The following is a 460,366-nucleotide window of genomic DNA, read 5'->3' as shown; positions in this document are numbered from 1 at the left end:
ATTGAGCACCCTTCCCCGGTTAGAGGTGGAGAGTGTCAGTGACATTTGCCTTCTCCCTAGCATTTTATGGTTTTTCATTTATAACTTAAATATTTCTGAGCGGGTGCCGAGCTTGATTCTCCATGAAACTTACAGTCCAGATAAGGGGCTAGACATAAGTAAATAATCAGACAGATTGCTTGATGACAGTTAGGTGTTACCTAGGGCTGTGTTCTGACTTGTTTACTCCTAGTAAGAGCCCTGCATTGCCGGGATAGGGCATGGGATGCATGATTTGGAGGGAGAAGGAATAACCCACAGAGGAGCACAGCCTATGCACACAGTAGGCATCTCGGAAGTGCCAAATGCATGATAGAGGCTACAAAGCAGGCAAGGCTGAGGACCAAGCCAATGTCTCCAACAAGCTTTGCTGAAATCAGCAGGTCATGTGTCCTCCCCTCCCCTGCAGCATGCCCACCACATCCTGACACACTTCCATCCAACTAACTCATCTCCAGATGCAGATCCAGATGTGTGAGATGGTGTTGGCTGGGACCTTTAGCAGGTTCCAGTCAAGGATAATTCAAGAGCCACAGTCCAAAATTGCAGGAGTCGCATCTGCTCAGCACCTGGTGCATAGGAGGCACTCTGTGGTTCTGTTGGGATTATTGAATGAATACATGAATTTTGCATAGTCATCCAGGCAGGAGCTTAGCTTCTGCGAAGATTTCAGTCATGATTGTACTCATCTGATCAGTGGAGATCGCCATTCTGGTCTATTGTAATGGAAGTGGATTTATAACTTAAATTGGTGTGTTGGCCACCAGCAGTGTGTAGACTCTGGGAGAGAGAGTGTGCAGTGAGGGTGCAGGCAGGGGTGCAGAACAGCCATGAGAACATATCCCCAAGGTTTGGGAGGCAAACCTCTGGAAGGACTAAGCTCTCTTGGGCAGGTCCTGGTGGCCCCTGTGCTGGGAGGGACCGACTCCCTCAGAGATCCAGCAGGGGTGGCTACACATGTTGCTTAAAACTATAGCTGGTTTGTAATTTTGGCCTCAGACAGTAATTACAGTTGCCGGGGCTCCTTGGAGAGATAATTACAGGGAGGATTCAGCATATTCATTTTATCTACACACTTAACCATCAATTAAATCATTACTGTCTGATCCTATTCCAGAGTCTAGAAATGTTCTGTGAATGTATAATTTTGGAGGCACTGGCGTTGTTTTCAGATGGTTTTAAGTGAGAAATTGCCCAATTTCCAGAGCGAAGGCCCACGTGCATGCTTCCCGGTGAAGGCAGAGCCAGGGATATCCTGTGGAGGCTGCCTCCCGGGAGGCCCGAGTCACAGGAGGGGCCAGGCCGAAGGGATTGGCAGGCAGTGCAGCTTTGCCTTTGCTCTCCCACACAGTTCATGATTTTCCAGAGCTGATTGTTCCTGGGACCTAGAGGTCAGCGGCTGGGAACAGGAGGGAGGGCAGCTTAATTTGCCAAGAGGCTTTTAGGAGGGTCCTCCCCTGCCAGGATTTTGCCGAGCCCCTGGGCCACCTTCCACTAACTCATAGCCAAAGAGGTGGTCCTTTCACTGTGGTATTTAAAAGCACAGGCTCTGGAGTCAGACCACAGGGCTCACATTTGGCTTTCCCACTTCTGAGCTGTGTGTGCTTGAGCCAGTGTCTGAACCTTTCTCAGCCTCAGATCGTTCTCCTTTGTAATGGCACAATGCAGACCCTACCCAACAGAGCTGTGGTGAGACCTCAATGGGAAAATAATGCAGTATGCTTAGCACAGTGTGAGCACTTAATGGCTACTAGGTAAATCTTAATAATTAATGTTATTTAACACTAGAGGCCTGGTGCACAAATTCATGCACAGGTGGGGTCCCTCTGCCTGGCCAGCGATTGGGGCCGATCAGGGCCTGTCTCGCCCAGTCCTGATTGGGGCTGATCCGGCTGGCCGGCCGGGGGTAGGGACTGCGGGAGGTTGGCTGGCTACAGGAGGTTGACTGTGGAAGCGTACTGACCACCAGGGGGCAACTCCTGCATTGAGCGTCACCCCATGGTGGTCAGTGCACATCATAGCAGCTGGTCATAATGATTGCTTAGGCTTTTATATATATAGTTTGTTTTCCTACACATACATAACTATGGTACTGTTTAATTTATAAATTAGGCACTGTAAGGGATGAGTTGTAATAACTGGTAATAAGATAGATTAAGTATAACAAGGTACTGTAATAAAAAGTTATGTGAATGTGGTGGTCTCTCACTCAAAATATCTTGCTTACTGTACTCACCTTTTCACTTAGAGGAAGCACTTTAGGGCTTCCCATTGGCATGCCCAAATTGCCAGCATCACTACTCTTGCACTTTGTGACTAATAGTAAGTAATATGGGGGTGGTCATTTGAACACAAGCACTACATACCAGACAGTCAATCTGACAACCAAATTGGCTACTAAGAGACTAAGAGTGGGGATTGTCTATAGCGTGGATTCAAAGGGATGATTCACATCCTGGGCTGGACAGAAGGGGACAGTGTGAGACTTCGTCAAGCTACTCAGAATAGTGTGCAATTTAAAACTTGGGAGTTATTTGTTTCTGAAATTTTCCATTTAATATTTTGGACTCCAGTTGACTGCAGGTAACTGAAACCTCAGAAAGCAACACTGTGGATAAAGGTGGGGACTGCTGTACTTGTTTCAGATTCAACCCAAGTGTAGCCTCCTGTCTGTGTATACAGCTTGTGGAGCTCCCATAATGCTGCTTTGTTGTCCGGGTTTGCTTCCCTGAACAGACTATAAGATCCCTGAGAACAGGATTGTATCTCCTTTGTCTCTGATTCCCTGGACCCTTGTGTGGGCCCAGCAAAGAGTAGGTGCTCAGTATTGGCTGAATGAGAAATAGACGGAGGGAAGAAGAGGAGGATCTGGCATCCCAGGTGCTCGGCTTGAGGTACGTTCGCCCCTTTCCTGACTCATGGAGTTGGGGTCCTTCACCAACAAGCACTACATGATTTCAGCAGGTTTTCATGTTCAAACTTCTACGTGCTGAAAAGCTGACTGTAAAAGCCCTTGCTGACAGCATCCATGCTTTGCCTGACAGCACAGGGGCTCTCCCTGGCTGGGGGGACTTGTAGGAAAAGTCTGTATGGTCCACAAGGAGAGAAGTGCAGCCGGTCTTCAGGGTCCCAAAGACTTCGGGGTATTTCACATTTTGAGGTGATTTGGTGACTTTTTGTGAAACTGAGACTGTGAGAGATGGAGAGGAAGCAGGGAGCCAGGACAGAGGACGGAGGAGGCTGTGGCCTCCACAAATGCTTCAGAGCCACCACTTTTGTCTCAGGTCTATTCTGGAAACAGCCTTTTGCAGTGTGAGGGTTCTGCTCTCACCTGTGGGGACCTGGTACACGATTTTCAGGAAGCATCATTGCCATTGATGTTCCCTGTGAGGTGAGCAGAGGACTCATTGGGTCTTAGCTTCTGCACTCAGAGCTCCAGTCCATGCCCTGCTCACCACAGGGAGCACGCTCACCGCCTGCGCCAAAGAGGAATGCGTCCCATGCGTGCACTTGTGCTGGCTTCAACAAGCTGGCGGCGCTTCATTATTGCAATTTCATGCTGTGATTCTTCTACTTCATTCTGTGCTGAAAGTGGCAACTGTCCCCACTGTGTCTCCAGCATTGCGTGGCGCATGGTTTTGGTTTCCAGACCCACTGACTTCATTTGATAAAGTGGCAGAAATCTCATACAGGTGTGGCTTGGTTAAGCATTGTCCCGAGCACCGAAAGGTTGCCTGTTCAAATGCCGGTCAGGGCACCTACCTGGGTTGTAGGTTCCATCCTTGGCCGGGACATATACAGAAGGCAACCAATCAATGTTTCTTTCTCACATCTATGTTTCTTCCTCTTCTTCTTCCTCTTCCTCTTCCTCTTCCTCTTCTTCTTCTTCTTTTTCTTCTTCTCCTTTTCTCTCTCTCTCTCTTGCCTCTCCCAACTTCCTCTCTTTAAGCATGTCCTCAGGTGAGGAATTTTTTTTAAAAGTGGCAAACATCTACGTGCTATGTGCACAAAGAATTCTCTCAAAGTAACTCCCTTCTATAGGCCCCTCCAATAATTCTGCTGGGTACACTGAGTTAGAGGCCCATGTGTCCAGCTTCCACAGAGGCCCGAATCTGCCTCCTCACCCCCCTGTCACGGCAATCACCAGGATGCCTGGCATGGTTTCATGGTGGGATGGGTTGGCACCACGTGAGCCACTGCCCTGGCCTGGTCATTGGTGTGGGGCAATGGCACGGCTTGGTGTGGAAGGGAAAACCGGGAACAGCAGGGCCTTCATCTTCGGAGGTGAAGGGGTGGCCAGGGATGTTGCTGGTGGCTGCAGGGAAGAGGGGTGTAGGGGTGACGGCGGTTTTATAAGAAGGTGGAGAGACAAAAGCATTAAGGAGCAAAAGAGACAGCGCACCACCCCACCCGAGATACATGGGATGCGAGGGATTCACAGCCTTCTCGAGAGAGGTCACAGAGAGAGGTGTGCCTTCGAGGGAGAACCAGGCTTCACTCAAGGCCAGGATGTGGAAAGAAGGTTTTACGAGAGTCAGGACATAGAAGATGGTAGGTGGAGAGCCCCATAGGTGGTTGGAGACAGTTCACACAGCGGGTTTTTTCAGGGAAGGGGAAGTACAGGCCGGGATGTGGGTGACAACGATGGAGGACAGGTGACTGGACAGTGGGACAGAAGGCAGGTTCAGTCTCAAGGGGCAAAGTTGGCCTTACCTGGAGGAAGTACTGTAGCTGCGTTGTCCTGGGGGCGAGAAGATAAAGCCTCTGCCACCTTCAGACCAATGGCTCTCCCAGGGTTGTTTGAAAGGGGGCTGAGCTGTCTCTCTCACCCATGTATCTGTTCATTCATCATTACCCAGTGCTCATAAGCCTTGGGTCTACTGTGCCCCTGGCCTTTCCCCTACCTTAAACCTCCACCCATCTGCCTGACCACCACCTCCCCTCCTGCTGCCCTGGGTCCTGCCTTCGCCCAATGCCGCTTGTTGTCCTCCTGACAAGCAGGCTTACCTTCCCTACACATGACACCTCACAGTAATAATGTCACATCAGCTTTCCTACATCAGACACCTGCTTGATCCAAGGCACTATACTAAGCACTGGATGTACATCATCTAATTTCACCCTCAACCTGTGAGGCAAACAGTAGTATCTCCCCAGATGAGAAAAGCTGAGGCTTTACTGACTTAGCTACCATCATGAGGCAAATAAGTGGGAGAGCTAACATATTGATGTAGATTGTCTCTTGTCTCCACTGTTCTATGTCCCCTCCACAGTCTTCATGGGTCTTTCATGCTAGTGACTTTGGACTTTGCCCTGTGGCGTGCTCGGATCAATAGAATATGAGAGGGGTGACAGTTCCAAGTGATGGCTTTAAAAGCACCGCGTATTTCTACTCACCCCCTTGAGCTTTTGACATCTGTCATGGGAACTACCTACATCCTAAAATGAGCAGTCACAGAAGCTCACCTCTAGCCAGATCCAGTGGAGCCCAGCAGAGCTGCTGCCAACCCACAAACCCATGAATAGGAAATACGAGGTTATCGTTGTAAATGACCAAGATCAGTGGGGAATGTGTCATTATAACAAAAGCTTACTAATATAGAGTGAAACTAAGATCTTTCTGATTCCATACAGTGCTTTTATTTTATTTATTGTTTAATGTTTTTACTGTTTTTTTTTAGAGAAAGGTGCAGGGAGAGGGACAGAGAGAAAGAAACGTCTATCGGCTGCCTCCTGCTCACCCCCTGTTGGGGGTCAGGCCCACAACCCAGACATGTGCCCTGCCTGGGAATCAACTGGAGACCTCTTGGTACATAGGTCGATGCTCAGTCAACTGGGCCACACCAGCTTGGCCCTACAGTGCTTTTAAAAGCAGCGTTTTTCTATCTCGGTGCTTCTCAGGCATGGACATCAGGGCTTCCTGGCCTGGATCCAAATGTGGACCCCTGTTCAGCCCCTTAGGCTCTCTTCCTTCATCACCTCATCATCGAATTGAAGTTGCAGCCTCTACCTGTTCCATTTGTACTCTTCCTCTTTCCTCCCCTTTCCTCTTCCTAGGAGGAAACCTGCACCTGCCTACACCCCTCGGCAAGTCTCTCAAACCCGCTTCCCTGCTAGCCAGACAGCGTGGAAGAAAACGCAGCTGGACCAGCCTCGCACGGCCAGTTTCTCACTGGCCACACAGCTGGTTCTGAATGATGCTTTCCTTCTGGGTTGCTGGTATTCAGCTCAATTAAGAATGTAAACCTGAAACAAGGCCTAAGAGTTTTCTGGAAAGCTGTTTCGTTTTCATCCTGCTGGCATCGATGCCTGGTCCCTTATGATCTCACATTCCCAAGTGGTGTGTCATGTAAGCTTTTGGCTAATGTACTTTCAGTTGTTTTGCCTTTGCTGCTGCTTCCCCCACCTAATCATCTGCTTCAATATAACCGTAATTTTCAAACTCAGTAGGATGTGCAGTGAACAATAGGCAGTAAAGTTGATTAACTGAAAAAGCCCTTTAAAAAAAATCCTTCAAGCTAATGGAATACATTTTTTTGTTTTGCTTTGTTTTGGCAGTCATGTTATGTTCTGTGGACTTTTTCCACAATTCTGTTTTTAAATGTTGTATTGCCCAGCTGGTGTGGTTCAGTGGTTGAGCATCGACCCATGAACCAAGAGGTCACTGGCTCGGTTCCCTGTCAAGGCACATGCCTGGGTTGCAGGCTCGATCCCCAGTGGGGGGTGTGCAGGAGGCAGCCAATTGATGATTCCCTCTCCTCGATGTTTCTATCTCTGTCCCTCTCTCTTCCTTTCTCTCTAAAAAATTAATTATAAAACAATTTAAATGTTGTAATCTGATAAGACTATACTTTGTAACTACAAAGATTTGATTCCTTCAAATTAGAACATGATTTTCCCTAGTTATCTTTTTACTAATTGATTTTAGAAAGGAAGGGGGAGAGAGAGAGAAACATTGATTGGTTGTTCCACTTATTGATGCATTAATTGGTTGATTCTTATATGTGTCCTGATTGGCAATCAAACCCCCAACCTTGGCATATCGATACGACGCTCTAACCAACTGAGCTACCTAGCCAGGACTTTCCCTGCTTATCTTAATGAAAAATTTTGAAATGAAAACTTATTATTTCATTTATGCAGCAGGTACCTGAGAAGGAGGTAGCCCAGGGTCTGTCCTCTCTCCCTCAGGGGGTCTGTGGGCATAACTTCAGCAGCTCCTTAGTCATTCCCGTCTCATCCTAAGCCATTCTCCTGGGAAGGAGAACCAGATTTTACCAGTTCTCCCCCTTCAAAAGCTTCCACTGGCTGGCCATACCTATTAATATTTCCCAAATTAATTATTCTATGTTGTGCCTTTTCTCCTAATGCTCTCTCAGCCTAGAATACCTTTCCTCTACATTCTCACCATGTGAATCCTATGTAACCCTCAGGATTCAATTTAAGTGCCACCTCTTCTGTGAAATCTCCAGTGACTATACCCCACTTAACTCAAAGTGTTCCCATGATACTTTATGATGTACATTGACCACGTTCTGCCTCTAGTTGTGGCTTTATAGTTTCATTCACTTATCTTCTCTCTTGACTATGAACCCCTTCAGGTCTGAGATTGTGTTTGCTCCCCAGGGTAAAAAATAGGGTCTTTCATGTTCACTGTGTTGATGTTTCTAGCTGATTTGGGCTCATTGCTGACTTTTGCTACAGATGGTGATTGAGCCTCACTCTGTGGTTTGTAGAGAGGTTTTCAGTCTATGATGTCCGTTCACATTCACCAGGCAGGAGGGGACTGGTCAGTGTGAGGGCGCCCGAGAGAGGATTAACACAGAGGCAGTCTATACCCGGCTCCTCACAGAGGGTGGAAGCTCCCAGAGGGGAGACACAGGTGCCCACACGTGCAGCTGGCTGGGTGTGCCTCCCTCCAGTGTCTCCCTCATGTCAGGCAAATGAGAACTAGAAGTCATTGGGGTCTTTTTATCCAGAAAATGTCCATTATTCATAAGTGGTAATGGTGATATCTTGAAGTCAGGGTCACAGGTGAACAAATCTAGCATCCAGTTTATTGTGCACTAACATATAGGGTCCGCTGGTGGTTGGGAGGCAGGCATATGTCTTCATTTACGATGTCTTCAGCATTTATGTTTATAGCTCTTGGTTATTTTTCAGAGCCCCCTTTCCAGGAAATACTGAATTTAAGCACTCAGGTCCTGTTTTGTGCCCAGCCAAATAGAGCTCTCAGAATCCAAAGCCAGTTAGCTCCTCCCCCCTTCACTGACAAACTTACCCAGGGCCAGGGTGGGAGGCCTAGTGGGGCAGTAGAGGTGCCTCAGTGGCTCCCACATGGTCACTCGGCTCTGCTCTCCTGCTTGCCTGTCTGTTCACCAGTCCAAGGTCCAAGTCCTGAAACACTATCTGATCGTGCCCTCCCCTGCTTAAAACTCCTCAGTAGCTGTCCTTTGTTCAGAACAAGGTCAGGCTTCCTCACTTGGCCTTCAGGGTGCCCTGTGACCCACCTCCATCTCCTCCTTGCACTTCATGCCCAGTTGCTGGTGGTCCACACCGTGCTTCCTACTCACCCCCATGCCCTTGTGTCTGCTTTCACTTCTTGTGCTGCCTCCCTTCCCTCTTTGCTTGGCTAGGTCCCACTTATCTTTTAAGCATCTGGACCCATTTTCCCCTTCTACAGGAAGCATTCTGAAGATCCTCCTACTCTCTTCCCCTAGTACCCTGTGCCCACCCCTAATATAACATCTGGTGCCACTTGACATCGTCTGGGTGCGTGTCACCCACAGCACGTCCAGCGGCTTTGTGAGGTTGTTATTCACCATTGTATAACCAGGGCCTGGCAACATGCCTGGCTCAAAGTCAGCCCTGAGTATATTCTTGTAGGATAGAATTCCAATTTATTCTATCTTACAGCTTGGGAAATGCTTGCTGATGTGTTAGATGGACTCTGCATCTCCTATTTTCAAATCTTCAGGCGTGGTGTTTCTGTTAATGTATAAAAGTAGCCCCATGCTAGCTCCGAAAGCCAAAGCAACTTCATTTTTTCGTGAGGATTAAATGAGCCCTACCTTCCTTCCAGCCCCCAGTTCTCCAAGTGCAAGGTGACACCCGTGAGGGTTGAGACAATGCAATTAAGTTCCCAGCCATTGTCTCAGGTGAGATTTGTAGCAACACAAAAGCCCAGGCAGTTTACATAAAGGTCTCTGCAGAGAAACATCTCAGTTTAAAAGCAGGTTGGGAGATCCATGACCATTTCCTCCAGAACACTCAGAATTTCATCATGTGTGGAGTCACCATATTGGCCGCTTATCTCAGCAGTCTTTCAAGATGCCTCTTTGCATTTACATGGTGCTCAATAAATGCTTGTGGAATGAATTACTGAATAGATATAGTGAATGTAAACTTAAAGTAACAAACTCCAAATATCCTCTATTTCACTTTGTCAGGTAGAGTAAGTTTTTCCTTGCAGTAACTCTAACATGCCCCTTCATCTGAAAACCTATGTCTGTACTCTGCTCACCTTTGAAATGGCATCCCCCTTAGAGCCCTTGCTTCTGGCTTGTTTCCGATGAACCCCTCTCAGGAACAGTCTACATGTCACACGTGCCACCATTCACCACCTGTACGCTCAAGGTTGACTTGACAATGGATCCTGATACACTTGCCTGCAAAGACGGGACTGTTCAGTTCAGTTTCTGAACTGGGAATCCTTTTTAGAAAGGCATCTCCATGGAGTTGGTATTGAATGGCAGTAATTTGCCATGCCGGGCATAGTACTTGAAGAGCATGCATTTGGGTCCATAAACGAGTGATGGCAGATTCTGGCTCTGCCATTTACTGCCTTTGTTATTTTGTCTTTCTCAGACCCAGTTAGCTCTGTAAACATGCAATGGTAATATCTATCACAGAGGGCCAAGGCTGACTGAGGTAAGACATGCCGAGTTCTTATGGTAGAGTAGGGTGCTTTAGTGCTCATTGAATAGTAGTTATTACCCAAATGGCCCCTTTCATTTTCCATGCTATTGCCCCAGTCTCCTGCCTGGAAATATAGTTATAGCCATACTGATTTATTTCTTTATTTCTTTAACAGACTAATTCTTTTTTTAAAAGAATATATTTTTATTGATTTCAGAGAGGAAGGGAGAAGGAGAGAAAGATAGAAACATCAATGATGAGAGAAACATTGATCCTGCATGCTCCCGACTGGAGATCAAGCCCTCAACTGGGGCATGTGCCCTGACCAGGAATAGAGCCTCAACCTCCTGGTTCATAGGTCAACGCTCAACCACTCAGCCACACTGACCAGACAGCATACTGATTCTTTGAGGGGTGAAGGGGAGTGAACAATAAAGAATGTCCTCTTTAGAGAAAGGGAGAAGGGAAGAATCAGATTCTAAGTGGGTGTGGCATGATGTTCCATCATCTACGTGCAAAGCTGTGGTACATAATAAATAGGCAACATAATCCTGGATTTTTATGCTTTTTTAAATAAAATTTTAAAATTCAAGTTTAACCATATTAAGTGCATATAAGATTGAATAATGTAATGAGTCACTTCAATTTTTGACAAGCGTCTTCATTCTCCCTTAGATACTTCCTGTAATCAAAACCCATTTTCAAATTCACAAGAAGATATTATCTAATGATCCACTCAGTCTTTTCATGTTCTTAATTTGAGGTCAGTTTCAGTGGCCTGTCTCACATCAGCTGTCATTTTTGTGATTGAAATGTCACTTCACATTACAGTTTTCACCGGGACAGTTCTCATCTTTGGTTTCAATTCAATTTAATTCAAATCAGATTCATATGTCTCAGAGCAATTGAATTCGCTTAAAATCCCCTCTGTTCAGAAAAGATTATAACCACTACTCCTGCTGATGCCACTAAACTCCCTGATACCCTCTAAACCCCAGGTGCTGCCTGGGAGGCCTGATAACAAGGTTGCTGCTGCTTCTGCCCACTGAAATGGGCCTGGTGCCAGCCCTGGACCAGCAAGGCCAGCCTTAGGGCCACCGGGGCTTGAACACCATTGTTATCTACAGTCTTGATGCCATGGTCACCACCACCCCATCCCCCCACCAAGTTCCTACTGGGTCAGATTGGTTGGTTGGTTGAGTTTTTCCAGTCTTCTTCCCACAAGACAAACCAAAGGGTTTGAGCCATAGCACAGTTCACCCATGCCATGCTCGAAATCGCCCTTCTCCTGGAACAACTGAACTGCTTTCCTCACACTGACTTGTATCCCTGACTTTCCCCAGGAGAGCATCATTTTCAAGAAGCTTCTCTTACAAGACCTCTGGTGGAGATGAGCCCTGCGTCCCACTAGACCAGGGGTGGGCAAACTTTTTGACTCGAGGGCCACAATGGGTTCTTAAACTGGACCGGAGGGCCGGAACAAAAGCATGGATGGAGTGTTTGTGTGAACTAATATAAATTCAAAGTAAACATCATTACATAAAAGGGTACGGTCTTTTTTTTCAATAGTTTTATTCATTTCAAACGGGCCGGATCCGGCCCGCGGGCTGTAGTTTGCCCACGGCTGCACTAGACACACTGAAACTCCTTTATCCCATCATCGTGTGGCTGGCGGGCCAAAAACATTCTGGGGACTTAGTGGCACTGCCAAGAGGAGGAAAACATAGGGTACTAGGACCAGGCATTATCAGGGCCCAGAAAACTTACTCAGCTGGAGAAGGGGAGACCGTAGTCTACTCCACAGTATTCCCAGGGGCTGAGCTTGACTCCAGCTAATTGTGCACGAGGAAACTCCCTAACTGAGTGAAGGCCAGCTATGGAGGCCAGATTGGAGCTTTCCTGTGGTTTGGCCATCGGCAGCATGGCCTCTGCTAGTGGTATTACTGAGCCTGGGAACTGGTAAAAGACTGGCTGAGGTCGTAGCCCAGCCATCTAAGCGGGCTTCAGATTAGGCCAGAAAAAATCAGAAAAGGGAGTGGTCTCTGTGGCGTGGGCATTTCGGGAGAGCTCTACCCAGACAGTCTGAAGGGACTGCTCAAATGGAGGTGAAATAAGGTCAGATCAGGGAAGCCTGGGGTTGTACATAGAACTGAGGGGCAAATGAGACACACACGCAGGTCACTAGCCAGGGGGATCCAGAGGAATGGAATAAGAAGGTAGGAACTTGCCGAAACCGGTTTGGCTCAGTGGATAGAGCATCGACCTGCGGACTGAAAGGTCCCAGGTTCGATTCCGGTCAAGGGCATGTACCTGGGTTGCGGGCACATCTCCAGTAGGAGATGTGCAGGAGGCGGCTGATTGATGTTTCTCTCTCATCGATGTTTCTAACTCTATCTCTCTCCCTTCCTCTCTGTAAAAAAATCAATAAAAATAAATAAATAAATAAATAAATAAATAAATAAATAAATAAAAAAGAAGGTAGGAACCGTAAGTGAGGTATGGCACCTGCTGCATTCTACTAATTGGACTGGAGTTTCTTACAATTACCTCATCTGCCTAGAAAAACCAAGGCAGAAGCTTCAATGGGTAGACTGAACTTAACAGAATGAGTTTCGGGGTCATGTAATTGTTAGAGCTTAGACTTTGAAGTTAGGCATCTTGGGTTCACATCTCAGCTCTGACACTTAGTAACAGTGTGGCTTTGGGCAAATTGATCTTTTGGTGCCTCTGCATCCTCCAGTAAAGAACCTCGTAGGGTTCTCTTAAGGATTTGAACAGTTCTTATCCTTGTGCCTGGCACACAACAGGTACTACAACGCTGGAAGAATGTGGCACATGGCCTCGTTGTCTAATAGCAGGACAACTAATTCCAGACCGAATTCATTGGTGGGGCGGAGCCTGTCCAAAGATTGCCTTCCCTCATACGGAAGGCCGCAGGCTGCTCACTGGACCTGCAGCTGGGGCCTCACAGCTGAGAGAAGGGGCTCTGGGAAGCGGGGCCTGCTGTGGGTGGTGGATGGGGAAGTAGAGCCATTCGGAGGGAACTCCTGAGCATCAGCTAGCCTGGGAGCATTGTATCTGAATCACAATAGAAGGCAAATATCCACTCACATTTCCCTCCTGGACTCAGAAAGGAGCATAGCCTTCCCCAGGGGGATGGGTGCTCCCACACCCAGACAACGCGCTTCAAAGCCCCGGGTCGCAGTCCGACATGCTTTTCCCTCGCCAGTGTACGCTCTCTGGCTTGTGTTTGTCTCTGCTAGCCACGCGTGTGAACACCCGGGCTTTGGAATTCGGTTCATATATCCTGGTTGGAGAATGTCTGGGCTCTCCCATCGTGTCTGTGCATCGTTTTTGTCATCGCCATGTCCCTGGCAGTGACTCCCGTTTTCTTTCTCTCTGTGACTCACCTTGAATTCCCTCCATCTGCACTGGGAAATGGCCTGAGTTGATAAGTTAAGTTGAAGGCTGTGCTGACGGGGAAACAAAAGATCTTGCTGCTCTAAGTCTGGGCTCCACTGAAAGCCTGCCCTTCACGGACTGGAAACAAGGAAGGGATGTTGCACCATTCCCCAGCTCACTTCCCACGACTCCGCCCCTCACTCCACCTCCTTCTGACAATACATCCAGTGTGCCACGTGCCCTTTCCTGCTTGGTGCCTGTGCCCAGCTCTCTCCTCTCCTGATGGAGCCCTCCCTTTCAGCCTAAATGCTCCAGCTCAAGACGTATCCTTCTTCTTGTTTGTCCCTTTGCTCTGGTTCTTTAGATTCCACGTGTAAATGAAACCATATGGCATTTGTCTTTTTGTCTGACTTATTTCACTGAGCAAAATAACCTGCAGGTCTATCCATGGTGTCGCAAACGGCAAGCTTTTATTCATTTTTATTGCTGAGTAATATTTCATTGTATATATGTACCACACCTGCTTTATCCATCCATATATTAATGGACACCTACATTGCTTCTATATGTTGGTTATTGGAAATAAGTCCTCAATAAATATAGGGGTGCGTATATCTTTTTTAATTCGTGTTTTTATTTTGTTCGGATAAATACCCAGAAGTGGAATTGCTGGGTCCTATGGTAGTTCTATTTTTAATTTTTTGAGGAAACTCCATACTGATTTCTGTAGTGGCTGCACCAATCTGCAGCCCTACCAACAGTGCCCAAGGGTTGCCTGTCCACTTCCTTGCCAACACGTGTTATTTATTGACTTTTTGCTAATAGCTATTCTGACTTTTGTGAGGTGGTAGCTCATTGTGGTTTCAACTTGCTTTCTTTGCAGACCCATAGAAACAGATCAAACTTATGGCTGCCAAAGGGGAGGGGGTGGTGCATGGGTGGGAAGGTGAAGGGGAATATAGTCAATAATATTGTGATAAATTTTCATGGTGACAAACGATTACTAGACTTAGTGTGGTGGTCACAGTGTAAGGTATATAAAAGTCTAATCACTTTATTGTACACCTGGAACTAATGTAATATTTATACCAACTATACTTAAAGATTTTTTAAAAATTTAAAGACTTATCTTTCAGCATCCTCTCTGCAGCCTCCTCAACCCCCTGGAAGCTCTTCCCTCCCTCCTACTTGCTCTGATGCATTTTAATGTGTACCTCTGTTATTCAGCTTCCCATGTTGTAATTTCTCCCTTTGTGAGCCCCCTGGATAGCAAGGTGTGTGTCTTACCCATGGGACTGCATCCCCTGCATCCAGCACAATGCCTGGCACTTGTTTGCTACACGTTAAAAATATATGGGTGAAAACCAAAGCATTCTTTTTGTTTCTTCTTCCTGCAGAAACGATGACTGTGGGTAAGAGAACTGCTTTGCCACGGACACAGTAGGACAACCATCTCACAAAGATCTTAAGTAACATTCCCTATCCAACAACGCCCGGACGACTCCAGTGACCAAATGCTCAGCTGTAACCACAGTGATAACTGGCCTTCTTTCCAGACTGGGTTTGGTGAACATGAATGGTCCAGTTGTCTTCAGATGGTCTAAGGTGGTGTGCTGTCGGGGCAGCACGTCTCTCACAGTCAAGAACCAGGATTGGACCACGGAGGAAACCAGCTGATACAGTGAGAGGACTGAGAGGACCCTGAGTACCAGGACTCTCAGTGATGGCACAGCATCTGCCCTGGCAACGTCATACTGACATGATGCTATTTGTTTGAATGCCCTGGAAGGACAGAATACTTTAAAATATATCCAGGTGCTAACTAGGCAGCAGGTTTAATTCATCTTTGAGCTAATAGCTGTCTCCAGAAAATATTTTACCCAACAAGTGTTCCAGCTTTGCCAGGAATAGCTCCAGGAATGGAGTAGGATAAGCACGCTGTTCCCCTGGAGAAGATCTAGTGCAAGGAGGGCTAGCTCACAGCAAACCCACTGCCCTCTCCCATACACATGGCAGCGAGTACCAGTTGATCGTGACCCTCTCGTCTGCTAAACCCAGGTTCTGAGGAGTCAGAATCCACAGCACTGTCTTCTGGGGAGCCAACAGCCACTTCTTTCCAACCAGTGTTGGCATTAGAATGAAAGTTATCATCCCTGTTAGCGAGGCATCCATCTCAGTGGTGTAAGCATTCCAGAGTACCCTTTCCCAGACTCATTTGCCCACGGAGGGAACAGCCTCAGAAATAGAGGTGCCGTTGTGAGAGCTGAGTTCATGGAGAGAGAGTACAGCATTCCCATGAGTGGAGGCACAACTTTTGGGCCTTCTTGGCCTGCATGCCTTCTGGGGTAATTCCACATGCAGCAGCCCAGAGGGTAGCCTTGGGTAGCTACAGACAGGTTTCCTTTCCACTTCCAGACACATAAATCACTCATAGCACTTGGGGAATGGAAATACCCACAAGAGTGAAGGTCAAGGGCTCTCCCCAGTATCTCATTCATTACTCAGCTTCCTTTGTGACCATATCAGCCAACTCACTGCCAACTGTGTTCCTCATCCTCATTGCTTCTGCTGTCATATAAATGAAGCCAAAGGCCTCAGCATACCCCGGGCGGAGAAGTCCTCTCTCTCCCATGATGGGTGCAAGGTACCGCACCCACACATTTTCACCACTTCTGCAAGATAACATTTCCCTTTTCATGCGATCCCTTTGCAGCAGAATCCAGAGTTAGATTATAGTTTACCTTCCTGGGAAGCTCATTATCTTCATTTGAATTATCATTTCAGGAGGACTAACTGGGTGGAAACAGGATCATTGTGTGTCTTCAGAAAGTTTTGTGTTGCCACAGCTGCCTGGTCTAGGAAATACCCTGATGTCAGATCTAAAAGGATGGAGGCCTTTGGTTGTATGCGGCACTATTGCTGTGCCCCAGCTTCACGTGCTCCCCAGCCTGCCTGATTCGTTTCCATCTCATTGGCTTTCATCCTCCAGGATGGAAGGGGGACCCAAGTTTCTGCCTATGTCTGACGACATGAGAAGAATGCTACTTTCTTTGCCCAACTCGTTCTGCCTAGTTCTCCCTATTCAGACATCCTTCACCATTTCAGTGTTAGGAGCAAAGCATGAAACACTCGTACCAGCAGAAATATGATCACCAGAGTCAGGCAGATAAGCCCAGAAGAATGGTCCCAGATAAACCGGACTGTCCCGAATAAGTATCAGACAGCCCTCCCAATAAATTTTGATAGGTCCTTGGCACTGGGAGCCTGGGCAGGAGATCCTGGGGCAGCTGTGTCTGTTATTCCCCCATCAAGATCTTCCTGCCCAAAGAGCTAGTGGCCCTGGGGTACTAATGAGTATGCTCCTGGTTTGTTGGTATGAAACAGAAGGTGGTTTTAAAGAGGCCAGAAGGCAAAGAGGCCTGCCCACATGGCAGGCAGGTGGCTTTGTGTCTGGAAAGCTTTGCCTAGCCAGTCCAGCTGTGGCCAGAGGCCCATTATACATTTGAACTCCCTCAGCCAATCTGCAACTCTACTTTTGTTCTCTTGCATTCTGTTTGGTTTCCCTTTAGTTTCCGAGTAAATGTTCCTTTTGAAAAATTCCAACCTTGTCTCCTTGAACTTGGGGGGAAGGGTATTGTCCAACATGCAATACTTAACATGCAGGAGGGTGGAGTGAGGGGTGAGGAGTAAGGGGCAGAGGAGGGGGTGGGGAGTAATATCCGTGGACACTTAAATAGAGCAGAAGCTAAAGAAAGGCAGCTCGTTACGGTGGTTATAGATCTTGCGATGCCACAAGAAACCCTGGCGGAAAACCACGATTATTGTCATTCTACTGACTGCTCACATGCTCGGGTTGGATGCTTTCTCCCCCTCGTCTCTGCGCCAAAGTAAAGGTTCAAACAAGACATTCCCACCCTTGGAAACGCAGAGATGAAAATGCTACGTATACTAAGTTAGAGGTGGTCTGTTCCTTTTCTGAAGACTTCAGAAAGAATTATTGCAGCTAATTAAGAGAGAAGGGTTTTATCAAGTCTAGATTGGATGAACATAATTCTGCCAGCTGTCCCCTCACATAAGGTCTCCACACACGAGTGTTGCCACGGTGCTTTCTCCAGTTGCCCCTCCCCCCTCGCAGCAGCCCCTGTGATATGGAATAGTCTGGGGCCCGTCCACTGACCTTCCCCCTCACCTGGTCTCTATCTAACTCTGCCAGCTTGCTAGAACTTTCAAAACAAAGGTATAGAAAGTGATTTAATAAACGGAGAAAAGGACATAAAACATGGTTGTGCATATGGCCAAAAATGATGCCCGCGTCTTGTATGTGGATCCTGGGAATTCGCAGGATTAGCTGCCCATAGCCCCCCATTTCACTGATGGCCACTGGGGGATATTGGCAATGTCCAGCCTGGAATTGCCACCCACACTCAAGCCAGAGAGGGTGGCCTCGCCTGTTGCTTTACTGTCCCGTCCTAGACCCTGCTAAGAGAATGTCTCTCACACACCGCATTCCTGAGCTGGTTGCTGACACTGAGCATAGCCAGAGCTATGAGTGGCCAGTGAGGTTTCTCTGAAACTGAGGTTTTATCACGGATGGGGCCTTCTGACTCCTGCCCCTCCAGTCTTCTCTCCAGACCAGAGAGAGGAGATACCCCTCAACATCCTTTAACAACCACCCGTGGTTGCTTGCTTCCCCAGCCACGGAGCCAGTGATGCCGCAGAGGCGCTGTTCGGGATTTTATCTTCAAAGCCAGAGATCAGTCGCAGGCCGTGCTCAGAGAATTATGGTGGGTCTCTGAGATGCCCTTTCTGGAAAAGAGGCCAAGATGAATGGGGCCCTTTGTTCCAGCACATGCTATTCCACCTTAATCTGACTGCATCTGAAATAGGCTTACCTTCGAGGAAGAGATGAAATAGAGCTAAGAGCTAAGAGAAAGAAAATGACCAGAGGGAGAAGTTGCCCCACCAACCGAGGAAATATCCAGGGAAGACCTGTAGAACTTCAAGGAAAGCAGGGCAAGAGGGTTGGCTGGTATTCCAGGAGCTGTAGAAGGCGAGGCCTGGTCCTCACCTCTAAGCCCAGATGTAAGAACAGAAGCCCTGAGTAGCGCTGTGCACCTGCCTCTAGTATCGAAGATGTCAGGTATCAAGCACCCTTTGCTCAGTCTCCTAAGAAATCCGATTCAGGCTCTCCAAGGGCCATGGCAGAACCCCCTCCTCCCTTCTTCCACTCGGAAGGCTTACTTGTCACTTGCTGCCTAGGCTCCCTGGGCATGTGGGCTGCAAAATTAAACCAGCGGCATAATCACCCCTATCCGCACACTCCCTGCTGTCTTTTCACCGTGTCCAGGAGCTCTGGGCCTGGAAAGGACCAATAACCAAGATGGCCCCCAAGCCTCAGAGAGTTAAGCCTTAATGGCATCAGGCTCCCCCAGTTCACCCACAGGCCAGCTGAGGATTCACATGCATCTTTGCCTGGCTGGCAAGAGAAGAACAGGCCGAAGGGACCTGGGCCACAGAGGCTGTTCCCTGAAGTCATTGCACTGCCTCCCACACTCCACCGTAGGTGAGATTTCTCCGCGAAGGCTAGAGGAGCATTGCCTGACAGTACAGTTATCAATGTAAAAGTTATAATAATAAACAACACTATGTTCTATGGCTTACAATGTATGGTATCATTTTTGTCTATTTTCTTTATTTTTTGAAAATTCAATTTGCGGTTCCAAAGAGTAAAAAGTTAGTTTTTTAAAAAAGTTAATATCTTCTTGGCTCCATACTAAATTCATTATAGTTATTATTCCGATATTATTCTTTACATTAAAGCTATTCCAAGCCAATGCTTGACTAGTAATATTCATGGCTTTTCCTATCAAGTGAACATTACCCCCAAGATACTGATTTTTTCACAATTTAGACAAAATTCGTTTTTGCATGGTGACAGTATCCAGATTTGAATTAATCAAAGAAAGATAATTTCTCTAATTCACCACACTCAGAGCTTTCAGATAATAAAATAATGTCTTCAAGTATCTGAAGATACTTGTATTCAGGGCTTCAGAGTTGAGCTTGTGGACTATATCAACTGGTAAATAAACTTTCCAGAAACAAGTTTACCCTCATCTACAAAAAGTAATGACTTTTAAAAAATAATATTTTGTCCTCAAGAGATTTTGGAACTAACAACATTTTAAGTCTAAAATAAAATTTTCAAAAGTGCACAAGCAAGTGCAAGCCCGATAAGAACCTGATGGAAAAACATTGCCATAAACTTCATGTTTCATAAAGCAGCCACAGTGCACCACCCCGCCTGCGTGTCCACAGATCAGATTGGAACTCTACCAACGATTCACTTCCCGGCTGGACCTACCAAGTCTCATGGACTTTCTTAGATGAGCAACAAATCTGCACTTTGTCCCAACATTATGGTCAGTATTTTTAAATTGTGTTTTCTGGATGGAAAGAGTGAATACATAAAGGCTTTATTGAAAATAAGACCCAGCCCTGGAGAGAAACAGGGTATCTGAGCGACCATATAAAATGGAAGAAGAGCAGCTCTATGCTGTGTTCCAAATTAGAACACCTGGGTGGAAAGTACTTCAACCGAAGTAAATATGTGTCTAAGCTATATATTGGTTTTCCTTTGTTCTCTCTGCAAAGTTAAGTGTCACACTGTCTTGAACAGCACTGATAGGGTTGGAAAGAGTTGTGTGAGTTTGAGTAAAATTAACAAGAAGGCATTCAAACTTTGCCTCCCAGTGTTTTCCATACTTGAGATCCACAGGAAGCTGCCTGCCTGACCTGCCCCAGTGGATGGGCCCTGACCAGGGCTGTTAACACCTGCTGGCCCTGCCACAGGCCTGAGGGTGCTCAGCTCCTGCTGCAGCAGCTTCCAGAAACCCTCCGGGCGTGCATCCAGGTCAAGACAATGCCATTTTGGCAGCAATTGTCACTTGGTTCTTTCCTTCCCCACCCCCACCCCAAAAAAATATCTAAGCAAAGAAGAATGAGTCTATGTCACCAAAAGAATAAGAGCAAGTACAACCTCTGCCTATGAATACAAGGGAGGAGGAAAATTGTCACCTAGAGCCAACCCAAACGTAGTATTCTTCATTGTTTCCTACCTTTTAAAGCTTACTGATCTTGAAATTTTAGGGGACATAAAGGTGGGAATTTCAAAAAATGTAAACAATGGACTCAGAAAATTCAAGGGTTATGTCTATGACTAAAGAAACCAGAAAAGTTTAGTGAAGTATTCAAATGCTTGTTATATCTGGTAAACCAAATATTGACGTTTAACTGAATGGCTCCCTTATGTCAATTTTGACAGCCCATGAAAAAATAAAAAACAGTTGTTGTGGTGCCTCCTTAAACGACTGGTCCTGAGCAGGAAGCCTCAGTGGGACCCACAACCCCCTGGGGGTCCTTTCGGGCTTGGAGGAGAAGAGCAGACACAGGAAACCCCAGCGCCATCCACACGGCTTCTGATCTTCCTTGGGGAGGCCAGGTCCTGGTGGAGGAAGGTGTTTATATGATTGAAGGGCGAACTCATGACCTTTGACTCCAGGGGCCAAGGTAAAATCACTAGCTTGGGAAAGGCAGATTTCAGGCTTGAAGCTGTAATTATCCAAGGTTAAGGACTGGGAAGGAAGATTAAACTTTTGCCCACCACTTGAAACTATTTTAGTGCACTATCTCACTGCTTAGGGCTCTCATCGTAAAACGTTTGCCTTATTCTGGTAGATGGAAGCAGTGGGAGAGACCAGCTGGCCCGAGAAGATGCAGGAGGAACTCAAACCATTTCGCTGCAAGCAGAGTGTGGTGGGAAACAGCCGGCCCGTGGTGGGCTGAGGATCTGCTCTGCCACCGACCAGCCCTGTGACCTTCAGGCCTTATCTTCCTACTATTCTCCCGGCCCTTAGGGATCCCTGCCCAGGCCCTTGTCAGTCCCTGGCGCAACCAGATCACAAACATACCTTAGGGACAACAGCAGTTCTGTACTTGGCTTCCACCCTTCTGGGCTTAAAGGGACTCTGGCAATCGCCATAGGGCTCAACACACAAACCAAGTGTGGAACAGGCTGCCCCTGCCTGAACCTCCTCCCTTGCCCAGCCTCTCAGTGATCTTCACCTAATGTTGCTTGGTATTCCCGGTCACTGTGCACATGCACACACACACGTACATGCAATCACTGTGCAGGGGCAGCTCGGACGAAGCCAGAGGCCGGTGCAGGGCTTCATGTCCCTTCCTTTCGAGGCAAAGGACAATGATTGAGGAGAGCAAGGCCTCATGCTGAGCTGGGAGACTTGACCTTGTGCATCTCTTTGCAGCAAGGAGCTCTAAGGGTCTTAGGGAAATTGCTGCATGGGAATGCCAGGCATAGGGCAAGACTTCCTGAGCATACCTGCCCACCTGGCTAAGGAGCCTACTTCTCTCGGACGCTTCTTTCTGTCTCCTTAGATACCTATGACCCTCAGTCATGGCAGCTCTCACCTCTCATTTTATGGAAGATTCTACATGACGCTCACCTCTATTACCTGGTCTGCAGCCAGGAAAGGTGTCACTAGCTGTGTCCTCACCACTCTAGGGCCATGATCTGTGGGTTCAGGAAAGGATCGTGTCAGATCAGGTAAAAGGTTTGTCAGGATTGCTGTTTCTGATGAAAAGTTGCCGTTCATATATCGCATTTGCAATGGGCTTGTTAGCCTGAGAAACACTGAGCAAAGACCCAGAAACAGTATAACCGGTGGAGAGAGCCATGGACTGGGGCTGGCCCAGAGCTCTGCTCCTGCCTGTGCCGCTGAGACCACCCGTGGCTCCTGCTGCTTCTCACGTGAGGAGGATGGTCCTAGTGTGTTCTGTGCTCATCCACCTCTGGTGTCTGTGTGTCTCTGAGTCTAAGGAACTGCCATGCCTATAGGGGGGAAGCCATGTGGCTGGGGTGGGCCTGTGTAGTCCTGGGCTCCTGTTGCTGAGAACCCAGTGCAGACTCTGGAGGAGAGTTTTTTTATTTCCATTCAAATCTCAAAAGGAAACAGACTATGACCGGACCATGACCGCAGGCATAGGCAGGTAACACCTGAAAAGTCTCTGCCCTCTAGTGGCTAAAGACTCAAACAAATATTTTGCACAAAATTGACAATATTTGGGCTGGAACACTGAACTGCGATCACCCAAGCAGGTACTCTCTGGGGAGAGGGGTTAGCCCTTCAGCTTTAAGTCCTGGGGTCTGTTCCCAGTGGACTAAATGGTCGTAGGTCCCCAGAGGCCTAACTGACTTGGGAATCGGTGCAGCAGAGACCAAGGGTGGTCCTGTGCTGGGGAAGCCACAGAGCCTGTGTAAGACCAGGCTTCCCATGGGCCAGTGTGGTTCAGTGGTTGAGCGTCGACCTATGAACCAGGGGGTCATGGTTCAATTCCCAGTCAGGGCAGATGCCTGGGTTGCTGGCTCGATCCCCAGTGTGGGGTGTGCAGGAGGCAGCTGATCAATGATTCTCTCATCATTGATGTTTCTATCTCCCTCTTTATCTCCAAAATCAATAAAAAAAATTTTTTTAGAAGACCCAGCTTCCAACTTACCCTGACCAGCCCTGACCCTGGGGCCTCCTTGGGAAGGAGCTCTATGCAGGTGAGTATGGCAGTATGACATCATTTCCTGGCCAGCAGGTGTTCTCTAGCTGCAGCCACACCTTTCCCACCCCCAGAAGTCACAGGTCACATCCAGTCCCCATCGGTGCCTCTCGTCACATCTGCCTCCTCCATTCTGGAGCCGTCCCCAGCTGAGTTCATGGCAGCGAGACTTCAGAAGGTCCTGGCAGAGACATGGCTCCCAGGTGCTGCAGGAACAGAGACTCCAAATAGGCCACCTGAGCTCAGCCAGCCCACCTGGCAAGTGACAAGTGCCCCTTAGGACCAGACACACAGCCTCCAGAGACAATCATCTCATAGGAAACTATCCAGGTGGGTTTCAAATGTCAAACCAGAATGATCACAATGAGGTTTGGGGAGCTCTGGGGAACTGGTGTACATGGTTTTTATTTCAAAGAGCAGAGGGAGGCTGTGACCGTTCTACCACGTGAATGCTGGGCAGGCAGCTGTCCATGCTGGGGCCTGCAAAGAGACAGGGCCAGGCTCCTGGCTTCAGGCAAGAACAATGCCACTCGAGAGGATTCTGCCTTATTCATGACTATACACCCTCCCAGCCCTTGGCAATGACTGCCTGATGCACGGGTGCCAAGGCAGTGTCCCCTGGCCTTAATTGGGGACATATGTGAGGGGCCCTCCTGGTTCCAGAGCTCCTGTGAGATTGGTTGAGACCCATGTTGCAACTGCATTGCAGCTTCTTTCTATGCCCATTCATGCTTCACTCACTCCCAACAGGTATTGTTCCAGAGAAAACCACACCCTCAGATGTCAAGTTGGTCTCAGTCTGATTCCAGGGAACCTGACCTACAATACCCTTCCCGCCCCATCACCCAGTCACTGAAAGTTCACAGGGAACTTTGATCAGTCCCTCATGTCCACTAAGCTCTCTCTGATTCATGTGTCTTTGTACCTGCTATTGCTTCTGCCTGGAGCCTTCCCCTTCTCTCCTCCCTGCTGTCCACTTTGTAGGCCTAACTCCTATTCATCCTTCAGGTCTCAGCTTAGATGTCACCTCCTTTGGAAAATCTTCCCTGATTCACTGAGCTCAGAGGCTCCACCCCCACGCTGTCACTGCATTCAGTGCTGGCTCTGTCACTGCATAATTGACTTAAGCATCCCCGTGATTGCCTCCCCTTCTGGACTATATCCTCTGCGAGGGCAAGGAATGTGTCTATCCTGTCCATAATTGCGTGCTAGTGCATGGTGCAAGACTTGGAGCACATAGGTACGCCCAAATAGTTGTTAAATGAATTAAAAGTGGGGCATAAAGAAGCCATAAGTAAGGAAGCGGCAGCAGGTAAAAGGGTAAGAGAGAAGAGAGAATATTTTGATATATATGTAGGTGCTAAAATTAATAAGTTTTCATGACTGATTAAACATAACGCCCAGCCAGACTGGTTCAGTGGTTGAATGTCAACCTATGCAACAGGAGGTTCGATTCCCCCAGCTTCTCTACCCACAGCACCAATGTCCAGATGAGCCCATGTCCAGATCTCCAAGATTCAGACTCCAACGTGTTATGAAAACAGATGAAAGAAGGGGTTATTCTGCTGGGGATGGAGGTGAGGAAGTGGTAGAAAGACACGAAGAATGAATAACAATTCATTGGTTCCAAAAGAGAGGAACATTCTAGGCTGAGGGACCCACATAGGCAAAGACACCATGATGTCATATGTCCTAGGGAAGTTTGGGGATGATTAGATGAGGCTGTTCTGGAGGTGAAAGATGGGAGATCGTAAGAGCTGAAGCAAGAGGGGTTGGCTGAGATTATTGTCAAGGGCTTTCCTTTTGGCATAAACTCAGCCAGTGCTTTATCTAGAAACATAAACCGGGAATTAGAAGCTGCTCCCATCACTCAGGCAGGAAAAAATGTAATTACTTGTAAAAGGTTGGAGCATTGGAGGATGACGTTAAGGCAAAGAGCTATTAGGATGGGGGTAGGGGCCAGAGTGGTGAATGAAAGATAAAGAGAAAAGCTGAGAAGAAAGAGAAGGGAAGAGAAGACAAAAAGATGAGACATCTTGTTCAGATCTGAGTGATGAATTCTAGAATCCCAGATGGGATTCTGTGAGCAGGGCTCTGCCTCCTCAAGAAGACAGTCTCTTCACACTTTCCAGAGTCGGTCAGCACCGCTCAGTAACACGGAGGATCCTGGGGGCACAGGAGGCTCTGGAAATCAGGGCCTCAGTTCCTATGGAGGCATAGCAGGAAACGACCGCCAGTGGCGAAGGTGGCAAAGAACCCCAAGAGCACCTGGGAAGCTGGACGAGATCAGCCTTGGTGGGCTGGTTGGCTGGGTGTCAATTTGTCCAGTTCTGATTGGTCATTTAGGGAAAACAGTCAATCAGGACTGGGCTTACAGATCAAGACCTAGTGACCTAGATCCAGCCACATGGAGGACATAGTGGTGGCTGCCAAGATTCCTTTCCTCTCTCAAGACACTGCGGCAGGAGAGCAGAAGGATCGGGCCCTGGCAGGGGAGAAAAGGGAGACACTATACTTGATCACTGTCCTCACGACAGAGCTATAGCAGTGGTCAAGGCCAGAGGTCAAAGGTAAGGAAGGCAAAAGAACCAAGTGAGTAATCTTATCCCAGCCGCAGACTGCGCCAGCCATCTTTTCCTGTCCATTGGTAAGGCTTGCTCTGAATGAAGATGGTCAGAGTTGGCTACTGTCTGTCAGTCAATGCTGTGACTACCTCCAAGGTGAGATTATGTTTCCTTTATGAAACCTCTGGTCACGAGATCACGAGGGTTTCCACTCTGGGTCTGCCCCATGGCTCACCACTCCTAAGGCTCAGGGGAGCCAGCTGTGGGGCTTTGCCACCTCTGGGATCCAGAAGAGTGAAACCCTCCAAGACCATGTGGGTGCAGTTGGAGCAGAGACTAAGCTTGTCCCTATGAGGCTGGCGACTGAGGAGAGGTCAGTGTGAGGCCTGAGTCACTGGCAGGCAGAGGGAGAAACTGCCGGCCTGGACTCTGAGGCCAAGCTCTTTGGAGCGCATCCCGTCCACGACGGGGCAACAGCAGCCCCAAGCCTCCCCCCACGTTCTCACCAACTCTCCGGTAATTCTTTAGACTCATTAATACCGAATGTATATGTCATTGTAAAAGCAATGTAAGCATGCTATAGAAAACCAACAACGAGTTTATCCACAATGCTGCCCCCCAACGTTAATTGTGATGCAATTGTTGATTTCCCCCACTCGACTTTACCCACCTTAGTTCACAGTCCCAACGTTAGGACGCGAGGCGCTCCTGGAAGAAAATCAACCAGAGCTCCTTTAGCGGAAGACTTGATTCCAAAATGCCTGGCATGAGACGTTTTCTAAAGAGCCTTCTCGCTTGGGCAAGGAGGCTGAATTGAGCAGTATTTTTAATAAAGATTTACGAGGAAGGACCAGCTGGAGTTCAGCTAGTTTGGAAAATAGTTCAAAGATGGTTCTCATAAATAGGAGGAATTCGTTCTGAGGATGAGGAGTCATTGTTTGCGATTTTGCCAAGGGCGTGGGGAGGCACAGTTAGAGGCTAAGGTCACCTGGAAGAGAGGTAGAAAGGAACATCTAAGGGGGGCAGGGACAGGCAAGGGCCACACTGGGAATTCCCTGTCTGTTAGTGTCTCTTGGGAACTCAGGTCTTCTGACTCCTGGCCGGGGTTCCTTCCACATCCCAGAGATGCCCCAACCTTCCCTATGTTGGTAGGTGATTGAGAAAGAACGATGGGTATCTTGGACCCATCCATGGAAGGAGAGGCTGAGGTAAGTAAAGGCCTACAACAAAGGCAAAAACTAGAAGATTTTGTCCTAAGGATGTGATTTATCTTCAACAGCACTGGAGCCTGTAGGAATTGAGTTCTTCGTATTGCTGGCCTGCAGCTACAGGTGAAGGGACTTCTGCCACTAGGAACTCAGAAAAATCAAGGGCTTCCTTGTAGGAGTTCCATTTCCTGATGATTTAGCCTCAGGAGCATCACTAATTGTTGTTGTGCATTTTAATAAAACTCTTCTGCTCTCAATCCTTAGATTTTTTAGCTATCAGCCTGGGTGGCTAGGCCTGCAGCCCATTATATCTCTCTCCAAGGGGCAATCAGCCCTGTGTATATCCGAGCTTTTCTTCCCCTTGCTGTGCCTTTAAGAGCTACAGGAATGCAAAGAGAGTCTGGAGGAGGGGTGGGGTCTCCCAACAGGACTTCTGGGAAAAGGATCCTGGGAATTTTTGCCAGAAACAAAGCTGAGATTGCAGCTCTGAGAAGTTGGGAGTGGTGTGTGTTAGGTCAGGGCTGTGATTGGACTGCAGAGTCCACTGGGGGGAGGAAAGCAAAAGTAAAAGAGTTGGGGAGAGGGGAGAAGCCCTTCCTGCATCCACCCCAATGCACGTTCACCCAGGCCCAGAAGCAGGGTGCCGCACTCGCCTGGGGAGGGTCCATGTGTGTGTCAGGGTGATGCCAACAGTTGCTGGACCCAGGAAGCTCTCTTCCTCAAGTCAGCCCGCTAGGCCTCCAGGGACCCGCTTGCCAACAGCTGGATTTGATCACCAGCTTGCAAAGTGAGGTCATGCATCTGGTGGAATAACAGGCAAACTTTGCTTTCCGGCTGTTTTTAGAGGATTTTCACAGCAGCGGCTGGAAACCAGGAGACCACCACCTGGACCCTTGAGTCTTCTTCGAGGGGCCCAGCATAGAAGATTCCACCCCTGGGTGTTTTGCAGGACGATGCTGGCCCTTCAGCGAGCTTCTGCTCTCCTGGTTCTGTTCCTCTCCGCCTTTGTGCCCCCGCCACAGTGTGCTCAGGACCCGGGCATGGTGCACTACATCTACCAGCGCTTTCAAGTCTTGGAGGTAGGTGGCATCGGTGCACCTGATACAGGAACATGCTTCTCTTACCCATGCTTCCCTGTCTACTTGGATGCATTGCTATGGTTACACTTGAAATTTTTTATGATCTAGTGGTTTAGAGCACCAGAGTCCAGACTGTGCACCTCCTAGACCTTGATCAGGGCTTCCCTCTGCAGTTTTTCTCATCTGTAAAATGGGGATGTTCATAGAATTTACCTCCTAAAGCTATTCTGAAGATTTAATATTACTCCATAGTTAGAATAGTGCCTGGCATACTGGTAAATGTCCAAAACTGTTATTATGTGATGGTTCAACTTCTAAAATCTGAAAATTAAAATTTAGGGTCACTTTTTCTTCATTTTCACTATAGCAGGATGAGAGCTAATTTTAGCTTTGCTTTTTGTCTTCTTAGGATAAACCGTTAGGTCACTGTAAAAAGTCATGATATTGTTGTGCCAAGAAGCCGACCTAGCTTCTTTTGCCAAACTGAACTTGGATTTAGAAGTGAGCAGATTTCAGCGATGCTAAACGGAGAAAGAGCCTGGGCCTCTTCTCCATACACTGCAGCTACCATTTCATTGAACTTTGCAAAATGCAACATTTTTGTAGCATGAACAGGCTCCCCGGGGCAAATGTGACCTTCTGCCCTACTTGGCCTTTGACACAACCCTGGTGTTGACATTGACTATCTCATGCTTAATCATCTTGCTTTTGTACAAGCTAAATTTTGATAAATTATCTTCTTTCAAAGACATTCTTGTCTCCAATATTTATTTTCAATATTTTCCAGAAAAGTCTTAAAAGTCCAAATTGTTTGGTCATCTATTTACAGTCAGGGCAAAATCATTCCTCAGAGCAGGCCCAATGTTGTCTGGCCAATGGACTGAGGCTGGAGGCGGTAGATGAGATGTTCCCAGGCCTGTGGCCTCTTGCTGCTTCTTCACTCGCTCCCTCCTCAGACCCCTCCTCCCCAGCCCCACCTCCTTAAAAGTGCCGGAGTTATACTCAACCATGACGTTTAGCACCAACTTGCCCACATTGAAAAATATATAGGACTAAATGCATGGGAAAACTTAAAAATTGATACATTGAAGTATCCATAGCACTTTAAAGTAAGAAATTAAGGGTGATTTTTATTTTCCCCCTTTTTAATTATTTGTATTTTTTAAATCTTTTCAATGAATGATAGCTATTTATATTACTTGGGTAACTTCAATAACTAGCAGTAATTTGGGAATTTATTTTCTGACTAAAGCAAAGACTGCAAATATGTGCCCAAGCAACGAAGGCATACATTCAAGACTTCCGCGAGTTCTCAAAAAACATATCTGTGATGCTGGGGCAGTGCCACACCTACACAAGCGAGTACAAGAGCGCAGTGAACAACCTGGCACTGAGGGTGGAGCGCGCCCAGCGGGAGATTGACTACCTAGAGTACCTTCGGGAAGCAGACATGTGCGTGGAATCAGAGGACAAGACGCTGGCAGAAAAGCTACTCCAAGAAGCCGAAGAAGAGAAGAAGATCCAGGCTCTGCTGAATGCAAGTAAGAGAGCTGGGTCTTGTATATCATGCTGGGGACTGTCACTCAGAGACACAGACAGTGCAGGGGTGCTGGCCTAGTATGACAGTAATAGCTGGATGTGCCCTCTTATGTGCCCATGTGGAGGCAACCTTAGCAGGGAACTGGTGTCCAGAGGAGAATCCATTCTTAGAAAGCAGCTTTTCATTTCACATGGCATTCCTAAGGGCTCATAGAAGGTCAAGGCTACAGTGTCAGAGGTCAGCCAGGAAGAGCATCTCCTGATAGACCTTGGTTTGGTGGAGACGTGTGGTTGCAGATCTTTCCAGGAGAGTGACAGGTTGGTGGATTCTCCTAGGACCCTGTGAGCCGGGAGAGGCTGCAAATGTGCCAGGCAACGCTCAGGGTCAGGGTCTGCAGTGAATTATTATTGTGCACACTGTCCCAATGGTGGGATCTCGGGGGTTAGTATCCTATCTTGTGACCCATCAGAATCACTTCCAAGCCATTAAGAATAATGTTTAGGAGCTCAAATTAAAACAAGTAGCAAGCAGCAAAAACATAAATGAGAAGGAAAATGTCCTATGCGTGAGTCCATTTTGTGAAAATAATGACGAGACAATTCCCTCCCCTTCCCCCCATCCAAGCCTGTATTCTGAGATGGTTTATTGCAAATGGGAAAACTTTATTTATAGGCTAATTATGTGTGCTCCATATGTGAGACACTCCATTAGGGAAATAAGACATAGCTGAATGCCATCATGGTGCCATCATCCCTTCTCAATGTAACCCTCATAAGAACTGCATGGTTCTTCCCAAATGAGATGACACTTGAGATGAGTTTTGAACAAAGAAATTAGAGAAGTATGTGCAGAGGGGACAGCATGTCAAAGATATGAGGGTGTGTATACTTGGGCATGCAGATCTGCAGATATGGCTGAGTGGACCTGTATGGGGCAAGTGAGTGTAGGGAAGCAGGACTGAAGAGTTCAGCAGGATCCAGGTAATGAAAGACCTTGCATGCTAATGGGTTTGCACTTGACTTGAGAAACGATAGAGAACCACTGAGCAGTTTTAAGCAGGGGCATGACATGAAGGAAGAGGACAGGACTAGAGAGCAAAGACCAGCCAAGGGAATACTGCAGTAATTTGGGCAACAGTGATGCTGCCTACATTGTGTCATTGAGATGGAGAACAGATGGATTTGAGAGCCACTGAGACTTGGAATCCACATGGCTTGGTGACTGATAATTAAGAGTGAAAAGCGAGTGAGAAGGATGCATTCAAGATGCTTCCCAGGGATTTGGCTTAGGTCATTGGGTGGTTAATCAGAAATATGTTGGGATAGGAAACCCAAGAGGATTTTTGGAGCTCTTATTACTCTACTTTTTTTTTTTTTTAAGCACTTAATACTTTGAAGTCTTCTAGCTCATTTATTTGGTCACTGCTTGGATCTCAAATGTCAGCTCTATAGGAGCCTAAATCCTGCATTTCATATTCAATGCTGTGTGTGTCCCAGTGCCTAATATAGTGTTTATGTTCAACAAATCTTTGTCAGTGAATAACTGAGAAAATGAATGAATGTAGAAGGATTGTCGGCACAGAGAGAGGGGCTATACGGGTTTGAAAGAACAGGGAACATCTTATCTCTGAGTCAGAAGACAGAGAGGAGAGTGCCTTATCTATTATAGGAAGCAGTGGATCAAGTTGGTCAAGTGAGTAATCCTTTTTGGCCCTGACATGGTATTGAGATGAGCCATCCTCTGAAAAGGAACAACTGGGGATCAGCAGGGGGTGAGGGGAGGGGTGAAGGTAAGGATGAGCTCGCAGGGGATGGGACAGAAGCTGCCCCAAAAAACCAGTGTGTAAGATTGGGGGCTAATGTGGTCTGAGCTAGAATGTCCCTGAACTTTTGTGCCAGGGGTCAGGCAGGACCCCAAGCCTAAACAGTTAGTGAACAGTTAGTGGATCCCTGAGCTGCTCCTTGTCCTTGAATACCCTGAGCCCCTCAGGATTTGAAGTGCCCCTTTCCACTCCAACTTAAGCTCAGCATAGTCTGGTCTTCCTACTTATTTAACTCTCATCCTCTGCCTCATCCCTCGCGCACTGAAGGCCTGAAAATTTCCCTCCCCATGGTGAGTTCCCTGTCAGCGTTCTGGAGATTGCTCCTTCCATGCCTGGGGCCTCTGGGGCCCTCATTTGGTGATTTGGTTTATGTTAACAACCACTTTTGCCCCAACTCTTGGATGGGCCCTGTGCTACATACACAGTAGGGACAGAGGAGTGAGTAGGACGTGCTACATCCTGCACTGGCCCTTTTTACTGCTTCTTTCCCTCTGGTCTCGCTCCTACAGGCTATCTGCTATCATGCAGGCTTCCCACAACACCAAATGAATCACATTACTCCTCTGGGTGGTTTTGTTTTGTTTTGTTTTGTTTTTTTGTCATTCACCATCAGTTATGAGCAACAACAAAAAATCCATTCTAATCTCTTAGCCTTTTGTATAGAGAAGGCCCCTCACAAAGTGGCACAAATTCATCTCCAGCTTCTTAGGTTTCTGTGACTTACCCAATGCAGTTGCAATTAAAAATACAAATATTGTTTTCTCTACCCACCCTTTATGATTCAAAAAGCTGTGGATTCTGTGGGAAGACTTCTGGGGGTGAGGGAGGTTGGGAGGGGGGCTCCAGCAGTTTGGCCTGTAGCACCTCATTCAGTCCTCCAAGGGAGCACTCACATTTTTAACTATGTGTGTGTGTGTGTGTGTGTGTGTGTGTGTGTGTGTGTGTGTAACTGACTCCTAAACCAGATCACGAGATCAGGAGCTATTACATCTTTTTTTCTGTATTCCCAGAGTCTGGATCAGGGCATCCCATGAAGGAAGCTGTAAAAATTGTCTATAGAAGAGACACTAAGAGCAGGAGGCCCTGAGAGCTTAGGATGGGGGTTTGTTTCATATGTGTGCATGCGCGCGTGCGCGTGTGTGTTTTACAGAAAATCTAAAGGGAGAGGATAATATGACTTCCTTGGGAAAATTCAACCTTGTGTCTCAAGAGATTTCCAGAAAATTCTAACATTAGTCTAAGTGGTGCTTATTTCAGGAACTATTTCTTGGGTAACTATGAAGGACCAGGTTCTGGGGATAATTAATATGATGGAGTTGCTCTGTAATTAAACCATTCCCTAGAGAGCTATTCCCAAGTCTTCAAGCTTTATTTTGAGAAGATCCCCAAAGATGTTCCCATGAGAGCCACAGTCCCAGGGATGTTTGGGGGCAAGTATATTTTTAGAATATTAACTCTAACAAACATAAACACTCGCTTTCTCCTCAACCCCTCTCTCTCTTCTTCCTTCTCTTCCAGTGATAGAGGGAGAGCAGGTACACACACACACTTTAGAATGCAGTGAGTGAAAGATACTGGAATACAATCTAACTTATATTTTAAAATCTTTCCAAGTCTTTGATTCTTTAGCTTTTATTAGTATAAAGAAATTTTGCATTGCACTTGACAATTTATGGCAAAACACCATTGCCTCAGATACCCAGATGGAGAACTTACCCAACAGAACTCTTCGGCCAATCCCACACACTTGCATTCTTGTGTGGATAAGAGTATTAACCTCTTTTTAACTTGTAAATCACTTATAAAGAAATTCTCAAGGCAGTCAAAACGAGCTATTGTGAGAGATTTTATTTCCTGTTTCAGTCCAGCTCCTTTTATTACAAGGATGCGCACAGGTTACCTCAAGTAACCCTCTTCCTGCTAAATTAAATAACTCATGTCTTTTGTTAGATCATGTTTGAAAGAAGAAAGTCTGTTGCTGCAAATTTAAATGCCTGTGGGATCCATTCAGGTAGTGTAAATGTGTGAGCCTCATACTCAAAGCCATTAAAAACAAAATAAAATAAAAAACAAGACAAGTAAGCAAACAAAAACCCTCTGGAAGCCAACTAAAACATACCTGTGAGCCAAGCTGCAGGGTCTGTTAGTTTGTGGTAAGTGCAGCCGAACATTAAGAGATGTGTAACTCTAATTTAAAGCAGATATATTTCCATGAAGGAGGAGAGTGAGGGTATACACACAAGTGTGAGCCCAGGAGAGTGCTTGAGTGCACACACGTGTGCACACATACGTGCACACACACTCTTACACACACAGGTTCTTCACCCAGAAGTTGCTGCATGCATGGGGCCAGCAACGCTAGGGGGGTAATGTGCGCAGCTCATCCTGTGCTGCCTCCTCGAGCAGTGGTCGGCAAACTCATTAGTCAACAGGACAACAACTGAAATTTCTTTCGAGAGCCAAATTTTTTGAACTTATATAGGTAGGTACATTGTTATTAACTTAATTAGGGTACTCCTAAGGCTTAGGAAGAGCCACACTCAAGGGGCCAAAGAGCCGCATGTGGCTCAAGAGCCGCAGTTTGCCGACCACTGTCCTAGAGAATTCAGGGTCACTGTGCTGGGTCCAGAAAGGCCCCTGTGCACAGCACGTCTCTTGTCCATCCATCCGGAAGGCCTGTGGTCTAGGAGGATACCTCCAGTCCCATCACTACGGATACTAACAGAAGGTCCCAAAGTTGTTTCAGCTGCTGCCTTTGGGCTCTAGGTGGAGTGAACATCCATTTATTCTATTTGGCTCACTCATTTATTCATTCATTCAACAAATGTCTAACTGAATTCCAGATTAATGCTGACATTGTGCCAGGCATTAGAGATGGGACACTGACTGGTATAGCATCTTGTCCTGAAAAAGCTTATAGCCACGTGGGGAAGCACGTAAGCAAAGAGGATAACAGCCAGAATGAGACTGTCCGGTGGAGGTGTCACAGGAGCAGAAGGGGCCGGCACTAAGCAGTTAAGCAAGGTCAGGGCTGCCTTGGAGATGGGGGAGACGGGAATCTAGAAAGTAACCCTCAAGCTGAGTTTTAATAATGAAAAGAACGGATCAAATGGAGAATAAAGGGCACTTTGAGCGAATGGAACAGTGTGTGGAGGCACAACGGCCTGGTCGGGCTTAGCGTTCAGTAGATCTCAGGTGAGGGGGGAGTCTTGGAGAGGAGATTAAAGAACCAGACGAGAGCTAAGCTCCTTTGTGCTAAGCCAGGTCACACTTTCACGCTGTGGGAAATGACAGTCATGTGAACAAGAGTAGGTAGTATTTATTGAGTGCCTGTTATGTAGCAGGTCATCTTTAAGCATTTTATATATTGGATCATATCACCTAATTCTCACAACAACCCTATGAGATAGGGTTACAATCATCCCCTACTTATGGGTGAGGAAATCAAAGCACTGAGACGATAAGCAACTCTCCAAGGACTCAGCTAATTGGCGCCAGAACTGGGATTCAAACGAAGGCAGGCTGGCTCCCACCCTACACCTCTCCCACTGTGTGAGCTATGCTGCTGGACAGTGGTAAGCATGGGAGTGTCCGGGCTCAGACGGAGGTTTTAGGAAGGTCATGCTGGTCACAGTGTACAGAAGGGACTGCAGTAGGGGAGGCTGAGTGGGCATAGGTGGGTGAGACTGGAGGCAGGGAGGTCATCTCCAGGCCTGTCACACAGGCACTCAAAGTGGGAGCCCTCTGTTCTGAGACTAGATGCCTGTGCCCGCAAGGCTCCGCTGCTTCTGATCTTATTGTGGGACACACGTGAAGACCATGTCAATTCTCTTGGTTGCTATTTGATGGTGATTCCTACCATGAACAGTTGGGTTTAAATCCTTTTAAATTTTGGCCGCGAAGGGTCAATTTTCTTCCCCCACCTTCTAGATTTTTAATTCCTGACTTTTCTTCACTTACTCTTAAACTACAAAACTCCTCCGCTTCCCTCTGGTTCCCTCAGTTCACAGAAGAGCTGCACACACACTTTCCTGTGCTAGCAATCTCAGGGCATCTCTTGGGCCCCCATCTGACCGGCACCACAACCCGTAGATTCTTCCTTCTGAGTATCTCTCAAATGTATTCTTTCCATCTGCACCACTCTGATCATCCCTGGTCTTGATTATAAGAGCCTCCTAACTGATCTTCAGGCTGCCACTCGCTTGCGGTACCAGGGCTTTCTTGTATACTGCTGTCATCAGGGTCATCTTGCTAGAGTTACTTTATCATTGCTGTATCAACGTTGATGGCAACCACAGCCTACAGGCTAAAGCAAACCCCATAAAATAGCATAAAGAAAGCCCTTACAACCTGACCCTAATCTAGCTTTCTTTAAATAATTTATTGTGTTATTCTCTATGAAAGTAATACCTGCTGAGTAAATAAAAGCTATGAATAATGTATGTACTATAGTTATTGGATTTACTTTTATTATGAAAGTAGATAACAAGTCAACAGTTGACCACAGCAACTTGGAACATTTCTCAGCTTTGTCCTGTGCCACTACTGCCTATCTCCATTCACCCGATGCTCTATGTTGTGTCTGATCTGCTATTCTGAAAACAAAAATATACTTCATGCATCCCTGCATTATTCATGCTATGTTTCTCAAGTCTGCCACAGTGCCTGGAACAGAGTAGAAATCAATATTTTCTGACCTTGAGAAGTAGTTTATTAGACAAAGTTTGCATTAAGCACTTTTTATCTGTTATCTTGTCCATGACAGCTCTGCTAGGTGGACACCGTGATGACTTATTTTCAGATGAAGGAGCTGTGGCTCAGGGTGTTTCCCGCAGCCTGACTTCCTCCCACATTCCTGCTACATCCAGAGGACGCATCACCCCGAGACACACGGGATTCATCTCAGCCTTCATCTCTGCTCCCCACCCCCTCACCTCTGCCCCGTGTCAGTGATCTGTTGCTACAATAATCCACATAACAAACCACTCTGAAAGTGAGCAGTTGAAACAACAATCACTGGTTATTTCTCAGGAGTCTACAGGAGAGCTGGGCAGTTGTGTTGGGCTGGGCCAGCCTTGGCCCCTCTTGTCTGGGTTCCCTAGTGGCACATTGCCCGGGGATGGCTGGCAATGGCTTCAGCTGGGAAGACTTGGATCTCCTCCATGTGACCTCTGATCTTTCAGAAGGTGAACCTGGTGGAAGCAGAGGTCTGAGAGAGAGGGCACAAGCACACCAAGATCTGGTCACTTTTACCGAATTCTTTTGGCCAAAGCAAGTTCCAAGTCTGGCTCCAAAGCCCACCCTAACAAGGCATTTGGTCTTGACCCCCTGGAGACAGGCAGTATTCAGGATCAGTTTTTAAGTTTGCAATTTTCTATATGAGAACAGTGAATCGGGCATTAGTGTGCTTGATAGTTTTGAGATGAGATAGTAGAGCCATTGAGAAGAGCGCTGCAAAGTTCAAGTTCAGGATAACAGGCCCTAGAATTTGAGAAAGGAGGACAAGAACAAAATGAAATGAGTTTATCTCACGGGGAAAATCCATGGCGAAATGTCAAAATGACTTTGTTTCTAACTACACAAATGGGAGAATGGCAGTACCACACCTAGAAATGGAAAAGAACGTTTCTATTCTTTTTAGTTTGGTAAGAATATTACAGGGGGGAAAACACTACACCCCAAATACCCCCCAAACAAACAAAAGCCAGCTCTGTTTTTCAATGAAAAATAAATAAAAGCAGGAAGTTCATAATTACAACCTTGGAATGCTTAAGTGTTGCAACAGTCCGATAATGGATACAGAGTAGTAGAGCGGTTTGATCAGAAATTCCCGGAGGACGGCCCACTTTGGGCATTCCTTTCCCATCAGTGTTGACCAGCCTGGATCCTCTAGGACAGCATTCTCAAACTTTAGTCTCAGGAACCCTTTACACTTTTAAAAATTATTTGGGACCCCAATGAGTTATGTAAGTTACATCTATTGATATTTACCTTATTCAGATTTAAAATATAGAAATTGTAGTGTGTGCTAGTTGGTGTTCTAGGATAAGACAAATAGCAGTGAATATACAGATTTGACAAAGCCTGCCCTCCTAAGGTTTACATTCAATTGAGAGGAGTCAAACAGTGAATATGTTAAAAGATAAATATAACATGTCCGATAGAAAATAATAAATACTATGGAGGAAAACCGAATAAGATATGGAGAGCTGGCCGCCTCCGGCAGGAGCACCTGAAGGAGGCTGGCTGTGTGGGACTCCAGCTGTGGGACCTCATGGTGCAAGCAGACTGGACACACACAGCTTCAGCTCCCGTGCACCCCCATGAAGCAACCAGCCACAGATCAAGTCTGTTTTCTGTCTCACAATCTATTGCTAATCACCAAAAAAGGAAAACTGTCAGGGCTCCGTACTGGGTGCCATGGAATACTTTGAATTTAGTGCTGGGAACCTAGAACAACCTGTGACATGGATTTAGCAGAGTTCTGTCTAACTCACCAAAATCAACATCTAGAGCATTTATTGTGTTCCAGGCCCTGTTTAAGCCCTGGAGTCACAGCCCTGCAAAGCCACCTCTGAGGGTTCACTGGGTACCATTTCATAGAAGCCTCCCTGCCTTCCTGCCGTCCATCCGCGCAGGCACTCAGACACTGAAATAGCGCCTGCTCATGTCCACACGTACCTCTTGCTATTCAAATCAATTTGATGTTTAAGTTGGCATAGCATGAGTTGGGATAGCAGGTTTGGACACTGACTAACACTGCATTATATGAATTGAACTGATTCCTGAGTTTGGACAGTAAGTAGAAGGTTCAATAGGAGGTAAATAGGTACTGTGTCCCAGGCACTGTGGATAAAGAGACAAATAAGACACGGTTTCTGTTTGAAGTGATGGCAAGGAAACAGTGAATAAGCGATCCCAGTTCAGCACGAGAAGTGCCCTAAGAGAGAGATGCACAGAATGCTTCACATGCAGGAGGAGCAGCCATCCCCCGACCCCCCACCCCCCTCCACTGCTCTGCGGGACTCAGAGATTTTGTTTTGAAAGACAAGCAGATGTATCCCGAGTTAGTGAAGGTGAGCTAAGGGGAAGTATGGGCAATGCCTGAAACTTCTGAGAGGCCATGGCATGGTTGGTGACTGTAACCAGTCTAGTGTGGCGGGAGAGTGACAAAAGAGGAAATCAGAGGAAGGACCTTGAGTGCCACGCTAGATATCTGAAACTCATTCCATGCGTGAACAGAATGACATGACCCTAATTTCTAGAAAATTAAGTTCACGTTGACAATGTTATTGTAATAGCTTGAAGGGATGTAATTGACTACTCATCTGAGAGCTGTCATCTTTGTCATCCTGGTGCCTAACATCATACCTGTCACTTGATAGGTATTTGTAACTGTTTATTAACATGAATACAATTCAGGTGGTTGAAAAAGTCAAGTTCATAACAGAATTTTAAGAGGCAGTCAAAACATTCATGGTTTTCTGGGAATTCTCTTCTCTTTAATGAATTTGACATTCTTCTTCCCAAGCAAACCTGCCCTCTCTTTTCTGTCACTATCTCATGTGTCTGGTCATCCCATTCTTGAATCTGGTTTGTTACCCAGCTTCCTGTAATTGATTACTAAGACCTGACCTCTCTTTTTTTAAAAAATATATTTTATTGATTTTTTACAGAGTGGAAGGGAGAGGGATAGAGAGTTAGAAACATCGATGAGAGAGAAACATCGATCAGCTGCCTCCTGCACACTCCCTACTGGGGATGTGCCCACAACCAAGGTACATGCCCTTGACCGGAATCGAACCTGGGACCCTTGAGTCCGCAGGCTGAAGCTCTATCCACTGAGCCAAACCAGTTAGGGCCTGACCTCTCTTTTTGTTCCTTGAATCCCTACTGGATTATACTTACAGACACTCTACTTGTCTCTCTGTGGCCCCTCTCCCACTCTGCACCCCCCCAGTTCATTCTCTACCAACATCCAGACTGATGTTCTAAAACATAGTCCTACTGAGTCCTTCCTACAGAAGGATAAGTCTCACCGGGTTGGAGAGTGTGGTTATTAAATAAGGAGGAAAGTATTTTTTTAAATTCAAATAAGTGATTTTTGTGTACGAATTCACTGTGCTGCGGCCTTGGGCCAAATTCTGTCCTAATTGCTTGTCTGCAATTCTGCCTGAGGGGAAAGCACAGGCTTCCGTTCTTTGGTTTGCAGGTGGAACCTTGAATGCCACTGTCTCTGTTAAGTAATTTGCATCTTTCTTTGAGATTATTTGTAAGAGTTTATTTGAGCCAATAATTTGCATCTTGGATGGCCTCAAAGGTTTTACATTTATTTCCTATCCTTCCTTTCCTCCTGCTAATTATCTCTTCTCAAGAGAAGCACAGCAGGGAGTCTCAACTTACCCTTATACTCAAGCACTGGAAGTCTATCCTCCCCAAATTCCAAAAAAGGAATGTATAAAAATTATAAAATATATGCCCTTAAAAACTATCCAGCCTAAACCCCTTGTTTTATGGTGGAGGAAGCTAAGCTAAGGCCAGATTGACAAAGGGACTTTTAGAGAGACACAGCAAGAACCAGAGATGGAATTCAGACCCCTCAGGGCTCCGACTCTCCGTCCCAGGTTCCATCGACCAGGGAGGGATAGGAGAAGCAGAAGGGAGCACATGGGGGAAATTCTGTTCCTTTTCCCCCAGAACTGTTTCCTGATATAGACCATCTATCAACACCTCTTCGTTTTGCTGTTTCTCCAAGGACTCTGCATTAGAATGGAGGGATAGAAGGAGAAAGAATTTTTGTGTGTTAGTTTCTACTGTAATTTACTTTATTTTTTTTAATTTTTCAATTACAGCTGGCATTCAATATTATATTAGTTTCAGGTGTACAGCATAGTGGTTAGACATTTATATACCTTACAAAGTGATCCCCCCCCATGAGTCTAGTACCCACCTGACATTATATACAGCTGTTATATTATTGGCTATATTCCCTGTGCTATACTTTACATTCCCATGACTATTTTGTAACTGCCAACGTGTACTTCTCCAGTTTAAATGAACATTTTCTTAGGGGTGACATATTGAACGTGCCTTGCTCTTAGACATAATCCCTCCCAGCTAGGCTGCAAGCCTGCTGGCTTCCCTCCTAGAAGGTTGGGCAGGTGGGAGGCTTCCTTGTTAAGGCATATATCGTATCACCCTGTGGTTAGGTCCCAAGGAGTTCATTGCCCTCACCCATGCCTGTGTAGGCACACCCAGACTCACCCACTCTTTACCTCTTTTCACCACACCCATACACACTCCTCCAACATGTCCCTGGGACTAGCTAGAGGTGTCCTGGCTGGCCCTGCCTCCAGGCTCAGACTGAGCTCCAAGGACACAGCTCTGTGACCTATCCAAGTAACTTATCCAAGCCTTTACTTTTTTTTCACTTGGGAAGTGGAGATTAAAATATATACCATGTAGGCTTATTCTAAGAATTAGATAAATTAATCTAAATACCTATCACAGTACCAAGCAGATTATAACTTCTCAAGCCTTTGTGCTTGTTTTTTTGATAGCGATGGGGAACTGTTTCTAAGATTCTCTAATATCCCTTCTCCTCACCATTAAAGGTATCTGTGATCACTACAGTGGTTCTCAACCTTCCTAATGCCGCAACCCTTTAATACAGTTCTTCATGTTGTGGTGACCCCCAATTTCATTGTTACAATTTGAACATAGTTAAAGCATAGTGATTAATCACAAAACAATATGTAATTATATATGTGTTTTCCAATGGTCTTAGGCGGCCCCTGTGAAAGAGTCGTTCAACCCCCAAAGGGGTCGCGACCCACAGGTTGAGAACCTATGACTTAGAAGCTTAAACTTGCATGCATTCACCCTCTGTGATCACCAGAGAATATGGGAGGAGCAGAGCATTTACACGAGACAGCTTGAGCTTGTGAAACTGAAAAAAGGTATCCTGGGCCCTAGCAGAGACGGGCCTTGGTAAACAGGGAAGCCCACTGCTCCTTCCATGCCGCCGCCCAAGGCTCACTGTGGCCGGGGATCCTCTGTTAGCTCCTCCTGCAGTGCATAGGTTCCCAGCTGGCCCAGGCTCCTCTGCCTTCCCCCGGGGTTGACTTTCTATAATGCAGGTCAATCAGAACAAAGGTGACCCAGAGGCCACAGGGAAGCAATCCCTCAGGCTGGCAAAGCATAGCATCAGGGCACAGGGTGGCAGCTGATGGCTGAGAGACTTCTACATCTCATCCCAACGTCTGGCTCTGGCCACGCTGGGGGACAGGCAAGTGCTGTGAGCTTCTGGGAACAGACAGTGACAACATGACCACTGAAAGGACCGACCTTCTTGGGACTCAGCTTCTCCCACCCAAGGTTGGTCCTTACCCCACTCCTGCCATGTGTTCCCTTGACGAGAACCTTGTGTCCGATTTTTAAATGAAGTAACGGATTTGAAAGTATCTTACAAGCTTTAAAGTACTTTACAGATAGTATTTACTTAGGACTGTGATCACAACTCCGGATATGCAGCACTATTTAGGCCCTAGAACAGCCGTGGGCAAATTGAAATGAATAAAACTATTGAAAAAAAAGACCGTACCCTTTTATGTAATGATGTTTACTTTGAATTTATATTAGTTCACACAAACACTCCGTCCATGCTTTTGTTCCGGCCCTCCGGTCCAGTTTGAGAACCCATTGTGGCCCTCGAGTCAAAAAGTTTGCCCACCCTGCCCTAGAAAGACATCTACTTGAATGAAGCTGTTTTCCTCATTAATTCAATAGGTGGTTATTGAACCCGCTGAGCACCGAGTTGGGCGGTAGGGTCCAGTAGTAAACATGAAGACGAAGGCCCTGCCGTTGTGGAGCTTACAGTGTGGTGGGGAGAAGGCCAGTAAGCTAATAAGTAAAACAGGTAACATAATTACAGAATGTGAGAAGTGATCTCAAGGAAATAGGAAAAGATGCTATGGGCTATAGGACATCATTTTAAATTTAGGTGCAGTAGTCTCAAGATGATTCTTAAAGAGATGATATTGCAACTGTGATTTGAAAGATGAGTAGGAGCAGACTGTGGAAAGATCAAGAAAATGATCACCCCAGGCAGAAGGAATTGCAAGTGCAAAAGCCCTGAGGCAGAAACAAACTTGACTTGCTCCCAGAATAGCAGGAAAGCCAAGGTAGTCACAAGGCAGTGAGCAAGGGAGTGGAGGGGAGAGGATCAAGTCCCAGAAATAGGCAGCAGCCAAATCATGTAGGTCCTTTAGGACAGGGTAGGGCAGTGATGGCGAACCTTTTGAGCTCGGCGTGTCAGCATTTTGAAAAACCCTAACTTAACTCTGGTACTGTGTCACATATAGAAATTTTTTGATATTTGCAACCATAGTAAAACAAAGACATATATTTTTGATATTTATTTTATATATTTAAATGCCATTTAACAAAGAAAAATCAACCAAAAAAATGAATTCGCGTGTCACCTCTGACATGCATGTCATAGGTTTGCCATCACTGGGGTAGGGGATTAGGATTTTATTCCAAGAGTGATAGTAGAAAGGATTTAGCAGGTTAGTCACATAATTTACTCTTACTGATTTGTGGAGAAGATACTTTATATCAGCAAGAGTAAAAAAGGGAGAGAAATTAGAGACTATTGTTATGGTCTAGGCAAGAGGAGAAGATTCAAGGAGTACAAAGGAAGAGGTGGTAGGAAGAGAGGGAGAGACATGCATTTAAACACTTTAATTTAAGTATAATGTCATAAAAGTAAGTTTTACTATCATAACTTGCTGGTGTGGGAGAAATGGAGGGAAAAGAATCAGGCAGGACTTCCAGAAAATAAATTTGTTGGATGGTTCTTACCAGAAATGGGAAGAGTGGGATTAAAGAGAGTTTGGGGGATAAAAGCAGGAGTTCTGCTTTAGACGGGTTAAGTTAGAAGATATCTAAGCAGGAACATTGAGTAGGCAATTGGATAAATTAGTTTGGAATTAAGTAGGTATGTCAAGATAAGACATTATTTTAGATATAAATTTGGAATTCATCATTTAGAATTCATATGGGATTCAGAGCCATGTGGTAGAATTAGGTGACTTGGAAAGTGATTGTAGAGAAAAGAAGTATGAGGACAGAGCACTGAAAGGTAGATGATGAGAAGGAACCAGCAATGGATGCCAAGAAAGAAAGCCAGAAAGATGGGAGGGGTGCTCCAAAAAAAAAGAGAAGAAAAAGTTTCAAGGGGTTGAGTAGGTTGAAGATTGAGAATGGACCCTTCATATTTATAAATATGAAGCTTGTCAGAGACCTTGACAAGAACTGATTTAGTGGAGGGGCAGGGGAATTTAGACCAGTGGAGAACTGGAGCTGATTAGAGTAGCTTCGAGGGTATTTGGAGGTGAGGGAAGTCCTCTTTTAAGGGGTTTTATTGTAAAGTGAAACAGAGAAATGGAGCCACACTAGAAAGTTCTATTTACTTTGGGGAATAATCCAATAGGAAGGGAGAGACTATTGAGGCAGGAGAGGAGAGATAATTTCATGTGCTATATCCTTGAGTAGTGAGAGGGGATTAGATCCACTGAAAAAGCAGAGCAGGAGAGAAGGCAGAGGGTATGGGTTTAGGTACAATTGGTAGATTTGGTGGCTAGAAAACTCATTCATTCATTCATTCATTCATTCATTCATTCATTCATTCAGCAAATACTGGCCTGTGTGCTAGTTGCTATCCTAGGGGAAAGACATGCAGCAGTGAGTGAAACAGATAAGACAGAGTTCATGCCCTCATGGAGTTTACATTCTATTGAAGGAAGTCAAGCACTATATGTTAACAGATGAGTTTACGATAGGTCAGATAGAAAATAGGAAGCACTTCAGAGGAAAATGAATGAGAGAAAAGGGTTATAGAGAGCTGGAGAAGAGGTTGCCATTTTTTATCAGGTTGTCAGGAAAGGCTTTAATGATCAGGGAACATTTGAGAACAGACCTAAAGGAAGTGAGGGAGGAAGCCATGGGGAAATCTTGGGGAAGATAGTTGGGTTGCAAGCAAAAGAAACAAAGAGTGTCCAATTTCTGGGGCAGGATAATGCTTGGCATAATTTGAGGAACAGCAAGGAGACCAGTGAAGCTGAACAAAATGAGCAAGGTAGGAAAGGTGTAGGAGACAAGGCCAGAGAGGCAGTAGGGGGAGCTCACATATGCTCTGGAAGGCAAAGACTCGAGTTTTACTCTCACTGAGATGGAAAGTCACTCCTGAGTTTTGAGCAGACATGTGACATGATCTGACTTACATTTTAAAATGACCCCTTTGGCCCTAGCTGGTTTGGCTCCGTGGATAGATCGTCAGCCTGCAGACTGAAGGGTCCCAGGTTCGATTCCAGTCAAGGGCATGTACCTTGGTTGTGGGCACATCCCCAGTGGGAGTGTGCAGGAGGCAGCTCATCGATGTTTCTCTCCCATCGATGTTTCTAACTATCTGTCCCTCTCCCTTCCTCTCTGTAAAAAATCAATAAAATATATTTTAAAAAATAAAAATAAAATGACCCCTTTGGCTGGGAATGGACTATGGGAGTCAAGGACAGAGGTATGGTCACCAAGTAGGAGACTGTCACAGTAATCCAGGGAGGAGATGTAGTTCTCAGGTGGCTCCTATTTTCTCAGTGAAATAAGAGGCAAGATCTTCATAGGAGAGTGAGGAGGGCATGATGGAGGCTTGAGGAAAGAGAAGGTATGATAATGGTGGGTGACGAATTGATTAAGGATCTACAGTAGAATTCCTACCCAAACATCTGGAGTAACAAGCAGTTTGATAAAAAAAAAAATAAATAAAATAAAATAAATGCTTACTTACCTCAGAACCTGTGGGACTTCTCTGACTGTGCACCTTTCTTTCTTGTGTCCAGTTTCTCTCCCATCACCCTATTTCTTGTCCTCTAACTCTAGATGACCTCCAGTTGACCACAGAACCCAAACATTTATTAAGCAGAAAGTGACAACCCACTGGCACATCAGCTTCTTGTACCAAAGTCTTTGGAAGGATTTAAGGAGGCCCTCAGAGTGCCCAGTTCTCCTCGAGAGACTGTTATACACATGTGTATCATTTCACCACCTCACCCTCCAGTCAGTGAGGGAGGACCATAGAGTTCCATGCTTTTATTAAGACCATCCTCTCCTACCCATGATACAGATCTCATCAGTATTTGAGGGAGAACCACAGAGTTTTTCATATTTTCTGCCACCATAATACCACTCACCTCACAATAGACTGACTAACAGAGCAGGCCCAACAAGTCCTCAATTAGAACTGATAATCCCTGAAATGACCAGTAGAACTAATATCATCTTGATCCAAAATTCTAAGACTCTAAATGTGCTATTTCTGAAAAATAGCATATTAAATGGCAAGATGGAAATGGATTACACCAGTTCAGTCCATTTCCCACTGGACAGATCGTAGGTGACTGGCTGCAGCCTAACTTCAAAGGAGGCTGTGAATGTGTAACTAGGGATGAGGAAAATGAAATGGCATTTGATGAACACAGACATTGTCTTTGCCATAAGCAGTCAGAGGTAAAAACAAGTAGGCACACAGAGACAGTGGTGACACAGAGATCAAGGAAAGAGAAATCTTCAAGAAGGAGGAATTGATCAATGATGTCATGCTACAGAAAGGCCAAGGAAGATATGGACATAAAAGGTCTGATTTTTTCCTGGTAACATTATGAAGAGTAGTTTCTGTGAAGTTATAATGATGTGAAAGAATGGGAGATGAGGAAGTAGACTATTCTGTAGGAGAATCTAATGAAGTAACTAGAAAAGGGTGTCTACTGAGAGAGATTTTTTTTTTAATGCAGGCAAGATGTTTACAAGCTAAAGAACTCATAGTGAAGGAGAAAGTCAAGATAACAGAAAGGTGATAACTCATCAAGGAGGTCTAGAAGAAGCCAGGAATGGATGAGGCCAGAGCACAGTGAATGTGTTAGTCTTGGACAGGAGGAATGGCATGGCCTCTTCTAAAATGTGTGGGAGGGTAACAAGGGCAGGAACAACTGAAGAAAAAGTTTGTAAGTGAGGGAAAGGAAGTGAAGGGAGTTCATGTCTAATGGTGTTCATTTTTCAAATGGTTGATCTGTTGTTCTGAAGGGAATGGTGGGATAATTGTGGAGGGTGTATAATAGCTGCTATATGTGGAAGATGTGAGGCTAACCATGAAAAGCAGTATTGTATTTAGGGCTCAGCTGAGGTTGGGGATCCCTACTGTGTAGCGGCACCAGGATGCACCATTGTGAGATTTTCTCCACCAGTGCACTCTCCAGGGCAGAGACAGGTGTTTGAACGGATTTTTGTAGAGTGGAATATTGTGAAGTAACGAGAGATTGATGGGTGAAGGTGCTGGTCAGAGAGCTATTACAGTGATCTAGGATGGACAGGAAAGGAAGTGAGGCCAAGAAAAGGCTGATGGCCTGGGAGAAAGCAGAGGTGGAGGGACTGGACAGCATGAGGAAATGGAAGAACGAAGGGGGTCAGAGCAAAGGAGTGGGGAAATGAAGAATAAGATGTTGGTGGTGGTAAAGGTAGGATATTAGAGATTTAGATTTATGGTAGGGAAGAGTTTTAAAAGGAGAGGGGATCCAGAGTATGGCCATGGGAGGGCGTTGCTAAAGTGACTTGAAAGTAAGGTGCTGTGGAGTGGAAGAGGTTGCAGAGCTCAGGCTCTTGATGCATTTGGGATAGCATCCTGAACAATAGTCAGTTACTTAGACTAGGAGTTGGCAGTATGAGCTACAAAGGAAGGGTTGGGTTTGTTGTTGTTGTTGTTTGCACAAAAGTGGAATTATAATAGTCTGAAGTGGCAATGAGGAGCTAGAAAAATGTAAACCCCTCTTTTCATTTTATTTTCCTCCACCTAGTTTATATCCTTATCATCCTGTTTGAATTATAGAAATATTCTAATTGGTTTCCCTGATTCTAGCCTCTTTCCCAAGTATCTATTATACACATGACTGCCAGCTAATTAATCTTGTTGAACAGCTTCATCATTGCTCACCTTGCTCAAAATCCACAGTAGCTCCCTATCTGCCTGTAGAATAAACTCCATCTTCCTTAGCCCCACCCTCAAGGATCCAAGCATAAATCTGGTTTCAATCTACTACTTTGTTTTATGCATCTACTTTGAGGCATAAATTTGATGCCTCAAATTGCTTTAAATTTGATACTATGTTGTTAACACTAATCTTGGAGGATTTTCCCAAATAACGGTTTTGTTAACTGTCAGGAATGTTCTTCCCACCTATCTTAGGATGTCATTCTTCAAGGGCCAATTCAAATGCAGATTAGCCTCCACCTCCTCAAATGACATCTCTATTCCCTGTTCTTCTTTTGTAAAAAAAATTCACATTAAGCTTTATATCCTAGTTAGTCAAATATGTATTAAGCAAGAACTACTCCTGATTTATCATTGCATCTCAGCCCATGGCACCCCCAGCTCATAACACCCAGGTCAGTATCTTGCCTTTGTAGGTGTCCAATGTCTGCTGACTGAATGCATGCATGAGTTCATGAATAAATAAATGATTGGGTGAATAGAGCTCTTATGATGTTCTAGTAGTTTAGGGCCAGAGTCCTTCACTAGATGATGATCTAGTGTTGATTTTATGTGTGTGTGTTGGGGCAAAAGTAGGTTTACAGTTGTTTGTATGGAAAATAATACAATAGTTAATAAATAATAATACAAGAAAAAATAGGAAACCTATACATATGTGTGTGTGTGTATATATATATATATATATATATATATATATATATATAGAGAGAGAGAGAGAGAGAGAGAGAGAGAGAGAGAGATTATACAGTAGAAAAGAGATCTATTGCTTCAAAAATACTGTGGAACAAACCAAAACCAAAACTGAATAACTTAAAACAACAATCACTTGTTCTCATGGTCTGTGATTGAATTAGGGTTTGTTGATCTAGGCTGGGTTGAACTGGGGTGATTTGGTTCTACTCCAAGTGTCTCTTTTCTTAGCTAAGGCATGTTTTGTTTTGTTTTGTTTTCATGGCAATGTCAGAATTAGACTTCTTTACCCTTAATATTTAGCACTATTCTGGGAGTATTATATGCTAAGAACACAGCAGATACCCAATAAAACCTTGGCAAATGGAATTGAATTGGGCAGCTTCACACCTAGGTCATTCTCCCTGTCTCAACCCCCAAGTGCTCTAGAGAGTGAACAGGGCTTTTGACAGCCAATGGCTGTTTGTATCCTGACTTGAATGAAATGCTGACTCTTCTAACTGGACAGCAACTCCCTTAGCAGAGGCCCATTTACTCATTTAATTATTTGATTCATTGAATCATACCATAAATTGTCATTGATCTATGTGATAATTTCATTCTAGACAATGAAGGGGGGAAAAGCCATCTTTGAGAAAAGCAGATATTTCATGTTTATAAAGTAACCTTCCCTTTTTCTCCTGTTTGGCCAGGCTGTGACAACATGCTGATGGGCATAAAGTCTCTGAAAATAGTGAAGAAGACTCTGAACACAGATGGCTCTTGGATGAAAGATGCTGCCAGCAACTCTCCAAAGGTTTATTTCTTAATCGGATCCAGAAATAACACCATTCGGGAATTTGCAAACATGCAGGCACTCCTGGAAGATAGCACCAAGCCAGGCCCCCGGAAGCTGGTCTTACCACATTCCTGGCAGGGAACAGGCCAAGTGGTCTACAAAGGTTTCCTATTTTTTCATAACCAAGGGACTCCCAATGAGATAGTCAAATACAATCTGCAGAAGAGGACCGTGGAGGATCGGATGCTGCTCCCAGGAGGGGCAGGCCGAGCCCTGGTCTACCAGCACTCCCCTTCAACTTACATTGACCTGGCCGTGGATGAGCACGGGCTCTGGGCCATCCACGCAGGGCCAGGCCTCCATGGCCATTTGGTTCTCACAAAAATTGAGCCTGGCACGCTCGGAGTGGAACACTCATGGGACACTCCATGCAGCAGCCAGGATGCTGAAGCTGGGTTCCTCTTGTGCGGGGTCCTCTATGTGGTCTATCGTTCTGGTGGCCACGGCCCGCATCGCATCACTTGTGTCTATGACCCACGGGGCACTATCAGTGAGGAGGATCTGCCCAACTTGTTCTTTCCCAGGCGGCCGAGAAGTCATTCCATGATCCATTACAACGCCAGAGATAAGCAGCTCTATGCCTGGAATGATGGAAGCCAGATCATTTACAAACTCCAGACAAAGAGAAAGCAGCCTGTGAAGTAACGCATTACAGCCAGAGGGAGAGCGCCCTGGCCTTGGAAACTGCTCTCCAGGACACCGAGGCCACAGCCCCTCTGCAATACTGTCCCCCTCCAATCACACACAGTGAGAGGGTCTAGAAGTCGGAATGCATGTGCCTCCTCCCAGATGTTGCTGCCTTAGAGATCTTCCAAGAGCTTAAAGGAGAGTCTGGCATTCAGAAATTTTCAACAACTTGCATTACCCGTCCAAACGTCTTGCGATCAAGGCCCTCCACATTCTGATCCAGTTTACTTCCACCCTTTTCTTTTGCTAGCATTGACTCTAACTCTACCCGCCCCATCCCTCCAAGCAGTCAGACATGCAGGCCATCCTCTGATACTGCTGGCTTTTCTCTCCTCTGGCCTTTGCCCAGATGCTTTCCTCTTTCACAAATGCCTTTTGATATTCTTCGATATTTACTGCCTAACTAAAGTACGCTTTTTTTTATTGATGTTTAATCTGGATTTCCCCTAGCTCCGCCTCTTTACCAAGCTAGGCAGATATAATAATAAGGTAAACACATTAGCATTTGAATACCACCTTCCAGGTGCAAAGTGTTTGCACCTTTGTTACACATTTAATTCTTATCATGGGGTTGTATGCAGAACAAATTTTTAAAGTTGCCATTTTAGAGATGAGAAGAGCTTAGGTGAGCCATTTAAAATAACATAGTTACAAAATGAAAGGCAGAGCAATAAAATACTGCAAGTCCCATAGTTTTGTCATTGCCCAAGGAAGCACCAAATACAGTGTGTCTCCAAAAAATGTATGCACCCTTTAACAGCCGGCAGCTCAATTTTGAAAATGAAATGTATTTTAATAAACACTGCTTTTATAATTATTCAAAGTGTGTGTATACATTTTTGGGGGGACACTCGATATGTATGTTTGTCCACCCAATCATTTCATACCAAAAATAATGGTCTTCCCTTTAACCACTTTTCATGTTCACACAAGACCTTCCTATAGGCCTTTCAGAAGCTACTTCCTCCCGAAAACCAGTCTGCGGATGAGGACCCGACCTCTAGCCTCATCTGGTCTTTATTCCCCAGCATCTCTCTTCTTGCTTGAAATACAATAAAGCTGACACTAAGCAAACACACTTCATCAGGTTAATTTGCCTACATGCCCTCAAGCAAAGCAGTTTCAGGCCTGGGTTTACAGTGAACAAGCCTCAATACACTGAGGCCCTTGGTAAATATTCTGGAATCTGGATGGAAGCCAAATAGCCTGCAAGTGACTCCCTGCCACAGCAGGCGTGCCATGTGGCACAGGGGACAGAGGGCAGCTGTGCCTGGCCAGAGGGGCTTCTTCAAAATCTTTCCCACGCCTTAGTCCAATTCAGCCAGGTTCGGGTCACAAGTGCAGGCTCTGGTGCCAGTCCGTGTCATGTGCGGAGGACCCTGTGTTCCCAGGTTGGTCACATGAGAGGGTTTGCTTTGTATACTTGCAGCTGTTTTCCAGACTCTGCCAAGCTCAGGCGGGGCCATACGCAGTGAAGAGAGGTTTTCTTCTCTGTAGCATTTGAGTGGATCCTTGGCAGAATGGGATTACTCACCCCATGGATACATTGCAATTACCCACCATTCTAATAGAGTGATACAGAAAGCTCAAATCCATCGTGGAATGAGGCAGGTATGCATGAACATGATGATATTACCCGGCCCATGGGTTTGGGGACATTCCCTACCCTATGGGTAAAAGAAGATTACCCATTTCACAGGGAGAAGGGATGTGAGCTGTCTCTCAGAGGAGGGGAGAGCAGAGTTATTAGCGAGTGGAGCTACGTGCAAGTCCTGGGCACATGGTTCCTTTGGAAGCACAGAGGGGAGGGTGACTTTCATTTGCGACCTGCTTTGTTTTTTTGAATTGATAGTTTTGCAGGGTGCACTTTTGACTAACAACCCACATGGCGCCTGAAATTCCTGCAGCTAGAATCACTCTTTTAAGTCAAGGCATTTTCCCCAGGAAGCCCCTAGTAATGTGCCACTTTTGTACACTTTGGGCTTCTTCCAGGTCAATCGCCTTTTAGCTCTGGGGTTTTTGTTGGATTTTAGTCCAGATTAAAGTCCCTATGACCTATACTAATGGTTCTTAAACTTTACTGCATGCAAGCACTTGAGGAGCTTTTAAAAATCCTAATGCCAGGCCAAACCCCCAACCCATCAAATCGGCACTTCTGGAGGTGGGACTCAGATACATTTTTGAGTCCCCTCCTCCAAAGTGGTTCCACAGTGCAAATGAGCTTGAGAGCCAGGAACTGACACCATTCTTTAAAGTGATTTTTTTAAAGCAATGGCATAGTTCTAAGAACAGACTAGCATCTTCTGGGGGCTGGGGGTTGGGGGCTGGGCAGTGGGCCCCTGGGGCAAGGACATGTGGGACTTGGGAACACCCATGAACTCTGAACTGCGGCAGCCTCCTCCACAGAAGCCTGCCTGCTGCTATTTTAAGGAAGTGAAAGAGAACTGGAGGGTGTCCTGTTGTAACACAACTCTTGTGGGCCCCAGCCTTCCTCTGCTGGCTTTGCCCTTAGTCTGCTTCTGGCCGGGTTCCTGCAGTGGCCGGAGTCTCATATTTGCCAGGCTGGCTTAAGTCCTATTCATATATGCATCTTCTGGGCACACTGGTAATTTCAGACCACCGGGGTAATGTGAAAAAAGATGTGTCTGTGGCATTTGTCAACACTCCAGCCTGCAGAAACGTAGAGAAGAAAAAAAACAACTGAGGCCAGGGCTGTGGTGACTCCTGCCAGAGCTGGGGACTATGCCAGAGTCCCTGGTGCCGCTGCCATCTGAGGCCCACACAGGGATTTTAATCAGCTGAACCGAGCAACTAATGCTTGGAGGCCTAGGCAGGGCAACAACCTACCAGTACAACCAAAGGGGATTCGGGCCATGCACTAGGCAGTGATGGCGAACCTATAACACACGTGTCAGAGGTGACACGCGAACTCATTTTTTTGGTTGATTTTTCTTTGTTAAATGGCATTTAAATATATAAAATAAATATCAAAAATATAAGTCTTTGTTTTACTATGGTTGCAAATATCAAAAAATTCTATATGTGACATGGCACCAGAGTTAAGTTAGGGTTTTTCAAAATGCTGACACGCTGAGCTCAAAAGGTTCGCCATCACTGCACTAGGGGAAGGCTTTGGACGGGTCTTCAGGGCCCGGTCCTGCCCAGATTCTAGAATCCGTTCCTGTGGTCAGACCGTCAACGCTTTTCTTGGGCCTGTGGACCCCAGCCTTGGTGCTGGGCACCCCAGCTGCTTCTTGTCCTCAGCTGTTCACAAGGCAGGGCACCAGTGCCTCTAGATGGCGCTGACCACTAGAAGGACCTCCACCCCAAGTCCAGGGGCTCAAGTGCATGGGGACCCTCGGGTGCCTCAGGGTCTTCCATAGTGAGGTGCGGGCTGGGGTTGGACGGGGGAGACAGGGAATGAGAGGTTTCCCTCTGGCCAACCTCAGTTGGGACAGACTCGCACCGGCCCGGGGGGTCCGGCCATCCAAAGGGTAGTAGCGCTGTGTGTGCCTCTAATCGGTTTTTCTATGTCTTCTTTCCCGGCAATTCGCGGCACGAATTCCCTCTCTGCTTCCCCGTTTTCCTCTCTTTCCGCCGGGGGATGGTGCTGAAGGGCCGGAGAAGCCCAGGACTGAGAGCCAGGAACCGTCCGGCGGCCTCCCGGGGCGGGAAGGGTGCGGGGATGGGAAGGTGACAGGGCGGGGCGGGGCCCGCGAGGGGCGTGGCCTTCGGGGGAGGCGGGGCTTGGGAACCAGGAGCGCGGCCGGGGGCGGGGCCGGGGCTGGGAGGACCTGGGCTGGGGCAGGTTCGAAGGGGCGGGGTGACCAGGCCGGTCCCTAGGGAACCCGAACCTGGAGGAAGGTCCTTCGGTTCGCAGCGGTGCGGGAGAGGGCGGGGGAGTGGCCGGAGGGCGGTCCCCGGGGAAGAAAGGCGGGGGAAGCGGGCGCCTCGGGATGAGCCTCCGTGGCTCCCCGCCCCCGTCACGTGGGCTCCAGACCCGGCCGCTGCCGGCCAGTCCGCTGGTGGGTCGGTCAGTTGGTCGGTGGGTCAGTGACCTGCAGCTCGGCTCTCAGCTCTCATGTTCGGAGGTGGGAAGGACACGGGAGCGGCCCGCACACCTGAGCCGCCCGGAGAGGAGTCCCGCACCCAGGTCAGTGGGCTCTCTCCACGCCCCCAGGCCCGCTGCAGACCCCGCAGGGGCATTGCCTGGGACCCTGGGTCCCCAGATCCTAGAACCACCCACGAGTGGAGGCCAGGGGCAGGATGGCGTCAGAGCGTGTCCCCAGCGCGAGGACGGGGACCCTCTTCCCCCTCTCTGGCCGGAAGGCTGGGAGGACGGTAGAACTCCTGTGGATTTGCTCCGAACCTGCACCCTGCTCTGCCCGGGACTAGGGACAGTCTGCGCCCCTGCAGGTGCTAGGATGTCCCTGGAGGTGCGCTGGGTGGTCGCCCCTTCAGGGCTGTGTGGTACGTCAGCTCTGCTCGGTCCGCTGGAGCAGCAGCGTAACCTAGAGAGCCCAAGGGGGTCGGGAAGTTTACGGTCTGTTTGCCCAAGTAAATCTGTGTGTGACAGAGCGTGGGTCCGGATGCTAAGCCTTGGCCGAGACCAGCTCTATACTGTAATTGCAAGAATGCAACAGGCTTTTGAACCGCTCGAGCCACTGCCTCCCACTAGACAGCAGGAAGGGGGTGGTCCTACTTGAAAGTGGGCTCCTCCACCCCCTCCTGACATCCCCACTCCAGACCCCAATTTTCCCTCAGATAAAAATGAAGTTATATAGCTAAGGCCGGAACTTTTCAAAGTTTGGGTGGGATCGAAACAGGCATTCTGGTCGTTTTTTAATTATTAAAAAAAAATAAATGCAGAGTATTATATTTTTACATTTACAGCAGCTGGGTATTTGGTATTGATCCGTCTCCCTTTCCAGTTTGGGTCTACTTCTGTCTTTCTCTTCATCTCTCTCCTTCCTCTCCCAGTTCCTGAATTGATTATAATACAAACCTGAAGTGTTTCCAAATGTTATTGCGTTTTGTGAAGTAAAATGCCCAACGACAGAAAGGTAATTGGCTGTAAAAATAATGAATTCATCTTGAGCATGTTCAGTCTTTGGTTATTATTTGTATATGGAAAACACATAATGTTGTTTGAGTTAGAGATTATGTTTCTCTTTGGGGCTTAAGAGAGGCAGTCCATTTGTATTCTGCTTAAATTCATCTTTAAATGACTTTGAAGTGGGTGATAATTTAACACATTATTATTATTTCTTTGAGATTTGAGGATGTGCCAGTTGCTAGCTTATTGCTACTGGGGAGACAACCAGTACCATGGTTACTGCTTTACTGGGGTCGCTGTAGCAAGTGTGCTAACCTCCCAGATTACTTACCCAGTGAGTGAGGTATGAGCAAAGAGTGGTGGGAATTCCTATCTTTCATCTGAGCAGGGAAAATCTGGGATAATGTCAAGAAAGGGGTGTCATGTAATAGACCTCGAAGAATGTTTCCTGAGTTTCTCCAGGCAGAGGTGGGCAGTGTGTGACCTGGGCTGTGGGAGCTGTGTAGCAGGCAAGCACCAGCTAGCCCTGAGAAGTGGCAAGTTGTCCAGCTGGGCCCCTATGGGGTGGTAGGCAGTAAAGTTGACAAGGATGAAAAACATGGTCCCAGCAGGTGGTGAGGTCTGGACTTTGTCTGAAAGCATGGAAGCCAATAATGGGCCTGAAGCAGGGGAAGGATGGTTGTTTCTGTGAGCTTACAGTCAGGGACCTTTGCCCTAGACCCTCCCAGCTTCCCAAACCCTAATCTGATGTGGAGAAAACCCAGTAAATGTTGGTATTGAGGGATGAGTGGCCAGGCCACACTTGAGAGCAGTGCTCTTCAACTGGAACAAGCTTAAGAATCGCCTGGGGATCTTGTTCAAATGCCGATTCTGATCTCTAGGTCAAGGGTGTGACCTGACATTCCGCATTTCTAACCTGTCCCTAGGTTGTGAGAGCCCTTCACTATCTATAACCAGGCTTTAGAACTGTAGTTTGCAAGCCTGGCTATGCCTCAGAATCGCCTGGGGGAGCTTTTAAACTCTTCCTATTAAGTATATTTGGGATACTTTTAACCAAGTTTCCCCAGGTGATGCTGATTTCCCCAGGTGAAGGCTGGGTGGGACTGGCTGTGGTGGACTCTTGGCGATGCTGTGGGAAGCAGTGACCGGGGGGCAAAGACACGGGGGGGGGGGGCGGGGAGGCCCCAGATAGGACCCTAGAAAGTCAATTAGGATAGAAGTGATGTGAGATAGTGGGGCACTGAGGCAGGAGGGACTCTAGAGAGAGAATCTGTAAGACAGGCGACTAGGGAGTAAGCCCTGTCAGTCTCTTGAACTGACTGCACAGGCCAAGGGAGGAGGGAAGAGCGATTCTGAAAGAATTCAGCTTTGGCCAGACCCGTGTAGCTCATTGAGTGTTGACCTATGAACAAGGAGGTCACAGTTAGATTTCTGGTCAGGGCACATGCCCAGGGGTGGGCTTGGTCCCCTGTGGGGGGTGTGCAGAAGGCAGCTAATCAATGATTCTCTTTCATCATTGATGCTTCTATCTCTCCCTTTCCCTTCCTCTCTGAAATCAATAAAAAAAAATATCTTTTTTTATAAAAGAGAGAGAATCCAGCTTTGGAGGAGGGATGGCATGCACTTAGGACTATAACAGCTGGGGTAAGATTTGAAGTTATTTTTTACCGGGCCATCAGAAAACTGTTTTCCTGAAATACAAATCTGCTCATGACACTTCTCTGCTTAAAATCCTCTGGTGGAGTCCCTATTGCAAAATATGAGAAGGAAGGGCTAATGTGAACACACTAGGAGGCATTTAAGCATTTATTAAGCTCCCAGTCGGGGCACCCCCATTCAAGAGGTGACACTCAGGGAAAAAATAAAGTGACACTGTCACCACTCGGTGTGTGCACAACCAGGCTGAAACATTTGGCAGCTTTGTGTTTTCCTGAGTCACTATTTTTTCCTGCTTCCTCCTTCTTCAGAACAGTTCCACTTTGTGTTTCCTGGCATCATTCTTGGGCTTCAATACTTGATGGTACCCTGAAAGCCAGGTCTGGTTCGACCTTGTGGATCTTCAGGAGATCCATTCTTGTCTCTCAGGCACCAGGTAAATAATCTTCTGAGAGGTGCTGTCCAAGAGCATCTGTTTAGCTTTAGACCCAGGTGGCCCCAAGAGTTCCAGGGGGCTGCTAACGCTCAGCTTTGTCTTTAGGAAATGTGTGATACCTGTTTCGTGCTTCTAGGTAATTCTTACTTTGGTGCTCCTTGGTAATTCTTACTTTCATTTCCTCTCTCTGTCGCATACACTGTTCTGCACACTGATAACTGAGCATTCATTGTGCACGATGCTTTGAATCGCCATGTTTCCTGTTGTATGGTAATCTTGGCCTCTGTAACACACCTGTAGAAAGAAAGTCTAGACACAGATGGAATAAGATTGCCTCTTTGAAAGGAGAAAGTATAACATCTTTGTATGGCATTCAGGGCTCTGCAAAGGCTGATGATAATTTAGCTCCCCAGCTGCATCTCCACGGTCCCCCATCTATCCTTTGTGCCTCTCTGCCTTTGCAAATATTACTTCCTCTTCCTGGAAGGCCCTTTGGTCTCTGCTCTGCCAGATGAACTAACTCTTATTAATCCTTCATATTAATGTAGATCAAACTCCTGAAACACCTCTCCTTCCCCCACCCCCACATCATGTTTACTCTGCTCTCTAGTACTGCATATGTATAGCATCAAATACAGATCTCTGTTGCAGTACTTAGGCACCTCATTTGCATATCTCTAGCCACACACCCTGCAAACTCAGAGCTGCTCTAGGGCTGCATCAGCCCTGCTGTGCAGCCTACACATGGCAGATGTTCAGGAAGAGTTGGTGACAGAAGGGAGCCTTGAGCTAGCTGGTTTTGCAATGCTTGCCTCAGTAAAGGGTTAAGGGCAGGTTATTTTGTGTAGGAGATGAGGGAGGGAATAAGACCAGAACATGAAAGACTGGGACAAGCCCAATGAGGAGTGGCCCACATGGCTGGAGTCACAGGGTGAGGTGGAGAGGGGACATCAGGAGAGGTGGGGCCACAGCCTGAGGCTGTGGATAGATCATAGAAGGCCTTGAAAGTTGAAGCAAAAGAATTTAAATTTTATCCCAATGAATTTTATCCATTTGAATAAGGAAAAGGCATGTGAAAGCTGTGCTTTGAGAAGGATTCAGGGTGGGGAAGGGCAGATTGGAGGGAGAGGGGAACTTCTTCTGAGAATGCACCTTTGGACTAACCCGCTGAAGTAGATTAAGACCTAAATCAAGGGAACAGCAGTAGAGATGGAGAAGAGGAAACAGAAGTGGGTGAGCTTGCCAAGAAATCCTGCAGGATTTGGTGACTGATTGGATTTGAGGGAGGGAGAAAAGAGTCAAATTGGACACTGACATTTTGTGCTAGTTTGCTGGGAAAAGAAGGAGGCAATTGTTAGCAGCATGAGAGCTTGGAGGGACATAGAAGAGGAAAGGCAAATGAGAGTGGCTGTGTCTCTGGAATCAGGAGGGAGCCATGGGTAGTTTCTTGCATTGCCCCTTATATTTTTACTCTGGAGAATGGTGAAGCCCAGAAGAAGGCTCGGCTGCTGGTGACAGAACCCGGGCCTCCTGGTCCTCTGGCCTTGGGCTCTTGCCTTTGGAGCACAGTGGGTTTGGCCAGAGAGAAGTTGCCAGAAGGTCCAGATGGAGATCCCATTAAGCAATGAAAAACGGGAAAGGCCAAGTTTGGGTGAATTTGGCCTTCAGGACAGCTAAGGCTGGAGTCTTATAGGCCAAGGACTCGGAGGGGAAGTGTCTGCTGGCAGCCAGTGCCAGGGTGGGTGTGAAGGCTCATGAGTCCTCCTTTCTGTCCTGTGGCCTGGCTGTACGTGGCCTGATGGAAGTGGGGAGAGCTTTTATGGTATCAGCACTCATACTTGTTAGTGCTCAGTGTGGAAGCATGTGTACTAAATCGTTTTTCTGGGACTGCACCCACCAACCTGTTAACGTAAAAAAAACCATTGAAACCTGTAAAGAATTTTTGTGAGTTTATTTGAGCCAAACTGTCGACATATGCCAGGAAGCAGAACCTCAACGAATTGAGATAATGCTCCAGAGAATGGTGGGGTTACATTTGTATTTATACATTGCAATCAAAGGAGGGACATAGGTGAGTTACATGAAATTCAATTAACATGATAGTGAAAGAATTTGTAGTATCTGTCCTCGCCCAGCACATTTGGTTGTGCCCCAGGGGCTCCAGAAAAAGGGAAGTTACAAGTTACCCAGACATTTCAAGGGTATGTTATCATAGATGCAAAAAGACACATAGGCTCAGTTAAGGTAAAGGTTGACCTTGTCAGTGAAGATATCGGCTTAGGACATGACTACCCACTATCACCTGTTTGTAGTTAAATATTTAATTTTCAGACCATCTTTTGTGGTTACTTTAGGTCTCTGAGTTTGCAAGACTGCCACGCAGGCCTCCCCTGAGCTTGTCAGGTTAGCATGTGGCTCCTTTCGTCTACAAATCTATCACTTCTATGGAAAAATGTATTCCAAGATCCAAACACCTTTTTTTTTTCTAGATAAACTTTAGGGACACATCCAGTCAGTCATGAGAAGTTGCCTGTGTAGTGTTGGAGTGGGGTCCATGGCAGCGGGGAGCCTATCTGGGGAAAGGCAACCAGCCCTGAGGACCTCCTCTACGCAGGGGCCTGGTGTAGGGCCAGGATCAGGGATCCAGATGACTGGTGGAGGGCCAAGGCTGTCAGATGAGGAGAGGACCTTATCTAGAATCTGTCCTGCTGCCCAGAGACTCAGTGGCCTGAGGCTGGATTTCCTCCCCCCTTCCCCTCCCTTCCACACCTCTCTGCCCAGCATCCTAGGATAAAGCTCTGCCTTTGCCAGGGCACGGTGTTCACCTCGGTTTGATAAGGCAGAGGTGGATTAATGCATTTAGATGAAAACATTTAGATTGTTGCCGGACATGTGGTGATTGCCAAATAAAAACAAAGACACGATAAATGCTGGGATTTGACTTTGAGCAAAAACTTGTTCTCTTTTCAACTATGTAACTAGGTCTGGCAAGTTTCTGCTTCATCTTGTTTTTCTTTTTTCTTTCTTTCTTGTTTTTTTTTGTTGTTGTTTTGTTTTGTTTTTTTTTTACTAAGACCAGAATGTATCTCACGAGCCTGCTCACCCATACTAAAGTATCAGGGATAGCCATAGAGTACAGACTTGAGATCTGGGTTGCCCATGGCTCAGGAAGGACTTATGCAGAGGAGAGTGGATGGAGGGGCTACTAACAAGTCTCCAGGAAGACTTCGTTAACCCAGGTGAAGCTACGGGGAATTGACCGGATCCTGGCCTCCCCCTTGGCCTCCAGCTGCTTCGATGATCCCAGGTGGCTCTGATTTGGGTACACAGGCACACCTGGTTTTATTGAGCTTTGCTTTGTTGTGCTTCACAGATGTTGCATTTTTGAAGGCAGACCCTTTGCCACCAAAAAAGTTATGACTAGCTTTAGTGCTATACTCCATTGTGATGGCTTGGAACCAAACCCACCTGTGTCTGTTTCCTGCTTGAGGACAGGCATAGGGAAGGAGGAGCTCCAAATCTCAGGTGGCTGTGCCTGCTTAGAGAGTGCCAGTGCCTGCTGGCCGCCGGGAGTGTGTTTAGTAGCGTAGTCAGAACTCCTGCTCTGACTCCTGAGTAAAGGCATGAATCTATAGTGACTTGTGAGCACAGATGGAATGTGCCAGTCAGATGTAGCTGGGCCTCTCAGCTGGGCAGGCACTACTGTGGCCTGGGGAGCCACTCCTGTGACTGTTCTGGGGTGTTCCAAGAGGTCTTAGCAGAATCCTCCTACCTGCTTCTGGCAGATAGGTCCAGGGAGCCCTGCCAGAAGGAGTCTTGGTTTGACAACCTGTGTGTGTGTGTGTGTGTGTGTGTGTGTGTGTGTGTGATGTAGGAGCCAAGTGGTGTGTTGTAGGGATTAAGCCGCAGCTCATTCTAGGAAGACTGCAAAGGGGTTACCTTTATTCCCTGCATGCATATGTGGCAACGCCTTTCTCTTCAGGGGCAAATTTCCTTTCCCCAACACAAGACCCCTTTCCCCTGAATCAGAGAGGTTTTCGCAGGAATAGCTGGCTCCAGCTGGACTGCTCCATGGAGACAACAGAGGTGCAGACAGGCCCCTCGGAAAGCTGCCTCCGGAGGGAAGGGTGGGGTGGGGCTTGGGCTTTGGTGGACTTTACAAAGGGTTTGCCTCATGAGATAGTAGTGTGATTCCCATTGTATGGAAGGGAAACAGGTGTCAGGGAAGTAAAGCCATTTTTTTAAGGTCCCAGTATGTTAGACTTAATTTATTGTCCAATCAGGGACGCTTTTGAGAGTGAAAGGAGGTGGACATATACTGAATTGGATGGGATCCTGGAATGACAGGAGTGTCCCAGGCACACTGGAACGTGTGGTATCAAACTCCACATTCAGTGAGGAACCAGGACAGGTAGGGGAGGTCGGACTGGTGAGAATGGATGGCAGTAGGGGGAGGGGTGAAGTTAGAACTTGAATGCGGGTGGGTAAGGCAGATTCTTCTAATTTAACAGTTTGCTAAAGCCAAGGAATAGTTTTTGGCTCTGACACCTGACCTTGGGTAGATGTCATGAAAAAGTTTTATTACCTAAGTTCTTCCTGCGATCAGCCAAGACATCTGGTTCTGTGATGCGAGGCTGCTCACCCGATAACAACAACCGCCACCCTGCATGTCCATCTAGGTTTTCTCTGGGCCGGCTCATTGGAACTCACAATGCCTCAGCTGGGATTACTGTCCTGCTCTGGAGAGAAGGAATCTGCCTCCTCCTGTCCCCCCACGCCCCCACTTCCAGCGTGGCAGGCAGCAGCTTTTCTCCACCATGAGGACTTGGCCTTCCTAGTCTCTGAGAACCATGATAGCTCTAGACCAGGGGTGGGAACCTTTTTTCTTTATTTCTTTTTTAAAATATATATTTATTGATTTCAGAGAGGAAGGGAGAGGGAGAGAGACAGAAACATCAATGATGAGAGAGAACCATTGATCAGCTGCCTCCTACACGTCCCTCACTGGGGATCAAGCCCACAGCCCGGGCATGTGCCCTTGACTGGAATTGAACTCAGGACCCTTCAGTCCACAGGCTAACGTTCTATCCACTGAGCCAAACCAGCTAGGGCGGGAACCTTTTTTCTGCCAAGGGCTACTTGGATATTTATAACATCATTCACTTAATATAATTCACTTAATATAAATTTATGCTGCTATGAAAAAGTTCCTAGATTTATTGAATTTCCAGTCCCGCCTGTGGTTGCCTTGTGAGGGCCAGACCAAATGATTTCGAGGGCCTTAGATGACCCATGGGCCTGACATTCCTACCGCTGCTCTAGAGCATGGACTTCGAATCAGAGAGGCCTCCATTTAAATCCCAACTTTACACATACTTGCTGTTGCTACTTTGAGCACGTGTCTACCTCTCTGAGCTTTAAGTTCCTCATCTGTCCAATGGGAACAGGCCTATTTTATTTTGTTTTGGTAACAATTAAATGAGATAATGCACAGAAAACGTTGGCTACAGTGCTTGGCATGTCTTAAATAGTCAATAAGTGGTATTATTATCATTATCATGCTATTCTCAGGAAGCCTGGGAAAAATGCTTTGTCAAGAGGAATGATTTATATCATCCAGACCTAAGCTTATAACTGAGGTTTCGGGGGGAGTAGCATTCTCTGGGCCCCCAGGTGTGACTCAAAGGATAGCCATGGTGGACATGAGCAGGAAATCCAGGAGGCAATAGTGCACGGCAGGGTGGGGAACAGCTTGGTTTCACATGGCCGGTCACCAAAGTTCAGCACAAGGGCAGCAAACAGAGTTCAGAGCCCGTGCCAGCTCGATGAGATGTGGCAGGGGTAAGTGCAAAGTCCTGCCTTTAGGCTCCAGAATCAATTGGTGTGAGTATCCTACCTGACCATGTGGAAAAGCCTATGTAAACTGGCTCAGCCTGGCTGCGTTACTGGAAGTCCTAGGTTTATACCTTGCTAGGGTCTCATCCCTTTCCCTGCACTGGCCAAGACTGGCCACACCTGGAGGTAGTACCCTGGACAGCACACTTTGGGAGCAGGTAGGGGAGGGACCTTAAATGCTGGAGTCCCTGCCCTGTAAGCTTGGGAAGGACCTGGGGACAGACAGGAAGACACCAGGCTGTGACTGTGATTTCATTCAGGTGCGTCAGGGAACTACCATGTTCTGTGTTGCTCAGAGGGCAGAGTTGAAGGTCCGTGGTGGTGATGGTCAAGGGTATAAAAGAGGAAGTAGGTTTGAGATGATGTAAGAAATTCCGAATAACTCAAGCTTATCCCTAGGGCCAGGCAGCTGTCGTAAGCAGTATTGACTAGAGGGAAATTTGTGAAATGCCAGGGGAGGCAGAGCTTGCTGAAAGGTTAAAGTGCTGCAGGATTTGGGTGAGGGGGAGGGGGGGAGGTTGTAATTGATGGCTTCTGAGCAGAGATGACTTGCAGCAACTGTAGGGCGGAATGAGGGTGGGAGGCAGGGGAAAGGAAGCCATAAAGCTGTGCAGAAGCTGCTCTGTCTTGAGTCACAGGCTTAGTCCCCACTTGGGAGCAGGGGTTGGGAGAGAGGAAAGGCTCTTTGTGGGCTGAAACAGGCTGTGATCCAAACAAGTGATTGTATGCATGTCTTCTCTGCTGATACCCACCTTCATCCAACCACCTGACTGGGGCATGAAGGTTCTTACAGACTCCCCCACCTTGAAGATTTTGAGAGCACCGCATCCTGGTACCCAGAGAACCAGGGCCATGTGGTCTGGGCCACTGGGCTCACAGCATCCAAGACACTGGGAATTCTGACTGTCTGCAGCCCGGGCCACAGAGCAAGCTTCCCACACCAAGAGGAGGTGGGAAGGGCTGTGGGCAGCAGGGCCTTATTCACATGGGCTGAGGTTTTGGGTGGGGTGCATGGATGGAGGATGCAGAGTGCTGTGGTTAAGCAACGTGGATGTCTGAGGGGCAGGCTATCCTGGCCTGGGTGGCAGGGAAGGGAGCCAGGGAAGGCAGTGGGAAGGGAGGCAATGGAAGCCCCAAGGTCAGAATAGGCCCACTGCATCTAGGGAAATGCTCACCCTTTTAGGAGCAGAGGTACTCTAAAGTCAATAGATTTGTGACCTTGTTTATTATTTCAGTCACCGAATGATTTTTGATCATCTCTGTGCTGAATACTGTGATGGTGGGAACATGAGAGGCATGAAACATGTCCCCTGCCTGGATGAAATTTAAGGACTGTACCCCTTACTCAAAACAGGCAGTGATAACTGTAGAGAAAACACAGCAAATACTGGGGCATCAGGTGGCTTTTGATATGTATCTTGAAGGAAAGGCAGGACCAGAAACATCCCATTCTATGGGGGTGAAGGGCATTTCTAGCAGAGGGAGCAGCGATGCCCAGGGAACGGCGTGGGGGTGGTAAATGATGGGGCATGTGTGGAAAACAGCCAGTGGTTTGGTTGGCTGGAACTGAGGAGTAAGTGAGGTCACATAGGGAGCCAGGGATTGAAGTGTTCATCTATTAAGTGCTCCCCATGCATCAAGCACTGAGCACAGAGCCTCTTAGGGCTTTAACTGAGGAGGAAACTGACTCTGGATAAGTGACTTTCCCATGGTTTCTTATTTGGTGATAATTTTGCACAGTCTACCCGGTCCCTAACCCTCATTCTTTCCACCCTATGTAGCCACATGCTGGGAGTCCAGATTATTTAGTTTTAAGTTTGCTGTGAGGATCAGCTCTTCATGTGGAGAAAGGAAGATGGTTGGTGTGCATGTGTCAGACAACATTAATCTTGGAGAAGCATTTGGTGGGCATGGCCAGACTGTTATAATGCACACCCAGCCCCAATAAATATATATGTATACACACATATGTGTGCTTAGAGCGTAAATCTTGAATTTAGTAGGAAGTTGCATTGTTGTTCATGGCATCATGGAAACTGTTACTCTCTGAGCACTGTAGGCAATTGCTGATTTCCTGGCAGAATTCCTCTATTTTCTTTCCCATTCAAGAAAGTATATTAGAATGGGGAAAGATAATAGGGAGTTCTTCTCTAATTTATACAAAAAGATTCTTGGCTTTAGCTACTTCATCATTAGTAACAAGTTACAACCCACTTCACCTGTTGGGGACCCCAGGGTGTCAGCCATGGAGGGATGGTAAGCAAGATGGTACCGTGGAGTGGGTGGGAAGGGTGAGGTGAGGGATGGGAGTCAGAGTAACCTGGGCAGTGACCCAGGCAGGGCTGTGGGGGTGGAGAGGAGCGGTCGGCAGAGTTCCCCAAGAGTTTGCCAATGCAATGGGAGCCTGCCAATGCAGGGATGTGGAGTGGGTGATGAGATACCTGTGTGAAAGGAAAGTATTGTTTTTACAGGGACATGTTTAGGCTCTGAGCAAGTGGGTACTGGTGGTGGCCGCCTGCTGAAGTTGGGGTTCTTTCTGATCCTGTGCCCTTAGAGAGCCAGCCCATTCTTATTGTTGAACAGGTCTGCCCAGGGCCCCATCCTCTGTCCAACCCTCCTGGAGCTCAACCCAGACCCAGCCCTTGCTTCTGTCCTCAGGGTGGCCCTGGGTGCTCCAGGCTTCCTCCTGGGAAAGTTTCCCTCAGCCCAGAGAGCAAGCCTAAGACCATCCTGGGAAGCTGGGGGGAGGGGCTCCCTAGTTAGTATTTGGGCTGCAGTGACTCAGGGGACTTCAGGTGGGACAAAGCTCTACCTCCATGTCCTGCCTACTAATCATGAGCACTTTGGAAACTCAAGAGCTACTTCAGGGTCACAAATCCAGCCCTCAAATGTCGTGATTAAGTATAATTGAAAGAGAATTTTAAATGAACCTAGTGCCAGTTGAATGACGAATGGTGTTCATGGGAAAGACCCTGCCGGAGACGCATCTCACGGCATCTCGGTTACACACCGAGTGTGGAAACCTTCCCTCAGTAACTCCGGGTGTTCTGTATGTGCGATGCCCACTAGGAGCAATTGGGCTTCTCTGAGTCACAAGTACAATAAGGCTGTCAGGCTGTCGTCTCTCCAGGCCACCTCTGAGTTCAGTAGGCCGCCTGAGGCCAGACTCCTCCTGCTCCAGGCTGCAGCCTTTCACACATGTCAGGATCTGGCCTGCCTCTCCCCAGCCCCTAGAGCCCAGCCTCAGCTCCATCCTTCACCTTTGGAGTCTCTCCTGTCATCTCCCCAGCTATGATTTCTCTGCCAGGGGCCTGTGCTCGGACGGGCCTTGATCATCATGAACTCTGCTCACTGTCCCTAAGCTGGGTGCCTGGGGAGACTGGTAGGGTGACTGAGGAGCAGGCTGTAAGAGCCTGGTGCCCAACCTTCCTGGCAGACACTAGAGAGAGATGGTGTCTCACTCTGCTAGAGAGAGATAGGAAACTCAGAGCTTGTGCACAGTGGTTGTCCCCCCAGATCTACCTAATTGGGAAGCCAGCTGCAAGGGATTTGGCAACTTCTCAAAATCATATATTTTCCCCGGATCTCAACATTTAGGCCCTGATAAGGGGTCTTGGTCTTGGCTAAATCCACCTTCTGGAATAGTGCAGTTAGGGCCCTATCCTCCGAGAGAGAAGGGGCCCATGTTGCTTATTTACTGGCCAGGCCCTGAGTGAGTCCTTGACTGTCATCTCTCTCCTAACCTTCTGACCAGCCCTGTGTGGGGCAGGTGCTCTTATCTCCATTACATAGTAACCTGAGAGGTTAATATGTATTATCCAAGGTCAAACACTAACCCAGCTCCAAGTAGTAGAGCCAGGATTTAGACCCAAGTCGGTCTGACTCCAAAGCTTGGACTCTTTCCACTGCATCCTGCTCCTCTCCTGCAGGGGATTGAATGAGAAAGGAGTCACAGAAGGCTTGGGGTGGACTGGGCTGGGTGTGGGGACTCTGGTATCAGTACTGCCTTCCCCTCCTATGGCTCTTTTGAATCACACAGATGTCTCCACCTTTCACTTGGAGTGTGAGGAACTATGGGAGTTCTCCTATGGGAAAATAATGGCCCAGGTTTATGGACAAAAAGAGGTGAGAAAAGGGAGAGAGGCCCCCAGGAGATTCGGCAGAGGTTTTCATCCTCTGGGGTCAGGCTGACAGACTTCCAGGAGCAAGAGCTCTGGGCCCCTCAGGGAGGGGAGACCTGGAGCAGTGTAATCACCCAGCCAGCCTCTCTTTGATCTGCAGGAGTTTGTGTACAAATGGGGGATTCCTGGGTCACTTTTCCTGGGAAAGTCCCTCAACCTCACTCTGGCCTAAGTGCTCTTAGGGGAGGGAAGTGATCCCAGGTGGCAAGTGTCTTATGACTGGTGAGCTGAGGGTAGGGGCCCAGCCCTGCCCGCCCCTCCCTCCCCCAGCATACACTGGAGTTGCTGACTTGGCTTGAAGAGAAGAGGGCTGGGCCCAGGGCTCTTGGCTCCTTGAATGCAGTTTGACAGCTGGTCGTGTCGAGGGGCCCTGGGGTCTCGCCCTTGCAGCTGCCAAGTCTGGCCTTGCTAAGTGATCTTGCTTCCCAGGTACAACTGTCTCAGAGCTGACTTACAAAGAAAATAAAGGACTCTCAGGTAGTGGCCTTACCGGGGTGTTAGGGTTTGAAGATGTGAAGCAAGGTCTCCCTAAGCTAAGAGGAAGGGGCACCCGTGGGTGAGAACAGAGGCCATGGCTCTGGGGAGGACTGTACCTTCTTCCGATGGTCTCGCCGAGTGTTCAAGATCACGGGGCATGTGTTAGCTTGCTGGGAATGCCGTAACCAAGTACCGCAGACTGGGTGGATTAAAGAACAGAAATTTATCTTCTCACAAGTCTGAAGGCTAGAAATCCAAGATCAAGGTGTTGGCAGGTTTGGTTCTTTTCTGAGGCCCTTCTCCTTGGCTTCTCGATAGCCATCTACTCCTTGTGCCTTCCCAAAGTCTTCCCTCTGTACCCATCTGTGTCCTTATGAGGACAGCAGTCATATTGGATTAGGGCCCACCCTAATGACCTCATTTTCACTTAATTACCCCTTTAAAAATCTTATTTCTAAACTAGAGGCCCAGTGCACAAATTCATGCACAGGTGGGGTCCAGCTGGCCCGGCCCCAATCGGGGTGGATCTAGGTGGGAGGAAGAGACGGCAGGAGGTTGGCTGGCAGGTCATCTGGGGGAAGAGGCCACAGGTGATTGGCTGGTGGGGGGGGGGGGATGACTGGGGGCGTGGCCAGCCGTGGGGAGGGGCTGTGGGCAGTGGGCCAGCCTGCTCCACCCCTAAATGGGGTGGGGATCCAATTGGGGGTCAGCAGCCATGGGAGGGGTCGTGGGAGGTTGACCAGCCAGCCCCACCCCAGATTGGTTTGGGGGGGGGGGTGATTGGGGGTGGAGCTGGCTGGGAGGAGGGGCTGCAGGCCGATCAGGTTAGTGGGGGCTGATTGGGAGTGGGGCCAGCCATGGGGAGGGGCTGTGGGCAGTGGGCCGGCTGGCTCCATCCCCAAATGGGGTGGGGAGGGCCGATCGGGGGCAGGGCCGGCTGGGGGGAGGGGCCGCGGGAGGTTGGTCGAACAGCCCCACCCCCAGATCAGGCTGGTTCACTGACCACAGTGGGCGTCATAGCGGCCAGTCGTTCTGGTCATTACAGGCTTTTTATATATATAGACACGGTCATATTCTGAGGTACTGGGGGTTAGGACTTCAACATATGACTTTGGGGAAGGGGGACATAATTTAGCCCATAACAGGATATTTCCAAAACCCTCATTGGGCAAGGCTCAGTGTCATGGTGAGGGATGGAGAGGCACTCACTGCTGGTCCTGCCAAGGGAGGACGGGGCCCCAGCCCTGCCAGTGGAGGAGGCTTGACTGGCCTTGTCCAAAGGCTCAGCCCAGGGAAGTCCAGGCAGAGCTGGTCCCCTGTAGCCTGGGCTGTCAGCAGTGGGTTCTGTGTGGTGTCTTCATCTGGTTCCCATGTGCTCCTCAACCCTCCAGTGGAGACAGAGGTGCTAATACCCTGCTAACAACATCCAGCCCAGGCCCACAGAGGAAGCCCCCTTCTCTAACCGAGGCAGGAGCCAGGCTGCTGTTGCCAGTGCACACAGCCTGCCTGTCTTTAAGGAAATTCTTTGGTCTCCTACTGGTTTAAACTTTTTTTTTAAATATATTTTATTGATTTTTTACAGAGAGGAGTGGAGAGGAATAGACAGTTAGAAACATTGATGAGAGAGAAACATCAATCAGCTGCCTCCTACACTCGCCCCACTGGGGATGTTCCCACAACCAGGGTACATGCCCTTGACCGGAATCGAACCTGGGACCCTTCAGTCCGCAGGCCGACGCTCTATCCACTGAGCCAAACCGGTTAGGGCTAAATATTTTTTTTTAATTCAAAAGAAAAAACTATTTCATTGATTCAAAATTAAAATGTTTAGCAAATGTTGAAATGAATATTCAAAATACAGACTAAATTTTGATGAATTCAGTTAGCATTTGCCTAGAGCCGTGGTTGGCAAACTGCGGCTCGCGAGCCACATGCGGCTCTTTGGCCCCTTGAGTGTGGCTCTTCCTAAGCCTTAGGAATACCCTAATTAAGTTAATAACAATGTACCTACCTATATAGTTTAAGTTTAAAAAATTTGGCTCTCAAAAGAAATTTCAATCGTCGTACTGTTGATATTTGGCTCTGTTGACTAATGAGTTTGCCGACCACTGGCCTAGAGCCTGCTAAGTTGCGGAGCCTGTGCTCCTCCCCAGGTAGCTTGGGAGGCTTGTAGGAGGTAGCTAGCTGCAGGCTAAGGTTATGCAGGAGGCACCTGAACACTCTAGACCAGCGGTTGCCTACCTTTAAGACCTCATGGACCACCAGTGGTCTGCGAACCACCGATTGGCAACCGCTGCTCTAGATGATAGAGAAGATTTTCCAATTCAGATCTCTTTTTTTTCTTGTCACTTAGCATTCTAAAATAATAGGAGGAGGAGAAATGCCTGGTTTTATCATCTGTCAGGGGCAGTTACATCCTCTTCTGTTGGTCCTTTGGGAGCATAATTGCATTCATCTATTATGTGTCTTGCTCATGCCAGGCCCAAGCACAGCCAAGTTCTTCATATGGTAGAGCTGCCTCCACTCCGAGTATCAGGCTGGAGAGAGTGAGACTGGAGAGGCTGCTATGGACAACTCCCTACCCTGATTTCAGGAAGCTGACCTCCCCCACCCCCTCCCTTCTCCCTTTTCTCACCACTCAGAGACACACACCTTGAACATTTTGTGCCAGCCAACATTTACCAAGCGTGCACCTGTGTCAGGTTCGCTGCAGGGCTCTGAGGATAGAAGGGTGACTAGCACATACTCCTTGCTCTCAAGCTTCTTAATTTAGGAGGGGAGACAGATAGATCGAGGAATCGTATAAACAGCATGTAAGTGAGATGATAAAGGTGGGTGCCAGGTATGGCAGGAACAGAGTGGAGGCATTCAGCACTCAAGCACTGGGGGTAGTGGTGTCAGGAAAGGTTTCCTGGGGTTGGCGCATGTGTTAGAAAGCCTTAGAATGGGTAGAACTTGATAGTATAAATGGATAAAAGCATCCTAAACAAAGGAAATAGAGAAAACGGGAAAATCTTTCTGGATTTAGGGATGAGGCAGCGGCCCATCGTGACTGGACCTGAGAGCGAGGCGAGATGTGCGCTGGGAGTGTGGGCCTGTTGGAGAAGTTTGGTGGCCAAGCTCCAGAAGACAGCTTTGTTCCTAAAATGGTGGGAGCCATGGGAGGTTTGGGGGCAGAGTAATGATGTCACGAGCTTTACGGAACTTATCCTGTCTGCACTGGGAAAGAGGTGGTCGAGGAAGAGTCAGCTAGAAGTAAGAAGCCAAGAGGAGGCAGCTTTGGCGGTCCAGGTGAGAGGCGGTGGGGCTGAAGGATGGGAGATGAGAGTTTGGTTAGATATTAGGACCTTCAGGGAGTCGGAATGGCACTGTAGGAAGATCACCACATGAGTCATCAGGAATTTAGGTTCAAATCTCAGTTCTGCTGGTCCCTAGCAAGGGAAGGTGGGGTCCTGTGACTCCCTCTGGAAAATCCAGGCTCCCTAAGTGGTATGTGTGAATGTTTAATCTTTTACTGAAAAAAAAAATCAAGCCTATACAAAAGTAGAAGGAAGGTATAGCGAATCTCCTTACCCATTACCCAGCTCTAATGGACTCCTGGCTGGTTATATTTTTTAGGTGGTGGTTTTGACCTGAAACTTCTTGGAAGTAGTTGGGTTGAGGCTATATTTGAAGCATTTCTTTGAATTTGTCTATCTTCAGGTTGAGGAAGTGAAATGACTCGATGTCCATTTGTTCCTCCCTGGAGGTAAATCTGTGTGTGTGTGTGTGTGTGAGAGAGAGAGAGAGAGAGAGAGAGAGAGAGAGAGAGAGAGAGAGAGAGAGAGAAAGAGAGAGAGAGAGAGGAGGATGGTGGGAGCTTTCTTTGAAGGGTGTGTTCTTTCTTTGAAGGGGTTGTGAGACACACTGCGGCAGGCTCCTGTCAGGGGGTAGGTTCTCTCTGCCGTGGGGCCTGCAGGTGTGGACAGCAGAGAATAAGAGGTAAAGACTGCTTGGGGCGGTTTGCAGGATCAGAGACTCCTCCTTATCTGTTCATTGACATGTACTTGTGGCCTGAGAGCCTGATTCATGCTGACCAAACCGACAAGGCTAATCTATAAACCAGGCACCAGTGGACTAATTCACTTTGGCAGGCGTTGTCCAGTGGCCACAACACAAACGCCTGCCCTCCCAGCCCTCCTTCCTGGCATTACCCTACCTGGGAAAGTGAATTACAGGGTCATGTGCAGGTTGCTGGGGAGCCGGGCTCCCAGACAGAGGCGCCGCATGGCTGGGTAGGGCTGTCACTCAGGATGCTGTGGGGGCCTCCTTGCTAGTGATCAGGAATTGACTCCCAGAGATTCCTTCTTGGTCACCAATGTGTCAAATAGAGCAACAGTGACCAGTTTTTCTCCTCCTCCTCCTCCTCCTCCTCCTCCTCCTCCTCCTCCTCCTCCTTCTTCTTCTTTGTTTATCCTCATCCGAGGATATTTTTCTGTTGATCTTTTTAGAGAGAGTGGGAGAGGGGAAGACAGAGAGAAACATCCATGTGAGAGAACCACATCAATTGGTTGCCTCCTGCACACGCCCTGACTAGGATCTGGGCTGGAGCCTGCAACCAAGGCACGTGCCATTGACCGGAATTGAACTCTGGACCCTTTGGTCTGCAGGCCGATGCTCTATCCATTGAGCAAAACTGGCTAGGGCAACCACTTCTTCTTTTACTGATAGTGACACAGATTTGGTGGGGGATGTGGTAATTATTTATACCCCTTCAATGCCCTCTGAGTTTGGCACCAATTAAAAAATAAGACGGGGGGAATGATGGGGGGAGAAGAAGACATATGTAATATCTTAATAAAAAAAGTAAAATGAAAAAAAAAAAAAAAAGACTGGGAGTCAGAGACCAAAATATCTGTTCTAGGGCTATAAAGGTGTTCGAGAACATGGCCAGTAGGGTTCCCAATGCATCTCTTCGCTGAGTTAGCATACCCATCTCTATCCGGGACCTGGGTGAATGCAGGCCTCCTCCTGGCAAGGCAGCTCCGGAGAAAGAGAGAGAAGGATGGCTGGGCTGCACATGCTCAGTTCCTTCTCTCATGCCCACCAATCAGATACTTAGCTGCCCCTAGGTGAGGAGGCCCTGGACAGAGAGGATGTCAGTGTCCTCCCATTGGGTATCCCCAGGGCACCGCGAAACAAATGAAATGGAGGTGTGAGCATGGGTCGTGGGTCTAAGCAGTTCTGTCGGACAGGTAGGGTGGGGATGCCGTCATAGAGGAAGGAGAATCATCTGGACCTTGAAAAAATTAGTTCTGATGGATGGAGACCAGAGAAGAGACCTTTAGCTTGAGGAGGCAGCATGAAGAAAGCACAGCAAAATGAGAAGGCACTCCTGTGGTTGGCTTAGCAGAAACTCAGAAGAACATGGTTGGAGGTAGCCAGGCTTGGTGAGAAAGTGCTGTGTAGTGATTAAGAACATGACCTTAGAGCCAGATCGTCTGGATTCAAATCCCATCTCTACTTCTTCCCGGATGTGTGATTTGACTAAGTTACTTAATATCTCCAAGCTTCAGTTTCCTTGTCTGTAAAATTTGTCTGTAAAATATCAGTTAAGAATATTGGCCTGTGAGATACATATAAACACGTGACTCGGTGCAGGGAGAGTGCTGAATAAACGACAGCCGTTGTTATTACCACCGTGAGTCCAGGACAGTTTGGGGACAGCCCATTTAGCTAAGAGATGCCTTGAATGCCACGTCATGAGCCGGGACTGCAGTGGGAGGGTCCAGGTGTTGCTCAGGTGAGAGGAGGCCTCAATGCCTAGGCTCTGAATACTTGAACTCAGGCTGGGCAGCTGGAGTGGAGAGAGTGAGATGGAGAAGAGCGTCCTTGCAGGAGCCGTTCACAGGGACTTGTCAGCTGTCGGAAGGTGAGGGAGGGGTCACAGGGGATGCAGGGCAGAGTTCAAGGCCATAGGAGCTACCAAGCCAGGGCAGGACCATGCTGAGAGTTTCTGAGAATGCTGCATCTCGGGGGCTGCTAGGAAGTAGTCAGTGAGCTGATGAGTATTTGGATATTTTGGTCTAGAGCTCACCAAAGCAGTGTAGTTTTATGAATCGTGAACATGGAGATGAAATATGGATGGTCCAGGGTGAGACTATAGAAGGAAAGAAAAAGAGACCTAGCACAGAATCTGCCCTGGAACGGGGAGTGGAAGCTGGGGAGGAACCCAGAGAGCACCTTGTCCCAAATGCCAAGGAAAGAGAGTGTCTCGGGGTTTCCCACTAGTGAGGTGCCACGGAGAGCAACTGCAGCCGGCACTGGCCACCGGCTGCTCTCACTGCTTCACTTGCATTAACTCCTTTGACCTTCACCACCACCTCTGGGTGGGTACTTTGATTCTGCTCATCTTATAGGTGAGGCAGCTGAGGCACAGAGAGTAAGAGTCTTGCCCCAGGACACATTGTGAGTGATGTCAGAAACGTCTCACCCAGGCAGCCTGCCTCCAGCTTTAAGCCCCCCCTAGACTGCCTCTCAAGGAATAAGAACTGAAATAGCTCAGTAGACGAGAGAGCAGCGGCAGCGTGCGTGGGTGGAAATATCACACAAGGTGTCAGAGAAGGGAGCTGAAACATGAAATGATAGCCGGGGATGTAGGGCCGAAGGAAGGGTTTTAGGATAGCTGAGACTTTAATATTTGTGGGTTGAGAGGAAAGAGCAGGAAAGGGGGAGATGCATACTCAGCTTAGAGAGGGAACAATTAAGAGGTCGGGCCTCTGCGATGAGAGATTAGGGGATCAGAGAGCGGAGAGGAAATTTGGGGTGAAGAGAAAGGGAATTATAGGATTCCATTCCTTGCCAAAGAAAGATACGTGGTAGTTTGCTGTCGAGGAGGAGTCTGATAAGAAGGAAACAGGAGATTAAAGGTCTGGGTGCACAGTGTCTGATGGAGCTGTGTGCATTGTTAAGCATCTTGGAGCAAAAGGAAGAAGACACCCGAGCCGGCCTGCCAGGCAGGGGGAGAGTCAGGGCAAGTTGTGGCCAGAGAGGCAGAGGGAGCAGGGGAGCAGGTGCAGTGAGAGCTGGGAAGTGGATGGAGAGAGGCAGGCAGAGTTTCAGGGGATGATCCTGCATGCTGACAGCAGCCTGCTGATGTGCACAGAGCTGATGGGGCCGAAGGAGAGAAGCCTCATCCTCGCTATCCAGAATGAGGGGGTGGTGAAAGAGAAGTGGGAGGGTGCCTCAGGGTTCCTGAGGTAGGCAGGTGGAGGCGACAGGCTGCCATTAGCCTGTTACACTCAGAGAAGGGGAGTTCTGAGAGCCCTGCGAGCTCCTCTGACAAGGACCCTTCCCTCAGGTCCTTGCATCCTTCTATGTTATTTTATTATATGTTACTAGAGACCTGGTGCACAAAAATTTGTGCACTCGGGGAGGGGAGGGGGCGTCCCTCAGCCTGGCCTGTGCCCTCTCGCAGTCTGGGACCCCTCGGGAGATAACGACCTGCTGGCTTAGGCCTGCTCCCAGGTGGCAGAGGGCAGGCCCAATCCCTAGGTGCAGCCCCTGGTCGGGCTCAGAGCAGGGCTGATTGGGGAGTTGGGGCGCTGCCCCCTGTCATGCACAGAGCAGGGCGGATTGGGAGGTTGCGATGCCAACCTCAGTCACACTCAGGGTAGGGCCGATTGGGGGGTTGGGGCACCGCCCCCTGTCACACTCAAGGCAGGGTCGATGGGGAGGTTGCGGCACCACCCCTAGTCATGCTCAGGGCAGGGCCAATCAGGGGGTTGGGGCGCTGCCCCCTGTCACGCTGATCCCGGTGCCGGGAGGCCTTGCGGCTCCACTGATCCCAGTGCTGGGAGGCATATTACCCTTTTACTATATAGGATAGAGGCCTGGTGCATGGGTGGGGGCCAGCTGGTTTGCCCTGAAGGGTGTCCTGGATCAGAGTGGGGGTCCCCACTGGGGTGCCTGGCCAGTCTGGGTGAGGGGCTGAGGGCTGTTTTCAGGCTGGTGGGTGACTGAAGCTCCCAACCGCTCCTTTTTTTTCTTTTTTTTTTTTATTCTGGGCCAGATTTAGCTCTGAGGCTTGGCTCCAGCTCTTAGGCCTCCGCTGCTGAAAGCAGTATCTGGTTTGTTTGGGCTCTATAATCGAAACACTGTTTCCAACTCCAGCTCTGAGATCCCGGCTGGCTGAAAGCAGGTTTCCGGTGTTTTGTTTAGCTTCTATATTTGTAACAATGTTTCAAACTGCAAGCTCAGAGGCCGGCAGCAGCAGGCGGGGAACGTGGAGTCCTCCGTCACTGAAGCAAGCAAGCCTCATGTTCGCTTCAAGCTGCCTGGCTGCCGGCCGCCATCTTGGCTGGCAGTTAATTTGCATATCGCCCTGATTAGCCAATGGGAAGGGTAGCGGACGTATGGCTAATTACCATGTTTCTCTTTTATTAGATAGGATTGATTTCAGAGAGGAAGGAAGAAGGAGAGAGAGAGATAGAAACGTCAATGATGAAAGAGAATCATTGATTGGCTGCCTCCTGCATACGCCCCCCCCCCCCCCGCCCCGGGGATCGAGCCTGGAACCCCAGCATGTGCCCTGACTTGGAGTTGAACTATGATCCTGGTTCATAGGTTGATGCTCATCCACTGAGCCATGCCAGCTGGGCTCCTTTTTCGTTATTGCTGGAGAAGAAGGGCCTCTTCCAGATAGCTACTTTCAGTGGTTCCCTATTGCCCAATGGATAAAGGTCAAGTTCTAGCGGTGAAATGAGGTGAGGGACCCTTCACAAGCTGGTCCCAGCCTCATTTGGTGCCATTCTTTCCCAGTTCTCTGACCACACAGAGCTATACAGTATGTTCATTCCCTCCCAGCTCCTCCTGCAATGCATTTCTGCCTGCTGTCGAGCTGGAGAAGTCTCTCTCGCTATGTGAAGCCTTCTAGGTTGCCCACATTGCACTGTTGTTCCTTCCTCCTGCTGCCCTGCCCTGAGCATTCCCTCTCCCAGGCATACAGCCATGTATGTGTCCTTCTCCCTCAGGATCCCAGGACCTCTATGGTGCCTGTCACTCACACTCTTCCCCTAGAATATTCATTATCTTGAATGAGAGGATAATGAGGTGAGCCGTATTATCCATGAAATGATTGGCAAATGGTCAATTTTTGAAACTCAGCTTGTCGTTGAAATGAACTTTATGTGATGTTTTACATGTTACTTGCTCAATGAGCTAGTGACAATGTAGAAATATTAGCAGCTAAGTGCCATCTGAACTTAATTTTAGAGATGATGGGAATTTCAGGGAAATGATGTTTTTCTTCTCACAAAGGGATACCATGGCTGCTTTAGAATTAGATCATTAATTAATTTATGAATTTCTGAAGTCTAAATTGGAAAAAGGCAAAGTTTGTTGGTTTTGGCTCATGGATCCCAGATAGATGTCCAATTCTACATGCAACCTTCATGTTCTACTTGACATCGATGAGAGATGAAAGATTTTTGGCCCTTGGTGGATAAATAACTTAGTCTTAACATTCTTTTTTTATTCCCTCATAGCATCTACTAGCAAAGGTTTTACTGATAATAGGGGGCAAATAGTATTTATTAAATGGCCAAACATCTAACAACAATAATAGATTGATTCTTATGGATCATGCATTTTTATGACAATTCTTTTCTGTTCCATGCATCTCATTTCCAGTGAAATACTATCTTGTAAAAGAGTCGAAGGGGGTTGGCAGTGGGCAGGGTCCCCTTGAAGATAAGCTACATGGACACTGTCTGGCTTCCCTCTCACACTTTCCAGAGGCCACAGATTCCTTCCTCTTAGCCTCATCTCCCATCCCTATCCGTGCTGGAGCACCTGCATCTGTTGTCTTTTGAGATCTGCCCAAACCATTCCTCCACAGGCTTGAGTTAAGGCGCATGAGATTGTCATGGCCTCTTTACGACATTAATCCCCTGAGTTAGGGAAAAGGACCAGCTTGGGGCAGCATGTCAAGTGCAGAACTGGAAGGTGAGCATAGTCAGAGGAAGGTGAGGCAGGTGTTTGAAAGTGCTAAGCAAGGACACCGCGGGAAACTCCACATCAGCTCCACAGTGTTCCGCTAGCCCAGGTCAGAAGGGCTGGGTGGGTGTGAGCCATGGCACCCATTTCCTGGCCAGGGCCCACGCTCCTCCTGTGGGCCGGGCTCGGGGTATCCCTGCTCATGGCTTTGGGTGGTGTGTCTCTTAAGAAGCTTGTCATTTCAAGTAGGAGGCAGGATGCTGCTCGTGCTCCTGAGTGCGGGGGACACTGAGCTGGGAGGAAGCCTGGCCTCCTGGGCCCTGGAGGTGAGGTGTCGGTGCCCGATGCTGCTGTTCCTTGCATTCTTGAGCAGGGGCGGGGTGGGGGTTCAGCTGTGCGACTGAGTCTCCTGCTATTATTACATGTTGATGGAAGAGCTGTCTGGGATCTGTTTAAAGGGCTGTGGTTTGGTGAGAAGGGCCTGAACTTTTTGGGTAAGTGCTTAAGTGGAAGCATCTGGGTATGGATGTGCCAAAGGAGGCTGGTGTTGGAGCAGTGACATGTCACAGGAGCTGGGCTGGGCTGGGCTCTGAATGGAAGGGCCAGAAGCAGCCAGTGGGTTCGGGAGAGCTGGGCTCCAGCACAGATGTTCTTAGGGATCTTTGGACCTCGCCCAGCAGGGAGTGGCTGGGAATGCCCAGTGCATACAGCGCACTAATCTGGCACAACGGGAAAAAGATGCTAAGCAAGAAATATCGCATCTGTCCCCCGCCGCCACCCGGCACTGCCAGCCTGCTCCTAGGCTGAGGTCCTTTCATCAATTCAGAAAGATCTTGGGCCCCACTGGTCTGGTCTCAGCTTAACTGGCTGGCAGCTCAGAACAGCCTGGTCTGGGGTGCTTAGGTGGGAATGAGGGCCTGGCGTGTGAAAATAATTTCCGAAGATGAAAGCTTTAAACAAATGTCTGTTATTAGGAGTCACTGATGCCATGGTTAGATGGGGACGAGCTAAGCATGCTTGTTCACCTTCAGCAACATTCTTCTCTTCTCCTGTGTAGCTTTTCTTAGGCTCCCTAAGCGTCTATTCACTGACAAAAGACATCGACTCCACCTGTTCTCTTTGTTAGGCTCAGATAGTCACTGGAGGCATCCACAACTCTTTTTTTTGGGGGGGGGGGGGGTTGTGTGTGTGTGTTTTTTTTTGTTAACCCTCACCTGAGGATATTTTTCCATTGATTTTTAGAGAGAGTGGAAGGGTGGGGGACAGATGCGATATTTCTTGCCCTTCCATCGTTGTGAGAGAGACACATTGATTGTTTGCCTTCACACACATGGTGAGCTTGCAACTGAGGTGAGGTACGTGCCCTTGACCGGAATTGAACCAGGGACCCTTAGTCCCCAGGCCAACACTTCACTGAGCCAAACCAACTGGGGCCACCCAGCAGTTCTGATAGCAGCTTTCTCAGCATCCTGGTCCCTTGGCCCTGCTCCAACTCCCCTCTGCCCTGCCTGATGTCTCTGTGTCTGGTTCCTCTCTCCTGATGGAAAGTTAGTACCTGTGGCTTGTCCTTTGGTCCTGATCCGGAGTGGGTGTCTCTGTGTCCTGCTCTGAGGCCAGGTGTGCTGTCAAGCCTGTGAAGACAAAGACCTCAGGACTGGACAGGACTTCAGTCAGGCCTCCAAGCTCCAGGCCTGTGATCCGGGCAGAGGTGGCCTGCCACCCCTGGGAGCCACTAGCTCTTTCCCTCTCCCCCCTCCCCCTTGGAATGGGAATGTCTATCCTCTATTACCTGTCCTGTTGTATTTTGGAAGCAGATAACTTATTTCACAGATCTACAGGTAGAGAGGAATTTTGGCCCTGGTCAGTCTCCACTGCCTCCCTCAGGCAGATAAGGGTCCCAACAGATGGTCTTCCCCAGTGGATGGTCTTCTCCAACAGATTTTCTTCCCCAACAGATGGAATCTGACCACCTGCTCTGTGCCAGGTCTCAGCTGAGCTCTGGGCTCAGAAACATGGCCCTGCCCACTAGAAGCTTACCATTCAGACAAAGGAGTTGCACACAGAAGTGGCCCTTGTTCTGGTGCATTCCAGATGTTGAGGGAAGCCTGTGGTGAGGTGGAGAGGAGGACTGAATCAGGAGCCATCAGTTCTGTGTGTAGAACGGAGAAGATCTCTGGAGTCATGATGCTGGAATTGGGCCTTGGAAGAGGAGTGGGAATAGAGCAGCTGGATTGGGGGTCTTGGGGTAAAACATGGCATAGTGAGGAAGCCTCAGTATGAAAGCAGGCAGGGTGCGGATAGCTTGGCTGTTGTAATGGTTGGTGCTCAAGGTGGGGGCCAGATAGGACTGAGAGGATTATCACTGCTGTGGTTGCACACGCCCTCCCAGTTATGTGAAAAGGACTTCTGCATGCATCATCTCACTGAATTCCCGCAATCCCACAATGTGTACATTTTCACCCACATTTTATAATCAGGGAACATGAAGCCCAGTGACATGGAGGAACTTGTCCAAGGACGAAGCCCCTGATGGGGAGAATGTGGGTCCAAATGCAAGCCTGACTACAGAGCGCAGGGTGTTGACTATCTTTTGGGTCCTTAACTTCCTCTCGGGTCACAGGAAGCTGGGGAAGAGCTGCGCAAGCGCTGGGGTGCCTTGACGGGATTTGTGAAATAGACCCATCCTCCTGGCAGCAATGTGGAAGATGAGGTGTGTGGGGGTGAGGCTGCAGGAGGAAAACCGGTCTGGAAGCCTTGCAGTCACTCTGATGGGAAATGATGTGGCCTGAAGCTGGGCAGGTGAAGATGAGGGGACAGTTCTGAGAAGGGGTGAGGAAGAGACTTTACCAGACATGGTGACCAACTGGGTGTGGGTGACAGAAGGGAAGGCCAGGGATGACTCCCAGGTTTCTGGCTTGGTGACTGTGGTGGCATCACTGAGGTGGGATGGGCAGCACCATCTGCTGAGGACGACCATCTGTTGGGGCCCACGGAGTGTGAGAACATGGGGAAGGATGTGGGGCCACCTCCCTCCTCCCAGCCTTCATTGTCTTCCAGGCCTCCTCAGCTGCCCACTGATAAGGAATAGTTTCTTCAGGGCTTACAGAATGGGGGATGCCCCCAGGGGCCTGAATGCATGCAAGGCTTGCAGAGGATAAGGCTGTGCACAGCTGCTTTCATCCCTGGGCATGAAGCAGGAAAGCAGGTGCCTCAGTGAACTAACCATTAGAATCTGCCCGGGGAAGGTAAGGCATTTGGAAGGACAGGGCAGAGGTTCATGAAGGGGTATGATGGAAGTTAAAGATGCAGCCAAGGAGTTTGTGGCCATATGGTAAAAGGCATGCATTCTACCCGGATACTTTCTAAGCAGAAGAGTGAGTGGTTGGGAGCTGTGTCTGCATTCGATCAGCCATTCTTCTGATCATTTAGGTCGATTTTAGAATCACCTGAGGAGCTAGGTCAGCATACGAAGGTCAGGCCCTCTGCTACTTAAATGAGTCTGGTCTCTGTGCTTGTGATTCTGATATAAACACCGAAGTCTGAGGACTACTGAGCTAGGGGAATCTTTACCTCAGGTGAATGGAGAGGCTGCTTGGAGGCTAGGATGAGGTCATGCAGGCACAGGTGAGGCTGTGGGCGCAGATGAGATGAGATCACCAGCAGCAGGAGTTTGGAGAGAGGATGAGCTCTAGTCTGACTCAGCAGCAGTTGGCTCCCCTGATTGCATCCTCCACCCTGAACCCTCCTTTGGGCTTCTAGGGCACCACTTTCTCAGTTCTGGCTGATGCTCTCAGTCCCTGTATTGGTCCTTCTCCTCTTCCTCTTCCTTCATCTTTTTTGTGTCTACACTACTTGTTACTTCGTGCAGTTTTACATACCATCTTTATGCAGATGACTCCCAAATAGTTATCGGCAGCCCAAACCTCTCTCTGAACATCAGACTTGGGTTTTTAAATGCCTTCTCAGCATGTCTTCCTAGGTGTCCTTAGATATCTTAAACATTTTCAAACCCAATTTCCTGATTCATTATCCCCCTTCCCCCCCCCCCCCCCCCTCACACACACACACATTGTGGCTCCTGAAGTCCTCCCTACTCTCCCAGAGGCTCAGGGTGAAAACCTTGTCTTATCGTCCTGTTTGACTCCTCCCTCTCATGCCCATGTCCAATCTATCAGTAGGCTTTGTCCTCAACATTTGTCAAGGATTAGAATATTTATCACCTCATTCTTTCCTGGTTTCCCTGTGCTCTCTGCTGCAGCACCCCAACCCCTGCCCTCAGGCCATGTTTCTTTTATTTTCATTTACTTAACATTTTTTATTGTGTAAAATTGATGTACAATATTATATATATTCCAGGTGTACAACATTATAATTCAATATTTGTATACAGTACATGGTGATCACCACCGTAGGTCTAGTTACCATCCATCACTTGCAGTTGATCCCCTTCACCCATTCTACCCTCCCCTAACCCCCTTCCACTCTGGCAACCACCAATCTGTTCTCTGTATCTATGAGTTTGTTTTGTTTGTTTATTTTTTTTTAGATTCCACATATGAAATAACCTGGTATTATTTGTCTTTCTCTGTCTGACTTATTTCACTTAGAATAACACCCTTACGGCCCATCCATGTTGTTGCAAATGGTAAGATTTCCTTTTTTATGGAAATCTTTACCAATTCTTCCAGTGATGGAACACTTAGATTGTTCCCATGCAAAGTGTCCCTTTTAGAAGGTAAGCTAGGTCCTCCTGTGCTCAAAACCCTCCCCTGGGTTCCTGTCTGAGAGGCAAAGTGGAAGAACAGGAAGAGCGTGTGCATCCTCAGGCAAGTTACTAATCTGTTTGCTCATCTGGAAAAGGGGCAGAATGATTCCTAACTGGTGAGTGGGGATTAAGTGACATAATGTCGGTTAAACTCGAAGCAAGTAACTAGCAGACACCTGCCCAGGAGGAGAAAGGGGCACACTTTAAGTCTCCGCTCTGTGCAAGGCACATCACACACATCGTTTAAAATCTTTTTTTATTGTTTTTTATTTTTATCAATATTATATATCTACACAATTTAGAAAGTCAAATAATTATAAATGACATGTTAGCACAGCTATCTCCCCTCCCACCCCCCCTCCATTGCTCTTCCTCAGATGTAGCCACTTAAAATTCTTTTTTTAAAATCCATATCACTAAAAAATACTTGTTCTGCTACTTTATTATTTTTTCAGTTGTCCTTATCTGGTGACTTCTGAGTTTCCACTCTAGATGTGAGGAGTTAGCTCTTTTCCCAATCATACCCTCATTCCTCACGCGCTCTTTTCACCCCCATCCTGCTAATGTGTTCCAGTGAGAGCAGTATGTGGTGTTTCATGGTAAGGACTACAATTACTTTTGCTTTTGTTTCCATGAAGTTCTTTTGTCATTTGCTTGGTTTTCTATTTTTTTAAAACATTTTTTTAAAAATTAATCTCAGAGAAGAAGGGAGAGAGAGAGGTAATGAGAATCATTGATTGATTGCCTTCTGCACACCCCCTACTGGGGATCAAACCTGCTACCTGATATGTGCTCTGACTAGGAATAGAACTGTGACCTCCTGGTTCATGGGTTGACACTCAACCACTGAGCCACACAGGCTGGCATGGTTTTCTATTTTCTTATCATTGAATTAAACAAATTCTTCACCAATGATATAAGTGTTTAAAGCTATCCAGATGCATTAGGTGTTCTGTTAATTTCATTTTACTGAGGAAATCTCTCCCAGAGCTTTTGGTAGCACCCCAATCTGGACCACTTACCTCTTCACACTTGCTGCAGAGCTGTTGCCTGATCCCCCTGTCTCCTACATATTCACTATGTCCTTGTGGGATTATGTCTTTCAGAATAAATTTCGCTACTATTGTTTTAGTGCAGCCGTGGGCAAACTACGGCCCGCGGGCCGGATCCGGCCTGTTTGAAATGAATAAAACTAAAAGGAAAAAAGACTGTACCCTTTTATGTAATGATGTTTACTTTGAATTTATATTAGTTCACACAAACACTCCATCCATGCTTTTGTTCCGGCCCTCCGGTCCAGTTTAAGAACCCATTGTGGCCCTCGAGTCAAAAAGTTTGCCCACCCCTGTTTTAGTGGGTAGCTAACTTAGATGTTTGGCGTCAATCTGCTGTATTTACTTGAGGTCTGTCTTGTTTACTCTTGGTTATAACAATGAGATTGGCTTATATTGATTTTATAGATGAGACCATTGAGGCTCAGAGAGGTTAAACAACTTGTCTGAGGACCTACAGCCATTAGCAGCAGAGGCCAGGCTTCAACTCAAGACTGTCTGGCTATAAAGTTGTTACTGGTTGACAAGGGGTGTGATTGAGAATTTACGCACTGCCATCAACTTGCTAGTGTATCTTCCTCCATCCTCTGCTTCTTCTTCTTCCTTTTTAAAATGCTGTTAATGGCCAAAACCGGTTTGGCTCGGTGGATAGAGCGTCGGCCTGCGGACTGAAAGGTCCCGGGTTCGATTCCGGTCAAGGGCATGTGCCTGGGTTGCAGGCACATCCCCAGTAGGGGGTGTGCAGGAGGCAGCTGATTGATGTTTCTCTCTCATCGATGTTTCTAACTCTCTATCTCTCCCTTCCTCTCTGTAAAAAATCAATAAAATATATTTTTAAAAAATGCCATAACCGGTTTGGCTTAGTGGATAGAGCGTCGGCCTGAGGACTGAAGGGTCCCAGGTTCGATTCCGGTCAAGGGCATGTACCTTGGTTGTGGGCACATCCCCAGTAGGGGGTGTGCAGGAGGCAGCTGATCGATGTTTCTCTCTCATTGATGCTTCTGACAATCTGTCCCTCTCCCTTCCTCTCTGTAAGAAATCAGTAAAATAAAATAATAATAATAAATAAAAGATTTCTTTAAAAAAAGAATGCTGTTAATGGTTCTTGCTCTACTATCCCCAAGAGATAGGCTTTCTGTATCATTTAAGAGGCTGTCTCCCAAGTGTAAGGATCTAGCAAGAGGTATTTCTTATTTCTTAAAATGACCATTTAAGAGCAGCTGTGATTTATTGGTGACCTGCAAATTCTAAGGAAGACTTTGGTTTGTTGTGATATGGTGACACTTGGCCACCTGTTGGCCACTCAGGGAGGGGAGAGGCATGAGATGTTTGGTGGTGGTGGGTTCTTGGCTGGGAGTTCCTTCCCCAGGCCTTGCCTTCTACTTGGGGAGTTGGGCCCCCATCTGGATGCAGCTACTGGGGAGTCAGGATCCAGCCCAGGCACAGGAGACCCTGGAGGAGCAGGGGCAACGGGGACTCTAGATCTGTTCCTGCTTCCTTCCTCCATCCAGGATGGTGTGAGCCTGCCTCAAACACCTGCAACCCCAACCCCTTTCACTGAGAGAAAAGTAGTTCATAAAATGAAGTGGAAGCTTGCAATTCAGTATGGGTGGGATATGTTCAGGTTTGCTTGCATGGGACTTATCTTAATGACTTCTGCCTACTTCTGGTTCTCCTAGGCCAGCCGTGGGCAAGCTACGGCCCGCGGGCCGCATCCGGCCCGTTTGAAATGAATAAAACTATAAAAAAAAAAGACCGTACCCTTTTATGTAATGATGTTTACTTTGTTCACACAAACACTCCATCCATGCTTTTGTTCCGGCCCTCCGGTCCAGTTTAAGAAACCCATTGTGGCCCTCGAGTCAAAAAGTTTGCCCACCCCTGGCCTAGGCTGAACGCGAAAGTGGTTCGTACAGTGTCTAAATCACTGCGTGCCTCAGCGCGCACCAGATGATGGGCAATGAATTGTGGCTCTCTCTCTAAATTTCAGAACACACACATCCTGCACCTGAATCAGCTCTCAGGGGCCACTCCGCCTTTGTGAGGTGCAGTTCAGTGGCCTTGGCATCTGCCCCCAGACACTGTCGTTCTAAAACATGGTTGCCCCCTCCTGGTTGGCTGGTCTTAAAGCTGTTTGCTCCCTGGCTGGTAGCCAAGAGGAAGGAGGGTCCTGTATTAGGGGACCCCCAGCTTCAGACACTGCATAGGAAGATGACAGCATGGAGAGAGGCCTGTGGGTGAAGGGAAGGAATGATGAATGGGCTGCACCTTTTCTTAGACAGCATTTCTCTTGGTATCAGAGGCCTGTCTGCTCATCAAGGTCCAATGCAGGGCTTGGTTAATCGCCCAGGTGTCAGAGAGAAGGAAAACGCTTTCAGCCAATATGACAACCATCACTGTATGAGTATTTGAGAGCAGTGTCCTCCTCTGCCTGCTCCTCTCCTTCCTGGGCTGGTGGGGCGCCTTGCTTTGGAGTCCCCCAGGCAGTGCCCACCCCTCTGTCTTTTACTCCATGTCAGCCCCTGGGCGGCTGCCCTAGCTCCCCTCCCACCGGCAGAAAACATGACTGCAGTTCCGCTGGCCACCACCTGCCTTGGGGTTGCCCTGATCCCTCTGTAACTTCGGAGTGTGCTCTTTCCCAGCCCCTTCGGGTTATTGCTCCTCAGTTGCGCTCTCCGGCCCCTTCGCTGCGCTCCTCTCCAGGAGGCCCTCTGGCATGGAGCTTCCTGCACGCAGGCCCCAGGTCCTTGGGGAACCCGGGCTCCCAGCAGAGGTGATGTGTCTCTGAGGGGATGAACAGACACAGCAGACACCAGATGCACTGGGTGCTGCCAGATGACACGTTTGCCTCTGAGACCCCATGTTCTGGAGGGCAGGGATTGTCCTACTGCGTGTTACTGATGGGAGCTCAAACCTGGCAGTGGTGAGGGATGAAAATGGCTATGGTTGCCAGATAAGAATGGTTCATGGCCTCGTGGCTTCCCTGTTCCAATAAGAGTGCCCATGTTCATAGATGGGGGCTGGAGGCGTCACTCCCATTGCATGGTTTTCCCGTCAGGGTCTCTTCTGTACCCCACTGGCACCCCATAGCCACCCTGTGACAGAGGCTGGGAGGGCCCGGTCTTGCCCAGCTGTCTCTCCCTGCCTCACACTGAGCTCGTTGGCTGCCCTCAACCGGTTCCCACTCCCGAGTGCTCCCAATCTGCCAGTCCTGGGCTCCCGGATTGTAAATATGATACACCCTTGACTCATGTTTCGCTTCATGCCAGCTCCCACGGGTCCACCCAGCTTGCTGTTTGCCAGGTGCAAAGTCATCCCTGGGCAGAGGCCCTAGGGTCTTTTTTGTTTATTTATTTTCTGTTTCCAAGGGTCATTTTTTATGGCCCTTTTGTTGCTGGGGGCTATAGCCTGGGCCCTCTGGGCTTGGTGGCTTCCAACTGCTCCCTAACTCACTCTGGTAATGAGGCCTCATGTGGGGCCAGTCTACTGAATGATGAGACCTTTCTTTCTGAAATCTCTGTCGGATTTATATCTGAGGTCACTTGATTTGTTGCTCACTGGTATCCAGGCCCTTGAAGTAGTGAGTGTGATTGCCAAGCTCCTCTCGTTAATTGCCCTTGTCAGGCTATGGGAATCCGTGGAAGGTTTGACTCATCTTAAGCAACTGGATGCGCCTGTATAATCTTGTCAATCATTTTGACGTTTGCCAACTACATCCTGCCTTTACATGCTCCTCTACCTTTTGCTTACCACATCCCCGCCTGGAACCGCATTCTTCCCCTTATCTTCTGAGAAAGCTCCTACTCCCTTCAAGACCCGGGGAAACTGCATACCTGCCTCTTCCAGCGTGCCTCCCCCGGTGTCATAATTATCTGTTCATAGTTTCGTCTTCTGCTCTAGATCATGTGGCCCCTCGGGACAAAGACTAGGCCTGATTTATTAGTGTCCTTTAGTGCCTCTCACTGTGGGTTCAGGGCAGGCTGGCTGCATGGATCCACCCATTTATTCACAAGTATTTACTCATGAACGTCCTTGTATCAGGCACTCTCCGGGCACTGGACACATAGGGGTGAGCAAGGCAGAGAAGGTCCCCCTGCCTCCATGGAGCAGGTTAGCAAGGCCAGTGAGCAAGGAAACAAATGTATGGACGAGATGCTTTGTAACTGCTGTGCTTTCAAGGAGCTGCTTTAGATGGAGGTGCGCAAGGAAGACCTCTCAAGGGACTTTGTAGCTGAGACCTGAAGGATGAGAATAAATCAGCCGTTCAGATTGCTGAGCGCAGGCAGGTGTAAACTTGGACAGGAGACTGAAGCGTGAGGAGCAATCCGGCCACGCCCCTTTGGTAGATCACAGGACAGAATTTGGATTTTTCCCTGGGAGCAGTGGGAAGTCCTCCAAGGGAAGGGTTTAAAACTTTTACTATCCCAGGTGGCTGAACAGGTGTGAATGTGCCGAATATTGCCTGCTTCTGTTGTGTCCCTTTCCCTGCTGCCGCTTATTTCATCCCCATCCAAGCTTGCTTCCATTCAGGCCCCCGAGATTTGCACACTGTATTTGCTCTGCAGCCATCTGGGCTGCTGTACTTACTGTGGACCAGCCCTGCTCCCTGTAGCTTTGGCTGCCGCCTGTCCGGGCGCTGAGGCGCCAGTGAGGTTCTGACATTTTCATTCTCCTGAGCCGGGTGCCTCCAGGACTGCAGGGCTCAGGGCCTGTCTCTGAGCCTTCCTGGCTCTGCACCTGACCCACTGCCTCGCCCTCCACACACGTGGTTGCTTATCTTCCTTTGCCATGCCTTCCTCCTCCAAAGGAACCGACTCTTAGGTTATCTGGCTTCTCCCTCCTTGAGTTTACTTTAAAGTCTCTCATCCCCAGAGTAATGCAGTACAAATACATCCTCAGGTTATCTCCTCATTAAAAAAAAAACAAAAAACAAATCTCATATATATGGAGCCCTTACTATGGGCAAGGGATTGTACTAAGCGTTTTCTATGAAATATTAATTCCTCACTTAATTGTGACATCAACCCTATGAGTCAGGTGCTGTTGTTATCCTTATTTTACAGATAAGGATATTAGGGCTCAGAGGTAACACAGTAAATGACAGAGCTGGGTTCCAAGTCTGGCTATTTCACTGCTAATGACTGGTATAGCCCAGTCTGGTTCTTTGTGGTTCTAACATTCTTATCCACACCATCTCCAAAGGCACTTTTCTGTGTCTGCTCACTGCCCTCTCTTTACTCCAAAGGCCCGATGTCACTCACAGCAGAGACCCCCCCGCCCCCCACCCGCCCTCCCGGACCTTCTGTTTCCTGACCTGTACCATCCTTGGGTATGGGAGCTGTGTCTCTGTTCTCCACAGCACTTGTGCCCATTGGGCACACACATAGGATTTGCTGAATGAGCAAATAAACAACAACTCCTACCTAAGTCTCTTCTTAGAATAGCAATGCTGCCAGTCAAGGAGTGGGGGATGTGTGAACTAATATAAATTCAAAGTAAACATCATTACATAAAAGGGTACGGTCTTTTTTTTTTTTTTAGTTTTATTCATTTCAAACGGGCCGGATCCGGCCCGCGGGCCGTAGTTTGCCCACGGCTGGGCTAGACAGTGTATCCTTGGAGGAGTTCTCCAGCCCTGAGAAGATGGGATTCTGTACCTTTTTTTTTTTTTAATTGAGTTGAGAGAAACTCAAATTGTTGTTCCAAGTATTTATGCATTTATTGATTGATTCTTGTATGTGCCCTAACCTGGGATTGGGATGATGCTTTAACCAACTGAGCACCTGGCCAGGGCCTGGATTCTGCCCCTGAAATGGTGCCGGGTAGCGTAGAGCTAAAAGTGTAGGAGACATGCTCCTGGTTCCTGGGACAGTACTCTCCCTGTGATGGTGTGCCCACAGCCTTCCTAGGTGCGGACATGGGGCCAATCGAAAAGTGAAAGTGGCAGTTGAGGCCTCCCAGTCTGGATCACACCTGCCCAAGGGAAGTGTTGCAGGTGTGGGACAAATGCAGCTACAAGACAGCTAAATGCCTGCTGTGACCCACTGCTGCAGGGCTCATCCTGACAGAGTCCTCGCTCTCTGGGGAGCCTTCCCCAGTGAGGCAGGAGCTCTTGGAGCCTGGGACTGTACTGATGGTGAGCAGCGGCCATCACTGCCTCCTGCTACAGGTGACTCCTAGTAGCTTTTCATTGCAGAAGCAAATGAGATCATGTGGTAAGGATTCATGGAAAAAGAGCGCTTATACCAGCAGGGAGAGACCATAGAGGTGGCAGAACCCACAGGCCAACTACCAGGATGCTCATGAGAGCGCACTGTACTAGTACGATGAGGGAGTAAAGGGCTTTGGATCTTGTATGCATATTGTAGACTCTCTGTAATTTTTCCTTTGTTCTGTATTTGAATTTTCAGTAGGAGGAGGAGGAGGAGGCTGAGCAGGGAGAAGGAGTCATGGCTTCTGAGGCCAGCCACGCGCTGGCAGCTGCCCTGGAGCAGATGGACGGGATCATTGCAGGTACGGCAAGTACGGTGGGAAGGCTGATGACTGGCGGCTCATGCCCCACACCTGAGAAACCATTTTCTCTCATTTTACTTTCTGGGTTTTTTTTCTTTTTTTTTTTTTTATTAAATCTTTATTGTTCAGATTATTACATTTGTTCCTCTTTTTTCCCCCATAACTCCCCTCCTTCCAGTTCCCACCCCACGTCCGCCCTCACTCCCCACCCACTGTCCTCATCCATAAGTGCACGATTTTTGTCCAGTCTTTTCTCGCATCTCCCACACCCCTTCCCCCCCCCCCAAAAGAATAGTCAGTCCATTCCCTTTCTATGTCCCTGATTCTATTATAATCAACAGTTCATTCTGTTCATCAGATTATTTATTCACTTGATTCTTAGATTCACTTGTCAATAGATGCATATTTGTTGTTCATAATTTGTATCTTTACCTTTTTCTTCTTCTTCCTCTTCTTAAAGGATACCTTTCAGCATTTCATATAATACTGGTTTGGTGGTGATGAACTCCTTTAGCTTTTCCTTATCTGTGAAGCTCTTTGTCTGACCTTCAATTCTGAATGATAGCTTTGCTGGATAAAGTAATCTTGGTTGTAGGTTCTTGGCATTCATCACTTTGAATATTTCTTGCCATTCCCTTCTGGCCTGCAAAGTTTCTGTTGAGAAACCAGCTGACAGTCGTATGGGTACTCCCTTGTAGGTAACTGAGTTTCTTTCTCTTGCTGCTTTTAAGATTCTCTCTTTGTCTTTTGCTCTTGGCATTTTAATTATGATGTGTCTTGGTGTGGTCCTCTTTGGATTCCTTTTGTTTGGGGTTCTCTGTGCTTCCTGGACTTGTAGGTCTATTTCTTTCACCAGGTAGGGGAAATTTTCTGTCATTATTTCTTCAAATAGGTTTTCAATATCTTGGTCTCTCTCATCTTCTGGAACCCCTATAATTCTGATGTTGGTACGCTTGAAGCTGTCCCAGAGGCTCCTTACACTATCTTCATATTTTCGGATTCTTTTTTCATTTTGCTTTTCCGGTTGGGTGTTTTTTGCTTCTTCGCATTTCAAATCTTTGCCTTGATTCTTGCGCTCCTCTGGTCTGCTGTTGGGAGTCTGTATAGTATTCTTTATTTCAGTCAGTGTATGCTTAATTTCTAGTTGGTTCTTTATCATAACATCGAGGGTCTCATTAGATTTCTTGTAGATCTCATTAAGTTTATCGGCGGCTTCTAGACAGTTCTTGAGAGACCTTAAAAGTGTGGTTCTGAACTCTATATCTTCCATTGACAATTTTGTCCTGTTTCTTTTTCTCCGCATTTTTTTTATGCTTTCTTGGTGCACCCCCTAGTGGTCTTTGTGCGCAGTCTTGTTGTAGTTAAGCCTTGATTGTTGTAGTTAATACTGGGGGGATTTGGCCTCCAGGCCAACTGGCTGTGAGAGTCAGCTGTGTCTGCAGTGGGAAAACTTCTGTCCTCTGGGGAGGTGCTAATCTAGCCTTTGCCTGAGGCTATCCGGCAAATGGCTCTGTGCAGGGCTTGGGCAGGGCGGGTCGCACAGGATCAAACAGGGCGGGCCAGAGCGAGCAGTTATGGCTGCTCTCAGTCCCGTCCCCAGAGGCTCTGCCTCTCAGAGTCCCAGCAACCGCTGCAAACCTCAGAGAGAAAGCTGCCCTCGCATTCCGACTGATGCCAGACAGTCCCGCTTCTCCCGTTTGAGTCTGGGTCCCTAGAGACTCACCTGGAACTGGAGCTCAGGGCCTGAGCCTCCCTCCTGATTGAAAACGACAACCGCGCCCTCAGCCACCAGCCCGCTCTGCGCGCACCTCCGCACCTTTGTATTTTCCACACTGCGCCTCCTCTGAGTCTCAGTATGCTGTTCTCTTTCCTTCTAGTTGAAGAATTTCCCCTCAGCCAGCTTTCCTGTGGTTCTGGGTGATGTCCGTTCCGTCTTTTAGTTGTATTTTTGAAGTGGTTGTGCGAGGCAGCATTCTCCGGTGTTTACCTATGCCGCCATCTTGGTTCTCTCATTTTACTTTCTTTTCGGTGCAGAGAGAAGTCCCTGGTTGGATTTTTTTAAATTTAATTTAAATTTTTTTTATTATGCATGCCATCTCTTTTTGAAGAGTACAGACTTCTAGAACTCTGATATTTGGTGTGTGAGTTAGGTCTCTGTTGAGACAGGGCGGATGTAACGTATGTTAGCGTGCATATAACTGCCACAGTTTGGATCCTGGCTGCGAGGCAGCTTGGGTGCAGTGAGATTGATTTTATTGTAAATCCTTCAGGGCACCTCCCATGGCTTCTCACAGCCGAGCTGAAACTCGGAGTCTAGCCGACTTTGCCACTTAACGCAGGCATTGCTCACCTCCCAGCCGGCCTCCAGTGTGTTTGGGAGTCAGGAGGCGGCTTCGTACTGTTTCACCTCATCCCCCAGAGAATGTTCTTTTGCTGTATTGTTTTTTTATCCATTGCAACTCTAGGAAAGATGTAGCAAAACTGGTTTTGAAAAGGCTGCCAGTGGGCTGTTCGGACGATTAACTCCTTGATTGTGGCAACCCAGCCCATGTTGGTTGGAACAAACGTGTTGAAAACCTTTCCCAGCGGGCCCAGGTCTCCTCTCTGTCCTTACCTGATGCAGGTCAGGGGCCTTGTCTGCTGACTGGGTGCTGCTCTGGGGCTTTGCTCCTGGTGTGAGCTATGGCTGGAGGAGGAAGGTTTGGGCTTGGTGTGGCTGGAGCCCAGCACGTGCACAGGTACCTGAACTGTCCCCTCTCAGGTGTGTGCTTTTCCTGCCATGCTGCAGAGACACATCTGACTTACTGAGGGTTCTAGGTGTTTGCCTGTGGGAATGAGGGCTGTCTGTGTGTTGAAGCTTCTTCCTGTTATTGGTGGCACTGTAACATGTTCTAGCTGTTACCTGTCCGGCACTTAACTTCTCAGGGAGCGCAGGGGCCCTTGAGTGTGACAATGTCCCACTTTCCGGAGGCTCCGCAGATTGGGAAGTCCTGTTCTAGATTAGGGCCCCCGAAACCCTACTGAGAGGAAACAGTCAAGGGTGTGGATTTCCTAACAAACTTTTCAGAGTCTCATCTGGAAGCTCCCAGGGGCTCATGTGCTTTGAGCTCAGAGCCTCAGGGTCAGACCCTCAGATGGGCTCAGGCTGTATGTAGGCACTGCTGAGCCCTCAGCCCAGGACCAGGGAGGAGACCCTGGCAGAGCACAGAGCCTTGGATGGCTATGAGGGATGAATGAGCCACCTCCTGAACAAGCAGCCTGTGTGGGTCAGGCCCTGCCTCCTAACTGCTCCGCACAGGCATTCCTAGAATGACAAAGCCTCGGCACAGTCCCTCTGTCTCAGGGGATTCTGTGGCTGGATCCTCAGGGCCTCATCTTGGTCCAGGATCTGCAGGTGAGGGTCTGGGATGGGTGTGGAAGGAGTGACCTGGATGTGGCTTGTGTGGAACCTGGAGACCCCTCCTTGTGCTCCCCCACATCACTCTCTGTCCTCATGTCCTGTTGCTATTTCTTTATAGCACGTATCACCCCCTGACCTTTGACATTCGTTTTTGTCTCTTTGTGTGTCATGTGCCTCCTGCACTGGAATGTAAGTTCTATGAGGACCGAGGCTGTGCTGCCATCTCTGGTGCCTCAATTGGTCTGCAGCACATAAACATTTCTTTCATACACTTGTGTTACATGTATGTGTTACTTATTTCTGAGACCAGGCTCTCCTTTTCATTGGCTAGAAGGCAGTTAGTGGTTTCTGCACGTATCCTCTCTCTGGCTGCACCCTGAACTTCATTCTTTTTTTCCCCCTGATCGTACCTTCTGGGCTGATTCTTTTGGAATAACAAATCACTAATTTTTTTGAAGACTCAGTGGTTGGCACGTCCTGTGAACCATCTCTTGAGTAGTAATTGGCTCACGCAGGGTTTGATAAGCACTATTTGACACATAATTCAACACGGAGGTTATTAGTGAGTGTCTGGAGGGCATATGTTCTATGCTGTTTGTGATCAAAAGAATGATAATTATTGAATGCCTTTGTGCTGGACACTTTGCCTCAAGATTGTTAGATCATCCTCATTTTCAAGATGGTTGGGCTGAACTGGACCACAGAGCTTGGGAATTTTATGGTTGCGGATGTAGACTATGGAGCTGGATTGGCAAGGTTAGCATCCCAGCTCAGCCACTTACTCTGGCTGTGGGAATCTTTGGGCAAATTGCTTAATTTCTCTGAGACTCTGTTTCCTAATAGATAAAAGTGGTAATGATAATACCTAGCTCATTATTGGGATGATTAAATTAATGCAAATACGGCATTTGGTAAGTGCTCAATTAGCGTGTTACTGCTTATTTTGTGGATGTTAGTATTGACATTACTGTTTTTACCACCCAAAGTCATAGTGCTAGTAAATTGCAGAACTAAGGTTTGAGTCCAGGCCTATCTGAGTCTCTTCTGGGCTCCTTTTATTCCTAGGTTAGTTCTATGATGGTGTATAGTAGGACCCCGGGGGTTCTGGAGGCCTGTCTATAGGAGAAGAGAGTTCATTGGGAGCAAGGTCCACTTCTGTTTTGCTGCCGGTCCCTTAGCTAGAGAGTGACTTTGCTCTCATCTCTCTTACACATGAGACTTTAAAGTACGGGTCCCTTTGCTTATAGAGTGGCACAGTTACAAGACAGTTTCATTCATAATCATAACTCTACATAAGGAATTTCCCTTTATAAATTACTCTATAGCCTGATAGGTGACTGTTCACTTCCCACATCATGACACCACAGATCCCGCAGATATGACATCTTCGTGTGAACCTTTAAACCAGTGGTTCTCAACCTTGGCTGCACATTAGAATCACCTGGGAATTTTTTTAAAATCCTGATTTCTGGGCCTCATCCTCCAGAAATTCTGTTTCTTTGTTACTAATGTTGTGGCCCAACCCCATAACAAAGAAACAGAATTTCCAGAGGATGAGGCCAGAAATCAGGATTTTTAAAAAGATTCCCAGGTGATTCTAATGTGCAGCCAAAGTTGAGAACCACTGCTTTAAACCTTCCTTTCTTATTTCAATTCTCTTATTAATTGCAGTCAGATGATATCAAGTAGTGCCTACACTACCAAAACACCATTGCTTTTGCCTGTTAAAGTACTTAAGTGAGTACCCAAGGGCTGTATTCTCTCACTTTATGAAAACACAGTCACCACTTATTTCAATGGAGGAAAATGTTATGGACTTCCCAAATAGCACACCCCAAATAGCAACCATTTCTGCACAAACAGCATGGATTCCTCCTAAAACAGACATAATGCCTTCAATAATGATCATTCATAATCATAACTCTACATAAGGGATTTCCCTTTATAAATTACTCTATAGCCTGATAGGTGACTGTTCACTTCCCAAACCTCTTTCCAAAAAGAGTAGCATTTAGGATATGTTTATGTGATTAAGCATTTACTACAAATGAAAGTGTTCTGCTCCTCCAATCAGTGAAGACGATGCAGGAGATCATCGCTCCCATGAACACGGCCAGGAATATTCTGAGGACGTCCTGATGCTCACATCCAAGTACCCCCATCCTGAGCCATCATGTGGCAACCCTCATCTCGAGGCACTCGGGGGGCTCTGGGGCTGTATGAAAATGAAATGCCGTGTAAGCATAAATAGGACCATTAAATGAAACTTTCTGTACAGTCGAATGGTTAAAGCCTAAATCAGTATATCCTAGGTGTGACTACTTGATTGGAACCCTGGAATTTTTGCCAGAAAACTGGGGAAAGGTGACTGTGAAAGACTCCAGGGCCTCTGTAAAAATGATGTGTTTCTAGTACAAAAGACTATTGTTGTAGCTTCAAGTACCTGTTAACTTTCGATCTGATCTTGCTCCAATGGGTCCCTTTGATGCACCTGCAAATAATACTATAATTGAATTACAGTGTTGACAATTAAAATTGAACTCTGCATGGCTTAATTACATCCCTCTGGATGGCCCAGAGCAACTGCCCCGTATGCTAATGTTGCATAGGGCTTAGTTTGTGGCTTACGGGTTCAGTGGCTGCTCCGTGAGGCCACTTCTGTAATAGGGACCAGAGAACCCTGCGGCGAGGACACAGAGGGCCACTTATTCCCCTCACTGACTGTGGCAAGAGGTTATTCATGCGATTATTTGCAAGCTGTACCCATGAACGAGGAATAGTTAAAAGGAGCCTGTTTTATGACCGTAATAAAAGAGCTTGCTCTGTCTGGGCCTTTCTGCCAGTTCTGGTTAGTATCGGGGTTGGGTTTTTGTTTGTCGGGATTTTTTTTTTTTAAGATTTAAAGATTGAGGGTAGAAAAAGTTCTGATCAAGACAGATTATTTACCTTGGCCCATAATGATTTTACTGTGATGTTGAAGGTCACACGACAAGTCCATGCTCAGCACAGGTACTTGGTCTTGTCTACGCCCTCTCAGAAGTAGGTCGGCGCACAGCAGTCATCAGTAACGGAGTCACCTGATTCCCGTTCAGGGTTCAGGTGGAGCGTGTTCTGCTGTGACTTTGAACTGAAGAGAGTCAGCGTGGAAGTTTGGGTTATCTAGCGGGCTCAGATGTCAGAGACTCCGCTTGGTGTGAGAGGTGGCGATGACCCACAGTGGCAAGCACTGTTCAGCACCATCATTCTCTTTTTTTCTCATTGACTTACTGAGGGTATTGCCCTTTTGAGTCCTGGCATTATACAGACGTCCCCCAATCCAGTCTCTTCCTTTGCTCAAGCCCTAAGCTGTCTCCTGTCCCCCTCACCCCCTCAAGTGGCCCATGGAAGCCCAGGTATTAGGACATCAGGGAATTGGCGGTGGCCTACAGGGAGAACACTGCTCACATGCTCTTACCCTGAGGTTCTGAGCTTTGATGGTTTGGTTGCTTTAAAAAGTGTGTGTGTCTTTGGAGGGTGTTCTCTGTACAACTCGTCTGCCACTGCCTGCCCTGTTGCTGCTATAATGCTGTCACCTTCCTTGGCTATGGTCTCCTTCCTCCATCTTTAAGTCCTCACCTTTCATTTCTGACTCAATGTTCTGCCTCCATGTTCTGATTTAAGAGCTCATGTGACTAATAATCCAGGATAATCTCCCAATCTCATGACTCTTAATCACATCTGTAAAACCCCTTTTGGCATGTTAGGTAATACATTTATAGGCTCTAGGAATTAGGTTATGGACATCTTTGGGGGGGGGGTCATTATTCTGGCTAGCACAATGATCAATAAACAACATCTATTTATTCCCCTCCTTAGTTTTAAACCAATTAAGGAATAGACAAAGAGAAAGGGAGACCAAAATATCAGCTTTATCATTAGTTTTATTTATTAGGAAGGTTAGCTTGACCTAAAGCCACCATTAGGACTTCAAATACCTCCCATCCTACCCGCACAAACACCCCCCCCCCCCAAATTGAACTTAATTCCAGACTCCAGACTTCCACCTTGCTGAGGCAGAACTAGCCTCAGGAAGCCTCCCTGAGGAGAATGCTCGCACCCAGGGTCAGGTGGCTTCGAAGAGAATTCCTTCTTTCAGCTCTCTCATCAGAGGAGCCATTCCTCCTTTGAGGAAAATTGAGTGAGGGGACGCAGGGGAGGCGCCACAAACGTGGCCTTAGTGGAAACCACCCTCCCTTCCCAGGGACATGTGGAAAGAGTAATAGGTCCCCCTCACAGCAGTTCCTCATCGCTGTCTGTGGTCAGTTTTGAAAAGCTGCTTTCTTTTCTTTTTTTTTTTTTTTTTCATTTTAATACTGAATTTTATTTTTTTTTATTTTTTTTTTTTTTCAAAAATTTTTCTTTTTTTTTTTTTAAATTTATTGCTTAAAGTATTACAAAGGGTATTACATATGTGTCCATTTTATCCCCCCGCCCTAGACAGTCCCCTAGCCTCCCCTATCCCCCAATGTCTTATGTCCACTGGTTATGCTTATATGCATGCATACAAGTCCTTTAGTTGATCTCTTACCCCCCCCTACCTCCTGCCCCCCAACCCTCCCCGGCCTTCCCGCTGCAGTTTGACAATCTGTTTGAGGCAGCTCTGCCTCTGAACATCACGTGCCATCTCTAGTTGTTTGCACATAATTCGCTATCCGTCCTTTGTCGTTTAGCTATATCACTCCTTTATTTTTTATTTTCTTTTTGGGTTTGCTGGATCTGTCATTTCCCAAGGGGGATGGTCACAGTGTGTTATCCTTTTTACCTGCTTTTTGGGTTTTGAAATGCGTGTTTAGGGTCTGTTTACCCCAGGTCATCATGGGAAGGTCTGTGATTTCCCTTTGCGGTGCTGAGGACCGCTCAGGTGCCCAGCCCCAGGGCACCGTTCACATGCCGATCCACAAGCTGCACCGGCAGGTGCTCCTGAGGGTGTGAGCTGGGAGCATTCCCTCCTTTTCTGTCCTGAACAAGACAGTTAGAATTATTCACTTCCTGAAGGCTTGATAGAACTCACTTGTAAAAGCATGTGGCCTGATATTTCCTCTGTGGGAAAATTTTTAAATTATGGCTCTAGCCCTAGCATGTTTGGCTTTGGATAGAGCATCGGCCTGCGGACTGGATAGAGCATCAGCCCACAGACTGAAGGGTCCCAGGTTAGATTCCGGTCAAGGGCCTGTACCTCGGTTGTGGGCTCAATCCTCAGCCCTGGTCAGGGTTTCTGAGGTAACCAATCTGTGTGTCTCTCTATCTCTCCCCTTCCCTTCCACTCTCTCTAAAAATCAATGGAAAAAATATCCTCAGGTGAGAATTAACCAAAAAATAAATTTAAAAAAATTATGGTTCCATTTTTATAGGACTATTTAGATGATTTTTAAATTTATTTTTATCATTTTATTCAGTGATTGTGTGTGTGTGTGTGTGCGCGTGCGTGTAGCTGTTTTTAACAGTTTAATCAATATACCTGCTCCATTGTGTGGAATAATTAGCTCTATCTTTTGAACACTTTATAGTTCAATCATTCAGTGTCATAATTAAAGAACTGGATTTCTTTTATTCCATTATTCACATTTTTGAGTTTAAATGAGTGAGTTCAATGCACTTATAATTATTATAATTACTGGTATACAGGTATGTGTGTGTTTACTTTTGTTTTCTGTTGTCCAAGACCACAGAGTGATCGAAAGTTAATGAAAGTCTCAGTCTTCCCAACTACTTTTGGCCTGACTCATCCTACATTTATAAAGGTGTGTGTGTGTGTGTGTGTGTGTGTGTGTGTACTGGAGTGTGTCCAAGACAGAGAGGGGTTACTCAGTAATTGTATGCAGATTGGGGGTCTTGCTCTGCTTCTGTCTGTTTTCTGGCCTGAACTTAGGTTGGGGCCTCCTCATCATCTCTAAGTTGGATCTGTAGGAGCCAGAGAACGCTGAGTGCACACGCGCGTGTGTGGGGCAGACAGTTCCCTAGCTCCCCAGAGCCACGGACTTGTTTGTGGGTTTTGACCCATGGTTCTCTCCATCCTGCACTTTCAGAAAGCAAAGCGGTAATCAAATGGTAATTGTTTCCTTCTGTGTGGATTTCTCATTCCAGAGGCTGCCTTGGTAAGTAGGAAGCTGGCTCTTAGAAGAGTAAAGGGCCCTGGAATTAGACGTCAGGCCTGCAGTATAGCAGTGGATGTGGTGGCCCTACAGCCCACATTTTCCATCCGGGGCCTGATTTCAAATAAGTTATCCTGTTGGCCTTGTAATCAGTCCAGATGCCCTAGAAACTCCACCATCTAAACCAGTGGTTCTCAACCTTGGCTGCACATTAGAATCACCTGGGAATCTTTTTAAAATCCTGACTTCTGAGCCTCATCCTCTGGAAATTCTGTTTCTTTGTTATGGGGTGGGGCCACAACATTAGTAACAAAGAAACAGAATTTCCGGAGGTTGAGGCCCAGAAATCAGGATTTTGAAAAGATTCCCAGGTGATTCTAATGTGCAGCCAAGGATGAGAACCACTGACTAAACCCTATTTCCTAAAGTGTTTCTTAAAGCAGCACAGAAATCCTTTAGTAGACTGTGTCGCTCCAGGTTTGGTTTGAAAAATACACCAATGTATTTAAGCAAAAAAGACTTAAAAAAAAAAAGTTAAATGATGGGGTTTAGAAAGGCAAAAACAGTCCTATTCAGGACACATCGAATTAGAAAGAGCTGAGTCAATAGCCCAGATCTCTAAGGAAGTCTAAGCACGCGTCCCCTTAGCTATTCATCCAAGCACATGTGCAGACATGTAGTCCGATTCCCCTTCCACATCCACTGGGCAGGAGCACTGTGCTAGGAACTCAGTCAAATTGACAGGGACTCTGCCCTCAGAGACTTCAGGACCACGAGGAGGAGATGAGATGTGGATACACAGAATAAAGTAATACAGGTTAAAAGTGCAAGGGCGCCAGCAGATAGAGAGTTTTTCCAATTGGGGACATCCAGGAAGAAGCTCAATTCACTAATCCCTCACCAGCCCCAATGTGGCGTTCCTCCCGCTGCATCTGTTGATGACAGCAGGTCACCGGCCAGTCAGGCACCACCCTGGGATAAGGGACCAGAATGCACATGCCATGGTAGGAGGAACTCTTGGTGGTCATATGTGCAGACTACCACGTTAATTTAAAGAAAAACAAGAGTATTAACCTGAAAGTTGACGAATGGCATCTCATCGTTTTGGCAAGCATGTTTTGGGTCAGTGGTGAGGGCTGGCTGTGTGTTCACATTGACTAATGGTGTGAGAGGCCATACGTTAGCCCCCAGGGGCACAGCCATAGCCTCTGACAGGCCTCTTCCTGTCACGCCCAGCCCAGCCCAGCCCAGGGTTGAGGATGGGTTCTGCTGAGTTTACTTTTGAGTGACTCTGCTGAGGCAGAAGTGGTCTTCTGGGCTCTTTTCTGCCCTTCCCCCTCTCCTTTCACTCCCTTCCCTCTTTACAAGTTCCCTGCCCAAGGCATCCACCCTTCTTACTGTTATGCCCAGATTTCAAGATCCCCCAAGACAGACCACCAGGGAGCCAAGTCCGATGCAAAAGCATAGAGTCATTTATTCAAGCCCGGGCTTGGTCCCCCTCCGCCTCCATGACTGGATGCGAGAAAGAGCCCCAAGTCCCAAGAGAACAAAGAATTTATAGGGCTTGGGGAGAGGGGTGGAGGCACTTGGTCGATTCCGGTTGGTTGAGTGAGGGCCGGGGGGGGGGGGGGGGGGGGGGGGCTAGTTTCCCTTGCTTTCCCATTGGCTGAGATAAGGGCAGGCTGAGTAACTGATCCATTCTGTGGCTTTCCGGGCAGGAGGAGTTAGGGACACAGCTATCAGTTCCGTTCTGTTCTTTTACTGTCAGTTCCGTTCTGTCCCTTCACTTACCAGGGTTCCCGCCTCTCTTGTTTTAGGCACGAAAACGGGTGCAGATACTGGTGACGGTACCTGTGAGCCTGGACTGGCCTCCCCGGCCTCCTACTTGAGCCCCTTGCCAGTGCTCCATCTCGTGGAGGACCTGAGGCTGGCCCTGCAGACGCTGGAGCGTCCTCAGGAGAGAGCAGCGCTCCTGAGCCAGATCCCGGGCCCCACAGCCGCCTACATAAAGGAGTGGTTCGAGGAGAGCTTGGTGAGTAGGCCCAGAGCCTGTTTGGGGAACCACTGGGGAACATCATCACAGAGTCCAAGCAATGCCACCACCGCCTGGGGATGTTACTTCATCTGTCCACCTTCCAGTCTTTCCTTGCTTCCAATCCAGCTTCAGTCAACCCCCACAGGGTGGTCCTGCCCAGGAGAAGGGCAGAACCTAGCCAAATGACTAAAGCACCACAGTCAGCCTGCCCGTGCACTCCCGCTCCTCACCTGAGAAAGGGAATCTAGGCCAGAAAACAACAAACATGGAAGCTTCCTCCCCAGGATTACATGGACCACTTACTGAATAGGGGGTCTATTCCCAGCTGGATCCCCCACTCCTTGTTCCTTACAAAAGACTAGAATCTTGTCACCTCATTCATTCCTTTACTGCTGCCCCTACTCCTCAGACCTTCTTACCCTAGAAATGCTTCTTGTCCCTGGAGTAAATGCAGGCTTCCTTACTCTCCTCCTCCTGCTCTTTCTGGATCAAGCTCGCACACCTGCTAGTCTCCAAGGGCAGCAGATGAGTAACCGAAGCTGATGAGTATGTGGCTTTGGTTACTTGTCTACCTCCCTGTGGAGACCAGTTGGTCAGCATTAAGACACTAGTTACATCTGGAAATGGGTCAGGTGAGGAGTGAGCCCACTGAGGGATTGACCTGGAATGCAGTTATTCCAGGGCTGGAGGGAGGAACCTGGGGAGCTGAGGCAGCACGTGATTACCTAAGCTGAATTGGAGGATGAAAGCCAGGATGCAGTCTTCTTCTAAAGCTATAGTTCTGCAAACTTGAATCAAAATTGGAAAGTATGCATAGAGTGAGGAAGGCAGGAACGGGAACACTGAATTAAGAGGGGGACTTGATGTTGGAAATCACAGACCCAGGAAGTTGAGACGCCCTGGTCTAGAGGCCATACCATTTGTTACAGGTTACATCCCAGGTGTCCTAGCCTGCTTTCTGTTCAAGAGGCCTCTGTCAGTAGTCTCATCCCCATGCCTTCCTCAGAACACTGAACAATATATGTGTTATTCAGTATTTTCAGTATATAGGCTGTCTGCCTGGTATTCTGAATATATCTGTGCCAGTGTGGTGGGGAGAACGATGACCTCCCAAAGATGTCTAGATACTAATTGCCAGAGCCTGTGAATATGGGATATTACATGGCAAAGCAGAAGGTAGCAGGTGTAATTGAGGTTGCTAGTCAGCTGAGTTTTAAATAGGGCAGGTAGCCTGGATTATCCAAGTGGGCCCAACATAAACACCGGAGTCATAAGTGGAAGGAGGATGCAGAGTCAGTGTCAGGGTGATGTGATTCGAGGACTCAACACATCATCTGTTGGTTTTAATGATGGAAAGGGGGCCTGGAGCCAAGGAATGTAGGCAGCTGCTAGGAGCTGGGAAAGTGGACTCTCCCCTAAAGGCTCCGGAGGGAACACTGCCCTACCAACACCTTGATTTTTTAGGCCAGTGAGACCCATTTCAGACTTCTGGCTCCCAGAACTGTAAGATAATACATGTGTGTTGCTATAAGCCATGTGGTTTGTGGTAATTTATTACTACAGCAATAGGAAACTAATACAGACAGACACTGCTTGGAGAGGACAGTGGAGAAGGTTGCTGGTTGGGTTTCACGTGGGCCTGTTATAGGTTAGGTTTGAAAACCTGCTCCTCAGGAGCGGCAACAAAGTTTCAATTATAGAAGGTAAATAAATCCCAGAATAAACAAAAAAGAAAAACAGGAGAAGCTGGGAGCTTCCATTGCTGGCTTGGCCAGCCTGAAAACAGCCTTCAGCCCCTCACCCAGACTGGCCAGGCACCCCAGTGGGGACCCCCACACTGAATGGGGTGTGACAAGCTGCAAACAGCCATCAGCCCCTCACCCAGGCTGGCCAGGCACCCAAGCAGGACCCCCACCCCGATCCGGGGCACCCTTCAGGGCAAACCAGCCGGCCCCCACCCATGCACCAGGCCTCTATCCTATATAGTAAAAGGGTAATATGCAAACTGACCCTAACAGCAGAAAGACTGGGAATGACTGGTCACTATGACAAACACTGACCACCAGGGGGCAGACGCTCAATGCAGGAGCTGCCCTCTGGTGGTCAGGGTGCTCTCACATGGGAGGAGCTCTGCTCAGCCACAAGCCAGGCTGATGGCTGCTAGTACAGCGGTGGTGGTGGGAGCCTTTCCCGCCTCCTCAGCAGCGCTAAGGATGTCTGACTGCAGCTTAGGTCTGCTCCCAGCTGGCAAGTGGACATCCCCCGAGGGCTGCCGGGCTGCCAGAGGGATGTCTGATTGCCAGCTTAGGCCCAATCCCCCCGAGGAGCAGGCCTAAGCCAGCAGGTGGTCATCCCCCAAGGGGTCCCAGACTGGGAGAGTGCACAGGCTCGGCTGAGGGACCCCCCCCACCCCCGAGTGCACAAATTTTTGTGCACTGAGCCTCTAGTCTTTAATAAGTATGTCCCATGCAGCTTGCTAAATCTGGCCGCTCTAATCCAAAGGTATTAATATCTTTGACACATTTTTCCAAACCACTTTTTAGAAAGATTGTGCTCATTTATATTTTCATTAGTGGGGCTTTTGTGCATCCTGATCAATAATAATACCTAAAATTAAAAAAACACACACACAACTTTACTAATTTCATAGGGAACATGCTTTCCTTTTATCATTGTTGCATTGCTTTGTTTAGTAGGAAAGTTAAGCATTTTTTTTCATTAGTTTAGTATTTGTTGTTCTGAATGGTTTCCCAAACTGTTGATCTTACCCCATCTGAAAAAAGTTTCATTCTCCATATATTCATATTCACCTAAGCAGTAATATCCTTATGTATGTAAATTATAAAACAGTTCCCAAAGTAGAAATTTTTAAAGGACAGGCTAAAAAAAAAGTCCCAATATTTTCTTTGGACACACCCTAGAGATCACTTTGAGTCCCTGAGTGTGTGTGCCCTACCCTGGTCTTCTCATAGTCTATGCTTTTTTTTTTTTCTATTAGAATTTTGGTGCTTTTCTTAAGTATTTAAGTGACCTCTGTGATTGGCCCTTTGCTTTATTTGCAGCATTTCTTTTCCTAATGTTGCTTTTAAACGCCCTTTATGGGGCTTTTTGAGACATGGAATTTAAAAGGATTGTCATAGTAAACTCTATCCGTCTTTCCTGTTTGGGTTTTCTGGTTTCCTTTTTATCTTTAGAAAGGCCTTTCCCACACTCGGGTCAAGTAATACCTTTATCTTCCTCCAGTAGGTTTATGGTTTGATGATTAGCTTACGGTTCTCACTCTAATTCATCTGCAGTGCTTTTTAGTGTGTCGTGTGACATATGGATCTAACGTTTGTAATTTACCCAAAAAGCTTAAAAAAATCTTTTTTTTTAATTCAAAGGCAGTTGATAGAGTTATTGGTTTTTGCAGGCTTCATTGCAAAAACAGCTTGTGTTCAGATTTGTAGATCTCTTTTGGGGTTATTTACAATGGTTGGGGAAATGCCTTCCCTTTGGGGCGATTTTCCTAAAAATTGTTGCATTCATAAATCTTTTAGAGTAATTATGGCCATCAACAACCTATGAATAGTATACTTTTCAGGGGTCAAAAGTTCATATAAACATTCCATAACACCAGGCTGGATGTTAATGTTTTGATTTTGCACAGAGACAGCCTGTCTGTATTTTAGGTCTTGCAGACCTAGAGTCCTTTTACAATCCGGGTGCGCTCACATTCCATAGTGGTCTTATCTGTATGGAAATAACATCTAAATCCATGAATCACTGGTACTTTTTTCTTTTTTTCTTTTTGATAGTATTACAGATCCACTGGAACTTTTTATTTTTTAAAATATATTTTGTTAATTTTTGCAGAGAGGAAGGAAGAGGGATAGAGAGTTAGAAACATCAATGAGAGAGACACATCGATCAGCTGCCCCCCGCACACCCCCAACTGGGGATGTGCCCACAACCAAGGTATCAAACCTGGGACCTTTCAGTCCGCAGGCTGACGCTCTATCCACTGAGCCAAACTGGCTATGGCCACTGGAACTTTTTAGATTGGCACTTTTAGTTAGAAGCCCTTGCTACTCAGGTGTGGTCTGTGGACCAGAAGCTTTGGCAGCCCCTGGTAGCTTGTAAGAAATTTAAAAGTGCAGAATATGGACCCCCTACCCTAGACCCACTGAACCATCGCCAGGTGATTCTTACGGACATTAAAGTTTGAGAAGCACTGCCTCAAACCAGAGACTCACTTGAATCATTTAAAAAATAAATCGCATGTGGCTTAGAACTGGAATTGGAACTAGTAAGGCAGCCTGAGGGATCAGGCAGGCAGCCTTGTCCCTTTTCATCAATGATATCTGTGCACCCCTTGAATGTTTGCAATATTCTCGTTAGACAGCCTCAGTGACTGCTTTGTGCTACATTGGCCTGGCATGGTCCCGCTCTGCCTCGTGACATCTCTGTCATTGGATTCTTTCTCCAATAGAGTGCCATAGACAATAAGGAGGTTGACATGTCACTAATATGTCCAGAGGATGGGAGCAGGGTGGTCCCAGGGTTAAATCAGTGGCTCTGTAATGACCTCAAAGGCTCTGGCCGCTCCCATCTTTCTGCCTCACGGTCTTCAGGGTGTTGGTTTCCCTCAGATGTGTCCCCTGGCAGTTGCTGGATGGCTACTGCAGCACCAGGCAACACAGCCTCACACAGACACAGCCATGTTCAGAGGTAGGACATGTCTTTTTTAATTTTTCTCTAATTAGGCAGGGAAGTCCTCTGAAACCCTCCCGCAGACTTCTCTGTGGTCCCAGTGGTCAGCATTTTTCACATGTGCATACCCTAGCTGCAAGGAAAGCTGGGAAACAGTATTGGTACTTTTATCCACCAGAGTGGGGTTGGCCTCTGTCAGGAAGGAACCAGGATGAAGTGGGGGAAATGAATGGCCCTTAGGAAGACAGCGCAGAGCAACTGCCGCACGTCCTTAAGGTTTGACTTTATTCTTGTTGACTGACAAGTTCTTTTTATGTTTTTTCCCCGTGAGTGTGTGTGAACTCAAATTCCTGAAGGAGAGAATCAGATTGGCTTAGCTCATAATTTTTGAGCTAAGTCCCCCAGGCCTACAAAGAAATGTTAACTGCATAAAAACAACAACATACAAACAAAAACTGAAATTAAAGGCTTTTTGGATTAACTCCCCTTGGGTCAGGTTTCCACCCAAGAGCCAATCAGCTGTGGCCAGAGGAGAAAGATGAAATGGTAGGAAATGTGGTTTCCTCTTGTTGCTATTCATCAGGGATCGTGGATCCTCAGGCACAGGTGTTGGCATATGTCGTACCCAAGGAAAACGGGGCTGCTGAAGAGGCAGTGGTTGGTGGTTAGAGTGAAATAAACAGCAGACAGACTAGTCCTGGACCACCATCTGTATGGGGGCGGGGGGGCCTCTTCTACTGCGTGTAGGGTTGGCAGGGCTGGACACAGAGTGGCTGGCAGTTGCAAGTACTCCCTGGGGAGCTAATTTTAAGAAGGTCGGACTCATCCTAAAGACCAAGGGGAGCAGACCTGCCCAGGATTCAGTGTTCCTGGGCTCTGAGTGAGTTTCCAGACTTTGGGGCCTGAAACAGGGCCCTCCCTTCCTCGGCAGCCAATAGGAGGAGGAAAGGCTGGCTTCTGGCCTGGAAGGTACGTGACGGGCTCTCTGAGCTGGGAACGTCCTCTGGGGCTTCCGTGAGGAAAGCAGCACAGGGCCCGGATTCCCTTGTTCTAGGAGCAGTATCTCTTTCTGAATTCTGGGTCTGTCCGGGAGAGCTGGGAGAGCACCAGGAAGCTCCGTGTTAGGCTGTAGTGTAGGGAGTCCCTGCAGCCCGAGAGAGCTGGGCCTGGCCTGCAGAGACGCAGAGGAGGCCGCCCTGTGCTGTGGTGCGGCACCACAGTGGCCCTCGGGGTCATAGAGGGGCGCAGAGGAGGAGGCTGAGGCCCAGGCCGGAAAGCTGAGGCTTCTCTGCTGTGATGGGAACAGAGCTGAGTTCCAGAAAGGGGCAGCCTCCTTCCCCGCCCTGCAGCCACCTCCTCGGCCTGCGGTGAGGTGTGCGAGGATGCCCGAGGGGGAATATGGCCATTTCTGGTCAGGAGCCTCTGAGCCCCACCAGGCGGTCCTGAAGTTGAGAAAGGAGAGCGGTGCTTGTCAGAGACGCTGACATGTGCCATAGGCAAGAAGGGGCCGGTTCTGCTATGACCACCCCCAGGAATCTGGCTGTACCTTGACTCTGGAAGGAGTGTCACTGTTCTTCCACATCTGCTTGGCATGGCTGGGGGGAGGCTGGGTAGGTGGATCCAGGGCCAGCATGGGTGGTAGAGCTCACACAGGGGCTACAGTCAGGCAGCTTCCAGTGGGCCCTGCAGGGCTGGGGACACCTCTCTGGTGAGGGGGTGGTGGACCCAGCCTGTGCACAGTGGTAACTAGTGATATAGGTCCTGGGAGATGCCCAAGAGATTCCAGAGCCAGTAAAGTTTCCAGATGGAGCCACTCTGGGTGCTTCTCCAACAGCTGGAACATACACTTCCCATCTCCCGCAGGCACCAGTCTATCATGCTGTCTAATGGCATTGGATGTGGGTCTGGGGGTCCTCGGTGAAGACCCGCGGCTTCAGGTGCCAGAGATGAAGCGTCGGGAAAGGCAGGCAAACGCAGCAGCAGCAGGAGCAAGGGCAAATCAGGGCAGAGCCCAGGCTCCAAGGGGAGGGAGAAAGGTTGGCAGAGAACCTCCAGAGGGACTGTACTCTGTCCCCCACCCCGACCTCTGTGAGGTACATGGAGCAGGTGTGGCCCCAGAGGGAACCCAGCCTTTCCCCTGCGAGGTTGCAGGTGTCCTGGTCACTGTGCTTGGGCAGGTGGAAGCAAACTGAACCAGGTGAGGAAAGCGTTAAAAGGCCAGTATTCTGCCACTTTGCTTATGTGGCTTTGGGCCAGCCTCCTTGTCCCTCCTGTGGGACTCAGTTTCCTCGGTAGTAAGGACAGCTGGTTTGGCAATCTGTCTGCAGGAACGGAACGGGCCAAGCATCCAGCCCTGCAGTGTGTTGAGGGGCTCTATTGAGCGGCTTCCCGTAGGCACCAGCTTTGCCTTCCTGCATTTAGACCTTCGGTTTCCTGGGTGAAAACAGGTTAGGGAGCTGCGCAGTGTCAGGGCTCAGCGGAGCCGGCATCTCAGGAAGAGTGGAAAGGATGTCCCGAGTGGGCAGCCTCTGCTGGGCCTGGCCGGTCCGGGGAAGTGAGGCCCCATCTAGGATGTGTGCTCACCTCTGACATCCTACTGGCCGGTTCAGGTACCTTCAGTTACCTTCATAACTAATCTTCCGAAAAACAAAGAAGACCTAGGCCCAGTAGGACCCATGGCCCCCGCCCTCATCAGCTCCACCACCTTGTCACAGATGGCGGCTTCTGCAGCTCCCAGCTCCGCACACAAAGCCCAGGCGGTCCTGCCAGATTCATCTCGCAACCTTTCCTTCTGGCCAAAGGAGCAAATCTGTTTACCATACTGAAAAGCCAGAGAGAGTTGCAAAACAGGTGGGAAGGAAAGGCTGTTGTTTTAATCATGAGCTGTGAGCTTGGGTTTCTCATTTGTCTCTATATCTCCTTCTCCACCCAGGGCCCGGGACAAAAGATGGGCCAGGATATATGCATATTGAACATTTTTATTTTGCAAATTTAGTCAAAAGTTTCATAGGAGACCCTTTTTATCTTAAAAGAGAGAAGGGGAAATTTGGTGCTTATTTTTCAAGAATAAAAAAAAAGCAGAGCCTACGGTGAGCCCATTTCCAGTCTGTGTTTCTTGCCCTCCACCTATGACAGGTGTGGACTTGAGTGAGAGCTCAGAAAGTCTAAGTGTCAGCTCTTTCTTTCCTCAGTGCTTGGCTCCCAAGGAATGGGAGCTCTGGGTGGGGCTGGTATGCCTGTGGGTGCGGTTCTTCGTGCCTGTGCAGTACTGGAAGAAGCCACTAGGTGGAAGTCAGGGACAAATTCTGGAAAGCGTAAATCCCAAGGAAGGGGTATGGATGGACTTGGTGCAAGAAAAACACCTTTTTTTTTTTTTTTTTTTCCGATTGGAAAGATGGCACCTCATTCCTGAAGCTGGTGGACACTGCACCTGGGTCAGCTGGCAAAGGTAGTTCTTTCCCATTTTCCTTGGACAAAGGACAGGCCTCGGAGGCCCCCGCTGTTTGTGGTTGGGGAGAGGACACAGGAGAGCAGAGGGCTGAGGGCTGGTCCTGGGAGCTTAGACCTGACCTTCCATTGTCAAGGGCAACAAGGCCTGTTCACACCCCTTAATTTCAGTGCCTCTTGCTGGGGCACTGTTAGGCTGGCTCTCTCCTTTCAGAAGGCACTTCCTGACCCCACAGCTGCCAGACCTTGCCCTGGAGCAGCCTCTAATATTGGGGGGGATTTTGAATACACTTTTCCTGGCACAGCACCCCAGGTGGGGGGCCTTTGGCCACTGCTAATTTAGCAGTTTTATTTTTCATGAACTTTGGCTCCCCCCTCCCCCCTCCCCACCCTTCCCCCCTCACCCCCTTCTCCCGCAAAGTAATTTCTACCCTACTAAATTCTAGAGATCTGGCTCCTTTCAGGCCTGACTCGAGGAGACTATTTCAGCCCCTAAGAACCAATGTTTATAAATGACCAAGAATGTGCAAACACTGGTGAAAGAGCAAATAAATCCTTCCCCATGCGATTTCCTGCTTCAGACCCCAGGGACCTGGTGCGGGATGTTGCCAGGTTAGCATAACTTGAGGTCTGAGCATGTAGACACTCAGCCCCGCAAGAAGAAGGCCAGCCAGAGTCACACACCTCAGGGTCTTCTGCCCTCTCAGGCACCGCTGGCAGGCAGGCAGGCAGGCGGGCTCCGGGGAATTCCTGCTTCCAGGCAAACTCCTCGGTACCCTGTGATTCCAGGAACTTTGAAAGGTTTTCCTACTCAGCTAAGATCCTGAGACCAGCGGTGTGAGCAGCACTTGAGAGCTTGTTAGTGATGCACGGTCTCAACCTACTGGGTTAGAATCTGAAACTCTTACAAGAACTTCCCCCAGCCCAGGCGGTTCATGGCAGGCGGGAAGCACTGTCCTGGCCCAGGGGTCTGCAGTCTATGGCCTGCCTTGGGCCCGCTGCCTCGTCCTTACACCCCATGAGCTAAGAATGATTTTTACATGTTTGGGTGATTGAGAGAAATCCCAAGAAGAATATACTGTGATGTAAAAATGATATAAAATTCCATTTTCTGGGCCATGAATAAAATGTTACTGGGACACAGCCACGCTCATTGGCTTACTGCGTGTTGTCTGTGGCTGCTTTTGCACTGCAATTGGCAGTTGAGTGTGACAGAGACCATACGGCCCACAAAGTCCAACACTTTTGCCATCTGGCTCTTTACAGGGAAACTGTGCCGACCCTTGTCCTGACCCACGTGCTGTGCACTCTGGGGACCTTGGGCTGCAGCGGCCAGGATGCTATTTTACGAGCAGGGCTTGACTGTCAGCCCAAAGGAGCAGGGTCCTGAGCTCGTCCCTGTCAACCTCCTCTTCTCCCCTCTGTGTTTCGGCACGGCCGGCTCACTGCGCAGCACGCCTGCTGAGAGGCTTACCTGCGTCCTGGCCCCTGTCACCAGGGCCCGGAGGACAAGGCTCAGGGCTGAGCTGGAGCTCAGGATTCAGGTGCTAGGTCGGCAGAATGGCCGGTGACCCACAACACCCCTTTCAGTCCACGCTCTGCCTGATTAGATGCTGCTGGCTCCTGGCAGCCGGCAGGAGGAGCAAAACCTCACAAACCCCACCCCCACTCATTCCCACACATACCTGGGATTCCAGCCAGGTAGGTGGCTGTCCTGGGGTGCCCTCTAGGCCCTGAGGTGAGGAGGAGGGGAAGCTCCATGAGTGGTACCCAGGCTCCTGCCGGTTTTCGTCAGCTGGCGCCTCTTGTTTCAGGCAATAGTGAGTGGAGTCCGTGCCAGTGAGTGAATTGCTTTGGGGAAGGACCTGAGGGCTGTCAAGCTCACTGCAATGACCCCTATTTGTGTGCCTGTGTGGTTCCCAGAATTTCTCTCTTAGCAGATGGGTCCAGGGACTGAGACTCGACCTCGAAGAGGCAGCGCAATGGAAGCAGAAACCCCACCCCTCCTTCATAGGGACAGCCTAACCCTTTCTGAGTAACCACATCGGCCAAGTAAAGCCCAGGCTTCCAATCTTTTGGGAGTCATGGATCATTTTCTGATGAAAACTTTATTTTCAGAGACATAATGATTTATATATACAAACACTAGTAGCCTCTCTGATCCCCAAAGCCCCTCTATGAACCGCTGTGAGGTGCCTAGGGGGGGCGGGGGGAGGTGGCCTTCTGAGTGAGGTGGGGAGACCAGGGCTTGACTCCTTGGCACAATGATGGGGTCTCATCTGGGCCAGCTGCCACCTGGGGGATAGTGTGTGCAAAGGAGCCTGCTGCTCCTGCATCCACCACATCCCAGCCGCCAGCCACACACACACATGCCCTGCGCCTAGCTCTTTTGGAATGTTATTTTGTGGATTTTTGAGTTGAATTACAAAGAAATAAAATGTACTTTGGTGTTTTTTAAAAATAGGGAGCTGAGGTAAGAATTTCTCCTTGAGGATACCAAAAAAATACATCAGGAATTTAGCTGCAACTTGTCTGGATCCCTCCCTCTGCCCCACCCTCCCACCGCTCCTTTCCCAGTCTCCTCCCCACAGCCAGTTCATCACACAGGAGTTGAGCTAATAGATGAAACTGGCCGTGTCCTTTCCTCTTTGAGTCGAGCATCTTTAGTCTGGAACAGCAGACCTTGAGACTTGTTTCCTCCAAGTAGAACTTTAGTCTTTTCTTACCTGTCTTACCATTTGAGCCTTATTCTTTCATTCAAAAAAAAACAAAAACACCATGTTCGTTCTTATCATGTAACAAGAATTGTGCTAGGCATGGAAGTCAGAGCAGCGAATCAGGGCTCAGACACATGTCCTCAGTCCGGTAAAGAGGGCAGATATATAAACTGTCAGCTGTGGGGCAGGTGGGAGTTGTTGCCACGATCACCTCTTTCCTCCGTCCCCTCTTTCCTCCTCTCATACCAAAACCTATGAGGAACACCAAGCCTCCCTCCAAGGGGCCAGGGCCTGGGACTGTGCCCCGCCGCGCTGTCTCGCCCCCAAATCAACTCCTAGACCTCTTCCTCCCCGGAGCCCCAGAAACACCTGTACCACATACCATGTGTCATTCCTTATTTTCCCAGGCAGGAAGTCAGTTTCATTTGCCTTGGATGCTGGGCAAATGTGTGAGGTCTTCATTTGACTTTCTTAGGCTTTTAGACAGAAAAGAAGTTAAGAAGGCCTGCCTAACACGGCCGGTGTGGCTCAGCAGTGGAGCATCAACCTATGAACCAGGAGGCCTCGGTATCCATTCCTGGTCTGGGCACGAGCCAGGTTGCGGACTTGATCCCCAGAGTGGAGCATACAGGAGGCCACCAATCAGTGATTCTCTCTCATCATTGATGTTTCTCTCTCTCTCTCTCCCTCTCCCTTCCTCTCTGAAATAAAAAATATATATATATTTTAAAAAGAAGGATTTCCTATCCCTGCAGCCTTAGAGATGGTCTTCATTAACACATCCTATCACAGTTTTGGGCAGAGAACCTCGCCTGGGTGGGGCGCGGGCTGAGCTCTGGAACTGGGCCAGAGGTGAGAAGGGAGGAGAGCCAGTGCATGGGCAGCAGAGCCTGCTTTTCCTTTCTGGCCTCGGCTCAGGGTGTGTCTGCAGGAATGTACTCCTCCCTTCATGCCAGCTGCCGGCCAGAGCTCCCCTGCCTCCCTGTGATCTGTGGGCTGAGCTAGCCTCAGGGATCAGGCTGCAGGATACATTTCTGCTTCATCCCCAGGCCCTGCTTTCGGGCCCTGGTGAATGTTGATGCTGCTCTGAGGGGCACCTCGACACCCAGAAAAGCCTTCTCCTCAGGCTGGGAGTCCTGGTGACTCGCAGGGCGCCAGAGGCCCCTGCAGTCACAAGATGCCCGTCTGCAAGTCATTTGCACAGCAGAGCTCAGAGCCCTTTCATGTAACCGCAGTTCCCGCTGCCCCCACATCAAAGATCGCTTTCATAACCAGTCATAGGCAGAGGTTGCATGTCAAGGGCTGGGCAGGGAGGAAAGCTGTTGGAGGGGAGCTCTCCAAGGAGACCAGTGTGCGGTGGGGGCAGCGTCTGGGGAGTGTGGAGAGGCCCCTGGAAAGCCAGCATGTGACCTGCCAATAGGAAAACAGACGAAGCTCCCTGTCTGCCAGGGCGGCTGGCCTTCCTTCCCAGGCTCCTACCCAGAGCTCTCCTCTCCTCTCCTGGACTCACATGCCTGGGCCCTACCCTTCCTCCCACCCTGGCCTGTGAGGAGGCAAGTCACTGGCACCGACCAGTGAGGCAGGCCTGGGACTTGACAGAAGCTCTACCACCCTCCCCCCCCCCCTCAACCCCACCCCAACCTGGTTCAAAACTTGACCCCAGGGAGCCCAGCGGTGGCTGGCAGCAGCCGGGAGCCCAACTCCCCCAAGTGGCAGAGGGCTCTGAGGTTATAGCAGCTGGTCTCCAGGGGCCAGTGTCACCAGCGCCAACGACAGCAGACACCCAGCAGGGCCGGGAACCCAGACGGGAGCTGGTTCCGAATCTGCTCTTTTTTGGAAACGATAGGCTTTCCTCGGGGCACAGCCAGGACAAGGGGCAGGCGTGGGCTTCGGGGTGGGGGTCAGCTGTGTGTGGGAACCAGCAGCTCCTCCAAGCGCAGCGCTTATTTATAGTCTTCTCCTGGGCCCCAAATAAACCCAGAGCAGCTGGGAGCCTGTGGGTAAATGCAGAGAGCGGCCGAGACAGGAAATCAGGGTCTCTCCATAATGAGTTCCAGCCACTGCAGAGAGGGGAAGCCAGACGAGGAATTTTCTTCAGGACTGTTTCCCTCTGGCAGGCTCTGGTATTATCACCAAAAGAATGTTTCCCTGTGTGTGTGTGTGTGTGTGTGTGTGTGTGTGTGTGTGTAACTCCTGTACGGTCTGTCTCTCCCCCTACCTTTGTGTTAGGTTTGAGCGCTCCGCGGGCTCTGCATCTCAGCGCTGGTGCCCGCGTGCGTCTGTGGGGGCGGCGGGGGAGGATCTGGAGCAGCCCGGCCTGGGCTGAGCCCTTGTGTATCTGAAACTGTTTAGGCAAAGGCTGGCGGACGCAGGCCAGGGATGTGGGGAAACTTGAACACAGCTTGACGTTCCCGAGGGGGAGGGGCAGAGACAAGAAGGAGGAGAAAACTTGGTCTCTGGCCAGAAAAAGGGTTTTTCAACCAAGGAGTCCAACTGCTGACATGGGTGCCCAGCATGGATGGGGACATTGATGTGTACAAGCACTTTGCGTGGCTGAAGAGGGTAAGTGAATGGCTGCTTTGTGTGGGTCTCCGTGGAGATGAGTGAGGGGAGAGACCCTATGGGGGCGGGGGGTGGGGGGGGGAGTTGTGTGTTGAGGGGGAAGGGATGTATCCTGCAAAGCTCTGTGTGGCCAAGTTCTTCATGAGAATCTAATTATAGACACCAGGGAGAAGCAGCCAGCTGTCTGTTTCTCCTGACATTCTGGTGAATGTGCCTCTGTCCCAAAGGCCAGAATGGAGTGAGGAAAGTTAGCTGCTTGAACCTTGGCACTCACACAGGGTTGGAAGCTCCAAACACCGTGCCCAGATGAGGTGTCCACCGCTTTTGCTTTTTGGTTTGAAGGCACCGACTGGAGGCTGCTGCCTTAGAATGCACTGAATTGGGAGGTTGTTAAGCTTCCTCTCAGCCCCGATGTTATCCAGCGTGGAGAGGAGTGAGCTGTCAGTGGAAAGCGGCGGTGTTTCCGGAGGCAGGCTCTCTGGGGAGTCCTCTGCTGAATGCTCTGGAGCCCCAGGGTTGGGCTGCCCGTTGTTCTTGCCCTTTGTTGAGGGGATGAGCGCGAGTGAGCAGTGCCAGCGAGGAATGAAAGAACACTGGGTGCTGGAGAGCACCTGTACTCCCAGAACTCAGGCTCTTCCCTCGTTTGTGACCCCTTATAACTGGCTGAGAGGGTATCCGTGTATTTTCACGCTGAGGCGGAATGTTTTGCAGAGGCAGGAAGGGCAGAAGCAGCTGACAGATAAGAGATCTGATCTTATAACTGGGGAGGAGCCGGAGGGACGGGAAGTAACCAGCTCAGAAGGCCCCGACCCAAATGCCCAAACGCTGTGCCTGCTGGCTTTTGCGTGCCCCCTCCGCATCGCTCACTTCGCAAATATTTGAGGTTCGGGTACTGGGAGTCCAGGGGTGAGCAAAGTAGAACCAGTGTCTGCCCTGGGGGATCTTCCTCTAGTGCAGGAGAGGGAGGGTAAGCAGTCCCCGTCAACAGACCCCAATTGCTAATTGATCAGTGTGGTGGGGAGGAGCAGGAGGCCCAGGAGGGCTACTGGAGATGGAACAGGAGCCTTCAGGGAGTCCTCTTTAAGGAAGTAACACTCACTGAAACCTGAGAGAGAAGTAGGAGTGCGTCAGGTGAAAAACAGGACGAAGAACATTCCATGCAAAGGGCATAGCATGTGCAAATGTCAGAAGGCAAGAGAGAGTCAGGCGGGTTTCTTGTGTGCAAGAAAGCCAGTGTGGCTGAGCTCGGTGACCATGGGGAGAGGCCGGCAGATACCAGATCACACAGGACAGCGCAGGCCGCCGTGAGGGCTGTGGCCGGGCGGTTTGTGTAAAGGGACTTGTCGCAGAGATGTGACATGGGATACACTGGGGGATCCAGTTTGTATTTTAAGAAAATGACTCTAGCTGTGATGTGGTGTATGGTAAGCAGTGTTGCGAAAAGGGAGGCAGCTGAATGAAATTAGAGAGCCCATGGGCTTGCCGTTATCAACCAGCACAAACCCCTCATTTAACCAAGCCCAAGAGAGGCCGGACCTCATGGCTAGGAGTGTTACAGCTATTAGTGGTGGTGCAGCCTGATCTTGAACCCTGTTCGTTGCCTCCCCGTCCGGTTCTCCTTCCTCATCCCTTCTGCCAAATATTTAGAAAATTATTGGTTTAGAACCCAGCAGAAATCCTGTTGTGCTCAGTCCCTGCTCAGCTTTGCGACAGGGGCGTTGCAGGCACCAGAAAGCGTGCTGAAGAGACGTTCTGGCAAAGGTTTGCGTCCATCGTCTTAAGCAGGGGTCCTCAAACTATGGCCCACGGGCCACATGCAAATACAAATATTGTATTTGTTCCCGTTTTGTTTTTTTACTTCAAAATAAGATATGTGCAGTGTGCATAGGAATTTGTTCATAGTTTGTTTTTTTTAAACTATAGTCCGGCCCTCCAACGGTCTGAGGGACAGTGAACTGGCCCCCTGTTTAAAAAGTTTGAGGACCCCTGGTCTTAAGCATTTAAAAAGCCTCATTTGGGAGATCCTGGGTGGGGGTGGGGAATAGGTAGATAAGAAGTTCATTTCCTATCACGTAGCCTTTATTTTCCTAAGCCCAAAATGAGGCTTTTTAACCAGGAGGTCTTCCAGCTATCATGGGCCTGGGATGGTTGGCGCCCTGTCCCACCCCCTGGGCAGATGTGACGCTGCACCTTGAGGAGACGGTCTGTCTGTGGAGAGACTGATTCTGGATGGGTGTCCCCTAAGAATGCCCTTGCTGTGCTGAGACCAGGCTGTGAGCTCTGCCTCCGTGTGTTGGACATATCTAATAGGCAGTATCATCAGAGTCTCTTCTGTTTTCTCCACCTTAGAACCTACTGCCAAGATTCTCCTTTTTAAAATCCCCCTTTTCTTCCTGGGGCCCAAGCACTTGCCCTCAGTCCGGAAGCCAGAGCCCAGGCTCTTCTGCTGGCCTGGCCTTTGAGACCTTTTACAGCCCAGCCTTCACTTACCTTTTTAGTTTCATCGTTTTGCATCCACTCTGGTGGGCTCCCAAGTATCCTCCCTCCCTTTTCCAGCTTGTCCCCAATGCCCTCCTTCTCTTCATCCAACTCCCTCAAGACCCTCCCTTTCCCTCAGCCCCTTGCTGGCCTCATCCCCGTAGTGGATGCCTCCACGAGGTGGGTCTCCAGTCCTTCCTGCCTGCCCAGCTCACCCACCCCTCCTCAGGCCAAGGTGGCTTGGAGAGCAGGTTTCTCTTAGCCCAGAGTTTTGAAGGTGGAAACACTGGCTCTTTCATTTTCCCATGCTGAGGGGGTGGCTCTAGAAGAAGAGGTGCCTGGATGAGGTGTGACCTGGTGAGCAGTCTAGCAGCCCTTGCCCTTTGACCAGACCAGGAGGGCAGTGCCTGGGAGCAAGACAGAGTCTTTGAATGTTGGGGCAATGAGGGTGATGCCTGTGGTCAGGGAGGCACAGAGCCTAGAGGGAAGGTATTTGCTCAGGAAAGAAACATTGTTCAGTGGCCTTGGAGTGGGGGGTGGATACTGTGCACCATTAGAGTAAAGAATATGCAATTTTGCCGTAGCTGGTTTGGCTCAGTGGATAGAGTATTGGCCTGTGGACTGAATGGTCCCAGGTCTGATTCTGGTCAAGGGCACATACCTCGGTTGCAGATTCAATCCCAGCTCTGGTTGGGGTGTGTGTGGGAGGCAACCAATCGATGTGTCTTTCTCACAGCAATGTGTCTCTCTCTATGTTTCTCCCCCTCCCTTCCATGCTCTGTAAAAATCAAAGTAAAAATATCCTTGGGTGAGGATTAACAAATTAACAAAATATATGCAGTTTTAAGAAAGGCCTGGATGGAATTTTGATTTTGCCACACTCGTCAGGGATATCATCTTAGGTAGTTGGGATTTCTCCATCTATAGCATAAGGAAGATAAGTGCCTGCCACATACAGGTTTTTTGAGGCTCAAGTAAGATACTGTATGTAAAATGTTTAGCATAGTGCGATGAATATAGGAAACATGCAATGAAAGTTAACTGCTGCTGCCCGTTACCAGGCGGGGGGAATTGAAAGAGGAACCGATGGGACCAGTTTGGTTCTCTCCTAGCCGTGCAGCTTAGGCCATTCATTTCTTCAGTTCTCAGCCCCTTCTCACATTCCAGGTAAAGGTCTCAGACCAAAGCATGCTGAGAACCTACACAAGGCAGCTGCGACCTGGCCCTCTGAGTAGCCACAGGGCTGTTGGCTCTGGCCAGCTGGGCTCTGGCTGCTGAGTGGAAGCTGACCAGAGCTGGTCCTCCAGCTCCTTCCCCAACAGACAGCCCAGGGCAATGTAATCTCCTGCCACAAGTATAGGGAGGGTCCTCTGCCCCTCAGCTGTTCCATTCCTGACTGACTCACCAGCAGCTCGCACCTGCCCTGCTTTAAGACGAGTGGCTCCAACCTCCATAGTCGTGAAAGAGCCTCTAAAAGCAGCTCCAAGCAGGGCTCATTTTTCCAGGGATAGAAGGTCCAGGCAGTCCAAGAGGCACTGGACAGTTTACTTCTAATGCCTCAGGAGAGCTAAAACAGTCACAGCACAACCTCCACCACAACCCCAGCCCCTGATGCTGCCCCTTTGTCTCCAGACGTGTTGTTAATAATAGTGAGTCAGTGTGTCTATGGAGTTGGTGAGATGAGGAAAGAGCCTCCTGTTGTTTCTCTCCACCTGGCTTTACGACCATCCCTTCCTCAGATAACCAGCTCACTTACAGATGACACTTCTCCTACAGCCTAGGGCATCCACCCATGATCAAGAGCCTTTAGCAAGAACTAAGCTTATCCAAGGCTATGACTTGGAAAAAGATTTTGATAAATAAGTGCATTACTCTCACTCCAGATCCCCGCCCAGGATGACCAGTTAGGAGCCTCCATGTGCATCACACCAACTCCTTGGTTGGAGAGCTTATAGACAGACTGTCCTCAAGGTATCCTTTATTTTCAGTGTTAGTTCTGGAAACCCGAATGTGTTAGTTCTGGAAACCTGAATGTGTTAGTTGTAGCTTCATGGATAGCCTATCAGTATTGGGAAGAGCCTAAAGATGCCGTTCTCCCATTCTCCTGGGAAAGTTACTTTGTGGTTTTTAAGTCTTGATCGTTCAAATGGCAATTCCACTTAAAGCCTCTCCTGTCCTTGGAAGGTGTAATTGACTCATCCCTCCCTCTGCCACTGCTGCTGGCTTAGGTACATCTCTAGGGCAGTTCTTGCCACATCGCCCCGAAAGACTACAGAGCTTTTTGATGGCAGGGATGAAAGCATTTGTTTATTACTGAGTGTGGTGCCTTGTAGGTGTTCAGGAATATTGGAGCCACTCAATAAATAAATGAATAAAACACGATTATGTGAACATTGGTCTAACCAAGCTATTTAATTTGCTTTATGAACTGTGCTTTGCTTTTCCATGAATGTGAGTAGGTAGATAGGAGACTCGGTTAATTCCTATTTTCTTTTCATTACCCGGAAAACAGAGATTTAGAAAGTTTAGAAACTTGATCCAACTAAAAAGAAGTAAGAAATGGTGGACCTTGAAAATGACTTGAGGTTGTCTCACTGCGCAGAATATAGTCAAACACTGCTGCAGTTTAAATATCTTACCCTTTGTTCTCCCTGCGTGATCTACAAAAATAATCTGCTTTGTGTTGATATTTACTGCTGTGTTGCTGACAATTACCTGAGAGAGAAGTTGGGGTGCTTCACTGGGCTGGAAAAAGTTTAGCTAAATCAGAAAGCAGGTCTAATTAAGCAAGTTTATTCTATATCTTTCCAAGGCTAAGTTGACTCACACATGCACAATGCATGTAAGACTCTTGCTGGCGCCAATCACACGTGTGTTTCTATCTGTCATTGTCGATCGTGAATTTGGTTGACTCTTCTGTTATAGAGAAAAGGTAAATAGTGATATTGAAATATTTCTTCAAATTAATTTCCTTTCAATGTGCACGAATCCATGCACCAGGCCACTAGTTTATATATAATTGAAACCAAGAGGCAAAGGGCATAAGAAGGTCAAGGTCAGAATAAGATGTCTCTTGTTGGACTCCTGGTGGCTAAAGATCTGATTGCACGTCATTCACACTATATTTGGAAGAAACTTTTAAGACTGTGTCAAAGATAGTACATTGGCTTGATTATTCTTCACCTAGAAAAAATGGAACTGGTCTGGGAACCGTTGGTTTTGTAACAACTGCTAGATAGCTCTTAAGTCCTTTACCAGAGTGTCCAGGGGGAGGTTTTCCTATTTACAGGCACCTGTCTACACTCATAGTGCCTGGTTCCCTTGGTGATGGGTAACCTGAGCCATTTAATGGGAAGTGACTGTAGCTGCAATGACCCACTTATTCTCATTCTTTATTTTTTTTTTTTGGTTCCCTTATTTTTAAGGTGTACATTTTTCAAGTTCCCAAATGTGAATAGTGCCTTGGACATGTCCCCTGTGCCCAGCAATCGTGGCTTACTTGAAATTGGTTTTCTGAATTTGATTAGATCCCTTTGAACAGACAGCCTGAAATGCTGCATATTTTTGTTGTTGTTTCCTCATTCAGCTAAAAACACATGCCTTCTATATATTTAGTGACTAAAGAAGGGAAAACCATCCCTAGACTTATCCAGGGCCAAGGCTTACCCAGTGTGTTGTGTCCAAAATCTCAGCGTATTTTCGGGCAGGGAGGCATCATGTAATTTAAAATGATCTGACTGGTTGGGACAGCATACATAGTGAGGCCAGGATCCTGAGGGAACTGGAATCTATAGCTTATTAGAAGCACTAAGGGAAGTGAGTCTTCACCTGGTAAAGACCGTAGGCTTTGATATCAGAAAAAAGGAGAGCAGGTGTATTTTTGAGGATCCCATGGCTGAAGCGCTGAGAAGCAGCAGTGGCTCTGAATGACGACACAGATGTTGAGAGCTGCCACACTGGGGAGCTGACTGCTTTGGATATCCCCCGCACTGCACCTTACATACCAGATGACACCCTCATGTGAACCCTTGTCTGCCCCACTTGACCGCTCTTGAGCCAGCTCTTTGCCCAGGGTCAGTGAAGTACAGTGCTGGTAGCACGTCTCCGATCTCCGGGACCTGTCCGTCAAGGAATGCTGCAGCATTGCCCTCGCCCAGCATCCCTGAGAGCAAGAGCGTACAGAGCATTCATGCAGGGCGTGCTCTCCTGGCAGAGGCCAGCCAGGCTGTGACGGAGTCCTGCTGCTGGGGATCGGATGGCCCCCAGCCATGGCATCAGGCACACATCCCACCCAGAACTCTGCAGAGACCTGACATGGCTCTCCCTTGGCCAAGCTGCCGTGGAGGAGCCAGGTCAGGAGCGAGCAAGTGTCGTGGAATCTGACCATCCATGCGGGCCCAAGGGCGATGCCTCGGAGGAGGCTGCCCTGAGCAATTTGGCTGGAAAGCATGTTTAACCTAAATTTGACCTGACTTCTGGATTGTAACAAATAGTAATTCCAGTTTTACGATGGTTCCTTACTAGCTATTGGTAGTCTCACTGTGCTCATTCTAAACATGCATGTAGCACACAGCACACAGTACTTAGAGTATGTCGTAAAATTCTTGTAAAGAGGGGAAAATGTGGCCATTGTAGGTATGACTCAAAGCACAGGCATCTGGTCAGGGACAGTGGACACGCCCTCAGTCCTCAGCTGCTTGCGCCACAGGCTCAGTTCCAGTGCTCTCAGCCAGCGGTGGTGCTGCGCTGTCACTCAGGCCGCCTTTTGCCTTCTCCAGCCCGAAAGCATTTTGGTTGTTGTCCCCTTGGGTTGTTTGTGCAGACTTTTACAGATACGTCCTAGGCATCCTGATCAGAAACGTTGCCTTGTTTTGTCCTCTTGCACAAAAAGAGCTAATTAAAACTGTCAGCACAAGGGATGAACTGTTTCTAACTCTACTTTGGTCTTTTTGGCTCAAACAAAGGCAATTTAATGATTTCCGTATTTCCACAATCATTCCGAAACTGTTTATGTTACACAGAGGAAATATTAGGGCATCCTGCTGTAAAGAGCGCGCTGCACTTTCATTCCCACGAGTTTTTGTGTGTAATGATCTAACGGAACCTCTATGTCGCTCTGTGAGGTATAATGTTCTCTATTTGAAGGATGGGGCATCTGAGATGAGGTGACCTTCCTGAGGTTACACATGGTTAGAGCCATTTCTTGCTGCCCTTGTTCTGCAGAGAAGGCTTAACCCCCGACTTCTCCAGTTCCCCCAACCCCCAGTTGATGCCGAGGGGCCTGTTGCATCTCGTATCATTCCCTGTCTTTACTTTGTCATTTCCGTGTCTTGTTCTACGTGGGAAATAAGAATGGAGGCCAACAGGTGGTGGTTAGGAAGCCATCCATTCCACACACAAAGGAGACTGGGTGCCTTTTTTATCCCAGTACATCCCACACAGACACACCCTGTGCCACAAAGTAGATCCCCTTTGGCCCTTGATGATAATCCTGGTTTTTAACTACCGTTGGCTCAATGCCATCTTCAAAATTGCCAGTTCAAGCAAATTAGGCAACAGTGGGCAGAATTCCTTTGTAATTTATGTCCCAATAGTAGGAATCCTTTCTTGTATGTCTGTTGCCAAAGGAGTACATTTCAGTCAGTTGATCAGCCTCCCTTTGAGATCAATGCATTAGTCTGGACTTTTGGTTGCAAGTAACAGAAACTCTGCTTGGACCAGTACAGGCCAAGAAGGGACTAACAGGAAGGGTAGGGCCATATCGCTGCCTTTAGACAGTGTGAACCAGGGATGAGAATGCCACCGTCCTCTATCTTTTCTTGACTTTCATTTGTTTCTGTGCATGATGGCTTCATAGCTGACTCCTGCAAACCAGCTGCCTCCACATGGAGGGGACATGGTTACTGATAACCTCAGAACCTTCTGGCACCGCTCACTACCGCTTTCTGTTCCCATGTTTAAAAATTCAGAGGGAAGATTCCAACCAGCCAAGCTTGGATCAGGTGGCTGGGAGGTGAGGATTGTCTCTAAAGAGATGACAGCCCTCAATTCTGTCAGGTGGTCACAGTCTAGGTAATGATCCCAGCCTATTCTGGACAGATAGGCTTCACTAAAGAAGTGTTCAGAAGAATTCTGTGTGCATTGGTCTTCTCCATCCCTCTTCTTTAGCACAGGTGACATTGACTAGTCTGAGCTTCTCTGCAACTAATGATAAGGTTTCTTTTGGGAGGCCTTAGACATCTTCTAATAACATCATCTCTAATTAAAATGCAGTGTTTCTCAAGATATGGAAACATACTTTATTTCTTGAGTCTGCTAGCATCCAGCTCTCAGTACAGGAGGAACTTTCTAAGAATAAACTCCTTTTACACTTACCCATGGGAGAGGTGGGGGCAGGACTCAGTTGAGATTAGGCTAGTGACCTTATATAGTCCGAATTGCCCTTTATGCAGAGACTCTGCCCATGCTGGAACCTTATTGGTCAGTCTACTCTCCATCCTCTCATTGCTCTCCAGTCACTGAGGCTGATTAGCTATCATCATCAACTCCCTGACCCCCAACCAAAGAACACCCTGTGCAGCTGCTACAGCAACCTGAAGCCTCTCCCTCCACTTAGACATGGCTTAAAAAATAGCTCCACCTGTCTTGGCCGGTATTGCTTAGTGATTGGAGCAGCAACCCAAGCAGCAAAGAGTCACAGGTTCGATTCCCAGTCAAGGGCACATACCTGGGTTTTGGGTCCAAACCCCAACCCCAGTCTAGGCGCATGTGGGAAGCAACCAATCAATGTGTCTCTCCCTCTCTCTCCCCCACTTCCTACCTCCCTTTCACAGTTTCTGAAAATCAGTAGGAAAAATATCTTCCAGTGAGGATTTAAAAAATATATAGATTCCCCACCTTACTCTGTGGACTGCTGAAGCTGTGCATTAGGCCTGCCCAGCCTTAGCAGTGATAGCATTTTGGTTCTTCTAGAAATAGACCCATAATCTGTAAGCCTTGAGGCACTGTGTTGTCTCTGTTCCTGAGGAGTCTCAGCAACATCACTTGTAAGGCCTGGGGAAGACTTTGATCTGATAACTCTTGGCTATGTTTTACATTTGCCCTCAACAGATCTGGGTTTTAGAGGCTGAATTCCTTGCATTCAAGATTTTTTCCAGCTTTGCCCTGGCTGATGTAGCTTAGTTGATTGTCTGTTGCATCCACCAAAAAGTCACCAGTTTGATTCCCAGTCAGAGCACATACCCTGGTTGTGGGCTTGGTCCCCAGTGGGGAATGTGCAGGAGGCAGCCAATCGATGTTTCTCTCTCCCTCTCTACCTCCCTTCCTCTCTCTCTAAAATCAATAAAGTATATTAAAAAAAAAAAGATTTTTCCCAGCCTCTTGAGAACAAAGCTTTGATAGAGGCAAATGTATTTTAGCTTCAGTAATGTTGACTAAAGTTTCTGAGGTATTGACAATCTACATGTAAAGAGAACTCCCCGTCCTGATTCAGTTCTGTGATACAAGAGAGGAAGCATGTTGCACTGTGGCATTTCTTCAGCCGAAATGCAAAAGGACATGGAAATGTGTCTCTCAATCTCTTTACAGATCTCCTAGTCCCTCACAATATCCATATGTAATTGGATTATATAATCAGAAGCTCTGACCGTGGGAAGTTTTGATGAGAAGATTCATTTTCCCTCTGTCATATTTGTAGAAATAACCATCAAAACAGAAGAGAAAATTTGATCGAATAGATGAGTAACACAGTTTAGTACATTAGCTGTCCAATGGACAGGTCTAGCCTAGGGGCTACCATCATTGGTTGAATGAAAATGACCTTTTTATTATTTATATTCATCAATGGAATGAGCATTGAACAGGGAAGAAATTCTCCTTTAGATACACTTGCCATCTCAGAGTGGGAAAGAATGGAAATTTAGCATGTAGCTTCCTTCCGAATTCAATTTGACTTTCTCTCATCTGTGGATAGCTGCCTTGCTCCTCTTAACCTGACTTCATACATGGAGCTGGGCAACCACTCTATCACTGACTTACCCAACAGAGAATATGGACAAGACTTTTCAGAGACTCCCAAACCTAGAATCACTCAGGGACCCAGATGTATGGTCTCAGTATTGATCCAAGAATTCTACTACTGCAGTTCCACTGGTAGAATTAAGAAATCATATATACCCTCTGACAAAGCAAGTTCTTCTTAAAGTAGGGCAAAACAGAGCTGTGTTCCAACCATGTCTTTTGAAACACATTTCTGAATCATTGGAATGGCATTTACATTACCATGTGGCCCTTTATGCCTTGATAACATATCTGTTTTGCAATCCAAAAATGACAACAGGAAATGATTGAACTTGTTGCCCAATTACTGGAACAAAGATCTGTACATTTATGTACCTCAACTCAAATCCTCACTTTGACTGATGGCTGGTAGCATTCAACAAGATGATTCTGAAACAATCTTCTTGGCACTGTTCTCAGATGCTTTCCAGGTTTTTCTTCAAGTGGAGGTGGCATTTTATTCTGGTCTGTGCTCTGCTGTTGATGGCAGTTTTGTTGAGATGTCAGTCTCATCTAGATTGTGAAGACATGGCTCTTTTTTCACCAAAAGCCTCTTCTATCTGGAACATTATCTCTGGTTCACTGGTGTTTAATACCTTTCAAAAGCTTGCTAGGGAACAGCAGTGACTTGGATAGACTGTATGAGAGGAAGATGCTAGAACAGTGATTTGGGGTGAGGGAGGGACCTTTCTGCCATGAGCATCACTGTGATCTGGGCCAATGTGGCTGGCTGAGAGGGGATGTGCCTTGTTCATACACTTGTGCCTCAGTTGCTTTACCTGTAAAATGGGAATAAAAACAATACCCATCTCATGGGGTTGTGGGAAGAAGTAAATGAGTTCATGTATGTCAGGTGCTCTCAACAGTGCCTGGCACATGTGAACAGTACCTACATGCTTGCTATGTGTTTATAGCACTGTGCTTGGACCACATTGTATCGGTCTCCATAGACTTGCTTTGGCCTTTGGCCCATATTAACCCCTAACCTATTTAGAGGACATCACAGGAAAGTGTGAGTTCTGGGTTTGGTTTACTGTGAAGATATTATCATGGATGTTGTTTTTCCCATTTCATAATCTCTGTGAAAATAAGAGGTGTTCCTCCCTTCCTCAGGAATAGTTGTGCTTCTCCCAGGCAGTTACTTTGACTTGACTGTACTGCTCTGTGCCTCTTTTTATTCATCACGCTTCCCTTTTTCCATTGACTGCTAGGGCGGATTTGGATTTTTTGTGTCTACTTCTAGTCTAGCATGTGCTATAGATTCTATGGCATGCATGTTGTATATTAACTGAATCTACTATTGAAATCATCTTTCTTACTCTTCCATTTTTTTCCACCTCGTAAAAATAGCTGCCTCTGGGTGAGTGTATGGGTTGACCTTTTGTTGTGATGAAGAACCTGCTGCACCCCTTTGGACTGAGGCATGGTTGGCGCCCTGACTTGCTGGAGTCTTGCAGGAATTTTCCCTTTGGTCTTCTCTCCTTCACCTCCTGCTGGAGAAGTGGCAGCTGTCCATGCTGGGTGGCCTCGTGCACATGCCGACTTTGGCACTGGGTTGGACATGCAGAGCTTCACGTGGGTGCTGGGGTCCTTTTCTATTCTCCCCACCCCCTGAACATCACCATCATGTCAGTTCTCTGACAGAGGAGCCTTTGACCTGCTGTTGAGAATTATTTTTCTCTCTCTTCTTGTAAGACTCTGAGAAAATGTAGGCTATAATTATATCCTTAAATACTAGTCAGAGAGCTTGACCATGTGAGGACTGGAATATGAATTAATGTAACAACAATAAACTGCCACCAACACAAAGGAGCCCTTTGTGATTATGAAGGCCCTTTGTCTATGGTGTGAAAGAGCTTCCACAACAATGAACAAGATGCAGACTGCAGAGAGGCTGGTGCAAAAGGCAGTGGTGTGGCAGTGCCCTTGGGTCCTGTCTAGCTTGAGCCTGGCACGGCCACCCTGGGAACTGGCCCCTGGGCTTGCCCTCCCACTCCCTCTTCCAGTCTGCCAGTGCTGCTCTCCCAGTGCGACTCCTGCTTCAATGCAGAATGCTTGGTCCCTGTTTCTGTCCTAGGGCCCAGCCTGGCTCTGCCACCTGCCCTCACCCACACCTCCCATCCCAGCCCACTGGAGAAGGGGTGGGGCAAGGGAAGGCAGGAGGTGCCCTTTCTTAATGGAGGGGGGTTGGAAAGCTCTTTCTGAAGGTTGGAATGTGGGGAAATGGGCTTCGGAGAAGGGAACCAGCTCCAGTCCCCTGTGCCTGGGCTCCTCACTGACTCTCTTTTGCACAATCATGACCTTCCTTTGGGGCACAGGTAACGTGTCTCATGACCATTGGAGCTTCCATTCCTCTGAAGCAGCCCAGATTATGATTGTCACTTCCCCATTGAGCAATAACATCTACTTTTTCAGACTGTCAGGCCCCTGGATGGCCGCTGGTGGGCCTCTGGTTTCGGCCTTTCATTCAGCACAGAGGAAAGGGAGTGTTTGGTGGCATTGGGCCAGGTCTGTTCCATTAGCAGCTCCCTCACTCCTCCCCGCCACACCCAGGTCAGACACACCCTGAACGTCACTCCAGCTCCATCTCCAGCTCAGGGCATTTTATGAGATACTGCCTCTCCTCTGCCATTTCTAATCTTCTCCCTTTCCTCTGTGTTTCATGGTTTCTGGCTACTTTCCATTTACTGTGTTTTCTCTGCTTACTCCTCTGAGAGCCCTCGGGGTTATTTAGGTTCTCCTCAAGATGTTTCATCGTAGCTTGCTTCACTCAGCTCTAGCTTTGTAGAAACACAGTGTGGCCTGGTCGGTGTGGCTCAGTGGTTGAGTGTTGACCAAGGAACCAAGAGGTTGTTGGTTTGATTCCTGGTCAGGGCACATGCCTGCGTTGTGGCTCAATCCCCAGTATGGGGTGTGCAGGAGGCAGCCGATCTATGATGTTTCTCTCTCATCGATGTTTCTATCTCTCTATCCCAGTGATGGCGAACCTATGACACGCGTGTCAGAAGTGACACGCAAACTCATTTTTTTGGTTGATTTTTCTTTGTTAAATGGCATTTAAATATATAAAATAAATATCAAAAATATAAATCTTTCTTTTACTATGGTTGCAAATATCAAAAAATTTCTATATGTGACACAGCACCAGAGTTAAGTTGGGGTTTTCAAAATGCTGACACGCCGAGCTCAAAAGGTTCGTCATCACTGCTCTATCCCTTTCCCTCCCTCTGTTTCTAAAAATCAATAAAAACATAGGTTAAAAAACACACACACAGTGTTCCAGCCTGACTGCCAGAGTGCTAATCAAGGAGTGGGATTGGCCATCTCTAGAACAGATGTGTGAGTAGGTGAAGGGCCTTGCAGTTGGCATCTCCTGTCTTCCATGCTGGGGGGTGTGCCTTGGCTCTGGAGAACCTGGCATGAGAGTTAAGAGATACCAAGATCTCTGCAGGAGTTGTTCCCACATAGTTCCTTTGTGAATAATATCAGCTTCCTGGGCTCCTCACAGAGTAGAACCACATTGCTGTTGGTGCCTCTGGCAGGCTATGCCTCCAGCTAGACCAGACCCAACTCATCCAATCAAGTCGGGCACCACTGGGTCTGGAGCTCCATGAGGCCTTCCCGGCCAAGGGTGAGGTCATCTGAGGGGGTGGTTTTGCCAACTTTCAAAACATACCTATCACCAGCATCTGGTCAGGTTCTCTTTGTCGTAGTTTGGGAATCCTGTGGTTTCCTGTTCAGGTGGGTGGTTTTGCACATATAATCAGTGCAACTGTCCACACAAATTGCATACTTCATTTGGAAGTTGGTAAGATGTTTTTCTAATCTTTTAAGTACATCCTTTTTCTTTCTCCCCTTCTCTCTAGTCCCAGGTAAATCACCACGGTGTTGCTAGTAATGAAACATACCAGGAACGCTTGGCACGTCTAGAAGGAGACAAGGAGTCCCTCATATTACAGGTGGGTCCTTTTTGGTGGGAATTGCATATCCTATTACCTCCAACTCTGCAGCTGCCCTAGAGGGAGAGAAGCACAGGGATTCTTCCTGTTGGGTTTATTTTGCTCCCAAAGTGTATGCTTTTAGAAAGACTTTTCCTGAAACACAGCAGCAAGTAACTGGGGGCACAATTTCACTCTGGATTGGCTTTGGGAGACTGTGAATGTATTCATTTATTCATCATGAACTACCAAGCACCCACCTCGATACGCTGGAAGCTCTGTGGCCAGGTTGGTTAATTGGGCCTTATCTTCTAGGAGCCCAGAAGTCTCGCAAGGATGATAAGCTGTATCCTCATGTCACTAATGAAACAGCCATGACTGATCCGGGCCTAAGGGTGCATGTTAATGGGATCAGGCCCAAATAATCTGGAGGTGGATCTAGACTTGAACTTTGAGGCCAAATCCCCTAGATGGTAACATGGGGGTAATAAGCCTTTGATGACTCTCTTGCTTCAAAGAGAGGAACTCCAAAACTCTTCCTGGAGAAAGATAGTCAAAGGAACACTTTCAGTTTTGAAAGCATGCATTCCTTGGTAGGACACAAAGGTGAGCATTCTTCTGGGAGGCCTATTGCTGTGGCGGGGGCTCTCCACTATGCTAGCTCTCAGCTGCATGGATCAAGCATCAAGGTCTGGTATGCATTGATCGTTTGGAGAATAATAGGATTAAATATCCCAATCTTCGTTTTTTAAAAAGCTCAAAGGGTGCTGGACAAGACCGGTAGTGGAATGGATGAGGGGGCTGGTAGGGTTCTGAGCCCTCCCTTTGGCTCCCCCAACTGTGGGCTGAAGCCTAGAGCCCTGGAGTTAGCACTAGAATTAAGAGGCTGCAGTATGTTTGTTTGTTAATCTTATTTTACCTTATTTCTTTTATGCATTTCACTTCATTTTATGAATGTGAGAATAATACGTGACTACTTTAGAAACTTTGGAATAGCAAAAAGAGTTTAACGTTTTGGCCTTTTATCCCAGCCTTTTTTATCCTGTCCTACCCCTATGTTAAATAATTAAGCTCAAACCAATTATACAGTTACACTGGTTTTTTCCCCTTCACTTCATTGATTTGGTTCATTAAAGAATATTTGAGTGCTTACAGCTTGGCAGACACTGGTTGCAGGTGCTGGGGAAGCAGCAGCGAAGGAAACAGACTAAGTCAGGCCCTGTGCTCAAGCTTCCATTCATGTGTGTGTGCCTGTGTGTGTGTAGACAGTAAACCAATACACAAAATGCTTCAGGTGGTGATAAATACTATGGAGGGAAATAGAGCAGGATAAGGACTGTGTTGTCAGGGAAGATCTCCCTTGACAGGAGGACACCTGACTGGAGTTAGGGGAGAGCCACTTGGGTGCCTGGAGAAAAGCACATTCCAGGCCAAGGAAGTGGCGGATCCAGCACAGGCCCTGGGGTAGAGGTGTGCTCAGTGTGTGGGACTGAACAGGAAGGAGCCATGTGACTTGAATTGGTGACCTGCAGGGAGGCCTGTTGGGAACCGCCTTCAGAAAGGTACAGAGGCCAGATTAGATAGCCCATTAGAGCACAGACATTTTGAGGAATGCGTAATTTGAAGTGCCATCCCAATGAGATGATTAAGGAAAGAATGTCCAGTGTAAAATATTGTAGCAAAACTATGAAATTGCAAACTTTTGAACCAGAAACCTTCATGGCTGACATAACACATTCCTAGTTAGAAGATTACATTTTAATAAAAGTCCTCTGTGATCATCTCTTTGATGTGCATGTTGTTGGAAGTTGTTTAAAAAAAAACAAAAAAAACTTCCAAATTCTTGAATAATCTTTATTTAAGTAATTGTAACACAATTGGAAACCTGCTTATTAGAAAAGTCAGAAGTGGATTCCAGCAATTTCTGTTCTGCCTGGAGCTTGTGGACAGACTTTCAGAGTTGCTCTCCCATCATCACCGCTGCCTAGTGGCCCCATGGAGTCCATTAGACAAACCCCAGCATAGGAAGGCCTCTTGCTTAGACTGAATTCTTTGAAGCCCTTGGTCCATGTTTTCCTGGGTTTACTTGTAGAAGAACAAGGGGAATCACACAGAATCAAATACTTTATTTCCAGGATTAGTTCAAAACAAATAAAACCAAAATCGTTTCTCTCTTCATTAGAGTATACGTTCTGAAGGCAAGGCTTTTCTTTTCTTTTTTTACCTTTATCTCTCTCCCAGTGTCTGAAATCATGCCTAGCATGTAGTAGGGGCTCAAAAATATATATATTTTTTTATTACATAAAGGTTACATTCTAAGGTCTTTATATTTCTTGTCCTAATTTTCTACACCTCTCCATTCATAATTCTGAGTAGGTATCGAGGTTCCTCAGGACCCTGCAGCCCTGTGTGTCTTGAGTCAGACATGCAGCTGAGCTGTGAGCTGCGGAATGCTACAGACCACATGTCATTCCTTAGGGTACCACCAGCACATGGCCCCAAGGCCCAGGTCGTGGCGCAGACTATAGTTGTTAATCCTCATAGTAAGATTAACCGGAACACATCCTTCCCAAACAGAAACTCTGGGAGTCAGGCCCAAAGACCACCTCCTGGAATCCTACCCTTTTGAAAGGAAAGGTAGTAGTTGAAAAGGCCAGACTGCCGATGCTGTTGGGCAGTAAAGATTCAAAAACAAAAAAACCCACAAAGGTTTATGTTTAAAATGAGCCTGGTTAACAGAAGGTGCCCGTTTTTGGATTATAATTGAAATGTGAGCACACCATGCCTCAATATGTTTCAATAATTCATTAATCACTCTGGACCATCAAAATGGAAAGCTTAAAGCAGCCGTATTTAGATTCCTTCCTCTGTAAGAGCAGCTTTCTCATTCATGAAGTTTAAACACTCCTAAGTGAATTCACATGAACTCTTTCTTGCTCCAGCTGTTATTCCTTTACAGGCTGAGAAGCCGTTTAGGATGATCTATATGTAAACAGCAATGACTCAGCCATTACTGAAGAACCAAATGGGTCTAACGGGTCTCCATTTACCAGACATTGATTGCTCTATTTTGGGGAGATCACCCATTCGATTTCTTCACCTTCCTGGTCTGAGGCACCTGCTAATTAAGAAAAAGAAATGGATCCTGAGGCAGTTTGCTAAAAAGCAGGCTATAAAAATCCTTTCCGTATACACTGAGTGGCCAGATTATTATGGCCACCCCATCCGTACAATGAAGTGAATTAGTTATGCAAATAATAATAATAAAACCTTGAAAGTATTTGCTTAGGAAGTTTTCAATATTCAGTATTTTTGGGAGTGTCAATGAAGTACTGATGGGGTGGTCATAATAATCTGGCCGGTCATAATAATCTGCTCACTCAGTGTATATTTAGGGTATTAATTTATATAATTTATTAAAATTGTATTTTTCTAATTAATTCCAGTAAATATTTTCAGTGTTTTCCAGAAAGATGCCCCGTTTCCCTGCCACTGTATGTGCAGTGTGGCTTGTGTATATGTATGACTTCAGAGTCGTGTTTTGGCCTGTGAGGCACAAAAACCTTTCTGGAGCCAAGTTTTGTCAGTGCTAATACATGCCCTTTGCGTCCCACATTCCTTAATTGCTTCAGAACACTCCCCTGATAGGCGAGCAGCCCTCACACCCTATGAGAGAGGTGAGGTCATTGGTTAGTCTCCACACAGCTTGGACTGCTCTTCCACGTGAGGTGGCAGGAACCCAGGCAAGCCAGCCTGCTGTGCCTTGAGGTCGGGCTGCCAGAGGGATCTCTGGAAGAGGAATAAGAGCCAGAGTTTAGCCCAGAGGCAGCTCTCGTGACCGTGACCGCTGGGCGTTTTTCTCTTGAGCCTGTCAAGAGCAGGAAACGCGACCAAGGCTATTGAGACGGCTGAGACTCCCTGGCCAGGTAAGAAAACAACGGGAGTTTCCTTCGTCCAGAACTCTTCCCTGACCTGCCACCCATCAGGCAGAAAAGCCAGTCTTCCTGTGTAAGGATCAGTGGCTTCAGGGCTCACCTCCCCCCGTGGGGAGCCATTCCTGCCCCTCCCTCCACCACCATTGCTTTATTTCCCCCACCAGGTGAGTGTCCTCACAGACCAAGTGGAAGCCCAAGGAGAGAAGATTCGGGACCTGGAGGTGTGTCTGGAAGGACACCAGGTGAAACTCAATGCTGCTGAAGAGATGCTTCAACAGGTAAGGGCGACGGGGCTGAGGCCCTGGGGTTCTACGGGCCCTCAGTGTTTAAGCCCCTTTCTGTGCAGGGTTAAGGCTCCCGCTTTCCCATCCTTCCTGGAGGTGGGATCGGCTGCTCAGTGTGTGGTGTTGATTCAGCAGGTGAAACCAGCCGGAACATTGAGCATTGCAGAGCAGGAGGGAGGTGGGGAGGGCGAGGGAGGGGCGGGGCGGGGCTGGCCAGCCATGAATAACTTGTCGGGCTGGTTAGACAGATTCCCAGGCAGCACTTTCTCCAGGTCTGGTTCAGGGAAGGAGCTCTCTGTTGGCAAAGTCACCCTCATACTATCACGTGAACCCCAGCCTGACTGCAGGGGGCATGTGGGGCTTTAGAAAGCCAATTGGTTAGCTTAATTTGTGCCCGTTTCCCACTCATTCTTCCCCTTCGCACTCTTGTGTAGTCTTCTTTGATGAAATGTATTACATAAATAATATTTTAATGTAATTTAATACACACCAAAATGAAAAATAAAATTAGCTGCTCTCCTCCCAGTCAAATAAATCTCTGAAATGTCTTCTCCTTATTTTCTTTTGGTCCTTCTTGTTACGTGTACCTATAATTTGCAAAGCTCTATTCAGCACCATACAGTGTTGTCCTCAGATTTTGTATGCTTCACATCATAGTTTTTCCCCCCATTTTTAAATTTTTCTGTGGAGTTGTCTTTACTGTCATTTATACATATTTTTAAAGTGAAAGTATCATAATTAATTGACTTTTCTGCTCTTGAACAGTTTTAACCTGTTGTAAATAATGAGCTACGATTTTTAGGAAGAACATTGAATTTTTATCAAAAGTCTTTTTAGAATCTATTGAGGGGCTATTTAGAAATTTTACTTTATGAAATGTAATAAATATAACTACTTAATAGGTTTCCTTACCTTACATCCTTCTTGCAATTTCAGTGACATTGAGCACTAAACCATGACTAAAGTTTATGGGCACATGCTTTGCAGCTCCTGGTATTGTGCTGGCACATAAAGGGTGCTCAGGTGCTTGCTAACTAAAGAAGGAAAGTCAGTTCCTTCTTATGAGGGGGTTTGATTAGATGACCGCTGGCAATCTTTCCCCCAGAGCTCTAATGTTTTTTTTATCAGCATAAAATTAAAATTGTTCCGAGGCTTTGACTCTGACCTTTGTTCTCAGGACAAACCTCTCGGCTCCCAGGTGTCTCCTGGCATTGAGTGTGTTTTGAAACGTTTTTTAAAAAGTCAAATGGCTTTATAAAAAAATGAGTTCCAGCAGCTCACAGGCTGTTACTAATTTGTTATTTTTTCATTGCTGATGAATAAGTTACCACATTCTTGGATCCATTTGATTTTCTGTTTCAATTGTGTGCCGTTTCTCTTGCTCATCCTACTCCCGGAAAATCTGAGGAGCAACAGAAGTTGAGTCTTCTTATTTTTTCTATTTATTTTTAAAAGTTTTGACTTTTTCCTTTAAAAACCCAGGAAAGCCTGGTTGGTGTGGTTCAGTGGTTGAGCGTTGACCTATAAACCAGGAGGTCATGGTTCAATTCCCAGACGTAGCATATGCCCGGGTTGCAGGCTCAGCCCCCAGTGTGGGGCGTGCAGGAAGCAGCTGATCAATGAGTCTCTCTCCTCATATCTCTCTAACCCTCTCCCTTCCTCTCTGAAATCAGTAAAAATATATTTTAAAAAATAAAAATAAAAACCCAGAAAAGGAAATAGACTGATAGAAAAATCTCAAATGGCAGAAAAGCATTTTCACAGAGTACGTAGAACAACCCACTAGATTGTATTTTCAAGGCTGCACAAGGTGTGGTTGGGTGTGGGGCTGAGGCAGGAAGACTATGGAATATTATTTAAAAAACAACAACAAACAAACAAACAAAAAAGACAGTTAAAAAAAAAAAGAACAGAAAAAAGAAAATTTGGAGGTGGAAGGGAACCTGTCATAAAATTGTCGGGAGGTGGGTGTTTCAGGAAGGCAGGGCCTGGCAGGTAACCAGGCATTGGAGGTCATAGCTGCAGTGTGAGGCCCCTGCGTTCTCTGCAGCTGCCCCAGCTGCTCTTCCAGGACTGCCCTGCATCCCTCTCCGTGGCAGTGCTTCTGCTTCCTACTCTGAGGCTCCATCCAAGCAGTCAGGCTGGTTCCCAGCACCACCCCCAGGGAGTCTGTCTTGTCCGTCTATAGACTGGGTTTTAGACTTTTGAAAAAGTCCTAAGCTCCGTCCCCTGTATGTCCAGTGTATTCTGAATCTTTCCTGTGTGCTGTGGGTTTGGTGACAGGCATGTGCTTTGCATGTACCAATGAGGTGGACGCTTCGGCTTGGTACCTTTTGGAGGATAGTTCTTATTAGCCACCTCTAGGATTTAAAGATCTTCCTGAATGTAGCCGTAACTTCCCCTCATAGCTTTCATTGCATTCTTTCAGTCTTTCAGGAGTAAAATGAAAGGAGTGTGGAATACTCCTTCCATGGCAAATTTTGGGCTCGTGTCATAGGACACATGTGCACCTCAGCTCTCACTCCTGTGTTTGGGGGACATGGCGGTGCCTGAGCTTGAGATCTTTGAGTTCCCAGCTCCAAATCCCAAACTGAGTGTTCATGCTTTCCCGAAATCTGCTGGGTGCTGGCTGAAAAGACACTTCGTTCTTGCAGCACGGGGCTGATGCGATGCCATTGGTAGCTTGGAGTACACACATGTGTCGTCTGAGCTGGGGGCAGGAGAGACTTGCCTCATTTACTGTGTTATCCTGGGCTGCAGGGCGCTTGGCTTCTGGTGATAGGAGCAAGAATGACTCATGGCCCTGAGGCAGAGAACGGAGGCAAACAATTGCCCATTTCTTCCAGTACTCAGAAACCATCCCTGCCCTGAGCCAGCCTGGCCTCCTGCTCCAAGGCCTGCAGGGTTCTGAACAGTTTCTTTCCTGGTCATAGTCTGGGGCCTTCTGTCTGCCGTTGACGCTGCTCCCCTGGGGCATGCTGTTCCGGCACATTGAGTGTGTCCTGCTAAAGGAGGCAGCTGCTACTCAGCTCTAGCTGACTGGCCATGTGGGCCCAGTGTTGCTAGATAGTCCCATTTCTCACAAGCAGCTGGACATCCAGATTTCAAGGTAAGTTTCTGTTTTAAAAATGACTAACTTAAATGGAAAAAAAAAAATACTGTTTGAACCACATGATACATGTGGCTAAGCCTGGCCCACAGACCTCTAATCTGCAACCTCCGCTCTAGACTTTGTCCTCTCCACTGGCTGGAATAGCACTCGGGGGACTCAAGGAAACCCAAACCCAACCAGCATAGGCCAGGCCCTGTGCTTACAGGGGCTCCAGATCCCCACTGAGCTCTCTCTCCCCACAGCTGTTCTCCTGACCAACAACAGCCTCCCTCCTGGAGCCCAAGGGGAAGGAAGGAAGAGTGTTCCCCACTCAACTCATGAGCCGTGCCCCCCTCAGCCTGGCCTGGCCCAGTCCCTGCTAAGCACTGATCTCTCCATTCCCATCTGTTTTATTTTCTGCATTAATCCATCCAGTCTCCAGAAATCAGCAAGAGAGAACATGAAGACCTTGGGGTTAGATGGGCAAACCGGGACCAAACCGAATCAGCATAGGGGCCGGTCCACATGGGCAACACATAGATTATGGACACAAGTTAAAGCTAATTAGTACTTGTCTGCAACCCGATGCAGGCTGGGAACGAGGCAGCTGCAGCATCTCTTGGCACTGACTAGGAAGCACCTACTCAGATATAGTCTCAGACTCACTTGAGCATATCTGGATTTTCTGGGGAACCTTCCCCGTTAGGAGGAGACATTTCCCAGGAAATGTACTACTGGGTCTTCAAGGGGCCACAGCCTGGATCAGTTTTCACAGGTCTGGGATGGTCTAGGTACAGAACTCACGGGGCTGACCCTTGCCCTCTGTTCCTTGAATAGGTCAAAGCATTGTCCAGCTGCACCTCTGAGTGCTGCACACGGGGCTATGCCAACCCAGGGCCCAAAATAGCACCCTGGGAACATAGGTGTGGGCCAGTGCCCCCCTCCTTGTGACCAGCTTCACTGGCAACAAAATCTCTGTGTCACAGGGAGCATTCCCCATGGTCTGTTGATGTAGTTGAGGTCCCTGGCGGCTTTCTCTGAAGCAGCCTCCGTGGTTCCCTCGAGTCCAGAAGGTTCCTGCACAGCAAGCTCCTCTGCCTCCCCCAAGGACCTCTCTCCAGAGGGGATGATCTCAGGAAGGAAGCTGATGCTCTTCACTGGGTAAGAGGTATTGACAAGCCGGCAGCCAAATGCAGCACTTTGCAGAGACTGGCCATCTATGATGTCATCGATGTCCAGAGCAGAAACAATATTCAGTGACAAAAAGAAGAGAGAGTAGGGAAGCCAGTGGAGAAGCAGAAAGGATGCAAACCTCCTTGTGAGGACATAGTCCAGCTTTGGGGAAACCTTGAAGGCCACCAGGCTTGGTCTCAGTCCTCCTGCCTGACCTAGAGCCCCAGGCACTAGGCAGCCTGATTGTTTTGGCTGCCTTTTAGGAGAGGTACAGAGAGTGACAGATTTGGGGGGCTGGGAGTCAGTGAGCATGAGTTTCTGTAGGTTCACCACTTGTTGTTAACCTGGAAAAGCCAATGAACCTGTGTTCTTATTTACAGAGAATGGGGTGACAATATGGACTCGGCGTTGCCCGCCTCTTACAGCCATAGTGCGGTTACTCCAGTTTTGTTAAAACTGAGCACAATGGTCTGTGCGTCCAGACACTGAGCAGGGGACACGGGGCCTGAGACACAGGCCCGGCTCCTGCCCTTGAGGCGACGGAGGGAGCAGTGTGCCCAGACCTGTGAGCCCAGCAAAGTCTCCACAGGTCCTGCTGGCCGATTTCCCAAAAGCACTTTTAAGCGGGTATTTCTGTCTCAAAAAGAACATTAAACAGAGCCATGGACATGGTCCTGGGCGGCACAGGTCTGTCTGGGGAGGCGAGACCCTGGAGTCATGAGTGAAGGAGACAGGGTTTTGACAGTTATTCCCGAAAATCCCCCAGGAGATCATGAGGCAGAAGTAACTGTGTTCCTCTAGGTTTTCATTTGCCGTTGGCTCTCCAGACCACAGTGTGAAGTAGGTGCTTTGCCCCTTGTGACAGATCGGGGAGCGCAGGCTGTGAGAGAGGATTTCACCGGCGGGGACAGCTCAGGATCCAACCCGGGTCAACGACAAGCACCTCTCTGCACAGTGCCGATCATGCACGCGGCTCCCGGCAGGGCCTGGGCCTCTTATTCCAAAGGGCAAAGGACACATTTTCCCTTTCATGTCTTTCCACGCCGTCCGGGCCTTCCGGTTTCGGATTGCCCGTCTGGCCCCGTCCGCCGTCGCTGGTCAGTAACTCCCGGGTCGTGTTCCACACTTAAAGGTGGAGGTAATTGTTTCAAGATGTAGCCCTTGAAGGAGAGAACCAGTTGAAAGGCAAATTCTTTTTATCAGCTCTAGTCAGAAACAGCTTTTGGAAACAGGAAGTGACGATTTGCTCTGAGATGTCAGGTTTTTTTTCATCTCCAAGAAAGGAGATGGATTTGACGTTCTGGAAGAAATTACTGGTAGGGGTGAAATGAGAAGGGGAGGGGAGTGATCATTTTGCTCACTGGTTTTTCTTAAAGTTTCATTACCCAGTTTTATGGTCCTTCAAAGTAAGAAAAACTAAACACCCGCCTCCCAACCCCTTTTCTTGCTCATTGACACAGGTTGAAACAATTGGGAGAGCAGAAGCCAGGGCTGCATATGAAGCCTGCCCCCTAGTCTCCAGCCTTCCCTCCCCTCCCCTCTCCTCCCCTCCCTTCCCCTCCTCTCCCCTCCCTACACATTACTGTGGCTGCATGACCCCAAGATATTCCTGCAGGGCCTTGCCCTGCAGGTCTGAGCAAAGGCCATGCCTTGGTTCTCCAGACAAGCAGGCTGGATCCAGAGATAGATAATCCCAGTCTTGGGCTTGAGAGCTAAGGCACCCAAGACTTTTTCTTAAGGGGGAGATAATAAAAGAAACCATCAAAGGAGACGGAGAAGAAAAAAGAAAGGTCAGAAAACCCGAAAGGAAGGAAGTGGAAAGGAGTAGCTTGCACTGATGCGTGGAGGAAGGGAGAGTCGGTGGGGAGCTGAGATGTGTAAGTTACATCTGAAAGTTTGGACAACTGTCCCCAGAAGCAGAACTGTTTCTGTGTCCTACCTGGTGGAGGCAGGAGCAGCTGGCAGGCATGCAGGCATCCTATTGAGAAGTGACAGGCAGGTGAGGAAGAAGAGGCAGCAGGGCAGATTTCTTTCTAGAGCTTGGGGAGGGAGGAGACAGACAGAGACCGCATTCACACATGCACCACACAGAGCAGGCACTGGCCTGGTGCGTGCTCACAGGAGTCGGTGGTGGTTGCTCGAGGGGAAGGCCAGGTCAGGAGGGAAGGTTCTTTCAAATGTCAGAAACCTGATCATGTTTCTAGCCTGAGAAATAGAGGCTGATGGTGAGGGAGAGATTAAATGCCTGTCAGAGTGGATGATTAATGGTCCTACCCTAGAGTAGCTCGGACTTGCTGGGAACTTCCTGGAAGGCAGCACAGAGGTGAAGGACCATGTGAGCGGGCGTCATTCCGAGTTACCAGCTGGAGGGAGGAACAGGACCAGAACTCAGAGAACAAAGGCAAATGCCACTGGTTGGCCAGGGACAGAATCTGAAGTCTCATCGAGCTGCGTGAGGATGGCGTGAAGGGTGTGGAGACTGCGAAGTGGTCAGCAACAGGAAGGTGGGTCCGATGGGGCAGTTCAGGAGCCAACTCTGCAATCACTGTGTTTTTTAACATGCGCTTTTTATGTGCAACCTGGAAACTTCCTGGGCCAGGGGACAGTTCCTAAAGGTGGAAGAGCCTGGCTGGGGAGTTGGCCCTGAGCAGTTCTCTCAGACTGACCTTGGTAAGGAGGTATGGGCTGGCTTTCTCTAAGACCTGGATGTAAGATGTATGAATGAGAGACAATTCTGGGAAACTTCAAAATAGAAAAGATGTAAGTTCAATGAGTGATCAGATAATTAAAAAAAGATATTTCCGGTAACTATGAGGAGAGGTTATTTGAGGAGAGGAGGGGGACAGGGTGGGGTTTAGGGACTGAGGAGAATGGAAAAGATTTGGAATGTTCTCTGAAAGGAACCAGCCAGAGATGAATAGAAGTTTTGCCAGGCAGTATTGGAAGATCAGCTGTAATTAAATAGCAGCAGCTGTAATTAACTAGCATAAATTGTATGGAAACCAATTGGCATCATTAAATGCCTTTTACCAGCGATCCTCAGGCCATGGGGAGTGGAAACATGGACAGAGGGCTTAGCACAGGCTGGGCTCTGGTAATGCAAATGCCCCTCAGGTCGAGGGGCTTCAGGGATGAGCTAGATGAGGGGTGTTCTGCTGCTGATATTATACAATTGCAATGATTAACCTCAAAGGTGTAGAGAGGATATGAAGACAAATGTTGCCTAAAGGAAGTTGGTAATCTAGGAAAATAGAGGGTTATTAAGTAACTAGCAGCCACCAAGGAAGAAATTAAGATTACTGGAGTAAATGGGAGAGTTGAAAGGTTAGAGGATTGTGGCCAGAATTATTTCTGAGTTGAAGATTTTAGAAGCAGAGCGAACACATTCTGGACAAAGATGAGGTCCAGGCTGTGGCCATACTGCTGAGAAACTGAAGCAAAGTGGAAGCAAAGCCTGTTGGTGCTGAAGCCAAGAAATGTTGAGCCAGAGTGGGTACTGAAAGGAAGACAAACAAGGATGTTGAAGCTCCTGAGGAGATGGAATGTGCCCAGAGTAGTAGAGAAACTGTTGATCAAAAGACAGTGTGACCGGGTGACTAGATTGGGTTCGAGGTACTTGGGGAGAATGTGATATTACTAAATGTGCTGCCTTAGAAGAGAAGGGCAGACCTAGACTATCAATAGGGACAAACAGTGGTCTGGAAGTAGTCTCAAACTTCCAGGGAGAAAGGGGTTCTGTACCTTGGGCTGTTGGAGCGGAATGGTCTTCACCTGACAGACTAGGGAGGATGTGTCATATGGGATGAAAGTCAGGATCACCTCATAAAGGAGCAGTTAAGACTGTAGGGTGATTAAATCCTATTAAGACACATATGACAGAGGTTACAGTACATACTAGTGGCTGAAGGCCATGTGTGGCCTGGAGATGGAGAAGTGGAGCTGGACAGGGGTAAGCCTGTTGAAGGCTGATTTTGAGTTCAGAGCAAGGGATAGTATGTATGTATGTGTGTATGTATGTTTGTACTTATTTAAAATGTTTTTATTGATTTCAGAGAGTAAGGGAGAGGGAGAGAGAAAGATAAAAACATCAGTGATGAGAGAGAATCATTGATTGACTGCCTCCTGCATGCCCCACACTGGGTTTCGAGTCTGCAACCCAGGCATGTACCCTGACCAGGAATCCAACCACGACCTCCTCATTCATGAGTTGATGCTCAACCATTTAGCAACACTGGCCAGGCGGGACAGTATTTATTAATGACAAAGATGATGGGTGATGATAATGAAAGGTAGAGGTCACGCTAACAGACATAAGCTGGGAGAAAGTAAATGAAAGTTTTGTTATTAATAGAACATATGAAATTAAGCAGCCCCAGGTTTCTAATGAAAACTTTTGTGTGTCCAACTCGAATGTCCACTTGGAATGTTAGCATGACCAATTGGGAGAACTGGCATAACCAATTGGAATGCTATTGGAACTTTAGTGAGACCAATTAGAATACTATCCTCATCAGCTGGAACACTGGTGTGACCAATTACAGTCTGGCAGTAAACTAGCTAGAGGGATTTTGACAATGATGGAAATAGATTGGAATCTTAGCTTTCAAGAGAGATACATTCTGGGGTGTGTTTTTTTAATCCCACCAAGGCAGTAGTTTGAATGCTGGTTAGTAGACAAACTGTATAAATGTCATCTTAGGATATTCAAGCACTCAGCAGGTTGTTTTTAACTCTCATATCCTAGGGCCTTGGTATCTGGTAGATATTTAAAAATGTATTTGTTGAATAAATGATTAAAGTCTAATGGAAGAATATTTTCTGCTCTCAGCACTCCAAAGCAACACTATTATCATCTCATGGAGCTTGATTTGTAGAATTTCTCCTTCTAACCTTGGCATTGGTGTCTGGGAAGCTCATTTACACATTCTACTCCATTGCTAGCTGTGTATAGAACTTTAACATATGACTCTAATACTAACGATAACTCTGGCTTCAATTTCTTTTCCTACCTTCTTTAGTTTTTACGATTTATTTTATTTTATTTTAATATATTTTATTGATTCTTTACAGAGAGGAAGGGAGAGAGATAGAGAGCTAGAAATATCCATGAGAGAGAAACATCGATCAGCTGCCTCCTGCACATCTCCCACTGGGGATGTGCCCACAACCCAGGTACATGCCCTTGACCGGAATCGAACCCGGGACCTTTCAGTCCGCAGGCCGACACTCTATCCACTGAGCCAAACCGGTTTAGGCTACGATTTATTTTTTAACTTGAATTATCTATTTGTGCAAACTGCCTGGAATAATTTTTTGAATAAGCAGGTTGGTGGAAGAATAGAGAGCTAAACCTAGAATTATGAGGTGCTGGAGGCAGAGAGAATTATGAGGAGCTGGAAGAAGAGAGGGGGGTGGGGACGAAGGAGAAGGAGGTTGGGGGGAGTGGGAGGTGTGGGGGAGGATTACATCGAAGTTACTTGACCCAGAAAATGCCATCATCTTCACCCAGAGAAGAACTCTTTAGGGCCTTAACACCAGGCGCTAGTGAGTAGTACGTACTCAACAACATCTTGTCATTTTGAGTGGCTTTTCCTGGGCTCAGTAAATATTTGATGGTTGCCTTTTTTTTCAGCATGTATTTTTTATTTCCCCCCAAATTTTTGAACTTCTTCCTCTGTTTGGGAAACAATGTGGTACATTAGACAGAAATCAACTTGGAGTCAGCAGACCTTGGTTTGAAAATTAACTCTGCTGTTGATTGGCATGTGTCCTTGGCCAAGAAGATAGGTCAATCTCTGGACCCATTTCCTCCATCTGTAAACTTGGGATAATAATATTTACTGCCAAATCCCAGGGAGGGTTTATGGAGAGGATGAATGTAAACTGCCCAAAAGTGTTTGGCACAGAGGAGACACTCAGTGAATCCAGGCCCCAGGCCCACCCCCCAGTTACATTGGACACACTTATCAGGCTGTCCCCTTATGACCAAGTGGCCGGTCATTCTGGCAGGGCTGTGCTGTTGCCTCGGCTCGGGGCTGGCTTCTAGTCTGGCTGACCCAGGAAGAGCCGCCTTCTTGGCCCAGTGCTCAGTGAGCTTATTTTGCTGATTTGACTTCTAAATACTCACCCCCTCAGATTAGCAGACAGACAGTTTGTAGCCTGGCTTTCTGCAGTCCTGAGGGCCTTTTAGCCTAGGGAATCATGTATTCAAGTTCAAATTTGTCCTCTGTGGTTTGCTTTACGATCCAAGGACAGTTCAGAATATGTGAAATCACAGCTGTTGGGTCGAAATGGTGTTGGGATCACCATTCTCTTCCTAGGGTTGGGCTGTGCAAAGTGTTACAGAATGCTCAGACCATGGCGGGTAGTGTGTCTTTACCGTCTGCTCATTTCGCCTGCTGCTCTCCTACTTGCCATAGTATGTTCTCCTTCTAGGACCTGTGTATTGAATGTCTGCCATATGCTTGGATTTTGGGCCACATAGAACACTGTTTTTTTTCCAATAGAGAAAAATGCCCCTGGACTTTGGGGGAATGCTCCTGTTTTTTGAGGTTCTTCATAATTCCTAGTTATGCTGAGCAGGTGTTTTGCCCATGACCTTTGTTTTTTGCCTTATTTATGCTTTTAGGTGTATGTACTAATGTCAAGTTGTCTACTACTGTTCTACTGATGGCAGAACTCCCCTGCGGAGTCCTTACAATGAGGAAAGAAGTCTTCTTACTTACGTCCCATGGTGGCAAATTGTAATTTTGGTGCAGCCCAGGAAAGTTCCTCTCACATAATCAGATTCTAATCAAATCATCCAGTAAATGCTCATTGAACATCTCCTTTATGCACTAGCTCCTTCTAGGGCAGTGGTTCTCAACCTTGGCTGCACATTAGAATCACCTGGGAATCTTTTTAAAATCCTGGTTTCTGGGCCTCATCCTCTGGAAATTCTGTTTCTTTGCTATGGGGTGGGGCCACAACATTAGTAACAAAGAAACAGAATTCCTGGAGGATGAGGCCCAGCAATCAGGATTTTAAAAAGATTCCCAGGTGATTCTAATGTGCAGCCAAGGTTGAGAACCACTGTTCTAGGGTCTTTGCTGTGAGGTCTTACAATGAGATGTGTTGATGTGTTAAAGACTGTGCTGAAGAGTGATTGAGCTCAGGGGGTTTCAGGGATATTTTAGTTTTGAAAAAAAAATATTGCCATAAGCGTGTTTTTTGTTTGTTTTAGTGGAAAAGGGCCTGCTGCTTTGCCTTAAAGTAGAGATGAGAAATTTAGTACTTTAAGAGTGTGCATTCATTTTTTTTTCTACTTGGAAGTAATGAATAATGTTTTCTATGGGCAATTTTTTTTTTAAGTAGCTCACATGTCTGTCATAGCAGAGTGGGTAGTGGCAGGGACTGTGCCATCCCCAAATGACTGGTCATCATCTCAGCCCGTCCCTACTAGGCTGTGGCTTATAGGCAGCGGTCTCGGCCCTGTGTTGTCCAGCACACAAGTGAGAGATTGCCTTCCTTATGTGTTTATGGAGTGGAGTTGTCCTTGTTGCCGTGGAGGATTTTGAGATCTGTCTTTTCTTGTAGGAGCTGCTAAGTCGCACATCTCTTGAGACTCAGAAGCTCGATCTGATGACTGAAGTGTCTGACCTGAAACTCAAGCTGGTTGGCATGGAGAAGGAGCAGAGAGAGCAAGAGGAGAAACAGAGAAAAGCAGAGGTGAGTGTAACACACCCAATTCCGTACTGTCCTAAGCTCAGAGCAGGGGAAGCTGTCCCCATGTGGACTCAGACCATCTCATCATTCCCGAGCCTGGCAGCGCTGGGAGCCAGAAACATCTATGCACTAGAGACACAATGATCTATCTGTTAATACCAAGTTATCAGGTTTTGCTGTGGCTGCACATTTCAGCAATACCCAAACCACCCAGTTTTGGCTCTAAGGCTTTGTCCTCCCTCCGGCTGCTGACAAGGATGGAAAAGGAGGCAGTAGTTGGGGGAGGATCAGGCAAGATGAGGGACACAGGATGTCTTCAGTGAACGCTAGGGTAATGGTATGTGGCTGGGATGGAGTCAGCTGCCTCACAGGCCACAGTCACTATATCCATGGAGTCTGATGTCACTTCACTAACCCAGGTGGCACCCTTAGATTATGTGCTTCTTTCCTCCTGCTGGGGCCTATGGGTGGGCCCCTGCACAGGCCTCTCTTAGAGAATGTTTTCCTGTTTTTTTTGTTTTGTTTTGTTTTGTTTTGTTTTTCCAGGCTCCATATGCCATTGGTAGAACATGCTAGACTCCTTATTTGGATAAACATTTAGAGAATCTTAGAGTTGGAGCTACTTTATTTGAGAGAGACAGCCTGTTTTAACCCTAGATAACCATCTCCTGTGTGCCTCTACCTACAAGTCCCTGTGTTCTCCCCTGGCAGCGTGAGATGTGAAAGGGAGATAGGCTCTAGTTTAGAAACACCTCGGCTCCATTACTGGCCTAAGTGCTCAATAGCCTTAGGAACATCAACAAGTTAGCTACTTAATCTCTCTGAACTTCGGCTTCTTTCTCTATAAAATAGATAACTGTGTGAAGTCCACATAAAATCACAAAAGTTGAGTCCCTATTCTAGTATCTGCCATTTTGTAGGTAGTTGGTTTATTTTCATCCCCTCCATGGAGGCAACTCCAAAATCCAAAGATGGCAACGTTATTGTGCACTGACACCTGTCGCATTTCTGTGTTTACTGGGTGAACGCGGGTAACTGAGACACGTCTGACATGTGGGGCATATTCCTTGCATTGCTTTTGAGAACATGCTCATTAGTAAGACATATAGTTGCCAAAAGAAGGTCTCTCCCTTAAGCTGAGGACATTATCTCCTAGTGATCAAGAGTGCAGGCTCCTGAATCACATCTCCTGGCTGTAATCCAAGCTTAGCCACTCGGTAGCTTTGTGATCTTAGGCAAGTAATTTGACCACCCAAGCCTCTAAAAGGAGATTGTAATACATACTTCCTACTTCCTGGGCTGTTCTGAGTAAGAAGTGAGATAATATATGTAGAGTCCTTAGCATAGTGCTGTACACATAGTAACAGCCAGATTTTTTTTTTAATCTTTATTGTTGAAAGTATTACAGATGTCCCCTTTGTTTGTTTGTTTTCTTCCCATTGAACCAGCACTGTAAGAAATGCTAACCAGTCAGGTTTTATCCATCATTTACTGATCGTGTTGTTAAGCATGCTAGAAATGGAAATGTAGACTTACATACATTATTATATATGACAAAAGTCACACAGACTGAAAGTTCATCTGTGTAAAGTGTTAGTTGAATAGACTCTGCTTCTTAAATATTCACAGAAAAACAATTAAATTTTCTCCGGGTTCAGAGTTAATTTTACCAATGTTCCAAGATGTGTGGTTACATGTGAACATACATTAGAGCTCTGGGGGAAGAATTCAATAGATTCTGTGAGAAGGCTCCAGGTGGCAGAGACTCAACTTGAAACCACATACATTTTATTTTTTTAAGGCAGAAGGGTTATTAAGTCACAAAACTTGAAGAGTCCAGGGTTTAAAAAGCCAACAGCACCAGATCCGGGTGACCTCGCAAGGTCACCAGAACCCAGCCTTTGTGTATCACTTGGTTCTGTTTTAGCCTTATTCTCAGAAAGGCTGTCCCCATGTGGTGGCAGAGATGGCCATCCACAACTCGATCCTAGGAGCCTGCCAGACAGAGATTCTCTTTCTCCAAGCTTCCAGCAGAAGCCCCAGGATTGTGCCTTATTAGGTCAATTTGGGTCACATGCCTGGTCCTGAACCAGCCACTGCAGGGAGCATGCAGCCACATACGGGTGTGTGCACACCTGAGCACAAAGAGTTAGTACCAAGCCGGGCAGCTCAGCTCCCTCCTAGGGAGACCGGAAGGAAGGAGAACTCACACTTCTGGGCCAAGTACAGCTAACGCAGCCCTTTTACGATTTGCTTTCTTTCTTTCTTTTTGGAAGGATTGTTTTTCAATCTGAGTTTTTGGTTTTTGTTTTCCATTCGGCTCTTCATTTCTGAAGCAACATAGACCCCGAGCTGAGCTGCTGGCCGCAGTCCTATCAGATAGCAGCCCTTCCCAGTCGCGAGTGCAAACACTGGCTTTCCACCTGGAGGAATGTTCAGGCTGTTCAAACCTGTGCTGATCAGTGGACAGCCCCATGACCCGAAGCACGTTTTTTTTATTCTTGTGATTCAACATCACCTTTGCTGCTATGCCCAGGACCTCCACAGTCTGTAACTGCCAGAGACTTACCCAGGGCAGGAGAGCTGCACTGCTGTCTTGGGCACGGGGCTGTTTATTTTGAACGAGGCATCTAGCTAGCTAAGGTTACCAGAGGTTGTAGTTTCATGAGTAAACGGAATGCTGCTTTTCATTCGGCACACTGCTGTTTTTTCCAGTGTTTAGCCTAAGGCCTGATTGTTTGTGGTTTGGAAAAGGCAGGATTTTTTTTTTTTTTTGAGGTAGCCAGATTGTAATAAACTCCCTCCATGTAGCTCAGGCTTTATCCTCAAATTCCATTTTATGTTTCCACGAAAAAAGAAAAAAAAAAAAGGTGGGGTGTTATTAACAAGAAAATTGCAGACTGTTCTTTCTGTCTGTTCTGATCTCACTCTGAGCCAGTATCCTGCTGCCTGTAGTTGTGGAAGCGATTCCGGATGGTGGTCTGAGGACTGTGAGAGGCAGGTTTCTGGTCAAATGGAGAGAGTCCTGATGTGCAGCCTTGCTCAGGAGTGAGTCAGTGGCCTAACTGAGATAGGGGCGATTCCTCGCTTTCCTGTATTTACTTACTTTTTTCTTACCAGCCTTTCCCTGATGGTTCTGGGTCATTTCAGGGAATCTAAGTTTGGACCAGTTGGATTTACTCCTGAAAGGCGGGCTGCAGGAAGGGTGACTGACATGGAAACTACATATCAGAATTAAGAGGATGGAACGTGAAAGGAAGAGATTGGGAGGCAAAGGAAGCCCTGGTGGTTCACCAGGTCAGAGCCACGCCCTGCAGGGGGATCTTCCTTGAGAAGGAGGCTAGCTTCCCTGAGCATGGGGTGCGGGCACCCCTGCCGCTGGGATCCAAAGGGCTTTGCGAGGAATACCAGGGCAGCCTGTATAGAGGGAGCAGGGACCCAGCCAGCCCTGCTGGGGTGTGAAGTCAGCCCAGTTGATCAGGGATGTGCACAAGCATGAGGAGAACCAGAAAGAATGTTAGGATTTCCTGGCAGAAGGTGGGATGTCTTACAGCAAGCATGTCCAACTCAAAGGCTAACACAGGCCAAATAAACGAGGCATGCGGCCTGCAGGCCGCAAGTTTGACATACTTGTTTTACAGCCCAGTTGGTGGGATCATGCCCTCTCTCTCCCTATGGTTAGGCCCCTGGAAGGGAGGGATTCTGTTTTCTGAAATGAACAACTAGAATAATGGACTTGGAGTATACAGTAAGGGATGGGAAAATAGTGTTCTCTCAAAGAGCTAGCCTGGTGAGGGGAGTTTTATTCTTGTTTTTATCCTATTTTGTTTTATTTACTTATTTTCATTAACATAGAAAATATTCTCCAATAATTTAAAATGCAAAAGTTCAAAAAGGTGTATATAGCAAAAAGTCTCCTTCCATCTGCTCCCCAGTCAGCCGGGAGGAACCAATGCTATCCGTTTGTTTTTTAACCTTCCAGAGTTATTTTATGCATGGACAAGCACATTTATTTGGAGAGCTGTCTGCATGTATCTATAAATAAATACACACATATACATTTTTCCTTCATTAAAAAACTTCCTCATTTATATTTATGTCTGCATATTATTCTACTATCTGCTTATGCCCTAACTTATTTAAATTTTTTTTAAAATTGATTTTAGAGAGAGAAGAAGGGAATGAGAGAGAGAGAGAGAAATGCCTCCTGTACACACCCTGACCAGGGTAAACCCACAACCTGGGCATGTGTCCTCACCAGGAATCGAACCGGCCACCCCTTGGTGCACGGGACCCTGATGCTCAATCAACTGAGGCACACTGGCCAGGAACCTAATTTATTCACCCAGTTCTCTTTTGATGGACATTTAAGTTGTTGCTAAGTATTCTTTATTATAAAAATGCTCATACATGTATGAAGATATAGAAGTGGAACTGGGTCCAAGGGTCCATGCACTTGAAATTTTGACAGATATTTCCAAATCGCCCCATAGACCATAGTGTGATATTTTTACCCGTGATGTAGAAGAGTGCCCAGAAAGTAGTAAACTGAGCATGAAGGGAAAGGGAGAAAAAGTCAAGTTGTGAACAAGTTTAACAGGAAAGATGGTGTGGGAGAGACTCTGATTATGGGAGGTGCCCAGTAGTTTCACATACAAATGAACCATAAAAAAGAACTTTGATGGTTGGCAAAGCAGGAGTAAATGAGCAGAGATTACAACGCAAAACAGCAATTAGAACCTCATAAATGTCACCTGCACATCATGATGTGGGACCTAAGAATGGAAGAAACAGACCTGCTAAGAGAGGTGATGGGCTGGCCCCGTAGACAGGAATTGTAAAAGTACGTTTTATCCAAGTGCCAAGCCTGAGGGTAGACATGCTGGAAAACAGCGCCGCATGGATGGGGAGAATTAAAGGAGAGGGTCCCAGCAGTGCTGGGGCATCCCTCCTGGTTACCCCGAGCAGAGACGGGAGTGCACTCCTGGTACAGACCCCAGACTACTCAGGCAGACGAGGGGCAGTGGAAGGGAGCTCCTAACAATCTCCTCCAGCTGAACACCTAGGTATTTGACTTGGTTCTTGGTCTCTTCTCCCCTTTTCTATAGCTTCCACCTGGAGGGCAGAGAGAGCAGCTGGGAAAACTGCCACTCCCTTGTTGAGGGAAAAGGAGAAACTAGTTTATGAGGAAAAGTGATGGGTGCCAGGAGAGGGTGGTCATTGTCATTTGAGAGTTCATGACGGTGAGGGAGAGAAAGCTGTGCCTAGACAGACATGCACGTTGCAAACCACGACTCTTAAAGTTCCGAGGCGAAACAGGAGATGACTCAAGAACACTGAACTACTTTAAAATAATAAAGTTCTCATTGCACAGTCTCACAAATAACGCCAATAAAAAGAAAGGGCTTAGAGGTACCTTGAGAGAAACTCATTTTCAAAGGGGCTTATACAAAAGATAGAAGGACAAATAAAAATGCACCTGCATGAACAGCACCAGGAAGGGTGAGCCCCAAACAAAAGGACAACAGAAAGACTATTTGTTAAAAGTCATGTTCTCAATAAGGTCAAAGAAAGAATGAGTTTGATTCCAAGAATGAGCTGATAGGTGCCAAGAACTTGGGGCAGCATTCCCAAACTTCTTGCTATAAGCAAACTTTAAGGAATCAAGTGATTTGTTTAAAAACTAAAATCAAACCATCACCTCCTCCTCCTTCTAAATGATAAAGAAAGTCAGATGGCTTTTATAAAATTTAGTCTATTGAGTTTGGGGTCAACCCTATGATGGCTTGTGAGAGGTTGGAAGACAAAGTAGGGATCCATGTCCATTAAGAGTGAGTTAGGTCTCACTTCTTGGCTTGGCTGAGAATGCATCTAGTAGTGGTAGATCCTGTAAATCCTCACTTCAGCAAGGTATTGCAAAAACATTGCTTGGAACAGTCTTGTGGATAAGAGAGGAATGTAGGATGAGTGTAAAAATAGGTATATTAGTACCCAAATGAGCCTACGTGTATATATACAAGGTAGGGCAAAAGTAGGTTTACAGTTGTTCATATGGAAAATAATACAATAATAAATAATAATATAAGAATAAACTGCGTTTTGTGTACTCACAACTGTAAAACTATTTTTGCCCCACCCTGCGTACTACCTAAAGACTCTTGGAAGATTTTTCTGTAGAAGGTAACAGTAATCTACCCTTAGCCCTTCTGCCTGTTGAGTATTTTCAGTCCATGTTTTGGATGCTGATGTAGAAGGTCTTGAAGTTGTGATGACAGGAAGCCAAGAAAATCTAAATGGATCAGTTGACACAGGAATTCAAAACTGCTTGATTTTTGTGATTCCTTAAAATTCAATTCTAGCAGTTTGGGGACTGCTGTTTAAGTCCTTTGCACCTATCAGAGGCGTCAGCGGAATCAAGCCCATTCTTTCCTTGACCTTATTGAGAACATGATTTCTAACCAAAAGTCTTTCTGTTGTCCTCAGCATTGCCCTTCAGTCTGTTCATGCAGGTGCACTTCTGTTTGTCCTTCTATCTTTTGTACAAGCCCCTTTGAAAATGAGTTTCTCTAAAGGTACCTCTATGGTACCTGGAGCGATAGATATGTTGGCAGAAAAAGAGGTAGAAGAACCTACATATTGCAGAACCACTGAAGGCGAGGCATGACACACATCAGGAGGGGGCTAAGCAGTTTGCGGGCAGATGACACGCCTGTGGATTTGACCAGGAGGCAGGCACTGCAGAAGAACCGGGCACCTGGGACGGTGGAGACAGGGAATGAGGGATGAAAATCAGGGACAGCAGTGTCCTCATTTGAGAGGTTTATCGATGAAGGAAACAAAAGAAGGGAGAAGGCAGTGAAGTTCTTGAAACAGGTAAGAGAGAAAAGCAGGCCTAAGGACTAGAAGAGTCTAGTAGTGAAGGGTGCCCAGTAAGGTACATATGCCAGGGCATGCGTAGTTGCTGGGCTTTTGTTATTAGCAATCAATGTCACATGGGCCTTAACTGTGCCCCAGACCCTGTGCCTCAGATATTGACATGCAAGGATGGCCCCCAGTTTGGCACAAGGAGCTGCTCGGTGTTTGTTCAAACTGCAAGGCAGACCCAGGGATGGGAGAGGCCTCCGGGAAAATGCCATGTCTCCTGGTTCCTGTGAAGAGAGCGGGTGGTCACAGACAGTGCCCACTGGGTGCCACCTGCTGCTCACCTCTCTGCCATTCCTTCCTTCTGTGCGGCTCCCTCCAGGAGTTCGGTGTTTGGGTGCTGACTGACTCTGAGTGCTTTTCTCCTTTCTCTTCCTTCCCACAGTCGGTTCTGAATGTGATCAGTGAGCTGCAGGAGCAGATGTGTAGGCTGCAGCTGGACATCCACAGGCAGATTCAAGAGCGCCTCTTGCTCAGTAGGGACCACCCTGAGGAGGTGGCGGCCAGCGATGGTGTGGCCGGGCCCCAGGCCTGCAGCCAGGACTGTGCCCGTTGGGAGGGGTCACCTGTAGGAACCACACTTAAGTATATCAGAGCATGCGTGTGTGGGTGTGTGGGGTGTTTCACTGGCGGAGGGGCGGGGGGTTTTCCTAACTGGAACAGAGTGCAGTGGCTTAACAGGGATCTGTTGTTACCTCTGGGCAGAGTCGGGGACTCACACACTCCCTCAGGATGGGAGCTGAGCTCTGTGACCCTCCCCGAGCAGGGTCTGAGCAGGTGAGGTAAACCCTTGCATGTGGCAACACTCACCTCCTGCAGAGCTCAGAATGAGTCCTGGGGTGTTCGTGCAAAATGAAACCTCACGATTGCCAGTCCCAGGAACAATTCAGACATTGATTCCTGCTCCGGGAAGTGCAATAAATGACATTTCATCTCCCATGATTTTTTTTAAAGAAAAGCATTATGAAAGAATTCTTTCAAGTTTATTTTTAAAGAGGTTTATCCACAGTGAGGAAATAGAACACAAGTTTCTATTTGCTGTGATAATTAAGTCATCCTCTGACTTTCCAGAAAAAGTTCCCTTTTTAGAGGGATTTCATGACCTCTGGGCCCTGTGGGGTGTATCTGACTGGGATTCTGAACGTGGCCCCTCATGCTGATGTGACGGGGCTGAGGCCTGGTGCTGGCAGCTGTGCGAGATGAGCCTGCACCCCCAAGGCCCACTGACTTGGAAGCCCAGGGGAAAGTCAAGTCACAGTAGCCTGAGCCATGCAGAAGGCCTGCCTCAGCTCTGTAGGAAGTTCCCGTGGTCCATACTCAGCCATGGAGTATGTTGAAAATCTCTACCCAGACTCAGGCATCAGGGGAGGCGTGCAGTGGGGAAGATTTCCTCCTACATTAAAGGGTTCAAGGGAAAATGAGAGTCAAGATGTAAGTGTAAGTGTGGATTTGGATGGAGAAGCCCTGAGAGGATGCTGGGGCATGCCCCATGTTGAGGGAAGACTTCTGAAGGAAGTTAAAATTTGCTTCAGTGTTTATAGCTGATGATAGACAACTGATAGCTTAGAAGGAGGAGAATGTGCTAAAGAGGTTACCAGAGCCAGGAGATCACCATGCTCTGTGTTCCCATAGTGGCAGCCGCTCAGGCAGTAACCTGCACACTTCAGGTTCTGCAGGCCTGGTGCCCCCTTAGGCAGGGCTGGAAATGTTCTCAGAAAATGATCCTGTATCAGCTGCAGGTCACAACAGGCCTAGAAATCTATTGCTGCAGGTCATGGATGCAATAACCTCAGCATGGAAGATTTTCTTTTTAAAGGGCATCAATAAATGCTCACTTCAGCTATAAAAAATTTTTAATAAATTACCCTACAAAACTCAATGTCACTTTCTGCTGGATTGTCTCCGAATGCAAAGAGCTCCAGGTCAGTTAGACCATGACTTGAATTTTGTATCTTCATTCATTAAGAAATAATGCATACCTACTATGTGCCAGAGCAGGGGTCCTCAAACTACGGCCCATGGGCCACATGCAAATACAAATATTGTATTTGTTCCTGTTTTGTTTTTTTACTTCAAAATAAGATATGTGCAGTGTGCATAGGAATTTGTTCATAGTTTTTTTTTTAAACTATAGTCCAGCCCTCCAACGGTCTGAGGGACAGTGAACTGGCCCCCTATTTAAAAAGTTTGAGGACCCCTGTGCCAGAGATTAGCAAAACATCTCTGTGCAGTGGGGAAGATTTGTAGGAGTTCATTGTAGGAGAACTAGCCATTGGCATTCACACTGGTAAATGTTTAATTGCAAATGATGAGGGTGATAGGCAGGATGCCACAAGAGTATAGCAGGGAGACCTGGTGAAGGGCAGAGGTTGGGATGGCTTTGCTCAGGGAGGCCAGAAGGATGGGCAGGAATGAACCTGGCCAACAGTTCCAGGCAGAGGGAAGACCATGTGTGAAGCCCCAAGGCAGAAGGAGGAACGAAAACGTTTTCAGTGTGGCTGGAGCGTAACCAGGGCACAGGGTAACATGAGAGGCAGGCAGCATGCTGGCTCGGGCCAGGCTGTGTGGGTCATGGGTTAAAGTTGATGAACTTTGAGGAGCAGGTTGTGCCAGGATCAGATTTGTGTCTAAATGGTATTGTGCCCCTGGATGCTAGCGGGTAACAGTTTGTTAGAGGAGTTTGCATGTCAGAAAGTCTGCGAAAGGGGTCCCTTTTATGCTCATTTTTCTGATAGGAACCAGTCAGCAGGGCCAACTGTCCCTTAAAGCAGTGGTTGCCAACCGGTGGTCTGTGGACCACTGGTAGTCCGTGAGGTCTGAAAGGTTGCCGACCGCTGCCTTAAAGGAACCTGGATTTGGGATAAAGTTGCTTAGTGGTGTCGTCTTTGCTGAAGGGATGGTTTAGAGAGCAGGGGCCCTGGAGTCAGAAGATGTGGGCATGGATTGCAGCTCCACCATGAGCAAGTTGTTTAAATATCACTTCCCCAGCCCAGCAACCTTCAGTGGCTCCCTACTGTCCAAGCAGTGGCATCAGAACTCCTGAGAGTCTCATCCAAAAGCTTTCCCAGCCTCCTCTCCCATCCTTTCCCCGATGCCTTCTCCCTCCCTCCTTTCTTTAAACCAACCCCCTCCTGTGAACTGGAACAGGAAGACTGGCCTCTGCATTAGGCACTTAGCGTTTGATTCCTCAGGGTTTGATGTCTGTCCTGCTGGCTGTCCCTTCCTCTGTGCAGCCTCTCAGGATCACTGACCCCTCCTCTGGGTTCCTCAAACTTCACTCTGCACTAAAAGATGCTCCCAATTAGCCTGCTCCCTGCTTCTTTGTCTGTGAGAAGCTTCCTCATTTCCGTACCTCTGTTCCTCTTGCTCCCAAGCCCCACCTGCCCTGCCTCCCGAACACGTGCTTGATGCAGGCACATCCCGCATAAGACGTGGGTGTCAGAGGGGGGCAGGCAGAACAGGTTCTAAAAATAAACAGAGAGTTTTCTCTTTCTTATGTCAAGAACTCCCTCGCCTTGTTTTTAAAGGGCCATACAGCTGTTCCTGAAACAGCGCACGTTGAAGGATTTGAGCCTCAGTGTGGAGCATGATGTGGTTGCCCTTTCCAGACATCCTCTGTGCACGAGCTTAACTGGGTTGTAAATCAGGGAACAGCATCCTGCTAGGTAACCATCAGACCTTTGTCTTTCTCCCTCATCTCCCTAGGAGTTACTGCAAGAGCTCAGGCGCCTCAAAATCAAGGTGGAAGAGTTGGAAAATGAACGGAATCAGTATGAGTGGAAGCTGAAGGCCACTAAGGTAAAAGGCGGTTCTGATGCTTAGGGGAGGCACTGAGCCCGGTGGGGGGACTTCTGTGTTCAAACTCTGGGTTTACAGGACCCCATGCTCGAAAAATGCAAACTAACCCTACTGTGTGCACATGTAGCAGTGGCCAGATTGTGCAGCAGACAGGTTGGATCCAAGAGGGCCTTGTTATGGGGGAAATCCCGTGAGATTATGAGCTGCTGAAGCAACTGAGTCTCCTTCCTCTTGCTGTGTCTGGTAGCACCATCAGCTGACATTGGGCCAAGCGAGGGCTAATGAGTGAGTGAATGAATGGTGAGTCTTAAGGCAAATGAACACCAATCTTATGTTGGCTGCATCATTTTAAGTTTTGCCAGTCCCTCTAATAATCAGTTTTTTTAAAACAGCATGCTTTATTTTCAGCAATAAATGTATTTCTTTAAAAAATGATGTATACTTTGAATATTTATTTATTATTATTATTATTATTTTAGAATATGTTTTTATTGATTTCAGAGAGGAAGGGAGAGGGAGATAAAAACATCAACAATGAGAGAGAATCATTAATCGGCTGCCTCCTGCACGCCCTCTACTGCGGTTCGAGCCCGCAACCTGGGCATGTGCCGTGACTGGGAATCGAGCTATGACCTCCTGGTTCATAGGTAGACACTCAACTACTGAGCCACACCGGCCAGGCTTGAGTATTTTTAAAAAACCAAATCAGGTTTCTATTGAACTGGGGAGCTTGCTATTTAGAGGACACCAAGGATAAGTTCTTTTGTGAAATAACTTTTTTCTCTCCCTCCTCATTTCTTCCTTCATTTTCTCAAATAATTGAAATGCAGAGATTAAAATGAGTGGGTTGGAGTCAACCTACACATTTGTGGGGGTAGGGGTAGGCAGCTGAGCATTGTATTTAAAGATGTCGAATTCATTGTCACTTAAACATTAAGAAATTGCACACTGAAATAGTTAGGCTGCCCTGGGGAAGGGCTGGGGGGTGGCGTGTGGGGAAGGAAGCTCTCACAACCCTGGAACAGCTTTCCTGCTTGAAGAAAGCTGGGCAGGGCTGCCTCTAAGTGAGGAGCACACCTGCCATTTCCCTACGGTCTCTGTAGCGCCACCTACAGGTGTGGGTGCATGATCCCTGCAGGCATTTTCATTTTTACTACTTACTTGCATTTTCTTAAAGTCTAGTTTGTTCTTTGTTTTATCTTTTCCTGTAAGTTAACTTTTATGATTATTAAAAACAATAACATTCATTACAGAGAATTTTTAAACCAAAAAAAATAATAATAAAGGAATACGAAAATCACTCCTATGCCACCCAGCAGTTACCACTCTTAATATTTCCTCCAGGCGTTTCTCTGATTGGGTGTCTCTCTCTTGCTCTCTCAATTTCTGGTGTTGATCACTTATATACAATTTTATATCATGCTATTAAAAGAAAACTCTGGACACAATGCTATGTCGGTAGTCTATATAATATTCTATGGTCTGAGTATAGTATGAATGTAAAATAATCTGCTTAACCCTTTTACAGATGAGAACACTCAGGCATGGAGTGGGTAATTAACTTTGCCCAGTTCTCACAGTCAGTCAGTACCACCCCTAGGCAATCCAGACCCACTCAGCTACTGCTCTGTTTTTGTCTCATCGAACCCTTGTGCGCACCACGCTTCGCACTCACTGGCGGCAGGAGCCCTGTTTTCTCAAGTAGCTCAGAATCTTCCATCACAGTGCTCCCCCACGAGCCCTGTCCTGGTGAAACCTTTGAGGTCGTACATGCCACCTTCTCTTATGAATCCAAACAGCTCTTTGCTTGTTACATTTTCCAAGCCCTTTGCCTTGGCATGTAGACTTCACGATACCAAGAGTTATCTAATAACTACCAGGTGTGGAGCCCCTCCTACGTGCCAGAATGTACCAAGCCCCTTTTCTCATTGGATCCATGAAATAGCCTGGTGAGGCCCATTGATTTGTTACCCTCATTTTACTGGTAAGGAACCTGAGGCTCAGGGTGCCAAGGTGAGGTTTGGATCTGGATCTGTGTCATTTCAAAACTCATGCTCCCTTTCCTATACCATCCTGATTCTTTGCAGTAAAAGCCTTCACTGGTTTTAAAAGTTCTTTTGTTTTCTGTGTAAAGCTTTGGTCCCAAAAGGTGATTTATCTTCTAGTTCAGCTGAGTGGGATATGTTCGGGGTTTAATGAGGCCCCGCACTTGCTGGGATCAGTGCCTACGTCTGCCTGATTGGGTGGCTGAGGCAGTAGCATACTTGGTCCTCCTGGTCAAGTAGAGGCCCTGGGATATTGTTGACTCCCCAACTGTAGGAACAGGTACCACTCAAAGGATATCAGAGCACTTGCCATTTCTGGCCTCTTGTGTGGAAATTGGCACATGGGAGTTTGGGACCAGCCACTTTGTTTGTGGGGATTTAAGCAGATGACCTCACCCAGAGGCAGGCCTCCGATAGAAGAGACTTCATCGTGGCCTGGTTTGCCTCAGCAGGTCCACACCACCGATGTCTGCTGTGGGGCCCACAGACAAGCATCAGGCATCCAGATTCCTAGCAGGGACCAGCTCTCACCCTGTCTGCAAAGAAAGGGAGAAGTGGGCGTGGAGAGGTACAAGAGAGGCTTAGAGAATATTTTCCAAGAATAGTCTGACTCTTGTAGAAATGAGAGGCATTTGGATTGAGAATCTCAAGGGTAAGCTTTTCAGAAGCTGCTGTCACCATCCATCGTAAGCCCTTGAGCACCAAGGCCCTGAGTGAGCTATGGAAAGCAGCTGCCTGGCTGCGAGTCTCAGCAGGCAGTGTGGCACAGGGAGCTCAGCTCTCGGGCCTCTGGGTGAAAACCAGAGCACAGGATGGTGCTCCATAAAACCCTGCAGTAAATGAACCCCATCCCGTGCCACCTGGTTTCCTTATATGGTCACCTCTGTGCCACGGGAGGCGGTAGGGAAGGTTTATTCTGAAACCCTCGAGGTGGTCTCAGGGAGCCCTAGCCGTCTAAGAGGGGCTCTCATTTGTCCTGTTATCTTAGAAGCAGACCAGCTGTGGTGCATGGGGCCCTGGCTTTGGAGCAGGAGGGGATTACATCCCTGGCCTGGTCACTAACTGGCTCTGTGACTTGACCATTGGATCCTGCATGACTCCCAGTGTCTCTCCAGTGACATGCAGGGACATTGCTTCCTCCCATTGTTTCCCGTGGAGCTAAGGAAGGTTTGATGCAAGAAAGTGGCTAGCACAGGGGTCCACTCTGCATGTCCTGTGTCCTGAAGGGGTCCACTCCGAAGTCCTGTGTGGCTGAGGAGCCCCGGCAGGAGCCATGCTCACTTGGCCACTTGGAGTTGTTCAGAGATTAGTGTGGGCCTCTGTGAGAACAGACAGCACATTCCATAACCTTGAGGAATGAAGGCAGGGTGTGACTGGACTCCCACATGGGGAGGGGTGCAGCCAGAGTAGAAATCTTTGCTGTGTGGTTCGTTGCCTGGCTCAGGGGTCAGTTTGCAACCCCTTAGTTAATCTGCTCAAAGAACTAGCTAGTTATTCATAAGGAAGGAATAGGATGAGAGCAGCAACACTAGCATTTATTGAGCACCTACTATCTACTAGGCATGAGGCTAAATTGTTCTTAACCATTATCTTATTTAATCCTCTTTATAGCCTCAAGAGGTAAATGCCATTTCCCTCATTTTATAGATGAGCTAAGACTCAGAAAGGTTAACTTACTTGCCCAAGGTCACCCAATAGGAAGTGAGAGAATGTAAGTTTGTTTGACTCCAATGCCAATGTGTCTCTTGGGGTGGGACCTACACAATTATGATCTTCTAACGAGGATGGGAAAGCCTGGACCCAACCACACTACTGTTAGGTGTGAAGTGCAACATGCTATATGTAGTAGAGACATGGGAACCGCCCAGTGCAGCTGCCCATGTGTGTACATATATGAATGTGCTTAGCATACCTGAATTCTTGTACGTATGTATGTGTGGATGATCGTGCACAGGTGCCTGGAGGTTGGGCAGTCAGTGGCTGTGCACAAAGGGTGGCAGAGTGTTTGAGAAAGGCAACTCTTGGCTCACTCTTTGTCTATCAGTAGTGATTTGATTTCCACTGTATTTCCTAGATGGGGCAAAAAAAAAAAATGAAAATGCGTGCACTTATAACAGTGGTGTACCTACATACAGTTACCTACATGAGTATCTTGTGAGAAGGAAGACCACATCCAGAAAGAGAATATCCATTTCTGGACCAAGGGCAGCCCTCCCATTGCACACAGTCTCCGCTCAGTGGTGTTTGGACCACAGAGGGCAGGGGAGGGAAAGAGCCTGGTCAGGTAGGAGGATGCTGGAGAAGAGTAGGTGGACAGCCAGAGACAATCAGGGCCAAAATGACCAGAAAGAATGCGTTTATTGGTCAGAGCTCCACCTTGTGGAAAGGGCTGTGAGCACCTCTAATTGCTCATCTCTACTCCTAATTACCTAACCTGTCCTGGGAGCCATTGGCTCTGGACTCTGACTTGAGGCACTTCTTTACGGTTTGGTAGTCCCTCTGAACAGGGAGGGGTCCTCTGTTCTCTTCCAGGCCGAGGTGGCCCAGCTGCAGGAGCAGGTGGCCCTGAAAGATGCAGAAATTGAGCGTCTACACAGCCAGCTCTCCCGGACTGCAGCTCTCCACAGTGATCATGCAGAGAAAGGTAACTGGTTGACTGTGATAGCGCAGTTGCCCTTCGGTCCTGTGCCCCTGGGCATGTATGTCTATGGATGAGTATGTAAATGCCTGTGTGAGTAGGTGTGCTCATGTGCATGTATGTATACAAACATATCCAACTGAAGGGATGCATGTGTGTGTCTGCATGACTGGGCCTCTAAACCCAGTTCTATCATGGAATCATTGCCACGAACCCCTCCCCTGCCCAGAAGACGGCTCCGAAGGCTTTCCTCACATGCGTTCTGACCATTAAAGCTCTGTGTGGCCACCTCTGGAGCTTTAGAGATTCACTTGATTGAAAAGACTTGTTTTTGTGTCATCACCAAAGGGAAGGCTTTAGCAGTTCATTCAGTCATTTAATGGATTCCTGTGGTATTCGTTGAAGGCCCCGAATTTACAGAAACAAATTAGTTATTGCCCATCCTTTAGATCTCAACTTAAATGTGACCTCTCAGAAAGATCTTTCCTGCCCTGGCCAGTTTTGCTCAGTGGTTATAGTGTCGTCCCATGGACCAAAGGGTCACAGGTTCAATTCCCAGTCAAGGGCATGGTCGTAAGTTTCAGGTTCCCCAGCCCTGGTGGACGTGCATGCAGGAGGCAACCAATTGATGTGTCTCTCTCACATTGATGTTTCTCTCCTTCCTCCCTTCCAGCCTCTCTAGAAAGCAATAGAAACCTTTCCTGGCCACTCTACCTCATAGAGATGCCCCCAATCCTACTTTTCTCTAAGTCAGTGTTCTCCCCCCCCCCCCATAGCATTTATTATAACTTGTCAACGTTGTATTTTGGGGGTTCTCTTTGTATAACCTGTTGTCCTCTCTCTGGGGCAGAGACTGTGTCTAAGTTTTCTTTAAGACATTTCCACATACCAATGGTAGGCTCCTAAGTAATATTTATTGCATAAATGAAAGGATGGTGAATGGTCCCTGAGGAGTTCAAGTCTTGGTGGTAAATCCTCTTAACACATACTTAGTATTTATGGATATTTTGCCTTGTATACAAAATGCTTGACATCTTCCAACTTTTTCTCTTAGCTCAGGTCGCAGAGTAATGCTGGGGGAGATCATGTAGCAGGGTAGATTGATCCTATTACCTAGTCTCATCTCAGTCTCAGCACTGCTTAGCTCAGATCGCTGCTGGGGTGGTGAAGCCACGTGGCCATGAAACAGTAGCTTAGGCTAGAGAAAATTAGCCACCAATATGCTAATCCCTTCCTCAGCTTTTCTTTTCCCAAACCATTAAGTGTATGTGTCACCCACCATCAAGCCTAATGTAGAGACTGGATCTGCCTAAGATAACCTAGATTATCTGTGATGTTAAACCAGGACAGAAAGCTCCCTGGTCCATGACTTCTAGACCAGGCAGCCTTTCCCCAAAGCCCCATGTTACTCCACAGTCCATGCCTTCCAAGCCCTGCCCCATTCTATCATCAGTTGCCTCCTGGAGTTGGTCCTTCGGTCACTTGCTCCCCAAAGCATCAAGGTTTGCCAGTCTTCATGTGGAACTCACTGCTCTCTCCACATGCCAGGCTGCAGAGCTGATCTTCAGCTGCCAAGAGCCTAAGATAATGGGCAAGCACTCTATACTTTGCTCTGAAAATGGATCCCTACAGCTATTTATACAAAGTCCATAAATCTGTTCTTCCTGTTCTTGTTGGATGTAGCAAGCATCCTGAAAGCAAATGGGGTGCCTGTACTGTGGTTCCCTGGTCTCCTGTACTTTTCTTATATAGACATCCCTATTCTCTTTGCAGTACCCTATATCAGGTGTATCCTTGTTTGGAAAAATCTAACTATGTGCCAATTCCTAGCCCTCCAAATATTTGGCAGAACCACCTCTAACTCCTTCAGGCATTGGCATTTGACCTGGCTCTCCAGACTAGCCTGGGAAGAAGTCAAGAGAGTCCCTGTTGGTTCCGAAGTAAGAGAAGGCCATGAATTATCCACCACAGACTGAAATAGATCCCTCGGCCCATAGGGAAGTTCTATAGATGTATGATGAAATAGGATTGTCTTACTTAACAGTAGAGTTCGTTTTAATATATGCAAAGATGTGTCTAAACATGTTCGTCAATTCTGACTATACCATTTTATAAACTAAGTCAAGTAATCAACTCTTTTACATAGTCTTTCTTTTCCAGTCTCCATTCAACTATAGACATTTCCCCCCTGCCCCTTATTTTAAATTCTCTGCTACAATCCGTGGGACTGTCTGATTTTCTTTAAAACTAGCTGCAGTCCAGGCACATGCCTCATAAAAGATAAATGTCTATATTCTTGTGAGATGTTGGTTGTGAAAGATTTTTCTCTGTGTCATCTTTGAGTAAATGGCATTTTGTTCCCCCCCACAAATGTCTATAAAGAGAAGACAAAATGATAGGTTCATTCATTTATTAGTCTGACAAATACTTAATGAGACTGAAGTGTATGCCAGACACCATTATGGGCTCTTTAAAAACTAAAGAAGCCCATGCGCAGTTTATTCACATGGAAACTCCTCAAGTTTTCACTTGAGAAGCATCTTAGCATGTGGAGATAGCTGCCTGCATTTACAGAAATAATTCTTTCCACATCTAAATTCTTCTTTTAGACCAAGAAATTCAACGTCTGAAAATTGGGATGGAAACTTTGCTTATTGCCAATGAAGATAAGGTAAGATGGTCATTGGGCAACCATCTTTTCCCTCCTGACATCCCTGGCTCTATTGATCTCTGCTGGTCTCTGATATTTTGGGCATGGCCATACCCATCAGGTCATTGACTCAGCGATGTGTTGGGAGAATGGCTGTGCTTCTCAGACACTAGACCTCAGCCACCTGTTTTTGGCTTTGATGTATGGGAACTTTGCCTAAATGGACTCTCCCAAAGGCAGATTAAAGCCAAGCCTATTCATGCTGGTGTGGAGAAAAAATACCTCTGTGGTTACTGCCAATGTCGTAGCTGCTGCTTAGACTCCTAGCTAAACTCCAGATCAATCCACCCACCTCCCACATTCATGATCCAGCGACTGACCCAACACGGAGACACTAGGCAGCATGCAGTGCTGTTTGTCCTGCTGTCTTATATTCTTCACGTGCAATTCCCGCATAATCATAAATTAAACACCTCTGTAACCTGGCACAAACATCAGCTTGGAGGATCACACCCCTGTATTTTACAGATGAGGAAACAGACTCACAGTACTTTAGTTTTGCCCAAGGTCAGGTAACAGTAGGTGGCAGGGCTAGAGTTTATACCCAAGTTCATCTTAACTGCAGAACCTGCGTGGCCTCCCAAGTCCCTAGGCCTTTGCTGAAAGAAACAATCCCCTGGGGATGTCCTCTGTTGTGTAAGGAACCTCAGACTCCTAAGGAACAGGCAAGGACATTGGGATAAATAGACAGTTTTATTGTAGTCGTGTGTGTGTGTTGGGGCGGGGGGGGGGGGGGGGGGAGGAAAGGCGGGGGATATCTCCAGTGAACAACACTTGGGCCAGGAGGCAGATTTGAATGGTTACCTTAGGAGAGCGGGGGGACAGAGAACTTCCTGCTTCTGGAACTGTTTCAGCCCCTCAAAGTCTGTGTCAAGAAGGGTCTGTCTTATGGTTGGAGATTGGACTCAGCCTTCAGGGAGAGGCATGAGTGGCTGCAGCCTTCTGGGAGGCAGACCACAGAGAACCTGGCTCTGGGGAGGGGCCTGGACACTGTGTTGAATGCTTCTCAGGTTCCCCATGGCACCTCCTCTCAGTGGGCGCAGCACATAGCCTGGGCCCGGAAAGGAGCTCCCGAGGTGCCAGTGCTGGCGCTTACATGCTTACATGTCTGCCCTCGCACTGCTGCAGGACCGCCGGATTGAGGAGCTCGCGGGGCTGTTAAACCAGTACCGAAGGGTGAAGGAGATCGTGCTGGCAGCGCAAGGTAAGAGCCCCATTTTCTCCCAGAGGTATTCCAGCTGTGGGGTTACATCCAGGGGCAGTCCCGCCAGAAGATTCTTCATCTTCATTTGGGGACGACCCTCCGCTGGAGAATGGAACCGGTTAGACTGTCCTAAATTGCAGGAAATGGGCAGCTGTGAAGATTTCCAGAAATTTTGTCAAATGGCACTCAGTTCAGAACTCTCAGGGATTGTCCAGATCACCAAGAAAATGCAGCCTTCAAATTGAGCCCCTGAGAATCCCACCCTGGGAGGATCTCCTGCATCTCCCCAGGCTTCCCCTGGGAGAGTCAATGAGGGGAGGGCAACCTGGATCAGAAATCATCTCATTGGGGATGAGAGCTTGTCCACCTCCCGGAGAATGTGAAACTCTCTCAGAGGACGCCCAGGGCTTGGTTCCCACAGGAAGTCACAGGGCAGAGAGAGCTGTTTGCATTTCATATTTGCTGCCCAGACTTAATGCAACGTGCAGGCAGCATTCGTGTTCTTATGGGCACAGTGGGGCATGTGCCAGGCTGTCCTCTTTGCTCACACCATTGACCTGGGCTCCCATCACAGATCCCAAGGAAGCAGCTGTTTCATAGGAGAGGGCTGCTTGGAGGATATTCAGGAATCTCTGATTCCGGCTGAGCTGCTGCTTCATCTTAGGAACAAACTGGGTTGTGGCTGACTGGTTACCACCTTGCCCACCCCCCTCACCCCATTCCCACATATATGTCACTGCTGTTTACGTTTTCTGTAATCCTTGGAGACCTTGGGTCAAGTCACTCTCAGAATCTGATTGCCTGGGCCAAGGAGTGAGAAGGTTGGAGAGGGATACTGCGAAGTGACTTCTCTCTGTTCCACACAGGAGCTTTGACCTTGAGATGACCCTCTTGGCAGCCCATGCTCAGATGCCCCAAAGAATCTTCCAAATCATGCTCTTAATGCTCCTCTGTATATTTCTTAGTCTTTCTTGGTGAAGGAAAAAAGTGTTAGGATTGTGTGGTGCAGTTATAATTTCTGTACAAAAGACACTATGTGATCATCTTTTTTGCATTGATCTCCCAGGGCCTTCAGAAAGAAATCTCTCAATCAATGAAGAAGAGCTGGAGGGAAGTTTCAGAAAGTGGAGCACTGCAAATAAAGGCCCCGAAGAGGTGCTGTTTCCATCTGGAATGTGGCGTTTCAGCAGTTCCCAAGGGCTTACCCTGAGCACAGGGGGGATCTAGGCAGGCACCTGTCAGGTGTAAATCTTGACAGGTGAAAATTGAAATCAGTGGAGCCCCAGAGGCCTTGGGGAGAACCCCGTGGGCAGCCAGGGGCCCAGGCACAGGCCTGTGTTTGCTTGGGAGGCACAGCACAGTGGATACTGGACATTCAAGGGTAGGAATTTTTTTTAAATTCAGTTCCTCGTCTTTTTGTATTTCCTTTCTGGAGTGTAAGCATAGTCCAAAAATGTTGTTGCTTTTACTTACCCATCTGTTTCTCCAGAGTCTGCAACAATGCCTGCAACAATGCAACCCAGTAGAATTCAACAAGTATTTGTTGAATAAATGAACATGTCTTGCTCATTTAGAGGAGCAGCTGCCAGTTTTGAAGTCCTACATCCCTACTTCACAGACGTCCCCTGGGGACCCAAAAACCAGCATAGAGATGTTCTTTCTCCTCTTTTCCTTGTTTAAAATCTGCCCCTATTATGTGAATCTCTGTAGACTTAGGATCAACACAAATAAGCACACAGGTAGAGAAAGGGCTTCAACCTAGGATCTTAAAAAGTTCAAGAATCTCCAGAACAGCCACACTGAAGAGGACCTTAGTGGTCCAGCTCAATGCTTTTAATGCAGGAAAGTGTAAAGCGTCACCCAGTGACCCAGTTACCTAGTCAAAGCAAGCGTGCCGGACTGCTGGCGGTAAGACAACAGCAGCAACGGATACGTGCTCAGTACCTCTGAGTGTCACTGTGATGAGCACTGTGTGTGGCTCGCCTCATCTACTCCACAGCAAGGAGATGGCAGAACCTTGACTTAAAGCCCGGTTTATCTGACCAAAAAGGCCAGGCTTTACCAACGGTACTGTAATATCAGGCCCTTCCTGTAGTAGACCAAAAAGACACTGAGCTCTAGAGAAAGGAGGTGGTCTTTGCAGTCAGTCTGTCCTTATACACCATTAGCTCATGTCCATGCCACCTGTGACGCTCTTTCCTCTCTTGGTGAGCTCACACTCAGTTCTTAAGATTCAGCTCAAGTTGTCTTCCTCCAAAGCCTTCCTAACCTTCCCACCGGTGAGAGGGAGCCCCTCCCTCTCCTCTAACCCCATGTTATGTTGTAGGAATTGGTGCCACAAGGACATGTTGCATTGATCTGTCATCCTAAATAACTTGTCTGCCACCCTGATGTGAGGAGTGCTGGCCTTATGACGAGCACAGGGCCTGGCAGGTAGTAGATGTTGCTCATGCTTGTTGAGTGACTCTATCACTAGCAGAGTTGCTCATTGCAAGCAACAGAAATCTACTCTGGCTAACCTTGGCCTAAAAGGAATGTTCTTGAAAGGGCTCATTGAATAAAAGGAAAAGCTGAAGGACCAAGCTCTGAAAGGGCAGGAGCAGCCAGAGCCTTTGGGATTCAAGTCTCGGGCCTCTCTTGTCGGGGCTCTGCTCCCAGGATGTGAACTTTGGCCCAGGAAGGAGAGGCAGGTTGGCCTGGGTTGTTTCTTACACCCACCTCCTTGGTATCTTGAAAGAGCAAAGCACCAGAATTGACGGAGCCACCATGGTTGTACCGAGGGAAAGAACTATAACTCCCCAAGAGAAATCATCAAAGAAGGGGAAAGGGTGGTTTCCAAATAGCAGCTGTCCTCTATGATGACTCATCTCTTTCTGGTGCAGATGCCTCCAAGATGTAGCTCTCCTGTGGTGGGGCCACCTCCACTTCCACAGAAATCACTGGAAACCAGGTAGGAGGCTCAAGCTGTGACCTCAGGCCCCACTTGGGGCTCCTAACATGGCGGGGACTGGCCATGCATTGTGGGCATGACCACCATGTCCTGGGAACACCTGCCCTTCCACCATCATGACAGCAATCCAGGCCCTCGCAGTGGCCGTAACGGGACCAACACCAGGGAGAATAGCAAGCCATGCCTATCAGCCCTTGCCACAGAGGGGCTTCCCTTCCCCCAGGCTGAGGGTCTGGGTCACTGTCAATGAGAAAAGACCTGGCCAGGGGTTAGATCCTCAGAGGAGAGGTGGCTGCACCTCATCTGGGCCCTCCAGTGGCTCATCAGAGCAGAGAACATTTCATGATGTGCGCCTGTCATTTTTGTCAGGCCCCCTGGAATGTCTTTCCCACTCTCAAGGGGACTCTAACCCTATGACAAGCCATGCTCTCTAGGGAAGGCCATTTCTCCTGCAGGGAAGCTTGTCCAATTGCTTTGGCAAAGCGTTACATAGCAATGCACTTATAATCGGCTGGCCTGTGGGTCAGTCGGCTGTCATCTGTCTGGTTCCCTCTAAAATGAACCTATTTCTAGTTCTCTATGTCAGCTCTTTAGAACACGTTTCCAAGTAATGGAGATACAGAGCTTCACTGCCAAGAGCAGGCTGTCTGTCAGCCAAGGTGTCTGGAGACAATGGCCACAAGCATGATAGAAGCTTCCCCAGATGGGCACTGAGTCTCCAGAGCTTGTACTCTCAGAAACCCACTTTCCATTCCCCCTGAGTCTCTTAGCCCCAGAACAAACAGTGGTGTCAAAGAGGGTAACCAGCCAGTCCTTAGTTTAGTAGAATAAGAAATTTGGTTTATGAGTTCACTCGGGAGAAAGTAACTCACACTGACCAGACTCACAAGAGACTAATGTACAAGAGATGCTGACTTCTTCATATGAACTGAGAAATACTACTGCCAGGGAGAGACTTGTCACAAGGTAACCCTTGTGACCACAGTGGTGTTGCTTCTCTCTCCAATTGGTGCCCTTCTCTGTAAAGTAGCCCCTGTAAAAGCAAATTATTCTGAGCAGACTGGAAAACTCTAGCAGGTCATGCTTTGGAAGTGGGGATGGCTGATTTGCTTATCTCTACTCTAAAGTAATTCTTCCCCCCGGGTTACTCTTAGGCTCAGACAGGGCAGTATTGGCACCTTCCCTCTCTTTGAGTCTGTTGACTTTGGTCTTTTATGACCACAAAACAGCTCACAATGAAACAACAGAATGGAATGTTTTTGAGGAATGCCAAGGACTTTTGATTTGGATTTAAGCAATGCTTTCAGGCCTTCACCAACACATTGTCCCACCAGACTATCCCTGAGATGGGCCAGTCTCATCTTAAGTGCAATCATTATGATGAGAGGGTGGCTTTTTCCTGACCTTGACCCTAAGCCCAAGACAGACTACTGGTTAAACATTTGGAATGTTCTCTGCATGAATGATACTATGTACCTCCTTCTCCAGCAACTCTTTCTTACCTGTTTTTCCAGGGCTCAGAAAAAACTCTCCTGTAGTCTAGAAGACTTGAGAAGTGAACCTGTGGATAAGGTCAGCCCATCAGACTCTCCATAAGACTCCTGAGCTACTTCTCTGTGCCCAGCACAGTGCTGGGACACAGGCGAGGTCCCGGTCCCCGCCTTGTAGGGCCTTTTATAAAGTTAATGGGGTGGCAGGAATTATGGGAATATCTTGAGAAAACCAGTCAGGTGTGGTCCAAGGCATCCTAGCGGCCAGGTAAGCCAGGAAATGCTGCCTGGAGTTGATGAGAAAAGTTTACCAAGTGGACAGAGGCAGGTTTTGGGAAATGGGGCGTATATCAAACCCCAGAAGACCTTGAATTACTGGCCCGGTATCCTCAAGGCACCCTGTGTATTGCAGATTCTAAATGAAGTGATCTGGATAAAGGAGACACTCCCAGGAGTGAGCTACAGGATCATTTAGAAGATTGTAGAGAAAGCGTTTGTAAGAGTCTGGGAAGATGAGAAGGGCTCTGTGGCCCTTTATGAGGGTAGCCCTTGACCATGTGGGTAAACCCTGAACTGGAGGAGAGTGTCACAGTGAGGACATTGGAGACCAGGGGGTCCCGCCCTGATAGAGCATCTTCCCTGAGCCCCACCGCCCAGGATCCTGTGGTCTCCTGAAGTGCACCAGCCTCCCTGGTGATGCCGTGGAAAACCATAGAGGGTAAAGGTGGCAGGAGGCACAGGCCCTCAGTAGCTTTGCTCCCATGATCCTCTGCCTCTTGCTTCTCCGGGTCAGATGCTGGCAGCTGCCCAGGACATCTGTCTATGTGGTTGGTCAGTGATTCCTGTTTCCTGCCATGGAGGATGGTTACCTGGCATAACAATAGGGAGGGAGGGGATGAGCCTTGCAGATTCAAGCCAGTCCTGAGTTATTTGTGACTAACACAGCTCTCTTTTTCTCCACGTAATTGAAATCCTCCTTGTCATTCCATAGTGTGTCAACGGGAACAAACTATCCCTGGTGGGAGAACCCAAGGTACGTTAAATGCATGTCCCTCTCACCTGAATGTGGCTGTATTGCTTGCTAGAGTGTTTTCATTTAGCAAGTTACAGCTTTTGTAACCTTAAAATGTGTCAACTCTAAAGGGTGAGAGGATGAGAGAAAAGACATTTCCCATTTTCTTTGTACTTGCACCCCGCTGTCTTGTGTGCTTTCACCTCCATTATCTGTGGGGTAGGGTTTCCTATATCTTCTCCATTTTATAGGCTCAGAGAAATTCACCTTCAGCCAGGCAGCGGAGATGCGATTACTGGAAAGGGGATATGGTCTCAGCACACAACTAGAGGAGGGTGACAGCTTTCACTCTTTCTGTGCTGATATGCCATGGTTAAACACCCAGGCGTCCGTTCAGCCACAGCGGCCTCTAACGTTGGTGACTGAGCGCTCATTACACTGTAAGACGCACTGTGTTCTTTTCTAGCTCTGTCTCTGACATACATCTGCTGGGCTTCCCTAGAATGCCATCGCTGATCCCGGCTCCCCCTCTGGAGCCCTGCTCCTGACAGCTCTAGAATATAAGCCCCTCGGGCCCGCTCTGAGCTAAACATCCTCTTCTCATGTGCACAGAGCACAAACCTTTGGCATCCCTGTTCAGTCTCCTGGGATCAGCACCGTTTCCTCAGTGTCTCCTCCAGCTGTGCTCTGGACCACACTTGAGCGTGACATTCCTCGTGGGGTCTGTCCTGTGCCCTCCCATCCAGTCCCTGGTAGTACTGCTGTCACTCCAGGCCCTGGCACACGACCTTTTCAGTGCCTCTGTTTACGGGCTCTGAGGCGGGAACTGTTATTCTCTATTTAGAAATGATCAAAGGTTCTGAGAGGCTAAGAGAAAGGGCTCTGCCTAGGTTGGTCTGACTCAACGCCCAGGCTCCTCCCATTCAATGTGCTGCCTCTGTGCTGGGCAGTCAGTTACATGCTGCTCCCTGGCTGGGAGTTCATTCCCCCATAACCAGGCTTACTCTTCTTGGAGACCAGGGAAGCCACCTGATTCAAGCATTTCTGTTCCCCCTGCATCCCATCCTGACCTTGCACAACCTTCACTCACAGTGAGTCCTTCCTTCACAGCTTTTCTTCTTGGCTAAACAGAGCTAAGGGCCCTTTCTATCGCCTTCAGCTCTTTCTCACTCATCTGGGCCACCTTGGAAGCCCATTCCTTGGGTTAGATCCATGCGCTCTTCATATCTCAGCTCCTCAGCAAGCTCCCAGAGCAGCCCACGTCAATGGCCTCGGTTGCCTCTGCCCTTCTTAGGAGGGCGTGAGTGTTGACGCAACCAGAAGTCTGTTTTGAGCACTCCCCGCCCCCCCCCCCCCACTCCCATTTTTCCTGTATATTATGGAACTTGGAGTCAGGCGCTTCAGTTTTCTAAATTGGTTGAATTCTGCCTTTCCCACAGTCAGAAAAAAATACAGACTTCCAGGGTACAGTCCCAGGGGGGCTGATTCATGGGACCAGGTTGCAACGTGGGGATTTATATGTTTTTTACACGTGCCCCAGGTGATGGGGAGGCAGCCAGTCCCATTGCTTGTCTGACTCGTCCGTTTTGAAATCGATTTTGTCTTTCATGTTACATTTCTTCTGAGTCTAAGTGATTCACAGTTGACTCCCTTGGTAATGTTGCTTCAACTTTTCTTTTTCTTTTATTCTCACTCAAATGCATTGCACTATGTTTCCCTCATGTTTATGAATTTAGTGGCCATTATATCTTTCTTGACCAAATAAGTCCAATTTTTCTTTCCCTCCTAATCAGCTGTTTCTTTGGGGCACTTCCTATGGCCAGGCCCATTGCACGGGGGCTACACCTCATGCAGACCATGATCCCGAGTTCCTAGGGGACTCTGTGTTGGCATGTAGCCCTCTTGCTCATTTTCTGTGGTCATCTCCCCTGAGTGCCGTGTACCTTCTCTCTTTGCCTTAATCTGGTATTTTCAAAATTAATATTTTCATAATATAGAATTATTAACATATATAGGTGTAATATATTATCATACTAGGTGTAATATATATTAGTTATTATATAATAAAGCAACAGCTTTTAATATAATTCTGATTTATTTATTCAAAGGGCTCAAAGGGTAATTTATAACTGTTGATTCATTGAGCCTCTGAGCACTACACCAAGTGGAAAGGCCTCCTTTGCATCTCTCCTCCGCTTCCTGCTTAGTCAGTTGCAGTCAGCCCTGCATTTGGGCATTCCTCCAGCCTGTCCCACTGTGTGGCCTCGGAACTCTGGTCCCCTCTCCCGGCCTGCACTGACTGACCTCTGAGGGGTCTCTGAGTCAGCTGGAGTGAAGTTGACTCCTGGAGAATAGGGTGTTGTCCCTGCAGCCCCGGGGTTTCCTAGTGGGGTCTGAGTCTGAGACTAACGGCTAATTCAACATCTCTCTCCTTCCAATAGGACAGCACTTTCCTGGCGGAGCACAAATACCCCACGTTACCTGGGAAGCTTCCAGGAGCCATGCCCAATGGAGACGCTACCAAATCTACTCCCACCACCCCCAAGCTTGACCCCACAGGCAACAGCCTGCGCAGGCTGAGTGAGTGTCCAGGCTTCGGCACCTCCAGTCGGTGCACGAGATCCTGTGCCATCACGGCAGCCCGCAGCTGGAGAATGAGGCGGGTGGGCAAATGGGACGAGTCAGACCACTTCCAGAGACTCTGGCTCCCTGTCTGGGCACAACGTTTCCTTCAGTAAACATCTTAGAGCCCAGAAAACCAGGGTGTGCACCCACCCTTTTTTTCCAGCTGTAATTACTCCAGCCCTATCTCTCCCATTCCTCCTCTCTTGAACCTCTCCCTGCCCTTCCCATCATTCCTCCTCTCCCTCCTTCTGAGACTCCCCACTCCACCCTTCCTGTCCCTGCTCTGCCTCCTCTGTCCCCCTGACCTCCCCTTTCCTGTCTCTCCTTCCTCTCTGCAGCCTCTCTATTTCCAGTAGGATGGTATTATGGGCTCTCCCGAGGGAGAGCTTTTCCTTAGAGAAATGGAATCAGAGGCCAGTGGGCAAGGATGCCAGTGCGCAGATAGCCGTTGGATGCTTAGGACCCGAAACCGTGGAGGTCTCTGCTGCTTTTCATGCAGAAGAGGCCATCTTTCCCCCACAGCATCGCATATCCATGGGGCCCGGGAGGGAATATTCAGGTCCTGGCAGAGCTCTCCTACCCCTGACTCCTCATCCCTGGCTATTCCCTGTGCCAGCCCTTGTACTGGCATCTGTCCTTGGCCAGTTTTGCCTCTAGCTGCAGGAGCTCCAGATAAGCCCTTGAGTGAGTATGTCCTGGTGACGCTCAGACTTGGACTTGCGGTGGCTTTGGACATTCTAGTCTGACGGAGTCCTGGCACCTGCACAAGCTTTGTGGGGCCCGGTGTATTCAGCCCTGCCACTCTTCCTCCCTCTCCCTACCTGTGGATACCTCACCTGCCAGGAAGTGGCTCCAGGGGTGTCCAGTCCCCTCACCTGAAGCCTCCTCTCACAGCACTGTCCCTGTGTGCCGAGCTTAGTCACCATTCCTCCCCTTCCTTCCTCGTTGGGATTATTTTTCTTCCTGTTTGAGTTTTTCTCTCTTGCTCGATGACTTTTATTTCTTTGCTTCCCTATAACTCTGGTGGGCTGGACTTGGGCCTCTGTTGCTTCCTCATGTGGCTTCTCTGCTTCTTGGTTGGCTGGAGATCGTGGCCGGAGTGTCAGTGCCCCCGTATTAGGTACTGTACCCTTCCAGGTGAGGTGGAGCGTGACATGCCCTGCTTCCCTACCCTAACCGTCCCTCTGAGCATGCAGCCAGGTACCCCTCCTGCCTGCATTCCCCAATCTCCCTTGGGAAAAAGAAAGCACCCTCCTTGTTGGAGTTACCTGCAAGTATTTGGGTTTTGTTGGAGTTACCTACAAGTATTTGGACCCCAAACCCTTAGAATTTGAAGGCATTAGCTCATCCAGATTTGAATCCTAAACCTAAGTCGTTCGAGAGAAACCTGGAGTGTGCTCGAGCCTCCTACTGAGGTCTTGGTGTAAAGCTCTGCCCTGAAGGCAGAGCTGGGCAGACTCTTCCCAATGCCCACGGCCCACGGGAGGATATCCAGGCCTGGGGGAGAAGTTTCTGAAGGTCATGGCCCTTCCTCTCATTCACACATCATCACATTCTTTCAATCTCAGGAGACACAGAAAGCGGTTGGGATGATACTGTTATGGCCAATGACTTCTCATCCACGTCATCTGGTACTGAGTCGGGTCCCCAGTCTCCCCTGACACCAGATGGTAAACGGAGTCCCAAAGGCATCAAGAAATTCTGGGGAAAGTAAGTTGGTGGTGATTGTAATTATATTGCTTGGGATTAATATTCTTCTTGACTGGGCAAAGAGCCTACGTAAACCTCTGTGTAATTAAATATTAGGAAAGCAGTGAAAATAGAGTGCTCCAAGAATTTGAGTGACTTCTTTTAGGGCCCAGAGAAAGAACTGTGAAAGACATCCATTAAATATAGCCAGTTACCTTACATGCCATTCATTCCAGGCGCCCACCCATTCCACACACCCTGAGCACATTCTCTGCAGCTCAGCCACATGTGCTTTGGGAGAGACACATGAGACCACTTGCTTCCTTTTTAGAGGTCAGTCTGTGTCTTAAGACATCTTTGAAGATAGGAAGCTGACTACTTGCTGGCCCAACTGACCCAGTCTGTGAAATGAGGCAGAAACCAGCACCAACCTCCACTTTTACTCCCAAAGGGAGGGGCCCAAATCCCAGAGGCAGGGTTAGAATTGAGGCTTGGGTCTGGCCAAGGAGCTATCACAGGCCATGATCCTTGGCCTCTGGGGAGGCACCGGGAAGCAGTGCCATTGAGTCCTGGGTCTGGCTTGTGTGGGCCGGCATAGGAGCGGGTGCACCAACGCCACGCTTCCAGGCTGTCCCTGACAGTCTCCATGGATGCTCTCCACACAGAATCCGAAGAACTCAGTCAGGAAATTTCAACACCGATGTACCGGGGATGGCGGAGTTTCGGCGAGGTGGGCTCCGGGCGACTGCAGGGCCAAGGCTCTCTAGGACAAGAGACCCCAAGGGTCAGAAAAGGTAAGGCTCCCTCTAGTCCATCTACAAAGAACTGTGTGAAATCCTGGCCAGGGTGGAGCGGGGCCGGGGCCGGACGTCCCAGGGAATCCAGGGGTGGAAGGCAGAGCTTCCCAGCCTTTCCCCGATGGACGCGAGTGGACCTCACTCATGCTCATAGGCACATGGAGGAAGAAGCAAGAGTGTTTTTTGTTTGGTGTAGTGTTTTTATTGTGTGTGTTTTTGTTTTTGTTTTTGTTTTTGTCATTCTGGCCCTCAACCAGGCATTAAAAAAAAAAATGTTTTTTTAACCAGCATGTTAGGGGTACTTTCTTGGAAGGAATCTTTTGAAATATCTAGCCTTCTATATATTCCATAAATCACCATTTATTTTTAAAAATGAATATAAAGTTGCTTTGTCAATTTCTTTCCTCTCACCTCCTCCCAAAGAAGACTCTATGGAGATTTTAAGTGTGCCATTAATATTCACACTTTACATGAAAAATTGATGTCGCTAAGAATTGACGGCTTTGTAATACCCAGGCATCCTGTCTAGAAACACGATCTGGCTCTTCATTTATTCATGTCTTTTTATGCTGCTCAGTTGGATGTTACAATTACCCCCTCCCCCCGTCCCCGCAGGCGGTGACTCAGGACCCACACATTCTTTGAAAAGGCAGCTCCTAGACATTTTATCATTTTGGTTGCTATGAGTGGGATTTTTAAATTATTTTAACAAAACATGTTAGTGTCTGTACACTGATGGTATATAGAAAATTGTGGATTGATGCATGTCACAAATATTACATGTGTGTGTATTTTATAACTAGCCACCTTACTGATTCTCTAAGGTTTTCAAGGTGGACAGTCTTCTGAAAGGAGTGGCTTTCTTTTATTTTTACCTTTCTAATGGCTATACTTCTTATCTGTATCTCATCTCTTCCTATACTGCCTACAGGTCTCAGTTATTAGTGCTGATATTAGCACTGATAAAAAGTATTACTTTTTAAAAATATATGTATATATATTTTTATTGATTTCAGAGATGAAGGGAGAAAGAGAGAGAGAGAGAGAGAGAGAGAGAGAGAGAGAGAGAGGGGAACATCAATGATGAGAGAGAATCAGTTATTGGCTGCCTCCTGTACATCCCACACTGGGGATCGAGCCTGCAACTCTGGAGTTGAACTGTGACCTCCTGGTTCATAGGTCAACACTCAGCCACTAAACCAAGCTGGCTGGCTTGCTTTTTATTGGCTTCCATGTGAATGCCCCTAGTATTTCATTAGGTATTAGTTGTTGTTGATTGGAGTGTTTTTGTTTGTTTGTTTTTTAATGTTAGAGAACTGACCCTTTTTCTAGTTTTCTGAGTGTTTTCCTAAAAGTGGTGTTGAACCCTGTGGAAAACCTGCTTCAGTGTGGCTCTTCATCCTAATGGGGCAGGACTCTGGGCTCGAGGCACATGTGCACATGTGCCTGAACCATGGCACACATAAACACGCCTCACAAGGATCGTGTAACAGCCCCATGCTCTCAGCAGCTATAGACTTTAATTCATACCAGCTGCCACCGGAAACTAGAGACCATCTCAGATGAGTGTGTGGAGTTTTTTTCAACTAGATCCCATGGTGGGGAGTGTTTGTTAAAACATAGTCCCCCTCTTTGTGAGGCTCAGTTACATACAGATGGAGCCTCAGGCCCCCCCGCTCACAGGCAATGCTTTCTTCCTGCTCCCCAGTGACCCCAATGCCCCCTTCGCCCAGTGGCCTACGGAGCGCGTGTGCTTGTGGCTGGAGGACTTCGGCCTGGCTCAGTACGTGATCTTTGCCAGACAGTGGGTGACTTCTGGCCACACTTTACTGACCGCTACCCCTCAGGACATGGAAAAGGTAAGAGCTGAGCCTCTGGGCAAGGAGATTCCCATCTTTCCCCAAACCGGTGCATGGGAGGTGAGGTTCCCTAATCGTCCTGCACCCCCACTCTTCCACTCCCCACTCCACACACATCAGAGTGGACAGAGCAGGCCCAGACTCTCTCTGTTGCTGCAAATGGATCCCTTGTCGCTGTGCAGGATTCTGCTGCCACCCAGGTGGAATATCTCCACCCAGACACAGCGTCCTCTGAAGGTTTAGCTGCCCGCTGAAAATTCACATCTGTCTTCATCTTTCAATTTCAGGAGCTAGGAATTAAGCACCCTCTTCACAGGAAGAAGCTGGTTTTAGCAGTAAAAGCCATCAACACCAAGCAGGAGGAGAAGTCTGCACTCCTAGACCACATCTGGGTGACACGTAAGGACAGGTTTATGTGCATTATGTTTTTGGCAGCTCCTCTGGGAAGACGGTTTCCCTAGGAATGTGTGCCTCAAAGATGGCTGTCTTTTTTAGGAAGGCAGATGGATTACTAAACCTTATGGGGAGTCCAGCCAGAACTCCAAAACGAGCATCTGCTGCCCCCTCTCCTGTGGCACCCACATTCTCCCATCCTCTCGAATTCTACCTCATCTGTTTCCTCCTGTGTCTGCAGGTTGGCTTGATGATATTGGCTTACCCCAGTACAAAGACCAGTTTCATGAATCCAGAGTTGATGGACGCATGCTGCAGTACCTGACTGTGGTGAGGGTTTTCCCTTTCAATATTTCACTCGTCCCTGTGAGCTCTCAGCTCAGGTGTCTCTGGGGTGGCTATTTTAAACTTGATTCCATCACCTCCCTCACATCCTTAAGGTCTGAAAATCATGTTGTTTGTCACATAAGAGGTGCCAAGTCACCAAGTCCAAACCATTGTGCCAAGAAAAGCTGTTGGTGTATCCATATGCACCTGCCAAGATGTGGTTGGCTTGTCTGTGTCTGGTCTGAGAAGGAACCTCGGGGGTCTTTTGTCACTTTGGAAACTCTGGTTCACCAACCAAAACTTTCCTCTTCCAGAATGATCTACTCTTCTTAAAAGTCACCAGCCAACTACATCATCTCAGCATCAAATGTGCCATTCACGTGCTGCACGTCAACAAGTTCAACCCCCACTGCCTGCACCGGCGGCCGGCTGATGAGGTGAGGGCGGGACGGTACCTGTCTGGGTAGCTCAGAGCCAGGACAGCTGTAAGATTGGGTATAAGAAAGCAAGAGTAACATCATCATGAACTGGCTGGGGGTTCTTTCCTTTGCTAGTGCTCTGTGGTGCCCCAGATACTCCATGGTCCATGCTTCGTGCCCCACAGGAGCCACCAGACCGTCAAGTTCCCACCTTCCCTTGGGGAGACACACGCTGTGGGCCAGAGGGCGGGAGCGGCGAGTCTTTCACAGCCCTCATAATAATGAAAGGCGATAAGGAAATGTGAAAGGAGAGAGAGGGACGAGGCAAAACAGAAAGATGGGTGTCAAAGGAGGCAGAGGAGAGGAGACGAGGAGCCCGTAGGAACCAGACATTTTGGACTAGATCCCCCTATTAGTAGATATGAAATTATCTGACCTCCAGTCCCAAGTGCACCGGGGATCCATAAGCAGGTTTTTTCTAGAGAAGAAATTGTGTAGTTAAACACAGCAACCCAAATTCTGGAGAAGTCCCTGATAATGTTCCATGAACCTCAGAGTTCCTGGTGGGCCCTGAAGCTAACGGGGTGTGACTACACCCCGTCCTCCATGTTAAGCTCTAAGATTAACTCAGCTTCCTGAGGGACTAACGACGCCTACCCCTACCCTCCAGGGAGGACGCTAGAGACAAGACACCTAGGCACAAGTATCTTTATGTGTGCTCTCCTAAAACATTTGGCCACACCAGGGAGATGTTTTTGTCTATAAAACACTTAGCTCATAATTGACAGTCCTCTTTAAAGTTATGTTGAATCACTGAATGAATGACTTTATGCCTTTGGAGACTATTGTTTCCAAAGTTAACCAGAGAATTAGGGAATAACAGGATTCTGGAATCAGATATCTCAGTGTAGAATATCCTGCAAGATACCATGAGAGCTCCATTTCTCGGAAACTGGAAACGCTCTCGGGCAGCTGGTCTTGCCGCCTGAGTCACTGGGGTGTGGGACTTGTCTGCTGGCGAGGCAGCTGGGGTGGGCTCATTCCCAGGGGCTGCTTCACAGAGCGCCATGGTGGGGTCTGTTAGACCTAATCTCGTCGTTCTTCTTCTCCCTCACAGGGTAACCTTTCTCCTTCAGAAGTTGTGCAGTGGTCCAACCACAGGGTGATGGAGTGGCTGCGGTCCGTGGACCTGGCGGAGTATGCACCCAACCTTCGTGGGAGCGGCGTCCATGGAGGTCTCATTGTGAGTGGCTCTTTGGACTAGCCCACCTGCCTCAGTGAACACTGGGCTACTCAGAAATTGCTTTCTTAAGGGCTGGACATAAGTCCTAGTAAAAATATTTGATATTTCACCTGAAATCCTTATATAAGTTGAAGTCTCAAAGTGTTTTGATAATTTGTGGTTGAGAATTAATATACCTCATAGAAGCAAGACAGCCCCTGGAAGGACTTCCCTAGCCACAGGCCAGAGGGTTCCAAGGAAAGGGGCTGTATGAGAATCAGCCCTCAGCTCTACCTCCTCCTATAGGAACATGGGGGCCAAGGAAGGGATTGAGAGGCCACCAAAATGTAGCTTCCTGCTTGCCGTGATACAGTCCTTCTCATCACTCAGATCTGTCAAGTGGCAAAGCCAGCAGGGAAATGAGGAAGGGGTGGCTTGGATGTCAACCAGAGTGGAGTCTGGGAGATGTCCTTATCTAAGAGGTCACAGTTCTCTGCTCGTCTGTGAAAAGGAGATGATCAGTCAGCAGTTGTGCTAGTGTCTGCTCAAAGCCAGGCTCTGGGCCAGGTAGAGAGGGGCGTGGGACACAGGTCAAGTGCGAACTTCAGCTCTTCCCTGGAGGCGCACCCAGGCCCGCAGTGGGTGGAGAAAGCGCCTTTCTTAGTCATCACCTGGAGCCCCTTCGTCACCACTGGGTGGCTTGTCTGGTTTCTTTTTAGATCCTGGAGCCACGCTTCACTGGGGACACCCTGGCTATGCTTCTCAATATCCCCCCACAAAAGACGCTCCTCAGACGCCACCTAACTACCAAATTCAATGCTCTGATTGGTCCTGAGGCTGAACAGGAAAAGCGGGAGAAAATGACCTCACCAGCTTACACACCACTGACCACCACAGCCAAAGTCCGGGTGAGTGGCGGACACTTTCTGCGGCGGTCCAGCGGCCCTCCTCCTGCCCTCATGCTGTACAGCAGTGACCCAGCACCCGGGGCCAACCCAGTGCGTGCACCTGGACAAGGAGCTCTCCCAGCTCTGCTGTGGTCTCACTGTTAGTGTGTTAGTTCCCGGCCACCGTTGAGTCCAAGGCACAAAGTGCAAGTTGCTTTACACGGACGTCTCGTGCAGGAAGCAGTTATTCTTGGGAGGCTAGGAGCTTGTCCTCTACCTTGACTCACTTTCCCGGGCCTGGGTTCCTTGCAGTCAAACCCAGTTTTGTGCCACAGGAGTGTTCCCCTTGGCAGCTGGCACATAGTTATCCAGAAGTCCCGAGGTTGTCCCAGTCCCGGCACCACTCACCGGGGCTCTCAGAATAAAACCACTCCCATCTGACCTGCCTGAGCCACATGGTCCTCAGACCAGGTCCTTCCCAGACCTCCTTCCCCAAGGGAGCAAGACAGGAAGTGTGTCCGGGGGAGCATCAGAAACGCTGCTGGGCGCAGCTGGAGAGGGGAAGGAGGGCCACCCAGGCCGCTCCCCTGTGTGGCACCAGCAGCTGTGGTGAGACAGGGCCTCTAGGCATCCCTGTCCCCGGGCCATGCCAGCATCCCTGCTGGGACGGCAGGCATGCGTCTCAGGAGCCGAGTCTTGGGGGAGCAGCACTCCATGTAAGATCACTTACCTGTTGGTCTTTCCCCAGCATGGATATTGCTTACAGGAGCTCTGTTTGGTTAAGAGTTTTTCCAGAAGCAGTGTGCCTTGCATCTTCCTCAGGGGCCTGCCGTGTAAGGTATTGTCAGTCACACCTGCACACCAGCTTGATGATCTTCTCATAATCTTGCATTTGCTGTGTTTTAGCCAAGGAAACTGGGATTCTCACATTTTGGAAACATAAGGAAAAAGAAGTTCGACGAATCGACGGACTACATCTGCCCGATGGAGCCCAGTGACAGTGTCGGTGACAGGGTCTACAGCAGCTACCGGGGCCTCGGCCCACTCGATGGCCCCGAAGTGGATGGGCTGGACCAGGTGGGACAGACTAGCTGATGCCCCTGTCACCTGTCCTCTCTGTGCACCCTGAGAACTCACAGTAACACCGTGTGTGTCAGCACATAACCGCCTCTCACCCCCGTGCGTGTGCATGGCTCGCAGAGAACACTCAGCCATCGTGTTCCCCTGGGCCTGTCTCTCAAACCCCGAGGGTGGCCAGGGCATGGAGTCACACCTTTGCTGAGGGGCCAGACTTGGGGAACGGTTGCCAAAGGTGCTCTCACTCAGGGGGAAAGACACTAAAAGATGCCTGTACATTTTTGGTACTTCTCAGTGTCCCATCTTCAGCACCCATGGAAATATACAAGCTTGGACACAGGTCCCGAGACCTTGGACCATCGCCAGGGGCTCACTCTCAGGCCCGTCCACTGTGCTTCAGTTGAGGGGCAATCTCAAGTGCCTTAGGCCTGTGCCACCGTCTCGGCTGTGATCCAAGGGACAGCAGCAGGGGTTTCTGCTGCCATGACAGTGTCACTGTGCTGTGCCTTACTACAGAGGTTGTCACGTCCTCCTGGTAATAAAACGATATTTATGTGGAAAGCAAACCGTACAGCACGTCTTTAGTCTTGGTGGTGAAGAGAGCCGAGCACATCTGGAGATGAGTCCTGCCCCCTGCACAGCGTGAGAGCCAGCGGCACCCAGCCGGGAGACGGGTCCCCGCTGCGCACACTGTGGATCTGCCAAGTGTCATGGACGAGGGGGAGGAGCAAGGAAGGACCCCCACCCCACCCCACCTTCACAGGAGGCCTGTGGCCCTGTAGCCTCAGGCCATCCTTCAGAGGAGGCCTGTGGCCCTGTAGCTTCAGTCTCCACCCCCCTCATGTCTCACACACGTCCTGACTGTAGGTCACATCTCACGTGCAGACCCCACAGTTGGTTTCTGTTTCAGCGTGGGCCACCCAGTGAAGGTGGTGGTGGGGAGACAAGAAGGCGGCCTTGCTGGAAGGACTTTCTGCTCTTTCATGTCCTTTGCCAGCTTCTCTGTTATGGGCCCGGCTGGGCCCCTAGCCACTGTGGGCGTTGGTCCGCCTGTGTTGGCAGGGCTGCAAAGACCTGCTTCCTGATTTAGAGGCTGACTAACTGATAATGGGTCTTCCAGACTGGCTTTGTCTGGCCAAGGACTGCCTGAGAGATACGCCTGGGCTCCTGCCCAGGAGATTCTAGCTTGCCCCGGGCAGTTTTTGGCTCTGCTGGGTCCCCTGGGGCCTCATCTGCAGAAGCCTAACAGCCTCATTGTGACCGTCTGGTGTCCCGGGGCCTCATGACCCCATTGAGGACACTGATTCTGTCCCAGATGGAGCCAGTGCTCAGATTTGCTTCTTAAACTACTTGTAACCTCAGGCCATGCCTCTGTCTGGTCTCCCCTCACTTCCGGCCAATGAGAGATGGACAAGCTCACCAGCTGGCATGGCTGGTGTTTGATGCCAGTGCCTGAGACTTTGTGTGGCAGGTGCTTCTCAAGGTTGGTCCCTGGGTATCACAGTTGTAGAACCATACTCAGGGCAGGCTCTGACCCTTATGTCTTTCTTTTTCTTTTTTATTTCAGAGAGGAAGGGAGAGGGAGAGATAGAAATGATGAGAGAGAATCATTGATCAGCTGTCTCCTGCACACCCGCTACTGGGGATCAAGCCGACAACCTGGGCATGTGCCCTGACCGGGAATTGAACCATGACCTCTTGGTTCATGGGTTGATGCTCAACCACTGAGCCACACCAGCTGGGCTACCCCTTAATTCTTTTCACATCTCAGGGAGGGTATCCCTGCATGTGTCTGTTTTCAAACTGCATGGAATTACATCACTAATTCTCTGTGTGGGCTCAAGCAAGGCCTGTATCCCTTTGTGGGCCCCCATTTTCCCACCTGTGAAATGAGGGGTCACACGTGATGCCCTCAGAGGGTGCTTCCAAATTTACAGGGTCAAATAGGTTTCAGGGAGGAGGAGTGGGCCAGCATTACCAGAGGAGGAGGAAGGATGCTCCCTTGTGCCTGTACCGGGCATCGGTGTCTGGGGTCCTATGGGTGTCAGTGTATTCAGCATCCTAAAGGCCTTCCTCTCCGCTCTGGAAATAGAGCCTTGAGCATATAGGAAAGGGCTGTTGCTGGCAGGCCCTGTCTGTGCCCTGCTTGGGTTACCCTTGGAACCATTGCCGGATAGGGACCCAGGAGAGCACGTGCATGGCAGTGTGGGGCGCTGGAGGCTCGCTGCTTCCCCAGGGACAGAGGTGGCATGTGCTCTCAGGGCCTGGCCCACTCCTGTGTGCATCCCGAGGGAGCATGCCCGAGCTGGAGACGTGGTGCATGCCATTCCTGTGAGTCACGAGGGGAGTCCACGTGTGCTGACCGGCCCGCTGCCCATTTTACAGATGGCACCTTCGGAAGGCACAGTGACGCAGATAGGGCTCCTCTCCCAAGACATTCACCGCCTCACGGTAGGACCCTGACTCTGTCCACAGGAGGACAGGTGCTGGGAGGCCCTGTGAGATTGGGGAGGCGGTGCACAAGACCTGGGACAGCCCTGTCCCGCCCCAGAGCCTGTGTCAGCAGCAGCTCTGAGGCGGGGTGCGGGGGGGGTGCAGAGAGAACAGAGGAGGGTGCTGGCTGCCGGGGCCAGAGCCTGAGCCAGCCCTTAGGCAGCAGGGAGGGCACGTGCCTTCTCCCCGGGCCTGCTGCCGGGCCCTGGGCCCTGGGGAGGGCATGGACCTCGAGCAAAAACCAGCTAAAGCATCCAGGCCTCTCTTCCCAGCCTCAGAGCTGGTGAGGAAACCGAGATGGTCACCTGCCCAGTCAGCCCAATGCCCAGCCTCACCTCTGGCCTGGTGGACACTATTCTACCCTCTTTGCCCATGAGACCCACATATTTCCCGTCATGCCTCTGACATCCTGAATATCAAGTCACGTGAGCATGTACTGGCGTGCCCAGCAGGCAGCCTGGTCTCGGGGAGAGGAGTACCCTGGGAGCGAGGCTAGCCTGGTTCATGCCCCTGCTGGGATGTCGGGCAAGTCATTCTCTCTCCGAGCCCTGGTTCCGTTTCTGTGAAGCAGGGCTAAAGTTAGCTCCTTGCAAGATGCACAGGCAAATTAGAAGAGGCAGGAAAAGGCTAGCCCAGTTCACGTTTTGGGGGCCCCATATATTTTAGGTCCTGTTGGTTCCCATAGAGTCAGGTTAAGAAGGCTGTATTCAAGGGCATGATCGGGGAGGAGGGCATCTTCCCGAATCCAAGTAGGATCATTTTTATTCAATTCTTTTTTTCTTGGCTCACACACCTAAATAACTCCACCCAGCTCTGCCCTTCTCACCTCTAATAGGTTTCTGGTGGCCTTGAAAATAGCAACTTTACCTCTAAGGTATGAGCAATTTACCATCTTGATCATGCTGTCTGATCTGACCCAACAGCAGGGTCCCTGGGACACCATGAACTTAACAGTGTCAGGAGGGACCACCCCCAGGGCTCCCTGCTTCCCACATAGCTGCAGTAGGGTGGCCTTGACCCAAACCCCGTCCAACCGCACCTTCGGCTGTGACCTTTCAGACCATGCTGAGCCAGGACCAGATGCTGAACGACTCTCACCCGGCCGCTCCCAACTCGGAGGACTGGAGATGACTTCGTGGCGGAGAGCTGGAGAGGCGCGTGTGGACCCCAGGCTCTGCTGCGGGGGGGGGGGGGGGGGGGGGGGGGGCTGGCACACAGCCAGCAGAGCCAGGCTGAGGCAGGCAGGGCACCTCGGAGGGACATGGGTGCTGGCGGCAGGGCACTGGGGCTGGGACAGATGTCCAGAGGTGGCCCCCGCGCCCCACATTTTCAACAGTGCCGTGCCCTTCGCCACAGCTTTTATACCTTTTGTACTTTTATACGTGGCTGCGACCACTTTTGTGTGGAGGCAGTGAGATGTGGGTGCAGACGCAGCTGCTCCTGGTGACAGCGGGAGGCTCTTCTACCAAAGGGGCGGGGCCGAGCGTGCATAAAGGCTCTGCTGGGAAAGTGCTGAGACCACCCTCCGAGTGTGCTGTGGTGACTGAGCCCGGCTGGGGATAACAGGGCCCCTCCCTGGGCTGCTGCCAGACAGAGGCACGTGTTGCCACTCACAGGAATCTGGTCCCATGAGGGATCCAGGTGAGAAGAGGAAAGGAGCAGCAAGACTCCCTCCCAGCCCTGGCTGCCCTCATCTACCCTCGACTGCAAAGCAAGCCTGTCTCAGGTTGTGGGTGAAGCTGGGCAAGCAGAGCACGCACGCACCCTCTCCCTCGCCCCTTGCCCCCCCCCCCCCCCAGCCTCCAGCCTTTCCCTCACCAGCCTCCAATGCAACTGTCTGATCAAACAGCGCCCCCCAGTGGAAGAACCTTGGGAATCTCAAATCCTTTCCAAAGCAACTCCATCTGCCAGAGAAGCCCATGAACCTCAGGGGGCTCCCACTTCAGGAGAAAGCCCGTGCCCCTGCCCCACAGTCCCCTCCCAGCCAGGCTCCGCCCTTGGTGACCGGCCCCTAACCCCCCTGTGATGGCTCCAGCTCAGGCCCCACCTCTCATCTGATCTCCACAGCTGGTCTACTTGGCCCCCTTTAGACTTCCTCTATCCCTTCCCCAGTGACCTTCCCACAGCACTAAGGACTCCTCAGTTCCAGAATTACCACAGATGGGAGCTCAAAAGCCTCCGTCAGCACCCCAGCCCTGTGGAATCTCCAGCCTTCAGGACCCCGTGCCCACGCCTGTGCTACTGTCTCACTCTCCCCTCACTGTGGGATGTATTTTTCTCCCAGTCCCCGTCGTCACAAGGCCAAATCCTGCCTGCTGAGACCCGGAAGACACGCCTCCTGCAGGAAGCCTTCACAGGTGTTTCTCCCTTACTATACCTGCCCTCAACACAAACTACCGTGCACCTGCTGTGGGTGGGCTCCGTGCCCATTGTAAGGCCAGATCCTGGTCCTCACAGGGCACAGGAGATCCATGCTGCTAATCCCCCTCCCCCACCCCACCCCCACACACACCTTCGTGTGTGCAGGCTAAGTGCCTTTCGTCCTGCACCGAGGAAGGTTAAAGGCACAGGCATGACCGCCAAGGTCCTGCCTAAGGGCGCAGACGGTCCCGAGAGGGCACACAGGTCAGTCTCAAACAGGAGGGTGCTGACGCTGCAGGGGCTCCAGGAGCAGTTCCTACAGCCCCAACAGCAAGTTACCATTTTAAATGGGGGACCGGACTGGGGGCCCGGACCAAAAAGGCTCCAAGGAAGAGGTGTTCACTGAGTTCTGAAAGATGAAGCTGGTTCCCCAACCGTGCCAAGGGGACAGGCACGCCAGGCAGACAGACCTGAGCATCTCAGCACATCCTGGGCAGTCGTGTGAAGACAGGTTTCTCAGCCCTGCACCGCTGCGTTTGGGGCTGGGTACTGTCACGGGGTCTGTCCTGTGTGCTCTAGGATGTTTAGCCGCGCCCTTGGCTTCCCTCTGGGTGCCAATAGCAACTCTTCTCCCGCTGTGACAGCCAAAACTGTCTCCCAAGCTGGCCAAATGGTCCCTGGGGGGGGGGGGGGGGCATAGATCCCCTCCAGCTGAGAACCGCTGAGCCAGAGAAGGGGGTCAGAGTGGGGGGCCCAGGGAAAGAGAAATCTGGTGAGTCGGCTAGAGCCAGATCAGGAAAGGCCTTGTAAGCCAGGCCCTGGAATTTATCCTGGAGACCCAGGTGGCCAGGTGGGGATGAGTAAGAGGTTAAAGCAGGAGACAAGCAAGGTAACATTTGTGCTTAAGAAAAATATCCCAGCGTAGGATCTACTCATCATGCAGTGCTTGGCAGAGTACCTCTCTCTGAGGAGGGGATTCACTGAGGACACGCTGACCACGCAGAGGAATGGGGCTGGCTGCCTCCCAGCAGCCCACCTCACCAGCCCGCCCGGAGGTACCCTGTGTGGGGCCACCCTGTGGGCGCTGCAAAGCTGTTCCCTAGAGCGGTGTCCCTCTCTCTCCTGTAGCCCTCCCCCCTCCCCATCACTTACCCACATATGTGTTGAATAAGAAGTCCAGCAACACCAAGGTTTGGCAATGCTGCTACTATTCCAGTGTTTGTGAGAAGGGAAGGGAGGAGTGACTTGAAGCCCAGCTCTGCCACCTACTGGCTGAATGACCTGGGGAAAGTAACGTTCTCTGAGGCTCAGTTTCCTTTTCATCTATAACTTGAAGAACAAAATCCCCACGGACTCTGTGCCTTGTTATGAGAATTATACAAAATCAAGTTCCACCCCCTCACAGGCAACAGAGCAGGAGCTTGTCCTCCTGGCCATGAGCATCAGATGGCAAGAGTGGGCCCGCGTAGCCTTTGGGGTTAGTGATACGAACGATTTAAGAAATAGCTTCTGGAACCTCTTTTTGTTTGCAAGTTCGGAAGCTTCTGTCTGTGACCACCCGTACCCACCGCACCAGAACAGGGCCTGGCATTCAGAGGACACGAGCGAAAATGCACCCCTTACCTCCATGTGTTGTGCAAAGTGCAGGGAGTCTAGGATTCCTGGAGCCTTCCTACCCTGCAGGCCCACCTACTGCCCTGGCACATGTGTTCTTAACACCATTTCTCCTTCAAGGGTCTCCCGCAGGAGAAGGGAGAATGCTCATGGAGGGTGCCTGAGCCCTGTCGTAAGGCTGACCTTAAAAACAAAACACTGTGGCCCTAGCCAGTTTGCCTCAGTGAATAGAGCATCAATCTGTGGACCGAAGGGTCCCAGGTTCGATTCCAGTCAACAGCATGTACCTTGGTTGCATGCTCCTCCCCTGGTCAGGGCGCGTGCAGGAGGCAACCAATCAGTGTATTTCTCTCACATTAATATGTCTCTCTCTTTCCCTCTCTCTTCCACTCTCCCTAAAAATCAATGAAAAAATATCCTCGAGTAAGGATTATAAAAAAACAAACGTGTGTGGGGGTGGGGATGGTGGGGATCAAAACAGATTCCTGGGAGTTGACATGACCACACTTGGATTCTTCCGAAATTCTGCCCTCCCATGGACACCCAGTCAATGCACGTGGAGGGCAGGCCAGGGCCTTCTAAGTGGCCAGCGGGTCCCCCACAGAGCCACACTCCATGGGCCATCTGCTTTGTACTGAAGTTTATTTCCCTGAGCCAAGGGGAAAGGTCCCAGGATGCAGTCCCTCCGAGCCTCCCCAGGCAAGGAGGCTCCAGAGGCCACTTTGTCTCCAGCCCCTTATTCTCTTCATAGGCCCACCCCAAAGAGGGGGGCTCCAGTGAGCCCGAGGGTGTCCTGAGGCACTTCTGAACATGGTGACGCTCAACTCACTGTGAGTCAGATGGAAGGGACCAGGGGCGTTTGCTAAGAGCAAGGGAAGCGTTAGTAGGTGAAGATCATGTCCTTGGTATAGCCCAGTTTCTCCAGGTTCGGGTGAGCGGCTGTCTGGATCAGGGGTGGTGGGCCGCACACCAGGATGAACGTGGACTTGCCGGGAGCAGGGAGGTGCTCCTGGATCATGTCGGCGGTGACGAAGCCCGAGCTGTACGTCCAGCCTGAGGGTAAGCAGAGGAGAGCTGGGGAGGCTCTAGGGAGAGGCCTTGGCCCCAGGCCTCTTGCCGTCCCTCCCTAGAGCCAGGGAGAGGGAAGCCAGGCTGCTCCCCAAGACTCAGAAGTTTGTACTACTATTCTCTGCAGAAAGTAGAGGACATGGGGCCCCCAGGGAGGCCTCGGTTTACTCCAGATCCCAGGCTCTGAGGCCTCTGGCTGGAGTCTGCCTGCCGTGAGCACTGCCGAGGATGGAGAAGGGGACAGCGAGGGGGGATGTGCCAAGCTGTGGCGGAACCGAAGCTGGAGCTTTGTAGCTGCAGTGTTGTGGGGCTTGTGGACTGGCTCAGTTGGGTGGCTCCCTCTGCTGGGCAGTGAGCTATATGATAAGGCAGACACAGGCTGCAGCGTGGGGGAGGCAGCCTACAGGGAGTGGTGGCCTAGTGGGCTGCGGGGTGTACAGCGGTGGCTGGGTGCTGTCTGGGGCTCAGCAGGTGAGGACTTCTGTGCGGTGAGTAGTGAGGGATGAAGGGGTCAGTGGCCGTACTAGAGGCAGTGTATCTGATGCCTCCGTGGGATGTGTGTGGAATGCAAGGTGAGGTAGGTGTTCAGGGTGGCCCAGTGCCTCAGTGTCCTTCCTGATATTCAGTGCAATGTGTGAAGTTCTGCTGAGATATCAGACACCTTCCCTTGACTGCCTTTGCAAGCAGGTCGTCCCAAATCCTCCCTCCCTTCTTCAAATTCCTGAATTTTCCATGGGAGGTAGAGCCCAAATCCTCAACCCCCAAGCTTGGCCCTGAGGTGGGTCAATGGCCCACAGTGGGGAGAATGGGGTTCGCACCAAAAGGAGGCCTGTCCAGGGTGTACCACAGGCTGAACTGCTCCGAGTGAGTTGTGGCAACTTCTTCGAGCTCACTTCTCATCAGGATGTCGTCCTCTGTCTAGAAAGGAAGCAGCCTGAGCATGGCCCCTCCAGGGACTTCCTGCTTATCCCTCTGATGGAGCCCATGGGTTAGCATGTTCCTGTCCCGGCTGCCGCAACTCTAGCTGGAGTGCTCCCCACAGACCCTGCTCCTGCACAACAAACCCTCTCTTGTGAGGGCAGGAGTTGGGTGGTTGGGTGACTGCCTCCAGCTGCAAGGCCGTGGCTCCACAGCAGTGGGGTGGCTTCCCTCAGAGGCCCCAGCCCCACCTCCCACAACCACACTGAGCACCAGGCTCAGCAAACCCAGCTGAAATGAGCTTAGTGTGGGCCCAGGATCTTCTGCAGGGAATGGAAGGGGCTAAGACAGCAATATATAATCTAGTAATTAATATAATAATATAATAATATATAATAATAATAGCATAATATGCTAATTAGACTGGACAGCCAAACGATCTTCTGGACAAAGCCAGGGGGCCGAGGGCAGCTGTCGTGGTTGGAAGGGCCGAGTCCCTTTCGCAAATTCCGTGCATCGGGCCTCTAGTATAATATAATTAATATAATAAATATAATATAATATAATATAATATAATATAATATAATATAATATAATATAACAACACTGGAGAGCTAAAGGAGAGCAAAACAAAGGCTAGAGCCTCATGTGTGAAAAAGCGAGCCCAAGCCTAAAGAAACTTGTCACAGGCTCAGAGATGCTGCACAGAGACCTGGAATCCTAAAACTCGTTATCATTCTGGTCCTCATAATTCCACCTCTGAGATTCTGTTTAAGAAAATAATCCAAAAGTGACCAAGGGGAGGTACAATTATTCATCACCACTATTTATAACGGAAAACAATCTGAATGTAGAAGATTTAGTAAATGATGATGCAACTTGATATAGACCATAATGAAAATATTTACAAAGAGCTTTCATGAGAAGAAGATGTCTGTATGGTAATGTTGACTAAAAAAACAAAACTCTATGTATGGAACTGTAAATACATATATAGTATGTAGAGAAAAAAAGGCAAAAATAAGTCAAATATTTATACGTTTCTGTATATTCCAAAATTTGCATGGAGCACTGCTATGATTTTATACTCAGATAAATGTAGAACTAAGTACTAAGAAAGGAAGGAAAGCATAGTGCTTAGGTTGGTTGGGGAGACAAGAGTTTTAAAAGAGCAACAAATGGGAAAACAGGCCAGGATTCAGCTTCTCCACCGCCAGCAGCCCACTGGCCCGCCCACAGCCGCAGGCACCAAGAGGCCTGGGCTCAGTGCGGGGCGGGGAGAACGCAGAGCCCTGTCCAGCAAACATTCCATCCATCCTACCCCTGCGAGCCCAGGGCAAACTCAGCAAAACCGACCTGGTTGGCAAAGATGAGGGATATCCTGGTCTTGTCACGGGGGTTCTTGGTGATGTGGCGAATGAGCTGCAGCATGGGCGTGATCCCTGGAACACAGTTTGCGGGCAGGCCAGCTCGCCCTCGCGGCGCCCACAGTCCCTGGTCGGTGGCAGCTGGACCCCGGGTCTACTTTTCTCACTTTGGTCCCCAAAGCTCACAGTGACGAACTGCCCTTCATTTCGGTTTTCCCCTTCTCATTTCCGTATGGAAGGTGGAAGGAGCGTTGGCTTTGGTTGGGGAACTGGGTTCCATGCCCAGCTCTCTTGCTATCTGACCAGGGTGATTCAAGCACCTGTCTGAGCCATTCAGGGTCCTCGTTTGTGAAACAGAATTCACGATGAGCAAATGGAATCGTTTTAAAAGTGCCTATGATGGTGCCTGGCGAGTCTCCTTACATGTTTGTTCCTTTCTTTCAGAAATTCATTTCAAAGATGGGGGTGAGGCTTGAACTGGAGCTAGGAGTCCTTGGGGGACCATGTATGGGCCTGCCCGGCCTGGTCCTCAGCCTCTTCCCTGTTCCCAGCCTGACTGTAGAGGCTCCCCTGGGGCTCCTGGGCCTCCCCCGCTGTGCTGGTGACGGGGAGCAGGGTGCACAGGGTCAGGGCCAGGGCCTATCACTGACCTGCATTCCCGTCTGAAACAGCCAGGGAAGGAATCACTCACATCTCCCTTCTAGGATCCAAGGACTCCAAGATCAGAAACGGCTCAGGGCTCACCTAGGATGAAGCCCTCAGAAGCCTCTTACCTGTGCCCCCAGCGATCATTCCCAGGTGACTGGCCCGTTTTTCTTCAGGCTTACTCGTTTTGTATGCTTTGACGGAAAACCTCCCTGCAAACACAGAGGATACTGCTCACTTCTGGAGTCCTTGCCTGAGAGTCTGCAAAACAGCACTGCCTTTCCTTGGGACTTCCCGGGGGCACGTCCACCTGAGAAAGTGGCTGCATCCTTTTAAGCCAGAGAGGAAGCCAGGGCGACCTCCGTGGCCAGCCCGGTGCACCCGTGCACAGAGTGGGAATAGAGTCCTGGCCTCTATGGGGAATCCCTGGATCTTTTCTTCTGAGGAAGGAGGGAGGTTCCGCTGGATAGTGGGATAGGGAGCCTCACACAGCACTCCCACCCACAGCAGCACCCAAGTGAGTGATGAATATGTGAATAAATGAATGAGTGAGGACTCCATCCATCAGTTTTTAATAGTAATAGGTTACTTTTTATGCATCAGGTGCTGTGCTGGAGATACAGTGATGAGGAAACACCCAACCACTCCCCTGGTTGGATGGCACCTACAGTCTTGTGAAATGGTAGTGAATGAATGTGCGACAAATCCATGTGACTCAAATCTGAAGAGTTTTCAAGAACAATGCAACTACTACAGGAATCTTCTTCCTCCCCATGGGAGGCCCAGGGTGAACCCCCAGTACCTGGCCCATGATAGAACAGGCGCCCAGTTGGCCCTCGAAAAAGAATGGTGTCCCCAATTTTCATGTTGTCCAAGTATTGAGACATCTTCCCTCCCTCTGGATAATTCGGGTGCACATTTTTGAAGTAGATCTGAAAAAGAAGGCAGCATGGCTGTCACAGCCTCAGACCCGAGGCCACCACCGCACACAACTTATGCATTTGCTGTTGGGAGCCATGCAGAACATGCCCTGCACTCACGATTGCTCTAAGCAACCCGGAGATTTCACCAGGTCAACGGCTTCACTGTTAAATGACACTGTCCACCCTAACAGGCTTGTGAGGGTGAGGCACCTGGGCATGGTGGGCATCGTTTACCTTTATTTTTTTAAAATATGTTTTATTGATTTTTTACAGAGAGGAAGGGAGAGAGAGAGTAAGAAACATCGATGAGAGAGAAACATCGATCAGCTGCCTCCTGCACATCTCCCACTGGGGATATGCCCGCAACCAAGGTACATGCCCTTGACCAGAATCGAACCCGGGACCCTTCAGTCCGCAGGCCGACGCTCTATCCACTGAGCCAAACCGGTTTCGGCCGTTTACCTTTATAATGAAGTCCACAAAGCCTTGGTCATCATCACTGGACACAGGTGTGTATGCCCTGATCACCAGGACACCATCAATGTTGGCCAAGAGATGGACATAGTTACCTACAAAAAGGCATCAAACGGCAAGTCGGCGTGGCCAGCCTAAATAGGACTCAGAGCTCCCCTAAAGGACTGAGCCTCAGGGAGGTGGGTGCATAGTGGGGCAGGGTGCTCGGGAGGAGGACCAAGCAGGGAAGGAGCCCCCATGCAGATGTGTGAAGGCTAGGCCTGTCCGTGTCACTCCGTGTGCCACCCCGGGCAAGCCACTTCATCTCTCTGAGCAGCTCTGTGAATGGGGACCATACCCCTGCCCTCCTCCACCAGAGTGTAGTTGTCAGCTTCACTCACAGGAAACCTGTTGCTAGTGTGGGCGCACGGTGTCAAATGAGCAGGAGGAGCTCATTGTTGGAGGCCGAGTATTAAACATTACAGAAAGGGGTGTGCCCCTTTTAAAGCAAGACACATCGCCATCACAAAGTCATTTCTTCCTAAACTGGAGGCATCACTGGGGTCAGTGAATGAGTCACAGCCCCCTCAGCTGTAACGTGTTGCCCGGCACAGAGAACGCCTGGGCTCACAGGCATGCGAAGCCCCAGGATTTGGACACCCGCGGACCAGAAGTGCTAGAAAGAGCACTGCGTCTTCCTGGGCAATGGCTCTGCTGAAGGGTAGCAGTGAAGGTTTGAACCATGTAATCCCGCCCCTCCAGGGTGGAACTGAAGGGACCAGCTGCGGCCAGAGACCTACGGATCAGATCGTAACTCCACCCCAGGCCACAGGATGGGCTGGGCCGTTCCGATTTCTGCTGGATCTAACAGGGAGGCTTCAGCAACTAGCGGTGAAGGCAGAAGTGGCAATAGAGATGCTCAGAGACAGAAGCCAGAGGCAGCTCTGTGCCAGGGTGTCTGAGGGAGTAGAAACTATACACAGGAAAGGGAGTGGATATGTAGACAGAGGTAGAGACCTGGAGAGAGACAGAGGAGGGGGACCAGGAGGAGGAGGAGGAGGAGGAGGAGGAGGGAAAGGAGGGAAGGGGTGCTGGAGGGGCCAGTCCTTCCAGTACCTTCAGGAACATAAACCAAAATCTGTGAGGAGGCCTGAAACCAAACACCACTCACCGATAGGAAGCCCCAAAACATGCTCTGTTGAGGGCAGGGCAAAGCGGAACCTCCTGGTGTTGTGGGTGATTTGCTGATAAAACAGAAAACAAAGGCAGGCTCTGTCAGCTCCCTAGAAGCCGTGCTGGGGAGCCCAGATGCCTGGGAAAGGAGCCCCAGTTGGCGCCTTCCCAGGTGCACACACACACAGTGGCAGTGGGGAGGCCTTGTAAGTCTGCCCGAAGACCCCGCCTTCCCAGTTCAGCACCTTCCCCACCCCTCTGCGCCCCTCTCGTTTACCTGCTGACCGTGGGCTGACCCATTACCTCTTTCTCAATCAGGGGCAGCGGATACTTGGTCTCAGGGTTCTGTAAGGTGACCGCAAGCTGTTTCCTCCTTGAGTTCATGTTCTTCAGGGCCAACAGAAGCACCGTGAGCCCAATGACGGCGACAGCAAGGAGCAGGGACGGGTCCTAGCCAGACACAATGCGAGCAGGGCACCTCAGGTCCTGCCTGCCCTTGGCAGGACCGTTCTCAGGCACACAGGAGCCTTCTCCACACCCGAGGCATAAACGCTGGGGTGTGCCTGAAAGAAACTGGGCAGAGGGAAGGGCACTACAAGAGAAAGCAGGCCGAGTCTAGGGGGCACCCAGTGGGGACGGGGTCAGCAGCAGGTCAGACACGGTGGCATGTTTCAGGCTGCCTGAACCACGCCAAGCAGATGGCCTGCGAGCGCTAATGTTGCCAGGCCCTCCCTGCCCATCTTCCTCCATCCTCGCTACAGCCAAGGGTGCCATCCCTGGGAGTCCCCTCCTGGAGGTGGCGTGGTTGCTGGCATTGCTTCTAACATACAATTTGGACTGAAGGCCACAGCCCCCAAGGACAGAACTGGAGAGGGAGCCTGGGTGTGGCGTCCTCCGGAGGTGATCTTGGCTGACAGGTAGGCAGGGGAGGGCTCGCCTCCCTCGCTGCATCCAGTTTAGGCTGGGAGCTGGGGTGCTGGGAGATCTTAGCTTTTCGGGTCACCCCAACACCTCCAAGGCGGGAGGAGGAGACTGAGCACTCCCCCGTCCAAGCCCGCCAACCTCCGCCCTGCCTCCAACTCCACCCGCCCCGGCCCGCCCCCGCCCGCCCGGTCCGCCGGGCCCGCCTGCTCCTGTGCAGACCCGGCGATCCCGACCCGACTCCGGAGAGGTCCGCCGGCCCACTTCTCACGCCGGCGCCCCGATGCCCCGCCCCGCACGCTCCGCGCCCTCGCCGGCTCCGCTGGGTCCAGCGCGGCGCGCCCCTCCACCCGCTTCCCCTCCGTCCCGCCCGCGGCCGACGTCCGCCGCCCGACCTCTCCCCGTCCCCCCGTAAGACCCCGGCGACGCCGTCGGGCTTTCCCGGGCCCCCGCCCGCCTCCGGTCCGCGGCCTCTCCCGCCGGCCCGGCCGCCCTGCCCCGGGAGCCCACCCGGAATGAGTCGCCGAACATGATGAAGTGGGGCTGGTGCGCGGTCCCCACCCCGCGGGCCCGCTGACTGGGGGCCGCCGACCTGCAGCTCCGCTGGACCGACGGCCGAGCCTCGCGGGCAGGTAGGGACGCCGGCGGGAGGGGCGGGGCGGGCGGGCCGGCAACGCGTGCCCTGACCGGCGGCGGCTCGCGGCGGGCGCCCTCCCAGGTGACCCCCCACCCCTGCCCCGGCCCGAGGCGCGGCGTTGGAAGGTTCTTTCTCGCGTGACTCGGGCTCCGCACCTGCCGTGCGCCGGGGCCAGGCGGCCTCCAGGGGCTTCCTCGTTCCTAGTGAAACATCCCTGACGCGTGACGCGGCGCCCTCTCCAGCCTGGTCCTCCCCCTGCACGCTCTGAGCTGCCCTGATGGGAGCTCCCTGGCCTCTGCTCGTTTAATTGGGGCGAGGCTGGGGGGAGGGTGGGCGTCTGAGTGGGAGGGAAGGGATGCTGGTAACGGAGCTGGGAATTTAGGGCAATTCTAAGAGCATCTATCTAGCAGTCATCCTACTCTGAGCCTGGTCCAGGGCGAGGTGTTTGTAAGGGTGAGGTAGGGGTGTGATCCAGTTAAAAAAGACATGGTTCAAGGTGCTCATTCATTCATTTATTATTGGGAGAGAGAGGTGACAGGTACCCAATCATAAATGGGAAGCAGAATGGCAGGCATGTCGGTTATGGGGGTTTCTTCACAGTATATTTGAGAATCTTGCTCACTCTCCTCCCGCATCGTTCACCTATCCCAGTGGCAAAGATAAATTCCTGCCTCCTGGACTTGAATGAGACAGAAGCCAAGCAATAGATTCCCATCCCATTAACCTACCCTTAGCCCCAAACACACACCACAGGCCTATTTGTAATGGACACCTTCCCTAACACCTGCAGGCGCCAGGATATTATTGTCAGATATCTTAACTTTTTTTTTTTTTTTTTTTGCAATCTAATCAGTGTAAAGTGATGGCCTGTGAACCTAATATCATTCCCTATGGAGGCTGAATATCTTTCATGTGCTTATTTCCCACAGAATTTCTTTTTCTGGGGGGAAAAAATCTGTTCACGCTTTGTACCCATTTTTCTATTGAGTTGTAGCATATTTTCTTCCTGGTTTTTAGGAGTCATATATTATTAAGACTACTTATTTGTTAGTTATATGATTTACAAATGTTTTCTCCCAGTTTGCAACTTATTTTACCTTTCTTTTTCTTCTCTCTCTTCTCTCTTCCCTCTTCTCTCACTCCCTGGATGTATTTTGATGAATAGAAGTTGGTAATTGCAATGTAGTTAAATGTTTTGATCTTCAATCTTTACGGTCAGTGCTTTTTGTGACTTGCCTAATTATAGCCAAGATTCTAAAGAGATTTTATATTTTCTCTGGTAAAATGTAAAGGTTTTTCTTCTACATTTAGGTCTCTCAACCACCTGAAACTGATTTCTGTGAATGGTTTGAAGCAGGGATCCAATTTAATTTTTGCCATGTGGATAACGTGTTGTCTTGGTAACATTTATTGAATTGCTTGTACCTGGCCACTAACCTGCAATGCCATCGCTGTCATATATCATTTTTTATATATGTACAAATCTAGTTCTGGCTTCTCTGCTTTCTTACATTGAGCGAGTTGCCCCACCCCTGTCCTAATTATAATAGTTTATAACAAGTATTTATATCATCCACTCATGTATTCATTGGTTCTCAGCTCAATTATCACTTCCTCAGATATGCCTGCTCCTGTCCCCCAATTTAATTAGATGTATACATTACATTCTAGTCATAGCTTTTACTTCAGTTTATAATTATACATCTTGAATATTCAATTGATAAAGAATTGATTCTCACATTTGCCTGGAAATTCTATTATAGGGCAGAAACCTGGCTTCCCCAGGGTTTAGCACTGTGACTGTCAGGAATGGATAAATTCATCTCTGCCCTGCAGCATTTAGCACACTGCCCCACACGTGGTAGATGCTCCATAAATACTAAAGGAAGGAACAGTCCTTTCCATCACAACTCTATGCCGCTTCCTTGATTAATTTGGCCCGGTAAGACTTACCACCATATCTTGCACATATCTTACCTACTTGTTTACTGCCTTTCTCCACTATAATGGAAGTTCCATGAGGCCAAGACTTGCTTTGTCTGTTTCAACTCCTACTGTATCCCAGGTAGAGTAGTGTCTGGCAATTGGTAGATGCTCAATCAATATTTATTACATGAATGAAAGAACGAAGGTCATTTTTTTTATCAATCAAAAGCATTTTTGCATTTGGAATTAAAAGTCGCCTCTCCTTTTCCTATGGCTTCCTTAGTAGTTTGCCTCTTCCCTCCATTCTCCCTTCTCATTTTCCCTGCACAGTCCTTCATGTTACCACAGAGGCAGACGGCACATCCTCCTTTATCAATCTTACAGCAGGATAAAAGGCAGGCCCTTATCTGGCTCCTAGTAATTTTGACAGGGCAGAGAGTCCCTCCTCTCCTCAGCACTCCTACACACACTTTTCATATGGGTCCCTCACTTGCTCTCCTGCTGCCTGGATTTCGGCTTCTCTTCTACTAATCCCCTGAAATTTACCATGAGTACCTCTCACTCTCTAAATGCCCAGATTGGTAATAGGGCCTGGCGAAGAACAGGCCTTCCGCAAGTGCTTGCTGGAAAAAAGAAAGAAGGAACATCTGTTGTCCCTGTTGAAGTATGTAGAGACTCTGCCCCACAAGACAGTGTCTCCTGTGCAGTACCAGTTCTCCCTCACTGCTGAACTCCCCTGGGGGAACCGACACCCTGACCAAGTTGATGCTTAATGAGCATTTGCTCTCTAAACAATTTTCAGGCTGTTGTGGACTTTTTATTAGCTTTTTGACCTTGAAAAATATTTATTTCCATTTTACCCCCTCAACACATGACCACCTCCTAGGTGTTAGCTGTTTAGCCTAAATTGTGGTATAATAAATGGCTCTCGAAGTTTACCCACATTCTAATCCCAGAAACCTGTGAATGCTACCTGCGTGGCAAAAGGGACTTTGTAGCTGGGATTAAGTTAAAGTGTTTGAGATGGGGAGACTATCTTAGATTGTCTGGTGGGCCCAACATCATAATATCCTTTATAAGAGGGATGCAGGAGGAGACAGAGAAGAAGGCATTGTGATGACAGAAGCAGAAATTGGAGCAATGAACTTTGAAGTTGGAGGAAGGGGCTGCAAGCCAAGGAATGCCAGCGGCCACCAGAAGCTGAAAAAGGCAAAGAAAAAGATTTCCCCTAAGAGCCTTTGGAAGGAACCAGCCCCTTGTTAGCCCATTGAAACTGATTTTATACTTCTGGCTTCCAGCACTGGAAGAGAATAAATTTGTGCTTTTTAAAGGCAGTACATGTGGGCTAATTTGTTACAGCAGCAATGGGTAACTAATACACTAAGTGAATGACTGTTTTTGTCTCTTAGGGCTATTTGTTTTTACTTGGATTTATTAAAAAAAACATTTCCTGTGATTGGGACCAGAGGAGCCAGGAGGAGCTCCTGCCCTCTAATTCTTCTGCTCTTATTACTGTAATTATGGGTTTCTTTTCTCATGTGCACAGCCTCCCTCAGCAGCGTCCTGCTGCCTGGCCACGTCTTCAGCTTGTTGTCTCTGCCAGGCCACACAAGTGGCCACCCACTCCATCCCTTCCTCTTCATCCTGGCTCTGGCCTGTCCTTTGTGCATTGTGCAAAAATGTCATCCTGAGAAAAGGATGTCAGCAAATAAATCCAGTTGACTGGGGTGAGCTTTATGAGACAATACTGATGGCGCACCTTACCCACTCCAAGCACCCAACACCATGACCAGTGTGGACTGTTTCTTGAATCGGATTTCCCTTGGTTTTCCTCTTCAGGGATTTTAAATTAAAGTATGTCGATGCCACCTGGTCAGGATCCCCCCCCAGCCCCCCAGCACTGTAGATGGTCATAAAAAAAAGGTAACATTTTCCTTTCTGGAATGTCTTCAACCTCAACTTGGATAGCAGAAACATGGCGTGGAGAACCTTGCACGCTCCTGGCAATGGGAGGCTTACTGGGGCCTGATGGAGTAAGGCTGTATAAAGGCAAGAGGCTTGAGACACTGCGAATGACCAGAATTTGCCAGAAATTGTGTTTGAGAAAAGTCAGAAGAACAGTTTGTAGAGTCCTGTTCCCGCCATCACTCCCACACCCATAGCCCGAGGATCCTTCCTGAGCAGCTATGTCTGCAGAGCTACGCCCACTGGTGTAGCTCCCGACCAATATTTATAGCAGTTGCTTCAACTCTTCCCAGACAGCATCTGTTATGGCAGGGGCTGGGGTAGAGCCTCCAGAAGGTAGTAAATGTGAGTTCACAGCTTGGGCTGTGGAGACAACAGGAAGTAAGTGGGGCAGCACATGCAGTTTCCAGGGGAATGGCTGCCAGCAACAGGAGGAAGGCCAGCCTTCAGGAAGGGGAGAAGGAGAAAGCGTCCAACAGAAGGACAAGAAGGAAGTTGGCCCCCCCTCCTGTTTGAACACAACCAGGAATTTGGTTGTTCACTAACTTGCCCAGCCTCTGCTTCCTTGTCTCTTATAGGGAAAAAAGCAGAAGGTTTTCAAACAGTTTTGTTTGTGGGGACAATTAGTGTCTGTTTTTAAAATTCTGAACAAGTTAAGATAGAGCAAACTAGGCTAACGCCTCCATTCTAAGAATAATTGTAAAAGCTTCATTTTCATAGAACTGCAGAGTTGACAAAACATTTCCCATAATGGAGCATATCCTTCTGAAATTGTTGCGATCTCTTTACAACCACTTTATTTTGGAGAAAGAACCTTTGAGAGAGTCCGTGCCTTATCCGTGATCACATGGCTTGAAAATAGCAAAGCTGGAACACAAGCCCACGTTTCTGAATCCAGCCTCATGTTCTTCCCCTGAACCCCGACACCCTGAGCTACACTCAGTGCATTAAACAAACAAACAAACAAAGGAATCTGTCATGTCACACAAGCTTAAAAGTTCCTGATTTCAGATTTAAAGAAGCACTCCATTTTTCAGCTGACAAAGCTGAAGCTAAGAGATGCTTTTGGAGGAAGGTCTGTGATTGGGTCATTTGTGTTGCTTTGAGCAAAAAGGACAATGACCACAGCCCAAAGAGCTCTGTGTGATGGATTTTTTGATGTGTCAGCTTGGTTAGGCTACAGCCCCCAGTTATTCAATCAAACGTAAGTGAGAGGTGTGGGAAGGGATTTTGCAGAGGTGATGGAAGTTCCTAATCAGGTGACTATGGAAGGAAGGGCATCCTGGCCTAGCTGGGTGGGCCTGACTTCATTAGTTGGAAAGGCCTTAAAAGCAGAGCTGAGGCTTGCCCAGAGGAGAGGAGAAATTCCGCCCGTGGAGAACGGCTTCAGCCATGCCTGTGCATGCCAGTGTCCTGTGTGTGAGCTTCCCTTAGGACTGCTCTCTGGACTGACTTGCTTAGTCCGCCCCACAGTCATGTAAGCCCGTTCCTGGTGTATTAGCTTGCCAGACCTGCTGCAACAAAATATCACAAACTGGTGTCTTAGGAAAACAGAAATTTATTGTGTCACAGTTCTGGAGACTAGAAGTCCGAGATAAAGGTGCTGGAAGGGTTGGTTCCTTCCGAGGGCTGTGAGAGAGACGCTGTTCCATGCCTCTCCCCTAGCTTCTGGTGGTTTGTGGCAAACTTCGTTGTTCCTTGGCTTAAAGACACTGCATCACCCCAGTGTCTGCCTTCGTGTTCATGTGACGTCCTCCCTGTGTGCGTGTGTCTCTCTCTGCATCCAGATTTCCCCTGTTATGAGGACACCAGTCATATTGGATTGGGGTCCCCACACGTGACCTCACTTTAACGTGATTACCTCTCGAAAGATTCTCCCAATAAGGTCACCTTCTGGGGTACTGGAGGTAAGGACTCTGACATGTCTTTTGGGGTTCTCTGATTGAATGCTGACTGAAACTCTCTATGTGTATCTCTTGGTCACATTTCTCAAAACAGCTTACTGGCCCTGCCGGTTGCTCAGTGGTTAAAGCATCAACTCATGGACCAAAGGGTCTTGGGTTTAATTCTCAGTCAAGGGCACATACCTCAGTTTCAGGTTTAATCCCTGGCTCTGGTCAGGGCACAAGCCAGAGGCAGCCAATCAATGTGTCTCTTTCACATCAATGTTTCTCTCTCTCTCTTTCTCGCCCCTCCCTTCTACCTCTTCCTTTCTACTCTCTCTAAAAATCAATGGAAAAAGTATCCTCACTCCTCAGTGAGGATTAAAGAAACACACACAAAATACCAGCTTACCGGACTCATTGTATTCTTCAGGAAGGACATTCCATGTCTCCAGAAACATTGATTCATTCTCTGATCTGGAGATGTTTAAATCTGGGTGTAAGCATAATATAATGCTCAGGTCACACAAACCAGGCCAGTGCTTGGGACGCAGCAGAACATTATTATTGTTATAATTATAGGGCATCTCAGTTAGCTGAACTCCGGGTATTTTAACTAAAAAGTGTAGTATCTTAACTGTAACCTGGCTTTGCCATAACTAGCTGCTTACCCCCTAACAAGAATGAACAACTTGAGAAGCTTTGTGAGGTTTGGACAAAGTGTTCATGGGTGTGAGGGCTTGGAAGGAAACTGTGTAATTCAGGTGTCTAGAGACTGGGGGTTGGTGAAGACATTTCACATTTTGGAGCCGCTGTTACGTGTCACGCACCTGCTCTTGGCCAAGCATACCTTATCTGATTTAATCCTCACTACATTCTTACTAGGAATGTGCTAGTCACCGGTTGTAAGGTTGAAGTAAATGAACCTTAGATGACTCTGAGGTCACAGATCTAGTAAGCATAGGCCAAGATTCAGATATGCAGTTGATCCTCATCCTTTGAGGATTCTGTATTTGCAAACTTACCTACTCACTAACATTTATGTGTAACTCAAAGCTAGCATTCCTGGTGTTTCCAAGGTCATTTCCAAGGTCATTCGTGGAGATTTGTGAAGAATTTGAGTCACCACATGCAGGTGTCCCTCACTGAGGCCTGAGGAGGTGACACTCTGCTTCTTGTTTCAGCTCTCATTCTATCAGTTAAGTGTTCTTGCCATGGTCTCTTCAGTGCCATGTTTTGTTGTGGGGTGTGTTTGTTGTTGTTGCAATTTTGTGTGTTTTGTTGGTGATTTTGCTATTTAAAATGTCCCTGAGCTTTGTGCTGAAGTGCCATCTGGTGTTCCTAAGTGCAAGGAGGCTATACTGCCTTTGAAGATGCCTGTGATAGATAAGCTTTGTTCAGGTTTGAGTTACAGGGTATTGGCTGTGAGTTCAGTGTTAATGAATCAACAATATATATTAAATAAGGTGACGTTCAACAGAAATAGACATCAAACCAGAGGCTCAGAGGAGCCTAATCCCTCATCTTCCCTAGGAGCACTGGTTCAGTATTCACTAATTTCAGTGTTTATGGCGACTTTCTAGAACAGAACTGCTGCAAATGATGAGACTTGATTAACACGTTATGAGGATGAGAATTTGGACCTGGTGCCTCTTCCTTCTTACCTGATTCAGGGATGAAGGAGACTGTAGCCTGAAAGCCTCTGAAGGTCACATTTTCATCTGACTGGAAGCTGATGAGCATCACGCCAGAGGAGCTCAGCACAGGGGCCGGGGCAGCAAAGCCACACAACCGAGCTGGGTCAAGCCAAGCCCAGGCGAGTCACGGCCAAGGGCCAGCAAATAGACGTGACATTGCATTAAAGAAAAAAATAATTGTCCGTTAGGTAACTGTTAGGAATTAAACTTTCCTGGTGGATGTCACTAGTTGGCTTCTTTTTAATATGTTTTTAATCTCATCACCATTTCTGTTCTGTTTAACTCTCAAACATTCCTATTTCCATAGCACTTTCCCTTTCTGACCCCTTGCTCATGTGGGCTCTCCGTATTTTCTGTTCAAATGGTCCTGTGATTCTCCCTCTTGCTTTTCCTGCCCCTGATGTAGGAGAGGAGGAAGAGGTGGTGGTGAGAGCGTAGGGAGGGATGGGGGAGAATGAGGGACCCTTGAGCCAGATCCTTTTTATTCCCCAAAAGGACTGGGTCCAAACACAAACCAGGGCAGCTGAGCTCCAGGAACACACACCTATTTCCTTCTTCCTTTCTACATCCCTGTGCACTGTCACGTAGTCGGAAGTGCAGTCTCCACTCTCCTCTATTTCCAGATTCTGAAAGGAAAGCTGAGAAGACTCAACATTACATCCAGAGGAAATAATAGGGATGGATTACCTGATTTTGATTAGGTAGAGAAGTGTGGATTGCGCAACTTGCTCTGGAGTTCGACCTTAGACGAGAAAGTTAGTGGAATGTTCATGAGTGGGTTAAGTTACTTAGTTTCCTATGCTATACCATAGGCTCCCAAAACCTGCTGAAACATATAAGTGACCAAATATAATCCAAATGTAAGGGTGGGAAAATATGCAAATATTTAAGCTCCCTTGCTCTTTCCTAGGAAGAGCAGAGAACAACATTTGAGCATTGGATAGCACTGGCCAGTGGAGTGCGAAGAGAAGAGCAGTGGGATGAAGGGCTGATGAAGCAGGAGTTCACATTGTAAACATACAGATGATAGGGTTCAATTGAGCCTGCACACTCAGCCGGAGACACAGGACTGCATGGATAGGACAAAAGCGGAGGCAAATGGTCGTTAATGGTGAATGTAGGCATGGGGAGAAGGAGCCGAGTCAGACACAGGATTCATTCAAACGTTTCTTAAACCCTTACTGGGATGCTTTCTTGAAGTAAACCCTTTTCTCTCTGAGTCATGGTAAGCACACAGTTATGACTTGCCATGCTAATTTACAAATTACTGTCTTGGCTGAGACCTAGGATGATCCTGTCACTGGGGGTGTGAGAGGCTCATTTCACGGATGCTCGGCACTCCATGGGCATTTATTGAATAGATGTTTTTAAATCACTTCTAGCTCTGGCACGTTCAGACTTTCAACTAAATGTGTCTTCATCCTCCTTCCAGAAAATGCTCATTCTTAAACTTTTATCCTCCATCACTAATAACATATCTCCCCTTCATACTTCTTCCTCCTGAAACACCTGCCCTGCCTGTGTTTGAGTTCCAGGAACTTTTAGGAAAAGATCTATGCTCACCTCCTCTGTGTCTTCTTCTCCCACTCATTGGTAAGACCTGTGTGACCTTGTTTCTGCTCCTGAGACTGGACCTAATTTGGTATTTCAGACACTTCTGCCTCCTCTCTGTTGTTCAGTTGTCCAGTCCAGTTATTCTACCTTTTTATTGGGGGCTGAGGTGGGGACTGGACAATGACTGCTCAGTCCTCCTTCTCTTTAAATTCTGACTTTGTGTAGTAAATTTGAAGTGTTGCCCACATCATTTTGTTTGTTTATTTTGTGTTATATTCTAAGTTAAAGGGTCCAAACACAGTTATAACATTCTCTAGACAGTTATAACATCACACTGATTTGTTTCTCCTGGGTTTCAGATCACTTTTCGCCTCTTGAACATCTGAGAACTTTGTGGTATTGTTCACCCTATTCTTCCCCCTTTATTTTCTACTCTACTTTCTCAACTTCATGTTCTCTTGCTTTCAATTATCATTTTAAGAGAAAGACTTCTAAACAAATGCCTAGTTCCACCTCACTGTGAATGCAGTCTCACCTTCAACCAATGGAGGCATCTCTGTGCAGATGGCTCACTAGTGTTTAATGAACAAACAAATGGGCACAAACACCACTAATCGAGTGCTGAGTAAACACTGTATCCAGGCATTCAAGGTTCTCCATACATTGACCTGAGCTTCACCTTCCAGTACGTGTCATGACGCTCACACCAGTGCACCTGTACCTGCTCGATGCTGGTTCCTCTGTGCTTGCCCTGTCCCCTCTGCACAAGAGGGATGATTTGGGCCTCACTGTCATCACCTTTTGTTAACCATCACTTAGAGCAGTGATGGCGAACCTTTTGAGCTCCACGTGTCAGCATTTTGAAAAACCCTAACTTAACTCTGGTGCCGTGTCACATATAGAAATTTTTTTATATTTGCAACTATGGTAAAACAAAGATTTATATTTTTGATATTTATTTTATATATTTAAATGCCATTTAACAAAGAAAATCAACAAAAAAATGAGTTCGCGTGTCACCTCTGACACGCGTGTCATAGGTTCGCCATCACTGACTTAGAGTGTTTCTAGAAGAGACTAGGGAATGATAAAACAATTTACCAGGTACAAAGACTAAGGCAGCACTTCAACGAAAAGTAAAGTGTGCAGTTGCCATCTGGTGGTGAATGTGAGCAGTTACAGGGAGAAGTCTGTTATTCTACAAGTATTTGTTGAGAGCTTTGTATGCCAGATACTAGGGACTATGGACTAGGGTTACAGCAGTGAATAGATCAGATAAAAAAGCTGCCCTGTGGTGCTTCTGTTAGCTATTCTGTGGAGATACCATGGCAAAGGAAGGGGAGCCAGAGTCAGTACCTTAATTAGGTAGTGTTTGGGGGCTTGAAATACCCAGTTACAGTTGGCCATGTCATTGTAATCTTCAGGATAATGAAGACTCTGTATGAGGCCTTCTTCAAAAAGGACAGCCCAGGACCTGCAGCCGGAATCTGAAACACAAGGGAAAACATGCACACAGTGTCATCAGCCAAGCAAAGAGGCACCCCTTTGTTTTTCCTCTTGTCTCCCACGAATGATGCGTGACCTGAATCTGCAGGCTGAGTCAGCAAGAAGGAAGAGGTTCATGCACTGGTTTTCCAGAACTCACTGGGCATGCTCAGCTCACTTAGGTGTGCAATCGCAGCACCATAGGAGCGCTGTGCCTGGCGTCTCACACCAGCACACCTGTACCTGCTCTATGCTGATTCACAGGCCTGTGCTCCTCTCCACCTTGGAGCCAAGGGGGCCTTGGGAGGGGGCTCCCTGCCCCTCACCCAATTCCTATGGGGCCTCAGCTTTTACAAAAGGCCTGGATAGTGTGTGATAAAAGAAAAATGGTTTTACCCGGAAGGTAGTTTGGCTTAAGAGCTTTGTAGGTGAGATTAAAACCAGCGGCGTAATCTGTGGCATCAGAGATGAACTTCAGCCTCAAAGAGTTGGAGGCAATAAGAACTGATGAAACGAGGCTTTCTCCACAGAATTTCCCTGCAACGTAAGAAGATTCTCTGTTCAGAGTCTAGAAGACAGCACCCATTCAAAGACTGAAGGAGACCTGAACTTGTCATGATAGTGCAGGATCGTCTAACCCGGGGTTTCTCAACCTTGGCACTACTGACATTTTGAACTGGAACGTTCTTTGTGTTCAGGCTCCTGTGCATTGTAGGGTGTTTTGCACATTCCTGGCCTCTGACCTCTAGGTGCCCGTACTTCTCCCTGCCGCTGTGACACCAAAAAAGCTTCTAAGACACTGCCAACCGTCTCCTGAGAGGCAAAATCACCTCCAGTTAAGAACCACTGAAACGCCTCTGCATTTCTGTGTTTTATATAAGCAACTTTTCTCTCCGACTCGTGAGTATCCATTTTTACTTTTAGCTGAATGAGACAGGGAAAGACGGTTTTCATGCCTAGAAAAGCCCCAAGCTGCCTGGGAGGCAGGGGCCCTGCAGGGTGCCTACATTTTACTCCTGATGGGCTCCAGGTTGGAAACGAGCTCGGAAGCCTGGCTCCATGGGAAGCTGATGCAGCGAGCAAAATGCACTGTGGCCTCCCAGCCATCACACAGCCCCAGATTTAGTTCCTTTCCACCATCCATGCCGAGTCTCAAAAGTTGGAGACAGGAAATGTGGTGGGTACAGATGGCTCAGTGCCAGACATACTGTATCCAGGCCCCACGAAGCCCTCTGAGCACTGGTGTCCATTTGACAATGTGGAAATCCACTCACCAAGAAGTCTGTCTTCTAAAGAATGCATTGACAGGTAATTGTGGTCACAAGACTCTGCATCCAAGTGGGAAAAGCTGAGTAACACATGCATGTCCTCGGGTACCAACAGCGTCCAGACACAAAGTCTGCAGGCAGATACGTCGGGCGGGTGTTATTTCTAGACAGAAAGTGGCTGTCCCCGTTACTGGGCACAGTCAGACCAGAGGTGGGAGTCGGGGGAGGAGTGGCAGAGCGGGCTACTCACTGCTTGCTGTCATAATAGAGGTAGGGGCTCTCTGGGAAGTGCAGCTCCCCCTCCGACTCCCTGACCACACGATCCTTCTCCCTGCAGGCGGCTGGGAGGGAAGCCACAGAATCAGGCTAACAACGATGGCTAGTCACAGCAGCCCTCACTTTCCAGGACCCCAGACAGATGCTGGGACCTCCTGGATCTTCGTTATGCACGCTTCCTTTTTTCACGAAACCTTTTCCTGCCCTGGTTCCAGATGCTTTTTATTTATTTTTGTTCCTTTTAGGTCCTGCTTAACCTTGAGATTCTATGATTATTTTCCCCTTCCCTCTTCTTTCTCTGACCCCACACTCCATTCTATAAATACAGGTAGTTCCCAGGTTCTGTCATTAATTTTCATCTCTCTCTGCCTGGGCCCTCTGACCAGTCTCATTCATCCCCTCAGTTTCAACTATCGTCTCTACATTTCTAAACTTTAGACCTGATTTTTCAATCGTCTCCTAGGTATCGCGCCTGAAACTTAACATGCTACAAACGAAATTTGTCTGGGTATGCAAGGGTGCTTCCACGTCGGCTTTGATTATTTTTATCGGCCCCTTTCTTAGTCTGTCCTGCCTAAAACTTCGGTAGCATCCTTGATTCCCCCCTCTCCACCCTTCATCTCAGTGACCAACAAGTCCTAATTCTTCTTGTTTCTGTTTCCTCCTCATCCTCTGGCCCTTGCCCTAGGTCAAGCTTGTATTTCTTGCCTCTTGAACTAATATATAATCTCATAAATCCACCTCGAATTGTTTTCCCCTCTGACCTATATATATTTTCCCTATGTGCGGCTCTTATGCCACTGAACTATAGCTCTAATCCATTTAATCAACTTCCCGTTTTGACTGGCATTCAAATTTCCATAAGGTGGTCTCACATTATCTTTCTAATCTCCCTCATTAACCTGTCACCTATCCTGCAGTTCAGCTGCTTTGAGATGACTGGTCTCCATTACCACCTACGTTTTCCTATCTCCATCCTTTAGTACCCATCCAGGATGGCAGCTGGAATAGTTTTCTTTACCTGAATCCCACTGCCACCTGAAAAAATTCTTCTCAACCTTTGTCCTTTAAGAGTCAACGTAGAAGAGAAGATGTCTGTGCTTCAAAGCCTCCCTGCCTTTTTTTTTTCCCCCTGCCAGAAGAGCCACTTGCTCCTCTGCGCTCTCAGGGTACTCTTCCTCACATTGCTCTCTGTAGGTAGTTCCACAGACTCACAGAACCACCAGAGATTTGAGCTCAAGATGCCTTAGAAACCATCTGGTCCAAACTCTTTTCTTTATGAATGAAGAAACAGGTCCAAAAATAGGAAGGAGCTTTCCCAAGTCACAGAGTGAATTCATTGCCCTGTTGCAACATAACACCGGGGTGAGTCCCCTGGATAAGTAAGGGCACTTTCAGGAGAAGGTGTGTTGCTTCTTGACCACATCTGCCCCACCTTATCCTCCTCCTTCAAGTCTCTGATGCAAAGCAAGGATCTGGCAAATGTTTGCTGAAATGAGAGGGAGCTCTGGATGTACAGGATGGGAAATGGGAGGGAATCTGGGGCTCCAGCTGGGTGAGGGACCTGACCGGCAGGGATTTCGAAGTGGTGGCTCTGTACCTAGTGTGCGAGGACAGCTCTTGCTGAGGAAGGCGTTTGATTATAAAGCGAACTGACATATAAGTCATGCTTTTGGGGGAGCGGACTGGAGAAATACCCACCTCTGGAGCTCTTTCTCCGTTTCCCTAGGGAAGAAAAGGAAAGATGCAATTCAAGGTTTGTGGTATCCTAAACAAATGTGGTATCCTAACATTTCAAGAAGTTAGCAACTCCCTGGCTTAAAAGTGCAGAGATTTTCAAGTCAATGTGCAACTAATGAGAATGTAATCTATGGAAAGAACAGAAGGGACAAGCTGAAAAAGCAGAAAGTGGCCTTTTTGCTTTAAGGAGATGATGTCACTCTGTTTATTAAACAGGGGAACTAAGAGACAGGCCCAGATTAGCTTGGAGGTTACACAGAGCAAGAAGAGGTCATCTGGCCCACCCCTCTTGTTTTACATGAGAAGGGAAGCTCGAGATGGAATAACTCACCACAACCACAAAAGAATTGTCGGGATAGCTATAACCTGAACTGAGAGTGCAGGTACCTGCCACCAGACCATATACATGAAAACAAAACCAAGTTCTTACTGAATCAATTTGAATTAATCCCTTTGGGGAAAAACAGAAGCCCTATTGGGGCTGGAAGCCACCAGTTAAGAAAACAATTAAGGGTGATTTGGAGGCAGAAATGAAGTTTCAGTTAACTTACTGGTCAGGCTAGTAGAAGGTATATGTAGACCAGGCCTTTTCAGACTTACGGTGCCTAGATCTGTATAAGGCCTTCTCAACCAGGGCATTGCTAACATTTGGGTCTGCATTATTCTTTTTTTTCGAGGCCTGTCCTGTGCATTGTAGGAGGTTTAGCAGCATCCATGGCCTCTATCCACTAGATGCTAATGTCACTCCCTCCCCTTCCCCTGGTTGTGACAACCAAAAATGTCTCCAGACATTGTCCCCTGTGCTCGATGACCACTGATATACTATTGCATGCTGAATCTTGCTAGCACAGTTGAGAAGTGGTGAGTACATATCACCAGCTGACATAGTTTAAATTAAAGGCAAATTTGAAAAGGCTAGGTTGGATGCATTCATGTTTCATTGACTGTATGCTGTACCACGCACCATATTTTCCTCTTGTTTTAGCCTTAGGAAACACCACAGTCCTGATGTGTTGCCCTAAGAACAGAAGCAGAGCCTGTCTGCACAGTGGCCCTGACTTGCCTGGACTCTGCAGAGGCCCTCCCTGGCCCCAGCTTCTTGACCTTAAGTGCTAGCTTTATTACCAATGTGGATGTGTTTGCGGATCCAGGGAAGCACTTTACTAAGATCTGTGAAGATCCCAGGAGATCCTTGATCATCTTTCTGCACATTGTTCCTCCAGCCTCGACCACAGCCCGAACCCCAGGAAGTCACACCTGCGAGAGTCCAAGTCCCTTTCTTATTCTGGCACATGAGGGAACCTCCTGAATCTCCCTGGAAGGGGAAAAGCCTCTGTTACCATCATGGTCAGTGTCTGTGCCCCAAAGTACTCACGCTTCCCCCCCCCCCCCCATAAAGATGCTAGATGAGGATGAATGACATTTCTTCGCTTCTAATAATTTGGACTCGGGCCTGGGAGAACAGGCAAGCACAGCTCACATTAGACCCTTGGGTATCATCGGAGCCTATCAGCTCCACCTCCTTCTCTGCATCCTAGGCTTTCATCACACAATCAGGCTGTCTTCCTGTTCCCGTCTCATCTTGCAGGCTCAAAGAAGTCTTGCCCCGTACTAAAAATGACCGCAGGTCTTGCTCAGCAGGAGGGATGGAAGGAAAGGAAGGTTCCTGTTATACATGAACCTGAAACTTCTGGATGGGAAAGAGCCAGCCATTCTTCAGAGGTGGAGAACCCTGAGCTCTTCATTGGCATTATCTGTTACTTAGTCTTTTGGAAAAAGTGGAAAACCTCTTCTGAATTCACACTCCCTGCTATAAACAGATTGTTCAGACTGTCTCTTTATTTTGCCTCAAACCTCTCCTGCCACTCTTGACACTTCTTTTCAGAGTCCATTCTTATAGCTGCGGGAAGCCCTGCCCGGGACCCATCAGCCTAGCTGCTCCCACCTACCTGACATGCATCTCTGCCTCCATCAAGGAAGCCTGTGCAGAGAAAGGTCTGCCCACTGATGGGTTTATTTAGGGTTAGCAGAGCTGCCACACACTCTTCCTGGGTCAAGATGGGCAGGTTCACTTCTTGCAAGACTTGCGGGAGGATGCCGTCTAGAACACACAGAGACGCGAGCCCCAGCAGGCCACTCTTCTACCCTTTCTGAGTCGAAGATGCCTGCTCCAGCCAGGTTTGTGTCTTTTGAAAAGACCTGAACTTCTAAGTACATTTTTACATTTCCTCTTTTAAAACATGTTTGCCCAATTGTTTTCTTAAAAAATAACAGCTTAAAAATTCTATTTTTGGATTGCCCAATAGAAAGTTCTGACACCTGGTTAAGGGTAGAGGCATAGAAGTTCTTACTTTCAGTCAGGCGGCCCCAGCCTGCAGTCGTGCAAATCAATCCAGCCTTAAATTGTTCTCCTGGCTCTGGAAGACACATGGGCCCCACAGACGGGCCTGAAAAAAGAGCAAGGACAGGGCATGGAGGAGAGGTCACCAGATGCACTCACCCACTGGCATCTAGGTGGTCCCCCCAAGATCTTGTAAGAGTTGTGATATTTCTCCCTGACACATTCAGGTGTCACTTGTCAGACAAAGAAAGACACTCTACATAATCCTATATCTGAAGCTATAAGCAAAAATGTTTCAGGTAGGGGACCCTCCACCCCTAACCCCTATCTCTAATTCCATGACCCAGAATTGCTGGGCATATCATGTACTATAAGGAATGTGCTATAGAACAGAATTTATGGAGAACATGGGATAGATAATTCAGAGTGAGCCTGAAATATTTACCAAAATGGAAGGTGCCAGCCATCTTCAAAAGAGCAATGTCATAATCCATTGGTTTTTTGGTGGAGAATTGGGGGTGTATAATGATGCTTTCAATGGTGAGGGTTTGCTCTCCTGGCTCTTTATGGCTCAAGTCATGTTTTCCAGCAGTAACATTCAAAGTCGATGCAGTATTTCTATTAAAGAGGAAGTAGTAGAATGAATTGATTTCATTGAGCCTCTGAGTACAATCGTAATGGTTGACAAAGTGGCCTCTTCAAAATGGCATGGATGGATAATAGGGGGGTAGGAGGCTGCCGGACAGAGAAAGTGAGAATGATTCCCACACTCTTGCTAAAAATGCAGAGGTTTTCAATTTGATTCGGGAGTAGTAATGAATGGCCTCAGGAGTCAATGATGTAATAAGTCGAGTACTCTGCAATTTCATTTACAAAATGTCTAAAGCTGTAGATACTTTGTAATTCAGGGGTCTAAAGCTGTAGTGGACTTCATTTAGCTACCCTAGGTGGTTGGCCTGGCCTCAGTATCAGCAAGTGTCTTGTGATCCCACTAAGTATGTTGCTTTACTGTCAGAGAGCTAATGCAGAATGTACATTGTGAATGGCACAACAGCACCATAACTCTGCTGTCCCAGAGAGCATGCCCTCTCAGGACTTCGGACTGATTACAACAATGGGAGGTGGGGATCTTCCTACTTCCTTTATGTTTATAGAGACCTGGCATGGCCTGGGAAAGACCATTCTATTTCCCTTCCTGAAGCAAACTTATCTGAAAGGAACGGGATGGGATAAATTGAGATGGATTAAGAGCTTTGGGCTTGCCATCTTTTGGGACCCTTTGCTCCCAGATTTTATTAAAAACAAAAACAAAAACAGAAAGGCCTTACTTTTCTCTTGATATACTTTCCTGGCTCTTGGCTATATTAAGTGCCTAACCTAACACATAGCAACTCCCTAACCTGGGCACCTGACACATTAGGGGAATTGTTAAGTGATTCTTCTTTAGACTGTCAACGCTCTGGGGGCAGGAATTATGCCTTACTCATCTTTGCAGATTTGAAATAGGATAAATATGGGGACATGATCTTGATTGCAGCCTAATGAACATCAAGAGCACTGACAACAATAGAACATTTGACACACACAGGAAAGTGGATTAAGGATGGAAGTTGTTAGATTGAAGCTCAGAGAGGCGGGGTCAATATGAAAGAAGATGTGGGAGCCTTCGTTATGTTTCACTGGCCTCTACTTGTTCTCTTATACACGTCTTAAGATGCATAATGAACTGCATGATTCTTTTTCACTGAAATTTAGGAAAACCAGGAGAGAACTTTCACAAATATATCTTTGTGATGCTTTTTCTCACTTGGATATTATTCTTTATTAATGTCCATTCATATTTAACTACTTCTGCAAGAGATTATGTTTTCTACCAGATTGAGTACCCTCTGACAACATCACTGAGCCCCATTTGTGTTATGCAGTTAAGATGTTCTCTCACTAAAGCATACATCACACAGTTCCTGTTTAAAGAGTTATTGTTGCTGATTCTAAGGGAAGAGAGAGGTCATCTGCCCTTTACACATGTGCTGGGCCCTCCCCTACCTGTTTGCAACGCAGTGAGCAGCCGTAATCACCCACTGTGGAGAGATGATGGTTCCACCACAGATATGTTTCTGCCTTCGTTTCAGAGACACCTGAATTGCAAAGACCTTAAATAAGAGCAAGTTAATGCCCTGGTATCCCCAAAACCTGGAGACTGAGCATATTCTGAAAAATAGACCCAGATATACTCTTCATAACTATTAGCAATCATGGACTGTGAAGGTATAAAACCCATTTCACTGCAGCTCAGAAAAAAGAGAAGTGCTGGAACCAGAATCTTCCCAGCCTGGTTCCCAGGTGGTTAATCTCAGATCATGGGCTATAGTATTTATTTTTTATGCATTGAGGGCATTTATTAATTTTTATAATAATATTCATACTGTTACTCTAACAATATAAACAATATCTGTAAATGAAGAGAAAGAAAAAGAATAGTAAGATACAGCAGAATCCAGATGAGCAGGTCTGAGAGAAAGGCCATGGGGGAGGGCTAAAGAGTCTTACAACATGTGCTCCAAGTCCTCCAAGCCCCTTGGAGAGAGAGTCTGGACCTACAGTTTTCTGGGACTCTTAACTGTTTGACCTCTACCACTTCTTCAAGCCTATTTTTTACTCTGCCTCCATCTTTGGTTTATCTTGTTCATGATATTTGATTTGACTCTAAAATGACTTACAGGGTACAAGTAATACTTTTAATTCCATTGTTGGAATAAGAAAGTAAGCAGTTTATTAGAATTGTTCCCCTTTTGACCAAATATTATTCAGTGAATGATTGAAAAAAATATTTAATACAGAGAAAAGGCTAAGAATATAATAAACAGCAAGTAAGTAAAAGTCAGTGATTCATTCCTGACTATGATTTGAATATGGACTTCTGAATTGACTAGCTAACCAAATGCCAAGTAAGCAACTGATCAATCAGCTCTTCAACCAAGTTAATTCATCAACCTAGTGAATACAAACTCAATCGACCAACCATTCTAAATATCCACTGGACTAAAAGTTCATATGACTGGCTTAAGAGAAGTAAAAATAAAGAGCTATTACTCTACTTGCAAAAGTAAATGACAAGAATATAGTGTGACTCCCAGGGTAAAAAATAAAGGTGGGGGACTTGTAAGGAGAATAAATGTGAACACCACTGGCCAAGAGCAGAAGCTCAAAGACATTTCTTTGACAGGGGAGGACCAGGAAATTAGATTGAGACAGAATTCTTCAGACATTAGCTAGTAAGAAGGTAGTAGGCTTGATTATTCCCTGAGAGGCCATATGGAATAGGTACAAATCTTAAACCTCAGACATAATGTAGACTTGTGGATATGACACCTTTGATTTCCCTGGTCATCTTTAACTATAATGAGATAAGTATATTTTAAATCTATGCATTGAATCAGAAAATTATTTTTTAAATTGTAAATTTAAAAGTTTTTCATCATAAAGTGGGATTTTTGTTTTAGGAGTTGAAAGTTTGGGATGTCTTTTTCAATTTTGGAAACAAGCCAATAGTGCATGTAGCTATTCTTGACACACCTTTTCTGTAATATAACTGGTCTTACAGCATGAGGGACTTGAACCCTTGTACAGACTCATGAGATCTCTGATGATGAGCTAGGCCGAATGGAGTGCACTGGTGAGTAGCAGGTGATTTTGAAGTATCAAATCCCAAAACAGCTCCTAGTCTACCCACCAGATAATGTTCTCTGAGACTCACCTGCCATGGGTAAGAGCCCTTTACCACTTGGCTTCCCCCAACAATGCGACTAAAGCCATTCAGGTAATTCCAGGGCTGTGCCTTCACTTGACTCTGCCCACAAGTGGAAGCTGGAGAAATGAAAAGACCAAAAAAAATTATTAGATAGCTTCTGAGATTGAGGGACACAGCAGAGTCTTATGAGCAAGAAGAACTATAGGGCCTGGATCATGTAGAAAGACTACAAAATGGCTTTAAGTTAGTTGTGGGGTTTGCTGTGGTTTGCAGTACGAAGGGTTATTCAGCTTTTGTCACATAGAACATAGGTAGCATGAAAAAATATTTTCTACTATGAAGATTAAGGGCCTTCGAAATAGATCTCACTGGGTTAGCAGGAATGCAGCCCCTTTTTGCTTATGAGTAATCTGGACCCCTAGAGCAGGGGTGAGGAACCTTTGTTCTGCCAGGGGCCATTTGGGTATTCATAACATCATTTGTGGGCCATACAAAACTATCAACTTAAAAATTTGCCTGCTGTATTTGATCAAACATTTATTAACTCACCCCTAATGCCTTGACAGGGCCAGACCAAATGATTTTGTGGACCTTATTAGGCCCACGGGCCTGACGTTCCCCACCCCTGCCTTAGAGGCTCTTCACAGCACTCTGTACTTCTATGACATTAATTACATATATTATGGTTATTTATGACTTTAAAATTACATATATATATATATATATATGTATATATACATACACACACACACACACACACACACACACACATGAAAGGACGGGAGGAGAGAGAGAGAAACATCAATTATAAGAGAGAATCATTGATCGCCTGCCTCCTGCAGGCACCCCCCCCCCCCCCGTTGGGGATCGAGTCCCGAGTCCCCAACCTGGGCATGTGCCCTGGCCAGGAATTGAACCCTGACCTCCTGGCTCATAGGTCAGTGCTCAACCACTGAGCCACGCTGGCTGGGCTGGTTATGTCTGACTTTCAAGCTAACTAGACAGTGAGCTCCTCAAAGATATGAACTTAATCTTAGAGATACCTATATCCAACATTATCTAACAGTTCCTGATATATAAAAGTTGCTCAGTTAATTCCTCCAGTAGGTGGATGATGCCATAGTCTGTCTTCGATTGTAATTGTTTGTTCATCTTTTCCCCCTCACAGGGGACTGTGTGTGAGACCAGAGTTGTGGTACCTGGTACACAGTTCGATATTAGATTTAATTCTCTCTGAGGGTAGAAAGTAGCAGATTGTTCAAGGAGAGTGGAGAAGACTGTGTCGTGATTCACACACCAGACTGGTGTTAGGATAGAAGGGTTGCCAGATAATGGAAGAAATAACTTTTTTGTCTTTATGGAAAAGATTTTGACCCTGAAAACATTGCATTTACTTATTAGCCTCAATTTTTTTTTGACTTGTCAGTTAAGAGAGGCATTAGATTAAAGATGTTTGCAGCCGCCAGGGATGGCAGATCATTCTTTTCTGTGTTTTCTGGAATGGCCTGGAAAGCCCCGCCTCACAATCACCACACTTCTTTGGCCAGCTGAGTCCTCTAAGACTTATCTTCAGCCTGGAGGTCACCTCAACTGAGAAGTCTTCCTTGATTTCCTCGGGATGTGTTTTAAGTGTCTCTCTTCTTTACTCTGTAGCACTCTTTTCTTTCCCCTTTTGTAGTTTTGCCATGCAACATGGTGATAGTGAATTGTTTGTCTCTCCCTCATTGGAGTCTGAACTACTTGAGGAAAAAAAGACACACTGTATGTCTTTATTCTCCTCTGCATTTCTAAGGTTTAGCACAATTCCTAGCACAGAGTAGACACTTAGAAAAGTTGGGTGGATGAACATACGGTTTTCCTAGAGAACGTATCCTTCAGAGCACAGTAGGTTAATATGTTAAAATATACAAAGCTCATTCAAATAGCTTCTCATTTAACCCTCCATTCTATGCCTATGAATCAAGTGCTGTTACCTCTTTTACAGATGGGAAAACAAAGAATCAAAAAGATGCACAGCTAATTAATGACAAAGCATGGATATAACACTAAGCCTTTTGATTCCGAACCCACTGCAGCCGTGACATTGGATCGAAAGCTTATTTTCTAACTGTTTCAACTGAATGAAGCATCAGTACCTCAGAAATAAAATGTACTATATTCTGAACTCATTGGAGCAAAGAGAGAAAACATGATGATTCTCAGGATTGGCACAAATCTGACTGTGGAGAAGCCGGCCAAGAACTATTCTCAGTGAGCATGCTTCATATTTCCCAGCAAGACAGTTTTCCAAAAAATTTATGCTTCAAAATTTATGCTTATTTCCAGAATTTGTTCCATGAATGAGGATGGGGTTGTGTAACATGACCAAATAAGTGAACAATCCAGATCAATGCAACTTGTCAAAGTTGTATTCCATAAACGTTTTTCCCAGTTTTATATGCTGATTTCAGGAGAAAAGTTCAAAATAATTACATGAAAGACAGTTAGGGCTCCAAAATATATTTGCTTCTCTGGTTTTCCCAAAGGAATCTGGAGTGGAGTTATGATGCTCATTGACAGTAAAGGTTATTCCTTCAGACAAGGATAACTATAGTTTCTTTGAAACTTACCTTTGGAAAGAGAGAGAGTTGCAGATTTACCTTGTTGCAAACAGATCATTCCCAGTAGTAAAAACAGTTTATTCTTACTCATAGGCATTTTGAGATTCAGAGTTTTTTCCTGAAATTTTAAAGAGTCCAGAGAAAATCAAAATAGAAAACCTTGTGAGACCAGCAGTAAGCCCATTTAAAAGGAGGTTATTCATTAACCAAGACTTGAGGCATTCAACCATGTCCAGATGATGTTTCTGAATGTGGTTTCTTGCAAAGATCTTTGTAAGATGTGGGAGTCAACCACAGAGCATGGTCTTGTTCAAGCAGTATTACATGTCCCATTACATTCGCGTCAACTTGTTGCTTCCCAGAGCGTATCTGGCTAGCCAAGTGGTTGGTATCTAAGTAATGGTTTGCAAACATTACTTATTTCTTAGTACAAGTTACCGCTTTCTGCAAGAGGGTTGGACGTCAAAGTTGTCCTTGTTTGCAAAGACAGACTGGACTACATCCCTGCAAACAACCCATGAGAATATGCTAAGCCATTTTTCTTTCTCTTATTCTCCAAGTCTAAATGAATAGTTATAAGCATGTGTTAGAAAAGGAGAGGAAAGATAATTTGGTGGCACAGTCAGGAAGTCAGGTGTCTGGACTCATTTTGGGTACTGTCTACTGGGGCATTTGTGACTCTGCATTCTCTCACTATAGTACTGTGTTCACAGGAGGCAAGCACTAAATCCCCTTCACTTCTACCCTTGGCAGCTGATGCAGTTGATGTGGCATGGGAGGTGGCTCTGATTATGTGCAAGTCTTCCCTGCTGAGTTTGTGACACATGGTCAATGGGTGAGAAGCACAATGGATTGGCCAGTGCTATCTATGACCACGTAGGAATAGGTATGAAAAGCAGGAAATGCCAAGGCTGAATGAGTTAAATTGTGGGTCACTTTGACAGACAACAGCATCATGGGTTTTCCTGCAGCTCCCTAAGGAACGACTAAACATGAGCCACCGGATGGTTGTTCTAGGTCATTGCTGCTTCTCAGAAATAACACAGATGATCAAAGCATAGCCCCACTCATTATGTTGATCCAAATAAAGTCTCAAAACTAATTAGATCTATGCATTGCAGTGCTTATATGCAAATAATGAAGAGAATAAATGAAGCCCCTGAGACCTTAATTAGTATATCAGGCAGCATACTGGTATAGGTACATGTAAATACACCTGATTTTCTCAGTCTCATTGGATTTTCAGTGGAATGTTAGCAAACCTGTGCATATCTGACGCTGAGGTACGTAAAGTCTTGTATTCCAAATGGTCCTAAGTCCAGCACAAATAAGCCCTGTTTTATAGAGATGATTCCTAGAGTCTGTCCCCTTATAACATTTGACCAGCAGGTAGGATTTGTTATTGATTTTTGACTGTCCTTTGCGTATGTAGATGCTTATTTGAAGTATATTCTCAGTTATGGATTATTCATTTATTGACATCCATAGTAGGTGTTCTAACATAACATCTCATTTAACAGTGACCTTGAGAGGTAAATGTTATTATTATATTGTTTTTTAAAATAAGGAAACTGAGTCTCAGAGTGTTATGTAACTTTTCTAGATCACCCAGCTATCAAGTGGCAGACGTGGAATTTATCCCCCAGAGCTTTGGGGTCTGAAATCTTATTTTACTTTTGTTACAGCACAGTATATGTGCTTTTCAAATAATACTGGCATTCATATCATATTTTGATTTGGAGTCTTTCATGTAGATATTTTCTTATAAAAATACAAGATCTATTCTAGATTTCTGTCTTTTAACCTCTGATGCAATTCTAGGGACTAATTAATGAAGCCAGCAACTGATTAAATGCACTGGTTTAATGACCACTAAATATTTTTCATAATGAAAGTGTTGAATGATACGGTTCTGATAGTAATTTACCTGTACATATTGTAAAAACATTTTTAATGTTGACATTCTTTAAAAAGTAGCAAACATTCCATTGGGCAGTACAGGAGTCCACAGGTAGTTGAGGCCATTCCTTTAAAAAACAATGGCGTTTCTTCTCTCTCAAGTAGCAGGCTTATGATATTTGATAGCAGTATTTCCAAAGTATTATTTGATTTGATCATATTTTTTTATTTAATGGTACTGATTCTTTTCATTGTTTGGTACTTGCTTTTTCAGTGGCCTGGCTTCTCTCTTACTGAGATTCTGGGTTGACCTCAAAAGTATGTGTTGTTGCAGTTTAGTTGAGCTTCTCTTTTTTAAACTCTTATGTTGATATTGTCATCACATTTCTCTTAACTCAGCTACAAATTCCCCTCTAACACATCAAATGCTTTCTTAATCTGTCCACTATTCTCAACCTTTATTACTGCCATGCAAGCCAGCACCATACTGCAGGATTAAACTCTACAACATTCTAACAGATCTTTCTGTTAATTCTCTTACTTCTCTACAATTTTGTCCCCTTAGAGTAAAAAGCCAGAGTTATTTTATATAATTTAGATTGTGTCATTGTTTACAACTTTGCATTGTCTTCCCATTGCACTTAGAATACTCCCATCATGGCTTCTTCCTAGCTCTTGACTTAATCTCCTTTTGCTCTATCCATCCACATTGGTTTGCTTTTCTTCAGATGCACAAAGCCATCACTTCTCAGGGCCCTTGCACTGGTTGCTTGCAGAATGTTCTTCCCTCTGCCTTAGCATGGTTGGTTGGTTGGTATCGCTTATGCTTTATTGGAAATGCCCCTCCACAGAGAGGTTTCTCCTGACCAATTTAAAATTAGCCATACAACGTGCATGGTCCCAAACCCTTCTCTGCACTGCTGCACAGCTCTTAAAGCACGAGGCCCTTTGTTGTGGAGACTGGAACTGTCTCCAGACACTTTCAGGTCTGCTTCGGCTTATTTTGCTGATTATCATCAACTTGCATGTAGTTTTAAAAAATATATGATTTCATTGATTTTTGGAGAGAGAAAGGAAGGGAGAGGAATAGAGGGATAGAAACATCAATGAGAGAGAAACATCATTGAGCAGCTGCCTCCTTCACACCGCCTACTGGCAATTGAGCCCACAACCCGGGCATGTGCCCTAACTGCCACTCACCTTATCTTATACTTTGCCACAAAAATCAACTCAAAATGGATTAAAGACTTAAATGTAAGACCTAAAACTGTAAGAAAAAAATCCCAAGATTAAAACATATGGGGAAAGCTTCATGCCGTTGGTCTTGGCAATAATTTCTCTGATATGACATCAAAAGCATAGGCAACAAAAACAAAAACAGAGAAGTGAGAATACATCAAACTAAAAAGCCTCAGTGCAGCAATGGAAACAATCAACCGAGTGAATAGGCAACTACAAAATTGGAGAAAATATATCTAATAAGGGGTTAATTTCCAAAATATACAACTCAGTTAAAAAATGGACTAAACATATTACTAGACACTTCTCCAAAGAAGACATAAAAATGGCCAACAGGCACTGAAAATATGCTCAACATCACTAATCATGAAATAAATGCAAATCAAAACTACAGTGAGATACCACCTCACACTTGTCAGGATGGCTGTTTTCAAAGAAACAGGAGATAAGTGTAGGTGAGGATATGGAGAAAAGGGAAACTCTTGTACATTGTTGCTGGGAATGCACAATCCTACCGCTGCTTTGGAAAACAGTATAGAGCAGTGATGGCGAACCTTTTGAACTCGGCATGTCAGCATTTTGAAAAACCCTAACTTAACTCTGGTGCCGTGTCACATATAGAAATTTTTTGATATTTGCAACCATAGTAAAACAAAGACTTATATTTTTAATATTGATTTTATATATTAAATGCCATTTAACAAAGAAACATCAACCAAAAAAATGAGTTCGCATGTCACCTCTGACACGCGTGTCATAGCTTCACCATCACTGGTATAGAGGTTCCTCAAGTAGTTAAAAACAGCTACCATATGTTTCAGTAATTTCACCTGTGTATTTTTCTCTAAAAGAATTAAATCAGTACCTCAAAGAGATATTAGCACTCCCATGTTCATGGCATCACTATTCACAAGAGCCAAGATATGAAAGTTATCTAAATGTCCATTGACAGATAAATGGATAAAGAAAATTTGGTATATACATACATTGGAATATTAGTCTTAAAAAAGAAGGAAATTTTGCAATATGCAACAACACGGATAGACCTAGAGGATATTATGCTAAGTGAAATAAGCCAGTACCAGGACTAATATGATTCTACAATAGTTAAATTCATAGACTTAAGAATGGAATGAAGGTAGCCAGGGGCTGGGGTTAGAGTGATATGGGGAGTTGCTAATCAATATACATAAAGTTTAATTAAGTAGGATGAGGAAGTTCTAGAGATCCGCTGCAGAACCCTGTACCTATAGTTAACAGCACTGTATTGTGTATACGTACTTAAAAACATAAGCTAATGCTGAGTGTTCTTACCACAATAAAACAAACTTTTAAAAAAGTAGGTCATTTATTCACTCAGTCATTCATTTGTTTAGTACTGCTATGAACTAGGCACTCTGCAGTACTCTAAGAATTAAGTGTTGAACAAGGCAGACATGATTCCTCCCTCATGGAAGGTGAAGGACAGTAGGCAACAAAGTTAACAAAAGGAAGCTAGGCTTTGGGTGGTGAGCACACAATGGAGTATACAGATATGGAATTCTAATGCTGTGCACCTGAAACTTATATATTATTAACCAGTTTTACCTCAATAATTTTAATTTTAAAAATTACCCAATAGAAAATTTTAAATCATTAAAACAAAGTCAGAGCCAACTCAATGCCATGTAACACATACACAGGCACAACAAACAAACAAAAAAGATTGTAAGCAAGTATTTACAGCAGTAACTATATAATTGAGGACATGATAAGTGCAAAACATATTTAAGGGTTCTCTGAAAGTGCTCACCAGGATAATATAATTTAGTCCAATTTACATTCCCACTAGCAGAGTACAAGGATTCCTTTTTCCCACATCCTTTTCAACACTTATTAATTCTTGTATTACTGATAATGGTCATTCTAACAGGTGTGAGGTAGTATCCCATTATTGTTGTTAAGTTGTATGAGTTTTTTATATATTTTGGATATTAGCCCTTTATCAGAAGTACCAATTGCAAATATCTTCTCCCATTTGGTTAGTTGTCATTTTGTTTTCTTGATGATTTCTTTTGCTATATAGTGTCAGATAGTCTAGTTTCATTCTTTTGCATGTGGCTTTCCAATAATTTCAGCACTGTTTATTGAAGAGGCTTTCCTTTCTCCATTGTATGTTTTTGGCTCCTTTGTTGAAAATTCATTACGTCTGGGCTCTCAATTCTGTTTCATTGGTCTGTGTGACTGTTTTTCTGTCAATCATACTGTTTTGATTATTGTAGCTTTGTAGAATAATTTGAAGTCAAGGAGTGTGATACCTCCACCTTCCCCCCCCCCCCCTCAGCTTTCCTTTGACTATTTGAGGACTTCTATGGTTCCATACAAATTTGAAGATTTTTGTTCTAAGTCTGAAAAATAACATTAATGGGGATTGCATCAAATGTGTATATCAGTTATGTAATATGGCCACTTTAGCAATGTTAATTCTTCCAATCATTGAACACGGCATATCTTCCCATTTCTTTGTGTGTTATTTGACCTTATTTCTAGGATATAGTGATTACTCCAAGGCTGTAGTCCCTCACGACTCTCAAATAAAAGCCTAGGGTATTATGGGTCCCCTTTACCTCAAATGGCCTATCTAACAAACTCTATCAAACCAGAACCGGAAAATGCCCCAAGTCTCTGCTAAGATCTTCAGCCTCCCACAGGCTGATTTCCTCCGGCATTTTGATATCTCACCAGCCCATGTGTAACTTAATGAGAAATTACACATGGAATTTCAGGCTCATATCGCTACAGTTTTATTCTTTTCCAGGATCTTGGCCTCATAAGTCTTAGCTGCCTTGGCTTCTTTGACCTCAGACTTCTATGTACTCACCTACCACACTGCCAAAAGCCTTAGGCTGTATCTTTTTGCTCAATCTCTATTCCTCATGAAATCATTTGGCAAATGCTTTTATTTTTGAGGCATAAGGAAGGTTTACTGGGGAAATGACATTTAAATGGAGATATAGAGGAAAATAGGAATGAAGTGGTCACTGAGAGCTGGAAATGCAGTTGCAGAAACTTCGGTGGGTGGGTGAAATTAGTGATGTGGGAGGTTGAACTAATGATCCTTAACCAAAGTACTGTGTCTGGTACAGAACAAGCATTTAACAAATATCTTTGTGTTAAATATTAACTCTAATTCAATGAATATTTATTTAGTGTCTCCTTTATTCTTAGCACTAGGTTATTAACTGAGGAAACAAAATTGAGTATATCATGTGCTTTTCTTTCAAGAAGTTAAAAATAATCAAAGGAATGTTTCTTTAAAAATGGTTCCCATTCAGCTGGCATGAATAAAGTGCTAGTTGCCATATTTTTTTAAAAAAAATTTAAAAATTAATGTTTTATTTTTAACAAAAACTGTATATATTTAAGGCATACAAGTTGATGTTTTGACATACATGTATATAGTGAAGTGATTAATATAGTCACCCTAATTAACATATCCATATCTTTTCTTTTTATTGATTTCAGAGAGGAAGGAAGAGGGAGAGAGAGAGATAGAAACATCAGTGATGAGAGAGAATCATGGATTGGCTGCCTCTTTCAAGTCCCCCACTGGGGATTGAGCCCACAACCTGGGCATGTGCCCTTGACTGGAATTGAACCTGGGACCTTTCAGTTCACAGGCCAACGCTCTATCCATTGAGCCAAATGGGCTAGGGCCCATCTCTTTTCACAGCTACCTTTTTTTGAGGGAGGTGGTATTGTGAGAACACCTGAAATTTATTTTCTTAGCAAATATCCAGTATAAAATACAACATTGTTAACTACAGTTATCATGCTGTACATTAGCTCTCTAGAACTTAATCATCCTACAAAATAGCAACTTTGTACCCTTTGACCAACATCTCCCTGTACCCCTTACCTCCCTAACCCTGGTAACCACTATTCTACTCTCTGCTTCTATGAATTTGACTGTCTTAGATTCCACATATAAGTGAGATCCTACAGTATATTTCTGTGTCTGGCTTATTTCCCTTAGTATAATGTCTCCAGAAATATCCATGTTGTCACAAATGACAAGATTTTGATCTTTCTTAATGGCTGGACAATATTCCATTGTGTACATATACCATGATCATGTGGTTTTTATCTTTCATTCTGTTAATGTGGTATATCACATGTAGTGATTTGCATATGTTAAACTAACCATGTATCCCAGAGATAAATCCCATTTGGTCACAATTTTGATTTAATTAATGAAATGAAACAGCTTATGATAATTATATGAGGAGGTAGAGAATTTCACACTATGCAGGGGATATTTGTGAAAATGGAATGGTGAAGATTGTGGAATGGATGGTCAGAGAACCTCTAGTCAAATTTTAATCCAATGTTAAACAAAAAAATGGGACCTGGAGACTCAGTAGGTTCTGACTGCCGGGAGCCGGTCCATCCTTGCTGTTTCAAGGGACCTGGCATATATGGCATACTGTTCTTAATATGTTTGCTCACCTTCTAGGCACTATGTGTTTTAACCAAGGTCTCTGAGAAAGGTTGTTTCCCCAGGTAGGGATTTTCCCCTGAAGTTAGGGAGGGAATAAAACCTCTTAACTAAGTGCCAGGCGGGTAATTAATCACTTTAACTATGAACAATCATGCTTAAGCTACATAATCTTTACTCCCTGGAATGGAGATAAGAAACGCCCTAACCTTTGTAATAGAGATTGATAGGATTGAATCAACTGGTATAAATACAGATGTAACAAGACAGCAAGAGACAGAGAGAGAGACAGAACCGAGGCACAGAACCTATACAGAACGTTCTCTAGAGACAGAAGAACTTCGCTGGAGAGAACATGGCAAAAGATCCTGGACAGAAACTGACCTCAGAACCTAGAGACAGAACCTAGCGAGAGAACATGGCAAAAGATCCTGGACTGAACCTGACTACAGAAATTGGCAAGAGAACCTGACTAGAACCTGGTGACTGAACCTGGCTGGAGAACCTGGACAGAACCTGGCTGGAGAACCTGGACAGAACCTGGCTGGAGAACCTAGCGAGGGAACTTGGCTACAGAACCTGGCTGGAGAACCTGGAGAACCTAGCAAGAGAACATGGACACAGAACCTGGCTGGAGATCCTAAGCAGAACCTCTCTGGAGATCCAGACCAGAACTTGGCTGGAGATCCTGGCTAGAGATCCTGGCTAGGCTGCTGATCAACTGAACGCTGTCTCCGTGTCATTCCTTCTTTGCCGACTCCGTCCACACCTTTGGGGACCCCTGGACCCGTTGGGGTTGGACCCCGGCATCTGACCACTGTAATCAATGAAGCTGATAAAAATCTTAGTTGCAAGCCCTGCGGCAGATGTCCTCACCTAGATTCACCTCCGCACAATGCTGTACTTCTTGTCTTTGGAATCTTCCTTCTTTGCTGGGGTTTCTCCTAATATGTCCTACTTTCACTTTGGAATCTTCTCTCTTCCACTCATCAACTTTCCACAGAGTACATTCTCTATCTCTTTTTTTTAACTGAACCTGATTGCCTGGGAAGGGTACATATGCTTCTCAGCTCTGTTGAAGAGAAGTTGCCTACTCCCCTCTCCTAAGACACTATTGTGTTGACATTCTCCTAGCTCCTTACACATTTCTAAATCATTGGTTTGCAGTGTTCATGGCAAAACAGTTTACTCACTAGCACCAGTGTTATCCAGCTATGAAACAACATTCTATTGTTTCAGAGTCCTTTACTGACCACCCAGTTTCTTTTCCTCATTTGTTAAAGACTGTGCCACTGGCTTCTTGATCCTTTAACCATTTCAACACCTCGGTCATGGTAACGTCACAGTGTGGATGTTACCATTAGACAATGTGATCTCAAAATGCCTAGACCTCCTTACAGCCTCCACTATCTTCCACAATCCATATGTGAACTTGACTACAATCGCTCAAATAGATTCAATTGTATACGGCACCTTTCACCTCTGTGGTTTTCATAAATTAGAAGCTGTTTGTCTTTACCTATGCTCTAACTTAAATAGCATTTCAATTATTGCCTTTTGAGGTCTTGAAGAAGCTAATTATGAAACCATATAGCCTACTCCTTTGTCAGCTCTTTGGCAGGCTGACCTATATTTTTCTTGGAATTTGTTATGTTAGAAATGCCTGTTTCTTTTGCAGTAACTTTCACTAGTTTATATTTCCAGATATTCATCCATTCCCATCTAGTTTCTAATTTTCTTTGAATAGAGTTGAAAAAAATGATTTCTTAAAATTCTTTGAAATTTCTCTGTATTGTGGTCTTTCACTCATTGCAACTCTAAATTTGTGTTTCTGCTTTCTCCTTCTTCCAGTGAATTAGTGATCTTTCCTTCTTTCTCTCTCAGTCTGTGTCCACCTCTTTCATTCTTCTTTTTCTTTTTAGAATAATTTTCCTCCTCCTCCAAAGGCAACCAAAATTATGAAAATACAGTGTTCAAAAGCATCTTAGTTATTTTTGCTATATACATATGTGCATGTGTATATGCATATATATGTACATATATACATATATGTATAATAACATTTTATAGTATTTAAAAACTACATCCTGTTTATAGTAGGAAAGGAATAAGATTGGGGCATATCAGGCAATTAGAACACACTTTAATTGCTTTGTACATAAAGTGCTGATATTTATTTAAAGGTACTCTACTTTCTCCATTTTTATTTATCAGTGCTCTGTAAATGTTTTAAGAAGTGTTCAGCATTCTTTTACTTACCATCTGTGAGAAAAACCTGCAGACATTGTCTAGTACTTTCCTTAGAGCTATCTGCATTTCTTTATTTCTTAGACTGTAAACTATGGGATTAAGCAGAGGAGTCAGCACTGTATATGTCACTGCCATTAGCATATCTTCACGAAATGAATCACTGTCCTTGGGTCTCAAATAGACAAAGCCAGCAAATCCATAGTGTATGCACACTACGGTGAGGTGAGAGGAGCAAGTATAAAAGGCCTTATACCTCCCCTTTGCAGAAGGCATCTTCACAACGGTGGACACAATGAAGACATAGGAAATCATAATTAAAATGAAGCTGCCCACCAACACAGAGGCAGTGAATGCAAGAAGGATCGTTTTCTGAAAAAACGTGTAATCACAGGCAAGGGAGACCACAGGTGCGATGTCACAAAAAAAGTGCTGGATGGTGCTGGCGTCACAAAAAGACAGGTTGAATACTATGAGGACAATGCACAACGACACCACAATCCCAGTGACAGAAGAGGCCATCATGAGCTGCAAGCAGATCCTGTGGGTCATGAGGATGGGGTAGTGCAGTGGGCTGTGAATGGCAGTGTAACGGTCATAGGACATGGCGGCCATGATGAAGCAGTTATTGCCCGCTAAGCCAAAGAAGAAGAACATCTGTGTGGCGCACTCAGGAAGAGAGATGGTCTTGCTGTCTGAGAGCAGGTCCACCAGCATTCGGGGGAGGATGACCATGGTGGTACAGGTTTCTGAAAAGGACAGGCCAGAGAGGAAAAAGTACATGGGGGTGTGAAGGTTGTGACTGAGCTTGATGGCCACCATTACGGACACATTTGCAGCAAGGATAGTCACGTGGGAGAAGAAGATCAGCACAAAGAGGAGATCCTGCAGGTCTGGGAGACTGGAAAACCCCCGCAGGACGAATGTGCTCACTGTGGTTCGATTGCCCATCATCTAGGAGGCTCAGTAACTTTCTCCCACAGAGGCAGATATTCTTGAGTCAAGACTCTGATGAGATCATAAAGAGCACTGATATCATCTGGACTTTAATCAAGGATCCCTGGGCAAAGGCAAGACATCTCTCAATGAGAGATCCTGAGAAATGGGAATTAAATACTCCTTGCTGAATTCAAGGTCAGGACTCGGACTGATGAGAAAGATTCTCGTAGGAGATTCTGTATAAATGTCATAAAGTATGCCTGAATTTTTCCTGGGAACCCCCTCATTTATCTCTCCTTTTATCTCCTCTGCAGTCAAAATCTGCACAAAAGAGGGAAAGATGAAAAATACTTGTTTTTCTACCTACAAGAGGGGTAGCAGGTGTAAAATGTTTGCATGTGATATGATAGTCTGGCACACAGAAGTGCCTGACAATGTTGACTCAATGCAAGTTTAAGAAGTAAGGAAATATTTTTGAATGGCTTCCAAATGTTCTTGGAAAGTAATGCTACCCTCAGAGGTGCTCCCCAGGAGGCAGTGGCTGCTTGGCTAACAAGGAGGCCATCATGAACAGACCTAATACATGAATTTACTGTTGAAGTTTGTACTGGTTTTCTCTCCATGACAATAATTTAAGGCTGGAGATGTTCAATAACTGTTTCCAATTCATGCAGATCTTGAAGGCAAAATGGTATGGAGAGACCATCCCCACCCTAGATGGCTCATTTGTGTTCATGATATCAGGATTAATTCTTGAACTCTCAGGAGAATTGCCAGGATATTTTCTATCTGATATATTAGTGGAAAGGGCTGCTTTGTAGTGCAGCTCTTATTAGAGCTTAAGTTCCTCTGGTCATTTTCATGAATTCATCCATTCTGCTGTGAGTGAGATGACAGCACGAAGGACAGGGATTTTCCAAACAAGATGTGGTTTGGTTTCAGTCACTATTGTCAAGGAAGGAAAGGAAACAGTGAGAGGACATGGGCATGGAGTTAACGGTTGAGGAAAGAATGGTAGAGACACACTGGGAAGTATTTTGTAAGATCTACAGAGCTTAAAGAAAATATACCTTTAGCTGAAAAGTTAGTGTGTTCTTTATGAATTACTGGGCAAAGTTTACACAAAGAGGCATGTCAGGTAACCAGTGTTTACTCAATATCTGACATGTGCTTGTCAATATACTGTGTGTTTGATAGAATGTTCTCGCTAAATTTCTCCCAGAAACTCTGCATAATAAGCATTTCAAACCTGATGTTACAGAAATTGACACTTGGGTACAGATTACTTAATTAACTACCCAAAGCCAGTGCATTAATTCCACAAATATTTATTTAATGTCTATGGTGTGTTAGTCAATCACATGTGTGGGAAATGTAACATGGGATAAGACATATAACCTCTCCTATCTCAGATAGAGAAAAATGCCATCAAGAGAATTAAATGAAAGTTATATGACAGTGAGGGACTGAATGGCTATTTTGAACTGTAGAATCAGGAAAGCCCTTTCTAAGGAACCTACCCTTACTTTGTGATTGAAATGCAGTAAGCAGCCCACCTTTGAAAGACCTACGGGGGAAACAACACACAAGAAATAGCTAGTGCAAAGATCTCACAGTGGGAATGAGCTTGACCTGTTCAGGGGATATGAAGACAATCAGTGTATCCAGAACACCTGTCTCATGTGTCATCTTAAACACCCTGTGAGAGAAATAGTACTATTGTGCCCATGCCTGAGATAAGGAAACCATGGCTTAGAAACTTATTTTGTGAAGGTGATAAAGTTTGTTGATAAATTCTGTGTTCACATTTGATTGCATTATGATGACATTTTTAGCGTCTGACTTCTTTACTAGTCAAAGTAGAAGGCTATTTTACCAGTTTGTCCACGTACTTGCAGCATAACCTGGTAAATACAAGCATTTGTGTCATGAGAGTTCAACAAATAAATGGGGTGTCATCTTCCCCAGGAAGCCTCACTGGGTTTTTTCTTAGGCGCACTGACTAATTCTTCCCAACTCTGTTGTTTTCTCTCTTTAGCCTTTACCTAATTTGGACAGGTGCTAGAGGTTGTTAGCTGTCTCCTTCAATACATTTCAATACCCATTAAGATATAGTCACATCACCTAGCAATATGATAACTACATATTGACATTTAATACATACTAATTTAATGAATAATGTGTAAACTCTCAGAGTGGTATACTTGGAACAAAGCAAACAAAACTAGTATTTTCTGATCTAAACAATAAGCTACATTTCCTGTAGCATAAAATGTTACCTGGTTGCCATAATTGCTCTTACACTAAGGAGCATATTGGGATCACCAGGGCAGTCTTCTTGAGAGTTATATATTCTCATTACAAGGCTAATCTTTCAAAGAAGAGAAAAGAAAAACTTCAGGAGAAATCGGCATGTTTAGAAACTCTCACTGTGCTTCTGTTACTTCCTTTTTTCATTTGTACTGATAATAAATACGACTTTCCTCATAATGCTCAAGCGAACAAGTGATTGTGAATATGTTAATATGGCATCATTCCCATTGCTTCTGAGGGACAGAGTTTGAGGGAGATGTTTTCTGGCCCAGCATTTTGTGATAAATTCACCCTCATTGGAATATACACTTCTGTTGACTGAAAGGGTCAGTAATTGATTTCTTTCCCTGACAACCCTGTTATTCAGTTCAGTCATGCCCCACCCTTGCCGAGAGATCTAGGGACTTAGTATGCCTGATTTCTTTGAGATATCAGTGGAGACCTACAGGAACTTGAGGCTGCTTCTTGATACTACGCCACCTTGCAGACTCTTTTGTCCAGTCACCACATCAGAACCCTGAACAGTGGACACTGTAAACCAATCTACCTTCCAGAAGACACATCAAAACCATGGTCAGCCTGGGGACCCCCTGGGACCATCATGCCATTCATCATTCCCCACCAGACTGAACTGGAGGGTTTTTCTGGCAGCTACACTTAACCTCAGGGCATGGAGCAATGTTCGAAGGTGGAGCAATGGGGACTATTTATCACCAAGTGTTTGGAAAAGTGCATTCAGCTTTCTTTCAACCCAATCAGAATGAACATCAGCTTTGAGTCAGCTTTTCTACAATTTTAAGAGAAGCTACAGTAGTCTTTCTTTATCCATGGGATTATGAACCAAGATCCCTAGTGGATGCCTGAAACTGCGGATAATACTCAAGCCTGTATATATTGTGTTTTTTTCCTCTACATACATACTTTTTCATATAAAGGAGGTGCTTTATGACTTCTCTTTAGCATATTCAAATTGCTAACATCACTATTTTGTGCTTTGGGGCCATTATTAAATAATATGTGGGTTACTTGAACACAAGCACTATGATACTGTGCCAGTCAAATTGATAACCAAAACAGCTAGTAAGTGACTAACTGGGGTGAGGAGTAGCGCATATACAGTGTGGGTATGCTTCACATCCTGGACTGGACAGAGTAGGACAGTGCAAGACTTCATCATGCAACTCAGAATGGCCCACAGTTTATTAAGAATTTTATATATATTGAATTTTCCACTTAATATTTTCAGATCACAGTTGATACAAGGTGGGAAAATAAAGGACTATGTTTTATTGAGTTATCAGTATGAATTCTGATAGAAAAATTAACAATATGTATATTAGAGGTTTATGAGGCTCATATTTTTTCTGATTATACATGGATTTCTAAGTTCATATATATGTATAAACTTACTTCCTTAGTTCTTACAGTGAGGGTATATTAGATCCATCGCCAAAGGAATACTTGTTATTTTATAAACCACAGATGCATGATTTTGAAATCATAGTGAGTGGTCAAAGGAAAAACGCAGGTGGGGGGGACACGAATAATCAAACTGTCTATATTTTACAGTGAACTTTACAATTAAATAATGAGTGACATATGGAAATTGCAGCAGGATTTTGTACATGTTTTTCTTTTCTCCTCCCTGCTTAATTCTTGTTATACAATGCAGCCACTTAATTAACCTTGAGATTAGACCAGGAATGATTTTGTAATGGAATAGGGAATTGAGCAGCATTAGAGGGGCCTGTGTTCAAATCCAAGCTCTGCTTCTATTACATACAAATTACATACAGTGATTTAATCTCCATGATAACCACTTTTCTCCTGTGTAACATGGCTCTACATATACTTTCTTGCAAGGTTACAGTGCTGTGCATACAGACCTGTCGGATATTAAGTGCTCAGAACCTGCTAGTTTTATTCCCATTTGCTAAAACCTCACATGGTTTATAGACTTTTGCTATGGGTGCCCAGCAGTACTTACCTGCTCACAGTTGCCTGGAACACTGTATGAGCTCTTCTGCTTAGTCAGCTCTGTGAAGTCGACCCCTCTTGGCACACTTTGCTTTGGTCTAGAGTTTGCAGTTTTATCCTCAGTTTGCAGATTTCTAACCTCCTCACGTTGCTATTGTCTGTGTGCTAATTATGCCAGGAATAGGGAAACAATAGCATTTATCTCCAGTCTAACTGTACTCTTGGTATTTTCAATGCATTTTAACTGTCGATTAACACCCACAGCAACTTGGTTACTAGTAGATGGAGCACAATGTTCATGGTAAATAGAAATATAAAATAAAATTCCATTTTATGTCAAGGAGAAGTCACTTCCAATCTCTTAAAAAGACAAAACATTAATCTACATAAGGAACTCATTGTTCATGCACCATTTTCTACAGTTCTTTCTGCAATATTATTTAGGGGTGAGTTTTAAGCCATTTCCCCTTTGAATCCTTGTGATATGCTCAGTCTTTGTCTGAGATTACAAAGTTCCTTATAATGATAGGGTAGAATCTTTTCTATTCCTTATGTCTGGAGCCGAGTTTCCTATGAATTCCAATGAGAATTTTGTCACCTGAGACCATTACCCTTGGCACCACTTGGAGCTTCTTCCTCTCCATTAGTTACCAAGAAGATTGTCCTCTGTGGACTTAGAACTCATTGTGGTGTCCACAAAACATTGTTTTATTCTGATGTAGTATCATAATTATTCAGTGAAGTTTGTTCTTATTTGTCTGAAAAGACAAACCAAGTAATTGAAACTCAACTTGTTCAAGTACATTTTGAAATGTGGATGATTCCCTCTGGTATATTTTATTTCCTACTCAATACTTTTTTTTTTATAGTTCTGAAAATATGCCATGCCCCACAGGTCTTCTGTCTTATATACAGGGCTAGGGAGAGGGCCTGTCCTACTGGGTGTTGCCCAGGGAATCTTCCAGAAGAAAAGTAGAAAAGTATATGAACACATACGTAGTCATGATTGTTGTGGCTGCTTTCTCATGAAGAAACTCTTCTTTTTGCTAAACAGGAAAATCTGCTGTAATCAACATCTCCATTTACTGTAGTTACACTCAAAATTTTTTTCTAGTATTTCAAGAAAAGTTTAAAGCATAAAGGCAATCTCTTCAATATTGATGTAGGGAAAATTATACAAAAAATGAAATTATTCCACCAGCTTGCACCATACACAAAAGTAAACTAAAAATGGATAAAAGACTTAAATGTAAGTTGTGAAACCATAAAAATCTTAGAAGAAAACATAGGTAGAAAAATCTCAGACATCTCACATAGCAGAATTTTCACCTATGGCAAGAGAAATAAAAGAAAAAAATAAACAAATGGAACTATATCAAACTAAAAAATTTCTGCACAGAAAAAGAAACCAGCATCAAAATGAAAAGAGAACCCACTATATGGGAGAACATTTGCCAATGAGACATCTGATAAGGGGTTAATTTCCAAAATGTATAAAGTACTCATACAGCTCAACAAAAGGAAGACAAATAATCCAATTAAAAAATGGGCAGAGGACCTGAATAGATACTTCTCTAAAGAGGACACATAGATGGCCAAGAGACATATGAAAAAATGCTCAAAGTCACTAATCATCAGAGAGATTAAAACAACAATGAGGTACTACCTCATACCTGCCAGAATGGCTACCATCAATAAATTAACAAACAGCAAGTGGTGACGAGCATGTGGAGAAAAAGGAACTGTAGTACACTGTTGGTGGGACTGCAGACTGGTACAACCACTATGGAAAATAGTGTGGAGTTTCCCAAAAAAATTAAATACAGAACTTCCATTTGACCAGTGACTCCACTTTTAGGAATATATCCAAAGAAGCTGGAAACACCAATAAGTATGAATATATGCACTTCTATGTTCATAGCAGCACAATTTAGAACTGCTAAAGTCTGGAAACAGCCCAAGTGCCCATCATCAGATGTGTGGATAAAAAAAAGGTGACACGCGAACTCATTATTTTGGTTGATTTTTCTTTGTTAAATGGCATTTAAATATATAAAGTAAATATCAAAAATATAAATCTTTGTTTTACTATGGTTGCAAATATCAAAAAATTTCTATATGTGACACGGCACCAAAGTTAGGGTTTTTCAAAATGCTGACATGCGGAGCTCAAAAGGTTCGCCATCACTGCTCTAGGTCCATTCATGTTGTCACAAATGGCAAGATTTCATTTTTTACGGCTAAGTCATATTCAATGGATATAACACATTTTCTTCATCCCTTTGGTGTTAATGGACACTAAGGTTGCCACTATATCTTGGCTATTGTAAATAATGCTGCAGTAAACATAGGTGTGCAGATATATTTTCAAATTAATGTTTTGCAGTTTTTTCAGATAAAAACCCAGAAGTACAATTGCCGGATCATGAGGTAGTTCTATTTTCATTACTTGAGGAACCTCCATACCATTTTTCATAGTAACTGTATCAATTTGGAATCCCAACAACAGTGCTCAAGGGGCCCTTTTCTCCATGTCCTCATATACACTTGTTATTTGTTGATTTTTTATGATAGCCATTATTGACCCAGTGATCCCACTTCTAGGAATATATCCCAAGTGTGAGGTGATATCTCATTATGATTTTAATTTCTCTGATGATTGGTAATTTGAGCATCTTTTCTTATATCTATTGGCCTTCTGTATGTCTTCTTTGGAGAAATGTCCATTCAGGCCTGCTGCCCATTTTTTAACCAGTGTGTGTGTGTGTATTAAAAAAAAAGAATAGATATTAATTCTTCTTTGAATGTTTTGTAAAATATACCTGTGAAGCCATCTGGTTTAGGAATTTTGCCTGTTGGGAGTTTCTAAATCACTGATTTCATTTTATTAGTAGTTATTTGTCTGTGCAAATTTTATTTTCAACATGATTCAGCCTTGGAGGATTATATGTTTCTAGGATTTTCTCTATTTCCTCCAGGTTGTCTAATTTGTTGGGATATAATTGTTCACGCAGTTTCCTTTTATTATTATATTTATGATATATTATTATATCAAATCCCACAAAATAACAGGCTTCACTAAGCAATTATTTTTTTGAGAAGCACTCTCTTCAGAGCCCCCTTAATGTCATTGTTCCGGAGGCTGTAGATGATGGGGTTCAACATGGGGATCACCACTGTGTAGAATACAGATACCACCTTATTCTGTTCAGTTGAGTAGCTGGACTTGGGCATCACATATATGAATGTGAGGGTCCCAAAGTACAGACTTACTGCTGTGAGGTGGGCAGTACAAGTGGAAAAGGCCTTGCGGCGCCCCTCTTTGGAGTGCATCTTTAGGATGGTGATGAGGATGTACATGTAGGAGACAATTATGACAAACACTGTGAACACAATGATGGAGCCAGATGTAAATGAGGGGACAACTGCAGGGATACTGCTGTCAGAACAGGACAGTTCAACTAGAGGAGCAAAATCACAGAAAAAATGATTGACTCGATTTGGTCCACAGAAGAATAAAAAATAATAGCAAATAGCAAAGGAGGAAGCATTGAGAAAACCACCCACATAAGCCACTATGAGGAACTGGACACAGACTTGTGTGGACATTTTGGTTGAATAAAACAGTGGTTTGTAAATTGCCACAAAGCGATCATATGCCATGATAGCCAGAAGGAGGCACTCCACTGTCCCAAAGAAGGCACCTGAACCAAGCTGGGTGATACATCCATGATAGGAAATGGGATTTCTCTCCACCAGGAAATTTACAAGCATATTGGGTGTGATAGAAGTTGAAATAGCTATGTCTGCAGAAGCCAGGTGGCTCAGAAAAAAATACATAGGATGATGGAGCTGAGGAGAGATTCTGATAAGAATGATTGTGCCGAGGTTGCCAGATACAGTCACCAGGTAGATACACAGGATGATCATGAAGAGGATGACTTTAAGGATGGGGTCATCAGTTAAGCCCAGTAGAATGAAGCCTGTCCCTGCCGTGTGGTTTCCATCCCCCAGGGAATCCATGAGATAATGTTGCTGCTACCAAAGGAACCAGTGATGAAAGATTATGTTAAAGAAGTTTGAATTCAGTGGTTTATATTTTCATTAATACACATGGGAGTTATTAGAAACAAAATAATTATTCATGTAAGTTTGGAGTTTATTTTAGAGTCCAGAGCTACGTGCAGCGAATCTTGTATATCTTTAAAATTGTTTTTAGCAGAAACATGAGGGAATCCAATTCCCATAATGTAGATCATTTTCTCTTTATATTTTCAATTTGTAAAATGTTCTTAAATGGCTCTAAATGTATCATTAAAAACATAAGGCTTATAAGAATAGCAAATAGGAATTGTCAGTATAAAAAAATGTGTAAATTATATAATGGAGATGTGACTAATAGCTAGCAGTTATTGCAAGTTTACTAAATGGTGAGCACAGTGTGAAAATTTTAGATATATAGTTCTATAGTAATTTTCATGAAATAATTTTGAGGACTTACATTTATAGATGAAGAAACTGATTTGACATTGTAAAGTGACAGCAAGTTTATGTAGCAAGTGGTGGAATCAAGTTGTGAATCTCAGGCAGTTTGAAGCCAGTCCATTTCTTTTATAACTACACTGTAAATGAAATTAACACTCATGATGAAGTTGAGTCTCTCAGAAATGGGTGGGTAACAAATTACCCTTTTTACAGCTGTGAGAAAGAGGTACAGGGTTAATTAGAAAGAGTACAATTTCTATCAGTAAAACAAGATCATTTTTTAAAAGGAGAATTATAATTTTTAATAGGAAAAAGAAGAAATAGATAGAAATTTCACATTGAGATTACAAATAAAGACACCTATTGTAAATTTATTATGTATATTTAACATTTCCAATTACACTATTATTATATTGAGTAGTTTGAAATCAACCTAAATATTGTATAAATTTATTTAAGCAAATAAAATAATTTCCTAAAATAACAATGTTTTATAAATAGAATATTACAGAATGAAACAAATTTATTTTCAACAAAATAAGCAGATGAATGAAATTATAGCCTAAAAAGTTCAGAAGCTTACCCAGCTTCACCCAGCTCATGGCCAGGTTGAACCTCACCTCCCAGTTTTCTGGCTGTATGTTCTTGACTTGGTCAAAAGTATCTGGTTGCGAGAGTGAACTTTCTCTTCCCACGGAAGAATGAAACCCATGTGTCCCTGGCCGGCAAAGAGCAAAGCAGAGAAGCAGAGCTGTCTCCAGGGGTGGGCAAACTTTTTGACTCGAGGGCCACAATGGGTTCTTAAACTGGACCGGAGGGCCGGAACAAAAGCATGGATGGAGTGTTTGTGTGAACTAATATAAATTCAAAGTAATCATCATTACATAAAAGGGTAAGGTCTTTTTTTTCAATAGTTTTATTCATTTCAAATGGGCCGGATCCGGCCCGCGGGCCGTAGTTTGCCCACGGCTGGTAGCCCAAAGCACCTGGCCCACTGGCATTGAATTGGCCCCAAGGATTATTTATTGACGCATTCAATCAGGGTTAACTATCATGAAAATCCCTCAGTAACTGCCCACAGCTTACAGCAATGGGTTTCACAGTTCACTTGCAGAAGGCTGGAGTATGTTTTCAATGTAAGCTTTTCGGTACTGGGAGTGAGTGAGGGAGGAGAGAGCATTGACACATAAAAGATTATTCGGGGTCTACTTTTGTTTCAAAATTTATATTAACATTCTGGGTAGGAAACTCTCTTGTTTTCCCTGGAGCTTTTAGGTTGAACCTGCTAGTTTCATAATTCTCTTTGTCAATCCAGCAAATATTTAGAATCATATTGAAGGGGGACCATTATAATTTCCTCTAAAATATTGCCCTTAAAGTTCAATATATTGCACTTTTATTTTTCAGTGCTCCAAATGTGTGATTAATCAATATTTTGATTTATATAATACTTGAAAAATTTTCAAAAATATGTTAAACATAAAAATATGGTAACTCCAGTATTTTATATAAACTTAAGAAAGCATCTAAGTATTTTCAACTTAAAATCATAAGCCTAAAAGTAACACATTTTATATTAGATTCACAAGTCTAATTTGTTGGATACTTTAATATGCAAATTCTCTTAAACATTTATGGACTTGAATATTAATTTACACAAAAAGGTTCCTAGATGTAACCTTAAACCTTTAGTATATATTTGATTTAATTAATAATTTCTATACCTTTTTTATCTCCTAGGGTTACAAAGGCACTTATCAGATAAGAAAACAATCATATCATTTTAATTGAGTGGCTTGAGGCTTCTGATACCAAGTTCCAAGTGTATCTTTGAGCAGAGAACAATGGGGCCTCATGCTTGCCCAAGATGACTCTAGCCACAGGGCTTGATGCTTGCCCAAGAAATTGGAGCAGGGCTTGGGTCCCCGGCCTCTAAATGGGCACTTTAAAGCCATTCTTATACAAAAAAAAAAAAAAAAAAAGTTTCTGGTTGCCTGTAAGCTAAAGCATTCAGAACAATGAATAAATGGAAATTTTGGATATTTACAAACAGTAAGTCTCCAAAGCATCTCAAAGCCAGTGAATTAATTAGCATTATGGTTGAGTGTCAAGTTTAGAGAGAGGGAAAGATCATGTGAATTTCTGGTCTTATGGGTGGATAAACGAGGAGTCCTGGCACCCTGAATTATATTTGTTTATATCCACTGAACAGACTGTAGAAACTTGGATTCATTCAGCTAAGGTTACTTGGTAGCTGACTGCTGGATTACATCTGCCTTGTTTCTCCACCAGGCCTTGTGAGTGCAACTTTAGAGAATAAATGGCAATCATAGATTCCTCACAAAAGCCAAATCTTACCTGTTGACATAGGAATTCATTCATCTTACAGAAATAAATTAATCTCACTGATGTTATATAGTAGGCATGTTTTAATTATTGTTTGCCTTTGGGGATAAACCTCTGAAGATTCTGGAGATTCAAATGTGAATTCAAAAGCACCAGGCATCATTATCACATTCTCAAGTGAGTATTGAGCAGTTCACTTCACACACACACAAGTAATCTTAATGGGTCTGCCAATTTTCCACAGTGGCTGCACCAACCTTCATTCCCACCAACAGTGCTTGAGGGTTCCCTTTTTTCCACATCCTCACCAACACTCGTTTGTTCATTTATGGATGATAGTCAGTCTGACAAGTGTGAGGTGATATCTCATTGTGGTTTTAATTTGCATTTCTCTGATGATTAGTGACATTGAGCATCTTTTCATATGTTTGTTGGCCACCTGCATATCCTCTTTGGAGAAGTGTCTATCTTGCTCCTTTCCCCATTTTTTTTTTTTTTTACTTCCACTAGTTTTTATTGGTTAACATCTTGGTGTTTGCAAACTGTTTAATCTTTTAAAAAAATCTTTATTGTTGAGAGTATTACAGATGTCCCCAGTTCTCCCCCGTTACCCACCTCCACCCAGTTCCTACGCCACCCCAGGCCTTCACCACCCTATTGTTTGTGTCCATAAGCAATGCATATATGCATATGGTCTTTGGTTAATCTCTTCCCGCCCCCTCCCCCTCCACTTCCCTCTGAGATTCATCAGTCTTTACATGTTTTCATGCCTGTGGTTCTATTTTATTTATCAGTTTGTTTTGTTCATTAAATTCCTTGTTCATTTATTTGGATTTTTATATTCAATTGTTGATAAATATGTATTTATTTGGACAAGCATTAATGATGACTAATATGTATCAGCCTGTATTGCCATTTTATTATCTTACTAGAGGCCTGGTGCACGAAGTTCATGCAGGGTAGGGTCCCTAGGCCTGGCCTCCCCGCCTCCTCTTTCCCTAGCTCCCTCAGTGCCCTGCCGCCACCGCTGGTTGCCCGCCATGTTCCAGTCCGCCCCCTGGTGGTCAGTGCACCTCATAGCAAGCAGTCAAACTCCCGAGCAGACAATTTACATATTAGCCTTTTATATATATAGATTTTTTTCCCCCTTCTTTTTCTTCTTCTTAAGAGTACCCTTCAACATTGCATGTAGCACTGGTTTGGTGGTGATGAACTCCTTTAGCTTTTTCTTGTCTGTGAAGCTCTTTATCTGACCTTCAATTCTAAATGATAGCTTTGCTGGGTAGAGTAATCTTGGTTGTAGGTCCTTGCTAGTCATCACTTTGAATATTTCTTGCTACTCCCTTCTGCCTTGCAAAGTTTCTGTTGAGAAATCAGCTGACAGTTGTATGGGTACTCCCTTGTAGGTAACTAACTGCTTTTCTCTTGCTGCTTTTAAGATTATCTCTTTGTCTTTAACCTTTGGCATTTTAATTATGATGTGTCTTGGTGTAGGCCTCTTTGGGTTCATCTTATTTGGGACTCTCTTTGCTTCCTGGACTTGTAAATCTATTTGTTTCACCAGGTAGGGAAAATTTTCTGTCATTATTTCTTCAAATAGGTTTTCAGTATCTTAGCCAAATTTTTAATTGGATTGTTTGATGTTGAGTTGTATAAGTTCTTTATAAATTTTGGATATTAACCCCCTATTAGATGTAACATTGGTGAACATGTTCTCCCATTCAGTGGGTTGTCTTTTCATTTTGTTGACGGATTCCTTTGCATTGCAAAAGCTTTCTAGTATGATGTAGTACCATTTGTTTATTTTTTATTTGTTTTCCTTGCTCAGGGAGATATATCAGAAAAAATATTGCTACAAGAAATCTCTTGAGATCTTACTGCCTACATTTTCTTCTAGGATATTTATGATTTAGAGACTTAAATTTAAGTTTTTAACCCATTTTGAGATTATGTTTGTTTATGCTATAAGGAGGTGGTCTAGTTTCAATTTTCTGCATGTATCTCTCCAATTTTCCCAACACCATTTATTGAATAGATTGTCTTTACCCCATCATATGTTCTTGTCTTTTTTTGTTAAATATTAATTGACCATAAAGGTATGGGTTTATTTCTGGACTCTATATTCGGTTCCATTGATATATAATGCCTTTTTTAAAAAATGTATTTTCATTGATTTCAGAGAAGAAGGGAGAGGGAGAGAGAGATAGAAACATCAACAATGATAGAGAATCATTGATTGGCTGCCTCCTGCACCACCCCCCACCCCCCCCACTAGGGGTTCAGCCCACAACCCAGGCATGTGCCCTTGACTGGAATCGAACCTGAGACACTTCAGTCCACAGGCCGATGCTCTATCCACTGAGCCAAACCAGCTAGGGCTATGTATGCCTGTTTTTATGCCAGTATCATGCTGTTTTCACTACTGTGGCCTTGTAGTGTAGTTTGATATGCAGATATTTTGTTGAGGATTTTTGTCTCTATATTCATCAGAGATATTGGCCTATTATTTTCATGTTTTACAATGTATTTGTCTGATTTTGGTATCAAGGTAATGCTGGCTTCATAAAATGAGCTTGGGAGCCATCCATCCTCTTCAATTTTTGGAACACTTTGAAAAGCATAGGTATTAATGCTTCTTTGGATGTTTGGTAAAATGTACCTGTGAAGCCATCTGGTTTAGGACTTTTCTTTGTCTTTTGTTGGTTGGGAATTTTTAAATTACTGATTTGATATTATTAGTTGATATTTGTCCTTTCAGATTTTATTTTTCTACCTGATTCAGCCTTGGATAATTATATATTTCTAGGATTTCCTTCATTTTCTCCAGGTTGTGTAATTTGTTGGGCTATCATTGTTCAATGTATTTTTTTGTATAATCTGTACTAGAAGCCTGGTGCACAAAATTCGTGCATTGGAGGGGAGATCCCTCAGCCCAGCCTGCACCCTCTCCAATCTGAGACCCCTAGGGGGATGTCCGACTGCTGGTTTAGGCCCGGTCCTGCCTAAACCAGCAGTGGGACATCCCTCTCACAATCTGGGACTGCTGGCTCCCAACCACTTGCCTGCCTGCCTACCTGATCACCCCCTAACCACTCCCCTGCCAGCCTGATATACACCTAACTGCTCCCCTGCAGGCCCAATTGCCCCCAACTGCCCTCTCCTGCTGGCCCGATCACCCCCAACTGCCCTCCCCTGCTGGGCTGGTCGCCCCCAACTGCCCTCCCCTGCAGGCCTGGTTCCCCCCAGCTGCCCTCCCCTGCTGGCCAGGTCACCCCTAACTGTCCTCCCCTGCTGGCCTGACCATCCCCAACTGCCCTCCCCTGCCGGCCATCTTGTGGTGGCTATCTTGTGACCACATGGGGGTGGCCATCTTGTATGAGGCACGATGGTCAATTTGCATATTACCTCTTTATTATATAGATTGTTTCTGTGGTGTCGGTCATCACTTTTCTGTCATTTCTGATTTTATTTATTTGGGCCCTGTCTCTCTTGTTATTGAAGAAAGAGTCTTCTCAACCTGTGGGTCTCAACCCCTTTGGCGGTCGAACAACCCTTTCACAGGGGTCGCCTAAGACCATCCTGCATATCAAATATTTACATTACAATTCATAACAGTAGCAACATTACAGTTATGAAGTAGCAACAAAAATAATTTTATGGTTGGGTCACAACATGAGGAACTGTATTTAAAGGGCCAGAAGGTTGAGAACCACTGGGCAAATGGTTTAGCAATTTTATCCAGAAAAGTAGCTCTTGATTACAGTAACTTGTTTCTGTTGTTATTTCAGATTCAAATTTTTTATTTTTATTCTTTTATTATTTCTTTCCCTCTACTCAATCTGGGTCTTGTTTGTTGTTTTTCTAGTTCCTTTAAATGTAAGTTTAGGTTGTTTATTTAATATTTTTTCTTTCTTGAGGTAGACCTGTATTGCTATGAATTTCTTTCTTAGAATTATTTTTGCCTGTGTCTCATAGATGTTTGGGTCATTGTGGTTTCATTTTCACTTGTCTCAAGGTATTTCTTTATTTCTTCCTGGATCTCACTGTTAACCCACCATTGGGTAGTGGCTTGTTGCTTATCCTCCACCTGTGTGAATACTTTTCAGGTTTCTTCTTGTAAGTGATTTCTAGTTTCATACCAATGTGATTGGAGAAGGTGCATGATATGATTTTAATCTTAAATTTATTGAAACTTATTTTGTAGCCTAACATATGTTCCATCCTGGAAAATATACCATGTGCACTGGAAAAGAATGTATATTCTGCTGCTTTGGTGTGAAATGTTCTAAAAATGTCAATTAAATTCATCTAGTCTAATGTGTCATTTGAGACTGCTGTTTCCTTGTTGGTTTTCCTGTCTGGATGGCATGCTCACTGATGCCAACGGTATTAAAGTCTCCCACTGTGATGTTATTACTGTTGATCTCTCCCTTTATGTCCGACAAAATTTGCTTTATATATTTAAGTGCTCCTGTATTAGGTGCATAAATGTTTATAAGGGTTATATCATCTTGTTGGATTGCTGCATCTATCATTATGTAATGTCCTTCTTTGTATCTTATTATAGCATTTTTTAGTCTATTTTGTCTGATATAAGTATTGGTACCCCAATTTCTTTGGGAGTTACATTTGCTTGTAATATCTTTTTTCATCTCTTTAAGTTTGTGTGTGCCCTTTGATCTGAAGTGATTCTCTTATAGGCAGCATATGTATGGGTCTTGTTTTATTCTCAGAGAATTCCTCATTCTATCCCTTGACAGACTATGTATCTAAAAGAAGAAAAAGTATTGAGAAGATATTTGTGACTGAGTTTTTGCTTAAACTTTATGTGCCCCAGTTACATCCTCTGTGAAATACAGATAAAAACAAACTTCATAGTGGTATTTTGATAATTAACTGGCTTAATACTTGTAGATCTCTGACAGCAGTACCTGGAATGTAGTAAACAATCTCACATTGTTAGCTTCTCTTGCTAATACTCTTAATGTTGCCACTACTACCCTTACTAATATTTGACCCCCAGATTTTCGAACTCTCTAACCATGCAAATATATGAGAAAGACATTATTTAACATAACATGTTTACAAATCTTTTAATAACTATGCTGGGATTCTAATTGCTAATCTGAGTTAATCAGTGTGGATGCAAGGTCTTAATTATGGTGAGCATGAGTTTGTGTAATGGCCTGTCACAGTTGTAGCAAGATCTAACACAAACAGAATTACAGTAAAACATTCAACACATCAGTGGCCAGGATTCAAAGACAGCAGAACCAGTGGTTCATGACACAGCAAAAGCTTCATTCAGCCATCCACTCATGCATTAATTGCTTCATTCATTTCAACTAGGCATTTATGCTGCTATGAAAATAGATGCATAGGAAGAGAAAAAGACATTTTTGCTATCTATATGATGCTTCCGACATTGTGGAGAAAACGAATATTGAATATTTAATTACAAGTGCACAGAATATTCTGAAGAAAATATGCAGGGTTCTACAGAGGGATAACAGGTTTACTTAATTTACAGGTGGACTGAAACCTCAAGAAGACTTTCCAAAGGATAGAAAGCAATATTTAGGTTGGTACTTCTGGTATAGCATCATTAGGCATTACCGAGGTGAAGAGAAAAATGTATTTCACATAGAGCAACTGCATATGAGTTGGTCCTGATGTGGTAAAGAACATAGACATGATTATTGACAGAAAGCCAATGGTTGATTACTAGAGTTTACTAATATGTGTTTGGAGATCAAGGGAAGAACGTTAAGAGGGGAAAAGGAAACATGGGCCATGCTCAAGACTTTGTAGGCCATGTTCAGAATTGTTGTCTTTATTCTAACATCTTTAGGGGATATAAACAAAGAAATTAATTTACTTAGATTTATGGTTATAATTGATGTATGGGGAATGATGGGAAGAGAATAAGAGCTGTAAGGAAAAAAAGTAATTAGGTTTGTATTAGTATTCTCTAGAGAAATAAAACCAATAGAAGATAGATAGATAGATAGATAGATAGATAGATAGATAGATAGAGCCATTGAGAGATAGACATTTTAAGGAATTGGCATAGACAGTTGTGGAACTGGCAGTTCCAAAATCCAAAGGCAGTCCTGCAGATAAAATTTCAGAAAGAATTGATGTCGCAGTGTTGAGTTTTAAGGCAACCAAGAGACAGAACCCATCCTTTTCAGGGACCTTGTTTGTGTTGTTGTTATTTTGTTTGTTTGTTTGTTTGTATTTGGCATATCAACTGATTGGATGAAGGCCACCCATATTATGGAGATTAGCTTCCTTTATTCAAAGTCTACTGATTTAAATGTCAATCACATCTACAAAATACCTACTCAGCAAAATCTACACTGGTGTTTGAACAAACTGGTCACCAGAGCCCCGCCAAATTCAACTTCACACGTAAAATTAGCTATCCTATGGGTACTATATATAAATATATATATATATATACATATATATATATATATATATATATATATATATATGTGTGTGTGTATATATATATATATATGGCTAATATGCAGATTGTCCGCTTTGGGAGTTCGACTGGGAGAGCGAGAGTTTGATCGCTCATTATGACGGGCACTGACCACCAGGGGGTGGTGCAGAACATGGCTGGCAACCAGCAGCAGTGGCAGAGGCAGCAGTGGTGGCAGTGGCTGGCACGCTGAGGGAGTGAGGGAAGGAGGAGGTGGGGAGGCCAGACCTAGGGACCCTAGCCTGCATGAATTTCGTGCACCTTGCCTCTAGTTGTGAAATAAATGCATAAGCTGGTAGCTTGGAGTAGAAGTGCTGACAATGAAAATGAAGGGAAATAATAAATAAATATTGGGCTCAGAATGAAAGAAATTACTCTCAGGTTTCAGAATCAATAAATTGATTGGATAATATGAAACACTGGAGGAAAATAAATTGGGATGGAAAAAGATAATTACATAATTTTAGATAGTTAATGCTGAGGATTCAATAGACAAAAATATTTTTATCTAAAATACTGAGTAGAAGCCAGGGAAAGAGAAATACATGTGGTAGTCATTTAGTATATAGAGGTAAATTAAGCTTCACAGAAAATACAATGGAGTTCCCTCAAGCTTCCTTAACAGGATGCAAATCTAATCATGAACAAATCACTCCAAGATTTTGTTCACTCAGTCTATGAAAATATCAGGATCCCTGCTCCTTCCCACAGAGAATCACTGTTTTGACCTGACAGAAGAATTCACAGGGTAGTCAGGGGCATCTCATCCTGTTCTATCATGATGTCCCCTGTAACTACACTGGAGCCAGAGATCAGGAACACAGGTCACAATTTATGACTCCACAGAGCACTTCCCCAGCTGATAACCTTCCTCCAAGAAGAATGTCATCAGTAACTTTACTGTCTGGTTGCACTTGGTCTTTTCTACTCATAATGTACTCAGTTATAACTATAATTATCATGTTTATTTTACGATAAGCTTCTATAGAAAGTAGACACTGTCTTAAAGGTTTGGAGGTACAATAATCATGACAGAAAACAACTTTTGAAAAAATGAATAATATTTAAGGGGATTTTAAGTATATAAAGTATTTTTATGTTAAAAAATTTGTGTTCATAATTATAAATTTAGGCTAATTTTGTTAGAAGTAACTGATAATGGGCCTCTAATACTATTTGATATCAGAAAATCTACCCCCTATCTTCACACAATAGCTCCACACTGGCTAATGACATATGGATGAATATATCTTGACCACAGACACTCAATTTCCTTTTATTATATTTATGACATATTATCATATCAAATGCCACAAAATAGCAGGCTTCACTAAGAAAGTATTATCTTGTGAAGCACTCTCTTCAGAGCCCCCTTAATGTCATTGTTCCGGAGGCTGTAGATGATGGGATTCAGCATGGGGATCACCACCGTGTAGAACACAGATACCACCTTGTTCTGTTCAGTTGAGTAAATGGACTTGGGCATCACATATATGAATGTGATGGTCCCATAGAACAAGGTGACGGCTGTGAGGTGGGATGAGCAGGTGGAGAAGGCCTTGTGGCGCCCCTCATTGGAGCGCATCTTCAGGATGGTGATGAGGATGTACATGTAGGAGACAATTATGACAAACACTGTGAACACAATGACGGAACCAGATGTAAATGAGGGGACAACTGCAGGGATACTGCTGTCAGAACAGGAGAGTTCAACTAGAGGAGCAAAATCACAGAAAAAATGATTGACTCGATTTGGTCCACAGAAGAATAAAAAATAGTAGCAAATAGCAAAGGAGGAAGCATTGAGAAAACCACCCACATAAGCCACTATGAGGAACTGGACACAGACTTGTGTGGTCATTTTGGTTGAATAAAGCAGTGGGCTGCAGATTGCCACAAAGCGATCATATGCCATGATAGCTAGAAGGAAGCACTCCACTGTCCCAAAGAATGCAGTTGAACCAAGCTGGGTGCAACATCCATGATAGGAGATGGGATTTCTCTCCACCAGGAAATTGACAAGCATATTGGGTGTGACAGAAGTTGAAAATCCTATGTCTGCAGAAGCCAGGTGGCTCAGAAAAAAATACATAGGATGATGGAGCTGAGAAGAGATTCTGATAAGAATGATTGTGCTGAGGTTTCCAGATACAGTCACCAGGTAGATACACAGGATGATCATGAAGAGGATGACTTCAAGGATGGGGTCATCAGTTAAGCCCAGTAGAATGAAGCCTGTCACTGCTGTGTGGTTTCCATCCCACAGGGAATCCATGAGATAATGTTGCTGCTACCAAAGGAACCAGTGATGAAAGATTATGTTAAAGAAGTTTGAATTCAGTGGTTTATATTTTCATTAATACACATGGGAGTTATTAGAAACAAAATAATTATCCATGCTAAGTTAGGAGGTTTTTTATGATTCCAGAGCTACATGCAGTGAATCTTGCATATTTTTAAGATTGTTTTTAGCAGAAGCATTAAAGAACCCACTTCAGATAATGTAGATCTTTTTATATTATCAATTTATAAAATGTACTTAAAGTGGCTTTAAATTTAAACATTAAAAACATAAGACTTATGAGAATAGCAAATAGGAATTGTCAGTATAAAAGAGAAGTATATAAATGTAGGATTATATAATGGAAACATAATAGCTGTTTTTGAAGGTTTACTGAATGGTAAGCAGTGTGAAAAATTTAGATATATAGTTCTATATTAATTTTCATGAAATAATATTGAGGACTTACATTTATAGATGAAGAAACTGATTTGATATTGTAAAGTGACTCAGCAAGTTATATAGCAAGTGATGGAATCAAGTTGTGAATCTCAGGCAGTTTGAAGTCAGTCCATTTCTTTTATAACTACACTGTAAATGAAATTAATACTCATAATGAAGTTGAGTCTCTCAGAAATGGATGGGTAACAAATTACCCTTTTTACAGCTACTGTGTAAAAGAGGTGCAGAGTTAATCAGAAAGATTACAGTTTCTGTCAATAAAACAAGATCATTTTTTAAAAGGAGAATTATAATTTTTAATAGGGCAATTAAGAAATAGAAAGAAATTTCACATGAGATTACAAATGAAGATACCTATTATAAATTTATTATATCTAACATTTACAATTAAACGATTATTATATCAAGTAGTTTAAAATATCAACCTAGCCCTACTTGGTTTGGCTCAGTGGATAAAGCGTCAGCCTGTGGACTGAAGGGTCCTGGGTTCAATTCTGGTCAAGGGCATATGCCTGGTTGTGGGCTCGATCCCCAGTAGGGGACATGCAGGAGGCAGCCAATCAATGATTCTCTCTTATCATTGATGTTTCTATCTCTCTCTCTCCCTCTCCCTTACTCTCTGAATCAATAAAAAATATATTAACCTAAATATTGTATAAATTTACTTAAGTAAATCAAATCATTTCCTAATATGACAATGTTTTATAATTAGAGTATTACAAAATGAAATAAATTTAGTTTCAAAATAGTAAGCAGCTGAATAAAGTTACAGCCTAAAACATTCACAAGTTTACCCAGTGTCACCCAGCTCATGGCCAGACTGAACCCTGTCTCCAAGTTTTTGTCTGTTAATTCTCAACTTGGTCAAAAGTATCAGGTTGCCTGTAAGCTAAAGCATTCAGAACAATGAACAAAGGGAGATTTTGGATATTTACAAACATTAAGACTCCAAAGCATCTCAAAGCCAATGAATTAATTAGCATTATGGTTGAGTGCCAAGTTTAGATAGTGGGAAAGATCATGTGAATTTCTGGTCTTATGGGTGGATAAATGAGAAGTCATAGTATCCTAAATTATATTTCTTTATACCCACTAAGTCAGCGGTTCTCAACCTGTGGGTCGCCAACTGTGGGTCGCGACCCCTTTGGGGGTCGAACAACCCTTTCACAGGAGTCGCCTAAGACCATCGGAAAACACATATATAATTACATATTGTTTTTGTGATTAATCACTATGCTTTAATTATGTTCAATTTGTAACAATGAAAATACATCCTGCATATCAGATATTTACATTACGATTCATAACAGTAGCAAAATTACAGTTATGAAGTAGCAATGAAAATAATTTTATGGTTGGGGGTCACCACAACATGAGGAACTGTATTAAAGGGTCGTGGCATTAGGAAGGTTGAGAACCACTGCACTAAGTAGACTGTAGAAACTTGGGTTAATTCAGCTAAGGTTACTTGCTAGCTGACTGTTTGATTACATCTGCCTTGTTTCTCCACCAGGCCTTGTGAGTGCAACTTTAAAGAATAAATGGAAATCATAGATTCCTCACAAAAGCCAAATCTTACCTGTTGACATAGGAATTCATTCATCTTACAGAAATAAATTAAACTCACTGATGTTATATAGTAGGCATGTTTTAATTATTGTTTGCCTTTGGGGATAAACCTCTGAAGATTCTGGAGATTCAAATGTGAATTCAAAAGCACCAGGCATCATTATCACATTCTCAAGTGAGTATTGAGCAGTTCACTTCACACACACACAACTATTCTTTAATGGGTCTGCCAATTTTCCACAGTGGCTGCACCAACCTTCATTCCCACCAACAGTGCTTGAGGGTTCCCCTTTGTCCACATCCTCACCAACATTTATTGCTTGTTCATTTATGGATGATAGTCATTCTGACAAGTGTAAGGTGATATATTGTTGTAGTTTTAATTTGCATTTCTCTGATGATTAGTGACATTGAGCATCTTTTCATATATCTGAAGCCACCTTTATATGTCCTCTTTGGAGAAGAGTCTATACAGATCCTTTCCCCATTTTTTGTTTACTTCCTCTATTGGTTATTGGTTAACCCCTTGGTATTTGCAAACTAGTCTTTTAAAATATATCTGTGTTATCGAGAGTATTACAGATGTCCTGATTTTCCCCCCCATTACCTCTCCCCTCCCACCCAGTTCCCAACCAACCCTAGGCCTTCACCACCCTATTGTTTGTGTCCATAGGTAATGCATGTATGCATGTTCTTTGGCTAATCTCTTCCCACCCCCAACCCTCTCTGAGATTCGTCAGTCTATTCCATGTTTCCATGCTTCTGGTCCTATTTTGTTCATCAGTTTATTTTGTTCATTAGATTCCTTGTTCATTTATTTGGATTTTTAGATTCAATTGTTGATAGGTATGCATATAGTGCCATTTTATTGTTCATATTTTTTAATCTTATTTTTTTTCTTCTTTTTTTCTTCTTAAAGAGTACCCTTCAACATTTCATGTAGTACTGGTTTGGTGGTGATGAACTCCTTTAGCTTTTTCTTGTCTGCGAAGCTCTTTGACCAATTCTAAATGATAACTTTGCTGGGTAGAGTAATCTTATAGTTCCTTGCTAGTCATCACTTTGAATATTTCTTGCCACTCCCTTCTGGCCTGCAAAGTTTCTGTTGAGAAATCAGCTGACAGTTGTATGGGTGCTCCGTTGGAGGTAACTAACTGCTTTTCTCTTGCTGCTTTTAAGATTCTCTCTCTGTCTTTAACCTTTTGTATTGTAATTATGATATGTCTTGGTGTAGGCCTCTTTGGGTTCATCTTGTTTGGGACTTTTTGTGCTTCCTAGATTTATAAGTCTATTTCTTTTACCAGGTAGGGGAAATTTTCTCATTATTTCTTCAAATAAGTTTTCAATATCTTTGCCCATTTTTTCATTGGATTGTTTGGTGTGGGTTTTTTTTTTTTTTGGTTTGTTTTTTGTGTGTATGTGTGTGTTGAGTTGTATAAGTTCTTTATAAATTTTGTATATTAACCCCCTATCAGATGTATCATTGGCAAATATGTTTTCCATTCAGTGGGATGTTTTTTCATTTTGTTGATCGATTCCTTTGCTGTGCAAAAGCTTTTTAGTGTGATGTACTCCAATTTGTTTATTTTTTCTTTTGTTTTCCTTGCTTGGGGAGATATATCAGAAAAAAATGTTGCTATAAGAAATCTCTAAGATATTACTGTCTACATTTTTTTCTAGGATATTTATGGTTTTGAGACTTACATTTAAGGTTTTAATCTTGAGATTATGCTTATTTATAATGTAATGCATTCATCTGATTTTGGTATCAGGGTAATGCTGGCCTCATAAAATGTGTTTGGGAGTCATCCATCTTCTTCAATTTTTTGGAACACTTTGAAAAGCATAGGTATTAATGCTTCTTTGGATGTTTGGTAAAATGTACCTGTGAAGCCATCTGGTTTAGGACTTTTCTTTGTATTTCCTTTATTGAGAATTTTTAAATTACTGATTTGATATTATTAGTAGATATTTGTCTTTTCGGATTTTATTGTTCTATGTCAGCGGTTCTCAACCTGTGGGTCGCGACCCCTTCGGGGGTCGAACGACCCTTTCACATGGGTCGCCTAAGAACATCAGAAAACACATATATAATTACATATTGTTTTTGTGATTAATCACTATGCTTTAATTATGTTCAATTTGTAACAATGAAAATATATCCTGAATATCAGATATTTACATTAAGATTCATAACAGTAGCAAAATTACAGTTATGAAATAGCAATGAAAATAATTTTATGGTTGGGGGTCACCACAACATGAAGAACTGTATTAAAGGGTCGTGGCATTAGGAAGATTGAGAACCACTGTTCTATGTGATTCAGCCTTGGAGGATTATATGTTTCTAGGATTTCCTCCATTTCCTCCAGGTTGTCCAGTTTGTGGGGATATAATTGTTCAAAGTATTTTTTTGTAATCTTTGTGTTTCTATGGTATCTGTTGGTCATCACTTCTGTGTCATATCTGATTTTATTTATTTGGACCATGCCTTTCTTTTTGTTGAAGAATCTGTCTAAAAATAAATCAATTTTACTTCTCCAGAGAAGTAGCTCCTGGTTCCAATAATTTTTTTCTATTGTTATTTTAAACCCAATTTTTTTAATTTTTTCCTCTGATCTTTATTATTTCCTTCCTCCCACTCAATCTGGGCTTTGTTTGTTGTTGTTTTTGTAGTTTCTTTAGATGTTAGTTTAGATTGTTTATTTAATATTTTTCTTTCTTGAGGCAGACCTGTATTGCTATGAATTTCCCTCTCAGAATTGCTTTGCAGGTGTCTCATAGATATTTGGGTCATTGAGGTTTCATTTTCATTTGCCTTGAGGTATTTCTTTATTTCTTCCTTGATCTCACTGTTAATCCATTCATTGTTTAGTGGCATGTTACTTATCCTCCACCTGTGTGAATATTTTTCAGGTTTCTTCTTATAAGTTGATTTCTAGTTTTATGCCACTGTGATTCAAGAAGGTGCATGCTATGAGTTTAACCTTAAATTTATTGAAACTCATTTTGTAGCCTAACATATGATCTATTGCCGGGGTCCAACCCCAGCAGGTCCAGGGGTTCCCAAAGGCGTAGACGGAGTCGGCGAAGAAGGAATGACACGGAGACAGCGTTCAGTTGATCAGCAGCCTAGCCAGGATCTCCAGCCAAGTTCTGGTCTCGATCTCCAGAGAGGTTCTGCTGTTTATTGTCTTGTTACATCTGTATTTATACCAGTTGATTTTAATCCTGTCAATTTCTATTACAAAGGTTAGGGCGTTTCTTATCTCCATTCCAGGGAGTAAAGATTATGTAGCTTAAGCATGATTGTTTGTAGTTAAAGTGATTAACTACCCGCCTGGCACTTAGTTAAGGAGTTTCATCCCCTCCCTAACTTCAGGGAAAAATCCCTACCTGGGGAAACAACCTTTCTCGGAGAGGTGACCTTGGTTAAAACACACAGCGCTAAGGGGAGCAAACATATTAAGAACAGTATGCTATATACGCCAGGTCCCTTGAAACATACGCTGTGCAGATGTTTCTATCCTGCAGCGACTGTGTCAAGCAGCAAGGATGGACCGGCTTCCGGCAATCTATCCTGGAATATATTATATGCACTGGAAAAGAATGTATAGTCTGCTTCTTTGGGGTGAAATGTTCTAAAATTGTCAATTAAATTCATCTGGACTGATATGTCTTTTAAGACTGCTGTTTCCTTGTTGATTTTCCTGTATGGATGATATACCCAATGATGCCAATGGTGTTAAAGTCTCCTACTGTTGATCTCTCTCTTTAGGTCTGTCAAAAATTGCTTTATGTATATATAGGTGCTCCTGTATTGGGTGCATAAATGTTTATAAGGGTTATATCATCTTGTTGGATTGCTCCATATATCATTATTGTAATGTCCTTCTTTGTATCTTATTATAGCCTTTGTTTTAAAGTCTATTTTGTCTGATAAAAAGTATTGGTACCCTAATTTCTTTCTGCTTCCATTTGCATGAAATAGCTTTTTTCATCCCTTTACTTTGTCTGTGTGTGTCCTTCAATCTGAAGTGGGTCTCTTGTAGGCAGCATATGTATGGGTCTTATTTTATTCTCAAAGGGGTTCTCATATTGTCCCTTGACAGACTATATACCTAAAAGAACACAAATTATTAAGAGGATATTTGTGACTTGGAGTTTTGTTTAACCTTTATGTGTTACAGTTACATCCTCTGTAAAATACAGTAAAAACAAGCTTCATAGTGGTATTCTGATAATTAATTGCTTTAACCTGTAGATCTCTGAGAGCAGTACCTGGAATGTAGTAAACAATCTCATATTGTTAGCTTCTCTTGCTAATACTCTTAATGCTGCCACTACTACCCTTACTATTTGACTTCTAGATTTTCAAACTCTCTAACCATGCAAATATATGAAAAAGACATTTTTAACATAACATGTTTACAAATCTTTTAATAACTATGCTGGGATTCTAATTGCCAATCTGAGTTAATCAGTGTGGAGGCAAGGTCTTAATTATGATGAGCATGAGTTTGTGTGATGGCCTGTCACAGTTGTAGCAAGATCTGACACAAACATTCAATCACTTGAATCACAGTAAAACATTCAACATATCAATGGCCAGGATTCAAAGCCAGCAGAACTGGTGGTTCATGACACAGCAAAAGCTTCATTCAGGCATCCATTCATGCATTAATTGTTTCATTCATTTCAACTGGGCATTTATGCTGCTATGAAAATAGATGCATAGGGAGAGAAAAAGACATTTTTGCTGTCTCTACGAAGCTTCCAATATTGTGGAGAAAACGAATATTGAATATTCAATTACAATGCACAAAATATTCTGAAGAAAATACACAGGGTTCTACAGAGGGATAACAGGTGTACTCAGTTATAACTATAATTACCACATTTATTTTAGGATATTTGTAAAAATGAATTATATTTGAGGGGATTTTAAGTATATGAAGTATTTTTATCTTAAGAAAGCTGTGTTTATAAATAAAAAATTTAGGTCAATTTTATTAGAGGTGACTGACTGTGGGCCTCTGATAGTATTTGATATCAGAAAATACCCCCCCCCCATTTTCATAAAAAGAACTCCACAGTGGCTAATTACATACGAATTAATATATTTTTATCATGGACACTCAATTTCCTTTTATTATACTTATGGTATGTTATCATATCTAAGCTCATAAAATAGCAGGCTTCACTAAGAAAATATTATCTTGTGAAGCACTCTCTTCAGAGCCCCCTTAATGTCATTGTTCCGGAGGCTGTAGATGATGGGGTTCAGCATGGGGATCACCACCGTGTAGAACACAGATACCACCTTGTTCTGTTCGGTTGAGTAAATGGACTTGGGCATCACATATGTGAATGTGAGGGTCCCATAGAACAGGGTGACCGCAGTGAGGTGGGATGAGCAGGTGGAGAAGGCCTTGCGGCGCCCCTCTTTGGAGCGCATCTTCAGGATGGTGATGAGGATGTACATGTAGGAGACAATTATGACAAACACTGTGAACACAATGACGGAGCCACATGTAAATGAGGGGACAACTGCAGGGATACTGCTGTCAGAACAGGAGAGTTCAACTAGAGGAGCAAAGTCACAGAAAAAATGATTGACTAGATTTGGTCCACAGAAGAATAAGAAATAGACGGAAATAGTGAAAGAGCAAGCATTGACAAAACCAGCTATGTAAGCCACTATGAGGAACTGAACACAGACTTGTGTGGTCATTTTGGTTGAATAAAGCAGTGGGCTGCAGATTGCCACAAAGCGATCATATGCCATGATAGCTAGAAGGAAGCACTCCACTGTCCCAAAGAATGCAGCTGAACCAAGCTGGGTGCAACATCCATGATAGGAGATGGGAATTCCCTCCACCAGGAAGTTTTCAAGCATATTGGGTGTGACAGTAGTTGAAATAGCTATGTCTGCAGAAGCCAGGTGGCTCAGAAAAAAATACATAGGATGATGGAGCTGAAAAGAGATTCTGATAAGAATGATTGTGCCGAGGTTGCCAGATACAGTCACCAGGTAGATACACAGGATGATCATGAAGAGGATGACTTTAAGGATGGGGTCATCAGTTAAGCCCAGTAGAATGAAGCCTGTCACTGCCGTGTGGTTTCCACCCCACAGGGAATCCATGAGATAATGTTGCTGCTACCAAAGGAACCAGTGATGAAAGATTATGTTAAAGAAGTTTGAATTCAATGGTTTATGTTCTTCAATACAAATAGGAGTTATTGTAAACAAAATAATTATTCAAGCTAAGTTTAGACTTTTTGAGAGTCCACAGCTATGTGCAGTGAATCTTGTGTATTTTAAAAATTGTTTTAGCAGAAACACTAGATGTGGGAAACTGCTTATTGTTTTCACTAGCTGAGAAGCGTAGACAAGGATCCAGGAAAGCTGGTGACCCTTGAAGCCCTAGCAAAGGTCAGAGCTGTGCACCCAGTTAGTCCAGACAATGGTAGCTGAAGCAACTTCCCCACCAGATAGTCATGTAAATCCTTATTGATAAGATGGTCTGCCTATTACTGGAAATTGCCTGCTGATGGGCTAGTCTGTGTGTTACTGGAAATTGTCTGCCTTAGGGCTATGCTATGGGTGTATCCCAGATCAATAAAGGCTTGGTGAGGCCTGAGCACCAGTGGAAGTCCTTCCCCTTGAGTTGGACTTGCCCGCCTGGCCCCCCAGTATTTCCAACTATCTCTTGTCTCTTCTCTTTCATTTTGTGTGCGGCTCCTCTTCCAGATCCTGAACCCTGAACCACATGGGACATGGAGGGAAACATTTATCACAACTAGAAAACGCACTTCAAACAATGTAGGTCTTTTTCTATTTATATTATCAATTTATAAAATATACTTAAAGTGGCTTTGAATTTAAACATTAAAAACAATACTAAGTAATAATAGCAAATAGGAATGATCAGCATAACAGAAAAGATAAATGTATAATGAAGACATGAGTAATAGCTAACAGATATTGAAAGTTTACTAAATGGTAGGTACAGTATGAACATTTTAGATATATAGTTCTATCTTAATTTTCATGAAATAATGAGGACTTACATTTATGGATGAAGAAACTGATTTGACATTATAAAATGACTCACCAAGTTTACACAGCAAGTGGTGGAATCAAGTTGTGAATTTCAGGCAGTTTGAAGCCAGTCCATTTTTTTGTAATTACACTATAAATGAAATTAATACTCATGATGAAGAAGTGTGTGGGTAACAAGTTATCCTTTTGAGTCTCTCAGAAATGTGTGGGTAACAAATTACCCTTTTTACAGCTAATGTATAAAAGAGGTGCATAGTTAATCAGAAAGTTTATAGTTCCTAAAACTAAAACAAGACTTTTTAAAAGGAGAATTACAGACCCAGCTGGTGTGGCTTGGTGGTTGAGCATCAACCTATGAACCAGGAGGTCATGGTTTGATTTCCAGTCGGCACATGCCTGGGTTGTGGGCTCCATCCCCAGCGTGGGGCGTACAGGAGGCAGCCAATCTATGGTTCTTTTTCATCATTTATATTTCTCTCTCTCTTTCCCTCTCCCTTCCTCTCTGAAATCAATAAAAATATTTTTTAAAATGGAGAATTACAGTTTTCTTAACAGGATAAATAAGAAAGAAATTTCAAATTGAGATTACAAATAAAGACACCTAATTTAAATTTAACATTTACAATTAAAATACTGTTATATCAAGTAGTTTGAAATATGAGCCTCAATACTGTATAAATGTATTTAAATACATCAAATCACTTCCTGATATAACATTGTTTTATAATTGGAGTATTATAGAATGAAATAAACCTAGTTTTAACATAATAAGCAGCTGAATAAAGTTACAGCCTAAAATGTTCAGAAGTTTACCCAGTTTCACCCAGCTCATGGCCAGACTGAACCCCGTCTCCAAGTTTTTGTCTATTTATTCTCAACTTGGTCAAAAGTATCTGGTTGCCTGTAAGCTAAAGAATTCAGAATAAATGAACAAAGGGATATTTTCCACAGAATATTTACAAACAGTAAGTCTCCAAAGCATCTCAAGCCAGTGAATTAATTAGCATTATGGTTGAGTGCCAAGTTTAGATAGTGGGAAAGATCATGTGAATTTCTGGTCTTATGGGTGGATAAACGAGGAGTCCTGGTACCCTGGATTATATTTGTTTATACCCACTGAACAGACTGTAGAAACTTGGGTTAATTCAGCTAAGGTTACTTGCTAGCTGACTGCTGGATTACATCTGCCTTGTTTCTCCACCAGGCCTTGTGGGTGCAACTTTAGAGAATAAATGGAATTCATAGATCTTCACAAAAGCCAAAATCTTACCTGTTGATACAGGAATTCATTCTCTTATAGCAATAAATTCAAAATCATTATTGTTATATAGTAGGCATGTTTTTATTATTGTTTGCCTTTGGGAATAAACCTCTGAAGAATCTAGAAGTGCAAATGTGAATTCAAAAGCACCAGGCATCATTATCACATTCTCAAGTGAGTATTGAGCAGTTCACTTCACACAAATACAAATACAAATAATTTTCAAGAGGTCTGTCAATTTTGAACTAATCAGTATTTTTCTTAATTTCTAGATTTTGGTGCACTTTATTTATTGGGAGTATAAATAATAAATTGTTTCATAGCTAAATATTGTTTCTAAGTGTGCTTTGATATTTCAGGTTAAGTAATATTAAACTTCAGCTATAAAATGGTAACCTTAGTTTCATTCATTCAACATGTGTTGAATGTGTATTTTATAAGTGTTTTATCATGATATATGTATGATACTCCTTTAGATGCCTTGGGGTGGAATGCCACCTAAAGTTGAATTTTAAATAACACAATTATTTAAAACGTGTGTTTTTTTCTAGCAAAACGTGTACAACGTATATCTTTAAAGTTATAGAGGACTGTGAAGTAAAAAGAGTTCTTATAGACTTCCACATCAGAATTACTTCACATGCCTCAAACGGATGACTACTGATTAATGGCTTATTTGACTAGATGGATGATGGTAGAAACAACTATCTTCAACCTGAAGATTCAAGCTTATTCTCTTGCTAATCCTTATTTTAGAAAGTCCTATCTCACCCTGCTGATGCAGCACTCAATGGAAATTCCACTGATATTTGCCAAACATTGTGCTTAACATTATATTTACTTATTCTCATGTAATCCTCACAATAATTTGGTGAGCTAAGTAATCCCATATCCTAATTTTACAGAAAGTGAACTGAGGCATAAAGATACTAGTCTAATATACTCGACTGGTATAATTCAATCTAGGTTTAAAATTCAACTTAGACTGATGCTAGCATGTATACTCGTGCCCTGGGTCCCACGGGCAGCCCTGGGAAACGTGTCCCAAGCCAGAAGGGTCCCATCTTCTCATTACCTGGGTGGGTAAGGGAAGCGAAACCAAAGTGCTTGGCTCAGGATTTTGCCTTTGGTGTCTGTGCGGGCCAGGTACCCATAGGCTGTGAGGGCCAAGGGGAGGGTATTGGTCTTGGTGAGCGCCAAGCACAGGAGCCAGGAGATGCAGAGCGCCACCACTACTGTCATCTTGTCAACTTTAAAATTTAAGTGCATCAGTTATGACCACTGGTTCCCAACTATTCCTGACCTCTACACTACACAGTTTTTGCTTCCACCCTCAACACTCTGCCTAACTCCCTATAACTGGCTAGGCCTACACTGTACCTTTGAGTGCCAGGTCAGTACTCAGAATCCGAACATATTCTGATGTGCTTACCCACGACCAACTCCTGTTCATCTTACCTCCCAGTTCCTTCATGTGGCCACCTTATCTCAGCTCTGCAAAGTGCTATACTTGATTTTCCTACATGTACATTTGGTCTTCCACAGAACAGCCTGAGTGAGTTATTTATTAAAATAATTTAACATTACTTTTTTTTTAATGCTATCAATTACATGCATTTGGTTTAAATGGCTCAAAAGAGATAACAATTGTCCATTATCTCTTCCTTTAAAAGTCCCCACAGGTGCCCTAGCTGATTTGGCTCAGTGGATAGAGTGTTGGCCTGTGGACTGAAGGGTCCCAGGTTTGATTCTGGTTAAGGGCACATGCCTGGGTTGTGGGCTCGATTCCCCAGTAGGAGTCAGCCAATCAGTGATTCTCATCATTGATTTCTCTCTTTCCCTCTTCCTTTCTCTGAAATCAATAAAAAAAAAAATATATATATATATATATATTTAAATCCCCACAGGTAGCCACTCTTGACTCTTCGAACTTTTTTATGATTGAGATTACTCAGTATCTATAAATAATATGCTTTACTAAAGAAAACTTAGAATTTCTATCTGTGCTCCTACTAGTTTTCCTTTTTATTTATTGGGAACATAATTGCTACAAGGAGAAACCCTTAGTTTTTCCAAGTCTAGAGAATCATTACCGATATTATTTGTTCAATTTATTATAACAAGGTCATAATAATCAATGTTAAATATCAAAAAAAATAAATTTTAATTCAATATTCTATTGCAAAGATTAAGTAAAAATGAATAATTTATCACAGCTAAAAAGAACTAGAATGTGATGGTATCATGTTTTGAAAGATATACAGCATTCAACACATAGAGCTAAAGTAGAATCTTTAGCTAGCAGTGGTTCTCAACCTTCCTAATGCTGTGACCCTTAAATACAGTTCCTCATGTTGTGGTGACCCCCAACCATAAAATTATTTTCGTTGCTACCTCATAACTGCAATTTTACATTACATTATGAGTCTTAATGTAAATATCTGATATGCAGGATGTATTTAGGCAACCCCTGTGAAAGGGTCGTTCGACCCCCAAAGGGGTCGCGACCCACAGGTTGAGAACCGCTGGGCTAGGGTATTATAAACTCAAATTTATTAAAGTTAAGTAGAGAATAAAATAAATCTTACTCCCCCAAAATAGCATGTTTTCAATTTCTTTAATGATCATATATATTATTTTCAATATTTTATTCATATCTATATAACAAGGTGTAATGACTAGCTTAGTTCATTGTCATCTCAAATTCTACATTGCCTAAAAAAATCAGTTTCTTTATATTTTAAGTTTGTAGCTATTATAATAATCATCTGTCGTAACTTAAATTTTAATCAAAGCTGAATTAAATAACCTGGAGCATAAAATGTGTGTTTCTAAAGATTATACCATTTTTAATTCATCTAGAATTTTTATATGTTCATTTATTGACATTGTGCACAGCTCCATCGCTCACATCAGTCAGTACACTCAAACACTCATATAACTTCCACTCCTTTCAATAACTGTTTTTTTATTTTCTATTCTTTTAAACCTTAGAACTCTATGTAATATACATTTCACATTTATTTTACTTTAACTATAGAAGATATCTAATGACCCCTATTTTATGATTATAAAGATATCTTCCCATCTAATCTTCTCTTCAGCTATCTTTCCAGCACTGAGTTCTTATTTTAGTCACATTACCTTGATACTGTGTTCTGTAATTAGAATAAATTTTTATAAATTTCATATGCTGACTACAAAATATTAAAAGATTGTGCTATTATGCCTATATACATTATATTCCCTGGAGAACCAGGGCTTGAGATTGCACCCTTCTTTGCTTTTCTTCTTTTTTGCTGTCCTGCTTCCCTGACTCCTTTCCTAGTTTCTCCTGGGAGCAGCTTCCACATAAATCACTTTAAAACAAACCCTCTTCTCAGGATATGCTTCCAGGGAAGCTAACCTAAGATAACATTGATAACCCAAGATGATCAAAAATCAGAATTTTGCTAAGTGTGACTTCACCCATAACCACCCTCCAAAAAAGACAAAATCAAAAATTGGTCCAAGAACATTTAAGTAATTATGCAATTCAAGGGCATTTGTTTAGGGGAGTGCCAGAAACAACTTCTAGAATGGAATTATTTATACAGTGAAGTGTTGGAGTGCCATTTTCCCTTCTCTCGCCGTGGGGTCAAGTGGTATGGGCAAAGGATTGTAGCGCACACTTTTGATATCTACATCACTTATTCTTGCCCCAGTTATGATTTTAAGATTATATGTGGTGGGTGGTTGTAACTTACATTGCCAATTTCCTGCTTCCAGAGATAACCACTAATGTCTCCATTTAATGTCTGAGTCTTTCTCTGAAGCCTAAGACCTTCTGGGGAGTCTCTGGCAACCTGCTTTGTCCAGGTACAAGGAGTAGTTAAAACCCCAGAAAAAACCCCAGTCAACACAGGATGGAATCCAATGCATAAACATCCTTCTTCTTCCTCAGTTGAAAAATTCTGGCATGTGATCTCTGGACTTTTCACAAGTCCCATTGGAGTCAAGCCACTGTTGTTACAGAAGTGACCTTGTATTGGCTTTTCCAACATGCCTGCTAACCCTCCCTATCTCCTTACTCCTGCTTCCTTGGATCACCTCCTGAATAAAATCCCTGAAGCAAAAGCCTGTCTCAGCCTCAGCCTCCAGTAAACTCAAAGGAAGACATAAATGCCCCATCCCCAATCGCAAGAGAGTTAAGAAGGTATCGAAGAATCACTCAGAGTTTGGCATGTAAGCCCTGGAATGTGAGGGAATGATGTCTGGCTCATGCCTGAAAAAAATTAACGTTGAAAAGATGCATCTCTGGTCAAGTACAGCCTTTGCTGTTAGTTACCTCCAGTTCCTTCCCTAGCTCTACCAACAGAGGAGCCAGTGACAGCCTAGTGGGTACAGGAAGGGAAGTAGAAATGTGAGGGATTGCTGGCCATGCTGACAGTACACTTCGGCACGCTTTCTAGTCTGAGCTCTGAGTTTGAGGTGACACTGATTATCTTTGGGAAAGGTTGGTGCTATGAAGGTAAAACTTTAAATGGAAACAATACCAGAAAACAAAATAATGCCGAATAGCGTGCAAAACACCCATATAGAACTTCATAACTGAAAATTTCACCATACCAGCAGTTATACCAGCCATCTCTTTTCGGGGAGCATAATCCGCTCGGGCTTTTACACTGGACCCCAAGAGACAGCATAAGCACAGGTAGAGGGACCACCCTATCTTAGAAGTCTTATGACCATAATTAGGGCCAATATATCTTATAACCTTCAGATATAGTTTCAGGATTCCTGCAAGCATTTCTTTTACAGTCATAAGAAGCTCTGCATTAAGGGAAGACTATATTCCATATATTGTCCTCCAAATCCAGATGCATTTTACAATTAAAGAATTGTTTTTTGTTGCAATAAGCAAGGTTGTATGTTTGTCTCTGGTGGCCTGTGGTTGGTTAGGCTTTAACACCTTATTTTCAGTTTTACATATTGATTGAGTGGCACAGAACTGAAAATTGTGATATTTAGGATATGAATCTGATAGAGGGTTTCATAATTAGAGTATGGATGAATGAAAGCTAGTAGAGTCAAGAATGTGGAGGAATTTTAAGTTAGGTTATCAGTTGTGATATGCAAGTAGCTAGAAGTTGTCCTTGCTGATGACAAAGATAGAGATGGAGAGGAAAATTTTAGTGCAGGTGCTCAAGTCCTCACGGAATGAGGAATGGCAGGGAGACCAGTGTGGCCTGGCAGACAGAGGTGCCGTAGTTGCAGTGTCATGGATCTCTTAGGCGGAAGTGTGTGGCATTGAGGAGGAAATAGAGTAATTTGCAAAAGATAATAGGCTCCATCCAATTCTGATGAGTGCTACCTATCTAACTCAAAACATTTGAGCATTTTCTTCTATTTATCACATTTTTGACACACATTGATAACTTCAGTTCACTTTTCTATATGTTTATGCTATCCCATTTAAATCTTCTGACCAGCCTATTAGATAGAAATCATTTAACCCCATTTTAGAAATCAAAAATTGAGTCTCAAAAAGGTTCAACAGTTTTCCTGAGCTCATACACCTCAAACCGAACCCTTGTCTCCTGGTTTAAAAGGTCACACCTAAGTTTTTCAAACTGTTTAAATGAAGAACAATTTTCCTCCAAGCATCCATGGATAAATAATTTTTTAATGTTTTTATTGATTTTAGAGAGAGAGAAAGGGAGAAGGAGAAAAAGAGAAACATTGATGAGAGAGAATGCAAGAGAACCATCAGTTGACTGCCTCCTGCATACCCCATACTGGGATTGAGCCCACAACCTGGGCATGTGCTGACCGGGAATCAAACCGGCATCCTTTCAGTGCATGAGAGGACAATGAACCAACTGAGCCACGCCAGCCAGGGCAAAGGGACTGTTTTGTCTACAGCGATGGAATTAGAGCCCTGGTGGGAACGACTCGTCTCCATCTCTCCAGCCAAATTTCTATTCCAGCAATTCTTTGTACGAATCTCTGGACAAAGCTTCCATCAGGATCCTTGAAAATTCATCTTCATTAGCACCTAACCTAGTTTTGCCACCTTCCCTAACCAACCCCTTATATGCAAAGTAAATTATTCTTTCTCCTATATTTCTGAAGCAGCTTCTACATGATTTCATTGTACCACTGCTGACACTGTGTGATAAATTCCATCTGGGTTGAAATTTGTTTGATTGTCTTGTGTTTTGGATAGCAGGGCCTCAATTTGATTTGGATGATTGGTTGATTACTAATACATTAGTGATTAAGTGAATGATGGTTTGCTCTCAACTTCTTGGGGCTTATGGAGTACTGGCCATTGCCACTGTCCAAAAAGATGAATAATTTAATTTAATGCACAAGAAGGATTGAATAAGATGCTGATCTACTGGCAACGACCATTTTGAAGATTTGGGACCTGCTCCTTCTTCTTATGGTTTTGCAGTCCACTCTGGTGTGAAAAGAGCTGTAGAAATAATGGATCTTAATGGTAACCTTTAGAGACATATAAAGGAAGGTGGGGTACCTAATGTACCTGCTGTTGCCAGCTGGCTCAGGGGAATGTGGGTGCTTAGATAACTCAGAACAGTTCCTGGGATTATTCTGTTGAGGGGTGAGAAGAAAAAAGTTCCAAGACATTTAAATAGGGGACCATCCTGGGTATCCTGAAATTCAGGAAGAACCATCTTAATACTTTTTTCTACAGCTAAATAGTCACTAAGTCAAAGTAATAGTTTTCTTCCTTACTATTCCCTACTTCAATTATAATGTTCCTTTTCATAGTGACCCAAAGGTTATTTTATTGGAAAGTACGCTGACGTCATTCTACTAGCCCTAACAAAGTAGTAAGCTAATTGTTCTGCACGTTTCCCATGCTCTGGGAGACCAAGAACTCTCTCCTTCACTTTCATTAATTAAGGAAAAAGGAATTCCAAGGACACCATGACATATTGATGCTCCTTTGGGAAGGGCAGCCTGGCCTTAATGAGTCAGCAGGCTCTACAAGGTTTTCTGTACGAGAACCTTTTTTCTCAATGGGGCAAGCAAAAACAGCCCTAGGAGATTTGTTATGTTCTATTAGAGTCTTCCTTTTCCTCCCACCACCCACGCATAGATAACCACCCTCATCCTCATAGCACGTGTGTAACGATGGTCCTTGATCAAGGGGAGTTTTCAGTGGTCTACATGGTCCAGTATTCAACCTATAAAATTAAGTGGAAAACTTCTACCTTATAAAAAATTCTCTTTGGAGCTCAGCCTCAAGCATTCTGGCTCTGAAGGTGAGTGGAATTTGTTTTAATTTTTATTTGTTCAATGAGAAATTTAAAATGAAAGAAACTGTCTAATCAGCTTAGCTCTTGACCTCTGTGGAGACTGTGGCCTCAGTAAGGGATGCACAGCAGATTGGTTACTCTGGACACCAAAACCAGGTGTCGCAGGGCAGTGTGGATGGTCTGCAGCAGCCAGGGCCACTACTATGCTTGTGTGACTGAAACTCTGAAAGGAAATCGTGAAGAAACCACCAGATACTCAGGTTGGAGACTCACAGTCCTATGCCTTCTAGTGCCCATGCATTGAGTGAAGGGATAGTTGAGAGTTAGTGTCCCTACCCGAGGTGGGCGAGCATGAATGGATGGCAAAGTGAAGAGCTTAAGAAAGAACCCTGGGTGGCCAGTGGAGAAGAAGGAATAGCAACAATCAGATGTCATATTGTGCATCTCAATGGCATAGTCCAGAAGTATGAAGGCATCAGATACTGTACTTCCTGTCTTAATTTTGATTTGTGGTGAAAATCTCCTGCCATGTGTTGAAAGAAAAACTATGTAGTTTTTCTCATCAAAAAAATTAACAAAGAAAATCCACCAACACTTCATTTTTACCTAATAAAAATAGCCCTGCAGTATGACCAAACACCTTTGGGAACTTTATAAATATCATGTCATTTAATCTCACAACAAAGCTGCATTTCAGAAACAATTATTCCCATTTTACCCAAGAAAAAACTGAGAGTCACAGAGATTAGCATGTGCAAGTTAAAACAGCCAGCCAGTGGGTGGCCTAGGAACTCTTTTGCCTTCATCTCCATGACTCTGCCAGCACAGACTGAGGCTCACACCCTGTGCTCTGTGATGCAGGGATGGCCCACATATGCTGCTCAGTGCTTGGCCCCTTGCTCAGACCAGTGTATGTTCAGAGCCTGACAAGGAGCATTCTGTGGGACCTTAAATGTGTGCAAATGGCAAAGGAACAATAGATGCTTGAATTTAAGAAAGGAAAGGCAGTGGGGGTGAGCTAGCTGTATTCAGATATGTCAGAGTTTTTCTATAGAAAGAGATGGTTTGTATAATTAAGCTCCAGGAGATGACTGATAGATGAAAAACAGATTTTAATGCTAGAGCTAACAGTAATGGCAGCAAACGGTCACTAGAGTAATTTAACTGCACTTAATGAAGTCAAAGAAGAGATAGAACACATTTTTAATGAACTGTATATTCTCAAATATTAGTTCATTAAACCTTACCATTCCTTCATTCAAAGAACTAAGTCCCATTATTAGAAATACTAAATGCTTTCTTATTCAGAAATAAGACATTTTTATGATATCTGGTAGTTATATTTACCATTTATGAATTTAGAATTTTAAGAATGGAAATAATGTTGTTAGCAGAAAATTGTGTTTCTTTAAAAATTGGAACCAACAAACTGAGTAGAAAATCTCAGTTTCATGTTAATATGACCCTCAAAAGCACAAAAATTGCAAGGAAGCATGTATAGGAAGATACATTTAGAAATGTAATCAGAGATAGATTAAGCTTCATGAATACCAGGCTAAGGCATTTGACATATTTTCCATCCAGCATTTCAGATATGGAAATTACTTAGGAAACTGGAATTTATATTTTACTGATAATATTGACTGAAATTGTAAATCATGAAAATGGAATTTATTATATGAGTACAAATACATAAATACTGGTTACTTATGCCCCCAAAGTATAATAAATCAAATGGATTGTGAGGCATTGTTAAAGATTTGTAGGTGAGTCTTTTTCTTTAGTTGTTAATTAGAAGAGGGGGAAAAAAGAAAATGTATGCAAAAAGGATTTATAAATCTGTAGAATGTATCTGCAAGGATTTTTATTTAGCTGAAGTTAATGGAAAGATAAGATGTGCATAAACAGTGAAATTTTCAAGTAAATAAAGTGAGTCCCAATTAAATTATTTTATAATATTTTAAATTATCATTTTTATTGATTGATTTATTTTAGAGAGAGAGAGGAAGGGAGGGAGAGAAGGAGAGAGGAAGGAGGGGATAAAAAGAGAGAGGGAAACATTGATGTGAGAGAAAAATATCCATCAGTTACCTACAGTATGTGCCCCATCCAAGGATAGAGCCCTCACTGGGTATGTGCCCTGACCAGGACTTGAACCTGCCACCTTTTGGTGTATGGGATAACACTCCCAAAACAGCCACACCAGCCAGGGCCCGTAAAATTATTTTCACACTTCTATTTTCTCATTCTGATAAGCATATCTTTCTTTTCTAATTTTCACTGAATGTTTAGTATGCCCTGAAATGATTGTCTTACACTACTGCCTTCTCTTATTATTCATCATTAACCCTGCTTTTGCAGGACTGTCTCCAAACAGAGGAACTTTGCCTTTGTCACAACACAGTGACAAAACATGGAGAAGCATAAAAAATGAATATTCACATTTCCCTCAACAGGAATAATTCACAGAGGACATGGAGGTTGGAAACCACACCAGTGTGACAGAGTTCATCCTTTTGGGGTTAACGGAGGAATCTACACTCAGTGTCATCTTCTTTGTGATATTCCTAGGAATCTATGCTGTCACCTTAACGGGCAATGTCAGCATAATCATGTTAATCAGCAGCAGTCCCCAGCTTCATACCCCAATGTACCTTTTCCTCTGCCATTTGGCCTTTGTTGACATATGGTTATCCTCCTCAGTCACACCTGTCATGCTCATGGGCTTCCTGAGGAAAAGAATCTCTCTCTCTGTAGCTGGCTGTGTGGCTCAACTCTGTGCTATGGTCAAGTTTGGGACGACTGAGTGCTTTCTGCTGGCTGTCATGGCCTATGACCGCTATGTGGCCATCTGCTCCCCACTGCTCTACTCCACCCACATGTCCCCCAGAATCTGCATTCTCTTAGTGGGGATGTGCTACTTGGGTGGATGTGTGAATGCTTGGACATTTACTGGCTGTTTATTGAGTGTGTCTTTCTGTGGACCAAATCAGGTAGATCACTTTTTCTGTGATTTCTCCCCTTTGTTAAAAATTTCCTGCTCTGATATCTCCATTATTGAAATTATCCCTTCCATCTCTTCTGGGTCCATTATTGTGGTCACAGTGTTGGTGATATCTCTCTCTTACATCTGTATCCTCATCGCCATCCTGAAGATGCGTTCTGCTGAAGGGCGACACAAGGCCTTCTCCACCTGCACCTCCCACCTCACCGCAGTTACTCTCTACTATGGAACTATTACCTTCATTTATGTCCTGCCCAAATCCAGCTACTCAACCGACCAGAACAAAGTGGTGTCTCTGTTCTACACAGTGGTGATCCCCATGTTAAACCCTCTTATCTACAGTCTGAGGAACAGAGATGTGAAGGAGGCCCTGAGAAAGACAACTGTCAGATTGTGTTCTTAGGACCCATTCTTACCATGTCAGATGAACTGTAATGTTTGTGTTTACCTGTATCACACTTAGGATCTACCAAATGCTGCCTATCTGATTGCTTAAATTCATACTTCTTCTAACTCTCATTTTATACACTTATAAATCAGTTATTATGGCTGTAATTATCACTATTGTTAACACCTGTAGGTGTCAAGTGCTTTTTCTTAATTTATTTAGCAAACAATAATTTGCATTTACTGAATGTCACGCCCTATTCTAAGCACATTACATATATTAATTGGTTTATTTTTTCACAGAAACCACATGAAGTAGTACTATATTTATATTTTACATGTAAATCATTTGGGGCACAGAGACATTAAGTAGATTGCCCAAAATCATGCAGCTAGGAGGTTGTGCATCCAGTGTTTAAATCCAGAAAGTCTGGGTCCAAAACCACTATACTTTTCCATTTAGTTTTCACAGCAATCCCAAGATGCTGGTATTATAAATTTTCTTCAATTCACAGGTTAGAATGCTGAGTTTTAGGGAGATTCAGTAGGTTGTCTGAGAGATTCTAGAGAAATCAGGTCCTCTTGTTCCATGCACTTAACCTATATTGTGATGCCATGAGCAGTCTAATGATTTCAGCTATTACTGTTCTAGAGGATTTGAGATTTGCTAATTGGAAAATAATTTGAGTCAAAGGCCAGTGACAAACATTAATCTTCTTATATGTTTAGATAGATAGATAGATAGATAGATAGATATCCTAATATATATATATACCTATATATATATAGAGAGAGAGAGAGAGGCAGCCAATCAGTGATTCTCTCTCATCGATGTTTCTATTTCTCCTCCCTTCCTCTTTCTGAAATCAATAAAAACATATTTTAAAAAAGAAGATCTGAGATGATGGTACATTGGGCTAGTCCGTTGTAGTGTAGTTAGAAATTAACCTATTCAAGATATAGTTTAGGTAAAAAAAGACCAAAAGGATTTGCTGATGGATTAGTATGAGAGGTTAAAAATTTTTTTAATAACTTGAGGAAACCTGAGAAATTTCTAGCTTTGATTATTCTAAGTGGATGTGAATGCGATGTCATTAATTAGTTAAGGAAAAGTGATTTTCCGGTTAGCTATTGCTGCATAACAAGTCACTCAAAACTTATGGCTTAAAACAAAATTATTCTTTTGTATTCCATTATTTTATGAGTCAGAAATTCAGGTTGGGTTTGTCTTAGCAGTTCTCCTCCACAAGAAATTAACAGGAGTCAGTTAGTGATATTCAGGTGTACTCAGAAGCCGGGCACCTTGGCAAGGATGGCTTGGAATCCTCTCCTTCTCGACGTAGTCTTAGAGTCTTTCCATAGGTCTTACCAGCAGAGTAGTTGAATTTCTCACCTGGTGGCTCACACTCCAATAGCAAGTGTCCCAAGAGGATAAAAAAGGTTGTTTCCTATGACCTAATCTGAGGAGACCCAGAGCATCATTTCCACTGTCTTCTATTAGCAATAATAATAATAATAATAATAATAATAATATAAATTACTAAAGCCAGTCCAGATATAAGGGGAAGGAAATTAGATCACATCTTTCAGTGACATATGAATAGCAAAGACTTTGGAACCATCTCCAATTTACCATAGTCCCTCTGACCACAATTACTTATCTACTTCCCACATATCAAAATACATTTATCCCCTCCTACATTTCCTCAAAACTTTATGTCATTACAGCATTGGCATTGAGTTTATCATCAAGAGATCTAGATCAGGCAAGGGTGAGGTTCCTTGTGCACAACCCCTTTTGATTTGAAGACCTAGGAACTAATGTGACAAGACATATGAATATGACTCCTACACATCTACCAGGTACTACTGATACAGGTGTTGAAAAACTGCAGTAAATACTTCTTTTCATAAAGGAGGAATATGGGAGTCACCTAGCAGCACTGGCCCATAGAAATCTCAAAATCCAACTAGACACATGCTGCCATGTTTTTTAAAATCAGGATCTAGTTCTGCTTCCTGTTAATAAGTTTCTGTGGCTCTTGGCTCTGCCTTCTGAGCTTATATTTCAATCCTCTTAATCACCCTTCCTTTTACAGGGGTGGAAAATCCCATTTTATAGCTGTACTAGGGGCTCAGTGCATGAATTCATGAACCTTGAAAGGAACTGTGGGCCACGAGGCTGCGGTGGGCACAGGGGCGGGTCTCGCCCATCCCCCAAACCCCCACCAGGCCCCTCCCACCATGGCCTCCGTCCCCTGTCTGCCAGCAGCCCCACTCCATGCACTGATGGCGCCGGCCCCACTCACACCCGCTGACGGTGCGGAGCGATTGGGGCTGGTGCCAGCAGCGGATGCGAGCGGGGCCTGGTACCATCAGTTGATGCGAGCAGCAGCTGCTGCCCCGGATCGCCCCTCAGGGAGCAGGGAGAGGTGGAGAAGCCCTCAGGGGCAATCAGGGCCAGCAGCCGCCACTTGCACCCGCTGATGGCACTGAGTGATCCAGGCTGGTGGTGGGACTGCAGTGCACGGGAGCAAAGAATTTTTAGTAACCACCAGGGGCTCTCCCTGATGACAGCAACTGGTGCTCCATCTTGGTCTGGTGCCCCCGCTCATCTGCTCCACCATCCTGCTATGGCTGATGCCGGCCATATTCCACGCTCTGCCGCCTGCTGCCAACACCTGCCATGTTCCACTCGTGCCCCCTGGTGGTCAGCGCACATCATAGCGACCGGTTGTTTGGTTGTTCCACTGTTCGGTCTATTTGCATATTAGGGTTTTATATATGTAGTTAGTTTTACTGGCCTGTTTCTCACCCATTCTAAGTTGAGAGTTCAATGCCAGCACTGTCCAAGCTGGTATTCATCAAGAACTTTGTGAGATATTATATCCTCATGCCTTATTTATTTTATATCTGGAAGTCTGTATCTCTGGAGCCCATCACTATTTTGTTGACTCCCCCAGCCCTCCTCATCCCTAGAAACCACCAACGAGTATTCTATGTATCTATGAGTGGATTGTGGGTGGTTTTATTTGGGGGAGGGTCGTTTTTTTCCTTTTTTTTGCTTTTCAGATTCCACAAATAAGTGAAACCATGTATCATTCTCTGACTTATTTGACTTAATACCCTCAAGGTTCATCCATGTTGTTGCATAATGGCAATATTTCATTTTTTATGGTTGAGTAATATTCCACTATGTATAGGTACCACATCTTCCTTATCCATCATTAGTCTATTAATGAACACTTAAGTTGCTTCCTTGTCTTGGCTATTGTAAATAATGCTGCATTGAGCATAGGGGTTCATATATCACTTTAAAATAGTGTTTTTGTTTTCTTTAGATAAACACCCAGAAGTGGAATTGCTGAATTACAGAATAGTTCCTTTTTTTTTTTTTTTAAGGAATCTCTATAATGTTTTCCATAGTAGCTGCATTCATTTACAATCACACGAACAGTGCACGAGGGTTCCCTTTTCTCCACATCCTCACCAACACTTTTTAATTCTTGACTTTTTAATGATAGCCACTCTAATAGGTGTGAGGTAATATCTCAGTGAGTTTTGATTTACATTTCCCTCATGATCAGTGATATTTGTGGGAAACTGATATAGGGTTTAAGCCTCAGACTAACCTGCTGGCAAAGTCACAAACAAGTCCAGCTTAGAGGGCACAGTCCTCTTAGCATAAGTAGGCTTGACCTTATAACACTCCCTAGATCTTATCTGGGAAGCTAATGGGCTGAGGAAGTGCAGGAAGTGTAACCATGGTGTAAACAAGTGAAACTCACAAGAAAAGTGTAACTTTGGTAACCACTACCTTGTTTCCCCCTCACTATAAAAAGCTTGCTGAGGCCTGAGCACAGTGGAAGTCCTTCCTCTTGAGTTGGACTTGCCGCCTGGTCCCCCAATATTCCCAAATTATCTTGTGTCTTTTCTTTTTCATTTGTTGTGCGGCTCCTCTTCCAGACCCGAACTCTGAACCACGCAGGACGTGGAGGGAAACACTTACGACAGATATTGAGCATCTTTTCATGTGCATATTAGTCATCTATATGTCTTCTTTGTGGAAATGTCTATTTAGAGCCTCTGCCCATTTCTTAATTGTTTTTGAGTTGTTTTTGTTATTGAATTGTATGAGTTTTTATACTTTTTGAGCATTAACCCCTTATCGAATATATTACGTGCAAATATATTCTCCCATTCATTAGGTTGTCTTTTCCTTTTGTTGATAATCTCCTTTGCTGTGCAGAAACTTTTTAGTTCGATATAGTCCCACTTGTTTATTTCTTCTTCTGTCACCTTTGCTTTTAGAGTCATATCTCTCAAAAATCGTTGCCAAGACCAATGTCAAGTAGCCAACTGCCTATGTTTCTTATAGGATTTTTGTGTTTTCAGGTTTTACATTTCAAGTTTTTAGTTAATTTTGTGTATGGTGTAAAATAGTGGTCTATTTTCATTCTTTCTGTGGCTGCCCAGTTTTCCCAACACCATTTATTAAATAGACTGTCCTTTCCACATTGTATATTCTTGCCTCCTTTGTCATAAATTAATTGATCATATATACATGGGTTTATTTTTTACTCTCTTTTCTGTTCCATTTATCTATGTGTCTGTTTTTATGTCAATACCATACTGTTTACTATAGCTTTATATTATAGTTAAAAGTCAGTAAGTATGAATACTTCCAATTTTGTTCTTCTTTCTCAAGATTGCTTTGGCTATTTGGGGTCTTTTGTGGTTTCATACAGTTTTAGGATAGTTTGTACTATTTCTGTGAAAAATGCCATTGGAATTTTGATAGGGATTTCATTAAATTTGTAGATTGCTTTGCAGTACAGACAGTTTAACAATATTCTTCCAGTCCATGCGCATGGAATATCTTTCCATTTATTTGTATCTTCTTCAATTTTTTTCAACAGTGTCATAGTTTTTAGTGTAGATCATTCCCATAATTGGTTAAATTTATTCCCAGGTATTGTATTCTTTTTGATGCAATTGTAAATGAATTGTTTTTTTTCTTTTTAAATTAAATCTTTATTGTTCAGATTATTACAGTTGTTGCTCATTTTTCCCTCCATAGCTCCCCTCCACCCGGTTCCCACCCCACCCTCTGCCCTTACAGCCCCCCTCCCCCGACTGACCTCATCCATAGGTGTACGATTTTTGTCCAGTCTCTTCCCGCACCCCACACACCCCTTCCCCCCCACCCCCGAGAATAGTCAGTCCATTCCCTTTCTATGCCCCTGATTCTATTATAGTCACCAGTTTATTCTGTTCATCAGATTATTTATCCACTTGATTTTTAGATTCACTTGTTGATAGATGTGTATTTGTTGTTTATAAGTTGTATCTTTACCTTTTTCTTCTTCTTCCTCTTCTTAAAGGATACCTTTCAGCATTTCATATAATACTGGTTTGGCGATGATGAACTCCTTTAGCTTTTTCTTATCTGTGAAGCTCTTTATCTGACCTTCAATTCTGAATGATAGCTTTGCTGGGTAAAGTAATCTTGGTTGTAGGTTCTTGGTATTCATCACTTTGAATATTTCTTGCCACCCCCTTCTGGCCTGCATAGTTTCTGTTGAGAAATCAGCTGACAGTCGTATGGGTACTCCCTTGTAGGTAACTGGCTGTCTTTCTCTTGCTGCTTTTAAGATTCTCTCTTTGTCTTTTGCTCTTGGATTTTAATTATGATGTGTCTTGGTGTGGTCCTCTTTGGATTCCTTTTGTTTGGGATTCTCTACACTTCCTGGACTTGTAAGTCTATTTCTTTCAGCAGGTGGGGGAAGTTTTCTGTCATTATTTCTTCAAATAGGTTTTCAATATCTTGCTCACTCTCTCCTTCTGGCACCCCCATAATTCGGGTGTTGGTACGCTTGAAGTTGTCCCAGAGGCTTCTTACACTATCTTCATATTTTTGGATTCTTTTTTTCTTTTTGTTTTTCCAGTTGGGTGTTTTTTGCTTCTTCATATATCAACTCTTTGACTTGATTCTTGCGATCCTCTAGTCTGCTTTTGGAACTCTGTATAATATTCTTTATTTCAGTCAGTGTATGCTTAATTTCTAGTTGGTCTTTTTTCATATCCTCAAGGGTCTCATTAGATTTCTTGAGGGTCTCACTAAATTTATCAGCGGTTTCTAGAAAATTCTTGAAAAACCTTATAAGTGTGGTTTTGAACTCTATATCCTGTAGTTTGCTTTCCTCCATTTCTGTCATTTGTGACCTCTTTCTTTGTCTCTGCATTTTTTATGCTTTCCTGTGTTGTTAGAGTGGCTTTCTGTGCTTGGTGACATGTAGGGCCCAGTGGCTCAGCCTCCCCAATTACCTGGGGTGGACACTCTTGGTGCACCCCCTTGTGGTCTTTGTGCACAGTCTTGTTGTAGTTAAGCCTTGATTGTTGTAGGTATCACTGGGAGGAATTGACCTCCAGGCCAATTGGCTGTGAAAATCAGCTGTGTCTACAGTGGGAGAACTTCTTTGCTGGAGACACCCTTCTGGGGCAAGACTTGCTTCAGTGGGGCTTTGGTGCTCACTGAATCTGCCTCCTGAGTGTGTCCCTTATGGATCTGAGGATTTGTAATCTGGATGGTCCCACTCTGACCACTGGGTACACTGGCTCTTGGATCTCTAAGGAGGTTCTAATTTAGCCTCTGCCTGAGGCTACCAAGCAGGAGCTATGGAGAGATCTGCAGATTCCTCTTCTTTGTTTGGGGTTTGGAGGTGCCTAGATGAGGCCCAGCTGTGAAGCAATGCAAGCAGCTGTGGGGCCTTGGGCCTTCTTTTGGAAGCTCTGGCTCACTCTGATCCAGCTGTAGTTTGTTAGGTAATTTTCAGATTGCAAAGGGCCAGGCCTTTCATATGCAAAAGCCTCTGTGCACAGCTTGGGTGGGGTGGGGTCTCAGGGAATCAACAGGGCGGAGCAAACAGCTATGGCTGTTCCTCAGTCCTACCCTAAGAGGCCCTGTGTCTCAGTGTCCTGGTAATCGCTGCAAGCACCTCTGAGAGAAAGCCACCCTCGAGTTCCGCCGGATGCCAGACAGTCCAGTTTCTCCCTGTATGAGTCTGGGTCTCCAGAGACTCACCCGGAACTGGAGTTCAGAGCAGTCGGGAGCTTGAGACTCCCTCCTGATTGAAAAAGACAACCGTGTCCTCAGTTGCTACCCCTTTCCACATGAGCCTCCATACCTCTGCACTTTACTTCCGCACCTCCTCTGAGTCTCAATGTGCTTTTCTCTTTCCTTCTAGTTGTAGAATTTCCACTCAGCCAGCCTTCCTGTGGTTCTGGATGATGTCCATTTTGTCTTTTAGTTGTATTTTTGAAGTGGTTGTGTGAGGCAGCAATTTCTGGTGTTTACCTATGCCACCATCTTGGTTTCTTCAACAAACTCATGAATTGTTTTTTAAATTTCTTTTTCTGCTAGTTCATTGTTAGCGTATACAAATGCGGCTCACTTTTATTTATTGATTTTGTATCTTGAAACTTTATTGAATTTGTTTATCAGTACCAACGGGTTTTTTTGGTGGAGTCTTTCAGTTTTCTTTATATTATATGTCATCTGTAAATAGAGAGAGCTCAACTTGTTTCTTTCTGGTTTGGGTGCCTTTCATTTTCTTTTCTTGCCTACTTGCTTTGGTATTTATAATTACTCTTATAGTTGTATCAATATCCACAAATCTGTATTACATCTTCCTTTACCTTTCTTATGTTGGTTATTTTTACTTTCCTTTAAAAACATTTTTCATTATACATTCAGTAAAAATCAGTAAAAAGACAAATCTTTGACATTGTTGGTCCTCTTCATCATATGTTAGATTTCTGTTATATTAATTTCTTCTATTAATTTTATAATTTTTTCTTCAACCCTGCATTTTATTTTACTATTTTTCTACCTATTAAAAATTGATGTAAATGTTATTAATTTTAGGAATTTTTATTTTTGGTATTTCTAGTATAATTTTCCTTCAAAGAACTTATATATATAGAGCACATGTTTTTATATGTATCGTTCAGTTGTTTTTTAATTTCTATATAATTTTTTTGACCTATGGGTGACTTAGTCTATTTCCAAATATATGGCTATTTTCTAGTTAACCTTTTGTAACTGATTTGTTACTTTATATAGACAGAATATGTTTTATATAATTGAAAACCATTAAAATGGGTTGATCTTGTTTTATTCCCCAATATCTGCTCAATTTTTAAAAATATGCTGTATTGAGCCCTGACCGGTTTGGCTCAGTGGATAGAGCGTTGGCCTGCAGACTCAAGGGTCCCGGGTTGAATTCCTGTCAGGGGCATGTACCTTGGTTGCGAGCACATACCCAGTGGGGAGTGTGCAGGAGGCAGCTGATCGATGTTTCTCTCTCATTGATGTTTCTAACTATCCCTGTCCCTTCCTCTCTGTAAAAAAATCAATAAAATATATTTAAAAAAATATGCTGTATTGAAAACAAATATATTTTCTGCAGTTGGTTGCTGTGTTCATATATGCTCTATGTATGTTCAGTGATGTTAGTCTTGCGTCTCAGATTTTGTACATCATATTAATTAAGAAAGTGTTAAAATATGCTATGAAAAATTAAATTACCTTTTTCATTTGGATTAGCTAAAAGCTGAGTTTTACATGTTTCCCCACCTATTATATTTTTTCTTAACTAAGGATTTACATGTGTCAATAACATTACGTAGAATTGCCAAATAATTGTTATAACAGCCATGAAGACCAACCAAGAAAATATATTTTTGTTAAACTCACAAAATCAGCATAGGCTCACTTAACAACTTCACCAAATAAAAACTAGAAGATCGCCAAGGACTTCATATAGTAGTACCTCTTTTATAAAATCCAAATGTGTCCCATAATTAAGAGCCCTGTATGTACACTTAGAGTGGATGGCTCATTTCTCAAATACCACCATAGTGGGCCCTTCTGTTCTGTTTATGATCCAGTACAGAATCCTAAACAGTGCATTTTTTCAGGATCCATGTAGAGACTGCACAGCATTTAAGATCCCAGGTGGCCAGTGTACCCATGTATGGTAAAGTCTTAACAAAGTCCTTTTATTTTTCTAAGGAAAAATTTTACTTTGTGAACTTTCTATTTATCCTAAGTCCTGACAAAAAAAAAAATGGAATGCAAGCTGTGTTACAGGCAACATTGGTTATAACAAAAATGATTCTTTAGTTGTAAAATATATCTAGACTGAAAGGACCCTATAGGAAATCTGGTTTTTTATGCTTTCTGGTTGCAGTGATTCTTATAACTGGAAATAGTGCTTCTAGGGACCCTGGAGTGATACCTGACAGTATTATTAGATACTAGAGGCCTGGTGCATGAATTTGTGCACAGGTAGGGTCCCTCCACCTGGCGGGTGATCGGGGCCAATCGGGGCCTTCTTGCCCAGTCCCCGCAGGAGGTAAGCCGGCTGGGGTGGGACCACAGGAGGGCTCCAGGCATGTCTGGCCCCGTTTCACCTAGTCCCAATTTTACCACAGGTAATACACATAAGGACTACAGTATATTTTGAACTACTAATTTCTCCTAGAAAATACAAGAATTATTTTTCTTAAAGATGAATTTCTATACTTTATGCATTTTGTTATCACAGCCATATAATTTCTCTCAACTTAATTTGAACTTTAAACTCTTAGAAGCCTTAAATTTTAGCTGGCAAGTAAAATACTTAGCATTTCTCAGATTAGTAATATATTTATATTTTTAAGGATGTATTTCAAATAAAATACAAGGCATATTTAAGTAATAGATTCAATTCTATCCTCTAGATTTTTCATATGAGGCAACTCAGATTGATATTTCAGTATTTTGTTATTTTAAAATACCTAGCTATTTAATAATTTTTATTATTTAATTTAGCTGTGTTCTAAAGTCTTTAAATTACCAAGGACTTTGGAACATTGTGAATAGGCATGGTAAAAGGCAGGGGGAGGAGGGAGCAGGCCTCCAGGCTGCTTGAATTTTAAAATTGCCACATTCTTCCTTAGAGATAACATCTGAGGTTGCTGCTGTGGTTTTTCTGCCTTTACAGGGAGAAAGGCTACTGGCCCTTTCCTCTAACAGAGAGTGCAGTCAGTCTCCTCCTGAGTGACTGGACTTTCATTATTAATATATTTATAATTATTGCTGAAAAAGCTTTATTACAAATTCATTTTAGTTCCATCTATTTATTTATGTTTTAACAATTTTGAGATTTTAAAGCCAATTTTTATTATCCAAGTCATTTTCTTTGGCAAATTCTGTTAACAGAGATAACTTACTTACTTTCAGTGCTTTAATGTTAAAGTATTATTTTATTTTATTTTCCTTTATAAAAACAGGAATGCCCCAGGACCTGTGAGGCAACCTTGGAATGCAGTCCATTATTATTCAAGGACTACCCATTATTGTGGAAACACTAATCTTGTTGCCCAAACCCAGTCTGTATATTTTCCTTGTGTCATTTTTGCCATCTTTTAAAGAAAAACAGTCTTGGGTTTATTCTATAGCATCCATAAAGAGATGGGGCTCAGTCCAAGAGGCCACCCAAAATCGGGTGGGGTGCACCTTCTCTTAAGCTAGCCTTTTTCTCTTCATGGGTACAGAAATCCCAGACATATCCCTAAATTGTGAGAAATGTCTCATCTGTCCAAATTTCAAATGACAGACTGGGAAATAAAAACATGGCAAAAATGAGACTTTTAATAACACTCCCGAGAGTGGGCGTCCATTTTACAGGAACACCGAAAGACCTGTAATTAATGGGCTGGGGCCTTTTTTAGTTACTTCCCTTTGTCTAGGGAATTTTCCTAGAACCTGTGTCATTGACCACGTGTACTGTTTATATTCTTTCTCTCCATCCCCACATTCTGTTTGCTGTGGGGAAATTTAGTAATGGTCTGGCCATCTACTGTTTCTTTAAAATTAAAGGCATGCTTAATAGACTGACAATAAACAAATTAAACCAAACAACAAAGACAGATAAAGCAACTATCAACAGACAAGCACCCATAACACATAGACAAGACTTAATAAATGAGAGTTCTTTTCATGGATCATTCAGATATTTTTTATATTGCCTGGGACTTACAGCTAGAATGCAGCCTAGAGCTCAGCCTGTTGTTCATAGATCTTATCATATTCTGCTCTCCATAGCATTGACTGGTGTCTAAAGTTATTTTTGCTAAAATCTGCCTGTCTCAAGGAGTCATATGGTAATTTTCAGACAAAGCATTAAAGAGTCCTTTAGTAAGATGACTGTTAGCCCCATTTTCTCTAGCTGTTGAGCCTTCCCACACTAGAGATGGAGGATCCGGGCCCTTAGGTGTTACAGACTTTTGATCCTCAATATGAGGTGGGCATAATGCAGTTCAAACAAGAGCCCACATAGTTAAAGATGACAAGGGCACTCATTTTCCTTAAGCCTGATTTAAGAGAGTACCTTTTGACACCTTAAGAAATTTAGGAATTTGACTACGCTTTTTTGAACATTGTTTTAGAGATCCCTTTCCTGAGATCCTGAATTTCCCATGTTTTATGCCTAGCTATTACTAAACTGTGCTCCTTACCTTACTTTATGCTATCTGCACATGCTTCACTGGAGCATCCTTTCACCTTGCAATTGTAGTTCCCCGTACTCAGGCCCCATGTTGGGCGCCACATATGCCATGTCAGCATGGCCAAGGGTGAACCTGAGGAGGGGCGGTGAAGGATTAAAGAAGACAAACAAGAGAATACAGCTGGGGTTTTGCAGATCTCCCGTGCCTGGATGAGGACACAGAAAGACCCAGCCTGCAAGCCAAGGCTTTATTTTATAGTCAAAACACACAAAGCAAAACACGGGAAGTGGTCAACATGTTTACAATGTTCTTGTGTGTTTCACCTTGTTTTGGCAGCACTTGTTGCACCTCCCACAGCCCATTAGCTACCTAGGAAGGAACTAGGGAGGGCTATAAGGTCAAGCTTAATTATGCTAAGAGGGCTCTGCCCTCCAAGCTGGAACTTGTTTGTGGCCCTGCCACAGGTCAATCTGAGGCTTGACCCTATAGTCACTCCCTACACACAGATTAAGAGTTTTTCATATAAGCCAATATGTGTTTCTAATAATAAATTTAATGTTATTAAAGGTAACTCAGACTAGACCTCGACTTTATAGTATGATATCAGATCAAACCTCTACCTTAACTAAAATACTCTATACTAGCTAATAACAAATGGACAAATATATTTAGACCACAGACACTCAATTTCCTTTCATTTATTTATTTGTATTATTACATCAAATCCTATGAAATATTTTTCTACCAAGCATTCTCTTTAGAGCTCCCTTAATCTCACTGTTTCTGAGGCTATAGATGATGGGGTTCAGCATGGGGATCACCACCATATAGAACACGGACACCACTTTGTTCTGATCAGTTGAGTAGCTGGACTTGGGCAACACATAAATGAATATTATGGTCCCAAAGTACAGACTTACTGCTATGAGGTGGGCGGTGCAAGTGGAGAAGGCCTTGTGGCGCCCCTCATTGGAGTGCATCTTCAGGATGGTGATGAAGATGTATATGTAGGAAACAATTATGACAAACACAGTGAACAAAATGATGGAGCCAGCTGTAAATGAGGGGACAACTACAGGGATACTGTTCTCAGAACAAGAGAGTTCAACTAAAGGAGCAAAATCACAGAAAAAATGATTGACTCGATTTGGTCCACAGAAGAATAAAAAATAGTAGCAAACAGTAAAGGAGGAAGCATTGAGAAAACTACACACATAAGCCACTATGAGGAACTGGACACAGACTTGTGTGGACATTTTGGTTGAATAAAGCAGTGGTTTGTAAATTGCCACAAAGCGATCATATGCCATGATAGCCAGAAGGAAGCACTCAACTGCCCCAAAGACAGCAGTTGAACTAAGCTGGGTGACACATCCATGATAGGAAATGGGATTTCTCTCCACCAGGAAATTTACAAGCATATTGGGTGTGACAGAAGTTGAAAAGCATATATCAGCAAAAGCCAACTGGCTCAGGAAAAAATACATGGGATGATGGAGCTGAGAAGAGATTTTAATAAGAATGATTGTACTGAGGTTGCCAGATATAGTCACCAGGTAGATACACAGGATGATCATGAAGAGGATGACTTTAAGGGTTGGGTCATCAGTTAAGCCCACTAGAATGAAGCCTGTCACTGCTGTGTAGTTGTCATCCCTCAGGGAATCCATATGATAATGTAGCTGCTACCAATGAACCTGAAATATTACATTAAAGAAGATATACATTTAATGATTTCATTTTCATTAATACATATGGGAAGTAATAAATATATTTAAGTATCAGTGCATATTTACATGCAATTATGAATATTTCTGGTTTTTAAAAATTATTTTAGCAGAAACCCCAGAAATGTTTCTTCAGACAGTGTCATATGTACATATGCATATTTACAAATCCATATACTATACTCTAATATTTACTATATGCTTACTAAATGATAAGTGTAGGGCTAAAATCATGTAAATATATACATATATACAGTTTAATTGATTGCCCATAAAATATTAATACTAATTGTTTTATAGAAGAGTAACCTAGGTCTGAAAGAGGTTATGTAGCAAGTCATGAATTTAGAACATGAAACTCAGGAAGTCTTAACTGCCCCATTCCTTTAGTGTTATTTAACAAACGAATTTAAATAACAAATGCAGTTACGTAATACTTAACATGAAATCAGTGCATCTGGCAATGAGTGGACAATAGGTTGTCCTTTAAGCCTTCTAGCCGTTAGGAATAAAACAGGTACACACTTATTTATTTATTTCACAATATCTGTCAGTTAAATAAAATCAGTGTTTTCAAAGGAGAAATACAATTATTCCTGATACTAATTCAGATAAGAATTTCAAATTAGGGTTATGAGTGAGATCATCTATTGTAAATGTACTGGATATTTTTTAATATTTACAGTTCAGAATATTACTGTTTTATCAAATAAGTTGAAATATTAATGTAATCACTATGCAAAAACATGATTCATCTTCAGAAGATAATTAAAATATATAATATAGTTCCTACTTTAACAATGTTTTCTAATTAAAGTTTTGTAAAATAAAATGATATTATTATCAACACTAGAGGCCTGGTGCACGAAAATTTGTGCACGCAGGGGGTTCCCTCAGCCTGGCCTGCGCCCTCTCGCAGTCCAGGACCCCTCAGGGGATGTCCAACTGCCGAGGAGGCGGGAGAGGCTCCCACCACCACTGCTGTGCTTGCAGCTGTCAGCCAGGCCTGTGGCTTAGCAGCGCCCCCACTGTGGGAGCATACTGATCACCAACGGGCAGCTCCTGCTTTGAGTGCTTGCCCCCTGGTGGTCAGTGCGCATCATAGTGACCAGTCATTCAGCCTTTAGGGGCAATTTGCATATTACCCTTTTATTATATAGGATAATATGTAGTTGAATACAGTGTAACCTAAGAGCTGAAAAGGGATCACCCAGCATGTGGCCAGGCTGACCCTCATCTCCAGATTTTCTGAATTTATATCCTGAAGTTTGTCTACGGTGTTATTGCCTTGAAGCTAAAGCATTTAGAGCCATAAACAAAGTCAATCTTTCTGCAAAGAGATCTATAATATCTTTACATTTTTAAATCTTAAATGTGTTTCATTTCAATGAATGTTGAGAATAGCTCAATGAGAGTGAATTAATTAGCATTACTGGAGAGTGCTGAGCTTGGATAGTGTGGAAAGGCCATATGATTTTCTCTCTTAGGGGTAGATAAACAGGAATCCTTATAGCTTAGATTATGCCTGTTTACATATGAACTAAATAGCAGTTCATCCAATTGCTTACTGGCTAATTGCTTAATTACATCTGCCCTGTTTCCCAACTATGACTTGTGAGTACACATATAATGTTAGGGAGTAAGTGGTTTCAAATAGTAAATGAAAATCATTACAACAGCTTCATTAACAAAAGTCGAAATCTTACCTCGGAATAAGAAGTCATTCATCTTTCAATAACAGATTAGAGTTATTGTGGTTATATAGTGATCTTTTATTTTTGTTTCCTTTGGGGACAAATCTCTGATGATTCTAGAGCTTCAAATGAGAATTCAAAAGCATTATGGTAGCATCATTATGTTCCGTAGTGGCTAATTGAGCAATACAATTCACACACCAATATACAACTAATCTTTCAAGATTCTGTAAATTCTCAGGTGGTCAATTTATTGTTATTCTTCTATGCAGGTATTCACCTTTATTTAGTAATTATTAGAATATAATATAATAAATTGTCTACATAAATATTAGTTCCAAATTAACTTTGATATTTTAAATTAAGAAATACTTAGTATTAAATTTCATATATAAAAATATAACTTAGCTTTATCCATGCATATGTATTTATTGCTGAGTATTTTGTATTGATATCTGTAAGATATGTCAGTACTTTAGGGAAATATGAGATGGACTTGATATAAAATTGAATTTTAAGTAACAAAAATTTTTAAGACATATACATGAATTATAATATCAGATGTAAGAAAATGGAAGCTTTGAAAGTTGTATAGAACATTAAAGAAAAAAGATTTGGATGACTTCCTGGTAAAAAAATAGTCTCTCACTATCAATAACCTCAAATGCTGCCTCCTGAGATAGTGCCTTATGGTGTAGGTGCATGGTGGTGGAAAGCAGGTATCTTCAACCCTAAGATTCAGTTTTACCTAGTTCTCTTGTTAATCCTAATTTTATTTCTTTAATTTTATAAACTTTTTATTAAAGTACTAGAGGCCCAGTGCACAAAATTCATGCATGGGTATGGTCCCAAAGCCTGGCTAGCGATCAGGGCTGATTGGGGCCTTCCTTCCCCTGGTTACTGGTCACTGGCCAGGGCCTTCCTTTGTTCTGTGCCGCTCCCTGGTGGTCAGCATAAGTCATAGTGAGCAGTCGAACTCCCGATCTGTCGAACTCCTGAAGGGACAATTTTCGTATTAGCCTTTTATTATATAGGATATATTGTTATATTCAATTTGTTAATATTATACTTAGAACTTTCACAGGTAGGTTCAGGAGTGACATTAGCTTAGAGTTTTATTTTCTTTATCTTAAGCTATATCCTTGTCTGGTTTTAATATGAGAGTTATAATAGTCTCAAAGAATGAACTGAGAAGCTTTGTATCTTTTCTTATCTTCTGGGAAAGTTTATACAACATAACAGTTCCTTGTTAGGATTCTTCTGTGAAAGGACTTTCCATGGTGCTTTCTTTTATTTGTTTCTTTCTTTTTTTAAAAAAATATTTTTTTATTGATTTCAGAGAGGAAGGGAGAGAGAAACATCAATGATGAGAATCACTGATTGACCCTGACTGGGAATCAAATCTGCAACATCTCTTTGGTGCACGGAGCCACACTCCAATCAACTGAGTCACCTGGCTGGGCTCACTCCTCATTCTTAATGGCCAAACATGAGTGTGGGAACAAACTGTTTCATGTCTTCGACCCTCCTATCAGTCTCCATGTGGCTTATTCTTTACTTCCTTAGTTATAGGAGTTCTGTTTAGCTAGTCTTCAGGTGGTTCTCTGGGATTGTCCTATAATTAGTTGTAATTTTGGTGTGGTTGTGGAAGGAGGCAAGCAGGGCACTTACATACTCTGCCATGTCGACGGTAAGACACCCTGAACTTAAAAAAACCCACTATCTCTCTCAGTTTCTGTTGGTCAGGAACTCAGGACAGACTTGGCTGTGTACACTTTGGCTCAATGTCTGTGTTGTAGTCAGATAGATGCTGGAGCTGAATCAGGAGGGTCCTGGTACAATTGAGGACCAACTGGGCATTTCTCTTTTTTCTTATAGTCCCAGGCCCTTTTCACCCAACTTGAGCTAGTTTAGACTACTCACAACATGTCAAGCTTAAGATAGCCAGATACCTACACAGTGACTGAAGGCTTCCAGAGCAAATATTTTCATGACCAAGGAAAGCTACATTATCTTTTATGACCTAGCCTTGGAAGTCACACACCATCACTTCCATCATCCTCTCCCTCATGGGAGTGATTATTAGCCTCCTGGCATGTATTATTTATTTATTGCTGTGTAATAACATTTCTGCTGAACTTTTAACTTTGCTTTCTTCTTTGGGACACTTCTTGGTTTCTGCTTAGTTATGTTCCTAGTCTGTAAACTCTAAGACCCTTGCGTAAATATTTATTTATTATTTTTAGTATAGCCTCCAGACATTTTTTAGTTCATTTAATATATATGATTTGATTTTTTTAAAAATAGAGTTTTTTTCTGTAAATTGATAGAGGAATTTAATCCATTCATACAATCAGGTCAGATCATTTGCCTTTATGTTTCCTATCCGCTATACTTTCTTGCTGATTTTTTCTCTTTAAGATCAAAAGAAAATCCTAAAAGTTCCCAGAGTAAAAAGAAAGATTACTTACAAAAGAATAAGAAGCAGAATGTCAATGGATTTTTGCATCATCAATACAGGGTACAGAACAGTCTCTGATTCTGAGAGGAAATTATTTACACTAGAGGCCCAGTGCACAAATTTGTGCATAGGGGGTGGGAGGAGAAGGGATGGCAGGAGGTTGTCCAGCCAGGGGATAGGACCACAGGAGGTTGGCCAGCCAGGGGGAGGGACCAGGGGAGGTTGGCTGGCCATGGGAAGTTGGCTGTGTGTAGGGAGCTGATATAGGGTTAGGGAGCTGATATAGGGTTAAGCCTCGAACTGACCTGTGGGCAAAGTCACAAACAATTCCCAGCTTAGAGGGCACAGTCCTCTTAGTATAATTAGGCTTGACCTTATGAGGCTCCCTAGATCTTATCTGGGAAGCTAATGGGCTGAGGAAGTGCCGGAAGTATAACCATGGTGTAAACAAGTGAAACTCACAAGAACAAAAACAAGTGAAACTCACAAGAACAGTGTAACTTTGGAAACCACTACCTTGTTTACCTCTCACTATAAAATAAAGGCTCAGCTTGCCTTGGGATCTCTCTCTCTGTGGCCTCAGCCAGGCACAGGGAAGATCCACGGAGACTAAGGAAAGCTAGAGAGTTTTGAACGCCGTCTCCGTGTAAAACATTCTTCGCCGACTCCGTCCACACCTTTGGGAACCCCTGGACCACTGGGGCTGGACCCCAGCAGCTGTGGAAGCGCACTGACCACCAGGGGGCAGATCCTGCATTGAGTGTCTGCCCCCGGTAGTCAGTGCACATGATAGCAACTGGTCAACTGGTTGTTCTAGTCATTCAGTCGTAACGGTCACTTAGGCTTTTATATATATAGATAGTTGGTCTACAATATTACATTAGTTTCAGGTGTACAACATAGTTATTCAACATTTATTTACCTTATGATGTGATCAGAATGATAAATCTAGTAATCATTTGTAACCATACAAAGTATATTATTGACTGTATTTTCTGTGCTTTACATTACATTCACGTGTCTTATTTTTATAACTGGAAATTTGTACTTCTTAGTCCCCTTCACCTTTTACATCCATCCTTCTCCTACCCCAGCAGCCACCAATCTGTTCTCTGTTTCTATGAGTCTGTTTCTGTTTGGGTTTTTTTTAGATTCCACATATAAGTGAAATCATATGGCATTTGTCTTTCTCTGACTCATTTCACTTAACATAATACCCTTTAGATCCATCCATGTTGTCTCAAATGGCAAGAGTTTATTCTTTTATATGGATGAGAAATATTCCATTGTATATATTAACCACATCTTTATCCACTCATCTATCGATAGCACCTAGCTTACTTCCATATCTTGGCTATTGCAAATAATACTGCAGAGAACATAGGGGTGCATACATCTTTTCAATTATTGTTTTAATTTTCTTCAGATAAATACCCAGGAGTGGAATTGCCAGGTCATATGGTAGTTTTATTTTTAATTTATTTGGAAACCTCCATACTGTTTTTCATAGTGGCTGAACCAATTTCCAATCCCACCAACAATACACAGGGGTTCCTTTTCTCTGCATCCTTGCCAACACTTGCTATTAGTTGATTATTGATAGGAGCCATTCTGACAGGTGATATCTCATTGTGGTTTGCATTTCCTTGATGATTAGTGGTGTTGAGCATCTTTTTATATGTCTGTAGACAATCTTTATGTCTTATTTGTAGAAATCTATTCAGGTTCTCCTGCCATTTTTTATTGTATTGAGTTTTTTTTATAGTGAGCTGTATTAGTTGTTATATTTTTGGATGTTATCCCCTTATTGGATATGTCATTTGCAAGTATCTTCTCCTTTTCAGTATGTTATCTATTTTCATTTTGTTGATTTTAGATTCTCCTATCTCAATCCACTTTTGAGGGGCTGGGATTAACCACCAACAAAATAATCAAAACCAACATTCATTTGGAGCTAATTTTTTGCCAAAAACCATACTCAACATTTTGTACATATTTAATCCTCAATACAATTTTATGTTGTTGGTACTTTTATTATTTTCATTTTTCAGATGGAAGACCTGATACTGAAGAGTTCTTACTTGTGCTGGGTGATTCTGACTCATATTGTCAGGATCCCACATTCACTACTAACCCTAAAATCTCCATTTTGACACACCTTTTCTTCTCTGAAACCTAAGGCCTTCTGGGAAGCTACCAACAGCCTGCTTAGTTCACAAGGAATTTTGTAATCGAAGAAAACACGATAATTTCAAGTGAAACATCAGAAGTGCTTTATTCAAAGTAATGTCCATCGCTAGCTACACATTTCCCCCATCTTTCAGGTAATTTCTGGATACTGTCCCAATAAAACTTTTCAGATGGGAAAAAAACAAGAACCATATGATTTTACTCATATGTGGGATATAAAACAAAAAGCAACAAATGAACAAACAAAAACCTCATCGACACAGATAACAGTATGGTGGTTACCAAGGGGGAAGGGAGATGAGGGGAGGTAGAAGAGAGTAAAAGGGGCCAGAATATATGGTGACAGAAGGAGACTTGACTTTGGGTGATGAACACACAATGGAATGTATAGATGATGTATTATAGTACACTTATATCATCTTATTAACCAATGTCACCCCAATAAATTTAATACAATTTTTAAAAGAAGCATACATTTGACAAGATTGAAACAACCTTTAAAAAAGTAACCTTCCTATTCTTGTTCATCAAATTATGTTGATCATTATATCCCACATGAGTGAGATCATGTGACATTTATCTTTCTCCGACTGGCTTATTTTGCTTAGCATAATGGTCTCCAGTTCCATCCATGTTGTTGCAAATGGTAATGATCGATCTAGAGACAAATGGTAGGGGAGGTGTGGTTAGAGAGCAACCAAAGGACTTGTATGCATGTATATTAGCATAACCAATGGACACAGACACTGGGGCAGTGGGGGCTTGCCCGGGGTGAGAATGGCTTGGGGGTGGGAGGGGAGGTCACTTGGGGAAAAAGGAGACATATGTAAAACGTTAGGCAATTAAATAAATAAATAAATAAATAAATAAAGTTTTTAAAAAAGTAACCTTCCTTCATCTAGAAAGGAGCCACATCATACGAATTGGCCCCCAGTAGAGTTTCTTTTGGGGACTCCTTAATGTATTTTGTCGAATAGATTCCTGAAAAGAAAGAACTAGTAGCTAAATAGAGCTTTCAGGTATCTTCTGAGTTGGCTTGAAGAGGCTCACTGGCCGAGGTACTGTGGGAGGAATCCTGCTGGTCACACTCAGGTCACAGGGCACCAGAAGCTTTATAACTACCAGAATCACTGATTTCAATCCTTACACTATCTGTACAGCATGGACACCATCTCTTTCAGGTGATGAGATCTTGGGTGGCAACACGAGGCTTTCAAGGAGTTCCAGATGCTTCCAGCTGTTAATTCCAAAGACTGCATTCAAAGAGCATAAAACTTATTTGAAAATATTTATAATTGTAGATGCCACAAATGGTGGGTGAAGTAAATATAAAGCAATTATTTTTTCCTGGATGCTCTGGTCTTAGTGAATGCACATTTATTCTTTACTTTGAAAATTTTCTTGAGAATGACACAATGAAATTTATGAGTCTAGAATACTATGAAACTTAGTACATTATCCATTCATCTGCAAAAGAGGTCTTCATTATACAGTGTGTATTATTTAAATCAGACTACTTTAGTACCACCAATATGCTCTTCCAATTTTCTCATGGCCACTTTAACCTCCTTGTTCCTCAGACTGCAGATAAGGGGGTTCAACATCGGGATCACCACCGTGTAGAACACAGACACCACTTTGTTTTGTTCAGTTGAGTAGCTGGACTTGGGCATCACATAAATGAATGCAGTGGTCCCATAGAAGAGAGTGACTGCTGTGAGGTGGGAGGTGCAGGTGGAGAAGGCTTGGTGGCTCTGCTTGGTGGAGTGGATCTTCAGGATTGAGAAAAGGATATAGATATAAGACAGAACAATGATAAACACAGTGACCACAATGGTGGAGCTGGAAGAAATGGCTGGAATTATTTCAGAAGTAAAATCATGAGAAGAGGAAAACTTCAGAAGTGGTGAATAGTCACAGAAAAAGTGATTGATTTTATTTGGTCCACAGAATGATAGACTTAATAAACAGCCAGTAAATGTCCAAGCATTCACATATCCGCCTGGGTCGCAAATCCCTACTAAGAAAATACAGATTCTGAGGGACATGTGGGTGGAGTAGAGCAGTGGAGAGCAGATGGCCACATAGTGGTCATAGGCCATGACAGCCAGCAGAAAGCACTCAGCTATCCCAAATGTGACTGTAGAACAGTGTTGGGCTATACAACCAGCAATACAGATAGAGGTTTCTTCCCTGAGGAAGTCCATGAGCATAACAGGTGTGACTGATGAGAAGTAACCAATGTCTACAAAGGCCAAATGGCAGAGGAAAAGATACATTGGGGCATGAAGTTGTGGGCTGCTTCTGATTATCATGATTATGCTGACATTGCCCATTAAGGTGACAATGTAGATTCCTAGAAACACAATAAATAAAATGACACAAATGGTAGTATCCTCTGTTAACCCCAAGATAATGAACTCTGTCACAGTTGTATAGTTTTCAGTCCCCATCTACGCTGGAAATGGTGCCCACTGAAAGCAAGTCCTCGGGTTACGTCGGAGATCTGTTCCTACAGAGCGACATAAAGATTTTCGCCGTAGTCAGAACTCACCTACATAAGCACCTACGTCACTCACATGGAGCTCATACACAGCAGTAATGAAGTGAAACAGTAAAAGAAATTTAAAAGAAAGATAACAATTCCTGACCTTTACTTGTGGTAAATAAATAATAAAAAACATAAAGCACATATGTACATACATTGAAATGATGGAACTTTTTTTTTATATAAATAAACTAGAAGCCCGTTGCATGAAGATTCACGCAATAGGCCTTCCTTCCCCTGGCTGCCAGCACCAATTTTCCTTCAGCACCCAGGACCCAGGCCTTTGGTCCAGCCGCAGCAGAGAAGCCAAGCCTCATCAGTCTTCAGTCTTTAGTCTTCAGTCTTCGCTCCAAGCCTGCGTATGCAAATTAACCGCCCTCTTTGTTGGGTTAATTTGCATAGTCGCTCTGATTGGCTGGTGGGTGTAGTGGAGTGACACTGATTTGCATATTTCTCTTTTATTAGTGTAGATGGGAGATGGTGACGTAACCACGAAACGACTTATGTCGAGTCCGATGTAACCGAAGGACTGTCTGTAAGTGGATATTAGAAGAAAATATTATAATTGCACAATTATTTTACAGTTATTATATAATAAAAATTACAGAAACATAGACACACTAGTGTAAATTTGGTACAAAGTGCTTTCATATTCAATACCTCATATTAAACTTGATATTGTATTTATTTATTGATATAAGCACGGAATAAAACGAATTGTTTTAACTTAGCAAACTTAGACATGGAACTTTATTAACTAACTATGGACCCAAAACAAAATGAAAGCTTACAATTTTAAAGAAAATAGATGTGAATGACACAAATTCAGTCATTCATGAATGCCGTTATGGCATGGAAGCAAAGGATTGTGCAAATGCCATGAGCTTTGGAGCCATACAGGCCTAGAGTCAAATTCCAGCTTTGCCAGTGACTCTCTGTGGAATCTTAGACAATCTGCATCCCTTCGTTACTTTATTTGTTAAATATATATATATATATATATATATATATATATATATATATATATCTAGAGAGAGAGAGAGAGAGAGATAGATAGATAGATAGATAGATATAGATATAGATATAGATATAGATATCTATATAGATCTATATATATCTATATAGATCTATATATATAGATATATATATATAGATATATATATATAGATATATATATATAGATATATATATATAGATATATATATATAGATATATATATATATATATCTGGTAGGATTCTTGTGTCAAATAAGATAATGTAGTTGATAACAGCAAGCCCAGCTCACAGAGATAAGTGAATGCTCAACAAATGATTTAGAATAACCAAACCTTAACTTCTAATGCAAAAATTTTAAAAAGGATTTTCTCTTATCAATATAAAAAGAAATTATTACCTGCAGATGTTGGTACCTCAACAATAAGGACAATTGCCAAAGAATTGTCATTATAGAGCAAGGCTATATTTATGAGATTTGAGGTCTTTTGGGACATAGCCCCTTGAGTACATTACTTGTTTGTGAACATTCGACTGAAAACCCATCAAAATAGAGAAGAAAGAAGAGCTAAACATTCTTTTGAGTGTGCAAGAAAACTTTTGATGGATTGCTAAATCTTTCTAACTATTTTGGGACTCACAAGAATAAACATAATGTACCAGATAGAAATTCTTCAGGGGAAAAAAATAAATGCCTATGTTTTTCATACATTTCTAGATGATGCCACCTATATTTTTAACTAGATGTTTTATTTTGAGATAAGTATAGATTCACGTACAGTTGTAAGAAAATTACAAAAATCCCATATACCCTTTACTAAATTTCTCCAAATGCTAGCATCTTGCAAAACTATAGTACAATAGCATTTCACGAATTTTTTAATTGTGTTATATCTCTCTCTGTCTCCAGTAATTTTCTTTGCACTGAAGACTACATTATTTGACATTAATATAGCTACTCTTGCTATCTTTTAATTAATGTTTATATGCTATATCTTATTTCATCTTTTAACTTTCAACAAATTTATATTATTATATTAAGTTCTGTAATAATTAAGATGTGTGTTTCTATTTTGTTTTCAAGTTACATACAAAATATGTCTTAAGCTTGTACATTTACAAATTAAGTACTTGGTGGAGGAGTATGCAAACAAATAATAATAGTACAATGACAAATACAAAAACAATATAAAGCATGGGCAAAAAAGGAATTTAAAATTTCAAAGTGGGCATGAGTAAATATGAAACAAAAAGATCCTCGTAGTCAACTACATTTGCTGTGAATAAGTTAAAATGTCCAGAACAATTATAATAAAGGGTGGCATGTCACAATAGCTTTGAAACATGAATTAGTTAATGAATTCTATAGTTATAGGTATGCAGTTGGTCATTAAAGTACATTTTTCACATAAATTTAAATTAAAAAGAGCAGGAAAGAAAAGGTCGTGAGTATTCAGTCTAGCGATGAATGTTCCATGAGCTATTTAGATGTCTGTGTGGGAGGAGGACACACCTGCAGTCAACATCTTACTATCTTGTTGCTCATTCATCTTTTTTTAGCTTATGATGCTTTAACTTTAGTATGAAGAAGTCAGCAGTGCCCCATATTTTAATCTCAAACTTACATTTCCCTCTGTTTCAAATAGAGCCTAGAAATTCTCCTCTCTAACCAGAATGAAAAGTCACAGATTTACATGCTACAAGTTGCTTAAAAGGCAAACTTGACTAGGAAGTTGCCATAAGAACTGCCTACAGATCTGAACCACACTTCTGTTCCAGTGTCTTCCTCTTTGGTGTGAATTACAGAACTTGGGAAATGCTGAGAGAGAGAAAATGCGCTTCCTAATTGGAGAATGCTCTCACCTTAGCTCTGCCTTGCTTTGAATGCTGAGGTTGAGAGTAGTGTTCTTTGCAGCAGTGCTTTATGGGTGGTGCTACATCACTGTAATTAATGACCTAGAGAACCAGGCTCTAGTCTCTTTCCCTAGTGGCCATGAGGAAAGACCCGATGCATAGAAAAACTGACCTGGATATATCAGGTGGTACTGATGGCCCCAATTTCAATCTTGAGGGGATGTGGAAGGGAGAGTAAAAGTAAGGAGGCGTATGGGACCATTAGAACATTTAGTCGCTGACCTGGTTTTGAATATGATTTTATTCTTTTTTAATATATTTTATTGATTTTTCACAGAGGGGAAGGGAGAGGGATAGAGAGTTAGAAACATCGACGAGAGAGAAACATCGATCAGCTGCCTCCTGCACACCCTCTACTGGGGATGTGCCCACAACCAAGGTACATGCCCTTGACCGGAATCAAACCCGGGACCTTTCAGTCTGCAGGCTGATGCTCTATTCACTGAGCCAAACCAGTTACGGCTGATTTTATTCTTTAATTCAATTGGAAATATATAACAGTAGGGAAAATGCTAATAGGAGATAGGAAGACTGCTTTCCTCTTACACTATCTGTTGTGATAAATATGCTCGTCATGGCCATCTTTTCTTTGAAAGCAAAAATATCCCATAGGTGTGTTACAGGCTAGTGAAAAGCTAGGAAAATTATTAAGCAAGAAGAGTAGGGAAACTGAGACAAGAAAGTTAAACACAGCCAAACAGTTTGGGGAGCTTGCAGCTAGCTTGTAAATAACAAAGCCATCGTTTCCCCAACCAAGGACACTTGTCTCTGACCAGAGAATACGTAGCATAAATCAACCTGGGACTGCTGGGGCTGTGGGGAGAAGAGGGAATGCTGAAAGCCTATCTCACTGAACATATAAGTCAACCATTTTTGAGAAAGGAAAAGGGGGGGGGGGCAATTCTATTTCACTGCTTAAACAGTGAAGCTAGTAGTCTCGGGACTTGTCAAGGTAAAATCCCCAAATGCTTCTCATAAATTCTGGGAAAGCTATAACAAAGTAAAAGGGGGGATGCTGAGAGTTCACCTGTACCAAGCTATTCAGCCGAGGAATTTTTTAAAAACCAATAGACAAAAGGGTGTATAACCCCTTGAACTCCCACTGCACTGGCTCTTTAGATTAGCTAAGAGCCAATCAGTGCTTCATGCCTGATGATAGATTTGCTTACCTTGCTTCTTTAATAAATATGCATGCTTTACTTTCTTAATAAATTCACTTTAACACAACACAATTATCTAGAGTCACTCGTTTGAACTCATTTATAGGAGAACATAACTGAGAAGCGGACAGCCCTATCCCTCTGACTCGGGAGGCTTCCCAATAACACCTCTCTGGTGTCTGTAGCAGGTGTGCCCTAATCATACAATCTTTGCATAACCTCATAATTCCCTATAAAACATTAACTGGGCCCCCACCCCAGCCACCACTTCAAGGCAACTCACTGCAGATGCCCTGCCAAGGGCAGGACGAATGTCTCCAAGCATCGAAGGACTTGGGAATCATCCTGAGAACATGCACCCAAGCATCACAATCTGAGTCATCATTAGTTACCCCAGAATAACTCAGGGATTTCAATCCCCAAGGGTGGTTTAAATCAAATGTAAAATCTCTCACAGAAATTCAATATAAACTATTCCCTTGGCACCCAGGAAGCTCTGGAATAACAAGAGATAACAGACTCATTACACTTTAGCTTTATAAATACTTACAGGTTTGTTGGTGTGGAACACAGAAACCAAGCCTTCCAGCAAGACATGAAGAAGCCGACTGGAAATACTCTAAGTGGATGCTTCCTGGGCATTGGGAATCCTGGCTGTCCGATAGGTACTTGGTAAGGTGTATTCACTTCTAAGGCTGTCAGAGTAAAAACTACAGGGCAGCCAAGAGAAGAGTTTCAGTTCTGGAACAGGACAGGGCTTAAAGGCATTGCTTCTCAGAGAAGCAAATGGGGAAGGATTGGTTGAGACTCACTTGGAAGAGCTGGGATGTTTTGTCATTGTATTAGTGTGAGGAAAGGATAGCAGGGACCTAAACTCACGAAGTCTCTGAAATTGCATGCAAAATATTGTATGAATGAAACTTTCCTTGGAACAGAAACTTAGCTTCCATCTGATTCTCAAAGTTGTTCATTGCCCCTCCCTTCCCAGGGGCTAAGAGTATTTCCTAGGTTATTCAGCAAAGTTGTCTGAATTGTTCAAGCAATGAATAGTAAAACACAAAACAACATTCTGAATGTCAAAGGTTGACTATATTAGTTAAACAACAATTAAGGTTAAAAGTGCTTAAAAGAACTAAGAAAAAGCATTATTGAACTCACCCTAATATGCCTAAACTTTTCTCATAGGAGTTCAAATTAGAAAAAAAAAAAAAAAGAGGAAAAACAAAATCAATAAATTAGCACTGAGAAGTCATAAATGGGAGTGGGTATAGTTTCAGCTGAGGGCTCTGGAATCAGCCTACCCGTTTTCAGATCCTGGTTCATTTGCTTTACCTGCTTTGTGAATTTGGAAAAACTGAATATTTCTATGTCTCTATTTCCTCGTTAAGAAAATGAGGAAAATGATAGCTATATATTAAATAAAATAATGAATGTAAAATAGAATCTTGGCAAAGTGTTCAAATCACTAATTATCATTAAGTTTGAGAATAATTAAATCACAAGACTCATTTTTTAAAAAGGGCCATTTTTTTTCTCTTAGGTAGAAAATTGCAAGTCAAACATTTATTATTAGAGATTTATTATTTTGTTTTTCCTGGAATTTGTCATCAGGTCTAGTTATATTCTAAGACCTAATAGACTAAACACTGATGTTATCAAAAAAAGCTTCAATCGTAATTGCCCTTGAAGGAAAGGCAGAAAAACATCTCTTTTGGATAAATGATACATAAATATTTAGCTAATAGAAAGTTTTTAAAATCTAGAAACTCGAAAGCATTAACTGCATCTCTTAGAAACTTCAGGGGCAACTGTGCCACCATATCATTATAGCTAACACAGTAAAAATTTTATCGTGCAAAAGCTGTTGAGTAAGGCTAGGTTGCCCACTGGCTTCTTGGGTTCTTCCAGTTACTAAACCATTTCAGTTACTAAACCAGACCAGTCATAGTTTGAGTTGAGAACAGTTATACAGACAACCCCGACTTATGATGATTCGACTTACAATCTTTTGATTTTACCGTGGTGGGAAAGCAGTATGCATTCAGTAGAAGCCATACTTTGAATTTGCTCTGGTGATGTGTGGCACGATACTCTCTTGTGATGCTGGGCAGCGACAGCGAGCCGCAGCTCCCAGTCAGGCATGTGATCACAGGGGGAACATCCGGGGCTGCAGAGTGTGCTGTGTTGCCAACCTTTTTGTTGAGTCCTGTGCTTTGTGTTTTCGCATCCCATCATGTCTACAAAATGCCCATCTGTGTCTCCTGCTTCTGGTAAGAAGAGGAAGGCAGTTACTAAGTGTTTGAGCACATTTAAGGCAGGCTAGGCTAAGCTATGATGTTTGGTAAGTGAGGTGTATGAAACGACATTTTAAATTTACAATGGGTTTATCAGGATGTGACATCATTGTAAATCAAGAAATATCTGGAGTAGGAAGACTTGACCAATTCTAGAAATGAATTCAGAGTCCAGAACAAGAAACATTTTACTGAGTAAGATCGTTTCCGTGCCTGAAGATCTCCAAGTTTGTCCTTGTTCTGAGCTACTATTGAGAGAGAAAAGACTACAGCAAAACAGGTCTCATCTGTCATAAGCCAGGAGTGTCATAAATGTCCATATTTAAGGTTGCTTACCATTTCCTGATATGAGCTAATCTGAACATCTTAGGGCACCTAAGACTGCTGCTCCTATCCCAGCCCTTAAAGATACACTTTTCCCAAGTATATGTCCTTTAACTAAACCTTGCTGTTACTTATTTCTCTCTCCCTGAATGATCTCATTAATTTTCACAGCTTTTACGGTTTTCTGCCTATTGATGACTCCCAATCAGTATGACTAGCTCTGACCGTATGATAGACATCTGTTAGGCCTGATCAAATATTTGAATCGATACCCCCTCCTCTGGGAACTGACCTTTAGGCCACTTCACAATGGACATTCCACTTGCTTAGACCACATTCCACTTGCTTAGACCATTATCTCTTCCCTCTGGACTTTCCCAGAATCCAGACCTGCACAGAGAATTCTCCACCCAGAAAGGGCTCGCCTAGAGTCCTTTAAAAACCTCTGACTCCCTGTCTTTGGGTGCTGGCACCATTTTGGAGCTCAGCCCATCTGGGTTTCCCAATGACCTGATGAATTCATAATTCTTTACCCCTTTTGGCTTTGTGCGTTCCTCCTTTGGCAACCCTAACAACATCCACTATCTTTCAAACCAAATTCAAGACCGCTCCCCCCTGTTCCACTCCTAACTCAGACTTTCTCTTTCTACTGCACCACACCCCATGGGACAAGTGCACGCCCAGAGTCCATTTGTTCCCTCCTTTTGGATCATCAACAGGACCCTAAAAATACTTGCCCAAGTGGCCCCTTGCTTACTGCCAGAGACTCTAAGAGTCTCTTTTTCAGATCACCTTTGTAAGGGAGAACCACACTGCTGGTGTTCACACACCTAGGCCTCAAGGGTAGGTAGCCGAGGGATAGCTATTTGCAGGGGCTGAACAGAGTGTGCACATGCAGGCTGCCATCACCACACATCTGCAGCCACATGTGGGCTGGAGACAGGTTCTCTTCACCTCCTCATCCCAGCATGAACTCCAAGAATCCCGAGTACTCTTTCTTCCAAGTTATTATAAAGGTAAATTTGTTAAGGAGGGAGGATAGAACATATTTTATTGACTTGTTTTCTTTATTTTTAACTTTTGCATATTAAGCATATGATATGCAGGCCCCTGTGTGTTATTCTTGCCCAATGTCAAAGGCAGGCTTGCTCCTAGGGAGCCTGTTCTTAACCACACCAAATACTTGCAGTTCTTCAATGCCTTGTCTTCCTCAAACATCAGTTACATTGCAAACAATTTTCAGTGCATAGGTCAAACAAATGGCTGATTTTCTTAGCAACGAGCCCGGTAAATAAAGTGCTTAAAAGACCAACAACATAAAAAATTAGCAAAGGAACTGAACTGACCAAACATAGAAAAAGAAATACATATGTAAATAATTGTTTGACAAAATGCTAACCCCCTACTCATAAATTTTATAAAACATACAAATCAAGAGGACATGAGTTACCAATATTCACCATCACAGTTGGCAAAGGTTTAAAATATGATAAAACAGGGTCACAATATTATTGTGACAAAATCAGTATTCTTGTAGAGTAATATTGGGAGTATAATTTTGTGCAACCTGCTTAAAGGTCAGTTTATCAATCTGCATCAAAAGAGAAAATGAATGAGCTCGGACTTTCCTGAGTCTGTCTTATCAGAATGAAGCCCGTTGGCTTAGGACAGCCTTTAACCATTGGGAGTGTGAAGCACAATTTTTGTCATCTGGTTCTAGAACAAAGAGGTAAGAAGCTTTTGTTAAGTATTTAATCATTTTGAAGCCATATTTGTTTCTTTTTCCAACAAGAGAGAGACCAAAATGGCCAGAGGCAATTGTACCACACTGACAGAATTTGTCCTCATGGGATTCACAGACCGTCCTGAGCTTCAACTTCCGCTCTTTGTGGCGTTTCTCTTAATTTATCTCATCACCCTGGTGGGAAACCTTGGCATGATCCTGCTCATCAAGATGGATTCCAGGCTCCACACCCCCATGTACTATTTCCTCAGCCATCTGGCATTCATTGATCTTTGTTACTCATCTTCCATTGGACCCAAGATGCTGCAAAATTTATTGGTGAAGAAAAAAACCATCTCCTTTTTGGGCTGTTTTGCCCAGCTGTACTTCTCCAGTGCCTTTGCCACTACCGAATGCTTCATCTTGGCCACAATGGCCTATGACCGCTACATGGCTATCTGCAATCCCCTGATTTACACAGTCATCATGACTCAGCAGGTCTGCCAGGAGTTGATGATAGGCGTCTATACCTATGGCTTCCTAAACTCCATGATACAGACAATTCTGACTTTCCAGTTGTCTTTCTGTGACTCCAATGTCATCCATTATTTCTACTGTGCTGACCCCCCCCTCCTTGCCCTCTCCTGTTCAGATACCCACAACAAAGAAAAGCAGCTCTTGATCTTCTCAGCAGTGAACCTCACTGGGTCTTTCCTGACTGTCCTCATCTCCTACATTTGCATCCTCTCTTCCATCATAAAAATCCAGTCTTCCAAAGGCAAATGCAAAGCATTTTCTACCTGTGCCTCACACCTCACTGTGGTCATCATCTTCTATGGAACATTGTTTTTCATGTACCTGCAGCAGCCTAAAGCAAGGAATTCACGGGAGTACAACAAAGTGGTCTCTGTGTTTTACAGTCTTGTAATTCCCATGCTCAACCCCCTGATCTATAGCCTGAGGAACACGGAAGTAAAGGACACCCTGAAAAAGATGATAGAGGGCAAAGAGTCACAGTGAGTGAGTTAGCAGAATGTAGCATTGGAAAAGTATGATAAACTGGTGTGGTATGACCAGTCTGATTGAAATTTAGCAGGCCAGTTGCTATCCAATTAGGAAGCAAACAGTCAATCCAATTTGTATTTTTTAATGACTAAAAGTACCAGGTCACTTGCTTGACATAGCAATATTTAATTCAATCAGTTATCATGGACTAATCAGGATTTACAAGCTAGACTCTTAATAACTGTGTCCTTCATATGTTGAAAATGAAGTGGCTCACTACAAGTTAGTTAATAATATGCACTCTAAATTTAAAAAGCAACTTTCTAGGTAAAAGTATAAATTAATGAAGCTGGGTACAAAACCCAGACATGAATACCTATTTTGTTGGAAACATTTTCCAGCTTAAAACAGAAAATATAGTAGCAAATCATTTCTTAGTCTTAGAAATGTATTTCTGTATAATATATTGCTTTAGATGCTGGTTAAGCGTCATAAAAAGTTTACTATTAAATGTAGTTGAAATGCTGCCTGCTTAAAATGGACAATAGAAAAAATAGTATTGCAGCAATAAAAAGGGAGGAAAGAATTTTAAAACTATGAATCAGTTAAATTTGGGGGTTCTCTTACTGTTTATTTAGAAAAGAAAGTTTAATTAGAAGAGATAAAGAGGATTTAGGGTACTTGCAGAAATGTTGAAAGTAGTCCAACAGCCAGGGTTTAGTGTTTCTAGTCTCTGAAGGTGCAGCTGCGGTGATTTTTAGCGGGGAGGGTGAGAGAGAGGAAGAGCATCATATATGAACTTAGAAAGGGAAAGAGCTGAGAGCCTCTTAGGAAACCAGGCAGAATGTGCATGCCTCTGAGAAATGAAATTATTGCCTTAATTTGGGTGACTTAGAGAAATACTTTCATTTTGTAACATTTTCCATGTACTTTATTTCTGTTTTCTCAGCTCTGATATGACAACTTTCTTGGAGATATAGCTATATATATGTTCTTGCTGTTAGTGGGGATAGGTGAAAGAAAAATCTCTTAATTTTTTATTCAGGTAAGAATATAAGCACTCTCTGGTTTTTCAAGTCTCAATTCTAATACTTCTTTTAAAAATAGTTCTTAAGATACACACATTGCCATAAACCATTAGATTTTTCCCTAAAACTGTTTTCAAGTGTGATTACTATTTTCACTTGTTTTTTAAATGGCTAACAACATGTATCACTAGCCAACTACAAATAAGTTCAATATTAATCAAGAAACTAAAGGGTTCCTTTTCCCCCCAGGTTAAAACTTCAAATAATTGATGGGATCTTTGTTTTACTGCTGCTTGTGATCTAAGTTTAGAAAAATTTTAAAAGTTAAATATTTATAACTTCTCTTATTTAGCTCAGAAACCTTTCTGGAGAATTCAATTACAAAAATTATATCCCTAAACTCTTGGGGATGGGGTGTGGGCTTGGTTAAAGCGAAAAATAATACAGAGTGAGGAAAGGTATGAAGCAAGCCCAGGAGGCAGAAGAGCTTGCATAGGTAAGAGCAACAACAGAGCAAGCAAAGTGGGGAGGATAATGCTGACGGATAATGTGAGACCGATTATTAGATCCCGAGCTCCCTGAGACTTAGCAGGTTACTACTCTGCACCCCAGGACCTACCACAGCTCCAGACACAGAACAGACACGCAATAACTGCTGGCCGAACCGAATTGAACTCTTCTATTTTCATTCCTAATTCCAATGGATAGGTGGGCATGGTGCCCAGTAATGGCCCTGTGGTTGGGAAATATCAGGGAGAAGAAAGTAACTAGGGTTATGACAGGAAGACTTTCCAGTAGTTCCCTCCCCCCCCCCCCAACGAGATTAACATATTTAAGGCAGGAAGACGTATGAGGGCAACAACACAACCTGGCCAGTGAAAGAGATGCATTTGGGAAGTTGGTGTGTGATTGGGAAGATGGTAGTAGCTGGAGTTGTCGATGGACCATAACAGGCAAAGAACTGTTCGTTACTCTACTGAGATAAAGTGAGCAGGTACCGGCCCTTAGATGAGAAATTGTATTTAATAAAAAGACACAGCATTACTTAAATTTTTTTTCAAACTATTTTCATGTCAGTTTAGCTTAGAAAGAGGAAAAAAACACATATTTTAATACATACCTCTCACAAATGAATTATGGTCTAAGAAGAGTACATTTCATCATTTCTTAGGTTCTTTTTAGAGAAAACTGAATAAGAGAACGTCAAGAATAAAAGAACTCCCCCATAATGCCCACCCAGTGGTTGAATGTATGTACTTTGTTCTATGTGCTTCCTTGATTTCCTGTAAAGCAAAGTAGAAAATCAAGAATATTATATTTATAGATTATGATGGATATAAGTCCATGTTATCCTAAATTTCCCAAAGACCTAAAAAGCAAAGAAAGGTATGTGGAAGGGTCTGCATCAGCTAAATTTGGGGCTAGTACTTCCTATTTCTTTTCCCATTGGGACTCCTTAGTCTTATAAATATATCTCCTAGGTTTGCATCTTTAATAAGTAAGAAAATTCCTCAATCAATTGCTTACATTGTTAAAAATGTATGGCACACTATACATAAATGTAGTATTAAAATGACAATATTTAAGCCGGAAGAGAAACCAACATGATTATGCATCTTTCTTCATGTGTAAAGTAAGACTGTTTCTGTCAGTACTCATAACAATTATACTAGTTTTTCAGCCCAAAATAAACAAATATATTGTGAATAAGTAAATGTCACCAAAATAAAAATTTTACCTTTATCAGATTTTAAAAGCCTAACATTTCATTGAAAGTGAAAATAAAATTGCTCCACATTTAAATAAAATGTAAAAGATAATCCTAAAAATGAATGCTATTTGCCAACATTCACTATATAGACAATTCCATTAAAATAATCTAATAAACATGAAATGTGCATATGTATATATAATTTTATACTCATTTGCACATAAAATGCGGAATTTTTCAATCTGCCTAAATTTAAATGTCTTATTTCTCCTTACTTAAATACTCTTGATTTGCCATGCTTGGGAACATGCCAGAAGGATTTTTGATGGTGTTGATCATAGAAAAGGAAACACGAGAGGACAAATATCTATTCATTATCTTTCATATTATTTGATGTATATAAGTATTACAGAATCTTGAGAATTTTTAAATCTCAAATGTGTGCCCCTGAATTTTCATCTCTGCCCTGGATGAATAATTCTAGCATTCTTTGGAGAGCAAGGTGGAATAGGAAAAGATTAATTAAGTGCTTAACTGTGGCTCCCAGTTAAGTGGTGCATCCACCAGAGAGGTAGGGAGCTCCTGATGCCAGAAGTTGGGGAGTTAAGGCTCCTGGGAAGGTAACGGATTTAGCCTGTTCTTCCAAGCTCTTCTCTTTTTTTTGCCTTAAAAATACAAACATGTTGTAGCCCTAACCAGTTCGGTTCAGTGGATAGAGCGTCAGCCTGCGGACTGAAAGGTCCCAGGTTTGATTCCGGTCAAGGGCATGTACCTGGTTTGCGGGCACATCCCCAGTGGGAGATGTGCAGGAGGCAGCTGATCGATGTTTCTCTCTCATCGATGTTTCTAACTCTATTCCTCTCCCCTCCTCTCTGTAAAAAATCAAAAAAATATATTTTAAAAAATACAAACATGTTGTAAATATCTAGAACTTCCATCTCTGATAAGATAGGGAAAGTTGAAACAGGAAAGCATAATCTTCATTTATTTTAAGTAAATAATTCTGTCTTACTCCATTGCAAAAGCTTAACCGTCCTAACAGTTTCTAGGTTTTATTCAGTGATCTGAAAGAAAATGTTCTCCAACCTGCAGCTTCTGGCCCCCTTACAGACAATCCTGTTTGCTGACCACCTGGACTTGGTCCAAGGAGCAGAGCTAGAACAATGAGCCAGCCAGGCTCAAGCACTGTCCAGGCCACCTCAGGTTCATCCTCAGCCAGGGACCCTACAGGACAGCGAGTTTCTGTGACCTGGGCAAGCATAGGGAGAGCTCTCTGGGTTTCCCACAGAAGGTTTATATTCCATCTTTATTGTCTTTCCTCTTTAAAAGAACCATTTTTAAATGTTTCTTTAATATATATATATATATATATATATATATATATATATATATATATATATATTATTGATTTCAGAGAGGAGGGGAGAGGGAGAGAGAGATAAGAAACATCAATGATGAAATAGAATCATTGATTGGCTGCCTCCTGCATGCCCCCTATTGAGGATCAAGCCCACAACTTGTGCATGTACTCCAACTGGGAATCAAACCGTGACCTCCTGATTCATAGGTCAACACTCAACCACTGAGCTGCCACGGCCAAGCTAAAAGAATCATTTTTAACTCTCCTCATCCCTATCATCTCCTGTTTCACCTGAAAGCTGATCTCATGAATGGTTTATTACTTATCATCTGCCTTAAGCAAAAGTAGCAACTAGCTTTCCTTAGAATTCTTTCAGATGCAGAATATAAATTAACTAGAGGCCCAGTGCACGAAATTCGGGTACTCCCTCCCTTCCCAGCCACCTGCTGCCGCTGGCCAGGGCCTCCCTCCCTTTCCCGGGCTGCCCACCCCCTGGTCAAACTCCTGGAAAAACTCCAGCCGAGGGGACAGTTTGCATACTATGCTTTTATTATATAGGGTGTTTAAATTAATGTAATAATAGAGCAATAATTAAAAAAAACTCTACTGTTACTAATATTGGGTGAGACATTTTTATAAAGAAATATTATAAACATCTGTCACATTTATTGGACTGTTTCCTTCTTACATGAGGATCTAAGGCTGGGCAGCAGGGGAGGAAAGAGTGCAGAGGAGAGGTCTTGGGGAGAAGCTGATGTGTCACTTCTCAGACTCTGTGGAGGTTCTGGCTATGGCTTTATTTCTTTGAGGAAAGGGTAAAATCTTTCAAGTACTGATGGATGCTACAGGAAAATGTAGCATTGCCTATTAAATACAGTAAATGCTCAATAAAAGTTAACTGAATCTTGGTTTCATCTCTCTCAATCTTGCTTTCCACCTCTGTCTCATACCCACATCCTTATTGTTCTCATCATCATCATCATCACAATCACATAGATGTTCTCTTGGGACCACAAGCTCAAAATCTTAATGATCAAATTGACCATCATCTTCTACTTTACAGCCAACTTCTGTTTTCCACAGTTTTGTAAATGCCACTTTCCCCCAGTCACCTGGTTCAAAAAAACTTATAGTTACTTTTGACCTTTCCTTTTTTATCTTCACATTTCAAAAAGGAGATACGATTTATTCATTATTTACCTGTGCATTAACACAGGACTTGTTGCATCAGTCCCCTTTCTTTCCAGTCTTATTACCAGCCTCATCAGTACATTCAGGCTCCAGAGCCTCCCTGTGACTGTGCTTCTCATCCCCCCACCTCAGAGGTCCTCAGTAGATTCACAAATGTGTGAGTATAGCGGATGTTACTATCAGCATTTCAGACCAGTGAGGAAACAATGCACCTATCAGTAAATTAGGGCAATTGCAAGCCATAAACACATTTATATGTCTTACACTTTTATCAAAATAAATTCAAGATTAATCTGATCTTAATGTAATAAGTAGAACCTTAAAAATGCTTGAAGTGTAGATGAATGGTTGCTAGTCTGGAAATAGGAAAAGCCTTCCTAAGAAGATAAATAAGCTTAGAAATTATAAATAAAAAGTTTGAAAATTTAGGTGATATGGAAATTTCAAATTTCTATGACAATAATCGGTAAATACAGGCAAACATCAAATGGCAAAATAGTCACACTATATATGATAGAATAATAATGGACAGAAGAGAGATAAATCAATAAAAGGGTGGGGACAAGATATGAACAGACAACTCACAAAAGAAGAAATATAAATGGTTTGACATATGCAAAAGATGTTCAATCTCATTAGTAACAAGAAAATGTAAATTAATACAATAATGAGATCATTTTTCACCTACCACGTTGGCAAAGATAGTAAAGAATATTAATAACCAGGTGATAGTATAGGAAAAGAGGCATGCTTACAGGCTGCTTTTGAGAGTGTAAATTGGTATAAAATTTCCAAAGGGCATTTTTATAATATTCACTAAAAGCCTTACAGTGAAACACCTTTTTGATCCAGCAATTTTCTTTACAAGAATTTATTTGATGAAAATACTCTAAGAAATGTACAAAGATATATGTATTTTGCAACTTACTATAATCTATACCAGCCGTGGGCAAACTATGGCCTGCGGGCTGGATCCCGCCCATTTGAAATGAATAAAACTAAAAAAAAAAAAAAAAGACCGTACCCTTTTATGTAATGATGTTTACTTTGAATTTATATTAGTTCACACAAACACTCCATCCATGCTTTTGTTCTGGCCCTCCGGTCCAGTTTAAGAACCCATTGTGGCCCTCGAGTCAAAAAGTTAGCCCACCCCTGATCTATACTAATAAAAGGGTAATATGCTAATTAGACTGGACATCATTCCGGACGTCCAGAGGACGAAGCTGGAGCTGGAGGGAAGCCCAGGTCCCAGGTGCCTGCCGGTGGCTGGAGGGAAGCCCTCCCGGGTGCCAGTTAGAAGCCGGTGCCAGTGGTGGGGGGTTGCGGGGGAGGAAGGCTACTCTTGCACGAATTTCATGCATCGGGCCTCTAGTAATCTTTATAACAGTAAAACATCAGTAGCCATATAAAGATATATCAATAAAGGATTGATTAAGTAAGTTAAGGAATAGCAAAACAATAATATATAACATGTAATAGTGCAGCAATTAAAATTATGTAGATTATTTTATTTTGTTTTAAATATATTTTACTGATTTTTTTGCAGAGAGAAAGGGAGAGGGATAGAGAGTTAGAAACATCGATGAGAGAGAAACATCGAACAGCTGCCTCCTGCACACCCCCTCCTGGAGATGAGCCCGCAACCAAGATATATGCCCTTGGCTGGAGTCAAACCCGGGACCTTTCAGTCCGCAGGCCGACGCTCTATCCACTGAGCCAAAATGGCTAGGGCTATGTAGATTATTTTATTTTCATGAAATATGTATAAAAGAGTCAAATTATGCATTTGAGGTCATTTTATCTTTTGTAATCATATATGTGAAATATATAGAGATACAGATTGTGGTAGTGAGTGATTGGTATTGGTCATTTCTAGGTGCTAGAATACCAGGTGCCTTTTACTGGTTTCTTGTTTTAGAAATAAACAAAAAATAAGAAATCAATCCTATTCAAGATATAGTCTTAAACCCTCAGCCAAGATTCTGTTCTAAATTTTTAACTCCAAATTACCTTCCGAGTGCCCAGTGCCAAGCCTACAGGAAGGGAGGCAAGTTAAAAGGATGCACCACAATCTACACGAATGGTGTGTGAGTAAGGATAGTGGGAGGAGAGGGGGAGAATGAGACAATGGAGGAGTAAAAGATGACGCAGGGTTTCATATCTGACCGGGAGGCCACTGGCCAAAGGGGAAGATGGTGTCGCAGAAAGATGCTGGTGTTCACGCAGCAACACAGAGCCTTGAACATAGCAGTGGTCTGATGTTTTTTAAAAATAGATGAATGTGGATCCATATCATTCTTATTATAGTCAATTGTATCAGTGCTGAATCCAAATTATTTCTGGAGGTTCCAGAAGACACTAGTAGAGGCATTTTGATGCATTAAAGGAAACATTGAAACGGGAACCAGGAAATCTGTTTTACCCAACTGGCTGTATGTCACCTCACCCTTTCCTCTGCCTAGGAGCCTGCACAGGGACTTAGTACCACTTTTTGAGAGAGGTCTTCCCTGACTTCCAGGTCTGAAGAAAAAGGAAGAATCTGAGTCCCATTCTCTCATCTGGTTGTCAGAATTCAGCCTAGGAACTCACAGATCTCTGCCCTTCTTGTCTAGACTTGCCACTGACATATTTAGTTTGTTGGACTTAACAGGCATAAAGAATGTAACAAGGAGTCTGCTCAGAATCACCAGGATATCAACCCACTGTCACGGGTCTTAATCCCCACGCCTAACGTGCACTGGGCTCTCGCTTCCCTTCAGACACCACGCTAAGCACTTTGCGTGCGTGGGAATGTCTCATTTCTCATCACAATGGCACATCCTATTATGGTTGACCACAGAAGAGATCAGTAAAGTGGACCCCAGAGAAGCTAAGTGACATCCTGGATCACACACACAGTGTGCAGATGGTGGAGGTCAGATTCAGATGTGGGGAGATTGGTCATCTGCCGTTACTTACAGAGGTGCAGGCCCTCCTGAGAGTTTTTACAGCTTTTTTCTTTTCACTAAATTTTTCACTTTCCTTTTAAGAAAAAAAATGAGAAGTATGGTGGCTTGGCTGGCATGTTATTGGGCGGGGGACTGTAGATAGCACCAAAGCCCTCTGGTCCGTGCTGCCTGTCTAAATGATGGGGCTGGGTTTAGGGGCCAAACTGCTTCTAGGGAAGCCCTGTAGTGGGCTGTGACCTATTGTTCCAGCGCTCACCAGGGCTGAACTGCTTCCCCACTGTTCTCATCACGAAAGCCCAGAGCTGGGATTGGCAGGAGAGCTGGGGACCGGTGCCCTGGACGTCAGATTGTTCTCAGCAGTTACCACAGCGCAGGAGAAAGCTTTTTGCACTTGGTCTGCCCTCCGCACCAGGAGCCTAGCTTGCTTTTGCCCAATGTGTTCTCAGGTACATAATATAGTAAGGGCTTCCTAAAGGCTTTGCACATTCTCTCCCAAAGAACACACACTTGAGGTTCCTATGACAAGAGGTGGCTCTCCTCCGTGGGCCAGTCTGTAAATCACTCACATCGGAGTAGATGTCTGAGCCCTGAAATTCCCTTTACTTCCAAATTCTCCAGGATCAAATTACTGGCACGATTCAGAAAGCATTAGAGCAGACCCAATTTTTTTGACAACTTAAATCCTACCTGAAGCTCTCAATTTTGTAGTGAAAACCATATTTGAGAAGTGATATATGAGGACCTAATAATTTCTAAAATTCTGGAATAATGATAAAAGAAAAGAAAGGAACAGCCTCTAAAACCTTATTGACTTTGCGTGGTTAGTAAAGGAGCAACAGATAATTTATAAGCCCCTGCGTATAACATAACTAAGAGGAAATACTTTAATTAAGAGACTTTAAAGCATGTTTTACAATAATATTCCAAGTTATGGTACCTTTAAAAACTTTGCTAAATTCAGGCATATTTTAATAAAAACATTGATTTACAATTTGAGTGAGTTGAACTGAACTGTCGGTTATGTTACATCTTCTGATGAGTTAAAGCCTAACTTTTTAAACTTACTTACGTTAACTATAATGCTTTTGAGTTATACTTTTTAAATGACTTTTAAAAAAAAAAATATCTGAGGCAAAGCATCTAGAAGCCACTTACTTGCTATCATGGATGTCTCGTCACCAGGTTCATACTGTGGAGTAAGTGGGGGGAGTGTGTCGAGTCTGAGTTTTAAATAACTTGAGAAAATGGGTTCTTGCCATTTCCCCCGGGATTTAATACTAATCCTGCTGTTGAGAAAATTATGTGGATATTATTAGGAAAGTTATAGCACTTGTACCTTCTTGGAAAATATGAGCATTGTAGTCACAGTGCAGTCTGCTTTTCTAGCCTTTCTCAACTCTATGCAAGTTGCATGTTATGTCTGCTTTCGTCTGATTTTATTTGTGTTCCTTTCTTCGTTATAAAAGCAGTGACAGCCTGAAACTGCAAGCCCAGTAGAAATCATGCAAAAACAAAACATTTGGCCAGGCCAACAGGAAACTGCCCACTTTCTCCTCCACGGGCTTCCTCTGCTACCCCCACCTCCTCTGTTGGAAATGGTTGTTGATAAGCTTGTTTGTCCCACTCAAGTGTAAGCTCCTTAGGACAGAAAGTGCCCTTAATCATTTCTGGATGCTCAGCTTCTTTGCGTTTTGTTGGTGTTCACTCCACCCTCCATTCATATACAGTGGTGCTGGTCCTTGTAGAAGAGTGCAGGAGATGCCTCACACTTCAGAACAGTGTGCCACTTAAAAGCAGAATGTGTCAGCCAAGGCAGCAAGAAGGTTGGCAGAGCAACAGGCAGTAGTGCCATTTGGAAAACCATCCACGGCACGGGTCCTGTGGGTCCAACCCAAATATCTGGTCCTCCTGATTTGGAGAATGGACATATCAAGACAGCAGAACCTCCTGCCATTTAATGCCACATCACAGCAGAACTCCCCGCTCTGATTCCAAGCTCACTAGTTAAGCAGGAGAAGGAGGGTTTCCAGGACACTTGAACTTAGATTTCTTTTTCTCCCCCCCTCCCCCCATTATCCTTTTCCCCCCCTTTTCTTTATTTTTATTGTTGCCACTATTACAGCTGTCCCCATTTCCCGCACCTTTGCTCCCCTCCACCCAGCCCCCCACCCCTCTTCCTTCTGGCCATCACCACATTGTTGTCTGTGTCTATGGATTATGCAGATAGAACTTAGAGTTCTAAGTTTCCTATTGTAATTGATTAAAGTGGCATCTGACTCTATTCACAAGTCTCTTGTGAGCTTTGTTAGGGTGACCCAGAATCCCTGAATCCGCTCTGGGACATGGATGATGGTGAATTTACATTTTGGTCCCTTTTTGATGACCCACCAACCTCCAAAAGCATTCTCTTTTGCATTTTCTCAGCCGCAGGCTGGGTGCTGAGTGGTTAAGGCTGAATGAGACATGATCACTGCAAGTCGCACAGTCTAATTAGTGAAAAGAGGGGAAATAGGTTCTGTGTGCTGTGATAGAAGATTGTATGGGCACAGAAGGAACAAAAGAAGGGACTGCCAGTCCTACCTGGGTACATTATGGGAGAAATACATGTTTCCCGTACACATCCTCTGGTAATAGGACAGGGCTCATGAGAAAGCAGGTAGGAGGAGGAGGCACTAAATAATGAAAATGGAGCCACTGAAAACATCAGGGAACCTTGAAGTTAACTGACTGACTTTATTGGTTAAGTAATGTTTTCTCAAGGCTGACTGATCAGAGGAAAATGCTTTAAATAACTTCAGAAAGCATTTATAGGGTTCATGTATAGTAAATACATTTTTTGAGTCTCCAAATGCCTTGATATTTTGAGGCCCCTCCTTTATTAAGTGAATGGAGGGCCCTGCAGAATAAGAATGTAGAATTCTTTCCCTTAAAATAACAGACCTTCCCTTTGACTGGGAAGAAGGCCACAGCATCCCTTCAGGCCTGGGGCCAGCAGTCAGCACCAGCCCACTGGCCAGAATAAGAGACAGGACATAGTGTTCAAGGCTCAGGAGTCAAGCAGCCTGGGTTTGAATCTTGGGTCCATCACTTAGGTAATCTCTCTTTTTTAACTTCATAAAATGGGGTCAATAATAGCACCAAAAGCGTAGGTAACCTGAGGATCCGATGAGATAGATTGTGTAAAGCCCAGCAGTGCCTGGCACTTGGTAAGCACTCAATAAATGCTCCCTCTTCACACGAGGGTGGTTGCTCACCTCTGCAATTTAGCAGTTTATGTGTAAGCTTCTTTCTTTCTCACACACTGGGGCTCTTTATGTTCAGAAAATAAGATGAAGAGGGGAAAATGGCATAAAAAGAGAAAAAACTAAGGTGAAAGTGAAAAGAGAAAAAATGAAAGGATGAAATAACGAAAAGGGGGCTAGGAAGAGAAAGAGGGAAAAAACCAAAGTGGAGAGTGAAGGGGAGACATGAACCCAAACTTATTCTGAGTGGGGCTAAAAGTGCCAGAGAAGCGGTTTTGTGGTCAGCTGGGCTAAAGGGATGCCCAGAGCTTCGCCACACACAGGGCCTCAGTTAGTCCCCATACCTTTCTTGTCTCTGTTCCTCAGTGTTATTTCATATTGTTATAGTTAATCATGCTCATTTGAAAACATCAGGAAGTACTTTAAGATATAAATGACCTATAATTTATCAACCTAGAAGCATCCCTTATAAATAATATTGAATCATTTCTTAATTTTTTTCTAAAATGTGCATGTAATGCCAGTAAAATTAAATTTATGTTTCTGGTACAGCATCAGAAAAATAAGCTGAAAGGATTCTCAACAAATTGGAAGGGCATGTTTAGAATTGTCTCATTTAAAATATAAGCTTTGTAGCTCACATGAAATTCACCTTTGAGTAAATTACTCACAAGAAGTAAGAAAAGCATCTCAAAAACATAGCCAGCCATTCTCAGGCATCCGCAGATACTGACTGACATGCTATGGAGCAGTTTTGTCCAAGCCCTAACCTTTGTGATATGGTCCAAGGTTAGTACAGCACAAGTTTATTTATTTTTTAATATTTAACATGTTTCTGTATATTGAAGAGGTGGTGAAAAAGGGACCCTCATTCACTACTGATGGAAATGTAAACTGGCACAGCCACTATGGAAAACAATATGGAGGTTCTTCAAAAATGTAAGAATAGAGCTACCACATGACCCAGCAACCCCTCTTCTGGGCATCTACCTGAAAAAAATTGAAAACATTTATCCATAAAAATATATACGCCCCTATGTTTAGTGCAACATTATTCACAGTGGCCAAGACATGGAAACAACTGACTCGATGGATGACTGGATAAAGAAGATGTGGTACACATATACAGTGGATACTCCTCAGCTATGAGGAAAGATAAAATACTGCCATTTATGACAACATGGATGGATTTTGAGAATATCATGCTAAGCAAAAAAGTCACATGGAAAATGTCAAGAACCATATGAATTTCACTCGTGTGGGATATAAAACTGAAAGCAACAGATGAACAAACAATACAAACAAACAAGAACTCATAGGCACAGACAAAAGTATGGTCACCAGAGGGCAGGGGGTGAGGGGAGGCAGTAAAGGGTAAAGGGTAAAGGGGTCAAATATATGGTGTCAGAAGAAGATTTGAGTTTGGGTGGTGAGCACAATGCAATATACAGATGATTGATTAGAGAATTGTACACTTGAAACTATATAATTTCATTTTCCAATATCACCCAATAAATATAACCAAAAAGAGTTTACTGAGAAATTCGGGAAGAGATAGTAGTGGGAGTGTCCTGGGGAGGGGCCAGGTTTAACCATCGAAGGAAGTGGCTTCAGCTCTAGAGGCATCGAGGATACAGAGACATTTTTCTCTCTAACATCACACCATGTTACTTTACATTATCCTGCGAGCATTCTACCAGATCATGAAAAAAGTCTATATGACTGTGCAATCTACTCATTGTGTAGACTTTTACATTTAATATAGTCAATTATCATAGTTCACTTGATTCATTTTTCATTTTTTCCACTGTCATTAAGAACATGTTAGGATGTAGATCCTCATCTAGATTCCTGATTATTATCCTCAGCTTGGGTTTCTAGAAATAAAATTCCTAGGTCACAAAGTGCAGCTGTTTCATAGGATCTGTCATACATACTGACATAGTTTTCCAAAAAGGATATAACAGTTTATACTTTGAACAGAACAGTCTGGGAGTAGCTTGCAAGCCTCAGGAACTACCATTTGTCTTAATACTAGACAGTTTGATGGATAAAAATGTAATGTCACTTACTGTGTGACATGACATTGCAGGTGAGACAGCATTTTCAAAATTTTGGGTAGCAATTTGTATACTTTAGCTATGTGTGTCCTGTTTTGTGATTTTAGTTTCTTGTGTAATAGTCGGGGTCTGGAAGGACACGGAACAGAGTGACTGAGGCAGCTTACTTGAAGGAACCATTTACTACGGTAGTGTGGGCAGTGTTGAGGGAAAGCAACAGAGATGGGGAAACACACGTAATATCACTGGAGAGCCACAGCCACCCTTATGCCCGAGGGACCCTGGGAGGGGGTCCAGAATCTCACAAAATCAGTAGCTTTTGGGGAAGGGATACCATGGCTCTTGGAAGAACACAACCACTGCAAAAACGTGTAATCTTGAAGGGAGGGAACCAGAGGAATCAATCTCCTGCCCCCTTTTCCTCCCCCCCCCCCCCCAGGTCTGCTGCCATGCCTCCCATTGGCTGAACCCAATTGGAAAACAGAGAGCAAGGGAGCCTGGTTGACACAGTCCACACTGTTTAGCCACCCAGGGCACAGAACCTGCTGAATACATGGAACTGGTGGGACAAACGGAATATCCAGCAAAGAGAGTAAGAGATCTTTGATTATGAGAGATACTAGCCCACTTTATGTCACATTTAATTAAACTACGACCTCGTTTGTGGTTTGCCTTTTAATTTTGGTCAATGTCTTGCCACAAAGGGATTTTTACATTTTTAAGTAATAAAAGTGATCTATCATGTTGGTTATAATTGTTTTTATTACTCCATGGAAATTCCTTTCAGTGGAAAGAGATTTACTTTATTTTTTTTTTTTACTACTAGGACTTAGGCAGCTTAGTTTTCTACATTTACCTTTGTGAATCAGCTAGTATTTATTCTAGAGCATGCTATAAAAATAACATTCTGATTTTTTCTACACTGCAAACATATAGACCAACCACCAGTTATTGAATTATCTAACTTTTTTCCATGTTACTTTATATTATCATTATATATTTATTCTCTATATGACATATGATCAATCTCTAAGCTGTTCATTCTCTATGTGTATATATGTGTATAAAAATGAAGATATTAACATCTATGTGTAATAAATACACACACAAATTTCTGAGTAATTCACACACACGATTTTAATAAGCCAGAGCCTATTGACCTGCTTTTCTATTTCTCAGAGCAACCATCTCCTTTAGCTATTTTTTCTGGTTATTAACTTCATATTTCTAAATAATCTGCTTCTACTACCATTTCTTAATCTATTTTAAGCATTGTCTGAATACATTCTACTATGACAAAATGTGTTGCTCACTTATTTCACACGTGTTGTCTTTTCTCCATCTTCCACTGATATTTTTGTAACCTTGAGTAATCTACTAAAAACTTTATTTCTCGCTTCACCTACTCTGATGCTTTATTTTTTAATGAAAATATTAACACCCCTGTGCTATCCTTCAGTTCTTCCTCCCATTACTTCCCCAAAACTATCACCTCCAAATTTACTCTTCCATTAATTGTCAAAGTTAATAATATTCACCTTCTGTTCTGAAATCGTAATTATTCATGTTTCTGTGATTCTAAAGTTGAAAGTCAGTAGTGTTCATACTAGACGACCATTTATTTCCATTTAAAGCATAGGCATCACTGTAATATTTCCATTGTTATATTGCATTTTGAAGTTTGTAATTGCCTTTATTTTGCAATCTTTGCCCTTTTTTCCCTTTTCCTTTGATAGTCTAATTTTTGTTTATAATATCATATTTTCTACTGAGTCTCTCTATCCTGGATGTCTCCTTCAGGGACCTCCTGATATCTGGAATGGTAGTCATCTAGGTCACAGTGACACCCGAAGGGTGATTTTAGAACTTCACCGGATTTGTGGTTTGGGTGCACTGTTTTATGGATCTCATTTCTCTTTCTTTCTTAGTGTTCTCCATCATTTTGCTATAAGGACTTCCTCAAGCAGTTCCCTTGAATGTAAAGAGAAATGAGTTTTCTTCGTTCTTGCATGTCTTAAAATAACTTTATTTTTGCTTTACTCTTGATAGATAGTTTGAGGAGAAATACAGTCCTAAACTGAAAAACTTTTTCCCTCAGAAATGCAGAATCTAAGATCTTCTAGCAAACAGTGTTATTCTTATGCTTGTTCTTTTTTAATATATATATTATTTCAGAGAGGAAGGGAGAGGGAGAGAGAAAAACATCAGTGATAAGAATCACTGATCGGCTGCCTCCTGCACGCCCCCTACTGGGGATTGAGCCCGCAACCTGGGCATATGCTCTGACCAGTTCAGAATTGAACCGTGACCTCCTGGTTCATAGATCGATGCTCAACCACTGAGCCACGCCGGCTGGGCCTGATATTTGTTCTTTTTCAGAGGTTTGTGGGATGGTTAATTTTATGGATCCTCTTGACTGAGCCATGGGCTGCCCAGATTTTTGGCTAAACTGCATTCTGGGTGTGTCTGTGCTGGTGTTACTGGATGTGATTAATATTTGAATGAGTAGACTGAGAAAGCAGATTGGCCTCCCTAATGTGGTGGGCCTCATCCAATCCACTGAAGGCTTGAATAAAACAGAAAGCGGAATAAGAGAGAATTTGCTTTCTCTGCCTGACAGTCCTTCTCTGCCTTTGGACTTGGACTAAAACTTACAACATCACTCTCCCAGCTCTCAGGCCTTCAGACTCGGACTGGCACTCTGCCATCTGCTCTCCTGAGCCTGCAGCCTGCCAACACTAGGTTCTCACCTGCCAGGCTTTCCAGCTTCCGGCAGCAATCAAGGCCTCTCTGCAATAGTAGGTGACCTCAGTGATGCACTGGAGTTGGCCAAGATGGTAAGGTAGGCTTCCCAGGTCAATAGCAGGACAAAGGTGACTGCGCTCCTACTGGGCCAGCAGGTGGCAGCAGGGAGAAGACCGAGTGAACTGATCTGAGAGATTATGATGAAGCAGGAAACACAAGATGTGTGTGTGAATGCACGTGTGTGTGCTGAACTTTAGATCCCAATAGGAACACGTATGCTTTTCAAATGCCTGTGGCACACTTACGTAAATATTAGACTACAAAGCTCTCAATGAATTTCAAAAGATAGAATTCAAACAGTGTTTCAGCAAAATAAATTAAAACTAAAAATTGATAAGAGAAAAATAGAAAGAAAATGAAAGGTTCTAAGCACTTGGAAATAAATATCTCTCTTGTAAATTACTTGAGTGTTTTAAAAATAACCTTCATTTTATGACATGATTAGAACTGAGTCATTGTCGTTGAATAACAGTATTGCATATCACTATTTGTCCAAAGTGGTAAACTGAAGAAAATTTGTAGTCTTAACACTGTATGTAAAAATGAGAATGATTTATAAAATGAAGTATTCAATCAAAAGGGCTAGAAATACTACTAATAACATAGCAAAGGTGTTAGAATAAACAAATACATGTAAAGCTATGGATTAGATGAATTACAGAAAATCAATATACGTAAAGGGAGAAAAAATCTACTTCTTTGAAATGACCAATAATTGGTACCTTTTGGCCAAGTCTGCCAAAGTAGATTTTGAAATAAAGAAAAGAAAAAAGAGACATGTAGAAAGAAAGACAGGAAAGCACAAAATTAGAATGAGGACAAAGATACATAAGCAGAGACAAAAATAATTTGGTAGGTTCAGTATGATACTATGTACCATTTTGTAATAAATAATTTTTAAAATATAAATGAAGGGTTAAGCCGGTGTTGCTCAGTGGTTGAGTGTCAACCTATGAACCAGGAGGTCATAGTTTGATTCTCAGAGTACATGCCAGGTTGCGGGCTCGATCCCCAGTAGGAGGCATGCAGGAAGCCGTTGATCAATGATTCTCTCTCATCATTGATGTTTCTATTTCTCTCTCCCTCTTCCTTGCTCTCTGAAATCAATAAAAATATATTTAAAAAATAAAATATAAATGAAAGGGATTGTTTTTACACTATTCTAAAGCAGTAATTTCCAATATTTTTTTACAACATAGCATATCTGAAAAATGATAACATTTAATAAGTTTTCTTTGGCCAGGAGGTAATAGACATCAAAACTCTGGCCACCCAGCACATCTGTAACTCACTTGGTCGGAAGCTGTATTCCATAAGTCCTAGTCAGTGAAATCTGCCAAGGTGAGGTTAAGAGGAGGTAATAAGGAATAAAGTGCTAAAATGAAGAATAAAATGCTAAAGAGAAGAAACAAAATTATCAAAGTTACCTTTTTTTTTCAGATATTATTCTCTTATTAAGTTGATGGAGAGAAAAATGAGGAATGTCCCAAGATAAAGCCATAAGCTGAAGAGTTAGGCGAGGCTTAGGGGAACTCTAAGTGAGTACAAGGAGGGGAAAAAGGCATTAGAGGTAATTATCAGAATGAGTAGATGTGGAAGTACCGGTGGTTGGCGGTCCCTTTTCCTCGGGCTGTGCTGAGCAGTGGTCCACAGTCTCATTTCTGTGAGACTAAAGCAGTGAGTGTGAACGCTGGGAACAGAGACTCGGCATAGTTTCCCAGGTTGGGTAGGAAAACCAAGATGAATAAAAACCGTTGACACAGTCCACATGGCAGTGTGTTCTGCTCCTTCAAACAATGAAAGGGAAATTATGAGGAACCACTTCCATAGATGAGCATAGATTTTAATCCAAAATTGAAATGACTACCAAGAATCATCAAGCGCCCTAGCCGGTTTGGCTCTGTGGATGGAGCGTCAGCCTGCGAACCGAAAGATCCCAGGTTTGATTCCAGTCAAGGGCACATGCCTCCGTTGTAGGCTCGATCCCCAGTGGGGGACTTGCAGGAGGCAGCCGATCCATGATTCTCTCTCATCATGGATGTTTCTATCTCTTTCTTCCTCTCTGAAATCAATAAAAAAATATATTTAAAAACACACACACACACAAAGAATCACCAAGCACTTGAGAAAAACCTATGCTTTGAAAAAGAAAAATTGATGAGTTAGGTTTTTAAACAAGATAAATTCTTTAAAATTTTAACTAATACTTTAGATTCATGTATATAATTCTGATTTCCTAGATGGAAGAGATAATACCTAATGAAACATCATAAAAAGTCTCATTGATTGTTAGGCATGATGAATGTAACAGAGGCCCAAATCCAGAGCTTATGGTTACGCTTAGAGCATCAAAAATAAAGGGTGGTGCTGTAAATGTTTCTTGAGAGAAAATACAGTTGGGCTCTAAAGATTAAAAAAATAATAATAATCCTAAATTTCTTTTCCGGAGACATTTTTTCCCTAAAATGAAACAGAGCAGAAATAAAGAAATTTGGGATTAATTTTTTTTCTGTCTCGCTCCCTCTCCCTCTCTGAAATCAATAAAAAATATATTTTAAAAATAAAATATAAATGAAAGGGATTATTTTTTATACTATTCTGAAGCGGTAGTTCCCAATATTTTTTACAACATAGCATATCTGAAAAATTATAACATTTAATAAGTTTTCTTGTGCCGGTAAATGGAGTAAATGGAAGTACAAAACAAAGTATTTTCAAACATAAAAGATTTCAGAAAGTTTACTGTTCTCAGAATCTCTCGGAAAGAACTACTCAAGTATATTCTTCAGCAAAACAAAAAGAGGAATTCAAGTTATGAGAAGATTGCACACACACAAAGTAATGACAAAACAAGTAAATCACATAATTAAACCCAAATAATTATTGCCACATTCTGCAAAATTTGAGCTTGGAAAGAAACCTCAAACAGTGTCAACATGAGAGATTATAATGCAGGGCGAGGGACTGTGTTTGGGGAGGAAGGAAATTAGAGTGTATTACAGTTTTAATTTTATTGAGGGAGATGACATAATTTTATTGAGGTAGATAGAGATACTGATGAATTATATATGTCAGTCTTAAGTATAAGTTAAATTTTTAAAGAATTTAGCTTATTTAAACACCTAATTCATCAATTTATATTGGAATGTAAATTGGTACAACCATTTTGGAATTCAGTTCAGCATTATCTAGAAAAATTGAAAATATGCATAATCTAACTACTGTTTTCAACAATCACCTTATTTGTTATATTTCCATTTAAATTTGGTTGTACTTTTTTCTTTTTCTTTTTTTCTTCTTTTTTTATTTTTTTTATTTTTATTTTTTTTATTGCTTAAAGTATTACAAAGGGTATTACAGACGTGTTCTTTTTTTCCCCCCGCCCTTGACAGTCCCCTAGCCTCCCCTACCCCCCAGTGTCCCATGTCCATTGGTTATGCTTATATGCATGCATACAAGTCCTTCGGTTGATCTCTTACCCCCCTCCCTCCTGCCCCCCAACCCTCCCCGGCCTTCCCGCTACAGTTTGACAATCTGTTTGAGGCAGCTCTGCCTCTGTATCTGTTACTGTTCATAAGTTTATAACGGTCTTCATTATCCATGAAAGAGTGAGATCTTCTGGTATTTTTCCTTCATTGACTGGTCTATTTCACTTAGCATAATGCTCTCCAGTTCCACCCATGCCGTTGCAAATGGTAAGAGTTCCTTCTTTTTTACAGCAGCGTAGTATTCCATCGTGTAGATGTACCACAGTTTTCTAATCCATTCATCTACTGATGGGCACTTAGGCTGTTTCCAGATCTTAGCTATGGTGAATTGTGCTGCTATGAACATAGGGGTGCATATATCCTTTCTGATTGGTGTTTCTGGTTTCTTGGGATATATTCCTAGAAGTGGGATCACAAGGTCAAATGGGAGTTCCATTTTCAGTTTTTTGAGGAAACTCCATACTGTCTTCCATAGTGGCTGCACCAGTCTGCATTCCCACCAGCAGTGCACAAGTGTTCCTTTTTCTCCACATCCTCTCCAGCACTTGTCATTTGTTGATTTGTTGATGATAGCCAGTCTGACAGGTGTGAGATGGTACCTCATTGTTGTTTTGATTTGCATCTCTCGGATGATTAGTGACTTTGAGCATGTTTTCATATGTCTCTTGGCTTTCTGAATGTCCTCTTTTGAAAGGTGTCTATTTAGGTCCTTTGCTCATTTTTTGATTGGATTGTTTATCTTCCTTTTGTTAAGTTGTATGAGTTCCCTATAAATTTTGGAGATTAGGCTCTTATCAGATATGACATTGGCAAATATGTTTTCCCACGCAGTGGGTTTTCTCATTGTTTTGTTGATGGTTTCTTTTGCTGTGCAGAAGCTTTTTATTTTGATGTAGTCCCATTTGTTCATTTTCTCTTTAGTTTCAAGTGCCCTAGGAGCTGTATCAGTGAAGAAATTGCTTCGGCATATGTCTGAGATTTTGTTGCCTTTGTATTCTTCTAGAATTTTTATGCCCTCGCCAGTTTGGTTCAGTGGATAAAGCATCAGCCTGCATACTGAAGGGTCCTGGGTTCAGTTCCAGGCAAGGGCATATGCCAGGGTTGCGGACTCGATCCCCAGTAAGGGGTGTGCAGGAGGCAGCCAATCAATGATTTTCTCTCATCATTGGTGTTTCTATCTCTCTTTTCCTCTCCCTTCCTCTCTGAAATCAATAAAAATAACAATAATAATTTAAATCATATTATTCAAAGGCATTATTCAATTATAATGTTGTTTTTTTTTAAATATATATATTTTATTGATTTTTCACAGAGAGGAAAGGAGAGGGATAGAGAGTTAGAAATATCGATGAGAGAGAAACATCGATCAGCTGCCTCCTGCACACCCCCTACTGGGGATGTGCCCGCAACCAAGGTACATGCCCTTGGCCGGAATCGAACCTGGGACCTTTCAGTCCGCAGGCCGACGCTCTATCCACTGAGCCAAACCAGTTAGGGCAATTATAATGTTTTATTTAATTTGGTAGTGGTTACCATGAATTCTTTACATTCTTCTCTATACTCTATGTATGAAATGTTTTTCAAACAAGAAAAATAGCCAAAAATATTTCAAAACAACAAAAATTCAAAATAAAATATAGCAATAGAGCCTTTTCAATAGCTTCTCTAAGATAGCATTAGGAGTCTACATGTCTGTACTTGCTACTTCTCCAGCCCTACATCACACACTGAACTTCTTTGGTTCTTTACCTAGGATTTGCTTCTTGCTGCTACCGAACATTTGTTGTTTCTGCCCATGGCACTCCCTGTACCTACCCTCCACAAATTCCCTGGTTAACTTCTACTCAAACTTCAGATTTTAATGCAAATTATCACTTTCTTGGAGCTGTTTTTCTTGACCTCTCCAACCTAAGTCAAGTTCGTGTGTGTGTGTGTGTGTGTGTGTGTGTGTGTGTGTGTGTATAACATTATGTATTTTATGATATATGTAAATATGCAATCAATTTATATAATTATGATATAAATACAATATATCTAACAGAAGTAAGAAATTTATAATTATATATGTAATTGGTTTGCATTATGTCTTCCTTCAAACACGTACCTTGACTTGTATATTCTGATTTGTGGGATTATTTGTATCTTTTGCTATTTGCCAAGAGTCCCTCGTGGGCAGGAACAATGTCTGTTTTGGCTCCTTACTTTAGGATTTGGCATGGAGTGACGCCTCAGTAACATTAGCTGAATGAGGAAGTAAATGGACATGATGAGTGCAGGCTAGTAGACAATGGTCAAAATAATGGAACTTGGAGGCAAAGGGAAAGATGTTCTATTCCACTTCTGCTGTTCAGGCTTGGACAGTGGATGTCACCTCTGCACAGCCAGTTGTCCTCCTGGGTCGATGAAGACCCTAGCAGTGCCCAAGCTACAGGGTTGTTAAGAGCATTAATTGAGAGAACACAAAACATTTGGCACAGTGCTCAGCTCATAGCAGGCACTCAAAATATTATTTATTATATTTTAACTAGAGGCACGGTGCACAAAATCCGCACACCAGTAGTGTTCTGCACCGATAGGGTTCCTAGGCCTGCTGGTGATCAGGGCCAATCAGCTTCCCCGCCTTTCTGCCTCCTCCTTCCCTCGCTCCCTCAGCCTCCTGCCACTGCGGCTGCTGCAGCTGGTCGCCCGCCATGTTCCGTGCCACCCCCTGGTGGTCAGCACATGTCATAGCAAGTGAACGAACTCCTGTTCTCCTGGTCGAACTCCCGAGGGGACAATATATGCTCTTTAATTTTTTTCTTCTATTACAAAATTTTCATATTGAAATGTTCTACTTTCTGATGTGGGTGTAATCTGATCTTTTAGGTGCTATGAAACTGTTGTCCATTTCAGGCCATCTATAGAGCATTTGAATGATACTCAGAAGGGCAGGTGAGAACACCACTATTCTAGCTGTCAGACCTGCCCTTCTCTGTAAGGGGCTGGGCTCAGCCTGGGGCAGAAATGGGTCCATCGGCTGCAGCCTGGAGCAGGGACTCCCATGGGGTGACAGGAGGTGTCACTGAGGTGGAGGCTGCTGTGCTCTGCCCTTTGTTTTTTTCTTTTACTTCTCTTGGGTTCTCAGCTTTTTTTTTTTTTTTTCAGGGAAAATATAGCTGTGATTTGCTTCTATATTTGTTCTGTTTTGTTTTACCTTAGATTTATGTGCTTATGTTAGACAAGTCTTAAAGCCTCAGAGTGTTAGGTGTTAGCTAGGGGAAACTCTGTTGCTTTCTCCCTCAGAGTTGAGCCTGTCCACCTTGTCAGAAATTCATGATTGACAGAGACTGCCAGGAGTCTGGCCAGCTTCAAGACTTCAGTCCGCTTATGAAATCTGCGAGGGCCAAAGGGCCCCAGAACATCTGGGTTTACAGTAGACTTCAATTACATCTCACACTCTTACCCTAGATCCGTGTTGAACCCCAGGGAGAGGCTTAAATGTGTGGCTTCATTAGAAAAGCAGGAGTCATTTTAACCTAATTGCTCCCTCATCACAGTGTAAAACTGACACCTAAACTGAGTCCTGGCACTGTGCTCCCAGGGGACCCGAGCGCTCTTACCAATTTCACTAAATGTTTTCATGATCTTGGCTGTGGAGTCAATGTTTAACAAGTTCCAGAGGAACCAATTTCCTGCCGGGGGAAACTTCCTCACCAAGTTCCCTAATTATTCCCAGACATCAGCCCAGGGAATCCAGTCGGCCAAGGGAGGGTGTTAATGGGCCACAGGTGGTGGCTTCAGTTTAGGTACCAAGGAAACAGATCAACTGTGCAGAGAGACACATGTAAGACCAGAGACCTGTAAACACATGTATTTCTGCTGCTTGTTCTTTTCTTATAGGAGGAGGGAGTGCCTCCTCTTAAAATCATTGAGAAATTGCCTACCGTTGAATTCTCTAAACCACCATCCTTAAACATTTTAGTCTGACTTTATAAATTGTCACTTTACACTCTGACAATTTATGGAGAACCTCAAAGAACTTTTCCTTATACCGATTACAGTAATGGATATTTACTATATTGGAAATTAAAGATAAGGTGTTTTTCAAATATTAATTTGACTCATTTAAAAATAATAAGCCAGTACATGTTAACAGAAATAACATTGTGATGGAAAAGAATTGCATTTTCAAAAAATATTTAGAAGAATGGCACTGTATTACATTTTTGCAAATCTTTTTAATGTCTGGCTTAATTGGACACAGCTGAGTTCTCATAGCTGCTTCTGCATTCATCCGTCGTGATATATAATGCATCGTGTAATTTCTGGAAAACTCTACATTTCTGAGAGAATGAGACATAAAAGGCAAATCATATCCTAATATTATTATGAAAACTATTGTAACCTCACAGAATCCCTGAAAGGGTCTATCTCCAAGGAGTCCTCAAACCAACTGTGAGAACCACTACTCTAAACAAAACTGCAATAAAGATGGTCATTGAGTGGTGTTACTTCTGAATGAAACATAAAGCAAAGCCATAGTCTGAGAAAAGAGCTTGCAGTTATTAAGATGGAGGTGTCCGTGCCTTACTTTTGCGATTTCCACTGCTTTAGGCCTATTGGGAGTTCTGGCCTTCTGCTGAGACATCATTATAACGACATCTGGGATGGTCTGCCTGTGTTTCTGGATGATGATGATGATGATGATGATGATGATGATAATAAAAAACACAGAGAAATAGCCCATCTTAGAAGTCCTAACACTACTATAATTTTATTTTGAAACAGTGCCTGATATTCTGTAAATTGCCAAATATCACAAGTTTATAGAGTTCATTAGCAAAGGCTGCAGTATTGGGGGGAAAGCCCTTGATGCCTGAAACAGTAATAACAAAGATTGGAAGGATTTTCATGTGCAATGAATGCCTGGTTTCCCCCCGCTTAAGGCCTGGCTGAGAAGTCAGAGGAGAGGGCAGACATGAACGTTCTAAAAAGGAATTGCCTTTTTTTACTTCCTCAAAGCAACTGTATCATATACCCAAATCGCTCATGGTGATGGCTCCTTTCCATCCCAGAAAAGCTGCCCAAGGGCACATTATGGTCTAGGGTGGGGGGTCTTTCCTGCAAGGACAGCCAGTATTGATGAACAATTCTTCCCGTGATCTCTGCTTATGACTGACTCCAGGCAAACTGTTAACCCAGTGTGGCCACCCCAGGAGGGCGCTGCAGCTGGGAGGTACATTGGAGACCACAGCTCAGTGCACGGCCACTGCAGCAATGCCGGGCATGTGGCCTGACTTCTGTCACAGGGGAGACAATAGAGCAAGCCCACTGGCAAAAGCGTGAACCCTGAAGTCCAAGAAAACTGCGTTCTAATCCCATCCAACCACAAAATAATTTTCAATCTTGAGCAAATTACTTAGTATCTCCCAGATCCTCTGTTCAGTGGTATTGCGAAGAATAAGATGCACTCATCCGTGGAAGAGGCTTAGGCAGGTATATAGTACGTGTCTATCAAATGCCAGCTATTTTTTAAATGCAGACTTGATTTTGTTTCCCCCCTGTGTCACACCCTTCAGCAGCTCCCCCATACCTTTCAAAACTGAATTCAAATTCCTTTGTTTCGCTCATAAAGTCATTCACACTCTGAACTCATTTTCTGTCCCTCCCCAAGTATCCTAAGCGTCTGTCACACAGCGCTCCGTCGGGTCTTAAAATCCATCATGCTTTTCAGACACTCAGTTTTCTCTAGATGTGAAGTCCTCTTTCTTGTTTTTGCCATGTCACTAACTCTTTTTTTTCTTTTATTTATTTATTTATTTATTTATTTATTTATTTATTTATTGCTTAAAGTATTACAAAGGGCATTACATATGTCTCCTTTCCCCCCCCCCCCACCCTAGACAATCCCCTGGCCTCCCCTACCCCCCCCCCAGTGTCTTATGTCCATTGGTTATGCTTATATGCATGCATACAAGTCCTTTGGTTGATCTCTTACCCACCCCCCTCCTGCCCTCCCACCCTCCCTGGCCTTCCTGCTGTAGTTTGCATGTCACTAACTCTTACTAGTCTTACATACTGTGACCACAACCATCTCCTCCGGGATGTCTCCCCCAACTCCTACTCTTAAGATGCACAGTGAAGTCTCACAGCACAGCTGTTAACCACAATTATAACACTCACCATGCAGGGCTATAAGAGTTTATTTATCTGCTTCAGTATTTGCTTCAGTCTGATCTGTGTGCCTCACACCTAGCACAGCAACTGGTACACATGGCAGATACCCAATAAGTGGGTATGAAGGATAGTCAAATGAGATAACAGACTTAGTCCCTTATTGTGAATGTGTAATGCAAGCATGTCAAACTCGCAGCCTGTGGGCCGCATGCCTCATTTATTTGGCCCGTGTTAGCCTTTGAGTTTGACATGCTTGGAGTAATGTGTGGGGTGTAGGATGATGATTATGCTGATGGTGATGATATGATGGTGATGGCCTTCAAACACTACATTCCTTCCTTCTGAACTTCTCCCACCCTCTGCAGTTGGGCCTAGTAGTCATGGTGGTGGTGGTGACAAAAGAAGTGAGCAAAATTGGGGAAGGAGATGGAAGGGGGTAAGAATGGAAGATGTACCTCTGTCCTTCTGATCCTAAGCCTAACAAAAATATACACCTACACCTATAAAGGACATGGAAGTTGCCACTGCCTTTGCCACCCGCCCAAATTTGTTGTGCCCAGAGCTGATGTGATTCATTCTAATACTTTCTGTGAATTCATCAGGGATGATATTGGTGAACCAATAACAAGTTTAGCTCCCCTGGACTTTGAGCAGTGAGATTATAGCAATTACAAGTTTGAGCCACTAGATGGCAGCGATAATCTAGTTCATTCTTTGGGATAGTTAACCAAATCCCTCCTGGAACATTCATTCAATTAGTGCCTGGACGCTCCTTCCCAGATCCACTTCCTGTCGCAGGTACCCTGTCCCATAGCCCCCTAATATGAGTTCCTTGGCCCCTGGAATTCCTGTAACTTTACAGCTCTCCCTTCCATTCTCTGTTATACATGTAGCTCTCCATCCATTGGTGTCTATCTCTTCGTCAGATAGAAAAACATCAACAGCACAAGTCCCAAATCACACTAATTCAATATCTCTTCTCTTTTGGATTATTTCCAGGGAACTTCAAGCCTTCCGCAGTCTCTTCACCTTAAGAAGACCCTCCTGCCCTAGCCAGTTTGGCTTAGTGGATAGAGCATCGGCCTGCGGACTGAAGGGTCCCAGGTTTGATTCTGGTTAAGGGCACATGCTGGCTCGATCCCTAGTAGGGGGTGTGCAGCAGGCAGCCACTCAATGATTCTCTATCATCATTGATGTTTCACTCTCTCTCCCTCTCCCTTCCTCTCTGAAATCAATAAAATATATTTAAGAAAAGAAGACCATAGTGTGCATATCTAGCTATTGCCCTGCAGCTCTATTCCCTTAGTTCAGACCTTCCTTCTGAGCCTGGTCGACATATCTCAGCTAGCTACTTGACTTTGATTCCACACAGGCATCTACAACTTTACTCACCCCAAACTGGATTTCACCAAAAAACGTCTTCCCTTCCAGTGTCCCGCAGCTCAGTAAATGGCACCCTCATCCACTCCCTACTCCTACCAGAAATATGGGTTCACCTTTGTCACCTTTCTCTCTTCTACCCTCTCCCACATATAATTCATTACCAGGTCCTGTCCATTTGATCTCTTAAATATGGGTAAAGACATTCTTGCTGCTCCATTTCCACTGCCCCCATCCTAGTCCAAGACTCCTCTCTCACCTGGGTTATAGCAATTGTCTCTTCCTTGCCTATTTCTACTCTAAAACCTCGCCCATCAATGACCTACTCAGAAGGAAATTTAAAAGGACAAGTATGTCCATGGCACTGCTTTGCTTTACACCTCACTGGCTACCTTTCGCTAGTAGGTGAGTTCAGAGTGTTTTCTAGACCTATAAGACATTGCGTGGTCTGGCTTCCATCTGCCTCTTCACCTCACTCCTCCCTCTCCAGCATTCTCTTTCCTGGGATGACATCAGACTCCTTTACATTCAGGCCGTCAAAGCTTCATTCTTTCCTCCTGGACTGCTCCACCCTCCACAGCTGGGCCCAGCAAACTCTTGTCAACCTTAACGCTCAGTTTGAATGTCACTTTCCCAGGGAGGCCTTTCTGTTCTTCCCAAGGCCATTTCTCTCTGCTCCACCTCCGGGTTAGGTAGGTCTTTCTGTTATTAACCCAGAGTGTCTTGTGCTTTCTCTTTACAACAATAAATACGGTTGTAATAATATTTTTATTGTGTTTAGTTGTATCTCCCATTAGACTGTCTTGCTTACCTTCGTGTTCTCAGCACATAGCATAGTGTCTGATACATAGAAGGCATTCAAAAAATGTTGTTGGATAAGGATTAAATGGCTGCTTTCCCTTTCTCAAACTTGTCATTCTCCCTCCCACCAGTGTCTTTGCATAGATTGTTAGAAAGTCATAGCCAAACACACACACACACACACACACACACACACACACACACACACACACACTGGCTCTATATTGACTTTCTACAAATAAGATAACACTCATCCTTCAGTTCTTAATTCAAGTATCACATCAATACAACCATAATAGAACCCTAAAAGTTGACATTGATTCTAGGATGGGAGCAAGGGACAGAATTATGAGTGTCTTGAGGGCAATACTAATGAAAGCTCGATGGGCTTCAAGGACATTGTTTATGTAGGGCTTGCAGACAGTTTAGCAGGAGGTAGTTTCAAAGGAGGCAGAGAAAGAATTTGCACTCCCCGGTTTTCTAAAGTGCTCTACGCAAAGTGAGGAGAGGGGCCTGTAATCAGGAAGAGCACCATCTAAGGAGCACTCAAGCTGAGGAGAGGGTTGAAGGCCATCATATGAATTAACTTGAAGGCATTTTTCTGTTTCTGCACTGTATCGTCGGGCTCTGCTGTGCTGTTGTCCTTATTGCACAAGCTTTTGGTGAGCTTCGTGGTGTGCAATTTGAGTTGGGAAATAGATGTAAATTTGCAGCCCAGTGAAGAAATGTCTTATGTAATGCCTTCACTCAATTCTGACCTGTTCCAGACTCTTGGTCTCAAAAAGACATAAAAGTGCATTCATAGATTACTGGCAGCATGCCCTCTGGAAAGGGAGGGCAGGATTACCCTGATCCTGGTTGGATACCTTCCCTTCAGAGGGACACCCTGTTTGATCAGAGACTTCTCCGCTATGCCCACTGAGTGAAAGCTGAATGATATTTAGAAAAGGAACTTGTGGAGGTTTTTTCCAGGACACTGCCAAGATCCTGACTGCTACAGGTGTCTTCTTCTGGATCAGTCCGTTATAAGGGACAGTGGAGGTGAGGAAGTGAGTATATTGGTAGCAAGACCCACTCATGTACTAGTATATGTTGGGGTTCTTTCCCAAAGAAGGGGCGACGGTAGCACAGGGAGTTTTTCAGTGAGGTAGCAATGAAGCTGCACCTTAAGAATTACAGGCATTTCATGATGTCGGAATAATTGCAACAGAAACAGTAACAACAAACATGTTTGAATAGACTATTTATGTATTTATTGATTTATTTATTGTTCATCCTTACCCCAGGATATTTTCCCATTGATTTTTAGGGAGAGTGGAAGAGAGAGGGAAAGAGAGGGAAACATCGATGTGAGAGAAATACATCAATTGGTTGCCTCCTGCTCCTCTCTGGCTGACCAGGGCCCCAGCCGGAGAGGAGCCTGCAACTAAGGTACATGCCCTTGACCAAAGTCGAATCCACGACCCGTTGGTCCGTAGGCAGACATTCTATCTGCCCTAGCTAGTTCGCTTGGCAGATAGACTTTTTATTGTAGTAGAAAAATAACTGACTTTTCCATTGAAAAAACTCACATTCTAGGCAAAATCAGTGAATACATATCAAAACCTACATATATCCTCAGAAAGAAGGTGAATAATAAAAATAAAGAAAAAACCTCCTACATTGTGCAAACACATTATTTGATTTTATTGTTTTTCAACATCAATTATATTTATTTGCTAGTAGCTTAACATTCAGAATATTGCTTATTCCTTCTAAAACTAGATTTGCTAATCTGTTCAATGAAGTAGGAATTTATTGCATGCCAATGCTGTATGATTTAAAGGAGGTAAATTATAATCTGGTACAGTGGGTGGTACTAAAATATTGGTTTCTTTCTTTTGTATTGAAACATTCTTTTAAATTCACAACAAATAAAAACGTATCTATTGTAGCAGTTAGGGTCCTTTAGTTGCAAATGGCAGGGAACTCACCCACACTGACTTACACAAAAATAATATAAAATCATATACGCAAAGGCCTTAAGGTTGATAATGGCCCCAAGTGCAAGACTTCGAGCCAGGGCTTGATTTTTCTGAAGGAAACAAATACTATCCAAAGAGAACAGAGACTGTGCATTCAGAGTTGGTTATGGAAAGGGCGTCAGTCACCCTCACCTGGGTTTAGTTCCAAGGCAGGCGGAAGATGGAAAAGCTTTATAGTGGAAAAAAAAAGGAAGGCTTCAAATGTGTTGTTTGGAGGTTGATGGAATGCAGAGCTGGAGGTGGGCATCTTACGGGATTGGTCTTGGGATCATATTCGGCTTTCTCTGGTTTTCCTGAGTTGGAGCAGGGCGTGATAATAAGTAAGGAAATGGCTGTCATTGATCAAGTTCTGACTGTTCTGGGCTGATCGCTATAGAGGTTGTAGGTCAGAACTCTGTTGTCATATATGATCTGGCCATTATATATTCAGTTTCTCTGTTTATTTATAATTACCAGCTCTAACTCATGGTGTGCTTATTCCATTCTGCATGTTTTATCCTAGTGGTTTTAAAAATGGCTCCAGCAACATTAGGTTTTAGTTTCTCAATGGAGTTCATCAGAGAGCAAGACTCTCTTTTCTAGAATTCCTGGGGGAGGGGGGATCGTGCAGGGGGCAGGATTGGCCCTTCTATTTCATTGGCTCTGACTGCATCATATTCACACTTGAGCCAATCGTAGTTGTAGGCAGGTAGAAATCATGAGCTGCAAGCCTTTGAGCTGAGTGTGTGGGGAAAATAAATCCCTAAACAAAATTTGTGCTTATTTTGGTTTGAATGTTAGGATCTTCAATAAAATATCTATTGCAGAAATAGTGAGGCTGGCCTCCGGCTTTTTAACACCGAATCTCAGAACACAGTTACAATATTTTCGACTTTTAAAGAAAACTGATTGTGATACAAAGTAGTGTCACTAAGACATGTTGACATATATATGTGAAGGCAACAGAACCACATTCTGTTCTGCAATTACTTCTAAAAATATTCCACACTTTTATTCTTCTTAAAATGATTACTCTGGTCAGCCATTAAAATTATGAAATCATTCTTGGTAGTCAGTTAAAAAGAAAAGTGATGGACTCTAACGGGACCATCAGAGCTTTGTACTGACCCAGCTTCCAGCTCATAATAAGAATCTTCAGGGGAAATAGTACTGCAGCAAACCAAACCTGCTTAAAATCCTAAAGAAATGAACCTTTAACAGTTTGAGTGGAGTGTTTTAATGTTCATAATGGAATTTATTTATATTTTTAAATATATTTTTATTGATTTCAGAGAGGAAAGGAGAGGGAGAGAGAGATAGAAGCATCAGTGATGAGAGAGAATCATTGATTGGCTGCCTCCTGCATGTCTCCTAATGGGGGTCAAACCTGCATCCCGGGCATGTGTCCTGACAGGGAATCAAACTATGACCTCCTAGTCCATAGGTCGGCACTCAACCACTGAGTCACTGCAGCCAGGCTCATGATGAAATTTATATGACGCTTAAAGCAAAATATTTAACAACAGGTACATGAAATGATGCTCACCATCACTAATAATCAAGGAAATGCAAATCCAAACCACAATAAGATGTCATCTCACATCTTATTATTAGAATGTTTATCATCAAGAAGACAAGAGATAACAATTGTTGGCAAGGATGTGGAGAAAATGAAACTCTTGTGTTATCCTTCATTATAAAAATAATTCTTGCACTGCTGGTGGGAATGCAGACTGGTGCAGCCACTAGGGAAAACAGTATGGAGTTTCCTCAAAAAACTAAAAATGGAACTCCCATTTGACCCTGTGATCCCTCTTCTAGGAATATATCCCAGGAAACCAGAAAAACCAATCAGAAAGGATATATGCACCCATATGTTCATAGCAGCACAACTCACCATAGCTAAGATCTGGAAACAGCCTAAGTGCCCATCAGTAGATGAATGGATTAGAAAACTGTGGTACATCTACACGATGGAATACTATGCTGCTATAAAAAAGAAGGAACTCTTACCATTTGCAACGGCATGGATGGAACTGGAGAGCATTATGCTAAGTGAAATAGACCAGTCAATGAAGGAAAAATACCACATGATCTCACTCTTTCATGGATAATGAAGACCATTATAAACTTATGAACAATAATAGATACAGAGGCAGGGCTGCCTCAAACAGATTGTCAAACTGCAGCAGGAAGGCCTGGGAGGGTTGGGGGGCAGGAGAGAGGGGGGTAAGAGATCAACCGAAGGACTTGTATGCATGCATATAAGCATAACCAATGGACATAAGACACTGGGGGGTAGGGGAGGCCAGGGGATTGTCAAGGGCGGGGGGGGGGGGGAAGGACACATATGTAATACCCTTTGTAATACTTTAAGCAATAAAATAAATAACAAAAATAATAAAATAAAAATAATCCTATAATCGCGTGAAAGAAATTCCTTTCAAAGAATCATTCAGGCAGCCATCATCTGGATTATACAATTGTTACTGTACATCTTAAATATATATTTATAGATACCAGAATATTGTTTGGTTATTTTCGAGTCATGAAATTTCTACATATTTTCTTTAGTGAACAAATTTTCCCTTTCAATAAAAAAGAGACTTAACTGTCCCTCCAAAATATCTGTGTATGTATTAGTTTGCTAGAGCTGCTGTAACACGGTATCACACACTGGATGACTCAACAACAGAAACTTATCATCTCACAGTTCTGGAGGCTAGAACTCCAAAACCAAGTTGTCAGCAAGTTCAGTTCTTCCTGAGGCTGTGAAGGAGGGATCTGTCCCAGGCCTCTCTCTTTGGCTGAGGTGATCATCTTTTCCCTGTGTCGTTTCACATTGTCTTCTCTCTCTGCGTGTATCTTATCCAAATTTCCACTTTATAAGGACACCAGTCATGCTGGATGATGGCTCACCCTAGTGATGTCACTTTAACTTGGTTATGTCTGTAATGACCCTCTCCCCAAAGAAGGTAACATTCTCAGGCACTGGGGGTTAGGACTCCATCATGTCCTAAACAATCCTATTTAGTAATAACTGTGGAAACTCACAAGATATTCATGTACTTCAGGTTCTAAGAAATTCAATAGTCCTAATTAACGAGGACACAGGATTAAGAAACAGTCATCTAGCTATTCCCTCAGGACTCTGGCACCACAGGACAGCCTCTGGCCCTGTGGCTCATTTAGGACTTCAGAGAGCTGTGTTCTCCTGGTCCCTGGTCCCTCCCAGCTGCTCTGCTCTGCTCCATGGCTGCAGGGTAACTTACTTAGGCTCCGCTGACATATGTTGTTGATTAGACACATAGTAGGCCTGTTCCTGGAACTCCACTGGGTTCTGTTCTTCCTTGTTGTTTCAGTTTACTTGCTTTGGCAAAGATACTGAACACTTACCATAACTCCAGTCCCAGACTGAGAGCACAGCAGGGGGCATTTCTCAGACCTCAGTGGCATGTGGAGTCCCCCTGGAGGTCACAAGGAGGTGAGCCTTGCACTGCCTGCCCCTTTTTGCTGGCTCCTGTGCTCTCCCAAGTGGCAGCTTGGAGGGGTTGTTTTCCTTTCCTTTCTCTGGAACTAGACACACGTGTGAAGAGGCGATGGGTGCAGCCCTGCACGACCTCATTAAACAATGCCAGGTAATCTTGGCATTTCATGCACGGAAAAACCGGTCCTCTGTACACCGCAAGGAAATGAAAGTGACATCTTTATAAGTCAGTGAGGGGAGTCCCGCAGGGAGAGTTCTTGGAAATCAGCCAACTGGCAGAGTCAAGAAGACTCAGTGGGGAGAGGCTCTTCAATAAACGGTGTTGAGGCCTGGCCAGTGTGGTTCATTGGTTGAGCATCGACCCATGAACCAAGGGGTCACTGGCTCGATTCCTGGTCAGGGCACATGCCTGGGTTGTGGGCTCGATCCCCAGTGTAGGAACATGTAGGAGGCAGCTGATCTGATCAATGTTTCTCTGTCATCACTAATGTTTCTATCTCTCCATCCCTCTCCCTTCCTCTCTCTGAAAATCAATAAAAATATTGAGAGCCACATACAGAAAAATATAATTAGGACCCCATTCTTACAACACTCATGAAAATTAACTCTAACTGGATTAAAAACTTAAACCTAAGACCTGATACAATAAAACTCCTAGAAGAAAACATAGGGGGAAATCTCCTTGACATTGGTCATGGCAATGACTTTTTAGCCATGAGAACAAAAGCACAAGCAACAGCAGCAACATTCAACATGTGAGATTACATCAAACTAAAACACTACTGCACAGCAAGAGAAATAACCAAATGAAAAGGCATCTTACAGAATGAGAGAAAATATTTGCAAGTCATATATTTAAGGGGTTAATATCCAAACTATATGAAGAATTCACACAACTCAGTAACAGAAAAATAGAACAACCTCATTAAAAAGTGGGCAGGGGAACTGAATAGACATTTTTCCAAATAAAACCTACAAATGGCCAACAGGTACATGAAATGATGCCCAACATCATTAATCATCACGGAAATGCAAATCAAAACCACAATAAGATGTCACCTCTCATCTTATTGTTAGAATGTTTATCATCAAGAAGATAAGAGATAACAATTGTTGGCAACGATGTGGGGAAAATAGAACTCTTGTGCACTGTTGGTGGAAATACAAATTGGTGCAGCCACTGTGGAAAACAGAAAAGAGAGTCCCCCAAAAGTTGAAAACAGAACTACCATATGATCCAGCAATCCCACTTCTAGGTATATAGCCAAACAAAATGAAAAGGGGATTTTGAAGAGATATCTGCACTCCCATGTTTATTACAACATTATTCACAATAGTCAAGATATGAAAACAGTCCACATGTCTGTCAGTGGAGGAATGGATAAAAAAGGGATATGTATACAATACAATAGAATATTCTTCAGCCATACAGAAGAAGGAAATCCTGCCATTTATGACAATATGAATTAACCTGGAGGGCATTGTGCTAAGTGAAATAAGCCAGACAGAAAAAGACAAATACTGTACGGTATCACTTATATGTGGAATTTTAAATAAATAAGTAAAAATTTAAGTCTAACTCATACAAACAGACTGTAGAGTGGTGGTTTCCCGGGGCTGCGGTAGGAGAAATAAGGAGATATTGATCAAAGGATATAAACTTTTAGTTACGAGATAAGTTCTGAGGATCTAATTAATGTACATTATGGTGACTATAGCTAATAACATATGTATACTTGGAAGTTGCTAATAGAACTCAAGTGTTTTCAACTAAAAAACACAAAAAGGTAACTTTATGAGATTTTGGATGTGTTAATTAACTTGATTGTGATAACCATTTCACATGTATACATATCAAACCATCACATTGTACTCTAAATATATACAATTACTTTTTCATACTTTTATGGATTTCAGAGAGGGAGAGAAAGGGAGAAAGAGAGATAGAAATATCAATGATGACAGAGAAACATCATCGATCAGCTTCCTCCCGCGCGCTACCTACTGGGGATCGAGTCCCAAACTGAAGGCATGTGCCATGATCAGGAATTGAACCTTGATCTCCTGGTTCTTTTTGGTCAAAGCTCAAGTACAGAGCCACACCAGCCAACTAAATATATACAATTTTTATTGTTGATTATATCTCATTAAAGATGAGAAAATATATAAATTAGCATATTAAAAAAGAAAAAAAACCATTTATACAATCAATGAATGAACAAATGACTAAAGAATGATTAGAAGGAAACCCTGTATTTAGCTTCCTTTTTCTTTGTTCGTTTGTTTTAAATAAGCCTTATCTTATTGGTTTTTTAAGAAGTATGAGAAGGAAATTGCAGGCTATCAAGGAATAGAATTCAATGAAACTTTTTTGCTGATGCTTCTTTGATGTTTGACTGACAACAGTAGTATACAACATTCAGATATTACCCACAGTTTTAGCAATCTGCTGATGAAATTTAACATATAATTTGGTAATATTTATGAAAGTTTGCAAACTCACAATTTTTTTAACCCACAAAACTCAAGTTGGAAAACGTATTCTGAAGAAATTAAAGCACCAATATTTATTAATGTATAAAACTGGGATTTTTATTTAGCATTCTCTAAAGGAACAAAAATCTAACAAACACTGATATGGCCTCCAATAAACAATTTTTTGAAGAAACTGTATTATACTCAATATCAAGGAATAAATGCATCTATGAACATAATATGTATATAGATAACCCTAATGTATTAGCATATTTGTAGAACTCAAAAAGGTAAGCATACTCATACCAAGAAATGAAAATTATTTCCAGCATTTATTAAATTTGTGTTCAGTCGAGCAATAACCAAATATCATGGGGCTTCCCAGCACAGTCAGAATGTGTGCAAATCTACTTTTCTTCGCCAGAATTTCATCAAAGCTCTTTTCATCTCACTGTTTCGCAAGGTGTAGATCAGTGGATTCAGCAGAGGCGTGAGAAGTGAGTAAGCCAATGACATCAGTTTCTTGGTTTCTGGGGAGTAGCCAGATTTGGGTTGTAAGTAAGTCATGCTGGCTGTGCCATAGAAGAGGGTGACAGATGTGAGGTGGGAGGCACAGGTAGAAAAAGCCTTTTGCCTCCCAGTGGTTGATGGCATCTTCAGGATGGCAAAGAGGATTCGAATGTAAGACAAGAGTATCAACAAGAAAGGAACCATGATGATCAAAATGGTGCCAGTGAATGCATAGATTTCAAACAAAAAGGTGTCTGCACACGCAAGCTCCAGCACTGGGGGCGTCTCACAAGAGATATGGTTGATCTCACTGGGACCACAAAAGGGAAAACTAAAAACCCACGTAGTCTGCACAGTAGCCACGATGACCCCTGAGACCCATGAGAACATTACTAATTTCATGAAAACCTTTTTGTTCATAAGGATTGGGTAGCTCAGAGGATGGCAGATTGCAGCAAATCTGTCATAAGCCATTGCCCCCAGGAGAAAACATTCAGCCCCACCAAAGAAAAGAATGAAATACATCTGTGCAAAACAACTCACAAATGAAATTGACGTTTTCTCAGTGGAGAGAACCACCAGCATTTGAGGCATAATGACTGCACTGAAACTCACATCCACCACAGACAAGTTCAGGAGGAACAGGTACATGGGAACGTGGAGGCTCTGTTCCAGGGAGATGATGACTATGATGATGGCATTTCCCATCAGGGTCGCCAGGTAAACAACCAAGAAAACCCCAAAGAGCTGCTCTTGGAGCTCAGGAAAGTTAGAAAAGCCCAAGAGGATGAATTCAACCACAGAGCTTTGATTCCGCCTGTTCATGTCAGTAGGGTACATACCTTGTTTTTATGGACACGGTGTATGAGTTATGAAGTTGCCATCCGATAGCCGTGTCCATGTCTGCATTCACCCAGATGTTCTTGGCAGATGACATAAAGAGAAATCCATCCAGAAGTCATTCAGTTTGGCAATTTTGGAGAATGGCCAATTACTCAGATTAATACATCTTTCAAATAAAAAGGAGGAAGTGAGGAATTCTGGCTCAGAAACCTTGCCTGTAAAGTACAAAACATATCAAAGTTCTCTTGCAACTTTTACATTATGTAGTTTGAAAATTAAACACAACCTTAAAACAAATGTTTTATAATTTGGGTTCCACCCCCATGACATTGCTATCAGTATCATTTATTTTTCTCAATTTTAAATAATATGAAATTTTTAAAAAGTATTAAAAAGTAGACAAGTGGGAATAGATACCCACAAAATGTTTATTACAACTTAAATTCAAAGTTACAGCAAATTTACTTTATATTTGTAACAAATATGTATCATGTTCAAATACCAATCATGTACATGATTTGATTACATATAAAGGCAAAACAAGAACACACAAAGCGGGGTTGTAAGAAAAGTCCAATTTTGTTCATTCTGAAACTAATTTAAATGTTTCCATTCTCTCCCTCTCTTTTCTCTCTCCTCCTATTCACCTTCTCATCAAGAACTTCATGTAATCATTAATTATTCAACAAACACTGATTTAGCAACTAACATTTTCTAGGCTCAGTAATCTCAGGTACACATTTGATCCCACAACTCCACAAGGAGCTGGAAACCCTACATAAATTAGCATTCCACCCTGACTTCAGTACTAACTCCTCCCATTATACCTTGCTCTATTTTTCTTCATTATTACCAACTGACATTATACATATACTAGTAAATATAGGTAAATTTCATAAATATATGTAAATCTAATCACTATAATATAAAGTCCAGGATTTAAGTATTTTCTTTTGTTCTTTGCCTTACTCACAATGTCTAAAACAGTCCCTAGCCCATAATAAATGCTAAACCAACATTTGAGGAATAAGGAATAAAAATGAGGAAAATCCACTATATTTTGCCCTGACTGGTCTCGCTCAATGGTTAGAGCATCCGCCTGCACCGAAGGGTCTCAGGTTCAATTCCCATTCAAGGGCTCATACCTGGGTTGCAGGTTGGATACCAGGCCCCAGTCAGGGTTCATATGGGAGGCAACTAACCAATCGATGTGTCTCTCTCATCGATGTTTCTCCCCCCCCCCCACCCCATCTCTCCCTTCCACTCTCTCTAAAAATCAATGGACAAATGTCCTTCAATAAGGTTTTTTTTTTAAATTCACTATACCTTTAAGGAATAGAGTGTCTTTTAAAAAGTGAAACCAGCACACAAACTTTGGGAAGCAGAAGTAATAACAAGTGCTTACACATTTCAGTGAGAGTCAGATTAATTCTGAAGGGGGAGGAAGAGTGAACAACCATAATCATAGGATGTCACTGGTGGAAGTTACATTTGGTAGAAGGAGAAATGTGAAAGGAGGGGTGACTTGATCAGGCCAGAGGTATTTGATGACGCCTTATTATTACAGTAGAGGCCTATGTCCCTTATGTGATATTTTGAAAACCAGCAAATACACCATGGGAGACAAGAAACCCAGGAGAACACAGTGAGGACAAAGAAAGCTGAAGTCATTTAACATTGTCTTGCGTGCAGATTAGTAGGACATTAGCAGACAGAAGATAAGTTGATTTATTTCTGTGTTTGACCATAATCATCCATTAAAATTAAATGTCTATATTAGCCATAATAATTATCTTTGCATATAAAAATTATCTAAAATTAGTAAAATGTAGTCACAGGATCAAACACTTAAACCCCATTTCTAGTGGGGAAAAAAGAATAACATGTTTTCAGCTGCAAATATTTAAAAGTGCATAGATTTTTATCCCCTGCCAGGTGGCTCAGTTGGTTGGAGTGTTGTTCCATACACCAAAAGGTTGTGGGTTCAATTCCCAGTGGGGGCACATACAGGAGGCAACTGATGGATGTTTCTCTCCCCCCACCTTTTCTCTCTAAGATCAATAAAAGTGTATCCTCAGCTGAGGATTTAAAAAATAAATATAAAAGTGAATAGGTTTTTTAAATTAGAAAATTTAGGGTATCATATAAACAAAATAGAAAACCTTCTAGAACTGACTGTAGGCATGTTATGGAACAGAATGTTCATGAGTGGTTAAGAGCAGCTGACCACAGATGCTCTAAGCTCTCTGTAACTTAGAAGACCCTTATGCTATCTTAGACCTAACTCACCAATCACTCCCTTCTGTAGGTTTCATCCTTGCAATTGAACAATGGTAAGAATTAGACTTATTTACCAAGTTCCCTTCCAGTTCCAAACTTCTAAGATTTGATGATTAGTTCATGCAAAGTACTTCTACCCCTAATTATTACCTAAACTCTTCTCTTAAAAAAGAGAAAAACAAATTGAATAGCATCAAAACCAAGAGTCTACCGATTCAAATGTTTCAGCTGTGTCTGGTGATTCCTGAGCGCAGAAAAATCCTCCAACAGCATCTCCAGCTCTCAGGGAGAAGAGATGTACAGGAAAACCCACCATCAGGTGCACAAGCGGAAGCTTCACTTCCTTACCTGTTAACTCTGTCTCTTTAATTTCACACTTCTGTGTCTGATATTTTACCTCTGGCCAAAGCCACCTTCTCAGAAATACCACTCAGATTTATTGCACTGATTCTAGAACATTATATGACCTTGAATTACGTGCCCTGGAGAATCCCTCCCTGGAGAACGTGGAATCACTTCACAAACACTTTCCCATGTTCTCAAGTGATAGCTAAAGAGGCTTGAACTTGGCCCCTCAGGCGAGAAAGCTCAAGAGCACACACCTGGAGCCACCACGCCTTCCTATTCCTAGAGGGGAAAATGCCTCTCCACACAAGAGACACGATTTCACCGTGACATCTCCCAATAGGAGGGGAGAGCAGAGGCTGAATAAAGGTTGTAAATGGGGAAAGAGAGCGGTGGGGTGAGGGATGGGAGTGTGAGCTAGAGGTAGAGGATCTGAGTAGAGGGGTGCACGGTTTGGGCAGTGGTTGGAAACAAGCTGAGGCAAGTCTCTGGGAGCTTTGTAGAAAGCCTGGGTGCCCTCCCCCCTCCAAGAACTTTCCATCATTTCTAGTCCAAATAGAGTCACTGAAAATTTTTGAGAAAAATGTCATTACAATTGTTTCCATAGATAGAAATTTTAAATGAGGAGTCAAAAACTCTGGACTGGTTTGTGTGATTTGAGTAAGTCACTTAGCTCCTCTGATTCTATTACTTTCCCTGTAAAATCAGCATCATGTCATTAATCTCATGGAATACGTGTGAGAATCAGGGACTCGGGGATCAGTCCAAACTGGCTGGAACAATAAATAGGCCCTGGGCTTTCGGCAGGCTCGGCTTTGTCCAGAACTGGATGTGGCCAGAATGCAGGCTACTGTCGTCTGTTTCTCCTCCCTCTTTTCCGGGAGCAGGCTTTAGTCTCAAGGGAGCTCACCCCTCCTGGCAGCAAGAAGGGTTCACTCTGTGTAATCTGTATCCAGTGGGAAATGTGTCGGTTATCCTGAGGAAAAGGGGCTTTCATTCACAAATTCTAATCCAAGGGCCCTTCCAATATCATTCTCCAAGGTAGGGTAACACCCCGCGCACGACCCAGTCACCTGCACTAGGTGTGAGAAATGCTGCCTTGTATGTAGTTTCCATGATTCATGACCCATAACATCCCCTGTGGGCTTCCTTCGTACTGATATGTTCGATTTATTGGTGTCAGCGATGGGAATGCAGGTGAAATGTCCTTTGTAAGAAGTCATCAGGATGTTGAGGCATGATTTTTACACTTTCCTATGTGTGTATTAGATGTCAGTGAAAAGTGTATACAAACATTTCAGATACGTGCTAACAGGGATAAAAAGGAAGTGACTTTTGTTAACAACAAACTATAATTCATAGCCAATAGTACTAAAGTGATAAAACAGAAATCAAAATGTGGAAACTATAACACATCTTCCTCAATGATTGACAGACAAAATAGACCAAAAAAGAGATGGAAAGTGGAAGATTTTAATAACAGAATGTTGATTTAAGAGATGATAATGAGAGTAAATATAAGGCAGAAACAACACTTGTTATGCTGCTAACGTTATACTTCCCAAAATATTTATAAAAATTGATTATATGTCAGAGAGAAAATAATATAAATTCAAATACTTGGCAGTCATGCACATAACATACTTTGCGATAAAACTGCAAAACAACAACCAAATAGAGAAAAAGAAAATTAAACTCTTGGAAATTTTTTAATATTCTGAAAGTATCTCATGTTAACAGGAAGTCAGCAATGAACTATAGACTGCTAATAAATTCATTTTTAAATTAAGTAAACACATATTCATTTATTATTGTGTCCATAACTGAACATCTGGTGTTTTCCTAAAATCTGCCCCACCTTCTGCATTCCTCATCTCAGGTAAATAACAGCTTAAAGCTTCTAGTTACACAGGCCAGAAGCCTATGAGTCATCCTTGAATCCATTTTTTTCTTCCAAACCATATCAAACCCATCACCTATCTGTGGCTCTGTCTTCAAAATACAGTGTTAAAAATTCTCACCTTTCCTAAAGCTAACACTCTGCCCCAACCTACTTTCTTCTCTTCCTTGGATAATTGCTATGGTCTCCGAACTTCTCCTTTCTTCCTCCCTTTCTTCTGCTCAAAATATTTCAGTAGCACCCTATCCCATTCAGTATAGAAGCCAAACTCAAGAATATAGATTAAAGATCTGTTTCCCACCTGGGCTCTCTGGGCTCATCCTTGGCACATCCCCTTAGCCACTCCTATTCAGCCATGCAGCTTCCTTGCTATTTCTCTGATTCATCAGCCATGTTTTCATCGCACAGCTGCTGCCTCTGTTTATCCCTGAATATACACTATTGCTCTCAAAAATGCTAACTCCCTTATGTCACTTTGCCCAAGTGGCATCTTCTCCATGAGATCATCCCAAATCAACCTTTATAAAATTAAACTCCAGTCCTGACTGATTTGGCTCAGTGGATAGATCGTTGGCCTGCAGACCGAAGGGTCCCAGGTTCGATTCTGGTCAAGGGCATGTACCTCGGTTGTGGGCACATCCCCAGTAGGGCGTGTGCAGGAGGCAGCTGATCCATGTTTCTCTCTCATGGATGTTTATGACTCTCTGTCCCTCTCCCTTCCTCTCTATAAAAAAATCAATAAAACATTTAAAAAAAAATAATTGAACTCCAACAGCAACACTACTATCCTGGTTTATTTTTTCTCCACAGCACGCCTCAGCATAGACACATCTAAATCATAAGGGTATGGAAAGGTTAAATATCAAAAGATATTACAAAATAATACAGTTACATAAAAGGAAATGTATGTAACTGTATTATTATCAGAAGAAAAGCATTACTGCAGACAAAGAGAGTTTAGAATATAATAATTCTAAACCCACGAGCATCCAATAATACAGCTGCAAAATATATCCATCAATTATTGACCACATCATAAGGGAACTTAAGAGTGTCAGTCATAGTGGGATACTGTAACATGCCTCTTTAAGTAATTGGTAAATAAATAGTTGAGTAAGGATAAAGAAAATATTCACAATATAACTTAGTCTAGTACACATGTGGAGAACATTATATCAAAAAGTCAGAAGAAAGCACATCCTTTTTAATCATATACAGAACATTTTCAAAAATCTGACGATATACTAGGCCACCAAGTTTACCAATAAAAGCTTTCAGGAATGGTAACTTGGAATTATGTAACTGTGGCAGGAAATGTACTGGCCTGTACAATGATTGAGGCATCCAACACTGGAGGGGATGAAAGTTGATAAATCAAAGGATAATAGAATTATATAGTTGTTACTATATTGCGTTGATCCCTGCAGATAGATAACGAAAGAGCTGAGTGCAATCAACAAACCATAAAAATGAAATGTGAGAGCCGAAGACCATGTCAGTAGTTCATAACACCCTCATCTCTTGCAATGGCCAAGCAGAGAAAGCTAAAGGTCAAATCCAGGGTGAATCATCTGAATGGCTGAACTTCACAGATAGTTCAGTGCTTAATCAAGGAACTTCCATTATGCCAAATTGAAACCAGAGTTGGAAAAATCTAAAGACTAGACACATGGGAAATCTGGATGGATGATGTCCCAAGACATCTCTAAACCCTCTGAAACTGCAGAAGTGGCCAATCTCTCCCATTAGTAGCAGGAAAACTATATAAAAGTTACCACATTAAGAACCTTCACCTCCACTCCTGAATACCAGTCCTGTACATAGTTAAGTCACAACAAAACCCACCCAGGGACATACTGGGCCTGATAAGGAAAATAGGGACTGTATTATGAAGCAGCCTGGAGCGGCCAAATATCAACCAGGCAGCTGCTGCAAGAAATACAATTTAGTAAAGGGTTATGAAGAAAGGGCAAAGAGGCCCGACCAGTGTGGCTCAGTGGTTGAGTGTTGACCCATGAACCAGGGGAGCATGGTGCAATTCCTGGTCAGTAGTATATGCCCAGGTTGTGGGCTTGCTCCCCAGTTGGGGGTCGGAGGGGGGTGCAGGAAGCAGCCAATTGATGTTTCTCTCATCACTGATGTTTCTATCTCTCTCCCTCTACCTTCCTCTCTCTGAAATCAATAAAAACATATCTTTTAAAAAATAGCCATGGGCTGGCTGATTCCTGGCAAAAAGGAAGGAAGGAAGGAAGCAAGCAAGGAAAGGAGGGAGGGAGGCAGGGAGGGAGGGAGGGAGGGAAGGAAAGAAAGAAAGAAGGAAGGAAGGAAGGAAGGAAGGAAGGAAGGAAGGAAGGAAGGAAGGAAGGAAGGAAGGAGAGAGAGAGAGAGAGAGAGAGAGAGAGAGAGAGAGAGAGAGAGAGAAGAAAGAAAAGGAAAGGAAAGGAAGAACAGAGTGTTCAGATAGACTAATTTGGGAAGAGAAGATGGGGTGTCGGGGGTCAAGAATGGTTGCCTTAAGGAAAGGACAATTTAAGGTGTAAAGAAAGAACATGATGCAGTGTGCAGATGATATTTTGTTGAGTTGTATATTTGAAACCTGTGTGGTTTGAGGAACCAATATCACCTCAATAAATTCAATTAAAATTTTTTTAAATAAATAAAGACAAAAGGAATTAATCAGCTGAAAAAACGGTGTAAAAAACATATCAGCTGGAGAGAAGGGCATGTTTTGACATGCTTTAAGCAAGTTTTACATTTTAAAAGTTTACTTTGTTCTTGTCCACATTGATTGTGATTGGAAATCTTGGTGTCAACTTCAAAGCCCAGAAAGCATGATTTCAAGTGTTAGTCCTGTTAGCTGCCATGAGGTTAAAGCTGGTATTGCCAGAATTGTTATTTAGAGTAAAATCATAACAGGATTCTTTTGAACAGGCTGTTTTTGTCAAAGCCATAACTACATGGAGAATCATCATGACTTTGAAATCATCACGTATGCAACCAAACCTTGAACCTTATCTGCTCAACTTCATTCCTCTGCTGGGGTGGAGACTGGCTTCTGTGACCTCCCCAAATCATGATCTTCAAAAAAAACTTTGAATTGTGAAAGGACAGAGGCTGTATTTCCCCAGGGACAGTCACATTAAGTCACCCCTAACAAAAACTTGTTTAATCAATGAATAAATAAATGAAAGTTGAATATTTGTCTTGGGATTTAGGGTTTGGGAGGTTTGTGGGGGGTTTTTTTCCCTGTAATTGAACTCTTTAATGGACATGAGAAGGAAATGTCAAGACACTAAGATACGTAATCTGATTAAAGGATTTCTAAATGCCTATTTAATGCCCTATTGAAAAGATTATACAATATTCAAATATTATTCAAACTGGTTTCAACCATTTGATGATGAAATTTCCTTTTGTGAAAATCTAATCGGTTTTGTATCTTTACTTCTCATCTTTGGCAGAGGCAGTAGTGCATAATTAAAAGATTGCTTTTCCCACGGCTGAATGACAATGAGAATAGTATTTTACACCATTGTTATCACCCCTGAAGCAGAAACTAAGAGCAATAGGAGCTCATATGTTATAGATTCAATCAAGGGCCCCCTCATATGTTATAGATTCAATAAAGGGGGAATGTCAAGGGGGTGGGGGGAAGGAGACATATGTAATACTCTTTGTAATACTTTAATCAATAAAAAGAAAAAATAAAGGGGCCCCTCTCTGTTTATGAACATTAGCAACATTAAAATAGGAGGCAAACATTAAATGTTTCAAATGTTGCTAGATGAGAAATTATTACTTCTTTCTCTCCATGTGATAGTTAATGATGTGATTCAAGGAGCATGGAAGATATGCACAAATAGTTAATCACTTAGTTTTCCACAATTTAAAAAATGAATCACCCTATGTTCAAAAACAGTGGTCTGTAAAAGCTACTAAAACTACCGAGTGAGACTTCAGGGGAGTTCCCATGTAGTTCTCTAGCCACCAACATCCTGATGAATATCTGGAAAAATACCAAGAGAAATCCTGTTGTGAATAATAATCTGTGTAGGTCCAGGAAGAAGAACCAGTTTGGTCTCCCCAAAATAACTGCACTTTGTTTAGTCATTCATGGAACAGGTTTTCACTCCAGAAATAAACATCTCATCTGTTTATTGGTCTCTTGAAATTTAACCGCATGAGTGCAGCAGAGTGGGCCTTTGGGTCCACCTGATGGAGTTACAATCATTTTGAAAAGTAATTCTACAATAGCTCTTAAAATTTATAAGCATGTATATTCCATCCCATCAGGCAAATTTGGGGATTCTATCATCCTATCTAGTAAAAGAGTAATGTGCAAATTGACCATCACTCCAACACATAAGATGGCCACCCCATGTGGACACAAGAGGGCCACCACAAGATGGCCAGCAGGGGAGGGCAGTTGTAGGCGATCAGGCCTGCAGAGGAGGGCAGTTGGGAGGGACCAGGCCTGCAAGGGAGGGCAGTTGAGGGGAACCAGGCCTGCAGGGGAGGGCAGTTGGGGGGAACCAGGCCTGCAGGGGTGGGCAGTTGGGGGCAATCAGGCCAGCAGGGAAGGGCAGTTGGGGCTGACCAGGCCTGAAAGGGAGAGCAGTTAGGAGCGACCAGGCTGCAAGGGAGGGCAGTTCGGAATGACTGGGACAGCAGGGGAGGTCATTTGGGCATGATGAGGCCTGCAGAGGAGGACAGTTATGGGTGACCAGACCTGCAGGGGAGGGCAGTTGGGGGTGACCAGGCCTGAGGGGTAGGGCAGTTGGGGGTGACAAGGCCAACAGGGGAGGGCAGTTAGGAGTGACCAGGCTGGCAAGGGAGGGCAGTTGGGGTGACTGGGCCACCAGGGGAGGGCAGTTGGGGGTGACAAGGCCTGCAGGGGAGTGAGTTAGGGGAAATTGGGCCAGCAGGGGAGCAGTTAGGCATCAATTAGACTGGCAGGGGAGTCATTAGGGGGGTGATCAGGCTGGCAGGCAGAAACAGTTAGTGGCAATCAGGCAGGCAGGCAGGTGAGCAGTTGGGAGCCAGGATTGTGAGAGGGATGTCCGACTGCCCGTTTAGGTGGGATCGGGCCTAAACAGGCTGTCAGACATCCCTCAAGGGGTCCCAGATTAGAGAGGGTGCAGGCTGGACTGAGGGACACACGCCCCCATGCACAAATTTCATGCACCAGGCCTCTAGTACAAAAATAAAACATCAGTACATAAGAACATAAGAAAGAGGTTTCATTGAAGCTTCACTTTAGTAATTCAGTAATGATTTGGATAATTACAAGGGAGGAACTAATAAATAAATTTATCAGTTTATTATATGTTATGAAAACTTTTATATCTAGAAAAATGAATGACAGCTGTACACTATTAATAATATTAAGGAAGTAGCCCTAATATGTAATTGAATTTCAAAAACTCAACCAAATAAGCATATTCATGCCAAGAAATGCAGATTGTTTGGCCATTTATTCAATTAAAATAGATTTTAGTCAAGCAATCACCAAGTATTGCATGGCTTCCCAGCACAGTCAGAATGTGTGCAAATCTACTTTTCTTCGCCAGAATTTCATCAAAGCTCTTTTCATCTCACTGTTTCGCAAGGTATAGATCAGTGGATTTAGCAGAGGCGTGAGAAGTGTGTAAGCCAATGACATCAGTTTCTTGGTTTCTGGGGAGTAGCCAGATTTGGGTTGTAAGTAAGTCATACTGGCTGTGCCATAGAAGAGGGTGACAGATGTGAGATGGGAGGCACAGGTGGAAAAGGCCTTTTGCCTCCCAGTGGTTGATGGCATCTTCAGGATGGCAAAGAGGATTCGAATGTAAGACAAGAGTATCAACAAGAAAGGAACCATGACGATCAAAATGGTGCCAGTGAATGCATAGATTTCAAACAAAAAGGTGTCTGCACACGCAAGCTCCAGCACTGGGGGCGTCTCACAGAAGAGATGATTGAGTTTATTGGGGCCACAAAAGGGAAAACTAAAAACCCACGTAGTCTGCACAGTAGCCACGATGACCCCTGAGACCCATGAGAACATTACTAATTTCATGAAAACCCTTTTGTTCATAAGCATTGCGTAGCTCAGAGGATGGCAGATTGCCGCAAATCTGTCATAAGCCATTGCCCCCAGGAGAAAGCATTCCGTCCCACCAAAAAGAAGAAGGAAATACATCTGTGCAAAACAACTCACAAATGAAATTGACGTTTTCTCAGTGGAGAGAACCACCAGCATTTGAGGCATAATGACTGCACTGAAACTCACATCCACCACAGACAAGTTCAGGAGGAACAGGTACATGGGAACGTGGAGGCTCTGTTCCAGGGAGATGATGACTATGATGATGGCATTTCCCATCAGAGTCACCAGGTAAACAACCAAGAAAACCCCAAAGAGCTGCTCTTGGAGCTCAGGAAAGTTAGAAAAGCCCAAGAGGATGAATTCAGCCACAGAGCTTTGATTCCGCCTTTTCATTTTGGCAGGGGAATATAGACTGTTTTTATCAACATTGAATGTTAAATTTGAAGTCAGTGTCCAAGCGCTGAGTCTGAAATTCTTGCCAGAAGATGAAATGATGAGCTCACTTTGACAGATCTTCAAATTGCAATTTTGAGAATGGCCAATATATTAGAACAGTATATCTTTCAAATACAAATGAAGAATTGAAGAATTTTTAATTCAGAAATCTTGTTTTAAAAGTACCAAGTAACAGCAGATGGCTTTCCAACTTGGGCCTGGCATAATGTCTCCCACAAAGAAGAGGGTGAGAAGATGCATGACTATTCTGCCATCAGCGAGGTAGTGACCAGAGAATACACCATCAACATTCACAAATGCATCCATGGAGTGTGTTTCAAGAAATGTGCCCCTCGGGCACTCAAAGAGATCCGGAAATTTGCTGTAAAGGAGATGCTTGTTATCTCACTCCCCCGCTCTGTTTGTTCTGTTTTCTGCTGTATTCTCGGTGCCTAAAACAAATAATAAATAACACAATAGGTGCTAAACCAATGATTACTGAATAGATGGAAGGATAAATATTAAAATTAGGAAAAGCCAGACTCTGTCATTAAGGAATATAGCATCTGAAGAAAAAAATAAACACACAAAAAAATAGGAGGCCCCAGAATTAACTATGGCTTTGTAGAATTTTGAGGCCCTTGTGGGATTGGAAATACCATTGCCTTTAGCTCTCATCCTGACTCTGCCACTACCCTTCAAAAAGAGTGTCTCCCTCTCCCCACATTCAGGTGCCCCCTGTGTGTTTGGGAACAGGAAAACAACACTGGACGTCCCTCTGGCTCTGACGTGGGTGTTTCTCTGATTTTTTTTTTTTCATAAAAATCTTCAAGCTGCGGGGCTTCCCTTCCATTCATATGACAGCCAGGCTGCAGAGACCCTGGAGTGGTGGTGGGCCAGCTTGTAGGAGGCACTCATGCTGCCTGAGTCCTGTGGGCCAGTCAGTTCCAAGCAGAGCTGATCATTGCCTCCCAGTCCCTGCCCTTTCCAGCCCCTTTCTGAGCAGCGCACCTCACTTCTCCCCCTTCTCCGCCCTAGTCACCCAGACCAACGCTCCCCGGTCCCCAGGATCCCATCACTGTCAGGCTCAAGGATCTTTAAAATTTGGAGTCCTTCTGGCCGCAGTAAGTCCATCCCCACCAACCACTCCAGCTCACTGCCTCCTTTTCTCCCCTTCAGTCCCCCTCCCCCCGACCTCCCCCATTACTAAATGGTCTCCTAATTGGCTTCTCCATGTTCTGTAACTTCTCCAACCTACCCCTCATAACTTGGCCAAAATAACATCATCCCTTCTCCCAGAACCTTCAAGTTCTCCTCTTATCCACTAAATAAAATGCCCACTTCTCAGGCTGGCATATAAGGGAAACCAGAGTGGGAACAAGTGCCGTAGAAATTTATAGAGGGAAGACTTACTTCTGAATGGAGAGGGAGAGTGAGCAGTTATAATCGCAGGATGTCATGGATAGAAGAGCCATGGAGGGGAAGGAGGAAGGCATAAGGGAGAAGGCTGACTTGCTCCAATCAAAGATGTTCAGTGACACCTTAGCACTAGAACAGAGGCCTGCTGGTCTTTGTGTGATGCCTGCCTGAAAGCCAGTAAGATTTTACTGTGGGATATGAAGAAGCCAGGACAGAAGACGGGTAACATTGTAATGTTGTCTTGAGCTCAGATCATTAGGATATTAGCTGAGGGGAAAAGGCAAGTTGATTTACAAAGTTTGACCATAGTGATATATTAAAATCAAATGTCTGTATTAACTTTAATAATTAATTATATTTTGGATGTCAAAAAAAGTCTTCTAAAATGAATAAAGTAGACTCTGCAGGAAAAAGCACCTACGTGCCATTTCTGATAGACAAAAGTATATACTGAGTTCCAAGTGCATAAAAATGACATTAAAGAATAAGATAATTTAGAGCATCCTGTTAAAAAATAAACAGGCTTCAGGGTACTGATAAAGTAACAGAACCAATCCAAATCACTGCCTTCATGAGTGATTAAAAGTAACAACTAAACATGAATGCTCCATCTTCTCCCTTTAACATGAGCTACCCTCTGCTGACCTAACCCACTGACATGTGCTCTGGCTCCAGTGTTAACTCTGTGTGACTGGGCAAATCACTCCCTCTTCTGGGTGTCACCTTTCTGCATGATCAGCCTTATTTCTGAACACCTCCAACCCCAGCTACAAACCTCTATGAATTGATTATTCATGCAGGCAGACCACATATAGCTCTAATCATTAACCAGATGGTTGGATATATGAATACAAAAGGCAGAGTAGTTGGCATTCTTACCTGAGCACTGAGCTATCACTTGATGGACATGTCCAGTTATCAATGAGAAGAGCTATAAATGGTAAACCCAGTAATAGTTACATAAGCAGAACCTAACCTGCCTCTGATTTTCATCCCAATTAAGCAGGTTTCACCTCTTTAGTTTCAAACAAAAACAAACAAAAAAACCCACCTCTCCCATAAATACAACTAAGTGATTTACTGGACCAATTTAATGACATTATATGGCATTCACTTGTTGACCTGGGATAATCCTTCTCTGGAGAACTAACACTCAATTGATGTAGACTTTCCCATATGGACCTGAGAAAGCTCAATGCACAAAATTGGAGCAACACTTTTTTAGGTTTCTACAGGGAATAAACAGCTCAAGAGACTCAATTCCACCATGGCCTCGCCCTTAAGAAATGAAAGCAGAGGCTGAGTGAAAGTTAGTAAACAGGCAGAGTGAAGAAGGGAGAAAGGGGTGAGGGTATGAGCAAAGGCAGGGTAATCGAGATGGAAGGTCTTATTGCCTGGGGTAGACAGTTTCTGCATTGATAGGAAGCACATGAAGGCAATTAAATTAAAGTTACTTTGTGGAAAACCTAGATGTTGTTACCAAATGTTTTATGTTTTCTAGTAGAAAGAAACACTGAAAATTGGGGGAGAGGGAGTCATTCAGATGATTTTATAGTTTGAGTTTTTTTAATTTGAAATCAAAACATGGGGCCCAGCTGGTGTGGCTCAGTAGATTAAACGTCGTCCCATAGACCAAGAAGTCCCAGGTTCAATTCCCAAGCAGGGCACATGCTCATGTTTCATGCTTGATCCTCAGTAGGGGCATGCAGGAGGCAGCAGATCCATGACACATTGATATTTCTATCTATCCCTCTTCTTTCCTCTTGGTCTAAAAATCTATAAAAACATACTTTAAAACAAAAACAAAAATCTGAACCAGCTACATAACGTCGAGCAAATTCACAACTTCTTTAGTTCTTGCTTTTCTGCTAAAATAAAGTTTTTTGGTTTTTTAATATATTTTTATTGACTTCAGAGAGGAAGGGAGAGAGAGAAATATAAGTGATGAGAATCATTGATCAGCTGCCTCTTGCACACCCTCTACTGGGGATCAGGCCCAGTGACTGGGAATCTAACTGTGACCTCCTGGTTCATAGGTCGACGCTCAACCACTGAACCAAGAAGGCCGGGCCATGGACACAGACAATAATGTGGTGAAGGCTGAGAGTGGGGTTGGTGGTGGGTGGGCTAGAAGGGATCAATGGGGAAAAAAGAGGGGCATATGTAATACTTCAACAATAAAGATTTAAAAAACACACATGAGTGCAGAAGAGGAAATAATTACCTAGTATTGCAAATCTCAAACTGCCCTCTATACAATGACTGCAACTATCACAATCTCCTTCTAAAATGGTAAAATAATATTAAATCACTAATTTAATTATTTTATGAAATGTTAAAAGTATATCAAATAAAAAATATAAAGATAAAATAATGTTATTAATTACACAGAGTATGTGTAAGAACCAAAGGACTCAAAGTCCAGTCGATACTGTCTCTTTTTTTATTGTTGACACTATTACAAAAGTCCCCTATTTCCTCCCCCTTTTTCCCACCTCCACTTAGCCCCCACCACCCTTCCCCTGGCCATCACACTCTGTTGCCTGTGTCTATGGATTACATATATAAGCTCTTTGGCTACACTCTTCACCCTCTTTTATACAGTCCTTCCCAATCTCATCCCATCTGACCTCTGTCAGTCTGTTCTTTGTATCTGTGCCCCTGGTTCTACTTTGTTCGTCATTTTACTAGAGGCCCAGTACACGAAATTTGTGCACTGGGGCCGGTGGGGTAGTGTCCCTCAGCCCAGCCTGCACCCTCTCCAATCTGGAACCCCTTGGGGGATGTCTGACTGCCGGTTTAGGCCTGATAGGCCAAATCCCACAGGCAGTCAGACATCCCTCTCACAATCTGGGACTGCTGGCTCCTAACCACTCGCCTGCCTGCCTGATTGCCCCTAACCGCTTCTGCCTGCCAGCCTGATCACCCCAAACCACTTCTCTGCCAGCCTGATTGACACCTAACTGCTCCCCTGCGGGCTCGATCACTCCCAACTGCCCTCCCCTGCAGACCTGGTCCCCCCAACTGACCCCCTCTGCTGGCCATCTTGTGACAATGTGGGGGTGACCATCTTGTGGTGGCCATCTTGTGATGATGGGGGGCAGCCATCTTGTGACGACATGGGGGTGGCCATCTTGTGATGGCATGGGGTGGCCATCTTGTGATGCGAGGGCATGAGGGTCAATTTGCATATCACCTCTTTATTATATAGGATTTTGTTCATTAGATTCCACATATAAGTGAGATCATATGATATTTGTCTTTCTCTGACTGGCTTATAGCGTTTAGCATAATAATATCCATGGTGTTGCAAATGGTAAGAGTTCCTTCTTTCATACAGCTGCATAGTGTTCCATTGTGTAGGTGTACCGCAGCTTTTTTGTCTACTCCTTTGCTGATGGGCACTTGGGCTGTTTCAAGCTCTTGGCTATTGTATGCAGCTATGAACATAGGGGTGTATATATATTCTTTCTGATTTGTGTTTGGGGATTCTTAGGATATACTCCCAGAATATATTGCTGGGTCAAAAGGCAATTCCATTTTTAATTTTTTGAGGAAATTCCATACCATGTTTCATAGTGGCTGCACCAGCTTGCATTCCCACAAACAGTGTACTAGGATTCCCTTTTCTCCACATCCTCAGCAGCACATGTTGTTGATTTATTGATAGTAGCCATTCTGGCAGGTGTGAGGTGACCTCATTGTAGTTTTAATTTTCATTTTCATCTCTCTGGTGATTAGTATGTTGAACATTTTTTCATATGTTTATTGGCCATCTGTACGTTTTTTCCCGATTTGTTGTTCCACTTTATGTATGCCTTCATTAATTCTTATATGTGCCCTGACTGGGACTCAAACTTGCAACCTTGGTGTATTGGGACAATGCTCTAACCAACTAATCTACCTATCCAGGACTATTCTGTCCTGGATAATCATTGAGACCATTGGCTCAGTCCCAGCAGAATGCAGGGACGAATGAAGTTGCAGGCATGGCTTTATCCAGAACTCTGATGATGTAACCAGGACCTGCATGGGTTTTCTTTCTCTATTTTTTTCATCTCTGTTTTCTTAGATTAGGTTCTATTCTCAAGGAAGCGCTCCCCTCCTAGACGCACTAAGTCTGCCAACACCACTTTGGGATACATCTTCTCTAATCTGTGTCTTGTGGAAACATACCAGTTATCCTGCAAAAAAAAAAAAAAAGATTCTCACTCACAAAAACCAATCCAAGGACCCCTCCCTTATTTCTCACTGTGAAATCATACACCAGACACTGTGACTATGACCAGGCTGGGAAATGCTGCTTAATAAGCACTTTTCATGGTCCCTACCCCATAACTGATAAACCAGTCCTAAAAAGGTTTAATGAAAAAATCCCCAAGAGAAATGAAGGTACTGTTGGGAGGGGAAGGAAGCCAATGAATGATGGTAAGTCAACACTCAAACGCCCCTCCCTATTCATATGAGAAAGCACATTGTTCACTTTAAATTATTGTGTGAATACAGGGAGGAAGAGGAAAGCTGAAACCCAATCAAATTTTATTAGCTGTTTTGGCAAGACAGACTGGAAGGATGGATAGAGAGGGTGGAAAGGATGAACAAAACAAGAAATACTTTAGGGGGTGCATTGATAGTGCTGGAGGACATGGATGTGGTGCATGAAGAAGAGAGGATTTCAAATCTTGGTAAAAGGAAGAATGGAGAATAAACAGAAACCAGGCCAAGGAGAAGTCCATAAATGAATCACTTCAAGGACTCTGCACAGTTTGAGGCCTGGTTCCCAAGCCCAGAAATCATGGGGGAAAGGGTATAAAACGATCCAAGGGATGAATAGCCACATATTCTACTAATGAAGGGATATTCTCTGGATTGACTCTCCCTTCACTGAACAGGCTGAGAGTCTGACTTTAAAGGCATCGCTCAGAGCCCTACGTGGACGCTTCAGTCCCCTCTGCCATGTTAGGACACTCATTGGGACCTGGAAGTATGACACACAGAGCTTATCATCTTCCTGAGTCTCTTAGGGAAATAAGAAGAAAAGCAAGAGTGAGTCCCATCAGCAGGCAGTGGGATCAGTAGATAAGGAAGGGATTGCATTTCTGCACAGAGGGTCATGCTCCCTCAGGGAACCCCAGTCCATCAGACACACTGTGTCTGTGTACATAGCTGTGTGACATGTAATTTTTTTCTGTTCAAAATCCTTTCCTGTAGGAGTCACTCTCCCATTCCATGCATTTCTGGAGGTGTTGATCCTTTCGTACTCAGCCCTAGGGGTGTGGCAGAGTGACCTAGAAAGTATGGCCATGTGACCTAAGCCATGAAACTCAGGTCTAGCCCATCAGAGTTCATCTTCCAGACCACAGGGACTGTTCAAGGTGTGGCACATACCAGGGTCAGTCATACCCTCCCCCAACTCCTTGCTACAGCCATTAGTAAAACGTCTTCTCTTCCTTTGGGATTATTGGCTGTAAAGACGGTTCCGGGTGAAGATTACTTTCTGAAATGAGAGCCAAAGAAAGGTAACTCAACCAGGACGGAGAAGAGAGAGAGTGAAAGCCTTGATGATACTGTTAGAATGAGCAAGACTGGAAGTCAGTTTTTTTTAATATAAATGAATACAGTAAGTCATTTATTTTTGTTAAAGTTAGTTTGAATTGAATGTGAATCCTAAGTGAAATACCTTCTCTAAACCCCAACTGGAGTTTGAACCATGTTTTTATAAAATAGACCTCTTGGGCCACACGAAAATTCAGCAATGTGGCTGGGCACCTGTTTCATTGTTCGCAGATTCTCTACGACATCCAAGAGCTGGCCTGCTGAGAATATCCAAGCTCTTCAGGAGTCAACACAGCCTAGCCCAGTGGGTGCCAACTAGCCTCTTCAGTAATCCAGCACAAATTTCTCTTTAAAGAAGTACATACATACACATATTGTTTCTTACACATTCTATATACACAAGCAGTCTGTGTTCAACATGCTATGAATATTATTACCAAATGTAGAGCCACCAAGCTTCCTGTGAGAAGAAGACTTAATAATAATTGTTCTCATGGCATAGGAAGCTGACCGGTCAGGGCTGAGTTTCCTGGATTCAGATGTCTAGGCACGTGCAGCAGATTGCTGCAATTGGCACACGTGGAATCAGCTCATGAAGAGTCATGACAGCAGTAAAAATGTGTGAGGAGCGTCTGTACTTTCTGAGGGATATGGGGAGTTCGAGGCAGCATCGCTCTCAGCTGCACTGGAGCCAGCAGCAACAGCAGGATGGGGATAGGTTCACGTGCCTGCACAGGGTCTCTGAGAGCGTCTACAAACCCCAGAAATGAATGGGGCTCCTGACTGAATTTCAGTTTCCTCATCTGTGAAATGAGGGTTGGGACCTGACCACGCCTACATCTATAATCCCTTTTCTTCTTCTTCTTTTATATACAGAGGGAACCAAAACAGGAAAAAACTTTCATTAATGCTTAGAAATGACTGCTCTTTCCAAAAAGGAGTCAGTTAATGGTACAGCTGGAGACAACAGTGGCATGTTATTAGCATAGAGGTAAGTCAAGTTACAGTATAGCTTCTAAGACCAAATGTCTGTGACAAGCCATCGCTTATTTCCAGCATGGAAATTCTAGAAGCTTCTAGAAAGATGGAAAGATACTATTTATTTAAGCAGCAATTGATCACAAATACAGAGTCAAAGGGACATTGCATTATATCACAGTACATTTCCTTTAAATGCTGACATTGATATGCTTCACATTATCTTATAGAGTGAGCACAATCCACATTTTATTATATTAAGGAATTTATTTTTATAGAAAAGTCAAATGTCAGACCCTCATAAGATTACATTTGGGCCGAAACCGGTTTGGCTCAGTGGATAGAGCATCGGCCTGCGGACTGAAGGGTCCCAGGTTCGATTCCGGTCAAGGGCATGTACCTGGGTTGCGGGCATATCCCCAGTGGGAGATGTGCAGGAGGCAGCTGATCGATGTTTCTCTCTCATCGATGTTTCTAACTCTCTATCTCTCTCCCTTTCTCTCTGTAAAAAATCAATAAAATATATTTTTTTTAAAAAAGATTACATTTGGGGAATTTACAAACAAACAGCCTTGGGGGGGTAGGCGGTGCTAAACAACTAACCCTGAGCCACTGTTGACATGTGGTTGTTCCTAGGGACTCATTCCACATGGCTCTCCCCACGTCCTATGTTCCAAATCTCTTGACCCTCTATCTATTTCTCTTTTCTATTTGTTATTCTGTCCTTCCACTCCTTGTGCCCATTAACTCAATCTCACATCTCTCCATTCCTTTCTACGGTCTTCCCTCTCCCTCTGTCTCTCCACCCCACCATCAGCTCTAGTGTCTCCATTTGTGTGCTTCCTGTCCTACTCCTACCTCTACCATCCTGGTCTCTAGTTCCTTTTCCCTCTGCTTTTCCCATTAGCAGCCTGCTTCTGTGTCCCTGCTACATTCCCTTCATTCACAACTAGACATTTTCGCTCCTCTTTCTTGGCATCACTCAAGCTGGTTTTGACAGAAAATGAGCTCTTGCTGTGGGATTTCTTTTCATTTGAATGTTCCATCCTAATCGCCACATTGCTCATCTGAACACAGTTTGCCAGATTCTTCATTTTAGCCTCATTCAGGAAGAAGTCCCACTCCCAGGTCCTGCTATGCTTTAGAGAGCTCATCTGCTCTTTGAAATTCTTCAAATCCTGCTTTATCGAGGGGGAGATTTTGAAGCAGAACGTGAGCTCCAAGTTGGAGGAGCTCTCTTTTTTCGATATGTCCAATAGAAACTGCATGCTGAGGGTCATCTCCTCCCCCGCCGCCTGCTCCCTGTCACCCAGCAGCCTGTTCACCTCCCTGAGGGACTCTTCCCCCAGCTGGCTCTGGTCCTCTCTCACCAGGTAGGACATGGCGTGAAAAAACTCCTGGAAGCTGATGTGGCGGAAGCTGTAGAACTTCTTGATGTCAAGCCCCTCTTGGTAATCCTGGCTGCTCAGGAAAGCAGCCAGGCTGGGCCCATCTAAGCTGTGCTTCCTGAGGTCAGCTTCTTCAAACAGGAACCTCTGGTGCTGGATCCCCTCGGCTGCCAAGGAGCACAGACCCCTCAGGACCCTGTCTCGGGTGAGCTCGGAGGGATCCTCGTTGTCACTGGGCGGCAGGAAGGTGGAGACGTAGGCCATGAAGATGTCGGTGCCACTACTGGGAGTCTCCGAGACCTCCCCGCCTCTCTCCATCTGCCCCTTCAGCCAGGAGCAGACCACCCAGCAGATGCCTGGAACCAGACATGCTTGGTAGAGAACGTCATTTCCACGTATGAAGTCAAAGGCCTTCTGGGCTTGCTCCCCATCTGTGAAATAGGACTGGACATACTTCTCCCTCGATTCCTCAGAGAAGCCTCGGACGTGGACATGGTGCGGTTGTCTGAGCAAGGGCTGCAGGTTCCGCAGAGCCAGGGGCCGCGTGGTGATGAGCAGGGAGCACGTGGGCAGTACCTCTCTCCGGATGAGCCGGCGCAGCGTGTCCTGCGCGGGGCTGGGCCCCGGCCTCTTCAGCCTCTTGGCAAAGGGCCTCTGCAGCTCGTCGTAGCCGTCCAGGATGAACAGGAGCCGCTCCGGCTGCCTCCGGATCTCGGTGACGGGCGCCTTACTGTCCCCGCAGCACCAGAGGAGGAGCTGGTCCAGCGTGCCCTCCGGCAGCAGGACCACTTCTCTGCAGCTCACGTAAAAGACATAATCAAACCGGTCTTTGTACAGCGTGCCAGTGGCCCAGTCCAGCACCATTTTTCTTGCCAGTGTTGTCTTGCCTGTGCCAGCGGATCCCTGCAGCACCACTGTGGCTGGGCCTGGGGTGGGCATCTCCCCCGGATCAAACAGAGCCTCCACTGTGACAGAGCCCTGCTCCTGCTCAGGCTCAGGGCTTCCCGGGCTGGCAGTGGCCACCAAGAGCAGCTGGTTGTAGGTGCGGCTAACTCCCTCTTCTTGCCTCTCCTCCAGGCAGCGTATGTACTCTCGGTATGTTTCTCTGTAATCTGAGCCAGACACATGGTGCATTAGGTAGTGAGATGGGAACAAAAAAAGACAAAATGGCCCTGCAAACTCTGGACACTGCTTTTTACGCTCATTCTCTATGCTCTCTAACTTGTATCTCCATGAAGGCTATACATCTGGCTTCGTGGGGAGGGACCACTGTACATATATATGTACTAGAGGCCTGGTGCATGAAATTTGTGCACAGTGGTGGGGGAGGGGAGGTTCCTCAGCCCGGCCTGCAATAACGCCAGAGTCCCTCGCCCCTCCCCTCCCTCTGCATGGCCAGGGCGTGGATACTGGGCTCGCATTGCCAGGGCGATGCCACCAGCATCCCGCTCCGGCCACTATTGGCACTGCCATTTTTGTCGCAGAGTGATGGTTAATTTACATATTACTCTTTTATTAGATAGGATGAGAGTGTGCATGCACATATGTGCATATTAATGTGTGTGGTGTTCGCATGCACATCTGTGTAAGTGTGCAACAAGTGTTTAGTGTGTGAATATGTGTGGGAAGTAGTGAACACTTGTATCCATACGTGCTCATGGAAGCATTCTTATGGAAGTTTGTGTATTTTTTGTGTAGGGAAGGCATGTCAGTGGGCATCAGCAAATATGTGTTTGTAAGAATATATGTACATGCAAAAGTCCATGTGCATGTGAAAGCATGTACAATTAAAGTGGTGAGAAGAGAGAGGACAAAGGGAAGGGGAGCTGCAGGATGGTGAAGCCACAGGAGGCTATTCTAGGTAAAGGTCGGTCAGTGGCTGCAGATAAACCAGCTGCTGAGCAGGAGCGTGGCTCTGAGTCTCTGGAAACTCCCATGTCTGGGCACAGGTGCTCTCGGGCATGAAAGGAGCCTATGGAGGGAGCACTGGCACCACAGACACTCCCTTGTCTCCAGGAGAAGGGACAGGAGGCCACTTGGGCTCCATGTCACCCCACTCTCCAGGGCACCGTCGCCCACCAGTTCCCTGGAAGAGCCAGGCACAGGAGCAGGCTGTCCTCTCTGCTGCCTGAGGGAGAGCAGCCAGGGAGAGGACTGACCCACGCCCAGATGCCATTACTCTGGTTAGCCGGAAACCCTTCACCAACACTTCCCCAAGTCTCCAAGCCCCTTTCTCCACTCTCTCCCTCTCTGGCACTACAACTGGAGGTAGTGGCTATAAGATCCCCTAATCTTTTTTTAAAATATATATATATATATATATATATATATATATATATATATATTAATTATTGATTTTCCACAGAGAGGAAGGAAGAGGGACAGAGAGTCAGAAACATCAATGAGAGAGAAACATCGATCAGCTGCCTCCTGCACACTCCCCACTGGGGATGTGCCCGCAACCAAGGTACATGCCCTTGACCGGAATCGAACCTGGGACCCTTGAGTCCACAGGCCAACGCTCTATCCGCTGAGCCAAACCGGTCAGGGTGATCCCCTAATCTTTCTATAAATAAACCCCACCCTCGGCTACCACCCTTCACCCCACAGTCATGAGTCTTTAGCTGGACACCACTAGGGCCACTAGGACCCTCAGGCACAGGGGCTCCCACGCATCACAGGGCAAGAGTGAAAGAAGACCTAAGAAATGTTTTAGAAATGTCATGGGGGAGGGGGAGTCCAGTGCCACCCTGACCTCCCCTTGTCCTCTGCTGTACTCACCATTTAGACAGATGTGGCTGAGCTGGTCCACGAGTTCTAACAGGTTCATGACCTGCAGCACCTTGCACACCACTTTCACAGCCTCCTGCGCTCCGTACCTCAAAACCAGCCGAGAAGCCAGGTCCACCCGACTCAGGCCCTCCAGCTCCCCTCGGGCCAGCCCCTGGCCCCCAAGCAGGGTTCTGTCCCGTAAGTGGAACTTTAATGTCTTGAAGTCATTTTCATCAAGGTCACTCAAGGCCAAAAGCACTGCCTCCTGTGGGTTGCTGGTCAGGGCCAGGGCCATGGTACTTGGTGTGAAGGGTCAAGTTCAGACCTGTGACCTGGAGAAGGGGGAGAGAAGAAAGGGGAGTGCACTGCTGAGGGAAGAGCAGCCGAAGGCGCCTCAGTCTGCCCTGCTTTCTGGGTGCTCGGCTGCCACGGAGCACGGCCAGGGAGACAGAGAGGCATGCCAAGTTCCAAGAAAGGCAGGGCGATTCCCTGCATGCCTCTTCGTCATTGCGTGGCAAGTAGAAGTAAGGTGTGTGGGTGTGTGGATCTCTGTCTGTCTCTCTCTCCCCCCTCCCTTCTCCCTTCCTCTCACACACAGTGTTTATCAGGCCCTGTATGCCTCCTTAGACAGTCAGGGTTAAGAAAACAATTTTATTTTTCTGGGACTGCAGAGATATGGCAAGAAGGTAAAAGATAAAAAACAAAAACAAAAAAAACTATACTGTCCTAGCTGGTTTGGCTTAGTAGATAGAGCATCAGCCTGCAAACTGAAGGGTCCCAGGTTCACGTCCAGTCAGGGGCACATGCCCAGGTTTCAAGCTTGATTTTCAGTTGCGGGTGTGCAGGAGGCAACCAATCAATGATTCTCTCTCATCACTGATGTTTCTATCTCTCCCTCTCCCTTCCTCTCTGAAATCAATTTAAAAATATTTTTTTAAAAAGTACAAATTAAAAAACACACACAATCTATACTCATCAACCTTGGCCTTACACAACAGCCTCATGGACTCAGTAACACAGGATTTCAAAGCAGGAAGTCTTATCATTCAGATAAGTAGACAAGTTTAAACCATGATATAAAAGAAATGGCCCCTGCCCTAACCAGTTTGGCTCAATGGATAGAGCGTCAGCCTGCGGACTCAAGGGTCCCAGGTTCGATTCCGGTCAAGGGCATGTACCTTGGTTGCGGGCACATCTCCAGTAGGAAGTGTGCAGGAGGCAGCTGATCGATGTTTCTCTCTCATCAATGTTTCTAACTCTCTATCCCTCTCCCTTCTTCTCTATAAAAAATCAATAAAATATATTTTTTAAAAAATGGCTGCTTTGAGGGCCCAGTTTGTGCTGGGTGATTAACATATATTATCCCTTTGACCATCATGTAAACTGTCTTGGGGATCCCTCCAGATGAGAAATTTTCAGAATTTTCTGGAGCTAGACCAGGGGGTATAGAGGCGGGATTGAAGTTCTGGTCCATGACCTGGGCAGATAGAGAAAGAGATGAACACAAAGACACAGTAAACGGGCACAGAAACCAGGTAGTTAGGCTAACTGCTACCCGAACCTGGAAGGAGATGTAGAGATGAAAGCAGCAGAGAAAGGAGAGTGGGGTCTTACGTTGTATTTGACACAGAGAACGAAAATGTGGGCAGGGTACCAGTCCTCAGAAGAAGAAAACCAACCATCGATAGAAAACTTTCCGAGTTCAGAATGGTGTCTGTGATCTAAAGCCAGTGGGGAAGCCATCTCGGTAGTAAATGTCTGAGAGTGAGCAAAAGGTATTTGGAAACCAGGAAAGTGGTTTAGCTTCCAACATCAGCATTTTGAGTCCATACCAAAAGAAGAGAGAAAATTGTAGGACTCTGTTAGGATCCGGCTTTGGCTGCAAGTCGCAGGGCAATTGGGAAAGGCAGGAGCGATTTGCAATGAAGCCTCAGGTCCCCTGCAAATCTCTGCAGTGGGCAGCCCAGAAAGAACAAAAGACAGCCCTGGAGCCTGCCTGCCTGTGCCCTCCAGGCTGTTCAGTGGCTGGAGGCTGGGAGCCCGGGAGGTGAGGCCCCGACAGTGAGCTCCAAGCAGGGTCCTGGGAACTGACTGAAACAGATCCCCTTTCTGATCAGACAGCTTCCCGCGCCAGCCCTGGTCCACAAGCCCCGTGGTCGGCAAACTGCGGCTCGCGAGCCACATGCGGCTCTTTGGCCCCTTGAGTGTGGCTCTTCCTAAGCCTTAGGAGTACCCTAATTAAGTTAATAACAATGTACCTACCTATATAGTTTAAGTTTAAAAAATTTGGCTCTCAAAAGAAATTTCAATCGTTGTGCTGTTGATATTTGGCTCTGTTGACTAATGAGTTTGCCGACCACTGCTCTAGCCCAAGCTCACTGGTTCACTTCTGCCTGGTGAGGCTGGTGTGAAAGGGCTGGGCGTGAACACCCGGACACCCAGCCTATGAAACTCACCCGGCCCTGTGGGCTGGACCAGGTGAAGAAAGACAAACACCTACACATTCCACCTGATCTCACCAGCAGAGAACTTGCCCTCATTCTTCGATATATTACAGTTGAGAAACAAGGCAGGGGCTGAAGAAAACTTCTGTCAGCAACAGAAAATGATGCCCCATCTCCCTCTGGACTCCAACCCTCCTCTGTTAGGTGACTCCAGGCCAGGCTGGGGCAGTCTGACAGAGAAACAAAGGAATCGGGGTGCTGTCACCACCACCTCCTTGGCCGTGGCACCCTCTCTTTCAGTTGTTGAAACCACTGGATGACATGCTCACATCCACCAAAATGAAAAAGGCGGAAGGAAGCCTGGAGCTTCATGAAGCAGAAACCCAAACAAGGAGCAAAACCAAGGCCTGGGAGGCAGCTGGTCCGAGGGCCTGGCAGCTGATGGCCCGGAAAGCCCTGACCGAGCAGGATGGGTTCTGATAAATACTCTCCAAGGGGAGAAGGATGGATGGAGAGGTTTACTGGTGCCACTGGCCTTCAAAAGCATCCTACTGAGGGGCCATTAGAAGGTAGGAGAAAAGCTAACCACAAATACCAGGAGATTTGCACAAAGGTGAAACAAGGAAACTACTAGCTCTGGAAAAAAAAATAACAGAGGAAAAACAAAAAAGGAAGTCAGATTTTACATAATAGTAAATTACAACACTCAAGTGTCAATAACATTTGCATAGAAATAATAACATAGCCACTGAACACTGATCTAACTAATCTAACCACACTGTATACTAAAACCACACTGGAAGGGTAGTCATGTCTGGTGGTCCCTGTATTCTCCATAAAAGATGAGTAAGCGCATCCCCTAAGCATGAGAGGGCTAGGGAAGGAGGTGGCTGCTGGCAGCCTCTCTCCCGTGCACCTTTCCTCTGCCTCCGAGCTTCCCGTGCCCATTGCTCGGGGAGTCCTCTCAGAGTCCGGGAGAACAGGGAGGAATAGGAGTTGGTCCCCCCAGAGCCTTACCCAAGCTGAGGCTAGAAACAGAAACATTACAGCAAAGAGCCAAGCCCAAGAAACCAAGGTGGGAAAACAGAGTGAAACACAGCCTCATGGATCCTGTGACAGAAGAGAGGAGTGAGGACACTTACTGGGAAGGCTCTCGGGTCCGGGTCGGGGGTCCGCCTCCCCTAGAAGGCTCCAGGCCTGGAGATCACTGGTCTGGGGACTGAGACACACACCTGAAGGAAGTAGAAATGAGATGCAAAAGGACTAATTTTAATTGGAGGGTGGAGGCAGGAAATGAAATGAGATCTCCCTCCCTGTTAACCCTGGCCTGGCTGTGGGCAGAACTGACAACTGGTACAGTTGAAGCCCAAAAAGGAAGGGATGGAGACAACAGAGACAGAGGCCAAGGGTGGAAACAGTCAGAAGAGAGACAAAGAGGCACAAGAGAGAAATGAGCAGAAGAAACAGAAAGTCAAAGCAGACAAAACAGAGAGAGAGACATAAAATTAGCTGATGGGTACAGCGCTCTCGCTCTTTCCCCCCTCCTCCTCTGCGGTGACCCGCACCTTGGAGAGGGTCCGACGGGTAGAGGGGGAGTGGGATTAAAGACCAGGAGACAGGGTTGGGAGGACTGGCACAAAGCACCAGCACCAGCACCAGTACCAGCAACTTTATTCTTTACACACACTGCTTTATATCTAAAACTGTAACTGGTCATGCTTCATAGATCACTGCTAGGGCTTGGCCTGTCATAGGGAAGTAACAGATCGTTACAGGCTGGGCAAGACTGAGCAAGCTTTGTCTAGATCCATCTGTTGTTTGACAGTTACTACGATACTTTTAGCTACAGAGGTCGTGCCTCGGCCAAGCCTTGTCTAGTTCCACTTTGCTGCAAACTCTAATAAAGCCTTAAACCTTTCCTGAGCTTTGACCTTAAAACCTTCCAGGATCGACATAGGGTAGAGTCCAGGGCTTTGCCATGTCCTCTGGTCAGCTTAGACTTTGCCAGCAGCATGACGGTCCCCAACACTCCTCCTCCTCCTCCTCCTCCTCCTCCTCCGTCTCCTTCTTCTTCTCCTTCCCCCTTGCCCTTTCCTCCCTTCCTCTCTCTCATCATTCTGTAAACAGAGTTCAGCCTACCTGGATACCTCAGTCAGCCACTGAAAAGCCAACATCCTGGATGTGTGCACCCCTTCGTTCTGGCCAGTCAGTATCCCTGGGAAGGCCATGCCAACGCCCTCTCTCCTCCTGCCCCTGAACTATGTGGCTGGAGGAAATTGTAAAACTTGACCAGATCCTTGAAGTCTCTGGGCTCCACTGGGTCCTCCCATAATTGATCAATCAATGCCTTTGATAGCTCGCTCTCTGCCCTTCCATTGCCCCAAGGCTGAACCCCAGCCTTGCATTGCCATTCTCTGCAGATCACCTTGCCTCCAATTCCCTCAGAAAAACATCGCTTGACAGGAGCTCCTTCAACTTCCCTTCTCTCTCCAAAGTGTCTCCGATTCTTCATCCTTCCCTTTATCCTTTCTTACCAAAGAGAAATATCTTTAGTTCTTGGTGATGAAGGATCCACATCCAACTCAAATCAGCATGTGAGTAGGAGGTCCCAAGGGCTGTGCATGGTCAGTAGGGGCAGCAACACCTCTTCATCGGGGGTGGTTCTCTCCTCTGGGCTTCTCGCTATGGAAGGATCTCAGGGCGCCAGCTGGGCGGAGGCAGACCCCCACCAGGAACCCATAAGGGAGGCCACAGCCCAAGGCAGCCTCTCCAGCATCTTCCTCATCCTGCCCATGACCATCCTCCCAGCTAGGCTTCTCCATTCCTGCCTTATTTAATTACATAGCTCCCCTTACTCACACTTGTATGTTCTATTTTTCTCCTCTAGACCCTGACCCTTAGTTTAAAATATACTCAAAGCTCGTCCAGCCTAAATTGTCCCCCTCTCAGGCCTGATGTTCCCCTAGCTACTGCCTTAAATGTCTGTTCTCCTTCCCAGCAACTCCCTTGAGAGTAGCCAACACTCAACACCATCAATTCAAACTGACCATTTTTTCACATCTGAATTCTGATTTCCATGTGCTCCTCCCCACACCCCAATTCCACTGACAGTGCTGTATTAGGGTTGCTGAAGATCCAGGTCATCAAATCCAATTCTTCTCTAATAGACTGCATACCTGTGTTAGGGAGGATTTAAAAAATAATGCATGTCTACACGGAGCACTGACAGGGGAGCAGGATTGTGTCGATTCTCATTATAGTAGGAAGCAGTTCTTGGGCATAAAGCCCAAACTCCTTCGCCCAACTTGACAGCTGAATGCTGGGACTTGACCTAATTAAGGGAGATGACAGATTTCCTGACAGCCAGGTGTTATCACCCCCATTATACCAAGAAAAAAGGCGAGGCTCAGAAAGAGTTACCTATGTATACATTGCCCAGTTACACAGTGCGCGTTCGCATCAGACCTCTTTTCGTCACATAGTAATGGTAATAGCTACCACTTAATAACTGCTGTAATCAGGCACATGCTAAGAGATTTGGAGACCATTACTCACTTAATCCTCCAAAAGTACAGACTAGAATCTCCACTGACCACTCCACAATGCTGCTGGGATGTCTAATGGACATTTCAGTGGTGACACATCCAAAAATGGTCTTTTCCCAGAAACCTGCTCCACTTGAAGCTTTCACTGTCAGACAACTTCGTTACTAGTTGCTCAGCACACAAAAGCTGGAGTCAACTCTTTCACACTGTACAGTTTCAAAAGAAAGAAGAGAAAATCCTCTTGTCTCCGCCCTCAAAATATACCCGAAATCTGCCCACCTCTCACCAGTTGTACTGCTACTAGTTTGGTGCCAACCACCGTCATCCCTCACTTAGATTACCTGGTATGCTCCTACCACGCCTCTCTGCTCTTTCTCTCTCACCTGCCTCTCCCCAATCCTATTCTTCTCAACACAGCCAGAGTGATCCTTTTAAAGCAAGGAAGGTCATGACCCTCCCCTGCTCAAAACCCAGGAATGGTTCCCCATCTCACTCAGACGAAAAGTCAGTGCCTCACCACGGCCTAACAGGGATGGCGAACCTTTTGAGCTAGGCGTGTCAGCATTTTGAAAAACCCTAACTTAACTCTGGTGCCGTGTCACATATAGAAATTTTTTGATATTTGCAACCATAGTAAAACAAAGACTTATGTTTTTGATATTTATGTTATATATTTAAATGCCATTTAACAAAGAAAAATCAACCAAAAAAATGAGTCCGCGTGTCGGCTCTGACACGCGTGTCATCGGTTCGCCATCACTGACTAGGAGGTCCTCACGGATCTGGGCCCAACCCCTCTTTAGAGGTGCCTCGCCTGCTACTCCCTGCCTTCACCTTAACACTCCAGCCATCAAATCGCCTCCTCAAACACGCCAGGCCTGCTCTTGCCTGAGGCCTTTGCATCAGCTTCCCCTCTACCTGGAGGCTCTTCCTCCCCACCTTTGCCCCCCATGGGCACCTCCCTCGCCTTTTTCAAGTTCACTCAAACCTCACATTCTCGTGACCTAACTTTTCACAACTCCTGATTCCCCCTTACTCTCTGCCACTTTCTTCTTTTTTTAGCACATGACTTTTTTTTTAAATCCTCACCCAAGGATATTTTTCCATTGATTTTTAGAGAGAGTGGAAGGGAGGGGGAGGGACAGAGAGAGGAAAAGATCAATGTGAGAGAGAAACATCAATGTGAGAGAGACACAACAGAGGCACATGACCTTGACCGAATCGAACCCTTCAGTTCTCTGGCCGACACTCTATCCACTGAACCAAACCTGCTAAGGCAGCGAATCAGTTTCTAACTGTTAGAATCTAACATATTGTATAATGTACTTATTGTTCACTCCCCTCCAGAATGTAAACTTCTCAGAGAAAACGATCCTTGTTTTGTTCACTGATATATGCCAAGTGCCTTTTAAAAAGTCTGGCACATAGTCAATTTGTTGAATGAATAAACCTGATGACAGATTTACACCCTATGACTGTCAAAAACAACGCCCTTTGTAATAAAAGGCACTTTGACAGCCCTTATCCCATTGAAGTCTGAAACACGATTTGCGAGCCTTGCGCAGCTCTCTGCCTCCATCTGGCGGCAACTGTCAGACTGAATTGTTTCTCTTCCAGCGCAGTCACAAGTTTGTTCGGAACTATTCGACTCGGCTCTCACTGAGTGCGCATCGGACAGAGATCCAAGAGCACGAGCTCCGAGCAGGAAATTGCCGTGCCGTGAGAACCATCACCAGTAACCAATAGGAACAGAGGTCTTGGTCACGCGGTGCGCGCTCAGCCTATGGGGCTGTCAAGGCCGGTCCGCTTCCTCCCTTCCGCTCCACGCTCCTTCTCTCTCGACAAGATGGCCACACCGGCAGTCCCGGCGAGCGTTCCTCCGCCCGCCACATCCCCGGCTGCGGCCCCGGCCTCAGCCCCAGACCCGGCCCCAACCCCAGCTCCACCGCTTTCTCCGCCTCCTGCTCCGGCGCCGGTTCCAGCTCCTACTCCGGCGCCCGCCTCCTCCCCAGACCCGGCGGCGGCGGCGGCTGCGAGCGCGGCTCCGGGCCAGACCCCAGCCTCCGCGCCGGCTCCGGCGCAGACCCCGGCGCAGTCGCTGGCCGCTCCGGCTCTCCCGGGCCCCTTCCCCGGCGGCCGTGTGGTCCGGCTGCACCCGGTCATTTTGGCCTCCATCGTGGACAGCTACGAGCGACGCAACGAGGGTGCTGCCCGAGTCATCGGGACTCTGCTGGGTGAGTGGTCGGAGGATGGTGACGTCCCCCTGGACCTCCCCCGCCCCTTCCTCTTGCTCCCCTTTCCTCCCACCCGCGTTGGTCTCCCGCCTGTTCCGCCATCCCACCTTCCCGCTGCGACTCAGCTGCCCGTGAACTGGCCGCCTGGCTGCTGTCATTATGGGCGACGTACGGCGGATGGGAGGAGCTGTGTATTAGATGCCGCCTGCCGAGTGCTTTACATTTACGCCTCCCGGTCGCATGTCACGTCAAGGGTGGTTAGTCCCAGTCAACAACCACGAGTTAAAACGCCGGCTAGGAAGCCAGAAACCCGGGACTCCCGAAGCCCCGTGACCACGTTTTTGTGTTTGCAGAGAAGTTGCTAACCGGTGGGACAGCTGTTAAAAGATACCCTTGTCAACATCAAACCGGTTTGGCAGGAGCCCATTTAGTGTTTCAGCGATAATGTGCTTTCATAGATGTGTGAGCCCGATGCCCCATCCCTCAGCCTCCCCGGTGCCCGATGCCCCATCCCTCAGCCTCCCCGGTGCCCGATGCCCCGTCCCTCAGCCTCCCCGGTGCCCGATGCCCCGTCCCTCAGCCTCCCCGGTGCCCGATGCCCCGTCCCTCAGCCTCCCCGGTGCCCGATGCCCCGTCCCTCAGCCTCCCCGGTGCCCGATGCCCCGTCCCTCAGCCTCCCCGGTGCCCGATGCCCCGTCCCTCAGCCTCCCCGGTGCCCGATGCCCCGTCCCTCAGCCTCCCCGGTGCCCGATGCCCCATCCCTCAGCCTCCCCGGTGCTCGATGCCCCATCCTCAGCCTGCCCAATGCTCGTCCCTAAGGACCCGGGTCCCCGAGCGTGGCCTGAGCCTCCATGTGGACACTCACAGTTGTATTGTCTGTTTGCGACATTGTTTAACCTTCGCAGCAGAGAATAGCCCTTTCCCCACCCACGTTCCCAATTTGGGGGTCAGGTATTTTTTATGTTAAAGTAACTTGTAAAACGGAGACGCACTAACGAGGACTTACTGGTAACATACCCCTTCCTCTGGGGACTGCTGGTCCCACCAGGTTCATTTCCACCCCATCTTAGTCACAGATTGTGGGCGCCTTGTGAGCCCACGCCAGCCGCATGCCTCACCTCTCCTCCTTCCTCTTGCCCTGTGGTAGCCCCACCACAGAAGACCGAGTATTGAAAGAGGACGTGCTCTGGAGGCCGACTCCACCAGTTTGTCCCGTGCGCCTTGGGGACAAAGTCCCTTCAGGGGCTACCTCGGGCTTAGGCTCCAGGAGACCTAGATTGCTGGGGAAAGCCTCTAGCCGCTGGCACAGAGCAGCTGCTGGTCGCCCTCCCCTCCACACCAGGCCTGTCCCACCCCTAAGACACGCACACTCTCTCTCTCTTCCTTTGCGGGCATAGCATTTTACAGGAATGCCAACTAATCCATTCTCTTCCAACAGTGCCAGGGTTTTCCTCACTCCAAGCTTTGTGTTATCTTTGACTCGAGCACCTCCCTGCTCTCCCCTACTTGTGTCTTTAAGTTTCACTCATCTCCAGGTTCCCCGGAAAAGTGAGCCCTGTCGATCCTTCTTCCCGTACTCCCCCCTCATCCCCTTCCTTAACTTCCCAAAGCCTGACAGCGTTCTGTGACTGTGCCCTGCTTTGACCTTGTACGAGTAATAAATGGCTTTTGCATCACTGACTTGGCACCCAGCAAATACTTACTCTTTTAGCTACTCTGTCAAATTTTCCAAACTCACTGGAGCTACTTAACTAAGGAAAACTGCAGTAACTCTCGTTAGAGCAGCTGCAACCTAGGTCTTAAGCTCCTCATCCAGACAGGCATCATGGTGCAGGGCGAGGTGTAAAGAGGCCATGTTTACGGAGTGGTGCGTGGAGTCTGCTTGGTAGGGACAGATTTCCTCAGACTTTAATTTATGAAACATATTTCATTTGGTGAAATGAAGTTACTGGTGTTTTTATGTATCATAAGACTGTTGGGCACTTAGAAGTCAAAGCTTGGTTAAGTGAAACAGTTCAGTCAGAAAAAGCGAAGAACCTTATGATTTCACTCATGTGAAATATAAAACTGGAACTTGTGGACACAAACAGCAGTGTGGTGGTTGCTGAACTAAGGGGTGGGGGAACGAAGGGGCCCTAATATATTGGTGACAGGAGAAGATCTGACTGGGTGGTGGGTACCTGGTACAATAGATAGGTCTTGTTTCTTATCCTATATAATAAAAAGCTAATATGCAAATTGACCAAACAGTGGAATGACTGGTCACTATGCTGTGCACTGACCACCAGGGGGCAGATGCTCAATGCAGGAGCTGCTTCCTGGTGGTCAGTGCGCTCCCACAGTGGGCGCGCCATTCAGCCAGAAGCCGGGCTCACGGCTGGCCAGCGCAGCAGTGGTGGCAGGAGCCTCTCCCGCCTCCGTGGCAGCGCTAAGGATGTCTGACAGACTCCTTCCAGGGCTCCCAGACTATGAGAGGGCACAGGCCGGGCTGAGGGCCCTCCCCGCCCCCCAGTGCGTGAATTTCGTGCACCAGGCCTCTAGTATGTTCATGTTGACCAATGTCACCCCAATAAACTTACTGTAAAAAAAAAGGAAGTAAAAGCTTAATAAATGAGCTCTACTCTAACTCTAAGTTGGAGATGAAGCCATATTCTTATATGCAAATAGTTTAGAATGTAATGTGGTAAACGCTCCAGTAGAAAGGTGTCCTAGAGGCATAGAAAATATAGAAGGCTTAAGTATCTCAAAAACTTGACGTGGTCAAGTCTTAGATGCTGCTGAGAGGTCAAATAAGTTAGAAGATATATCCACTGGGTTTGGGGGCATAGTTTCAGCTAAGGAACAAAACCATGGTAAAGTGGAATTAGACACCAACAGGTATAAGCAGCATTGTGGTCCCTGGTGGAGAGGAGAGCACGTGAAGCCTGGGAGGGGAGTAGGAAAAGCAGAAGTCAAGGGGCTGGCAGTTTTGTTGGGGTTGAGAAACAGGTGTGCACAGTGGGAGCAGCGTGTCAGAACCAGAAGAGAAGTTTGTGGTAAACGCTGACATTGGTGTTGGAGGTTCACAGGCAGGTCCTGGGTGATCGTAGGGTTAAGGTGCTGATCCTGGACCAGACGGCTGAATATCTGAAAGCACGAGGAAGGGGGTCGGAGGCAGTTAGGAGCCTTCGGGTCACATAACACGGACAATCCTCTCTCACAGGGACCGTTGACAAGCACTCAGTGGAAGTCACCAACTGCTTTTCAGTGCCGCACAACGAGTCAGAGGATGAGGTGAGTGGGACTCTAGCTGCCCCTGTGCAGTCTGTAGCTGTTCTTTTGCTGGGCTCCCCTTCGGGCCCTCCCCCACACTATATGCTGTGCTCACAACTAGAGTCCTCCTGTTCACAGAGCTTCGCTCCATTTGAATATACTTTCATGTGCCTTTTCTGTCTGGTGGGTGGCCTCTCGTTCTTAGCCATTTTTTTCTATGAACGTCTGGCTTCTGAGCTTCCTTTCCTGCCTTCTTAGGTGGCTGTTGACATGGAATTTGCTAAGAACATGTATGAATTGCACAAGAAAGTCTCTCCAAATGAGCTCATCCTGGGCTGGTAAGTTGGGATACAGGGGGGTTGGAAAGTCTCGGCGATTGCCAAGGCCGTTTGCCACCAGACTAGATGTTGTGCTCCCTCTTCAGGAGATAGAGCACTGACGGTGTGTGACCTCGAGGGGCTGTGAATTCAGTGTGTGTCGCTGGCTCTTCTGATCCTTTGAGGCCAGAAATATCTTTTCAGTTGCAGCTTTTACTCAACAAGTCTTTTGCTTTGCTAATGATTTGGGACTTTTCAAGAGCTCTAAGTCAGCTTTTGATTTGATTTGATATAGTTTTCTATATATTTACTGTTCTATTATTTGGAGTGTCACCGGGTGTCCCTACCATGGAACCTAGAGACACCCGTGCCACCATCGTGGTTGGTATTGATGTCACATGTAGGCATGCGTCCACAACCGTGTTTCATTTTCCAGGTACGCTACAGGCCATGACATCACAGAGCACTCTGTGCTGATCCATGAGTACTACAGCCGGGAGGCCCCCAGCCCCATTCACCTCACCGTGGACACGAGCCTCCAGAACGGTCGCATGAGCATCAAGGCTTATGTCAGGTGACCGGGGTCTTGGGTCACAAGGGCATAAAGGCTATCTAGTTCATACCATGGCCAGATGACACCCCACCTCCAGCCCCGGCAGGTATAACTCCCTGCCTCCTAAGGAAGCCCATTCCTCACTCAGCAAGGTTTTATTTGCCCTGAAACAAATCCATCCTGGAAATTTCCACTCACTGATCCTAGCTGTACCCCAGATTTCTCCTTGCTCTTAACCAGTTTCAAGGGGCAGCCCTTTAGGTATTTGAGCAAGCTATCATGTTCTTCATGTCACTTTTGGGGGGTGGGGAGCTAATTCTGTACAGTTCCTATGGTCGATCCTTCCACGGTGTTCTGATCATGGTCCTTCACCGTGTTCACTGCTTGTCTGAGCTGCCCTCCGTAGTGTGTCCTTCTCCCTGGGACTGAGCAGGGATAGGGGTAGTGCACATTGAGAATGGCTGTCCTTATGGCTGTCCAGGGTTTAGTACAGTTTGATGACCGTACGTTACAGTATTAAACTGGTGAAAGTGGCGGTTAGTGGGGGGTATTGGGAAAGGCTGCAGTGGCATGCAGAAGCAGGGGCTGCTCTTGGAGTTGGAAGGATTCTACTTTCTGTTCATAATGAAGGCATTTGTTAAGTTTATATGCTGATTAACTTTGTGCTGTTTCTGTGTCTGACAGTGACACAACTAGTTAACCATTATGCAGTAAGACAGATGGTGGGTACCAAGTCCTTATGGCCAGTTGGGGTACCACGAGGCTCTAGCGTTGCCTGCTTTCTTAGCCTTCCCAGGTATTTCATGCATCTCAGACCCAGTTGGAAGTGTTTAGCTGACATAGTAAAGGCAGTCTCCTTTAGTGCGATGACTTGCAGCACCCGACCTAATCTGGTGGGCTGGAGTCAATTCGTCTATCAGGTGCAGATGGAGGGCTCAGTCCCAGAAAAGACCTGTCCTGTCTCCTTTCTGTGGTGGTGTGGATGTCTAGGCACCCAGCTCCAAGGAAAATTAGTGTCCTGTCCTCTTATCACTGAGATTGCACAGGTACCACAGGTCCGAAAGCTGAGTCCCCTCCCACAGGCCAAGGGGTTGATGTGTGGAATGAGCTAAGGGGAGGAAGTGAGCCCTCTGGGGTTCGAGCCTTCTTATGTCAGAACCTTGGGAGCCGTACTCTTGGTGTGGCTGCTTTCCTGGCCTGGACCTGACGTGGAAGCCCTCTCAAGGCTGTCTTGTTTACCTTGACTTCTCTCTCCCCAGCACTTTAATGGGTGTCCCGGGGAGGACCATGGGGGTGATGTTCACACCTCTGACAGTGAAATACGCGTACTATGACACTGAGCGCATTGGCGGTGAGTCACCTCCCATGCCCTTTTTCAAGGCCTTTAGCATTTGCATAGGAGGAGTTGCTGCTTTCTGACAAGGATGGAGAGCCTTGGGTTGGCTAAAGAGGAACCATTGAAGTCAGTCATTCTCCTACATAAATGGGATTCAAGGAATTATGTGTGAAATTGTTAAAGGTGGGAAATTATCAGTACCACAGGCTACATGGCTGTTCATATGAGACCAAAACCAGTGATAGCATTCTAGGTGCAGGAGTTGGGCTGTCTGGAGAAACACTAATAAGGGCAGAGCAGGGGAGTTGGGGAAGTAGACCGAGTCCAGAGGGAGGTGGGAGAGTTAGCAGGATGGTTAGAAATCATCTCTTTCCTGATGGAATCACTGAGTTTTCCATTTCTTCTACCTCCCAACCCAACCTCACAGTTGACCTGATCATGAAGACCTGTTTTAGCACCAACCGGGTGATTGGACTCTCAAGTGACTTGCAGCAAGTAGCAGGGTCCTCGGCTCGCATCCAGGATGCCCTCAGCACAGTGTTGCAGTATGCGGAGGACGTGCTGGTGAGGGGGGGGAGGGGAAAGGAAGGAGGGCATAGGTCCACCCTAGCTTGCTGGGGGGTCTGCTGAAATGACAGCCCTCAGGGGTGAGACTTAACTGTGCCCATTCAATCTATTTGGTGCTCAGTCTGGAAAGGTGTCCGCTGACAATACTGTGGGCCGCTTCTTGATGAGTCTGGTTAACCAAGTACCCAAGATCGTTCCCGAGGACTTCGAGACCATGCTCAACAGCAACATCAATGTGAGTGCCACTTCTGGGCTTCTGGAAGCCTCTGCATTCTCTACCTCACCACGGAATGTGAAGGGAATTGGGGGACAGGAGACTGGGCTTTGCCTTTGCCACCCTTACTCTCCCGTTTGGGAGGAAGAGATAGTACACATGCTCAGAGACCCCTTCTCCTTCCTTGATTCCATTGGCCCAGGTCCTGCTGATACTGTGACTTGTTATCTAAATTCATAGTTGAAAGAAATGCTTAAATTCAAAGGTTAATAAAAATGCAATTTCTTATTTTTCTCATTGAGTTCAGAGATGGGAGTGTTCTCAAGCATTTCCTTCCCGTCTTCTACCTCTCACTTACCCTCTCCCAGCTGTCATTTATCCAGGACGGTCCTCACACCCAGTGTCTGTTGGCGAGGTTCCCAGATCAGCCTTTCTGCTCCCCTTCCACCCAGCTCCTCACTCATCATGACTTCTTTCTCTTCCAGGACCTACTGATGGTGACCTACCTGGCCAATCTCACACAGTCACAGATTGCCCTCAACGAGAAACTTGTCAACCTGTGAATGGGCCCAAGCAGCACCCCATCCACTCTGGCCCCAGCGCTAGGACTCAGAGTGGAGTGAAGTGGAAATGGCTTCTTGTGGTTTGAGTCACACTGAGTGAGTCAGCTGCTTGTGACTCTAAATAAACATAGCCTATCTTTTGTAAATGATTCCATCTTATGTGCATTCACTGCTGGGGAAGGGAGAAGACTATTCGAGAGCTCATGCGGAAACCACGAGTGAGTACTTTGGGTAGAAGTTAGTTGTGTGCTTGTCATCAGTTGTACCCACAGCCCAAGCCACTGTAGCTTCACCTGCCCCCGAATCAGATAGCCTTAGCACACTGGTCACAGGGACACTGTCTCCCCACTCTTCTTGCTTATGATCGAAGCACATAGAAAGTTTTTGTCACTTCTCTCCCATAGCATCTTAGGTGGATGGCAGTATAAAGGGTTGTGCTGTGCACAATTTGAAGTCCCTAGAGAATGTGCTGGCGAGGGAGAGAAGGAGGTGGATATAGATCTCAGTCCTGGGACCCATGAGTCCTGGTAGGAAGACAGCTTCTCCATGGTGAGAAAACATTGCTTTATCGAATATTTCCTCTTGGTTTTCAGCCTGGAGAAGTTTCCCACAGTACTGTGAGCCATTTCTTAAAGGGTCACGTGGTTTCCACAGGAAATGACAATGAGAATATATGCAGGGGAACAATTGAGAGAATTGGATACTTAATCTAAACTGAAAGAGTAGAGGGTGTGCTCAGTGTTTTAAAATACATAAATAGTAGGAACGAGCTGTCTGACACTGGTTCAGGGGGGCAGAATTACCATCTCTAGGTCAAGTGTTTCCCCATTTTAGTGGGGAAAACAGAAAAGTAAATAATCACTTGCAAAACAGTGGAAAATGAGTGCTGATCTAATACTTACTGAGCACCTGTTATGTTTGGGGGCAGTAGTTATTTTCAGAACAGTTTAGTACGTTACTTGAAGTTACACAATTAGTAAGTGATGAAACAAGATTTGAATTCAGGTCTGATTTCATTTTTGTGTGTAGCCCTCTGCTTCACAGTTTAGTGGCCCAATGAAATAATTAATAGGGCAAAAATGCAACATGACAGGAGCACATGATAAGGATTGACCAACTCTCAGAGGGCATCTGGGAGGATTCTACCCAGGACGTGATATCTGAGCTGGTTTTTTGCTTTTCAACCAGGAAATCATGAAAGGCAGAAGAAACAAAAAAGCGTAACCCGCTACGAGCTAAAGGAAGTGTTTATAAGGATTGGATCATGGATCTCTAAGAAAGCTTCAAGCTTGACTGCAAAAAAAAAAAAAAAAAAAAAAGCTTACCCTGTTCAGAACCTAAGGGGGTATATGCAGGAGCCGAGCATAGGGCCCTCCGTCTGTGGAGGTGAGCTCTGTATTCCAGAAGCTGTGGGAAGCCAGTGGATAATTTTAAGTGGATTTAGTCAGATGTGGGTTTTAGGAAGATCACCTGGTAGTGTAGGAAGGGTAGAAATAGAAAGCAGGGCGATGAGTTTGAGGGTCACTGTTGGTTCAGAGGAGAGATGAGTGCCCAAACCAAGGCAGTAGTGGTGGGGATGGTGAGGAAGACTCAGATTCTAGAGCAGGGGTCCTCAAACTATGGCCCACGGGCCACATGCGGCCCGCCAAAAACGTTTATCTGGCCCACCAGGTGTTTTTGCTGCCTCTGCGTGTCGTGCTTAGCAGCCGGCTCGTCCTGGGCCCGCAGTGCGCATGTGTGGAATGTCTGAGGGACAGTGAACTGGCCCCCTGTTAAAAAATTTGAGGACCTCTGTTCTAGAGGATGTTAAGAGGCAGACTCAGGAGGACCTGAGACGGGTTGAAACATAGATGGTGACAGGTGGGAGGAGTCCAGGGTTGCCTGTTTCTGATAGTGGTGGGTGAAGCGATGGTCATATATGGAAGCTTAGAGGATGCAGAGAGCTGGGACCAGAATTGAGGTTAGAGGGACCACACGGTGAGGTCTGCAGTGCAAAAGAAAAGAATTGTGACTTTGGTGAACTGCACCAGGTCTTTTGGGAAAGGCTGAAGAATTCAAGTTAGCCGTTTGCTCACGTGATACTTAAATGCCAAACTGTGTGCTAAGCAAAAAGCCATGTTACCTGTTTAAGATGTACCAGAGCGGACCCAGTAATCAGTACCTGGGGAATCACAGGTGTCGGGGGTTATGGAAGGCGTCTCATTAGGAAGTGAAATCTAAGCTAGACTTGATGGGGGCAGACTGAAAAAGAAGACAGGAGAAAACAGCATTCTAGGCACAGAAAAGAATAGGTGCAAAGGCTCAGAGAAAGGCAGCGTCAGCCATGTGGCTCCAGCCTTGCTGACTCCTGGCTGGGGAGCTGTTTGGGAGGAAAGGAGCGCCCTGTACCTAGGCTGACTGAAAAATAATGACTGGATTTTTTAAAAAATATTTTTAAAAATTGTTTTTTAGAGAGGGGGGGCGTGGAGAGAAACATCAATTGGCTGCCTCCAGCATACCCCCTACTAGGTAGGGATCAAGCCCGCAACACTAGCCTGTGCCTTGACTGGGAATCGAACCTGAAACCTTTCGGTTCACAGGACGATGCACTGGCCAGGGCTGGATTTTATTTTTATACCCTTTGCTTATGTACACACAAGTCTGTTTTTACTGTCAATGTGTGTACATGTTCTCTTTGTTATGTGGTTGTGCTTATGCTAAAAACAATGTGGCTTGACTTCTGTGACACACCACACTCCCCGGATTTTCTCTCAACTGCCTTAACCACTGCTTTTCAGTGCTTTTTCTTGGTCCTTCCTCCTCTGACCCTCCCTACTGTTTCATTCCCCAGGGCTGCATCCTGAGCCCTCTGCACCATCTCTGCACCCTCTGCCTGGAAGACCTCACGAAGTCTGTGACATTTATGACTGCCTGTATGTTCATGCCCATGCTCTAGCTCTAGCTCTAGCTCTGGCCACATTCAGAACTAGTTTCCTGATTCTGGACTAGTTAAACTGACACAAGATAACTCACCTGGATGTCTCAAAAGCATCTGAAATTCAGTTCCATATTGAACTGATTGTCTCTTCCTCCCCCACAAATCACCTGAATTTCCTTCCTCAGGTGATAACTATGTACCCAGTTATCCAAACCCTAAACCTTGGGTAAATTCTTGATTCTCCCTCCCTTTCCACCATCATGCCTCAACTAGTTAATTACTACTCTGCCTTCAGTCTTGCCCTCTATGATATTCATATACATATATATATGTTGGTCTTCATCCATGCTCCTGGCAGGCAGCTTGTAAAACCTTGGGAATTTCCTAAGTGATGGGAGCTATAAAGATAGAGTCTTGTTATTCCTAACAAGCCCCTGTCAACAGCACCTAAGTTTAGGTTAATGAAGTGATTTTAGAAAGCCTCTAGATAACCATAAGATGGGGACTGGTTGCCAGGAGAACTGACCTGCGTGATTGGAGGTTGGAACTTTCAGCTGGATTTAATGCCACTGAGTTAATCAAAGTCACCTACATATGAGGCCTCCACAAACCCCACAAGGACAGTTCGGAGAGCTCCTGGGCCGGTGAACAAGAATGCAGCCAGGAACCCAGTGCGTGCCAGGACAGTGGCGCAGCCAGACAGGGCCCGAACCTCCTGGGCGCCAGACAGACCCCTTCAGACCGCACTCTGCCTCTTCATCTGGCTGCTCATTCGTATCCTTTGTAGTAAATCAGTAATGGCTAGTGATCTTCAGTTCTGTGAAGTGCTCCAGCGAACTAATCCAACCCACAGAGGGGGCCGTGGGAAGCTCCAGTTTGTGGTGGGTCGGTAGTGCACAGGTGTCAGCCTGGACTTGCAACTGGTATCTGAGGGGGTGGGGGCTGTCCTGTGGGACTGAGCTCTTAACCTTAGGCTCTGACACTGTGTCCAGGTAAATAGTGTCAAAACTATGCTAAACTGTGGGACACTCAGCCAGTATCAGCGTTGCATGGTGTGGAAAGTCACCTGCACATCTGATCACGGAAATGTTTGATGTGAGTAGTCAGTTTAGAGAAAAACGGTTTTCCTGTTCACCTCTGGTCCATTCTCACAGCAGCCACACTGCTCTTTGCAAATCTGACCAGGACACACCTCAGTTGAAATCTCTCCAGTGGAGTCCCATAGCCCAGGGTAAACTCCACACTTCTTACCACAACCTGCATGGCTCATCAGATTGCGTGGCTCACCAGCCTCATCCCTTACTCCCAGCCTGGGCTCCCTTGCACTTGCTCTCTGCTCTGCTAGAATCTGTGCCCCTTTGGCTCGTCCTACTGCTCATCCCTTAGGTTTTAGTCCAAATGTGCCTCCTTGGAAGGTGCTCCTAGACCAGGATCCCATGATATTCTCCTAGCTTAGCATTTATCTCACCGTTTTGAACTTGTCTGTTTATCCCCTATTAGAGCACAAGCTCTGTGAGGGCAAAGTCTCCTGTAGACTTAACATTCCCAGGTCCCAGAGCCGACCCAGACCCAGAATAATTCTTAATAAACATTTGCTACATGAATAAATGAATGGGTGGCTTGCAGGATAATTACCACGAGGCGCTATGGACATAATAGGTTCATTAGGAGTCATCAGGATCTTCTGGATGGGGCTGGAGGGAGGGAGCACGCCAGACAGTGTTCCTTGTTTTACTCATTTATTCTCCAAATACTTAGTGACGCTTAGTATGCGCCAGCCATAGAGGCAGGTACTGGGGCAAGAGAAGTAGATGAACCATGTTCTCTGCCCTCTATGGGTCTCAGTATTATGGGGTAGATGCACAAAAACAATTATGACAGAATGCTGTAAATTACAGGGTAGGAACAAGTCTTAGGAAGACACAGTACAGAACATGCTGAAATCTGCAGAGAAGGGAATACAGTATTTAAAGACATTAAAATTGGCGCAAAGGAGGAAGAGCTTTGAAGAAAGGAATGAAGATCAAAACGTTACTTTCAATTTCCTAGTGGCCCATATTTAGAACTGTGTTTCCAAGGGTACAGCAGCTCAGCGGTAATGGGAGGGCTGCAATAACAGCCACACACAGTATCTCCGCCTCCTCTGGGGACACCGACCTCCGCAGACTCTCCCAAAAGTGGTCCAGGGTGTCTCTCAAGTTCTCTGAACCTGGAGTCAGTTTTAAAGTTTGAAATTCAAATTTTAAAAAATAATTTTTAACTGAACAAAATAATCATTGTGCCAGTAACAAAAGTCCTCACGGAGCTAACAAAATTCCAGTTGTCCCCTTTTCCCTAGTCATGTCCCAGAGGGGCAAACTGGGTTTGGTGATCTGGTCTCTGTTCTGTGATCGATCTGATCCGTCCTCACCTATCTTCTGTCTCACTGGGGTTGCCAGCCTGTGCTTGTGATTCTGTCCCAGGATGATGGTTGTCAGTCTTAGAATGGACTCTGCCTCCAAGTATTGGTCCTTCTGTCCACAATAATGGACTTCTCCAGCCGTGGGCAAACTACGGCCCGCGGGCCGGAGGCCCGTTCGGCTGTTCTATCCGTCCCGCGGAGCCGAAAGAGCGGAGGGTTCTCTTGCTCTCCCCTCCGCTCCTTCACCAGCAGCAGTGTTAACATGTATTAGTTCACACAAACACTCCATCCATGCTTTTGTTCCGGCCCTCCAGTCCAGTTTAAGAACCCATTGTGGCCCTCCAGTCAAAAAGTTTGCCCACCCCTGCTAGTCCCAGAAGCAGCGCTGCTCTATGCCGGAGGTTTTCTGAGTGATGGCCACTAGAGGGCTCCCTTGCGCCACTTAAGACTGCTGGTTGCCCATTCCTCTTCCTTCAGTTCCTGAGCAGTTTTCTACAGGCCTGGTTTAGAAAAAGCACCTTCGCCTTTGGGGAGGCCAGGGCAGTGCAGAAAGAGTGACCAGAATGTCTAGAAATGCTTCCGTGGCCATCTTAGGGCCATAGTGATGATTACAAAGCACCTTCCTCTATACCCACCCAAAATCACTCCAAATAATCCATTTCAAAATGTGGTTTGGAAACACTTTTAAGTAAATCTAGGGCTCACTCCCCTTCTGGTCAGATTGTAATCTAAAAGCTCCTCTATACAAAAATCCTGGCGCCACCATTTCCCAGGAGACACCCTGGCCAAGGCCCTGATGACCAAAATGAGGTTCCTGGACTTCCCGTCCAGGGAGGGGGTGGTGCCAGAGCTAGTATAAAAGAGCCTGGCCTCCACACGGTAGTAGAGTTTGAGCCGGTGAATGAGGACACTCACCCAATGGGGTTGGAAGGAGATAGTATAGGGCAGGATCATATCTTGTCCCAGGTAAGACGGCTCAGCTCAATGGGGAAGCAGGAGATGGGAGAGGTAAGGGTCACCTGAGAATGGAAACTCCAAACTTAGACCTAAAAATTCAGCTGGAGGGGGAATGTGCTTAGGTTGGATTCCTTGAAAGCAGAACATGTACAAGGACTTGGGAGAAGCTGGTTTATGTGTAAGTCATCTGTTAGATTCCCAGGGTGGCCATAGAGTACCACAGACTTGGTGGCTTAAAACAACAGAAGGTTATTATCTCACAGTTCTGGAGACGAAGTCTGAAATCAAGGTGTATTCTAAGTACAGAGGACACAGCACTGTATATCAGCGGAGAGTCTAATGCATGTTCTACACCCTGGAGGGTGGTGGCCCAGTCCAGTTTCATCCCAGAGCTGGGTCCTTCGCTGAGGCTTTAGTGGGCCACTCTCACTTTCTACCCGTTCCCAGGTAATAGAGTACATATGGTAAGACCCCTTGTTTTACAAAACCATTGCCAGACATCCTTTTCCATAGAGAGACCTTTCAGCTGAGACTTTCCTAGCAGGATCTCAGGTTGATAATTTGTCTATAAGCCTTTGGAAAAGCACTACAGACAGCAAAGAAGATAAATCCGTATTCAGAGCGTGACAGTTCCAGTAAGGACACGCGCTGCCCTGTCCAGGTGGGAGGAGTCTGAGGTAAGTGCTAGGGCAGGCTCCTCTGGGTGACGGGCATGACACCATAACAAGGACCCAGCCTCTGCGCGTGCAGGTTGAGCAGACTCTGAAGCGAATACTCATGCACAAGTGGTTAAGAAAGTGCCTCCATGGTGTGATCATAAATAATTAACAACTGGCTCTCTGGGGGAAAAAGAAAAAAGCCTTGATTCATAGCTTTTGCCAATTTCCATGAATAGTCTATGGTGAATGCTCCCCCCGTGCCAATTTCTGAGCCTGGCGTTGGGAAGAGATGCTAACAATAGACTCTGGGCACTGGCCAGCGGTAGTGCACCACTGACATGCTGCTTTGGGAGACACGGAAAGGAGCGGGTGCAGGACAAGAAGTAGGAGGAAGGGAAACGATATGATCCCAAAGTCCCACAGAAGTTACAACAACCTGATCCTACAGGGACTCTGGAGTACAAGTTACCCCTCAGTGTTGCCCATGCCCATGGCAAGAATGCTACGCTTTCATACTCCTGCACCTGTCAGGTGTTGGACAAGGGCCATCAGAGGCAGTAAATTCCTAGGTGCCTACCACTCTGTGTGGGTGAGCAGAGTGGCTCCGGCAGTGTGAAGGCAGTCATCGGAAGAAGAGGTGCAGGTGTTGGGTTTTAGAAGCAAAAGTACATTGAAGCTGTTGGTGAAAGTGGAGGGTGGGCAGAACACATGAGAGCAGTAAAAAGGAATCCAAAATCTGAGTGAAGCAGCAGTGTTGTCTACGGCACATCTCACTGCCGGCCCTCACCACGTCCAAGCTTCAGGGGCCACCGCAGCAAATGCATCAGACCAGCTCCCGGTGCCCGCCCAGAGCACTGGATCCCAAGTCACAGGAGGCTGCTCCAGGCCAGTCAGCTCTCCTCTATCCAACCTTACGTTCCATCTCCCAGCCCACTTCCACTTGAACGTCTTTAAGATCTGCTCCTACACTTGTTCTCCCTGATCCTGCCACTGCGTCGTATCAGACAGCAGAGCAGCAGAACCCTCTCTCCAAAGGCAGACGGAATCCTTGGTCTATCTTTGGGTGAGGAGAAGGAAAAATACCTCTTAGTATACATGCAAACATCAGGGGAGGAGGGGCAGGACCTATCTTGAGGGAGTCCCTTCTTAGGTCCTACTGGCCGTCCATCAATCCTTCAGAGAAAGAACATCCTTGGAGGCTTGTCTTATAACGTAGGGCTCAGGAGCAGTGGCTTCCGGTTCTGCATGTCTGTGGGAGGGGCAACAAAGTCCATACACTCTCCAGACAGGGAGGTTCTCCTCACCCCATCCAAACAATGAAGTAAGGCTTCACATACTTGCAACATGTTGTTTCTGGAGCCCCAATCCAGCACCCTGAGCCTCACCATCAAGATGCCATCAGGAACAGGAGTCCATGCATGTCTATAAGCCCTTTGCTACATGCAGCATTTTGCTGAGGACCTGGCCCTTGGTGAAGCCTGGTTAATGTGGCATTTGGGCAGCTCTGAGGGCCATGGAAACCAGCGATTACAGAGACGGCTGTATTCTACATGGTGGCAAACTCTAAAGCTGTTGAGACCAGCAAGTTACGTGAGGGAGAGAAGCTGGGTGGCTGGGGCTGAGGCCCACAGGGGAAGACGTGCTCCCTGTAAGGGTAGCCGCCACTGCTCTGCGCTATGCCTGCCATGCTGAAGGCAGGCCCAAGGGCACCAGATTTTCAAGGGAAGACAAAAAGCTTGATCTATTAAATCCCACTTTTTAAGTGTTGTCAACTTAGTCCGTGGGGACGCCTGTGCCAGACAAGCAAAAACACTTGTGGGCTGGATGCAACAGGTGCACTGCCAGTTGCAAGCCCTGTAGCTAAGGGTTAACAAGCAAGTCTAGTTTCACAGGAGATGCCCCTGATCCTTGGATTAGTGTGCTCAACCCCTGCTGCCCTGCACTCCACCTCCAGGGAATTTCGGCGCCTCCACCCGCCTGTGCCTGCATCCCGGCGCCTAAGCGGAGCCTCTCCACAACTCACGAAAAGGTCCTTCTTAGGCTTCCGTGACCTTGCGAGGAGATTATACCTGCAAATCCCCGCCGCTGAGGTGGGGTGAGGGGCGGCGGGGAGGCGGGGGGGGGGGGGGTGGCGGTGGTGGATGGATTGGAACGTGGCGGCCGCTCTCCCTCCCCACCCCACCCCACCCCACCCTGTCCCACACAGCTACCCGGTTCTCCTGCCTTTGGATCAGCCTTGGCCAAGTGTAGACAAAGTGTCTCCGCTTGTTGAGACAACACAGCAGGATTTAATGAAAACACCAAGGAAAATAAACAGAAAGGGTGGCCTGGAAATGGGATTGTTTACAGAGCTTGGTCTTCGGACCCCAAGGGGCCACAATACCCTGAAGTGCGGGCCGAGGGAATCCCGTGGGGGAGGGGGCGGGAGAAATGGATTTCCATTCGGGTAAAGAGGGAGCTGAGTCCCTACAGTTTTAGGAGCGGGGTTTTGGTGGTTAAATGTCTTGCTTGCAAGCTTGGAAGGAAAAGGCAGGGAGAGGGAGGCGAGATCTCCGAAATTCTGGGGATGGATCTTCCTATTCCTGAGAAGGGGACAACTGAAGTATAAAGCTGGGGGTACTTTAACGGATGAAGACGCTGTCCCCCCCCCGCCCCCCGACACCGGTAAGGAGGGGCCATGTCTCTAGAGGGGGTCAGGGTACGGGGCCTGTACGCGGGACTGCCTGCCGGAGAAAGGACAGCCTCTTAGCAGTCCGTCCCGGGAAGGTTTGAAAGCGCAGTGCCCTAGTGACGCCAGGAAAGATGGACCGGTTGCCATGGCGACGTGGCGCACACATCAGAAATAAATAAGCAGTCCAGGCTGCAGTAGCCGCGCCCCCGCGGGACTCAACGCGGGGGAGGGTGCCCCTTGGGCCCGGGTCCCCGCCGCCCACGCGTCGGCGCCATTGGCGGAGCCGGAGGGGGTCCGCCCCCCAGGGGGGAAATGGTACCGTCCTCCACCCGCGCCTGGCCCGCAGCAAGCGAGCTCGGAGCCCCGCGCAGCCTCGCCCTCCGCCCGCGGAGCCCGGAGGCGGCGATGGAGGGAGTCAGCAGCCACCGGACCCTGTCCTACAGCCGCTGGAGCTACGACAGGTAGGGCGGGCGCCTGGAGGATGGACTTCGCCGGGCCCCTGCGGGTGGCCCTGCGTGGGCGCCCTCGACGCTCGCCTCCTGCGGGAGAAGCCGGGCTCCGGGGCATGAGAGCCGGCGAGAGCGCCCAGACCCCACAGTGGACTCGGACCCTCGAGCATCCGCAACGTTGGTACCGAGAGCCGAGCCGAGCGAGGGCGTCCTCACTCCGGCGGGCAGAGCTGTCCGAGTGGGGCACGGGGCATAGAGACCAGCGAGCTGCCACCCCCCCTCCCCAACCCCACTCGTGGCCTCGGTGGGCGCTGGAGCCGCGTGGAAGAGCGCCGAGGGGCGGGCCGGGCGAGGGGTGGGGCGCCGCTGGGCTCCAGGCCCGCCTCCCGGGTCTGCGCCCCACGGGACCCTCGGTGGGGACCTGGCAGGCACCCGGCGGAGTGCGCCCCCCCCCCCGCCCCGCGGGGACGGAGAGCTGCTGCGCGCGTGGGCGGCTTGGAGCCGCTGCCCACGCGCTGGTCTTGGAGGAAGGACTCATCCTTCCGGGTGAAATGGGAAAAATGAGGACGTTGGAGTGAGTTGGTCATAAAGCGGAGTAGATTTACTGCAAGATTTTTGTCCTTTCTACTATTTTCTGGTGTGTTAGACGCTACCCCCTCCTTTAAAAATTAAACCAGGATCAGAGTTGATTTTTGTTGTGTTTTTAAAGTTCGTAATCCCATGTCGCTCTCCAGAATTCTGGAGTTACATTTGTTGATCCATGACCCTAAAAGGTGAGAACTGGAGGAGAAACTTCATTAACTCGCTGCCCTCACCGCCCTGAAGACCTGCTCCCCGCTGCTGCCTTTCCCTTCACTCTGCCAAAACCTTCTGGCATCTCTCTGGCAGCCCTTGTTTTCCTCCTATCCCGAAAGCAGGCCAATTCCCCTTGACACCCTCGCCCCCACCCCCATTACTCTCCCCTTGATCCCATCCCATCTCCCTTCTCCATCTCCCCTCCCTCTCTTTATTGGAGATCTGTCCTCAGCCTGGAAACCTACTCAAGTTTGTCCTGCCGCCCCACAGGACGGGTGCAATGACGCCGGCCTGGCCCGCATGGCTCAGTGGTTGAGCAGCAACCTATGAAACAGGAGGTGATGGCTCATTCCCTGTCAGAGCACATGCCCAGGTTGATTCTGTTTCCTGGTCAGCCCTTCACTGCACAATCCTAGCAATCAGCTTGCTGTCCCTCACAATCCCAGGGAGCTTGCCCTTTTGAAAAGCAGTGCTCTCTGGAGAGGAACTCTGAAATGATGGGGATAGTAAACTTAAAATAACAAAACCTTCAAGCTTGTATTCTGATCCCAAATCACATTCATTCACTTACTCAACAATGTGTTAAGTGCAAACTATGTGCAGCACCTTGGAGATAAAGAGCTAAAAAGACATAAATCCTTCCTCCAGGTGAGCTCAGAGTATAGTCAGGGGTGGGCAAACTTTTTGATTCGAGGGCCACAATGGGTTCTTAAACTGGACCGGAGGGCCGGAACAAAAGCATGGATGGAGTGTTTGTGTGAACTAATATAAATTCAAAGTAAACATCATTACATAAAAGGGTACGGTCTTTTATTTCAATAGTTTTATTCATTTCAAACGGGCCGAATCCGGCCCACGGGCCGTAGTTTGCTCACAGCTGGTCTAGGTTCTTGGAGACAAAATTGGTAGCATATGCCAAAGGTCTAATACATATATGGGAGGAGACTTTTAAATTGAGGTAATTCTATATAGTTACTAAACTTTTTCCTGCAAAAAGAAACAAATAAAAGCAGCTGTTAATAGTTAACCGTCACTTTCCAACCCTGTTCTCTGGCTTCTGCTCTCACCACATCTTGAACCTGGAAATTGTTCTCCTTCCTTCCTTCACGGAAATGGGCCTCTCTGCCTCCCAGTTCTCAGGGAAGCATGGGCCTGATTTGTTTGCATTTCCTAGAAGTTTGTATAAATTCAGTCATTCAGTATGTACTCTCTTTGTAGTCTGGCTTCTTTCACGCAGCAGAGCAATTTGATTTTCTTCCATGTGGTGGCATGAATTGATAGTTCATTTCTTTTTATTGCTGAGTCATCTTCCATTATATGGAGATATCTTTGTTTGTTTATAGGTTCACCTGTTGGTAGACACTTGGGTAGTTTCCATTTTTTGGCTATCCTATATAATAAAGAGACAATATGCAAATTGACTGCCATGCCCTCGCACAAGATGGCTGCCCCCATGTGGTCACAAGATGGCCACCACAAGATGGCCGGCAGGGGAGGGCAGTTGTGGGCGATCAGGCCAGCAGGGGAGGGCAGTTGGGGGGACCGGCCTGCAGGGGAGGGCAGTTGGGGGGGACCATGCCTGCAGGGGAGGGCAGTTAGGGGCGACCAGGCCAGCAGGGGAGGGAGTTGGGGGCAATCGGGCCAGCAGGGGAGCAGTTAGATGTCGATCAGGCTGGCAGGGGAGTGGTTAGGGGGTAATCAGGCTGGCAGGCAGGTGAGCAGTTGGGAGCCAGCAGTCCTGGATTGGATTGTGAGAGGGGATCAGGCCTAAACTGGCAGTCAGACATCCCCAAGGAATCCCAGATTGGAGAGGGTGCAGGCTGGGCTGAGGGCCACCCAGCGCACAAATTTTGTGCACCAGGCCTCTAGTTACAAATAAAGCTTTGTGACTTCATGCAGAAGTCTTTGTATGGACATATGTTTTTATTTTTCTTGGGTAAATACCTAGGAGTAGAGTACCGAGGTCATGTAGTAGGTGTACATTTAACTTTTTAAGAAACTGTAACTTTCCAAAGTGATCATACCATTTTACATTCCCGAAAGCAGTGTATAGAATTCCAATTCCTCCACATCCTTGCGATAACTGTCTTTTTCGTTTCAGCCATTCTAATAGGCATGTAGTGGAATATCATTGTGATTTTAATTTGTCTTTCCCTAATGACTAATGATACTGAGCATCTTTTCATGTGCTTATTTGCCATCCATATGGAAAGTATCTGGTAAAACCTTTTTCATATTTTAATTGGGTTTTTTTTTTCCTTATTTTTGTCGTTTGGAGAGTTCTTTGTATATTCTGGATACATGTCCTTTGTCAGATTTATGACTTGCAAATATTTTCTCCAAATCTGTCTTTCTTTTCATTCTCTTATGTTTTCTGAAGAGCAGAAATTTTTACTTTTAATGCAGTCCAATTTATCAATTTGTTCTTTTATGAATTGTGCTCCTGTGTCATATCTAAGAAATCATTGCCTACCTCAAGCTGACAGATGTTTCTCCTAGGAAGGAACCATCTAATTTTAGATTTAATATTTTAGGTCTGTGCTCTATTTTTAGTTAACTTTTGTATATGGTATGAGGTTCATTTAAAAAAGAGAGAGCCCTAACTGGTTTGGCTCAGCAGATAGAGCATCGGCCTGTGGACTCAAGGGTCCCAGGTTCGATTCCAGTCAAGGGCACGTACCTTGGTTGCGGGCACATCCCCAGTGGGGAGTGTGCAGGAGGCAGCTGATTGATGTTTCTCTCTCATCAATGTTTCTAAGTCTCTATCCCTCTCCCTTCCTCTCTGTAAAAAATCAATAAAATATATTTTTAAAAAATAAAAAAGAGAGAGAAGCTATCCTGTTGTTCCAGCACCATTTGTTGAGAGGACTTTCCCATTTTTTCACCTTTATTGAAAATCAGCTGTCCTTTTATTTCTATACTATGCATTCTGCCTCACTGATCTGTTTGCCTTTCATGACACCAATACCACTCTGTCTTGATTGCTATAGCTTTGTAATAAGTCTTGAAATCAGGTTGTTCAGGACTTTCAACTTCCTTTTTTCTTTTTTTTCAAACCAGAATGCCTATTCATTACTCCACAGTTGTGAAGATCCCTTTGTAGTTATGCCCAGGGCCCATCCCCAATCTCAAATCGAGCTACTTGGAAAGTAAAATCAAAAGGTTGCTTGGTGCCCTGCCCAGTGTGTCTTGGTGGTAGAGCATCGGCCCAAACACCAAAGAGTCACAGGTTCAATTCCTGGTCAAGGGCATATACCTGGGTTGCAGGTTCTCAGTCCCAGCTTGTGGCCTGTTCAGGAGGCAACCAATCAATGTATCTTTCTCACAATAATGTTTCTCTCTCTCCCCCTCCTCATCACCTTTCCACCCTCTCTAAAAATCAATGGGAAAAATATCCTCTGGTGAGGATTAAAAACAAAAACAAAAGTTGCTTGGTAAGTGTGAAGTCAGAACAAGAGAGAAGGAGTGATTTGGAGAGACTCTTTTACCCAAGTCCTGGAGAAACCAGGATGCTCTTCTTTCTCAAAATTGTTTTGGCTATTTTAGGTCATTTTCAACTTCACATTAATTTTAAGTGAAATTTTCCAATGCTACAGAAAAAAAAATCCCAACCTGCTGGGATTTTGATTATAGATCAATTTGGGGAGAGTTGACTCTTAATAATATTGGGCCTTCCAACCTATGAACATGGTATATCTCTGTTTATTTAGATCAGCTTTGATTTTTCTCAGGCATATTTGATAGTTTTCAGTGTATAAGTTTTTCACCTCTGGTAAGACTTATCCCTAACTATTGCATATTTTTCAATAACATTGTAAATGGTATTTTAATTTTTTTATTGTTCAATTGTTCATGACTAGTGTATAGCAATACAGTGGAGGGTTTTGTGGTAACATATGTATAACATAAAATTAGCCATTTCACTAACTGTACAACTCAGTAGCATCAATTACCTTCACAACGTTGTGTTAGCATCTCCACTATTAAAACCTTTCTCATCACCCACACAGGAACTCCGAACAGTGGCTCTAGCTTCCGCTTTCTAGTGTTCCAGAAAGTTGTTCCTTGTTCCCTTACAGTATTCTGATCACCTGCACAGCACACTGTTGACCTTAGGAAAACTACTGAGCTGCTGTGAGCCTCCACTTCCTCATCTTTAAGTTGGATGTAATAGGAGTATGTATCTCATAGGGTTGTTGTGAGGATTAAACGTGCTAATGTGTGTAAGGCTGAATAGATGCAGAGTGCCTGGGACAGTGACAGGCACATAGTAAGTGCCATGTAATTGGTAGCTATTGTTATTTCTTCCTGGCCCATAGCAGGGCTCCTCCACTAACATTAGAACTTTTCTGTTGGATTGATTGAAAATTAGGCCATTCCTAGATACAGAGATAAGCGTGGTGACTCAGGTAGGCTCTGCCTTTGTAATCAGGAGTTCTGTGAGGTGAGTGGGCAGGAAAGCAGAGGAGGCTGAGATGGGTCAGGACCATGGCTAGGGAGGCAGTCCAGGGATTGGAGAGGCATGACTAATAAAGACCTGGTAGGAACCAATTGGAACCCGTTGGGTGAGAGAGACACAGTTACAGGGATGAGAAGCAGGGCCAGATGGGGTCACCCATCTGAAGCAGGGGGCTGGGGACTTTAGCCAGTGCCTGAGGCATGGGTGACAAGATTCAACTTCTCCAAGACGGACTGGGGCTTTAGCCCCAGTGGAGAAGTCACAAGTAGATCAGGAACTGAAATGGAGCCCTCTCTTAGGACTTGGACCCACCAGCCAACTCCAGTCCTGACTGCTGGGCTCAGAATCAGCAGAGAAGGTGGCAGGGACTGGGCAGCAGCAGGGCCAACCAGGGGGGCGGGGGCGAGGGGGAGGCAGCTGGGCTGACCACTGTGACAGGTAGGTTCATTAGCAGCTTATCCCGAAATAAGGAGGTGATGCTGTTACTGTCTGTTACTGTGTTTATGAAGCAGGACAATGTATTAGAAAGAGCTCTGTGAAGGGAGTCAGGGGTCCAGGATTTGATTCTAACAGCCTTTAATTCCCATCCTGACCTGGGCAAGTCACTGGCTCTCTGGGCCTGTTTCCCCTGCAGTTGAAGGGGCTGGACTGGTTGACGAAGCACTCTGGTAGTTCTGGGGTTCTGTAAGTACGTGACCTATGACCTCAGAGTGTGTTCTATGATTGGAAAGGCCAGGAAAGGTCGGGATTGGAGGCCTTGGCCATGGTAGTGCCAACTTAGGGGTTGTTGGCAGGGGCAGCTGAGGTAGCCACCAGAGGCAGGTGATTGGAGGTCCTGCTTTGTTCCAAGCTCTCAGCAGCTCTTGGTGGATTTTTAGCAGTATGGGACCTAGCCTGGGTGGGAAAATGGGAATGGTGGTGCCACGGTCATTGGAGGAATAGCTCTGGAGGAGGTGGTGGGTGGAGGTTGGTCTGTCTCCCATGCAGCTGATGTGATCGCAGCTCAGGGTGATGAGGGGAAAGGGAGAGAAGTCAGTCATGGAGGCGAGGCAAGGACTTCTCAAACCCTTTGGTTCTTGCCTACACTGAGGTTTGAAGTCATCAGGCACTGTGGTTTCCCAAGTAGGGTCACTGGAGGTATTCAAGCAGAATGACCCTGGGGCGGGGACATCATACCTGTGACCAAAGGTAAAAGGAAGGGCCAGCTACAGCCATAGTCTGGAGAACAATTGATAAGCAGGGGCTCACAGGCACCCGGAGACACCTAATTCCTTCCCTCTGGAAAAGCCTGTGCCTGGATGACAGATAATGCCAGCGGAGCCTGGGTCCCATCCAGGATGCTGGCCCAGCATGCGCTTGGGAGGGGAGCACTCCTTTCTGTCCATCCCGAGCACCCCAAACAGTGGGGTATCCTGAAGTTGAGCAGGTAGATCTGGATCAGGTGTGTGTTCCCAGTCCGGCCCCCTCTGAGGCCTTGGGCAGAGGGTCTGATCTTGTTTCTCCTTTTTTATTTTTTTCAGTTTGTAATATTTATAGTATTTTTAATTGCATTTCTTAATATCCATGGTACTCTTTAATCAAGAGTATAAACTAATCTACTTAGGCTTTGCCATTCAAAGCTGGGAACATTCTTAGAAGCACATTATCTTAAAGTAACAGACTGGAAGGATAAGCAAGTAAGTTTGAAAATATAGCCATCATCAGTAACATACATTTTCCCAAATCATAACTCTAACATCCTATCTAATAGTAGACAAACATGGTAATTGACCGTACCTTTGCTATGCCTCCCATTGGCTAATCAGTGCGATAGGCAAATTAACCACCAAAAAAGATGGCGGCTAATTTGCATACTGCAGGCGGGGCTGGCAGCGCATGATGCTGCCCGCAGGCCCCGGGTCCCGGACCCCTGACCCGGCGAGGCGGGGCCGGCAGCACGCAATGCTGCCCGGGGGATCCGGGCCTTGGATCTGTGACCGGGTGAGGGAGCAAAGTGGCGGAGAAGCGAGAGAGCCCAGGTGGCAGAGAAGGGAGGGAGCCGAGGGCTAAGTGGCGAAGGGAGGGAGCGAGGCAGCGGAGAAGGGAGCGAAGCCTGCCTCGGTGGGCTTCGCTCCCTTCTCTGCTTCGCGCGGTCTCAGGAAGCCCTATTCTTGCAGGAATCTTTCTGCAACGGGCCTCTAGTCCTATATAATAAAGAGCTAATATGCTAATTAGATCGAACAGCAGAACAACCATTTGGAAGACCTTCGGGATGAAGCCGGGGCTGCGAGGGCTGAGCCACTTGCATGAATTTCGTGCATTGGGCCTCTAGTCTATATATATAAAAGGCTAAGCAACCGTTCGACTGGCCAGTAGGTATGACATGCATTGACCACCAGGGGGCAGATGCTTGACGCAAGAGCTGCAGAGCTGAGGTGACTGGGCAGTGGCGGTTCTCGGGTGACACACCCCGGAACCAGAGAGGAGGGAGCCTAATTCTGGGGTGCATCACTCAAGAACAGCCCTCTAGCAATCTGGGACCCCTTTGGGGGACATCAGAGCGCCAGTTTCAGCCTGATCCCCCCAGGCCACTAGGGACCCCGCTCACTCCACAGATGCCCTTCGAGCTGCACACCGCCCCAGGTGCTGCTGGCTGGCCGGGGAGGGACCTTGGGAGGTTGGCTCCAGGATGTGTCCAGCCTGTCTCACCCAGTCCAGCCCTGCTGGCCACCTTCTAATTAATTTCCTTTCAATGTGCATGAATCCGTGCACCGGGGCACTAGTACATATATATTATTCTCTGGATCCCACAAGTTCATTTTACCAGCACTGGGAGAGTATGCTTTCAACCATGAGGCCCGTAGAAAATACTATTTTAAACATGGGAGTGTGCTTCTCAAAAGAATAAAAGCCTCTCTCCTCCCTCTTAATACCGTGCATGACACAACAGTAGCTGTATATGCAGAGAAAAGTGAGTTTCAATGACAACCATCACCAAAAAACATGCATAAATTTCTGTATTCTGAACGAAGAACAACCTAGATGTGTGGTGTGTGTGTGTTGGGGAGGGGGCGGGGTCTGTTGGTGAGTGGCAGGCCAGGTTGTGGGGAAGTCAGCCCCTTAAGGCTTTAGGGAACCGCCTGGCCTTGCTGTTGCCAGGAGGCAGCTTCCCACAGGTGTGTGATGCTAGAGAACCGCACCAGCCGACTGCAACCTAGAATAAGAATGAGGGGCACAGAGTTGAGTCAGGGGGATGAGGGCCCAGCATCTGGGAACCTTGGGAGCCAGGGAGGGTCTACACGAGGGTAACTGGAACCCAGGATTATCATCTCACAGGGTCACTTTCCTCAGCAAAGACTTAATCCCAACCTGGCTCTGCCTCCAGGCCCTCCCTCTCGGCACTGCAGGCCAACTAAACACCACACCAGGAATGCCACGGGCACCAAGAGGGCATTGCCTTGCACCGACTCTCCAAAGTCCAGTGTGCTCTGGGTGGGGCATTCTGGGCGGTGCCCTCTCTCCATCCCAAGTATCGAGAGCAGAGGCAGTGATGGGTTGGGCTCCGCTGGGAGAAGGCTTCATTGGTGTGTATCCCTGGGTGCGCAACTCAGTGTGCCAGTGAGGGTATATCTGAGTATGTGCATGTTATGCCAGGGCATGTGTGCCCAATTGAATGTATATTGATGAGTTAGGGCACCTTTGCTGGAGGGGCGTGTGCGCCACCCAGTGGCTATGTGGGGGTGTGCATTTGAGTGGAGGCAGATGTGCTGGAGGGAACGGACTCCATGTGGAGACTAGCCAGCTCCCACCCTCCCTCCCTCTTTTGCCCCGAGACAGGTGGGAGAGGATGGGGAAAGGGGGGAGAAGGGGCATGTTGCCCCTTCCTCTGGCCCAGGACTAGGCATGATTGGGAAAGCGGCACTGGAGGGGTCCTTGGATGGAGGGGCTGGAAGGTACCTGTGTGGCGTTGGCGATGCGTTTCCATGCTGATCCTTCTCAAGGACATGGGAGCTGGGACCCTACGCCCCCCACGAGGGGCTCTGGGGCAGTCTGGGCCGCATCAATGTTGGATGAGCCCGCGCTGCCTCCGTGCGCCCAGATAGCATCTTCCCCTGTCTCACTTTTAGTGTAACCGGAGAGGCCAGGGACCAGCCTGAGCCTGGGACTGGTGATCTTCTCGCAAAGACGCCACCTACGGGGACGGAGCTGGGGTGGGCAGGCTGGCGCGGGCGGGCTCCGGTGGTGTGTCCCAGGACCCGGTGGGCGCCGGCTGGGCCCCGCCTGGCGGGGCGGGGGTCGGTTCCAGCCTGGCCTCTCCTTGGCCCCTGGGTCCCGGTGCTGGGTTACACCTCCTCCCCCCTCCGGCCACCTTGTCCTCTCCGGGGTGTCATCTGTCCCGTGGCGTGTCCTTGGGGCAGTTCAGTCCCATCCCCCACCCGCCTTTGAGGGTTTCCTGTTGGGGAAGGGGCTGGAGGGACATCAGCTGGACGGTGAGAGATCCCAGTGGGGAAGGACGGGGAGTAGCTGCGGCTGCGCAGAGCCTCCCTCTGCAGGTGAGTGTGGGGGGGAAAATGGAGCGAGGGCAGGACTGCGATCTGGGGGTCCCCTGGCCAAGCTTCTCACTACCCGACCTGTTCTACCCCAGCCCCTGTGGCACCACCTCCAACCTTGCTCTAGGAGGCAGCAGTGAGCTGCTAGTCCCTGAGCCTCTGGTACTTGTTGGCAGTCTGGGGATGAAGTTATGACTGGGCTGTGGCCTCGGTGGTGGAGCATGGACGGCCCCTGCGGTGGGTAGTGAGTTTGGATCCAATAGGCAAACGGGGGCCAGGTGGGCTGGCAGCCTGTTTGGGAGCAGCTGAATGGAACACACGCTCGCCTGTTTGTTTACACTGGTCTCTGGCTGCCGTGACACCACAGCTTCCGAGCTGAGCACCGCCTGCGAGTCTCAGTATTTACTGTCTGGCCCTTTAAGAAAATGTTTGCTCACCCCTCTCAGATACCCCCAGTGCATGTTCCCCTTTACCCTACACGTGTCTGTTCTCTCCCTCTCCCCGCTGCTCCTGGGCACATTCCCTCGCTCCTCCCCCTGCGCCCGCACACACCTGGCTCGCCCCAGGCTGCCTGCTCTTCAGGCCTGGGCACTGCACGTTGAGTTAGCTGTCCAGGTGAGTGAGCGGATGGTGAGCACAGCTTCTCTGGGCCCCGCATCTGTCACAGCACCTGAGGCTGAGCTGGCCGGTTCTGGGTGTGGGCTCTCCGTCAGCTCTCCCGGTGGGCCAGACCAGGATCAGCGGACAGAGCTGAGGCCCCCGTGACGCAGTGGGGAGACACTGATGAGGGAGCAGAGAATTACAGGGCACCAGTGTGCCCTGGAGGGTCCCGGGAGCTCCAGCCCCTCCCCTGCCTGCGGCCCAAGAGCTTCCAGATCCTGGGGCTTCTCGTGCCTCTTTCTCCCAGGTTCCAGCTGCTGTGAACGAAGCCGGACCACTTTCCAGTTTCCATTCGCACAGCTGAGTTCTCGCATCTGTCTCAGGGGGAGAGAGGAGCAGAGGGGTATCCCAGTGCCCAAAGGCAGAGCTGCATTCCTGCTGCACCGTCACTAGGTGGCGCCCTCGAGGTGTCGGCTCGCTCTGCGTAGGGTGCTGAGTGCTCGGCACTGCCTGTGTTCCGCTGTCCACTTCCAACCTGAAAGGTTGTGGACACATACGCTCTGAATCCCTCCAGGCCCCGTCTCCTTGCTGAGGCAGCTTAGCAACACCTCCAGACTGCATTTCAGGACGTTTTTACTCGGGACTAACTGCAGTTGTACCAATCAGCCATGACCAGCCTGCTCATCCTCCTCCTCCCCAGGGCTCCTTGAGAGCAGGGACTGTCCTATTCTCCTCTGGGCCACAGGGCCTGCCACAGCGGAGAGGGCAGAAGGTGTGTGTGGTGAATGATATGCCAGCACTGCACCAGTGTGGTGGGAGGGAGCTGGGGCAGGGGCAGGGCAGCCTTTCCTGTCCAGCCTGGTTGTGGGTGGGGCCAGCATTTTAGGGCTCCCCAAACAGGGTGAGAGGCACTGAGGAGTCACAGGCTAGGGCCGGAGAATGCTGCTTGTTTCCAGGGAGAGTTTCCAGGCATACCTGGTCTGGTCTGGCACGGAGAGCAAGCACACGCTGCTCATCGGGGTGGAGACGGGCCGGTGGGCTCGACGCCTGCGGTGGCCTCGCCCCTTCACCTGGCCCCAGCTCAGGCCGATCCAGGGGCCTCCTGGTCTAACGGGGAAACTGTGTGGCTGTCCAAGGGTCCCTGCCAGAGGCTTCAAGGGCTGCATGTGTATCGGGGAATACAGCCACCACCCTCCCCCTCCATGAACCCAGAAACTGCTTTTGACAGCTCGGAACAATGTCCACAAGGGCCCTCCACCAGCCCAAGTCTGGGCGTGAGTGAGGTCTGAGGCCGGGATTCTGCCAGGAGGCAGGGGCGATGGGTGGGCGATGGGTGGGCATCCCTCCCACTGCAGTGTCTGGGGAGAAGGGTGGGGGCTTCTGCTGACTGTCCCACTGAGGGAGGCAGGCCAGGCCAGTGGGTGCCCTCGGGAAGAGGCGGCTGGAGGAAGCCCCTCCCTGAGGGCTGACACCGACATGCAGGTGCCATTTCCCTGCCTAGAGCAGGCTCCAGGGAAGACTGGCATCACTCACTGGGTAATTACTGGTTTGGGTTCGATTTCCATTCAAAACAGTAATCCCAGCCTGAGCTGGTGTCAGATCTGAAGGTTGATTATTAGTAACACTTATCAACAGCCTCTCAGCTTCAGGCAATTACAGCTGATCTGCCACCCTGCTGCCAGTGGCGCAAAGCTGCCAGCCTCTCCCCTGCCGCCCCTCCGCCCCTCTTCTCCCCTCCCATCCCCTCCACAGCCAGCCTGAGGGAGGGCAGGAGGTGGGAGCCCCCCCCTGAGTTACTATCATCCCCGTAGTTTGGGGGGGGCATGTGCATACTAGGCACCTGTGCTCCCCAACAGCAACCTTCAAGTGGCACAGTCTTGTAAAACCTGAATTGGATTCTGTCAGAACTGACAGGAACTCCTGTCCCCTGGCTCCCTGTCACATGACGCCTTTTCAGCTGCCTCAGGCTCCCTCCTGCCCCTGACTCAGCCTGTCTTCCCTCCGGGCCTGAGACTAGGGTAATGAGGCAGGCACACAATTTAAGGAACTGCCCAAAAGCTCAGTCACCCAGGTGAGTAACATTCTCATACAATAATTTTTAATTAGCAAAATGGATGCAGAAACATCCCTAATGAACAAAACCAAAAATTTAGTAAAGATGGTGCAGGACGCGGCCTCCCTCGCTTCACCCTCATTCCAGCCCTGGAGGACCCTGTCTGTGTTTTAAAAATTGATATTTTATTGAAGATAATTTTACATTCTTTTTGATTTAAATATCATTTATCTTGGTCACTAAGTTTTTTGGCACTTTCTTAAATTTTATACCCCAGGGGAATGCCTCATTCAACTCACCCTGGTCCTGGCCCTGCTCCCCACTTCCTGCTGGGCCCTGCACCCCTGTTCCCTTCAGCTCTCACTGTCTGCTGCCTCGGGTTGGGGCTCAGCTTCTGTCTGAACTGGGCCCCCCCATAGGCTGTCCTCCCTGAATGCCCGTTCTCCACCCCACTCCCCGGACCTGCTTCATCCTCGGACACCTCCGAGAGGGCCTGCAGGTTGCCATGGTAACTACTCTGGTAATTGAGGACAGAACACGCTGGGCTTGCTGCACTCCTATAATCATGCGGGCCAGGGCGGGATAAGTACAGGCAGGCCCGATCGAGTCCCTGATGCACGGATCTCAAAGGAAGCTGAGACATGGCTGGACGTGGATGGGGATGGAGGAAATGACATGTACCTGACTCCCTCCCGGGGAGAGGGCAGCGTGTGGCTAACGGAAGACAGTGATGATCTGTGTGACAGGGAGGCGAGTCGCTGACGTAGGCATGGATGCTGGCTAAGCAGCCTCTGCAGAGGGTGGGTCGGACTCGCTGAAGGGCTTTTGCTTTGCGGAGCAGGACCTGACAGCTGAGGCACACGGGTCATTGGAGAATGCCCCCCCCCCTCCCCTGTATCCTACCCCCTCCCTGAGCTGTGCTAAGGGTTAAATATTTCAGAAAGATCCCTATTGAAGGGGGTGCCCGGGATGCCAAACCCTACCTGGAACCTGCGGCATTGTCATGCCAAGGCCCAGGCCTAGGTCGCTGGGGCGCTCTGTGCTCTGTGCCCAGAAGCCATCACAGTGGGAGGCCGGCTTCTCAGGTGAGATGTGTTGGGAGCGCTCTGCCCTCACAGCCTCCCTCTGAGGCCTCCCTAGCACCTGAGAGCCGCACACTCCAGTCGCCCAGCCTGGCAGCAGGGCACCCAGTGCCTGCTCTGCCACTGACGAGGCGGCTCCCTCCCCTGAGCCTCAATGTCCTCTCCTGCGAAATATCAACCATAGCGCCCTCCCTCGAAGGCCGTGCCCACCATGAAAGCAGCCAGCGTGTGCAAGCGCCCTAACACGGCCAAGCGCGGCCAGCCGGCCAGTCCTGTCTGCAGGGCTCTGGAGCACAGAACTAGAGCCAAAGGGCAGTGTGCTTGGCCTTGATTTGAGGCGGAGACATTGCCCACCGCAGAGGCTGAGGGACCGCCCAGGAGAGAGCCCTGACGCTGCCGGTGAGCGCAGGGAGGCTGCCGCGTCACCTGCCCATCAGCTCCGCCTCACAGGGCCTCCTGCCAGGGAGGGGTGACCCTTGAGGGATGCACTTGATTCAGCGCTGAGGTCCCTGATTCTCTTTGTCCATCCTTCCCCCAGCGTGTCATGTAGCTGAGCCCCACCCAGCCTCAAGGTGAGGAGGGGCCTCCTCGGAGGCGGCCGGGCGTCACCTGCAGTCGATAGGGCTTTTTCCTGGTTCGCATCCCCTGACTTGATGTGTGGACCAGTGCGCAAACCTGAGATCTTGGACAGGAAGGGAACCATGGAGTGCACTGTGCTTGAGAAGGTGGTGGTCTGAGTATCGGCTTTGAGATGCCCTTTGACCCTGACTGGAAAGTTCCATGCAGCCCTCAGCAGGACAGAAGACACCTGGGAGTTTATGAGAGCCAGAGGCGTGAGGCCTCCCGTCCCGGGCAGGCACACGCACACGGTTCCCCACCCGGAGGCTGCCCCACTCGGAAGACTGGGTCACAGTAGAGAGGGCTGAGGCTGGGAGGCCTGCCTGACCCTTCCTCCCTCTGACGCTCCCACCTGTGTCATGAAGCCTGGGGGTGAGATGCCCTCTCAGCTCAGTCTCAGCCGACAGCCTGCGGTTCTCCGTCTTCCGGAGGCCATGGGCGTTCCCGGAACGGGCTCGGCTGTGCACCCTCCTCCCCAGCCGCTCGCAGTCTCCCCACAAATCTTTCCGGTCTGCTTGGCAAGACCGAAGGGCCGCGGCCTCCAGGGTCTAATCGGAGTGGGGTCAGCAACGTCCGGGTTTGCACCTAGGCATCACTTTCCCCTCAGACACTTGAAATCGAATCCCAGAGTCCTGATTATTCTTCTAGGCACCCACTGAAGAGTGTGGCCAAGGGTGGGCAAGACGGGGGACGAAGTGGACTGGATGTAGGGGAGAGACAGGCGGAGGGGACGTGACCCGGACGTAGCGCGAGCGCCTGGAATGGAATAAACTGGGCGGGCAGGACTTGGGCAGAGCACCGCAGCTTAGCTTCTGCCCTGAGGCGGCGGGAGCGTCTGGAGGGTGTAGGCAGGGTCTGGTCAGAGACATAATCAGATTGGCATTTAGCACGCAGCTGGCTCTGGTGCCAGCGGAGGGCGGATTTAGAGGAGCACGTTGGAGGCAGACACCATCCTGATGCCCAAGATCTGGACAGCAGACAGGGCAGCCCTAGCATGGATGTGGGACTAGCAAGGTGGTGGTGCAGTTGAGAGGTGCCTGGTAGGTGATGTCAGAAGGATTTATTTGATGGCTGTCTGCGTTGGCAGAGAAGGTGGACAAGAAAAGCAGGAAGCTATGGTGGTGCCTGGGGGGCTGGTTGTCACGCACAGAGACAGAATGTACAAGATCAGTGCTCAGGCTCACGGAGGCCCAAGCTGCGCACCTCAGTGTGAAGTGCTGTGGGCATCCAGGTCCATGTGTCCAGAGAGCACGTAGATGGAGGGGTTTAGATTTTAGGAGCAGGATGGGCCCATGATGTAGGCATGGAGGTCCTTGATGTAAGGGAGTGGGAGTGGAAGCCCTGTGAGGGGATAAGATCGCTCAGGTAGTCCTTGGGTGGAGAGAGAGGACAAGAAACTAAGGACACAAATGAGGAAACTCTAGATCGCCCATCGTCCCTCAGATGGATAATGTGTGTGTCCCTCAGCACAGAGCCTGCTGTGGAACCCTACCTCGCCCAGAGCTGGCCACAGAGTGCCAACGAATGTGGTCCTCTGGCTGTGGTCTTCCAGATGGGGCCTTTATCCTCAGTGCATCTGGCTTTGCCTGGGTTGCTATGGTAACCACAGATGCAGGGATATACCCTCTGTGTGTTGCTGTGGAAATTAGCAGCTGGGTGTCCCTGGGTGGCATGGCTGCTTAGGCCTTGGGGATTTAGCCTGGTCCTGAAGGGCCTAGCAGGGAGACTGTGACCAGCAGAGAGGGTGTCCATGTCCTAATGAATCGGTGTTGGTCTAACGATTGCCACGGTGATGGAGGAAGACACCCAGTGGCTTGTGCTGGCTTCAGGACTGAGCCCAGTGAGACAAGGAACTGCACCAGGCCCCAGGCTGTGTGTGTAGCCCAAACAGGACCGGCCCCCAAACTCTGTTCATCCTCTTTCTGCCATGGGGCCTAGGATCCCTGGGCTTTCTTTCTGGGTTTGCGCCCTTTTGCCAAGACAGGGATTTTGTTCCCAGGAGGCACTCCCCGGCCCATGGGATCTCAGCATTCAAAGCAACAAAGGAAACCTGGGCCCCTGAAACGGGGCCACCGAAGAGATCGGTAAGCACTCAACACCCCCACCTTTAGCCCATGGACCCCACCTCACGTCCACTCCACCCCACCCCCTAGTGACCCCACCCCTGTGCAGTTCCAAGGCCTCCCTTCTCCATCGCCACCTGGGGCCCCACCTCGCACACCTTCCGAAGCCTCGGCTGTGGGCAGGTGAACGAGGAGGCTTCGCTCCTCCGCCTGCACCGGACCCCGGGGGCTGCCTCCACACGGAGGGAGGCCTCTGCCCCTGGCAGCTCTGGCTCCTGCCCTCTGCCTCTCGGCGGGCTCCTCCTCCCAGCCTCCACCCGCCCCTGCTTCATTCCCACAGCTCTGGTCATTACCGCCCTCATTCTGGGCCCCACAGAGGGAGCACCGGACGGAAGTCCCTCCACCCTGATCCCACTTAACGCCCACCTGACGCGGCTGAGACCGGGGCCCTGCGGGAGGCCTTGAGTGACCACGGTCCGGCCAGGCAAGGGGCAGGAATGCTGAGGTGAGGCAACACGGGCGTGGAGTCACCCCTGCTTTTCCTCCTCAGGAGAACAACCAGGAGGAAGTACTGGAAGGAAGGAAGGGAGATCGCTCGGTGAGCTGGCTGGGGAGAAGGGAGCGCTGGCTGGGAAAGGCCACCCGCAGGACGCTGTGCAGGGAGGTGGTGGGCAGGACGTGGGCGTCTGGGTGGCCATGAACACCATGTGTGCTGGGGTGTGTGTGGAATGGGGTCCAAGGGAGGGTGTGACCCCTAACCAGACTCTACGCTCACTGTGGCTGTTGTGGCCTTGGTCTGTTGCTGCTGGATGCTCCAGTGGCCCTTTGGCCCTGACTTCAGCCAGGTGATGCCCATGCAAAGGCCCAGAGCCCTGGGCTCCAGTCCTGGGACTCTCAGCCAGGCCTTCCCTGGACCACGGAGGGAATTCCTTCCCACTGTCTGGATACTCAGACCTGCATCCCACTTGTCCCGCCGGCATCCCAGGCCCGCATTCTACAGTCAGGAGATGGGTCTCACCAGGACTCCTGGCGGGGACCTCATTTGCACTCTACTGATGGCAGCGTCCCTAGGATGTAGTTTTGGCCCAAGGAATGGGCAGAAACAGCTGCCCTGTCGGGGAGGGGGCTTGGCCCTGTGTACAAATGAGACAAGATGACGGGGTCCCCTCTCCACTGCAGCATGGCTGCTGAGGGTCCCCAGCGCCTGTGGAATCTATTTGCCTTTCCAGGGACCAGGCCAGAGAAATAGGGGGGCATCTCAGGCTCTGGTTTGCCCCCTCAGGGATGTGGGTCCTGGGTGTCTGGTGGGGTCTGTGATGAGGTGTCCTAAAAGGGAAGCTGTGTGCAGAGCCGTGGTCTCAGGTATGGCCCCATGGCCACGGCCTCCCGTGTTCTCCTTGTATAGGCACAGCCTCAAACCAGGGTGACTTTTTAGATGAAAGAAAATCTCATGAAGAGAAAGATGGGAGGTGTGGTGTGTCACTTGAGCAACTTCAGAGACTCTTGGGAAAGAGGAGGGGGAGGGGGAGGAATACCAGTGGGAGCCCCAGGCGGACGGCTCCTCCGCTGTCTGACTCCAAGGCTGGGAGACTGCAGCGCATCTGTCTTCTGCAGCTGGTGCACCCACCACCCACACACGGTCAAGGTTGCAAGAGTCTTTGAGATCTCACGTGCAACCCCTTGTCTAACAGGAAAACCAAGGCCTCAGGGCAGGGTCACACTGCAAGTTCATGGCAGAGTCAGGACTAGAAAATAGGCCCCTGGCCCCAGGCTCATTCTCTGCACTGCAGGCCGGAGAGCCAGCCTTCCTGTGTCGGGGCGGGGGGGCGGGGGGGAGTCGAGCCTTCCTGGGAGGGAGCGGTTCTTTGATTGCGGCCTGGCTTCATCGAGGCCCTGGGCAGACTGTGGGCTGTGCCTCTGCTGCTGGCGGCTGGCTGGCAGGGACTCCTGGCCGTGCTGCGTGTCTGGGATGACTGCTTTCTGCCTCTCTTCCCGGGGCCCCCAACACCACTCTGCCTCTTCATGTGGAAAGGCGCTCTACCAGTATCCCTTAAAAACCATAATTCAAGATGGCGCCCACAGTGTGACGTTCCGTCTGTGGTGGCCAGTCCTGCATGGGCACGCCGGGCTGTCAGTGGATGGACCAGGGAGGCGAGAGGCCAGGCAGCCTCAGGGTTGAGAGCTGAGCTGTAGGGACAGATCTCCACAGGCTGGGAATGGCCGTATTAATGGTGAAGTCAGATGGTTCAGCTACAGCTGCGAAGGGACACAGCATTCCTTCTCTGTGTTTTCATCGGCCCCACTAGCTCTTTCCATCGCAACCCAGTGAAGAACCAAACCAAAATACCTAGACTTTACAGCTCCTATCTCTCAGCCCGACCTACTGGAGTCCAGTTAGTGATTATCTCCGCGTCCTCACATCCTGCCGAGTCCTCAATACACTGCAGCCCGGCTTCTGCCTCCACGCCCCCAGCACCCTTCTCATGCCCAGGTCTCCGGTGATTCTTACCAAATCCAGCGGAAGGCTTTCGGTTCCTAGTTTACTTCTCAGGAGCATTCATCGTAGCCCAGTGCCCCTGCCCCTGGGCGCGCTCTTCCCGTGTGCTCCCTGACCCCCGCTCTCCTCTCCGCCTCCCACGCGGATCATTATGCCTGTTTCCTTCATGAGATGTTCTCCTCTTCACCCTGGACATGCCAATGTGTCTCAGGATTCTGCCTGGTCTCTTTTTCTCCCTTCCACTCGTCTCTGGTGGTCTCATTCGTTACCATGGCGTCAGCTTCCGTCTGTAAGCTGATGGCTGGAGCTGCTCCCTGGACTGTGTTGTAGCCTATATCATTTCTTTTCATTGCCAGATTCTATTCTAATGTATGGCTGTAAAAACTTTATTTATTCATCCATCAGTTGATGGATATTTGGGTTGTTTCCACTTTTTAGCTATTATAAAGGATGCTGCTGTGAACATTTGTGGGCATGTTTCCATTTTTCTTGGGCATATAGGAGTAGAACTTCCGGGAAACTCTATGCTCCACCTTTTGAGGGACTGCCACACTGCCCTCCAGAGTGGCTGCACCAGTGCACACTCAGTTCCTAGCGATGTTTGAGGATTCCAATTTCTCCACTTCTTTGCCAATACCTGTTTCATCTGTGATTTTGATTGTAGCCATTTAGTGAGTGTGAACTGGTATCTTATTATGGTTTTGACTTATATTCCTCTGATATAATGACTAATGATGTGCCTATAGGCCATTTGTATATCTTCTTTGGGGAAAAAGTCTATTCAGATCCTTTGCGCATTAAAAAAAAATGGGTTGTCTTTTTATTATTGACTTGTAAACATATATTTTAAGTACAAGTCCTTTATTAGGTAATGATTCGCAAATACTTTATCCCATTCTTTGGGTTGTCTTTTCATTTTCTTGATGGTGAAACACAAAAGTTTTAAATTTAATGAAGTTTAACATATCTGTTTTTTCTGTTGTTGCTTTGTGCTTTTGTACTAAGAAATCCTTCCTTAATCTAAGGTCACAAAGATTTATGCCTGTATTTTCTTCTAAGAGTTTTATCGCTTTAGCTCTTACATTTAGGTCTGTAATTAATTCTGAGTTAATTTTTGTATGTATCTGTACTGTGAGGTAATAGGTCTCAGGTCATCTTCATTTAGGATATTCTGTTGTCCCAGCACCATTTGCTGAGAAAACTGTTTTTCCCCTATCAAGTAGTCTTGGCATCCTTGCCACAATTCAGATGACTGTAAATGGGAGTTTATTTCTGGATTCTCAGTTCTACATTGATTTGTGTCTGTCCTTACACCACCACACTGCTTTGATTACTGATTACTGTAGCTTTGTTGAAAGTTTCGAAGTCAGGAAATGTGAGCACTCCAAATTTCTGCTTTTCAAGATTGTTTTGGCTATGCTGGCTCCCTTGAATTTCCATACGAATTTTAGGACCTGCTTGTCAATTTCTGCAAAGAAACCAGCTGGTGTTCTGATGGGGATTGCATTGAATCTGTATATCAATTTGGGAGGTATTGTCACTTTAACAGAATTTAATCTTCTGATTCATTAAACACAGGATATTTATTTATTTATTATTTAGGTTTTCTTTCTATCTTTCAAAGAAGTTTGGGGTTTTCAATGAGCTATCTTACACTTATTTTTAAAACATGTATTCCTTCCCTGGCCAGTGTGGGCTTTGAATTAAATGTTTTACATACAGTGTCTTATTTCAGATTTGTAATTCTATGAAGGTAGATGTTAGCTTCCCTGTGAATTTCTGTGATATAGCTGAGCCTCAGGGAGGGTAGGTCCAAGGTCTAAGAGCTTTTACAGAGCAGGATCTGATCCCATCTTCTGTTTGATTCCACAGCTGTGCTCTTCCCCCCCCCCTCCTCCTCCTTCTCCTCCTTCTCATCCTCCTCCTCCTCCTCCTTCTCATCCTCCTTCTCCTCCTCCTTCTTCTTCTTTATATATTTTTATTGATTTCAGAGAAGAGAGAGAGAGAAACATCAATGATGAGAGAGAATTATTGATTGGCTGTGTCCTACAAGCCCCACAATGCAACCTGGGCATGTGCCCTGACCAGGAATTAAACCTGTGACCTCCTGGATCATAGATCTATGCTCAACCCCTGAGCCACGCTGGCTGGGCCATCTGTGCTCTTTCTTAAAGGCTTTGCCACTCCCTCTCCTGTTGTCCGGCTGGAGCAGGGCTACCTTGGGCTTTCTAAGCTCTTGTTTTCCTAGGAAGCTCCCAAATCCTAGGGCATGGTCCTCACTTCACAACCTTCTCTAGTGGGGACTCCCCGTGCCTCAGGCAGCTCTCCCCTGGGGAAAGCGGAAGCTTTGCCAGTTCAGACACTGTGGTTCGTAGTCTCAGTACTTTAAAATTGAGGGGTACCATGTTGGACCCCATTCTAGATCAAGAAAATCAGAATCTCTGGGAGTGTGGCCCAAGTATCTGAAGTGGTAAATAGCTCCCCGGTGACTCTATGTCCAGACCGATTTGGGAGTCACTGGCCCAGGCTCAGGAGAGCGGACATGGACCCTCAGGAAGAGAGGTGGTGGCCTCCTGCCCAGGCCAGTTTCCCTGCACCTGTTGGAAGCACGGTGGCCTCCTGTGTGTGAACATATATTGTAAAATAAAGTCACAGAAATTTATGGCCACATGCTTACTGTAGTAAATTTGGAATACATGGAATAATATAGGAAAAATATGATTACCTAGAATTCCAACACCCGGGGGTTACTCCTATTAACATTTCGATATTTTTCAGTTTTTGAAGTATGTACAGTGTACATAAATATGCACAAAAATTTTTTGCACATTTTTTTTAAGTGAAAGAAGCAGTGAGACTTGAGAGCGGCTACTCCACAGACAGAGCAGCCAAAACACACAAATTTCAAGTGCACAGCAAATAATGAGTTCTCATAGCGGAACACAGTCATGGTAACAAAACCCAGACTAAGAGACAGATATTGCCAACACCCTTGTAACCCCTTCTCCCTCCCAAAGAAGTTCTCCTGACTCCTAACATCATAGATGAAGTTTGCCTTTGTTTGGCTTTTATATAAATGGGATAATTCATCATCTACTCTTCAAGTTTGGCTTCTTTTCCTCAGTGTTATATTTGTGAGGTTCATCTGTGTTAGGCACGTAGTCCTGTAGTTCATTGTCACTGTGTGGTGTTTAATTGTGTGACTGCAGCAGCACAATGTATGTATCTATTCTACTGTTGATGGGCATTTGGGAAGTTGAAAGCACTTGGCAGTTAGGACCAGGGCTGCTGTGCACATTCTTGTACGTGTGTGTACATCTCTGTGGGGTATGTGCCGAGGAGTGCAATTGCTGAGTTTTATGTTCAGCCCCCGTAGATGCTACCAAAGTTTTCCAAAGGGTTCTCCCCATGCATGTTACCGGAAATATGAGTCCTGGTTCCTCCATATCCTCCCAAAACTCGGTCTTTTCTCTCTTTTCATTTTAGCCCCTCTGGTGAGCGTGTAGTGCATGGTTTTGTGGTTTTACTTTGCATTTCCCTGGTGAGTAATGAAGTTGAGCACCTTTTCCTTCATACATTTTTCTTTAATCTTTTCTGAAGAGCCCACTGTTGGTAACTTAATTTATAAAAGAAAAAGAAAAGAAAAGAAAAAACAAGTAAGGCCAAACCACAAAGCAAAAACCATGCGATAAAGAGAAAACAAAATTCTGGTAAACACTATTTACTTTTCCCTCCAGTGAAGTCTATCCTCTTAAAAATAAGGCCTTAAAGAAAAAATACATTTGTTCTGTCCTTTAACTCTTTCTTCCTATGCTTTTCTCAACCATTTAATTTTCACTTGTTCCACCAACAGCACTTGTGTCCATTTGGGGATGTATTTTTACAAACTTTGCACTGATATCCTTTTAAAAAAGCTGTTTTGACAAAGGAAAAGCTTGGACTCAGGTGAGGCAGGAAACCTCGGGAGCTAATGCCCACAGCTGGTTCCTGTGGCTCTTCTGGGAGCAGCAGGGAGCGGCGCAGAGGGGAGCGGATGGAGTCGTGAGCGTGGCTGAGTAACTTCTAAAAGTTAGGTTGTATTGTGCTGTACTGTTGCTGCAGAGAACTGTGGATTGAAAAACATGGGTTTAAACTCTGTTTAGGTGCTGTTTGGGGGTGGGGGGGTATCTCAGGCGTTATCTGGAGAACAGTATGGAGTCTGAGTTTGTTCACAAGTGGTGATGGTATGTTGTGGGTGTGTGCATGTATCCTTTTCACAAAGTCACGTAGCATGTTTTGTCACCGAAAGTGTTCATGCAACATAGTTCCCCACATCATTAAACGTTTTTACACAGATATTGTTTTTAATGGCTGTATAAACAGTTCTTTTATGGACTTATTGAAACTGATTTATACATTCAGTTTTATTTCCATAATTTCTAAGTTCTCAGTGATGGACATCTTTGTACATGAATCTCTATGCTCACCTGATTACTTCCTTAGAATAGCTTCAGAGAAGTGAAATAAATGGCTCAAAAAGAATGACTGTCATAAAGATATTCCATATTTCCTCCCAGAAAGACTGTCAGTCAGCTCTCTCCCCAGCGTTTATGAAACGCCTCCTCAGTGCATGTTTGCCAACTTCGCATTCACTTCAGTTGTAGCATCTCTTGCCATAGAGATAAGACCGTTGTTTCTGACCTGATAAAATCTGTATGGTTCCTGGATTTACAGACATACTTAGAAACGCTCCCCTACTCCCTACACGACTAGAAAAACAGTGTCTAACACTTTCCACTTGCAGTTTTCTTGTTTCCCCTTTCCTAATAAATCCGTAATCCATTTGTTACTTGGACCTGTGTATGTGATCTGAGGCAGGCATTTGACATTTACCCCTAAATGGGTAGCAAGCTGGTCTCCAAACCATGCAGGAGACAGCACAACATTTCTTCACTGTTTTGCTCTCTTTATCATAAGCCAGTTCCCTCTGCACGCACGGGTCTGCCTCCACATTGCATTGGTCGGTTTGGTCATTCCGTGCCAGCGCCACTGTTTATTGGTTATTTCAGACACACAGTCAAGTTGAGAGCTGATGTGGCAAGTGGCTCCTTATTTTTTTTCTGTTATAAAATTTTCTTGGCTATCTTGGAAAATGGGCTGATTTTTCCAGATGAATTTTAGAATAAGTTTGCCCAGTTGAAAAAAATCTGACTGTACTTGTGACTAGAATAGTATCAAATCTCTAACTTAATTTGACAAAATGACAATACCATACAGAAAGAAAGGGTATTTGTATAGTTAAGATTTCTAGTTTGCTTTAGTAGAGTTTTAATGTGTTTTTATGTATGCCTGAGACATTTCCTAGATATGTTTTCTGTTGCCCTGGTGAATAAGATTCTTGTTATATTTTAGCTAGATGTTTCTGATATATAGGAAAATGACTTAGAGTCGGTGTGGCCGAGCTGGGGTCAGAGTGTCAGAACTGAAAAGGTCAGGGTGTCGTGTCACCCTCGCTGAGCCCTGGGGACACTGAGGCCAGAGGGCTGGGGGTTTGCCCCAGGGTCAAGGTGAGCCATGGCCAAGCGGAGTCTGGAGCTCAGGCCTAAATGCCCAGCCTGTATCCACTGGAACCGCCCCCCCCTCCGCCCCCCAAGCTAGACAGAGAGAAGGGCTTGTTGTAGCTCACCATCCAGGAAGCTAACTTCTGTTGCCATGGAAGCCTGAAGGCAGCGTCTTCTGGGAAGACTAGGGTAGAGTCCAGAGAGAACTGGCTGCACTAGAGTGGGGCCAGTCTAGGATGGCTTGTCTCTGTGCACGTGTGTGTGTGTGTGTGTGTGTGTGTGAGAGAGAGAGAGAGAGAGAGAGAGAGAGAGAGAGAGAGAGGGCGCTGGGGGAGAGGCAGGTGCAGGGGAGAGGCAGGCGCAGGGGAGAGGGAGAGGGGATGCTTTCTAAACAAGGAGGCCTGGTCCATCCCTCTGGATTGCTGTGGGTGGTGTTAAGAAGGGATGGTGTGCCACTGAGATGACTTTGCTGTGTCCATCGGGGCCGTTCCAAAGCTGCTCTCGGACTTGGACAGAAGTGCTGGCATCTGCCCACCACGGGCCCTGGAGGCCACAGGCATCTGATGGGAGCAGAGTCCACTCCAGGACTCACCTCTATTGCTGATGGGCTGGAAGGCAGGGTCCGTGCAGGAGTGTAGGATGGGGTCTGGGAGACAGGACAGGGCTGACCTTCAGGGGGAGCTGAGGGTTGGGACAGCCAAGGACAGGGTAGGCCTCTGCCACAGCCTCAGTCTGGCAAGACACAGGCAAAGGACCCCCCGCCTCCCTGAAGTCCTGCGAGCAGCTGAGAGCCCTCTCCCCCGGGATCCTGTGCCCTCTGACCCTCCCTGGGAACCAGGAGAGCCTGACAGCATTCACTGCAGCCCGAGCTAGGCCCGCAGGCTCATGGAGTGTCCCAAAGCAGGCGGGCATCTGGGTTTGGAGGTGGGGTGCTGGGGAGAGCAGGGAGGAGGTGGGCTGCTGGAGCCACCTGTGCCTAAGGCTGATCTGAGGGAAACTTCAAAGGTGTTTAGCCACAGCCCTGACCCCTCCCCTCCCAGGCCTTGGTTGTCCTCTCTGTGCCTCAGGCCAGGCCCTGAGCTCCAAGGAAGTGAGCTGTCACGCAGGGGAGCTCACTGCACTTTCCTGCCTCATGCGGCCAGGACGCCCTCATGCTCCTGATCTAGGGCGTGGGCTAAGGGGGCTGGGGAGTGTCCTTTGTCTTGGAACATGGGAGCACGTGAGCTCTGTGTATGTGTGAGCACCTGTGTTATGTGAGTGTGGAGAGAAACAGGGTAGATGACATGCGTGGTGAGTATGTGTATGTGCGGGGAGGGTAGGAGGTGCGTGTGGTGTGTCTAGAGTGGAGTGTGTGGTCTATTGGATGGGATATGTGGTGAGTAGAATAAGGTGTCTGTTGACGTGTGAAATGCTTTGGGGGGGGGGGTAATAGGTACTTGGTGGGGAGAATGCATGCATGAAATATGTGAAGGAGTTTTGGGCATGTATACATGTGTGAACATGATGGTTTGGTGGTTAGGTATGTGGATAATTGTTGTGTATGAGGTATAACTGGAGGCTAAATATGTGTGTGAATGCATGTGAGCTTGTCGATGCATGGTCTAGAAGGGGCTGATGGTATGTGCTTTGGTAGGTGGAGGGCTATGTGCAGGTCAAAATATGTGCACGGTGTGTGTGAAGTAGTGTGTGTGTGAGCACGGTGGTGGAATGATGGACGTGAAGCAGCACATGAGTCTACAGAGCGTGGGGGGAGAAGGGATAAGCGGGCATAGAATCCTCCCTACACTTAGGAGTTGGTGGTCATGACTTTTCCCCTCCACACTGAGGAACCTGGGGCTCACGGGGGAGAGAAGCACCCCCTCATTTCCGGCAGCTCACAGCCCAGATGCTGGAGGGTGGGAGAGGGACTGGCCCCCTGGCGCCCGGCAGGTCATGGTGGGTCAGGCTCAGTTCCATAGGGCTCCTGCCCGGGAGCTGGCTCTCATAGCCTCCTGAGAATCACCTGCACAATGAAGGAACATGGTTGTAAGACAGTTGTTAAACAGCCACGAGTAAGAATTAAATTGCTATGTTGTTGCTTGTCTAGACTTAAGAAGTGATGGGAAAATGTTACTAGCTGCAGATTAATTTTAAAGTTTGTCACGTCGATAGCTGCTTCATGTGAATAGAACGAAGTATTAAAGAACCAGCCTTCCACTATTCCAAAACGACCAGCCAGCTCAGCCAAGAAGCCACTCACGCCACGGGTGGGTGAGGGGGAGTTCTGACCTGTCTTGGTTGTTCCATCATCTTACCTGTTAAATGAAAATACCCGCCAGCATTCAGATGAGAGCTACACTCGTTTGTCTCGGTAGCCATAGGTTGGCTCCAGATAAAGAGTAAGAGAAAAATCGATGAGTGCATTGATTTCTGGGACAATCATCTGGCTCCGTGGAATTTTTAATTGTAAATCGTGTCCCATACATCCTTTATATCAGCAAAATCTCCAATAAACGTATGTATATGTACATGCAGACAGTTTATGGAGAGCTGGGTGTTAAACATCACTATTTAAAGGTCCTGGGCGGCCCATGTTCCCCACATCCCAGCATGTCTCCCTCATTGTCCATGAGGTTGTGGGGGGAGGTGTGAGGCACTAGGAACAGCCTCCCAGATCTCCAGATAAGCGAGTCCTCCCAGTCCTGGGCCTAGGCACCGGGACTCACCTGCTGCCCCCATTCATTCAGCACTCCCTACCTCAGGGGCTGAGGATTCACAGGGGGGAGGGAGACATGGTCCCTGCCTGCATGGAGCTCCCAGCCAAGAGGAGGCCACAGCCAGCCACAGCCAACCACTCCCTTGAACGTGTGGGGCAGAAAGGAGGCACCGGGAGGAGGAGGAAGGTGGGGACAGGGGAAGTTGGCCAGATACAGGTGTTTCATCCAGAACAGTGCTTCTCAGCGTTCAGTGCATAGCACCCCGGGTCTCTGTGGAAAATGCAGGCTCTCTTTCAGTAGGTCTGGGCAGGGCAGTGACCGGGAGTCTGCAGTATGCCTGGGAGTGGTGAAGCAGGTGACCCTCAGGACACACGTGGGGAAACCTCGACCTGGGGAGAGGAGAGGGTGTGTGCAGGGGCAGAGAGATGAGGAAGCTGACGTTCTGTTGGGAGATCTGCAAGGAGACTTTCAGGGTGGCTGGAGCAAAGCAGAGGCGGGCCAGCCTGCAGGGGGGGCAGCTCCTGCAGCCTCGAAAGCCTCGCCAGGGGTTTGAATCCTGTCCTGTGGAAGGAGGAGCCGTGGGAGGATTCTTGTTAGCAGACAAGTGATCTGTTCAGATTGGTGTTGAAAAGTGTGATGCTTGCCCTAGCTGGTTTGACTCAGTGGATAGAGCATCGGCCTGCAGATCAGAGGGTCCCAGGTTCAATTCCAGTCAAGAGCACATGCCCAGGGTTGTGGGCTCGATCCCCAATGGGGGGCGTGCAGGAGGCAGCCAATCAATGATTCTCTCTCATCATTGATGTTTCTATCTCTCTCTCCCTCTCTCTTCCTCTCTGAAATCAATAAAAAATATATTTTTTTAAAAAAGAAAGAAAAGTGTGATGCGTGTGGAGCAGAGAGACTGGGAGGAGGCTGGAGACACATGAGACGTGAACCTGGCTAGAGGGATTGAGGGCAGAGAGGAGAGGCTGATCGAGGGCTGCACAGGGCTAGCTGCGGGAGGGAGGAGTTAGGGTGGCATCTGGGTTTCTTTTTTTGTTTGTTTTGGTTTGGTTTGGTTTTGGCATCTGGATTTCCGGGGCAACCGAGTGGATGGTGAGGCGATTTGTGTTGCCAGGAAACAGGAGGAAGAGCATGTCTGGAGTGAGATAAGTTCGCGTTTGGACCTGGTGAGTTAGGGGTGCTTCTGGAGGGGCCCAGAGGCCTTTGGGGCTCAGGAGAACCACCAGGAAGTGGGTCTGAGAGCCCCTGAGGACAGGTGGGGGAGCGTGGGAGTGGAGAGGTCACCTGGGAGAACACAGCATGAGAACAGTGTCAGAACAGGTGTCTGGATCCAGCCATGAAGGTGCCAGGAACTCTGTGTCTGTCTTGGCCTCATTTCTGGAAAGGGTGGCCCAGCCGTGAGGTCCCTCCTTGCAGGAGAGCCAGGGAGTGGGTGGGAGAAGGTTGGAGGAGTTCAGAACCATGGGCGGGATGGCCGGCTGCCTTCTGCCAGGAGCTGGAGGCCATAATGATTAGGAGTCATGGGGCCTTAGTTCTAGCTCCAGTCCTGGCTCTGCTACCAACTTGCTGTGTGACCTTTGGCAAATGACTGCCCACTCTGGGCCTCAGCTTCATCTTCTGTAAATGGGAAGGTTGTACCAGACCAGTGGCTTTCAATGACATGTGGAGCCCCAGGGTCACCCAGAAATACTCCAGGGAAGCTTGGGGAGAAGGGAAGAGGCTGAGGGGGTGACCCTCCAGCCCTGCCCTACCCCAGCTTCATCCACAGCTGCTCGCTTTTCCTGTGTTGGGGTCCGAGGATCCCAAGTCTGTGAAGCCTTGACAACACAGACCCTGATGGAGCCCGAAGAGCGATGAAACCCAGTGAGGAAACCGAACATCCCCATGCAGATACAGTCTGAGCCTCGCTGCCCATTCCCCATGTAGTCCAGCCGTGGTTATACCCATGGTCACATCGGACTCGGCTCTGCCTAGCTGCGGGCGATTTTAGCAGTTGGTGCAGCTCAGCTTGCTCCCTCCTCCTAGCGGTGGGGGGGCGGGGGGTGGAGGGAGGGGAAGGGTTCAGTGCACCCTGAGAGGGACCATGTGACGCTGACCCTTCCCTGTGGCTCCCAGGACACACAGTGTGAGGGCGAAGCTGCAGCCGCCTCCCTGCTCCTTGATGTTCTCTGCCATTGTTTCTACAAACACAGAGCAAGGGTTCTCCGAACAGGACGTAAACATCGGGTTCTTCCCAAAGCCTGGTCTCCGTGACAGCGCCCACCGTGGGCTGGAGGCCTCAACCGGTGCCCTGGCTGCCCCCACCTCCTCCCTCACCCAGGTTCCCCCAAACACCCAGGACAGTGGGGCCTTATCAGTCACCGGAGGCGAGGCTGGGCCCAGACCAACGAGTGGGAGGGCGGTGAGAGGGGAGGCCCCACGAGGGGACAGAAACTCCCTTCCAGGGCCCCGACACGAAACATGAGGACCCTTCAAGTCTAGTGGCCTCTCAGCCCAAGAAGCCCGTGTGTGGCTCTCCTCCCCCAAGGCAGGGCGTCTGAGAGGCCCACACCCTCGCTCTGGGGCTCTGCTCAGAAGGGGCCAAAGGTCATGCTTGTTTGCCCCATGCCCCTTCCATTCCAGCTTGTGTCTCAGATGCATTACCTTCCCAGGGGGTGGTTCTGCCCCTGCCCCTGCCCCACCCCCTAAGGGATCCCGGCTCCCAGATCAGGTCCCCCTGGGCCCCCAGGACTCCAGGTGCCAAGGCAAGGCTTTTGGGAGCCCTGGGGTCCCCCAGGTCTCTGCTGCCTGGGGCACAGTTTGGAGGAAGCTCTCAGAAGTGGCCTGTGCAGTAGATGGGGCTCAGAACAGCGCTCCAGGACCCCTAGGAGGGCCCCTCCACCCCGTGCCCCCCTGCTGTCTCCGTCCCTAGGACCATGGAGGCCACTTCATCCTGTGCTTTCCGGCAGGGTGGCTGGATGGGGGCGGGGTGACGACTCTCGGTGTTTCCTGACAACAGGCTGGGGGATTCGAGCACCAATGTGAAGCTGAAGAGTATCGTGGAGACAGGGGGCTGTGAGACCAAGTCTGCCCCGGCCACGCCCGTGGCTGGGCTGTGGCCCTGGGCCTGGGGAGGGTCGCTGTTTGAGAGGAGGACGCAGCTCTATAAAATGACTCCGTAAGTACGCCCTCGGCAGGCGGGCCGCAGGCCCCTCTGCTCCCCCCGGGACCCGGGCACCGCCCAGGAGCACCTGCTGCAGGTGACCTGCAGCTCCCAGTGGGGGACCCGGAGAGCTGGGAGGCTAGCGATGTCAGGGAGACAGGAGTGCTTGGGCCCAGGCAGAGGCTGGCTCTGAGCTTCTGGGGAACCAGGGAGCCCCAGTAATCTCAGGGGCCGTCAGAGGGCCTGGCCTCATGCTCTAGGCCCCTGGGCTGGGGCCTTCCCTTGAGGGTTGCATGTGGGTGGGTACACACATTAGGGGCTGGGGTGTCTGCCATGACCGCTGACTGCAAACTGGTGTTTGGCCCCAAATAAGAGCTCTCTGAGTTCAGGAACCAGGAAGGGAGGCATCAAAGCCTCTAGAGCAGCGATTGCCTCATGGGAACCTCTGGGAGAGCCCTAACATGCACATTCCTGGGTCCTGCCCCTGTAGAGTCTGGGACGGAGCCCAGGAGTCTCTATTTTTTCAAGCCCCCAGGTGATTTTGATGGAAAGCTGTAGTGGAATGAGGAAACCATTTCTCTAGGAGACACGGGCCTGGGCCAGTCTTACTGTGGGCGTGTGGGAGCCCAGGCTTCTGCTCGCGTTGGACACCCATACTTTGGTTCCGGAAGATGTCTGGTCATCCAGAATTTTACGGGAGGGAATACCCAGCATGCCCTCAGTGACTGCTTCCTGAGTCCATAGGAGAGTGCGCGATGCACAGGCAGCTCTGGAGGGAGAAAGACTCAGGAAGGAGGGGCCAGAGCCTGAGGAGGAGGGATTCCTGCATCCCAGTGTCTGGGGCCTCACTCCAGGCCTGTGGCTCTCGGAGCCCTGGGCACCTGGGTCTATACCAGCTTGGTCACCACCCCCTTTCAGTCCTGTGGGCGAGTCTGGCTCTTTTTGCTCAGACATAGGAGAATAGAGGTTAGAGAGAGAGCTTCTTGGAAGGTGAGCATACCCAAGGGCAGTTATGAAATTTCATCAACTCCGTTCCTCTTTAACATTGCCAATGCCTTTTAAAAAAAGAAACCACTTAATTTAAAATGACCTCGAAAGCCCTCCTAATTACCAGGAACATTACGGACTTCACTGAATCAACATAAAATAACCAACTGAACGTTGCCCTGGTGAAGCTGGAGTCTGAGCTGGTCTGAGCTGATTATGTCCCGTCTGGCCTCCTGGGGATACACGTTCCTCAGGACCCTGCACACACCCATGCCTCCCAGGGGTGCACACTCCTTGGGACCCTGCACACACCCACGCCTCCCGGGGGTGCTCATTCCTCCAGACCCTGCACACACCCACGCCTCCTGGCGCAGAGCATCAAGGTGCTCACGCGACCCAGTTTGCTCGGTTAATCCCCAAGTGCTGAGCCTTTGGGCTCTTTCCTATTTCTCGCTATTATAAATATCACTGCTATGAATATCTCTGTACAAATTACTTGCTTAGTATTTTACTGGGAAGCCTTCCCCAAGTGGATTACTAGGTCAAAGGGCATGAGCAGTGTTACACTTTTTGTCACACATGATGAGACAGGTCTCCAGAAATCATGAATCTGTTTACCACGACACCGATCATGTCTGGCTGTCCCCTCCGGTGTGAAGGTTCATTTTGCTTTGAGTTTTCCTGTCTGGCCACGTTGGTCAGGGGCGGTGCTGTGAGTGGTCGGTCTTCACTGCGCATTACTGTCGTGACTGGTGGAGTGGGGTGTTGCTCTCTGAGGACCCTGAGGTCCTGATGGGCATCGTTTGTCCTGCAGGGAATGTGAGGGCCGCATGCACCCAGTTCCGAGTGCTCTGAGGCTGAGCGGTCCGTGTGTTTGACAGCAGCAGCGCATGTCCCGGGTGGAGACTGAGATGAAGGGGAGAGGGATGGGCTCTGCTGGGGGGCTGCACGGCCACCTGCCTGGCTGTGGGCCTCTCGGTGCACAGATCACCATGCTGTGCTATGGCTGTGGCATGGGGCTTGGTAGCACACTTGCCTGTTACCTTGATCTGGATGATGGGGGTGGGGAGTGACGGGGTGGAAAGCTGCGCCAAGAGTCTGTCCACTGTATGCCCACCCGGGGCTTTGGTGGTGGCTGGGTGAAGGCCAGGAAGTCTGGGCCCGCGTATCTTGGCTGAGGTTCAAGCGTGGGGAGTTTGGGACAAGGAGTGTGTTGGGAAACGTTGACCCACGTCAGGGCCCAAGCTTGTGGCCTGCACATCACGTCAGGAGGGCTCAATGGTGGTGTCAGGGACTCAAGACAGAGGCAGTGAGGTTCGGGGGCATGAAACCCGGTGATGGAACCTAGGGTTCTCAGAACATGACAGGCCAGATGAAGGCGGTGGATGAGTCCGGACAGACGTGGCTGGTGGGCACCGGGAATGAGTATAGGGTATGAGGTCAGCAGCCAAAGTCAATATCAAAGGACTCAGAAAACTTGAGGACAAAGAGACAGGTGTTCAAGGTGTCCTGGGTAGGATGGAGCAGTAGGGACACTGGTGGAACAAGGGGGTCTTGGAGTCCCCATAGCAAGGGCCTGTCCAGTTGAAGCAGGAACTGGGGAGGGGAGGACCCAGGATCAGAATATGGGAGAGACAGCAGGGCCCCATCTCTTGGAGGGGGAATCGGCAAGGCTGGCCAGGGCCTCAGCATTGCAGCCTAGAACTGGATTCGGCAGGACTCCTGTCCCCTCAGCCTCTTGTGGCAGCAGAGAGCTGCCCTGGCTCAGCAAGGTCCTCTGGGCTTTGGGCGGGAAGCAGACCCCCTTTCCCTTTCATCCTTGGCCTGCTGCTTGCGGGGCCAGGGCTTGAGCAGGGCCGTGGCAGGTGGTCACCGACAGAGGAGGCCTGGCAGGTGCCCCAGAACCACTCAAATGGCAACTACACGGAGAAGTGGTTTGGTGCAGCAGAAGTGTGGACTTCAGGTTCAGGTAACCTGGCCTGGTCCTGGCACGACATGTTACCAAGCAACCTCAGTTTAACACCTCAGAGCCTCAGCTTTCTCCTCTATAAAATGGGGATGTTCATTATAGGGTGCTTGAGAAGATTAAATGGAAAGGAGTACCTGAACGTGCTCAGCACAGACAGTTGTTGTGCAGCAAACGCCTCCTCCCCTACCTAGAGCAGGTCGGTGTCTCTAGGACAGCGGCTCTCAACCTGTGGGTTGCGACCCCTTTGGGGGTCGAACGACCCTTTCACAGGGGTCACCTAAGACCATCGGAAAACACATATATAATTACATATTGTTTTTGTGATTAATCACTATACTTTAATTATGTTCAATTTGTAACAATGAAATTGGGGGTCACCACAACATGAGGAACTGTATTAAAGGGTCGCGGCATTAGGAAGGTTGAGAACCAATGCTCTAGGACCAGGTGGGCTTTCGCCCTAGACCTCAGGCGGGGGGTGGGGAAGGTGGTGGAGGTGGAGAGGGGATCCTGTGCTCTTCGGTAAATCCAGGAGCAGAGCTGGACCTCAGCTTCTGGTTAATCTGACCTGGGGGTCGTGGTGAACTTGGCCAGGTGCATGTACAACATGGGAAGCAGCAAGTGGATGGCTAATCCTAGCAAATTTCTGAGCCTCGGTTTCCTTACCTGAAAAATGGACATATTATCACCTCACTTCCAGAGTGCGTGAGGACTAGCGATAAGTCGTGGAGAGCACTACCACTGCTCATGCACATAGCAGGAGGTCCATGCATATGTGACTGTGGTCTGTGTGGCTGCTGACACCCCTGTAAACCTTGGAATCATCTCACTGTGAGGGGTTTCTCTTCATGACCCGGGCATGATGGACATGGAACAGAGCTCTGACTGCTTCCGTCTGTGGCTAATCGTGTCATCCTAGAGCTGGCTGCAGAGGTGGTGCCCCGCACGAGGCTGCCCGAGGCCCCTGGGACCTGTGGGGGCTCCGGGGCACTGCCAGCAGCAGAATGGGCACAAAGCAGTTCTCTCTCTCTCACAGGGTGTTCCGAGAGTGGCAAGTGCCAGCAGGTGGGCTCAGGCACTGGGCTGAGGTCTCACTGGGCACACGCGGGGCAGCCTTTCCCCTGCGGAGCATTCCTTAACCTTCCCTCCAGCCTCCGATGCGGTGTCTGCTGCAGAGCCCTGCTGACCCTGGCCAGGCCCTGCTGCCCTCTGCCCGGTGCCCCGCAGCCCCGCACCTTCTCTCTGGCTGGGCTGGCTCACCTGCCATTGCGGGTTGTTAGGTCTGCATCGTCCGTGTCCTCCGCTGCCCCGTGACCTTCACAGGCTGGGCCCTGTCATCTCCGGGTCCCAGTGACCGACAGGGCTGGGAGCAGACACGCCTTGCCACTGCGATGACTCAGGCCAGCCTACGCTGTCGCTTGGCGATTGGGGCAGGAAAGGTCAGAGTGATCTTTCAGTTCCCCCATCTAACTGCTGAAACCAGCAATGGGGACCGGTCCCAGGTCGTGCACCCCAGGAGGGCTGAGTGGGAGGGCCCGGGGAGGTCGTCTGCAGGAATTCTTTATCTCTGCAACGGACTGAGCCCAGGAGAGGGTGACCCAGCCCAAGGTCCCTCAGCAGGAAGAAGTGACTAGAATGCCAAGCCCTGGCTTCTAGCTCAGGGTGCTTTCTGCTTTGCTGACCTGACTTTTTTCTTTGCTCCTTTTTTACATAAAACACCTCCTGTAGTAACCATGGTTACTTAGGCTGAAAAGCAGCGCAGTCTCCGCTCTGGACTGTTTCCTTCTCCCGTACAGGTAACCACAGGGGCACTTTAGTGCCCACATTTGTCATCACAATTTTGCTCGCTCATGTTCTTATTTAGTACTTTTTGTAATTAACATCTAAACTGAGCTCTTCTGGAGAATGGGGCATATTCCTGGGCTGCTTATTTCCTTCCATTGAAGCTCATGTGAGATCTGTGTCCGGCACTGTTTCAGTTGTCCCCTTATAATATAGTTTAATGTCTAGTGCAGCGGTTCTCAACCTGTGGGTCGTGACCCCTTTGGCGGTTGAACAACCCTTTCACAGGGGCCGCCTAAGACCATCCTGCATGTCAGATATTTACATTACGATTCATAACGGTAGCAACATTACAGTTATGAAGTAGCAATGAAAAATAATTTTATGGTTGGGTCACAACATGAGGAACTGTATTTAAAGGGCCAGAAGGTTGAGAACCGCTGGTCTAGTGGGACTGGTGCTCTTCTCATTAACCATCATTATGAGAATTTTTCTCACTTCTCTTACCTCGTCTCTCTCCCCGACTCCCCCAGATAATCTTTTCTTGGGTTATCTAGAGGAATGAAGGGCCGAGAAATAGTTTGTCCTAGGCTGCCCTAATCTTGGGCTTTGACACAATCAGTTGGACACTTAACTCACAGCTCTGAACATGGAAAAGACACTTAAAAATGTGGGGTCTGTGAACAAGGGAAAGCAGTGAAGGAATTTAGGCAGCAGGTGCACTGGTCGGTTTGCATTATGGGAGGAATCACTCGCTGCCATGTGAGAACAGACTGCAGGGAGGCAGGAGGGAAAGGAGGCATAGATCGTTATGTAACAGCTTGCTCACATCGCCTTACTGCGGGCCGGGCACTGCCGGAAGTGGTTACATTTATATTAACTACTAGAGGCCCAGTGCATGAAATTCACGCACTGGTAGGGTACCTATCGCCTGGCAGTGGCTATCCGGGTACTCCCTCCCTTCCCCCTGCTGCCTGCCGCCACTGGGGCCTCTCTCCCTTCTCCTGGCCAGCCCTGCCCCCTGGTCAAACTCCCGGTCAAGGAGGGGTCAAGGGGTCATACTATGCTTTTATTATATAGGATTGAGTCCCCAGCTCCACAAGGAATCCGTGGCAGAGCCTGGTTTGAAGCCCAGACCTGGCTCCAGGGTGCGCCCTCTGAAGCACGCTAGCACGCCGGGGAAGTAGCTTGGCTGCGGGTGGTGGCGTTGGAGAGGGTGAGACGGGGACTGGTGGAGGAGATACACAGGATTTACAGCAACTGCGCCTGGCGATGGATTAAACATGGAGGGGAGGGAGGAGGGGACCTCAAGGTGTCAGTTTTCCACGTGTCTGTGGCCGTTTGGAGTTTCTCTGGGATGTGTCTGTTCACTTTTCCATTGGGTGGTTCTTTTATGCTTATCACCTGTACTCTTTTTTGTGGGAGGGAGGGAGGGAATTCAGACCCACCGCCCAGTCCCTCCCATCTGTCTTCTGCTGTGTGGCTGGGTAAGGGGCGGGTGTCTTCTCATCATGCCTTTTGCTTGGGGGTGTGAGAGCCAGGTAAGCCTGGCCCGGGTATTCTCTCCTCAGCCCTCTTGGGCAGTTGGGTTGGGAGGTGAGACATGGGTGTCCTTTCATGGAAATTGTCAGATGGGGGCCCTTGATAATGGAATCTAGTGATGTTGGGGGCCTTAGGCATGAACCCAACTCCCTCATCTTGTAGACAGAGGCATTGAGGCCAAGAGAACTGAGAAGAGATTTGCCTGTGGCCATGTAGGAGGCCAGGGACGTGGGCCTGGAACCCAGGTTTCCAAACGTCCAGGACATGAACGCATCTTCGGATCAAGTGAGGATGTTAGCCGGTGACATCGGCAAGTTTCTGGCCACCAGCCCTGGTGGGGGACAGGGCTGGATGTTATACTGTGTCAGAGCTAAGAGGTGGGGTGGGGCAAAGTTAAGAATAGGTTGGGTTGAGCCAGAGAAATGGGTACCGATAGCTCACAAAAAACCGACCAGCTGAGATGTGAGTACAGGGAGCTGGGACCCAATACAGAGACCTGGGCCATGTTGGAGCATGTGGTCAAGAGACTGGGGCAGCCTTCGCTGGTTTGGCTCAGTGGATAGAGCATTGGCCTGTGGACTGAAGGGTCCCGGGTTTGATTCCGGTCAAGGGCACATACTTCTGTTTTAGGCTCAATCTCTGGCCCTGGTCTGGGTGTCTATAGGAGGCAGCCAATCCATGGGTCTCTCTCACATAAATGTTTCTCTCTGTCTCTCTCCATTCCTTCCACTCTCTCTAAAGAGAGAGAGAGAGAGAGAGAGAGAGAGAGAGAGAGAGAGAGAGAGAGAGACTGACTCTGGGGCAGAGTGGAGGGTGCCCTGAGCTAGAGGAACGCACAGCACCTCCTAGGGCCCTGCCTGCTGGGGAATAGGGACCTCAAAAGTCCATTCTGAGGACGGTGCAGCTTGTCCGTCTCCATGGAGACCTCAGAAGTCCCGATGAACATGAAGGCTGGGTCAGGGCCATCGGGCCTGCGATGTCCAGGTCTGAATTCGGGGCCACCTCTCACGGAGTGGAGCCCCTGTCCCTAGGGCACCCACTCCCTGCTAGCCTCGGGGTGGCAGGATCAGGAAGGGGCAGGGGTGGTGCCCGCAGAGGAGACATGGCAGGAAGGTGGGCTGTGATGCGGGCCGGGAATCGGGTAGAGAGGTCCGAGGTCCGAAGCAGCTGGGAGATGGAGAAAGGCAGAGGTAGATACTGCCCCCACCCCAGCCCCACCAGCCCTGGGTGTGATCTCGCCCAAAGGAGTCTAAAAGGGGCTGCACACGGCCTACTCCCCGTGCAGGGTGGGAGGTGCTCGGGGCCCTCTCCCCGCTCCTGGAGCCCAGGCAGGGCAGCCCCCAGGACTGCCTGTTCTCGTTCTCAGCTGAGCTGGGCCCAGGCCCCTGGACACAGGCCTTGGCGGAGACTGAGCAAATCCTTGCTGTTGTGGCCACCCGCAGCGCTTACGCTTCCTACTGGGTAATAGCTCCTTGGGGTCACTGTGAGCAGTCAATGCGATAAGACATGTAACGCTTAGCACAGCGCGGCCCTGCTTGAGGGCTTAGGAAGTGGGAGCTCTAATTGCTGAATGTTGTCACATCCCTGCGGTCCTGTGGACTTTCGACACAGCATCGCAGGTTCACGCTTGTTTTCTCAGTTCAGCCTCACACGCCCTGTGCAGTGGGGCAACACCTGCATCATTCCCACTTAGCAGGTGGGGAGACCGAGGCCAGCCCAGTGAGTGGTCCCTGGCCACCCAGTGAGTTAGCATCACAGAGAGGACGGGAATTCAGCTCTCCTAAGTCCAGCGTGTTCTCACCGCTCTGTGTTTCTTCTATAAAATGCAAGACTTTTACCCTTGTTTCAGGGTTGTGCAAACTATAATGAATCATCTTCTCCTGTCTCCTCACAGCCCTGCTGTAAAGAGTCAAAATGTCAGAGAACTTTAGTGCTGGAAGGTCACCTTTGGGACCGTCCCACCTGCTGATTTTCATGGGGCACAGAGAGGCAGCATGCCTACTCAAGGCCACACAGCACATTAGTAGTAGAGTCAGGACTGGAATCTGGGTCTGGTGTTCTTTCCTCTCTACTTGCTGCCTGTATAGGTCTTTGAACTTTTATCCCCACTTCAGAGATGGGAAAATGAAGCCAGAGAAGTACAAGTTTCACTCGAACCCCATAGCACTTCCTTTCAGGACATTGCTTCTTCGGCGATCTGGTGGCCTTAGAGCTTGATCTTTACGACCCATTCACAACAAAAGGAAGGACCATGGGGTGAAAAGATGATGTTTGGGGATCGTAAACGTTGCCAATGATTTAAAATGTACTTCCGCGTCTGATTCCTCTTGCTAGAAAGCTTGGTTTGTGAATTCAGAGTAGGATTGTTTCAAAATGCATCTTCCATTTTAAAGAACCATAGTTTTCTTAGACGATGGGGTGGGGAAACAGGTCGAAAGTGCAAACTCATAGGCTTTTGGGAAAGGCTGCAGAAGACGATGTTCTTTGCCGGAGGACACAAAGGCAGTGGCTCTGCCTGACAAAGGAGAGGGCTCTGCTAGATAAACCTGCATTAGGAACAAATGAGCGCTCTCTGCCCCTCTTCCTGATCAGCTTAATTCCTTGTTGCTTATCTGCAAATCCAATAACGCTGGTGAACAAACCCCTCCTGCAGGCTGTGCACAGGCCCTGGGCGCTCCTCCCCAGAGACCTTGCCAATTTATAACCTCAGAGCCCACATCAGGCGGGCTGGGCTTAGAGGCCCTGTGGGGAAGGGGCAGGCAGACCTGGCTGGGGACAGTGGAAGCGTCCCCAGGACTGGGCCACTGTGCTGCAGCTCTGGGACTCCCAGCCCCCAGCCTGGGCCCTCGGAGCAGATCCCCAGAGTGGAGCTGTCGAAGTGAGAGAGAGGGGCAGGTACGAAGGTTCCGCTCCCTCCCCACACTTCCCTGCCTTCCTCCAAGATAAATAACCTGGCTGGACATCGCAGATGTTTTCTGTGCCCACATGCAGTAGAGTGTGGCCAGCTGGTTGTCATCGTGGTAATATATCACATCACACTTGGTGACTAAGGGTGTATTTCAACTGCCTGGCTTTTAAAATTGTGTTTATTTGTTTACCAAATCATTGTGTACCAATAGTATTTCCCGTCTGTCTCCCCTAGCTATGGTGTTGGGGGTGTTGGGGGCACTGTTTAGGGGTCACTGGGAGATCTCGGGAGCCAAAAGCTGGAGTTAAGAGGCCTGAGCACTGGAGGGAGGAGCCAGCTGGAAAGGGGGGTGTGGTCCCCAGGATGGCCTAGCTGATCATTATGTAACAGCTCACACACAGAGTTGTCTGTGTCTTTCTCGCCCTCCGCAACTTTTTATGAGGCCGTTCACGTATGTGCCAACGCGAGGAACTTCTTTATAGGACTTTACACTTCCCTACGATATCGTGTCCCGTCTCATAAACCTGTTCCCTGTCATTAAATTCCCCGTAAAGGATGCTAAGTTCACCCCGTGAACACGGAATTACTGACTCTACCAAGTCCCACCCGCTAGACATTGTGCAGCCCACTCCTGCCCCTTTCCCCATTAGAAGTAAAGCTGTGATGACTGTCTCTGTGCATAAACTTTCTATTCCATTGGCTATTTGCCGTGGCTAGATTTCCAGAACGGGAATTACTGAGTCAGAGGGCTGAGGCCACCATCGCGGGCAGCTATCTCTAGAGGACAGCAGTGAAGCCTGTGGGCCCCAGAACGCCTCTCTGCTGGGTTTCCATCTGAACTCCTTCATTTATTATTTGTGTGACTTCGAAGTTTATGTAACTTCCTGTTCTTCTGGGGAATGGGGATAATAATAGTACCTACCTCACAGTGTTGTTGTGAGGATTAAGTGAGAGAAGCCGCATGGAACTGCTGGGTTGGAGAGGTGTGACTCATGAGATGTCATCATCAAAGCAAACCTTATTTTTGTCTCCCAGTCTCTTTAATTTTATTCTCTGGGCCTTTTCCCCCTCCTCCTAAATCTAGATGAAATTGCTGGTAAGTCCCATGGCTTTCTTGGGCATTTTCAGGTAACCAAAGGCCATTCTGTCCATTGTCATTAAAAAACCTTTAAACTTCAGCAACAGAAACGCCTCTTGCCCATCACATGCTGCAGGCCCGCTGCCCGCAGGAAAAGGTTGCGCTTGCAGCTCTGACCCTTCCCAAGGTGCAGGCGGGGAGGGAAAGAGGGAGGAGAGGGCAGGAAAGTCCTTCCCTGACTGATGAGCTGGTGTCACACTCTGGGTCTCTTTCTCATTGGGGTGCTTCTGTGGTTTCTTGGAGACCATTCCATCACTGGGGTGTCCCCCCAAGTACAGCTTCCTTGATGTGGGTGACCCTCTCTCCCCCTAGCTTCATATGATGCTATCGCTCCTTTCTCAGGCCCTGGGAAACCGGGGCTCATCCCCTCCCCCAGTGTCACCTCCCCCCACCAGGGCCCTCCTGGCAGGGATCTAAGACAGTTACATCTGGGCCTCATGCTGGAACCTCCATTGGTCCTGAGGACAAGACCTAGTATCCTTTGCCCCACACGCCTGGGGGCACAGGCTGACCCTGAAGCAGCAGCACCCTCTTGGCCATCAGAGCAGCCAGCTGCCACCCACTTTTTGCCAGGTGTGAATCAGATGCCCATGCACTGTGGCCCTAAGACCGTTGTGGCCACATAGTAAGCTTTCTTAGGGGGGGTCTCCTTCAAGCATCGTCACCCCTTGGGGCTCACTGGTCCTTGGGGCTCTCTCTAAAATTCCTCTTAAACCTCCAACAACCCTTTCTTCAGCCTCTTCCATCTTTTATGTCCTAGAGGTAGGTGCTGGCTAGCGGTATAGACCCGGGTTTTCACGCCTCCTTTCCAAGTCCCATTTGGTGTTATCCCACCTCATTTTGGAATGTGATGTCTGTGAACTCAGAGCTGCACTGGAGAGTCCCACTGCATCGACCCATGCCCGTACCTGCTCTTAGGAACCGTAGAGGAGTGCCCAGCAGGAGCATGTGCCCAACAAATGACAGTCACGAGTGATCCAGTCTCATAGGCTCTGCGTTTGCATTCACGTCAGCACCATTACCTCCGGGCTTGATCCCTGGTACCTTATGTTAAGCTTTCTGAGTTTTATGTTTCCTTCAGACCACGGTTCATTTTTTTGAGATGTGGAGATTTTTATTTGCTATTATCTTCTGCAGTGACTTGGAACATGGACATATGTTTTTCATTCTAGTGCTTACCCTACATTTTCAAAGACACTGGTGAGAGTCTATGTTATCACACTTTAATCATGTGTAAAAGGGCAATGGTCTTTATATGTCCTACAATTATTCACATTGTCTGGCCGCCCACACATATGCTGCCATATTGCCATGATGTCTGCCCAGCAGCTTTGAAAAGGCACTGACTGGGCTCTGGCTTAGGGCCCATCTAAGAGCTGGCTTATCTCTGTCCTGCACTTCCCCCAGAGCCAGCTAGCAGTTTTCAATACTTCTGGTCTTGTCTCCTCTAGCTTCCATTTTGCTGCTAATAATATCTTTCTAAAAGGGACATCTGAGCAGGTTACTCTTCACTTAGAACGCTTTAGTGGTCCCAAGTCGGCTAGAGGATAAAATCCAAACTCCCGGCCTGGCTGGTGTTCAGGGTGCCATGTGATCTGGCCCGACCGAAACTTCCGAGGCCCCTCTCCTGCCACACTCACTGGTCTGCACCTTGGCTTTCAAGTGTGTTGGTCACATGGACTCATATCCCCATGGCTTTGCTCATGTCACCCGCTCAGTCTAGAATGCCCTCTGGTCAAGAAGCCCAGCACAGCCGCTGGCCAGTCATAGAATCTTGGTAACTGTTAAGCTTCCCTCTTCCTTATCTATCAAAATCCTAGTCATCCTTCAGGCCCAATTCAGTTGTCATCCTTTTTCATCCTAAGGAAGGGCTTGTTCTAACCTGACTCCCCTGCCTTTGGTACCATTGTCTGCCCGTCCTGTGTGTCCCTGGCCCCCAGCGCTGTGTACGCCTGTATTGGAACACCAGCACCTTGGCAGATAGCGCCCCAAGACTTGCAGGACTGAGCCTGACCCTGCCAAAGCCTTGCATGGACTTTTGATTCCCTTCAGGTCTAGTCAATGTTTGATTGATTGGAATTGCCCTCCTCAGATTGCAAGTGTACAGCACCAAGCTACTAGGCAGGGCACCTTGGGACTTGGTGCCTAATCTGAATAGAACTTCATTTATTATTCATATTCGTTTGCTTCCAAAGTTGACTAGAGGTGGCCCAGACTCAATAAAACTGTTCAATTAGAAATAGAAAATATAAGACTCCACATGGAAATAGCCAGTTGCCAAAATGCTAACCTTCTTCCTTGGGTGAACTAGAGCTTGCACAGGGTTCCTCCGGCTGAGATGGCAGATGTGAGGTCTCCTTGGGGCTGCTTCAGTCCACAGGCATTCCTTCATCCCCCCCCCCACCCCCATACCCCCACCCAACCATGGCCATGTTGAAAACGCCTAAGATGCTACGAGGAGAATTTAAATTCATGGCAAATACCTCATCCTTGCAGGATTTGGACAGGTGGGAGTTTGGTTCTGAGGTGTAGCCACATTTCAATAGAGATAACCTTGTTCCTAGGGCTAAATTTGAAAAGCTTAGGCCCTTCCTCAAGGGCCACTCCATAGCACGATTGTTCTAACCATGGCCTAGTACAGTAGTTCTCACATGGCTTCTGAAGTGGCTTTCTGATGGAAGCCAAGGGCATACACTTCAAATGTCAACCCGGGAAGCCATTTGACCAGGAAAACCCATTGCCAGTTCTGAGTGCCATGTGATCTGGCCCTACCAAAACTTCCGAGGCCCATCTCACATACACCTTAGAATTCACAGAAGCACACACTTCTATCCTCCCCATGCACACACATGAACACACTACCCAACCAATGCTCCTGTGCAGACCGGCTCAGCCTGCAGGGCCACCTCACACACACACACACACTCTCACACATACCCTGGCACACAGCCCCTCTGGCTCCCACACGTCCCATGCCCACAGCCTCCATAGGAGGAGACACACGGAGAGCTGTCTCATTTCTGCACCTCGCTCTGCCTCCAGATTTTGCTCCCTTAGGGCAGAACCGAAAGTGTCTATTTAATAGATTCAATTACTTCGGGCTCCTGAGACCTTCCAGCGTGATTCTGATTGCTTTAAGGTGTCAGATAATTTGGGAATAAAGGGGGAAAGCAGCCTCAAGTTCCTGAATGGGAAGTGTAAGCTCCAGTCAGCTGCAGATTGCACTTTGGGAGGGTTCTTCTGGAGGGCGGGCTGGCCTCTTGTCTCTGCCGGTCTCATCCAAGGATCCAGAGCCCTTAGGTAGTGCTGCCTTGACCTCTAAGGCAGGGACCAGTCTCTTTCTGCTGCCGTTCCTGGGAGTCCGACGAGTGAAAACAGAAGCCCAGGTCAAGTGTCCCACAGTCAGGCACGGCCCAGCTTTCTGCCCCTGCACCCCCACTCCAGAGTGATTCACTTTGTCTGCTCTGTGTCCTCAGGGACAGGGATAGCTCTTGGAGGTTGATAAATAAACAGAGGCCACAGCCTTCAGAGAGCGTTGATGCTGGGCCAGACCGAGATGGATCTGAGGGACCTGCTCCAGAGGCAGGCTGTGTGCGCGAGCGTGCACGTGCAGTGCATGAACTGAGTAGGCAGGAAGGAGGCTAAGGGCAAGGGCTCTGGACCCAGATCCTTGGTGTGGGAATCCTAGCTCACACTCTGACCAGCCGTGTGACTCTGGGCAAGATCTTTGCCTTCTCTGTGCCTCAGTTTCTTCTGCTGTGAAGTGGGTATGATGATAGCACCTTTCTCCTCGGGTGGTTGTGAGGATGAAACGAGTACAATATATCATACACCTCACACAGCTCCTGATGCTCAGCAAATGCTGCCAATATCTTGATTATTGTTTTTGTAGAGGCAAGGCTGAAAGGCTGGGGGAGTTTGGGGTGAAGAGTCCTGGCTGTGGACGCGGGCAGAAGGATGGGGCCCTCCCTCAGCCAAGCTGGCAGTTCTCGCGCTTTCTCCCCCCCCCCCCCCCCCCCCCCCGTCACACAGTCAGGGCAGCCTGGTCAGCACCACAGGATCCCCACAGGGACACTGCTCTGGGGTGGTCGGGGCGGTGATGCTCACAGGTAGTGTGAGCAGGCCCCTCCCTGATCCCCTGGCTTCCGGCCAGCCCGCTGTGGGTTCTTTGCCCTCCACCTCAACACGCCACACCTTACCTTAAAGTTGGCACTAATCACAGCCAGGACCCCCTCGGCACTCGGAGACTTTGAGGTTATCTTTATCGGGAGGTTTTTGCTCCTTTTAAACGTGCCCTTTTAAAACGTGCTCTGGAGGACAGACCCTGGTGGCATTTCCGCTCCATCGCCCCCTAGCCCTATGTCCTGGGCATCATAGCATTCTTGAGGCTTTTCTGGGAATTGGAGAGAAGTACTTGCTGCTCAAGGCTATGGTGGGGATTAAATATAACTTTAGGGCCGGGAATGCATGTTACCCTTTCCTTGACTGTGCCCCTTAGACAGGAAGGATTCCTCCGCGGCGAGGAAACACCTCCTTTACTAAAACCTAAAACCGAAGAGAGAAGCCGTCCTGGGGGAAAGTGAGAACTCGGGGTGGGGGTGGGGGTGGAGGGGGGGGGGGGAGGAGGCGGTGAAGCGACTGGGAGGGAGAGGGCCAGCCTCCAAGCTTAGGACCTGAAGGTGCCCGGGACCTCTTTGGTGTCCGCTGGCATCATCCCCACCTGCACAACCGGCTCCCCCCACCCCACCCCCACCATTCACCTCCCCCCTCCCCCATCAGACTGCAGTTGCCCATCCCTGTCGGAGATAGGTAGGTAGGTGGGTGTTAGAATTATCCCGGTGTCACCGAGGAAGGAGCCGAGGATCGGAGGTCGGGGGACCCGCCCAGCGGGTGGGCACGGGCGCCGGGGCGGTCACGTGTGTGGAGCGAGCCCGGTCGCCGGTTTCAGGAAGGGGCGGGGGGGGGGGGGCGGGTAGGGCTGGGACGTTGAGGACGCGTGGCCGGCCTAGGGGTGGGGTCTCCGCCGGGCAGGGCGGGGCGAGGGAGGAGGGCGGGCGCAGCGGCCAACCGAGCTCGGACCCTCCGCGCCGGGAGCCCCTCCGGAGGCGCGGGGCGGGCGGCCCGCCTCTCCCACTCCCACGCGCGCGCGCGCCGCCCGCCCTCCCCCGGTTGCCCCGCGCTCTGGGCTGTTCCTCCCGCCGCACCGCGCCTGCAGCCGCTCGGAGCCTGCGGCCGGGGCCCTGGCGTGCGGCGCGGGCCTCGGCGGGGCCCAGCGCCCCGGCCCGGGAGGATGCGGCCCGGGGCGGCCCGGGAGCTGAGCAGGGCCCCCGCGCCGACCCTCCGGGGCCCGGGCCTCCGGAGCCGCCGCCGCCGCCCCGCCCCCGACAGACATGACTTCCAAGCCGCTTTCCGACTGGATTCCCTACAGGTACGCGGGCGCCGGTCCCCCCTTTTCTTTAACTCGGGGGCGCGGCCCACCACCCTCCACCCCTGAGGCCACCGGGCAGGGTCGAGGGCGCCGGGCCGGGGCTGGTGGGGTCACCGGGCGGGGCGCGGGCACCCTCCCCATCTAGCCCTGAACTAGGAGCGCGGGTTGGAGGTACTGGTCCTTCCCACCCCAACTTTGGGGGCCCCGGCGGACCGAACCCGCCTGTCTTGCTCCGCCCCTTATCCTCCAGGGCTGCTGGGACGGGCCAGTGCTCCGGGCCTACGTGGGCCTCACTGGTCCATGTGGCCGCCGGGGGAGGGAGCGCGCGGGGCTGTGAGTCCCCTCCTAGGCCAGCAGAGCCCGCAGAGCCCTGCGCGCACTCCCGGCCGTCTGCAGGCATGCCCCCGCGGGACGCCCCGCCGGTCACAGTCGCTCCTGCTGGTCCGTTCACACACTCCAGGCGTGAATTCCTGGAGACAGTTATTCTGAACCAAGAGCACAGGCGGCTGATATACGCATGCACCATGCAGCTCTCCACATACACACACACACACACACACACACACACAGGTGCAGTGCTACATATCTGCACACGTACGTATGCTGTATCTGGAGAGTACCTGACACCGACTACTCACTCACAAGTACTAATATCTTTCAGAGGCTCACAAGTCCACTTGCTAACAGGTCTAGTCCTGGACACACACCAACTCACAATACACAGCTGCCTTTACATGCACAAGAGCACTGGAGAGTCCAGGCACACTCAGATAGCACAGCCAGGCACGTGGCCTGCCCAGTGACAGCTGGCCTGCCCCACCTGTGTGGAGGTTGGGGTAGGGGAAGGTCTCTGGGGCTTCACACAGGTGCAGGCCTTTCCCCCATCCACTCTACCCAATTCTCTCCATTTCCACTGTAAAGCAGCTCATTGCCATGGTAGCGCCAGATCCTTGGCCACCCATTGGCTCCTCGGTTGCCAAGGGCTACAGGGCTGTCTCTAGGCCTCCCAGAGAGGCATGTGTGTAAAAAGGGTCCCAGACTGCTAGGGTCCACTATGTTCTTGCCCACTCAGGTGCACATGCCGGTGGGTGGTAGAAACAGGCCTTCAGGGTCCGCCTGGCAACAGCCTGCTCTCAGGAAGGGACCTGATTCCAGTCACCGATAGAAAAGAACTCTGACAGCTCTTCTGTGTGTCTGTCCAGATAGCATGCAACATGGAAACCAGCTGAAACCGCCCCGGGTTTTGTTAAAGCAGATCCTTCTGCAAATGAGCACCTGTCACTGACTTGGGGACTCAGGGCTGCTTTTGAGAACTTGCTGTTGTCTCTGATCTCGACCCCTTTGGGGGCTTCATGGCTTTCCAGGTTAGAATTTGTGGGTGCCCCTCTCACCAACACACATGTGCACACACAAGTCACCCATAGGGCTTCCTGCAGACACATGTAATCACACCTCAGAGTCTCACATAGACCAGGGAGATAGTCCTCTCAGGGGACTGGGGCTGGGCTGACTCAAAGGAATGGCTACTGCATACAAGGGCATCTAGCTGGGGGCACAGGTAGTTCCTGGAGCATCCTGGCTGCCTTGACACGTATGGGCTGACCTTTAGAAGACAGTGCAGCCCCACAAAGTACCATTAACCTTTTCTTGCCACCCAACAGAGGTGCCTGGATAGTTCCTGTAGGCTGAGTGGCCTCTGGTGTTATGGATGTACCTGTATGGGGTGAATGTGGCGGGGTGTTGGCCACAGGCACTTAGGAGGGAGGCAAGGGGCAGCACTTGTGGCTGTGGATATGGTGATGTGTTTAGCGTCTGGCAAACGGGACCAGGCCTGCTCAAGGTTTAAGGAAGCCCTCCCAGGAGCCAAGGACCAAAGCAAGTGGTTGCGCGGGTCTTAGAAAGAGCCTGCCTCAGACTGGGAAGGCTTAAGCCTGCCTCTGGAAAAGTGGGGTTGTCTCTGGGAATGACTCTGCCCATTGAGTGCCCAGGGCACTGGCATCATGCAAGGAGTGATTTGACACTTACCCAGCCCACGCCCAACCCCTGCCCCCATTCCTTTCTTGGGCCCACACTCCACCTGAGTACAAAGTCCTGTCCGCCTGGGGACCTAACCCTGAGGAACAACTGGACACCCACGTGGCCTTGCCCTGCGTGCTGTCCCATTGCTCTGTCACCCCTGCCTTTTTGCTCTGCACCAGGGAGGGTAGGTGTAGAGCTGGGGGCAGGCCGTACTTAGAAGTTGCCAGAATCTCTTCTGCCCTACCAGGGTCTTTTTGAGAATGCACTGAGCCGAGAAAGCGTTGGCCTTGGGGTGCAGGCTTCCGGAACGGGAGACCTGGGCCGAGAAGAAGAGATGCACCTTGCCTCTTGCCTTAATGGGCTGCTGATTGCAGTCACAGCCACGTGCCTGTGTGGTCACAGAGAAAACGGGGGCAGGAGACAGGCGCGGCAGGTTACTTGCAGGTGTGGGGGATGGGCGCGTGTGCTGTGCTTTGGCGTGAGGTTTCCCTACCATCGCAGCATGTCAGCTGGAATGTGTCATTGGGTTTGGGGCGGAGAGGCCCATTGATTTCTTGTTAACGCTGCTGCTGGTGATGGTTGCACCTGTACTCCCTGGCCTGGCTCAGTTTCTTTGAAGCAGTGATAATCGCGAGTAATCTTCTTCAGGGCAATTGTAATGCTCACGAATTAATCTCATTCGGACTTGGAAGCCATTTAGTTGGTCAAGTTTAACAATTGGAATGATTTGCCTTTCATTTTTTTCTATTACAAGTAATTCCATTTCTGCCATATTCTCTTCATTTGTGTTCTTGAGGAGTTAAATGCCCCTAGTTCACGGCCTTCTGTGAGCTGTGGGTGAGAGTCAGGAAGGACCTCGAGGGGTGGGCCTGAGAGAGCCTGTCCTCAGTGCTGCCTGCGGCTGTGGCCTGGTGTTCCCTTATGAGGCGGTGAACTCCTGGAGAGCAGGGACCTCAGCTGGTGCTTGGCTGTGTGCCTGGCATGACCCAGCACAGACAAGATGCCCATGACTTTGAATCAGAGTGGCACCCACAGGTAGCTTTTAGGACTTTGCTGGCCCCACCCGATTCTCTGCTCACCGAGGGACACAGCGCTCTCCCTCCACAGTGGGGCTCCCTGGAGCCTCTAGGTCACAGAACGAGGCTCTCAGGGTCCTTCCAGGCCACGGAGTCCTGTGTGGGTGCTCCCTGTGCCTCTCCAGGGACGCCTTCCACCAGAGGCCGCTGTGACCAACAGAACGGTCTTCCTGGGGGTGAGCTTACAGGTGTCTCTGGTTCCCTTCCACGTGCCCTTGTTAGGATCCTCTACTACAGTGGTTCTCAACCTTCCTAATGCTGTGACCCTTTAATACAGTTCCTCATGTTGTGGTGACCCCCCACCATAAAATTATTTTCGTTGCTACTTCATAACTGTAATTTTGCTACTGTTATGAATCATAATGTAAATATCTGATATGCAGGATGTATTTTCATTGTTACAAATTGAACGTAATTAAAGCATAGTGATTAATCACAAAAACAATATGTAATTATATATGTGTTTTCTGATGGTCTTAGGCGACCCCTGTGAAAGGGTCGTTCGACCCCCAAAGGGGTCACGACCCACAGGTTGAGAACCGCTGCTCTACTACTTCCTCACTCCGCTTTCCAGGGAGCAGAGTGACTCCTGGTGAAGCCAGACTCCTGGCTCTTGCGCTTCTGCCTCTGGTGGAGCCCCAGTCCCCTGACGCTATGGCTCATGGCCTCCCCTGGTGAGGCAGGAGGAGCAGGACCCGTGCTACTGGGTCCACGGTGACTCTCTCTCTACTCCTTCCTCAGGCCCAGTCAGGGTGCCTTCTCGCTGCGCCTGGGGAGGAAGGAGCAGAGGAGACGCAAGGCAGATGGAGCTGACCAAGGGGCAGGGACACTGGACCCCTCAGCCTGATCTCTGCCCCTCTGCCTGTATGAGTCCTGCGGCCGCAGGCGGTGCCCGGTGTGGCCTGTCAGCACGGGCAGAGTGAGGCCATTCATTCCTCCCTCTGGACCCCTGCTTCTGTTGCAGCCCTTGAGCCCTCCTTGCCCCGTGGGATGGCGTTGACTGCCTGACCAGTCACCTCGAGGCCTCTGTAAACAGAACCCCAAAGTGTGTCCCTGGCTGATGTCAAGCCCTGTGCTGCCTGTGTGGGCAAGGCCTGGGTGTTGGCACCCACATAGGCGACTTGACGTCTTCCTGTTAGGTGTCTGCTTGTCTTTCTCTCTGCTAGCTTATCCGAGTCTCCTGAATTCCTACCGTTCTGGTGAGTGTCACCTGTGAGGCTGCCTTGTCGTCAGGTCACTGGTGAACATGCTAACCAAGAGAAGCAAGATGCTAGAACCTCCTCTGACTGTCATGACCCAGAAACCTTTGAATGTTTGTCTAATTAGACTAGCGTGCCGCTCGCATTGCCTCTTCTCGCCCACAAGTTATGGTCGGTTGCTGGTCCCTGCGATTCCACGTGGATGCCTGGCTGTTCTGTCTTCCCATTTTCCCAGTAGCCCCGAGGCCCCGCGCCCTGACCTGGGAACTTGGGCTTGCTCCGAGGGGTCACTTGTCTTCTGCTACTCAAACCGCCATCCAGCTGTTCAGTGAATCCCTCCACAGTCTTCCCTGAGGCCTGGGTTGGTCGCTGGTCTGCAGACTACGGTTTCTTACCCCAGCCGAGCATCAGCCTCATAGCAGCTCCCCACATTCTTGTTGGTTCCTGACGGTCCTCATTTGCATGCCGAGCATTGGAATCACCTGGGAGACTTGCTTTACAAGAGAGAGTGAGGCGGGTATTGAGCTGGGCATCTTCCCCTGCAGTTCCAAATTACCAAGTCAGGGCCGATGCGCTAGCAGCTTTAATGCACCTGGTAAGTTAGGACGCCAGTGGCTGGAATGGAGGCGCCTCATGGCTGGAGGCTGGAAGGCTTGTGAGCAGCATGGTTCTCTCCCTTCTCGAGCTGCACCCCCGCCCCCCGCCCATATCCACCCCCAGTTCCCATCCCCACTGTTTCCACAGTGTTCCAAGCAGCCCTAGGCCAGTGATTTTCAGTCGGTGTGCCGCAAGGATTTTTAAAACATGCAATACCTGACTATTTAGCCAGAGGCACTGACCTCTCTTCCCTTAGGTCAGGGGTGGGGAATGTCTGGCCTGCTGACAGTACAAGGCCCGTGAAATCATCTGTTCTGGCCCTGCCAAGGCTAATGGGGCAAGTTAAATCAATGTTTGACCAAATACAGCAGCTAATTTTTACGTTGATAATTTTGTATGGCCCTCGACTGATACTATAAATACCCAAATGGCCCTTGGCAGAGAAAGGCTCCCCACCCCTGCCTTAGATTGTCAAGTAAAAAATGACAACAGCCAACGCAACAATAGCCATCGGTGTGAATGAATAAAAATTATGCCCATTTCTTTTGTTAAATTGGCAAAAAAAATGTATGTTTTGCTGTGTCACAGAATTTTAGTAATTAGCTTATGTGTGCCATGAGATGAAAAGGATTGAAAGTCGCTCCCCTGGGCACTGGATGCCTGGATGTGCTGGGGGGCCGGGAGGGTGTCAAGCATTGGGCACAGGGGTTGTAGCCGGGCACCTGGGTGGTCTTTTCTTCCCTGACAGCCCACTTCCCTTTTCCCAGTCCACTGTGCCTGAGGGGGAAGGATGAGGACAGGAAGGGGAGGGTGAAGGGGGCATGGAGAGTGGGTCTGTCCCTGGGTTGGCCTGACCCCCAGGCCCCTGTCAGCTTAGGTGGATTAGCTGGGGCATGTGGGGTGAGTCTAAGAAGGGGTGGGAACCGGCTTTCTAACTACGTTGGCCTGTCTGGCTTTTCCAGCCCCCAGGAGATGTGCCCCCGCACTCACTTGTCCAGCCGGGTTCACTCCTCAGATATCTGTCTGACCTCAGGGCAGGCAAGGGATGCACAGAGGCTGTCTCCCTGGGTGGCGAAGGGGCCACCTCAGCGGCTGGTGTTTTCTTGGGCTCCCCGGTCTGGCCCCCAGCAGGAGGTGACCGGAATGAGGGAGCCACCACGGTCAGCTGGAAGACCATCCACCAGGGCCCTGCCTCCCGTCAGTCTCCTGGCGGGGCTGCAGCTGGCAGCCTGGGCTTGGCAGTGATTCCATAATTGGAGCCTGAGTCATTAAAAAGCCATTACTGTCTCCTCTCACGGTTATCGCTCAGTGCGGCCTAGAGCAGCGCCTGTCGGAAAAAGGGCGGCTGGGCATGTTGGTGGGAGAGGAAGGTGCCTAGGAGAGGTGCTGCAGTGGGTGGTGAGCAGGCAGAGCCTCCCCCTGTGTGTGTGTGTGGGCGGGGGAGGCTGGGCTGCGGAGGAGGTGACTGCAGCTTGGGTTCCACTCTCCCTGGAGACAGCATCGTTGTTGTCATTGTTCCCAACAACACGCTGCTGTGCACCAGGGGCAGGTGTGTGCTCCAGACACACGGGTGCCAGGCAGCAAGGCCGCCAGGATGAGCTGGTCCCTGCCGGGCGACTTTGCAGCCCTCCTGGGATCACTGCTGCCCCCGGGCCCATTCCCTCCCCCGCGTGCCCACTCCCGGAGCCTCCTCATGCAGGTGTGTGTCCTTCGGCCCTGGGTGGCCTTGCTCAGCCAGGCGCACTCTTATCCTCCAGTGCATGCTGCTCCCCCAGCTGCCGCCCACCCTGTGCTCCCTCCTCCCCACCGCCTCACTGCCTGGTGGGAAGTGAGGTGGTGGGCAGGCGGGCAGCTCTCTGGCACTTCCAGGACGTCTGAGTTTCTGGAATTCTTTACAAGCCGAACCCTTGTATGCATCCATCTTTCTCTGAAGGCCGGCGGTTAAGTCTGTTTTGTCTGTAGCCCGACCTGGGGACCGTGTTATTAGTGGCTGCGGCTCTTTGTCGTCATCCCCCACCAGGGAATCGGGTGGGGGCAGAGGAAGAGGAGTAGTTTTCATGGGAAGCAGCCCCCTTCCCTGGGTGGAACGTGTGGAAAGTCCACGGTGGCGGGGCAGCGACCTGTGGTAGGAAAACACCCCTGGGCACAGATAAGGACACAGGGGGCGGGGGGCACTGGGCAAGGGGGGGCACAAGGGCTGGAACCTTCTATTGTCAGCCGGGCAGCCCCGTGTCGTGACCCAGCTGTTCAGGAGGTGGCTTTGCTAACGTGAGCTTACCTCTCAGCTGGAGGTCACACCTTCTCGAAATGGCCCAGCACCATGGAAGTCATCTTTTTCCTGCTCAGCCGAACCCAGGGCCCGGAATGTCCCGGAGGAATACCCCTGGCCCTGCCCTGGGAAAGGGCATGTGGCTTGCATCATCCGGGAAGCCATGACGCTCCTGCTACAGGAAGAGAGCCAGCTCTGCGTGAGGTGACCCGGGCTCCTGTGGCCAGGCCGCTAGCACGGGACAGGGATTGCAGGCTGCCCGGTGCATGCCCGGCCCAGAGCTTGGCAAGCAGAGCCCAGTTGGCTGTCAGGCCCGTGGCTCCTGTCAGCCAGGTGTCATGCAGACCCAGCCTGCAGTTCCCCGGTGCCCTGGCAATGGTGCCCGCGGCAGACACGGGGAAGTAGTGTGTGGACACAGGCGCCTGGCGCTGGTGTTACTCAGACAGGGCGGTGACTGCAGGTGGAGAGGCAGGTGGAGAGCTGGAGCCTCAGGCCCGGCAGGGTCCGGGCACCGTGCTCTCTCTAGTACCGTCCCCCTTTCTCCAGAACCCCTGCTGCCCTCCCGCAGTGGGGCGTGCCTTTTCTGAGGGGACACCCATCATCCCACCCGTTTGAGATTAGGAGCTGGTCCCCGTCCTCGGTCCTGGCGGTGCTCTCGGCAGTCCCAGTGCAGCTGTGTGCTGTTGGGCAGGTGGGCAGTTTCAGGAAGACAGGTCTGACTTAGAAGCACGTCTGTTGGGTTTTCTCCTGGGCTGTGGCAGCTGAGGTTTCGGAGAATAAGGCTGGTCTGTGCACAGCCCCAGATCACAGTCAGGGCTCCGCCGAGTGCAGAGCCGCCGTGCGTGTCAGGAAAGGCCTTCCCATTGGCTAGTAGGTAGGATGCCGCCGGTTTAAGGTATGCAGAGCCCTCATCAGTGTGGCCAGGGAGGAGGGTGGTGGGCTGGCTGTGGTCATGGACTTCCTGCCGCTCTCTGGCTGGCTCCCCAGCCCGCAGAGACACAAATAGTTTGAATGAGCGGAAGGGACAGTTCGGGGGAATGAGTATTTCCGCCAGAAGGGCTGCTACTGCTGTCAGGAGGAGTGGAAATGGCTTCACTTGTCTTTGGGGTGATTGGACCTCATCTTTCCCCCGTCCATGCACACTGCACTCACCCACACACAAGCACGCCCGTCTCTTACACAGGTAGATGCACTCGTACATTTGTGCACATGCGCGAGACATACTTATAGCCTCACACACGCAAACCTCATGCACTCGGGCACATAACTGGGCCAGGATGGCATAGGGGATTCCCAGAGCTCAGCCCCTCAGGCTCCAACCCCACCCCATGCAGCTGGCCTGACCTTACAGAATTGGGGGCCTAGGTCCCATGTATGTGCCTTGGACTAGAAAGAAAATTAAGTGGTTTGAATTACCAGCTCGCTGCTGTGCTCTGCCTTCCTGGGAGGCAGGGCCAGTCTGTGTGAGACGACGCTGCCTGTCCTGACACCTCAAGGGTTCAATGCCCTGGTGCTGCCTGGCGCCACGTCTGTGGCCAGGGAAGGGTCCAGTGGCTGGTTGGTGGAACGTATGTTGATGTGCCCACCCAGCCCCAGCCCTACCCTGAGGGACTGGTTGGCCACTTGGCCGCACCCTCCCTGGGCCTCAGTGGGCAGTGTCAGCACCACTCTGCCACCTGGAGAGCCAGGTGCTTGCTTTGAACAGATGGGGCGAGGGTCTGCCCCAAGGGCCCAGGTTTCCCCAGAAAGGACCGAGAGGCATGGGGAGGGGTGGGGAGATCTGAGAGGGAGCCCGAGTGGGCAGGTCCCTGGTCGGAAGCCTGGCCTTGGGCCTGGCTTGTGCTCGATGCTTCTGGACAGGTGCCCTTGGAATGCAGTCAGGCCCTGCTCATGGGCCCAAGGGGAAAGCCTCCTGTAGCTACTGGGGCCAAGGATCCCAGCAGGAGATAAGCTCCCAGAGCCACAGGAATATAGTGCAGGCCTTTTTGTCTCGAGCTGGTTTCCAGATAGTAGCTCACCCTTCCTCTCTCTCAGCCATGATGGGAGGGGTTTAAAGAACCCAGATGTGCTGGGTGGGCTCTGGGCCAAACCCTGGCACCTCGTGGGCAGGCCCTGAACGCCCCTCTCTCCCTCCGCAGTGTCTTAGATGATGAGGGCAGCAACCTGAGGCAGCAGAAGCTTGACCGGCAGGTGAGTGAGCCTGGGGCCGGGTGGAAGGGTGGGCACTCGCCATCCTGGCTGCCCCCTTCCTGGGTGATCCTGACTGGGGGAAGAGCGCCCCCCCCCCCCCCCACACACACACAGAGCAACTCTCTCCTTTACCAGCTCAGCACTGACCAGTACACGGGGCTTCTGCCACGCAGGCCACTGGGGGGCTGTGGTCCTGCCAGGATAGCTCCCTGGGCTGAGTTTTGCCTTCTTTTCCTGGACCCCAAGTCTCGGGGCACCAAGGACATGAGGCCTTGGCCCAGAGTGGACATTGGCCCCCACTGGGGTCTCTAGAAGCAAGCTGAGCCAGCAGGGCCTTCTCTCTGCTCCCAGGCTGGGAGCCCTCCCTCGGGTGGAGGCGGCGGGCTGCCCCCTCCAGCCCGGTGGCCCCCATGCCTGTCCGGTGCCTCTGCAGCGGGCCCTGCTGGAGCAGAAGCAGAAGAAGAAGCGCCAGGAGCCGCTGATGGTGCAGGCCAATGCCGACGGGCGGCCCCGAAGCCGGCGGGCCCGGCAGTCGGAGGAGCAGGCCCCCCTGGTAGAGTCCTACCTCAGCAGCAGTGGCAGCACCAGCTACCAAGGTACACCCTGCCCTTGGGACAGCCTGGGACAGCCAGCCTGGGAGGCTCCACACCCCTCAGGGACTCCTGCTAACCTGAGCAGGCACGGGCCCTCTGTCAGGTGTGTCCAGGCTGTGCGTGGTTCCCATCAGGAGCAGACAGCTGAGTGGGGCTGGTGGAGGGAGGCTGGGACCTGGAACCGTAGGCTCCTGGGTCAGGTGCTGGAGCCAGAAGCTAAAACTTTATTGATCTGGGAGTTCAAGTGTCCAGGTTTCTGATCAGGAGAGTTTCCCCGAGAGCAGGAGGCAGTTCCTAGGAGCAGAAGGGTCTGCTCCCCGCTGGTGTTCTGCCTCCTGGAGGAATGCACTCAACATCCCACACCAGCCAGTGTCTCCTGCGAGACATCTATTGCCTCCCCTCCCTGGGCTCCCCACGCCTCCGTCTTCCTGGCTTCTGACCGCAGGTCCTTGCACAAGGCCACGGTGACCAGCAGCCTCCAGCTCTCCCATCTTTGCACTCTGCTTCTCAGCAGAGCTCGTCCTGGGGTTGGGGAGGGGGTGGCTCCGTTGCCTCCCTGAGCTCAGGACCCACCTGTGGGTTAGAGGACGAGTACCTCAGGCTGAACAGGGGGTTGGTCTCTCTGATCCCTAAGGAGGGACGCAGATGCAGTCCCACTGCCCCCTGCTGGCGCAGGTAAACCCAGTGCCTTCTCTGTCAGATGGTGGCTCCGAGAAGGTGGCATCTGGCTTTTGCAGTTGGAAGGAAGCGTAGCCACCACGGCGCTCCCCTCTGTGGCTTCCTCAGGTCCTGCAGTGCCAGCCACTTCCAGCTCCTGTGGTTGCCTCAGCTCAGGGCTAACCTTTCTCATCTGACTGTCGGGCCTCCCCACAGCCTGGGGCACGGTGTCTCAGGTTCCGCCAACCCAGCCTGAGCACACGGGTCCCCTTCTCTGTGTCTTGGAGGGCAGCGCCTAGTGCCCGGTCTCGGCACAGCACCCTGGACAAGCTCCGTGCCCGCTGTTTGCCCTCGTCCCACTGAGGAAACCCGTTCATACCTGATGATAAAGGCACCTGCCAGTGGCTAGGCATGGTGCTGGGCGCTCTCCCTGCGTTACCTCATTTATTCTTTACAGTAACTCATTATCCCCACAGGATCGATAAGCACTTGGACTCCCAGGGGGTCACCGACTTGCCCGTGGTACGTTGCTAATGAGCATCGGGACGAGGCTCTGCACCCAGGCCTGTCGGACTCCAGATGGCCTTGCCAGCATGTTTTGTCACCTCCCTGACAGGGAGGCCTGTCAGTGATTTCCCTGTGGGCTGCCGTTCGGCACCAGGGCCAGGCTGGTATGGCGGTACTCCACCAGCGAGGCCCTGCACAGGACGGGGACAGGGGCCTCAGCCCCACGCTGCTGTCCTGGACAGCCAGCTCCGGCGGCTCCACGCAGACCTGGCCCCGGCCCCACCCTCTCCCGGCAGCCCCCTCCTCACACTTCCTCCGTGAGCACGGTCCCGAGTGGCAGTGGTGCCCTGCAGGGAAGGCACCTGCTGCTGTGTGGGCATCTCAGCCCAGCTCTGCCAGACCTGGCACCTGACTGTTCGAGGCTGCACGTGGGGTGGGAGCCTGCTCCTGGGACTTCAGGCCCTGCCAGTTTGGGCCGTAAGCCAACACCTTGAGGCTCTGAGAGAAGCTTACAAGTCACCGATGCGCAGGCATGTTGGCAGGTGCCTCTCGAGCTCTGAACTGTGTGCCAGGCCCGCAGAAGGGACCAAACGCAGAAGGCAGTTTCTGGTCATGCCCCCGCCTGCTCACCTGTGACTGTGAGCATGTCACTGGCCCTCTCTGGGTTTGTCTCCTGTAAGGGAGAAAAATTCTCTCAAGACTTTGAACATTGAAGCAGCCATCGTGCTTCAAGGTCCATTGTGAGAGTCCAGACCAGGCTGGGTCCTGCTGCTTCTGCTGGGCTCTGAGGTGGGCACAGCCCCAGAGGGCTGCTGCCCCTGTGACTGGCTGGCCTGGGATTGGTGTTCCCTGGAGCACCCAGCCCTCCCCGCAGCACTAGCTTTCTCCTGCTCCGCCCCCTGCTGGCTCTTGGTATTAAATACAAGGGGAATTTGACCAAAATGAGGGCCCGGGACCTGATTACAGATCCCAGGTCTCTTGCAGCCCTCCTGGCCCAGGCCCAGCTTCACTCGGACCCTGGCTGCTACACACACAGGACCTCTGTCCCTAGAACTGTGATGTATTCATCCGGTTCTTAAGTATTTACTTTGAGGACCTACTGTGTGTCAGCTTCCAGATGAGAAGCTGGCAATCCAGGGTGAGCACAAGCAGGTTGTGACCACTGTTTCCTCGTGGACCTGATGGTCTGAGAGGGAAGAGAGTTGAGCAGATGGTCACAGGTGTGCTTTGTGGGAAGCTCTGTGCGTGAATGGCAGACCCCCGCTCCCGAGGGGCTGGAATCTGCAGGAGGAGTGGGAGTTAGCGGACGGGTGGCATCGGGAGGCAGCGGGACAGCGAGAGCGAGGCCCCTGTGGCCGTTGGGAGTCCAGTGTGCACAACAAGCACGGCGTGGCCGGGACTTGGGCCTGGGAAGTGAGGCGTGTGCGGTTCGGCCCAGGCCAAGGCGAGGGAGATGGAGGAGCCAGACTTGCAGGGGAATGTCCGTCTTCATCTTAGAGCTGTGAGAAGCGGTTCTGGGACTTGGAGCAACTAGGGTTCTATGTGGAGGACGTGGAGGCCACCAGCTGGGACCCGCCCGAGGCCTCTGTGCCGCTCCTGGTGTCCGGATGTCTCTCCTGCCTCAGGGCGCTCTGCACCCCCGGCCACCATGGGCTCGTCCCCCCAGGGCAGTGCAGGGCCCCTGGAGTGTGGCCCTCCTTGTGGTCTCTTCCAGGAGATGCAGCCTTTTCTGTCTTCATCCACCATATCCCAGTCACGCTCCCTCCCCTCCCCTCCCCCCTGCCCCAGCTCAAACAGTTGGCTGGCCCAGAGGTTTGGTTGGCCATGGTGTGGGCAGGCTGGGTGCCACCTCCCTGTCCCGGGCACCTCTGCCTGGTACAGATGGGTGGTGGGAGGCCCTGCTGGGGTTGGGGAGGCTGGAGAACATACTGGGAAGGGTGTGAGCCGGCGCTCTGGTCTCACCCAGGGCCTGTCTGTCTCTCTCTATCGGGCTCTCTCCTAAGCAGTTCAAGAGACCGACCCACTTGCCAGTGTGCAGCTGGGAGCTGCCCGCCCAACAGCACCAGCCTCAGCCAAGAGAAGCAAGGCAGCGGCCGCCGCAGGGGGCCAGGGCGGGGCCTCGAAGAAGGGGAAGAAGGGGAAGCACAAAGGTTGGCTTGCCCTCTGACCCCCCACGGGAGGGTTGGGAGGCTCGTCTTCCCAACCTGGAGGCCAGGGACAGGTGGGAGGCCCGGGGGGAAGGCACCAAATGGCACTCAGCGCCCCACCCAGCTGGCTCACAGGCCTCATCTAGCTCACGGGGCACCTGGGCTGGCCTGTGGGTGAGGGGCAGGCCCTCCATACTGCCAAGAAGGGAAGTCCAGCTCAGCTACGGCCCACGAAGCCCCTCCCCTGCCCAGCCTGAGAGCCCTCTGCCTCCACCCTGAGCCAGGACACTGTCCCGTGGGGCTTGCAGCCTCCCAGTCACCCCGGGGGCCTCCGCCACTCCCTCGCCTCAGCGCCACCCTCGGGCCCACAGACCAGTCTCCCTGCTCGTCTCTCTCCAAAAGGTCCCCAGGGATAGGCACGGCGGCCCCTGCCCCGAGTCCTGTTTCTGTGGGCTAGACACCTGTCTCCTCAACCACATGTGTGCCCAGTGGTTTCCAGGCCTCGGGTGTTGTGGGATGGGGGGCGGGGGGTGCTGGCCACAGCTTCCGGGGCTGACGGCTGTCTTTTGGACATAGCCCACCCGGACAGGGTGGCTGCCACCGTGTGGGCCAGGCCTCCTCGCTTCAGTCCCCGACGCTGTGGCAGCTGGGGAGGAAGGCAGACGTGGGATGGGAGAGCCTCCGTGTGGGAAGGCGCACGCGTGCCAACCTCGGCCTTTTCGAAGGGCCCGTGTGTTTTTGACGACGTGTGAGTTGACTGTGTGTGTCTGAGACGGACCGTCCGCACTGATGGCTCGCAGCCGGCCACATCCGTGAGCGCGTGGTGGCCCCGTGTGGTGTGGATGGTCGTGGTTCCCCGTCGAGTCTTTTCGCTGTGAGCTGGCTTTGTAGGTGGCTGCCGTCTGCCTAGGGATGTGAGGCGTTTCAAACCAACCCTCGGCAACTAATTCTGGGGACAGCGAAAGTGACAGAACCCATGCCCCTTCAGAGCTGACCAATCATTAAGAGGCTGACAGCAATCATTCGTTTTTTAAAAGTCAGTTTTGCAAGTAAAGTTCTGCAGAGGGTCCCCCGACTCAGCCCTCACCCACTTCGTGGCTGTCTGCGGATCCAGCTCTCCTCCCCTCCCACTGCCCTCCGGGGCTCAGAAGTGTCCCTGGCCTGCAGGCGCCGGCGGGCCAGCGGCTCTGGCAGAAGACGAGTCTGAGGCTCGAGGCCCAGTGCAGATCCTGACTGTGGGCCGGTTGGACCACGCCCAGGACGCAGGGGAGACGGCAGCTGGTGGGGGCACACAGCCCTGCGGGCAGGACCTCCGTGCCACGATGCAGAGGAAGGGTGAGCCCCGTGGGGGTCCAGCGACACCCCCAAAGCTCAGTCCCAGGTTCTCAGATGCACCCTTCTTGGGGAGCACGACCCTCCTGTGTCTCTTCCAGCCCCTCCCAAACCCTGGTGTGGGGCCCGGGAGGCCAGTGGAAAACGTGGGCAGGGGCCCTAATAAGGCCAAGTCCAGGGAAAGACGTATGAGCCAGGGTAACCAGCAGCCCACAGCCCAGCCCTGTCTCCCCCACTCCTACCACCTGCCCCCAAGGAGGCCCTAGCTCTGGGGACAGATTTCCGCCCCCTTTGGTTCCTTTGAAAGAGCTGCTTTTGTAAAATGTCCCCTGTCTGCTGAGCCAGAGGAGCAGGGCCAGGATGCTGAGAGGCAGGGCAGATCCAGGAAACCTGCCAGGGTAGCTTCCCCACTGGGAGCCCTGCCCCAGGGAGCCCCTGGTGGGGGCGGCCGAGGGAAGCCCAGCAGCGCCCCACATTCAGGGAATCAGAGGCTGGAGAGGGCGTTCAGTGGGGAGAAGCACACAGACAGGCCTACTGCAGGCTGGGAGGGGAGGAGTCAGCCCTGCTCTGCAGGCTAAGAAGCTGGCCTCTCCCAGGCACATTCCATGGTCTGTGCCTGCCAAGGCCTCTGGGAGCCTGAGGCCAGAGAGGAGGCTCCCAGCACAGGGACAACCCGTCAGGCCTTGCTACACAGGAGGCAGGCATGGCGAGTGCTGGAGCGGAGGGGGCAGAGGGTCTGACCTGAGCTTGGAGTGGGGGGCACAGACCCCAAGGATCGTGACCAGCCCCAGCATGCACCTGAGAGAGTGCCCTTGTGTATATCGGGACATCTGTGGGCATGTGTGTCAATGTGTGTGTGCACCTAAGGCCTGGGGTGTGTGCATGCAGTATGATGACTCAGTGCCTGTGAACAGGTGTGTGCCTGGGTGTGTGTATGTGACCACGCCTCCCACCTGTTCCTGCCTGGGTGTGTGTGTGTGACCACGCCTCCCACCTGTTCCTGCCTGGGTGTGTGTATGTGACCACGCCTCCCACCTGTTCCTGCCTGGGTGTGTGTATGTGACCACGCCTCCCACCTGTTCCTGCCTGGGTGTGTGTGTGTGACCACGCCTCCCACCTGTTCCTGCCTGGGTGTGTGTATGTGACCACGCCTCCCACCTGTTCCTGCCTGGGTGTGTGTATGTGACCACGCCTCCCACCTGTTCCTGCCTGGGTGTGTGTATGTGACCACGCCTCCCACCTGTTCCTGCCTGGGTGTGTGTATGTGACCACGCCTCCCACCTGCTGCCTGGGTGTGTGTATGTGACCACGCCTCCCACCTGCTGCCTGGGTGTGTGTATGTGACCACACCTCCCACCTGCTCCTGCCTGGGTGTGTGTATGTGACCACGCCTCCCACCTGTTCCTGCCTGGGTGTGTGTGTGTGTGACCACGCCTCCCACCTGCTCCTGCCTGGGTGTGTGTATGTGACCACGCCTCCCACCTGCTGCCTGGGTGTGTGTATGTGACCACGCCTCCCACCTGCTCTTGCCTGGGTGTGTGTATGTGACCACGCCTCCCACCTGCTGCCTGGGTGTGTGTATGTGACCACGCCTCCCACCTGTTGCCTGGGTGTGTGTATGTGACCACGCCTCCCACCTGCTCCTGCCTGGGTGTGTGTGTGTGACCACACCTCCCACCTGCTCTTGCCTGGGTGTGTGTATGTGACCACGCCTCCCACCTGCTGCCTGGGTGTGTGTATGTGACCACGCCTCCCACCTGCTGCCTGGGTGTGTGTATGTGATCACGCCTCCCACCTGTTCCTGCCTGGGTGTGTGTATGTGACCATGCCTCCCACCTGCTCTTGCCTGGGTGTGTGTGTGTGACCACGCCTCCCACCTGCTCCTGCCTGGGTGTGTGTGTGTGACCACACCTCCCACCTGCTCCTGCCTGGGTGTGTGTGTGTGACCACGCCTCCCACCTGCTGCCTGGGTGTGTGTGTGTGACCACGCCTCCCACCTGCTGCCTGGGTGTGTGTATGTGACCACGCCTCCCACCTGCTCCTGCCTGGGTGTGTGTATGTGACCACGCCTCCCACCTGCTCCTGCCTGGGTGTGTGTATGTGACCACGCCTCCCACCTGCTCCTGCCTGGGTGTGTGTATGTGACCACGCCTCCCACCTGCTCCTGCCTGGGTGTGTGTATGTGACCACGCCTCCCACCTGCTCCTGCCTGGGTGTGTGTATGTGACCACGCCTCCCACCTGCTCCTACCTGGCCCAGGCATCTCCAGTAGCATGAGCTTTGAGGAGGAAGAGGAGGATGAGGACGAATACAGCTCCAGTTCCTCCCAGCTAAACAGCAATACCCGCCCCAGCTCCGCCACTAGCAAGAAGTCCATCAGGGTGAGTAGGGAAGGGTGGACGGCAGTGTGCAGGGCTGGTCACTCACCCAGGCTGCAGGGGAAATGGTGTGGAGAAATGATGGTGAGTGGCTCGCTGGGCTGGGCCAGATGCCTACCTATTGAGAGCTGCTCAGGCCTGGGCTCTCCCGCCCCCCCCCCCCCCCAATCAGGTCTCTGCCAGGCCAGGCGGGTGGGGAAACAGGTTGGACAGGATGACCTAAGGACCTACCCACAGGGATGGCTGAGGGAGAGAAGAGCTGGGAAGTAGCTGATGATCCCAGGGCCAGGCTGGCCGGCCTGCATCTGGGACTGTGTCTCATCTCCCACCACCACCACATAAAGGGTCAGCCCTGGACCCCAGACCCCCAATTTCAGCTGCTCGGGGTCCCACTCTCCCCTGTAGGAGGCAGCCTCAGCCCTCAGCCCAACAGCCCCAGAGCCCTCGGCAGAAGTTGAGGTCCAAGATCTCGAGGAATTTGCACAGAGGCCAGCTCCCCAGGGCATCACCATCAAGTGCCGCATCTCGAGGGACAAGAAGGGGATGGACCGGGGGATGTACCCCACCTACTTCCTGCACCTGGACCGAGAGGACGGGAAGAAGGTGAGGGGGGCCTGGACGTGCGTTTCCCCTGCAGGCTTGAGGGCCTGGGGGCTGGGATGTGACCGGCAGCCTCAGATCCAACAGCCACCTCTCAGCTCCCCCAGAGATTGAGGCCCTCGTGCCTGGTCAGTGTGCACCTTTGTGTCTGCCAGTGCGTGTACCTGTGTGCACACCTTTGTGTCTGCCAGTGCGTGTACCTGTGTGCACACCTTTGTGCTGCCAGTGCGTGTACCTGTGTGCACACCTTTGTGTCTGCCAGTGCGTGTAGCCTTTGTGCTGCCAGTGCGTGTACCTGTGTGCACGTCTTTGTGCTGCCAGTGCGTGTACCTGTGTGCACGCCTTTGTGCTGCCAGTGCGTGTACCTGTGTGCACGCCTTTGTGCTGCCAGTGTGTGTACCTGTGTGCACGCCTTTGTGCTGCCAGTGTGTGTAGCCTTTGTGCTGCCAGTGTGTGTGCCTGTGTGCACGCCTTTGTGTCTGCCAGTGCGTGTAGCCTTTGTGCTGCCAGTGCATGTGCCTATGCGTATGCCTTTGTGTCTGCCAGTGTGTGTAGCCTTTGTGCTGCCAGTGTGTGTACCTGTGTGCACGCCTTTGTGTCTGCCAGTGCGTGTAGCCTTTGTGCTGCCAGTGCATGTGCCTATGCGTATGCCTTTGTGTCTGCCAGTGTGTGTACCTGTGTGAACGCCTTTGTGCTGCCAGTGTGTGTACCTGTGTGCACGCCTTTGTGCTGCCAGTGTGTGTACCTGTGTGCACGCCTTTGTGCTGCCAGTGTGTGTACCTGTGTGAACGCCTTTGTGCTGCCAGTGTGTGTACCTGTGTGAACGCCTTTGTGCTGCCAGTGTGTGTACCTGTGTGCACGCCTTTGTGCTGCCAGTGTGTGCACCTTTGTGCACGCCTTTGTGTCTGCCAGTGCGTGTAGCCTTTGTGCTGCCAGTGTGTGTACCTGTGTGCACACTTTTGTGCTTCCAGTTTGTGCGCATGTGTGTGAGCACACCGTGTTCTGGAACTGAAGTGAGGGAGAGTCCCTTGTGTGAGTGTGTGAGTGGCACCCGTGATTGTGTGCGGATCAGAGGTTGGGTCTGGAGTGTAACTTCCTCTGCTTCCCCAAGGTGTTCCTCCTGGCGGGAAGGAAAAGAAAGAAGAGTAAAACATCCAATTACCTCATCTCTGTGGACCCTACAGACTTGTCTCGAGGCGGGGACAGCTACATCGGGAAACTGCGGTACCAGCACTCCCCAGGCGGGGTGGGCAGGCTCTCTAGAGGGAGGAGATCTAGGCCAGGAGTCAGATCCTCTCCGCGGGTCCTCTGTCCCTCAGATCCTACCATGGGCTCTGCCAGCCTAGAGCCAGGCTTGGAGGTGGGCCTCACACACCCACCCTAGACTGCTCCCAGCCAGGTGGGCCCAAGCCCACCCTGAGTGACGGATGAAACCCTGGGATGTCACTGATGATGTCGGCCACCACGAAGTCACCTTGGCCATGGTCAGTGCTGAGGGGCAGGGCTGAGAGTGAGGCCTTGACGGGAGAGAGGACCACCTTGGGGAGAGAGGACGGCTCGGAGCCAGCCCGGGGGAGGAGGGTTTGCTGAGGAACGGAGGGCCAGATCTGGGGAGCATAAGTCAAGCTGAGCGGTAAGGAGCCAAAGCTGTGGAGATGGGGCTGGACCAAGACGCAGGCCGGATGGGACAGAGGTCAGCTGATCCGGTCTGCATGGCGAGCTGCGTCCCCTCTGCGGCCTTGCCAGCTGCCATTCAGTTTGCTCACGTCTGCTCCTCCAGGGAGACACTGTGCACCCTGACTTCCCTCCCTGAACGTACTCCTGAACCAAGATGTTCTTTGGTTCAGCTCAGAGCAAGTCCAGGCCTTTTGCCCTTTAGATGGGGACTCAGTGAGCAGTGTGCCCCACACTGGCTCCTGGCTTAGCCCAGAATGCTTTGCAGGCTCCTCACAGGACAGACTGTTAGCTGTTTGCTGCCCTGGGCAGAGGGTGGGTGACCCTGTACTGATGGTGCCTGCCCTGCAGATCCAACCTCATGGGCACTAAGTTCACCGTTTATGACAATGGAGTCAACCCCCAGAAGGCTTCCTCCTCTACGTTGGAAGGTGGGACCCTGCGTCAGGAGCTGGCCGCCGTGTGCTACGTGAGTCCCGGTTCCTGGTCTCTGGTCTCCAAGTAGGATGTGACGGTCAGGACTGGCGGCCTGATCTGTGGGCTGTCCCCTTGGAGGGGCCCTTCCTGGGAGAGGGGCCCAGGCCCTCTCCTCTCTTCTGAGTGTAGCCCCCAGCGGGCCATCTGCCTGGGAGGGCTCTGGGAACCAGGACTGGTCTATGCAGCCCAGCCCCAGAGCCTCCTGGAAAGGAGAGGCAGGCCTGGGTTCTTGTCTGTGCATCCCTTCCCTCCTCCCTCCAGTATCCTGATGGACGAAAGGCCCTTTACGTTATCATCTTACTGGATGCTGAGTCTAAGAGCTCAGTCTTACTATTTTTTAAATTCTATTGATGAGAAAACTGAAGCTCAGGGTGGGTCACTAGCCAGTGTCACACTCAAACCAGACGGGAATATAAGTACAGGGGATTTTACTTCATTTTAAAATGCGGGATTGGTAACCCCATCAACTTGGGCTAATTGGGAATCCATAGCCGTTTGGCTGTTTTGTATGATCCTATGGTGCCACCTGCTGGTCAGCTTTGGGGATGCAGTCCGAATCTCTTCAAATACTGTTCCCCGTACTGTTTGAGGCACTGAGGAAGGATATAGTAATGAACAAGAGACATAAACGTATACCCTTATGGGACTTAAACCCTTAGTTTAAGGAGATAAGCTGTTAAATGGACAAAAGCAAAATATATATGTTCCTGATAAATGCTAAGATGGAAAAAATAAAAGGGGGAGGGCTGTGAAGTGTCCAGGTGTGTGTGTGTGTGTGTGTGTGTGTGTGTGTGTGTGTGTAAGGGCCTCACCGAGGTAGCACTGGGGTAAAACCCAGAAGGAAGTGAGGCCAGCCGGGTGGGTGTTGGGGAGGGTACCATACAGAGTGTAAGAGTCCTGGACGCCTGGCACATGGGGAACAGCAAGGAGGGTGGCGAGTGCAGGGAGAGTCAGTGCTGAGGGGTAACAGGTCTTCAGCTTTTACTCTGAGCTAAGGAGGAAAATGCTATGACTTAACAGGACCCCTGGCTGCTGTGTGGCGAGCAGGTGACAGGGAGGGGGAGGGGCCAGGGGTGGGAAGGAGGAGTCCACCTAGGTTTCACTGTGAGCTCAGCGAGACGGTGGTAAGAGTGACTGGATTCATGATGGAATTTGAAGGTAGAGCTGGCAGCATTAGCTGATACAGTGGTTCTCAACCTTCCTAATGCCGCGACCCTTTAATACAGTTCTTCATGTTGTGGTGACCTCCAACCATAAAATTATTTTTGTTGCTACTTCATAACTGTAATTTTGCTACTGTTATGAATCGTAATGTAACTATCTGATATGCAGGATGTATTTTCATTGTTCGCGACCCACAGGATGAGAACCGCTGGATTAGAAGGTGGGGTGAGAGAGAGGAGTCAGGTATGACCCCAGGTAGTTTGCTGACTTGCTGTTGAGTGAAGCAAAGAGGACTCTACAGGGAGCTGGTTAGGACAGGGACTCAGGAGTTCGCGTCTGGACGTGCAAAATTTAGACACCTGTTAGATGTTCAGGTGGAGATGGTGAGAACTAGCTCATCATCTCTCTTCCCTCCCTCCAGCCTCCCCAGTAAGTCGAGTCCTCAGGTGGCTACTGTTTTCTGTTTCGCAGGAGACTAACGTCTTAGGTTTTAAGGGGCCGCGGAAGATGACTGTGATTGTCCCAGGCATGAACATGGTTCACGAGAGAGTCTGTATCCGGCCCCGTAACGTGAGTTCCTCCCCCACCACACCCTGCCCCCCTCATCCCAGCTTCTGCATGAGCTTCTAAGGGCAGAGCACCAGCTCATGTGTCTGCACGGGAGGCAAAGTGTGAGCAGCCCGGGGGGGTCTGGTGAAAGCTGGGGACCCCCAGCCCTGGGCCTGATCCCATGGCCCTGGGCTGGTCACGGAGCCAAGGCCGGGCCTGGCTTAGCAACGCTGCTCTCCCAGGAGCATGAGACGCTGCTAGCACGCTGGCAGAATAAGAACACGGAGAGTATCATTGAGCTACAAAACAAGACGCCTGTCTGGAATGATGACACGCAGTCCTACGTACTCAACTTCCACGGGCGCGTCACGCAGGCCTCCGTGAAGAACTTCCAGATCATCCATGGCAACGACCGTGAGTGTCTGCCCCGACGCGTGGCTGCCTGCACGCTCGCCAGGCTCAGCTCAGGGCTCCGCTCGCCGGCCCTGCCGTGCGGCCAGTGCTGAGGACCTGGTCGCACAGCGTAGATTCGCTGTAGAGGCCGTATGCCTGGGAGGCCGGGAAGGCCCTGCGGAGCCTGGACATGGGCTCTGTGTGCTCAGCAGTCTCAGGGTGGGAATCTCTCTCTTCGTCCCCATCTCCTGGTGTTTGTATGTTCCCTCTGTCCTGCCCTTCCCCCACTGGTCGGTTTCATTTCCCGTGAGATTCCCTGGGTACCTCTGCCTCTCGCTTTCTCTTCCCTCTTGTGATCTGGGTGTGTGTCTGTCTTCCCCGTCTCTCCCGTCCTGACTCTGTTCCTGTCTGCATGGTGGCCGGCTCCAGCGGACTACATCGTGATGCAGTTCGGCCGCGTGGCAGAGGACGTGTTCACCATGGACTACAACTACCCGCTGTGTGCGCTGCAGGCCTTCTCCATCGCCCTGTCCAGCTTCGACAGCAAACTGGCCTGTGAATAGAGGCCGCCTCACGTCCGTCGGGGTGGCCCAGCCCGGAGTGGAGCTGCCTGCCCGCCCTCTGTACATAGGCCTCCTGCCAGATGAACTGGCTCTCGGTGGGCCCCCGGGCCCAGCCAGCCAGGAACTGGCTCCTCTGCCCCCCTGTTGAGGCAGAGAAGTGGGGTGTGTGTAAAGGGCCCACAGTGAATTCTTTCTGTGCCCCAGGATCCACACACACACCCAACCTTGGGTTAGCATCCTGCTGCAGTCGTGTTTGCCAAGCTGCGAAGGCAGGAAGGGGTGTAGAGGGAGAGGAAGCACAATGCCGGGCTGCTGTGGCCCAGCCACCCACTCAACCCAGGAGTCGATGAGGGAGGGGCACAGTGAGTGTGTGTGGAAGGCAATCGCCGTCACACAGCAAAGGGCTTGGTAGCCCAGCCTGGCCCTTAACTGCAGGAAGCCCCCTGACTTCAGGCCTCAGCCCGGCCTGGGCGAGGCCAGCAGGTAGGGAAAGGGCCAGCGGCAGGACCCTGTCAAGGCTGCAGGGGCCTGGCTGTGGGAGCGGCCTGGTGGCCTCGGGTTCTAGCTCATTAGGTTTCTCTAGGTTTTCTCTGTGCACAGAGGCAGCAGGAGGCCAGCCATCAAGGCCAGCTGTCTTAGAGGATGGCCTGCAGGACACAGGCTCAGCATACGGGAGGTGCAGGGAACAGGCGTCCTGGACCAGGCTGCCCTGGGAGCCCTCAGCTACCCCAGCAGCTCTCTGCCCAGCAGCCTCGGCACAGGAAACGTGGACGGGCCTAGGTCACCAGCCCCGGACTCCACACAGGTAGGCGTGGCCAGGCCGGGGCTGGTGAGCTGAGGTCTCTGCCTGGGCTTCAGCTCCTGCTGCAGTGAGTGGAGGTCGTGGCTGCGGAGGGCCGCACTGCGTCGTCCTCAGAAGGATGGGGCAGGCGAGGAGGGCAGGGAGTACTGCAGCATCACTGGAGATGAGAGGTGGCAGGACCCTTAGAGACCAACTAGTCCAACAGCCACCAGAGGCAAATCACTCAACACATGGTACTTGCCTGGGGTCACCTGGCTGGTGAGTGGCAGAGTCAGAGCTTCAGCTCCCTGGATTTCTGTGTTCCCAGCATCCCCCCAGAAAACCATTATCTTGGCTTTCAGGCCTTCCCGGGGCCCAGTCTGGATGCCCTCGCCCCAGATGAAATGGTGTGTGTTTTGGGGTGGTGCGGCTATAGACTGAATTGGAAACTATCTCAGTAGATTGGCAGTTCCCTGCTAAAAGCCGTCTGGCTTTTTGCCTGTCAGACTGATCAGGACTGACCCGTGTCTGCCTCCCCCAGAGAGCATGCCTAGCGAGGCTGCTGCCCTTTTCTGCACGTGGGTGTGATGGCGGTGCGTGTGCCGGGCGGGGCCTGAGCTCCCCCTTCCCCAACATCCTCTTCTGAGGACACGGGAACGCCTCCCTTTCCTTTTTGTCCTTTTCCCTGGTTCACCTGATGGAGAGCAGACGTCAGTGGGAAGCAGGCAGTGGTTCCTCCCTGCAGAGTAGATGTGCTTGGAAAGGCTGTGTAGAAAATGATGCTTTGAAAACATGTCAGTGAGGTCTGCCGTGAGGCGGAGGAGCTGCTCTGACCTGAGTGGAGGTAGTGTGCTCTCGTTTCCCTGAAGCACAGGTTTCCCGGGGATACTGAGAGCCGGGCTATCTGTCACAGCCGATCGCCCACCTCCGGGGGTTTCCGAGAGGCCCCTCCAGGGGGACCATTCTGAGGGCACTGGGGCTTTCTGGAGAGGGCTGGTCCACCTCCCAGCGAACCTTGCGGTGCCCTCCTCCTTCCCATGGTCCCATTCGGCTCTTCCTTTTCTGACCTGGGGAAGAGACCTGCTGCCAATTGGGATGATGGAAACTAGATGATCTCTAATGTCTGGCCACGCTGTTTCTCTGAATGGGATTTAAAGGCAGAACAGCTGGTGCTGTATCCTAGGGAGAGGGGATCCTGGTGGCAGAGTGGAGGAACCAGAAGCACAATGGCAAACTCCTGCTTTCTCCTCCAGCGCACAGGAGCCGGGCTGGCTGGGTTTTGGTGGGACCCAGAATGTGGGCTGAGCTGCTCGCTGGTTGTGCAGAAGGTAGCTTAGCAACAAGACCCTCTGTTGGGCACTGAGTGACAAGCAAGAACAGTTGTCACCTGCTCGAGACCCAGCCTCAGGTCTATTCTTACGGCCCTATTCCTGGTGACGCTGGCTGTCCTTGACCACTGGCCCCAGGATCCACACCCCCCCCCCAAGAGCTGTGGGCCCAAAGACTCGAAGCTGCCAGGGCCCAGCCTCTCCCATAGTAAGAGTTCTTGTCCTCCACCCAGATGGCCCTTGGTTGGGCAGGGAACTCGAGGATAGAATGGGCAGTTCCTGTGGGCATGGGGCAGCTGGGACCGTAGGCAGCCCTCCTGGGACTGCTCCTGTGACTCCTTTTGGGGCCACACCCCAAACCTCCACACCCTCTGCCCAGAACAGTTCTTCTGCAGAGTGGCGACATTCACTTCCCGCCTCTTTTCTTTTTTTCTGGCTCCAAGGTGCTCTGTGTCTGTCTGCATCTCTGTGTCTGTGCGTGTTTGGGGAAAGGGCAATCTGCTAAGAATCAACTGAGGTTTGTTTCTAAGGATGAGCAGGAAAGGGATAAGGATTCTGTTCATGCTGTTAGGAAGCGCCAGCGTCTCCCAGGTTCTGATTAGGAAAACATGGTCTGAGAAAGTGGTCAGTTCCCATTCTGCGTTACCTGGGGACACCCGTGTGTTGTGTGGACGCTTTTGGACGAACCTGAGCATATTCTAGTGACTGTGCCTTAGAAAGCACGGCACTAGTTCAAAGGAGCACGTAAGGTCCGGCCGTGCTGCAGACAGGCATGGTATGGTAACCGCAGGTGTGAAGAGGGCCTTTGGAGTCCGCCTCCCAACAAGGGCAAGAAAATTGTAGAAGTTTTTGTCTATAAAGAGCAGGGCATTTGCCTCTAAACTGAACAAGCAGCAGCGTTGATTTCACACTGAGAGCTCCGTGCACGCCTCGCAGTGGGGTCTGCAGGGACGGGAGATGCTGGGCTGGCACGTCTATGGCTGTTACGCAAGCACAAATTCCATCTCCCTGGCGGAGTCCTGGTTTCCCGACTGCAGCGACACTGGCCTTCCCCCTGCGCCGGGATGTGGGATGTGGTGTGACCAGCACACCTCTCTGGAGAGTGGAGGGCGTCTTCCTCCCGGTGCCCAGCGTGCCTGGGCCTGACTCTCTGGGTTCTGGCTTGTTGAACTTGTAGCAGCCCCAGGAACAGGCCAAAGGATGGGCTCTGGCTTGAGTTTATTGGTCACCTGTCCTCACACTTCAAGTTTTCTGTCATCTCAGGATACAGGGCAGAGGCAAGCAGGAGTACTGGGACAGGTTTGGTTTTTTAATTTTCCAACCAAGCTGAGAAGCAAGTTGGTCTTACAGAAGGCATCGCTGTACTTCGTGGCTACTGGTATGTGATTTTGAGCAAACCAGGAGGCTGGACTGTCAGTGCTTGCAGTGGGAGTCAGGTGGCTGGGAGTTGACCTTTGCTTTCATCACCACCGTTTCTAGCTCATCATTGTGCCTTTGTTCTTCCCTAAGATGTCACACCCCTTTCCTCTTCTGTTCTACTGCCCCCTCCCCCACCCCAACCAGGTCCAGGCAGAGCTGAGACGAGGCTGATGAGAGAGTCCTAGAGTGACTTGGAGTGGCTCAGAAAGGGAGCCCGACTCTGGCCCTTTCCTGTGTTTGGTGATGAAGGGTCTTGGTCAGGATGGGTGGCACTTCTCTTGCTGAGAACAGTTATCCAGTTTTCGTAACGCTTAGAATGTGTATGTCTATTTGCACAAGACCGTCTTTTCCTATTCTGGAGTGGTCAGACATTTATTTTTGTTCAAGATTATCTGGAGTTTTAGATGAACTTACAAAACTGTGCTTTTATTGACTTTTTGAATAAACTCTTTGGTATTCTGGAGCAAATGTATTTATTTATTGGTATGTGCAATGACAAAGTTGGTATTTTCCCACGTTATCTATGTTGTATAACTTGTGTTTGTCTAAGTACAGACCATGTATCATCAAATTAAACTTGAACTATTTCAGCACTATTGTGTAAATTTTTCCTATAAAAGGAGAAAAAAACAAACATGTTTTTTACCTAGAAGTTTTTTTCTACAGCATTCAATCCTTATGAGCCTCAGGGAGGAGAAAGAGGAGGATGGTGGTAACAATGACAGGTGGGTCTAAGCCAGCGGTTCTCAACCTGTGGGTTGCGACCCCTTTGGGGGTCAAACAACCCTCTCACAGGGGTCGCCTAAGATCATCCTGCATATCAGATATTTACCTTACGATTCATAACAGTAGCAACATTACAGTTATGAAGTAGCAACGAAAATGATTTTATGGTTGGGTTACAACATGAGGAACTGGATTTAAAGGGCCAGAAGGTTGAGAACCACTGGTAAGTGGTCCTCCCTCTGGCCTGGGATCTTCAAGTTTAAGGCTGGCAGAACCACACGCAGAGGCCGGGAAGGGCTGGAAGAATGGCAAGGACAGAAGTCCGTGCGTTAGAACAATCCTCCACAGGGCAGCTGTGCCAGCCGAAGAAGGCTGTTGGTTCTGGAGTACCTGTGAAGGCCTGGCCCTACCTAGAGCCTCCCCTATTTAAACAGGATGCGGACATACTTGGGAGCTTTCCCTCAGCCTGTGGCAGGCCTGAAGCCAAGCACGAGGGAGGCTGCAGTGGAGGCTGGAAGCAGACAAGGAAGGTAACGATCTGCTCCTGAGGGAGGTCAAAACTAAAGTCACCCACAGC

The 460,366-nt window shown here is 46.6% G+C and overlaps 17 protein-coding genes across 19 annotated transcripts; 6 read left to right on the top strand and 11 right to left on the bottom strand.

The window, feature by feature from the left end:
• Window positions 1–27,597: 27,597 nt before the first annotated feature.
• On the top strand, window positions 27,598–50,325 carry OLFML1 (olfactomedin like 1). Its single transcript, XM_081099108.1, has 3 exons — window positions 27,598–27,834; window positions 29,087–29,375; window positions 48,678–50,325. The coding sequence occupies exons 1-3, from the start codon at window positions 27,709–27,711 to the stop codon at window positions 49,466–49,468; spliced, it is 1,206 nt and encodes a 401-aa protein (XP_080955234.1). The 5' UTR covers window positions 27,598–27,708; the 3' UTR covers window positions 49,469–50,325.
• A 39,127-nt stretch (window positions 50,326–89,452) lies between these two features.
• On the top strand, window positions 89,453–185,241 carry PPFIBP2 (PPFIA binding protein 2; the record flags this gene model as incomplete). 2 transcript variants are annotated; one of them, XM_081099125.1, is made up of 26 exons in its annotated part: window positions 89,453–89,516; window positions 100,865–101,079; window positions 128,903–128,995; window positions 133,074–133,187; window positions 145,033–145,164; window positions 155,788–155,880; window positions 160,458–160,569; window positions 163,173–163,234; window positions 164,402–164,477; window positions 165,544–165,632; window positions 167,360–167,427; window positions 168,942–168,999; window positions 169,909–169,950; window positions 172,371–172,509; window positions 173,642–173,674; window positions 174,123–174,264; window positions 174,909–175,037; window positions 176,749–176,899; window positions 177,187–177,298; window positions 177,534–177,622; window positions 177,934–178,056; window positions 179,156–179,281; window positions 179,980–180,168; window positions 181,054–181,224; window positions 183,610–183,675; window positions 184,777–185,241. In XM_081099125.1, the coding sequence occupies 26 exons, from the start codon at window positions 89,453–89,455 to the stop codon at window positions 184,846–184,848; spliced, it is 2,760 nt and encodes a 919-aa protein (XP_080955251.1). In that variant the 3' UTR covers window positions 184,849–185,241. The 2 variants fall into 2 exon arrangements, with proteins under 2 accessions (XP_080955251.1, XP_080955252.1); XM_081099126.1 differs by lacking the exon at window positions 173,642–173,674.
• Window positions 185,242–188,318: 3,077 nt separating this feature from the next.
• CYB5R2 (cytochrome b5 reductase 2) lies at window positions 188,319–194,683 on the bottom strand. The gene is made up of 8 exons (XM_081099121.1): window positions 194,543–194,683; window positions 194,238–194,310; window positions 193,076–193,182; window positions 192,493–192,622; window positions 191,819–191,902; window positions 191,035–191,120; window positions 189,579–189,678; window positions 188,319–188,745 (listed from the first exon to the last, which is right to left on the bottom strand). Exons 1-8 carry the CDS (start codon window positions 194,621–194,623, stop codon window positions 188,573–188,575), a joined length of 834 nt encoding a protein of 277 aa, XP_080955247.1. The 5' UTR covers window positions 194,624–194,683; the 3' UTR covers window positions 188,319–188,572.
• A 7,831-nt stretch (window positions 194,684–202,514) lies between these two features.
• On the bottom strand, window positions 202,515–218,380 carry OVCH2 (ovochymase 2; the record flags this gene model as incomplete). The annotated part of the gene is made up of 15 exons (XM_081100248.1): window positions 202,515–202,522; window positions 203,236–203,367; window positions 203,813–203,906; window positions 206,179–206,309; window positions 206,704–206,844; window positions 207,582–207,706; window positions 207,826–207,916; window positions 209,553–209,576; window positions 210,717–210,906; window positions 211,541–211,692; window positions 211,943–212,038; window positions 212,378–212,550; window positions 213,979–214,070; window positions 215,690–215,799; window positions 218,293–218,380. 15 exons carry the CDS (start codon window positions 218,378–218,380, stop codon window positions 202,515–202,517), a joined length of 1,647 nt encoding a protein of 548 aa, XP_080956374.1.
• A 9,747-nt stretch (window positions 218,381–228,127) lies between these two features.
• LOC308525424 (olfactory receptor 10T2-like) lies at window positions 228,128–229,096 on the bottom strand (the record flags this gene model as incomplete). Its single annotated transcript, XM_081100247.1, has 1 exon — window positions 228,128–229,096. One exon carries the CDS (start codon window positions 229,094–229,096, stop codon window positions 228,128–228,130), a length of 969 nt encoding a protein of 322 aa, XP_080956373.1.
• Window positions 229,097–236,452: 7,356 nt separating this feature from the next.
• Window positions 236,453–237,397, bottom strand: LOC308525423 (olfactory receptor 5P76-like; the record flags this gene model as incomplete). Its single annotated transcript, XM_081100246.1, has 1 exon — window positions 236,453–237,397. One exon carries the CDS (start codon window positions 237,395–237,397, stop codon window positions 236,453–236,455), a length of 945 nt encoding a protein of 314 aa, XP_080956372.1.
• Window positions 237,398–248,028: 10,631 nt separating this feature from the next.
• LOC308524566 (olfactory receptor 5P76-like) lies at window positions 248,029–248,973 on the bottom strand (the record flags this gene model as incomplete). Its single annotated transcript, XM_081099112.1, has 1 exon — window positions 248,029–248,973. One exon carries the CDS (start codon window positions 248,971–248,973, stop codon window positions 248,029–248,031), a length of 945 nt encoding a protein of 314 aa, XP_080955238.1.
• A 7,240-nt stretch (window positions 248,974–256,213) lies between these two features.
• LOC308524567 (olfactory receptor 5P76-like) lies at window positions 256,214–257,158 on the bottom strand (the record flags this gene model as incomplete). Its single annotated transcript, XM_081099113.1, has 1 exon — window positions 256,214–257,158. The coding sequence occupies one exon, from the start codon at window positions 257,156–257,158 to the stop codon at window positions 256,214–256,216; it is 945 nt and encodes a 314-aa protein (XP_080955239.1).
• An 11,924-nt stretch (window positions 257,159–269,082) lies between these two features.
• On the top strand, window positions 269,083–270,015 carry LOC308524573 (olfactory receptor 5P1-like; the record flags this gene model as incomplete). The annotated part of the gene is made up of 1 exon (XM_081099120.1): window positions 269,083–270,015. The coding sequence occupies one exon, from the start codon at window positions 269,083–269,085 to the stop codon at window positions 270,013–270,015; it is 933 nt and encodes a 310-aa protein (XP_080955246.1).
• Window positions 270,016–282,274: 12,259 nt separating this feature from the next.
• Window positions 282,275–283,225, bottom strand: LOC308525422 (olfactory receptor 5P76-like; the record flags this gene model as incomplete). Its single annotated transcript, XM_081100245.1, has 1 exon — window positions 282,275–283,225. The coding sequence occupies one exon, from the start codon at window positions 283,223–283,225 to the stop codon at window positions 282,275–282,277; it is 951 nt and encodes a 316-aa protein (XP_080956371.1).
• A 7,910-nt stretch (window positions 283,226–291,135) lies between these two features.
• Window positions 291,136–292,080, bottom strand: LOC308525421 (olfactory receptor 5P3-like; the record flags this gene model as incomplete). Its single annotated transcript, XM_081100244.1, has 1 exon — window positions 291,136–292,080. One exon carries the CDS (start codon window positions 292,078–292,080, stop codon window positions 291,136–291,138), a length of 945 nt encoding a protein of 314 aa, XP_080956370.1.
• An 8,585-nt stretch (window positions 292,081–300,665) lies between these two features.
• LOC308524572 (olfactory receptor 8U9-like) lies at window positions 300,666–301,604 on the top strand (the record flags this gene model as incomplete). The annotated part of the gene is made up of 1 exon (XM_081099119.1): window positions 300,666–301,604. One exon carries the CDS (start codon window positions 300,666–300,668, stop codon window positions 301,602–301,604), a length of 939 nt encoding a protein of 312 aa, XP_080955245.1.
• Window positions 301,605–338,117: 36,513 nt separating this feature from the next.
• Window positions 338,118–339,077, bottom strand: LOC308524563 (olfactory receptor 10A3-like; the record flags this gene model as incomplete). Its single annotated transcript, XM_081099109.1, has 1 exon — window positions 338,118–339,077. One exon carries the CDS (start codon window positions 339,075–339,077, stop codon window positions 338,118–338,120), a length of 960 nt encoding a protein of 319 aa, XP_080955235.1.
• A 10,064-nt stretch (window positions 339,078–349,141) lies between these two features.
• LOC308524570 (olfactory receptor 10A3) lies at window positions 349,142–350,086 on the bottom strand (the record flags this gene model as incomplete). Its single annotated transcript, XM_081099117.1, has 1 exon — window positions 349,142–350,086. The coding sequence occupies one exon, from the start codon at window positions 350,084–350,086 to the stop codon at window positions 349,142–349,144; it is 945 nt and encodes a 314-aa protein (XP_080955243.1).
• An 8,104-nt stretch (window positions 350,087–358,190) lies between these two features.
• Window positions 358,191–362,536, bottom strand: NLRP10 (NLR family pyrin domain containing 10; the record flags this gene model as incomplete). Its single annotated transcript, XM_081098831.1, has 2 exons — window positions 358,191–360,581; window positions 362,251–362,536. 2 exons carry the CDS (start codon window positions 362,534–362,536, stop codon window positions 358,957–358,959), a joined length of 1,911 nt encoding a protein of 636 aa, XP_080954957.1. The 3' UTR covers window positions 358,191–358,956.
• A 6,869-nt stretch (window positions 362,537–369,405) lies between these two features.
• Window positions 369,406–381,785, top strand: EIF3F (eukaryotic translation initiation factor 3 subunit F). 2 transcript variants are annotated; one of them, XR_013996419.1, is made up of 9 exons: window positions 369,406–370,464; window positions 373,667–373,737; window positions 373,975–374,054; window positions 374,470–374,607; window positions 375,846–375,937; window positions 376,350–376,486; window positions 376,611–376,724; window positions 377,189–377,362; window positions 380,097–381,785. XR_013996419.1 is itself a non-coding variant. In XM_081099194.1 (8 exons), exons 1-8 carry the CDS (start codon window positions 370,014–370,016, stop codon window positions 377,264–377,266), a joined length of 1,161 nt encoding a protein of 386 aa, XP_080955320.1. In that variant the 5' UTR covers window positions 369,406–370,013; the 3' UTR covers window positions 377,267–377,415. The 2 variants fall into 2 exon arrangements, 1 of the variants encoding a protein (XP_080955320.1); XM_081099194.1 differs by lacking the exon at window positions 380,097–381,785 and having other exon boundaries at window positions 377,189–377,415.
• Window positions 381,786–387,159: 5,374 nt separating this feature from the next.
• TUB (TUB bipartite transcription factor) lies at window positions 387,160–459,656 on the top strand. The gene is made up of 12 exons (XM_081098637.1): window positions 387,160–387,332; window positions 442,450–442,501; window positions 442,935–443,097; window positions 446,265–446,408; window positions 447,573–447,740; window positions 449,997–450,118; window positions 450,521–450,718; window positions 451,827–451,939; window positions 452,741–452,858; window positions 454,502–454,600; window positions 454,822–454,993; window positions 455,402–459,656. Exons 1-12 carry the CDS (start codon window positions 387,184–387,186, stop codon window positions 455,533–455,535), a joined length of 1,632 nt encoding a protein of 543 aa, XP_080954763.1. The 5' UTR covers window positions 387,160–387,183; the 3' UTR covers window positions 455,536–459,656.
• Window positions 459,657–460,366: the final 710 nt, after the last annotated feature.

Source organism: Myotis nattereri (assembly GCF_964212035.1).
Source record: "Myotis nattereri genome assembly, chromosome: 9".
Classification (NCBI taxonomy): Eukaryota; Metazoa; Chordata; class Mammalia; order Chiroptera; family Vespertilionidae; genus Myotis; species Myotis nattereri.
Note: the sequence above shows the minus strand (reverse complement) of the source record. Positions and strands in the feature narration are given on the sequence as shown.

What these genes read in the sequence shown, in the direction of transcription:
- OLFML1 (XM_081099108.1), top strand. Translation starts at nt 27,709, where the DNA reads ATGCTGGCCCTTCAGCGAGCTTCTGCTCTCCTGGTTCTGTTCCTCTCC. An exon ending in AGCGCTTTCAAGTCTTGGAG is followed by an intron (nt 27,835 to 29,086) that starts GTAGGTGGCATC and finishes TTCTGACTAAAG; the next exon opens with CAAAGACTGCAAATATGTGC. An exon ending in CCAGGCTCTGCTGAATGCAA is followed by an intron (nt 29,376 to 48,677) that starts GTAAGAGAGCTG and finishes CTGTTTGGCCAG; the next exon opens with GCTGTGACAACATGCTGATG.
- CYB5R2 (XM_081099121.1), bottom strand. Translation starts at nt 194,623, where the DNA reads ATGAACTCAAGGAGGAAACAGCTTGCGGTCACCTTACAGAACCCTGAG. An exon ending in CCCTCATCTTTGCCAACCAG is followed by an intron (nt 189,679 to 191,034) that starts GTCGGTTTTGCT and finishes CTTCCTTTCTAG; the next exon opens with ACAGAGGACGACATCCTGAT. An exon ending in CCTGGACAGGCCTCCTTTTG is followed by an intron (nt 188,746 to 189,578) that starts GTGCGAACCCCA and finishes GCTTACCCTCAG; the next exon opens with GCTGGACGTACAGCTCGGGC.
- EIF3F (XM_081099194.1), top strand. Translation starts at nt 370,014, where the DNA reads ATGGGGCTGTCAAGGCCGGTCCGCTTCCTCCCTTCCGCTCCACGCTCC. An exon ending in AGTCATCGGGACTCTGCTGG is followed by an intron (nt 370,465 to 373,666) that starts GTGAGTGGTCGG and finishes CCTCTCTCACAG; the next exon opens with GGACCGTTGACAAGCACTCA. An exon ending in AATGAGCTCATCCTGGGCTG is followed by an intron (nt 374,055 to 374,469) that starts GTAAGTTGGGAT and finishes TTCATTTTCCAG; the next exon opens with GTACGCTACAGGCCATGACA.
- TUB (XM_081098637.1), top strand. Translation starts at nt 387,184, where the DNA reads ATGGTACCGTCCTCCACCCGCGCCTGGCCCGCAGCAAGCGAGCTCGGA. An exon ending in ACCGAGAGGACGGGAAGAAG is followed by an intron (nt 450,719 to 451,826) that starts GTGAGGGGGGCC and finishes TGCTTCCCCAAG; the next exon opens with GTGTTCCTCCTGGCGGGAAG. An exon ending in GATCATCCATGGCAACGACC is followed by an intron (nt 454,994 to 455,401) that starts GTGAGTGTCTGC and finishes GGCCGGCTCCAG; the next exon opens with CGGACTACATCGTGATGCAG.